The sequence below is a fragment of the Biomphalaria glabrata genome, chromosome 1 (assembly GCF_947242115.1).
Source record: "Biomphalaria glabrata chromosome 1, xgBioGlab47.1, whole genome shotgun sequence".
NCBI lineage: Eukaryota > Metazoa > Mollusca > Gastropoda > Planorbidae > Biomphalaria > Biomphalaria glabrata.
The window spans coordinates 73,216,304-73,727,821 of NC_074711.1; the positions used below are offsets into that span (position 1 = coordinate 73,216,304).

At 36.2% G+C, this 511,518-nt stretch overlaps 12 protein-coding genes and 1 long non-coding RNA gene across 26 annotated transcripts in view; 10 read left to right on the top strand and 3 right to left on the bottom strand.

The window, feature by feature from the left end:
* Nucleotides 1-4,223: 4,223 nt before the first annotated feature.
* Nucleotides 4,224-17,847, top strand: LOC106072531 (uncharacterized). Its single transcript, XM_056013375.1, has 5 exons — nt 4,224-5,800; nt 6,644-7,009; nt 7,216-7,455; nt 9,175-9,402; nt 16,388-17,847. The coding sequence occupies exons 1-5, from the start codon at nt 4,330-4,332 to the stop codon at nt 17,716-17,718; spliced, it is 3,636 nt and encodes a 1,211-aa protein (XP_055869350.1). The 5' UTR covers nt 4,224-4,329; the 3' UTR covers nt 17,719-17,847.
* A 4,215-nt stretch (nt 17,848-22,062) lies between these two features.
* On the top strand, nt 22,063-29,123 carry LOC129923247 (uncharacterized). Its single transcript, XM_056013424.1, has 3 exons — nt 22,063-22,825; nt 27,658-28,026; nt 28,855-29,123. The coding sequence occupies exons 1-3, from the start codon at nt 22,522-22,524 to the stop codon at nt 29,106-29,108; spliced, it is 927 nt and encodes a 308-aa protein (XP_055869399.1). The 5' UTR covers nt 22,063-22,521; the 3' UTR covers nt 29,109-29,123.
* Nucleotides 29,124-29,310: 187 nt separating this feature from the next.
* Nucleotides 29,311-36,149, top strand: LOC129923245 (uncharacterized). The gene is made up of 2 exons (XM_056013381.1): nt 29,311-29,442; nt 31,590-36,149. Exons 1-2 carry the CDS (start codon nt 29,319-29,321, stop codon nt 32,918-32,920), a joined length of 1,455 nt encoding a protein of 484 aa, XP_055869356.1. The 5' UTR covers nt 29,311-29,318; the 3' UTR covers nt 32,921-36,149.
* Nucleotides 36,150-36,232: 83 nt separating this feature from the next.
* Nucleotides 36,233-292,779, bottom strand: LOC106074717 (focadhesin-like). 4 transcript variants are annotated; one of them, XM_056013337.1, is made up of 38 exons: nt 292,693-292,779; nt 292,526-292,540; nt 288,920-288,981; nt 252,870-252,938; nt 246,604-246,758; nt 234,426-234,527; nt 110,254-110,355; nt 92,872-93,052; nt 89,380-89,607; nt 84,936-85,050; nt 66,571-66,776; nt 63,467-63,730; nt 62,768-62,872; nt 59,491-59,702; nt 58,152-58,413; nt 57,568-57,702; nt 57,274-57,454; nt 56,384-56,572; nt 54,799-54,920; nt 53,885-53,977; nt 53,598-53,686; nt 51,908-51,949; nt 51,516-51,741; nt 50,543-50,803; nt 49,603-49,818; nt 48,502-48,621; nt 47,840-47,962; nt 47,419-47,496; nt 44,578-44,749; nt 44,181-44,261; nt 43,952-44,074; nt 42,799-42,911; nt 42,123-42,380; nt 41,423-41,622; nt 38,879-39,056; nt 37,800-38,072; nt 37,555-37,624; nt 36,233-36,980 (listed from the first exon to the last, which is right to left on the bottom strand). In XM_056013337.1, the coding sequence occupies exons 3-38, from the start codon at nt 288,971-288,973 to the stop codon at nt 36,901-36,903; spliced, it is 5,478 nt and encodes a 1,825-aa protein (XP_055869312.1). In that variant the 5' UTR covers nt 288,974-288,981; nt 292,526-292,540; nt 292,693-292,779; the 3' UTR covers nt 36,233-36,900. The 4 variants fall into 4 exon arrangements, with proteins under 4 accessions (XP_055869312.1, XP_055869329.1, XP_055869319.1 ...); XM_056013354.1 differs by having other exon boundaries at nt 292,511-292,540; nt 292,693-292,756; XM_056013344.1 differs by lacking the exon at nt 292,526-292,540 and having other exon boundaries at nt 292,693-292,744.
* Nucleotides 165,928-275,258, top strand: LOC106074694 (FMRFamide receptor-like). Of its 4 annotated transcripts, none has more exons than XR_008775161.1 (3): nt 165,928-166,161; nt 235,875-235,944; nt 265,233-265,468. XR_008775161.1 is itself a non-coding variant. In XM_013235518.2 (3 exons), exon 3 carries the CDS (start codon nt 272,448-272,450, stop codon nt 273,825-273,827), a length of 1,380 nt encoding a protein of 459 aa, XP_013090972.1. In that variant the 5' UTR covers nt 165,966-166,161; nt 235,875-235,944; nt 271,865-272,447; the 3' UTR covers nt 273,828-275,258. The 4 variants fall into 4 exon arrangements, 3 of the variants coding, with proteins under 3 accessions (XP_013090972.1, XP_013090980.1, XP_055869386.1); XM_013235518.2 differs by lacking the exon at nt 265,233-265,468 and adding an exon at nt 271,865-275,258 and having other exon boundaries at nt 165,966-166,161; XM_013235526.2 differs by lacking the exons at nt 165,928-166,161; nt 235,875-235,944; nt 265,233-265,468 and adding exons at nt 269,996-270,543; nt 271,865-275,258.
* A 14,683-nt stretch (nt 292,780-307,462) lies between the features above and the next one.
* On the top strand, nt 307,463-335,551 carry LOC106074749 (G2/mitotic-specific cyclin-B-like). Its single transcript, XM_013235587.2, has 8 exons — nt 307,463-307,650; nt 324,674-324,937; nt 325,077-325,334; nt 325,446-325,604; nt 326,893-327,129; nt 327,844-327,984; nt 334,082-334,186; nt 334,770-335,551. Exons 1-8 carry the CDS (start codon nt 307,618-307,620, stop codon nt 334,869-334,871), a joined length of 1,299 nt encoding a protein of 432 aa, XP_013091041.1. The 5' UTR covers nt 307,463-307,617; the 3' UTR covers nt 334,872-335,551.
* Nucleotides 309,480-312,052, top strand: LOC129923258 (uncharacterized). Its single transcript, XR_008775172.1, has 3 exons — nt 309,480-309,939; nt 310,739-311,718; nt 311,904-312,052. It is a non-coding gene; the product is annotated as an uncharacterized LOC129923258 (long non-coding RNA).
* A 2,869-nt stretch (nt 335,552-338,420) lies between the features above and the next one.
* LOC106059699 (programmed cell death protein 7-like) lies at nt 338,421-351,990 on the bottom strand. 3 transcript variants are annotated; one of them, XM_056013477.1, is made up of 10 exons: nt 351,898-351,990; nt 349,080-349,727; nt 348,772-348,924; nt 348,116-348,196; nt 347,032-347,163; nt 346,606-346,744; nt 340,707-340,819; nt 339,079-339,202; nt 338,786-338,873; nt 338,421-338,651 (listed from the first exon to the last, which is right to left on the bottom strand). In XM_056013477.1, the coding sequence occupies exons 2-10, from the start codon at nt 349,674-349,676 to the stop codon at nt 338,534-338,536; spliced, it is 1,545 nt and encodes a 514-aa protein (XP_055869452.1). In that variant the 5' UTR covers nt 349,677-349,727; nt 351,898-351,990; the 3' UTR covers nt 338,421-338,533. The 3 variants fall into 3 exon arrangements, with proteins under 3 accessions (XP_055869452.1, XP_055869458.1, XP_055869468.1); XM_056013483.1 differs by lacking the exon at nt 351,898-351,990 and adding an exon at nt 351,877-351,897; XM_056013493.1 differs by lacking the exon at nt 351,898-351,990 and adding an exon at nt 351,864-351,882.
* LOC106074757 (katanin p60 ATPase-containing subunit A-like 2) lies at nt 351,951-370,212 on the top strand. 2 transcript variants are annotated; one of them, XM_056013454.1, is made up of 16 exons: nt 351,951-352,081; nt 353,829-353,899; nt 354,450-354,619; nt 356,758-356,806; nt 356,947-357,115; nt 358,639-358,752; nt 358,893-358,976; nt 361,368-361,445; nt 361,560-361,658; nt 363,565-363,628; nt 363,720-363,838; nt 365,096-365,190; nt 365,664-365,775; nt 365,951-366,115; nt 366,352-366,454; nt 366,784-370,212. In XM_056013454.1, exons 1-16 carry the CDS (start codon nt 352,031-352,033, stop codon nt 366,915-366,917), a joined length of 1,677 nt encoding a protein of 558 aa, XP_055869429.1. In that variant the 5' UTR covers nt 351,951-352,030; the 3' UTR covers nt 366,918-370,212. The 2 variants fall into 2 exon arrangements, with proteins under 2 accessions (XP_055869429.1, XP_055869439.1); XM_056013464.1 differs by having other exon boundaries at nt 356,977-357,115.
* A 9,288-nt stretch (nt 370,213-379,500) lies between these two features.
* Nucleotides 379,501-386,781, top strand: LOC106074833 (uncharacterized). Its single transcript, XM_056034501.1, has 4 exons — nt 379,501-379,635; nt 383,194-383,266; nt 383,544-383,651; nt 385,559-386,781. The coding sequence occupies exons 2-4, from the start codon at nt 383,251-383,253 to the stop codon at nt 386,260-386,262; spliced, it is 828 nt and encodes a 275-aa protein (XP_055890476.1). The 5' UTR covers nt 379,501-379,635; nt 383,194-383,250; the 3' UTR covers nt 386,263-386,781.
* A 5,712-nt stretch (nt 386,782-392,493) lies between these two features.
* On the bottom strand, nt 392,494-403,061 carry LOC106074787 (oligoribonuclease, mitochondrial-like). Of its 3 annotated transcripts, none has more exons than XM_013235631.2 (7): nt 402,965-403,061; nt 397,687-397,907; nt 395,285-395,368; nt 395,111-395,188; nt 394,008-394,228; nt 393,728-393,781; nt 392,494-392,912 (listed from the first exon to the last, which is right to left on the bottom strand). In XM_013235631.2, coding segments are annotated over exons 1-7 (729 nt in total). In that variant the 5' UTR covers nt 402,966-403,061; the 3' UTR covers nt 392,494-392,842. The 3 variants fall into 3 exon arrangements, with proteins under 3 accessions (XP_013091085.2, XP_055869484.1, XP_055869472.1); XM_056013509.1 differs by having other exon boundaries at nt 397,687-397,804; nt 402,965-403,059; XM_056013497.1 differs by lacking the exon at nt 402,965-403,061 and adding an exon at nt 399,058-399,085.
* A 25,170-nt stretch (nt 403,062-428,231) lies between these two features.
* The window catches only part of LOC106074803 (lachesin-like), a 100,193-nt gene continuing 16,906 nt past the window's right edge, over nt 428,232-511,518 (top strand). Inside the window, exons 1-3 of one of the 3 annotated variants that reach the window (XM_056013527.1) lie at nt 428,232-428,384; nt 470,701-471,021; nt 498,336-498,442. In XM_056013527.1, the coding sequence (XP_055869502.1) occupies nt 470,919-471,021; nt 498,336-498,442 (210 nt within the window). In that variant the 5' untranslated portion in view covers nt 428,232-428,384; nt 470,701-470,918. Of the gene's footprint in view, nt 428,385-453,033; nt 453,574-469,641; nt 469,663-470,700; nt 471,022-498,335; nt 498,443-511,518 lie in introns of those variants that run through there. The other 2 variants (XM_056013520.1, XM_056013531.1) reach the window with 2 other exon arrangements.
* On the top strand, nt 458,581-459,000 carry LOC129926230 (30S ribosomal protein S6-like). Its single transcript, XM_056028821.1, has one exon. It carries the CDS (start codon nt 458,581-458,583, stop codon nt 458,998-459,000), a length of 420 nt encoding a protein of 139 aa, XP_055884796.1.

Here is a 511,518-nt window from a genome sequence, read left to right on the forward strand (position 1 = left end):
AGGGTTCTGTCAGGGTTTCATCTGGGCCCCCTAACTGAGCCCAGACTTGACCCTTAAGGGCCCTAACTGGGCTTTCATTAATTGTCCCCAAAGGGCCAAGTATCTCTTACCCTGTTGGGGCCCACAAGTCCTTCCCCTTACTGGCCCCACAAGGGTTTAACACTGGGATTTTCTGGGCCCCCTGACTGAGCCCAGACTCAGCCCTAAGGGCACCCGTTTGGGCCAACGTTCATCCCCCACTTGGGGCCCATATGGTTAGCATGGGCTTGCCCAGTTGGGGCCCTTACTGGGCCCAAAATCTTTGCTATCAGGGTAGAGAGCTCAGACGTAAATGAGCTAGTATTTCAGAGAAATAGAACACATTGAAAAATACTGTAAAAATATTTTTTTATTATTAAATGTAGGCCTAATAAAAACCCCAAAGAAATGATAATCGATTTTCTTCGCTGAAGAGACCAATGAAACAGAGCAAACTTTTAAATACCTTGGTACTATCTTAGGCAACAAATTAAATTTTACTGCAAATACTGATTATATCAGCAAAAAAGGACAGCAAAGATTACATTTAGGCCTACTTAGAAAAATGTCCTCGTTTAATGTTAGCGAAAAGGCCTTGGCTATGTTTTATCACGCTCACATCTGCAATATCTTAAGTTTTAATATCTCTGCCTGGTATTGCAATCTGAACATTAGAAATAAAAATAAACTTCATAGAATCCTAAACGCTGCTGGTAAAATCATTGGCAAAAAAAAAAAAAAAAAAATCCCATTTTGGGCAGCTGTTTTAGACAAACATGCATAAAAAAAGCTAAAAAGATTCTAGAAATAAAAAATGTCACCCTTTGGGTCAGAATTTTGTGATTTTACCAACACAAAAGAGATACAAGACACCGATAGCCAAGACAAACAGACACAAAAACTCTTTTGTTCCCCTGGCAATCAAATCATTAATTAGAAACTATGTGATATATACTTTTCGCATGTAAATTGTGAGTCTGGTCTGAAAATATATTTTGGTTTTCTATAATTATGTTTTGTTTGGTGTAATGCACAAATTGTATGACAAATTTCCTTATGGATAATAAAGATTATTATTATTATTATGTTAGAAATGAACGAGTAGTCATTCTCTGGCGCTGCCAGTGATGTGGCAGGTCTGCAGCAGTACCGCCCTCTGACAGGCAACGAGAATGTTCCTAGGAATGTTAAGGGTCTTGAAAGTGTCTGTGAGGTCAGTTGTTATTCTCCCCTCGGTTGATATAACAATGGGGTATATTGTTATTTTTGGACAATTTCCATATACGCTTAATCTCGAAGCCTAGGTTCCCATATTTTCTTTGTTTTTCTATCTCAGTTTTTCTTAAGTTATGAGACAGTGGTACGGCGATGTCGGTTTTTTTCTTTTTTTATCAACGAACAGAAGATCCAGGCGATTGAAATATATCGTTTTGTCGGTCATAATAGGCCTATCCCAGTACAGCAGATGTTCAGTAGACTCGAGAATTATTATTATTATTATTACATGTCCAGTATGGGGACGAAAGTAGTCCTTTTTGGTGAGCTAAAAGTTGGTTAACGTACGTAATAGAGATGCCCCGGGGAAACGCTTTAAAGACCAGCTTAGACGCCAACTTGCCTTAGCTGACATAGAAGAGAGCACCTGGTTGCATACGGCTTCAGAACGAGACAGCTGGAGGTCACTTACAAAGGCCAAGAAATAGACATTTGAGATGAAAAGAAAATCCGCTTCCGAGGACAGACGCAGACGGCGAAAAGAAAATCTAAATCGACCATCGGCGGACAATTGTTGTGCTTGCCTTGCTGGATGTGGCAAAATATGCATTATAGGTCACAGCTGAGGCTGCGTATCCACGGGAAATAAATAATGCACTCCTCATATTAAATCTTCGGACTGGAAAACAAGCCTTATTATTATTGTTAAGAGTAAACTAAACTTTATTAAGTAAAAAAGTAAAGTTCCCCTTTCAGAACTAGCGATCTCTATGGTAGATGATATAAAGGTTAACGAGCATGTCATGCAGCCAGCACAACGACCAACCGCCTTGACTTTTCCCCAACTAATGTTAGGTACCCTGTAGTCTTGGGTGGACTCAGAGGCGCCCTAAAGATCCCGATAATTAAAAATCACAGTCTTCACAGGATTAAAACTCGGGGCCCCTCGGTTCGATTAGTTTATACAAGACTATTGAATGCCACACGTACTCTTTAAAATCGAAGGGGAAATAATTTTAGCTATCAATGAAATTAATATGCAAATATTGCACCAGTTTAAATTAAAAGATCTTATCTTATCTTATCTGTCCAGTTCTCAGCTGACTCAAATTTCTTGATCTTTTTCTTATCATAAGATGTTTTTTACATTCATCTGATGTTTTTCTTTCCTTCTCTTAATGTTACTTCTAATTTTGTTTGTTATCAGTGTTCGAGTCTTCCAACTAAAAAGATATCATTACATTGTATCAAATAAAATAAATAAAATATTAATAAAGCAAAAAACAAACAAAAAAAGACCCTATTAAAATCCAAAATGACTATTGTAAAGCATGTTTACATCTTATATATATATATATATATATATATATATATATATATAGTATACCGTAAATGATTAAGATTGTACGTAGGCCTACACCCCTCTCTCGAGGGCTAATGATTATATGTTTGAAAAATGTTTTAGGTTTGACCGTTTCGAATGTCCCTCTATTTCAAAACTTAGCCCAAATTTTAACCTTCCGCAGGGAGTCGAGGGATATTATGGCAGCGGGTAGGCCCGGTAGAGTATGAATCCGGGACCATATGAGACGACAGCCCAGCGTGCGTAGCACACGACCAGGCAGGCAGCAATAACCTACCTATATTTAATCAAAACAATACCTCTGAGTTTGTGTTCCTACTATTACGGATCATTTGTAACTGAAGGTCCATCTTCCTATTATAACGTCTTAAAAATAAAAAACGTTCCTTCCTAACAGAAGATAATTACGTATAATATAATAATAATAATAATCTTTATTGTCCGTAAGGAAATTTGTCTTATAATTTGTGCATTACACCAAACATAATATTAATTGTAACTAACACAAAATGTACATTCACACCATACTCGCTCATAATTTAGGCTACGTGTGAAAAGTTTATATCAGATTGTTTCTTTTTAATGATTTGATTGCCAGGGGAACAAAAGAGTGTTTGTGTCTGCTGTCTTTGTTATCGGTGTCTTGTATCTCTTTAGTGATGGTAAAATCACAAAATCCTGACCCAAAGGGTGATTTTTATGTTGAACAATGAAGTGTACAAGGCCGAATTAGGAGATTGATGAAATAAGTTCGAGGTGTGCAGGCCTAAGTTCGAATGAGATCTCATATCGCATAGCTATTCCATAGAGTCCTGCGTAGACCTATAGAACTCGTTATTCACCGATATGTTGTTAAAGCGTAGTAGCCCAAGCCCAGCAGAGCACTTGCAACAAGCCACTAATCGATCATCTGACCCAACCAACGTACCAAGCGAGGCGAGAGTCTAAAAATAGCCCCCTATCAGCAATGTAGCTAGGCTAGGCCAAGCCAGTATAGTGTTATAGGCCAACTTATCTCGTCAGCTAGCTACACATTGAATTGGGTTCAAGTGTAGTTATTTATAAGCAGACTTGAGAAGTCACTTCGTGTGCTCATACTTTCAAGTAGACTGGATAGGTGTTTGAACCGATCATATAGTGCCTCGTTGAGCACTATTTAGCTTCCTCTAAGACTAAAAGGAATCATTGAACGTAAGATTAAACTTAGATCTAGTTAATTAATGTTATTTTCTTCAAACTTTGTTGTCTTTGCTACTCTATGACACTGGCATGCGTCGATTATTCGTTTAATATTTGTTGTATAAGTTTAAATAATACGCATTGTTTATAGTCTATATGTTATGCTATTTATAGGCATATAGGTCTATCAATAAAACTATTTATTCTATATCTAGCAACATTAGGGCATTATGTTCCTAATTTTTTTTTTATCTGTGCGTTTTAGTGAAGCGAAGGCCCACTTCGACTTGCTAGGAAGAAGCTATATAGGCTAGAGTTGACTCATAGTCCCACACTTCAAAATCCGACACACTCAGTAATCCGACGCGGCGTAGAAGTATGCGTCGGCTGCACTGGTGTGTTCACAAAGTTGTGACAAGCACGTCTCTTCCATTTTTCTTGTACTTCTTGTTGTGTTCACTTGTGATACGTTCCTAAGTTTCTTTTTGGGATTATTTTATGCCACTTTACATACGATAGTTTTAAGCGTTCGAAGTTTTGGTACGTTTTGTGTGATGGATAGCAAAATTGTCAAACGTAAGCATAAAACATTATCTCTCCCTGAAAAATGGGAAATTATACAGAGGTATGACCGTGGTGAAACTCCTACCCATATTTCTTCGATTTATGGCATCGCACGACCTACCGTTTATGATATTATGAAGAGTAGAGAGAAAATAGAACATTTTGTGAAGTCTACCGATGACATCACCAGAAGAAAAACCCTTAAATCGAGCGAGTATCCTCAAGTTGAGGAAGCTCTTTATGCTTGGTTTAAACAGGAATCGAACAGACACGCCCCGATTTCGGGAAATATTTTAAAAGAGAAAGCACATTTTTTTTATCGTGAAATCACGACTAAAGAGGATTTCCGTGCTAGTGGAGGCTGGTTTGAGAATTTCAAAAAGCGGCATGGGATACGTTTCTTGGGCGGAGAGAAATTATCTGCTGATGATTCAGAGATGTCAAAGTTTATCAAAAACTTTAACGCCAAAATCACTGAACTGGGCCTTACGCCTGAACAAGTGTACAATGCTGACGAAACCGACTTAAATTGGCGGCAACTTCCAACATCAACATTTGCATCAATAAATGAGCAAAATATTTCTGTGAGAAAACTTCCAAAAGAAAGATTAACTTTAATGGTGTGTGCAAATAGCGCTGGGAGTCATATGTTAAAACTGCTAGCTGTGGCTAAAAATAAGCATTCCATGGCATTTAAAAACATCAAGATGGAATCTCTTCCAGTGGTTTATAAGAATCAACGCCAAGCATTGCTAACCCGTGAAATTTTCCGTGACTGGTTTTTCAACCATTTTGTTCCTGAGGTTGAGCTACATTTAAAGGTTAATAAACTGCCATTAAAGGCCCTTTTACTGTTAGATAATGCTCCTGCGCACTCAGACTTGGAGGAATTGAGAGTTAAGACAGCCGAAGGTTACATAGAGGTGATGTATTTGCCCAAAAATTCAACAGGCTTGATTCAGCCGATGGATCAAAATGTTATCAAAACTTTAAAAGCACATTATAAAAAACGCCTAATTATGGATGCCGTCTGCCAACCTGAGTCAAAAACCAACTCGTTTTTGAAAACTTGTCACATTAAGGGTGCGATTCTAAATGCAGCATATGCATGGAAACAGGTGAAGCCTCGAACTTTAATAACGTCTTGGAAAAATATTTGGCCAGAAAACCCGTTCCTCCAAAAGCATAGCGGTGAAAATGATGCAACTCAAGATTACAACGATGTTGTGGACGATACACTCACACTGTGCGAGGAGAGTAACATTCCACAAGAGGCGTCAGAAGATCTACGAAGATGGGTCATAGACGACAATCTGGGCTCTGAATTAACAGATGAAGAAATAATACAGGAGGTCACGTCTGGCGAAAAGGTTGAAAAAATTGAGGAGGCGGCTGAGGCAAAATACACAATCAGCAGTAATGAAGATTTAGTGGCTGCAGATACGGACCTTTTAACTACAAGTACGTTAGTTCGTAAAATTAATTTATACTGTTGTAGCCTACGTATAGTTTTAGAATCTAAATTGTAATCTAGTAGCAGTAAGTGAACGCTGAAATAATGTTTTGTAATTTTTTAAATAAAAAAAACTTTTAAAAAACCCTTGAAAGTCTAAGAAAATATTATGAATATTATATCGTAAATAGAAATTTATTGACAAATAGGCCTACGGTTAAATTCTTTGAAGTGCAGCTAACCGGGGTTAGGGTTGTGACATAAACAGAGGGAGGTTTGATAGATACCTGACTCGATGGAATTAACTTTCTAACTCCTTCTGGCTTACACAACATTTACAGTAGGCCTAAGCACAATATATATTGTTTAATAAATCCGGTGCCTAAGATGGTACACTTTGTATGTATAGGACTTACCGGACTTACCTCAGCATTTTTCAAACTTATGTACTTGGCCTACAATGCTGGTCAAAATGTTTCCAACTCAACAATGAAACGTAGAGTTTTTATTTACATTTAGTTTATTTCTCTAAATAATCCCCTTTTAGATCTGTTCTCTTTTCCCAGACCGGTCGAAGCAGTAGGTCTATTTAATAGCCCGTTTAGCCGCTTTAGCGTCATGATACCATCATTTGCGGATGAAAATCTCTTTTCTATGCACTCAGCTTTATAAGTTTGGGAAGGTGTTGGCCTACTTAATTAAAATAATGCATTTAAAAACAAATACACATTTTATTTATTTATTTAAATGCACACAAACATGTGTGTGTGTGTGTGTGTGTGGTGGGGATTTGAGAAACGTTGATATCAAAACAAAATATAATAGTTTTTTGGTGTTTTTTTTTACTGTAGAAAACATATCTCCAGATATCGATATGGCGGCTTGTGACCCAAGAATGTTTCAATTTCATGGCAATCTTCCCCCAAACATGATGCCGAACATAAATCAGATGAGATACTCAACACAAACTTCCAATCCAGGATTGGGTCAACCGGTCCAGGGTAATACGCCTCGACAAAATGGGCAACCTCCTAGTGATCAGAAGGTGTCTGCTGGTCCTGGTTGGGAAAACATTTACAGAACTGCACAGAACATCTGCTTTCCCGAAACAAAAGTTGCGTGTGGAAACATAGTGGGTGATTACCTTGAAGACTTAGCACGTGGCATTGGTTGTCCAGTAGAATATGTTCTGGTTCCGTTACTGCCTTGCATTGGGGGTAAGTGATATGTATATAATAGATAATATATATGTTTGGTGATGTTACTAGACTGACACTTCAAGTCATTGAAACAGAAATAAAAATTTAATTCATTCAGAGGTTACTACGTTTGTAATATGATGCAAGAGTTAGATATATATTATAGGGGTGCACTTATTATTCGGTGTTCTTCATTTGTAACTATTTATATTATTTATCCAAAGGTTTATTGGGCACCAACACAACCATAAAAGTACACAAAGCCTGGACTGAGCCCCCAGTTGTCTGGAGTATGGTTGGGGCTGGAGGTGGGACAAGAAGATCAGCAGTTATTCGTCAACTTCTTGGTCCCATCCTCGAGCTTCAAGCACAGAAAGAAACACAAGAACGACAACTTGGAAACCAACATTCGAATGAGCGTTGTGAGAAAACTTCAACAGAACAGAGGAGAGCTCTTTATTCTGGCAAGTCCTTTTTACAAAGCTTAAATCAATTCACTCTGTCTGTCTGGTAAAAAGGTTGTGTTGGAACATATGTTTTCTGCCATTTCCCATTCTCGGATCAAGTTGAAACTTTGCTCAATTATTAATTGTATCCGACAAGACACTAATCAACAAAAATAAATAATTAACAAATTAGTTAATTATTAATTATTGGTGATAAATTATTTAGTTTGATATCAAAATAAGGGGAATAACTGCTACTTAATGAGAGATGTGGATGTATATATGGATTTGATCCCCTTATTACATTTTGAGACTGTTTTTTTCTCCCACTTCCCATTCTCTGATCAAGTAGAAATTTAGCATAATCATTCATAGTCAATGACAATGCACGAATCAATCCAAAAATTAACCAATCTGTTAATCAATTAGTACTAATTAATTAATTGTTTCATATGTCATAAAGGGAGCTAAACCATTCCATTTTCAGACAAATGGCGGTAATTAGTGGTTCTTTCCTTTAGATAAGTTTTGTTTTTACAAAGTAATGGTTTTTTTTTTTTCTTCATGCTACAGTATGGAAATACAAAGAGTTATTGGGGAGGCCATATTTTAAAACATATTAACATTAGGGCCTAATTAGCTACACATTTTAGCGGCTCCCCGTAAAAAAAGGAGATATTTCATTGTGTTATCTGTCTGTCACAATAAGGTTACAAAAAAGTACTTTTAAAGATTCAGTATGAGGCAACGGCTACTTTTAGTCTTATGAAAACGAAACTTTTTATATTTTAAAATCCAATAGTCCTACTTAAACAGTTTTTGTTTAAAGCATTCATCATTTTAAAAACATTTAAAGGTATTATATAGAAATACCGCCTATTAGTTCAATGTGATCTGAAAGAATATCCAGTTTATCTTATGCAAAACACACACACATAAGAAGGAAACCATAGATATAAAGGAAACACAAAAGGAGAGAAATTGTGATATTTATCAAATTAATTGAGCAAAAATGAAAGCCAAATGTGTGTTTGTGGGGGCATCAAATTTTCATTGGTTTTCAAAAACAATGTACCCGGTACATGTTTTTGTTGTTGTTGTTTCTTTTAAATGAAGTACTGTAAAAGTAATGTTGTTTGATGTTGTTTATTTCGTTCACCTGCTCGCCACACGGCAACTCAATGAAGAAGCTCAACACATTACTCATTCAAATATCAAGAACGAAACATTCTAATTAACCAGGCTATGAACAACTATATAAAACTTCAACAAACCATGCAGCAGGGCCGGATTTAGACATAGGAAAACTAGGCAGCCGTCTATGGTTTCCGCTTGGTTGGGACTTAGCACAGGACTCAGAACAATATTTGTTTCGAGAAGAACTAGCTAAACTTGAGTCCAGTGCAATTGTTGGAGGGCACTAGGTTTTAAATAAATAAAATAAATTGCATAATTTTATTTTTTCGCTGTTTTTTTTTTTTATTTCATTTGGGGCCACCAAATTCACTTCGCCCAGGGGCCTACACTTATCTAAGGCCAGCCCTGCAGTCAGTCTGTCATGTCCCTTACAAATCGTTATGGTCAAGCAGTACACACAACTGTATGTCTGTCTTCGATACTGTAACAAGTATGTCCTACATGTATGCATAATTTGTGCATTAAACTGATGTCATATGACTCATAGTTTGTGTGTAAAACACTTCCTTTATTGCCATGTTTTTCTCTATTGTTTTCTAGGATCGCGTGTTACACAGGCAGCGCTGACTGAGGTCTTGAATCGCAATGATGGACATGCCTTTAGTTTGACAGAGAATCTGGAACACTTTCAAGACATGCTGATGCAGCAGCCGACAGGATCCTCTCGTCTGGTGTCTGACATGGAAGACCTCTACGAGGGTCTGCCACAAGTTGCAATCGAAGATGGCAGGGTGTCTAAACTGCTAGGATCTAACTTTTGTTACGGAGGTATACTTAAACACGATACATTATAGTATATTGTAGTTTGTCATAAATGAAAACCAGGTGTCAAGGCACTCAAATGATAGTTTACCAATTTAATTGATTTTAGTTTACGATAATAATCTTTAAAGTACCGGTACCCTTTACTTTCCCCAACTAATGCCAGCTACCCAATAAAGTCGTGAGCATCCTTAAAAAAACAAAACGAGATTCCAACTCGAGACCCACTGGGATCGGAAGCTAAGCACTTGACTAATCAGCAACCACGCCCCACGCGATACAGAATTTGGTCATAAATTCTTAAATGTGAGTTTATGAATTTGGTCAAAACGGTTATATTCTTTTTTTATTAATTATTTTTTAAAAAAGGGAGTTAAATATATCAACGTCTAGATTTTGGATGTGTAAGAGCACAGAATGACAAATACTCGTGTCACTTCACATTCAGAACTCTAGACCTACTGGTACATTGAAAAGCATTACTGGAAGGGGAGGGTCAAAGATAAAAGAATGTTAAAATTTGATGCTATGTAGTATTTGAACACTCTTTATCGGCCGCCTACTTTCGAAACTGTACCCCTCTAGGACGTGTTCTCAAACGACGCTATTTACTCGGAACAGTTCCTCTAGTCCTGGTGTTGTGACATAATGTACTTCAATGTGTAGACTATATATTAAATCAAGCGTTTTGCCTTTGCTGTTACATTTCATAGAGGCTAAAATGACTTAGGATAGTGAAGTAACTCTTAAATAAGGCAATCTGGATTATGCCTTAATGCCAGGGGTTATTCACTACTTTGCAGTACATCAAAAAAAATTATTACAATCGTGAGTGGCATTGAGTGCTAAGCCGGGTTTAAATATTGTAAATTAAGTTTTATTCATGACATTTCAGATTATAGTACTCAATATGGGATATCCACTCTAAATGTGACAGGTGGGGAAATGTGACGTGTGTTTGGCACGTTTTATGTCTAGGGGATGATTATTTTTGAAAGCAATCACACCCCCACTTATCAGCATATGAATCGGGAGCAGACACGCAACGAGACAAAGCAATGAAAGATAGATACAAAAGTTAAAATAAAGGATATTTATTTACATAAATATACATATAATAATAAAAAGGGGGAGGGTTTGCATCTATCTCTAGTGTATTCTATATTTAATCATCACTCTTGCACATAATAAGAGAGTATGTCACTTTGTCCTCTGACTTAGCTGGTTTTTCCTGTTGATGTCGCAGCTGGCTGTGTCCTGGCTTGAGGTCCTGCAGCTGGAGGTGGCGCTCTAGCGGATAGAGGGACGCCGGCGATATAGCTCTTGTGGAGTCTCAGTCCCAAGTTCTAGTATCTGTAGTGGGCACAGTATGGCGGGTGGCCGGATACCGTGGGCACAAGGTTACTGCGGGCAGAGCTGATCTGCCGTGGGCAGTGTGAGTAACAGGATATGTCCAGTGAGTTGCAGAGGGTTGGCGTAGCTATGACGTCTCGCACAGATCTGACTCTATAGGGACGTCGCGCCTAATAGCTTGACAGGTGGGCTGTCGAATAGGCGGGCAATGCCAATAGCGCCAAGTAGTAGAGTTGAGTAGATCTCCGTAGGCGGTAGATGATGCTCAATAGGAAAGTGCAGTGCTGAATAGCACTAAGCACATGGATAGGCCAGTAGGCAAATAGGCGATAGGTGATTCTTGATAGCAATTAGGCAAGTGCAGCGCTGATTAGCACTAAGCACAGATGCAGGTAAATAGATCGTTGATCCAATGAATAAATAGGCAATAGGTGATTCTTGATAGCAACTAGGCAGGTAAGTGATCCGATAAATAGGCAGACACCTGAGGGAGGCACCAGGTATTCCTCTAGGAGAAAGAATAAGTGATATAGTCCAGACTCGATAGCTCAGCTCGAATGAGAAAGAGAGGGTGATTTGAGTTGGTTTACTATATATATATGCCTGAAAAGTGTGGGCGGACACCGGAAATGTCCTAGGCTAAGAATTATCTTACACGTGGGTGAAGTCCGACAAGAGCCGCACCTTGGAGTATCACGCGGTGTGTTGACCAGGGTAATCTCTTGGATCAAAGAGAGACGTGAGGAAAAGGGGGGGGGGAGGATTAGCTTGCATTCAACCAAGGTGGCGTCAACCGCGGCTGTCAGACATCCTGTCGATAAGATCAAGGTCTGAGCGTATCTTTGCCCCGGTCAAGGGAAGATAAATGAAAGGACTGGCCTAATTTTCTCCAAGGTGGTGGACTAAGTCTAGCCTGGTAGAGAGGAAAAGGTGTGGCGGGTGAATAATTTAGGGGTAGGATGGAGAAATAATTAAAATAAAATAAATAAATAATGAAAAATAATAATTAATGCTGTGATAAATTAGAGTGACTCTGACAGCGAGTTTTTGACTTGTCACATACGCCGCCGCCAAGATGGATCTATCGCAGAAAGATCCATAAAGTGCGAGCAGACTGATGTCACTCTAACTTTAAGATCAGTTGTTATCACAGCATTAGAAAAAAAATCTGAGAAATAAAGGGGGTATCCATGCCAGGAGGAGAGTCTGTCCAAGTCTGTCCGTGGTCTTACTTCCCGTCCCTGAGTACAGAATCCCCTGGGTGAAACCTTTGGGGTTGCTTGGGAGAGTAGATTGGGCGATTGGATGAGTAGCTTCTTCTTCCTGGGGCGGATTGGTGAGCGTGATTGGGGCTTAGGCGGGGTGCCCAAGGCACGTTTGCTCGTTGGGGCTTATCTCCGAAGCCGCCGTGAGGCGCTTCTCCACGAGAGTAAGTAGTCAGCTTACCTCGGTATCGTCTGACACGATCAATGTCAGGGAAGAGTGGCCTGATAAAGAATGTGGAGTTCTGCCTGAGAACGTCCCCACGGGTGCGATAATCTGGCTTACATCGTGGCTTCCTGACACGGTCAAGGCCAGGGGAAGGTTGATATCGAACGGTGGCTGAGGAGCCATGGTGAGAAGAGTTTTCACGAGCGCGAGGGTTCGGCTTACCTCGTGACTTCCTGACACTATCAATGCCAAGGAGAGGTTGATTCGGAATGGTGGCTGAGGAGCCATGAAGAGGAGTGAGTCCACGAGAGCAAGGGTTCATCTTACCTCGGGGCATTCTGACACTGTCATTGTCAGAGGACTGTTGCATGATTTTGGCTGAGTAGCCTGGGTCAGGTAGACCCTTACGAGCGCGGGTAAACGACTTAACTCGTGACTTCCTAGCAGAGTCAATGCCAAGGCAGTGTGGTTTGAGCTTCGCTGATGAGTCGGGACTAGGCGTGTTAGTGTGGCGACCAGGGCTTCCAACCAGCTGGTTGCGGCCACCTCTCTGCTTTGTCGATCTACCGACGGGCAGAGAGAAGTAGGGTTTGTTGACTACTCCAAGAGGGACATATTTGGAGCCTAGAATGAAATCATACACTGGCGTGTCCATGACGGCGGCGTCAATGGTGCCATGTACGTATCTGCACTCCACGTGCACCCTCGCGACAGGTAGAACCTGCGGAGGAGTGCCACGGTCAATAGACTGGATTGTCACTGTTCCACCAGTGAGATCCGATGGGTCAATCAGCGTCTTATTGATAACCGCGCCGAACGAACAGCCTGAGTCGTATAGGCCCAAAACTTCGACACCGTTGGCCAGAATGTTCTCTACTCCCGGAGGAGAAAAGATGGGGTGAGGTAGCACTGGTGGGAGTTCTGGTTGGCCGAGATCAATGGCAGTGGGTTGAGGAACCACGGCCATCGTGGAGACGAAGTATGTGTCCTCCTCCGGTTGGTCAGAAGGATCGATCGCGGAGGGTTGAGAGACTGGCGTCACCGTAGATAGGGTCCGTGGAGCCTGCTGCTGCCGTTGTGGAGTGGGTCTACTGTCACGCGTGCTACGACGTAAGTCACGCTGAGAGTAGTTGGACTGGTTATAGCGAGACTGATGGTTGGGGCGGTTATTGTAGTTATGAGGGGCTGATTGCCGGCCTGGTGCCTGGTTGTGCTGGGGAGTTTTAGGAGCAAGGTTGGATTGAGCAGGAGAAGTTGGTTGGTCTGTTTGCTGGTCTGTCGCGGTTGCTTTACCTTTTAAGTCCTTTCGGGCGTTCAAGTACCGGTCAGCGGCGGAAGCTATGTCAGCGGGTGCAGTTGCTTGTTGCTCCTTGACATAAACTCTGACCTCTGGGGACATGCATTCTAACAGCTGCTCAGAGAGTACGAGGCATGCTAGGCCATCAAAAGTCTCTGGCAATTGGCTGAGAGCGTGCCACCTGATAAGGTACTTGTCCAGCCTTTCGCAGAGGTTACCGTAGGTCTCTCTGCGTTCGAGGCGGGAACTTCTGAACTTTTTGTGGTAGGCCTCGGCGGTCAACTCGAACTGGACGAGTAGCGCCTGCTTGAGGGCTGGGTAGTCCTCTCGCCGGCCGGAGGGAAGTTTGGAGTAAACCTCGTAGGCTTTGCCTCGGAGGCATTGGGATAACCGGAAGCACCATTTCTCCTCTGGCCGACCGTAAAAGCGTGCTACTTCCTCAAAACGGACAAGATAAACTTCGATGTTCTCTGTCTTGTCGTCAAAGTGCTCCATTGGCATGTGGGGTAGACCGTTCAAGGAACTTTGAAAGGATGCTGGGCTAGCTGGGCGAGACTCAGAAGAAGCCTGGCGGGCGGCCTCGTTCTCTTTGTCCGCGGCTATCTTTTCTCTCGCCGTTATTTCTTTCTCCTTCTCCCTCAGAGTTATTTCCTTTTCTCGCTCTGTGACTTCCTTAGCAATAGCTATTTCAGCTTCCTTTCTTTCTCTTTCTTTAGCTATTTCAGCTTCCTTTCTTTCTCTTTCTTTAGCTATTTCAGCTTCCTTTCTTTCTCTTTCTTTAGCTGTTTCTGTTTCCCTCTTTCAAACGCCTCAAATCGTGCTCTCACAAATTCTTTCCGTTCTGCCTCATCATCAAATATGGAGGCTGCGGCATCTTTCCATTCAGCCATTCTCTGCTTCATGTCAGAGTCCGCTTTGGAGCGTGTGCCACTGGCCATAATGATGAGGGGTGGGCGATGAGGGGTGCTGGGATGGTGGAAGGGCAGATAGAATGGATAATGGGATTGAGCTAGACTTAAAGAAAGTGGGTTAGCGAAAGTGAGTCGCCGGTTATAGGAAAGAGTGCGAAAGGAATGTGGTGTCTGCCTATGTTAATCACAAATTCCTGCAATGAAATATTACAAATAAAATGCAATAAATATAAAATATAAAATATGACAGAAGTGACACTCTTGAAAATGCGAAGTGATGATACTTATAAATATTCTTAGAAAAATTATTGATAGGAAATTTAGTTATTGCTGCCTGTTCGTGCCTGCTGTACTAATGGGTTAAATCCACGGACGGGCTCGCCAAAATGTGACAGGTGGGGAAATGTGACGTGTGTTTGGCACGTTTTATGTCTAGGGGATGATTATTTTTGAAAGCAATCACACCCCCACTTATCAGCATATGAATCGGGAGCAGACACGCAACGAGACAAAGCAATGAAAGATAGATACAAAAGTTAAAATAAAGGATATTTATTTACATAAATATACATATAATAATAAAAAGGGGGAGGGTTTGCATCTATCTCTAGTGTATTCTATATTTAATCATCACTCTTGCACATAATAAGAGAGTATGTCACTTTGTCCTCTGACTTAGCTGGTTTTTCCTGTTGATGTCGCAGCTGGCTGTGTCCTGGCTTGAGGTCCTGCAGCTGGAGGTGGCGCTCTAGCGGATAGAGGGACGCCGGCGATATAGCTCTTGTGGAGTCTCAGTCCCAAGTTCTAGTATCTGTAGTGGGCACAGTATGGCGGGTGGCCGGATACCGTGGGCACAAGGTTACTGCGGGCAGAGCTGATCTGCCGTGGGCAGTGTGAGTAACAGGATATGTCCAGTGAGTTGCAGAGGGTTGGCGTAGCTATGACGTCTCGCACAGATCTGACTCTATAGGGACGTCGCGCCTAATAGCTTGACAGGTGGGCTGTCGAATAGGCGGGCAATGCCGATAGCGCCAAGTAGTAGAGTTGAGTAGATCTCCGTAGGCGGTAGATGATGCTCAATAGGAAAGTGCAGTGCTGAATAGCACTAAGCACATGGATAGGCCAGTAGGCAAATAGGCGATAGGTGATTCTTGATAGCAATTAGGCAAGTGCAGCGCTGATTAGCACTAAGCACAGATGCAGGTAAATAGATCGTTGATCCAATGAATAAATAGGCAATAGGTGATTCTTGATAGCAACTAGGCAGGTAAGTGATCCGATAAATAGGCAGACACCTGAGGGAGGCACCAGGTATTCCTCTAGGAGAAAGAATAAGTGATATAGTCCAGACTCGATAGCTCAGCTCGAATGAGAAAGAGAGGGTGATTTGAGTTGGTTTACTATATATATATGCCTGAAAAGTGTGGGCGGACACCGGAAATGTCCTAGGCTAAGAATTATCTTACACGTGGGTGAAGTCCGACAAGAGCCGCACCTTGGAGTATCACGCGGTGTGTTGACCAGGGTAATCTCTTGGATCAAAGAGAGACGTGAGGAAAAGGGGGGGGGGAGGATTAGCTTGCATTCAACCAAGGTGGCGTCAACCGCGGCTGTCAGACATCCTGTCGATAAGATCAAGGTCTGAGCGTATCTTTGCCCCGGTCAAGGGAAGATAAATGAAAGGACTGGCCTAATTTTCTCCAAGGTGGTGGACTAAGTCTAGCCTGGTAGAGAGGAAAAGGTGTGGCGGGTGAATAATTTAGGGGTAGGATGGAGAAATAATTAAAATAAAATAAATAAATAATGAAAAATAATAATTAATGCTGTGATAAATTAGAGTGACTCTGACAGCGAGTTTTTGACTTGTCACAACTCTGCAGCTCTGAAGTAATTAGAGTTAATTTACAAATTAATGTAAATACTAAAACAATCTTAAAATATAACCAGAAAGTATGCACATAATTTCAAATTTAGTATACTATTCTAACTTACTCCTAAGGTTTTGCAAGACCTGAGTACTTGGTGACAACTATGCTGAAATCTCCATCATGGCTCTCAGCTCGTCTTCTTTTATCTTGTCCCCAATCAGATGACATGAAAGGTGTCTTTGGAGAGCCCACAGATTTAGAAACCTCAGATCTGGAATCCATATACTCTGCTCTCTTTGACTACCATCAAGTGAAGAGGCAATACACTTTTCATTCCGAAGCTTTGAGAAACCTGAGTCAATTTTTTGAAGAAGAGTGGTCAACTGTGCTGAATCAACTGGACCAGAATGAGCACGAAGGCATCATTGGAAAATCCATGGGCCAAATAGTTCGCCTGTGTGGTATACTTAAAGCTTTTGAGAATGCTATACTCTGTGCAAGGGCTAAAGAAGAGGAAAAGGAGGATTTTGAATGGGACTGGACCATTGGAGCAGACATTGTAAAATGTGGAATAGCACTAGGTAAGTATTTCATAGAGGAAAAACTGGCCATGACTTTTATGGTCAGTACAGGTTTCTTCAATCATTCATCAGACATGGACAGCAGTATGAATGGCACTAACGAAAGTGCAACAACACTTCCACAAACTGCCATTCAGGAGAATCATTTCAAACCTAGCTTATTTCCAAACATTCATCCATCTACATCAGCCATATCTGATTCAGGACCATTAAACACAGATTCTGGAAGTCCAAGGCAAGGGTTACAGACCAGGTCCTCTTCTTTTAGTCTGGCTAAGCAGCCAGGAGATGTTGACTTTAGTAACCTACCACATGCACTGACAACTGCAGAAGAAGATGTCAGTGAAATGATGCAAGCAGTAGACTTTGTCCACCTTAACAAGACCCAATTTGTTGCTGTTCACGGAAGGAGAATCAAAAGACTTCTTGAGTGTTATGATGATGGCCATGGTGTGTCTGCTACCACAGCAGCTCAGAAATCTATAACTCCTCCTGTACGTATTGAAGGTACGAACAATCGCCACCCAGCATGGGCCAGTGCCTTATTCTTCCAAAAAGTTGCTGATTTAGAGCTAGGCATTGCTGAACAAGGCAGACATCCAACAAATAGAAAAATCTGCTGGAGGTTCAAAAGGAAACCCATCAGTCAGCTACAGGAGAAAGATTTCCAGCTATTGCAATATCTTCGTGTTGAAATGGACAAATATTCTCAGTTTGGATCAGCTTCCTTCAACCCGAGTGTTATGGTCAATTCTGGTCTTCTAACTCTTCCAAAAAATAGCAGTCCGAATTCCCAAACTCCAGGTATTTCTAGTCCAAGAATGGACGATGACTCAAATAGTCAAAACAGCACAATCAATATTAAAAATGAGATTTACTGATAAGTTTCTACAATCCTAATCTCAAAGTTTGTGGCAGCAAGAAGTCTAGTCCTAAGTCTCTTATTACAATGTATTATTATAAATTAAAATAACTAATTTGCTTTAAGAAAAATCTTGAATGTTTTCAAAGCACTTTTCTGTTTTCATTTGTGGTAATAAGAAAGTAAACAGACATTCATTTTTTTAAGAGTTGTAGTAGTTATACAAATTAAAAGGGAAAGAAATTTTGTCTGAAGTTCTATAAAACGCCTGCATTTTCTTTTTTTTTTCCACACACTACACTATATAATACCCTATACGTGGAGACGAAAGGCCCAGGCGAGATATGAATGAAAGGGTGTGTAGAAGCAGGCCAGAGCCCTCCATGGGCTGTAGTGCCACTGGGATGGATGGATGGATGCCTATGTTGGATGTTGGTGTGTGTGAGAAAAAAACAACATAAAAAGTGTCTTCAAATGAAAACAAATGTTAATTTTTTTAAAATTAAAAACATTAATAAGTCCAAACTAAAAAAAACAAACAAATATTTTCAACCTTTAGGAATATGGTACACATCAGTTTTAAAAATCTAACTCATGCAGACACAAAACTTGTTACAATAATGAAAAATCAGAATTAAATTAAATGTTTATTAAATGTATTGACACATGAGAACTCCTTGTATTTTGGAACAGCATCAGCTGTCAGGAGGTGTTGGACAGTGTTGAAAACATGTTAATTTGAGAACTGGAGGGATTTAATAATAACTGGATGATGTAAAGCATTTTAGGTCACATAAATCATCAAGTTCAATAAAAATAAATATCTACAGCTTCATTAAATGCACCGTGTGTAGGCATATTTCTTTTGAATTGATTTTTATTGTAATTCAAACATTCTGCAGGACAAGGTGGCAAGTAGGATTTAAATATTATACCACATGATCTTGATACCACATGATCATATATACATGATCGTGATACCATATAGGTGCTGATGGCATACCTTATATATATTATCTATTTCATACAGTTTTTGGATCTGCATCATAATTACATCATACACATATCTATGTGTCCACCTAGTTGTGCATGTTAATTGGGGACTTAAATTCTACTAAGTGTTCTCAGTCATTGGTTGATTCTTATGTAGGCAACCTATTTCATTCCATATCACCCTTTTTACTATCTTTATCTAAGAAGAAATAGCACTTAGATCTATAGGCCTATCTAAAAATTTGCTTCTAGTTTAATATGTAGACCTAATCAGTATAATCACATTATAAAAATATTTTTTTCAAGTTTTTTTTTCATTTTCAGTTCTAAAATCTATATTATTCTAGATTTAGATGCCCTTAGTTAGACAAAGAGATGAAAATTGAGCTGGTTCAGTCTTACATAGATCTAGAATAGTCTAGATTCTAGATTATTCTAGACTCCACATTTAATACTATAAATGTCTATGCATAATATATAGAACAATAAAAACAACACAAAATACAGAAATTTTACAAAGAGAATTAGATGAATTACAGAAATGGGAATCAAATTGGAGCAGGTCTTTCCACCCAGAAAAATGTCAGTTATTAAGATTCAGTTATTATTTAACCTTGGTTAGGCCAATAATAGAATATGCATCCTCTGTTTGGGACCCATCAACTCAAGAAAACATTAATTAACTGGAACAGACACAAAATAGAGCAGTGAGATTCATAACAAACGAATATTCACATTTGACTAGAGAACACCTTTAGTAAAATCACTAAATTTAGAAAGCCTTCAGGAAAGAAAACTCAAAAGTAAAGTAGCAATTATACATAAAACACTGAACCATAATCTTCAAATACAAAATTTAATAAAATACTCAGAAAGGCACAAAGATAAAGGCACATTCCTTGTCCCATATGCTAGGACAAATTTGTACAAATGCTCCTTCTTCCCTAGCGCTATTAGAGCATGAAATGGGTTGCCTGAGCTAGCCAAGAAAACCAGTGACTTGGCAGAATTTAAGTCATTGGTTAATATGCATGACTGAATGCAAGACGCGTAGGACGTAATCATCTTCTTTTGTGAAGTAACGTCTGTTATATAAGATAAGATACATAAAGTATACCGGTACTAATTCTGTATGGTTCTACTGTATGGTTCTGAAACATGGAGAACAACTAAGCTACAACGAAAAAAAAGTATAGACCTTCATCAACAGATGTCTGAGAAATATCTTTAAAATATTCGGGTACCGGTATGACAAAATAGACAACACCAAACTGTGGGAGATGGGTGGACAGAGAAATATAGAGGTGCAGATCTTAGAGAGAGAAAGTGGAGATGGATTGGTCACACCCTTATAAAAAATACCAACAAAAGAGCTAGACAGGCCTTAGGGTGGAACCCCCATGGTACAAGATGTAGAGGAAGACAGAACATGGTGTACTAGACAGACAGACAGAAAGAGTGAGTTGATATAAATAAGAAGTTAAGTTAAAGTTGATTTAAGCTATGTAAAAAATAATACATGATTTATTATATAAATAAATATTATTATTAATTATATATATATGTATATAATATGTATTATATAGACATGATAAATACATTACTAAATAATAAGACAAACAAGCAATATTGTTATTTTTTTTTATATCTATTACACTAATTACAGTCAGATTATATACTTATATATGATATACACTTGTTAAAAACATTAGTATCAATAAAGCTAACTTTCTTTTTGTATACATTTTACTGTCAGAATATATGTGAGATCAATAATATTGATTAATGATATTGATAATTAATTAGGTCACCAATTTTTAAATCTGCTGAAGTGGGAAATGCCAAATTTCACCTGAAAAGTGAATGTAGTACTTAATTTCAAATTCAGTTTTGATTGTATTCTGTGATGTTTTGCAAATACTCTCAGATTCTTCTCTCCACCAGCAGGTGCTGTTGTCTTGAATAGTCTGGTGTTTTACTATTTTTACAACCAGAAGTGAAGGATCTGCGAAATACATGGGCAGCTTGTCCTTTTGTATTGCTCAACTCTTTTACCAAATAGACGCTGAAAACTCTGAGCATGCTTTTCAGCCATTAGCAATTATTTGATCGTGGGGGATTTTTTACTTCAATGAAGCGCCACTTGCTTTTACGTTCTCCACATGTGAAACGGATACAATTTTCATCAGATTACTTTCTATTTGTTCCAGAGACTTTGGTTGCTTACTGGTTGATAAAGTGAATAGATCTTTTGGATCTTGAATGTCTATTACATGTTGATGATATCTTATCTGAACTAATAAAGCATTTCTGTAGTTTTCTTTGGAATAATCTTTTTTTTTCTTTTCAATATACTCTAAATTCCATAGACCTAGCAATGCAACCAAGTCTCTGGTAAATTGGATGGTATGCTTCAAGCTTTGATTGTTTCATCTTCTTGTTTCTGCTGTATTTCTTTCAGCTTCTCTTTTTGCGAAAAAACAAGGTGTTTTTAATGTCATTTTATAGCCGCCCTTATATAAAGTCAGTTTCAGCCTGATTTCTGCTAGCACAGACTCTAGCTTTTTAGGAGGAAGAGACAGAAACCACGTCATTGGCATATTATTAATCCATAGAATTATGGTTTCCATCGAATCGATGCAATGCCAATGTCGGCAATGTTAGTGGATGATTTAGCCCTAAGCAGATTGCCAAGAAGGGCAAAGTTTCTTTCAGTTTCAGAGGCTAAAACTCAAATGGCAAAGGACACAGTTCCGACGTCAGTCGTCAGTTGCAGAGCGGGAAGAGTGGAGAGATTTTTAAAAAAATCGGATTAGCATGGTATGCCATGATAAATTGATAATGATATCATGGTTACTAGATCTAAAACTAGTCTAGATCTTTGTCCACATTTTGCTTACAATATATAGTGATCTAGATCTAGAGTAATATTATTTCTAGTAGACTCTAAGTATCTAATAAATTCTATATCGAATACCAGTACATTCTTAGATGTTTTCATCAAACAACATGAAAACGAACATTGTCTAAAAATTAAATTCGCTTTAAAGTTTAAAACCACCATTTTTTTTTAAGATTACGGTATTGGAAATAAATAATTAATTCGACTTTTTGAGGGGTTTGTAGCTAGCGCGATATATTGATCTAAATAATATTATAGGCCTAGATCTATATACAAATAATATACATTCTAGATCTAGAACTAAACTCTAGATAGCTCACGGCTTATATAGATTTCTCAGCCACTAAAGACAAATAATTCATTAAGTTAAATGCAATGTTCAAGTAAAATAAATAAATAATGATAACGAGAAAATCGAAAACGAAACAAAACGAAATAGTAATTCGCCGGGGAACGGAAACTAAAACTAAAATACCAATTAAAACGAAAGAAGAAAAAAAACAACAACTTCATTTGTCATTTAATCTCGTTTTCCTATATATAATATAGTCAGAAAAAATAGATCTAGAGCTAAGTCTATTCTAGATCTAGTTATCATTATTATGTTGTGTTTTCTTTGGGATCTAGCTAGATCAACATCTAGATAGATCTATATGCATATTTCTTTGGAAACTGGTTATCTAGATATAAATTAACTAAGTCGACTAAGACTAGATTCTAGTAACTAGTTACTAGATCTAATCTAGATTTAAATTTATAATTAAATATATAGATCTAGATCTAGGCCAATATATAGGCTACTATATAGAATCTAGATCTTGCAAAAAGCAATTTATCACACACACACACAATTTAAAGCTTAATAAGCCTTTTTTTTCGGCCTAGATATTTACATCTAGATATATCTTGTTTATCGTTTAATTAAAAATGAAGAGGGTTTCTGGAGGTGGACGCAAGCAGGAAAGCTTTGTGTGGGAATATTTTCGGTACGATGCCGATAGCGACAAGAGTGTTTGTTTGTGCATTGTTTCCAATGCAAATAACTCGCAAGTAGAATGTGGAAAGGCTTTGAAAGGTAAAAATTCCACAAACCTAAAAACTCATTTAGAGAGTTTTCATGTTGAGGCGTACAACAATGTTATCGAAAAGGAAAAGACAAAAGTCAAATTTTCAGCAATGAACAATCCCAACCGTGCCAATTCTGCTAAATCGGCAGCACCGGCGAAAATTGGTAGGCTTACATTTCTTCATTCAAGTATTATAAAATATTACTTTTAGTTGTAGATTTTACTTTGATCTAGTAGGCCCTATTATATAGGCCTAGATAATAGTAGATATTAATATATTTTAGATTTCGATTTCATATACAGGCCTCGTTTAGTCACTAGAGCTACATTGTCCATAAACATCTGTAGCCTAAATAGGGCCTATAATTTATTCATAACCTCATTTAATTGTTTTTTTCATGTTTAATTTCATCCAGCCGTTCTGACCACGTGGGAGCATAGTTGGGAGGTTTGGGCTAAGATGTAAATTAATCTTCAATATTCTGAAAAAAAACGTGCAAAACAATATATAGGCCTACAAACATTAATTTATAATAGGCCTTAAGCGCTGCAACTTCATTGGTTAAAATAAAACACATCGTACTCCTCTCTTAACGAGTAGGCCCTACCAGAGTTTGCGACAAGCTTGTGGAGTGACCCATTATTGTCGTTTTATAACGAAATTTCGAATCTATGTATGTCAGTCGCACGAACCGACCAATATTTTCTACGCGTGCGACGTACGGTGACAGCACAGTCACAGATGTTGTGTACAAAAGTTCGTCAGCCGCAACTGGCAACACATTGCCAGAAATTGTAATTGTCAAAAGAGTTGTGTCTAAGACTCTTGGAACTCCAGGCCCACGGAATCTCCCATCTTTTTTGCCTGTCTGAACGACTGTTAATCTGTCTGGGAGGGATCCAAGCAGATATTATTTATTACATCCACATTAGGCTCGGGTTTATAGAGGCGAGGCTGAGCACACCGGAAAAAATCCACCTTATTCCTCTCTTCTAGGCATACCAACGGGTGTTCTGTTTTACTCGAGAAGCAGATCTTTTATCGACATCACTCTTAGTCTTTTGTCCTCAGTTTTTGGCCATGAAACTTTTTTTTTTGCTCTGATATTTCGCTAAGCTTAATGTTACGGTCGAAACCCGGTCGCGAAATGGCCAAGACGCGTGGCCAATATCCAGTGTAGGGGAAATTCAAAGTTTTTATTTTACTTTGACAGGCCACTTCGCAAAATGTCGCGAAGTCCGTGGCCAATACGCTATGTGATGATGCGCGACTGTCCGGTAAGTAGCGCAGCTGTAGATACCTGTATAAAATCGACAGGCTTAGCTTTGACCATAATTTTCATTTTGTTTGCTATTTTTTTTTTTAAAGAGAGTGTCTTTGACTTCTTTTTACAAAGATTACTCACTCTGTCTGTGATAAAAAGTTTGTACACGTTATTTCTCCCACACCTAGCCTCGGATCAAGCTGAAATTGTGCACACTTATTTCTTTTACCTGACAAACATTAATCATTTTAAAAAATTAACTAATTCGTTAATTAACTTTCGGTAATTATCTATTTTGTTTTATACCGGTATCGAACAAGAGAAAGATAATGTACTTCACTGATGTGGTGGTATAAGCTAAATTAACCCCTTTTTATACTTTGCTTGAAACTTTTAAGTTAGCAATAGACAACTATAAAACCTTCAATTTTTATAAGCTATTCTCTGGCAAAGTAGTTTGTGTGTTGGCTTGGGGAGGCTTAAATTGAGCTCTTGAGTGCGAATTCAGTTCGTTCATTTTTTTTAAAATAAATACATTTAAAAGTTATCACGGCAATATACAGCCTTCTTTATTTCTCTCACCCCCCCCCCCCTTTTTTTTTTTTTCAACTGGTCCAGACAAGTGAAAGGATCATAGCCTATTGAGAAAGCTAAAAACATGAAATAGAGCTACATAAAAACAAAACAATTGGTAAAAATATTTCTAATCGCACAGATTTATTAATGTTAGTATAGTTCCATGGTTAGTCCAGATCTATTACAAATTTAATTACATGACTGATCACAACTAATTGATACAACTAGGGCCTACGCTTAATATAAGCTTAGTTTAAAAAAAAAAACATTTTTTTTATAATTTGATTATTATTATTTTGCCAAAAAAAAATACAAAATCTGCTCGCGATCCTTTAATTTCGACTTTGGTCGTTCATCCCTTGGAAGGAGTCAGCGAGAGCTTCTGCGGGCTACAAGACTATCACTTCCACTATTTGAATGTTTTTTTTTATATTTTTTTTCTTCTGTGAATTAGCATGCATATTAGTTTAGTAGTGTATTGGGTATCTGGTCAATTGTTCGCGCGTCAATTGTTCGCGTGTCAATAGTTCGCGCGTCAATTGTTCACTTGGTCATTTCATCCCCGGTCACTTCATCCCCCGTTCATTTCATCCCCCGGTCACTTCATCCCCAATTAAATATTTTATATATAAATATGATTATGTAGAATGATCAAAGGCCAAGGTGTGGTACAAGTAGTGGAAATCTTTTGAGAGATAGAAGTGCGATTAGAATAAATATGACCGTGCCGCTGATAACTTATCATCAAAGGCCAAGGTGTGGTGCAAGTAGAGGAAATCTTTTGAGAGATAGAAGTGCGATTAGAATAAATATGACCGTGCCGCTGATAACTTATCATCAAAGGCCAAGGTGTGGTGCAAGTAGAGGAAATCTTTTGAGAGATAGAAGTGCGATTAGAATAAATATGACCGTGCCGCTGATAACTTATCATTAAAGGCCTAGGTGTGGTGGAAGTACGACCATCTTTCACTTTATTTTATTTTTAAATCGCTCTTGAAAATGGAGGCGTCATTTTTAGCCTTGAAATAAAGTTTTATTTTGTTAATCACTTCAACTATTCTCGGGATATCATGTCGCCTGAATAAGTTTTGCTTGAATTCCTTTTCAACATTAAAGTTACAAATTGTGTTATAGGACTTTATTTCTATCGATATTTCATTTCTACATGTAATTATGCAAGTATGTATTTTGTTTATTGATATTCACTTTAGATTTCGAAACTGCTGGGCCTATATTTATGTGAACATTTAATGATTTTTAAAATTACAATTTGTTAGATAAAATGATCAGGTGATGAAAATATCAGGGGATGAAATGACCGGGGGATGAAGTATGTGTATGTTTAAAATATTTTTAACAAGTAAATTAAAAAAAAAATTTTTTTTAAATTTATTTCAGATGAGAATTTTTAAAACGACAAAGAGGGGTTCAAAAATATATTGCACAGTTTTCTAATTGACCCATGGAGGTCACATTTGGAAGAAGTGAAAAAGGGAAACAGACAGTTTTATATAGAGCAGTGATGCCCAACATAAATCGACCTGCGGGCCATTTTAATTTCCGACACTGGTGTCGCGGGCCACATAAGGGAAAGGTACAGAAAACGAATTGAAATTGATCTGAAACTATTTGATTAGAAACCCGTGGATCTAGCATTGATGGGATAGTATTGTCTTTTTTTTTTTTCATGCTTCGGATCATTTCTCTACTAAAAATATGAGCGACAGTGTAGCTAGCTTTAGGCCTACCAACGACTCATATTCTTGACTCTTTTTGGTAAATAACATTAATCTTCCAATCTCTAGACGTAGTTTTAAACAATCTTTTGATTCCAATGACGTCAAATTTGTTTTATAATGGCGTTTCTTTACTTTATTTACAACTCAAATATATTGGCTTATTATCATGTTCTGCCAAAAAGTAAAGGTCCTTTCTGTTTTTATAAATTCTACATTAAGAGTCCAATCTCATAAACGCACAAATGTTAGTCATGGTACCAATCAATCGGAGAAACATTGAGGGCCCTAACGTAGGGAAAGAGACATTTTTCAACCTTTTCTTTAGGGGGGGAGGGTTAGCGGATTTTTCTACAATTTGTGCCGACATTTCGGCGGGCCGGATGGAACCACGTCGCGGCCCGTACTTTGGGCATCACTGATATAGAGGATTTGAATATTGGAAGGATAGAGACAATAAATGTGGGACAACAGCGTGGAAATGTTGTAAAACGAAAACACATGCTTGCAGAGCACGCATAGTAAGGTCAGGAAGTCAAGTTGTCAGCACTAGACAACCAGAACATTCACATGAAGGAAACCATTCACAGTCTTGAGCTAAAAAAGCAGTAGGGGAAATGAAACATCTAATGGCAGAACTGACAGCGACGCCCAGTACGAGCCAAGCGGCTATAGTTCCTCGATTACCAAATCACGTGCTCATGGCTTTACCAAAATCTTCCTTGATTAAGCGAACACTTTCGAGGAAAAAACAGAAACTGAGCACTGCCACCAGCAGTTCAGTTCCATTACCACCTTTGCCAAACAATCATAATTTTGTAATCCCAGAGGAATTTCAATCTATGGTTATGCATGATTCAGGTCGAGGTAATGATAGGTTGTTGATATTTGGGTGTGCGGAACTATTAGATGGCTTAGCTCGAGCTGAAGAGCTCGGTGATGGAACGTTTAAAGTTGTTCCAGGGCTTTTTTTTTATCAACTATATACCATTCATTTCTGTTATGCTCAGAGTGTTAACCCTGCAGCTGTGTATTGTTTATTGATAAACAAGACAGCTGATACATATACAAAGATGTTGAGACAGCTGGCTCTTCTCATTCCAACAGCTGCACCTAGAACCATTTTAGTTGTTTACTTTACTGTTATGATTGATATTCATTCTGATTTTAATTAAATATTGGCCTATATATAGTATATTACATTGTGATTTTATGTTTATGTTAAGGTTTGTTTATTATTCTGAATTATTGATCTTTCATTGGTTTAAAGTATGAGGCAATTGGCACTCGAACAATTGGCACGCAAACAATTGACGCGCGAACAGTTGACAAGCCAATAGTACTTTTGTTAAAAGAATGTTTTTAAAGCTGAGTTTCCTTTTTTCTACTACAGATTGACAATTAATTTTTTTTCAACAGAAAGAAAAGCTCCTGATATTGAGATAGATAAGGCTGTTCGTGAATCTAAAAAGTTTCCTCTTCAAAGCTGTTGGCCTACTCACTCCAACATGATGTCCAATGAAGGTCAGTTACAGCACTCAACACAGACTTCCAACCTAGGAATGGCTCAGCCTGTCCAATGTAAAATAAACAAACAAAATGGAAGTGACCAGAAGGTGTCTACTGGACCTGGATGGGAAAATATTTACAGAACTGCACAGAACATCTGTTTTCCTGAAACAAAAGTTGCGTGTGGAAACATAGTGGGTGATTACCTTGAAGACTTAGCTCGTGGCATTGGTTGTCCAGTAGAATATGTTCTGGTTCCGTTACTGCCTTGTATTGGAGGTAAGGGATTCACTACCAAACATTAGCCTATAAGCTGTGGGACTTTGAGATATTTTATTAATATTTTAATATGTTTCAAAGCCCTTGCACTAAAAAATAAAGTAATTCATTTCTGCCAGGTTTTGTAAGGTTGTAAGTACCAGAAGTGGTAATGGATAAAGCAGTCTACTACCTTTAAAATGCTTCCAATGGCATGTGTATCAAAAAGCTTCTGACAACTAGTCCAACTCCTGGCCTTCATGGCTGTCCAGCAAAACAGTAATCACTGACAGGACAAGGGGAAAGGGCAAGTAATTGGCACCTAAACCAGTAAGCTTATGACAGGAGGGGGCTCATAAGCCTTGGTTGGCTATTCACTTAGAAAAAAGAAAACTCTGAATCCAAACTTCTGCTGTCTTGCAGCTTTACCCCAAACAAAGGCTTTGGAAGTCAAGCCTAAGGAAAAAGTCAGGAGTTGGTGAGACAGAATGCATATGTTCTTTGGACATTTCAGCTGCGATAGATGATTGACAGTTGAGCTATGACTGAAGAAGGCCACAGATAGTGAGAGACATTTCTGTCATAAGAATTTCTGATAATTATGTACAAATAAGTTAATATTTAAAAGAAAGAAACAAAGCAAGATCTTGGTTAAAGCAATTCTATTTACATATCCTTTCTTCAAAAAGTTAACTTTTAAGGTTTAATTGGCATTATCAACTCATCTTAACTACACACCTTGTTCTAAGGGTCTGAGGAATGGGTAAAGTAATGAAGGTTCAACTGTAATATTTTTTTTAAGAACTAAGTATTAAAAAAAAAAAGTATTTCTAATAAATTTCTATCAAGGTCTATTGGGCACCAAGACATCCATACGAGTACACAAAGCCTGGACTGAGCCCCCAGTTGTCTGGAGTATGGTTGGGGCTGGAGGTGGGACAAGAAGATCAGCAGTTATTCGTCAACTTCTTGGTCCCATCCTCGAGCTTCAAGCACAGAAAGAAACACAAGAACGACAACTTGGAAACCAACATTCGAATGAGCGTTGTGAGAAAACATCCACAGCTTCTGGTGAAAACAGAACTCTTTTTTCGGGGAAGTAAAACCTTTTCTTCTGCTTTTCTAGTACAATAGAAAGAGTTTTCAGACCATTTTTTCATTGCTAATAACATGAAGCTGTGATAATATATTTTTTTCTTTTTTAATATCTAGGAACACGTTTAACACTTCCAGTACTGACAGATGTTTTGAATCAAAATAAGGGGCATGCCTTTAGTCTGACAGAAAATGTAGAATATTTTCATGAAATACTGATGCAACCCTCAGGATCCTCTCATCTGGCATCAGTCATGGAGGATCTGTATGAGGGTCTGCCACAAGTTGCAGTTGAAGATGGCAGAGTGTCCAGGTTATTAGGATCCAACTTTTGTTATGGAGGTATAACTAAACTCATTATCTTATCTTCTTATCTTATATAATAGAGACGTTACTTCAAAAAAGATGATTACATCCTACACGTCATGCATTTAAATTAATGTATAGAATTATTTCAAAAAGAAATCCTAATGGCTTCACTTACCAGTCCTATTATATTAGATGTTTTATTTTCTTGCTTCCTCACAGTACAATAACTCTTCCTGTCAGAGTTATGTCTCTTTTGTACTGGTCCAACAATATCTTCCCATATTCCTTTTGTTTTGAACTGTCTTCTGGTTACTTCCATTCAGCTTTTTAAATTAACATTGTACAGATAAGTTTAGCCTATCAATTAACACTATTCTTTAAATAGCCAAAGTATGACAACCAGTTACTATTTTAAAAAAAAACACTTTTTCAATTAGTATAATTTTAAATGAGACCCAGGGTGTGTTTTTGATAATCCTATCAGTATTATGTACACATCCTTAGTGTACTATCATAATATGCAGTCACTACCAAAACATCAAGTTAATTATTGAAGAGAATGACAATAGTTTTAAATAAATGTATCTGTAACTTTAATTCTGATATAAACATTACAGTTTCATTTTTTTGTTTGTGATCAACAATGACATGCTTATTAAACTAATCAGTTTGTTGTCCAAATAATTATTTGAAATTGCTGATAGTTCAGCTGGAATTGATTCTTGGCTGCCAATCTTAATTTAAGATTTTTGTTATGGTATGGTTGGATTAGAGTAGTTTTGCATTGTTTTAGAAAATCTGGGGGGGGGAATACCATCGCATCCGGGTGCTTTGCGGGCGGCAATGTTGTCTATGGCTTTGTTGAGCTCTGAAAGGGTGGGTGTTTCATCTAGCTCGTTCATTGTGGGTAATTGTATGATGGCCTTAAGGGCTGAGTCAGAGACTGAGCTTGTGGCGTAGAGCTCAGAGTAATGTTCAACCCATCTGTGCATTTGTTGGCGATCAGGTATTCCCAGCATCTCTACAGCCCTCAGACATGTGCTGGCTTGGACATGTTCGCCGGAGGGAGGACAAGCGCATCCCGAAAGTCATCCTCTATGGTCGACTCGCGACTGGCACAAGAAAAACTGGTCGCCCCCACCTCCTTTACATAGATGTAATAAAATGTGACTTCAAATCAGTGAACATCAATACTGACAATTGGGAAGACATAGCTCTAGACCGCAACAGATGGAGAGAGACAGTGACCAAAAAAGCTATGGACAGTGAAAGTACATGGGTCTCATCTCAGGAAGAAAAACGTACAATCCGAAAAACGGCCAGCTCCTCTACCACCGAAGCAAAAGCCACCTTAACCTGCGCTATCTGTGGACAGGAGTGTCTCTCCAAAATAGGGCTCCACAGCCACATGAGGAAGTGTGCTCTGAGATGAACCATAGTCGTTCTACGACTGAAGGACGCCAATGAATGATATGGTATGGTAGTGATTTAAAAAGAAAATAATTTGTCATTGATCCAGAATGTAATTAGCTCTCCTGCCATTGTTTAGAAAAGTAAAACTAATGAAATATGTGAACTATACTTTTCTTAGACCTGGAGGAAAACTTTAACACATTCTCTTAGTTTCAAAATTGTTCCCAATAATTTACTGTAAAAAATCACAAACAATGCCCTTTATAGAAGTCTTTAAGTATGTTTGCTGTAGATTAGATGGACATAGGTAGTTACTATTTTGTTAAGTTTTGTTAGATAGGTTTTTTGTTTGATGCTTAAATTAAATTAACCTTTACACATTTGTTCTGACAGCACTTCAGTTCCATGATAATCAATTAACTCTTTCTTTCCATAATTATTTTACATCTTCCAATGGAATTATTCATTTTACTCATTTGTATTTCATTATCCTGTTTTTGATTAAACTTTAAAAACTTTTTGTCTGTAATCAGAAAATGTTTTATTTGGTATAGAATTAAATATAATTGCAGGCTCTTTTTACACAATGCAAATTAATGTTTATAAAACTAAAAATTAATTTAATGTAATTGGGTCAAATCGAAATTGGTATCATCAATTAGGAGAGAAAAAGTTAAGACTTGATAATATTAAAAATACTAAAACAATCAAAATCTTTAAAGTTAATCATTAACATTAAAATAATTGGAAAATGTTTCTCTCTTAAGGTTTTGCAAAGCCGGAGTACATGGTAACAACAATGTTAACATCTCCACCTTGGTTGTCAGCTCGTCTTCTTTTATCCTGTCCCCAATCAGATGACATGAAAGGTGTCTTTGGAGAGCCCACAGATTTAGAAACGTCAGATCTGGAATCCATATACTCTGCTCTCTTTGACTACCATCAAGTGAAGAGGCAATACACTTTTCATTCTGAAGCTTTGAGAAACCTGAGTCAATTTTTTGAAGAAGAGTGGTCAACTGTGCTGAATCAACTGGACCAGAATGAGCACGAAGGCATCATTGGAAAATCCATGGGCCAAATAGTTCGCCTGTGTGGATTACTTAAAGCTTTTGAGAATGCTATACTCTGTGCAAGGGCTAAAGAAGAGGAAAAGGAGGATTTTGAATGGGACTGGACCATTGGAGCAGACATTGTAAAATGTGGAATCGTACTAGGTAAGTATTTCATAGAGGAGAAACTGGCCATGACTTTTATGGTCAGTACAGGTTTCTTCAATCATTCATCAGACATGGACGGCACTGTGAATGGCACTAATGAAAGTGCAACAACACTTCCACAAACTGCCATTCAGGAGAATCATTTCAAACCTAGCTTATTTCCAAACATTCATCCATCTACATCAGCCATATCTGATTCAGGACCATTAAACACAGATTCTGGAAGTCCAAGGCAAGGGTTACAGACCAGGTCCTCTTCTTTTAGTCTGGCTAAGCAGCCAGGAGATGTTGACTTTAGTAACCTACCACATGCACTGACAACTGCAGAAGAAGATGTCAGTGAAATGATGCAAGCAGTAGATTTTGTTCACCTTAACAAGACCCAATTTGTTGCTGTTCACGGAAGGAGAATCAAAAGACTTCTTGAGTGTTATGATGATGGCCATGGTGTGTCTGCTACCACTGCAGCTCAGAAATCTATAACTCCTCCTGTACGTATTGAAGGGACAAACAATCACCACCCAGCATGGGCCAGTGCCTTATTCTTCCAAAAAGTTGCTGATTTAGAGCTAGGCATTGCAGAACAGGGCAGACATCCAACAAATAGAAAAATCTGCTGGAGGTTCAAAAGGAAACCCATCAGTCAGCTACAGGAGAAAGATTTCCAGCTATTGCAATATCTTCGTGTTGAAATGGACAAATATTCTCAGTTTGGATCAGCTTCCTTCAACCCGAGTGTTATGGTCAATTCTGGTCTTCTAACTGTTCCACAAAATAGCAGTCCGAATTCCCAAACTCCAGGTATTTCTAGTCCACGAATGGATGATGACTCAAATAGTCAAAACAGCACAATCAATATTAAAAGTGAGATTTACTGATTGGTTTCTATTATTAGTGATATACAGATTATGTCGGATTTAGAATTCTTTTACAGATCATCAGTCTTGGTAAGTTTCTTTGACTTAAATCAAGGGTGGTGGTGCGACCATCATGATAACAGGAGCAATAACCTTTATTACTGCTACTAGTTCTTATTATTACTTAATCTAAAAGACTCTGCAGCCTAACAAATCTTGCTTCACAATTTTTGTGCTTTTTTAACATTCTTTTCAGAGACGAAAATCATTGCAGTCTCCTAATAGACTATCGTAAATTGATATATTTTTCTCAAAAGCTTTTGTCATTTAGTTCCATCCAATGCTACCTGGTGTTGGTCTATATATTTTGCTGAGGACTTTGTATTTTTGTTACTATCCAAGCTTCACTAGTTTTCATTGCAATAGTTTTTTTTTGTTTTATAAATAATTGTCTAGAACTTTTGATGCTGTTGCTTCTCAGCATTCTTGAATTATGTCTTGCTGCCTGCAGATATTCTTGCCTTCACATCTAGTAACAATTCATTATTTCAGTCTATTAAGGTCCTTGAATATTTAAATTAATTTAGTGTTTCAAATGTATAACATGATTTTAATTCTTTCTTGTTTTTTTTTTAAACTTGTTGCTTTCTGTCTAGTAGGTAGTTAGGCCTATATCATTATAAATTTATTAAAATAAATTTTACTCTTTCTATAAGTATTATAATTTGTTATAAGTTATGTTACTAAAAGTAAAAATAAAATAAAAGTACATTGTATTATAATTTTTCATGTGTCAGACATTTGTGCAAACAACTTGAAATATGATGTATTAAATAAAGTCCTTTTTTGTTGTTTTTATAATAACATTTTTATTGTGATTTTGGAATAGTATCAAATGTATTTTCTTTTTGTAATTGAAAAAACATAACATAGTTTTATTACTGTGTATTTTATATTAAACAAATAACATGCAATAGATGTGTGGATTACTAAATATTATATGCATGGATAGTTTCAGAGACTATAGTAGGAGTAAATAAATACTTGGATGCTTGGGGGCCCTATTAGGGGAAAAACTGACAAAAGTTTTGTGTGGTCTACCTGCCCAAATGTGATATTTTAATCAGAAAAACTAGAACATTTAAAGAAAATCTGATTTTACCATAATACATAGCTTTCTCAATGGTTACTTTTTGTCTTCTGAAACCATTTTGTTTGAAAGGACATATAGTACATTGGCATAACAAGATACCAGTGGGCCCGGGTTTGAGAATATCTTGTTGGCCCCCCACCATTAAGACGAATGTAGTTTTGTGACAAAACAATTGAGTAATCTGAATGTATTGGCATATTTACCAAAAGACATTTCAATACAAGTAGTGTAGTCTTTTTTTTTAATAAGTAGGCCTAATTACCCTTTACGTTTGATTCACTTAGGACTCCAATAATTAACAGTGTCTTTAAAGTTGTTTGTACAATTTCTTAACAGAATCAAACAACTTAAAGGGGTTTGAAATGAATACAAAAAATGTTGTATGAGTTCTATTTCCCATTATACACAGTTAAATTCGGAAAACACTTGTAGATGTAAAACTATTAAACATTGATACAGGCTAACATCTTATTCTATGTCCATTATTTAACAGTAAAGAGATCTAACATTTATTTACTAACATTTTTCTGGCCCTCTGAGTAGAAAAGTCAGTAACTAGTGAATCTATTTCGAAGCTTTTGTCTGTTTCATCAAATAGCCTTTTAATTGTCTGCAATCGTGTAGTAGAGGAAATCAAAAACTATATCAACAGCTCAAGATCCAGCTACTTCAGCAGCCTCAATATTTACACTCTAAACATTCATTCTCCAATGATATACTTCATTCTAATCTTCTTCAGATGACTTTCTGCTGGATCTAGAACTTTCCAACATGTTTAACATACTGTTGATTGCGCTTACAATTTTGTACTGGACAATAAGCAGAACAATGTTATTGAATGTTTCTTATTTTCATCAATAGTGCTGCAGCTGGTTATTGACAGTTCATTATTTATTAAAGAAAGCATGAAAGTCAGTTAGTCCTCTGACTTTTTAAAAAATATTTATTTCTAAATATCAATGAAAGCTTTTTTTTTTTTTTGTAAATTGTATTTTAAACAAAGCAAAAAGAAACAAATTGATCTTTGGAAAAAAAAAAGAATAATTAGCAGCTGTGTTGAAATTTTTATTAGTGACCATCAGGACTATCCCTATAGACCTAATTGTTATTGTCTCCCTCCCCTTTCCTTTTTTTCTGAACAACACATACCACATTTTCTTAACCAAACTCTCCCCCTCCATTCCTGCAATACTATTAATGGTTTTGTGAATATACAGGACAAAAAAAGAATGGAACAATCTGGCAACAATTGTCACCTTAAATAATGATCAGGGCTAGACACCTTTACAATAAACCTGACGGAAAGCCGCTGGTACACTGACTCTGCATTAAAATGCGGATTTATGTTTTAAAATGAATATAAAGTTTCAGTATAAGGTTTAATACATTTTGAGGGAGCTATTTAGATAATATTTTTGAAATCGGTTCTTACTAAAGTTTTATTATTGTTTTCACATTGGTGTCATCCCTTCAAGTGGGTCCCAACAGGTCATGAATCATGGCCCAAAGCGCAATGAGCCCGGTTGTGCCATTTTTGCTATGCCACAGGCCCCTATTGGTCGTGGGCCTGAGTTCATTGAACCCCTTCATGCCATGGATGCTACGCCACTGGATATTGCAGTAAAATTAGTATAGAGTACCATAGATATTGGTAATTATGTTAATTGGATATTTTTTAAGTAACATTTATAACTGGGGACTTATATGTTAAAATATTTTTTTAAGAAAAATATATATCAATTATATATAAAATGTATATATTTTGTGGTGTATAAGCCTCTCATAATTATTTTGAGTCCTTATGAATGCTCTGTGACATGACAAGTGTGTGAGCTTGTTAGTTGTTTTGGTGACCAAATGATATGATGTTGATTGAAACAATGTACATTATGGAACTTACATGTAAAACTTCTTACACTGTTGACAAGATGTAAAAAAGAAATGAGTTTGTATATATTGTTTAATAGTTTTTACAAAAAATTTTTTCATTTTCTAAAATAAAAACTAAATGTTATTGTTCCTTTTTTATTCACTATGTCATTCTGTAATTTCAGGATAAAATAAACCTCTGAAATAAATGTCATTTACTTCTTACAATGTCTCTTTTTTAAAATTGGTTTAGTTAGGTAGGGCGTTCAGGTATCTTCAGTTTATAGCATGCTAGGAACTGGTGCCTACTGATGTCCAGATTTTTCAATGAATTCAGGTTGAAAGTCATTTTTTTTTTCAGAAGGAATGGCACTAAATCAAAACCCCACCTCATTAAATTTTAAGTCATTAAAAAACAAGTATATTGGACCATCATGTCTGTTGTAGTATATGTTTACCATTGATTTTTTCAAGGCGATTTTTATTATTAGATAGATTTTAATATTATTTGAAAAAAAAAGTTATTTAAATATTAAATCCAAGCTCTGTATACAAATTTATTCTTAACTCCCTATATTTAGCATTTTGAAATTCTCTTGAAGATTGCAGACACAAAATATGATAGTGGATTACAATTAAAAGTATATATTAAACAACATGAAAATATAAAACACACTTTTTAAATTAATGCCTTGTTTCAATAATATATTTATTTTGAGTTATTTTCCTCATTATTTATTCTATTCACATACATCAGTAGACTTTTTACAAAAAATTACATATATATATAATATTGAAATTGAATTTTAGACACTAAAAGATAACAACTTTGAAGATTTTCTCATTGTATGATATTTAAAATATTAAATCAAAAAATAAGTTCAGTAAAGTAACAATTGATACAAAGTAACTATTGATACCATAAAACTTGCACAAAAACATTTTTTAAACACACTAATGTTTATATGGAGTGTAATGATCAGCAAATGAGTTTTATGACCTTCGTCCAGACTGAGACTGACCTGAAGGCCTGACTATTGCGTAGTGACATCAGAGTAGCTGCAAAAGTGGATGCTCAATTTAAAACATGCATTTAATAATTCAAAACAATTTTATCAAAGCTTAATTATATTTTATAATATTTAAAAACTTGCACTAAGAAATATGAAACATTTTACAAAACAATCTTATGCTAATAAATTATAAATGACAAATATTTCAATCAATCAGAATATTTATATTTATAATCCTGCTTTGTCTGCATCAGATGTAAAAAAAATATGTAGGTCACAACTGGGCTTGCATAGCCATGTGAAACACTGCACTTACCTTAATCTTTGGAATTGAAGACATTGCTATTGATGCTAAAAACATTAGAATTAAAATTAAAGTCTAATCTTTCCACAAAGAAATGGACATAACAGAATGTATGTTCCAGAAGCTCAAAATTTGAACCAGTGAAATCTGCCCTTGTAAAGTGTCATCAGAGAATGCTGACCATGTCCTTCAAAACTGCATTCTTTACCAAGAGGCCAAGAACTGGCCCCAAAACACCCTTGAAGAAAGATACTGAATGGAGAGTAATAAGTAAATGAACAAAAAAAATATTTAAAAAATCAATTTATCTGCTTACCATGTAAACAAATTCTAGTCTCAAGGTCTGTCTCATCAGTTTCACAGAGTATCAGAACCCAATCAATGACCTGAAATGTGTAGAATCAATATTTAGTGTGGGCTGGGCTTATTACAATCTACCTAATTCTTTAATAAACTCAGGACAATAATAATTAGAAATTTACCAGCATATAAGGCTATAAACTAATTGAGAAGTTCAGCATTTTGAAAGAATTAAAATGTTTTAAAATGATGAATTCAAACCTTTGTCAAGAAACCCTCCCACTGTTTAGTACCCATGGCCCCAATGATGCTAGGGAGGAATTGGATCATGGTAGAATACAATATTCCCAGATTTGGCAGGGGAGGCTCATTTTGGAAACAAACATCAAGGATTTGGCTTTCCTGTTGAGTGATTTTATCCACTGGAGGAGCAAACAGTTTTTGACTGAAACCCCAAAAGTCAAGGTCAGTGCATGCTGGGTAGGTCAGGGTTAACATGCCAGCTGTCACTATATTGGCAATGTACCTGATGACCTGAAGAAATAAACAAGTTGAACATTTCAATAAAGTTAATAGTTTTCATCAGCAATAATTTTATGTGAAGATTCAAATCAGATTTGGTATCAACATTTACAGACTTCAACTACTACATGCATCTGATTCTGTTAGACCAAAAATAGAACAAACTTGAGGACCTTTAAATGTCTTGATTATATGGAAAATTGTATTATGTGAATAGAAAATGTCCAAATATTATTAAGAAAGTAGAAGTATTCACTTTGAGAGGATTGTAAGAAATTTGTATACAGGACTTCAACTTTCTATTCAATAGCAAATAAAAGCTTTATCTAACTTTTCAATTGTTAAAATGTGAAATGAAATGGTGAATGATTCTAGTATAAAGTAACAGGCCAGTTAATGGACATAAATAAAAATGGTACAATTAACATGACAAGGGAGATAACCTTGTGTGTTTGTGTTACAAATCTTTGTAAAATGCACCAATTCTGCAAGAAAGTAAAGTCAGTAACATGAGATATAAAGTTTAACTTAGCTTTACATTAATGGAAAAAAACCCACTAAAATTTAGTTAATATAAAAATTGAAACCTTTGGGAAAAAAACACAAGCCAACTTGTTATCTATTCTGTGAGATATTTTGCATAAAACAAAACATATCCTAATATAGTTAATCTTTTAACCAGAAACACAGAAAGACATTTCAAAGTGCTCAGCTTGATTCATTTGTGAAACATAAGGTGCTCACTAAAGCCTAGTCTACTTGATTCATTTGTGAAACATAAGGTTTACTGAAATGATGTCATAAGGGATGCCACTCACCTTATCTTTGGTTGGAGCTGTGGCAGCTAATGGCATGGCACCAATTACAACAGTACGAGTGTGACCCAACAACTCCAAGAACCACTGCTGCCGAGCTGAAAGACTAGAGTTCTCTCCCTTGTATTTGGAATAAGCACCAAAACAATTGAACAATAACACCATTCCTACCTCCTGGTTCCTGGAGAAAAAAAAGATTTGATATCATACTGTCAACAACAATAAACTGAAAAAACAACACTTTAACTCAACTGATCATAGCACTTATTCAGAATTTCAAGAAATGCCAACTGCTCTGAGATTTTAACCAGTTCTGAGATTTCAAATTGTTTTAAGATCTCAGCCTAAGCAAATTATTAGGAATCGCAAAGCCCAGTGTTTCTTATTTTTACACTTTTATGTCATTACTCAAAGTGAAATTCTTTTCAATGTATCAATGAATAAGAAAATTACAAGCCAAATCAAAACAATTCAATTATAAGCATATTCATTTTTACAATAATTATTTAACATTGAAAGATAAACTCTAAAACCTCAAAATTCAAAACAACCATGGGAAAGTATGGGGCTTAAAGGCAGGGAATCTAAACAATTATTGCCACTAACAGGATATAGATTTAAACTTAGCTTCATCTTTGATGATTAACTTTGGAAGAATCAAATGACTAGCTCCATATCTATAAAGATGAGCTGTGCAGTGACAGTTTGTTTTTAAGAAGGGTATATTAAGGCTAGTGAAACAAAAATTTTTTAGTATCTCAATTGCACATTTGAAGGACTTAATTATCTTTCTCTAGTGCTACCCAGCAGGTACTTTTGAGGCTGGTTCTAATTTTCATCTTACCTGGCCAGAGGCAAACAATTATCTATATTATAAAGTAGAATGTGTAGTGTATGTATGTATGTATGTTACTTATAGACATCAAAACCGCTTGACCAATCTTGATAAAACTAGGCAGGAATGTTCCTTGGGTACCAACTTAGACCGTAGTGTATGTATTGTAGCCCTAAAACAAACTTAAGACCCTCAAAAAAAATAAAGTTGTCCGACTCTATTACAGCTATAGTATTTTATGGATCTAGGCCATGTCTACAATGTTGACATGAGAAAAGATAGAAAGGATTTAGACCTAGATCTAATTTTAAGAAATACACTTTGCGCAGATAGTTTTTTACTTTGACACATGAAAAGACAAAAGAAGATCCATTGATTTCATTATATAATAAAATTAACCTTCAATTTTGTATTTCAAAAGCATTTTTTACATTAATTAGTTCCTTATATCTGTGATTACAGATTTCCTGACGAACATTCTTTCATTAGACAATTCAGTAATGAATCGCGTACTAAATATTGATTCGTTTAATTGTTTACTTTATAATCCCATCCCTAGATCTAAAACTCTAATTCAACTCTAAGATGATAAAACTTCTCTTCGCACAGATAGTTTTATACTTTAACACATATACATATTAATTAAAGTCCATTCATTTCATATTTTGATCAAATAAACATTCAAATTTGGTTTTCTAAAGCTACATTCGTTTACGAAAGCTGCGAAGCCGAGTTAAAGGCCTAGATCTATATTCATTCATGAATCGCGTACTAAAAATTATTTCGTTTTATTGTTACTTTATAATCCCATCCCTAGATCTAAAACTCTAATTCAACACTAAGATGATAAAACTTCTCTTCGCACAGATAGTCTTATACTTTAACACATAAACATATTAATTAAAGTCCATTCATTTCATATTTTGATCAAATAAACATTCAAATTTGGTTTTCTAAAGCTACATTCGTTTACGAAAGCTGCGAAGCCGAGTTGAGATAGGCCTAGATCTATATTCATTCATGACTCGCGTACTAAAAATTATTTCGTTTAATTGTTCACTTTATAATCCCATTTATTTAACAAAGCTATCGCTCTTTTCGTTTTTAATAGATAAGAATGTATCGACTTCGGGTAAACCATTTTCGCAAAACTAATTTTATTTTCGTAGCGAAAGAGAAATAACGTGAAAGGATCATTAGCTACGTTTAACATACATCTAAATCCAATCCACTAGATTATTCAAAAGCAAATGTTTTAATTTTTTAAAAAAATGGATTTAAGCCTATTAGCTATTTTTACATTGACACATTCGCTTTACTTATTACATTATTATTTCGTTTAATTGTTTACAAAACACTCTCAGTGACTATATCGAAAGTAATGCGCAAATAAAGACCCGCGGGTCGCGGGTAACATATGTCTAGTAGTTCATATAAAGGATAAAACATATAAATATTTTTTATTCCGTTAGATAGAACGGTCATTTTTCTCAATTAGCATGTATGCTAAAAAATATGCCATAATAGGGTCTACACTGTTTTGTGTTAAGCATTTCTTTAATATCTTATAATGTTATAGAAATCCACAAATCACAAAAGTAAACAAAGTTTTTTAACAAAACTAAAAAAATCATCTCATTTCTGAGTCTATGAAAATTGTTGAAACATATTCTTAGTGTATGAAGAATTAAAGAGTTAAAAAAAAAATTTACCAGTAGTCTGCATTAAAGAAAGCATCTATCATGAAATTCAGCAGACCCAAAGGTTGTTTACCCGTAGCTACAAGATGGCAGCGTACAAAGCAACCTTTAACCTGTGAGGAAGCATCAGAAAAGTCAGTGGCAATTACATTATCCATGATCTCAGCAGGTAATTGAGACAAACATTCGGCCATACTCTGTAGCAGTTGAATCTATGAAAAAAAACAACAGAATTTGTTAGTAAAAAGCATACATTTAAAAAGCTTTTGAAAAAGAAAACATAAAATAAACTTCTAAAATGAATACATACAATATTGTCATTTTTTAAAAAGTGACAATAGTATGTACTTAGTAAAAGTTCATCTTTCAGACAATCTATAGAGCAGATGATGTAAATGCCATCTGTTTTTGTAGCCCATAGTTACAGAGGGTGTCTTGTGGCCAGTACAACAACCAACTGCCTTTACTATTCCAAAACTAATGTCAGGTACCTATTAGATATCCACCAGGATTCAATCCTGGGACACCCCGTTTGGAAGCCAAGCCCTTTACCACTCAGTAACTGCACCTCAATAGTACTTATAACATTAATTTGAAAATAACTTTCTATGTATAACTTGGATTAAGCTTTAAAAAAAAATCTTCTCAAATTAAAAAAAAAAAACTAAAAAAAAAAGTGCACAGAAAGAAATACAATAATATTAAAACATACATTGAAGTCTGTAGTCAACTGGTGATAGATTTGCGCTGTAGCACTATGCAACAATGAGGTCACAGCTTCTGGGGGATCTGTGACTGCCAGGGCATCCCTTAGACCCTTCAGTATAGCCAACTGTATGCAAATGTTTTGTGTTTCACTTTCAGAAAATTCTGTCAGACAGCTGCGCTCTAGGTAAACTTGAAGAACATTTGGAGACATTGACCTTATCAACTGACACATATGGAGATGGAGCACAGTTTTACAAGATAACTGAAAAAGTACACACATATTGGTTGTAGTAACATCTATAATTTAATATTCAATATGACTTTCATTATTGTACTAGCTACCAATAAATAAAACAATGGATAACAGAAAAATGTCAGATTGAGCTCCTTAACAATTTACTATCACAAGAGCATTACATTGCAATTTTATGAATAATTATTTGGTAGTAGTTGAAGGTAATAGTTTACATGCAAAAACAAGACAAATGCATAGGGTTGAATTATGTACAACCTACAAATGAAAAAATACATAGATATTAATGGATACTGTCCAAGTTTATGACTGTACATTTGGGTAGAGACATTGAGCCTTAGGCAGCTTACAGAACTGAGAAAGTTCTAGCAGGCCAAAACGTTCTATGGTATACTAAATATATTTGATGTAATCCTATTAACCTGACCTGTAAGGAAGCATACAAAGGTGGTGTCAGCCATGAGGAAATAAAAACAACAGCAGAAGGTGATTGTATCTGAGAAATAGCGACTTGCAAAATGTTAGCTCTCACTTCATCTCCTTGAAAAAAAAATTTAAATAAATTAGCAGCAGATACATTTTACATTTCACAACATAATTCACAGTGATTCTAATCATAAGATTATAGGCCTAAAAACTCAAAAAAATCATTTGATGGTATTTATCTCTATTCAATTGGTTTCATTATAAATTCAATTTATTAAAGTATTACCATTTGGCAACTTTTGAAGTTAGAAAATAAGTTGAGGAAAAATGCATAAATGTACATTAAAACATCTATTTTTCACAACTAAAAGTAGCTCCAATAACTATTGCACTTTAGAATAACATAGAGATATTAATAGAAACATTTAAGCCAGTGATGCCCAAACTACGGCCCGCGGGCCGGACATGGTTCCATCCGGCCCGCAGAAACGTCGGCACTATGTGTAGAAATCTACCTTACAAACAATAAAAGGTTGAACATGATTCGTTACCTACATTTGTGCCCTCACTTTTTCTCTGATGGATTGGTATCATGATCTTTAACATTTGTGTGTTTATGAAATGGGACACTGAATGTAGAATCTACCAGGACAAGTTAGAAAAATCTTTACTTTTTTGTTGTTGAACATGATAATAAGCCAACATATTTATTTTATAAAGAAAGTGTGAATGTTTGATAAAACGACAACATAAAAACGGCATTATAAAATAAATATGGTGGCATTCTTGGTTTGAGTCGCGAATAAAAGATTGTTAAACTATGCTTAGATATTGGAGGTTCCATGGAAATATTTATCCAAACGAGACCACAAAATGAGTCGGTGTTGCTCACATTTAAGTAGAGAAAAATGAATTTATCATCCGACGCGTAAAAAGATATATAATTGTCAAATAACCTATTAATTAAGTATCAAATCCAAAGGTTTCTACCAAAATAGTTTCAGAACAATTTAATTTCATTTTATAACTTTTCGTTTATGTGGCCCGCGAGCTGAGTGTTGGAAACTAGAATGGCCTGCGGGTCAAATTAGGTTGGGCATCACTGATTTAAGCCATATGACAAAAGATGGAACAAACACACAACATGTCCTTACCATAACTGTTATTTCTCATGTATGGTGAGAGCATTATTGCCCAGTTCACAGGTGGTAGAGTTGTCTTGACATTAATAACTTGCAAGGCAACATTGACTAGACTGATTAAGTGATTATCTGGAACTAAAGAAACATGGTTGTATATTTCATTAAAGCAATTAATTAAAGACTTCAAATGATAAACAATGAGCTAGTTTGAATGGAACAACCAAACTAAAAATAGACTAACTTGATCTTCCAGAGTCCAGAAGGAAATCATAAAAAGCTCTGAGGAGGCTCCATTCAGGCAAGTAACTCAAACTTCCTGGCACTACAAAAAGAAATAATACTCATGAAATTTACCAATGGAATAATTGAACTTGTTTACATCACGTGGTGTTACAGATTATATAAAGATTATATAAAGCGTATGATGACTCTTAAAGGATTGTCCACTTTCTTGCCTATTATTTTAAAAAAATTAAACAAAAATAACTTGTAATCATTATGAAAACAATTTGTGCTATATTTATATAAAAAAAAAGGTTTCGTTTCTATTGCACAAGGTATTATTTGGAATGTTTATATGTAATCTACATCAGTAATATGGAAAGACAGCTTCTAAAGCAATATAAGAAAAACTTCACCAGATGTACACTTGTCTCCCCCTGATGAGGTAGAAGATAGATACAAGTGACCTAGAAACCTTGAGCTGATGTTCTGAAGCCCAAGGTCATCATAGTCTCCCACAATAGCCATCAACCTGGAAACCACTCCTGTTATCAGGTCATCTGTGAGCAGAGCAGAGTTGCTAATGACCTTAAAAAATTTAAAAGAATATGTGACAGATTTAAGGATGAAAAATAAATACAGCAAATATAAATCATTAACCTCTAAGGTTTTAGCTATCAATCCCTTAGTAGTCATTATTAAAGGGAAAATAATACAGCAGAAAATCAAAGCAACTAAATAAGTCTTGGGGTGTCCAATCTACATCAAAATCTACTAGATATTTTTATTCTCACTATGCCATTCTAATTTATTATGGTGTATCTGTAGATGTTCATTATTTTTGAGGGAAGGTTTATATAAAAACAAAATGAAAAAAAAAAAAGATCCTATTTGTTGTGATCATTTTAAAAAACATTTTCCAAATCTTGAACAAATGTAGAGTTACAAGCAAAGAACTAGGAGTAGAGATAAAAAGAAGTTCACAGCTACATCTTTAATAGTGCAAGAATTAGTAAGTAGTATTAACTGTAAGTTATTCATTCCTAATTGTCTTGCAGTAGTTGCCCAAAGAGCGAATGTCACCATTATTTTTGTCTACATGAATTTAAAACTAATTTCAAGTTTAAAGCTGATTTCAAAGTTGTATGCAATAATTACAAGCAAGAAGATACCCACATACAAAAAACACATAACTAACTTTATTTCAGAACTACAATGCATACTGTAAACTTTGTATTAACATTGTTCAGTAAAATAAAATAAAACTCATACTTATTGAAAACCAACAGAAGTTTTATACATAGAAGAAAAATAATAATGCTTACTTTCCCTACATTTTAATCTTGATAATCCAACCGTTATGGCATTGGGTATTGGATTACCAAAAATGTCAGATTACCAAGGATAGCTGTATTTCAAAGAATTTAACCATACATGTCATGGAAATTCTATTAATAAGATATTTTTTTAGACTTTCAAGGGTATTAACTAAACATTAGATGAAAAAGAAAAAAATGTATTGATCTAAAATAATACAAACCATTTTATTTCAGCTTTCACTATCTGTACTAAATTACAATTTAAGTCTATACACATTTTAAAAATAGACATACTACAGCATGGGCGTAGCCAGGATTTTTTTTCAGGGGGGGGGGGTATTTTTTCTCACCCCCCCCCCCCCCCCCTTTGTGAAAAAAATATTTGTATGTGTGTGTGTGTACATAATCTTTATTACATTCTGACCCTTCATTCTTTTGGAACACGTTTATTGTGCCCGTGTAGTTAGTGGAAAAATTGTTGACTCACAGCCATTGCTAGCAAGGGGGTCTGGGGGAGCTCCGCCGCCAAGCACTATTTCTAGTATTGAAAGCCAACAAAATGCATATTCTGAGGTATCTACACTGCATTTTCCTGCTATTAATAAGTCTGATTTCAAAAACTTAATGTGCTATTCTTACTGACTTAGACCCTCCCGCATCGTTCGGGGCATTTGCCGTCAAGCTGTTTCCACAAAAATCTGTCACTGGTAATGTCTGAAGCCTCTTCCCACCTGCTCTGAGGACCTTCATGAATGTGTGTACTAGTATGTCATCGCAACTCTTATTATGCGTAATTCATTTTGTCGGAGAACATGTCCCCCAAACCTCTTGCAACGCTCTGTCACAATCTTACTAAGGGGTCGACTCCCAGTTCGGCATGGGATTTCCTTGATTTAGACCCGATCTCTATAATTGGCTCCTAAAATCTGTCTTAGCCATCTTTGTTGAGCCACATTTAGTGTTTTTCAATTTCAGCAGATGACTATTCACTGCACTTTATTAATGGAGCCCCGCCACTGGAAGAAATGTGTAACTTCTCTTGAATACGCTCTTGCAATTAGGTGACTGTAGTTTGCTTTAGATTTTATATCGAAAAGGGAAGTTTTATTGTCAAAATCATCTGTTGGGAGTTTTAAACTAAAAAATCTCAGGACTTAGTTGTTGTTTTTTTTAAATTCAAAACCCCATTTAGCAACGTTCATAGAATTTGGTAACTGTAGTTTGCTTTAGAATAATATTGAAGATAGAGGTTTTCCCACCTCAAAATGCTGTGTAGGGGGGATTTTAAACTCAAAACCATCTAAGGAGAGGAGTTTAAACTCAAAACCCCTAATTGGCAATTTTAGTGTGTAATTTGCTTTTTTTATATTGAAGAGGTATTTTTTAGCATCAAACCCTTCTGAAGGGGGATTTAAACCCAAAACCCCTTTTGGCAATGCTCATAGCATTTTGAGTGCGTAATTTGCTTTTTTTTTAACATTGAAGATGTATTTTTTATCTTCCAACCTGCTGGCGGGGGGTTTAAACTCAAAACCCCTTTTCTACGCTCATAGATTGTAGAGTGTGTAATTTGTTTTTTTAATTGAAGATGTATTTTTTAGCTTCAAACTCCACTGGAGGGGAGTTTAAACTTAAAACTGAGTCAAAACCCATTAAGCTACGCTCATAACATTTTGAGTGCATAATTTGCTTTTTTTTTATATTGCAGAGGGGGTTTATCGTAAATTGAATTGAATTGAACCCCAAACCCTCCCCCCCTCCTGGCTACGCCCATGTACTACAGTATACATTAATTACATGAATTTACATTGGCGCCTTGTCAGATTAATGAGTGTGTCAGATTATGAAGTGTTAGACTATCAAAAGTCTATTAACTGTACTTGTGAATCCAATATTACTAATTAACAAAGCTACTATTGCTTAAAAAAAAAGACTTACAGGAAATAATAGTTGCTCAGATCCAATAAGAGAAACCAATCCATTTAACTTGGACACTTTCTCCAGTGGCAATCTATTCTGTCAACAAAACAAAAAAAAAGAGCTTATTTTGATGATGCATACATTTGAATAATTATTGTATTAAATTGGTAATTACAAGAGATGAACAATATTTATGAAATATATTTTGAAGAGGTTACAGTAAAAATACATAAATTTGGGGTCTTCTAAACAAAACATATTTCAAATGAAACAATCATATAATTTATCAGGCAATGTTTTATAAAAAAAATTATTTAATTTGTTTCCAGACTAAATTTTTTTTTCTAATTAAAATGTAAAGCACGGTACCATCTAGAAGACTTATTTATGCTACATTTATACATTTTGGACTAATTTTTTTTAGGCTAAAATATCTCACATCATCACTGACATCCTTCAGCCAAGCTGTGAGCAGTTCCTGACGAAGTGATGTGGCCACTTCAACACCCAATCTATGCAAGGAGAAGAGGATCAAACCCAAGGAAAGACAGACTCCCGAATACTGGAAAGATGGAAATAAAATGTATTTCAAGGTCATGATAAACAGTTGGTAGTAACTAAAACCGATGGGGATAAAAAAAAATGATTATAGTAAAAATGAAAAGGTTTGAAAAGGGAGGGGGTGGGTGTATATTAACATAAATAAGATATAAATAAGATGAAAACAAAGATTTAGTTTAATGCTCCCAAAGATGAAAAAAAAAAAAATCACTTGATAAAAAGGTAAAAGAGCTGATTTAAATGTGATGTAGACATTGCTGGCTAATGTAAATGGATTTTTTTTTCTAAAGCATTTCTTATTTTAGTGAAAACTTGCACGGGAATAAATCTTTTTTCTTTTTTCTTATAAACATACAATTACAAGTAAATCTTTTTCTTTTTTTTCTTATAAACCTACAAGTACAAGTATTTATAGGAATATACATTTACTAGCCATGATGTCAGCCACATGAAATTATTAAAAACAACTTATTGATTTTAATCCAAAAAACAGACAAGAAAAAAAAAAGTTCAAATGATGAATTGGATCAAGAAATAGACCTGTGGATATTGTTGATGGACTTGGTTTAGTTTCTCAATGGATGGTAAAACACATGAAATATCTAGAGTGTTGGTTGAATACACAGATGTGGTGATGCAGGCCACACTGAAGGTCAAAACCTAAAGAAAAAAAAATGAAACCAATGAAATCCACATTGTTTATATTGTTACAACTAATAATTCTATTGTTACATGTTTCTCATGTCACACTCATGTGTATCCTATGTGTAAAGATACCAGAAAAAAAATTAAAAAGTAATCTTTTGTTAAAAAACTACTTGTAATGATTTCATTTACATTATAACCAGGGATCTATACAGGATGAAACTGGGTGGAGGATACACGCTAACAATGAGATATATGAATGCATGAAGACTGACCTATAGTGACAGAAATAAAGAACAGGCTACGTTGGGCAGGTCACCTCGAAAGAATGTCAGAGAACAGAGGAGCGAAAATTGTATACCAGCAAAAACCAAAAGGCAGGTGACCCAAGGCAGACCACGAATAGGATGGATTGATCATGTGGAGGCTGAGCTACAACAGCTTGGGGTTTGGGTGTGGAGACAAATGGGTCAGGAGAGATCTGAGTGGAGAGATGTGTTGAGGCAGGCCAGGCTGTAGCACCACTGGGATGGATGGATGGATAATTTCAGAGATGTGCAGGATAAATATATGAATACCAAATATACTATTATTAAGTCATCAAAATTTAATACATTATCCTTCTTATCTTATAAGACACAGATGTTACTTCAAAAAAGATTATCCTGATGTACACACTTAAATTTTATTTTAAATTTTTAAAAATATTTTTATTATTAAATTTTATTTACAGAATCAGGTGAACTGTACCAATATCCATCTAGACTAATCACTTATATACAGGGCATTCCCTTTTACACACTACCAGATACATACTCTATTTGATAATGATCTCAAAACTTAAGGTAGTGTTTCTTTCTGTTTCTTCATAACTAAATTGTGTTTACTTTGAATGCAAAATATTCTGAAGATGTAACTCTTCTAGTACTGAGTAACTGAAATGATTTAATTATGATTTAAAGGCAATGTAACAAAGTTCAAAGTTCAGACGTGTACCTGGTAGTAGTCTTTATCACAAGGTGTGTCCAACCAAACTGGGGTCAGTTTTTCTAAGACAGCAGTGGCATGGACTCTAGACTCTGTCTTTCCATCACTACACATGGCACAGATAGCCAGAGTCAGGCCAAGCACACAGCCTATTCTGTTTTCAACCTCTGAATTATAAGTGATATCTTCAAGGGAGGTAAGAGCTTTCCAGACTGCCAGCATGCCCTGACAAACAGGAGCATAATAGCATAGAATAGTAAAATCAAAATATACAAACAGATGTCATCAATTTTTCATTAAGTTACTAAAGAATGAATATTGACTTAAATTTTCTGTATAATGATGGTCACTAAAAAAATAGACAACTTAAAAATGTGGGTGCTGGTTATAGAATTTTTTTACTAAAAAGATTTCAAGGAATGTTTTTTAAACAAAGAACTTTCTTATTTGATTACGTACTGTAAGACATCAGGAAACAGAAGCAGGCAGGGTTTAAAGTTGGGACCATGAACAGAACATTCCTTAGTGCATTCCCAAGGACATGAGGCCAAGAGTTGATTTGGAAAAAAGGAGGGGGAGGGGAAACGGTGCGTGGATAACAATGTTTCAATCACAGATTTTGTCTCATACAAACTCTAAGACATGGGCTCTAATTGTTTTATAACTGATGGCAGCCAAAAATAATTTTTTTTTTCATAGTTCACCACCATGGAATCATGGCTGATCAATCTAGGGCATTGGTTAGATATACTAGTCTCTTTCTTAGAAAGGGTTGTAATTCTAAATGCTGCCTAATTGTCTTTTCAACCAAAATAATCTGGTCAGAAAAGTGAAGTTATTAGAATAAGCTAATTTTTCTGCCAGTTTGTCATACACACCTATAATTATACTATGTATATATTAATTCTGCCATTTAATTATGACCTGTGACCCATCGCTTGATACTCACTTTACTCCCTGTCATGTCCGAGAAATGTTCCTGGAACAAAATCTCTAAAACCATCCCCAGAGCCAGTCCATTGCAGAAGATTGAGACAGGAGAGGTCAGAGCTGACTGACCAGTTGGCAAGCAGGAAGTAAACGTTTTGAGAATGTGGACAATTTGATCTGAGTCTGAGGCAACAAGGAGAGGCACCAACTGACTAGTGGCCAGTCTAGCCACAGCACAACACAAATTACTTGGTTGACCAGCATCATGAGGAGATGATTTCTAGAAGGACAGAAGAGTAAACATTTGCTAATGAACTAATTAAACATTTACTAAAATTGTGTACAATTTCTAAAGGATAATATTTTGTAGGCCTACAATTTCAAACTTATGATAAATTGATAAATGAAGTTTTCACATTTGTTTTCAGGATAATCATACTATACAAAATTATGAGAAACAAAATTAAATTAAATTCTATGGATAAAAAAAAAAATGTGTCTGTTGTTAGTTTGTAGTTCTTAGTTTCTGATTTATATTTATATGCTGCCTGAGTTGATTACTTTGGGGGGGGGGGGGGGCAGATTTTGAGTTTGGATTTCCATTCCATACAAACTGTTATTGTAACCTTGTTTATCAATAAGCAGAATTTTATGTAGAAAGACTTAACAGGCTTTGATCTCCATTTTTTTTCTTACATTATTAAAGAGAGACTCAATTTACATTTTGTTTCACCATCCTAGGTGTTAGCTTTTCTATGGATCTCAAATGTCCTACTGCCTTTCAAAAGTAATCTTGCTGTATATTTTGAAAGCTGTTTAAAGCACCAATACTGCTTTGGAAAATACTTAGCAGATGATCTAACAAAGCCAAAACATTTACTGCATTTCCCATCACTCAATGCTTAGGCAATGCTAGAAATAAGTTTTAAAGTCAATGTATTGATTAATAGCTTATCTTTTTGCTAAGTAAATTTGATATGGATAATTAGAACCTGGTGACATATGCTGTGGATATTTCCTTTTGGAACATGTTCAGGATCAACAAATGACAATATGGTATCAAAGGACATGGCCATCCAATGGGAGTGCCCAATATATTCTGTTCTGTCTTGTGAAGCTTTGAAGAGGTCAGCACTAAGGTCAGTTACATATTTATGAAGGCATAGGGCTAGGCTAGCCAGGGACAGGACACAGTTGGCTTGTGCAGTAGGAGACCCTCTGAAGAAAAAATTGATAAAAACAAAAAAACAACTTTGCAAAGACTATTCAAATTTAAAATATTCTAAAACATAGAGAAATGCTTTAAAAATATGAAATGAAGGATAAAGAAAGATTCTTTAAGCTAGTCATATAGCTCAAAGATAAAATAATAAAGATTATGTACCTTGAAGTTGTTTTTATAGCATCTAGGATAGCATCCCTTGTACTGAAATATTTTGATGAAAAATATGTATATAAATATATAAGATAGTTTGATCAATTCTTAATATATCAAATTAGCAAGTAATTTTGAAGGCCATTTTTTAATCCATCAGTCTGAGAACCGTTTTTTCTGGAAATTCCTTAAAATACCTATGTCAGTGAACCCAATAAGTAGGAATTTTTTACTTTATGTAGAACAATCACATCAGAGTCTATGTATACATATTACTAACTATTTATCTTCCCCATTCTCATTTTTATGTAGGAGCGTTCAGATGACAAGACCAATACATGAGATAAACTGCGCAGTGGTTTCCAAATCATGGAGCTCTCCAAATAGTTTTCTTTCTATTGGGGTGTTTTGGGGCCAGTGTCTTGTTCGGGCCTCTTGGTAAAGAATGCAGTTTTGAAGGACATGGTCAGCAATCTCTGGTGATACTCCGAATGGCCAGATTTCACTGGTTCCAATTTTGATCTTCGGGTAAATATGTTGTTGCATTCTGTTTTGTCCGGTCCTGAGTCAAAAGATTAAACGTTGATCTTGTCAGGATAGCTTATAAATTATTAACTAAATGTGGTGAAACTTTTATATTAATCATTCAAAATGTCTGCCTCCATCACCACATGTGTTTACATCCAATTTATGTGTGTCGATGTTAATAATCTCAGAAAATCTGCTGCTATAAAATTGAGTCAGGCGCGCATATAGTTGGCCAAGGCTTGTAATCAATATTTTAGTTTATCGAGACTCAAAAAAGTCAACATTTTATTAAAAGTAATGTTTTTACTTCCATTTAATAGAGAAAGTGACAGACCAATTGATAAGAAGAAAACTTTATTAGATCTTCTAGAGTTAGAAAGATAGTAAGAAAAGGAGGTGTGGTGCTCAAAACCTCAGGTATAGGGAAATTTAAGTTAAACCTAGGAACTGAGGGCTAGTAGAATTAATGTCCAAAACCTCAGGTATAGGGAAATTTAAGTTAAACCTAGGAACTGAGGGCTAGTAGAATTAATGTCCAAAACCTCAGGTATAGGGAAATTTAAGTTAAACCTAGGAACTGAGGGCTAGTAGAATTAATGTCCAAAACCTCAGGTATAGGGAAATTTAAGTTAAACCTAGGAACTGAGGGCTAGTAGAATTAATGTCCAAAACCTCAGGTATAGGGAAATTTAAGTTAAACCTAGGAACTGAGAGCTAGTAGAATTAATGTCCAAAACCTCAGGTATAGGGAAAGTTAAACCTAGGAACTGAGGGCTAGTAGAATTAATGTCCAAAACCTCAGGTATAGGGGAAAGTGAAACCTAGGAAATGAGAGCTAGTAGAATTAATGTCCAAAACCTCAGGTATAGGGGAAAGTTAAACCTAGGAACTGAGGGCTAGTAGAATTAATGTCCAAAACCTCAGGTGTAGGGGAAAGTGAAACCTAGGAAATGAGAGCTAGTAGAATTAATGTCCAAAACCTCAGGTATAGGGGAAAGTGAAACCTAGGAAATGAGAGCTAGTAGAATTAATGTAACTTTTCAGAAAATAAAAAAGTAAATAGAATTTTTTAAAAATTCTACAAAATCTTCACTTTCATCCTCAAGGTAGTACTGATTAGAAGTACTAAAGCTGTAGTATATTATTAAAGAGTGCATTGATTGAAACTTACGATAACCAGACCACAATATTCTTTTCTGCCAAGTCAGAGGAAGAAATATGTCCATGTTTTTCCTGAAGCTCAAGATCAGCTTTACGGCTCTGAAATGTTTTCCATGATAAAAAAAAAAAAGATAAAAGAAAACTTAATCAATTTCAAATAGTCTATTTCTATTAGAGAATATTTTAGATACTAGTGTTAAAAGGGGCAAAGTTAAATAAAAATTTTGAGACTAAAAAGTCTATAGGTAAATATATTTTTAAAACATTGACTTGCAAAACTCAATTTTATTTTTTAACCTCAAGCAATGACAAGAACAGTCTCTCCATAAAAGAGTTCCAGGCCTGTGGTAAGAGTGAGAATCTATGCCAGTCTGAGGTTTGGATTGGTACCTGATAACAGTAGTAAAAAGAAAGTTTCAACAATTAAAACAAAATATTATCCAGCAGAGAATGTTTTTGTGAAGCTTTACATCTAGCATAATTCATCTTATCGACTCATATTTTAAATTTCTTTTATACAGACACAAGAAATCAATTGAAGTGTTATTATTTAAGTGGAATTAAAATATTTTAAAACCTTTAATAACAATTGATGTTTAAATGTATGCAAAGATAATTTACCATGCTCAAAACAAAGTCTACATCAGGGGTCGGCAACCTTTTAAGTCGGAAGAGCCAAAAATTAGAATTTACAAAATTTTAAAGTTTTTAAAGAGCCACAACATTTACATTTTTTTCTTATCAACAATAAATAGTAATCACACAATATTTAATGAAAAAAAAAACAACTTATTTCTATATCATCAGTGTTTTCACAACAAATTATATAATATACATGTGGCATTATTAGATAATTATTTTTTTATTTCGGTAGTACCTAAAGAAGTTAAATAAACATTTACTTACAATACTAACTTGTGCTTCACTAACAAACAATTGAGCAAACAAATTCATGGGGGAGGGGTGTGGTGAAAAGCGAGTACAAGTGGCTCAGAGATAGAATCGGCGCCTAATTTTCGTTAAACGATTCAGAAATATTTTTAAAAATGTTTGATAAAATAAATAATATTTGCGTATAAAACTTAAGAGCCGCAGCTTCACCCCCAAAGAGCCGCATGTGGCTCGCGAGCCGCATGTTGCCGACCCCTGGTCTACATATCAACTATTTTCTTTTTCACTCACCTCTTGTAATAATGTGACAATTCACTCACCTCTTGTAATAATGTGACAAAAGTCTCTAAGAATGTTTTCCCATGTCTGATGATGTAATGTTTCCTAGCTCTACCATCCCGACTCACTTCTAGCGGAGGATCATAACAGAAAAGCAAACCAGCTGTACAGAAATACACACAATATTAATACTATATAAGGTTGAAGTAAAAAAGTTTATAAATGATTCTCATTAAGAGGCAACAGAACTAAAAAAGTATGCAGTATATATAAAACATTAAAAAAATCTTCTATATTTTAAGAGAAAAAGAGATATCAGTATGTCATGTTTGTTTGTTTTACATGTTTCAGATGTTCCTTCAGAGTTGAAGATAATTACTTCTTAGTCCAAACCTCCCGCAGGACGACGGGGGATGGGAGCGGGCAGGGTTTGAACCCTGGACCATCGATAAATCTGAATGTCAGTCCAGCGCGCAAACCGCACGACCAGGCAGCCATATGGCAAGAAGGTATGGTTTCAATTTTAACACTTATGCCAAAAGTAAGCCTATTTTCTATTTCCATACATGAACAAATGTGGCCCACAGTTATTTTTTAATTTTTATTTACATATCCAGGACTATTACAAACTACATATTTTTAATTAATGTAAGTTCCACAAGTTCAAGATAATTTCAGGGAAATTTCAAATCCCCAGTTAAAATCCAGAACTCTATTGTGACCAAAGCCCAGGATGTTTGACTCAGAATCAAATGATCTACCACTTAGCCATCATATGTCATAGGAGTAAGCAGTACAACAGACTATACTCTAGATGAACCTAAATCTTATACATTTCTCTTAAAATTTGCTAATCATTTTATTAACAAAATATTGAAAACATACATGGCTAGGTAGAAAATTAAAATATATTGTTCTATATACATATGCAAAATTATGATTAATATATATTTAGAATTAAATTATGTTTACCAAATAGGTGAACTTAACAAATACAAAAAATGACATTAGACACTTCGATTCATAAATGGTTTGTTTTTTTTCTTCTCCAAACAAGATAAGCCTGAGTAAAATAACAGGATACCTTCCTATTCTGCACACACTACCACACAGGCTGTTTGCTAAAACTGAATGATGTTGTTGTAAAGTCTGTCTGAGATGAGTTCAGGAAATGTTCAACAGTTTACATTTTATATGTTAGCTTGACTTAATGGAAATGTAGAATTACCTTTCCAGTTCCTAAACTGAAATACTGCAGTTTATTCTCATATGATAAAAAAATTATATTTTCCAGTTTATTTCTATACAAAGCTTATGTCAATGTGTGTTCTAGTCAATGGATCTTACAACAAAGACAATATATGATTGCTCTCCCATCATATCATTTGTCTTTATGTCTTTGAAATTTATTGTTAGGAGATATTCATACTTGTTTCATTAATTGTGTTAAAGTTATGGATTCTTAGGAGCTAAGTGAAATGCTACTATGTATTATTACTTGGAGATTTTTCTTTCATAGAAGTAGTTCTGATACTGATATTGTTTGAACACAGGCTGAAAGTTTGAATGATAACGAGAGGCAAGATGAGCACAGTTATGATAAGCACAAATTGTAAAAGTCATCACCTGCTAAACCTTGACGTAAACCTGGTTGTTTACAGTTGTTGTATTGTTTAAGAAGAAAACTGGGAATTTTTTCTAGAATTTTGCCTCCTTGGCTTGCCATACTTTTTTTACCAGCTGATGAAAAGTAAACAGATCTAGGAAGATCGGTAATTTCTGTAGCCATTAAAGACTGGAGTAGTTTTTTATAAGCTGAAATTGAAACATATGAAAAGGTATTAAATTATAATTATATAATAATGTTAGCATAAATGAGCATTCCAAAAATATATATTGCCAATCCAAAATAAAACTTATATCATCAGATTTAAAAATATCATTTCTTTTAGAAAAATCCCATCTTCAATGCTTAAAAGCTAATTTTTGTATTTGGTTTCTTTCCAAAATGTAAAAATTGATTTAAATTTACTTTTGAAAAGTTTTCCTTCAAAAAACATCATTTGAAAAATATTTCAACATGATTTTAGCAAGATCAAAGTGTTTAAAGTGTTATCAAAAGTTATATTATTTTTAATTTTGTTTTTTCTAAATGGTTGTGACATGAAATGGTTGTGACATGAAATGGTTGTGACATGGAATGGTCATCTTCAGTTCTCCATTTTATGTGTCCTACTTTCTAGTTTGTGAACATTTGCATCAATAAATATCATTTGAAAACAATTCATTTTAATTCTATTTGAATACCAAGTAGGAAACCTTTCAAGATTAATGGCAAAGGTGTTTTAATTTTCGAATTCAAAATTAAATAATTCCTTATTCTATAAAATTCAAACCATTTAAAAGATTAACATGAATTCTTAAATGGATAATCTTTTTTTAGAATAATTCAAATGTATAATTCCAAGAAAGTAAAACCTTAACCATCAAGTTTCTAAATATACAAGTTGTACAACCTGAAATGACCACAGAGTCAGTTAGTGACTGCAAGATGGAAACAAAACAAGAGCCGGGTATCTGGGGAAACATGATGTCAACATCTAGAGCATCACCATCATTCTTGGTGTCGGATTTCCCTTTCCCTTCCTGCATTTGTTTTACTGCCAAGTCAAGTTGCTCATAAAGATCTTTCGTTACCTGAGGAGGATGAAGCAATAGTCACAACAAATACAAGACTAGATTTTGGTTATAGAATAAATACAACTTAAAAAATCAAACAAGATAATTACAACTATGGTTTATCAACATACAGATTTTGGTAAGTAGCTGACACAGAAATATTTCACACTGTATTTAGATAAAGCTTCATAAGCTGCTGCGCAGACCAAACAGTTAGAAGATTGAGAATATGCCCACAACCTCATCACTGCTAGTTTGGTGAAAGTCTGGAAAAAAAAAAATTCTCTTTATATAAATTGAAATGACACAGAAAGAATTTATCCTAAATCTTTAAAATTATAGATCAATATTTTTCAGTGGATTAATTGTTTTATAGTTATTTCAATGTCATCCAAAAGCAACAGGTGTGATAGAGATTGATAAATGAAACAGATGTTAGCCAATCTATGCAATTAAATTTTATAAGCTGATATCCTGCTATGCATCACTCCCTGCCATTCTAGTTAGGGCCAAAGATTGTAAAATGTTCTTAAAGATAGCATAAAAATTAGAATAGGCAAATGTTTACCTCATAAAGGCAAATGTTTACCTTATAAAGGCAAATGTTTACCTTATAAAGGCAAATGTTTACCTCATAAAGGCAAATGTTTACCTTATAAAGGCAAATGTTTACCTCATTAAGGCAAATGTTTACCTTATAAAAGCAAATGTTTACCTCATACTCTTGTGTCTCTACTGCCAACTGAGGAACCAGAGACAACAGACCACAAAGTTCCTTGACAACCAATGGTCTTGTTTCATTCAGGAATGTCTCCCCAAGATATGACCACAAAGACATTAGGTCCATGACCTCTGACTCACACAGCTTAGAGAGCCCCCTCAAAGCTAATACAGATACAGGAATGTCCTGCTCAGTGGACGAGGTTTTCAGAATGTCAGTAAGTGCCGTAAGAAGTTCAGCGCCATGTTGTTCAGGTCTAAAAAATAAAATAAAATATGAAACAATTCTAATAGTAATGTGTGTCTTTCTTAAAATGCATTGACATATTTAAATTTTGGTATTCAAAACATTATACTCTCATGTTTTAGAAATAAAAGTTTAATGGTTTTTATTTTTTACAAATTGAAAGACAAAGTTAGGTTTTCCCTTAATAACTTAGAAATCAGACTAAATAAGTTTCTTTCTTTCTGTGGCCCGTAAAGTATTAAGCAAATTGCACAGGAGGCTAAATGTTGTTACAAGGCAGACAAAAAGTAAAATCTGATCTACCGATGCTCAAACTCAGGTCCTTAGGTTAAGAGACCAAGTACTCCTCCATTTTTATATAACCAAATTAATCAATTGATTTGATTACAAACATAAAAAGTCTTTTTAGATATTATTTCAGCCCTCTTGAAATGTCAGTCCTAACCTAACATGTATGATGTAGTTGTAAGCCTACACTGTGCCAAGAAAAATATTTGATAGAAATGCTTCAACAATTAACTTTTTCTTGAACTGTTTCTTTAGAAAAAACACTGTTACACTCACTATAAAGTACCCTAGACTCTTACACCACTACTGAAATTTCTTGCAATTAATCTAAGACTTGTAGTAAGTGGTACAGGCCATGACAGCCAGTACAAAAGGGGAGTCAATAGAGAAAGTTTGTAGTAAGTACAACTTGACAATAAAGTCACCACTCATTGATTTTGCTTTTTTTTTTCGTGTCTACTAATACAACTAGGATTTTTAAAATCAATAATGTATGGCAGTCTAGAACTATCCCTAGCCTAGAAATATCATCTGGATAATTAATATAAAGGAGAGGCAAGAAGAACAGCAGTTAGTTAATAGATAGTCAATGGTTAGTCCATAGATAGTCAATAGTTAGTCAATATATAGTGAATAATTAGTCAAAAGATGGTCAATAGTTAGTCAATAGTCCTCATTCTATATATATATATATATAGTATAACATATAAAATCTTCAATATTAATAAACACTTAACCTCTGGTTAAAATACATAGTGAGCCTCAAGTTTATTAGCTCACAAACCAATCCAGAACTTACTTGTGAGTACAAATCTCCAGTATGACTGATGCCACAGCTAGCCTGACCTGATAGGAGGAAGACCCCTGGGAGTCACTGATTAGCTGTAGCAACTGAGGGAAACACCTCTCTTGCTGTTTCCATAGTAGCATCATAAGCCTAATGGAGATAGGCTTAAGATCAGCTGACTTGCTCAGAGCCAAAATTGTCTTCAGTATTGGTGGAATACAGAGCTGTCATAAAAGAGATAAAAAAAAAAACATTATTTCATTCATTTTATTTTTATTACTGGTCTCTGTACTCCTATATGATTGTGAGTTGGACACTGAACCCTGAGGCTAAAAGAAGAACCTAAGCCTTTGAGAGTAAATGCTACAAAAAACTTCTGGGCATCAAATATTATACATTAGGACTAACTCTCAAAATTCCACAGTCAAGAAGCAGTAGAGGGAGCATGAAGAGTGGACTGTCCAAAGAAAAACATGAAAGGAAAAGGACCAGCCTCTTTCTTGATATACTGCTAATGAAAGGACCAGCCTCTTTCTTGATATTCTGCTAAGGAAAGGACCAGCCTCTTTCTTGATATTCTGCTAAGGAAAGGACTAGCCTCTTTCTTGATATTCTGCTAAGGAAAGGACCAGCCTCTTTCTTGATATTCTGCTAAGGAAAGGACTAGCCTCTTTCTTGATATTCTGCTAAGGAAAGGACCAGCCTCTTTCTTGATATTCTGCTAAGGAAAGGACTAGCCTCTTTCTTGATATTCTGCTAAGGAAAGGACCAGCCTCTCTCTTGATATTCTGCTAAGGAAAGGACTAGCCTCTTTCTTGATATTCTGCTAATGAAAGGATCAGCCTCTTTCTTGATATTCTGCTAAGCAAAGGACCAGCCTCTTTCTTGATATTCTGCTAAGGAAAGGACCAGCCTCTTTCTTGATATTCTGCTAAGGAAAGGACTAGCCTCTTTCTTGATATTCTGCTAATGAAAGGACCAGCCTCTCTCTTGATATTCTGCTAAGAAAAGCTGCTGCCAGAAAGAGTGGAGGGATTTGGTTATTTGAACCAACACAGCACTCCTTGAATGAAAGTCAAGGGACTTGATAAGATGTGATATTTAAAGAAGCAATTATTCAAATAACAGTCTCACAAAGAAAATAAAATGTTAACAGAAGTCACCATTCAACTAGCTTACTAAAAGAACTATGAAATTTAGGCATACTATGATACTAAAATCTGATCTGTATCTAGTTTAATCCATTACGATCCAATCAAATCTAGATCAGATCTGATCCAATCCTGTTCAATCTAATTCATCTGATCTGATTAGAAGCAATTGGATAAGAACAAATTCAATCTGATCTGATTCAGATCTGTTCAGATCCAATCTGTTTCCAATTTGATCAGATCCCATCCAAATTGATTTCATTGGAGCACAAAGTAGGAATTGATTAATATTACTTTGTATATATCAGTGGCACACAATACTTGCACATAAGTCTAGATTCTTTAAATAATTTAAGAGAGATGATTTTAGGTTAAAGAACATTAGATTGTTTTTTTAGCGGCCCCGGAAGGGGAAAAGACGCTATTAGATTTGTGTGGAATGTCTGTCCATTCGTCCATCCCGTTAGATCTCGTAAACTAGAAAAGATAGGGAAAATCTGACATCATAATATTTTAGATCTTTCAAAGTTCTGATGCAATGGCTACATTTTTCTTTTCTGAAAGCGAAAAATCAAATTCTTAAAATCACTTATGCAAGCAGTTTTTTCATAAAAATACACCAGTTTTACAACTATTCACTATTAATAGTAACAAACACAGGAGGCTCTTTATGGAAATCACAAGGAAACAATTTTTCAACACATTTTGTCAAAATTTGAATTGCTAAGTTAAATAAATTCTGTCATAATAACAACTACATTTACACACAAAAAAAATGTTTAAATTATTTGAAAAAGAAAAAATCTATTTAGTATGCATATAAGTTGGACATAAATTAAAACAACAATTAATAAGTAGTTTTTGATATTATTGCATGAACTGCAGGGCTGCTCTATATTTGTAAAACACTAAACTAAATGAAATTTTTTTTTTACAGAAATGTTTATCACTTGACGATTTAAAAAAGAGATTGATGTGACCTAGTATTAGGATAGATCATAAGACCAGTGACCTCTGCTGTACTGGCAAGTTAGTCCAGCTGTACTTTGTGGTCCCAAATTATATTATCTAGGCTATTAACTATAGCCTCTAGATATACAAAATTACTGAGACAGACAAGTAATAATACTGAGATGTCAGTTGAAACAAAAAAAAAAGAGTTTATTTAGAAACAAAAGAAAAGATCATGGAAAGTATAAATGGATATAAAGGCTAAAAAAAGAAAATGAAATAATGAAACAAATCAAAATAGTAGGACAGGTTCAGTTCAAAATAATCAAAGAACCAGCATCGCAGAGGCACAATAGTGTCTCATCTCAAAAACCAAAACGATGGTTTACAATAATATAATACATGTCATGGCAATTAAATGACATCATCCATGAGACACACTACAGTCTCGTATCAAAACAAAAGATGTCTTTTACAAAAAAATATATATAGGGGGGGATAAGAGACTAAGTAGACTATACTATTAACATAAACCAACTTATTACTAACAAATAAATAAAGTCTACATAGCTCATTATCGAAACACTCTTCCCATAACAGTGGTACACTCCTCTTGAGTAATACAGTTAGAGCACAATAACACAAGTATTAGTTCAACATTATGGAGACTTCGTTCAAATTACACTGGTCAGCTCAAGGACTCAAGAGAGAGTGGCAATTGTTAACAGTTAACAGGGACTTAAATCAAGTACTAAGGGGGACTAACTCTTATTGAAAAAAAAAGTAGCTACCCTTACTGTCCTTCTTGTCACAATTGACCTTTTACAAAACAGTTAGATCAGTTAGGTATTCATTATAAGACATCAGTTAGGCAAGGTTCACATCTAACTTCACATTCACTTTCACCTATCCTTTGGTCTGCTGGAGTGCTGGGGCACCACACAAGATCTGTCAACCTTTTTTCTTCATTCTTCTCTGTCATTTGTCTTTGATAGAATTTTATTCTGATGTTCATTCTGAAGTTATTGAAACCTGCCTTTGTACCTGCCTGAGTGGACCACTTCGGGGGCCAATTTTGAGTTTGTGTTTCCACACAAACTGTCTTTGTAACCTTGTTTATTCTATTATTATATTTAAATAGATGTATAGCAAAACTTATGCGAATACAAACCTGATGTGTCTATTACCTTATGTGTAGCCAGACATGGCAGTGTTTCTAGAATGTGCAGCTTTCGTCCTGGGCTGTTAGTTCGGTTCAAGACATAGAGTAGCAATGGGAGGTAATCAGTAGACTGCGGGTAATGAGAGTAAAATAGATTTGGTTATTTCCCTTGAGGTATGAGCCCATTTGTTGCTATTATAACAGCCTTAAAGAGACAAACGTAATTTGTTTACACTTAGAACTTAAAGCATCCCAGTAGCCTTTATGCATAGAAACAAATTAGTAGCTGTAGATGGAGAGGTCATTGTATTTACCTACATACATTTATGTTTTGTTTTTAAATCAATTCTTGTACTGTATCAATGCGCAGCTACGTATCATTAAATACTTTGCCTAACAAAATGTAAAATATAAGATTCAATGGAACTCTAGATCCAGGGGCGTAGCTAGGAATTTTCCATCATTTGAGGGCCCTGGGGGGGATTGACCTCTTTGGGGGCCCCTGCATTTATAATAATATTTAATATTTAACATAAAACACACACATTTGGAGGACCCCTCTCAAGTGGGGGCCTAGGGGATTTTAAAAATTCTACCCCCTCCTCCCCCCACCCTAGCTACGCCACTGTCTAGATCTATATACCATTCCTTTTGTGACTTTGTGGGTGGAGAGAAAAAAAAGTTCTTAAATTTCATTTCGCAATTGTGTCCAATAAATACTCACTTGTTTAGGATCAACAATGGCGATTCTTTTCACCACCTCAAGGGCGGCACTGCTGACCTCATCAGAGCTGGAGGTGATCAAGACAGCGGCGATGACGTGGTTCAAAACTGGACAACAAGCTTCCAGGGTTGTGGCTAAGTTAACTAGCCAGGTGGTCAAGGTGTGGCCTTCTTGTAAGCTTTGACCACCTAGTTGTCCACACAGCTCAGAGAAAAAATGGAAGGTAGAACCGAACTGTGTCCACTTATGAGGCTGCTCAGGTTCCTGTTTAATAGAAATAACACATTTTGAATGCTCTATTGTTAGGCTGATCTTCAATCATAGACTCATGCCTCCACGTAACGTGGTGGCCTCTGGGTAATGCCTTAAAAGTTAACAACTTAGCAGGAAAATAGTTCGCAATGGACTACCAAACAAAACCTAAGTCATAAAACATGGCGGACATGAAGAAGTTCGCCAGAGATCGGCCAATCGTTCAATAGGAGTAGTTTAATCGGCGGTTCGTCCACAGAGTTTATAATACACAGGAAGATAGAAAAATACGACCACAAGTAGGCTTGGCCTTAAGGCATCGCTCAAGAAACATGGGGTTGAACTTGACAAGTAGGCTTGGCCTTAAGGCATCGCTCAAGAAACATGGGGTTGAACTTGACAAGTAGGCTTGGCCTTAAGGCATCGCTCAAGAAACATGGGTTTGAACTTCACAAGTAGGCTTGGCCTTAAGGCATCGCTCAAGAAACATGGGTTTGAACTTCACAAGTAGGCTTGGCCTTAAGGCATCGCTCAAGAAACATGGGTTTGAACTTCACAAGTAGGCTTGGCCTTGAGGCATCGCTCAAGAAACATGGGGTTGAACTTGACAAGTAGGCTTGGCCTTAAGGCATCGCTCAAGAAACATGGGTTTGAACTTCACAAGTAGGCTTGGCCTTGAGGCATCGCTCAAGAAACATGGGGTTGAACTTGACAAGTAGGCTTGGTCTTAAGGCATCGCTCAAGAAACATGGGGTTGAACTTGACAAGTAGGCTTGGTCTTGAGGCATCGCTCAAGAAACATGGGGTTGAACTTGACAAGTAGGCTTGGCCTTAAGGCATCGCTCAAGAAACATGGGGTTGAACTTGACAAGTAGGCTTGGCCTTGAGGCATCGCTCAAGAAACATGGGGTTGAACTTGACAAGTAGGCTTGGCCTTAAGGCATCGCTCAAGAAACATGGGTTTGAACTTCACAAGTAGGCTTGGCCTTGAGGCATCGCTCAAGAAACATGGGGTTGAACTTGACAAGTAGGCTTGGTCTTAAGGCATCGCTCAAGAAACATGGGGTTGAACTTGACAAGTAGGCTTGGTCTTGAGGCATCGCTCAAGAAACATGGGGTTGAACTTGACAAGTAGGCTTGGCCTTAAGGCATCGCTCAAGAAACATGGGGTTGAACTTGACAAGTAGGCTTGGCCTTGAGGCATCGCTCAAGAAACATGGGGTTGAACTTGACAAGTAGGCTTGGCCTTAAGGTATCGCTCAAGAAACATGGGGTTGAACTTGACAAGTAGGCTTGGTCTTGAGGCATCGCTCAAGAAACATGGGGTTGAACTTCACAAGTAGGCTTGGCCTTAAGGCATCGCTCAAGAAACATGGGGTTGAACTTGACAAGTAGGCTTGGCCTTAAGGCATCGCTCAAGAAACATGGGGTTGAACTTGACAAGTAGGCTTGGCCTTAATTCATCGCTCAAGAAACATGGGGTTGAGCTTGACAAGTGAACTGGTGATATTTTGTTGTTTCTTCTCTTCAAAGAAGAGTTAGATATTAGTGGTCTCCAGTAAAGACAATCTACAAAGAACCCTAACCCTGGGGGATTTTCATTGTCTCCCCCCCCCCTTTAGAGCTACGCCTCTGTTAATACTTTTACGTTTCAGCGCGTGGGCGTTAATGAAGGTTTCAATTAGTTTCAGGATACATTCATGAATGCGACCTAGAAAACAAATCAATACATCCAACCAAAATCGATTCTGTTTCTAGCTTTCATTAATTATCATTTAATTCTATTTGTATGGTCTGATGTATTCCCCCCCCCCCCCCCCCCACCAATACGTTTTGTTCATAATTCGATGAATCACGGTTTGCTTTTAGATCTAAGATCAAGTAGTCCAGCTATTCATAGTTTGTACAAGTATTTGTTGTATCTCTAGAGGCCTATCGGAAGGATTAGTCTAGCTCGTATTGGTGACATGTAATAGAAAACTTTTGGATAAAAGAGATGAATGCAAAGCTTGACAGGGAAGACAAATCGAACCAAACACACTAGATCTAAGTAGAACAGAAATTAAATTAAATATTCTCTTCATTTTTTTTCCCAAAGAATGAAGAGAAAGGAAAGGATGAGAAAGGTGTAGCCGCTTGTAGCGAGGTTTGAATCCACGTCTCCATAAGTACAGAATAATCTTCAATAATATTTGAACGAAATTGTTTTTAATTGTACACATAATTTAAACCAATCAGTAACTACTGCTTCATGGGAAAGTGCTATTGGTTTCTTTGTCGCGTGTGTGCTCGGGTTGTCTCACACCCTCTTTTTACAAAGCTTATGTTGAACTCACTCCGTCTGTCTGTCTTTCTGTCTGAATTCTTGTACACGTTTATTTCCTCCCTCTTCAGTAGAAAGATTAAAATCATGGTCGATGACAACACAGGAATCAATTAAAAAATAACCAATTAGTTATTTAATTGCTAGAAATTAGTTAATTTTTACTTTAAATAGAAAGGGAAATAAATCTTGTATCCTTGAGAGATACCGCAGTAAATGTGCAGCACTTAGTAGTGTCCAACTAGTTACCTGATTGACTGGTTGATTATACTAGTGTCCAACTAGTTACCTGATTGATTGGTTGATTAGACTAGTGTCCAACTAGTTACCTGATTGACTGGTTGATTAGACTAGTGTCCAACTAGTTACCTGATTGACTGGTTGATTAGACTAGTGTCCAACTAGTTACCTGATTGACTGGTTGATTAGACTAGTGTCCAACTAGTTACCTGATTGACTGGTTGATGAGACTAGTGTCCAACTAGTTACCTGATTGACTGGTTGATGAGACTAGTGTCCAACTAGTTACCTGATTGACTGGTTGATGAGCTTCCAGTAATGTTTCAACTCTGCTTAAAAGTTGGGTCGCTTTGGCTCTGACCGTTCCTTGGCTCACTCCTTGACTCTGGCTCAGAGTGAGACTCGGTGAAGCAACAATCTGAATTAAGGGCTTTACAACACTTGCAAGACAGATGAACTGACAGGACTGTTGACACAACGTGATCAAATGATCAGCTGAAAAGAAAGAAAAAAATGTTAAAGACTTAGTGAGCTGACAGCTCCAAGAACTCAAATTCTATCTATCTGGTTTATAGCGAGTTCAATGCAGGATGACCGGTATCAAAGGTACGTGCTAATGTGTTGGAATGACTGGTTGGGCTAAAGTGGGCTAAAGTCGGCTAAAGAGAGTGTGTTTTTTGGAATGTTTGTAATTATACATGTGGTCTCAACAAATTTTAATATGTGATAACAATTGGCCAATGATTGTATATTTGGTTAGTAGGTTTGAAATAAAAATTAAAATAAAATTCCCTCTCTTGCTTTTTGTTCTATTAAAAAAATGCGAGTCTTCTCCCTCTTTTCTACTTCAAAGTATTAAGCATGTCTCTTATTATTAACAAGAGAGTTCAATTCAGTTTTATTTATGAAACAGAATCGGGATTAATTGCGTCGTGTTCGTCCTTCAATAACCAGGAGTTACTCCCGACACTAATCGTGTCCATTAATTGCAGGGTGGCGGGGCCGGGGAGTAAGTTTCTTTGATTCATTGCTTCATTTTTCTCCTACTGGCCATGACAGCCGCTAATGACCAGATCATTTATTTGGTCAGTGTCGTACCATGTTAGGTCAACAAATACATCTCTCTTTTTTTACTGGCTAATTACGTTGTGCTGAATAAAGTAGAATAATTGAATCCTTCTAGAAAACTGAGACTTTTTTAATGTACAACCAGCAATGAGAGATTTGTTGACAATATGAGTTTTGTATTAGGCGTATTGAATTAAAATACTAGAACCAATGTTATATGTATGGTAAAGTAAACTCACTTAACGCCAAGTGTGAGGGCGGATTGAGTAGATTTTTTAAAATCTAATCAAAACTAAGCATTCTCATACACAGATTCTTTGAGCTTTCAATATTTGTTGATAGTTTTTTTTTGTTTACATTGAGTCATATAGAACTCGCACAAACATATACGATGAAGCCATCAATTACCATAGCATTGCAGATAGTCGAAAACAATTTTTTGGAAGGAATTCAGTCACCATCAGATATTGTTGTTCTTACAGACTCCTAATCTACTCTGCAAGCATATAACAGTAGCACCTCTGTTGTGGTATAAAGACGGAATATGTGGAGACCCCGTCGTGCTCGACCTTCGGCCTCGCTTCTAACCTGAAGTTTTGAGATACGCGCCATCGGTAATAAGGATGTAACAAATAACATCTGCTTTGATCACTCCTAGGCAGAACAGTTGTTCTGACAGGCCAATATAATTCCAAAAATCTTTGACTGGACTCTTAGGACAGTTGTCATTCCAAAGGAGCGAAATACCTGGCACTTGGCGGCGATGTCTACGTTGACAAATAGGACGTCATGACAAAACCAGATCACACGGCAGGTTTCACTTTTGGCATTGATGGTCTATAGCAGGGGTGGGCAAATTACGGCACGCGGGCCACATGCGGCCCGCCGAGGTGTTTTATGCGGCCCGCCGACACCTACAGAAATCAGGTGTGCCCACAGTATATAGATATACAAATGCAAATATTTAAAAAAAAATATCTATATAAATTATTGAAAATGTCTCATTATAAAAAGTTTTAAGTAAACGAAGATAATGCTTATTGGCTATACATCAATACACTCAATCCAAGACACAATGTCTGAGTGTTTGGTAGGCTTGGAATAAAGTGTAACAACTGATGGAGCTCGATCTTTGACTGAGAACCATAAACTTGAAACAGGAAAGTTTGCACAAAGCTGCATATAATTTTACCATTAAATTAATGTAGAACGAATAAGTAATGAAATTTGCTAGATCTAGGAGAGTTAACCACGGGTAGTTCTGATCTAAGAATAATTAATCCAATGTATCCGCTAGCTTAGCATGGGCAAGGCAAAGGAGAAGAATATAAAATCTCAATGATGAAACAGTTATGTTACTTGAAGGACATTGACTGTGACCTTGTTACCAATATTTATAATGAAGAGTGGAAGACAAAATTTCATGTTTTCTATAATCACTATTGCAATTGATTGTTTACATATGAAATGTAAATGCATGTTAAATCTTTTCAAACAAGACTCTCCGATTTCTACAGGCAAGCAAAAAAAAAAAGTTTTTGTCATTTTCCTTTGCTGAAAGGTGAAACTATCTTTAGTGAAATGATTAAAAGTACAACACTCATTAAGAGAAGCAGATTCAGCTCCAGAGGACATAACTCGAAGCAAAGAGAAGTTCCAGTCAGCACTACCACGGAAGTTTTATGGGTGCCAGAAGCTGTATTTCCACACTTAAAAAAAACTTTGCTGCTGTTCACACTATTTGTGTACACATACATCAGTTCTTCTTCTTCGTTTTCATTTTACATGTTGAAGGGTTCAGATCAGTAATTCTATATCTGAGATGAACCGCGCAGTGGTTTCCAGATCAGGCAGTTCATATCTTTGGAGAGTCTTGTTCGGGTCCCTTCATTTAGTATGCACCATTGAAGGACATGGTCAGCATTCTCTGGTGATGCTCCACAAGGGAAGGCTTCGCTATTCCCGACATTTAACTTCCGGAACATAAATTGCCTCATTCAGTGAGCAAGTATTTTTTGTGGAAACTAAACAAGTGTAATCACTAGTCAATATTTTGACTGACTGTGATTTGACAGCAGTCATATACAGGGGTAACAACTAGTAATATAGTTTCACAGTTTAGAAACATTATACACGAGTCTAAGAAGTAAAATACTGCACATTAAGTACAACTGTATATTTGTGAGGATATTGTGATATAAAAAGGTAACAGCAATTAAAAAAAATCGTAATACGGTGTATATATGAATTAAAGGACATTTACACAGCAAGCTTATCTTTCTAAGATATATATATCTTCAAAATCGACACTGGCAACTGGGAAGAGGTGGCACTGGACAGATCCACATGGAGAGAGAGCATAAAAGAAGGGTCACAGATTGCAGATGTCATACACAACAGAAGCAGAAAGAAGGGTGAAAATGCAACGGCGCCTGGTGATTATATATGCCCAACCTGCGATCGCAGCTGTGTATCAAGGATTGGCCTCTTTAGTCACACAAGAAGTTGCAAAGGGAAAAGATCGTCTCTCGAGACGTAAAATGCCATATATATATATTGTAACAACACTTGTGCCAGATGTGACAACCTTTTGATGGTATGATGTGTTGTTATGCCGGGGATTTTACTTGAATTCAATAGTTAACAAAATTGACGATCTAGACTCACAAATTAACGATTCTTTGATAAAACAAAACTCTGGAACTTTATTTAAACACAACGTAAGTACAGTTATGTACAAATTACAAATCAATGAATATGGAACATATTACAAAGGCTTTAGATCAGAGCTCTTAGAAAAGTGACTAGCTACAAGAACATTATTTTATCGACTCCCTTTACTTTCTTACTACCGCCAATTCTCTGGCGCTAACTCTTTTCAAAAATGTCTTTGTTTAATTTCAAATCAACCAATAGATTTCAAACATACTAATTACGTCCCTTGGGTAAATCCTGACTTGAATGTCAAGTGTCTAAATTTGAGGATTAAATCCCGAGACTCATGTCGAGGGCTTATATTTCTTTCAAATAAGAAATGTACACACAATTCTATAATGTGATCTGTGACATATTACCCCCCTCTCCATTTAGCATTTGTATGGTAATAGAAATGCTCATATGTATTAAAAATATTTAAATATACACAAAATACCATACATGAAATTATAGAAAAATGGTTGAGGTAACATATGACAAGATAAAGTCAACTTGGAGATAACAACAATAATAGAAAAATGTAAATGCAGTGAATAAAATTATTGATGATTTTGAATACCTGTCTCACTATTCAAGTGGTTATGAAAATGAGACAATGCTTGTCATGAACAATATCAAAATTTGTACAAGGCATAATACTTGGATAAATTAAATCTTGAATTGCATAAGTTATGAAGCTTCATGATGAAATTAAAATATGACAATATAACTCATTTGGTTAGTACTAATGCGAAAATGTGTACATGGAGAAATATATTGCATATGAAAAATTGACATAGAAAAAATTGATGTATACATGACAATCTTCTGAGAAAATAATACTCAATGTGAAATAAATCTCAACATGTGTGAAGCAATGAAAAATTCCAATTGTCTGTCATGTATCTGTACTATTATAATAGGATATATGCAATAATAATATACCTGAAATAAAATGCTCATGATTTAAAAATTAAAATGTCTGATGCATGTCATATGCAAAGATGCTGAAATATAATAAACAAAGTATCTTGAATGAGTGACTTTCCTCAGTGGGTTGCTTGGTGCTGAAATAAATACAACATCTGATATAGAACTCCTGTGGAAAAAATGAGTAGACAAATTAATTGATTAAGTACAACTGAATACTGTTCTTCCTTGACGAGTATGAATGATAATGGATCAAGTGGCACTAAATATGCTATAGTACATATGTAGAGTAGAAATGTAAAGTTCGGAACCCTTCTGAATTGCCGACATGGATGTGCATGTGCGTTTTCTAAACTTGAAGAAAAGGTCTTTCAGTTTATGAAGCTGTTGTCTCCATGTCATAATGATCTCACAGATAATGTCTGATTGAACCGCGTTTGAGTTTGGTGAAAATAAGAACTGTCCGAAACCAAAACTCAATTTTCTGGTTGATGAACTTTGACGCTGTAGAACAATGGTAGCAGAATGCTTTGCATTAGAATGTTCAATAGAGCAATGACTGAACATGTCTGAGTTCAATCGGTCAATACAGCAATGTTGAAGAAGTTCATTTGTTCCTTTCTGAAGAAAAGTTGCCCCTTGAGTGGACGGAGGATGAAACTTGGTGTTGTCAATGTTATTGCTTTCTGAGTTTCTTTCAAATTGCAGTGGAAATGTTTCAGAAACACTGGTAAAGAAATCTGCATGGTCTGGAAACACTTTAAAGTCCTTCACTTTCTGTAGTGCTATGTCATCCAGAGTGATGACCTTGGGAATGTCAATGTTATTTGATGTTGGTAATGAAACATCTATCTCAGGAATGGGTGTTGATGATGTTTCTTCTTCCTCAGGAATAGTTGCTAAGCTTGTAAAATGTTCAACTTCTGCTTTGATGTCTTCATTATCTGTTTCATGGTAATGTTCAAACATATGAACATGAGATACTTTGGTTGACTTGTTGATGTTGATTTCATAAAGCAGGTTGGAAATCTTTCTGGTGATGGTAAATGGACCTTGCCATTTGTAGAATAGCTTGTTACTCCAATCTGGTAACAGTAAATTGATTTGATCTCCTTGAGCAAAATATCTTGATTTCATGTGTTCATGTAATATTCTTTGACTTCCAAAGTTCATGGTTGTAATGGCTTCTTGAGTTGACTCACATTCTTTCAAATGAGGAATACTTGTATGAGTGTTAGAGTCAAGTTGCATAGTTTTTCTTTTGTCTGGTATAGCCAAAGTTGATTGAGTATAAGTTTCTTTAATTTCTGCTTCTGGTTCTTGAGACTTGTCTTGATTGTAGCAAAAATGTTCAATGCATATCATAGTATTTGATGCAGATGCTGTCTTATTCAAGTCTTGATGCATGAAGTCATCATCAGTGGTTAGGGATGGGCTTGTATTGTCAGGTAGGGATGGACATGTAGTAGCAGGTAGGGATGGACATGTAGAACTAGTAGCAGGTAGGGGTGGACATGTAGTAGGCAGTGATGTCCCTGTAGATTTGCTTGAGTCATGATTCATAGATTCATTGTTGTCAATTCTGACTTTGTAGTCTGGTTCATTCTTTGTTTTAGTTATGTTGCTTTTCTTTTGAGTTTGTTTCTCATCATAATCCCATTGACAATGTAAACATTTATTAATGTATTTCTTGACATCTTTGGTCAAGCTAGGCCAATAATATTCTTTGGCAATTCTCTTCTTGGTACTTGTTACACTCATATGTATGGTGTCATAAAATTCATGCTTTGCTTTAATAATTTGTTTTCTGTACTTCTGTGGTACATATATTTGTTCAATTACATTGTACTTGCGGAAAATAATCTTCTTGAGAAATCCATCTTCGAGATATGCTGTACGCTTTCTTAATTGAGCTTTCTGGTATATTCTTGTTAATGTTGCATCATTCTTTTGTTCAGCTTTGAATTCGGTATTTTTCAATTCTAATAATTCTCGTTTTAGTTCTTCTTGCCGTCTTCTGTCGTTTTCTCTGTCGAACTCAGCTAATTTATTATCAAACCATCTTTCTCGTTCATGTGAAGGAATGTTGAGTTTTTCTGCTAAAGCTATGGCTTCACCTATTATGTCTGTTGTTAAAGTCATGTTACAATGTTCTTTTGCTTGATATTCTCTTTGTCTTTCTGCTTCTTTTTGACGTATCTTTGTTTGATATTCTTTTTCTTCCTGTCGATGAACCCATTCTTCTGGTTTAGGTACTTGTTTTTCTTTAGCTATGTCGAATAATTCTAACCATCTTTGTGTTCTTGTCTTTGGAGACATGTTGAAAAATATAGCAACTTGGAATGTAGAAATATAGTAACGTTTTGAATATAACAAATCAATGTTAGTTATGCCGTAACTGGCTATGAAGTATAACTTTGTTTTACAGTAGAAGTACTACTGGAGTCGTTGTAGGAAGTGTAGATGTATGGATCTATTGAGCCGAGTACTTTTTTCTGGTTTAACAGTTGGTTAAATCTGGTCTTCTTTTTACTTTGTGCTGCACAAATGATTATTTACTGGTCTTCTTTATAATGCCAGTTATTTGATTTACTGGTCTTTTTTTATAATGCCAGTTATTTGATTTACTGGTCTTTTATATTGCCAGTTATTTGCTTTACTGGTCTTTTATATTGCCAGTTATTATGTATATTGGTCTTATTCCTTTTGCCAATTACATATAATAATAGATTTCGTGAGTTAGACGTAACTCTAACAAAATCTTTATAAAAGAATTATCGATAACCAACTGACCTGTTAAACACAGAAATTCTGTCCTCCGTTAAATTAGAATGAAGTTCCTTTGAAGAGTTTTAGAAATTGGTCCTAGATCTTGAATAAACTTCGTTAAAAGTTGTCCGTGAACTTTTATTAGTCGGAGAGTGCCATATGTAACAACACTTGTGCCAGATGTGACAACCTTTTGATGGTATGATGTGTTGTTATGCCGGGGATTTTACTTGAATTCAATAGTTAACAAAATTGACGATCTAGACTCACAAATTAACGATTCTTTGATAAAACAAAACTCTGGAACTTTATTTAAACACAACGTAAGTACAGTTATGTACAAATTACAAATCAATGAATATGGAACATATTACAAAGGCTTTAGATCAGAGCTCTTAGAAAAGTGACTAGCTACAAGAACATTATTTTATCGACTCCCTTTACTTTCTTACTACCGCCAATTCTCTGGCGCTAACTCTTTTCAAAAATGTCTTTGTTTAATTTCAAATCAACCAATAGATTTCAAACATACTAATTACGTCCCTTGGGTAAATCCTGACTTGAATGTCAAGTGTCTAAATTTGAGGATTAAATCCCGAGACTCATGTCGAGGGCTTATATTTCTTTCAAATAAGAAATGTACACACAATTCTATAATGTGATCTGTGACATATATATATATATATAAATATATATATATATATATATATATATGCGGCCCGCAATTACCAAACTTTTTTTTAATGCGGCCCTCGATACAAAAATGTTGCCCACCCCTTGTCTATAGCATCTAAAGATTCAAGATTTTCTGATAGGGAGAGAACAAACTGTAATTATAGATGGCTTCAAATGAACACCATAAACAGTAAACTGTTATGACATGATTAGGATTTAGTTATTTGTTTCGGGAATAGGGGGAAAGTTTTACTTAGCGACGATGACATAAAGTTTGTTTAAAAGTAAGAACGCTCTAAGTTACGCTATAAAAAAGACGCTTTTCATTAGGGCAGTGACAGTGGCGTAGCTAGCCATGTGCGGGTGGTGCGTGCCGCACGGGGCATCAAGTGATGAGGGGCATCAAACTGAGGACAAAATTTCTCAGTAAAAACTGCACACATTGTACATTCATGAACAAACATCAACTACTGTATTTGATTTAAAAATTTATTTATTTGGCCACTCTGTTAATTGATTGGTAAGTCTGGCTGGCTCTCATAGTGCTATCTCACATGGAGAAATTGTCTTCTCTGTTTAAAATGGTTGACGGCAGGGATCAAAAGATACTAAAGGTAAAAATCTGATAATGAAAAGAATCTTGGATATCATTTATTTTCTCCCAAAGCAGAATCTGGCCTTCATTTGGCATCATAAACGAGTTGAAGAAGAATTGTAAAGACAAAATCTCTTAAGTAGGTGGATCTTTAGTTGCTATGCAGTCTTAATTTTCTCAGCTATTTTGGATTCTTGGCCCCTGAATTAACTGAAATAAACGGTGGGTAAGTCTACCTTTATAAAACTATTCGTCAATTTGAGACTGCACATTTAAATAAAAAACATTAAAAACATCGATAACTGAAGACGTTATTAGCCTACCTTTAGCGAAAGCATGTACTCTGATCTATGGGTTAGTGCAGAACATGAACGATGAATTGGCCACAATAAAAAGAAGCCAATCGAAAAAGGTGAAGATTCTGTATAAACACATAAGAACGAGCTACGGATTGAGATTAATTCTTCCTTGGACGTGATAGTTCAAAAAACAATCACCCGATATGATCGTATCATGATGTGGTAGGTGAATATGAATTTTGTCGCTATCCCAACTATTGAATCCTCAGATTGAAATCAATCTCGATAGTGCTCATAGCAACATTGACAAAAACGCATTTTGTCTGGAGCGAAAGAGCTGTCAAGAGTTTGGCGCTATTTCTTTTTAGGAGCCTCCCTTTGAACTTCTCCAACAAGGACCTGTTTGAAATCTTGAGTAAAAAAGAAATAAATAAAAAGATAATCAGCTAGAATACCACTAGATGTTTCAGTTCTAAATATTGTCTAAATATTCGTGTTGACTATTGGATGCCAGATTCTGCTTTGAGAGAAAAAGAATCATGTCCAAGATTCTCTTCAGGTAGCATTATCAGATTTTTACATATTTCTGATTATTGCGGTAAGTGTGGCTATATGCGAGCGAAGTTTTTCAGAACTTAATTAAGTTGATCACAAGTTAACACCAATCAGTGATGCTTTTCACTAACTAGACAATTGGTGGAAAACGGATTTCGATAAAAGTAATGATAGTTTAGCGACCAAGAAAACTCGTAATATTTATTTATAGTGTATTTTGTTTAACGTATAAGAAGGTAATTTTGTTGTTTTATATCCATGAGGGAGGGGGCATCATGAGGAGATGCCGCACTAGGCATCAAACACCCTAGTTACGCCACTGGGCAGTGAAAATAATAAGTTATATCCAAACGGCTAGTAACAGAGGACATTAGACGGGTCTCTTCTTGAGGATTAAAAATGTTTCCTATTTTAACACTAGTGTCGACTACCTATCTTGATTTTTTTGGCATTTCGCAGGTGTTCGAAGGTTACCTCCTGTTTATTTCATTGTTTATATCTGACACGGCGGAAGAGCCACAACAAAACTCAGGTGTACCTCAAGGAACAGTCTTAGGTCCACTACTATTTTTAATTTACATACATGATCTACCAGATTGCATTGCATAAGATATCACTTATCTGGACCAGTTGGGAAAATGGTAAAAAAAGGAGGGGAGAAAGAAAGGAATATCTGGGTGGATTCTACCGTACTTACTTTTTAAAAGCATTTACAGAAAAAAAAAAGAGAACGACCTGAATTCAAACTCGTGGCTAACGCCTCCCTGGGAGACGAGCTAACCACTCTGCTAGTACTTATGACTAAAGAAGATTGTATAGTGATATATTGTTGTTTCAATTTAGAGCGGCGACCTCTAGAGGGTACTACTTATACCACCACTTCAGTACATTTTTCCCTTGTTAGAGATACCCCCCCCCCCAAAAAAAAAAAAAAAAAAATTACCAATACCAATAGTTAATTAACTAGTTGGTTATTTTGTGTTATTGATTATTGTGTTAGCGTGTAAAAGAAATAATTGTGGAAAATGTTCAGCTTGATCCGAGATTGGGTGTCGTAGAAATAATGTGTACAAACTTTTGACCAGACACAGTGTGAGTTGATATGAGTCGATAGAAGCTTTGTAAAACTTCACCATAAAGAGAGAGTAAGTGAACAGTAGGAAATCGAAATCTTTTTTTCAAAATCTGATTTACATTCAAACAAATTAAGTTAAAACGTGAGAAAATGTTCAACAAGCGAAAGGTGTGTGCACTATAAACTCGGCATGAATATCCAATGTTATCTGACTAGAACCAAGACATCCAAGTGGAGGCCAGGCTATCAGGGAATATGTGCCTGTTATCACGTCCACAAGGTAAACATCTACACAAAATTATTTACTTCCTAAGAAGTTTAGTACAAAACATGTGGCATGTCTATGACCCAGTCAGGCTGCCGCCAGGGAAACTTCTCCCTAGTACAAGGAGCTCGTTCTAATGGGTCCTCTAATCAAAAGGCGACAGAGTCAGCCATTCATCCTATGGACTACACTGCCTGTATATGCTGGAGGATATTGACTTAGTATACTTGATAAACTAAATCTAAGTTTTATAATGGCTAATAAGCTAATAGGTCTTGTGAGGCCTGTTAGCTAAAATGTCACGTGAGATCTGTTAGCTAAAATGTCGTGTGAGGTCTGTTAGCTAACATGTCATGTGAGGTCTGTTAGCTAAAATGTCATGTGAGGTCGGCTGTCATGTGAGGTCTGTTAGCTAACATGTCATGTGAGGTCTGTTAGCTAACATGTCATGTGGGGTCTGTTAGCTAACATGTCATGTGAGGTCTGTTAGCTAACATGTCATGTGAGGTCTGTTAGCTAACATGTCATGTGGGGTCTGTTAGCTAACATGTCATGTGGGGTCTGTTAGCTAACACTGTTGTGATAGTTGACGCATGTTTGTTTGTCTTGATATAACGTTTTAGAAACGTTAAGAACAACGTAACCAATACACAGCGCTAGTAGCATATCCAGAAACTGAGAGAGATTGCGAGAGTAAGAGAGAGAGAGAGAGAGAGATATTATATATATATATATATATATATATATATATATATATATATATATATATATATATATATATATTACAACAGAGAGAACAGAGAGGGAAAGAAAGCGATAATGAGAAAGAGAGAGAAAGAAAGAATGGGAGAGAGGTTCTACGCACACACTTTCAATGCGCCTTTATTCATCTCAACTTTCAACACGTTAATATATTTTTTTTTATTGCATAGAAATAGATTCTGTGAATTAGCCATAAGCCAGCAGTAATGAAATAGATTCTGTGAATTAGCCATTAGCCAGCAGTAAAGATATTTTAATTAGCCATATGCCAGCTATATAGAAATAGATTTTGTGAATTAGCCATAAACCAGCATTATAGATATTTCAATTAGCCATATGCCAGCTATATAGATATAGATTTTGTGAATTAGCCATATGCCAGCTGTAAAGATATATAAAACTAATTTCTATATTGATTAAACGTATCAAACACATACAAAACGTAAGGTTTAAACCAACGTCTGATGAGAAGAAGCAAACTTGAACTCCACGCCCCCTACTTGTTTTTTTTTGTTTGTTTCACATCACCCAGTGCGCAAAGAAGCTGCTTGCATATTCCTGTTTTACATAAATGTAGACAAAAACAAGCTTTGTTTCGTGATTTCAACCAAAGACTTAAAAAATATTGACACAATTCTAAGTTGCTCATTTTAATACGTCAGCTTCATAGATAGTGAAAAAGGCAATGGCCGATATGGATTACATGCATAAAAGAATGTATGATTTTAAGTTTTAAAACACAATTCCCACATTCCTAAACCGTAGGCCAACATCAAAATAGAATGAGCTATCAATTCATAGCAATCATTCTATTTTGTTTACACTTCCGGGGGAAAATTATGCAATAGCATGGCCGACATTTCAACATGTTCCAGATGTTCGTTGAAATCTTCAAGGAAAATGATCAGAGTGTTGCATGGCAAAACTAAGACGCTATAAGGAATCGGGGATTTTCTTTTCTTTCTTTTTTTAGGAGGGGGGGGGGTGTTAGGCGACTAGATAGAGTAAAATTATTTGTTTTAAATATGAAATAAACTAAAATAAATAAACATCATTTTCTTTTACATCTTTTCAAAAAGTCCAGAAATGTGAGATGGATTACACATAAGCCTTGTTCGGTAGCCAGTCTGTGATTCTAACAAAACACAAGTTTTGTTTCTTTATTGAACAGCTGAAAGAAAGCACATTTTTGTTGTCTAGAATGTACCTTGCAGCTAAGGGAATTCTAGACAAGACAATAATTTCCTGTTCCGCCTCACATCAATACGAGCTTTAAAAAAAAATAACATCGAATTGTCCAGATTGAATAGGAAGCCCATAGCAATGGCAGCACTGATTAACATTCACAGACGCGTATTAATACATCTAGCCTGACTTGGGAAAAAAAGGTCCAATAACAACATACGGTACAAATATAGAGGATTATCGCAGCCATATTGACACTTTCAGCGAATGTGTCCTTGGGCTAGAGAAAGTTAATTTCTTCTTAATTGGTTTGACTTTTTTTTTTCAGCAACAGTGGTACTGTAAAGCAATGTATTTCTTGACCTGCGGAGACCGCGAAACTGTAAAGAAAGTAAACTAAAAGAAACCATAAGATTTTTGAAGTTTAAACTAATATGCACCGTGTTATAATATAGATAATTACAAGTGGCGCTAATAGAACTAGATCTAGATATCAGGCATATGCTTGGAAATGAAACACAAAAAGGTTTTCTTGAAAGGATTGTAGGCTATATACTTTTTGAACAGTAATAAGAAAAAAAAAATCAATTTAGATAGACTTTCAAAATATTGTTTCGGGCGGGAGAGTAAGGTGCCTGATATCAGCACGGCCTTGACATTGTCTATGTGTGGGTGGTGAGTGAGAGAAACCACTTGACTAATAAACTGCGACGGTTTGAGTTCGAGATGAGTTTATCCTTTTTTTTTTTGGGGGGGGGGGGAAGGAAAAGGCAGTAATTTTTAAGACCATCATCATCATCATCCTCAAACTTAGAGGTTCACATCCTCTCTTGCATAAGCCCATGACAATAACCCTGCTGTTATGCGTAGCGCATGTATGTCACCATACATACTTGTGGTTTTCCAGACCAGTCGAGACGGAGGTCAGCAAGTCTGGGGCCAGGGCCGGCCTTAGATAATTTGAGGCCTTGGGTGAAGTGAATTAGAAGCCCCAAATGAAATAGAAAACAAAGAGCAAACAAATAAAATTACTCGATTAAAAACCTAGTGCACTCCAACAATAACGCTGAACACGTGTTTCGCCATTTCTTCTCTTCAAACCTTTTTTTTAGTACTGTGCGAGGCTCCCAACAATCGGAGGCCCTGGGCGGCTGCTTGTTATTCTATGTGTACGGCCGGCCCTGCTGGGGGAGTTGAAAAGAATATGAGACACGGTATCCTCTTCCCAGCAGCCGGGGTACTGTGAGTCGAAGTCTGGCCTGAGCCATGAGAAATATGAGCCAACAGGACAGTGGTCAGTGCTATACTGGCTTTCCCAGGCCTGGACAGCCTCAACCACGATGGGGCGTGGTCAGGTCGCCTTATGAGCTCCCCATATTCAGCGGGTACTCTCCCCCCCCCCCAGCAGCTTCCCCATTTCTATTTTGTTATTGTTGCCAAAAGCATGATGGGAACTCACAGCCTGCTCGGTAGATGATTTAGCCCTCCCTGGTGGGCCAAGCAGTTTGCAGCAGTGTTACCTCTGACATCTATGTGACACGGTACCCACTGCATTATTACCAGGGTGGCTATCGTTTGGTTTCTATCGTGTGAAGCAAAGATGACAGCGGTGTATCGATCTACAGCAGCGTTGTTCAAAATTTTCCCTTAACGGAACGCTTCTCACATTCGGAACACTTTGATTATATATATATATAAGTCCTGGAAAATAATAATAAAGTAAATAGTAACGTTCCCCAATTCAGACTTTGCGATATATATATATATATATATACAAGGCTTAATGACTTTAATGGTATTGTGTCCTTCAAGAGCATAACTTCTTGATATCAGGCTATTGGTAAGTTGAATTCTACTATCTAGAGTGGCGTCAAGCCAGTTTCTATAATTTGACTTTGTTGAAACATAGAAAATCCTGCATCGAACCAACAGGTTACAGGAAACTCAAATCAAATAAGGGGCAGCTTGTTTAGAAATATTGTGACACACTTAAGAAAAACTTGAGCAAAATCATTAAATGGTTAACCTTTTAATATATCTTTGTGTAAAATTAGCCAGAATCTATATCAGTTGAAAGTTCATAGTCGTGTTATAAAATTTATTTAGTTACCAAGATTTTTTGTTCATCATTTAATTTGGAATTAATTCACGTGTAGGCCTACTAGTTGATTTACCAATAGTTCGTGGAACATCTCGTCATACCTCGCGGAACACTAGGGTCCTGCGGAACACAGTTTGGGAAACACTGATCTGCAGAATGAGCATCAAAACCTTGAAACTAAAGTAAAAGTAATTTGGTCCAATGTTACTGACAGGGTCTAATGTTACTTTTTTGTGTGTGAACTACAAGTTTGGTGAGTAGTTTAAAGCAATGAGACACAATAAAAGATTGTTGAAAGTTCAAGGTGAATTAGTCAAATCATTGAAGCGGATTTTAAATCCAAACATAAGAAAATAAATAACCAAATGATAAGAATTAGAGATACACCTAATGATAAGAATTAAAGACACGCCAAATGTGCTAAACTTTAAAAAGTTGTAAAACACCAAATGGGCTACAAAAAATGTGAAATGAAATGTGCTAAAAAAAAGGCTGTGAAACTCCAAATGTGCTAGAAAAGTAAAAGCAAAGAAACAGAAGGAGCTTATTAGGGCATACTTAAAATAAACTTGGGACCTATCACTTTGTTTTCAAAGGAACACATTTTGAGAATCATTGCTAGTGGAAGAAGAAAAAAATAAAGGGGGGGGGGGGGGTTTACGAAAAAAAAAGATGATTTATAATGAGAAGAAATTGAGTTAGGAAAAAAACGCTTTAAGATTTTTGGAAGTGGTGATGAATCTCAAACATTCCATTCTATGATACGTGTACAATAAACGCAAATTCTATTTGTGCAAGTTTGAAACAAGACAATCTGAAACACGCAACCCTCTTGACTTCGTCTGAATACAGCGTTCACGTTATGATATAGAGTTATTATAGAGAATGCAATAGAAAAGGAAATCAAATGATGTGCAGATTGTGGTCCTTTGCAATGTAACACAAATATAAGCGCGCTTTACACTGAACAGAAGGCATGTGAAATGTTGAACTTGTTACACATAGCACTGTTTGGTAAGGCAGGTGAACTGTTGAACATAACACCAGTGGCATACCTAGGGAATTTGATGCCCTCCAAAAAAAGTTTTAGAACAGCGAAAAGTTTCTAATTTCGAAATGAAGTGTTTTCATAATATAAGCATTGCTATTTCGCAAAGACTCGATTTAAAAAAATACAATTGAATCTCAGGTGCTTTCTTGACGGCAAACTATTGATAATTGTATCGAAATCAGTTTTTTTCCCGCAAGGTCTTGTTCAATAGACGAAATTGCCAAATTAGTGAGTTGTAAATTCGTCATCAAAGTAAGTTTGGACTTTGCTTGCATGTAGCCACACTTTACTCAATAGTGGAAAAAAAAATTTGCAAATCAAGATGGCCATATTCGGGGAATGACATTCTTGTTTTTGGAATTTCAGAGACTTCTGGAGAAACTGTGACAATTATTTGAAGCCCCCAGACAAAATTCCTTTTTGTCTATGTCGCTGGGAGAATCATCGAGATTGATTTCCATCTGAGGGTTCAATAAAGGCGACTAAAATTTATATTTATCCTGACGTTATTCTTATGGGTTTATTATTTCATGGAAGGTATTTGCACCAGTAGCTCTTTCTTATGTGTTGATAGAAAATCTATCAATTTGATGCCCTCCCACCACTTGACGCACCATGCGGCCCGCACCACACGCACATTGCTAGCTATTCCACTGCATAGCACTGTTTGGTAAACTTAGGTTGAAAAATGTTTTTTACAAAGATCACGTTACAAAGATCAAGCTCATCTGTAAGACAGTCTTGTCTTGCCAAAGGGAGAGAAAACTAAATTTCCGTTTACTCTTGATAGATACTTTAAGTCAACTGTAACTGGAGTTACGTCCACTTGAACGAGGAGTGACATGCAGAAGTGAGATGTTGTCGATGTAAGCAAGCTTTGACACGTTCCACGTAAACTCTTTGGAACAGAAGTGGGGGGCTGTCCGAATAACCCGCCTCCTCCATATTACATGTTAGACTCTTATAGTAGACCAGTGCACCGTGCTCTGAATAATGAGACAAGCAAAGTAGAAAAAAAAAACCACCTTAAAAATAAAGTTTATCTAATGGGAATAACTCCATATGTACAGTAATACCTCTCAATACTGAAAGATTTATTTTCCGTTTTCACTATCAAACAAAATTAATTAATTACCCCAATTAAATAAGCAATAAAGTCTAATTTTTTTATTCATTATTGTTTTGTTAGGATAAATGAATAATTGTATCATTTTTTGTAAAGTTTCAACTTGGTCACAGAATGGGAAGTGAGAGAGATAACGTGGTCAAAATGTGTGCCAGACAGACAGTGAGTTGATAGAAGATTTGTCAAAACGTTATGCAAACTTCTCCGTTCACCGACACATACTTTGTTAATACCTATAAAACCTTTATTGAATATTTTATAGACATTGCAACATTGCCTTTGGACAGATACGATCGATGGCTGAAAAAAAACAACAACTATTTAAAAGTTAAGCTAAAACATACGGTGGCTGTTCATTTACATGAAACTATTGGATTTAGTTGAACTTTTTAAAAATACCTTCCACCCCTTCACTATGAAATCCCGGAGTCCCAATGTACCTTTCACTATGAGATCCCAGAGTCCCACCGTACCTTCCACTATGAGATCCCAGAGTCCCAATTTAACTTCCACTATGAGATCCCAGAGTACCAATGTACCTTCCACTATGAGATCCTAGAGTCCCAATGTACCTTCCACTATGACATCCCAGAGTCCCAATGTACCTTCCACTATGACATCCCAGAGTCCCAATGTACCTTCCACTATGAGATCCCAGAGTCCCAATGTACCTTTCACTATGAGATCCCAGAGTACCAATGTACCTTCCACTATGAGATCCCAGAGTACCTATGTACCTTCCACTATGAGATCCCAGAGTCCCAATGTACCTTCCACTATGAGATCCCAGAGTCCCAATGTACCTTCCACTATGAGATCCCAGAGTACCAATGTACCTTCCACTATGAGATCGCCATGTACGATCTACAGATAACGCCACATGCATCCATCCAAAAGTCAATTAGTAACATAGGGATAATGAACCCATCACTAATAACTTTGAAAGATGTAGGTATAGAGTATAGAACTATGTAAATCTAGAACTTTACGAGATGATTACTCATAAAAGTTACTCAAGTAATAAATACAAAACCTTCTACACACTTGTCTTTTAAATCATTGCAATGATATGCTCCAGAATAAGGTTTATTCGTTAATAACTTAAAGGATTTTACAGGAGATTCCATATTTTTAAAACAATATTGTTTTATTTTCTCCCTTTTTTTCCATAGCAAAATTAAAACTAAACATGAACTATTTCCTAAACCTACATTGGAAATTAAGACATGAGAGCTGCGACAATTGTTTTATACTTTATTTTTGTTTTTAGTGCAGAAATGTTTGTTTATGTGGCAGCTTCTAATTGTGAAGAGAAATGTCTTTCGTGAGCTGAATTTGTATTTCATGAATTTCACTCAGTAAAAATAATAAAATAAATAAATAAATAAAAATCCATAGAAGGGGTCAACAGATGTCTGAATATTAGCTATTCAAAAACAGCAATATCAATACAACTTTCTGTAGAAGATTTAGAGTTGACCCTAAGCCTTACAGATGTACTTACCAAAGTCAATAAGTTGAGCCTGCTGGAAGAAGGTCGCACGAGCCAGGATCTCACTCAGCTGTAAAAGAGCCGTGTTGGCCTTGACGGTTTGAAATAAGCAGACGGTGGGAGCAGTCTGGAGGGGAGATAATAATGTAGATGAGTGACAGTTCGAGTGATTATTTGAGAGACTAAAAAGGACCGACACGGGCCCAAAGATTAATTGAAAAAGGGCTAGCTAGGGAAGTCAAGACAAGACTAATATAAAAAAGTACTGTAGTATGTAGGAAATCAATAAACGAACTTATTCTAAGATTCTCGATTATTATTAGCAAAGACGCAGACGTCTGACACACGACAAAAAAAAAACTTTTATAAAAGAGCGTAGTTGTATCAATTAGTTTGGACCATACATTTGTAATAGTCAAGATCTAGACAAACAACAATAAATCTGTGCGATTACAAATATTTTTCCTAATTGTTTTTGATTAGCGCTATTTCATGTTTTAAGCTTTATCAAATACTCAACGATCATATCTGGTCTGGACCAGTTGGGCAAGGGGTGGGGGGGAGAAAGAATGGCGTATGTTGCTGACCCATTGGAAGCGATCTGTGTTCTAGCCCACCACGGTAGGTCAAACAAGTTTCTACTTTTTTCTTCATCTAAAATTTTGTTCATATTCAATGATGAATAGTCTGCACAACAAACATCTGTGCAAGCTAGAGTTACAAACATATGTGCAAGCTAGAGTTACTAACATATGTGCAAGTTAGAGTTACAAACATATGTGTAAGCTAGAGTTACAAACATATGTGCAAGCTAGAGTTACAAACATCTGTGCAAGCTAGAGTTACAAACATATGTGCAAGTTAGAGTTACAAACATATGTGCAAGTTAGAGTTACAAACATATGTGTATGTTAGAGTTACAAACATATGTGCAAGTTAGAGTTACAAACATATGTGCAAGTTAGAGTTACAAACATATGTGCAAGTTAGAGTTGCAAACATATGTGCAAGCTAGAGTTACAAACATATGTGCAAGCTAGAGTTACAAACATATGTGCAAGTTAGAGTTACAAACATATGTGCAAGTTAGAGTTACAAACATATGTGCAAGTTAGAGTTACAAACATATGTGTAAGTTAGAGTTACAAACATATGTGTAAGTTAGAGTTACAAACATATGTGCAAGCTAGAGTTACAAACATATGTGCAAGTTAGAGTTACAAACATATGTGCAAGTTAGAGTTACAAACATATGTGCAAGCTAGAGTTACAAACATATGTGTAAGTTAGAGTTGCAAACATATGTGCAAGTTAGAGGTACAAACATATGTGTAAGCTAGAGTTACAAACATATGTGCAAGTTAGAGTTACAAACATATGTGCAAGTTAGAATTACAAGCATATGTGTAAGTTAGAGTTACAAACATATGTGTAAGTTAGAGTTACAAACATATGTGCAAGCTAGAGTTACAAACATATGTGCAAGTTAGAGTTACAAACATATGTGTAAGTTAGAGTTACAAACATATGTGTAAGTTAGAGTTACAAACATATGTGTAAGTTAGAGTTACAAACATATGTGCAAGTTAGAGTTACAAACATATGTGTAAGTTAGAGTTACAAACATATGTGTAAGTTAGAGTTACAAACATATGTGCAAGCTAGAGTTACAAACATATGTGCAAGTTAGAGTTACAAACATATGTGCAAGTTAGAGTTACAAACATATGTGCAAGTTAGAGTTACAAACATATGTGTAAGTTAGAGTTACAAACATATGTGTAAGTTAGAGTTACAAACATATGTGCAAGCTAGAGTTACAAACATATGTGCAAGCTAGAGTTACAAACATATGTGCAAGTTAGAGTTACAAACATATGTGCAAGTTAGAGTTACAAACATATTTGTAAGTTAGAGTTACAAACATATGTGCAAGTTAGAGTTACAAACATATGTGCAAGTTAGAGGTACAAACATATGTGTAAGCTAGAGTTACAAACATATGTGCAAGTTAGAATTACAAACATATGTGCAAGTTAGAGTTACAAACATACGTGTAAGCTAGAGATACAAACATCTGTGTAAGCTAGAGTTACAAACATATGTGTAAGTTAGAGTTACAAACATATGTGTAAGTTAGAGTTACAAACATATGTGCAAGCTAGAGTTACAAGCATATGTGCAAGTTAGAGTTACAAACATATGTGCAAGTTAGAGTTACAAACATATGTGTAAGTTAGAGTTACAAACATATGTGCAAGTTAGAGTTACAAACATATGTGCAAGCTAGAGTTACAAACATATGTGCAAGTTAGAGTTACAAACATATGTGCAAGCTAGAGTTACAAACTTATGTGTAAGTTAGAGTTACAAACATATGTGCAAGTTAGAGTTACAAACATATGTGCAAGTTAGAGGTACAAACATATGTGTAAGCTAGAGTTACAAACATGTGCAAGTTAGAGTTACAAACATATGTGCAAGTTAGAATTACAAACATATGTGCAAGCTAGAGTTACAAACATATGTGTAAGTTAGAGTTACAAACATATGTGTAAGTTAGAGTTACAAACATATGTGCAAGTTAGAGTTACAAACATATGTGTAAGCTAGAGTTACAAACATCTGTGCAAGCTAGAGTTACAAACATATGTGCAAGCTAGAGTTACAAACATATGTGCAAGCTAGTTACAAACATATGTGCAAGCTAGTTACAAACATATGTGCAAGCTAGTTACAAACATATGTGCAAGCTTGTTACAAACATATGTGCAAGCTAGTTACAAACATATGTGCAAGCTAGAGTTTAAAAAATGCTTTACTTTGTGACTTCTTTAAATCTATTTCATCCGTGTCGCCATTTTGTATGTTCGAGTCCCAGACCATACCTACGGGTTTGTGGTTCGAGTATTATTTAGTTGTAGATTTGAGCACGACTTTTTGTCCAAAACTAATCTTGACGTAACCCTTCCCCTTCCCTTTTCTGTTCCACGATGATAGCTGAGCCCTGATCTAATTGTGGACTTGGTAAAACAAAATAAAAAGCTAAATAAATCATGTTTACAATTTTATTAATACAATAAAATAGAAGACAAATAAGATAAACTGTTGACAGAACAACTATTTTTTTTTTTAAAGATGGATATTTGTGAATATAACTTCATAGCCTAACACGATTAGCTCCTCGTGTGACTGAATGCTAGGACGTTGGAATTAATAAGGAGCTCGTGAGCTTACCTAGCACATTATGAGTTTTTAAAATGAATGTGGGTCAACGTGACCCTTACCGCAACACTAAAAGCTTTATGACAGGCACCTCTCCACGAATGTCCTATCACCTCAGATTTCATACAATAGATTGCTAACCTGCTGGGACCGCTTGTTAATTAGTGCAATACTAATTCCACAAGTCAACTTTTTTTTTTTAGAAAAAAACTTATTCAGCTCTGTCTGGTACAATTTTTGTACACTTTATTTCTCCCACACCCGATCTCGGATCAGGTTGAAATGTTGAAATGTTGCACAATTATTTCTTGTACCTAACAAAACAAGAATCAACAAATAAACAACAACAATTAATTAATTAATTATTGGCAATTAATTATTTTCTTTGGTATCCAACAAGGTAAAGATTGTGCTTGGCATGTGGCAGAATAAGTCGAATTGGTCCACGTTACACTTTGTGTATAGAATAAGGTTGTCGCTTTAAAGTTTTAAAACAAACAACAGATAGCTACGAAAACTTCTAGTTTCATAAGCAATTCACTGGCACAGTGGTTAGTGTATTGGCTTGTGGAGGCCTGAGCCCTAAAGTTCGAATTCAAATCCTACAACTTTTTTTTTAATAAAATACATTTAAAAAGCTATCACGCTAACCTTCATCCAGATACCCCTTTCTTTTCCCCTTCCCAGCCTTCCTAAATGGACAGACAAGTGATAGGATCATAGTGTATTGAGAAATCTAAAAGCATGAAATTGCGCTAGACAAAAACAATTGACAAAAATATTTCTAATTGTTAGTCTAGACTCTAGATCTAGTACATACTTAATTACATGAATGATCCAAACTAATTGATACAATTTCAATTCATCAACCTTTTTTTTTTCTAAGTATTTTTTTTACTTTTCTAAGTTTTCTTGTTTTCTTAATGTATTGTGTAGGCGCTGTGTTCTAGTTGAAGGGCGGGTATGGCGAGATGGGGTGAGGCTGGGTGGGGCATGTGACCGTTAACCTCTGGGTATAAGGTGAAGGCTGAATAAAGGCCAGCACTAATAAAAAGATTCGTTTTTTTTCGAAATATGGATGGTTGAATGGTTTTGTTCGCTTGGAACTCTGTTGCTGCTAGGCTGAGTTGTCAAATCAAGGGTCTGTGGTTCGTGCCCTGGTCAATGCTGCCCCTTATTTTCGTTCTATTTAATTCACAATGTTCTCTCATTACAAATCAAGACTACTCACCGTTTGAAACTGCGCCAGCATGCACATTTTTTGTGACAGTTCGAATAGCGGCGCCCCAGCAGTGATCCCCTTGAGAATGAGATCGAGGCCAAATAACAACATTTCATTGGTGGTCGCCCAGAGAGTGGAGTGACCTTGTTTCTTCTGCTCCTTTATCCTAGAAACGAGCTCTTCAATGAGGTCTGTGGACATCTGTGACACAACCAGTAGCTGATCTCTGCCTGTAGACTTAAAGAAGAGACTTATGATATGGTTGTATTCTTTAAGCAACAACTCTGCATATTGTAGTGGAAATATTTATTCCAAAATTTCTTTCTAGCGGCATTAATATTTTTACACAACTTTGATTTAACTAATTAGTTGTCGTGTCAAATTTATTGCGATTAATTTCTACTTTACAGATAAAAGAGTGCTTTTAAAATACAGCAATTATTTATACACACACACACACATAGTATGCTAAATAAAATAGTAAATTAAACATTCAAGCATTCATATTTTATTTGTCATTGAAAAAAAAAAATAGAAAAAAATTAGCCAGTGTAAAGATCAACCCCGTGGCACGTTGTAATATCCACTTAGCTATTCAACCATACTGCTATGTGCGAGATCATAGCTTGAAATGCATCATCATCTTTCCTTTGCGTTCCTCATGGAACATAGGGCCTCAGTAAAAACACGCCACACTCCAGGGTCTCTTGCTAGTTTTTTAATGGCTTCCCAGCTCTTTCATGTCCTTCATCTAGTACACTGCGTTACCATCTCCACTTCCTCTCTCTAAAATCTGCATCTCTATATTTCTCCTGCCTTCATCAAGTACACTGCGTCACCATCTCCACTTCCTCTCTCTAAGATCTGCATCTCTATATTTCTCCTGCCTTCATCAAGTACACTGCGTCACCATCTCCACTTCCTCTCTAAGATCTGCATCTCTATATTTCTCCTGCCTTCATCAAGTACACTGCGTCACCATCTCCACTTCCTCTCTAAGATCTGCATCTCTATATTTCTCCTGCCTTCATCAAGTACACTGCGTCACCATCTCCACTTCCTCTCTCTAAGATCTGCATCTCTATATTTCTCCTGCCTTCATCAAGTACACTGCGTCACCATCTCCACTTCCTCTCTAAGATCTGCATCTCTATATTTCTCCTGCCTTCATCAAGTACACTGCGTCACCATCTCCACTTCCTCTCTAAGATCTGCATCTCTATATTTCTCCTGCCTTCATCTAGTACACTGCGTCACCATCTCCACTTCCTCTCTAAGATCTGCATCTCTATATTTCTCCTGCCTTCATCTAGTACACTGCGTCACCATCTCCACTTCCTCTCTAAGATCTGCATCTCTATATTTCTCCTGCCTTCATCTAGTACACTGCGTCACCATCTCCACTTCCTCTCTAAGATCTGCATCTCTATATTTCTCCTGCCTTCATCTAGTACACTGCGTCACCATCTCCACTTCCTCTCTAAGATCTGCATCTCTATATTTCTCCTGCCTTCATCAAGTACACTGCGTCACCATCTCCACTTCCTCTCTCTAAGATCTGCATCTCTATATTTCTCCTGCCTTCATCAAGTACACTGCGTCACCATCTCCACTTCCTCTCTCTAAAATCTGCATCTCTATATTTCTCCTGCCTTCATCTAGTACACTGCGTCACCATCTCCACTTCCTCTCTAAGATCTGCATCTCTATATTTCTCCTGCCTTCATCTAGTACACTGCGTCACCATCTCCACTTCCTCTCTCTAAGATCTGCATCTCTATATTTCTCCTGCCTTCATCTAGTACACTGCGTCACCATCTCCACTTCCTCTCTAAGATCTGCATCTCTATATTTCTCTGTCCACCCATCTCCCACAGTTTGGTGTTGTCTATTTTGTCATACCAGTGTATTTTCAGGAAATGCAAAGCACACTGGAGGGCTTCCAGTTTAAATATCGGTGGAAACAGGAATTCTGAACTTTAGGACGCCCCTGACTCCACCCAACTCTCACGTGTACCTGACACATGATGGGGAAGGCGGTTGGTCTTTATGCTGACACATGACTCGTTCATCGTCGGCCCTACCAACAAATGACCATTAAAGTATTTGCTCTTAGTTCAAAAGGTCTGAAAGGGGTATCTTTACCTTTTTTTTTTGTTTACCATGCACTTTAAGATGCAATGGTTATTGTAGTTTAAAGTGATGTATACATTCAAAAATATTTATGGCTTCTGAAGTTTATGTTGCTCTGTAAAACAGAAAAGTATTTCCAATAAACATAAATACACAATTTACTACTGCATTACCAACCCCCCCCCCTTCCATCTTTCCGCAATAAAAAAGATAATCAATATGAATACCAAACTTCTAGACCCTCAATATTGACAATACAAGCTAAACGATGAAATGTATAAGCTAAATTTAGACCAAATGTTGTCTTCTTTTATTGACACATGATTTCTTAGTTCCGCTGATGTAGCTTTGGATGCAGCTATGCTATAATTCTAAAACACACATTTGTGATGCTAAGTTACCAAAGTTTGGTGTCGGAAGCTACTTCCTACTAGACAACTAAGACAACATTAAGACAACTTCTGCTTGATTTCTCTCTCTACAACAACACTTCCACTCAAGAAGCAATCGCTGCAACAAAAGACTACCTCAATCAACATAAGTCTACCTCAATCAACATTAGTCTTCCTCAATCTCTTTAAAAAAAAGGCTACCTTAACTGCCAAGCAACATAGAGGATACTTCAACATCTACAACAGAGAGGCTACCTCAACATCTGCAACAGAGAGGCTACCTCAACACCTGCTCCATACAGACTATTCCTCTTGAGCTAGACAAGTTATTTTTAATAAAAAGTTTGGCATGTAAACTTTTGCTTTCTTGTTCTGCTTCACATAAGAAACATACAATCTGTTTTAAATAGGATTTTGCCTTTCTGGTGGACATTGTAATGCCACTAATCACAAAATAATAGGACTGTATCCCAGGAATGTATCGCAAGACTGCATCCAACTGTGTGGAAGCTTCCGAGAGAATGTCTACTTAACATTATGCACCTCCTTATTTTCCAATTTGATATCCTCCTACTAACGAAGCCAGAATAAAGCGGATGACATTTGATTCACGTGTGAATGAACAGAACTACTCACCAACACTTCATCCTATCAATACAGATCACTCAGTGAAACGTGCTGATGCCCCAGCCTGCTAACTATGCTAAGAGAATTACAGTCTCTTTAATTCTAGCAGCACTAATAAGAGAACTGCACACTCTTGACAAAATAATAATTAAAATGTATATAATATATAAAGTAGTGTTCTAGTTTGATCTGAAATACAAAAAATAACTTTCAAATACTAATGGCGTACCATTTAAAGAAAAGGGCATACATTTAGGACAGCCTTATAAAATAACAGACTTACTCGGAAAACTCGGACCACACATAAGTGCATTCTCCTAGCTGGATAAATCATCAACATAATACTTACTGGTACATGGGGCAGTAAGGAGACAATGAACTCGAGGACATGTTGGTCACACCTAGCGGCGGCCAGCAACACTCGCCACAGCCCAGTCCGGGTGTTGTTGTACTGAGTGGATTGTAGAGGCTCCAGGAAAACGTAGAAGAGAAACGGTCTAAGTATTTCTAGAGCAGCAGCTGAATTCAACCTGACAGAGTAGAAATAAACCAGGAACTTAGTTTCAACGTATCCAACACTGAATACAATCTGTCAGAGTAGAAATAAACCAGGAACTTAGTTTCAACATCAAACATCGATGACATCTTTTCTTCATAACACAACAACCACGTTTTATAATATTTTATATGACACAATTATCTCGGCGTCTGATCAAAGCAATCTTCCAAATTGCTGAATAACATAACGTCTGACCAGCCCAAAGAGTATGATTTTATTTGGTGTCTGTCTAGTGCATTTGATAACATCAAACAATTTGCCCAATTCTTGGCTAGTTAATATATATATATATATTATTTGTTTTTCTTTCTATTTTACTTATCTATTTTATATTTTTAGTTCTCCACAACTCAAAGTTCTATTACTTTCTTTTTCGCTTTTTTGTTGTTGTTATTAGCAAGTCAAGGACACAACCTAGTTGACCTTGCCATGGTATTTATTAGCCAGGTTTAGCTCCCCGACCGTACAAAACCCTCAGAGCGAGAGACAACCTTCAAAGCTGGACTGTTATCGTCAAACCTACACTGTATTGATGTATCTCCGCACCTTCACTTTGTCATTGAATATACATATGTTTTATTTCCTATAGAATTCTTGTATCACTTCAGCAATGCAAGAGTGGGAAAAAAAGGGAGATAATAAGACCCTCGGGAATAGCAGCACTGATGAATATTAAAGACTGGCAGAGCTAACAGGAGCGGGGAGGAGAAATTAAAAAGGTTACCGCCTATGACGTCTACGACCGGAACACGTGGCCCGACTTCTTGATGAAGCCTAATGAGAGAGCGCATCAGACTTGGCACGAAGGACCAAAAGGGGAAAACGAGGTGTGCCAAGTGCGACTCTGTTTTGTGTGCAGTTCGTATCAAAACATTCATTTCTAGTACAGAGGGCGCCGGAAAGAAAAAAACAACACTAGACGTCATCTAGTCAGCATTTTGCTTCTGGGATGTAGGCTATACAGAAATGTACGCTTCACAAACAGATATCTGGGATGTATGCTATACAGAAATGTACGCTTCACAAACAGATATCTGGGATGTATGCTATACAGAAATGTACGCTTCACAAACAGATATCTGGGATGTATGCTATACAGAAATGTACGCTTCACAAACAGATATCTGGGATGTATGCTATACAGAAATGTACGCTTCACAAACAGATATCTGGGATGTATGCTATACAGAAATGTACGCTTCACAAACAGATATCTGGGATGTATGCTATACAGAAATGTACGCTTCACAAACAGATATCTGGGATGTACGCTATACAGAAATGTACGCTTCAAAAACAGATATCTGGGATGTACGCTATACAGAAATGTACGCTTCACAAACAGATATCTGGGATGTATGCTATACAGAAATGTACGCTTGACAAACAGATATCTGGGATGTAGGCTATACAGAAATGTACGCTTGACAAACAGATATCTGGGCTGTAGGCTATACAGAAATGTACTCTTCACAAACAGATATCTGGGCTGTAGACAAACATGTAGACTACTAAATCAGATATTTGTTAGCGCCTTTCTGTTCATTTTTTCCACAATACCATAGTGACTATTGACTAAACTTTACTGTACAAGAAACATGTCCTGAAAAAATATAGACACTAAATCAAATTTAAAGCGATCCAATTATTTAAAATGTAGGTAAAATCAGTTTATTCAAAGTGTTTCAGGTGTGTGTGGGTGGGGGGGGGGGGTCCAGGCAGTGTCACGTGGATAGTAAGAGCTTTTAAAATAAAAAATGATTCTCTTAACCCCCCCCCCCCCCCAAAAAAAAAGAGTTTCAATCACATTTTAAACTTTGTAATTCATCGTTCGGATGGAGAGGGCTTCATCCTCGAAAGTGGCGTGGGGGAGAAGACTAGTTTAGATCCGGCCAGAAGATTTGAGTAAACCTTGACCCTTCATACTTTGTAATAACATAAAACCGTTTTTCCTCCCACACAATGAAAGTCACTAAATGTACTAAATAATCTAATATCAATACGTTGAGGTGTCGGTGACACGGCTCAGAGTTCACTCCGCTACATGAATAACGAATTAAGCCAATGACATCTCCAGCCAATCAGAAGCTCTAAAAAACGTGGGACAACAGATGGGCGATGGGAAGGAATCAAACTAAGCCGACGGAATAAATTACTGCAGAGCTTCATAGTCTATACTTCTACTTATAGATGTCTAATTATTTCACTATATTCTTAACATCTGGGGCATGTCTGCGTATCATTTACGAATGGTTTTCAATTCAGAAAAAGGATTCTCAAGAGTAGTAGATTCCCTGCTGCCTATATTGAGTAGCACTAATCAATGGTTTTACTTCAAAGATTCATGCACTAAATGTGGTGCGGCGAGTAGTCATAAATAAGAATTGTATACGTTCCTTTTGTTTAAAAGTTTCCTACAAAGGGAGAGACTACACTTTTCAACCAATTTAACTAAATCTCTGAATGAAGCTTAGTAAATCGTTGCAATAGTCATATACGGTCGCCTTCTTTTCTACTTTACTGAATCATATTTAAAAGTAGTAAACTCTACTTCCATATGTCGGAGATAAAACTGAGATCTCATCCTCTGATCCATACCATTTGTACTCTCCAGTGATGGGTTTTCGTAAATTACAGTGTGTATAATTTAGAAGGAATTTTTGTTTTCTAAAATTTCAATCAATATTCTACGTCGAACGCAAAGTAGAACTATATAATGTTCGAATAATCATGAAAGCGATGCCAAAGAATTTTGTTTCTTAAAAAAAAACAACACCTCTTCTCCAACGAATATTTGAAACAAGTGGAGGAGTCTGGTTTCCAGGAAGCACTCATTCTGGACAACCGGATTTTCCCTAAACATTTTGTTTTAAAAGAAGAAAACGAGTGTCGTAAGATACTTGAACTCAAGGAATAAATCTGGGAAGTTTACATTAGCAACAGACAGCAAACAGACAAAACGTGAACGAACATACAAATAGCCATCCATCTTGAGCGACACTTTCTCAAAACCCCCCCCCCCCCCCCCCCCCGACATTTGTTCAGGGAGAACATTGATAATAAGGGAACCATGTTGTAAAGGCTTTCACTGGAAGGGTGTCCACACGTTTGAATGTTTCGTCCTACATCTTTCTCTCTCTCTTTCTCTCTCTCTCACTTTCAATTCCAACTGACAGTTAAGGACTCCCAGCTAACAACGACCATTATTTTGTCCGATCACTTCGGAGCACGAGACAGCACCATCCTTCAGTGCGTCGCTTTCAGCATTCTTTTCATTTAGAGAGACACTGGGAAATATTGAGATGTTCCAGGATCGATGGAGGGAAAAAGGACAGGGGAGGAAGGCGGAGGGGGGCTTTTGCACACTAGGGGGAGGGGGGATATAAATCCCAGTTGTAAGTACCACTCACTATCAAACACGTAGTTCAACTCCAACTGTAAAAACAAAAGTACTCTAATTATACACTTTATATGGTATAGAAACTATAAATACCTAGCTATGTGATTTGTGAAAACGCGTTAGATTACATTTTAAGTTACGTTATATCCATTGCATGATGGGAACAAATTATTTAGAGATTCGGCTATGAATGAAACAACAACAAATCTCCACTGCACTCTTTCTTCTCCTCCCACCCCCTCCCCCTGCCTTCTATAACTGTTATTTTGATAACACAAAGTTTGTTAAAAAAAAAAGAAAATCAGTTTCTTGAAGAGCCTTTTTTATTTATAGTTCTTCACATTCTGTTTTTGAACCAGTTACTGATACGTGACGTTTAATCTAGGACCCGAGGGCCACAGAATTAAGATGCCGAGACTCAAGGTCATTGGATTCCACGCAATGCTGTGGCCCGGAAAGGAAATGTAAATGTTCCCCTCCCACCTAGGTGGGATGTTTACCAATTGTAGGATATCGCACCAATCAATTACGGCGGTAGAGGCTCTAAATTTACATTTCATTATATGGCAAGAACTGATCTTAACTTAAGAATGACACTCAATCTTTCAGAATAAGACTTAAGGATTTTAATTTTTAGCCAGACATATTCACTTTACTAATTACATAAAAACCACATTCAATCAATTAAATTTCCTATTAACTTTCTTGACAGCTTCAATATATAAATATATATAAAAAGATGTTATCTTGTATGTAATCCGAATTTAGCATGCACTTTAGAATAATTGCCTAGATATATGCAATATTGATACCTGGTTTGACTGGAAATATATTTCACCTAAACTTAATGTCAAGGCATGTCATGTTGCTATACAAGTAACCTCCTACAAATATATTCTAAAGTAATAGCTAAAATTATTCGTATTATTATCTATTTAAATAATTAATCCAAGAGCTTAAGTGTTTATTTCAAACATTTCTGTCTCTAGACATGGTACAAAATAGAAGGGAACTCTGCGAATCTCTTTTCTTTGGAGTTTCGTAAGTTGTGGATACATTTCATGGAATTAAGAGCTGAACTAAAAACGGACACAAAACCATCATTCATTTTTTTTTTGTCTTTAAACTCGACAAATACAAAAAGTAAAGTAGATGATTAACTATGACATTTTCGATGGTCAACCTCAATACTTCTAATTGACAGACTAACACATCGATTATTACCGTATATTCGTATTACCGTATACGTCATTACCAAGGACATCTGTTGAAACCGAACATTGGAACGTGGGATGCATTAATGATCTACTAATTGAACTATTTATTTATTGGGCGTTGCTTTACGTCCAATTATAAAAATACAACCTCTCCGCACTCTGACACGCTTGGAAGTAACCCAGATATATCTTGCACACAACAATATACGGCCTAATCACGAACGGATTCGATTTGTTTGATATATCCGATATTCGATACGGCCATTCATATTAACAACAGGACCAACTAACGTGAACATATTATTAACAAAGTCTAAGCAGAAAGCAATTAACAGAAGTGGCTTAGAAAGAGCCTACATCTAGATTAGACTTCAGCATTTTGAAAGCAAGGGCCGAGACAAATCACGTTCTCAAGGTCAGGTACAACTTTTCTCGGCATCAACGTGGTGGAATTGTTCGTTAGGGTAGACGAACAGGTCAAGAAGGAAGTAAAACAAGATCCCCGTTGGGGTGCCAAGGAACCGAGTTCATTGCACTGGCAGGAATGGAAGAGAGCGCCAACAGTCCAGTCACGATCCATACGCCGTTCCTCAAGGGGCAGTTTTATGACGGTCACCCGCAGAGGTCGGTGTGGTATAGAGTACAATAATGGCGGGGTTTCCCTGGAATGCTCGCTCTTCGGCTTCGTCTCTAGTCCCTAGTGACATAAGCCCCTGGAAACAGGTGTAACCAATTTGCATCTGCTTGGATCCCTCTCAGACCGAACAATTGTTCAGAAAGGCCAGTGGAGGGAACCTTTCATGGCCTAGAGTTTCAACTAACAATTGCATACATTGGTCTAGGGATTGGACAAGAATATTTTGTTAGAAAAGTTTGGAAAACACCGGAAACAGAATGTATGTAACACATAATGTGTGTCTCTATACGAATGAGTGTATTACTCAGTCTAAAACAGACGCTACTGATCCTGGTCGTGTGGTATGCGCTCAGGGCTGTTGTTCAATGATAACAATGGTCCTTGTTTCGAGCCTTGCCCGTCATCCTGCGGGTGGTTTGGGCTAGGTTGTATTTGTTTGGGCTAGGTTGTATTTGTTTGGGCTAGGTTGTATTTGTTTGGGCTAGGTTGTATTTGTTTAGGCTAGGTGGTATTTGTTTGGGCTAGGTTGTATTTGTTTGGGCTAGGTTGTATTTGTTTGGGCTAGGTTGTATTTGTTTTCAAATCTTAAGTAACATCCGAAACGTATAAAACGAACCAAAAGTTCTGGGGTTTTTTTTTCAATCAAGATCTACATAACTGTCAAATTTCTAGGAAAATCGTTAGAGTTGTTATCGAGATACCGGTCCAGTCATGAAGAGTTTGCAAGCTATTAGAAGGGTTAAAACTGATTGGTTAATTAGTTTTCATATTACTCATTTACGAAGCTAAAAAAAAACGTATTCATTGATGTGACTGATTGTCTTTTTTTTTTCATAATTATTTACAATAGTTGATTATGTGGCTCTTCTATGATGCATTTTTTTTTCTGCTGCAATGAAAAACGTGTGGACTTCTAGTTCTCATGATGCATTAGTGTCATGCACATTCAATTAAGCGAACATCTTGTACACATCAGTCTGGCATAGGTCAGTAGAAGGCGTTGTTTGCAAGTGTTTTGTTTTTTCTTTTAATTGCCATTGTATAACGCATCATTAAAAACTCAGTTCGCTCTGGTCTATCTCCTGTGGGGTGGGGAATAGGTCCTCTAGGAGTAGGTTTCCGTGCTGCCTTTGGGCGCTCAGCAAACATAACTTTGCTCGAGACGGGATTCGAACTCCAGCCCCCTTGATAAGCAGATAAACGAGGTTTGCCTCTCACCCAGTCAACAAAAGAATGATTGCATCAAGAAATCTACGACTAAGAGACTAAGACTAAGAGAATGAGATCAAGAGACTTAGATTCAGAAACTGAGACTAAGAGACTGAATCTAAGAGACTGAGACTAAGAGACTGAGACTTAGAGACTTAGACTCAGAGAATGTATTGCTCTTCTATCCATCAATACTCATTCCAAGGGCATGGTGAAAACAAAACAAGTTTCCATGTCACTAGAAACTCTCTTCATTACAACAACTTGTTGCCTTCTCATTTTGTCTGTTTGTGTGTCTGTCTTAAGGAAGACGTGTTTGTCCAGGTGTGGTATCGCATGCCCCGAGGTTAGACTAACTTGTTTAGCGTTTGGAAAGTGTTCACCGACTGTCTCGGAAACTCCAGCAATGTACGAGGGGAGCGTCTAACCTGATCCAGACGATAGAGACTGCAGAGAAAACTGATACAAAAGTAGGCAGCTATGAAAATGTCGAAATGCAGCATGGACTTATTTTTTTAAAGTGAAGATGAAACAAATAGAATACTTAATACAAACAGAAGGTCGAAATTCATCGTTCGACTAAACACAACAACAGAAGGTCGAAATTTATCGTTCAATAAAGCACACAATCAGAAGGTCGAAATTCATCGTGCGTCTAAACACAAAAAAACAGCTTGATATGTATTCTGACATTTCATCGTGTCGCAATTCAGCCATACACGTCACCACATGAGCGGGTCAAGTCTTTCAACAAACTGTCACAAAAACAAGATCAAGTCATACATGTACGAGAACACACAAACACATGCACATTAAAGAACTTAAGAGAGAAATCTATAAAATTGCTCAGCCCAATATCTCTAAATTATTTTAAGTGGACCTTTGCAACTGAGATACTCTAGCATCGCCTGAGGCCATAATCAATAATAGTGCAAAAAGCAGCATGTAGAAAAAAACAATAATAGAGGCATAGCAAGATTCCAACTATTGTGCAATAGATATTTAGCTCTATTGAGACGCTTAGGCCTTCTTCTTGGCCAGACTTCTTGATAGTTTCCCGAAAGCAACACTGCCAAGGTCAAGTCAAAAGTTTGGAATGAACTTTTTTTTTTAAGTTTGGCACTCACTGAGATGGTTCTTTTTTTTTTCCAGTCGCTGAGTATTTATAAAGATTTCAGGTTTAATCCTTCTCGTGTCTGGGGCATACTGTTCCATGTTGACGAAAAGACCTAAAGTTAAACATGTTGTTGTGAAGATTTTTACAAAACTTTGATCAACTCACTCTGTCGGTCTGGTGACAAGTGTGTACACATTATTTCTACCACACCCATTCCTGGATCAAGTTGAAACTTTTGCACAATTAGTTATTCGCGAAGACAGTAAATGAATGGAAAAAAAAATTAGCCAATTAATTACTGGTAATTAATTTTGTTTTTTTTTATACCAACAAGGGAAATCAATCCTTCAGTATTCACATATATGGCTAAATATGTAGGATTCTGTCCCCTTAGATAATTGTACACGTTATTTATCCCACATCCATTCTCGAAACTAGTTAAAACCTTGAACAATTATTTATTGTACATAACAAAACATGAGTCAATAAAAAAAATTAATTTGTCAATCAATTATTAACAGTAATTATTAATTTATTTGATATCCGAAAGGGAAATAACTTCTACATTATTGAGAGATATAGTTGTAAGTGTGGAGTTCCTTCCCTTAGATAAACCTTATAAAAAAAAGTATTTGTATATTTTGCTTTTTTTTTAGTATTATGTAGCTAAATGTCAGTGTTATATAAAATTGATGCAGTCTTGAGCCTTTAGTTTGCCAAGTTCAAACACCTCTAAATAGTATGATACGAGATGTACATACCAAGACTTATTGAAAAGCGTCCGTCCGCATTTCACTTTCCTTGGGGCTAAGAATTTTGTTTTTGTTTTAGACCTTTCGTAATTCTACTTTTCAAAGTTGTTTGCAATAGCAAGCTCATTGAGAAAGAAAGTCCGACTAACTCTGAAGGTTATTTGATCAGAAAGCCTGTAACATAAATCGACGCCCGCGAGGGACTCGACCTAAAAAAAAAAAGGTTGATGGTAAAAAAAACAAAAAAAAACAACTGCTTCTAGTAGAAGATAGTATAAAAAAATGGGGATACGAAACGGAAATTGATCCTGTGAGTTTATTGACCTTGTGGGTCCTTGATACAAATGTCTCCAAACACAAGACAGCTAATTGGTCGGTACATGCTTGGACTGCCGCTGGATCTGGATTCGCAAGTCTGACAAGGATCAACGCGCAGTTGATCTACGATGGTCATTGATTGGGATGGACAATTCACAGGAAGTTCACGGCTTTTCCCGCGGGCATAATGGACACGACAGTTAAGCCAACGGACATTGTTCAGACGTCTAATATTCAAAATATCTCTTTATTCCCACTTCCCCCCCCCATCTCTTTTTCTCTTCTCTCATGCTCTTCTCTCTCTCTCTCTCTCTCTCTCTCTAAAATTTCGTTATTTTTTGTACAAGACACAATACCTTTAAAAAAAAAAAAAAGAAAAATTATTTATTCCGCCCCCCCTCCCCCATCCGAGAAAGAACAGTGGTTAAGCGACTAGAGATCTACAAGACTTGATAATAGAACAATGACAGGCTTTTAGATCTAGATGTAGAAGACAATGCACAAAATGTTCCTGAACATTCATTTAGAAAAGTCTTGAACGAATGAGGAATTACAGTTCTTGATAAATAGTTTCTCTTTCTCTAGTTAAATTTAAATTAATTAATTTTGTTTACTTTGAACAATTACAACTATCAAACTAGACTAGTGAGTCTAACTAGCTAGCAATTCTTTTCCAAACTAATATAGACCAGCTGTCTAATTTCTAAGAAAATAGTAAGAGCTGATTGCGAAATCCGTGTCCAGGTTCCAACCATAAGGTTTTCCCACCCAGAAGTTTCCACAAAGTTACGAGTTGAATAGAGGCATTGTAAATCATATATTATATAAGACAATGTCTCCTTTAGACATCTTTAGACATGAGATGTACTTTGTCATATAGAAATAGGATGTTTTACTTTTAAAAAAAATAATAGATATGGTTGAAATTCTAAATTAAATTTTAAGATCATAGGTCTAGATGTGAGAAATTATTTGTTCCATGTGTAATAACATAAATATCTCTTTAGATATTGACATTACAAAAACACATGAAGACCGAGAAAACAGCTCATGTACTTTAAGAAATCAAAACGAGTGGGGCCTGCGGAAGAGCTGGGAAGAGAGAGAGAGGAAGAGAGAGGGAGAGAGAGAGGGAGAGAGAGAGGAAGGGAGAGAGAGAGGGAGAGAGAGAGGAAGAGAGAGACCTTATCCTTAATGTTCATTGGTTATAAAAGTTACAGATCTTTCCCCCCGGGGCCGAAATTGACCAACACTGGCAGTAATAAGGGCTACTGGTACAGGAAGAGTTACTTCTGTCCAGACCGTGAGATGGCGGAAATACTAAAAAAAAAGATTGACTGAATTAAGTCATGAATTTATTTGGCTGCCTCGGCGTATGTCAGTGCATGGCAGTGACATTGTAAACAATATAAGGCTTTCACTTTGGAGATGGGGAGGCCATTTCTTTTCCTAAACCTTAAAACACACACAGAATAATTTAAAAAAAAAAACGGGGTCTATATTAGAATTTAAAGCAGCATTTCTCAATCTTCGGCGGAAAAAAAAACAAAAAAAAACTTAATGTCTCGCCTCTTCGAAAATTAGTAGGTATGAGGGAGCCTATAAGCTGAGACCGTGTAAGCTCCATCAGCGGGGTACGGGATGGAGCCCTGTCGCTAAGCGTTGTCTTGCATTCTTAGATGCACAAACGCATCCTCCAGACGTCTAAAGCTAACTTACCAATCCTATTAAGAAGGGGGTAGGTTCAGTTTATAGTGGAAACACCCCATTAGCTAGACGAATTACTTTCTACGTCCATTACAACTGTAAGTTCAATTTAACTAGTAGATTGCCCAGAACGTTCTCTTAACCCTCACCGAGACCAATCGTTAGAGAAGGCCTCAACACTGACCTACAACGTCACAACCTGTGGGCAGTATAGACCAATAGATCCTTGCCACGTCACAGCTACTGGTCTAAACTGCCAACTGGTTGTGACGTTGCAGGTCAGCGATGAGGCCTTCTATAACGATTGGTGTCGCCCTCACCCACACCCGCAACTTAGAATATGAAAGTACGATCATGACTTCACACCAGATTTCTTTTGTAAATATTTATGAGAAAAGAAACAAAAGATAATCGTAACAGGGGTAAACAAATCCCAGACGTTGAGTTTGATGCTAAAAAAAAATTTTTAATGAACTGCAAGCAGATCAATGTTCCCCCTCTCCCCCCCCCCTTTCCTTAGTTCTCCCTCGACCAAAGATTACAGAGTTGTACTCAACTTTAAATGTCGCGTTTGATGCCCTTGATAGACAAGAAAATCTGTCTTGACATAGATCTGAACTCTAGGATCAAGCTCTGGCTCCAGGTCATTTTCGCCTGAAAGCAGTAGACTACTAGATAATGATGATAATGATAGGGGTTAGCGGAATTGGACTTTGGTCAAGGACTGGACGTCTTTTAAGACATTGGCTAATCTCAAGTTTGTTTTTATTTTCATAGCAAGAGTTCCATATTATTACAGGAATAAAAAGTTAGTGTTACAAAAGTTATAGAGCAAATTAGTGTGTGTGTGTGTGTGTGTGTAAAATGTGTTCAGATAACGTTTAGAATGGTCACAATAATTTAAAGAGATGTAGATTGTTACTACAGATTTGCATACAACTTTGAATGTAGATTAGTATTGGAACTATGTATCCTATGTGATGGGAACAGAATGTTGCCTAAAGAGATACAAGGGACTAATAGTCTTAAAATATTAAAACGAATGTACGATACAAAGTCTATTAAACAAAAATTTGATATCGTAAATTAGAATTAAACTAAAAAATGTTTAGTAATGAGCCATTAGTAATTTAATTGTGACCTTAGTTTATTCTTATTTTTACTAATGCGCGAATCCATAAATGGAGTTATCAATGGAGAAGCCTGTGACTTATTATAAGGACTTACCTCCCTTGATGTATTTTTATTGAAAAAAAAACAACAACTGCATGAATAATTAATTTTAAAAACAAAACTGTTCATTTTCAGAAAATGCATACTGCCGTGGCACCAGATCTTTGGAAGATTTAAAATGTCATGATCTCGGATTTTCATTCTCTTTTCTTGACAGCATGGCCGGCCCTAACAATAGCGGGGCCAAGTGTGGGTAAGGATAAGCATGCCACAATTTTATTAGAAAATAGATTAGTCTTTGCAATAAATTTTTATTAAATGAAAGCTGCCAATGACTTTTATTTTTAATCGTGCGTACTATTGGCATCTCATAATGACAATTTTGTCTATTTTCATGAGTTTTCAGGAGATTTTAATGATTTCAGGAGATTTCCAGGACTTTTTCATCTATTTCGCAATTTATGGAGATTCCAAGGAGGCCCTGGAAAATCAAGATGCCGCGGAAACCTTGTTATTATAAATAAGTTATGATTTAATTTAATAATTTACACCAAGAATTAGCAAGGCCCTGCTTGACAGAAGGACGGACGGACGGATAATAATAGAGCGGCTTTTCGCTTTCGGAGTCCGCTGAAAACGAGAATTTAGATCTAAATATCCTAAATTTTCACTTTCAAAGCAACTCAATAAATGTATATCTGAATCTTGCTAGCTGTATCTAGTCTCTCTCTCTCTCACTCTCTCTCTCTCACACACACACACTTTGTATACAAATATAAACCTAGTTCATAAAAAGTACAATCAAAGAAATAACAACTTAAAAAACCTGTTGTTGTGAATGGGGATCTTAAAGCTTTCTTAAAAGTGTTAGGATTATATCTTCACAGAAGTAAATTTAATAAAATAATAATTGAATTCAACGTCTTGGCTGAGACATAAAGTGCGAAGCGGGCTTTATTATTGATATCATTTTTTTTACCCACTTTAATACCAACAACAGGATGTATGCAGCCGTGTAAGGTGACGATATATTCGGGGAGCGAAAACATATTCTTTAATTTTTTGAAACAATACTGGATTCACCAACTTAAACGTTACTACAATACAATGTATTTGATTCACAAGTATACGAAAAGAAGCATGAAAACTTGAAAACGTTCCTCCCTAAAGCAGTACGCATGCGACTTCCTATTTGGAAGATGCAGGTTGATTATAAAAAAAAAAGGTGATGTAAACTGATACGCAAATGTTGCCGAGTATTTCAGAGAAGGAAGCGGCTGACTCGACACGTTCACGCTTTCAGATGGATCGCACAGAAATAGCTTATAGCTTGGAAAACGTTTCAGAAAGCCTGCAAATGATTTAAATTTGTGTGTGTGTAGGCCTACTTTGTGTGTAAATTCTCTGTGTGTGTGTGTGTGTGTACAAATGCATGGAGTATTGCCGCTATGCTCTCAACAAAATACAGTCCCCTTATGACGTTTTTTCTCCAACTTTCCAATCAAGTTGAAATTTTGCATAATCATACACAGTCGATAAAGCTACACGATTCAATCCGGATTTTAATCGATTATTTAATCATTTATTACTAATTAATTAATTTTGTTTTATACAGATCAAAGGGAAATAAACACCTTAATTTTCAGATAAATGGTAGTAATTAACGGTTCCTTACCTTAGATAAACTTTGTTTTTCAAAAGTATTCTATTTTTCTATAGCTTGTTATACTTTGAAAAATTATAACGGTCAAACTAGAGTTTTCCTAGTGTGGCCAACGAATTAGTCATCCTTTTCTTAAAGATTTACGTCAACTGTCAAATTTCTAGGAAATTCTTAAGAGCCGTTTTCGAGAAACCTGTCACTTAGAAGGTTCCAGGTTTCGCCCCACTCCGAATGTGTGACTTGAATAAGTGTAATGTAAAATATTTTAGGCTGCACTTCTAAGACTTTAAAATGTATACAGGCAAATAAATCCTCTATTTAGAAAAAAGATATGGATAACTGACACTGTGTTTATATTATAATATTGTAATCGTAGGTTTGCTCAGGAACGAAGAAAAAAATAAATTTAAAATGACAGTTATCACCGGGGATCGAACTCGTAGCCTGTCCATTAGGAATACAAGCACTTTACCGCGACCCTTACAATTATAACAATGCTCACTACAACGTTGCAACACTTTAGGACTAGCACTCACCATGACCAGAAGTTGAATTGACCCAGAAACCTCGACACTAATCATATCCCTCAGACAAAACGGACACCCCAGACTTGGACAGCGTCAATAAAAGGTGCGAGCCAATGGTATAAATCAAGTCCACTTTGGTCTAGTGAATGACAGGTTCGGCCCAGTACAATTCAACTAGAGCTTAATGTCCTCAGAAACAATATGGAGACGTCTTGCTTTAAATACCAAAATTCTAGATATTTTTCTACCGAGAATTACCCAGTCTAATTTCTAATTTATTGTATGTAGACCAAGTAAAACTTACATATATTTGAGTGCAAGTTTAGGAAAAGAAAGTTAATTTGTAAAAGTCGACTAAATGGCCGACATATCATCCTTGCAATGCCATCATTATGACATTTCCTATTGGTTAACTACTTGAAGACATATAGAGTCTAGATCTGAATTGTTCCAGGAAGTGTCATTAATAATCACATTTATAAAACTAAAATCGAAACAACAAAAAGATGATAAAGATTTCACTCCAAATAACATCCTACATGACCCCAACACAGTTTCACAATCATTAACAAAATAACAAACAAATGGCATCATAATAAAACATGGGCCAAATGAGTACAACGTCCAAATCAACAAGATCTAATAGCATTATGGAAACTTTTACCATCTCTTTTTCATTCTATTATTCATTGAATTCAATTTGAGAATGAAATAAAACTGTTCAATTGTATTGGCTAAATGTGGGATCATATTTGTCTTCAAATCAAATTAAACTTTCCCAGAAATTACGCAACATAAAAATGTTTCGAATATAGGCAGACTTGTAACAATGAGATAACAGTCTTCGTTCTCAGACTTTCGCATTCCGGAGACTGACCATTGTATCACACCTTGAATGTCCTTAAAAAATTAACACTATTCTTAGGCTTTGCATTAGAAGTGCTAATTTCATAGTCTTACCAACTTAAAAGTGCTGATTTCATTGTCCTAGCTACTTAGAAGTGCTGATTTCAATGTCCTATCTACTTAGAAGTGCTGATTTCATTGTCCTATCTACTTAGAAGTGCTAATTTCAATGTCCTAGCTACCTAGAAATGCTGATTTCAATGTCCTAGCTATTGAGAAATGATGATTTCATTGTCCTATCTATTTAAAAGTGCTCATTTCAATGTCCTAGCTACCAACAAGTCTGATTTCAATGTCCTAGCTCCTTAGAAGTGATAATTTCATTGTCCTAGCTACTGAGAAATGCGGATTTCAATGTCCTAGCTTTTTAGAAGTGCTGATTTCAATGTCCTATCTACTTAGAAGTGCCGATTTCATTGTCCTATCTACTTAGAAGAGCCGATTTCATTGTCCTATCTACTTAGAAGTGCTGATTTCATTGTCCTATCTACTTAGAAGTGCTGAATTCAATGTCCTAGCTACCTAGAAGTACTGACTTCAATGTCCTAGCAACCGAGAAAATATGATTTCATTGTCCTAGCAACTTAGAAGTGCCTATTCCATTGTCCTATCTACTTAGAAGTGCTGATTTCATTGTCATAGGTACTTAAAAGTGTAAATTTCAATGTCCTAGATCCTTAGAAGTGATAATTTCATTGCCCTAACTACTGAGAAATGCTGATTTCAATGTCCTAGCTATTTAGAAGTCTAATTTCAATGTCCTGGCTACTTATAAGTGACGATTTCATTGTCCTATCTACTTATAAGTGCTGATTTCATTGTCCTATCTACTAAGAAGTGATGATTTCATTATCCTAGCTACTTAGAAGTGCTAAATGCAATGTCCTAGCTCCTTAGATGTGATAATTTTATTGTCCAGTCATGATATAGGTAAAGTTTGCATATAATGTACAGCGATCGAATGTTGTAGTAATATGGTTATCTGTCTATTGTGATTGGATGTTAAGTTTTCGATTTATAAAAAACAATATAGTTCTGCATATAGTGGTCGACTTTCGATATGTTGTTATTTTGGTTTCAGAGTTAGATTAAATCTGACTTATAATAATAATAACAAGTAGGTTATGTAAATCTTTACTTTCGATAACATTTAAAACAAAATAAAAAATTAAATAGTTCATTTTTGTTTTAAAAAATAATTTCCTTTTTCAAAATTATTTGCAATTATTCGTCATATTACAGGATTCGACTACTTTTATTTGAGACAGAAGTATCGATCTAAGTAATCAGCCGTGCCCAAGATGATGTTTGAACAAGTTATCTTCCCATCACTCTCTAAAGTCTATTAATAATATTGAAGAACGTTTGTCTCCTTGAGTTGTCTTCCTTTAACAAATATTTCTTCAAAAGAAACTTTAAGCATATCGATACAGCTTTACTATAGTCTTGGTTATTGGGGGGGGGGGGGGGAGAGAGTAAAGAAAGTAGGGTTCAAGTAACATCTCCCCCCCCCCCCCAAATAAAAACTGCACTGGCTATTTCTTGGTAGGATTTAGGACCGGGGCGAGATAAAGAGGAGGAGTGGAGGACCGTGGCACCCCTTTAGGTGGTTCAACCATTTCATGTTTGTCTTACGCAAACGCTCCAAGGAACTCCAAGAGTTCAGATCATCTAAGTTTTAAGTTAGTATTTTTATTCTTGTTTTGTGTTGGTTAATTATTCACCCTGTTTAGTCATGCGTTTAACGTGCTGGGTTTAGAAGCTTCATGAAGAACTCGGCAAGTTAATTATCCAAAGAAATAAAACTCGCAAGAGAAGTGGCTTCGTTTTTTTTTTATTTGGCGGCACAGAAATTTCGGGCATGAATGAACTTAATGAATATGTCCCAGTTCTGGAGATCTGACCTTTGAACTATTCAAGCTGCTTCTATAAGTAAAATAAAAAACAAACAACAACCTTAGAATACAGCCAAATCCTTCAGACTCTCTGCACAAGACATTGTTCGTCATTAGATGAACCAAGTGAGTCATTCACTAGTCTACACAAGACACGAGAGAACTAAATGTCAAAGTATCTTCGCCTTAAGAACGACGGAGTTTTGCATCAAAATGTTTATAGATTTAAAAAATAAATCAGTTTTTGTATGCTTTTCAACTACTATCTATAGTGACAAAAAACTCAGTCCTATGTCATCACTTGGAACACTACTGTCACACCTAAGTAACCTTTCTCTAAACAATACCAAAAAAAAAACTATGGGAGACCAGCATCGAGTTTGTTTTTATAGAATCGCTTACGATTCCGTAGTATTATTTTTGCGAAACTCAGTACTAAGTGTGACCTACTAAACTCAGACGAGATCTTTCATCAAGGTTTTTCAGACTCTGAGAAGAGAACATTCCTAAGCCCTCTGGATGTTTGGTGCCCACAAATGTCACACAGAATGTGAAAGAAAAAAAACAACTGTCCCGAATGCCTTCAAGCTAGAAATGTCAGGCCAGATCGTGATTGTTTGCCCCACTCTTACTGCCCGTCTATAGACTTGCCTCTTCTCCTTATGACTGAGCAGCGACGCTGTGTTCTCCACAAGGAATGGCCAAGAGTCTGGTCGATTGATCAGTACACTAATCAAAGGATGAGTGGGGCCTCTGGAAAGAGAAAAAAAAAGAAATCAAACGTTTAGTGCATGAGCTAGCAACGCTTTTAACAAGCTAAGGAACTAATTAAACAAGCAAGGGACGTAATTAAACAAGCAAGGGACGTCATTAAACAAGCAAGAGACGTCATTAAACAAACAAGAGGCGTCATTAAACAAGCAAAAGACGTCATTAAACAACAAAAGGACATTTTAAAACGAGCTAGGGACGTAATTAAATAAGATAGAGACGTCATGTAACAAGCAAGAGACGTCGTTTAACAAACAAAAGACGTCATTAAACAACAAAAGAACATTTTAAAACGAGCTAGGGACGTATTAAACAAGATAGAGACGTCATTTAACAAGCAAGAGACGCCATTAAACAAGCAAAAGACGTCATTAAACAACAAAAGGACATTTTAAAACGAGCTAGGGACGTAATTAAATAAGATAGAGACGTCATGTAACAAGCAAGAGACGTCATTTAACAAACAAAAGACGTCATTAAACAACAAAAGAACATTTTAAAACGAGCTAGGGACGTATTAAACAAGATAGAGACGTCATTTAACAAGCAAGAGACGTCGTTTAACAAACAAGAGACGTCATTTAACAAGCAAGAGACGCCATTAAACAAGCAAGAGACGTCATAAAACAACAAAAGAACATTTTAAAACGAGCTAGGGATGTAATTAAACAAGATAGAGACGTCATTTAACAAGCTAAAGACGTGATTAAACAAGCAAAAGTAGCTTGTTTTATTGTAGATGTCACTGGTATTTCTATAACATAGAGTAATGGCGCAGCAAGAAGATGTTTACATTAGTTAAAATAAAACTAAGACATTAAATTTTACATACGTTCCAAAAAGATTATGATCCCAGCAACAGGGGAGGGGAAAGATTTATGTTGTAGAGACTATATTGGGAAATGCATGAACTGATTCGGGACCTCAATGATTGTTGTAGATTTACTGAAATAAGATTGTATTGTTTAGTTATGAAGTGTGTTGTGTTCATCATTTTTTTTGTAGCGATTCCAAGTTCTAGAATAAATGTTAATTTCTGTTTGAGTTCATACTCTAACTAGTATATCAGGCAATACAATGGTGTTTGAAAAAAAATCAAATATTGTTTAACATCTATGACCTATGACATTAATGGAGCAGATACAACGATGTCTTTATCACACAATTCCATCGTTACAATTCACAATGCCATTGCTAGGCCACTAGAAGAAGGAAGTGGGCAGAAGAAGAGAAGCTCAGTGCTCTCATTAACAGGTGGAGTCAAGTGGACCAAGGATAAATGTTTATTTACCAATTGTGCGAGTCATCTTTCTTCAGATCAACAGTTGAACAAATTGAAAGCTTGTCAGTTGAAACAGTCCTAAAGCTAGAGTCTATAAGCTCCTTATACAAAACATGCTATTTTCTTTTTGATCATTAGCATGGCCTTTAAATAGATCCAATGATAGTACACACACACACGCACGCGAAAAGACCCACACAAAGACATACGCACGCACACACATACATCCAAACACACTCATACTAGTATAATTTAAATTCACTTATTTTCACTCAAACTTTGAACAAGAATAGTCTGACCTAGATAAAAGATTCTCTGAATATCTGTATTTAAGTTCTGTTTCTATATCTGAAAAAAAAATACAAACTGAATGCAGGAAAGGATTTAATTTAACATCACTCCCCTGTTCTAAAGAAAACAAGGCCCTCAAGGAGTTATCTCAACCGTCTCTAGTGAAATGGCAAAGATTTGAAAGTAGACCTAAGTCTAGACAGCTGACTCTGCAACTATCTCTTGGTATACATTTCAATATCAACTACACATTGGATAAACAAGATCTAAAAAAAGCTAATCAGTCAAAAACAAAAAAGACATTATAAAGTCTAATTTTTCCCTACCAACTCCTCATTATCGGAGTACACATGACTGCTTTCACTATTTTTGTGTGGTGGTCTCAGCATATTTTATTTACGTTGGAAATAGACTACGAGTTTCATCTTGTGTGGAATGAGAACTTGAGTGAAAGTTGAGAGTCTTTAAATGTAGGTATAGAGATGATTGGACGGAATAATTCAATTTTTTAAATTATCTTATCTTATATATAACAGACGTTACTTAAAAAAAAAAGAAAAAAAAAAAGAAAAGAAGATAATTGCATCCTACGCATTTCATGTGTCAATCTAGTCATGCATGTTAATCAATGACTTAACCTCTGCTAAGTCGTTTGTTTTCCAGACTGATTCAGGCAACCCATTCTATTCTCTACTAGCACTATGGAAGAATGAGCACTTGTACGAATTTGTTCTAGCGTATGGAATAAGAAATTTGCCTCTATCTTTGTGTCTTTCAGAATATTTCATTAGGTTTTGTTTTTCTATTTGTAAATTACGATTTAGTTTTTTTATGTGTTATAGCTACTTTACTTTATATTCTTCTGTCCTGAAGGGTCTCTAAGTTTAGTAATTTTACAAATGGTGTTACTGATTTAGTTTGTTCTCAATCCCAAGGGAAAAAAACACGTTAATAAATTACTGTTTTAGAAGTAGCAGATCTAGTCACTTTCATTGGTTATTTCATTCACGACTCAGCTTCCGGCATTGATTTCTACATTAATACATTACTGTTTTAGAAGTAGCAGATCTAGTCACTTTCATTGGTTATTTCATTCACGACTCAGCTTCCGGCATTGATTTCTACATTCATACATTACTCACCGGCAACGCCCGTTGGTTATTCTGACCGGAATTTCCCTCCATTGTTTTTGCACTTTCAATAAAACGACTCGCATTAGAACTGACTCTCCCCTATTAGACTTTTAACCCTTGAATTCTAGTATTTGTTGAATTGAAACGGCCCCCTCCTCTCTCACACACAAACACACTTTCGGCCCGTGAATTATAGTTTCACTTTTTTTCTCTCTCTCTCTCTCCCCTGTCCCAGTTTCTAGTCCTACATCCATTCTCTGGCTAGTCTTCGACTTTTCCATTCAATATCGAAATGTTGTATTATCTCGTGCATCTCATACCTTGCACATTGCAGTCTTGTTAAATAAATCTGTTTTAAAAAAAAAATTGATTTCATAATAGTTTACCTGAAAATGTGAATTTCATAACATAGACTTATTTGTACATGACAGGGCATAATAACATGCAAAGAGCATGATTCGCTGTGTTTGATCCAACATGATTCAACGCAATGTGTAAAAAACAACTGAGACTGCTGTGGCATATAGAAGCGGCCAACATACCCTCAAGAACTTTCTCCCACATCGCTCTGTTCAATCTTTTTCAATTCCCTCCCACCCCTCTCCCCATCGGCTTATTCGAGGAGATATCGCAGAGCTTAAACACAATTACATCTTTTTTTTCTTTTAACGAATTTCATCATAGAGCTGCACTTTTTTTTGTCTCTTTCTATTTGTTTCTTTAATTCTAAGGAAACGCTAAAACTCGATCTCCGTGAAATGAGATGCTGAAATTAGATGGATTAAGATGTAAGGCTTAAAACAAACTGAATTGCGATGAGGTAGACATAAAAATGTAGAGAAAATAAAGAGATATAATTATTTTATGTGTAATTTTGTTGGGAGAGTTGAACAGTTCCTTTTGTTTATTTTCTTTCTACTTTTCAGAGATTTTAAACATTCAAAGCAATGAAGAGATAACACAATTCAATATTCATTTGATCAATGGAAGTAAGAAGAGACTGGACGCTCTTCTTATAACGAAGACTAATGCTACAATAGTTTTGGATGGCCAATATTTCTTGTTGATTGCCATCTTTAAGAAGTTGAATTTGATGACCCAATATCCAATTGTAAGCGGGAATTCTAGTATAGCTGAAGAACCAACATAACTCCTTGATTGTCGTGTGCGCGTGAAGTTTTCTTTTCTTGATTACTAGTTGTGTTTTTAGTTATAGGAAGTAGTTTGTATTGGGCGCGTGTTGTTGTCAAGAATATTGTGTGTGCTTACGTCACGCTTAGTTCCCGTATGGTTCTTATAGCGTGGAGATCTTTCTAGCTGTAGAATCTGGTAACGCTACACGCGGCGTTCCAGTACCACCTCATCGTGGTCGCCGCGTGAACACTCCGCTCTCCTGGAGTGGCCAAGGGTACTGGTTGCTTGCCGCTGATGAATGAGCAGCCGGCAAGTGTAATAGGAACTCAAAGGGGTTATATCCAGCCCCCCCTCCCCCTGTGGGGCCCCGGGGCAACGGTGAGTAAGAGACCTAACGGGATCTCCGAAAAGCGGATAGCGCTGGACACCAACTCGAGGGTTGGTCGGGTTCTCCTGGGACTCGGCTGATTCGCGGGTCTCTCTTTGGGCTAAGACTGGATTGACTGGACTGACTGGCGCGGCCTTCGCGGGCTGCGTCGGGCGGACCGGTCGGCGTCCACGAGCTAGGCTCTAACTAGCCCGTCCCCTGTGAGGTAGTAGAGGAACACGGTTACCAATAAGCAGTTTCGATACTGGGGATATCGAACAATCCTTACACAACCACTCCTCCTGTAAGCGAGCTCTTGACATACGGAGGTGGTGACCAGTGGTGCGGACTTCCCGCACCCTAAGATCCCGGACCTTCTTGCAGGCCCTGTGTACACTACTTTCTAATCGGCAATAACTAAGGCCGCCAACGGCCTTCGACTTCTATGTAAACATGAATAATACACATCAAACAAGAAAACCCGGGTACGAGCAGACCCAAACAGGCTCCGTCGCGCGGGTAGCGGGCCCGACAACGAAAAATCCTCTACTACTCGCCCCGTGGTTCCGATCCGGCGAAACCTGTCGAACCACGAAAAATCAGCGAAGGTTCCCCTTTCCAGGACGAAGCCCTCTTCCCAGGCTACACTGCATTCGTTCTTCCCTTGGAAGAACGGTAGCCAAGGTGTGGCTAGCCAACCACACCAACCTGGTGATCATGTCCCGCACCAGGCCCAACCAACCATTACCACCAAAAAGGCCCAATCAACTATGACCAACGAAGCGAGGACCATCGGTCCTCCAAAACACCAACCATTACAACGGTTTGTCGCTACCAGTCCAAAACCCTTAGGGAGCGTCAAACTTAGCCAGATAAAAGTACTTCAGCTCAATATCTGTGGCCTAATACCCAAGATATTAGAGCTCACAAAACTTCTCCATGAGAGGGCAATAGACATCGTGCTATTGCAGGAGACTCTGGTAGGCAAGAAACGAAGTAGCCACATCAGTGGCTATATGGCTTACAAATGTAAATGCGATGAGTGCCGTGGAGTTATCACATATGTAAGAAACGGCATGACAGTTTCTCAAAATCCTGGCCCTCAAAGCGGGCGAACCGACGCCATCTCGAATGATATATTCAAAGCTGGTAGAAAACTTACTGTCATTAGCTGTTATAATCCGCCAAAACACGAACTTGCCATTAACCTCGGCAATAAGAATATTCTCACTAAAACTCTATTAGCTGGGGACCTTAATGCCAAGTCTCCTGCATGGGGCTATGACGCAACCGACTCCTCGGGCCAAAAAGTCCAAGAAATTCTCAACACTACGAACCTGTTCTGCATGCAGAATAAACACAGCCCGCCAACCCTCCTAACTCTGATCTCCGCCGATCTAGAGAGGAAAACCACAATTAAAGTGCTTGAGGATGTTGGAAGCGATCATAGACCCATAGAAATTACTATTGCCCTCTCAGAGGCCAGGGGTGTAGCCACTAAACGTCCCAAGAAATGGAGCTACACTAAGGTTGACTGGCCAGCGTATGGGGCGGCTGTCGACTCCGCCCTGTCGAGTATCGCGATGGAGTAAGGAACAGTCGACACAAAATACGGCGAAATCACTGAAGCGATTTTGGGTGCGGCTAGGAAGCATATCCCGCGGACCTATCCCGCCACACAGCATAGACCCGCCTGGTCCCGAGAATTAGATCGAATAGTCAGGGCCAGGCACGGGCGAGGCGCAGAGCACAAAAAAGGTTCAACGCATTATGCCGGAAGGCCAGCGAGGTGGCCCAACGTGTACGGGCGGACCACTGGAGGGATGCCTGTGCCGGGCTGGATCTTCGGGATACTTCCAAAGCCTGGCGTCTTCTTCGCAATCTTGAGGCCAAAGATTCGGCGCGTACAGCCACCCCATTATTGTCACCCAGTGGGAATCGAGTGGCAAAAGATCAAAAAATGGCCGACTTGCTTAATAAATATTTCGCTTCGATAAGCAAGTCCGAAAAGAAGTCAGCCACGTCTATAGAGAGGGAGTCGGATGGGTCGGAAGACCTGGACACGTGCAAAACGCGCCCTTCTGCCGTGCTGAGCTGGACAGAGCGATAGCTAAGTGCAAAAACAGAAAGGCTCCGGGGCCAGACAAGGTTACTCCTGAGATGGTAAAACACCTCGGGGGTATTGCAAAAGACAAGCTCCTTGAGTTTGCGAATCGGACCTGGGTAGAGTCCAGACTACCCAGGGCCTGGCGCTGTGCTACCATTGTTCCAATACTAAAAAAGGGCAACGCGACTAACGTGGAGTCCTACAGACCCATATCCCTGACCTCCACTATCGGCAAGATAGTAGAACGGATGGTCAGCGAGCGACTCGTGTGGAGCTTTGAGAGTGCCGGTATCCTAGCGCCAGAGCAGGCTGGCTTTAGGGCAGGCTTGAGCCCGATCGACCAGGTCACAGTTTTCATGCAGGAGGTGGCCGATGGGTTCCAGAGGTCCGAGAGCACATATGCAGTTTTTATTGACCTAAAACAGGCTTATGACGGGGTGTGGAAGCAAGGCCTCTATCTTAAAGCATTAGGCGCCGCAAATAACATCCGCCTACTTATTGGAGCTGTCATCGTTATGCAGTGGGTGCCCTGCCGTGGCTGATGCTCTAGCACGAGAAGGAGCGCTGGTCGTGCCCACTTTCGAGTCACCAAGTACGTTCCAATAGGCTACAACAATACGAGAGTGGGTACATGAAAAGTGGTTGAAATCCTGGGATGACTCCAACACTGCCAGGGGAGCCTGGCAGCACATGCGTCGCCCAAATCGAGAGGACCCGTGGTGGAGGCTAAAAAGGTCGGAACAAACAACAATAGCTCAGTGGCGTACGGGACACTGCCCCATAGGTGCGTACTTCGCCCGGTTCCGGCCAAATTTTGATGCCCGTTGCCGACACTGTGGGGAATCAGAAGAGACGGTGACGCACGTATTGCAAGAGTGTCCGCAGCTCCGCGAACTGCGGGAAGACGTATCCAGTGGTTCACTATGTTTGTATGGAAGCTATGAGGCACTACGCCAAACAGCAGAGTTCCTTACCAAGGCACTACGGGAGACCTAGGTCTCCCTGCCTTGTCACCAATTGGAGTTCATCTCAGGTTACGCTACAGTCTCGCTGCTTCCCCGTTTTAACGGTACGTAAGTATATAAATCTAGTAATCAAGTGGATATTTCGGTGCGGATGTCGTTCATGAAAGTTAGCGGCATCGCTAGATCTAAGACTAAGTTATTTCTTTTGTTTCAGGGTGTTAGGCTTGGGGCTATGATGTAGTAGTTTTGAGCTCGCCCCTGACGCCGTGACTGATTCTTGAGTCGCGTTGTAGTATTTGAGGCTACCGAGCCGTACGGTCGACATTGAGTGTGATTGAGTAAGATTAACGCAAGCTTAAACGATTTCTGTTTTCATCAGAATGACATCCTTTGGTTATAATTGAAATTGAATGAAGTGTAATCCTTTGTTTACATTTATTTGTATGAAATATTAAGTCTACATTGAAATATCAAACAGATCCACGTTGAATAGGACACAAACTGTCGTCATGCCAATGGCTAACGAGGTCGTCAGACTTGCCTTCTGTGACAAAACATTTCGAGACCCCCGCCCTAGAGCTGAGTATCTTAAAAACAAAACAAAAAATTCGCTTAAAAAAACAACAACAACGAAGGGAACTAACCAAGATTCATTGTTTTGCTATGCACGTAAAGGGCAAGAACTCAAAAGCGCTTTCCGCTGCCATTCTCTAACTGTTTTTGGGTTACTGTCTATTCCCGGCTTTGTGTTGAGTTTCCTGACCAGGGATTAGAATGACTATGGTAATAGCCATTTCGTTAGTCCTGTCAGGTAAACTTATTTCTGTCTCTGTTGTCAGACAGAACAGCGCTGCTAGTGATAAAGAGTTGACTTTTTTTTCTATTCTTAAAATTATTATTGAATTCGAAGTGGTGACAGTTTAAACGGCCAAATGACGTCATGCACGTCTAGATAAGCTTCCGGTCGTAGTTGCCGGCGATTTCCGATAAGATGTTCATCTGTTTCCTGGAATTGCTCCCGGTGGATTTCCGATATTTGTTTCGCTAATCACTGCATTATTTTATAGATAATACTCAGTTGGAGTTTGATAATGTCTTCTTGGTCTAAATATCCAATGAGAATATAGATCTAGACCCAGACATACATTTCATGGGAAAGGTGATCTTTATATGCAAAGTTTAAAAAAAAGCACTGTTGATATAAGTTTTTAATGTCTTCTGCCCCAAGTTTTTTTGTTCTGAATTTCAAAGTTCGGTGCTCGCAAAGACTTTTGTACAGGGAACAGGAAAAAGAAGGAAAGGCAGACAAAAGTATCCGTTTCAGAACCACATTATGGGCCTGTCTATGAAAGAAAATCTAATCCTGGGAAAAGACAGAAAGAAATGGAGAAAGACGATCGACAGATCACGTGTGTGCTACCCAAACGGTCAAACAGACTTCAAGGACAGGTGAAGGTCACGTGAAAATTTCTCCACCTCCCAAGTTGCTGCAATTATGAAGTTAGAGAAAAGTTCATTCCGGAGTGAAACTAATAAAACTAATGAAATACTACCAGTAAAAAAGAGGCGCGGTGGCCTAGTAATGAAGCGCTCAGCTTCCGAACCGGAGGGTCCCGGGTTCTAATCCGAGAAAACTGGAATTTTTAATTTCGGGATCTTTAAGGCGCCTCAAGAGTCCACCCACCTCTAATGGGTACCTGACTTTAGTTGTGGAAAAGAAAAAGCAGTTGGTAGTTATGCTGACCACATGACACCCTAGTTAACCGTTGGCCACAAAAAACAGATGAACTTTACATCATCTACCCTTTAGACTGCATACTTTTTTTTTACCAGTAAAAAGTTATGTATCTGTTTTCCTTTATACAGTCAAACATTATCTAGCAAACAAATAATCAACACGATACTAAGAATTTTAAATTGTGAAATAACAAATCAATTGAAATCTTTGACGGATAGTGTTAACTAAGCTAAGAAACAAATCTTACTTTGCTTAAGAAGAATGACTGTTTCTAGTTTGACGAGTCCAACTCAAGACAAGTTTTAAGAACAATATATATATATAACTATTTATCCTAAAGAGATTAGCTTCACATCAATCGATAATGAAATAGAATGAATGGTTTCTAGAAAGACAGAGGCCTAGACCTAGATCTAATTAGTTTACAGATGAATACAGAAGTTGTCATGCCAATGAAAATGGTTGCAAGGTCCATCTACTGAATACCAGCAAGTGTTAGGTCTATTAGTCAATTGCAAAGTCATTGTTTTACTTTATTGAGCTACCACCCAAATAATGTGTACCAGAGAGTTAACACCAACTATTAAAAAATACTTTAAAAGCTTCTCAACATTTATAGCCATATCTCTCAATACTTTAAGATTTTAATTAATTTATTACCACTATTAATTAACTAATGTATTGATTTTGTAAAAATTGATTTATGTTTTATTATGAACAGTGAATAATTGTGCAGAGTGTCGACTTGATCCGAGTATGAGAAGTGGGAGAAATAGCGTGTACACAGTTTGTACACAGAGTCAGATGATATAAGCTTGTACACAGACAGAGTCAGATGATATAAGCTTGTACACAGACAGAGTCAGATGATATAAGCTTGTACACAGACAGAGATGATATAAGTTAAAAAAACCCACCAAAAACCACAGCTTGTACACAGACAGACAGAGTCAGATGATATAAGTTTGTACACAGACAGAGTCAGATGATATAAGTTTGTACACAGACAGAGTCAGATGATATAAGTTTGTACACAGACAGAGTCAGATGATATAAGTTTGTACACAGACAGAGTCAGATGATATAAGTTTGTACACAGACAGAGTCAGATGATATAAGTTTGTACACAGACAGAGTCAGATGATATAAGCTTGTACACAGACAGAGATGATATAAGTTTTAAAAAAACCCACCAAAAACCACAACTTTCGACTAGCTGCTCGAGATTTTAAGCTTTGACACATACTTCCATTGTGTTGGACCACACTAAAACAAACTGCTCTAGTCAACAAATCACTAAACTATTATATTTGTAACCTAATTTAGAACCAATTGTGATTGGTTTTAGTCTAGCTGCATCATGTAACAAACTCAGGTCTACATAAAGTTATCCTGTCTATTAACAGTTCTCTGTCTTCTGTTCCTTCAAGTAGGTAAGAGGTACAGGCGACCTTATTCTTCACCAGGTCTGAAACATACGAGAGTTAGTTTGATTTTTTTTTTGGATGTTGTTTTCAGGTCACCAGGTTTAGTAATGAGAAGAAGCACTTGAGTGTCTCTCGCAAACGTCTCGCTAAAGGTCGCGCGATTCGATCTGGTTAAAGAGACACACTCTCCAAAATACATTTAGCAGCCCCTACCATTGTCTGACGTGAAGATTTGACTTGTAACGCCTCGATGGAGGAAACCAAGGTGAGGTGTTAGCGATAGTCAGAAAGCAAGCAGAGTTTGGTCATAGGGCAGAGTTTGGTCATAGGGCAGAGTTTGATCATAGGGCAGAGTTTGGTCATAGGGCAGAGTAGGTCGCGTGAGTGAAAAAACAAACAACACGATTTTAGCGTGAAGGACTTAAAAAAAATTACACACCGGTACATCAGCACAGTGACACATGAACACAGTTGCAGTTGAGCACAGTGACACATGAACACAGTTGCAGTTGAGCACAGTGACACATGAACACAGTGACACGAGCACAGTATTTGTGACACATGAACAAAGTGACAATGAAATGACACGAATACAGTGACAGTCACACGTGAACATAGTGTGAGTAACGCAGTGAATACAGTGACAAATGAGCGCAGTGACAATGGCAAATGAACACAGTGACAGTGAAACGAGTATCGTGACAGTCACACATCAACATGATGTGAGTAACGCAGTGAATACATTGATAAATGAGTGCAGTGACTAATGAACAAAAGTGACAGTGACTCGTGTACCGTGAGAGTCACACATTAACATAGTGTGAGTAACGCAGTGAATGCGGTGATAAATGAGCGCAGTGACAGTGACACATGAACACAAAGACACAGTGACTCTTTAGCACAGTGCGGTACGTGACGTTTTGGCGACGGGACGTTTTGGCGCGAGCCGTTTTGGCGACGGGACGCTTTGGCGCGAGATATTATTTGACGATAATTTAATAAGCACGTAGCTTTTATAACAATGTTTATTTCACTCTACCATAATATTGTATGTATAGTATAAATTCTAACACCGTTCAGCGAATTGTTTTTTTTTTATTATAAAGGTTTTGCTTATTTCATGTATATAAGCCTATAATAAGTCAGATTCCTGAATGGTAATGACATGCTATATGTGAGTTCTGCTAATCGCAGACATTAGTGTAATATACGTACTAGCTAAGTGTCACACTGTAATATAACAAAAACCATGTTAACATCTAAAGCTCTATTACGCTGAATGACGACAATAACTCCACACATAGTAAAGATCAAGACACGGAATGTGGTCAGTACAAACTCTAACGTGAAAAGATATATTTTGAGAAATTGGGTAGGGGTGATCTCACATTGACGCAGGTAGAGTTAAACAAATGAAGACAAGACCAGCACCGACCAACTGGTCGTTGGCGTCATGCGTCTGGCGATCATCTCCTTGGGAATGGTCATTACATGTGACACCTATCCCGCCCCCTCTCTTCTGCTCACATTTCACTCCTTGTATATACTCTTTCCTCCACCCCTCCCCTCTTTCACGCGTAAGACGACAATCTGTTTCTAGCACTCCACTTGACGTCCCCGATGTGATCAGTTTTGAGAAACATGGTACATGTCTATCATCATTTCATTTTGTTTTTGATTTTTGTTTTTAATTTTAAAGTAATATCTTTAAAAAACTTTTTTGAAAATAAAAGTGTGCCTCTTAATAAACACATACACAAGCCAAAATGTTTATTAAAGAAAATGATGTGAAAAACAAACACACATTTACATTTAGTACGTGAAAAATATGTCTTAACACAAACACTCATACAAAACATAGATATGAATAATTCTTTTAAAAGAAATAATACAATAAACTTACATAATGTATTTCGCGCCAAAACGGCTCGCGCCAAAACGACCTTCGCGCCAAAACGGCGGCGCCAAAACGTCCTGCTTTGAGCACAGTGACAGTGTTATAGTATACACAGTGCCATGTTAACATTAGGACTGTACAGCTAAGATTCCCACTGGCCATTCCAGTCTTGTGACATGAAATTATGCGACTTGTGACAGATCGTTTGGCGAGACAAAAGTTTCAGGATCCATCATTGGTGATTAGAATGTTACCAGGTCGCTCAATCAGACCAAATAGCTCAAACGTTTGGAAGTAGCTGTGATTTGATATTGTACTGAAAATGAAGCAGCCTTATACAAAACAAAAATATAAAACAAACTCGTTCTATAGCTAGTACGGAAATGTAAATTGGATAGGCACTTCTAACAGTAATATGCAAATAAAGAGGATTATTGTGACGAAATAAGTAGGACACAGCAGGGTCTGTCTGTATAGAAATGAGAAACGCTGCACGCTTCTTTAATCTTCGGACTTCAAGACATTCGCCTTATTATTATTATTATTGTGTTTAATTATTGAACACAGCTCTCACATTTTGAAGGTCAATTTGAAATACAGAGTAAGCCAGAGAGCGGGAATGAATGAGGGAGAGAAAGAGAGAGCAAAATGATAAATTATAATAGTCCACAAAAATAATATATTGAGTTTTTTTTTTTATTTTACAAGTGATTGACATCTACCAGAATGATTCTAAAACACGCACATCTCCTACACAAATGGCACAAACACAGGCAAACTAGAACAGATAATTGAAAGCAGTTTTAGACGCAGAGTTCTATTTCCAGCGTCTCAAACTGACATTTTTTTTTACTTGCTTTGTGTAAAATGAAACCGAACTTTCACTATTGGAGCTAAATATAAACCCAAACAAGATTCGCTTAAGGCAACAAAGTTCTCAATGTATTCATCAAATGAAGTCTGGTTTGAAAGTTGTACAAAAAAATATTAGCCAACCTTTAACCATCACCTTTAACGAGATGGATTTTTTTTAAAATTTAGATAACCTCTTTGGTGAATGAAAATCTTGCAAGCCTTATTGATATTATAAAAGTGTAGACGAAGGATTAATTCTATTCAAAACATTTGTAACTTTTCAAAGAAGCCTCAGATAATGTTTTTATAATAAAATTTGTTTTATAATTCTACTTCTGTCAGATGAACGGAATGATACGTATGGTTTATAGTTACATTTAGGAATAAATTAATTCAATGTTATATTCATTTCGTATTCAACTAGATCTATTAAATATGAAGCACTTTTATAATTGTTAAGATATGATTAAGCCCATCAAAATGATTAGTGATCATAAAGATTAATCACAAAACTCTAAGTGTTGGCTGTAGCCGACTGTTTATTCCTACGCCATCTAGGTATTTCTAAATGGTATAAACTAATGGATGCTATTTCTTGCACTAATGTTTGATATCTATGACTTATAATGTAGACAAGTGAATGTACTGAAGCGACCTCCGCGAGATGTGTAACATTAAACTATACCAGTTGCAGTGACTATCAATGAGTTCAAAGATCAATCCACTTTGGTTTCAAACTAATCTTAAATAGGCGATGGATTCACAATGGCTCTGGTTAACACAGAATCCTGAAATTCGAAATCCCAACAAAAGCAAGGAGACGAACTCAAGACAGTCCTTTGGTCAGGTTTTTGGTGATGAAGAAATAACATACCGGTAGTGGTTAGGTAAACTAACACAGAACGTACACTCTCTGGCCAATGTAGATGTCATAGGAAACACTCCCCCACACACACACACTGTATACCTTAAAATGTACAGCCTACTTGGCCACTAGTTCTAAATGTCTGAGAGAGGTCAACAAGGAAAACTGTCACGCATATGCGACTCAAGTCGTTCTATTGATTCAGCTTCTGTTTCTATATATAGTACAAGTAGACATGTAGAAATGTAGCAGTGAGTTGGCACTATGGGTTAATATACTAGTTAGAGATCTTTTACGATTGGTAGAAATGAGAAATGTTTAAAGACGTTCCTATTTTAGACTTGTGTTCAGCGCTACCTTGAAGATTGGATTCTTTGTTGCTGCCAACTTTAGTCTTTCTGTGCGGGAAAAGATTTTTTAAAAAGTCTTCAAGAATTCCGACTTCGTTTGAACAGCCTTTTCATAAAGAGCTTTCAGTTCTGCGAATGATTTCAGGTACTGTTCAAATAACTGTGCAGCGTTCACATCAATACGCGATTCCCTAGGACAGTAATACATCCATGACATTACATTAATTATGAGTGAAAGATTGAAAGTATGACATTTTCACACTTAAGGTCAATGCCAGCTGGTCGGTGAACGCAGCCTCAGATAGGAGGACATGTTCTTCTTTTGGCAAACGTCTGGAAACCATACTCTGCTCCGCTAGTAACGTTTGCTGTACTACAACGCTCCCATACAGGTTGTTGGTAGCAACAAGACTAAGTACCGCAGGGTTTCCCTATACACAATACTACTAACTATTACTCTTAAAACACTAATCAATAGCGAACCATGAAATCAATAAAGGTCAACTACCGAGCCGATGGGTTTAGTCAGTCAGAACGTTTGATCGGGCACTAAATACCATTAGGACAAATGTGAATGTACGCATGAATGTAAATCACTGGCTTTGTTTCTCCCCCCTTTCTCAATTTGTTTTCTCAAACCAAAGAGTGCACACACATACTCGAGTTGAAGATGATGATACTAACTCTATGGTACTAGCTCTACGATGCTAACTCTATGATACTAGATAGCTCTATGATACCAGCTAGATCTATGATACTACCTCTATGGTACTAGCTGTATGATACTAGTTGTATGATACTAGCTGTATAATACCACCTCTATGATACTAGATTAAGGTACTAGCTCTATGATATTTGCTTTATGGTACTAGCACTATGATACTAGCTCTAAGTCCACCATTCTTATCTTATTATATATTACAGACGTTACTTCAAAAGAGAAGATGATTACGTCCTACGCGTCATGCATTCAGTCATGCATATTAACCAATGACCTAAATTCTGACAAGTCATTGGTTTTCCTGGCTAGCTCAGGCAACCCATTCCATGCTCTAATAGCACTAGGGAATAAGGAGCACTTGTACAAATTTGTCCTAGTATATGGAAGGAGAATTGTGCCATTATTTTTGTGTCTTTGTAAGTATTTTATTAAATTTTGCTTTTGTAGTTGAAGATAATGGTTCAGTGTTTTATGTATAATTGCTACTTTACTTTTGAGTCTTCTGTCCTGAAGGCTTTCTAAATTTAGTGATTTCACTTAAGGTGCTACTCTTGTCAAATGTGAATATTCGTTTGTTATGAACCTCATTGCTTTATTTTGTGTCTGTTCCAGTTTCTTAATCTTTTCTTGAGTGTGTGTGATGTGTGTGTGTAAGAGAGACACAGAGAGAGGGAGAGGGAGAGAGACGTATGCAGATAATTAAGTAAAAAGGGCCAAAGGGGGAAAGAAAAGTAGACGGGAAGACACGAAAGAGACAGAGTAGACCGAGACATAGAGACCGAGACACAGAGACCTAGACATAGAGACCTAGACATAGAGACCGAGACATAGAGACCGAGACATAGAGACCGAGACATAGAGACCGAGACACAGAGACCGAGACATAGAGACCTAGACATAGAGACCTAGACATAGAGACAGAGACATAGAGACAGAGACATAGAGACAGAGACATAGAGACAGAGACATAGAGACAGAGACATAGAGAACGAGACATAGAGACCGAGACATAGAGACCGAGACATAGAGACCGAGACATGGAGACCGAGACATAGAGACAGAGACATAGAGACAGAGACATAGAGACAGAGACATAGAGAAAGAGACATAGAGACAGAGACATAGAGACAGAGACATAGAGACATAGAGACAGAGACATAGAGACAGAGACATAGAGACAGAGACATAGAGACAGAGACATAGAGACAGAGACATAGAGACAGAGACATAGAGACAGAGACATAGAGACAGAGACATAGAGACAGAGACATAGAGACAGAGACATAGAGACAGAGACATAGAGACAGAGACATATAGACAGAGACATATAGACAGAGACATAGAGACAGAGACATAGAGACAGAGACATAGAGACAGAGACATAGAGACATAGAGACAGAGACATAGAGACAGAGACATAGAGACAGAGACATAGATACAGAGACATAGAGACAGAGACATACAGACCTAGACATGGAGACAGAGACATAGAGACAGAGACATAGAGACAGAGACATAGAGACAGAGACATAGAGACAGAGACATAGAGACAGAGACATAGAGACAGAGACATAGAGACAGAGACATAGAGACAGAGACATAGAGACAGAGACATAGAGACATGAAAAAAAAAAGCATGAAGAGTATATATAAAAAAAGAAACTACCAGTTTTCAGGCAAAAGAAACCAGAAATATCAAGCATTGACTAGGCTCCAGAAATTGTGTATCTTGTGTTTAGCATAGAGACCTAGACATAGAGACCGAGACATAGAGACAGAGATATAGAGACAGAGATATAGAGACAGAGATATGGAGACAGAGACATAGAGACCGAGACATAGAGACAGAGATATAGAGACAGAGACATAGAGACAGAGACATAGAGACAGAGACATAGAGACAGAGACATAGAGACCGAGACATAGAGACCGAGACATAGAGACAGAGATATAGAGACAGAGACATAGAGACAGAGACATATAGAAATGAAAAAAAAAAAGCATGAAGAGTATATATAAAAAAATAAACTACCAGTTTTCAGGCAAAAGAAACCAGAAATATCAAGCATTGACTAGGCTCCAGAAATTGTGTATCTTGTGTTTAGCATAGAGACCTAGACATAGAGACCGAGACATAGAGACAGAGATATAGAGACAGAGATATAGAGACCGAGACATAGAGACAGAGACATAGAGACCGAGACATAGAGACAGAGACATAGAGACAGAGACATAGAGACAGAGACATAGAGACAGAGACATAGAGACAGAGACATAGAGACCGAGACATAGAGACAGAGACATAGAGACCGAGACATAGAGACCGAGACATAGAGACCGAGACATAGAGACAGAGACATAGAGACAGAGACATAGAGACATAGAGACATAGAGAGAGACAGAGACAGAGACATAGAGACAGAGACATAGAGACATAGACATAGAGACAGAGACAGAGACATAGAGACAGAGACATAGAGACAGAGACATACAGACCTAGACATGGAGACCGAGACATAGAGACCGAGACATAGAGACCGAGACATAGAGACAGAGACATAGAGACAGAGACATAGAGACAGAGACATAGAGACAGAGACATAGAGACAGAGACATAGAGACATGAAAAAAAAAGCATGAAGAGTATATATAAAAAAAGAAACTACCAGTTTTCAGGCAAAAGAAACCAGAAATATCAAGCATTGACTAGGCTCCAGAAATTGTGTATCTTGTGTTTAGCATAGAGACCTAGACATAGAGACCGAGACATAGAGACAGAGACATAGAGACAGAGATATAGAGACAGAGATATAGAGACAGAGACATAGAGACCGAGACATAGAGACAGAGATATAGAGACAGAGACATAGAGACAGAGACATAGAGAAATGAAAAAAAAAGCATGAAGAGTATATATAAAAAAAGAAACTACCAGTTTTCAGGCAAAAGAAACCAGAAATATCAAGCATTGACTAGGCTCCAGAAATTGTGTAACTTGTGTTTAGCATAGAGACCGAGACATAGAGACAGAGACATAGAGACAGAGACATAGAGACCGAGACATAGAGACAGAGACATAGAGACAGAGACATAGAGACAGAGACATAGAGACAGAGACATAGAGACAGAGACATAGAGACCGAGACATAGAGACCGAGACATAGAGACAGAGACATAGAGACAGAGACATAGAGACAGAGACATAGAGACAGAGACATAGAGACAGAGACATAGAGACAGAGACATAGAGACAGAGACATAGAGACAGAGACATAGAGACAGAGACATAGAGACAGAGACATAGAGACAGAGACATAGAGACAGAGACATAGAGACAGAGACATAGAGACAGAGACATAGAGACAGAGACATAGAGACAGAGACATAGAGACAGAGACATAGAGACAGAGACATAGAGACAGAGACAGAGACATAGAGACATAGAGACCGAGACATAGAGACCGAGACATAGAGACAGAGACATAGAGACAGAGACATAGAGACAGAGACATAGAGACAGAGACATAGAGACAGAGACATAGAGACAGAGACATAGAGACATGAAAAAAAAGCATGAAGAGTATATATAAAAAAAGAAACTACCAGTTTTCAGGCAAAAGAAACCAGAAGTATCAAGCATTGACTAGGCTCCAGAAATTGTGTATCTTGTGTTTAGCATAGAGACCTAGACATAGAGACCGAGACATAGAGACAGAGACATTGAGACAGAGACATAGAGACAGAGATATAGAGACAGAGATATAGAGACAGAGACATAGAGACCGAGACATAGAGACAGAGATATAGAGACAGAGACATAGAGACAGAGACATAGAGACCGAGACATAGAGACAGAGATATAGAGACAGAGACATAGAGACCGAGACATAGAGACAGAGACATAGAGACAGAGACATAGAGACAGAGACATAGAGACATGAAAAAAAAGCATGAAGAGTATATATAAAAAAAGAAACTACCAGTTTTCAGGCAAAAGAAACCAGAAATATCAAGCATTGACTAGGCTCCAGAAATTGTGTATCTTGTGTTTAGCATAGAGACCTAGACATAGAGACCGAGACATAGAGACAGAGACATAGAGACAGAGACATAGAGACAGAGATATAGAGACAGAGACATAGAGACAGAGATATAGAGACAGAGACATAGAGACCGAGACATAGAGACAGAGACATAGAGACAGAGACATAGAGACAGAGACATAGAGACCGAGACATAGAGACCGAGACATAGAGACCAAGACATAGAGACCGAGACATAGAGACCGAGACATAGAGACAGAGATATAGAGACAGAGACATAGAGACAGAGACATAGAGACATGAAAAAAAAGCATGAAGAGTATTTATAAAAAAAGAAACTACCAGTTTTCAGGCAAAAGAAACCAGAAATATCAAGCATTGACTAGGCTCCAGAAATTGTGTATCTTGTGTTTAGCAGGGCAGGAAATGGGCAGAGATTCACCTCGGACATATACAAGTTGCCTCAAACATCCACAAATAAGCCGACCAAAACAAACGGATAATGAACAAGAAATATCCAGTTCAACATTTAATATGCAATTCATAACAATAACTTAATCTTTAATTATTTACACTTCATTACTCGAGAAACTTGGAGCTTCCGAAGCCAGTTTTTAGATCATTCTGAGGTTGTTATTTTGTAATTAGACGGGAAGAAAAAGTCCTAAAAGTGCAAAGTTTGCAAAGAGAAACACGCTTAACTGCAAACCTCTTAATTACATTATTGGCTTAATGGCATAACAGGCATGTCCATTTTTCATATTTTGTATATTCGCATTGGTTAATCTCATAAACAGAGCTAGCAAGGTATTTACATATTTCAAGCGATTCTCTAGTAATAAAAAACATGCCATTTTCAATGTTATCATTAGAATGACAAGTTCCTATAAAATAGAAGATGATTAAGTCCTACCCGTGTCCATGTGTTCAAGTAGTCTGGCATTTCGACACTGAAACTCTATTAAATCTTTGCTTTTCATTGCGTCCTGTGACACTAGGAAAGAAATTATTATATAAACCTGTTCAAGAACAGATGAATATAAGAACTGTGTCCTCAGCGTTGTGTCTTTTTATTTTATGTACAAATCTTTGAAGTGTGCACAATTTCAGCTTGATCCGAGAATTAGTGTGGTAAAATAATCCAGACTTGGATTTTGTAATAGATAGATTTTCTAATAAGGCCCTTAAAAAGTTCATTTATATTCTTAAGTTTGATATAGGTCTATTGATTTTCAATATGTCCAAATTAATGCCTGATAGATAAGAATCACTTGTTATCAAATTTAGTGGCACACATTGGCAGATTAATATTAAAGAGACTCAAAGGTTATTTTAAATTTGCAAAAGTTGATTAAATGCTTGTGTTTTTTAGTTTGACAGAAAATGTCCATATTTATTTGCTGTCAGTATGTTGTTGTTTTTTATAACTATAAGAATTAATCTTCTAGCGACTTAAAAATCACTAAAAAAATGTCTTGAGTCAGAGATGTCAGAGATGTCTGAGATGTCAGAGATGTCTGCCTATTTCTGTGCCTGTATGTTTGACTTTTCTGTTTTTAATTAAATCTCTACCTCTGCCGTTTAGACTGTGATTCTATAAAAGTATTGAGCTCATAGCAACAACTACCAAATGTGTTTCTTTGTATCAGTTTTAAAAAAAACGATTGGTAAAAAAAAAATAAATGATGATGTTATTAATTGTTGGTGAACTGTAAAGTTAAAATTGACTAGCCCTGGGAAGGGGCGAAGGGGGCTAAAAGTGTAACTTGAACAAGGCAACAACAAAAAAAGAGACCACAAAAGAAGAACAAAAAGGAAGTTAAAGCATGCCATGAACTGCAGAGCGGGGGAGGGAGAACCCCGCTACATGGACAAAATGCCTCATAAAGATACGAGCCGCCAGTCTGTTGTAGGTTATCAAGACGGAGCAGGATGGGAACTGCCACGCCCACTGTAACCAGGTAACATTTAATTGTGAACGTAAAGCTAGATCAATGTAGTAATGAAGATCACTTTCTGTATCAGATCCTACGTGTGTGTGTGTGTGCGTGTCAGCGCTTCCCTGAGAGAGCAAGTCTGCTCAGGAACATTACCAAAGTTCAATGAATGGTCCAGTGGTGGGGGTAGGTGATGAAAGACTGGCAGCGACTTTTAACACTTCCACTCAAAACCACAAGCAACAAACGGCGGGGGGGGGGGGGGGGGGGGCTAAACTTTCAATCTCACTATACGTCAATGTCTGGGAGGAGGAATGGAGAAGTAAAGAGCAAGGAAGAGAGAGAGAGGAACTCTTTGGTAAGTGATCAATGTCGCTACGACCATTCAGTAGTTTTAATTTGAATCGCTGGCACCTCCTCAGGGAAATAAAAACTTTAACCTTCATGCTTTAAAAAAATGCTATGAAAGGAAAGAAGGAACACACTCTGATTAGAAGGTTTCGTCCAACAACGGAAACACATTGCCTTTACCTCCTAGACCAGAAGATGTTCTAGCGGTGGTAAGAAGAAAATAAACAGGAGGAATAAATAGATGGCTAGCTATTTTGGGATTATCCTAATCTGTAGTGAATGATGGAAACCTCAAAGAAGAAAATGTCGAATGTTGGGACCATCTTTGTATCACTGACTTGTTGGCATCAATCCAAGCAGAAGATTCCAGCAAGGAAGAAAATGACCGATCTTCTGGCCAGAGCACGAATTAGATCTGTGTGTGATACAGACCTGCTCGACCTTTTCTTGCACAGCTTTTAGCAGTCTTCCACGTGACAACATTGTCATCTGTCAAAATAAAACATTTGGCTAAAGATACAAAAGGAATAATTCCAACTTATTATATGCTATAGACAACTGCTGGGTATCAGATACAAGAAAATGAAGACAAATGAGTTTGTACTGTTACAAGTCAACATTCTGGCTGGTAAAAAAAAGTCATATTGTAAAGCATGACTCACTGTCTAAAGTCATCCATCAATGTACAGTGAAGGGAGCACGAAGATAGGGTCGCCCTAAGAAAAGCTGATCTGACAACGTACACAAAATGAACCGGCTTCTCTTTTGATATTCTGCTGAGAAAAAGTGGAGGGATTACGTGAACTGTCACAGCACCTCATTGACGAAAGTCAAGGGACAGATTTAATGACAGATGAGTTAAGCTGAAATAGTAGAAAAACAACAGCTAGTCTATAGATACTAACTCCCATCATTATTACGTTTGGGTTGGTCTAGTCAATGTCTAGATTCTCTTAAAATAAATCTAGTCAGAAAAACCTAAACAACAACACCAACGAACAAGTATGATCATCTTGATCAGCCAGTAGACCCGCTAAGACAGCAACATGCTTCCAAAGGTTTGATTTAGACTTAGATACATTTTTTAAGGATCCATATTGAAAGATGTTGCATCAAGTCTCAACCAAAACAGCAACCCAGAAACATGAACAAATGTGTTTGTTGTTTCAGTCTGCGAGAAAGGATTAAAGAAAATTCAAGAATCTTATCATTGCTGATGCAGCGTTGCTATAGAAATAAACACCTACACGAGACACACATACAGAATTAGTTCACATTCAGACACACACAGGCACGAAACATATAGAATTAGTTGACATTTGCATTCCCAATCAAAACTGGTTCAATAGAAATCCATGCTTTCTCTGTCTCTCATGAAGGTACTGACCGACCTGAATGAGCACGTCATAAAACAACAAACTACATAATTATCCTTCAACAGATTCCAAAGTATATAGATGCATGAATGTCACTCTATCTCTGTCAATCTCTCTATTTCGACTGCAAGTTATTTGGACTTATGAAATGTTGCTACAAAAATAAACACGTTTCAAAAGAAGACAACAACATTTCTGTTCTTTGGTTTATGCAAGATTAGAATACAGTTTATCAAAGCTTTTGACAACTTTCTGGCCAGTTTTAGAAACTGTTATTTTAGTGGACTTCTCTGTCAATCGACCCTTCTTTTATTCTAAGTAGGGTAAATATCAAAATGTGAAGATATTCAAACTAGACATATTCTGTTGACCTTTCTGAAGAAATATTACATGTCGGAAACCTACGTTTATTTGTAGATGCATTCCTGTGACATAATACAACACGAGCTGGCAGAATATTCTTCTTAAGCTGATCAACATTGTTTTCACAGCTGGTTTACATTGTTTTCACAGCTGGGTTACATTGTTTTCAAATCTGGGCTACATTGTTTTCAAAGCTGTGTTACATTGCTTTTCAAATCTGGGTTACATTGTTTTCAAATCTGGGTTACATTGTTTTCAAATCTGGGTTACATTGTTGTCAAAGCTTGGTTACATTGTTTTCAAATCTGGGTTACATTGTTTTCAAATCTTGGTTACATTGTTTTCAAATCTGGGTTACATTGTTTTCAAATCTGGGTTACATTGTTTTCAAATCTGGGTTACATTGTTGTCAAAGCTTGGTTACATTGTTTTCAAATCTGAGTTACATTGTTTTCAAATCTGGGTTACATTGTTTTCATATCTGGGCTACATTGTTGTCAAAGCTGGGTTTCATTGTTGTCAAAGCTGGGTTTCATTGTTGTCAAATCTGGGTTTCATTGTTGTCAAAGCTGGGTAACATTGTTGTCAAAGCTGGGTTTCATTGTTGTCAAAGCTGGGTTTCATTGTTGTCAAAGCTGGGTTTCATTGTTGTCAAAGCTGGGTTTCATTGTTGTCAAAGCTGGGTTTCATTGTTGTCAAAGCTGGGTTTCATTGTTGTCAAAGATGTATTTCATTGTTGTCAAAGCTGGGTTTCATTGTTGTCAAAGCTGGGTAACATTGGTTATAAAGCTGGGTTAGGGTGGGGAGGAATAAAAGTATGCTAAACTTCTAACAAGGAAGAAGGAGACTTGATTTGGACACTAAAGCTCCGCATGGGTTGTTGTGCTGACAGCGTGACGTCCTCACTCTCTAAATCTTAACATCTCTACAAAGACTGCTAGGTCGAGAGGTCAATTTTTTTTTCCTTTATGACTGAAAAGATGAGTTTTAGCATTTGAGCGATACTTATCATGTCACGTGACTGAATGGAAACCTTTTTGATTGGCAGAACAATTTCCATGTAATTGATTTTCTCTCTCTCTCTCTCTTAGCTTCTTATTAAAGTAGAAAAAGATCTTTTCTTTTAGTCTAGTTCGTCATCTTAGAAACGTCTGGTCATTAGGTCAATTCCAGTTGAGTCTACCAAGTTTCTATCAGTAACAGCAGATCAGAGAACAGTGCAATGTGCCTGACATAAAAAAACTTCTGTTCTATAGAAACATTTTTTTTCATCCGGATTTGTCATTCAAACTTGTGCTATCGCATCCGCGTTGGGGTATTATCTGCAGTCAATACAATCAGGAGTAGTGAATGGTACAATGCATGCTGAAGTCTATTTCCCCGGTCAGTTATACGTGATTGGTGAATCTATATATAGAGAACTTTTTGGTCACCAGTCATTTGTTTTCTTTTTGAAAAGAGCTATTAAAGTATTAATTTATTAAAGTATTAATTGCTTGTACACTTCTCTGACAAACATTTAGAATACCGATGTGAATACTAAATGTCTTTGTTCAGGTATAAATAACGTACCTCTGTATACAATGTGTTGAATGTCCCACGTTAAGTCGGCTAAGAAAAAAAAGTTGACAAAAGCTTTCCCGAAATACTTAACTACCTGTATTAAACATCAAACCAGGAAATCAACTGAGCAATAGGATTGGAACACACACACACACACACACAAACAAAACAAGGTTACAAAGACAGTTTGTGTGGAAACACAAACTGAAAATCAGCTCCCGAAGTGGTCCACCCAGGCAGGTAAAAAGGCAGGTTTAAATATTATCAGAATGAAATTCTATCAAGCACAAATGACAGATAATAATGGAGAAAAGAACGTTAACAGATCTTGTTTGGTACCCCAGCGGTCCAGCAGACCAAAGTATTGGTGAAAGTGAATGTGATCTAATTGATTGTAAAGGGCCAATCTCTTATTCCTCAAGAATAAAACATTTCCGAAATATTTTTTTTTCTTTGGTCGTGACTCTTGACTGTAGAGTTGAGCCACTGCAGTTCACTGTATTATATGAAAACTACTTATTAATTGTTGTTTTAAATTATGTATGACTTATATGCATACTAAATACTTTTTTCTCTTTAAAAAATAGTAAACATTTTTTTTTTGTAAATATAGTACCTAGTATAACAGAACTTATATAACTTAACAATACAAATATATATATAAAAATTTTGACAAAATATCTACAACCGTTGGCATGAAAGTGTCATATGGTAGAGAATAATCCTCCCCTAATAAAGAGCCTCAAGTGTTTGTTACCATTAATAGTGAATAGTTGTAAAAGTGGTGTATTTTTATGAAAAAACTGCTTGCATAAGTGATTTAAAAAATTAGATTTTTCGCTTTCAGAAAAGAAAAAAGTAGCCGTTGCATCAGAACTTTCAATGCTCTAAAATATTAGGATGTCAGATTTTCACTAACTTTTCTAGTTTACGAGATCTAAACGGGACGGACGGACGGACAGGCCACACAAAACTAATAGCGTCTTTTCCCTTTTCGGGGGCCGCTAAAAAAGCCCAGAAACTTTGATGAAATGTAAAGACTAGTCGCCATTAGACCGTTATAAATCTGGAGGATCAATTTCTGATCATAGAGATATCTAGCGGATATAATATGGACAGATTGTCGCACCCGAGGTAGAAAATATTTCAATAGAGCGAGAGATTTAATGACTAACTGAAGTTGGTAGTTGTTGGGCTGTCGAAGTACATGACCACAACATTGAATTACAAAGTCATTAGAACTTGAATAAAAGCAGCGCTAGGGAACACATTTGCATGAGAGGTAATGGCAAATGAAATATAGAAACAAAAAAGGAGACTCCTGAGCAGGGAGTCGAACACTTTGTGAGGTGACAGAGCGTCGCATGAGGTTTGCGGGACATGTTCTAAGTCAAAATGAACTACGCACACCAAGAGTTGCGATAACATGGAAGCCAATACGAGGAAAGCGCAAACAGGGACGTGCTCGTATTACTTGGGGACACACCTTCATGGAGGACCTCAGAGCAGTGGCACCAGGTGGGAGGAGGCTTCAGACATTGCCAATGACAGATCTTTATGGAGACAGCTTGCCGCCCAATGCGCCGAACGGCGCGGGAGGACCTAAGTCTAAGTAAGTAAGAGGAGGGCACAAATCATGGATCCTCCATTCGAGAGCTCCACTTAGAAGCAACATAGTACCAAGCAAACAAACCACCCGACCATCCAGATTCCCAAACAAATTAATATACAAATATCTTTTAAAAACCTCGCTTATAATGAGTGAAATTGCATTAATTATTTTGAACCCAGCATGTAACTAATTTTTAATAGATCTAGACAAACAAGAATACATTTTGCGATTGGAAATATTTCTATTCAATGTTTTTCGCGCAACGTTCATGCTTATAGCTGTGCTGTTACGCTACGGCGCAATCGCTCGCTTTTATAAACCAGATCATCAGATGGAGGCTATTAAGAAGGTTTCTGTGCTGCCTTTTCAAAAGCGATTAAAAAATGTAAGAAAAAAAAAGGTACTCGAGTTTGAATTGCAACTCGAGCCTCTAATTCGAAGGCGACGTGAATGAGCTGTTCAACTACTTATAAAAACAGAAGGTTTGAGGATTCATTCTATTGTAAGCTTAAAATTTTAAGCGACGAACTATGACAAAAGTCCATATAAAACAATTTTAAAAACTAATTAACTACGACTAACTAATTATCTAACTGGTTAATTTTTGGATTGATTCATTCATCGACAATGAACAATTGTTTCAACTTGAGTCGAGATTAGGAAGTGGGAGAAAGAACGTAAAAAGATTTTGACCAGCAGACAGACAGACAGACAGACGGAGTTGATATAAGCTAGGTAAAAAAACAAACTTGATCGTTTGTCCCGCCACGCCTCGCAATACCCGCTTTCATCAATATTCTGAAGAGAGTCGACACAGAGAGCTGTTAAGTAAATGTTAGACAAATGATATCTCTATTTTAACTGAATATATATATATATATATATCTCGATTCACTATCGTCTCTCTTTAAAATGTGGTCCCTAGTCATACCTTTTTGTATGTAGTATATCTTCATTGTTTCAGCACTTAGCTTCACATCAGTATTTACATGAATAAAACACTGGGGGCTAATTAGCAACAGGTGAGATAAGTACAGAGAAGCTCATTAGCACTCTTTGCTTCAGGACTGCCCATTGTCTTTGACAGCAGACATTTACTGTCTGGGATTTGTTTTTTTACACACTGCATGACCTTGTCTTGGGTCACTCTGACACATACATCGTGTTTTATTCTGTTTGGCCAGTGTTCTGGCGGTATATTTCTATCAAGCAGTATATCATTGAGTCTATCAAACAGTATATCATTGAGTCTATCAAACAGTATATCATTGAGTCTATCAAGCAGTATATCATTGAGTCTATCAAGCAGTATATCATTGAGTCTATCAAACAGTATATCATTGAGTCTATCAAACAGTATATCATTGAGTCTATCAAACAGTATATCATTGAGTCTATCAAACAGTATATCATTGAGTCTATCAAACAGTATATCATTGAGTCTATCAAACAGTATATCATTGAGTCTATCAAGCAGTATATCATTGAGTCTATCAAGCAGTATATCATTGAGTCTATCAAACAGTATATCATTGAGTCTATCAAGCAGTATATCATTGAGTCTATCAAGCAGTATATCATTGAGTCTATCAAGCAGTATATCATTGAGTCTATCAAGCAGTATATCATTGAGTCTATCAAACAGTATATCATTGAGTCTATCAAGCAGTATATCATTGAGTCTATCAAGCAGTATATCATTGAGTCTATCAAACAGTATATCATTGAGTCTATCAAGCAGTATATCATTGAGTCTATCAAGCAGTATATCATTGAGTCTATCAAGCAGTATATCATTGAGTCTATCAAGCAGTATATCATTGAGTCTATCAAGCAGTATATCATTGAGTCTATCAAGCAGCTTGATTTGTAGACTTCCGTCATCTATTAATGAGACAAAACGTGGAATAAATTAAATGATAAAATAGAAGTAAAGAAGACCAAGAAAAACAGAAGTTCTTTGTGATAGCAATGAATCAGTTGCCAGAGTTTTAACACACTGAAAGATGCGAGGCCCTTGAGGTAAATGAAGCTAATAGACTATAGAGATAAGATCAGCACAAACACTTGACTACCACTAACTGTCCTCAATCAGCTTCATTACGTTGTACAACTAGGGACAAGAAAAGAAAATGAATTATCTAGCCAGCAGTTTTCTGCGGCGCTCATACCCACAATACGCCGACCCACACCACGCTACTACTTCATCTTTAGGCCATTGATTTCCAATAGCTCGCCAGAGGTACCGCCAGGCGTACGAACGATTCAGAGAGCTGGCTAATTGCAGCGGGCAACATACTATCCTCGTCTGTCTCCCTCACAGGAATATCAAGAATGAGTGAATTTCTGTGCCGGAAACTTGATCTTGTTAGCGAAGATCTCCGAACAACTCCTGACCGTCGTCCAGTACCTCGCTGATATGTCATGCTCCTCCTGGGTTACCTTTCGTGACTAAGCCCTTGACTAATTCGAAATTGACCGTACCAACACTTTCCATAAAACACCAGCGTTCTGTAGCACATACCAGAAAGAGAGACAAATACATAAACAACCGTTTTTTAGCGGCCCCCGTAAGGGGAAAAAGCCGCTATTAGGTTTGTGCAAAATGTCCGTCTGTCCGTCTGTCACACTCAGATCTCGAAAACTAGAAGAGATATGAAAAATATTATTTCATCATTAAATCCGGCTTGAAAAGTTTAGGTGCAACGGCTACTTTTGGTTTTCTAAAAGCAAACCGTTTAATTTATAAAATTAATTATGCAAGCGATTTTTTCATAAAAATACACCAATTCTAAAACAATTACGTAAATGTAAGGGAGGCAATGTTACAATATGCTAACAAAGATGGACAATTTTTGTGTATTTTCAGTATCACTAAGTCAAATATATTTTTAAAATGTACAGGAAATGTTTACAACAAATACAAATAATAGATAAAGACGTTTTTTCTGGTCAACTAGCTGCTAAAATTAAAAGAAAACATTTCTGTTTGTTTATAAAGGCTAATAATGCACTTTGTATGTAAATATCACGCACATTTTTTTAAATGGACTTTTTATGCAGCGATTTTCGTGCAGTAGCGTAACGTCGCAACATGATCAGGTGCTAAACCAATTCCTTAAACTTTTTTTAAAAATCAGATTTTATTTATTTTTTGTTTAGTGCCCCCATCCAAATAAAAGAAGCTTATTTTTGTGCGTTTTGTCTGTTGGTCGGTCTGTCCGTCACGATTAGATTTAAAAAACTAGAACTCTAAAAGCTATTGAAAATCTGATTTACCCTTTAATGTTCCTCCCATAACATCTCAATAGTTTTAAGTATCTAAAATTGATTGTTCCGGATTTTTTGTGCAAAACTAATCAACGCCAACAAATGTTTGTTTGCTCTTCTAACTTATATTACATTCAATTTCCATGCTTAAACGTTGCAAAAACACATTATCAATAATATGTTGTTCCGTTTATATGTAAATAGCATATTAATGCTAAATCATAATCTCTATACTGACTTATATTTCATTAAGTGTAAAAATGTTCCGGATATTGTTTTATAAAACATGAATTATGCCTAATGATTGTTTGAAATCGCATAAGGCTTTTAAAAAAAGTAATTTACTAGAATTGATTACTGAAAATTACTTTTTAGACATTTAATTTTCTTGTAAAACATAACATAGAATTTTTGTAATCGATAAAGAAAGTTCCGGATTTTGTTTCTTACAAATCGTCGTCAGAAATTTCCGAATTTATTTAAAAATCTACTAACGCGAAATAATTGTTTGAACTTCCTCTTCTAATTAATAAACAAATAATCTTCTCATTTACGAAATAATGTTTTTACGGATTTTTATGAAAAATATTTTAACTCACTACTCTCTTACAGTACATTTAACTTTCTACCTAAAACATTAAAAAATCTAATTATCGTTAATATTATGTTCCGATTTTTAAGGAAAACAGAATCCAAACACCAAAGTAAGGTATGAAAATCTCTCCACGTGGCTGTAGTACATCTAATTTTTATACGAGACCATCCAAAAAATTTAATTAACGGTATTACATTTATCTGAAATTCTCTTTTTCTTTTACTATTTATACAAACATCCGGAACAATCTATTATATAAACTTTTCAATTGTGTTCATACCTAAAAATTATTGCGATGTTTTGAAACGTAAAATAAAGGTTAATCAATTTTTAATAACTTTTAGTTGTTTTTTTTTATATCAAGATAACGGACAGACCGACTGACAGACAAAACGCAAAAACAATGTGGCTTTGATCCTTTTTAAATAATATCTATTAGAACTCAGTGCACCAATGTCTATGAACCCTCGTTAAATATCTCGTGTAAATAAAGACATTTTTTTTTATGGTACCGGTACTAGCCTATTGTGAGGAAATGGAATTTTTTTTCTTTGACGTCATATGAATGGACTCTTTAAATGTAATGTTAAAAGAACGCACTCGGTGCACCAATGTCTATTAACCCTCGAAAAAATTGCTTGTATTAATGAAAACATATTTTAGTCTAACTAAGCCGTGTGACGTAGTGTTTTTTTTTCCTTTGACGTCACATGGAATGAATTCTTTAAATGAAATGCTAAAAGAACGCACTCGGTGCACCAATGTCTATGAACACTCGAGAAATGGCTCGTGTTGATAAAGGTGATTTTTAGTCTAGCTAGGCCTTGTGACGTAGTGTTTTTTTTTCCTTTGACGTCATATGGAATGAATTCTTTAAATGAAATGCTAAAAGAACGCACTCGGTGCACCAATGTCTATGAACACTCGATAAAAGGCTCGTAATGATGAAGGCGATTTTTATTCTAGCTAGGCCGTGTGACGTAGTGTTTTTTTTCCTTTGACGTCATATGGAATGAATTCTTTAAATGAAATGCTTAAAGAACGCACTCGGTGCACCAAAGTCTATGAACACTCGATAAAAGGCTCTTATAGATGAAGGCGATTTTTAGTCTAGCTAGGCCGTGTGACGTAGTGTTTTTTTTTCCCTCTGACGTTATATGGAATTAATTCTTCAAATGAAAAAAGAACTCGGTATAGTAATGTTTATTAAGCCTCGTTATGTGACTCGAGTTTAAAAAAGGAATGATATCTTGATTTAGATCTAATCTAGATTTTTTTAAAACTAGATCTAGATTTTTATTACAGTATATCTAGATCTGGATTTATATTCTAATTAAAATTATTTTAGAGTCTAGATCTAGAATTTCTAGATCTAGTTTAGACTAAAATAGACTAGATTAAGATGTAGAATTTCAATTTCTAAACTTAAAGTGTAAAAAAAAAGTGTAGATTTTCATTTCCAAACGTTTTGATCAATATTGTAATGTTTTAATATACTAAAACTAATCTACTATTTTTTTATTAAATTTAAATTTAAATTTACGGCAAATGAATCTTTGAAACATTATTACTTTTGACCATCTGATGGCTGCCTGGTCGTGCCGTTTGCGCGCTGGACTGTCGTTCAGATTTATGGACGGCCCAGGGTTCAAACCCTGCCCGCTCCCATCCCCCGTCGTCCTGCGGGAGGTTTGGACTAGGAAGTAATTATCTTCAACTCTGAAGGAACATCCGAAACGTGTAAAACATTTTACATCAAAATTAAATCACCTCTTGAATATTATTTGCGAATATGCAGATCCGACAGGGATCCGACTTCGACGGGGGCCGCCTCTGAGTTTGTGTAACACAAACTCTCTTTGTAATCTTGTTTTTTTTAGATCTGAATTACATAGACAGTAGTGGTAGAAAGACCAGCAAGAGCTACAACTACGATGTATGGTAAGTTTCTAAAAGAGGATTCATATAAATACATGCAATTTGATTTTTTTTTGTATCAGACAAAAAATAATTGATCACAATTTCTAGATATCCAAAAATATATGCAAGTGTTGATTCAATCATTAATGTTAGCATGATATAGAGGGACTTCTTAAGGTTAGGGTTAGGGTTCCATCACAAATGGAAGTTCTCAATCAGACACAGCAGAAATAAATACCTATCACTGTTAATATTAATAGCAGGAGATGTAGAGTCAAATCCAGGGCCTAGATCTAAAGATAGATGCAACATCTGCAAAAAAGTATGCACCATGAAACAGAAAGCCATTCAATGTGACACCTGCGATGAATGGTACCATGCATCATGTCTCCATATGAATACACCTGTGTATTATGCCTTAGGCAACAAAGATGCATCATGGCACTGTGTACCGTGTGGGTTACCTCAGTTTACATCAGGACTGTTTGATTCCTTTGATGCAGACACTTCTAACCCATACAACATCCTAAACACCATCCCAAACCAAACTCACCAACCACTAGCCAGATCCACTCCTGTTAAACCTAAATCTACTAAAATTAATACAACAGCCTCACTAAACAAACCTACTAAAGAAGTAACACCAAAATACCTTAAAACCTTAGTAATAAATTTTCAAAGCATTAGGAACAAAACAGCAGACTTAGAAATTTTATTAGAATGTGAGAAACCAGACATAATTGCAGGCACAGAAACTTGGCTACATCCTGAAATTTATAATGCAGAAATTTTCAATAGTAATTATGAAATTTTTAGAAAAGATAGGGCTGATAATCATGGAGGAGTTCTTTTAGCAATAAAAAACACTCTTATAGCAGAAGAAATTACCTTACCTAACTCAAAAAATATAGAATCAACATTTTGTAAAATTAATACCACCTCAACATCCCTAATAATAGGCAGCATTTACAGACCACCAAATTCTAGTTTAGAATACATGCAGGAACTATGTAATCAGATTACTACACTTAAAGAGACAAATAAAAATGCAGTTTTTTGGATTATGGGTGATTTCAACCTACCTGATATAAATTGGAAAACACTAACCATAGATAAACACCAAAACCTTAAGGACATAAATGAGCTTTTCATAGAAACTTTACACAACCTAAGTTTAGATCAAATCATTAAAAAGCCAACTAGATTAAACAACACATTAGATCTCTTCTTAACCAACAGACCTGGATTAGTAGTTGATTATGATATTATCCCTGGTCTATCAGACCATGAGATCATAAAAATACACAGTCAGATAAAAGCAGTAGCCAATACAAAACCCAAAAGAAAAATCCTACTCTGGAATAAATGTAACCTAACACAACTACACCAAGCTGCATTAAACTTTCAACAAACATTCTTATTAGAAAAAGACATTAACCAACCAGTCGATGACCTCTGGAATTTCATTAAAAACCATCTTAAAAGCATTATAGAAAATCATATACCAACTAAATACACATCGAACAAAATAAATAAATGCTGGTTTAATAATAAACTAAAGAAGCTTTGTAAACAGAAGGAAAACCTATATAGAAAATTTAAAGAAACTAATGCAGAAAGAGTTTACAAAAAGTATATAAAGATTAAACACTTAACCCAAAAAGTAAGCAGACAGCTGCAGAGTGAATACATAAACAATGTAATATCTAAAGATAACAACAAAAACCTATGGGCATACATTAAGTCTAAGAAAATGGAAACAACAGGCGTAGCGCCATTAAAAGATGAACATAACATAATACATAATGATAATGAAACTAAAGCAAACATCCTAAACAAATACTTTGCATCAGCATTCTCAGCCCCAGGAGACAAAGACATATTACTGAATTTGAACCAAGTAGACAACATAGAAGATATAGTAGTACAAGAAGATAGAATTCAAAAACTATTAGCCAACACCAAACCAAATAAAGCTTCTGGACCTGATGGTATTCCAGCTAGATTACTCAAAGAACTAAGTAATGAGCTAGCCCCAGTGTTCAAAATACTCTTTCAGGCTTCACTTAACCAGGGCAGAGTACCAAAGGACTGGAAAGAAGCTAATGTCACCCCCCTATTTAAAAAAGGAGAAAAATCTGACCCAGGAAACTACAGACCAGTATCACTTACCAGCATCACATGTAAAATCCTAGAACACATAATATGTAGCAACATCATAAACCACTTAGACAAATATAATGTCCTCACACCATACCAACATGGCTTTAGGAAATATAGATCATGTGAAACACAACTAATAGGACTAATTGATGATTTTTCTAAAGGTTTAGATAATAGTGAACAAATAGATGCTATCTTACTAGATTTTTCTAAGGCTTTTGACAAAGTTCACCACCATAGTTTGCTTAAAAAATTAAAATATTTCGGCATTAATGGTCCACTGCATCAGTGGATTAAGGACTTTCTGATAGGGAGAGAACAAACTGTAATAATAAATGGCTCTAAATCAACACCGATAACAGTAAACTCAGGTGTACCTCAAGGAACAGTCTTGGGTCCACTACTATTTTTAATTTACATAAATGATTTACCAAATTGCATTACTTCAGGAACAAAAGTCAGATTATTTGCAGACGATTGCATAATATATAGAACAATAAAAACAACACAAGACACAGATATTTTACAAAGAGAATTAGATGAATTACAGAAATGGGAATCAAATTGGAGCATGTCTTTCCACCCAGAAAAATGTCAGTTGTTAAGAGTAACAAAAAAACTAAAACAAATTAATTCCACTTATCTTATTCATGGCAAACCAGTAACACAGACTAAAAATACCTAGGTGTTATAATAAATGAAAAACTGTCATGGAATCCACATATTGATGAAACTACACAAAAATCAAACAAAGCATTAGGATTTATTAAAAGAAATTTCTATAAATCAAATAAGAACATAAAACTAAAATGTTATTTAACCTTGGTTAGGCCAATAATAGAATATGCATCCTCTGTTTGGGACCCCTCAACACAAGAAAACATTAAGAAACTAGAACAGACACAAAATAGAGCAGTGCGATTCATAACAAACGAATATTCACATTTGACTAGAGTAACACCTTTAGTAAAATCACTAAATTTAGAAAGCCTTCAGGACAAAAGGCTCAAAAGTAAAGTAGCAATCATACATAAAACACTGAACCATAATCTTCAAATACAAAAACAAAATTTAATAAAATACTCTGAAAGACACAAAGATAAAGGCACATTCCTCGTCCCATATGCTAGGACAAATTTGTACAAATACTCCTTCTTCCCTAGTGCTATTAGAGCATGGAATGGGTTGCCTGAGCTAGCCAGGAAAACCAGTGACTTGGCAGAATTTAAGTCATTGGTTAATATGCATGACTAAATGCATGACGCGTAGGACGTAATCATCTTCTTTTTTGAAGTAACGTCTGTATTATATAAGATAAGATAAGAAGGTCCGGCACTTACGCTGGGCAGGGCACGTATCCCGTATGGGAGACGAACGTATGCCAAAGGCAGTCTTTTATTGGTGAGCTAAAAGGTGGTCGACGTAACAGAGGCGCCCCACGGAAACGCTTCAAAGACCAGCTTAGGCGTTAACTTTCCTTAGCTGTCATAGAAGAGAGCACCTGGTTGCACGCGGTCTCGAAACGAGACAACTGGAGGTCACTCACGAAGGCCGCGTGATACACATTTAAGACCAAAAGAAAATCCGCTGCCGAGGACAAACGCAGACGGCGAAACGGAAATCTAAATCGACCACCTGCGGACAATGGTTATGCTTGCCCTGGATGTGGCAAAATATGTAGGCCACAGCTGGGGCTGCGCAGCCACGGGAAATACTGCATTCCTTACAAATCTTCGGACTCGAATACAAGACTTATTATTATACATGCACACATTATATGTGCAAACATTATATCTATATCTATATCTATCTATCTACACATTATATATTATATGTACACACATTATATATCACACATTATATACACCATTATATATACACACATATATGTGTTTACGTGCTGCCTTTATGAACGCAGCAATCACAAACTCTAAGCCATTTAATGGTTAGACAAGTTGTCTATACTACTCAGATTTAATGGTTAGCCAAGTTGTCTATACTACTCAGATTTAATGGTTAGACAAGTTGTCTATACTACTCAGATTTAATGGTTAGACAAGTTGTCTATACTACTCAGATTTAATGGTTAGACAAGTTGTCTATACTACTCAGATTTAATGGTTAGACAAGTTGTCTATACTACTCAGACACACTAAATCTCTGTTTCGCCACAATCCATCTTTCAAGTCCATTATCGTGAATGTATTTGTACAGATCTTTGAAGATCGACGAAGAGAGTAGAAAAAGAAGTGTGTCAGGAATACAATTGTGTCGGGAATACAAGTGTGTCAGGATTACAATTGTGTCGAGAATACAATTGTGTCGGGAATACAAGTGTGTCAGGATTACAATTGTGTCGAGAATACAAGTTTTTCGGGAATACAAGTGTGTCAGGATTACAATTGTGTCGAGAATACAAGTTTTTCGGGAATACAAGTGTGTCAGGATTACAAGTAAATCGGGAATACAAGTGTGTCAGGATTACAAGTGTGTCAGGATAACAAGTGTGTCAGGATTACAAGTGTGTCAGGAATACAAGTGTGTCGGGAATAAAGGGAGTACCAGCTAACTCATTACTTAATTGTTCAGTTTTTAACGCAGTCCTAATTGTTTGAGCCCAAGGTTTCAGGGTGAGCAACACCCATAACTCTCTATTACACAAGTAGCAGACTTGGAAATGTCAGCAAGCAGAAAAAATAACAGCAGTTGAATAAATCGAGTGCATGTCCAGCAGACTTGTACCTGGTAGCTCAAGACACGTGGGAAATCATTAAGTTCGGTGAACTCACAGATGTATAGCAGCCCGGCTGAAGTGTTACAGGATAATATTGTATTATGTCACTGCATCATGTTGTATCAAGTAATTGAATGATAGTGTATCAGGTTACGGAGTAAAGTTGTAGAATATTTCTGGATAAGTTTGAATCATGCTACTGTGTGGTTCATATTGCTGCGTTAACTGTATCATGCTACTGTATTAGGTTATATCACATGATTACTGGATTAAATGTATCATGTTACAAGACTAGGTTGTATCATGCTACTGTATTAGGTTATATCACATGATTACTGGATTAAATGTATCATGTTACAAGACTAATTGTATCATGCTACTGTATTAGGTTATATCACATGATTACTGGATTAAATGTATCATGTTACAAGACAAGGTTGTATCATGCTTGTGGATGCTACTGAATGATGTATCGTTTTACTGGATTACTTTGTATCATGTTACTGGAGTCTTACTGGACCAAGTTATGTATTTTTTATTTCTAGATAAATTTATATCATGTGATATGATTAGGAATAGCAACAATATTACTAGATGATGTTTCTGTATCATGTTGTAGCTGCAGCCACATTTTGGGATGATATTATTTCTTGTTATATCAGTCGTCGTGCTGTAACATCTTGACAGAAGTCGCAATACGCCATGATAATAAAATACAAACCTTGCGGTGGGCTTTTTTAGTTTGCGATTATTAAATCAAGTTCACAGCAACAACAAAAAAATATGGAAATAATCAGCAACGATTTCTAGACTAAAATTTTAACTTTTTAAAGTAAAAAATATTCAAAGAATGAAAGTGAAGGAAACGAAAAACAAGGTTACAAAAAAAGTTTGTGTGGAATCACAAACTCAAAATCGGCCTCCGAAATGGTCCACTCAGGCAGGTTAAAAAGTAAAAAAGGCAGGTTTCAGTATTGAATATCGGAAACTATAAACTACAAACTATCAACAACCACACCCAATACATAAGGAAGAGACGTGTAAGATTCGAACGTATTGCCAACGTATTACTAGTCCGAATGGCGACGTACCAAAAGGATTGGGAGATTCATTACTATTATTACATTGTTAATATTCATATGTACCCAATGAACTGATAGTTATAGAAATATGGTTCAATGTGGTGTTCATGAATGATTATATCGTATATACCTATCAATTGCCACTGCAGGTACGAAATTATATTTCCATAGTATATATAGTAATATTTCCTTATTAATTGCTGTTTTAAATAACATTCGACTTATATGTATACTAAATGCATTTCTTTCTATTTGAAAAAAAAAAAGGAAATATTTTATTTAAAATTTAAGTAGCTAGTATGACAGTAAGAATTAATTTAGTAATACAACTTTTTGTTTTAGAATATTATTCGTTTTAAATATAACAACACCGAATTAAACATAATGTTAAATATATACTGAAAAACTGCTTCCCTTATTAAAATACTTTCCCATTTACTATCAATAATAAATAATTGTAAAGAAATGGATTATTTAAAATAAACAACACTTCTTGCATAGTTAATGTTAAAAAATTAAACTTTGCGCTCTCAGAAAATAAAATAAAGCAGACACTGCATCAGAACGTAACATGAAATCAGATTTTCAATATCTTTTCGAGTTTTTAAGATCTAAACGGGTCGGACGGATGGATGGACAGACAAACCACACAAAACAAAAAGCGGCCATTTCGAAGGCCGCTAAAAAAAAACAACCTACCTTTCTGTATAATGAAGAAGGCTAGTCGTCTATTCTGTTGAGCGTAGTCAAGATGCACTGTTCAGATTGTAGGGAAGCAGTAGGAGAGACTTATTGTGATTAATATAGTGACCTTCGGCACGGGCCATTGTGATTGAGGTCAATATCCAGACCACTCCGTCCTACGACACTCGTCTGCTGAGAGTTGATATGTATAAACTGGCCAAGGCCATTACCGTAAATAGAAGAGATCAAAGAGTTATAAAGGGAACGCGCCGCCAGCCAGGATGGCCCTATAAATACAGCTACTTGATTTATTCTGGGAATATCAATTACGATCTGGCTGTCATAGAGGCAACTATTTCATTCTAGAATACTCTTAAAGCGGGATCGGGGGGACAAATAAATAGTACACGGAGAGAGAGAGAGACAAATAATCGATGAGACCTAAACAAAGTTAAAACAACTAATCTGTCAGGGTAATATTGAGCAAACACTGGTGTCCATTTAATCAATCTAGTCCCAGCGTCTTCCTTCTACCTCTTCTCGGTATACATGTAGAAAGAAAGAAAGAAATAGTTTGTTTAAAACGAAGTTTATCTTTGTATTCATAGGTATTGAGATCATCGTATTCAGGTAATAAGATTGGGCTCATCTTAGTGTTGACAGGTAGTGAGATAGTACTGCGAAGGAGAAAGGAGCTTCATTGATGCATTTTACATAAGTACCGGTAGTAATAGTTCAATCATCACATATTGTGTAAGTAATTTATTTACACGCATGCTCGACTAAATCTTAGACATCATTTCATGCTATTAATAGACCTCATAGTCTCACTACAATAAAATATCTCACAGACTCATTGATCAAGAGATCTTTTAAAATGTTGTACAAATCCGCATGAAATTTCGTAAGCAGGACCTTTTATATCCTAGAAGCTCACTAAGAACCTGATTTGACATATTCGCAAACCCGGCGACTGCTATTCACGAAAAAAACGCAAGCTTTCTAACAAATTTTTACATTTTATTTGAGAAATTTGCCCAAAAGGAGGCAGTGTACATATAAAGCATTTTTCTAAATCTCAAATTCTGTATTTTTAAAACCTTTTTTTACTTTTTTCCTCAGTCTACTTATTTTTAATTTGCCTTTCGTCATATCCGCTTCCTTTATGACGCGGTCTAAATAAAAAACAAAACCAATCCTAATAGCATTACTAAGATAGATCTACAGTCTTATTCTTTTTTTTTTTTTCGAGAGAGAGAGAGAGAGAGAGAGAGAGAGAGAGAGAGCAAGGAATGATACTTTGTAACACTGTCGAAAAAACAAATAAGCAACTAAATACAATTAGCATTGAAAAGATCAATCTAGTTCTATTGTCATTCGCTACATTTAAAAATGCGCAGGTAAAAACAAAAGGTGGTTTCTGAGAGCGAAAAAAGAGAGAGAGAGAAGAAAAGAGAGACAGCAGGCCGTGAAATTTCATTGTAACACGTACACTAAAAAAGTATGTTAGGTTGATATTTAAAATATGACACCTTTGGAAAAAAAAAGCGGTGTTACGGCCATTATAAACACTAAAAAGCCAAGGAACCAATCAACGGGCGTAGTAGGCCTATGTGTGAATTACATTTCATGCAAATTCTGAAAATGTTTCTAAAACGCAGGGGGGAAAATGTGTTTAAAAAAAAATTACTTGGTAAAACCTAATGAAAAGACCAAACAATTCAATAGACGGACAGTACATAACGTGAAGCTGCTTTTCCCTTCAAAGAATCGCTAATAAGAAATAAGATCAAAACTATCAACATGGTGTTACATAAGGGAGACGAATAGGTTACCTCCCTGCGTATTGACATAGATGAAGACCCACCACGAGACAGGGTGTAAATCGGAGCCAGCACATAATCATCTATGAATGTGCGAGCTCGTAAAGGAAGGGCAATGGAGCTGCAAATATGGATATGTGGTATTATGATCAGTGTATAGGAAAGATTGATAACATGACGACAGTGATTATATATTGTGAGTCATACGGGATACGTTTAGACTTATGAATGCATGCTCACAGTAGAACATGGTAGTTTTGGAGTAAAAAACTGTGAAACTGCAGATAAAAAAAAAAGTGTCAATTTTTAGCGGCCCCCGTAAGGGAAAAGCCGCTATTATTTTTGTGTAAAATGTCCGTGTGTCCCACTCAGATCTCGAAAACTAGAAAAGAAATGAAAAATATTTTTTCACCATGCGATGCAGCTTGAAAAGTTTAGGAGGGTCTTACGTTATGGGATTTGAACAAAAAAAAATGTGTTTGTCATCTGGAGCTGTAGATTTAAGTATAAGGCCACTAGAAATATATTTGACGTAGTGTATCGTTGATAAAATGGTCATTGCTGTAACCTAGTAAACATGAACTGAGATTTAAAACTGTTTATCTTTCAACAGCAACATAGAACCTGGAACATATTGGCTCTGCACCATGCCAACTACTTTCCATCATTTCACAACACGGAAGGCAACGTTCCAATATCATATACCTGAGAATCAGCGCGATTGGCGGCATGTCGTTTTCTTACTAAACACGCCCACATGAAGCCCCAGGGCTTCAAAGATTAAAACGACAGTATTGACTCATTATTCTAAGGGAGTGAAACAGAAGGTTTTAAACAAAAATGCTTCATCGTTCCAACCAACCAAAGTGGCAGTACAATACAAGCTCAAATAATTTTAATTTGCTAAAATCCTTAAGAGAAACAACAGTTAGGACACTATTGATTGCTGACACACATACACACACACACGCGCACACGACGAAGCAAAGTTGTTAAAGTTTTGATTATAGAAATGGTGCCTGCGTCCAACGTTCTTCAAGTGTGAAACATTACATGATTGAAATAGTAATCCTACCTGTATAGAGGGAAAAGGAAAATAGTCGACGCACATTTGTATTTCTTTATGTATACAAGTAAATGAGTAAAACATGGGAGATTATGGCTCTCATCTACGTACTAGGTGAAGGGAGTAACATTTTTACTGTTCTTTTTCACATTTTAAATAATTGACCCAAAATAAAAGTAATTACATATTAATTGTTAGTTTATAAGTTATATGAGTTCAGCAAGTAATAATTTATAAAAAGAAAGTTTTCATAACGCCATGGTTAGTGCCGTTAGAGCAAGGAACGGGTTGTCTGAATCAGGCAGGAAAACTGAGAACAGTAGAAGACTCTAAATGCATAACTAGATTGACAATAAAATAGATGTGATGATTTTCAATGAAGGAGCTTCCGTATTCTATAAGGTAGGATTACTGACAAGACTCTATACATAGGACTCTGTTTTCACGCCCGATTCCATTTGCAATGAATATAATTAGAGTCTACTTACAGAAATACTATCAATCTACGAACACTGAGATCAATTAACTAAAAAAAAAAAAGAAAAAAAAGATTGTCTAAGTACACTATTTTTTTGAAAGTCAAGTCTAATAAACAATGTTACGTTCATAGTTCTGAAAATGTTTCTACTTGTGAAGCCAAACCCTTTCCTTTCAGATGCCGAGACAAGCTTTAAGATCAATGTCCCATTCCAATGGTGCTCTTCTATTCTTGAGAACATTGGCAACCTGAGTTACAATTTTATTTTCATCAAGTTAAAAAAAACAACCCAGAACCAGGTTTTAAAACTCAAGTAAGTCGAGTTCTAAATTACATTTCACGAACGTCAAAAACAAGAGACTGAGGGAAATACAAAGGAAGAATTGCCCCGGGATACCAGACTGGGGTTACGTGATACAAAAGCTCCTTTGACAAAGCACGATCCCTTGAAAGTGTTGGTCATTTGACCTTAAAAACATTCTTGCATCTCTGGGTTCAAGTCTTGAATGGTTTCCAATGTATTGGTTGGTGTGTGCTCATTGAAGTGTTCAATGTTGGAAGCGGGAAGTAACCCAACATTTCTTGACATCTTATTCTCCCCCTTTACTTCGTAACACGAGATGCTTTGAAAGCAGAAAATGTTTGAACTGGAAAACAAATATCACTCAGAATTTGTACTAGTGTCAACGAGTTATACTATAATTAAATCTGAAGTTGTCTATTTCAATTACATCGATGTGATGAATGTGTTGCAAAAATAAAATAGGCATACTATTAAAAATGATTTGTTCTTGCTGTCTTGGCAACCTTTTCTTATACTCTCCATAATGTTTTTGAATACAATATGTACATACAATGCGAATCCGCATCCAGATATGTCATTGGAGTCTATCATTTCATCGAAATGTCATTGGAATCTATCTTTTCATCGACATGTCATTGGAGTATATCATTTCATCGAAATGTCATTGGAGTCTATCATTTCATCGAAATGTCATTGGAATCTATCTTTTCATCGACATGTCATTGGAGTATACCATTTCATCGAAATGTCATTGGAGTCTATCATTTCATCGACATGTCATTGGAGTATACCATTTCATCGACATGTCATTGGAGTCTATCATCTCATCGACATGTCATTGGAATCTATCATCTCATCGACATGTCATTGGAATCTATCATTTCATCGACATGTCATTGGAGTCTATCATTTCATCGACATGTCATTGGAGTCTATCATCTCATCGACATGTCATTGGAATCTATCATCTCATCGACATGTCATTGGAGTCTATCATCTCATCGACATGTCATTGGAGTATACCATTTTATAGATAAGTCATTGGAATCTATCATTTCATCGACATGTCATTGGAGTATATCATTTCATCGACATGTCATTGGAGTCTATATCATTTCATCGACATGTCATTGGAGTCTATCATCTCATCGACATGTCATTGGAGTCTATCATCTCATCGACATGTCATTGGAGTATACCATTTTATAGATAAGTCATTGGAATCTATCATTTCATCGACATGTCATTGGAGTCTATCATTTCATCGATAAGTCATTGGAGTCTATCATTTCATCGATAAGTCATTGGAGTCTATCATTTCATCGATAAGTCATTGGAGTATACCATTTCATCGACATGTCATTGGAGTCTATCATTTCATCGATATGTCATTGGAGTCTATCATTTCATCGACATGTCATTGGAGTCTATCATCTCTACGACATGTCATTGGAGTCTATCATCTCATCGATAAGTCATTGGAGTCTATTATCTCATCGACATGTCATTGGAGTCTATCATTTCATCGACATGTCATTGGAGTCTATCATCTCTACGACATGTCATTGGAGTCTATCATCTCTACGACATGTCATTGGAGTCTATCATCTCATCGACATGTCATTGGAGTCTATCATCTCATCGACATGTCATTGGAGTCTATCATCTCATCGACATGTCATTGGAGTCTATCATCTCATCGACATGTCATTGGAGTCTATCATCTCATCGACATGTCCCATGTTTCTGACCAAGTGAACAGAATCAGTGCTGACAAGCTTTGCAAAACATTTCCAGATGTTTCTTTCACTCACTGTCTGAGGCTCAATTTTGATCAAAAGTGTCGACTTAGCGTTCACCCCCACCCCCAATGGGAAATGAATCTATTAGTAGTAATGTCACTCCCACGCAATACCCACAAGACTAAAGGTAAACTGGTTCACAGGAGATTTCCGAAACAAAACAAAAAAACAACACATCCACAGTTCCCGCCCCCGACATCTACAAAAACTTGAACGATATTTTGTCCGATTTCTATTTCTTCGTTGACAAGCAGGAAGTTATGAGCCAAACTACAAACCAGAAACAAGATCTCTTGAAAAAAAAATGGTTTTTCAATCTTAATAGGCTTTGGATTTTAGATATGAGCCAGGATTTTTTTTTCTTACCTAACAAATGGATAGCTAAGCCAATTGTGTGAGACACTATATCTATTGAATTATTTTGTCCTTCGAAAACTTTCTTTGACATCAGACAAAGACAGCAGACAGAGGTGGGAGGTAGTCTTATGAAGTAGGTCACTATATAGGACCAGATTGTCTTGAATTAAAGTCTGAAGTTATTTGATGGACGTAGCAGACAAAAGAGACGCCGTGTCCGGTACAAAAACTAGATCTGAAAGTATTGTGTGTTCTTCCAATTTAATCTGGATGAACCAGATGATCCTCAAGAATCAGAAGTTAAAAAAATATCATTGGGTGAAGGTGAAGTGAAGGTTGTGAAGGTCAAACATTTCTAAGATCGATCGGTTCATTAATGACCAATAGCCACTTGGCAATACAAGCCAATCACCACACTTCCATCATTTGATGTTTTAAACAAGAAAAACATTTTTTTTTAAATATATAAAAAAAAAACAAATAACGCTTATACGAAGTGTAACTGTATCAATTAGTTTGGTTCAGTCATATTACATTTTTGTTTAGCGCTATTTTATGGCTAGTGGTGAAAATGGGGGAGGGGAGGGTGGAGTAAGAAATGGATAGCTGGGGGAATCGTTTTCGCAGTTTAAAAGCTTTTATATAAAAAAAGACCTGAAATCAAGCCTCCTCAAGCCAACATACTAACAACTCTGCTAGCAAGAAGCCTACGAAAATAGAAGATTGTATAGTTATCTATTGTTTGTTACAAACTTACTTTAAAGCGGCGACCTACAAAGGATACTAATTCAGCTTATACCACCACTTCAGTCAATAACAATTTCTTTCCCTTGTTCGAGATACAACACAAAATAATTAATTACCAATAGTAAATGAATAAATTGGTTCATTTTAAAAAATACCTGATAGCTCCCATATTAATCTAGTAACCAGTCTCCTCTACCCTAGAGAGCTGTGGACAATTATGCAAGATGTGCCACAACTGTGCTCTGACTCCCTGCAATGAAGGAAAGGAAATTTGGCAAAGTAAGGCTTCAGTGTGGCAATGTTGGGTGGCCACGAGAAATTGAGCAAAGTAAGGCTTCAGCGGGGTAATGTTGGGTGGCCACGAGAAATTGAGCAAAGTAAGGCTTCAGCGGGGCAATGTTGGGTGGCCACGAGAAATTGAGCAAAGTAAGGCTTCAGCGGGGCAATGTTGGGTGGCCACGAGAAATTGAGCAAAGTTAGGCTTCAGCGAGGCAATGTTGGGTGGCCACGAGAAATTGAGCAAAGTTAGGCTTCAGCGGGGCAATGTTGGGTGGCCACGAGAAATTGAGCAAAGTTAGGCTTCAGCGGGACAATGTTGGGTGGCCACGAGAAATTGAGCAAAGTAAGGCTTCAGCGGGACAATGTTGGGTGGCCACGAGAAATTGAGCAAAGTTAGACTTCAGCGTGGCAATGTTGGGTGGCCACGAGAAATTGAGCAAAGTTAGGCTTCAGCGGGACAATGTTGGGTGGCCACGAGAAATTGAGCAAAGTTAGGCTTCAGTGGGGCAATGTTGGGTGGCCACGAGAAATTGAGCAAAGTTAGGCTTCAGTGGGGCAATGTTGGGTGGCCACGAGAAATTGAGCAAAGTTAGGCTTCAGTGGGGCAATGTTGGGTGGCCACGAGAAATTGAGCAAAGTAAGGCTTCAGCGGGGCAATGTTGGGTGGCCACGAGAAATTGAGCAAAGTAAGGCTTCAGTGGGGCAATGTTGGGTGGCCACGAGAAATTGAGCAAAGTAAGGCTTCAGTGGGGCAATGTTGGGTGGCCACGAGAAATTGAGCAAAGTAAGGCTTCAGTGGGGCAATGTTGGGTGGCCACGAGAAATTGAGCAAAGTAAGGCTTCAGTGGGGCAATGTTGGGTGGCCACGAGAAATTCCCATCACCACAAAACCAAATTGTTACAAAAAAAAACTTCCCACCCCCTTTTTGTTTTCCTTAGAAAGTTTCTATCCACTGTAAGTTTATGACTGATTCTAAAGTCTAACACAAATATGTACTAAGGATGTCGCGCAAAAAGCTTATTGTGTGTACCAATGACGGTAAATGTAAAAGAATAAAAGGGTCAGCAAACTGGAACTATACATTTCTATGAGCTCCATGTTTTGCCTACTCAATGTAATTAGCATGTGTCAAGACTTCTAGCATCTAGAGTATTCTAGACAGTGCATGCATGCCTATGTATTTCCTCACTTTAAAGCACGCAAAGTCATAGTCAGTGAGGGGGGTTGAAATATATATTTTTTGTGTTTCGTTTTGATTTGTTTAGGTCAGTGTTTCCCAAAACTATGTTCCGCGGAACCCTGATCTGTAGATCACATGACACACGCGCGCGCATAATCACGCACACCCAGGCAAACAAGAACCACACACACTTACAGAGTGCTGTAAACCAAACTAACTTAAGTCCATCAAATTAAACTATAACAAAACAATGAAGCCAACACATGTACAGACACCAAATTAGCTTAACATAGACTCCTTCTAACATTCGTATTCAATTAGTTTCACAATATCTGATTTCGTTTCATATGGTATCCATTTTTTAAATAGTTGAGAAAAAAACTTTTTTTTAAGAAATGTTTTCTATGGCTATCCGACTAATCTTAAAATTAAAAAAAAAAACAAAAACAAAACTTTCCATTTAACATCAACTAGTTGGAATAGAGAACTCCCCCCCCCTTCCTAAAAAAAATGCTATTGTGCTCTAGAACACTCCAGCCAATAAAAGTAGTTCCTGTTCCTCCGTTCTGTCAGCATCGTATCTGGTTTAATGAGAGAAACTCAAAAAGAGACCAGAGCGTGTTTACAAAGAACAATTGTTGCCAGGAAATCCAAATAAATGTTGCACGCTACGTGATGTCACGTGATGGGACGGAGGCTGGGCAACTTTTTATCTGCCAATTTAGTTTTTTCACTTTCAAAGCAGTTGAATTTTACCGATTTTTTTACAATCGTTGAAACAAAAAAATGTGTGTTTTCAAATCCAAAGATGAAGAAAGCTTGCCATATTTCAAGTAACTAGATCGACTCACTTTTGATCTCAATATTGAACAACAGATTTCAACAAAGCGTAAAACGAAATAGATTGGAAAGAGAGACAGAGGCGGATCCTTGTACGAGGTAAAGAAATGACATAATTTGAACACAGACCTTTTTTTTCCTCTCATTTATTTCCTCTCACCTATTTCTTCGTATGTTAAAATTTCTTACTAAAACAGGAATTTAAGAGTAAAATAGAACATTTTCTGGGTACATGATCGCTCCCATTCTTCTCTAGACTTTGACTATTTCATATTTTGTGACTTAATTCTAATAGTTTTTAAATTGCTTCCTACAGAAACATTGAACAAAGGAAATTATTTTGATGCTAGAATGTTTGTAAAATGTTTGACATGTTTCGGATGTTCCTTCAGAGTTGATGATCACCTACTTCCAAGTCCAAACCACGGGGGATGGTAGCGAGCAGGGTATGAACTCGGGACAGTCTAGACAACCGAACGACAGTCCAGCGTGCACGACCAGGCAGCCACTTAATATCATGAAAAGACATTTTTATTTTTCTTGAGTGGGGGAGGACCCCCCTGGATTTTAGTAATGGTGTGATTAATTTATCTTTATGTCTTTCGTAGCGGTTTAAATGTTTGAAATATTTAGACTTAAAAAGGGTTTAACTGCGTGTAAATATATTCAAGTTCAAGACAACTAATAATGCTAAAAATATTTGTCCCTATTGTACTAATTTGAAATGGAAGTTCCTGGGTTAAATAAAACAGGATAGATGTCAATGCACGAGATGCTAGTGAAATGAATGACGTCTGCTGCTATGGCTAACTGACATCTAGTGATGAAGTGCGCATGTCTATGAAAATTTTTAACTCTGCCAGAAGACTGGCAAGTTTCTAATTCGTTCTATCCTCTCTCAGGGACGTCTTACAAATGGAGAATGAGCTGGGATTGTTACACATAAAAAGGTCAACACACACACACAAGAAAAAGAAAACAAAGATGTCATCTGAGAGCACCTAAGAAAAACGAACAAGATTTGAACATACATGAAAAAAAAAGTTTCCAATGAATTGCAAGCAGAAGTGAAAAAGCGAGCAGCCGATGATTAACATTCACTGTGTGGTGATGCTTCCTCCTGCTTCTAATTGTATTTCACTGAGCTCTTTCCATTTCGTTGGAGCTAATGGGCTAAAGGAGTGTCCAATCTTGGGAACGGGAACAATGATGGAGCCAACCTATCTGTACTTGAGCGCTTCAGTCTAAGCACAATTTCCGGTATTTAAAACAAAACAAAAATGCATATTCTGAGGTATCAACAGTGCATTATCCTGCTATTAAAATAATTTTGTTAAAAACCAAATTCGCTATTCACTGCACTTTATTAATGGAGCCCAGCGACTGGTATTAGGGGGTCGCGGAGCTAAAAAGGTTGAGAACCGCTGGTGTTAGGTATTTCAATATTAATTGTACTTCATGCAGACATAACAGTTTTGTTACTTAGAAATATGGATGTAAACAGTGTAGACTGGTCATCGAGAGAATAGGTTTCGACCGTATGCAAACAAAAAAAATGTGGTCATAAATTTATTAGTATTGCCAGTAAAAGAAGAATCGCAAAAATATGATATATGTTATCAGCAGCAGACGCCTTGGCTGGCTTGGCCACGTTCATAGAATGCCAGTAGGTCGACTTCGACAGGATATCCTGTATGGCGATCTAATAGAAGGCAGGAGAGCCGCTGGTCGCCCACTTTTACGTTATACGGATGTATGCAAACGCGACATGAAGCTCTTCAAAATCGACACTGGCAACTGGGAAGAGGTGGCACTGGACAGATCCACATGGAGAAAGAGCATAAAGGAAGGGTCACAGATTGCAGATGTCATACACAACAGAAGCGGAAAGAAGGGTGAAAATGCAACGGTGCCTGGTGATTATATATGCCCAACCTGCGATCGAAGCTGTGTATCAAGGATTGGTCTCTTTAGTCACACAAGAAGTTGCAAAGGGAAAAGATCGTCTCTCGAGACGTAAAATGCCACAAAATGCCTCAGAATATATATATATATATATATATATATATATATATAAATATACAGAGAGAGAGAGAGAGAGAGAGAGAGAGAGAGAGAGAAAGAGATTTAACATTTAAAAAAAGAATTTTGTCAAGAAAATGAAAGTAGAGTGTGAAAACGGGTCATAGATTTACTAGTATTGTCAGTAAAAAGAAATCGCTAATATAATATATATATATATATATGTGTGTGTGTTTTGCTTTTTTTTGTACCGTCACCATAAATCCCTGTATATATAGAGATAAAGCAGAATGTAAGGAGTATGTCTGTATGTACGTCCTGTATACAAATCAAAACCGTTTGACCAATCTGAAACACTGCTTATTAAATGATGTACATTAAATTTGACTTATATACATACTAAATATTTTTTTCCCTTTTAAGCCAAAAGTAAAAATTGTATTAAATTAAATTCTATTTAAAATAAAAGTAGCTAATGAAACAGAAGTCTCTTAATTTAGTAATACAAATATTAAAAAAAAACTGCTTGGATATTTACTTTTGAAAATAAAATAGGACGCTTTCAGAAAAGAAAAAAGTAGCCACAGAAAACTAAAAGCGGCTATTTCTCTTTCGGTACCGCTAAAAATGCGCAATGATCTGAGTAGTGACAATGTTACCAATGGATTGTTTATACTTTGCTGATCTGTATTTCATTTCCTAATACTTTATTCAAATATCTTCTTTATAACATTTTTCATTATTGCAAAGTTTGCACTAAAACATAAAGCCACGTGTAACAGTGTCAATGGCTAGAGTTAAACTTTTATAGCAATATTTTTAACTTAAAAGCAATGTTTATGCTTATCAGCGCCAAGTAAGAATAAAATGAACTAACACTAATGCCACTGCGATGATGGTCAAAAACATGTCAAACGCAACATTCCGGGTCATTGACCCAATTGTGACCTCCCGTCAATGACACCTGGGGTGTCTATTCAATGTATGAACACCTGACACCACAAAGACACCAAGGACTAATCAATCCAGATTATAAAACTAAGCTGCAATAAACAGATCCCGAAAACCTTTTTTCGCTTCCATGGGCATCAAGATGTTCCGGCCTCCTCAACAAACCCTGCCATTGATTTCAAGTTTAGCACTTAACAGCTGATCGTGTGATCGAGATTGATACTTCATATTTTTGCACCCCTCCCATTGTCTTCTTCTTGCATACACACTAAAGATAGTTTTTCAAAGATCATTAAGCATTGTTTGGTTTCATTTGAGAATGATTTTTTTATAGCGCTCCGTGTCATTTGTTTTCAAAGATTTAACCCTCAAACGCTCGCTAACCAAACACTGGGCTAAAAATATCTTCATTTAAGGCAAAAGGTTAATTGTTATAAAGACGTTATAAAGTACACAGGCAACAAAGCGTAACGATAAAAGTAAGGATAGAAATTGGAAACTAGTCAAAGATCCAACTAACCAATAACATCAATATTTGGATTTTATTTAATTCAGTGCTGATAGGAAGTATAGCACCAAACTGTATAATTAGCTGTAGGAGGTATATATTTCTCAAAGTATAGCACCAAACTGTAGAATTAGTTGTAGGAGGTATATATTTCTCAAAGTATAGCACCAAACTGTATAATTAGCTGTAGGAGATATATATTTCTCAAAGTATAGCACCAAACTGTAGAATTAGCTGTAGGAGGTATATATTTCTCAAAGTATAGCACCAAACTGTATAATTAGCTGTAGGAGATATATATTTCTCAAAGTATAGCACCAAACTGTATAATTAGCTGTAGGAGGTATATATTTCTCAAAGTATAGCACCAAACTGTATAATTAGCTGTAGGAGATATATATTTCTCAAAGTATAGCACCAAACTGTATAATTAGTTGTAGGAGGTATATATTTCTCAAAGTATAGCACCAAACTGTATAATTAGCTGTAGGAGGTATATATTTCTCAAAGTATAGCACCAAACTGTAGAATTAGTTGTAGGAGGTATATATTTCTCAAAGTATAGCACCAAACTGTAGAATTAGCTGTAGGAGGTATATATTTCTCAAAGTATAGCACCAAACTGTAGAATTAGCTGTAGGAGTTGTATAGTTCTCTCTATCGCTCATTCTCTGTCAATGAAAATGTAGAAGCTGAACAGAACTCTCTTTAAGCACATATCTCTACATTTAATTACATTACATATACAACTAAATATTCTGGATTAGGTTCCGAACAAAATTCATTAAAACATCAATGGAAATGAAACAAGAGATTGTCGCACTTCGTATAGTTAGTACAGAATCATTTTTTGCAGTCTGTACGACAACATATTCTTAGTCAATAATGTATTTGATTTGATAGTTAGTAAGACAATAGACTACATCGTGAGTCTGCTTTATAATCAAATCTCGGTAATGATTTTAGTAAAGTAACCTGTTATGTTAGGACTACCAAATAACGAGACTTAACAATCTATGACTCACCGTTTAGTCAGTTTACTCAGTAACTTCATTTCAATGTTCACCAAATAGTTCAGACTTAGACAAAAACAAACATGTCAACTGACGCTGGAAGAACATACTCGACAAATACAATAATTAGCAGCTTAATATTGTCATTATTGACATTTGTTATCTTGCGATGGTCACTCTCAGTAAAAGGAGTATATTCTACGAATGTTAAGGAAAAACCTGGAATCAAAAATCTGGCGAGAGATTCTTTTATTTTTTTTTTATATTTTAGGTACAGACGTCATGCATTCCCAAAACATTGACTAGATAAAAATGACCAAGTACATAAGACTTGACAAAGAGTCGGAATCACTTAGAATAAAAATAAGAAAGTGGACAAATAGTTTTTTGTTTCTTTTTGTGGGTCAGGCCCTGACACTATCCAAAGTCAACTTTCTGAGCATCAATCCACTTGGTTTAATGTCACTTCAAATAGCAATGGAAAATGAATAATTTGTTTTTCAAGCATATTTGAATCTTCTAATGGCTGCGGAGGACGAATATCTCAACATGCTGAAACAGTAGAACCAGGAGCTCATTAGGAGCACGCATGGTGGAAGTGCAAAGAAGTACTTAGTGTGAAAGCAGGTCAATGACCTGAAACCTGCAATAATCAGTGAACCGTAAAATCAACATCCCAGAAGTAGGAAGATGTTAGTGACTAATTTCTCGGCAATCAATTCGGTGCAGAGGCTTTTAACTTCGCCGCACGAGACTTTCCCTTGCACGTGTTCGAATTGATTCTGTGTCAGTCTAAATCACAGTGAATCTGAGGAGTACAATCTTAGTCTGATAGAGTTGTAATGAAATGTGTAACGCCCATTTATATAACCCTATCCAGATGGATATGTGGGGGCCCTCCATGTGATGTGTTATTTTGTCGGAACTTGCTTTGCCTCATAAGTTGCTCTTATTAGGTTAGAATTTTTGAAAAAAAAAACAAAAAAAACAAAGAAAACATTTATTTTTTTATAAACTAGAATGAAAAGTCAATGCTACAGACAAACAGCACACAAAGTACAATCAAATTCATTTTTGTTCACGTTACTCCAAGAAGACAAAAAGAGGAAAACTTCTTCCATTCATAAAACTTCCCCTTAAAAAGATGAAGTGTTTGTAACTTAATAAACTCATGCAACAAGGATTTTGTCCTCTTCATTCGATGTTCAACAGTCAAAAGTCACCGACCAATCAGGCTGGAAACTTATGCCTCACGTAAACAAAAAAAAGGTCTGTATGTAAAAAGTAAAAAGATCTCAAGAAGTAAAGAAAAAAACAACAACAACACAAAATAAACAAGGTAAACAGGTAAAAATCTAGCTCTAAGTGTAAAAGCCTTGGCCTGTGTTTGAAAACTGTGTACGTCTGAAAAGTAGGTTGCAGTTTGTAAACTCATGGATGCCTAGACAACATGAAAAACAAACACTTAAATCCAAGAGTTAAAAAAAAAACTCTTTAAAAAAACTTACAAATGATGTGATTGATCAAAATGTACGATTCAAAAGCTACTTATTTGTAAAATTAAAAGGCGGACTTAGCAACAAAACCCAGGTTTCCATGTAAAAACCTTCTCGATTTTTGAAATCCTAGCCAGCGTCTCAAACAAGAGTCGTAAAAACACTATTTAATGTAGGCAAATTTCTGTCTCAAACAAGAGTTATGAAAACAATGTCTATACAAAAACAAAATTTAATAAAAATACTCCGAAAGACACAAAGACAAAGACACATTCCTAGTTCCATATGCTATGACAAATATGTATAAATGCTCTTTCTTCCTTAGCGCTATTAGAGCACGGAATGGGTTGCCTGAGCTAACCAGGAAAACCAGTGACTTGGCAGAATTTAGGTCATTGGTTAATATGCATGACTAAATGCATGAAGTAACGTCAGTATTATATAAGATAAGAAGATGTCTATTAAATGTAGGCAAATTCTCTGTCTCAAACATGAGTTAAAAAACAATGTCAATCTTTGCTTGAATTAATAAATCATGACAACAACAAAAAAAAAAACGCCTGAGAAAACTGTTCCCTCTGTAGCGCCCAGCTTTAGGAAACTTCAAAAAAAAAAATGGGTCCTCCGCATATTTCTAGTCCACTACATCGATGTTTCTAATTGTTGAGAGCAAGATGTCATCTCAATGAACATCAATATCTCTAAACAATACACATGAGACGGAGAGGGGAGGTCAACAGATCATTGGTGGTGCCCCAACTGTTCAACAGACTAAGGGATAGGTGATGGTGGAGGTGAATAACTGATACTTTATTTACAGTCAAGTATTGCAGGCACCTTTCACAACCCTTGCGTTCTAACTTATAGATTAGAATAGATGTAAGCGAGAAAGATAAAGCCCTACATATACGTGGCTCCATAGCCTTACATATAGGTGGCTCTAAAACCTTACATATAGGTGGCTCTAAAACCTTACATATAAGTGGCTCTAAAACCTTACATATAGGTGGCTCTAAAACCTTACATATAGGTGGCTCTAAAACCTTACATATAAGTGGCTCTAAAACCTTACATATAGGTGGCTTAAAACCTTACATATAGGCGGCTCTAAAACCTTACATATAAGTGGCTCTAAAACCTTACATATAAGTGGCTCTAAAACCTTACATATACGTGGCTCCATAGCCTTACATATAGGTGGCTCTAAAACCTTACATATAGGTGGCTCTAAAACCTTACATATAGGCGGCTCTAAAACCTTACATATAAGTGGCTCTAAAACCTTACATATAAGTGGCTCTAGAACCTTACATATAAGTGGCTCTAAGACCTTACATATACGTGGCTCCATAGCCGTGCATATAGGTGGCTCTAAAACCTTACATATAGGTGGCTCTAGCGTGATGAATGAAAACTTACGTAAGCGAAAGATATACTTTGTTTTTAAGCCCATAAAATCATTATATTAGACAATTCTTCCTGCCAGAGTCATTGATATTGTTTACAAATACACTTGGAATTCTATCATTTGAACTAATTCATTGTATGCACGATCAACATTATGACGGCTTATTTCCCATGTCAGTATTTGATGGGAAAAATTTCAATTCACAAACATTTTTTTTCAATGCTAAAATAAATGTTTGTTGTTTTTTTTTGCTTTGTTTTTTTCATTTCGTGAAACGTAGTTTTGCATTTCTTGTTTTTTTGTGTCTGTCTCTTGTGTAAAAGTGTTTTATGTGTCTGAGCATTTAGAGTCAACGAGTAATGAAATTTCTGCCTCTCTCTCTTTCTCTCTTGCTTACAATTGTGTCTCGCTCAGCTTCATGCGGGAGTCGGCCAGGGCTCCGCAACGATTCATAGCCCCCCCCCCCGCCCTCACCTCCTCAGACGGGTGGACTAGAGGTGAAGTAAGTTCTCCCCGCAGCGGCCCCGCGTGAGTGTGGTCAGGTTTCGTCTTTCTGTTACACCGTGTCATTCAGTGGTGTTCTTTCCCTTGGAGAGTTATGGTTCCTTGGATTGTGACGTAGTTGTCCCAGAGTACAGGCTTTCAACAACGTTCTCACCGCCCCGTGATGAGGTCAAACAGACTTAAGGTAAGACTTAAAGACCAAGTCATAAGAACAAGAAATGTATCTTTTTTATTATTTTTGTGTCCACCATTAAAACAGTATATAAAAGTTTGTAGGTCATAAAAATACAGGAACTGAGATGAACATTGAAATCTAAATGGGAACAAAAACTGGTAACGTCCTGGCATCGTCAATGTCTTAGTTATACCATGCATGAACTTGTATAAATTTCCTTTACATATATATATATATACCCCGGTACATACAAGCATATATATAATAACCTTCATCATCTTTTTTGTTCAGTGTAATCTGATAGGTTTGTATAGAGTTTTACAATTTAACATTTGTTTAGAGTATTTTTGTTGTAACTCAGTTAAGCTTTGAGGTCCTTTATGTTTGAACTTTCTTAAATACAATCATGAGTCAAGACTTCGAGAAAAATATCCATCAAACTTGAAAAAGTAAATACCAAAAGACAAAACGTAGTTTAATTACTTAGATTGACGTGACCTGGAGTCTCTGTGCTATTTAGTGCTAAATGGACGCTACACCTTGGTATAGAATAATCCTATCTTACAATAACACAGCAATGAGGCAAAGCACAACCTAGTCGGAGGCTTAGCTTCTTAGCAGGGTTGGATTATTGTCAAATTAGATGATGCGACAACCAAACGAGGTTCTTTATTCGAAGCTGATAAATATCTGCTGGTGTAGCGCGATGTCTAGCTCACGAAGACTCGTTAGTTCAAAACCGTCACCTGAAATCTGTTAACGCTCACTAATGTTTATGTCCAAACTCTATTTAAGTTTAAACTTGTATTGATGCGCCAGAACAAAAACATTGATTATAAAATAGTGCAAACGAGGCTACAATATTGTTTTGTTATCCAATAAAGGTGGGGTAATGATTTTTCATGAAATATATTCATGTGCATCTGGAGAGTTAATAGACAGAGCAAAAAAATCCATTAATGACTAAGTTTGATGTAACTCAAGTAAACTACACAGTTTGACGAATAAGAGCAATGACTGAGTCAACTATTGAATAGCTTGTGTGCCTGTTTCAATGTGAAGTACACTAGATCTACACATTGGACTTCCATGTTCCAGATTGTAATCACTGACGTTGGACTAAGTTAGTCTAACAAAATAACGGCCTCGGTCTAAGTCGGTCTATGCTAAAAAAGAAAATGGCATTGGTTTAATTTGGTCTACGTCACTCTATGTTAACAAGAAAGCATATGTGGACATGGTATGCGTGCGCAGGTGATGAGCTTGGTCAAGGGGATGTCAATTATTTTTTTTATAAACCTCGCCTCAGTTCCAAAAAGCTTAGGATGGCACGGCATGGTGATTGGCTGTCATAGATGTTCATTGGTTGGTTCTGATGTTTTAGTCGGAGCTGTCAGGCGGGCCACACCGAGAGATATCAGAACGGGGAGGCTAAAGAAGAGAAAGAAATAGAACGAAAGCGAGAGAGAGAGAGAGAGCGAGAGAGAGAGAGAGAATTGTTAAAAACACAAAAAGAAATAAAAATCTTCATAAAATGTTCATAAATATGTAATAAATATGTATGTGCGAAAATAAATAGCCAATGGACATAAAAAAAAAATTGAGAAATAAATTGGCAGAGAGGGAAATGTAGACTTCATTTCCGTGGGTTAGATCTGTTTAGCCAAGTGACTGTCTAGTGGTAAGTAGAAACAGCACTGTGAGATTGTAATTGATAAGAATTTCAATCCAGTTTTAAAGAAGGTTACTATCATACTAATGGTAGTTCATGTCCACACATTTTCCGGTTTCCTCTCAGTGACGTCACTTTCATTCAATGCATGCATTCGCACCACTCTGCACATAGACCGCAACAATATCCTTTCAAAACTCTGAACTGGATTCAAATTGAGAGAGCTTTTTTTTTTTCTTTTGTTCATTGTCGAGATGAAGACAATATTTGGTTAGTGAAAGTTTTACGATATTAATAAGAACTGCCATGCAAAACAAAAGGTGCGATGTATTGTTTCATTTTCCCGAGATAGAGGTACATCGTCCGGCCAACGTCAGTCACAACTGTTAATTCTTTTCTTTTGTCGACACCACACATCGCTGGCCTTTCTGTTTTCTCAGATCATCGCTACTCACTACAAGTAATGACATTACAGAAATACAAAATATTTAGCGCTTACATTGGCCAGCATTCATCTCATTTGATTAATTCTTGTATCGCAATGCTTTGCCAGATAAACTGCTTGAGACAAACAAAGAGTTCTATTGGAATCAATTATATCTCTTTATTAGATTTCTATGATCTACTCAACAAGTTTCTATTGTTATTTGACCAAGATCACTGATTAACACCATGCTGTTAACTTTCATGCACGCAATTGTAACTCTCACACAAAGAACAAAATGTGACAGTGATAGTTATGGATCTTTGATATCGATGTGCTTCTGTTGTCGTGCTTGACATTGATTCTATCATATCGTCTTCAGAAACAAAGCGCTTGTTGCGCTCTGCATAGAGTCTTTAGTAGTAGTAGTATCTTCCATAATGTCAATTTGGACTATATATATAAAATAAATATAAACTTAATATATATATATATTATACATACTACAAAAAAACAACATAACCGCACGTTTGTTTCAGTCTTGGTGACAGTCAATATTTAAATTAGTTTTGCGGCGAAATAGTCAACAATAAATTCCTCTACAAAACACACATACCAGAAATCCCTCTATTAAGTGCCAAGAAAAGGAAATCGAAGAAAAACAAGATTTGTAGCTGGTCGTTAGCTACTAATTAACTTCAAATAAAACAAAATATATCATCGTAATTAAACGAATCAAATCTTTCATAGGAAATACGGTAATGTTTGTTTAAAGCCTTTACTTTATCAGGTCTCTATACAATCGTGTGGAAAAGGTAGCATCGTCTGCATTATTCTCCGGATAAAATTGATTAAGTTCGTTTTGTAGTAGAATCATTGAGACTGATTGACAGTTTAGGAATTGTTTAGCCAACCAATTCACACCAGTTACAGTCAAACAGACACACTGGCACACAATCAAACAACATTATCAAGGGCTGGGGAATCAGAAAGACAATAAGAAGCAGCTCCTCCATAGTGGTCAAAGATAAGTCCAATCTCATTTCCTATGAACACGAAGATAAGTCCAATCTCATTTCCTATTAACACGAAGATAAGTCCAATCTCATTTCCTATGAACACGAAGATAAGTCCAATCTCATTTCCTATGAACACGAAGATAAGTCCAATCTCATTTCCAATCTCAAATAGATTAAGCCTATCTTCAACTAAGAAGAAACATCTGAAACGTGTAAAGCATTTTGCGGACAAAAGTATAACCATAGGCATTCAAATCAAAGTGATGCTCTCACTGGTCAGGGCTACATTCTTATATACTAAGGAAATCCTGGACGCTAACTACAGAATTATATGGGAGGATTCTGGCCATGGAATAGAGATGTTATAAAAGGATCTTTTCTTAGGTATCATATACAAACACCACATCACATAAGAAGAAATGTGAAACAGTATCACAATCATTATGAACAATAGCATCATGATGACCTGCTGACCACCATAAAAAATTAAAGGCAAACTAAAACTTTATGGTTATTTCACGAGGTCTTAATTTCAGTGCTCGCAAAATAAGGCTTGGGAGATGTCCAGCTCTTATAGTCTGTTATGACTAGTGTACCTGTATAGATCTCATGGTCTGTTATGACTAATTTACCTGTATATATCAAATATTATGGTATGAAAATTCATGCAAAATATATAAATATATATCCCAAGAGCTGGGGACATCTCCACAATAATGGGGTCACCTACAGACTACAGTGGGATTCCGCAGCACGATCTAGCGAACAAGTCCCATCCGCCACGCCGATTCTTAACGGAGGTCATACGGGTGGTGAAGGCCCTCTCACGGCTAGTGGCGGTACATTATATGTATACGTAGGGAAGCCCTAAACGTGTCTCAAGGAGTTGTGTCTCACGCTAGCGGAGATGATGAAATGATCATCTAGTTGATGAGGAACCTCTGGACAGAGGGATTGTTTAAAAGCCATCTCTCTTTTCTAGCCCTTAATGGACACTCACTGAGGTATGGGCTCATTATAAGCTATTGTTATTACTTCTTCCATGTTCCTAAAGTATGCTCAGCGTCAGGGCGCTTTCGTTCCTACTCCAATCTCTTTTATTCACAAGTGGAAGGTTTCTGTGTAGAAATGTCTGTGCTGCGTTTAGGCGCTCAACCAACATTCACAATTTAACTCTAAATTTGAATTTCCTAATCTACGTCATGATCTAGCCTCCTCCCCCCTTCCCCCCAAGGCAGTCAAGCGTTTTATACAACTTGGTCACATAAGTTGATCGAGAGATATAAAATATTGAGAGATATTCTCTTAGGTAGAACTATGTCACTTAAGGCACTCTATCAGTCAATCTCCAACCAATCCTAGTTGACTTTTGTCAACGTCTTTTCTCCGTGTCTACTGTAGAGATCTTCATTAGTGTACCTCCAAGTAGACAGTTCATGCTCAAACAGATCAATAAAATATATTTAAAAATACCATTTAAAAAAAAAAAATCATACTGGGTAAGAACTGCACATTTACAGTAATATATCTGAATATCTATATGACTTATTTCCCCTTTTCTATATCATTAAATTTATTTAGTTGTTTAATTTTTTTATTGACTCATGTTTTTGTTAAGGACAATGAATAATTGTGAAAAGTTACAACTTGATCCGAGAATATGAAGTGGGAGAAATAACGTGGACCAGAGAGACGGACATAGTGAGTTGATAGAAGCTTTGTCAAAAAAACATTAATCAACAGAGAAGTATGTGATGTCAGAGGCAGGTATGGTGAGAGTGAATGTGTTCTTTCTTTGTAGATATATCCGAATGTAAGAGTTGTACCCCTTTGTTTTATATCCCACGATATGAATGTACACACATGATGGTTTTCAATATGACTTTTCCTTGTACGATAGAGTGACATTGGTAGTCAGTTGTTTTATTCCTGGACTGATGTTTATGTACATATATTTCTTGAGAGTGGCTGTCATTTTGTGCTCTATCGGATATTAAAGGATTATCTATATTTCCATAGGAGTTGGAGTGTGTTTAGTAGCAATTGTTCTTAATAGTAATTGTTCTTAATAGTAATAATTGCAAGTACCCCCCCTAACGATCCAAGCCAAAACAAAAAAAAGCAAGGTATTAATGAATTGTATTTGAGTACTTGAGCCAAACAAGAAATAGAACCCTGACATGTGACATTGTTGACAATGATCACAGCTTAATGCGCATTGAAAGATCAAGAGATAGAGAGGGAGAGAGAGAGAGAGAGAGAGAGAGAAAGAAAGAAAGAAAAAAAAGAAAGAGAGAGAGAGAGAATGTGAAGAGATGCTGAAACTTGAGAGAGAAATAAAAAGAAAGAATGAAAAGACACACTTTCAACAGGGGAATGATTTATTTTTTACCTATTTTTTTCTTCTTGAAACAAATAGAAGACCAGAAACAAATTAATTTTATTGTCAAAACCTGCAAAGCTGAAAAGAAAAAGAGTGAACTATGTCTCCAAGCATCCTACATTTTGGATGAGCAAACACTATTCTAAGAATGAGCTCACTTCCGCATTTTTTTAATTTCCTTTGATCACGCCATTCTAATTTAGTTAGCATGCTATTCCCAATCTTCTGGTCAAACTCTCGCATTGAACACATCAAGCAAACAACATTATCTGGCAATAAGAGCTCTCCTGCTTTTCATAATCAAATGCTACAGTGGTGGCCGGCAAGGCGTGCTGTCAAAAGGCAGCCTGAGTGGCTATTCATGTCAGGATTAAATACCAGCATTTTTTTTTCATTAAATCATTTGAATAAAAAGAAAGTCATAGAATAACCTTAATTCATGTTGTTGTTTTTTTGTAGTCACTGATAATCTGATAAATCGCGCATTGATCCATTCAAGATAAGTAGAGGTACTTCCTAAGTAAGCTTATTCATCTAACGACCTTCACATTCTAGCACTGGAGACCATTAACGCCTTCAAGCCCAGTGCCATTTTTGCATATACTGATGGGTGCCATCGATAAACTCTGAAATAACAGGCTATGGAGCCTACATCGAGTTTCTTGGCTCTGACTCAGTCAAAATCTTTGGAACATTTGGAAGTGTTCGCAGTTTTGATGCGGAGGCCATGACAGTCTGTGAAGCCTTAAAAGTCATTGACTCTCAACTCGACGAGGTACATTTGAGGGCAACACAGATTGTTGTGGTCACTGAATCAAAACCTGTACTACAAGCTTTGCAAAGCCCAGGACCATGGCCCCCCAAAATTGACACTGTCATCATGGCTTCACACAACATAAAGCAACGTTATGGTACCCCTGTAAAAATGCAGTGGGTACAGAGTCACATAGGTGTGACTGGCAATACCATTGAGGACTCCTTGGCTCACCAGGGAAGGCAAACACCACCCACCGAACAGGCTGTGAGGTTTCACCATGTTCTGGTTAGAATTCAAAAAGTAGTAATGGAAAAGTGGTTTGATTGCTGGGACAAGTCCCAAAAGGCCCGTGGAGCCTGGGAGCCATGAGGCGCTTTGACCGCACTTCCCCATGGTGGAGGCTGTCCAGGCCTGAGCAAACTATTATAGCACAGTGCAGGCCAGGCCACTGTCGTATTGGCTTATATTTCTCACGGCTATGGCCTAATTCCGATTCACGGTGCCCCCGCTGCGGGGAAGAAGAGGAAACCGTGTCTCGTATTCTTTTGACTTCCTCAGACTTGCTGATCTCCGTCTCGACAGGTCTGGGAAACCAATTATTCTCGACCTGTATGCATGAATGCACTACGCTAAACAGCAGGGTTTCTGTCCAGGGCTTTTGCAAGAGAGGATTTGAACCTCTCAAGTCCTCACTCAAATGGAGTTTGATGATGAAGATTATGATTTAAAAATCTGGGCTTATGACATGCACTTCATAAGACATCATTTCTAATTGTATTTTTATTTTAACAAGAGCTCTACTTATGTGCTTCTCAAGCCACTGTTTTAGTCTCAAAACAACTTTTTTTTTTCTTTTCATTTAAAAATTCGGATAAGCGACCCTTGATAGGTATGCTGGTAAAGGCATTTTTCACATTTTGAGAGTAGCGTGTGCAGATACATATTGATCATAGCCGCAATAAGTTTCGTGTGATCTGTCAGTCCGTCTGTCTGTCCCTCAGTCCCGTTTGGATAGCAAAAGGTAGAAAAGATGATGAAAATTCAATATCAATTGCAATAGTGTTTCTGGAAATAAACGTTAAGTCCGCAACCTTTTTTTTTCCTCCACAAGAAATAATTTTCTCCTTCTTAAAAAAAAAAGACAATGTCATATATGTCAGTCTGACATCCCACACTGCGGACTTGACAACTCAATAATGACACCACAGGTGTCAGGTTGTCTCGACTTTTCTTCAAATTGTCCCGCGCGTGACGTCTGAAACTGGAGACTAGTAATTTAATGATGTCAGACATGCAAACCAACACAAGAAGAAGCTACGCAGCTTTTGCCAAGCAGGAAGCGAATCTTTCTATGGGAAATGACCATTAGAATCTCATGCAACGATCTCGGTTATAGGAGTGTGTGGATATGTGGACCAACTTGTCCTTAGTAGAAGTGCACCAAAAAACATGACGTTGTGATAAATATTGCTGCAGCCCCGTACATTTTCTTTTGCAATGGCGATACGGGATACATACAAAAAAAAAGGGGTCAAATTTGAAGTTTTTAGAGCCGCCAACGTTGTCAGAGGAAATTTCAGTGTCTATATTTGAAAAGATTTCTAGCATTCTCTCGTTTTGTATTCGTTGGTCTTCGTGTATTCCCGTCAGACTTAAAGCCATTGTCGTTTTACCTTTTTAGCTCTCTAAGAAATATATTAAAAAAATATAAATGAATGGAAATATCCATGTACATTGTTATGTCAAAAAATCTGGACAGTTCCCAGCCTCCACTCTGTGCCAAGTTTCTTGCGTATGGCAGCAGAGACAACAGCTCCATTCTGTCAGAGAGAATTAAGACATCACCAAAATAAAAAAAAAGTAAATTAATCATTTCAATTACTTCTCCTTTAATCGCCATTGAATCAACCTTTAAATATACATTTTATATACAGATTAAACCTCCAAAACTAGAGGGTATAGAGAACATCGCTAACTAGGGGATTGTGGGATAAGAACAACGAAAGCCTATTGGTCTGAGGTCCTCAGTGATGGGATGCAATCATGATCCTAGAGACAGTAGCATTCAATGACCTTAACCGTGACACATAACATTCGGGTCAGGAAACAATGTAATCACAACGTGACAGTGTCCAGTAGAAAAAGTTGTTCAGGTTTTAGACGTCTGCTTCGTGATTCTTGTCATACTCAGCAAAACGTGATTCCTTTAGGTTATTAATAGCACTCTCCCCACACGTCCTCATACAAGCCCTCCTTGACAGCTCACATTGTTATTTGGTTATTATTATTTTTATTATTATCTCTCTTTTTTTTTATTTTTTACAATCTCCCCCCCCCCAACCCCAGTCTTTTCCTTTCCAAAACCAGATCAAAGTTTTATTGTCTGCAAGTCTCGTTCAATTATGTCCTGAGTCTGTTCACAAATATCATGGAAGTTACAATATACGTGTATAACAATATCGATGTATGTTACACTAATGTCCAAGTCAATATACGTGTATAACAATATCGATGTATGTTACACCAATGTCCAAGTCAATATACAAGAATAACCATTTCGATGTATGTTACACCAATGTCCAAGTCAAATCACTCAACGCCAGTCATTCGTCTCAACCCCATTCAGTCATCAAAGCGCTGGTCAAATGATTGCTCTACCAGCAGACCAGTCACATGATCACATGTCTGTACCAGTCACATGATCGCCAGGCAGAGGATGAGTAGTTTGATAGCTCAACCTTTGCACCCCTCTCCACCTACATTTTATCTACGTGCTGGGGCTCCAAGGGTTAACGGGCTGAGTCCTGGAACAAATTTACTCGAGAAATCTTGGGAATTAAGCCGGAAGTTACAGATCCTATCATGAATAGTTATTAGTCTTGGAGCCAGAAACAGGGATTCCATAGCCTTGGGTCCCAAGTGAGAGATATCCATTGGCCAGCCTATGTTAAGCACTTCGAGTTCAATAACCAGAGATCGGTGAAGGACTGTTACTTTGAAGGCAGTTACTTTAAGCCGAGGACAAGAAGATACGTGTACTTGACGAGCAGAGCTCTTCTAATCACTGCCTGTCTTGACGGCACATTATACATGTGGGGAGAGTCTTATCATATATTATTCATTCAACTTGATTTCCGGTTTGAGTTTTAATTTAAAAAAAAAACACGAAAATTTAGTTAAATAAATGCTACTCATTGATACTATTTAAACGAAAGAGAACTGATTTCTAAATAATGCCAGATGTATGATAATACTATGAGGTGAAGCATTCGGTGAAATGACATTGTTTACATTCAGACCTTATTCACAATTGTCTCTAATTAGAAAACTGAATTAGTAATCACATTCTCATTGCAGTCGCCTTGCCTACTATGCTTGGATACACTAAAAAGGCTATTGACTGAACCTGAAGGTATAAACAAGAGGCAGAACTAAGAGTATTGGTTCTTTCTTTTCGCCTTACTTGACCAGGTGTTCATAAATTGCTTTTATTACTACACCGTGTCCTTGAAGCTCTGTGGTTGAGCTTTTCACTAGGCTACAGCAATATCAGCAGGCTACATTAATATCAGTAGGCTACAGCAATATCAGTAGGCTACAGCAATATCAGCAGGCTACATTAATATCAGTAGGCTACAGCAATATCAGTAGGCTACAGCAATATCAGTAGGATACAGCAATATCAGTAGGCTACAGCAATATCAGTAGGCTACATTAATATCAGTAGGCTACAGCAATATCAGCAGGCTACATTAATATCAGTAGGCTACAGCAATATCAGTAGGCTACATTAATATCAGTAGGCTACAGCAATATCAGCAGGCTACATTAATATCAGTAGGCTACAGCAATATCAGTAGGCTACATTAATATCAGTAGGCTACAGCAATATCAGCAGGCTACATTAATATCAGTAGGCTACAGCAATATCAGTAGGCTACATTAATATCAGTAGGCTACAGCAATATCAGCAGGCTACATTAATATCAGTAGGCTACAGCAATATCAGCAGGCTACATTAATATCAGTAGGCTACAGCAATATCAGTAGGCTACATTAATATCAGTAGGCTACAGCAATATCAGCAGGCTACATTAATATCAGTAGGCTACAGCAATATCAGTAGGCTACAGCAAATATCAGTAGGCTACAGCAATATCAGCAGGCTACATTAATATCAGTAGGCTACAGCAATATCAGTAGGCTACAGCAATATCAGTAGGCTACAGCAATATCAGCAGGCTACATTAATATCAGTAGGCTACAGCAATATCAGTAGGATACAGCAATATCAGTAGGCTACAGCAATATCAGTAGGCTACAGCAATATCAGTAGGCTACAGCAATATCAGCAGGCTACATTAATATCAGTAGGCTACAGCAATATCAGTAGGCTACAGCAATATCAGTAGGCTACATTAATATCAGTAGGCTACAGCAATATCAGTAGGCTACAGCAATATCAGTAGGCTACAGCAATATCAGTAGGATACAGCAATATCAGTAGGCTACAGCAATATCAGTAGGATACAGCAATATCAGTAGGCTACAGCAATAACAGTAGGCTACAGCAATATCAGTAGGCTACAGCAATATCAGTATGCTACAGCAATATCAGTAGGTTACAGCTATATCAGTAGGCTACATTACTATCAGTAGGCTACAGCAATATCAGTAGGCTACATTGATAACAGTAGGCTACAGCAATATCAGTAGGCTTCAGCAATATCAGTAGGCTACAGCAATATCAGTAGGCTACAGCAATATCAGTAGGTTACAGTTATATCAGTAGGCTACATTACTATCAGTAGGCTACATTACTATCAGTAGGCTACATTAATATCAGTAGGCTACAGCAATATCAGCAGGCTACAGCAATATCAGTAGGCTACAGTAATATCAGTAGGCTACATTAATATCAGCAGGCTACATTAATATCAGTAGGCTACAGCAATATCAGTAGGCTACATTAATATCAGTAGGCTACAGCAATATCAGTAGGCTACAGCAATATCAGTAGGCCACAGCAATATTAGTAGGCCAAAGCAATATCAGTAGGCTACAGCAATATCAGTAGGCTACAGCAATATCAGTAGGCCAAAGCAATATCAGTAGGCCACAGTAATATCAGTAGGCTACAGCAATATTAGTAGGCCACAGCAATATCAGTAGGCCAAAGCAATATCAGTAGGCTACAGCAATATCAGTAGGCTACAGCAATATCAGTAGGCCACAGCAATATCAGTAGGCCACATTAATATCAGTAGGCTACATTAATATCAGTAGGCTACATTAATATCAGTAGGCTACAGCAATATCAGTAGGCTACAGCAATATCAGTAGGCTACAGCAATATCAGTAGGCTACAGCAATATCAGTAGGCTACAGCAATATCAGTAGGCTACAGCAATATCAGTAGGCTACAGCAATATCAGTAGGCTACAGCAATATCAGTAGGCTACAGCAATATCAGTAGGCTACATTAATATCAGTAGGCTACAGCAATATCAGTAGGCTACATTAATATCAGTAGGCTACAGCAATATCAGCAGGCTACAGCAATATCAGTAGGCTACAGCAATATCAGTAGGCTACAGCAATATCAGTAGGCTACAGCAATATCAGTAGGCTACATTAATATCAGTAGGCTACAGCAATATCAGTAGGCTACAGCAATATCAGTAGGCTACAGCAATATCAGTAGGCTACATTAATATCAGTAGGCTACAGCAATATCAGTAGGCTACAGCAATATCAGTAGGCTACAGCAATATCAGTAGGCTACAGCAATATCAGTAGGCTACATTAATATCAGTAGGCTACAGCAATATCAGTAGGCTACAGCAATATCAGTAGGCTACAGCAATATCAGTAGGCTACAGCAATATCAGTAGGCTACAGCAATATCAGTAGGCTACAGCAATATCAGTAGGCTACAGCAATATCAGTAGGCTATATACTGATACCGATGGCGGGGAAGGGATGGGGTATTCATTCATGAAGGTAACTTTACTAGTCATTGTCCAATGAGCTAACCCAAATTTTCATTGCAATGACCACCATGCTGCCCATAGTGACGACGTGTCTGATCTGTCTACGGTGTCGACGAGTGAAGAATAAGAGATTCTCCTTCACTATTTACTGGACCTGTTTTATCGCCCTGTACCCAGGCCCTAGAGTCAAATAACGATGTAATACGTCTAATGATGTTACTTGGAGTCGAACAAGAAAGGGGGCACAAATCCTTAAGTAAAACCAATTCCATCAAATAAAATAAACTATGAATCCTTCGGGAGGCGGGCCTCTATAAATCTTCTGCCAAATTAAATTTTCTAAAGATATCAAACAGGGTGGATCGCGACAGGCGAATTTAAAAATAGAAGAAGAAAGATGTATTGAAATCCAAGATTGGACTTGAGCGCATGGTGCCATCACTTCATAAAATCTATTTGAACAAGAGTATGTGTCTAGGTAAATAGGACTGGCTGGTCTATAGATAACGTATGCCATTTTCTTAATTATATCATTATTTTTTATGATTATAAATACTTTATTTTTTTACCGAATTTCCCGTTTCAGTCACTCTTATTCTTTTATTTTCTTTGTCTCTTTTGCTTCTTACTATCGTTCTCTCTTTCTCTCTCTCTCACACACACACACCCTTTGTACATTTGTTTGGTCTCATAGATTACTGCTTAGTGAATAAATCTCTCAGTGAAAGTAAACATGCAGCGTATGGGCCGAAAGAAAATGAATCTGTGGGTTGCTTTACGAAACAATGGAATATGTGGGTTGCTTTAGGAAACAATGGAATCTGTGGGTTACTTTAGGAAACAATGGAATCTGTGGGTTGCTTTAGGAAACAATGGAATCTGTGGGTTGCTTTAGGAAACAATGGAATATGTGGGTTGCTTTAGGAAACAATGGAATCTGTGGGTTACTTTAGGAAACAATGGAATCTGTGGGTTGCTTTAGGAAACAATGGACTCAAAACAAAGGAATCTGTGGGTTGCTTTAGGAAACAATGGACTCAAAACAATGGAATCTGTGGGTTGCTTTAGGAAACAATGGAATCTGTGGGTTGCTTTAGGAAACAATGGAATCTGTGGGTTGCTTTAGGAAACAATGGAATTTGTGGGTTGCTTTAGGAAACAATGGAATCTGTGGGTTGCTTTACGAAACAATGGAATCTGTGGGTTGCTTTACGAAACAATGGAATCTGTGGGTTGCTTTAGGAAACAATGGAATCTGTGGGTTGCTTTAGGAAACAATGGAATCTGTGGGTTGCTTTAGAAAACAATGGAATCTGTGGGTTGCTTTAGGAAACAATGGAATCTGCTTTAGGAAACAATGGACTCAAAACAATGGAATCTGTGGGTTGCTTTAGGAAACAATGTAATCTGTGGGTTGCTTTAGGAAACAATGGAATCTGTGGGTTGCTTTAGGAAACAATGGAATCTGTGGGTTGCTTTAGGAAACAATGGAATCTGTGGGTTGCTTTAGGAAACAATGGAATCTGTGGGTTGCTTTAGAAAACAATGGAATCTGTGGGTTGCTTTAGGAAACAATGGAATCTGTGGGTTGCTTTAGGAAACAATGGAATCTGTGGGTTGCTTTAGGAAACAATGGAATCTGTGGGTTGCTTTAGGAAACAATGGAATCTGTGGGTTGCTTTAGGAAACAATGGACTCAAAACAATGGAATCTGTGGGTTGCTTTAGGAAACAATGGACTCAAAACAATGGAATCTGTGGGTTGCTTCCAACCGAATTATGGGCAAGAGCGTGTTTTGACAAGTGACACAGTCACGGGCTATATATAGACAAGCTTTCCGAGTATCTGTCATATACTAAAGTTGAAGGTTAGGAAAGCTCAATCTTTACAGTTACTTCAAACACCGTCTGCTAGCATGCGAGTCAAATGGAAATATGAATGACCTGGTTAAGAATGGAAAAAAATAAAAATAAAAAAAAATAGGGGGGGGGGTAATTATTGACCGGAAAAGGCTTCGATTTCGACGACTGACTGTCTGCACCACTGTAAACTATATGAGGGTAATCTAGTGGTGGAAAAATGAAGGTCTGTTATAAAGTCACATATCAATTGACGCAGGGAATAATGGATAATTGATACAAGGAATATTGATACATGGATAATTGATACAAGGAATATTGATACATGAATTTGTAAATACAAAAAGAAGGCGGCGACTTTGGGTACAAATATATATTTGAAATGCGTAAATACGTAAATCAAAATAGATAATTAAAGTATGTGTGTTTGTGTTTGTGCGTGTGTGTGTGTATAACTGTTCAATAGGAAGTTATATGCCATTATCTAACCAATAAACAATCAGATGTATAATGTATAAAACTGATAAAGATATTGGTTAAGTATGAAGTATTAAAAGTAACTGACTAAACATAAGAAAATAAGTCAGACTTTGGAGAAAACAAATGGCAACAGGAAAATGTCACTAAAAAAAAGTAATCATCATCCTCATCTGTCTCTTGACTTACGTCGTAAGGGTGCTGTGACAGTTCACGTGACTGAATCCCTCCACTCTGTCTCGTTTGGCAGCTGTTTTGAGCAGCATATCAAGAGAGAAAGGCCGCTCCATTCTTGTATGTTCTCCAGCCACTTCCTGCTCCCTCCACTCTGTCTCGTTTGGCAGCTGTTTTGAGCAGCATATCAAGAGAGAAAGGCCGCTCCATTCTTGTATGTTCCCCAGCCACTTCCTGCTCCCTCCACTCTGTCTCGTTTGGAAGCTGTTTTGAGCAGCATATCAAGAGAGAAAGGCCGCTCCATTCTTGTATGTTCTCCAGCCACTTCCTGCTCCCTCCACTCTGTCTCGTTTGGAAGCTGTTTTGAGCAGCATATCAAGAGAGAAAGGCCGCTCCATTCTTGTATGTTCCCCAGCCACTTCCTGCTCCCTCCACTCTGTCTCGTTTGGAAGCTGTTTTGAGCAGCATATCAAGAGAGAAAGGCCGCTCCATTCTTGTATGTTCTCCAGCCACTTCCTGCTCCCTCCACTCTGTCTCGTTTGGCAGCTGTTTTGAGCAGCATATCAAGAGAGAAAGGCCGCTCCATTCTTGTATGTTCCCCAGCCACTTCCTGCTCCCTCCACTCTGTCTCGTTTGGAAGCTGTTTTGAGCAGCATATCAAGAGAGAAAGGCCGCTCCATTCTTGTATGTTCTCCAGCCACTTCCTGCTCCCTCCACTCTGTCTCGTTTGGAAGCTGTTTTGAGCAGCATATCAAGAGAGAAAGGCCGCTCCATTCTTGTATGTTCCCCAGCCACTTCCTGCTCCCTCCACTCTGTCTCGTTTGGAAGCTGTTTTGAGCAGCATATCAAGAGAGAAAGGCCGCTCCATTCTTGTATGTTCTCCAGCCACTTCCTGCTCCCTCCACTCTGTCTCGTTTGGCAGCTGTTTTGAGCAGCATATCAAGAGAGAAAGGCCGCTCCATTCTTGTATGTTCTCCAGCCACTTCCTGCTCCCTCTACCTTGAAGAATAGGTTATTAGCAACAGACAAAATGGTGATTATGTCAGGACATGACAGCTCATGTTGACTATTTACCTAGGTAGCGAAGTTGTTTACATTCAATTTGAAATCTGAACAAAAAATACGATCCGTCTGAATGAGTTTAAGCTTTCTGAAGAAGATTGTATTCTAGATAAAACTACATGTAGAACTTAAGAAGTTTGACCTCGCGACCAGCGCTAGCGACAGTGCAGTATTTTAATAAGTGGAGGAATCTTTTAGGAGGTCTCAGCCCTTTTCAGGCTTCATTTGAAATGCAAATATTTTAATAAATCTAGAGTTTTAAAAGAGAGTACTTGTAGATGTATTCTTATTGTCCGTATTTATTTCTATTTCATATATAAATATATGTGCTGGGGGGGGGGGTTAAAAAATTTGAAATGTGGAGATCGTTTAAAAAGGTGAGGATTAGGGCTGCCGCACAAACTTGCACTATCGTAGATCCGGCACTTTGAACTACAATATAGACTTCAATGAAGACAAAGGTATCTCGCCCCTAACACCTCTTGGTATCGAAGTATCACGTCAACAAAGCTTGACAGTGGTTTGGACTCTTCTAAACTAAATAAGCTTTTTTTTTTATATACTTTGTAATATTTTTCAATATATTTCTTTACAAGTTCAATAATGAAATAGTTATAGTAGATAAGCAGTTCTGGACACAATGGGTCGGTCAGTGCGAGCAGTCCTCAAATAGAATACATTGTACATTGTTCTATTGATTCACCGTAAGCTTGGCCTAATCAGCTTTTAAACGCGCAGAAAAGAAAAATCAATTTTGGTCACTTTGAGAGAAACTTGTTGGGTTCATTAGTGAATGTTAAATCGACTAATTCCTTTTAACTCCACTTCCCTTATGGGCTATTGTCTAACGGTTTTCTTATTAAAAATACAGATCCACTCGTTTTGGAATGTCTCTACGATGGATTTCAAGTTCATGGTCTAGCAGTTCTTATTTGACATTGTGATAATAAAACAATAGAACTAAAAAAGCCTTTTGTTTTTAAATGATGTATTATGATGTGACAATACGACCGGCTGGACCTTTTATGTCATAGAAATGTTAGAAAAAGATGGCCTGACCCATTCGGTCATAAATGTGTGACTATACGACTATAAGACCCGATGGCCTTTCAGAGTCATAGAGATGTGAATATACGACCTCCTGGCACCTCAAGGTCATGAAGATGTGTCAGTGCGATAGGCATACTCATCCTAAAATGTCATTTGGTTTATGCAATTTAGAATTAAATGTATTTCTTTGTTTAACAAAACGTGTGGTATTAATAAATTGCAAAAACAAAAAACAGAAAAAAAAAAAAAAAAAAAAAAAATAGTTGGATGACTTAGAATTACTCTTCAGATGCCTATACAAATATATCGACGACTCACTTTCACCTATCCCTTAGGCTGTTGAACCGTTGGGGCACCATACAAGAACTGCCAACCGTCTATCTCCATTCCTCTCTGTTCTTTGCCTAGGATAGAATTTTATTCACTGACATGCCTGACCATTCTTAGATGTTGTCTCCCCGTCGCTTTCTCTGTCTTCCTCTTCTTCTTCATCCTGGTACTGTTCCCTGAAGGAAGGTCTTTGAGACCTTGTGATGTGGCCATATAGTTTGAGTTTACGTTTTTGACAGTGGTTAGCAAGTCATCATAGGGTCCAATTGCTGTATTAATCTTGTCGACGACTAATAGCTTGATCGTAATACATGTTACACGTGGAGTAAATACAAGGTCCAGATTGATTTACTTAAAAGAGCATTAGCAAAGCGCGAGACAAATTGGAATAACACAACTATAGTGTTCTATACCGCTCCATACAACGTTCAAACTAATACGATCCTTTCATACACCGTGCCATTGGATCTAGCAATCTGGGAGCTCAGGTCATGAGCATATTTTAGCCAGTTACTAAACTATAACTACAGACGCCGCATCTTATGAATGAAAGAACGTGACAGAATCGAATGGTCGATTAAGTCTCATGATGACCTTCAGGCCATTATAAAAAATGTAACAAATAGTAATAGGCAATGAAACAAAATCATCAGTTCTGAAAAAGACTTAGGGCCAGTACACGGAAAACCCAAAGAGATAAATACTTTAAGAATGTATGGAAGAACAACGCCTTGAAATGACAGACGTCAATGAAATGACAGACGTCAATGAAATTCAAACTTTCAAAATGGCAAATAGTGAGCGAAAGGAAAGAACTAGTTAGCGGATCTCAGGAGATTTCCCAAAGGTCTAAGAGAGTACGAGAACGATTTACTATAGTCTAGACCACATACTAACTACAATGTTTTGTATTTACATTCAGATAATACCGCCAGAAACAAATATGGATATTTCTTTCTATGTGTATGCGAAACGTTGAATACAAATAGCATAGTTTCCTAGTTATTACCCCCCAAAGATTTTGTCTGCTTTTCAATAATATATTACAAGAGTCAGCCAAGTTTCCCGGCTGATAGTAATACCGTTTGAGCACATAGAATATCAGCGTTTGTATATATGGCGAACATGGGATGGTGTTGTTTTTTTGTCAACATGTGATGGTGGTGTTGCAACGTCAACATGTCATGGTGGTGTTATAATGTCCACATGTGATGGTGGTGTTGTAATGTCCACATGTCATGGTGGTGTTGTAATGTCCACATGTGATGGTGGTGTTGTAATGTCCACATGTGATGGTGGTGTTGTAATGTCCACATGTGATGGTGGTGTTGTAATGTCCACATGTCATGGTGGTGTTGCAACGTCAACATGTCATGGTGGTATTGTAACGTCCACATGTGATGGTGGTGTTGTAATGTCCACATGTGATGGTGGTGTTGTAATGTCCACATGTGATGGTGGTGTTGTAATGTCCACATGTGATGGTGGTGTTGTAATGTCCACATGTGATGGTGGTGTTATAATGTCCACATGTCATGGTGGTGTTGTAATGTCAACATGTGATGGTGGTGTTGTAATGTCCACATGTCATGGTGGTGTTGTAATGTCAACATGTGATGGTGGTGTTGTAATGTCCACATGTCATGGTGGTGTTGTAATGCCAACATGTGATGGTGGTGTTGTAATGTCCACATGTGATGGTGGTGTTGTAATGCCAACATGTGATGGTGGTGTTGTAATGTCCACATGTGATGGTGGTGTTGTAATGCCAACATGTGATGGTGGTGTTAAAATGTCAACATATGATGGTGGTGTTGTAATGACAACAGTAATGCTGGTGTTCTCTTGTAAACAACTAACTTCCTCATCGTTCTCCTCTGTCACATATACTATCAGATCAGAACTCAACGCATTCCAGATGTAAAGAATGTTCAGACAGACAGATGGAAGCAAGCTCTGTCTACAGTTCCAATAATCTTAGATTCAACTCTTAGGGACAATAAAGAAGAAGAAAAATAAAAAACAATGCAAAGTGTAGCGAAAATCGTTCAGGACAGAATATTATTAAATACTTTAAAATTTACAAAGTACCTCATCCCTTTCACATCCCTTACTCTGTTGGACCGTTGGGGCGCCACACAAGATCTTTGAACTGTCTATCTCCATTCCCCTTTTTCTTTTGTCTTGGATAGAATCTCTTTCAATTCCATTCCGTCCATTCTTTTATGTTGTCTTCCTATCGCTTTCTCTGTCTGCCCATTTTCTTTTTCCTGGTACATTTCCCTGAAGGAAGGTCTTTGATAGACTAGAGGACCTGTGATATGGCCATATAGTTTGTTTTTTTTTTTAGCAGGTCATCGTGGGGTCCAATTGTTGTATTAATCAAGTTTCTAATCTCTGGTCTTTGTATATGGTATCACGGATCTTTCTGTAGCATCACAATACCATGGCTAGGATCCTCATAGAAATGTGCAGTTAGATTAATGCATAGGACATGAAAATCTGTACCGGTATCATAAACTAGGACAATTGTATCAACGAATTTTCTACGTGAGAACTTTCTCCCATTTTACCAAACTTTCTTGTTTTAGTTGAAGATGAAACAAGCAAATTTAAAAAAAATACTTTAAAAAAAAAGAAGCTTATATAAGGGAAAGAAATGCACAATCACTGCCATGTCGCCCAATACTGCAAGACATTTCTCCCTTTTCTATATAAAAATTAATCGATTGCCACTAATTAATTATCTAATTTGTTCATTTTTTTTCATTGGCTCCTGTATTGTCTGCGACTATGAATAATAGTGTCAAGTTTCAACTTGATCCGAGAATGAGAAGATGGAGAAATAACGTGTCCAAGATATGTACCAGAAATACAGAATGAGTTGATAGAAGCTTTCTAAAAAGAACCCAGCACTTTACTTCCCCCCCCCTATCTATCGCAATAAAACTTGACTCTAGACGCTAAGTATTACTGCGCTTCCAAGGACGCAATCCGCGGGGCCGTAATGCAAAGAAAGCTCACTCCGGATCCAATGAAGCGTGCAATCATTTCGTTTCAAACAGCAGATGAGAAGGCAGTGTATGACGTCACAGCCTGGCCGAGAACGTGAGGAGAGAAAGAGACGCGAGAGAAAGATGGCGATGAAACAATGTCTACACTACTGTACATCGAGCGTACAAGGCAACCAAGCAGAATTTTCAATGAAGCTCTAGCATTCCCAGGATGTTCATGTGAGAGAAACAGACGAGAAGGGGGGGGGGGCAAAAAATCATTAAGAGAATGACACTGCAGACGTAAAGTTCAAGACGACAAAAACCATTATCTGAAAGGATATTCAATAAGATAGGCCAATCAAATAATAGATGACAGAATTCATTTTTATCTACTGCTGTAAGCTTCGAGTTTCAATGAAAGTATTTCTGCAAGGCACGGTTTCTCTCTTGGGATGAATATACAACATTACAATACAGATGAAAGCAAAAGTTGTCAGGCAGATATATCTACCGGACAGATGATAGACTCTAGGGCGTTGATAGAGGTAATTATAAAAGACACAAATAACTCTACAACTGGTTCTCTTGAACATAGTTTAGTGTTCTTTTCAAAACTAAGTGGAGGTAACTCCCAAGAAAAAATGTAGTGTCGTGTCAGTGTTAATAAGACGGCCGTTTATTGAGAAGTCTCCCGAAGAGAAACTTGTTACAAAGTTTTGGTGCGGAAAAATATCGGCCATTGACGTTATTTTAAAACAATTTGTTTATTTTCTAATTGAGTGTATCAAACATTCATCAGAATCTTATCTTATAAAAAAAACGTTACAAGATGATTGCTTTGTTAATGTAGTCATGTATGTAGATCATGATGCTCTATATGAAACTTCGTTGGTTTTCCTGGCTGTTTCAGGCAACCCAGTCCATGCTCTAATAGTACTTATTATGTTGACTTGGTAGTGTAACACTATGCAGATACAGATTTCAAAATAAGTATAAACATCTAGTTCTTGTATACATCCGGCGTACAACATGAAGGTAGTGTTGACGTTTAGAAAAGTTACATGAGAATGTGTGTGTGTGTGTACATGTTAGCACTGAGGAATGAAGCTTTATAACTGTCATCGTTTGGAGACCAAAGAATTTCACTACGACCAATAGTTACAAAAACATTGACCTGCGACGTCGCGGCCTGTGGGTAGTGGAGACCAATAGCTCATTGCCAAGTCGTACAGATATATGTGACAACGAGCTATTGGTCTAAACTGCCCACAGGTTGTTACGTTGCAGTTCAGTGTTCAGGCCTTCTAAGATGGCTTGTGTAGTGGCTGTATGTCCGTCTGTCATGTTTATAGCTCAATAACTAAAGCGTCTTTGCAAATTTTATCTCAACCTCGCCTGTATGATGCACAACATAAATACGGGGCTACATTAGATCTTCTGAAAACGAACTTTGTCTTTTTTTTATTCTATTTGCAAACTGTTTTACACTATATTTCTAACAAAATGTTATAAAGTCTTGTATAATAATATTACTGTAACCTGGAATACATCATTACAAATTGAAAGAGCAACAATCAATTTTTTTTTCGTTTGAGAGACAAATAGTGTAATCTACTTTTTGAGAGACAAATAGTGTAATCTACTATGTTTTTTTTTTAAATTTATCAAATGAACGTACTAGAGAGAAAATGTAATTACAGCTTTCTGTTAAAGTTCATTCACTCGGATGTTATCTCAAGGGCCGCCAGAGTGATAGGAGCTGATTCCAGCTTTCATTAGTGAAATAGTCAGCGGGAGATTTATAAGCGACTGCCAGGTCCCGAGAGAAATGTCTGGATGAGGGACTGCTATAAATACAAACTTTGAAGTGCTCAATGAGATAATGGATGCAGGCAATAGAAACAACAGCTTCCTGTACCAGGGGCGCAAACGTGAGAGAAAAAAAAGAAGAGGGGCGGGAAACTGAATTATTCCAATCGTGCAGGGACTAAAGCACGCTTGAGAGACGGAGCATTCAAATAAATAAGTCAATGAAAAACTAAATGGCACGAGTAGAAGGAAATAAGAGAATAAGGAGATTATATTATTCGATTATTTAAGGATTATATCAGAAATCTTATTTGTGGCGGAAAAACTATAAATTGATAACTTTTTTTATGTATAATATAACATAATATAATAAATGTAGTGCCGATACTAAAGACTAAAGGTACATAAAAATTTTGTGCATTTTTGAGAACTTTAAAATCAAATGTTTAAATCTCTTCCGTTTATAGCGCCAAATATTTTCAGTGGGGAGAGAAGTAGAAAAGTTAATAAGAAGAAGAAAAATGTTTTTATTTTTTTTATATAGTTTGGTGAACCGCCGCTAGTGCAGTCAAAAGAATAGATCATATCTTTTTGTAAATAGTTGGCAGCAGTGTAGTTGGTTTTTGTTTTTATTTGTTTTTAAGAGTTCTTGACATTGTTAAACTCTTGGTGAAACTCAACAGTACATAGATTTAGTCCTCGTTTGTTTTGTTGTGCTCTGTAGTGACGTTGCGACGTACTGAACTATAAAGATAACAATCTTCATACTGGTATCTGTTATTTGTGTTCATTGCTATTCTAACCTCAAACCATTCTGATCACGTCACTTTTTCAATTATTCAAGATAATATTTCAATTGCTTTTTTTCTTACAAACATCTACATTGAAGTTGAAAACTGTTTATATTTTGTTAAATAAAAGTTACTTATTGTTGCTGTTTTTAAAAAGAACTTTGTTCCACTTTTATTCATGTTCCACTTTAAGATAAAATAATAGAACTCCAATGGTCTTGTTGTACAAACTGTCTGGAGAAAAAGGAGCCAGAGGTCTGTGTGTAGTCACTCAATGAACTTCTCTGTGTTTTTGTCTCTCTTTTCTTCTCTAAAATTGTGTTGTTTTTGTTTTTCATTGAGGACAGCTTGTAATCACAACAAGTCTCCACTAGGATATATCAACCAGTCTTAAGTCTGTAACCCAACAAGCGAATATCAACAGAAGGCAAACAGATAGTGTGTCGAATTGATTGATGACGGCAATTGTGTCTCTTCGAGATTGGCATTAATTGTGTATGGCCAACATGTTGATAGCATTCAAGTCACTTCGTTTCAGATTGGAGAAAGCAGATGTTTTTGATGGACAAGAAGCTCGCTAGCTCGAGTTATGTTTGTAGTCAGATAGTTACTTGGATGGCTGCCTGGTCGTGCGGTTTGCGCGCTGGACTGTCGTTCGGATTTATCGACGGTCGAGGGTTCAAACCCTGCCCGCTCCCATCCCCCGTCGTCCTGCGGGAGGTTTTGACTAGGAAGTAAACTATCTTCAACTCTGAAGGAACATCCGAAACATGTAAAACATTTTACTTCCCGACACCATTCTCTGCAGACTTTCTCTTGTTTTGCTCTACAAATGAACAATGTTGTCCTTTATCATTTGGTTGAGATCAAAGAAAGAAGGCATAGTGTATGTAGATGTTACATGGTGCATGTCAAGATAAAGAGAAGGCGTCATGGGAAAAAAAGGGGGGGGGTGGATAGCAGAACAAAAACATAACAAAGTGGAGTCCTTGGGCGAGGGTTGTCGTGACCTGTCAGATTTACATGATGCACTTCATACATCATCGAGTTCTGATTATCTCTCTTGAAAAAACAGAGTGAAGTTTCCGACATCCGAATGAACAAATCACAAAGGAAACAAAGGAACAGACGCGTCTTGTTAATTGGGAATTAGTCTGCTGACGCAAGTGAGATGTACATTTTATTTTTAGCTTATTTCCTAAATGAAACTTAAAAAATAAATAACAACAAAGATCGGAAAGCGACCCCCACCCCCGGGTCTGATTTGAAAGCGATAGTGTCGGAGACTGAAAAGAGGCATAGCCTAAGTAAGAGAAGACATTGTCTGAGTAAGAGAAGACATTGTCTGAGTAAGAGAAGACATTGTCTGAGTAAGAGAAGACATTGTCTGAGTAAGAGAAGACATTGTCTGAGTAAGAGAAGACATTGTCTGAGTAAGAGAAGACATTGTCTGAGTAAGAGAAGACATTGAGTAAGAGAAGACATTGTCTGAGTCAAAAGAAGAAGTCAGAATAAAAAGTGATTTTAAAAATAATTGAAAATAGACAGTGACTTATTTTAGTCATCTCCAAACTACCTACCAATGAATCACTTCAGATCTTCACCTAGATATGAGACTTAACCAACATGCTATAAAATGTTATAAACTTAGACCGATACGCGAATATGCATCCCCTATTTAAGATCTGTCAGCTGAAGAAACTAAAGAAACTCTATAACAGACTGTTATAGACTGTGTGTGTGTGTTTCTATGGTGACGGTTGTAAGAGGTTAGCGATTGGTAGTGAATGATGCAAGATAAACTGCATTATCGTAAGAGGTCTTAGATACGACCGACGACTCCATATTGCCAGACTGATTAGACGTATTATTGTAGTGAGTTGGATTTTGTTTAGAATACCTTTTGAGCGGCCCCCGTAAGGGGAAATGACGCTATTAGTTTTGTGTGGTTTGTCTCTCCGTTCGACCGTCCGGTTTGCAAAACAATAACAATAACAATGATGTCTGTATTCAAAAAGGAAATACAAACAACATTCTATTGGTTTTATTTTTACAATCTTTGATTCGTTCTCTAGGACATGGCTATTAAACTAAGCTACAGAAGTGAGGGGGGGGGGGGGGGCGGACAGATACAAACATGACCATGATGGGCTTAGATCAATAGAATCTGTCCTGAAATAAAATCCTAGTAAAGGCGTTAAGTTCTTCTGTTACTGATACTTTTGCGCTGCTTGACTGACTTTTATTTGGCAATAAACTGTGTCGTTGTCAGTTCGGTGTAAAAGAACAACTGCCCTGATCACTGAAACATAGTCACGTGGTAGGGTTGTGCTGGAACTGAACATTTGAATGATTTTTAGTTTTAGTTTGGGAACATGAAGAGTTGGCTAGGTCAACGTCAGGTTTGTTTTCTATTTTAAAAGATTGTCTCTATGTCCCGCCTAGATAATGCATACATATAATGAAACAGAGAGGCATAAAACAACATATTATGAATTGAAATGCCTTTTGTTCTATTCTTATTCCCGAAGGTTTTGTTCTCATCACCACCTCACTTTGCTTACCTTCACGTTCACCACCTCTGCCTTAGTCTGCTGAACCGTTGGGGTACCATGTAAGATCCACTCCTCCCTGTCTTTTGTCTTGGATAGAATTTCATTTAATGACAGGCCTGTCCATTCTTTTCTGTTTTCTTCCCATCGCTTTCTCTGTCTTCCTCTTTTTTTTCCTGGTACTGTTCCCTGAAGGAAGGTCTTTGCGAGCCCTTAGGACCTTGTAATGTGGCAGTAGAGTTAAAGTTTGCGTTTTTTGACAGTGGTTAGCAGGTCATGTGGGGTCCAATTGCAAAGTTAATCCTGTTTCTACTTTTCATTGCATACAGTGGACTAAAACTTCAGATCAAAAATGAGAATGAGTAAAAAAAAAACGAGGTTATAATAGATCAATGTAGGAGCATGTGCAGTTAAACCTATAACCATAACATGCGACACCTATAAACAGAATGGTGACAATTAAGCGAAGTTTTGGGCTAAACGACCAACAACAAAATGTGAAAGTCAAGGTCTAATTAGAAAATGAAGAGTCCAATTTCTAACAAGAGAAAGTGGGAGTTTACCTCTAATCAGAAAGTAGACAAACTGATCAATAGATCAACAAGAAACTTTAGGGTTTAATGATCAGTTTCTCAGTGTCAAAAATAGGTGGAGATCACTGGCGGATCCAGGGGGGGGGCGGTAGGGGCGATCGCCCCCCCCCCACTCGGCCGACTCCCCCCCCCCCCCCAGGGGGGGGGGGCGGACGAACTTTAGTATAGGATTCACACAATTTGTATACGAATTTATTACTTATGTTAAAAATATATACTAATTATTTATATTTCAACATATTTTTAGATTATTTCGCCCCCCCCCCTCTAGTATGTTGACCGATGAGCTTCGCCCCGAACTACATTGTGAAGAATGAGCTGTACTTGTCAAGAGAATGCGTATCTGCAGTCAAAAAAGCAAGAAAACGCTTATGGGGTCGGGGCTTCGCCCCGAACTCCATTGATGAATAATGAGCTGTACTTGTCAGGAGAATGCGTTTCTGCAGTGAAAAAAGCAAGAAAACGCTTATGGCGTCGGGGCTTCGCCCCGAACTTCACCAGAGAACCTTATAGCGCTGCCCCAGTTGTTTTGTTTTTCGCCGAAGGTTGAGAAATGCTGCTTTTTTTATTCTCATATTTATATATATATATATATATATATATATATATATATATATATATATATACATATATATGTGTGTGTGTATGTGTGCGTGTGTGTGTGTGTGTGTGCGCGCGCGCGCACTGTATGCACGTTTATGCGTAGGGTTAGGGTTTACTGGGCGTTAGGGTTAGGGTTTGGAAAAAAATCGCCCCCCCCACTCCAAAGTTCTGGATCCGCTAGTGGTGGAGATTAGCTTCTAATCGCTGAGCGCGTGTGTAATGAAGTCTATTGAATCATGCAGACAGACTGGCAGACACAGATACATTCAAATTTGGGGGGAGGGGGTGAAACTCCAAAGACATGACTGGTGTCCGAAGTCCAGACAATAAAAAACCAGGACCCGTGTGCCCAGCGGTATCGCTGAATGATATCGATACCACTTCACCGGCCCATCATCCAATCGGTCCCACGTTTTTTTTTTATGTTTTCTATGCGCTCCGTAGATCGACCAGACAAGTGTGAGTGGATCGATACGATTGGAAAAGAGGGAACAGTTACAAGTGTCATCGGTCCAGTGCAATTAGCCAGAGGTGTTTCCAGCCTTCAAGAGAAATGGAAATGACGGGGGTCGATTGGATTGACACTAGACAAAAAACGTTCACTTAAAGACCTTGTAATTCCTCGTTTCTGTTTGTCTGATGCACTGCAAGAGTTTGGTTTCGTGAACAATTCTAGCAACGGCTGACAACTGTAAGAAAGTCCGTTCACCGCAGGGCATTCCGCATCCAATGGTGCTGTGAAGGTATTAGCCGCCCCTGACTAACTGTTCGCACCGAATTCGTTTGAAGTAATTGAATTTTTAGATCAATTTTAAAACTTAAACTGAAATAATATAAATATTATAAGATTATCTATTAATTAAATTTGCATATCTAGGTTGAAGACCAAAAGTGATTTTAAAAACTACTGTTTCATTATTAGTTCGATTACTACTCAAAGTTCTCGGTGAAAAACGTCTAGCATCTATGCTTGTAGAAGTTTTAAACAAAGTTACATTTCTTTCTTTTTTTTTTTTTTTTTTGGGGGGGGGGGGGGGGGGGGTCAGGGAGAAGGGGGGAGTATGGGAAAGAAATGATATTATAAAAAGCCTCTTTCAGAGAAAATGAAGGACATTTTCACTAGTACAGCAAACAAAAAAATGTTGAGGTTTTCAACTAAAAGCTTTTACAATAATTCTAGAACAAGGAGGAACGTCGTTAGCTTGTTCAGTCCACAACATACACACAGACATACGCACATAAAGACTTACACACTCAGACTTGTCCAGAAACAGATGGAGGAAAATATTGTTCTTTCTCTGAACTTCATCCCCCCCCCCCACCCCAAACCCAAAAAAAAAAAAAAAAAAAAAAACTTTTTATTTTTTATTACAATCAATAGCTCAAGAAAATGGCCAGGGAAAATAAAGTGGAAACGAATAAAAGTGTGGTTGGTCCGAGTCCTAATTATATACAGAATTATATATATATAGGCCTACAAGTCTTAGTCTTTCCAAGATAAACAATATGTCCAAGTTGCACCATATATCCATTTTAGGGCCATATTTTCCGAAAGAGCTAACTCTTCGTGACCCTGAGCAGTACTTGAAAGATATACATCCGGGTAATCTGCAAGAGACATCTTTTGTCTCCGACTAGGAGATTACGCAATAAAACAATGAGACCACGGGCGATGGATAGGTTCTCGTAAGACATTCATTTCCAGAGTTTCGTATTCAATAAGAAAAAAACAAACAATAACTCACCTTCCCCTCCCACACACAAACACATTGTTTGTATTGCAAGCAATAGTTTGAGTAAGGTTTACTGTCTGTGTTGCCTTCTGAACATAGGGGAGAACCATAGAAAAGAACTCATTTATAAACGACTTAAGTTCACATGGAGGTACCCATTGGAGATTCAATCGGTAACCTTATACACTGAGAAATAGTATGTATGGTCATTTTTATAACGTTTTCAGATTTCTGTCTTATGCTGTAAAAGTCAAACACCGAGATCAGTCTGATATTTCCTTTGTTGGGAACTCCTGCCTTAGGCTTACTGGTTTACGCGCCACTTACACGCTTTTACTCCTTCTCTTTGAGAGCAGTTCGCTGAACCCAATATTTGAGTCGCATGTAAGGGCCAGGAATTGGCTGGTTATCCATCTTGCAGTTATACCCAAACACGGAATTAGCTTCGAGCGTCAACTCGGAGGAACAATTCAGAAGCCGGTGACCGTTAGGAAGCTTGCAACACACAACGCCACACCCTGGCAGAGCCTGCGACGCCGCTGATTTCAAACTGTATCAGCACTTGCCGTTCCTTTGGACACATCAGCTACGTGAAGAGGGGGAAATTGTTGTGTGAGCGACACGTTCCCACCATAGCTAGTGCCAAGACGTTCACCTTATCTCTAGGGAATTATCCGAAGGAGGACATATATACTTAGTTTACGGGTTATATTTCAATAGTGATTTTAAAAAAAAATAAGGTTTACAGTATCCACAGTTGCTAAATACTCACGCAACGTTCGACCCAAAAGGAGAAATTTTAAAAAGCGGACGTCATTCAGGGAGCTTTAACATTACGTCAAATTAAAAAAAAAAATCCTGTCTATAATGCAAGTACTTGAGACTTTGAATCCTGTGGTTCTCATTTCATTGGGGGTCCTATTTTAGCCTGGAGATCGCCATCCAATGAGTAAGACATTGATACCATTGCGATTGGGGTTGAAGCCGGTTGATCTCAAATGTTTGATTGATTGCCGCTATCACGTGACCTATGTCGTGTCGCGTTAATTGGTTCCTAGGCATGATCGATAGTATTTCAATATTCTCGTATCCAAAAATTGGTTCAAATCTCTCTTTTATATATAAATATATATAAAGAAATACCTCAGACTCTAAAAATAAAAAAGGGGAGGGGAGGGTAATTTAATCGCGATACTAACAAGATGAACGTATCCGATCTTTTAGTTTAATGGTGTGTCAACATCTAATTGTATATTTGTTATTTTACAAAGCTTATATCAACTCACTCTCTCTGTCTGTCTGGTAAACAGTTTGTACACGTTATTTCTCCCACACCCTATCTCGGATCAAGATGAAATTTTGCGAAACTATTTTTTTTACGTGGGGTTAGGGAACAATACATGAATTTATTTTTAAAAAAAGAACTAATTAGTTAAATTTAATTAAATATTGGTAATTAATTATTTTGTTTGGTATCTAGAACAATGGAAAGAAATGTTACTTAAATGATAAGGTGGTACAAGTATTAATTGTAGATAGAAAAGTTTTAAAACAACTATAAATAGCTATGAAACCTATTTTCATAAGCAGCTCCCTAGCACAGAGGTTAGCGTGTTGGCTTGAGGAGGCCTTAGCCCTCGAGTTCAAATTCAGTTTGCTCATTTTTTTTATATAATTACTTTTTAAAAGCGATCACCCAGATACCCACTTCTTGCTCTACCCCTTCATACAACGTTTCCAACTGGTCGAGACAAGTGATAGGATCATAACATATTGAGAAGGCTAAAAACATGAAATTTCGCTAAACAAAAACAATTGTAAAAATATATCGAAACGCACAGATTTCTTATTGTTAGTCTATATCTATTACAATAATTACTAATAAAAACGTTTTTTCATTTCTATTTTGTTTGTTACTGAACGATGTACGATGTACCTAGATTTCTCTCAAAGCATACATTAAGTCTTCTATCGCTTAAGTAAATAAATAAATAAATCGCTAGACAGACAGACAGACAGACAGACAGACAGATAGACAGACAGACAGACAGACAGACAGACAGACAGATAGATAGATAGATAGATAGATAGATAGATAGATAGATAGATAGATAGATAGATAGCTTCTCCAACGTGATGTGATGATGCCAACATTTGTAATCCAGATGGTTGATGGCTTTACGCTGCAGTTTTGAGTCTCCTTGTGTGGCTGGTAAAACCTATGTGAGCCCGGAATGTGAGCCCGTAATGTGAGCCCGGAATGTGAGCCCGGAATTTTCGGAGACACACTGGGCAAGCTATTTCAGCTGCAGCTTGTGTCGATTGTCTTTTTTTTTTTAATTTTCCAACGCCTTTACTAAAAATAAAACACATTTAAGCCAGTTTCGGAATCTCGACCCCAGAGTAAAATAGCTTTACAGGCAAGCTTTTTTTAAAAATATCTGCTTCGCATTAAGTCATGTTTAATGGATCAAAGAAAACCTAAATTTGACCCAAAAAAAAAAATAGGCTAATGGGCAACTTCAGCCCAACTCCACTGACAATTGACCGAAGCTATCATAGTGTCATTAGTCTGACCAGAAGGAGACAGGCTTTTAAAAAATGCATGCACTTCTCCCCAGGACTCAGCAGTCTCCCTGATAATAGGGTCAACAGCTGTCTATTTCAGTAGGCGCTTCTCAATAATAAGAAGAGAGAATAACTCTGATTTCAAAATAATTACCTCCTCATGTCGAGGAGTAAAACTGTCTAAAAATGTACAACAATGGAAATGGTGTTCAGGGTTAACCGGGTTCAATTTCCGCATTCATTATTCAGATTAACCATTACCCACAATGCTTAATAGAACATCGCGTAATACGTCTTCTTATCCCATTCTTAAAAGACCCAACTACTAAAAATTTAGATCAGAGACAGTGGCATCAATAATGGGGAGGGGGTTGTGAGAGGTGCATACCGCACCGGGTCTCGCTTGTGGTCGGGGGGGGGGGAGGAATGTGACAAGATTTACAAAACCTTAGTAAAGAATCCCTTCATATAGACACTATTCGGCAATACTAAATACAAAGTAAAACACAGTCTACACAAAACCATGATAAAGAATCCTTTCATATTGACTATATCCGGTAATACTAAAAATCAGTAAAAGAATGAAACAAAATTTGTCCTAGTGAACAGTTAAAGGCGCAAAATTTTTTCTTCAAATGTATTTCTTATTCTCAACATAGTTTCCTTATAGATATATTCTCCCGTCTCTAACTGCTAATTAGTATCTATCATCTTGTTTCCAGACACTAGTTGTTCACACATTAGGGGGAACAACTCCATCCTTGTTGTGCACTATTTAGTTTAGGTCTATAATCTATATAGGCCTACTATTTGGAACGGTTTAAGAGAGGGGAGAGATCGCTGGGAGAAGTGCATGGATCTTAAAGAAGAATAGGGAAAGAAATGAAAATTAATTAGAAGGAAAAAAAAAAGTGCACGTTTCATTCTAAGTAGGTTGGAAATTTCCCAGACCATCCCAGTAGTGGAGATTATCTTACATGGAGGCAAATCCATAAATGTGCCATCGTCTTTATTTTGTACTTCAAAAAAATGCACAGACTTTTACAAACAAATTGTAGATTGATTTATTATGCAATAATGGCATAAGTTACCGATGTATGATTATATTATCTTGTTTTTAAAGTGATTTATAAATTTCTTACATTTTAATTGGTGACTTTTACTTTGTTGACAAGGTTAACAGAGCCTCGGATAAGATGGTGCGAAAATGTTTAATTGGGCCTATTGATTTATTAAAACTTGTTCAAGTTTGCAAACAAATGTTTTAGTGTACTGCTGTTAGCCAGTGATGTAAGTGGTGTCAAGTTTTTTTTTTCCTTTCTTGCTGTAGGTCTAGTGACGTAAGCGGTGTCAAGTTTTTTCCCCTTTGACGTCATATGAAAAATTTTCATTCATAAAACATTCCAGCCAAAATTAATTTTTCGATAATGAAACAATTTTAAACCAATGTAACGGTCGACCTCGAGTTTTCGCGATGTCATCAATGTGTTGAGATTTATATTTATATACACATTTACCTTGAAATTTTAAAGAAATCGTTAGTGCCGTTTCCAAATTAAATGTATATATATAAATATATATACATACAAGAATTGTTCGGTTTAGAGTATAAGATGTTCTAAATAAGAATTGTTGTTAAAAAAAAAACTATATAGATCTACATGAAAGAAACTAAATTAACCTCACAGAGACCTACAGGTAGAAAACTCGCCAACCTTTCGGGGACAAACCAAAAGCTTTCTGTGTGACATTCTCGCAATATATCGTTTTCTGAATTATAAGAGACAACCTAGAAATGTACCATGAGAAATCTTCAGTTATGACATTGGACCTAACATTCACATCAGTAGGTTGTCTTTTCAGTTATGACATTGGACTTAACATTCACATCAGTAGGTTGCCTCTTCAGTTACGACATTGGACCTAACATTCACATCAGTAGGTTGCCTCCTATTTTTCCTTTTGTGTGTGAGCGGATGAAGTCGGTTTATGAATGTCAGTGCGCCATGAAGCAAACTTAATGTATTGCATCATTTGCCCGCCGATACCACCACCCTCTTACTTAAGCCCCCACCCCTTTACCAACGAACTGGGGGCAGTGTTTCAGCACCTCATCCGTTTTCATTAAACAACACATATCTCAGCATCTAGGATCAAACCAAACAGACGGCGACTTCTGCGCTAAGACTTGAAAGAAATGCAAATCAATGATGATAGGAAGTCACTATCTTACAAGGATGACTGGAGTCCCCCACACACCAACTTTTTTGTTTCTGTTATCAAGTACCTCCTCCCCTCCTCAACTTCTGTCAAGTCTTTTTTGTTTCTGCACCTTGCATTCAGAACATGATAAAAGGGTAATAACTTTTGTCGAGATGGCTCGATGAAAGAAAAAGTCAAATTCAACGTGCTGACGACTCAAGTCCTGGAACAAATTCATTCAAAGCTTTATAGACAAACAACAACTGGCTATCTAACATGTGGGAGTGTGAACTCACAAATAGGTAGTTCTGTTGAGCTATGGTTCAAATGTTTAAAATATCTAATTCCTTTAGTAAACTATGACACTCCTGACAGACTAAAAATAAAATTAAAGGAAGATATAAGGATTGGGGTAGGAGATTTCTCTTCACAATTCTTAGTAAGTGCAATTGTAGATTACTATTCGGTTTCAAAAACTTTGTATATATTTTTCTCCTTTTTTCCCCACCATGCTTGTTCTAAAAGTGGTACGACGAAATGTACTAAAATATCAGCCGTTAAAAAGATTATGGGTTAAGGAAAAAAAAAACTCCAGAGAGTGCCATTGACTTAGCCAACTACCCAATTGACCTTTGCTCCGTAGTGCTGAAATACAGGTCACTCGAGGCCAGCAGATTATTGAAAGGACTATTGCTAGCCTGAGAAGTCTGTCAGCATAGTGACTAAATCAACGAACAGAACTTATGATCTATAGACTTAGAGTTGTCAAGTGTTCTGTGTCTAGAACTAGTAAGTGTTTTCGTGTAGTAGACAATCTTCCTGTCTTGGAGTAAACACATTCTTATAGTTGGTAAGTATAAACGAAAACTATTTGAATAAGGGTTTGTCTATCTAGTCTATCTATCTATCTTAGATAGACGGACAGACAAACAGACACACATACATCAGACAGACAGAAAGATAGATAGATAGATAGATAGATAGATAGATAGATAGATAGATAGATAAATAGATAGATAGATAGATAGACAGACAGACAGACAGACAGACAGACAGTCAGATAGATAGATAGATAGATAGATAGATAGATAGATAGATAGATAGATAGATAGATAGATAGATAGACAGACAGACAGACAGATAGATAGATAGATAGATAGATAGATAGATAGATAGATAGATAGACAGAGAGATAGATAGATAGATAGATAGATAGATAGATAGATAGATAGATAGACAGACAGACAGACAGACAGACAGACAGATAGATAGATAGATAGATAGATAGATAGATAGATAGATAGATAGATAGATAGATAGATAGATAGATAGATAGACAGACAGACAGACAGACAGACAGACAGACAGATAGATAGATAGATAGATAGATAGATAGATAGATAGATAGATAGATAGATAGATAGTCGAACATCTATGTAAGTAACTATTTGTCCATACATCTATCAAAAATAAACGCATTGAATCCGTTAAGACTCTACATACCGACACTCAACAAGACGAGAGTAGATTAAGTCATAGACTGCGTTTTTATATACGGATGAACTAGAGATTTAAAAAAAATTAGATGAATAATAATCTTAGCATGCAACTAAATTTGACTAGATAGAAAAAAAAAGCCCAGCACAAAGAAATATGATTTTAAAAAATAAGAAAATACAAATGGACGGAATTTTAAAAAAATAAATAAATAAAATCCAGACGTTTACAAAAAATCGGATTGCAGTGACAAATGAAACGAATCAATCTTTAAACAAAAATGTCCTCCGTTTGTTTATCTCTTCGAGTTCAAACTCTCACAGAATATCTTACAGGGAAAGTACAAGAAAAAAAGAGCGGTTTAGCGATGAAGTGGAAATATTAGTAATATTTGATCTGATGGGCGAGACTGAGCTTCGACAACGGTACCTAGCTTGGGAGATTACCTGTCGTGGGAAGAGGGGAGATTACTTTAACTGTCGTGTGTTAGTGAGTAGAGAGGAGAGAGAGAGACCATTATACTTACCATACATAAGTACTTATTATACCTATCATACATAAGTACTTATTATACCTACCATACATAAGTACTTATTATACCTATCATACATAAGTACTTATTATACATATCATACATAAGTACTTATTATACCTACCATACATAAGTACTTATTATACCTACCATACATAAGTACTTATTATACCTACCATACATAAGTACTTATTATACCTATCATACATAATAATAAATCAATCATTAACAGAGTTTAAAACAATAAGGTTTATAAAAGGAAAAAAATAAAACCAACCAATGTAGGTATGTTATTTAACAGTTTCGTAAAATGTTCAGCAACACAAGCTATTTACAAGACACTTAGGTATCCAGCTCCGGCTCCGGCCGAATATCAAATTTTACTATCCGGTCATATCCGGCCCCGGCCGGATATCAAAAAGTACTATTCGGTGCACCCCTACTTATTATACCTATCATACATAAGTACTTATTATACCTATCATATATAAGTACTTATTATACATATCATATATAAGTACGATCAAAATTGAAAAATACAAAAATACATGTTTCGTGCTTCAGGATACATTGCTGTGTTGTTCTTCAAGAACCTACGACGAAAGGAAACAAATGACATAGTGAAATAATGATGAATGTGTGTATGTACTTTGTTTGTAGATTAGTAATGACTCTTTGCCTCTATATTTAGTTTAAAGCTGCGCTGCGTGATGATTTCGACTAATTCCGAGCAACAAGTTTAGTTTCTTTAATAAAGTCAAACATTGTATTTAGTCCTGGGCTTTGATTTTGTTTTATCAATGTCAGTGTAAGCTGGTAGAATGAAAGGTTAGTGTTTAGGTCAATGTGATAGTGTAAGCTGGTAGAATGAAAGGTTAGTGTTTAGGTCAATGTGATAGTGTAAGATAATAGAATGAAAGGTTAGTGTTTAGGTCAATGTGATAGTGTAAGCTGATAGAATGAAAGGCGAGTGTTTAGGTCAATGTAATAGTGTAAGCTGGTAGAATGAAAGGTTAGTGCTTAGGTCAATGTGATAGTGTAAGCTGGTAGAATGAAAGGTTAGTGCTTAGGTCAATGTGATAGTGTAAGCTGGTAGAATGAAAGGCGAGTGTTTAGGTCAATGAGATAGTGTAAGCTGATAGAATGAAAGGTTAGTGCTTAGGTCAATGTGATAGTGTAAGCTGGTAGAATGAAAGGCGAGTGTTTAGGTCAATGAGATAGTGTAAGCTGATAGAATGAAAGGCGAGTGTTTAGGTCAATGTAATAGTGTAAGCTGATAGAATGAAAGGTTAGTGTTTAGGTCAATGTGATAGTGTAAGCTGGTAGAATGAAAGTCGAGTGTTTAGGTCAATGTGATAGTGTAAGCTGATAGAATGAAAGGCGAGTGTTTAGGTCAATGTGATAGTGTAAGCTGATAGAATGAAAGGTTAGTGTTTAGGTCAATGTGATAGTGTAAGCTGATAGAATGAAAGGCGAGTGTTTAAGTCAATGTGATAGTGTAAGCTGATAGAATGAAAGGCGAGTGTTTAGGTCAATGTGATAGTGTAAGCTGATAGAATGAAAGGTTAGTGTTTAGGTCAATGTGATAGTGTAAGCTGATAGAATGAAAGGCGAGTGTTTAAGTCAATGTGATAGTGTAAGCTGATAGAATGAAAGGCGAGTGTTTAGGTCAATGTGATAGTGTAAGCTGATAGAATGAAAGGCGAGTGTTTAAGTCAATGTGATAGTGTAAGCTGATAGAATGAAAGTCTAGTGTTATGGTCAATGTGATAGTGTAAGCTGATAGAATGAAAGGCGAGTGTTTAGGTCAATGTGATAGTGTAATCTGGTAGAATGAAAGTCGAGTGTTTAGGTCAATGTGATAGTGTAATCTGGTAGAATGAAAGGCGAGTGTTTAAGTCAATGTGATAGTGTAAGCTGATAGAATGAAAGGTTAGTGTTTAGGTCAATGTGCTAGAGACAGAGTGCTTCCCATCGCAAAGACCTAGCTCCATGCCCCAACTTAATGATCTGTCTCAAGCCCAATTTGATCTTCCTCCCAGCAGTGTCCATGAATTAGGCAATAAGACTGACACTTCAACTGTTAGCTTAGATCTAACGGCTCCATCCCAACCCCACACCCAACGACACATACAACATATAACGTAATTGGAGTTTGTTCGTCGGTTATGGCCCTTGTTATTTTACAAGAAGAAAATGCTAAGATTTGTGTTTGTATTTGTCTACTCATCCTTCATTGGTTAATCTAATAAGAGTACTTTGTGTGGTCTTTTTAAAACACCGAAGACTATCGCAAGCAGAAGATTCTTTTATTTTTTCCTCAAGATTAACACAATCTACAGAGTTTACTTACTTATAAACAAAACTATTACTTATTATATATACAATAATATTACAATATTACGGTATAGTTTGATCATCACTATTTTTTTTCTAAACTCTCTAGACTCGCTGATAAAGCTACTTATATTGGCAGAACAAAAGAAGACATCCATTGAAATATATATACTAATAGTGACTTTCAAAACTATTACTTATAATATATACAATAATATTACAATATTACGGTGTAGTTTGATCATCACTTTTTTTTCTAAACTCTTTAGACTCGCTGATAAAGCTACTTATATTGGCAGAACAAAAGAAGACATCAGTTGAAATACATAAACTAATAGTGACTTTCAAAGGTTCTTACAATCTTTGATAATTTATACTTCAAACAAAACAGTAAAGATAACATCTATAAAAGAAACTCAAAAAAAAACAAAAAAACTACAAAATGATCAAAGTGCCAATAAAATTCCTTATTGAATCCTGATGTACACAATTTCAATGGATCGTATAAAGAAATTCTATTTGAAACATCGGTGCTATGACTTACATTCAATCTGTTCAAAGACAAATCTTAAATCACATTATTGTATAAATCGTAATGGTATTTTCAATGATTGTATTTAAACGCAAGGTTTTCCAAGCTTCCAAGATTTCCTACACTTAATGGCCAACATTTGTGAAAATGTTGTTGCTCTATTTTTGTCACCAGTCCACGAGTTCAGTAAGGTGCTCGTTGTCTCTTCTTTACTTGACTGTACACAGTGCCCAATCGTGTATTGTGTAGACAAATCTATTTAGTCATATTTGATCAATATCTTGCTGTAATTAGATGGAACTGTATCCATTGTCTCGTATGATTGCAAGATATGATCAGGGCGTACCAATCAGGGTGAACAGAAGCATGTCGTAATGATTTGTGTTTTCATTAAAACACGTCAATTGTTATTTATGTCTAAATTTAAATGTGTACCCTAATTGTTTATATGTAGGATTAGAATCTACTAGGTTAGTTGTGATTTTTTTAATCGACTTTATTAAAGCTTTGAAACACTCGCTGGGTTAGAAAAAAAAAAAGCCAAAACGAAATTTCATTATTTCAGTTTGAGAATCCCTTGAGACTTCAAAAAAAAAAAAAGTGGGTTTGTGATTTCAACTGGTTACTGGCTTGTCACTCCCAGCGTGACCTTTTCATGCCTCATTGATCGGGCACACAAGTAGCATGTTTGGGTGCTTTAACCAGATGCAAATTAGCCTCAAAAGTACGTGGGTCTATTCCACATCCAGACCCGGCCATGCAAGCATTGATTTCTGAGTTGACTTTGACTTTATCCACCGTCTATGGAGCAGCAAGTTCTGTCTGTAAGTCTTCGTAAGACATGTTTCTGGACTGATAATGAAACTTTTTTTTTAAGACTCGGTAATAGATTGATCAGTAAATCACAACACTCGCAATATTCAAACATCCAAAGATTGTAATTTTCCATTCGTTTATTCTGACCATACTTATTTTTTAAGATATAACATTTAAAAAGTGTCTAGGAATTATGAAGACATTTCTATGATTTCATATGATCTAGCTTTTCAAATGTGAAAAAAAAACTTCATTATTAATTGACTGCATGAAGTGTTAAAGTTTATAGAGTACGGATACAACTTTTTTTTTTCATTCATATTATCATTGACTAGGAAAATATTTAATTTGGGTTGGCTTATCGTTTATGACACGTGATCCAAAGAATGTCGTAAATTGTTACACTTGTAACTTCTCGTGATGCTGCTCTCGACTAACAACATCAGCACCTATTCTACTCCCACTAGTAAGTTACTCGCCTTGTACATCTTAAAAATCAAAAATCGAAGTTCAGTAAGGCCCATTACTATATACGTTCAGTGAGCTAATTCTAAAGCAGGAACTGTGCGGCTTACAGTGTCTCAGACATAATGGAATTGACAACGAGTAAAGGCCACTGAGATTCTGTCCTACGTTCATAAAACCTTGTCTAAAACAACAAATGACGTAGCAAGTGTAGCAGCTGTTTGTAGTCATTCTGGGTAGCTACTAATGCGCCCTACCTATTACTCTTGAAAACTGATCTATAGAAATGCTGACTCCGAAATGGAAGAATGACTCAAGCTGGGCGCTGATCATAATTCACTACCAAGGAGGAGTTATTAGTGTCTGGATCAGGACCGCTATAAATCATGGTGAGAAGAATGCAACTTGCTAGACAATGACCTTTTATATCTTAGACCGGAAGCTGACAGTGACAAACTGGTAGAAACTTCTCCATAACATCTGCCGACATTCTGGTCTGTTCAGAGCGAAATTTACAGACCTAAGATTGATGAAGGAGACGCAAACTCACGCACGCGCCAAAGCCAATAGATCTTGGATGTAGGTAAAGAACTTGCTTATAATTAGAGTTAAAGAATAAAGCAGGACATGTATTTGACGCGATGTTGATTAAGGTGAAGAACAACATAGATACACAACTGAGAACGACATGGGCTACAAAATGTAAATAGCAAATCGAAAAAGGCTCTTTCGTGGTACGATGACCACAATCTCATGTTCTATGAATACTTAGATGGCAGTGGAGTGAACATTGCAAATAAATCTCTGGTGAACTTTATATAGTTATAGTAAAACAATGTCTAAGTTAATAGACTAGACCTTGCAGTAAAAACAACGATCAAATTAACAGACTAGACCTAGCATTAAACATGGTTACAAAGACAGTTTGTGTGGAAACACAAACTCAAAATCAGCCCCCGAAGTGGTCCACCTAGAGTCTTCTCCAGAATTCGAACACGGGACTTCTGGCTCCAAGTGCTTTACCATTCAGCCACAGCATCTCCATATATTCATTTAGCGTACACTTATATTTTTTTAAATAATAATAATTAACCTTATCCATACATTCAAAATTAATAACATGTTACATGTAATAAAGAAAAACTAAAAAAGATTTATTCATCTTACAAAATTTGATAAATTGGCGACACGAAAAATAAATCTTGACCTATTTTAGTTAGGTAGTGAGCTAGCCAGAAATGACTTGAAATAGGCTACTTGGAGTAGGTCTACTTGGACCAGACATTCCTCTCGCAAAATAAAAATTAATATCTCCATTGTCGTTTGTCATACAAACAAGGCATAGATATAGCTAGATCTAGACCTAGTTTTAGATCTAAATCTAGATTCAAGATCTAAGTCTAGGTCTAGAACTAGATCTAAGTCTAGTCTAGAATTAAATCTAGATCTAGATCTAAGTGTAGATCTAATTCTAGATCTAGAACTAGATATAGAATCTTGATATAAAATCTACTATTACTAGACTAGAACTCGTATGAATTTACACGCTTAATCTTAAAATTACTAGACCTAGGCCAATGTTAGGATCGTGAATAGTAGGCCAATTGTTACCGGGTACTGCCATTACTAATGGTGTACTATGCTGTTCGTATCCGATTCATTTCTTAATGTGATACTATTGTTTTACATAACAAAAAAATATGCACCCCTAAGCTGTCAGAAGATAAGTTATTGCCTTAATTAAAATTTTGTTCAAAGAATTAATACATTTATTACAAATATATCTAGACCTGGGCTCTATTTAGTCTTATTTAGAATGTCAAGTGTAGGTCCCTATAATCTGGATATGTCAAAACTGCGCGCTATAAAAGTAATTCGTTATTTTTAAAACTTGTAACTAAAACGAAGTTCTTATCAAAATTCTTTTTTAAAACAACATATGAATCAGTATTCTATTGAATGAGCTAGTTAATAAATGGAAAATATATTTTATAATGAACCATTGACACTTTTACCATTGTGACCTTAGATACAAATTCTTGTATCAAAGCGCGAATCTATGAATGAAGCTTGAGTTATTAATGAAGAAGTCCATGACCTTTTAAAAAAATAAAGTTACCTCCCCTGAAGTTTTTCATAGAAAAGCGGTGTAATTTTAAAAAAAAATCTGCTTGCATATAAAATTTTAAAAATTATATGGTTCAATTTCGGAAAAGAAAAAAGTAGCCGTTGCATCAGAACTTTGAATGATCTAAAATATCATGATGTTCGATTTTCATTTTCTCTTCTAGTTTCTGAGATCTAAACGGGACGGACGGACAGACGTACAGACAGGCCACACAAAACTAAAAGCGTCTTTTCCCCTTTCTGGTGCCGCTAAAATAGGACCAAGTGAACAGACTAGACTTAGCCGTAAAACAAGGACGAATAGTTAAATGAGGTCTAAGTCAACTGCCAAGACGACTAGAGAGCCCACATGTACCTGTCCTCACATCCACCAAGTACTAAAGTGAATACTTCCAGAACTATCTGACCCACTTGCAAACACTTCCCAAGGTGCCTATCGTAAGAGTACGTTCAAGGAACTAATTCCACGGGAAATTATTATGAAGTATTCTGTCTAGTTACGTTATTGTCTTCTTGTTATGTTCAAACGTGTGGGTTGATCTCTGGAGTTTTTCAATAAGGTAATCATGTTGGCAATAACACCAAGGCAAGAACTCCCTTTATATTTCTACATCACAAACGTGAGTGCTTCAGTATTCAAATCGACTTTTGGAGTTAACAGGTGTTAATGACAAGACCTAAAACATACAATAACACACACACACAAACAGAGCACAGACTAAGCAGGTGTTTGAGACGGGCATCAATTAAAACAGAACTGAAAAATACAGTGGTTCTTAAGGTCAGGTCTTTAAAAAGAATCTAGTTCTAGTTCATTTAAAAGTAAAACGAAACAAAATAAATCAACTCAGTAACTGGAAATTCCCGTTGGAGCTCATGTTCCAGGCTGAGAGTTTTGACACGGAAGCAGTCCCGGGTTTAGTTTCATTATCCTACTTGGACTTTATCTAAGTCTTTAGGTGTGTTTAAAAAAGAGTTAAATCACTGCACTTGGGTTGAGCATTTACCACAGGTGGTTTATTGGTGGAAGGATACAAACAATATGCTCTCTCGTACATTAAATGTTAATGAGTGTCAGTCAAAAGAGACTTTAAGGTCACCTTGGAATTATCCGTATTGAAATAAAAGCCAAAGTAAAATCATATTTACACGCAGTAAGATCTAGAGCCCAAGAGAGATATGATTGAACAAAGGATAGGTATTATATTAGTTTAATATGAAATGATAGTGTGTCCGAATTTCAAATAGGATTATCTTCCACACAAACTGTTCAAATCTAACAAACTGTTATATTGTTTAGCTTTCCTGGAAGAAAAATGGTTTTAGGAATGAAGAAAGGCCAAATGTCACAGAACAACTTCCGGTGTAATTAGCAACATGCGATGCGATAGGTACTTCTGAATACTGATGATCACAACTGAAAAGTGTTTCTTCACATCATCAGTGATATCAACGAGTTTATGAGTCTCATTTATTAATAATGGAAATATAAGTTCAAGGGTTAACTGGTCACTCAATTTTAAAACTCATCACCCATCATATATTTTATTTTTCTACTTCATCTTCTTCTTTTTTCGACGGTCTCTTCCTCGTTACGTCATTACTACAAAACCAACACACTACAGCTTGAATCCCATAGCAACCAGGTCATAAAGATGGAATAAACAAAAAGAATTGTTCGATTAAACATACAGATAAATCTATTGTTAATATTCTTTTTGAGACATAGACATAAAAGTGCTGGCCTTTTAGATAGAAGAAAGTACCTTGATACAAGACAAGATTGCCAGTATCGATTATGTTTCAAAAGCTAAGCAGTTATTCCTTGACTCTTGAAGCTTATTACAGTTATCGATGCTGAAGTAAGATTCAAATCAATCCTCACATTAGTATTACAAGCACACACCAATCTTCTTTGTGGTGATTACAAAAAAAAAAGGTCAAATAGTCGGTCTAGTAAAATAAAACTAAAGGTTGGAGAGGTCGGCGTGACATTTAATATTGTATTTGCTGATCTGGAACATTACAATCTCCTTCCTCAACCCCTTTGTTTTCCTCTTCCATTCTCTGACCCTTTCCGCTTCTTTCGACCAACAGTCACTAATCTAACAATACATCCGGAGATGTCTGACATGGTTTTATGTACTTTAAGCGGTTGATGAATAGAGTTTCAGCAGATCTATCTTGCATAACTAGACTTATGTCTTTTTCAGTTAAACAAACATGTTGATGGTCTTCATAAGAACTTGACATTTTCGGTACAGCCATATATTCAATTGTGTAAGGCACACTATCCAAATGTTGACTTGATAATCAAGACTTTGTCTCATTCATCTCTAGATTGTTTTCAGATCAAGTTTCGGTAATGGAAGAGCCCTAGCAAAGTCAACATCAAATTGAACTATGACACCATAGGCAAACACTCTCCCATACAACTTTGTGCTGCACAACTTAAAAAAACAACAAACAAAAACAAGAAAAACATAAAAAATATTTGAAAAAAAAACTTATAAAAAGTGTAATTGTATCAATTAGTTTGGATCATGTAATTATATGTACTTTTAAACTAGGTATAATAAATCTGTGCGATTAGAAATATTTTTACCAATTGTTTTTGTTTAGCTTTTACCTTTTTCAGTGCACTATGATCCTATCAATAGACTACCAGTTGTTAAAGGGGAAGGGAAGAAGGGGGTATCTTGGTGAATGTTTAAATGATCGCTTTATAAGTTCATAAAAAAATGTTCGTCCTCATGCGGACTAATTCACTTTATACCACCACATCTATCAAGTACAATTTCTTTCCCTTGTTCACGATGCCAAGAAAATTAATTAACTACCAATAGTTTATTGACTAGTTTTTTTTTTTTATTGTTTCTTGTATTGTCAGGTAAAAGAAATAATTGTGCAAAATTTCAGCCTCATCCGAGATTGTGTGTGGGAGAAATAATTTAATCATACTTTTTACCATACAGACAGAGTGAGTTGATATAAGCCTTGTAATAAAAGGTCAGCGTTTACTAGAATTCTGCAATGAGGCTTAAATTTCAAAGCCGACACTCCGATTGAGACTGGGTAGCCGACATCCAAAATCAAATAGATTACGTTTCATAAAGATACTTTTGGCTAGTTTGTCCTGAACCAGTCAGGGAATGTTTCAAAATATTCATGTAGTCTTACTCTAACGAGCAAAGCTTTAATATTTGTCACACTGATGCGAAAAGTGTTATTATGTTGGTATGTGTATAATATCCACGTGAATTAAAACTAACTGGCGTCTCAATATTAATCATAAAAAGGTCGAAGCCATGCTGTGCAGTATCCACTACTAAACGACAGCTAGTGTCAGTCTAATATTGCGCTGTCAAATTATAACCTCATGAGGCAACCAATACGTGAGGCTCACGGTAAATGTGTAGTGAGGCCCACAGTAAATGTGCAGTGAGGCCCACGGTAAATGTGTAATGATGCCACGGTTAATGTGTAGTGAGGCCCACGGTAAATGTGTAGTGAGGCCACGGTTATTGTGTAGTGAGGCCCACAGTAAATGTGTAGTAAGGCCCACGGTAAATGTGTAGTGAGGCCCACAATAAATGTGTAGTGAGGCCCACACTAAATGTGTAGTGAGGCCCACAGTAAATGTGTAGTGAGGCCCACAGTAAATGTGTAGTAAGGCCCACGGTAAATGTGTAGTGAGGCCACGGTAAATGTGTAGTGAGGCCATGGTAAATGTGTAGTGGTAGTGAGGCCCACAGTAAATTTGTAGTGAGGCCCACCATAAATGTGTAGTGAGGCCCAAGGTAAATGTGTAGTGAGGCCCACAGTAAATGTGTAGTGAGGCCCACAGTAAATGTGTAGTGAGGCCCACAGTAAATGTGTAGTGAAGCCCACGATGAATGTGTAGTGAGGCCATGGTAAATGTGTAGTGAGGCCCACAGTAAATGTGTAGTGAGGCCCACAGTAAATGTGTAGTGAGGCCCATGATAAATGTGTAGTGAGGCCCACAGTAAATATGTAGTGAGGCCCACAGTAAATGTGTAGTGAGGCCCACGATAAATGTGTAGTGCTTCATTGCTTTTTTTATAGTAATGGTTTCAAAAACTGATAAACGATTGCTCTCTCCCCTTGAGAGATGATTCTCAACCGCTTGTTTTTCAGTTCTGTTTCTACAGGATACATTACACTCTAATGATCTTGGACACATACTTTATACACCAAACACTGCACTATTTATTCTTAAAATTATGTCTTTGTTCGTTTTAGGATAAGCTAAGGGAAGAAGCTTGTAATCTTTGAATGAAATTATAAATTAAAGCGAAAATTGAAAAGCTCAGAACGAATTGAAAGGGAACAGTTTTTTTTTTATCCGGTCTATACAGTTTTCACGATAGGCGTCTGCATCAGGAGCAATTCAAAAAAATGTTTTAGAATTTTATTAACAGTTATTGCAATACGCCTTCGCCAAGGTAGGTTGACATTTTCCCGTGAGTCGTCCTATTGACTTTTACGTGAAAAAGGTATACCTCAAAAAGACGTCCTGCTTGGTAGTACCAAGTTAGCCTCAACAAGACGTCCTGCTTGGCACCAAGTATGCCCCAACAAGACGTCCTTCTTTGCACCAAGTATGATCCAACAAGACGTCCTTCCTTGCACCAAGTATGATCCAACAAGACGTCCTTCCTTGCACCAAGTATGATCCAACAAGACGTCCTTCCTTGCACCAAGTATGATCCAACAAGACGTCCTTCCTTGCACCAAGTATGATCCAACAAGACGTCCTGCTTTGCACCAAGTATGCCCCAACAAGACGTCCTGCTTTGCACCAAGTATGCCCCAACAAGACGTCCTTCTTTGCACCAAGTATGCCCCAACAAGACGTCCTTCCTTGCGCCAAGTATGATCCAACAAGACGTCCTGCTTTGCACCAAGTATGCCCCAACAAGACGTCCTTCTTTGCACCAAGTATGCCCCAACAAGACGTCCTTCTTTGCACCAAGTATGATCCAACAAGACGTCCTTCCTTGCACCAAGTATGATCCAACAAGACGTCCTGCTTTGCACCAAGTATGCCCCAACAAGACGTCCTTCTTTGCACCAAGTATGATCCAACAAGACGTCCTTCCTTGCACCAAGTATGATCCAACAAGACGTCCTGTTTTGCACCAAGTATGTCCCAACAATACGTCCTTCTTAGCACAAAGTTAATCTTATAAAGATTAAGCCCAGGCGTTCGTATGCTATTTACATTTACCTCGAAAGTGGCTCGTTGTATCCACCAATGTAGTCTCCTTCTTTAGATGACTTAATTAGAGTTAGGCTTTTGATGGTCTAGAATGAAAGGTGCACGTACACGACAGGACAATGCATTTCTGTACCTCAGGACAACTGGGGGAGGGGCGCGAAACAATTTTATTTTTCGCTAGCTTGATGTCACAGGTAAAAGGTTGACAAACATTGCAAAGGAGAGAGAGAGAGAAGGAGAGAATGGAGTAGAGAGAGATTGAGATGAAAGAATTGAATTATATGCAATCATGATACAACGAAATAGTCGCTCTCCATTGTAAATAATCAAGGTCCATATGTGACTCTATATGTGAATATATCATTTGATAAAATAAGATTTTTGTGGTATTATTTAAACCCGTTTGTATTTAGATTGTAACTTTATAATACAATGAATCAAGAGTTGCCTACCCTTATTCCTATCAATTTCAAAAAACATGTCCTTGTAAAGACAAACAATATCCCTTTTAAAAACCACTATGTGGAGATAAGACACACTGGCGGATCCAGGGGGGGGGCGGTAGTAGCGATCGCCCCCCCCCCTCGGCCGACCTCCCCCCCCCCTTTTTTTTTTGGCGGGGGGGGGGGACGGACGACTTTTAGTAAAGAAGTCACACAAGTCATACGAATTTATTAGTTATGTTAATAATATATACTAATTATTTATATTTCAACCTATTTTTAGATTATTTCGTCCCCCCCCCTCTAGTATGTTGGCCGATTTGGTGGGATGGGGAGGTGGCGATGGCATCAATCCCGCCCCCACCCCAACTATAAACTTTCGAGTGGGGGGGCGGTCCAATTTATTTGTAGAAATCACAGCTTGTCAACGGAATCAATTAAATATCTATATAACTAAAACTTGTTATTGATATTTTAACCGATCTTTATATTATGTTGTTCCTCTGTTAGCCGATTGGGTGTGGGGGGGGGGGGGCGAATACAGCTGCAGCCCTCAATGGGGGAGCTTACTGCGCTCCTCCAGACCCCCTAGCTATCAAGAGAAAGGCCTCAGACCCCCAGACCCCCTAGCTATCTAGGGAAAGGCCTCAACATGGCTGTTTTTCTTTTAAAATTTTTTTTTCGACTGCGATCCTCAAAGCCTTAATCGAAATAATATGTGAGGTATCTTATTTTTTCAAGGAACAAATCGGTTGTATTTGCAAGGCAGTAAGGGCCTATAAATTCATATTAGAATATTTTCATGTAAAACATTATTCAAAAGATCCTTTTTTTGAATAGGATAAATAAAGAGTTGGGATGTCAGGAGATGTCAGACCCCCTAGCTGTCAAGAGAAAGGCCTCAACGTTGCTGTTTTTGTCTGCTTTGAGGTTGAGAAACACTGCTTTTTAAACATTCTAATATATGCATAACTTTGAGAATTATGTATATACTGTAAGCGCGTTTATGCTTAGGGTTAGGGTTTACTGGGGGTTAGGGTTTGGAAAAAAATCGCCCCCCCCCCACTCCGAAGTTCTGGATCCGCCAGTGAGATCAGAATACTTGCTAGTGTTCAAGTGAACGTCTGCTCTGACAGCTAATGTAACGTGCATACTTCATCAATCAGCAGCTTTATTTCAAATGTACACATGTGGTAGAAGGTGAACCGTTGGCCAGTGTAATGTGCCATTCGCATCAACATCTTCATCAACACTAGAGCGGAAATAGTAAACACTTCAGGAAATGGGGGAGATAACATGGAAAGGTAGAAACTACAGTTTCAATGTACAGATTGTTTCTTTCAGGGGAAGCAACTAATACTAGCCATGTACACCTCTCAGAAGGGCTAATTATTAACCGGTGTCGTGATAGGAGTTCAGTTTGTTTCATTAAAATTAAATTTCTGGACTTTGTGATGCAAGTAGTTGAACTAGTGCGTTCCTTAGTATCTAAGTTGTGAGTTTTATTTACACGTGAGAACTTCACCTATCCTTTAGTGACTTTAGTTTGTTGAACCGTTGGTGCACCACGCACGATCTGCCGACAGCGTTTTACCATTCCTCTCTGTTTTTTTTTTTTGTTTTGCCTTGAATAGAATCTCTTTCAATGACAGTCCCGTCCATTCTTTGATGTCCATTGACGAGTTTTGCATGACAAAAATATATGCCCTTTACATGACGTCCTGCTTGTTACGAAGTCGATATTGGTAAGATTACACTTGTTACACACTTAAAAAAAAAAAGAAACACTATTTTCAAAGCGCAACAATTTTTTTTTCTCACGGTTAGCTTTGCTTCAATTATATTAGCTATGGACATTTGAACAGTCTAGTTGAATGACATCTGTTAATCTAGTCATTATGCACCTGGGATATTTTAGTCCACTTCTATCAGCTCGACCTTTTCATTTTCCGACTTGACCAACTGGACTATCAAGGGCATCACACTTTTTTTCTAGGCCAAAATATAGATGATATCTTTCTAAAGGTTAAAGTACTCAGATGAAATCGCCTCTGAATAGTCCAATTTTATCCTTATTCTGAGCTTCCAATATATACTTAAGATAAATATATAATTTATAGATATAAAGATAAGAATAATCGACGAATGGTCCAGAGAACTCCGAATGAAGTTGTGACTACATACGCTAATGTTGTTCTGTCAGTTGACACAACACTTTTCTGGAAGTTTAGGACGTGACATCTTCGCCTTTATGGATGGCCATTCCACAATTGACTGTGCATTGCTAGACCTTGTGTAATCAACGAGACGTGTAGACAATATGACCAAACACAATAGCACTCGGGTAGATAGGCGGAAGCATCGATCTTGAAAAACTATAGGGAAAAAAAAAGAAAGTTGAATCGTGAAAAAGTAGATTTCCGTTTGTTTGTATTCCGAAACGAGCCTCCGCTACATGGACTAGGGAAGTGGTCTTTTAAAACGATTACAGAAGACTTGGGTCAGGTCATTGACTGCTGGGAAGTCAACCAAATTACATGTGCCGTTGACAGAAGCGATTAGCAATGACGGTCCAGAAGGGCGATGTTCAAAATATCTACAATTACACCAGTAAACCTCAACTAGGACAAAGGCGACCTCGCACAAAGGAAAGCACTAACACACTAGCGGGCAGGCCTACACACAGCTACGAACAAGTGACTACTTTCTAAGCAGACGTCTCTGCTGCATTGATGCCATTCTTCTCATCCTCCGTTCTGGAAGTGACGTGCTTGGAATCAAAAGTGATGGATATATAGGTCCGCACCCGGTCTGTAAGGAACTATTTGACTCCAGCAGACGACATTCACAATAAATTAACTGACAGAAATGTTTCATAGCACGTCTACCATCTCGTCGGTTACACAAAGACCAGGAAACAAAAAGATGGTTGTGCCATCTCAGAAGATCATAAACGATGAAATGTCCTGCCGCGAGACAAAAGTGGAGAGGAATTGGAAAACGAGTCAGAAAATGGAGGAGAAATGCCTAAACAAGTCCCAGACAAGAAGTCCTAGTGAAAGGGGGGATGCTGGGAGGTTGGAGATTTAAAAAAAAACAACACAGAAGTACATTGTACCTTTTTTTTTTAATTTCATATTCCAATTTTCTTCGAGTCGTCGATACCTAGCATGGGGCTTACTTTTTAATATCCGGAAGGCAGTTAAGTTAGCCTGTAGGGTCAGACTTGATCAGTTGTTTGGCAAGCAGTTTGAGAGTAGCGAGACTTTTAGGATGAAAAATTAATGATTTATAATTTTAAAGTAACGAAAGAAAGGTCAAGACACAGAGGCAAAACTGTTTCACTTCATTGGAAGAATTGAAAAAAAAGTATAACGCACGATTTTTTATAAAATACATTAATTTTAGGCACACCGAACATTCAGGAGAGAAACAATTTTGTTCCATGTAAAATATTAGAGTGACTGTGATCAACAAAAGATCAATATTTATTTCTTGTTGTTTTGTTCCGAAGCCTAACAAAAGTTTTGTTTTTAAAAACTCCATTATAAGATATTCTTTGAGAATAGGATGGTTAAAAATTAAGAATATATAACAGAGAAATATTGATCTATACATTAAGACATTTTTCTTTTATTTATTTATTTTACAGTCGTTTTAATTTGTAAAAAGTAAATTTTAGATAAGAAACTATCTCTAGCAATCAGAACTTGCTAAGCAAGTCTTGTTTGAAGCCTTCAGTTTATTATCCAATGAATAATAGTGCAGACATGTAATAAAAGATTGATTGTATTGTCTGTATTCATGGGTCTACTTCTATTTTGTTTTGTTGAGTATTTCATGACACTGGTATATCCAGACAGTTGTTATAATAGTACACTATAAACGTAACATAAAAGAATGGTATGGCATGCCCGTCAAATGGCTTGGGGCAGCTCGGGGGAAACAGAGACTAAAAATGTCACAAGATAAACTTCTTTACTTAGGAAGGAAAGTATTCAGATAACCATATACATTAACAAGCAAAATATTTTTAAAAATTCTTTGTAAAAAAGCTCATGTACGGGGAAAAAAGGTGTATTTATAGACACATTTAGCAATACTGTAATATTATTATTATTATTATTTATTTCCCTTAATCAATATCAAACTAAATTAATAAATAATCATTAATTAATGAAATGGTTAATTTTTTTTTTATTAATTCATATTTTGTTTGGAACAATGAATAATTGTTCAAAGTTTCAACTCGATCCGAGAATGGAATATACAAACTTTATAACAGACAGACAGACTGTGAGTTCATAGAGGCTTTGTAAAGAAAAATACACACACAGGGTGGACAGCCCGGAAATATAGAAAATACCCCCCCCCCCAAAGACACTTTATTTCAGTCACCTCACTATCAGGGCGCTAGCCACTACTGAGACAAACATACATTATTGTGTATCAATAAATGCTCTAGAATCTCTCTATATCATCCTAAGATCTAATCAATGACGAAAGAGTGAACTAATATAAGCGCAAAGTTTTTTGATGAAATATATCTAGGCCTACACATCTTGCTGGTACTAGTGAAATTGAGAGAAACAGAGAAAGGGAAAGCACTCGTCCCACCAAGTATTGGACCACTTGATTCTCGCTGCAAACCGCACGGTCCCCCACTATTTCTCTTTCTGCTCTCTTGAATGTGTTGACCATTTACCCCACGTAGTTTTTAAATTTAAATAATTACCGAAAAGGAAATTGCGGGCGAAGATGGGGGAAAACATGACATGTAAAACGAACGGAAGATTCGAGGTCAATATAACACGCACCAATGATGTAACAGATCAACATCGAGGTCGTCCTTTCACAGACTCTCTTGGTTTCTACATGGCATGGACACGAGTGAGGCGGCAATGATCAAAATAACTTTCACCATGTAGCCCAATAGTTTTAAAAAAGGGAAACAGTTTCTAAGAGAATGGAGCCACCAGCAGAGACTCGCCACGGAAACAAGCAACGCGAGTTACAGGAGAAGAGAATTTAAACTCATCAAGATGGTCGACGGCAACCGATTACATCTAAATTCTAAACCTAACACTTTGGTATTGCAACCCAAAGCTACTCTATCTCCACAAATGTGTATAAGAGATAGCTTTTTTTTTCTAAGTATCCGGTGTTCAGACAATAGAAGTGTTCATAAGTGATTCTTTCTCAAAGTATATCCTAACTGTGTACACTTTTTTACTCTGCAGAATTTTTTTTTATTTTCAACTCTGTCGTTTGAAATTGTTTTTTTTTTTTTAATTTAGTTTTCAAGGTAGAAATTTACTTTAGCGTCCTTGACATTTTTTAGTTCATTGTGTAAGTCACCAACCATTTATTTTCTTTGAGTCTTGGGCGTTGAGCAGTTAATTAGAAAGCAATATGAAACAACAAATATGTGTATTATTTTAAAATTGTGTAATTTGTTATAATTACAAAGGTAACTGACTTTTGAAGGATACATGTTTTGATAAAGTTCCATACAGAATTAGCAACATTCAAACTATTTAAGACTTTACTTGTGCTTTGAACTGTTTTTCTACTGGATGTATATAGAACATTGATCTGACTACATACAAAATCACTTTTGTTGAGTTATGTTGATGTTGACTGTTGACTGAACCGTTCATTTTCGGACTAGTCGACTTTAAAACAGTAGAATGACAAGGGAGGTTGGTCTAACCAGTTTATTTATGGCATCAAATAGTTGATCAGACAATTACACTTGTATGAAAGCTGAATAAATAAAGACTACCTAACCTCTATCGTTTATGTTTCAATTGCATCAAAAACTTCTTTGTTTCTGTGCGACGAGAATCAATCAATCAATAAGTAGCTTGCAGTTTCAATACTATATAGTAAGATATTTGAACTTGGTACTGGGTCCAGACAGTGTCGAGTACAAAAAAACAACAAAACAGAAATTTTTGTGTACATACGAGTGTGTGTCTGTGTATTCAATAGTGTCAGAAGAAATCTGTTTCTCGTGATCGTCTTACTACTATGTTACTACTATGTTACTACTATGTTACTGCTATGTTACTACTATATGTTACTGCAAGTTCGTTCAATACGATCTGGCTATCTTTGAAGTCAGCTCTGTTAACCTTGCGAACCCCGAACCCTCTGTACAAAAAATGATGTGGTGTTGGAACAAATCAAACCCCGAATCTATGCGAGTCAATGCCAGGGTGGGAAGAGTTAAAGAAGTGGAAAGCGATAAATTTTATCCTTTATTTGACTGCTTCACCCTCTTTCTCTCTCCCCTCTCCTTGTTCGACCTTCTATCTGACCCAGTTTCAAAAGATAGACTGACAAATTAAAACCCAAGTGAATGGTGAAACTGCATTAAGGAATGAGGAAGTGCTGAAGCGGCATGGGGTTCTCCGGAGAAATTCAATTACCTCCCTTGACAAGTCTATATTTACGCCGTGATCTGGACTTGCCAATAATAAACACGGGCGCAGTAGACGGCCTCGTGCAAACACTTCTGGACATCAAAGACCATATTCCTGGTCGTGAACAGACACGTAGTTTTAGATCTGTCCTCCTTGCTGTCCAGCGAACTCAAAGAGACATGGACCAGGCTTTGTCCAATATTGGAAGTCGATGGTTTTCTTTTCTTTTAGTTTTTTGTAAAAAGAAACAAAGACTAAAGGCACGAGAAAAACACATACAGAAATACGCATTGAATAAATGATGAACTTTTGGTATGAAAGAAAACTTGATGTTGAAAAATAATCAAGTTTCGTCTAAAATGATTTAAATAACTTAATGGGATGTCTCATGTAAGATGAACAAGACAATTTGATGTAAGATGGAGAAGACGCTCTGGTGTGTTAGACACCTTATTTATATAGGTTAGTTATTTTAGTTATTTAGCGACGCACCATAGTAGACGCATATTGAACGGGACTAGTGACGTTTGGGATATGTTGGGTTAGAGACCGGAAAATCAGTTAGCGTTAGAACACTCCAGGGTAACGACGTGTTTAGTGACAGAGACTTCTACTGTGGCCTTTTATCATAATAAATATATATTAACTTGTTCATCATCGTTGACTACATCTCTTCACCTGTTACAATCGATGTGCCAGTTCTTGTTTGTGTTGTTGGTCAACTACACGTAATACACCCGAACAATTACACCCAAACGATTGCAGAGTAATTGGTTGACTTCAAGACAGCCTGAACTAGCAACATCACAGTGGCGACCCCGAACCTCGAAGCCGGACCCCTGTTGAAGCCGAACATCGAACCGGACCTCGAAGCAGAACGTTTACTCAGGTGAGGGTCGTGCACTCGAAGATATAAGATTTCATCGGAGTACGGCTGAACACAGCAGTATCACAGAGTGACTTTGTTCTAGATCTACAAGCAGTCGTCGCCTGTTTGATCGCACGTTCAACGAGCCGTTAACTCAGGGTGACCTTCGTCAGGACCGTAATCATCGCAACGCCTGATCTTCATATGCTGAATCGACCTACAACCAGAGAAACCGTTCATTCATAACGGGTGAGAGATCGTTAGTGAACCTGTTGGACATATTTTTTCTTCGTCATAGGAGCCACATTGAGTATCAAGTTTTACCTCGCCAGTTCGAGAAGGACAGTTTGCCCGCTGTCAGAAGTATTGTGAGTACTACAAGTTTGGTAGCTAACTAAATCGAAATCGCTCTGTCGTCTTACCCTTGGAGAGATTCTTGTGGAGCAGTTTGCTCATTGAACCGGTTGCTTGCCACGTTTATAACGGTCACTGTGTTTAACCTTTGGAAGGTTAGTGAAGTAATCTTTATCAGTACTGAACATTGATCTATCTAGTATTCGTCGGTCTAGACCATACCTAGACTTGTTAGCAGTGAAGTTGTGGAAACAGCTACATCCACTTAATTTCGTTGAAAACCGTTAGTCGTATAACGGAACGTCGTCGGAGGTGACCTTGGTCTCACCTAGTCTACATTGGACAGTTTGGTCTAGTGAAGCAGAGTACAACAGCAAACTTCGTCGTACTACCAGAGTAGCAGCAGAAGCAGTGAACTATTTTAGAGAACCGTTATTCGTCAGCCCAGATCAAGTCATCGTCGAGAAAGTCGTTATTCGTCAGCCCAGATCAAGTCATCGTCAAGAAAGCCGTTATTCGTCAGCCCAGATCAAGTCATCGTCAAGAAATTCGTTATTCGTCAGTCGTCCAGATCAAGTTGCCGTCAAGAGACTGTTATTTGTCAGTAGTCGTCTACACAAGTCAAGTCATCGCCAGAAGAACCGTTAACCTATTCGTCAGTAACTGTGTACACAAAGTCGTCGGAACTACACATACGGTCATCAACAGTCGTCGAAGAAACTGGAACATTTTGCTGTGGCATATCAGGACATCTGTGGCATTACGTGGGATACTGGTAGCACCGGAGAACAGAGTCAGAACTGGAAGAGAGGCAGTGGAATTTGTTGTGATCTAACATATTCGGGAGTCCGAACAAAGGGATCTTTCTTATCAAAAGCTAAGTGCCATTTTTCTTATTAGTATATGTTTAGATTGCCCTTAGAAATAGATTTTGTCTAAATTTGGTACGTTAGCCTGAGTAAAATCAGGTGGTGCGCCTTAAAACCCGTCGGGGTAGAAGACGTAATTTAGATGAAAAGCTATATTATACGTTTAGGATTGTAATTTGTTTTGTTTGTATAAACGTCATATCCGTTGTTGCCTGGTTACTTCGTGACGTTATCATTGTGTGCCATATTGTCACATCCCAACCCATAGTGATAGTCTCATTTAATTATTTCATTTGTTTATATTATTTTAAATTATTTATTTTTATTAATTTAATTAGATCTGTATTTTTTTTTTCACTTAATGATAGAAAGTGCGGGTAGGATTCTTTCATTGTGAATCAGACTAAAATAATTTTAGTTTGAGCGGTTAAAATCAAATATGATTTTGCCATGAGAATAATGCCGAAACTGGCTATGTAGTCAAACACTATCGTCTGGCTAAATTTAGATCTGCAAATTGTTGTACATCTCTTTGGTACAATTTAATCATCTAGACTCTAATTTGAAATATTATTAATTGAAAGATGAATGAAGGTAGTACATTCTAGATATATATATCTTGTTGAAGATATATTTGACACTGTATACACATATTTGTTTCGTATGGTGAAATAGAACCATAATATACTCTAGATCTGGACTCTAGACAGTCTTTGAATTTACTCTAGACATTTCAGTCATACCAGATTTTAAAATCGATCATAGTTGGTCATACTAGATCTAATAGTCATAGTGCTCTTGATAACTAGATCTAAATAGTATTATTATACATACTATAATATACTAGATTTAAATTTGTGTGTAATACTGGACCTAATATACAGATTTGAATATAACCATAATAACTCAGACTAGATTTACACATTTACTAAATCTATAGATAGAGACATAACACTTAAAACTGGTATAAAAGTGTGTAAAAACTTTTAAAGTATAGCCATAACCAATATAGGCTAAGTAAAAATATATATAAAATATAAAACACAATGGCTACATCATCATATGTGGACCTTAAGGAGGTTAAGGAAACCGCTATGCAGGATGGAAAGGCCATGGAGTTAAAAGGAAAGGATTTAGCCGCTTATGTACAGCAAGTTGTGAGGGAAGAAATGGAACGTCAAGATAAAATAAGAAGGGAAAAAGAAGAGATAGAAAGACAAGAAGAACATCAAAGACAAGAGATAGAGAGGCAAGAAAGGATCAGAAAGGAAGAATATGAAAAGCAAAAAGAAGACCAAGAAAGGCAGAGAGAGCATGAAGCTAAAATGGAGAAGATGAGATTGGACGCAGCACAAGCCAGAGCCCAAACTGAACAAAGAAATAACACAAATAACTCAAATAATTATACCACTCAAAGAGACAACCCTAATTCACAGACATGGCTAAAGAGAAAGATACAAAGTTTTGATGAACAGAAGGATGACATTGGTGATTTCCTGAAAAGATATGAGGCAAAAATGTCTACATTTAATATGCCTGAAGAAGAATGGTCTGAAATACTGATAGACTTTGTTCATGGTCAAGCTCTAACAATATGCCAAAATCATGACCATCATATTGATGATAGCTATCAGGTTTTAAAAAGAGAGTTATTAAATGCATATGGTCATAATGCTACAACTTTTAGAAAGAAATACTTTGACAATATACCATCATTAGGAATAGAACCCCAAACTACCATTAATATGGAAAAGGATTTTTTCAATAAGTGGGTAAAATTAGAAAAAGTGAATAACTCTTATGAAGGATTAAAAAATTTTATTCTAGTGGACAACTTTGTAAATAAATGTGATCCTCAGTTACAATCTTTTATTAGAGAAAGAAACCCAAAAACTATAGATGAAATAACAGAGATAATGAGAGTATACAAAAATGCCTATCCAAATAAACCATTTTCTGATAGGGATAAGAGCAAAGTAGATTTAATAGGATACACCAAAGAAAATGTTGATAGAAGTAGAAATAGAAACAGATCAAATAGTGGAAATAGAAAATATAGTGAAATAACCTGTTTTAAATGTCAAGGAAAAGGTCATATAGCAGCTAACTGTAGAAGAGGGAATAGTAGGTCTGGAAGTAGAAATAGATACAATGAACAAAATAACAGTAGATATAGGAGTAGAGATAGAAATGACAGGGAAAATTACAGAAATAGGAGTTACAGTAGGGAATACAAAAATAAAGGTACAGATAGGGTATATTTCATGGAAGGAAATAGGAACAATTTTGCAGTGTACCCAGGGTTTGTAGATAGAATTCCAGTGGAATTAATCAGAGATTCAGGTTGTAACACTTTGGCAGTAAAAACTAAATTTGTCAAACCTCATTGGTATAAAGGGTTTACTAAGAAAGTAGAATTAGCAGATGGCACTGTAAGGGAATTTAAAGCTATAAGGGTATACATTGAAACTCCATTTTTCACTGGTTATTGTGATGGCATTGCAATACCAGAAATGAGATATGATATGTTAGTAGGAAACATAAAAGGAGTTAAAGAATGTTCAAGAAAAGAATTAGAAGACTGGCAAAACAAATACAAAAACATAAGACAAAATCATGAAAACATAGAAACACAAAATATAACAAGTATGATAATAACAAGATCAATGGATAAACAAAGTAAGAAACAGGAAAATACAATAAATGTAATAAGTAATGATAAAGAAAAAGAAACCAGTAATGTAATACAAATAGAAAATACAGATGTTAAGGAAAGAGAGATAGAAAATGAAACACAAAATAGTCTTGAAACACAAATATCTCAAAGTGAAAAAGAAACAACACCCACATTTGCATTAGAACAAATGAATGACAATATTATTGGGAAAATTTATTCAAGAATATTAGATAAAAACAATAATAATCCAATGGAGAAATTTTGTATAGAGAATAAAATATTATTTAGACAAACAAGTAAGGATAACAAGAAAATAAAACAACTTGTCTTACCACAGAAATATTGGAAAGATGTTTTAATCATGACACATGATAATAATTTAGCAGCACATAGGGGAGTAAAGAAATGTTATAGGAATTTGTCAAAACAAGTATTTTGGCCCAAAATGAAAGCAACAATCAACAAATACATAAACTCATGTGACATATGTCAAAAGAGATCTAACAAAAGCCTAGTGAATAAAGCACCTATTCAAGAAATGGATGAACCTACAGCACCATTTCAGAAAGTATCTATTGATTTAATAGGTCCTTTAATTCAAACTGAAAATAATAACAAATACATTCTAACAGTAATAGACATGTTTAGTAGATACCCAGAGGCAATCCCATTATCAAATACAAGTGCAGAAAATATCATTAATGCCATAACTCAAAAAGTAATTACAAGACATGGTATACCTAAAATTATATTGAGTGATCAGGGATCTCAGTTTAAGTCAGAACAATTTAAGAAATGGACTAAACAATACAATATACAACACATATACTCTTCGGTTTACCACCCGGAGAGTAACGGTTTATGTGAACGATATGGTGGATCATTAAAAAGATCACTAACAAAAATAATTCAGAATAATCAGAACAAGTGGGATCATTACATTAACTATGTACTATTTGCTCATAGAAACAACATCCATGAAGCAACACAATTTTCACCATATGAAATAATACATGGAAGAAAACCCAGAGATGAATTAGATGTTTTTAAAGAAAATCTAATAGGCAATGAGAATAAATTAAATAATGACAGTGAAACAACAATCACAACAGAATTGAAAGAAATATGGACTCAAGCATATAACAACAATAAGAAGTACAAACAAAGTGCTCATGAGAATATAAATAAGAAAAGACAATTGAAAACACTAGAAGTAGGAAACAATGTATTAATATTGATAAATGACCTGAAAAATAAAATTGGTAAACAATGGAAAGGTCCATTTAAGGTGATAAAACAAATTAGTGATGTGAATTATCAAATTGAAATAAATGGGAAAATTACAACATATCACATAAATAATTTGAAACTGTATCATGATAGAGAAGATGAGTTGATACAAAACATTCAGGAGGAAATAGAAAATAAATTTTCAGAAAGAGAAGAATGCTTGATGATAATAACAAATGAAAATCATAATGAAAATGATATTAAGGAAATACCTGTAATAGAAACAAAAGAGAATCAAACTTGGCAAAAGATTAATCTTAATAATTTAACTAAGGAAATGTCAAAAGATATAACTAAAATAATACAGGAATACAAAGAAATTTTTTCCAGTATACCAGGAAAAACTAATATTATTAAACATGACATTAAAGTAACAGATCCAAAACCTATCAAGCTTAAGCCATATAGAATACCGCTACATTTACAAGACAAAGTAAAGAAAGAAATAGACAATTTACTAGAATCAGGTATAATTGAACCATCAACATCTCCTTATGCTTCACCAATTGTGATAGCCAAAAAGAAGAATGGAGATATAAGGTTATGTATTGATTATAGGAAACTTAACAACATCACAGAATTTGACCCATATCCAATGCCAAATATAGAGGATATTTTACATAAATTAAATGGAGCAAAATTTTTTACTAAATTAGATTTAACTAAAGGTTATTGGCAAATACCTTTAACAGAAAATGCAAAACCTTACACAGCATTTGTAACACCATATGGTATTTTTCAATGGAATTATATGAGTTTTGGATTAGTAAATGCACCTGCCACATTTAATAGAATGATGAACATGATAATTGGAAACAAAGAAAATGTTATTTGCTATTTAGATGACATATGTATTTTTAATAATAGTTGGGAGGAACATTTGATAGATGTAAAAGAAGTATTCAAAATAATAAAAGAAAGTGGACTTACAATTCAAGCAGAAAAAGTAGAAATAGGATTGGAGGAAATAATTTTCTTAGGACATAAAGTAAATAACAACATGATTAGCCCTATTGAAGATAACATAAAGAAAGTACTTAATATTGAAATACCTACAACAAAAAGACAAATTAAAAGTATATTGGGAATAGTAAATTATTACAGAAAGTTTATAAAGAACTTAGCAGAAATAGTGAATCCACTAAATGACTTACTTAAAAAAGGAAAACCTCAAAAAGTAGTTTGTAATGAGGAATGTGTGAAAGCTATTGACAGAATTAAAGATGTTTTTAGTCATGAACTAATATTAAGACTACCTGATAAAGACAAAATATTTTATGTCACAACTGATGCATCTGGTAATGCTATTGGTGGTTGTTTAATGCAGAACTATGATAACTTACATCCTATATTATATGTAAGCAGAAAATTGTCAGAGGCAGAGAAAAAATATAGTGTCATTGAAAGAGAAGCCTTAGCTGTAATATGGGTAATTACTAAGCTAGAGAGCTATTTAATAGGAAGGAAATTCATTTTATTAACTGATCATAAACCTATTCAGTATATACAGCAAACGAGCATGAAAAACAGTCGTGTTTATAGATGGTTCTTAGCACTACAGGAGTACAAATTTGAAGTGAAAGCTATTAGTGGATCTGTGAATATTGTAGCTGATCTATTGTCTAGAATGACATTGAAATGAAATACTTTTGTAAATAAACTATGATTATATTGAGTATGTAATATATATTAATATATTGACACCATTTATATGTTATGAAAAAGGGAGATAAGTAAATTTGATGTTAAGCATTTAAAAGTAAGTATGGATATATTTTTTTTTGTGTGAATCATTTCATATATCATTGACGAAAGTTAGTTCTATGGAAAAGGGTGAGTATAAAAGAAAAATGGACAAAAGCGTATAAAAGGGTGGTAAGAAAAAATGTATTGAATGTGTAAATAAAGTCTGTAATTGTTTTTTGAAATATTGTATTTTATCAGATTACTGCCAGTAAAGAACATTGGAGATGTGTAGGACATGCCCATAAGATGCCACATTTTCCTCCATGATGAACTGTGTACCAATGAAGATGATTCTGGAATGTTATGAACTGTTATGAACATTGACATGAATATGAGGAACTGTCAAGATGAAGATGTCAAGATGAAGAGATCAAGATTTTATGTTTGTGGTCTTCCCCTTAAATTGAAAATGCCCTTGTAAGACTTGACAGTAGTGGAAAAATATTGACATATTTTTTTTTCAAGGGGGGGAGGAATCTGTTAGACACCTTATTTATATAGGTTAGTTATTTTAGTTATTTAGCGACGCACCATAGTAGACGCATATTGAACGGGACTAGTGACGTTTGGGATATGTTGGGTTAGAGACCGGAAAATCAGTTAGCGTTAGAACACTCCAGGGTAACGACGTGTTTAGTGACAGAGACTTCTACTGTGGCCTTTTATCATAATAAATATATATTAACTTGTTCATCATCGTTGACTACATCTCTTCACCTGTTACAATCGATGTGCCAGTTCTTGTTTGTGTTGTTGGTCAACTACACGTAATACACCCGAACAATTACACCCAAACGATTGCAGAGTAATTGGTTGACTTCAAGACAGCCTGAACTAGCAACATCACAGGTGTAAGAAGGCGGCCTGATGTTAGATGTGCAAGACAGCTTAATGTAAGACGATCTGTTGTAAGATGTTGAAGACGATCTGTTGTAAGATGTTGAAGACGATCTGTTGTAAGATGTTGAAGACGATCTGATGAGATTCAAAAAGTTTAAGACAATATTCTGGCTTTCAATTCATTCATTCTTTTTTTGCCCTTGACCTTTCTCTTGACTGAATATATGGTGGTTGTTCATCTTTCAAGTATGACTTTTACAGCTTGGGGATACGCTTACAGTGCTTTATCAGATCCCTTGCTGGCTGGAAGGGACGCCTGCTGCTATCTCCAGAAATGATTTGTTTCAAGTGTACAAAAGACTTAACAAGCAAAATATACAAATACTTTAAAAAAAAAACTTTTCTAAGAGGACGGATTAATTTCCCTTTTTGGTATCAACAGAATAATTAATTACCAGGAATTAATTGACTAATTGGTTAATTATTTGTATTGATCCATGTTTTATTAGGTATAATAAATAATTGTGTAAAGTTTCAACTTGATCCGAGAATGGGTGTGAGAGAAATAGCATGTTCAAAATGTGTACCAGACGGACAAACAGACAAACAGAGCTGATATAAGCTGTGTAAAAAATTTTATAGCAAAAAAATTTCGGATTTCAAAGAAAACTCCACCGACTAGTTTTAGTGAACATTCATTACGTCAATGTGGATTCCAAACATTGTGTCACTTTCTGCAACAAAAAAAAAGGAAAATTGTGTCTAAGGTGGCGCCAACGAATTTGTTTTGTTGGGGGTGGGAGGGGAACGAGCCAATGATAAAAGTTTGAGAAACACTGCCTAGATGAAGGACAGGGTAAGTCTAAATAACGTACCAATCAGTTAATATGTGTCGATGGGACATGTTTTCATAAGGTCATTACGGTCTCGCTCAAAAAATGAACATGAACAAGTCCACTTCAGCTCTTAAGTTCTTACCGACAGGCTAATTGGCAATACAACAGTTCTAGCAATAGGTCTTATATGGGGTGTCTACATGTTACAATGTTTGGATACACACAAAATATTCAGTCAAGTCAATGTCGTTGACTTTGGCGCTCACGTTTGTGTGTGCGTGTGCGTGTTGGAACCATGGTACAATATGCTGAAACAGAAATTCTCATGCCCAACACGCGCACACTTAAACCACTCATTCTGGAAATGAGTACCATAAATAAAATAAAACAAGGACAACTACTCCGGGCAAGTTACAAGTTGGTGGGTGGGATTACGAAGGCTGAAAGGGAGATTATTCTTTAGGGAAACTATTTTAAAAAAAATGTGGTCTGTATTTTTTTTATCTAGTAAGCATCTGAAAGATAACTCTCACCGTTGACAAAAAAGTTCCCAAACAGATAAACATAAGGCCGTATTCCTTGACGACAACGTTAAGAACTGGAACATATTGTGTATTTGTGTCAGGTGCATTGTGACTTCACCTTACCATTGAAAAGATGTCTACGCTGTTTGAAATCGGAACATGCGGACACGAGAAGGCGGATGTCGTTGTGTTACATACACAATCAATTCGTGCGCCATGGGTCACAGAAGATCGAGGTGTCGTTCAAGTGTCTAAAAAGATCACGTGATCTTCAAGATATTTTATTAGTCAACTATACATGAGTAGGCTGGGGCGCTCTTGCGACAACTTTATGGTCATGGGCACTAAGGAGTTGGAGCCAATACTCCGAACTTCTCCTAGTCCTTCAGGTTAACAACCTTGTTTTCTTCGTGCCATGAATTCATTTGAACCAGACACAAGAGACAACATTTGAACCGGACACGAGAGACAACATTTGAACCAGACACGAGAGACAACATTTGAACCAGACACGAGAGACAACATTTGAACCGGACACGAGAGACAACATTTGAACCGGACACAAGAGACAACATTTGAACCAGACACGAGAGACAACATTTGAACCAGACACAAGAGACAACATTTGAACCAGACACAAGAGACAACATTTGAACCGGACACAAGAGACAACATTTGAACCGGACACAAGAGACAACATTTGAACCGGACACAAGAGACAACATTTGAACCAGACACAAGAGACAACATTTGAACCGGACACAAGAGACAACATTTGAACCAGACACGAGAGACAACATTTGAACCAGACACGAGAGACAACATTTGAACCGGACACAAGAGACAACATTTGAACCGGACACAAGAGACAACATTTGAACCAGACACGAGAGACAACATTTGAACCAGACACGAGAGACAACATTTGAACCGGACACAAGAGACAACATTTGAACCGGACACAAGAGACAACATTTGAACCAGACACAAGAGACAACATTTGAACCAGACACGAGAGACCACATTTGAACCGGACACAAGAGACAACATTTGAACCGGACACAAGAGACAACATTTGAACCGGACATGAGAGACAACATTTGAACCGGACACAAGAGACAACATTTGAACCGGACACAAGAGACAACATTTGAACCGGACACAAGAGACAACATTTGAACCGGACACGAGAGACAACATTTGAACCGGACACAAGAGACAACATTTGAACCAGACACAAGAGACAACATTTGAACCAGACACAAGAGACAACATTTGAACCAGACACAAGAGACAACATTTGAACCGGACACGAGAGACAACATTTGAACCAGACACAAGAGACAACATTTGAACCAGACACAAGAGACAACATTTGAACCGGACACGAGAGACAACATTTGAACCGGACACGAGAGACAACATTTGAACCGGACACAAGAGACAACATTTCAACCGGACACAAGAGACAACATTTGAACCAGACACAAGAGACAACATTTGAACCGGACACGAGAGACAACATTTGAACCAGACACGAGAGACAACATTTGAACCGGACACAAGAGACAACATTTGAACCGGACACAAGAGACAACATTTGAACCGGACAAAAGAGACATTTGAACCGGACACAAGAGACAACATTTGAACCAGACACGAGAGACCACATACACCTTTTTTAAAACGCTACGGACAAAAAAAAAGGTCATGCCGAAGAGAGAATTGCCAATAACATCTAAACATATCTCCAGCAAGTGGCAGACCCACTCTCTTGGTAACATCAACAGCTCATGATTTATCTGAGGTGTAAAACTTGACAAAACATTACCCAATAGTGTGTGGGGTGTGTGGCTTCAAATCTACTTTATATTTTAAAACAAAATGCTGAACCAATAAATGTCTCGAAATCAACCATTTCCATTTTATACCCCGCTGAGTTGGCCAACACCAGGGGTTCTCAACCTGTGGGTCGCGACCCCCTTAGGAGTCGAATGACGATTTGCCAGGAGTCGCCTTAGACCATCGAAAATTGTCTACTCTTCTATTGCTGTATGTGTGTGTGGGGGGGGGGGGGTCGCGGCAGAGTGGTGGATTGTAAAAAGGGGTCGCCGAGCATAAAAGGTTGAGAACCGCTGGCCTACACCATAATGATACAGTGTTACAAGTGTTTTCTGTTTAGCTATTTCTTCAAAGTATGGTGTCAAATGAATTAAAGATACTGGCGAATAGACAGCGGAAGATCTATATTCTATTCAGAGAGAGAACAGCATAAAGATCTAGGACGATTATATTTAGCGATCTAATGGCGCCAGTAAATTGAGTGGATGTCTCCTTTTTTTATACCAATTTCCACCATATATTCTAAAAAGGAAATGAATAATAAAAAAAAACAACACTTAATCTCTGCCGAGTTCTCACGGTCTATATCTCTGTCTTCAGTACTTAGAGATGTAATAAACGCAAGATGCCTGAGACTGAGAGATTCTGGCATGATTAAAGAAATCGAAAGCTGTCACATAGTTACACATGCGTTGATTTTCTAGAGAGAAAAACATAATGATATTTAACTCTTAAATTTCTAAAATTATTGCTAACAAATATAATAATAATAAGGCTTGTCTTCGAGTACGAAGATTAATGAGGAATACAGTATTTCCCGTGGCTGCGCAGCCCCAGCTGTGACCTGCATATTTTGCCAAACAAATGTACATTCATAACAAACATTCCTCCATCATACAAGAAAAAAATCACATTCAAAATTGTCACGTTTATACTGTTGACATTCATACCTGGGGACATAAACAAAGGGATATAACTCTTTCATACCAAAATATCAACAAAGAAATAACACATTCACTCTCACCTTACCGTTTGATCGTCTTAAGAGCTGAGCCGAAGGCGTGAAACAGTAAAAAACAAAAAAAACCTGTGTGAACACACAGTTCTGTCTGGAAGAGACCCAAGTCAATGCCTATGCAAAGCATTGCTATTTCCGATGCATCTGGCCCCCAACGCATGGGCTAGACACGGCCGAAGGCCGAGTGCACCGGGAACCTCCGCCATTTTCCTGTGTTGTACCAAGCTAACCAAGCTCTCACCTTACCTGCCCCTGACATTGTATTCATAACAGCATTCCCCAAAACTTTAAAATCTCCCAAAGTAAACCTCAAACAGTAATAGTAGTTAAAGTACATGACTCTAAAGAGAACTCTAAATCCATAATAATAGTAAGCTTTGTTGCTTAATGTAGCTTCAAAAGCTAAATCTCCAAATGTCAATGAGCCTAAATTCTAAATTTTTCCAAGGAGAGAATCAGATTTTACACTTAAGTAGCTTAAGTAACGCTGTGGCTAAGATCAATGTCATTAGCATATCTCTCTAAATAATTCTTGGATATCCAGATCTGTTCTATTGAAAGTAATTTCATTAGCTGCCAACTAATTGTTATATAAATTACATCATTTTCTTTTAGCACTGACCTAGATATTTATTGCATGGCAGACTTCTGGTGTGATTAACTCTAAGATATACTTACAAGTAGCCCACAAATGAAAAGCTTCCGGTCTAAGATTCGAACTGTATAAAATTCTTTCCTCTCTAAATGATTTTGTTACTTAACGAACATATTCCGATGAACACGTTTTTTTCAACATTAGGGATTTTGTGGTTTTCGTGTTAAAAGTTCGACATTGTGTAGATTTAAGAAATGCATTTTTAAAATGACATTAATTACAAGAACACATTTTTTCCATTTTTAAAAATGTTTGTAAGTTATAACTTTATTGTTCACTTCTCTAACCTTAAACTTTGCTAGTGAGCGAACAAACAAAAACAAAACAAAAAAACTAACCAAAGATAATTACCCTTTATTTTTGTTATAGAAAAGCGCAGCCAAGATTATAAATAGACTTTAAAAATAAAGTTTCAATGTAATCTGCATGCAGTATTTTGGGACAATGTTGTGATCCTTCTAAATCAATTCTGGAAGCTAATGAAGATATTCTGTAAGACATTGCAACAGCCTGCAACAAGGCCATCATCCAATAAGATTTCACGTGTTCGGCTTGTTTAGCTTTTAATTTGATGTTTTCCAAGCCCATTAGCGCAGCATAACGGAGGCGGAAGTTCGGTCAGCTACTTTTATCGTTACGCTCGTAATGTAGGACGCTGGAGGAAGAAAAATGAACAAGAAAATGGCGGAGATCGACGCTTTACTTATGTGTTTGTATAACAGACTGATTTAGAAACTTGGGCCATTAAAATAGAAAACACACTTTCTATTGAATGATAATGCGAGCGGCCATAAAAGCGGGAAAAAAACTGAGAAATGATGGAAGAATCATAGATCCATGTCTTAACCAAATTCATCTCAGTATTTCCATTCATTTCTTCGATTACTCCAACAGATTTCATGCCCGATGTTAAAAACAAAATAGGAACCGTTGTTTTAAGTTCAGCTTTGTTATGAAATAGTTAGCTAACAGTAACAGTATATGAAGACTTTATTTGGGAACGAGGAATAAAATCAATACATTGTATTTTTGTTCTAAAGTTCCATCATGACAACTTCTAATCCACTACGACTTTTAACTTTTTCGACATTATAGAATCCCACACATGGTAGGCTAAATCCGTTCTTTAAAAAAAAAACCAGAGTATGACAGGTTATAAGCTGTCTGTCGGCCTGTGGTTCAAAGAAGACGACAGCAGACTCCATTCTCACACGATAACTTGTCTCTATGATAAGTAGCAGTTTGTGTGTGTGTCTGAGTGTGGTCAAAGCAGGATAATCTCCCTTACCTTAACGTGTAAGGACATCTGTACACTGTTTCCGAGGCTAGCACAGCTTTAGACTCCAACAACAAAAGACCAAAAACTGTTTCAACTGCTCCAATCAAGTTTCTGGAAGAAGAAAAAGAAAAAAAAAATATGTTGTTTTTTTACTTGGAGCCAGGCATATTGTCAAATCTGCATTTCAGGGGCAGTTAATCTGAGCAATCTCAGAGCTAAAATACCCTTTTATCTAGATCTGAAGGGGGCATACCCTGTTGAGATAGATTGATCTAGATGTGTAGGAAACCTTTCTATGGCATTTTTCAGCTTTATGATGTTTTACTAAGCAGGGTGGCTTTTTCTTTTCACCCTTTCGTTTATGTTAGTATGTTATGTTATAGATTTATATACATTGTGTTATTTAATTGAGAACCTGAAATCTTCATTAAGTGCTGATGCATTGGTGAATAAAGCAATACTAGAGTTTAAATCATGCAGTTAAGGTATACCTTTTTATTAAATGGGAGTCTAAAATAAATTGAAAACATATTGACCTAATCCTAAAACGCTGACAATCTTAATTACGAGCAAACACTTTTTTCACCCTAACCCGGAGACCCTACTCCTAGTCAACTATATCCTAAAACTCGGTGGAGTAGCTAGGGGGAAGGGGTCCTAATTCGAAAGTCCCCCAGGGCCCCCACTTGAGCTAGGCTCCCAAATAAATATCCTAATTTTTTTTACATTAAATTTGAAGTATTAAGACAATGCCATGTAATCTTGCTATTCAAATGGAGTCAAAAATACTAGACAGCATTGATCGAGAATAATCTAGTTGATGTTATAGATGCATTGGCTGCACCGTATGCACGATAAGAAATGAGATTTGTCACTTGTCACACCAATAAACAACGGTATTATTCATTAAAAGAGTCTTAATGATTATTTTTTGTTAAAATTACTGATTTAGACTTATATATTTATTATTAAGTACATTATCTCATGTCATAATGTCAAAAATTAAAATGCAGGGGCCCCTAAAAAGGTCAAACCCCGCCCGGGCCCCCAAATCTCTAGCTACGCTACTGCTAAAACTATTAGCCCTACACCCTCTAACAGTCCTCTTCAACCTAAATGTGGATGCCAAAAACAGCACTCAAAATTTAATTTTCTAAAATTTACCAATGAGCCTAAAATACTAGGAAACACTTCTCTTAAGTAGCACTCAATTATTTAAAGCATTTGGAGACCTGGCCCCAAAGATTAACCCATCTGACCTCTCATTAAATAGCCAGGAGTTATTTTCTGAATGAGTTGCAAGAATCAGTTGACCAGAACCCACTTGTACTTAGCCCCCAGCCATGCGATGCACTTCTGCTTAGTGGCACACACAAATATGTTTCGTTGGTTTCACTGCATCTGCGCAGTGGATGATTTATTGCCTTTGTTTAATGTAGGTATTACCTTTTTTTTCAGTGTCGGTATTGGACTTAAAGGAATATGATTCTATAATGTTGATATTCGCCTTGCTGCATCCAGACCACATGTAAGTATTTGGTTGAATTAATTTACCTAAACGTCCATCGTTGTTTTCTTATATCTACCTCTATATCTATCCAAGCTCAATCTATGATCTCAATGCTAGACTTTTTACGTTTGGTGTCCACGTGATATTGATTCATCAAACACTCTCCACTGACTATTTCACTGACTTCCTTCACTGACTATTTCACTGACTTATTCCATACTCCAATGGCTCCCTCCACTAACTTCACTGACTTATTCCATATTCCAATGGCTCCCTCCACTAACTTCACTGACTTATTCCATATTCCAATGACTCCCTCCACTAACTTCACTGACTTATTCCATATTCCAATGGCTTCCTCCACTAACTTCACTGACTTATTCCATACTCCAATGGCTTCCTCCACTAACTTCACTGACTTATTCCATATTCCAATGGCTCCCTCCACTAACTTCACTGACTTATTCCATATTCCAATGACTCCCTCCACTAACTTCACTGACTTATTCCATATTCCAATGACTCCCTCCACTAACTTCACTGACTTATTCCATATTCCAATGACTCCCTCCACTAACTTCACTGACTTATTCCATATTCCAATGACTCCCTCCACTAACTTCACTGACTTATTCCATATTCCAATGGCTTCCTCCACTAACTTCACTGACTTATTCCATATTCCAATGACTTCCTCCACTAACTTCACTAACTTATTCCATATTCCAATGACTTCCTCCACTAACTTCACTGACTTATTCCATATTCCAATGACTTCCTCCACTAACTTCACTAACTTATTCCATATTCCAATGGCTTCCTCCACTAACTTCACTGACTTATTCCATATTCCAATGGCTCCCTCCACTAACTTCACTAACTTATTCCATATTCCAATGACTTCCTCCACTAACTTCACTGACTTATTCCATATTCCAATGACTTCCTCCACTAACTTCACTGACTTATACCATATTCCAATGACTTCCTCCACTAACTTCACTGACTTATACCATATTCCAATGACTTCCTCCACTAACTTCACTGACTTATACCATATTCCAATGACTCCCTCCGCTAACTTCACTGACTTATTCCATATTCCAATGGCTTCCTCCACTAATTTCACTGACTTATTCCATATTCCAATGGCTTCCTCCACTAACTTCACTGACTTATTCCATATTCCAATGGCTTCCTCCACTAACTTCACTGACTTATTCCATATTCCAATGACTTCCTCCGCTAACTTCACTGACTTATTCCATATTCCAATGACTTCCTCCACTAACTTCACTGACTTATTCCATATTCCAATGACTTCCTCCACTAACTTCACTGACTGCTTCCACTGTTTTACTCCTTTGATTTACTTCACTGAATTTCTCCGTTCGAGTACTCATGTTTTGCTGTTTCATGCTTGTAGTGTTCAAAATTCAAAACATGAATCGGTACTTATCTTCTGTTGTAATGACACCTCCTGGAAGTTTGTTCAAATTACACATTTTTATACGATTTTAGAATACTCGTCGTTTGATTTCCAAACATAATCGAATCTATTAAACACAAAATAAAATTACATTTCATAATCAATTTGCTAGAAGATGTTCAACTCTTTTATAACAATTGCCATTAAAGCATAAATGAGTGGCCTGAATCAGCCAAGAAAGCCAAGGACTACATTAAAATATAGAAAATTAACCTATTACGACTAGTTTATCAAACGGATAAGTGTATGGCGTAATAATAGTCTCTGTTTTGAAGGAGTGTCTGAAATGTATAAGTGGGTTTGAATACACCATTAAATATATGTGTGCTCCAGTGGGTTTGATGTCACCCTTCAATATCTCTGCTACAGTGGGTTTTTATTTCTTCGGATTTTTACTGCTGCATCAATCTGCACAAGTTGCGAGCGCGTCATTAGCTTTCCTTCACTTACAACATCATTCCCAAACTTTCAGAAACGGAAATAATGCATTATAGAAGAAATTCAAATGTTTGTAATGTTGCACGAGGCGACAAATACGTGTGTAAGGTGAGCGCATCTCCTCGGCACAACAATTGAAGACAAAAAGATCTAAACCATGTTATGTATTCGTGTAGATGAGGCTTGATTCCTAGTGAATGTCTCTGTAAGTACTAGAATGGAGTGGGGAAAAAACTTTGGATATAATCCGAAAGCTGAGCCAAGAGCCGTTACACAAATACACCAGAAATGGATTCTAAAGCCCTTGGTAGCATATAGTGGATTTCTCATCACGGAAAGAAAGGCCCAATACGTCAAGAATAGTAACCCATTCACAGAATCATTGACCGCATTGAATCATCGGGGACACTTTATTTCCGGTCCGATTAATAGCTCTTCTCCCTCCCTTTCTCATCGGATCGTTGTCATGGTGATTGATTGTCCAGTGTTTCATTGAAATATGCTTTAAAAAATCATTTTAAAAAATGAAGCTAGTTCATCACCATTTCCTTGCACACAAAAGAAAAAGCTAAAAAGTTTTAATCTTCACATTTATTCAACATTTTACGTTTGAAAAAAAACAACAAAACTTGTTAGTAGGCTTGAGATCACCGACGCTGACCTATGTATTTCATATGTTTCAGTTACAATTTACAAGATAACTGACACTGACCTATGTATTCCATATGTTTCAGTTACAATTTACAAGATAACTGACACTGACCTATGTATTTCATATGTTTCAGTTACAATTTACAAGATAACTGACACTGACCTATGTATTCCATATGTTTCAGTTACAATTTACAAGATAACTGACACTGACCTATGTATTTCATATGTTTCAGTTACAATTTACAAGATAACTGACACTGACCTATGTATTTCATATGTTTCAGTTACAATTTACAAGATAACTGACACTGACCTATGTATTCCAAATGTTTCAGTTACAATTTACAGATAACTGACACTGACCTATGTATTCCATATGTTTCAGTTACAATTTACAAGATAACTGACACTGACCTATGTATTCCAAATGTTTCAGTTACAATTTACAGATAACTGACACTGACCTATGTATTCCATATGTTTCAGTTACAATTTACAATAAAACTGACACTGACCTATGTATTCCATATGTTTCAGTTACAATTTACAGATAACTGACACTGACCTATGTATTCCATATGTTTCAGTTACAATTTACAGATAACTGACACTGACCTATGTATTTCATATGTTCCAGTTACAATTTACAGATAATCGATACTGACCTATGTATTTCATATGTTCCAGTTACAATTTACAAGATAACTGACACTGACCTATGTATTTCATAGGTTCCAGTTATAATTTACAGTGGTGTAGCAACCATGTCGGGAAAGGGTTCATTGCGCACGGGTCCATAAAATAATAGCACCCACGTGGGCGTCATGAAAGGAGTCGTGCATTACTTTTGCAAGAAGACGTGCAAGGATTGAGAGATGTGACAATGTTACTTGTAAAGAGATTACAAACATTGGAATGTCTCTTCGTAAATGTTCTACTGTTTTAAAACAGGATGACTAGAGCTTTTTGTCACAACCTTCTTTGTGAGGAGCCATCAGGTACCGTGCTACCCATGTCCACAGGTACGTAGCTACACCGCTGTCTGTGATATGGCTGAACGAGAAACGGCAGAGAAGGTTAGGACACATAAACTGAATGACTCTGTTTAATGACATTTATATAGGAACTAAATAAATACAAGAAACCAGATTGAGCAGAATGTCTGGGTGTGAACTTGTTCACGCTCTCTACTTTAACTCTGTCCAGTTCCCGGAGCATGCTATGTAGTTTCTGGTGTAATCATGAGTAAAAGTGTGGGGGGGGGGTATAGTTTAGCTGTGTAGGCTGAATGAATTGAGATAAAACCACAAGGTGGTCTGTTGTAGTTTAAGTTAGTAAATATTGGTGTGAACGTTGAAGAAGGGAGAGCAAGCGAGAGATGTGTGACTGAAAGACGCGGTATTCTATGTGACATCTGTCTTGTTGAAACTATTAGTACTAAATGTGGGTTTGTACATACAACTAAAGTGAGGCTAAAAGCTGTGTATATTTTTAAATTAAAACTTATATTCAGTTTTGTTTAAAAAGAAGTATGTTCAAGTTTCCAGCATTTAATATTTCATTAGCTTACACCGGTTTAGATGACTACAAACCAACCACCTGTATCAAAAAAGCTAAATATCTGTTTAACAGGCAGAAAACAAGTTCTAATCCCGTACTAATAGTCAGGGGTTTAGGATTCGTTACAAATTTTAAAAAACTAAATACAATTTCTATTTCTACACCCAAAGTGTTGCTGGTAAAAGTAACCAACGATCAACGATGTAAAAAAATGTTAGATTGTTAGAACATTAAGGAGCTAGACCTTGACACCATTATGCATTATGTGTAGGGCCTACGTATGATTTAAATTTAATTAGGTACACCAATTAGCTACCTATTTTTCGTTTTCCAATATTGCTGAAAAGCTCCAATTAATGTTTATATAAAGTGTTGATTAGTTATGTTTTTTTAAATGGTATGTAATAAATTGTGTGCCCTTTATTAGCGCTGTAAAAGGATCTTTCCTAACTTTGTCGCATGGAGCGGAAAGTTAGGTTTTATTAAAGTAAAAAAGTAAATAAAGTAAAGTTCTCCTTTCAGGCGTTGTAATCTCTAGAGCAGATGATCTTAAGGTCACCTGTTTCTTTTTCATTTGTATTATTTAGTTGGTATAAATGTGGTTTCAATAGGTTGTCATTGACACTGTATAGTTCGTCTATTCCATTCTCATTCTACTCGTATTTTATTACTTTTCTTCTTGACATGCCAGTGTATCGCCACCACGAACCCCCATATCGTTCTATTTCCTTTTCCTATAATCTGTACTTAAGTACGTAGACGACTGAATGTAACTTCTGCTCGCTTGCTCAATATAGAGCATTCTTATTGGAAATAAATGCTCAACGCGCATGTATGTTTTCCTATTTAATTAACCAAGAATCTTTAGTTCTCTCAAAGGGCCAGTACTCATCGTTGGGCTGAGCGTAATATGTTATAGTGCATTCCCTTTAAAGTTCAAACTTGTTTCAAACTTGAGACATTTGTATTGTAAGATCATTGGAGAGTGACGCGTAAGACAATAATTTAGAAGTCTATCAATTCACGTCCTGACATTCAGAGAATAAACATGAAGATTGCGTGTCATTTTTTTTTTTTGTGTGTAAGTTTAGAAGTTGTAGAATGGAAATGTAACATCTTGATGTAGATCTTGAAGAAATGGGTGAAATGTGGGTTAGCATCTCATTTATCTCTCAAAGGGAGGGAAAGATTTGGGGGGAAATCGCTGCTTTAACCCGAAATGATATTTATTGATCTATATCAGCATGTTTGAGGGAGCTGGCAGAGACAGATGCAGTGATAAGGCAAGGACAGAAGACAGAGAGTTCAAATAGATACGTCTGAAAGGTAGAGTCTAATAGAGAGAGAGCATGAGTGTACTGTGACTTGAGAAGTAGCTATTAGTTGTAAGGATTGGACAGGAGATACATCTGCGTGTTGCACGTGAATAGATGGATGGAGGAATGAATAGATGAAAGGATGAATTGATAGCAAGTAGGAAGATAATTATTGGCATAAGTTGGGTGACCAGAATATCTTCACACATACATAAGAACAGAATAGATAGTTGCATACATGCCGAGACAAAGGTATGCAAATACTGACGGAATGCAGTCACGTCATGGATGATAGTGGATTTAAGGCTCAACTATGCCCAGAATATCCATAGATATCCCGCTCCTTTCTTTGTCGAGAACATTGCGAGCTTAGCTTTATGTGGTTTCATATACCTATCTTCATTTTCTCTGGACAGTCCTCTCGATGGTACCAGGTTTGAACCCTGACCGCCACCACCCCTGCCGTCCTGTATGTGGTAGGATGTAAGAATCTTTAATTGTGATGGAACATCCGAAACGCGTAAAACAAAACAAATGATCTCACGTTCGAATCGGTCTACACACTAGATCTAGTGACAAGTGGGTAGCTTGCCAACGTTTATGAAAGAAATAACTTTTCAGCAGTAACGTCTAGCAATTAAAAACATGTTCGTCATCTGCCCGTCCTCAAACCCAGCAAACAAAAGTATCATGACACAGTTTTACAGGTGAACGAGGCAGTCAATGTTCATCTTGGTGCTCCCTGTTAACAAACCCTGTAAACAGTAGTGTCCTTTCAGTACATCATAGATAACAATTGTGTCCTTTGAGAACATCATAGTTGACAATTGTGTCCTTTTAGTACATCATAGTTGACAATTGTGTCCTTTGAGTACATCAAGGATGACAATTGTGTCATTTGAATATATCATAGATAACAATTGTGTCCTTTGAGAACATCATAGTTGACAATTGTGTCCTTTTAGTACATCATAGTTGACAATTGTGTCCTTTGAGAACATCATAGTTGACAATTGTGTCCTTTTAGTACATCATAGATAACAATTGTGTCCTTTGAGAACATCATAGTTGACAATTGTGTCCTTTTAGTACATCATAGATGACAATTGTGTCCTTTTAGTACATCATAGTTGACAATTGTGTCCTTTTAGTACATCATAGATGACAATTGTGTCATTTGAATATATCATAGATAACAATTGTGTCCTTTGAGTACATCATAGATGGCAATGGTGTCCTTTGAATATATCATAGATGACAATTGTGTCCTTTTAGTACATCATAGTTGACAATTGTGTCATTTGAATATATCATAGATAACAATTGTGTCCTTTTAGTACATCATAGATGGCAATTGTGTCCTTTAAGTACATCATAGATGACAATTGTGTCATTTGAATATATCATAGATAACAATTGTGTCCTTTGAGTACATCATAGATGGCAATGGTGTCCTTTGAATATATCATAGATGACAATTGTGTCCTTTTAGTACATCATAGATGACTATTGTGTCCTTTGAGTAAATAATAGATGACAATTAAGTCCTTTCAGTACATCAAGGATGACAATTGTGTCATTTGAATATATCATAGATAACAATTGTGTCCTTTGAGTACATCATAGATGACAATTGTGTCCTTTGAGTACATCATAGATGACTATTGTGTCCTTTGAATAAATAATAGATGACAATTGTGTCCTTTGAGTACATCAAGGATGACAATTGTGTCATTTGAATATATCATAGATAACAATTGTGTCCTTTGAGTAAATCATAGATGGCAATTGTGTCCTTTGAGTACATCATAGATGACTATTGTGTCCTTTGAGTACATCATAGATGACTATTGTGTCCTTTGAGTACATCATAGATGACTATTGTGTCCTTTGAGTAAATAATAGATGACAATTGTGTCCTTTGAGTACATCATAGATGGCAATTGTGTCCTTTGAGTACATCATAGATGACAATTGTGTCCTTTGAGTAAATCATAGATGGATATTGTGTTCTTTAAGTACATCATAGATGGCAATAGTGTCCTTTGAGAACATCATAGATGACAGTTCATCAAATGTTATAAAAGTGAACCGTATTAATGACTAAAAAGTGATTCTTCAAATTGTTTCCCTTGTATCTACAAAAAAGGCAATTATATTTGATTTGGCTTAACAAATACTCCAAGGTTAATAGTGCTGTCGTTATGACAGTTTCAAAAGTAAATCATTTTGAAGAATTCTTCTGTGTGCATCAGCTACAAGCAAAGTGCCAACTTAACTACATTAAAACACACATATATATTGGGTTGGGTGGGGGGGGGGGGGGGCGAGATGTTTTGCTATTAATGAAAGCAAACAAGATTCTTATTTCTCTCTCTCTCTCTCTCTCTGTCACACACACACACACAGGCGCATGCACTTTCGCCCAGACTAAGAGGTCCAATCTCAGTTCACTTGGTTTTATTTAACAAAGTCAGCCTTACTTCCCACGCCCTCGTATGTAGACTTCGTCCTCCACCTACTTAGGTCCATCCTTTCACTCTGGACACTCGTTGCTATTTTGTCTGTACTCACCTATAAAACCCTTCCCCCTTTTCACTCTGGACACTCGTTGCTATTTTGTCTGTACTCACCTATAAAACCCTTCCCCCTTTTCACTCTGGACACTCGTTGCTATTTTGTCTGTACTCACCTATAAAACCCTTCCCCCTTTCACTCTGGACACTCGTTGCTATTTTGTCTGTACTCACCTATAAAACCCTTCCCCCTTTTCACTCTGGACACTCGTTGCTATTTTGTCTGTACTCACCTATAAAACCCTTCCCCCTTTTCACTCTGGACACTCGTTGCTATTTTGTCTGTACTCACCTATAAAACCCTTCCCCCTTTTCACTCTGGACACTCGTTGCTATTTTGTCTGTACTCACCTATAAAACCCTTCCCCCTTTCACTCTGGACACTCGTTGCTATTTTGTCTGTACTCACCTATAAAACCCTTCCCCCTTTCACTCTGGACACTCGTTGCTATTTTGTCTGTACTCACCTATAAAACCCTTCCCCTCGTCCCATTTTATTTTTTCTTGTCTGATTTTTTCCCCCTTTAGAAATGACCAGATCAATACCCAGGCTTATTTTGTTGTTGTTGATGTTGCTGCTGAGATAGAGCGTAGAAAGGGAGTGGGGGGCGGGGGTGAGAATTACACTGAAAAGAATGGATGAAAGTAATCAGGCTTGCTCGCTAGGTTTATGTTGAATGAGTATCAAACCAACGTCCATGGCAAACGAGGGAGTGTAGATGTGGTGAAAGAAACAAGACATGAATTTGTTTTCTCTCTTCAGTATTGAAACAGGTTTAGGGGCGTGTACAGTGGGCTACGTGTATCATACCCCATGAGACCCAAACCTGGTGTGGAAAGAATAGTGTGTGAGTGGAGTCGGAAAATAAATTCGCTTTATATGTAGGTGTGGGTAATATACAGGATTAATTCAACATAAACCTCTGCTCCAGGGATTGGGGAAGGAGAAAGTGGAAAGTGTTACTTGACAGATTTCCAGATCGAAATGGATTTTAAATGTATAACTCGAAGTCACCTGACCGGAAGCAGAAGTTAGCTGCAGTATGTTCAGAAACAGAAATAGATCAAAGCCAAAGACATATTAAGGAACTTAATAATAGTGTCATGTCTACGATAACAAATTTCACGATAAAGAGTAATAATTAGGAGATATTTTCGTCCACGATTTGTTTGTGCTTGTGATAGATTGTAATGGCATTGTAGAACACAATATATCGTGACGACAAACATTTGCTAGCACGATATTTGGCAGCCTAATATATTGCTATGTGTAGGGTAGCGCTGCAATAGAGCAGCGTTAAGCTTGAATATATAAAGAACCAATAGAGGGATTTAAATATCGAAGCATAGAGGTTTCACACATCTAAAAATGTCCTATTGTTCATGCTTATCAAAAAGTACATCTCCATGAACAATGTAACATTGTATACAAGCGACATTATCTGATAGTGTTATTTCTACCCCCAACGCTATTTACAACAACTGTACTACCACATTGCAGAAACAAAAAGCATCGTCACAAGCGCCTCGTATTCATAAGAATGTTTCTCCCTAATACGTGAACACTGTTATTAAGTTGGATGACTGATAACGAATAGGATGGCATGTGGCAAACACAACGCTCGAGTTTCTCTCAAACAAAAACAAAAGCCACTGACTGAAAATGGGTGGAGAATAATGATCAAATGAAAAAATACCGAGATTTATTGGGATTTGAACTCTTCTTTCCAACAGAGGTCGAGGTGAACGATCGGATTAATACTAATGGCTTAATTGTTCTATGTACACAGTAAGTTAGAACATACTTAATTTCCATATTTTTCTTCCAAGGCAGGTGTGAGAATTAGTTTTAAGTCAAACAGTCAGTCAGGGCTTTGGCGCTTATATATATATATATAATTTTATCTATAAATTGTTTCCTGCACATTATACATGCATATTTTATGAACGATTTATCTTATCTGTACATCCTTTTCGAATATCAATCAATGTATAATTAGAGCTAAGTCCCCGAACGTGCCATACTTAATTCTTTTTCTCCTAATCGACGATACCATCGTTGATTTTGACCTCATTAAATTAAATTAATGTTTACTTTATTAAAACTTGACTTTAAATTATATTTTTAAAAAGCATGCATTTCCCTTTAATTCTATACCAAATACAACATTTTCTGATAACAAACAACAAAGCTATTGAAGCTATTGAAGCTTAGTGGAATAGTAAATGAGCAAAATGAAGAATTCCTTCGAAAACGTGGAAAAATAATTACGGAGAGAAAGAGTTAAGAGGTATTTAGAAAATCATTCTGAATACCAATGAGAAAAAAAATCTGAAATCGTTTCTCTCTTCATGGAATAACATTAAGAGTCATTTGCTGAGTATAAACTGTTCTCTGTATATAATTCAAATATTATCTGTTGCAGTCTCTAGTTATTAACATATCAAACTTAGTTCCTACTTCCTTGCAAACTTCTCGTTCTGAGAATCTCGTGTGTGTGGGATTAGTCGCTGACATTCGTTATCCATTTATGCCCCGTCCACGTTTTCTTCCTCCCCCCCCCCTCTCCCCAACTAATTCTAGCAAGGAGCGGCTCAGCAAGTGCTATTAGCTCAAGCTGTAATCATGTCAGTATCAACTTACTTGCAAGAAGGGACACTGTTAAGTGTCGAGTTGAGCGCCAATGTCAAATCTAGGACGTCAGTCTCCACGAGGTGTAGGATAACCTGACCAGACAGCTGGGACTCGAGACTATCCGCTGACCCCAGACAGTCCAACAGTTGCTTGAGCTCTGGAATCTGGGGAAGAGAAGAGAGCATTCCAATTCAGACGCGATCTTAATTATATGACACATCCTATCTGACAAAACCTATCTGACACAACCTATTATTACCGAGGTGACATGTGCCTTCAGGGGTTACTTCGGTCTTTGGGATGTTCCTGAGGCAAAATAAATATAAAGATTTATCAGAATAACTTTTGCTTGTTTATTGTTTCTAAGCCCTTTTAAAGACTGGCCAAAGACGCAACGAACTTATCCATCAATTTGTACGATATTAAATAAATAGGTGTCCTAAGGATCTATATAAATAAGAACAACATTTGTATTACCTTAATTCACGTTGATTCGAGACGAATGTATATGTTTTAGAAACAACTTTATTTGTGGTAACAAAGTGTAAGGATAGGATTGACGTCTAGGTATGCTTTGAAGTTAGAGCTGATGACCCAAATTATGTTTCAAATAATTATTTAGGGGAAAAGATTGCAGACATCCTCTTTACTAAATAAAACACTTTCATTCTCCAAGTAGGCATCACAAAAAGATTGAACACACAATATTGTCAATAATAGATTCACAGATGAATTAAACATGAAGCTTGTAATTTATTAACTGAAGGACCCAGACACAAGCTTGTCTCCCCCTGTATAGGCTTCCAAGCAAAGTCTAGAAATAGAATCTTCTACAACCTTTCGGTACATGAAACCAATTATCTCCCCTTACACGTTTAATCTTTTATGTGTAAAATAGTGAATTCTTTAGAAATCAGTGTAGATAAACTTTCTGTTTGCACATTTCTTAAAACCTTGACGCTTACAGAACGTGACATAAAAGTCAAAATGTGAAGACTACCGGTCAGTTGATCCCCTTATGTTTTTCTAGCGTTGGAGGAGGTCAAGAAACGTGAGACACCTATCTTGTGTCAAAAACCCTTGCCATTAATAACATCGGGTTTTTTTTTTCCAATGGTGGCAAAGGAAGCAAAATGCAAAGACAAATTAAAGGTTCAGACGAATGACAACTATCCGTTTCGTCATGTTGATTTTTTTTCCTCAAACAAATCTGAGTTTAAGTTGTTTTTTTTTTGTTTTTTTTTTAATTCGTGAAGTTTTGAAGAGGCACGCTATCCTTCCAAAAGAAAGTTTGAGTGATGTCACATTGAACATATTGAGCTGATCGAGAAAGCTGCTGCTGTGACAGTTTGTTGATCAAATTTTGCTTGGCGGAGAGATACTAATTGTCACGTGGGGTGCACGTCAAGGTTGCCTGAAAAATGTAAACAGAAAGAAGTTTCCATAATTACTTCGTTAATTCGGTTGGGACTATTCTTGAACTCTCAGCTTCAAAAACTATATAAGAGGAGACGGGCTTTTCAGGGTCCTAAAGTTCAATATAAGCGAATTGACTCAAAATTAGGTAGACAGTTCTGGCTTTCAAATGGTGTGAACAAACTGGTTCGACACTGGGCGTAAAATAAAAGGCTAATGGATGCAGCGAAGAGACTTCAGGATAACGTGCTAGAAAGATTTGCAAACGTTTGACCTTGACTGGGGAAACGATGAATCAAAGAACTTTGGAGAATCCAGGTTACCCAAAACGCAAAGTTCAGCGACTCATTAACAAACCATTACTCCTAATTAGAATGGTTCAAATGTCTCTCCTGCACTAAACATAACGTTCTGTAGGCAACATTTCATATGTGTGTAACTCTTTCATCTGTTTCTCTAAATCAGGTCTTCAGTTCCCTTGGAAGAGCTGGATCACATTGGCGTGTCTACAAACACATCACAGAGAGCTATACATGACATGTATATATTGCTTTTAACGATCAGAATCAAGGCAAAAGACTTCAATGGCGTGTCGTGACAAATCGCTGTCAATCTAAATGCCACACATTTCTTTGTATCGGTTCTCTTTCCCCTTTCCTTGGCGGAGTGAGTGCTTGATGAAGTAGAAGATGTTATAACGAGCGCCGGCCATGCTCAACAATATTCTCACGTGAGATCTAGTCAAGAGTACTACTTGACAAAAGGTTGCTAACACAAGGAAGACACACATTCAGCCACCACCTCCTTAAAATTGATCACTACCGCAACCTAAAACCACAAACCATGTTGCGCAACAAAAAAAGCATGACTATCTTGAAACCTATATATTTAGTTGATACGATGATGACTATTTTAACCATCCGGCTGGGGAGGGGGGGTGGGGGGCTAAGAGTTTGCTAACTATACATTATATAAACGATTATAATAAAATGCATACGTTAGTAATGAACAGTTTGTTTAATTGAAAAATATATGGCTGTCTTGGCATGTCGAATGAGCAGCGGACTATTTTTTAGAAGGTCCTAGATTCGAATATTCAGGAAGTTTATAACCTGAAGATCGCATGAAACTAGCAAATCAAATCAAGTAGAAATCACAGCTCTGGCACAACAGAATAGACAAAGATTGTATATAAATTTGAAAAAAAAAAGAAGGTATCTATATTTATTTTTTTGTCAATAGAAAATCAAAGCTGGGGGTGCGTTGCCACGAGAAATACTGCATTCCTCATTTATCTTCGGACTCGAAGACAAGCCTTATTATTATTATTATTTTGGACTGGTATAATATCATTTCACTTGACTGAACTGGAGATAGTGAGGAACTACAGAAAAAATTGTTGTTCATTATCACAATTTTTGTTGTATCGAGACTTTAACAACGTTTAACTTTTTTCAAGGCAGACACTTAAACAGAAATCTCTTAATCACAATCACGACCAGGCCAATAAACAAAAAGTTCAGCATTCGACAAAATGTCAAGTGGAGAAAGAATTCATTAAACTCTTAGATTTCGTTCGTGCCTAGTTGCAGCTGAGACCACAAGAGCTCACCCTATTGTTTGCCACAGCACTTACCGCTGAGTAAATGCATTTGACTTTGGACAATATTTGAACCTGGATGACCCAGTGTATTTTGAAAAAGATCTTTGATGAATGTTTGGAACTCAGTGGGATGCAAGCACGTACTTCAATCGTGTCATGTACACAGACAGTAAAGTCAACTATAGAGTTTCATTAATGAAATAGTTTGCTGATATCTGCAGGAAGTTTATGTATCTGTGTCTATTGTAGTAGCGGATAATGTGAAGTACTCAGCGCTCTCTTCTAATTTCAACTAGCTTGCTGAAAACATCGCTTTATTTAGTATTACAAAAAAATTTAAGAGCTTCTGACTTGTTTTCTTTCTTCGCATGAGTGTTGATATTCTACGTTCTTATAACAAAGAGAAATGTCAATCGACTTTGATACATATATTAAACAGGTGCCGGCAAAGCTGACTGCTGGAATCAATTGTTGGTCGTATAAATAGTGCATTAACTTTCCGATTCTTTATTTGACAAATTTCTAAAAGCTGATAGATACAGTCATGAATTAAGACAGGATAACTACTGTCTACGCGTATCTATGTGTCAATCTATTCGTACATGTTAATTAGAGACTTAAACTCTGCCAAGTCTTTGGTTTTCTGGCTGATTCAGGCAACCCGTCCCATGCCCTTGTACGAATTTGTCCTAGAAAATGGAATATGAATTTTTTTCTTTAATCTTTGTGCCCTTACAACTAATATTGAAACTTTTAGTGTACAGATATTTTTAGTATATGGGCCTATGTACCTAAAGTACAAAGATCTATTTTTTTTAAATCATTAATTTAAAGGTATTGAAGTATTTTCCTTATAAATGTATGCTCACTCAAAAATGACCAAGGTGAATAACATGTTGTAGAAAAGTTTTGGCCCTCTCAGAGATTTTTTACAATTTTTGTTGCTCTCCAAGTCAAAAGGAATGCAGACCACTGCCTTAGAGAAATTGCCTTCAACGTTTACTCTAGCAATGGTCAATTCAATTCTGAACTTGGTCTGCTTTATAAACGTCACAATTAGAAATCTTCGTCGAGAAAAATTAAAATCAATCTTTAACAAGAATTTAATATACGACGGGTTTCAGCCAGCAGCCAAGATAAATATCCACTAACCATGACAGAATCAGGCAAGAACGCTTTTTTTTTGTAATTATTAAACCAAGCATGACGACATAGGTAGGTCACAATCTCTGTGGCGACAGGTTGTAGTAGATCTCTGTGATGATATAGCTAGTCTAAATCTATGATGACAAAGGTATATTTAAATCTATGATGACACACATAAATCTAGATCTCTTACGATGACATTCATCGCCATTGAAAACAATTAATGCGTAAATTGCATTGTCTGCCAGGCAAGACCGGTAGTGATTATTTATTTAGGTCAGTACCGCCCCCCCCCCCCCAACCTATTGCTCGTAGACCAATAAAAAGAAGTCAATACTACAATAAGCATTCCAAAATACCCAATATTAAGAGACTTAGAAATTAATAAATTCTCATTATCGCCTGCTTAGATCAAAAGATTTTAAAACACGAAAAAAAAAAGAAAACTGAGTTATCCTTTCCCTGTTTAGCTATAAAGAGCATCGCCCGCGGCCGTTGAAGCAGAGATGGGTCTATAATAACTGGTCCTCGGGTCATGTTCGGCATCCACAACCTGTTTTCTTCAATAACAGCGCCGTCTGTGTGTGGGGGGGGGGGGGGGAAGTGGTACAACCTATTGGAAATGGGCAGAAGTGGAATGGAAAGAGGAGAGGGGGACCAGGCTTATCGAGCTATTTGTCTTCTTGTCGCATATTCCTCACTCCCCCCCCCCTTTTTCATCCAAGTCCGGACGTTCCCAAACAAAATAAACAAAAAAAATATAAACATTATGGCCTGAAAACGCCCTTTTTCCAATGTTGATACTACGTGACTAAGTGCGGAGCTAGTATCTAAATCACATAACAAACACTTGGGTGTAGTGGTACGACTAACATCTACTGTGTCTGAATAATGCAAATGAAGACTATTCTTCTTTCCCATCCTACTACAAGTAGTTGAGATCAAACAGATACCCTGGAGTAACCCAGAGATAACAAACTGGTCAAGGATTTGTTTTTTATGTATGTAACATAGTCCAACGTTGTCAATTTCAGTGGCTTGGAATGGAGTTCATCAAATGGATTCAATGCTTACATGATGTGACATGAAGTGTTTCTTATTTGTAAGATTTTTTGTAGAAGCAAGCATAAACAATTTATATGGTGGCTGAATGGTAAAACCATTAACTTTGAATTACGGGATTCTTAAAACGCCCCTGAATCCATCCATCTCTTTTACCTGACATTAGTTGGAGAAAATAAAGTCGGTTGGTCATTGTGCTGGCCACATGACAAACTTTTTAACCGTCTGATATAGAAACAGATGAACTTAACATAATCTGCCGAAAAGATGTCGCAAGTTTTTTTTTAACTTACTTCTCTCACTTTGCATCAATCTCTTTTCTTACTGTAATCTATCTTTTTTATTACTTTACATCTCTTTTCTTACTTTACATCTCTTTTCTACGTCACATTTATCTCTTTTCTACTTCACATCTATCTCTTTTCTTACTATACATCTATCTCTTTTTACTTTACATCTATCTCATTTCTTACTTTACATCTATCTCTTTTCTTACTTTACATCTCTCTTTTTTAGTTTACATATATCTCTTTTCTTACTTTACATCTCTCTTTTCTTACTTTACATCTATCTCTTTTCTTACTTTACATCTATCTCTTTTCTACTTCACAGCTATCTCTTTTCTACTTCACATCTATCTCTTTTCTTACTTTACATCTCTCATTTCTTACTTTACATCTATCTCTTTTCTTACTTTACATCTATCTCTTTTCTTACTTTACACCTATGTCTTTTCTTACTTTACATCTCTCTTTTTTAGTTTACATCTATCTCTTTTCTTACTTTACATCTCTCTTTTCTTACTTTACACCTATCTCTTTTCTTACTTTACATCTCTTTTCTTACTTTACATCTATCTCTTTTCTTACTTTACACCTATCTCTTTTCTTACTTTACATCTCTCTTTTCTTACTTTACACCTATCTCTTTTCTTACTTTACATCTCTCTTTTCTTACTTTACATCTATCTCTTTTTTTACTTTACATCTCTATTTTCTTACTTTACATCTATCTCTTTTCTTACAAACACAAACACAAATGTGCTCACTTCTTGGTTGCCTTCCTGCACGCGTGTTGTACATTTCTTGAGCAAGTCTTGGGACAGCTTGCATAGACACTGTCAAGAAAACAAATAGAAAAACCATGTCAATGCACTAAACTATAAATTATAAGCACATTATCTAGAGTTAGGTACGATGTGAAGAAAAGTCTTAGTGCATCGCACCATGCGTTATGAAGTTCTCCTTTTGCCCATATTTGCTTGTTCATCTTATAATAAAAACAGCGAATTCGTTTTTTTTTAAAGATTTGGTCACATTTATATTGTGGTGGTGGTGTTTTTTTTAATAGTAAAAACATTGTTTGTTGTTGTTTTTTAATAGTAAAAACATATTTTGTTGTTGTTTTTTAATAGTAAAAACATTGTTTGTTGTTGTTTTTTAAGGCAGAGATGAATATGGATGGATTCCAAATTCTATTTATTTATTTATTTATTATTTTTAAAAAATGTTGCCCAATGCCATTAAGTCAGGGAGGCTTTATTGTACAGTATACAATTTTAATAAATTGACATACTGCAAAAAAAAAAGTTTCCTTCTCTGTTTGCCACTCTTCTCTGTTGAAAACTAATAATGACACTTTCAATTCGAGGTTCAAGGTCTTTTATAAGTCGCACATGTAAAGGTTGAAAAGATCTAGATCACCAAAGATTGTTTCTACAATAATCACACTCAAGGTAATATACAAATACACATACACTGTAGAATATAAACACACTAAGACAAAGACATCCAAAGTGTTTTATTGGCTAATTGAAACCGAGATGATATTTGATGAACAGTTTATTACATCACATTTCTTACACGCTTCTTACACTTTCAATTACATAGACCTTTATGTCTCTTTTAAAATGGGGATTTTTTTAAATGGTCGGCTCGGAAAAAAAAAAAAGCCTCTTGAAAAATCCTAACCTGACTTGATCGAACTCGGCCAATCAATGTGATACCATGACCTAAAATGAGCTTACGCAATTGTCTTTAATTCAAATTAGAAGAAACATTGAAAAAAAAAACCCACTAACACAGACGCTCACAAAACACAGAGGAGACTGGTATAATGTCAACAAGGCTAGATACTGGCTCTGACCACACACTGTTAATGTATTTCAATGTCTATTTAACAATGGAAGCCAAAAATAGGGCTTTGCTTGTTGTAGTGTAGATAAATTCATTATGATATTCAAACTATAAAAAAACAACCCGGTATTCAAACAATGAAAATTGACAATTATTTTGGCCTATCAAGGACATTACATAGCTGAATTGAACAGCTCGTTTCTGTGCCTATTAAAGGATAACAAAACCTGGCCAACAGGCGATGAAGGTAATGAGCCGCTATGGCTATGCCATTAAACTGCTGCCAATGTGGCTAAGTCGAGGCCAGATAAAAAAAATAAAAATCCGGTCTATTGATGGTGAAAGAAAGTTGACGTCATGGGAAGACAAAAAAAAACAAAAAAAAAGAAAGATCGCGACTAGGTCTAATACTACGGAGTGAAAACTAGCTAACAAATTAAAAAAGAAAAAAAATGTATTCATCCTTTATTTTTTTAATCTATTTCAAGCCAAAGTAATGGGTCACCCTGTAGTCTAGGCCTACTGGATGCAAACATTCTCTTTCAATAGAGTCGTCCAATTCGAGAAACAGATCAGTTTGAGCTGAAAGAATGTGTGTAAAAGTAAATGTATAGTCATTGCATTCTTGTGTTTGCAAGGTCATTAGCTCCATACAGCTAGTCCAGCTTAAGATTTTCTAAATGCATGTGTTCAACATAACTTATTTCTGCAAGAAACAGACTTTCTAAATGCATGTATTTAATATAACTTTATGTCTGCAAGAACCAGGCTTTCTAAATGCATGTATTTAATATAACTTTATGTCTGCAAGAACCAGGCTTTCTAAATGCACGTATTTAATATAACTTTATGTCTACAAGAACCAGGCTTTCTAAATGCACGTATTTAATATAACTTTATGTCTGCAAGAACCAGGCTTTCTAAATGCATGTATTCAATATAACTTTATGTCTGCAAGAACCAGGCTTTCTAAATGCATGTATTTAATATAACTTTATGTCTGCAAGAACCAGGCTTTCTAAATGCATGTATTCAATATAACTTTATGTCTGCAAGAACCAGGCTTTCTAAATGCATGTATTTAATATAACTTTATGTCTGCAAGAACCAGGCTTTCTAAACGCACTTATTCCTATTCAAGTCTCATAGACTGTCTGTAAGCCCAGATCTAAGTTAACATAGTGACTTCAAGTGAAGGGGAGAGTGTGAGACAGCCACGGAGAAAGTGAATGAGACTAACCAGGTCCTAGAGTCAACTAATCGGATCAAGTTCTCAGTTAACAGCTCGGCCGGCAGACGACCAGTGCTTTTAATTCGGCTGGGATAATGAAATGTAATCCCGGTTACTCAAACTTGGTTGTCCTTTTGTTTTGGTTCCTACCCCCCCCCCCCCTCCACCCCGGGGCCACGTAAGGGAATGAAAGACTAGAGCTTGACTTGGAAGGGGACGGTACTCGTATTTTTTAAATGTTAATAATTCAATGTTTCGGTCATCTCTATATGACAGGATGACCCCTCGGTTAATCTAGTCCACTTTAATTTTTCATTGGGCGAAATGTAAAGAAATTAAAACACTTTCAATATGAGTGTGATATTAAAAAAGTTCTTCAAGAGATTAATTTCCTATTAAGGCAGCCTCGACCCACGGACTTAGCCTGGTGTTACGTCAGTAGCTTTACAACTCTAGACTCTTCTTCTTATTTGTCCAGTGTAAAGAACGTTTAGCCATTGTGTTTGTAGACTTCACAACTTTGTTTTGTTGGTTTGTTGGTTATAAATGTTTGGGTAGATTTTATGTCAACTTTGATCCCGTGTTTCTAACAATGTTATTACAAAACAAATCTACACTTTTCTGTAAAAACAACAACAACACTATTTTCTCGTACTTCTTGCTTACATTGCAAACTCATTGTATACTTGTGTTGAACAGTACGTTATATTTGTCCTTCTTTATTCATTACAACAGAAATAATGTAAATGTACATTGTGAAATCTGCCGGTGTGACAATGATTTAAAAAAAATTAATTTAATACTTGTAACTTTATTATAGCAAAAACTTTTCTGCATTATGTAAGCCTGCAATATGTCATCAAAAAAAGGAAACACATTGTGTTTACAAAGCTTATAGCAATGTTTCTGTCTGTCTGGTAAAACGTTTGAACATGTATTTTCTCCCATTTCCCATTCTTGAATAAAGTTAAAACTTTGCACAATTATTTATTGAACCTGACAAGACATGAATCAATAAAAGAAAAAACTACAAAATTGGTTAATTAAATGTTGGTGATTAATTTTTTGTTTTATTTCGAAATAAGGCAGCTACTAACTGCTACTTAGTGAGAGATTATTACGTTTTGACACGTTTTTTCTCTTCCTATTCTGGGATAAAGTTGAAACTTTGCATCATTACTCATAGGACGATAACAATACACGAATCAATCAAAAAATTAACCAATTAGTTAATCATTTAGTACTAATTAATTAATTTTGTTTCATATAGCAGAAAGGAAACTAATAAACCATGAAATTTTCAGATAAATGATAGTAATTAGTGTTATTTCCCCTTATATATGTTCTGGATTTTAAAAAGTATTTTTTCTTTTGCTTGTTTTTAATTGAAATTTATATTTAGAATCATAGCCTTGGTTAGGCCAATAAAAGAATATGCATCCTCCGTTTGGGACCCCTCAACTCAAGAAAACAGATTAAGAAACTGGAACAGACACAAAATAGAGCATTGAGATTCATAACAAACGAATATTCACATTTGACTAGAGTAACAACCTTTGGTAAAATCACTAAATTTAGAAAGCCTTCAGGACAAAAGACTCAAAAGTAAAGTAGTAATTATACATAAAACATTGAACCATAATCTTCAAATACAAAAACAAAATTTAATAAAATACTCTGAAAGACACAAAAATAGAGGAATATTCCCCGTTCCATATGCTAGGACAAATTTATTCAAATACTCCTTCTTCCCTAGTGCTATTAGAGCATGGAATGGGTTGCCTGAACTAGCCAGGAAAACCAGTGACTTGGCAGAATTTAAGTCATTGGTTAATATGCATGACTGAATGCATGACACGTAGGACGTAATCATTTTCTTTTTTGAAGTAGCGTCTGTATTATATAAGATAAGAAGATAAGGTAGCTCAGAATTGGCTTCAAAAAGATTTTTTTTTCGACTTATTTAAACTGCAAAACTAAATGTCCCCCCCCCCCCCAAAAAAAAAAATAATAATTTCTAAACAAAAATGAGACAAATCATTATCAGAGATTGGTTTTGTAGCACGGTGAAGTGTTCATCTCTATTTTATTGTTCATAATGTCCATCGCATTGAATACCGTTGTGTTCAACAGATGTCTCGCGTACGTGTGATTATATGTTGAGACTGACTGACTCATTCAGCAGATCCAAGTCGTCAACACAATGTAGCGGGGGAGGGGGGGGTGAGTGCATGTGGTGATGTTGATGGTGCATGCAGTGGTGATGTGTTGATATAGGTGGTCGAGTGTATGGAGTATGTAGTGACGTGCTGTTAGAGTTGGAAGCGTCGATTATGTATGCAGTGGTGATTTGTTGATAGAGTTGTTGTTGATGTATGCAGTGTTGATTTGTTGATAGAGTTGTTGTTGATGTATGCAGTGGTGATTTGTTGATAGAGTTGTTGTTGATGTATGCAGTGTTGATTTGTTGATAGAGTTAGTGTTGATGGTGTATGCAGTGGTAATGTGTTGATTGAGTTGGCGGTGTTGATGGTGTATACAGTGGTGATTCGATATAAACTGGTGGTGTTGATGGTGTATACAGTGGTGATTTGATATAAACTGGCGGTGTTGATGGTGTATACAGTGGTGATTCGATATAAACTGGTGGTGTTGATGGTGTATACAGTGGTGATTCGATATAAACTGGTGGTGTTGATGGTGTATACAGTGGTGATTCGATATAAACTGGTGGTGTTGATGGTGTATACAGTGGTGATTTGATATAAACTGGTGGTGTTGATGGTGTATACAGTGGTGATTTGATATAAATTGGTGGTGTTGATGGTGTATACAGTGGTGATTTGATAGAGTTGGTAGCGTTGATGGTGTATACAGTGGTGATTTGATATAAACTGGTGGTGTTGATGGTGTATACAGTGGTGATTTGATAGAGTTGGTAGCGTTGATGGTGTATGACTATCCACTGACTCCATAAAGTGATAAAAGTAGTTGAATAAAACTAAAACCTTTAGCTAGCCGGTGTCTTTTTGCTACTAAACAGAACTACTTAAGTAATGGCAGATCTAGTCGACCCAATGTTAAAATGATTTTTTTTACAAAGTTTTTATCGACTCACTCTGTCTTTCTGACTTCCTGTATGGTAAAAAGTGTGCACACGTTATTTTTCTCACACCTATTCTCGGATCAAGCTGAAACCTAGCACAACTATTCTTTGACTTAGACAAGACATGAATCAATAAAGAAAATGCAACCAATAAGACAATTAATTACTGGTAATTCATTATTTTGTTTAATAGCAACAAGGGAAACTAGTACTTCAGTATTCACAGATATGTTTAAATTTGTTTTGTTTAGTTCCCTTAAATAATTGTTAACGCTATTTCTCCTTCACGTATTCTCCGATTGAGTTGATACTTTCAATAATTATTTATTGTACATAACAAAAAAATGAATCAATAAACACGGATACCAAATTAGTCAATGAACTATTGGTAATTAAATATTTTGTTTGATATCGAATAACGGATATAACTTGTACATTTATTGGTAGATATAGTTTTAAGGACAAAGTTCCTATCCTGTAGATACGTATATGTATTACATAAATATGTAAAATAAATATTAGTTTGCTTTTTTAAATTTGCTGTAACAATTTTAAAGTGTAAAAAAAATAAAAAAACGATGTTAAGATAAATTGTGAATTGTATAAGACTTGGTAATCGACATTTTAGGAGTTGGGTAGAGGTAGAGGTGTAGAAAGTTTCCATCTGATCCTTGACTGGATGCATGCTAAGCGGGAAATGATTTTCAGAGAATGGTGAAAAACTTTCCTCTGCCAGCGTGTCCGTCAGTCACAAAGAACTGAGTGATCTCGCCTTCAGGCACAGAGTGTACGCCAATAGCAGCTTGATATTTGCAGCACGTCAGTACCTCATGGCAGACATGTTAATGTATCATTCAAGTCAAGGATAATTGACACTTCATGCTTCGTCTTTCTATTGCTATTCAGTTTCTAGTGTAAACGTTTGGGACACGACCTGTACCAAAGGACAGAAATGGGCGTCCCAGCAACCTCTCCGTCCCCTTACAGCCCCTCCTTTTTTTTCTATCTTAAAAACAATTTTTGTCTCGCAGCCTTAGACAACAATTTTCCACTGTTGATTGTTTTAAAAAGAAAAGCATCCACATCTGCCAGGCTTTACTTAATTTAGCGTTTCTCAATCTGTCGTACATGTGGGGATAATCTGAGGCACACTGCAAGGCAATTGGCATAAGAAACTATGGTCATAGCTGACTCCAGTTCTAAAGAAGAGAGAACAACAAACTTAAGTACTTGTGATAAGGTTTAGCAAAGAGAAGGGCTACTTAAAGAGAGATAGCGGCGGAATCAAATTGAAACAAAAAGAAACAAAATGTATTCGAATGTTGTATAAGAAGGAGTCAATAAAGGCAGTAAACCTGTATGACATCATTACTGAAGGACAGCATTATTATAGTGTTGTTGAGACTTTTCATTTATATTTTAAAAAGTCATTGGAGCTTATGTATTAGTTTCAGATAATCTGAAATTAGATGTTAGTTTGAATATACGAAGCCATTATATATATAATTTCAAAATGCTTATGTATCTGTAAGTTCTATCGTGGTTCAATGAAACATTGTTTGCAATGCTTATATCAACACACTCTGTCTGTCTGTCTGTTTGTCTGGTACAAATTTTGAACACGTTATTTCTACCACACCCATTCTCGGATCAAGTTGAAACTTTACACAATTAGTTATTGACAAGTTATTGTACCTAACAAAACATGAATCAGTTTTTAAAAAAATAACCAATTAGTCAATAAATCACTGGTAATTAATTATTTTGTATGATATCGAAAAAGATAAATAAATTCTACATTATTGAGAGATATAGTTGATACGCTTGTGTTTATATTTTTATATTTCGCTTGTTTTCTATGCTCTAGCTCCCTCCCTTCCACCCACACTCTCATTCTGTACGGAACATGAAGGGCTATGTCATCAAACTATTTGTTAGGCTGGAACTAAGCGAAGTTATTTGTCAAGTTCTATTCAAAACGTCGCTTATGCCGAACCCCCGTTAGAGTTCCTGCTAAACAATCCATGGTCGTTGTTATTCCAGCATCTCTATAAACCAGCATCTTCATTGTCACTGTAATTTAGACTATCTGCCGTTCTGATTTGACCAAACTGGACAGCATTCCTCGTGTTATAGAGTAGTATTGTATACGAGCAACAAACAAAATGCAGGCGGCCCAAGGAAGTGTCAGCATTCCCGATGTGAGATTCTTTGTATGCACATTCACTTTCAGGCTATGTGTTATCTCATTCTGGTCATTCCTCTAGAATCTCGATGCATTTAGGTCTTGCTAACTTTCTTGTTAGTTTTTTTTTTTATTATTTTTTTAAAATTGTTTCGTTGCACTAATTGTTCCGAGAAGACTGCTAGCTATAAATATCTTGTTAAAATAATTGAAAGATTACAGTTTTCCACGAGCTCATTCTATTAGTTACTATAAAACATTACAGTTTGCAATCCTCTTTACAGCCTATTAAAACTAACGTTTTAGCACTGGAATATATGTAATGAAAGTATATAAAAGACTTAGCTATCCAACTTGTGTGTTTAAATATCAAAAGTTCACCAGTGGCCAACGCTAGCTAGAGTGTCCTGAGACAAGCTTTATAACCAAGCCTTATTACTTTCACTGGACTTACACAGAAGTGTAGTGTATAATAAATCAATCCCTGCTCCCCGGCTCTCGACATTTTAAATCCCTACGCCGACATTGATCTTTAGTCGTTAAGTACTTCATCAAATTAGAGATGCCGGATGTTACGTCTTTTAGGCCACGAGGAAACACAACAACAAAACACAACAGAAAAACCAGACAGACCTATGGAACCGGAAGTTGAATGATATCGGTCGACTAGATTCTGGACCGCAACATCTCTCCTTTAGTCTACCCATGCCACTTTTTTTTTTTAAGTGCGACAAGCGTGGAGAAGAGATGTCGACATGTGAGTCTGTTAAATAGATGGGGAACTCTGCCTCAAGTTTAGGGTTCTGGTTATTTCTGGCTTGTTAAATAGATGGGGAACTGTGCCTCAAGTTTAGGGTCATAGTGATTTCTGGCTATTGTTAGTTAATGGTTCTATAAGAAGGTGATTTAGACCTCAAACAAAGCGAGAAGGCTTGTCGATTACACTGCTAAAGTTTAGATTCCACAGTTAGAAAATACGGGGATAAGTTTATTTTCATGTTGTTTTACCTGCTGTGGCATGACAAACTAGGATCTACAAGAAAACGGTGTTGCTACGTCAATACTTTGGAACCTGCAACGTACAAAAGTTGTGCTATCGATGTCAACCCATTCATTGTGTGGTACAATAAACGGTAGGCAATAAAGCCTGCCCCAACCATAGGATAATGATGGCGATTATAGCAATTTATTTCTCCATGTTCTTCCGACTCTGATTATATTTTTTGCTACCGAAAGTTAAAAAAGGAAAAAAAAAGTTAATAATGGTAATAGGATAAACAGATAACTTGCACAGAATGTCAGCGTGCATTGATTGCTTGAAGCATGTAGATTCCCATCCCTTTGCTATGCCCAGTCAGTCGAGCGAAGCCAGTGTTTTAGTTACATCTTTATAGGAGACCATATACTCTGGGTGATTCAACTGGCTGCTGGGTTGTTTTTGTTGACGCTGCCTGGGTCCGTAACTTAACAAAGAAGTTCAGTGTGCGCTCTTCATGATGGGGTAGGTGGCGGGAAGAAACTGAAGTTTGGCGTGCTTGACGTGGATGGTACAAGCAAAAGACTCCAGAGGATATGTAAAAAACTTTGCAAACAAATAATCAACAGAACTATGTTGTGACAGTGTCATTGTCCTTCTATCGTAGTTCAAGGTCACTCAAAATGTGCTTTATGCAATGCAAAAGAAAAATGAATGAGGTCAATTATAACCGATCTTGAAAAAAAAAAAGTGAGCATTGCGTTGTAAATTAGTAAAAATGTTTGACTTGAGCGACTGATTTTTTCCCCTAAAACAATGAATGAATGTAAGATTAAAAACAATGGAACATTTGTTACCTCCGTCCTCACCCACCTTTTCCTCCGAGACAGAAACCTGGTTAAGCGAATACCTTTAATACTAGTACAGTTGTGTTGGCCATCTCAATGACATCTAGTACTGTGTTTCACCAATAATGTCAGTCTGAACCTATCACATTAGAAATCTGAATTATTTACAAAATTCCCCATCCCTTAAAAAAACAACGTTATCTTCTATTATTGGTTGTTGTTGAGTGTGTGTGTGTGTGTGTGTAGACCTAAGCGTGTGAGAGCGTGGTGTGTGCTGCTCAAGGTTTGCTTATGATTTTAAGATTTTGGCTTTATGGCTTTCAAGGTAGGCACTTGTAATTAGAGAAAAGATCATTAGCACCGACAGTCTAATAATCTAGCACTTCAATCATGTAAGCTCAGGTAAATAATGAGTTTACACGTGAAGCACAGAGAGTGTTTGGGTGTGCGCGCTATTAATGTCAACACGACCGATGACGCATACTCTCTCTCTCTCACACACACACACAAAGGCATCCACTCGGACTGTGTTTAATGAATTTGTTTTGTTTTCCTATCAGATAGACAATGCATGCACCACCACACACTGACATAACAACAAAGATACACTACAGCGATGTAGCGACCATAGACAGAAAGATAATTCAGATGTCAAGATATCAACGGGTTGTCCTGGCGATAAGCTGACATCTCCTCTACCACATGGCATGCCACATTTGCAAATATAAATAGTTACACAGACGCGCACACGCACACATTTCTAAGCCAAGTTAGTATTACACGTTCAGATCATAAATAAGTATAGTATAATCACACCCATTGTGTCAAAATGACTTCTAAGTAGATTTGACCTTTTAAAGACCTCTAACAACAACTAAATGCATACAAAGTATGACCCTCTAAAAAAAAGGCTTAGGTTAACCCTTATATAGTGCACATAAAGCTGCCAATAAGTTATCAGCAGATAGAGTCATTGCTCCAGAGGGAAACGGAGGCTTGAAAGAGAATGTATGACTGACAAACGCACAGGTTATGTAAGCATCAGGCGCAGCCTATCAAAGCTTGAACTGTTCCGACTCATACAGAGATGCACTTAACGCCTTTGTGTATCAAGGTCTTTGATAACCTCAACATGGCGACGTATAAGACATTCTTTCAAGAAACACGAACTGGCGAGGGGGGGGAGTGGGAGGAGGTCGTAATCTTGGCTTCTCAACCAAAGGGTATTGAAAGCGAATCCCCGGTGTAGTTTAGTTTATTTAACTGGATTTTCTCAGCCCGATATAAGGGGGGAAAAAAGTCTTCTAATTGCCTTATTGAGTTCACGTCCGTAATACTTCACATCTTTACTATATTTGACTGGATCGCATCAGGTGACCCAAATTTCCAAGACTAAAAAGCTTTTTTTTTAAGACTACTACCGCCGCATGCATTAAAATAACCTTAGGACTCACATTTCGTACTTCTCGTGATAACCAAGTAGATTTTGTGTGTGTGTTTTTAGGCAGGGGCAGCAAGAAGAGGACATTGCGTACATTGCGTAGACTGTGATTAAATAGGATTACCAGTTGAATGACTTAATACCAGCGTCAGAGCGAATGTGCAATACAAAAAAAAATAGCAATTCTGATCATATACATATACCTGCCTTGTTAAGCAACTATTCACTGTCGAATACTCAAATAAGCGAAATGATAGACACGAAGATATAGGAAACGGGCATTCCCAAAAAGCTAATACAATAGTCGTGGCAGTCTAGAAAATAAGATTATTCGCACTGCTTCCGGAAGCGTAGGATTAGTAAGTATCGATTATGTACGGGTGGAGAAAGTTCAAATCCACATTAAATCCACTTCTTTATAAAGACACTTGTATTGCATTGAAACCCAGTGCTTTGGAGAAGTCATTGTCCTTGTGTAGTTTAGACAGAGTGTTAGAATCAAAAGTTCCAATTATCGTTTTGTCGATTGAGTTCCGCTGTTGTTGTTTTCGAATCTGCATCGCAGTCAATCGAGGAACGTCTAAGTGGATCATCTGTGACGTTCCAGTTTCAATTCGACCTTCACCTCTGAACACTGGCTGCCTTGGTGCAAACATTCCACAAATTTGCTAACATTGAAGGTCGAGGTGATGCTGTTGTCTTAGTTTGCAAAACGAATGGATAAGTAAGTCTTGCTAAGTGATGATTTAGTTGCGCTTGATTTTTTTATATTTAATTGCGCTAGAATGAAAAAAAAAATCACTTGTCTCTGTCATTCTGAAAGTCAGGTTTAGTTTGGTTAAGTTTTATTATCGAATATCTCCAAATCGTATGTGATCAAGTTCCATAATTAGAAATTAGAGAGTAAGTGTTTTTTTTTTTAGTGTGTTCTTTATCTCAAGTTCATGAGCTTGTGGATCTAAAAAAAAGTGTTTGAAATAAAAATAAGCCTTGTGAAAGCGTGTGTATTACCTCTTCTAATATGGTCTTTCAGCAAAGGGAAACAATTATTTAAGAAAAAACAAAATTTTTCTTGATGAGAGCACGTGACGTGTCATTACACCATGTGACACTGGCAGAATATTGACACTATAATGACCAGTGCCAAACACTTTATGATAACACTTCCATTTTTTTTTACATTTTTCCACATAAAACAATACTTTCCCTATAACTTGTACAAGTTTGGTAGACAATGGTTGATCTTTTCATCTTACAGACAACAGACAGAATCAAAGTGTCCAAGGCTTTGAAACGTCTACACAACTTCTGTCCTTCCGATATTGGTTGTCTAGACCTACTTGAATACATTGGGACGACGCCTCAACGCTTAGAGCTTAAGTCATCGAAAGTGCTTCTAAGCTCATTTCTGACACCCGTATCAAATTTAGGAGATTATGTTTCTTGTTGGTTTCTTTCATTGTTTGATTTTTTTTCGTCTCTTTCTTAGTTGGCTCTGATCTCTCTACCCTGTTCACTTCTTTCAAGTCCTGAACTCAATCAGTACTCGGCAGTAGGCGGCTGAATCCGAAAACTTTGCAGGCAGGAAGAGGTAGGTATGACGTCAACGATACATGAATAGCTCACTTCAGCAGTCACATGACCAGCTCACTTCTGCAGTCACATGAGCAGCTCAATTCCTCTGTCACATGAACCGCTCATTTCTGCTGTCACATGACCAGCTCACTTCTGCCTTCAGGTGAAGCACTCACTTTTGCTGTACTTAGCGGGTAAAATATTTATCTGAAACCTAGTTCAGTGACTACGATATGTATCTGAAACCTAGTTCAGTGACTACAATATTTATCTGAAACCTAGTTCAGTGACTACAATATTTATCTGAAACCTAGTTCAGTGACTACGATATTTATCTGAAACCTAGTTCAGTGACTACGATATTTATCTGAAACCTAGTTCAGTGACTACAATATTTATCTGAAACCTAGTTCAGTGACTACGATATTTATCTGAAACCTAGTTCAGTGACTACAATATTTATCTGAAACCTAGTTCAGTGACTACAATATTTATCTGAAACCTAGTTCAGTGACTACAATATTTATCTGAAACCTAGTTCAGTGACTACAATATTTATCTGAAACCTAGTTCAGTGACTACGATATTTATCTGAAACCTAGTTCAGTGACTACAATATTTATCTGAAACCTAGTTCAGTGACTACAATATTTATCTGAAACCTAGTTCAGTGACTACAATATTTATCTGAAACCTAGTTCAGTGACTACAATATTTATCTGAAACCTAGTTCAGTGACTACGATATTTATCTGAAACCTAGTTCAGTGACTACGATATTTATCTGAAACCTAGTTCAGTGACTGCAATATTTATCTGAAACCTAGTTCAGTGACTGCAATATTTATCTGAAACCTAGTTCAGTGACTGCAATATTTATCTGAAACCTAGTTCAGTGACTGCAATATTTATCTGAAACCTAGTTCAGTGACTACAATATTTATCTGAAACCTAGTTCAGTGACTGCAATATTTATCTGAAACCTAGTTCAGTGACTGCAATATTTATCTGAAACCTAGTTCAGTGACTGCAATATTTATCTGAAACCTAGTTCAGTGACTGCAATATTTATCTGAAACCTAGTTCAGTGACTGCAATATTTATCTGAAACCTAGTTCAGTGACTGCAATATTTATCTGAAACCTAGTTCAGTGACTACAATATTTATCTGAAACCTAGTTCAGTGACTGCAATATTTATCTGAAACCTAGTTCAGTGACTGCAATATTTATCTGAAACCTAGTTCAGTGACTGCAATATTTATCTGAAACCTAGTTCAGTGACTGCAATATTTATCTGAAACCTAGTTCAGTGACTGCAATATTTATCTGAAACCTAGTTCAGTGACTGCAATATTTATCTGAAACCTAGTTCAGTGACTGCAATATTTATCTGAAACCTAGTTCAGTGACTGCAATATTTATCTGAAACCTAGTTCAGTGACTACAATATTTATCTGAAACCTAGTTCAGTGACTACAATATTTATCTGAAACCTAGTTCAGTGACTGCAATATTTATCTGAAACCTAGTTCAGTGACTGCAATATTTATCTGAAACCTAGTTCAGTGACTGCAATATTTATCTGAAACCTAGTTCAGTGACTGCAATATTTATCTGAAACCTAGTTCAGTGACTACAATATTTATCTGAAAAGGAATCAAATAAAAAGAGAAAAAAAAAATGCATCATATGAAACTTTACGGTGTTTGTAAGAGTACGTGTGAGTGTGTGTGTGTGTGTGGACTACAACTTTTGCTTTGCATCTACAACGAAATCGAAAACATTTCTTATTTACTTCTCAATTACGACAATGGCCGATAATGGAACGCTGTCTGTTAAGAGTGGACATTGAGCTTGTATCTAACTTGTTTTGTTTTGTATTTGAGTGACGTTGCAAGATGTTTTGTGAAGTGGTTTGCTAATTAATGTTCTACCGTTTCAACGTACCGGAATTTTTTTTAAACCAAGATTTCTATTTTAAGTTTTTGAGACGAATAGAAAACAATGCCAAAGTCAGGAATACAAATCAGTTGTTGTTTTTAAAAGCTTATATCAATTCACCCTGACTGTCTGTCTATCTGTCTGTCTGGTAAAAAGTTTCTAAGCGTTTTTTTACCACGCACAATTATTTATTGTCGAAGGGAAAACATGAATCAATTTTAAAATATAAACTAATTATTCCATTAAATAATGGTAATTAATTATTTTTTTGGTACCAGCAAGGCAAATTAACCCTTCAGTATTCACAGATATGGCTTAATAAGAAGGGTTTGGTCCCCTTAGATGATTGTAGTCGATATGTCTACGACACCTATTCTCGGAGTTATTGTACATAAAACAATTTATTTTGTTACAAATTAACTAATTTGTCAATTAATTAATGATAATTTTTAAAAATTTAATAAGGGAAATAGCGTTTACATTATTGAGAGATAATTTAGAGATATAATTGTAAATGCGAAGATATTTCCCTTAGATAAGCTTTATTTTTTTAATTTTTTTTATGATTTTTTTTTATTTTGCTTGTTTTGAAACTGTTTATCCCTTTAGGTCTTGCGGGAAATGGAACAATACAATCTGATGAGGTTTAGAAAATAAAAAGACGTTATAAACTGTCGGGCAATGCTTCTTCGGTAAGATGCAATGATGAGTTTCTTGACATAAATCTAATGGAATATCTAGAGGTTTGCAGACTTCAATAACTCGTAGTCTGATAGATCTGCTCATCACTGTGACATCCATCAACACTTTGATTGGATGACAAGCAGTTCTACAACTGTTAGCTTCCGAAATTTGAATTTTTTCCGCTTTGGTATAAAACTTGTATGAAGTCTAGATTAAAGGCACATTCATATTCTTAATATATATCAGTGATGCCCAAAATACGGCCAGCGGGCCACATCCGGCCCGCGACATGGTTTTATCCAGCCCGCCAAAATGAGGCACAAAGTGTAGCAAATCTACCCCTCCCACTCCTTTTTTTTTTTTTAAAAAAAAGGTTGAAAAATGTATCTTTACCTACGATTGGACCCTCAATGTTCCTCTGATGGATTGCTACCATGTCCTTTAACATATGAGCGTTTATAAAATGGGACTCTGAATGTAGAATCTACCAGAAAAGTGAAATATCATAAGCCAACATATTTGTTTTATATAGAAAGTGTGGCTGTCAAAAAAACAACAACATATAATTGGCTTTATGAAACAAATATTACGTTTTTCTTCGTTTAAGCCGTGAATAAGAGATTGTTAAACTACGCTTAGACAAAATGAGTCAGTACTAAAACTAGCTACAATGTCGCTCATATTTAAAGTAGAAAATGAAGCCATTTTCAGACGCCTGAAAAAAAAAAAGATAAACTTTAAACGTCCTATTAATTAATGTTATTACTAGATCCACGAGGTTTTTGACCAAATAGTTTCAGGTCAATTTCATTTAGTTTTTTACTGTATCGTTCATGTGTCCCGCGTCATGGGTGTCGGATATTAAAATGGCCCGCAAGTCGAACTAGGTTGGGCATCACTGGTATATATTATTATCCCTACATAGAAATGGTCCCATTTACAAAACATTTAGACTCTGTAAGTGCGTATATGTCAACCACGTGAGTAAACATGCAACCAGCTTTCATATCTGCACTTAGGATGACTCCCCCACAATCTAAAGTAGAAGTTAGCAATAAACTCAGGCCAGGAACTCCTTTCCTTAAATGAAACCTTACTTTGCAGAGCCTCAGACTAGGACAAGTTTCATTTTCTAACAGTACACTTCGGCCCAACAAGCTGACACACAAAACGAAGCCTACAAACTAGACCTGAGTTGATAGGAAATGTAAATATCAACAAAAAGTACAGAGATCTAGGTGAAGTAGTACATTCTCTAGTGGTTATCGTCAAACGAAGCGCAGTGATTTATCAAGTCACATGACGAGTTAGGTCGCGAAGGTATACATCTAGATTCACAGTTCTATACGCAGCGATTAGATAGAATCAACAATTTCAATAACTAACAATGTAGTTATTGAGAAGTTAACGCCACTGTGTGTTTATTATTGGATGCTATATTGTCATGTGTACACAAAATCGTTTTAGGTTCATTTTACACAGAAAGGCTTGTCGTTGTCTGTCGTAATTCTAAGGGTAGCAGACAACCATTAAAACTTAAATAATTTTATATGACCCCTTCGCCAATCAGATGACGGAAACTCTTTTACATATCCTACGGCCTCCGCTATGATATTCTAAGGAAATATTCAAGACAAGTTTCATAAAGATTGGTCAAATGATGTTGATATCTATAAGGAACATACATAACACTTTCACTGTACTTTATATAATAACATATACTAATAGAATGAAAGGCATGAGATTCATTTTACTATTTTTAAAACATAGTTTCGTTTGGTTGGTTCTAATTTTTATTTGTTTTTTTTTTTAACGTTAATTTCTTTGCCAGTTACAAATTATGCTACAAAATACGTTGTTACCATATCGCTACTAAAAAAAAGGATTCCATAGCTTTAAAAAAAAAACACTATAATTGAGTGCCTTCACCAGAAATCATCATGTCATGGTATAAGTCAGTTTAGACTAATAGTTTTATCAGCCCCTCTAGCGGACAAGCCGTCTACGTGCGCAGTTGATGGCTGTAGCGTAAAGCGAAGGCGGTGAAATATAGGGTAGGTTATCTTGCTGGACACCTTTACTATTTAGAACAGGTCTGCCCACTGTACATCACCGTGTAGCGGTGATAACCAACAAGATGATAATAAGTGATACATCCAGCACAACGTAACGGGGACGCTGTACCGACATTGGCGTAAGAAGTAGCTAAGTGTACCAAAGTGTACGCCGTGGTTTAATCAGCAGATAAGCCAATGATATCAACAGCAAGGACGTCCACTTTCACGACCAATGAAATGTTGACGACACGCTCGATGAAAGAAACCTGACCTCTTAGGTAGTCAGTTTCTAGCTCATCTCGACAGATTCTTAAGGTAGACAGTTTCTAGCACATCTCGACAGACTCTTTAGCAAACTCTGGTTCCTGTTTTCATTAGTAGAACCCATTAGGTGTGGATAGGATCTTTTGGAATACGTTTCTGTTAGTGGGAGGAACTTCAAGACTTCAGGATTTTCTAGTTTACAGAAAAGACTTCAAATGATTCAACAACTGTGTTTATAGTATAGTAATGAATTTCTCTAGACTTCTTCCTTACTCCGGGTATGATATAGTTCATAGTTTCTGATATTCATGATGAAAATGAGGAAATTCGTCTGTCCACTAGGATTGCAGAACCATGGGAGGATCCGTGTATCTAATCTTGTTAAGATGTAGTTTAGGGTTATTTTATTACATTTTCAAAGAAAATAAAATCCTAGTAAAAACTTTTACAAATGGATATCTTTTAAAGAAATATTTTTTTAGCCAAGTAAATTCTGCTTTAGCAAGTCACGTGTTTTTCTTATTTTATTTGGCTAACATGGAAGTGTAATAAAAGATATTGTTAACAAAATTACATCTCTAATGTATTAATGCACAGAAAGCTTAATGACTTTAAAACAAAAAAATATACCGGTACATATGATAAAGGCACAAACATTCTGAACACCGAAAATTAAAAAATAATATATATATATATATAGGGCCTATATATAGAAAGTTTAATTCAAACTGGGCTGACCTATTTTCGTTTTATTCATGTCCTTTTCGTATTAAATACATAACTATATGCCGGTAGTTTGCATAAAAAAAACTATTAAAAGAATCAACTTAAAATCTATTAAAAATCAACATAAAATCTCTACATATGTCTACCTTTGTTCAGTTTTAACATTTTCTGACATTTTTTTTTTTTTGGACGGCAGGGGATGGCAGAGGACATGGTTCGAACCCATCACTTTGTCGGTCTGAAGCGAATACCAAAAGAGCATATAATGTCTGGGTTTTTTTTTTGGGGGGGAAGAAAAACTTTTTGGATTCCACTGTTTAATACAGACTTAGTGTTGTATTAAATGATTCTATGATATTTCTATGTTGCGATACAATGGTCGGTGCACTCTGGTCAAGCCGGATCAATGGTTGTACCCAGGTAATGAACAGAAGTAGCATACAGACACTGTCACCAGTGCCACTGAGGCTGACAAGAGTCTGTTAATGTCATCCTGATGATAAGACAATCAAGATAAGATAAGACAATCAACGTTCACGTCTTATAAGGATCTTGACAAGTACAACAAAAGAGGTATGACAATGCTTGGATGCAAATTGAAGCCGAAGTATATGAGATGACTGTTCTTGTCCGATTTCTAATCCACGGCAACTACCGATATATAAGAACGCTTCAAGTGTCTCCAAACAAATTCAAAGATTTTTTTCTTGATCGATTGCACAAGAAAAATTTCGAAGCAAAAATTACGTTAAAAAAAATAAATACATAATTATCAATGACATTTTTTAATTAGTTGCTCCTTTTGCTCATTTTGATGTGGTTGTCCCATGTTTTACTTTGAATAATTTAACGTCTTTCTTTACTTTGTTTCAGTCAATGCCATGACAAGAAATACAACAAGTTTCACCCCACGACTGCACGTTATGACCTCACAGTCAAGCCATGATCTCACACTCCAGATAGCTTTTGCATCACAGCGCGTGTACTTTTGTTCCTTGTAACCTAGACGCTAACGCCATTTTACTTTGGAAGTACTTACGACGTCATTTACGTACAAGATAATCAGACGCAGCCAATAGAATTTCGCCAACAATTTGAAATCTCCAAACACGACCGAAGTGACGCCAGCGAGAAGTTCGCTTGCACAACGTCACTTCAGACATATTGACGCGCAAAAGTCAAAAGGAGAGAGAGCGAAAAAAATCTCCTTCTCAACAAGCTAGATGAAAAACTTTCCTGATGATACTTAACAAGGCATGCTACATTGAAACGACGTAATTGCACGGGCGAAAATAAACAAGCCTGCAAAACTCTATTCGGTATGGATTACCTGCATCTATCGTAGGCTAAGGCTGTACGTTTTTCTGTTGGTTTGTTGTTTTTTCTGTTCAGTTCATCGTAAAATGGATTAAGTAAACACAAAATCGATATTGACTAGTGCGTGTGTCATGTGAAAATGTCTATGACATCGGAAATTTTATTACTTATCAATGTGACAAATTTTCTGAATATCAATGCGGATAACACACTCTACGTCTACTCAGGGGGAGGCAATCTGACCTCAGACGACAGCACTTTCGCACCAAATTTCACTTCCCACTGTGACCGTTCTATCAATGGATTGGAAAATTTACACTTTTACTTCAACGGCGTCACCATGGCCGTGGTGGTGATCTTAGGAGCCGTTGGCAACACACTGGCCATCATTGTCCTGACGCGACGGACGATGCACACGTCCACTAACGTATTCCTCACGGCGCTGGCCATCTCGGACAATTTGGTGCTGGCCAACAGCCTGTGCCTCCTCAGTCTGTCCGAACTGTCGACGCCTTTTCAAAAATACATCTTCGCCTACGTTGTGGTGTATGTGTACCCCGCGGGGTTGGTGGCGCAGACGGCCACGGTCTGGCTGACAGTGTCTTTTACGGTGGAGCGCTACATAGCCGTTTGCCACCCGCTAAGGGCGGCCAGCATGTGTACTATACCCCGGGCCAGGCTCGTGGTCGTTGCCATACTGGCTATTTCTATCGTGTACAATATACCGAGATGGTTTGAATACACGGTCCTAGAGCTACCAGACACGATCAACACCACCTGCCTGGTCCCAGCCAAGACGCAACTGGCCGAAGATTCCATCTACCATCGGATCTATTTCGGCTGGTCGTACTTCATCGTCATGTGCTCCATCCCCATCTGCTCGCTGACCATCCTCAACGCATTCCTTATTGTAGCGGTCCGGCGGTCCAAGAGACAGCGGCGAGACATGAACGTCAAACAGTCCCGCGAGAACAACGTCACCATCATGCTGGTCTCCGTCGTCATGGTGTTCATAGTTTGTCAGGTGCCGGCCCTCATCTACAACATCGCCTACAGCATCAGCATGAACAGGGTCACGGAGTCGGTCAGCTGGAGCATTCTCAGCAACATAAGGAACAACCTGGTTACGCTCAACAGCGCCATCAACTTCATCCTCTACTGCGCCTTGGGGCAGAAATTTCGACGCACCTTCGTGCGCTCCCTTTGTCCGTGCCTGATGAGGCGGCTGCCGGGTCGTTTTCAGTCTTTCAGTTTCCATCACAATATAGACACACAAAACAAATCCAGCAACAACGGCAACTGCTACCCTAAAGTGGGATACAAGCAGTGCAGGGCGGACGCCCCTAGCGAGCAAGACGTGGCTTTGGACATGAAAGTCCTCAGGTCAAAGTACTCCCCTCGAGAGTCCACCGACTCGAACGGGTCAGTGGAAGGGACTGAACTCTACCTGACAAATAACTCTCAACGCAGCCAACATAAGTTATTGACTCCTGGCAGCAAAAGTAGCAAAGCGAGCTGAAGTGTTAACAAACATAGCATGGACAAGACCCCTCATTCAGTGGGGGAAAAAATTTACATTAAGTCTTAGCTGAAATAAGAAGTCACTATAGACCGTCGACTTCTCCACTTGGTTAAAAAAAAAAAAAAGGTTTTCTTTTGACAATGTTGTTTAAGATAGACGAGGGTGTGCACAATACCAGACAGAATATTATACACACATAGACTCTCTATATCAAATCAATTGTTTTGTGTCATGTTTTCATCGGCTAGTTTTCATGATTTAATACTTGTGATTACAATGTAGAGAGAAACGTTATTGTTCTATACATGTATGAAATAGGAATCACTGTACCATTGTTAGCCGTGACTTTGTTGCTAGACAACCGTGTTCTTCTTTAAATGTTATTGCAGCCATGATGACAAAATGCCAAGCATTTACATGTCATTTTGCACTTTTTACCAGACAGACGGACAGACAGATGAACGTACTTCCATGTCATCTCTCGTTCACGTGTTTATATAACATCAAAACAAAATAAACAATTGAAATGCATCTAGGGTTTAGTCCATTTCCTGTTTTGTGGAAATTATTTCTTGTTCAACTAAATTCCCTTGAGGGAGAATTAGTGCTGGGCCAATAACTTAGATCTAGAAAAGAACTACAAAAAAAATATGAATAATGGTGTGAATATTAAGTGTCTCTTTTTACACAACCAATTAACCAATATCTGAATGTGACGCATATACATTTTTTTTTCAATGAAACGGAATTTTTAAAACACTTTTTTTTTTGTTTAGTCTGACTAATGACCGGAACAAAGCTCACGTGACAAGTTTATAATGAAAGGGGAAACTACAAGAGGAAAATGTAGAACAAAAAGCTATAAATAAAGTTCACACTCTCTCTTAAAAGAATAATTTCACTTTACAGAATCTATCTTTATTTTTATTCAGTACTGAGATTAAGAGATTACATTGCTAACAACACATTAGGCACTAACATAAGTTTATGGTTTACACAACGGTTCACGTTAAAATTGTTCATAAACTGTCCATACTTGACGATCACTGGGTTGTCCATTGTCCTGTGCTGTAGACGAACGAAGTTATTGGGATTCTTTTGGAAGAATCTATCAATATTATATGCCAGACGTATGGACAATATGAAAGACACTGTGTTCATTTATATATTATGTAGTTAATTTCGCAGTTTAAAAAATGGTTCTAGTGTATATGGATACAATAATTTAAAAGAAAAATGTGTTCGCTTTCGTATATACTATGAGAAGCCATTGAATCCACTTTAAACAAGATGAAGCTTATAATTTTTTAGAAAGTCACAGGCGGAAGCTTTATCAACAAATATCATTGTTATTATATTTAAAAAGAAGAAAAAGCATATGAATATATATAAATACATATATACCTATACATAATAAATCTGTGTGATTTAAAATATATTTTTACCTATTGTTTTTTTTTTTAGCTTTTAGCTTCCTCAATGCGCTATGAACCTGTCTGGACCAGTTTTGAAAAAGGGGGGGGGGGAAGAAGGGGGTATCTTGTGAATGTTTATATGATCGCTTTTTTTAAATGCATAAAACAATGTTCACTCAGGGCTCGAATCCTCAATGGGACTAATTCAGCTTATACCACTACATCTGTCAAGTACGATTTCTTTCCCTTGTTCAAGATACCAAACAAAATAATTAATACCAATAGTCAATTAACGGATGAGTTAATTTTTTTTTAATCGATTCTTGTGTTGTCAGGTAAAAGAAATATTTGTGCAACATTTCGGGTTAATCCTAGATTGGGTGTATAATGTGTACAAACTTTTTACCCGACAGACAGGCAGAGAGTGAGTGGATATAAGCTTTGTACAAAGTGATAAGAGAACATCGGAAGAGATGCTCATGTATGTATTCAATTTCAACAGAGATATTAAATGGACTAGTACTTTGCCCAATAATTACGTGGGACAGTTAAAACGAAAGCATGCCCGATGATTTCTATTGACCTCCCACTACATGCTTTGAGACACAAGATGTCCACAGTGATGGGATGAGCTCGCTTTATACAATACAACAGAATGGACTTTGTAAAACAAATTGCATTGGAACCTACCTAAACCCTTCATTTCTGTATCATTTAGTACAGCTGTTCATTCTCTTCAATCCTGACAGGTTCACGACGTTCAGTGAAATCAAAAAGCTCTCATGCCCTGGTCTTCATTAGCTACCAGGCCATGGTCAATCCTAATAGTCACCACAAGTGGTCGACCCTTACCAATCGGACATGTCAAACGAACAATCTTGCCAAATGACCCGAACATTCGGGAGCGTAATAACCAAGACCTCATTCCCCTGCTGCGTTTTTCTAAGTGTGCTTTAAAAAAAAAAACATGAATCTAATAGTATAGACTACTTCATGTCATAGTCAGACTAAATAACACATCAACAGCTGCCTCGTAGCGATATTAGGCTCAAGTTGGACATGGCGTTTTCTCTGTTGGACATGATTCCTCTGTCAGATATGCCTTTTTTTTTTTTTTGTTAGACATGACTTATCTTCTGTTGGGCATGGCTTACCTTATACAAGACATGTATTTTTTTTTTGCCGGAAGTGACTTTTTTTCTGTTGGAAAAAACGTATCTTATTTGGACCTTCTATTTAGACATGACTTTTTTTCTGATGCAAATAACGTATCTTCTGTTCGACATGATTTATCTTTTGTATGACAGCAGTTAAGAATGATTACAATTCTCAAGCCAATCATTCCACGGCACCACTCAAATCAATGTGTACCCAAACCCAATCAATGTGTATACATTTCCTATCCATGTTGACAGTGAACTCTAGTAGTGCACAACACTTTCAACAATGTATGGGATACAAAAAAAAAGTGAGTGATTTCACTGTCTTCAATGAGAAACGATGAGAGAAAAGAACTTTTGCTTGGGTGTCAAGAGTTTCATGATAAACTGAAGGGAAGACTTTCTGGGTGTAAATTTTCATGAGAAAACGGTGTGGAGATATGAATTGTGGGTAAACTAGCAGAACAAACTCGTGTGATTGGCACGAGAAGCGATCTTTCTGGAAAAAAAAGTCAAACTTTTCTGTCATTATTTCTTATCATATCTTATAAATTCCAGACCTTACATCAAAGAATAAGGTAATTACGTCCTACGCATTTCATACGTCAATTTAGTCATGCATGTTAATCTGTGATTTAAACTCTGCTAAGTCGTTGGTTTTCCTGGCTGACTCAGACAACTCATTCCATGGCACTATGTTTGCTATCGCTGATGTGTTTATTTGTCTGTGTGTATGTGTTTTTCTGTTTCAGTCTGAGTTATCATCTTCCTTTAAGCATCCGGTGCCTTTTAACAAAATATTAGTTTAAGCTCTTTTTTTTTCATTGCCCTTCCCTCAAAAAAAATTAAAAGGGAGGGGGGGGAGATTTTTATTTTTCAAGTTTATTTTATCATGTGAGCTAAAAAAAAATTAGTCCGCGCCGATGTCCTACAATTTACAGTAAAAATTTTGAAGAAACTTAAAATTATATTTTTACTTTTATTTCGCATGAAACTGATAACAAGCAATCATCTATACAAAAAAATGTTTTTCTGTAATCAATCCTGTGGAATTTTTTTTGTCTAAAATTCAATGTTTAGTACTTACACATAAAAGATTTATCTGACTTACATAGCCTTGCATGATAAGGTAATAAAGTAATAAAACTGCTTGTTGAAGTCTTTAAAAAAAAATGAGTTTGTCAAGAAGCCTAGTTTAAAAAAAAACACAGCGCAGAGTTTCATGTAAAACTTTAAAGTAGAAGATTTACATTTCCCGAAGACGCGTTCTTTTGCCAAACAAATCCAAACAAACATTTTTTATGACATTTAAAAAAGGCTTTCATTCGCTGTACTTCAGATTTTTTATAAAGAGCGCTGACTAATTTTAGAAGCTTGCCTCTATTTCAAGTGGAAGAATCGGCAAATGGAGCTATAATTAAGTTAGTGACGGTCTTGCCTGTAATACTAGAAAAATTTTTCTTTTTTTTTTTAATTCTTACTTTTTTTCCCTTAAATAACCAAAATCGTATTTAAATAATTTAATTTTTTGGGAGATTCCTTCTCATGGTACTTAACTACCAACATTTGTTTGAAATATTCTTCTAGGATATATTACTGGACTAGGATATATTACTGGACTAGGATATATTACTGGACTAGGATATATTACTGGACTAGGATATATTATTGTGAAAGATCCATTATTGGGCTAAGATGTATTATTGGTCTAGTTAAAGAAAACACATACACAACTTAAAACAAATATTCTAAAGTATTAAATCGCATATAACGGAGTCTAATGACTGATGCCTTCATTGGTAAATAAGAGAAATAAACGAACACACACAGAAACATGTATCATCGTGTCATTTAAACGACATAAAAATGTGTGAGTGTAATAAATGTGCTAATATGTGTCACAGTTAGGCCTAAAAGTATTAGACTATATAAACTATATACAATTGTAGAACCGTGTTTTATAAACAGTTTCTTTGTATAAAGATAGTATAAACTATAAACCGTTACAATGTCGATGTAAAAAAAAAAGATTCTGATTCAGAAGACCAAAATGTAGCTTTCTATTTGTACAATCTTTCTTTAACCCAAAAAAAAAAAATAAAATCAAGTAAGATGGAAAACAAAATATGGGGAAATGTGAAGGCGATACAATGAAATCTATAAGACGTACGAACATAAAAGGGGAAAGATTAGAAGATTTTGTTTTGAAATAAATAAAGAAATTTTTTTTAGAAACTTAAGGCAGCTATATTCCAAGATCACATGATGCTCAATAAAAAGCAATACGTTTGTAATACAAAGGGGAGAGCTGAAAGTGAATGCTAGAAGTGCCAAATAAATTTCATAAGCTTTTTGAAATGCAAAGCCCATCAATAGTCCCCAATTATGTTCACTCCACTTACAACAAGCAAAATAGCTTTAGAATACTTTGTACAAAATGGGGATGAACTCCTCATTTAAAGTCATATATCTCAATGCCGGTAATGTAAGATATATTTCCCCATTGTAATATAAAAATAATTAATTACCGATATTTAATAAACTAATTGGTTAATTTCTTTTCATTAATTAAGGTTTTCTTAGGGATAATTAATAATCGTGAAAAATGTCCACTAGATCAGAGAATGGTACATGGAAGAAATGACTTGTTTAAAATGTATACCAGACAGACGGAATGAGATAGAAACTTGATTAGAACAAAAATCACTCAAGAAACTAGTGGCCTAAAAGTTCAGTATTTTTACCCAGCACGGAAGTAGTACTGACTTTCCGATAACTGGTAATTTTTGCCTCAAAAGTTACTTCCCCTAACTAAATCATCCATAGTCTACTAGTTTTAAATATTTTTTTTTAATTATCAACAGTCTAGTAATTTGATCGAGCCAGAAAGTTACAGATAAAATTTCTGTTGACACACTGCGTGCACGTCCCATTAGCTGTGTGGACACAGTCCACAGTGAAAGTATTTAGAGGTAACAACCTCTCTAAGTACGAATAGGTCAAACTAGTTGGCTCTAGTCCATCTGTCCCTCCAAAGTCCTGAGTGACCGATGCACTAAGTTTTAGTTCAACATCCGATGTCTTGGATCTCTTGATTTAGAATGGAAATATGATTGGATCCCATTGGTTTGTAATGCAATGATTGGATCACATTGGTTTGTAATGCAATGATTGGATCACATTGGTTTGTAATGCAATGATTGGATCACATTGGTTTGTAATGCAATGATTGGATCACATTGGTTTGTAATGCAATGATTGGATCACATTGGTTTGTAATGCAATGATTGGATCACATTGGTTTGTAATGCAATGATTGGATCACATTGGTTTGTAATGCAATGATTGGATCACATTGGTTTGTAATGCAATGATTGGATCACATTGGTTTGTAATGCAATGATTGGATCACATTGGTTTGTAATGTAAATATTTTTCACCCCTAACAACCATACCCGATACCGTCACCAGTGAAATAGAACGAAAGTAATTATATGTATATAGCTAGTCATGAAAATAGAATTATTCAGACTATATTGTGTAAGAAACGGCTTATATAGAATAGGGCACAGATTCGTGCATACATTTGTACAAAAAAAAATGTTTGTCTTTATATTTTTTTTTAGATTAAAGGCAAATAACAAAAGTTTATCCAGTATCTTCGTCTGTGTTAGAAAGACTCAACTACTGTTCTTTCTTGTTTCAAATCGAAATGTACATGTCAATACCGGTAACTCTTCCATGGCTTCTTTTCCAGGGCAGGCTTTAGAACTGAATTCTGGACACAACAAAATATAAAAGCCTGGCAGTTTTATCAAGATTTTTTTTAAACTTTCAGTTCATGGACTATGTGAAGTGCAGAAAAACTCAGGTGCATTTATACTTGAGACATTAGTAGAAGAATTCATCTCTGAGACGCACTTAATTAACTATACAACTTTTTAGACTTCAACAAGTATGATTAATCCAGATTTCTACTACAAGACAAATAGTCACAGTACATTATAGTAAGGCCTATTGAGAAATGGTTTTATGTATCCATTCTCTGATTTTCTTTAATGTGTGTGTTGTGTTTAGTGAATTATTATCGATAATAATGTATTCGAATCTAATTAGTTTTCAAGTATGAAATGAGTAACTTGTCACGTGGTGTAGGGGTCAAGGTTGTTTTCATTTGATCCGAGATTGGGTGTTCGAGAGGTGAAATGTAAAATTTTTGTTACCAGACAGAGTGAGTTGATATACGTTTTGTAACAACAGTGATCTTTCCTATTTCTAAATAACTGTTGTTGTTTTTTCACCATTGCTTATATTAGTAACGACTGTGCTATGCAAGTTTCGGGCCAACAGTGCCATGTTTGACATTAACTTGAAGACTGCGAATCCTAAAATTTAGGTTGCGACCCCCGTGACTGTGAAGGTCTTCTATGACAAACTGGATCATCGGGGTCTCTTTATTCTCGCTTTATGTTATTTGGAAACATTACTCTAGCCTTGAGACCAAATAAAGGTTATAGATCAGTACACACACACACACACACACACACACAACACTCTGTACTCTAAGATATAATATTATACTTTTGTATTTCTTGCTTTATATATATATATATATATCACTGGTAGTCCTACCAATAGTTGTTGGAAATGTTTGTATTTCTTACGATCAAACAAAGACGTGCGCGCACAATGGAATTGAGGAAGAAACTAATTTCTAAAATGTAGAGGTTAAAAAAAATTACACTACAATTTGCTGAAATTTTATTTCCGGAATTTTGTTTTCCTCCATTTCCAAACGGAAGAAAAAAAAAAGAACTGAATTCCAAAGACTTCATTCAGCTTACAGAGTGCAAGGCCATGATTATCTACCCGTTTTGAAATATATTTTTTTATTTCTAAGTTAAAACAGTCTACGTTTTATTTAATCTAACGGCAAGGTTGATTCAACAAAAATCTGCACCAGGAAAAAAAATACAAACTAAATGTACATGCACTGTATGTATTACATTAATGTTCATGTATAAATATTGACTTCATTCCAAAGCAACACGAGTCTGGCGCCAAAAGATAGCGCCATCTTCTCACTACAAACAAAAAAGTTGGAGGTCTACATAAATACAATCTTTGTTATTTTTTTTTTAATTAGCACCAAAAAAACTTTTCATTCAAAAGAAACGTTAGATTAAAACTTGTATTCTTTCTGGGGCAATCATTTGCGTGCGTTAATGGCAATAATTAAATGAATGCTATTCTCGTCTGCTGCTGTTTCTAATTATGTCCAGGGAAAGATAAATATTAGGGAACTTTCATGTTGCTGCTCCCTCCAATTTGCCGGCAGATATTTTATCCAACAAAAAAATGAAAAAGGAAAGGGAGGAGGAGGTGAGTAAATTGCTTCTAAGAGATGTTGAAATGGTGAGAGCAGACGACATTGTCCGGAAGTGCAGATAATAGAGGGTTCAACAGTTAGGATTTGTTGTATAGTTTTAATAAGTTCTACTATTGATACTTCTAACTAGAAAATAAACATTGGTTTCTATTCTATAAACTACTACAGGATTTAGATGTACAACTAAACAATAAGGCGAAATAGACATTAGCAGCTGAAACAAATTATTATTAAAGTTACTTTTTTAAATATTTTTTCCCATGAAAAACCTTTTCGTTCCACGGCTGTATCGATTGTGACCTAAACGGTTCAATTTGTTCAAAGAAAACATAAATAAAACATGGTTACAAAACTAAAAGAGTTCCAGGGTTAAATAATGTAGACTGCAACACGTTGTAAACAGATACAGGTGTTGTGGTGGTGGTTGTTTTGAATAGTTTGACTAGACAGACCTCTCTAGCCCTTCCTCCACCTCTATCCGTCCCGTTCCTCTCTCTCTCTCTCTGTCACACACTTGGATTGCATGAATCCAAGGTACCGGAAGTATAAAACGTAGCACGGCGCATGTTCCAAAAAGTCAAGTACATGTTTTGGTCCTAGCGATCTATAGGACAGATGATGTAAAGGTCATCTGCTTCTATGGCCAACCGTTAACGATGGTGTCATATGGTCAGCACAACATCCATCCTCTTTGCTTATATCAGGCTCCCCATAGAATCGGGTGGGCACCCTAAGAATTACAAAATAAAAAATGCCAGTCTTCACAGAGATTCAAACCCGAGGTTCCTAGGTTCGGACCAAGCATTTTATCATTCAGCCACTATACTCTATACTGCGCATGTTTGGTAAAAAAAGAAAAAAGGATAACACTGGCTACTTAGTGAAAGAAAAATGAAAGGGTGTGATTGGTTTTATAAGTAGCAGACATTCCTTCAGAAATGCAAGTCGTAGCCAAATCACCTCCTAACTAAACTAAAGAGTGGAAGTGAATGGCAGCAGGCAGGGTTCAAACTGAACACCATCCAGATAACAGTTCGTAGTAGCGCATACCGCAGGACCAGGCGGTTTAGTTAGAGCATGATCTAACGCAGTGTTTCACAAACTTTTCCCTGCACACATTTAGAGTAAATGTATTTAGCGGACACTTTGCTTATTTTTTTTTTCAGAGAGATGAATTCACGCGGTGGCCTACAAGTCAATGATTCCAGTAGTTCTTGGAACACCTAGTCAGGCCTCGCGAAACACTAAAGCTCCGCAGTACACAGTTTGGAATACATTAATGTAATGCAGAAAATAGTGGCATATGCCTGAAGTTTTAGCATAATCTGAACTTGTTTTTCCAGAAGAAGTAAATAGATTATGTTTTCAGCGAGTGTTGACTTACAAAATTTAAAAAAAAAAAAGACCTTTCCCCCGGGCTACATGGCTTCAACGCAGAGCTATGATCAAGAGAAGGCCGTAAGCAAACTGCGACATCAAGTGATGGAGTTCAATAGGTCAATGAGAAAGAAGTATGGACACTGGTGAGGGAGAGGAACATTAAAGAAAGAAAAAAAAAACATCTCTCTTAATATGTCTCTCCTCTTCCATTGCTCACAATTCTTTATTCTCTCTGTCTCTCCCTCTGTCTCTTTCTCACACGCATATACCTGCTACCTACATATATATGTATACTGAGTTGAGAGAGAGAGTAAGGCAGCAAAAAGGCAGAAGAGAGAGTTTAAAGGGAGAAGAAGATGAGGGCTAAAGAAGAGGGGGAGGAGAGGTAGAAAAGAGAGGGGCAAAGCGGGATGTTAAATAAAAGAAGCCTCGAACTAACAAACTGTTTCAGCGATGTGTTCCATATATAACGAATATAAAAGAAACAGTCCCCCAGTGACTGTAATAACACAATCTCCGAGTTGTTTTTATCCACGAAAACATCAGAACAATGTCACTGACATATGAACAAATAAATTGTAAAAAAAAAAGGGGGGGTGGGGGCAACACAGCGTGCTGTATGGATTACTGTGCTGCAGTGGGAAGTGGTCAAGTGATCAACAACAGCAGGTTATAAGGGCGTGAGGGTTGTGTATCGAGTCTTTCCATGATCTATTAAATTTGAAACGTATTTCCTAGAACGTTTCATAGTATGGCCAAACTTTGGTCAATTGTTGAGTTATTTACTCACAGCAAAGGGGTTTCAACTATTTTTCTAGCTTGTACATGAACATGTTTATCTAACTATAGCCCAAATCGCTATGACATTGATGCAGTCAATTGCTTCAATCCACTATGACATCAATTGAGTCAACTGCTTCAATCCACTATGACATCAATTGAGTCAACTGCTTCAATCCACTATGACATCAATTGAGTCAACTGCTTCAATCCACTATGACATCAATTGAGTCAACTGCTTCAATCCACTATGACATCAATTAAGTCAACTGCTTCAATCCACTATGACATCGATGAAGTCAACTGCTTCAATCCATTATGACATCGATAGAATCAGCTGCTTCAATCCACCATGACATCAATGGAGTCAACTGCTTCAATCCATTATGACATCGCTAGAGTCAATTGCTTCAATCCATTATGACATCGATAGAATCAGCTGCTTCAATCCACCATGACATCAATTAAGTCAACTGCTTCAATCCACTATGACATCGATGAAGTCAACTGCTTCAATCCATTATGACATCGATAGAATCAGCTGCTTCAATCCACTATGACATCAATTAAGTCAACTGCTTCAATCCACTATGACATCGATGAAGTCAACTGCTTCAATCCATTATGACATCGATAGAATCAGCTGCTTCAATCCACCATGACATCAATGGAGTCAACTGCTTCAATCCATTATGACATCGCTAGAGTCAATTGCTTCAATCCATTATGACATCAATTAAGTCAACTGCTTCAATCCACTATTACAGCAATGGAGTCAACTGCTTCAATCCACTATTACAGCAATGGAGTCAACTGCTTCAATCCACCATGACATCAATGGAGTCAACTGCTTCAATCCACTATGACATCGCTAGAGTCAATTGCTTCAATCCATTATGACATCAATTAAGTCAACTGCTTCAATCCACTATTACAGCAATGGAGTCAACTGCTTCAATCCACTATTACAGCAATGGAGTCAACTGCTTCAATCCACCATGACATCAATGGAGTCAACTGCTTCAATCCATTATGACATCGCTAGAGTCAATTGCTTCAATCCATTATGACATCAATTAAGTCAACTGCTTCAATCCACTATTACAGCAATGGAGTCAACTGCTTCAATCCACTATTACAGCAATGGAGTCAACTGCTTCAATCCACCATGACATCGCTAGAGTCAACTGCTTCAATCCATTATGACATCGCTAGAGTCAATTGCTTCAATCCACTATGACTTCGATTGAGTCAGCTATTTGGGCCGACCATCATTTGTTTGGCACACGTCTATCGTGACACGAAGGAAACTGTTGCTTAGTTAATAGAGACTAGAGAACAGCAATCAACAAACATAATAATTTGTATAAAAATTAAAAAGGGTCAAGTTTGAAGGAAACTTGTGTGCTAAAGAAAAACTTACATTTTTATGATAGCGAAAAAAAACATTAACATCAGAAATAGATAAGAAAGAGTCTCTACATTTAAGATCAAAATGAATTCCTAGTGTTTAAGGCGACAGTCAATATTGATGCTTGGATATTACTGGTCGAGAAACTAGGATCTTTGTAGAGAAACTTTAAAAAAAACTGGCCACGTGAAATGAATTGCAAAAATGTACAAGGTTTTTTTTTAATGTTTATGTTGATTTGCATCATCATCCTTTATACAGATATATTCCTTTTTTTTTTTCGTACAAATGCATAATCTTACAAACCAGCATCGAATGCATCATAATTAGGTCAAAATTCTAAACTGATTGGACAACAAATACTATTTATTGGTAATAATGCTAAAATGAACTTTCTATTGCTTGATTAGCAAACATCAAACTCGACCGCTCCGACCCCTCTTTTTTCTGAATTATTTTGGGGGCGAGAAGATGGCGTTTGTATTACCGGTATTGATATACAATATTGTTTGGAACCGAAACAAAACTGTTATAACAGACGTTCCAATTGACTGATTGATGTTCGTTCTTTGCTAGGTACACAAAGATTACATCCTCCGATATAACGCCAGCATTATAATGGCCACAACTACCCACTATATTGGCCCTTGAATTCTAGTAGCCCTTCCTAAAAAAACTACATTTGCATTTCTCCTACTCCTCCTGTAGGCACGATTTTTTCCATTCCCATGGAGCAGTCTGAGAGGAACACAACTTCCACAATTTAAACTTTGCAAACAATTTTTCGGCGCATCATTTGTAGCCATAAAAAAAAGAAATTGTTACCAAGGCTCCGACATTTACGTCAGTTATAGCTCTTTTGAATGTATTGCTATTGCTTTTATTCATCCAATAGAAGAGTACGATATGAAACTCTTTTACCAAATTGCATTAGTTCATGAACAAAAGTCAGATTATTTGCAGACGATTGCATAATACATAGAACAATAAAAACAACACAAGATACAGAAATTTTACAAAAGAGAATTAGATGAATTACTGAAATGGGAATCAAATTTGAGTATGTCTTTCCACCCAGAAAAATGTCAGCTATTAAGAGTAACAAAAAACTAAAACAAACAACTTCCACTTATCTTATTCATGGTAAACCAGTAGCACAGTCTAAAAGCATAAAATACATAGGTCTAAGGTGCTATAATAAATGAATACGAGTTGGCAGAATTTAAGTCATTGGTTAACATGCATGACTAGAAACACGCGTAGGACGTAATCATCTTCTTTTTTTTAAGTAACGTCTGTATTTTATAAGATAAGAAGATAAGAACAAACACTTATCAAAATACAGTGGCAATACTTTCAGTTCTTGATCTACGACTAAATGTCCAGCCTATATCTATAGACGCCCATTATAGACCCTTCTTTAAATAGTAAGTCGTATCTAACAGTTATTCCTAGCTCTATATGTAGGAACACCTTTACAGTCTCCAGTGGAACAGAAATTCCCTTTTTAGTATTTTAGTCCACTCAAACGTAAATGCGTTCAAACAACAATGTTTTCAACAAAATACATTTCTACTTCAATAGGATATTATTGTTTATCCTTTAATTAAATAATAAAATAAGAGGATGGAATAGGGAAAGAACTTCGTAATTGCAAAGAAATGTTAAGGAAAATACTGTATTTAGTGTAATCAGATTGGCTTTTTCAATATTTAAACTGGTTCAAAGAATCCTTTGCATCGTAAAAAGGGTAGAATATTAAAAATAAATAAATAAAAATGTGAAAAAAAAAAAAACATGCATGGGTTAGTTAGTAGTTAGTTACAAACATGTCTTACAAATACTTTTTCTTTTTTTTAATTCATGTTCAATGAAAAAGAAGATTGTGTAAAAGTGGAGATAATAAATGTAAAGGAACAAAATTGGTTTATAGAGAGTTACCAAACTTTGTATATATTTTTCAGTTGATATCGACATGTATAATTGTCTTCTTGCATTATTTTTTTAAACAAGTAAAAACATTTACAGCAATAACTAATTAAGAAATGCTCTGGACATAACTAATTATCCTAGCTTTCACACCACTTGTATTCTGGAGAGAACTAAAAACGTGGTAGTTATTTATTTTGAGCAACAAACACTGCAGCATGATGTTCCTAGACTCCAGACACAACAGTGATTTGTTAATCTTATTATACACTTTCTCATGACAGTTTGCACTAAGACTGCTGTTTATTTTTTCTATAAGTAAGATGATATTATTGGGATTGATTTTTATTCAATATGTTAAACATGTTTTGGATGTTCCTTCCGATTTTGAATATACTAACATCCTAGCCCAAACCTTCCACAGGAGGATGGGGGATCACGGCGGGCAGGGTTTGAGCCTGACACTATTGAGGTCATCAAATGACAGTCCAGAGCGTCAATCACATGACCAGGCAGTGATGTTAAATGTTAAGTTAGCTTATCTAACAATTGGACTATTTCAAAAAGAATTAGAATTCATGGCAATGGTTAAGAATAAAAGTTTAATTTAAAAATTGTTAGGTCTTTACTAGTAATAAAAAGAAATATTCCCTTCAATACTTTTTTTAATACCCCAAATTTCTATAGTTCAGAAATGAAAAGTGCAGCATAATTTAATTCCTGCATTGACCAGCACAATCCAAACAGTTGTTGATGAACTGCTTCTCAAGGATTAGAATGCTTAGTATGATTAAAACCAAGAAATTAAATTTTACATTTGTGGATCCTCGCGCTTCGCTAAGTTAAGATAGTTGATAGGCTATATCTTGTTCCATTTGACAAAAACATATTTTAAAAATCCTCTTATGGAAAAGGCACTCCCATAACCATACTTTTGGCTTGTACATTTTTATACCCTTTACCTTCATTCCCCCCCCCCTCTATGAGTATTTTTCAGCTCCTCAATACTATATCTAGAGGTAAATGTAACTCTCTTAACATTTCTTTCACACTTCAATAATTTAGTACACAAACATACATTCATACTGCTATTACATGTTTTGAAGAAAAAAAAGAAATACCTATTTATCTGTATAAAGTTTCTATAATAGGGAGTTTGCAAGCAAATCATTAATTTAAAAAAAAAAAAAAAAAATTATATTTTACTGTTAAACATTTGTAGTATGTCTTGATTAAAAAGTATTAGGATGAGTTAACAATGACTGATCTGTGAAAAGTGGCAGCTAGTCTTTTCAAATATGAAACATAATTAGTTTTTCCAAGAGTAAATTATAACGTGTTAAAAATATTTTTAGCCTCGTGTGATAATAAAAGATGACTGAGTTAGCTAGGGCTTAAACAATACATATATAATCCATAGTTAACCAAACTATTAGGTAAAAAGAATATTTAAGAAAGAGTTATTTAAATAGAAGACATACTGAAGTACACTTAACAACTTTTGATGATCAGGAAGAGACATTTTTCGTAGCATATATAGGCTTAAACCATTAAAGAAAGCTTTTATAAGGGACAGTAAATGTCTAAAATTTGTAGCTTTCAATGTCACTAAATGTAAACCTTACCTGAACTGTGATGGTGCTATTTTGAAACTCAAATTTTTTTTTCAAATCATTCATACTGGAAGCTTAAGTTGTATGAGGAAACAAAAACAATAAAACATATATTATAAAACTTAAAAAAGATATATAATATCTACTTTTTATTAACAAAAAGATTTGAGTTTATGAAAATGTGAAGAAAAAAAATGGCTTGAAATAAAGAAATATGATTACTCTATTTACTTCAACAATAAGCTTTAATATAATGTTTAAAAAAAAACGGTGTTTATTTTGTAACTAAATATGGGATACTATCAGAAAACCAGTCAACTATTGATGAATGAATACTGAATAAATGATGCAAACTGTGTTCTGTGGAACACTGGTTCCCTGAGGCCTGAGTTGGTGTTCTACAAACTACTTTTATAATTAACTAGTAGGCCAAAATGTAACTACATCTACAGGTAAAAGCAGAAAAAAAAAAGGTTCTTGGTAACAAAATAAATTCTATAACATCACTTTGAGCTGATCTAGATTCAGACTCTACAATAAAAGATCATTCATTAAATGATTTCTGGTTGAGTTTTCTGAAGAGTACCACAAAATTTAAAAACAACCTGTCAGGGTTTTTTTTTCTTCAGTTTCATACAACCTATTAGTGATTTTCTTATGTTGCAAGAAACAGAGTATAGAAACAACTTAACAACACACCACACTAGATATTAGAATTCAGTTTACCAATAAATAAATATAGAAAGATCTATTATAATCGATATATCTGGGAAAAAATGCTTTGTTTGGGAAACACTGATCTATATCTATATTACATTGGACTTGATTGGACTGAGAAAAGACAAAGTAGTCACTGACAGTGGCGTCACTAGGGGGGGGTGCAGGCCGCACTGGGTGACACCCACCAGGGGGCGGCACACAAGCGGAAAAAATACACTTATCCAAAATGCAACTTTTAAAAATAAAATTACTACCTGAATGTCTCTCACAGTTTAGTATCAACATGTCCCAAACTTTCTTAATTTAATTTTACTTGTAATCTTCCTAGTATAAGAAATATTTACATAAGGCATTCAAGACGCCAGGAGCTCAGAAATGTAGAAAAATGCTTGCCGCTCAAGGCTTCACCCTGGACAACTCTAAATAAGCTTAAGGCACTCCATCAAACGTCTTATTGGACCAAATGAGTGGCCCCCTCTCGCACCATTTGATGCATATGGCTGCAAGCTCTCTCCACAGAAATCATTCCAAGGCAACTTTCACAGCCACTTACCAGCTGGTGCCCACGAAATTCAGGACTTCTAAAAAAGTGTGACACCATGATAGACGTCGACGGTCATGTTTTTGCATTCCTCTTTTGAGCATTCATGATAAGACTGACTTTGGTAAACGTGTTTCGTCTTGTCTAATGATGTCTCACAAATGTCAATCGACGTTCAGTCGCCACTTCCATGAGCGGGAAAAGATTTCTCTATAAGTAACATTATCTCGATATGTTATTGTAGGATCCTTCTCAGCTGTCACTGCTCAGCCTCTTTTCAACCTTTCAAGTCTCGAAGTATAGTTAGTCGTTAGGACAATGATTGTATTAAGTAGATGAGGGTTATGCTAATTGATTTGTTTGTTGAGATAGGCCGTACTTTTTGAAAGACGGCTCCTGCTTTCCAATCCGACATGCAAAAACATGATACCCATCTCCATCACTTGAAATAACACTGCCTAAATAGGTTAACTTTACCATTTGTTAAAGATCTGTATGATCAGAATTGATGGGGGTACTGGGTAACCTACATAACTTTGAAATCGTCTTTATATGTCATCTCGTGTGTATACATTTAATTGTATTTCAAAGTAATGCAATGTCTTCTGCAAAATCAAACTCAGTTTGGTTTATGCCATGGGAACCCAAATGCAGTATGTTTAATATGTTTTTATGACATTGTCGATGGCTACAAGAAAGCGAAATGGGGACAAGATACACCCTAATGTCATATCCGTCTCGATGTTGAAGAATTCCACAGCTTGATTTGCTTTAGACATGTCGCTGAATCTGGACAAATTGTTGCTAGATGACTTATTCTCTTGCTATTTTCCAGAGTGATTCAGATGGATGCTATTAAACTTTTTTTTAAATCTACAAAACTGATCAACATTCTTTGTTGGTATTCCAGGGTTTGCTCAACAATGTTTTGCAGGACGTGAACCTGTTTAGTGCTTGAATTGTGCTGTTTGTAAAATGTTTTGTTTTACATTTTCGGATGTTCCTTTAGAGTTGAGGATAATTTACTTCCTAGACCGAACCTCCCGCAGGACAACAGGAGATGGGAGCAGGCAGGGTTTGAACCCGGGACCATTGGTAAATCCTAACAACAGTCTAGCACGCAAACTGCATGACCAGGCAACCATCCTTTTCGGAAGCAGCTGAGAGACACTAGTATAATTAAAAACGTTTTGCGTAAGGAGCTCTTATATAATCTCTATAAAAATATGTTGAAATCAATATTTCTTAATTCAATAATTTTACATGTATGTAATATATATTTAGTAACTATTGATAAAATATTTTTAAAAAAAGAACTTTATGAAATAGGATCGAAAACCATTTCCAGGTGTAACCAATTAATTAATTAGCTCACCGTTTTATTGTTAAAAAAAAAGAAAAAAGGAACGAAATAAATAATAGTTGTTGTTTTTTTCTAGATTTTTTTTTTCCGGGGGGAGGGTGACACCCAAAGCTTAGCGCACAGGGTGACACCTACCCTAGAGGCGCCACTCGTCAGTGAGTAGTAGGCTAGATCTATGTAATTGTACAAATAAATCAGGCAAAATTGCCATACCAATTATTTTATTAACTTAGGACTTACATAAGTTATGAATAAGAGACAGTTCGTTATCTATATAAATACTAGATCTCTATATATATATTATAATATATACTATAACTATACTATACCTATACAAATGACTAAGTATATTATATACATTATATTCTAAGACTATAGATCAGGGGCGGACTGGGTATCAAAATCGGCCCGGGCATTACTATATAAACCGGCCCACAAATGGCATGTCATATACTTTCAGGGGGGGGGGGGTACCGGCCCACCGGGCATTTGCTCGTTTCCCCATATAGCCAGTCCACCCCTGCTATAGATCTAGAATCTAGATCTATATATTGACTAGTCTATATATATAAGATTTAGATTCTAGAATATTCTAGATGTAGGTAGAAGTAGGGGCCTGAGCCTTAGAATCTAAATCAATATCAACTTTTACTTAGTAACTTAGGCAATAGTAGCCTAGGCAGGCTAGTTTAGTAGTTACACTACACTGACTACAGCTAGTTAGTAACTTAGGACTTAGACTAAGACTCTTAGTTTAGTACTCAGCAGACTATTAGTACTATTAGTAACTATTAGTATTACTAGTACTAGACTATTAGACATTACTATTAAACTATTCTAAATTCTAGATGATAGATCTATTAGTATTACTATTTAACTATTAGCTAAACTCTAGTCACCCTAGGCCTAGACCGTAGAGTCTCAGTCTACTTAAACTACTTTCAAGTTACTTTGTCTACACGTAGTCAGACGTACTCACGTAGTCTACACTGACCTTTGACGTGGCAACCTGTGGAGACCAAAAGTTAAGGATTTTAATTAAAACAAAAACCTTTTTTTCATAAACTCAAATAGATCTAAACTATATCTAGATCTATATAGCCATTAGTCTCATTAGATGATTAGACTTAGCCTATAGGAAATCATCGTCACTCTACTAACCCTACTTTCGTTTTCGCTTTGTAGTCCGCGAAAACTAGTTCTATGTTATTCTAGGTTTTAACAAAAGAAATAGCACACATATTTTGTTCCTAAAAAAAAAACATAGCTTTTTTTAGAATAATAGCACTCTTTTATTTAAAAAAAAATATAGCTCTAATATCTAGATCAGTGATGCCCAACCTAATTCGACTTGCGGGCCATTTTCATTTCCGACATTCATATCACGGGCCACATGAACGAAAAGGTACAAAAAAAAAGAATCGACATTGACCTGAAATTATTTTATTACAAATCCGTGGATCTAATACACTAATTAATGAGATATTTGAAGTTGTCAGAAAATGGCTTCATTCCTCTACTTCAAATAGATCTATGAACAGCATTGTAGCCAGCTTTACAACCGACTCATTTTCTAGTCGCTATTATCTTCTTATCTTATATAATACAGACGTTACTTCAAAAAAGAAGATGATTACGTCCTACGCGTCATGCATTTAGTCATGCATATTAACCAATGACTTAAATTCTGCCAAGTCACTGGTTTACCTGGCTAGCTCAGGCAACCCATTCCATGCTCTAATAGCACTAGGGAAGAAGGAGTATTTGTACAAATTTGTCCTAGCATATGGGACGAGGAATGTGCCTTTATCTTTGTGTCTTTCAGAGTATTTTATTAAATTTTGTTTTTGTATTTGAAGATTATGGTTCAGTGTTTTATGTATTATTGCTACTTTACTTTTGAGCCTTCTGTCCTGAAGGCTTTCTAAATTTAGTGATTTTACTAAAGGTGTTACTCTAGTCAAATGTGAATATTCATTTGTTATGAATCGCACTGCTCTATTTTGTGTCTGTTCTAGTTTCTTAATGTTTTCTTGAGTTGAGGGGTCCCAAACAGAGGATGCATATTCTATTATTGGCCTAACCAAGGTTAAATAACATTTTAGTTTTATGTTCTTATTTGATTTATAGAAATTTCTTTTAATAAATCCTAATGCTTTGTTTGATTTTTTTGTAGTTTCATCAATATGTGGATTCCATGACAGTTTTTCATTTATTATAACACCTAGGTATTTTGCGTTTTTAGTCTGTGTTACTGGTTTGCCATGAATAAGATAAGTGGAATTAATTTGTTTTAGTTTTTTTGTTACTCTTAACAACTGACATTTTTCTGGGTGGAAAGACATGCTCCAATTTGATTCCCATTTCTGTAATTCATCTAATTCTCTTTGTAAAATATCTGTGTCTTGTGTTGTTTTTATTGTTCTATATATTATGCAATCGTCTGCAAATAATCTGACTTTTGTTCCTGAAGTAATGCAATTTGGTAAATCATTTATGTAAATTAAAAATAGTAGTGGACCCAAGACTGTTCCTTGAGGTACACCTGAGTTTACTGTTATCGGTGTTGATTTAGAGCCATTTATTATTACAGTTTGTTCTCTGGTATGGTGTGAGGACATTATGTTTGTCTAAGTGGTTTATGATGTTGCTACATATTATGTGTTCTAGGATTTTACATGTGATGCTGGTAAGTGATACTGGTCTGTAGTTTCCTGGGTCAGATTTTTCTCCTTTTTTAAATAGGGGGGTGACATTAGCTTCTTTCCAGTCCTTTGGTACCCTGGTTAAGTGAAGCCTGAAAGAGTATTTTGAACACTGGGGCTAGCTCATTACTTAGTTCTTTGAGTAATCTAGCTGGAATACCATCAGGTCCAGAAGCTTTATTTGGTTTGGTGTTGGCTAATAGTTTTTGAATTCCATTTTCTTGTACTACTATATCTTCTATGTTGTCTACTTGGTTCAAATTCAGTAATATGTCTTTGTCTCCTGGGGCTGAGAATGCTGATGCAAAGTATTTGTTTAGAATGTTTGCTTTAGTTTCATTATCATTATGTATTATGTTATGTTCATCTTTTAATGGCGCTACGCCTGTTGTTTCCATTTTCTTAGACTTAATGTATGACCATAGGTTTTTGTTGTTGTCTTTAGATATTACATTGTTTATGTATTCACTCTGCAGCTGTCTGCTTACTTTTTGGGTTAAGTGTTTAATTTTTATATACTTTTTGTAAACTCTTTCTGCATTAGTTTCTTTAAATTTTCTATATAGGTTTTCCTTCTGTTTACAAAGCTTCTTTAGTCTATTATTAAACCAGCATTTATTTATTTTGTTTGATGTGTATTTAGTTGGTATTTGATTTTCTATAATGCTTTTAAGATGGTTTTTAATGAAATTCCAGAGGTCTTCGACTGGTTGGTTAATGTCTTTTTCTAATAAGAATGTTTGTTGAAAGTTTAATGCAGCTTGGTGTAGTTGTGTTAGGTTACATTTATTCCAGAGTAAGATTTTTCTTTTGGGTTTTGTATTGGCTACTGCTTTTATCTGACTGTGTATTTTTATGATCTCATGGTCTGATAGACCAGGGATAATATCATAATCAACTACTAATCCAGGTCTGTTGGTTAAGAAGAGATCTAATGTGTTGTTTAATCTAGTTGGCTTTTTAATGATTTGATCTAAACTTAGGTTGTGTAAAGTTTCTATGAAAAGCTCATTTATGTCCTTAAGGTTTTGGTGTTTATCTATGGTTAGTGTTTTCCAATTTATATCAGGTAGGTTGAAATCACCCATAATCCAAAAAACTGCATTTTTATTTGTCTCTTTAAGTGTCGTAATCTGATTACATAGTTCCTGCATGTATTCTAAACTAGAATTTGGTGGTCTGTAAATGCTGCCTATTATTAGGGATGTTGAGGTGGTATTAATTTTACAAAATGTTGATTCTATATTTTTTGAGTTAGGTAAGGTAATTTCTTCTGCTATAAGAGTGTTTTTTATTGCTAAAAGAACTCCTCCATGATTATCAGCCCTATCTTTTCTAAAAATTTCATAATTACTATTGAAAATTTCTGCATTATAAATTTCAGGATATAGCCAAGTTTCTGTGCCTGCAATTATGTCTGGTTTCTCACATTCTAATAAAATTTCTAAGTCTGCTGTTTTGTTCCTAATGCTTTGAAAATTTATTACTAAGGTTTTAAGGTATTTTGGTGTTACTTCTTTAGTAGGTTTGTTTAGTGAGGCTGTTGTATTAATTTTAGTAGATTTAGGTTTAACAGGAGTGGATCTGGCTAGTGGTTGGTGAGTTTGGTTTGGGATGGTGTTTAGGATGTTGTATGGGTTAGAAGTGTCTGCATCAAAGGAATCAAACAGTCCTGATGTAAACTGAGGTAATCCACACGGTACACAGTGCCATGATGCATCTTTGTTGCCTAAGGCATAATACACAGGTGTATTCATATGGAGACATGATGCATGGTACCATTCATCGCAGGTGTCACATTGAATGGCTTTCTGTTTCATGGTGCATACTTTTTTGCAGATGTTGCATCTATCTTTAGATCTAGGCCCTGGATTTGACTCTACATCTCCTGCTATTAATATTAACAGTGATAGGTATTTATTTCTGCTGTGTCTGATTGAGAACTTCCATTTGTGATGGGTAATCTTCTTTAGTGTTATGGATGTGTATGTTAGGTTATTTTTTAAGTTGCTTTGATCTAAAGTGTGATGATTGATTATGACTGTTGTTTCTTTTTTAAGTTTAGTGTTGACTAAGGTAGATCTGGTTCTGTGTTCAGCTAGTATGTATTTAGTAATTATTAGGATAAATAGCCAGAGCAATTTCATGATGACTGTTGTTGATTTTAGTTTTTAAAGGGGTCTAGTCTAAATCTAGTTTAAGGTTTACAATGCCTAATTTATGTCTAAATCTAAATTGAAAGCTAATTTACAATGACAATTAAATCAAATGAAATGGTTTTTTAAATTCAAAATAAACCCTATTTGGTTAATATTCCCATCAACCCCCACCATCTAGGCTTTAAAAAATTTAACAATCTTTTATTCGCGACTCAAACCAAGAAAGTCGTCAGATTCTTTTTTATAAAGCCGTTTGTATGTTGTTGTTTTTTAACATCCACACATTCTTTACAAATAAAATATGTTGGCTTAATATTAGAGATGGGAAACGAACCGAACCCGAACCGAACGAACCGAACTCGAACCTCACTTATGACCGAACCGAACCGAACCCGAACTTTGAAACTGCTTGGTACGAACCGAACCGAACGAACCCTCCTTATCTTAACCGAACTAATTTTGCAATTTGTACATCCTTTTTTTTAATTTTTGGTTTAAAAAAAATAAAAATTACTTAAATATTTTATTTAAATTCTATTGATTCCATTATACTTTGAAAACTTGGGAGGGGGGGGGGGGTATTTTGAAAACTTTAAAAAGAAAAAAAAAGCGGCGCGCTGGGGTTCCCATAGGTTTTTCCGTATGTGCCGGCTCCCCCCTGGCCTTGAATTTTCGCGGGCTGTTTGCAATATTGGTTTTGAGTTGAATAGGCGCCCTCTAATTAGATCTAGATCTAGACTCTAGTTCCTAGTAAGTACAAAGTCAACATTAAAATATTGTCACTTTTATTTGAGATGGCTGTTAGTTGAGAAAAGAATAGTTTTGGCCAATTAGAGAGTGTAGATATAAATCTACAATAAGTTCATTTGTGTTCTAGTTTAAAATAAATTTTAATTATCTTCTATTAAGTGATTTATTTTTACAAATTTGTGAAGTATTCCATATTGGAATATTATCAGTGGCGTAGCAAGGGTGAGGGAGGGGGGGAAATGGAAAATCTCCCCGGGCCCCCACTTGAGGGGGGCCTCAAATGAGTGTTTTTTACAATATTCAATATTACGCAAAATGCAGGGGCCCCCAAAGAGGTCCAGCCCCTCCCGGGCTCCCAAATGATGAAAAATTCCTAGCAACGCCACTGAATATTTTTACTATTATTTTGTTTTGCATCATTGATCATCAGTATTTTTAATGCAGCGTTTCTCAAACTTTGGGTCCTCCCCCGTGGGTGGGGATGGCGAGTACTTTGAATTGGGGGATGGGGAGACGCAACTTCCTGACAAAAAGGGGTGTCATAGAGTGTGTGTGTGGTGTCTGGTGGCGATAAGAAGAGGTTAAGCGACTGATTTGTGTTTATGCATTGAGTATGATGAAATTAGCGTAATGCAAATGTGAAACGGCAGACAATCTTGAGACCTAGATTTCGTTTAAATATCAGTATATTTCATTAATATTACATCTCTATCAAAAGTTAAATATGTGAATATTGTAATAACAGTTAGGCTATATTGAGTTGTTCACATAAGAACTTTATTTTAAAGTTTATTAAGTTTATATGTTATTATAAGGCTTGTCTTCGAGTCCGAAGATTAGTGAGGAATGCAGTTTTTCCCATGGCTGCGCAGTCCCAGATGTGACCTATATATTTTGCCACATCCAGAGCAAGCATAACCACTGTCCGCAGGTGGTCCATTTAGTTTTTCTTTTCGCGTCTGCGTTTGTCCTCGGCAGCGGATTTTCTTTTGGTCTCAAATGTGTATCCCGCGGCCTTCGGGAGTGAACTGCAACTGACTCGTTCTAAGGCCGCATGCAACCAGGTGCTCTCTTCTATGTCAGCTAAGCAAAGTTGACGCCTAAGCTGGTCTTTGAAGCGTTTCCGTGAGGCGCCTTTGTTATGGCGGCCACCTTTTAGCTCACAAAAAAAAAATGACTGTCTTTGGCATACGTTCGTCTCCCATACGGGATACGTGCCCTACCCAGCGTAACTGACGGACCATAAGAAGTCCCTCTATACTATCCTTACCGGTAAAAATATAAAACGCCTATATTGGTTCAATTGTACTAGCTGTTCGTAAGCGACAAACCAACGACCAACTAACAAGGAGAGGGGGCATAGAAAAAAAAAGTTTTATTTTCAGTGTAACTTATCTGAATATTAGTATAGTTATATGTTTAAAAATTAAAATATATTAAGTAGGAGATGTCATTTTATCTTCTAATAAGACCTTGTCAACTGTAGATTGCTTTTTGCGAGGCGCGTATGCACAATATGGGTCAAAACGTTTTGAAGAAAACATTTTAAAACATCTCCGCTATTGAGATTCTTCTGCATTTTTTGTCTCAGAATAGTCGAATTTCTACCGTATATTGCAATTTATTATAGTGACGACTTATGTGTGAAAAAAAAATCCTCGATAGAGACGTCTTTACACGAAGAATATTTGTTTTTTTATTATGATGAATTGTGCGTTCTGAAAGAAAGCACATCGATATTAGCCTTTAAAAAAATATCTCTTCTTACTAAGAGAAAAAGGTTAGAATACGCTTAGCGCCGAGTCTTGCCCAGAATTAAACCACTTGCCGACTTGAGCAAAAACCTGCCGCATCTTCAATTCTATCTCCATTAAGAAATTTTTACATTGCTTAAAATGTATGTAGGCAACATTATTTTGGAAAAAATATTGCCCATAGGCCTATTATATGTTGCAAAGTATTTGTTTTATGTAAAAATTAAACTTAAAGTGTTTTATCTGATAAATTGTATTAAACCTTATAACTTAATTTTGCTATTACATAATTTTATAACATCGAACCGAGCCGAACCCGAACTTTAGACGTGACCGAACCGAACCCGAACTATACTCGTCATCGAACCGAACCGAACTCGAACTTAAATTTGACCGAACCGAACCGAACCCGAACTTTAAAAGTTGGGTTCGATTCCCATCTCTACTTAATATCCACACACAAAAAAAGTAAAATGAGTACGTTACACTCTTCCTGTTAGATTCTTAGATTCTACATTCAGAGTCCATTTCATAAACGCACAAAATTTAAAGGTCATTGACCAATCCATCAGAGAAGATGTGAGGGCCTTAGCGTAGTTTTTCTTTGGAGGGGGGTGTTTCTACGCTTTGTGCCGACTTCTCGACGGGCCGGATTGAACCACGTCGCGGGCCGGATATGGCCCGCGGGCCGTATTTTGGGCATCACTGATCTAGGCATTGCCCATCCATTTTCTGATAAAAATAGATGCATTGTTTAGTTATGCAACACATTTAAATTTTACATTCAAATCGACTGTGATATGGTCAGTCACAATTACGAACAGGACTTTTTAAGAAGTCAAAATTGCGGAACATGGTAAAAATGTCGGCACATATTTTATTAGATAGGGAGGACAAAGCCTTTCAATGAGGCCTATACTAGTACAAACTAATTTTAAAATTCCGATAATCTAAATCACTATGTAAATTTTAAGCTAAATGCGCAGGTTTATGATCTATATAGTGTTACACAATTGTGACTTGACTATCTTTAAAAAGGTAAAAACTGGGTAAACACCTCCCAATTTTTGTTTAAATTCAATTCCTGGTAGATGGCTATGAAATGACGTTTTTCCACATCTATTTATAAACAGAAAATTAGGTTCTCGTGCAAGCGATGGGTCATTATCATTTTTTTAAAAGCCCTGACCTATGCCGTCCTCGTGGTACGTGAAAAATAATGGACGAATCCACACCTTTCAACCTGGAGTCTAAATTAATCTTCTGATGTGAAAGGAAAACCCGCATATTGGAAATATAGAAAAATGGACTATGCGCAGTAGTACCGTTATAGTAATTTAGCAGAAAATTTCAAAATAAAGTAGATTTAAACTAATTTCGACGAGCTGTTCCGCAAACATGCCTGTTCCGCAATAGTGACTCTACTACATGTGATCTTAGGCTGTATAGGATTATGATATACGCAAGATTGTAACAAAACATGCTGTAAAGCAGGGGTGGGCAAATTATGATCCACGGGCCACATGCGTCCCGCCGAAGCATTTTATGGGGCCTGCGAACTCCTACAAGCATTAGGTGTGCTCACAGATTATATGTATATAATTTTTAAAATATTAGTAAAATTAATGCTAGATATTGCTAACTGTTTTAATTCCTCTATTGGGAGTGTAAAAAAAAAAAGAAATACAGTATAAATGTAAATTAGAAGACATAATACATTGTTATCTTTCGTATTTTTTAAAGATGTAGGTACATATATATATATATATCACTATTCAGGTTCCCTGCAAACTGCATCACACGACACTACCAACTCAAAGAACATGACAACTCAGGGATCCAAAATAACGAAACCATTTAATATCCAAATAAATCACAGCCAATACGGTACCAAAATGTAACTCTGACTGTACAAAGGCTTCACTGTTGATAATAGTAGGCCTACCGCCGTATCAAACTACATCTCTCTGTAATTAGAACTCTAATTCTGACTGGGTTCGTTGTACCGAACTTGATTGTAGATCTTGACTTAGTCTCGTACTCCGCGATGTGTCTTGACTCCGAACCGAACCGTCGTAATGCGCAGAACTAACCACACTGAAGCAACACCCCGACGTCCACATTTTTTAATGCAGCCCTCAATTGAATACAAGTTGCCCAACACTGCTGTAATCCAATAGAGGGCAGATGGACTGTATGCATATAAGCGCGATCGGTGTGAAGCCCTTTAAGATCGACACCAACAGTTGGGAGAAAAAGACCAGGATATGTCTATATAGAGGGCAAGCATTGAGGGAGTTTCTTTGTTTGTTTTACATGTTTTGTATATGTTGTTTCAGAATTGGCCGCATTAGGGTTCGAACCCGGGTTAATCGAGACGACGACCCAAATCGATTAACACTACTTAACCAGGCAACCAGATGCCTGCACTCCCAAAGTAAGACATAAAAAGGAGAACAAATCCTTAAAAGGAAGGGAAAAAGTGTACGTTTTTAAAAACTTGACTTGCAATTTATTAGATGAGCCACTAGGTCTAAATCCTAGGCAGTAAACTATTATATCATTTTTAATTATCCCTTACTGCATGACCAAGAGACCTCATCAACTCATGCAGTTGCGTAGCAATATTTCCGTGGTCTCGGGTTCAAGAATATCTTGGTGTGCCCCCCCCCCTTTCTTCCAATAAGAGATATAAATAAATTGAGAAGTCTGGTACAGGGCATACCGATATACACATCAGGTATCGGTATCATGGGCGTAGCCAGGGGGGGGTTCTTGGGGTTCAAACCCCCCCCCCCCCCCGAAATGAAATCCCCCCCCTGCGGGGGGGGGGGGACGGAATAAAGTCACTGATTTTTGCTTTCATTTTATTTATTTTAGGTGAGATTTTAATACTAAATCATCACTTACCACAGCACAGCCGAGGCAGTTTTGAGTTAAAAACCCTCTACCAGGGGGTTTTGAGTTTAAATCCCCCTACCAGGGGGTTTTGAGATTTTAAAAACCCCTATCAGGGGGTTTTGAGATACAAATCCCTCTACCAGGGGGCTTTGAGTCTAAAAGCCCCTACAGGGGGTTTTGAATTTTAAACCCACTACCAGAGGTTATTGCAGTTAAATCCCCCTCTTCTATAAAACAAAACAAAAAAAAATGCAAACAACAATCCCCAAATTCCAACAGCACAGTTGAGGAAGATTTTGATTTTAAAACCCCATCCAAAATTTACGATAACCCCATCTTCAATATAAAAAAAGCAAATTACACACTCAAAATTCTATGAGCGTAGCCAAAGGGGTTTTGAGTTTAACCCCCCTCCCCCTTCCAGTTGGGGTTTGAAGCTAAAAAGTACCTCTTCAATATAAAAAAAAGCAAATTACACACTATAAAATCTATGAGCGTAGCCAAAGGGGTTTTGAGTTTAAATCCCCCTCCTCCAGATGGCTTTTTCTTTACAGTTTAAAACCCCTCCAGATGGTTTTGAGTTTAAAATTCCCCTACAGAGCGTTTAGAGTTGAAAACCTCTCTCTTCAATATTATTTTAAAGCAAACTACAGTCACCAAATTCTATGATCATAGCTAAATGGGGTTTTGAATTAAAAAGAAAACAAAAAAAAACTCCAGAGATTTCTTAGTTTAAAACCCCTCAACAGATGATTTGACGAAAAAACTTTCCTTGTCGATATAAAATCTAAAGCGAAATACAGGCATGTAATTCCAAGAGCGTAGTCAAGAAAGGTTACAAATTTCTACCAGTGGATTGGGCGCCATTAATTAAGTGTGAATAGTCTTCTGCCGAAATTGAAAATCATTAAATGTCTCAACAAAGATGGCTAAGACAGATTTTAGGAGTCAGTCATAGAGATCGGGTCTAAATCAAAGAAATCATATGCCGAACTGGGAGTCGAATCCTTAGTAAGGTTGTGACAGAGCGTCGCATGAGGTTTTGCGGGACATGTTTTCCGACAAAATGAATTACGCAAAATAAGAGTTGCGGAAACAGCTTGCCGGAAAATGCGTCGAACGGCGCGAGAGGGTCTAAGTCAGTAAGAATAGCACATTAGTTTTTTTAAATAAAACTTTTTAATAGCAAGATAATGCACTGTAGATACCTCAGAATATGCATTTTGTTGGCTTTCAATACCAGAAATAGTGCTCGGCGGCGGGGCTTCGCCCCGCGCTGGGGGAGCGCTGCGAACTCCCCCAGACCCCCTTGCTAGCAAGGGCAGGGAGTCTACAATAAACAATAAACGTCTTCCGAAAGGGTCAGAATGTAATAAAGATTAATTATGTACACACACACACACACATATATATATAATTTTTTTCGCGTCCCCCCCCCCAAAACCCTCCCCGAAAAAAAATCCTGGCTACGCCCATGATCGGTATATTTACCAAAAGACTTCCAATGGAAATATTGTACCTTTTTAGATTCTATTGTTTAAGTCGGCTTTTAAAAAACAGCAATTAATATTTTACTAGAGCTCATGTGGGCCCATACTGGACACGAAAGATTGGCCCATGCTCAATGAACCCCTTAGCCCCATGGCTGGTACGCCTCAGGATGTAGGCCCCAACAGGTCGTGGGCCCAGTTTCATTGAACCCCTTTGCGCCATGGATGCTACGCCACTGCACAAACTGTCATACAGATTCGCATGACATTTCGTACACAGGTTTCTTTTACCTCCTAAGCGCTCACTATAATAAGACACGTTTTTTTTTTTTTTTTTTTTTTTGGGGGGGGGGGGGGGGGTCAGATTTGCAGCTTATAACCACCGCAACTCACGAAAAACCGCAAGCTTTCTATCAAACCTTTGTATTTAATTTTAGGTATTTCCCCAAAAGCCGTATTCTATATATCAAGAACAAATAATAATAATAAGTTATATTAATAAGGCTTGCTTTCGAGTCCGAAGATTAATGAGGATTGCAGTATTTCCCGTGACTACGCATCCCCAGTTACGACCTACAAATTTTGCCACATTGCAGGCGGCTTCAGAACGAGACAGCTGGAGGTCACTTACAAAGGCCGCGAAATACACATTTGAGATTAAAAAAAAAATCTGCCGCCGAGGACAGACGCAGACGGCGAAAGAAAATCTAAACCGACCATCGGCGGACAAAGTACAAATAGATGTAACACAAAAAAGGACTTTCTGTATTTTCTTTCTTTTCCTCTAAGAGTCTAAGTGAACTTAAAAAAAATACATGCCTTACGTCACTTCCCTTTAGACTCTGGCTAAATTAAAAAAAAAAAACCAACAACTAATCCCAATAGCGTCAAGAAGATAGCTCTAGTCTAGATCTAGAGTACGCCTAAATATATATATATATATATATATATATATATATATATATATATATATATCATGGGCGTAGCCAGGATTTTTTTTCGGGGAGGGTTTTGGGGGGGAGAATCCCCCCCCCCCTCCGACCCCCCCCCCCCCCCCGCGGAAAATTTATATATATATATATATATATATATATATATATATATATATATATATATATATATATATATATATATATATATATATATATATATATATATATATATATATATATATATATATATGTGTGTGTGTGTGTGTGTGTACATAATTAATCTTTATTATATCTGACCCTTTCGGAAGACGTTTATTGTTCATTGTAGACTCCCCGACCTTGCTAGCAAGAGGGTCTGGGGGAGTTCGAGAGCTCCCCCAGCGCGGGGCGAAGCCCCGCCGCCGGGCACTATTTCTGGTATTGAAAGCCAACAAAATGCATATTCTGAGGTATCTACAGTGCATTATCTTGCTATTAAATAGTTTTATTTTAAAAACCTAATGTGCTATTCTTACTGACTTAGACCCTCTCGCGCCGTTCGGCGCATTTTTCGGCAAGCTGTTTCCGCAACTCTTATTTTGCGTAATTCATTTTGTGTGAGAACATGTCCCGCAAAACCTCATGCGACGCTCTGTCACAACCTTACTAAGGATTCGACTCCCAGTTCGGCATATGATTTCTTTGATTTAGACCCGATCTCTATGACTGACTCCTAAAATCTGTCTTAGCCATCTTTGTTGAGATACATTTAATGATTTTCTATTTCGGCAGAAGACTATTCACACTTTATTAATGAGCCCAAGCCACTGGTAGAAATTTGTAACCTTTCTTGACTACGCTCTTGGAATTACATGCCTGTATTTCGCTTTAGATTTTATATCGAAAAGGAAAGTTTTTTTCGTCAAATCATGTGTTGAGGGGTTTTAAACTAAGAAATCTCTTGAGTTTTTTTTTGTTTTGTTTTTAATTCAAAACCCCATTTAGCTACGATCATAGAATTTGGTGACTATAGTTTGCTTTAAAATAATATTGAAGAGAGAGGTTTTCAACTCTAAACGCTCTGTAGGGGAATTTTAAACTCAAAACCATCTGGAGGGGTTTTAAACTTTAAAGAAAAAGCCATCTGGAGGAGGGGGATTTACACTCAAAACCCCTTTGGCTACGCTCATAGATTTTATAGTGTGTAATTTGCTTTTTTTTTTATATTGAAGAGGTACTTTTTAGCTTCAAACCCCAACTGGAGGGGAAGGGGGTTGAAACTCAAAACCCCTTTGGCTATATACGCTCATAGAATTTTGAGTGTGTAATTTGCTTTTTTTATTTTGAAGATGGGGTTTATCGTAAATTTTGGAGGGGGTTTTAAAATCAAAATCTTCCTCAACTGTGCTGTTGGAATTTAGGGATTGTTGTTTCCTTTTTTTTTGTATTGTTTTATAGAAGAGGGGGATTTAACTGCAAAAACCTCTGGTAGGGGGTTTAAAATTCAAAACCCCATGTAGGGGGTTTTAAACTCAAAGCCCCCTGGTAGAGGGATCTCAAAACCCCCTGATAGGGTTTTTTTAAATCTCAGATCCCCCTGGTAGGGGGATTTAAACTCAAAACCCCCTGGTAGAGGGTTTTTAACTGAAAACTGCTTCGGCTGTGCTGTGGTAAGTGATGATTTAGTATTAAAATCTCACCTAAATTAAACAAAATGAAAGCAAAAATCAGTCACTTAATTCGGTTCCCCCCCCCCCTGCGGGGGGGAGATTTCATTTCGGGGGGGGGGGGTTTGAACCCCAAGAACCCCCCCCCTGGCTACGCCCATGATATATATATATATATTTATTTTTTTTTGAGAGAGAGAGAGAGAAAGGAATGATGTTTGCTAGCATTGTCATCTCGCTACGTTTAAAATAGATTCATCAAATAAACGCTTACAATGAATAAAACCATATTGATATTTATTTTTTATTTAGAGGAACCCTGCATTAGTCAATATCTTACATTTTGAAAAATATTTTTTGTTTAGAATGTATCCCTCATGCCTTCATGATCATGACGTTTTTACCATTGGCCACAGTCGAAAGTGCACGTGTAAAAGTGCGTTGCTTTTAGAGATTTAAACAATTGTAGCAGCAATTAAAACACTGAACAATAATCTTCAAATACAAAGACAAAATCTAATAAAATAATCAGAAAGACACAAAGATAAAGGTACATTCCTCGTTCCATATGCTAGGACAAATGTGTCCAAATGCTCATGTTTAACGTTCTTTTTATTTGATTGAAACTATTCAATTTGAGGGAAATAAATCTAGTAGTAGTTAATAAATAGTTCATACATTTTGTTCAATAAATAAACTTCTTTTTTTTTTCATCCAAATAAAGTTTAATACAATATAATATAGCCATTTGTAAATTACTTTCGCAGAGAGTCTCAATAAAAGTAATAAGTCGATGTTTACTTATGCATGTCGTCGATATATAGAGTCGAAGTAACGTCTTTTAAAGATGTATAACAGGTAAGTTACAAGTATAGGATTCATTTCTACGAACATACCTGCGTATAAAAGTATTCCTATTGTATTAGCAATAAATAACCCTTTATTTTTTTGGATAACAAATTCTTTTAGTTGTATTTTTTTTTTTGAGAGACTCAAATGGAGCTGCCGCACTATAGCAAAGTAAAGTAGCCTACCCCTTTTAGACCTTGATATCTATAGGCCTATAAGCACTATAGGGCCTATAACAGCTGCCACGCCGATGTATTATTGTCATATTATACTCTAGTTATCTAATTTATAGATGGTTTAATACCGTACTAAAAAATTACAAAATGTAGTGAAATGTATTTTTTTTTAATTAAAAAAAGCAAGACAACAAAAAAAAAAAAAACGAGTCCACTATACAGAAAAAAAGTAAATTAACACAGGTCTGAGATGAAACCCAAGCGTTTCAAGTTCCGTTTAGTTAGGAGCGCGCAAAATGTTTTGTTAATACAATGACTAATATCTACAGTCTTTATTACTTTTAAAATTTGATTTTTAAACATAAAATTCTTATTTAATAATAGTCTATGTCATAATAAAAATAAAATCTACATCAACATGGTATTACAAACAAATTAATGTACGTGTGCATTTATATAGATAAGTGAAAGCTGAACTAGCCAATGGCAAAATAAATAAATTGTAGTTTCAACCAATAAGGAAATTCGTTACTACTTTTCGAACAATCCCGCACACAGGCTGACAGCCAGTCAAGTTATTTCCCATTGTATTTGATGACATTCTAAGGCTAGTTCTTGTCCAAACGCGTCTTTGCTTGTTTAGTGAAATGTTTTATGTCTAGATCTAGAATCTCTAGATCCTATATCTTATTCTTTCCGCCAGGCTAAAGTAGATTCTATTAAGATGACGACGAGACATCTCACTTTACCGGGAATGGTAATTTTAATTATTAAATTAAAATAATAATTTAATAGAATAGTCATAGATCTAGAGTCCAGATCTAGTCTAGAATGATAGATCAATTCAAATCATCAATCTCTTGAATCTGAATCAATCAATCAATCATCATCAACTAGATTCTAGATCTATCGTCAAGTCAATCTTACTAATCTTAGACTTAGTAGATTTAGATTACTTCGAATCTCTAGATTTAATTTACTGATATGATATTATTATTATTGATATACTTAGCTACTACTCTAGAGTCTAGAGTTTATTAATATTAGACTAGTCATAGATAGTCATAGATCTAGTCAAATCTAGTGAGGAATCTAGTCAATCTAGTATGATTTAGAATTTTAGATCAGTCATTTTTTAGTAGATACTTAGATATATAAATCTACATCTCTACTGGTCACTAGACTGACTAGAGAGTAGAGACTAGTGTAGATTACTAAAACTAAGACTTACTAAACTTACTGTAGGTAGGCCGTTCAGTCCGCCTGAAAAATCGTCCGTATTTTTTTTGTCCCACTTCGCCGCGAAACGAGGTTAGGGTATCCCATTTTCTTTTTAAAAGCCTCTTGTAAATATAAGTCGTATATAGTCATGTGATACACCGTTGTACGCAGAAATGGATGACGTTTCCATTACTGTTTGAAATATTAAGATAGCTTTAGTGTGTACGAAACTGTTGCAGGTTGAAGTTTTCTCTTTGTAATATCTTCGTATTCTGTTGACCCTTAAGAAAATTTCAAACATCGTTTTAAAGCTCATCACTTGCCGATTCTATGTGTGTAATTAGTTTTTTTGTAAGTATTGACAATTCCAGCGGCTTTTGATTGAAAGTAATTTTTTATTTTGGTCCAATCAAATCACTCGCGCAGCCCTCTTTTTTTTTCCCTACGCGTCATTCGCGATGTCAAAAGTAGGTCACGTGACTGAGCCCAGCCAATCACCTTGTGCTTACCGGCTGTATAAATGGGTCAAATGAATGAATGCCATGTCAGATGAACGTATTTTCTCACTTAAAATATTATTTCATAATGTTAATTAAAAGTTAAATAACATTAAAAAATCACAGGAATATCAATTTTAATGTATCTTAAAATATATATTTAAAAGCTAAATAATAATTAGATCTATATAGATTAAAAAAATAATTCAAAGTGACAATGTAAGACAAGATAACCAAAAGTGGGACAAACAAATAAGTAAAATACAAAGGCAAAGAAGAGGTCAAAATAATTAACTAAAAAATTTATAACTTTTGAACTAATTATCCGATTTTCAAAATTCTTTTTGTGTCATTTATATCTCAAAATTATCCATCTAGCTATAGTGGTTTCATTGCATATAAGTAAATAACTATTTTATCACTGAACTCCCTACTGTAGGTTAGATTTAGATTCCAGTACTGTAGTACAGTCACAGTACTAACAATAACTAAGGCTTAGCAATTGATGTTTTTCCAATGTAATTTTCCTGCGCATCCAAAACGATCAGATTTTCACAGGGTTTCTATGTGATGTCACACTAACCTATTAATTTAATCTATTGACTTATTGTATTATAAATATAACGGGAGACCATACACTACAGCAAAGTTTACATTCTCGTAAAAGAAATATATCTTCGTCTTTGCATTTAGATCTGCTAGATCTTGTAAGCTAAGAAAAAAATGCATATGTTGAAATTAGACTTACATGCATGAGTTAATACGGCAGTCAAGTGTGTATTTTCTCGCCAGACCACTCAACACACAACAAACACTATCGGTTGTCTTGTCATGACCGACTACACCTAGTCTCGACTAGCCTTACACTGACCAGTCAGACACACAAGGCGGAAAACAGATTGAGTTCTCAACATTCTACTTTTAGGACCATTTTTTTGACCAATTTCAAATTGGCTATTATTGACATATTATATATCAAATTTATTGCCCAAGAATAGAGGAATTCAAAAAAAATAAAATCAGAAGCAGCAGACAATTATTTAACTTGAAAAAATGAGGTCAAACACACTTACCCCTAATATAGATACTTCGATTTTCCGGTCGCGCAAGATTTTTTTTGGTTACCGGAACCGGTAGTATTCGTGCGGCAGTATTTAAGCCGAAAGCAGTGGTGATTTCGTTCCAGTCTGGTTTTGTCTTCAAAATCAGACACAAAAGGATAATCGGAGCCCTTTGTTTGTTCAAGGATCGGATATCAGTTAATTCTTTGGATTTATATCAGTGCTTTTCTATCGTCTTCATGGAGTTCCAGCGTGTTGAGCATAGGGGTAAGTTAACCATCCATAGTTTTTTTATTATTTTGAAAAGCATAGTTATTTAAGTCAATCCATGTACCTTAATATCTAATCTAACTATTTTTGTTCATATTATCGCAATAAGTGTTACACTTTTTTAGTAAAAAGTGACCCAGTGCATCAAGTATCTTGGCTAGAAAACGAAACTAGCCGCCATTACTAACCGGAAATGATAGATTCAATGGTTATCAATGGCTGCATAGCTTTTTTGTTAGATCGATTTTTTTTAAATCCATCATCTAGAACAGATTTATTTAATCATCCGTGATTTTGAATGTTATTTTTTAAACTTTTAGAATGATTTTAACCTAGTTCAATTGATATTTTTCGTTTTTAGTTAAATTTAAGTGATAATTCTTGCAATAGCTGGTAATATAATTGCGATAATTATAAAACAATTTTTATACACAATTTTAAGTGATAGTTACCATAATAATCACTACTAATTATGTTATAAACAAGTTATAAACAAAATAAAACACAAATCAATTGAAATATCATTTTATTTCAATGAAAATAAATTTTCAGATATTAATCTATAGATCTACTTAAATCTACTATATTCTCTATATGATTTAGGATAATTGTAGAAATTTATTTTAAAGTAAAGGCTTGGCTGGACTTGGACTTATGAAGTTGAGCCTTCTATTTTACATTAAATGTCTTATTAAACTGCATTTTATTAAAATTGTACATATGTGTAATTTTGTTTGAAACATTTTTTTTTTCACAATTAAATAAAACTAACTTTTTTTTGTTACATTTTCCCCAGATAATGTGGGCGTGGCAGGCCTTGATGTCGATGTTGTTGACAATAAGTTTCGAAGGCTGGCTGCCTGGTCGTGCGGTTTGCACGCTGGACTGTCGTTCGGACTTATCGATGGTCCCGGGTTCAAACCCTGCCCGCTCCCATCCCCCGTCGTCCTGCGGGAGGTTTGGACTAGGAAGTAATTATCTTCAACTCTGAAGGAACATCCGAAATAAGTAAAACATTTTACAAGGCATATGACTGATGTGAAGAACTTTTGCAGGAAGATTACCTGCAGCTGGCACCTAGTTGCACCCTACTTGGATAAAAAAATTTCTATCGATGCTGCTGGCAAAAAGACACCTATCCAAGTCCTAAGACAGCACTGAACGACCTAGTATGGTGAAGAAGTTGCGACCTGAAGGTGATGTTGAGGCTACTGAAAGGCCAGGTAACACAGAACAACACTGTGCTTGTTGTTGCAGAAAAGCGGTTAGTCTTTTAAGGTAATAACTTTTACATTTTCTTTTGTAAATTCATTTTTATAGTTTCAAAACAATTCCTTTTTAGGTGTCTCAACCCTTTTGACATTTATTATATTTATTAACAGGGCTTTTTGGCAAGATGTTGACTGGACCGTGGATGACACTAATCTACAAAATGAAAGAGATGAAACATTTTAAAGATACCATTTATGCAGCTATTATATTTATTCTCTTGTTTTCTAGATCTCTCATGTGAAGGTCTGCATTGACAAACTAAAGCCACTAAAGGCCATTGTGGATTCTCCAGAGAATCTCCTTTCAATACTAACTGATTGCTTTGGCCAGACTCTGGATACTGAAGATCTCGTTCTGAAAACCCTGAGAAATGTGACTTGATGAAGTATTTATCGAGATCACTAAAGAACTTGCTGAAGGTTTTTGTAAGGTGCTACAGAGACAGTACTTCAATTGATAATTTCCAACAACAAACAAATCCATTATGTGCTTACCCATCAAATAGTTAGATATATTTTATTTTAATGGAACATGTTGCATATCTGGGATGTTATTTATTTTATGTGAAAAATATAATTTCACAATACAGATGATAATTGTGCTATGAACCATTTATATTAAGTCTTGATAATTTTACCTTTTCAGCAAGCCTACATTGGTATGCATTAAAAGTATTTATTCTATTTCAGCAAAACAGATAGGGTACACCCAAACAATGTTCATCTTCAAACAATCATGCATGATCCTCGCAAGCTTTGGATACTGACGTACATTTGCAAACGCACTCAGACTGATGACATCAAGAAATCTATATTTGTTATTTACATTATATGTAAATTTAAATACTCTTTTTTTTTTTTAATTTGTTTTAATTTTGTAAATCTTGTATAATTATCTCAAAAGTCTAGATTAAAATGTTACAGCTCTCAAAGTATGAAATAGAAATTTTTGTTTTTATTTTTGTGTTGTTTTTCCAACATGCTATTCATCCAAAGTTTATTATAAGTATCAGCAAAAAGTTGTTCATTTCAGTTAAAAGCCTAAAAAGTAATTTATGGCTAAAAAAGTTGCAACATTTTAAGTGTCAACATAATGAAAACTTCTGTCTCAAATTATAATAAAATAAACAAATAACACATAATCATGCATGCATTCCTGTAGAAAACTTCATTTAAATTTCTCAATTAATTAAAAATTTATAACCAACATAAATTTTGGTTGTTATAACCATAAGTGTCAACATAATATTTTGTCGAAAAAAACTCAAACTTGTCATTCCACATTTATCAAAAATCAAATTTTCAAAAAAATTCTTATCTCAGTGTTAAAATAGAATAAACAAATAACACATAATCATGCATTTCTGTTCAAAATTTCATTTAAATATCTCAATTGGTTAAAGAGTTATGACCAACATAAATTTTGGTCGTTTTTTAAATTGTCGTTCCACGTTAACAAAAAAATTTTTTTTTTCTTAAACATCTTACTCAGCGTTATAACAGAATAAATAAATAACACATATTCATGCATTTCTGTTCAAAATTTCATTTGCATATCTCTATTGGTTAAAAAGTTATAACCATTTAAGTGTCAACATTTTTTTTTTTTGTCGTTTTCGAAATGTCGACCCACATTTAAGAAATTAAAAAAAAAAGTTTCAACTTCTATCTCAGAATTATAAAGAAGAAATAGATAACACATAAACATGCATTTCTGTTGAAAATTTCATTCAATTATCTCTATTGGTTTAAAAGTTATGACCATTTATGTGTGAATATCTATTCTGTTTCTGTCGTTTTTCAACACCTACCCCTACATCAAGGGCGTAACACAAAAAAGTGTTAATAGATATCCCAGATTTAAAATTGTCATAATTATCAGAACATAATTGCGCATTTCTATGGAAAATTTTATTACATTATCTTTAAGCGTTAAAAAGTTATAGCAATTTAAATGTATACGCTCCTCCTTTCGGTCACAATTTTTTGGGTATTTTAATAGGCTAATTTTCCGACACTAAAATGGTCATAACTTATGTTCTAATTAACCTAGAAGCATAAATGAGGTATCAATGAACTCCATTCAAAAAGATCTATCTAACTATACTAGTTTCATTTAGATTCATTAAAGTTGAAATTTTTATCAAAGTACCTACCTAATAATGAAAAATCCATCACTCACAGAAGATATGTCCAATTATCCATGAATTTCACAAATTCACAATATTATTAATAGAAAAATGTATCACAAAGTAAAGTATATTTATAGAACATTTGAAAAAAATATATAAACATGTGTTTTAAGACATTTATGCCTATTAATTGAGCCCCCCCCCCAGACCCCACCCCCTCGGTAAAAAAAAAAGTTGCAAATTATACTTTATCATCATCCTGAATAACAAAACCATTATCAGTTTTGACATAATATGTATCTATTTTAATGCCCAAGAACAGAGGAATCCAAAAAAAGTAAATTCATTAACATCAGGCAAGTATTTAACATAAAAAAATGAGATCAAACACACTTACCCCTAATATTGAAAAATCCAAAATTCACAGAAGATATGTCCAATATTCCATGAATTTCACAAATTCACAATATTATTAACATAAAACTGTGTCACAATGTAAAGTATATTTATACAACATTTGAAAAAACAAACAAACAACTTTGAAATGTATTTATAACTAATAAATAAGTCTCCTCTTCGGCCCACCCTACCATAAAAAGTCACTTTTTTTTCTTATATTTATCTTCATTTTTTTTAACATAAATACAGTATAATATATAGATGTATTTTAGACTAGAAAAGTTCTAATATTAAATGAATTATTATCAAGATATAAATAGATCTTGTTCTTGATCATTTCTAGATCTAGGCATTTGAGGTCTAGACTCTAGACCTAATAATAGGCTTAAGCTAGAAGTGCATGATGTTTTCTGTTTACTATCTCAAATAATCTCAATTTTTGTATCTGTTGTAAATGTTGCTGAGAAAAGAAATAAAAACATTTATATTTGGTTTATATGTGTTTGTTGTTATTTTTAACGATGTCTTAAGTTTAAGCCATAAATGATAAGATGATAAGTGGATCTATTCTTCTATAGTCTATAGATCTATCTATAGTAATCTATAGAGATTTAGAATTTACTATTTAGTCTTAGATCTAGACTAGTCTAGATCTATAAATCACAAACATAACAAGTATTATTAGATCAAGTGTCTAGATAAAGAAAAATGTAGTATCTGCGTTATTTTGATATCTCTAGTCTAGATCTACTAGTAGTAGTACCTCTAGATCTAGATTACTGTCTAGATCTAACAATGGAAGTGATACAGCACTCGATTTTTTACCGGTCAGCATTTTTTTTAGATCTAATCTAGCAATACCGTAATTAATTTTAATCTAAAATTTAGATTCTATATCTACAATCCAATCTTTATCCCGATCTTGGTTTTCTTGGCGTTAGTAAAAAGAATTTACAAAGGAAAAAAACACTCGTAGTCGCCGTAGAAGTTTTTCTAGATCTAGCCTCTATTAGACAGTATATAATCCCTAGATCTAGACTAGGGCTAGGTCTAATCTCTATTATTATAGATTATAGATCTACTAGATGATCTAGGTATTCTATAATCTAAATCTAGATTATAAAATATAAGTTAAAATTAAGATATCGATCTCCATGCGGCATCACGCTGTGTAGTGTTTAGCCTGTTTAGCACGCGTGCGTTATTGCCGATGTCCGGTTATTCGAAAATCGGTTGTTCGAAAGCGACAACGTAGTATTAAAGTACAATAATTACCTTAATAGTTGATAATATTATAAAAAATATTGTCTTATGGATAGTTCAGACTGAGATCGCTTTTAGCGATGTTTCTTTCTCGAGGATTCAGAGCGAATGATTGAAAAAACAAGTTTTTAAAAAAACGTAAGCCCTCCGATTTCGACGACACCACTTCCGATTGGTTTATAAAAAACGTAATAAAACATTATTTTTTATAGTTTTTTCTCTTTTTTAAGTACGAAAATATTGCAATATGATTTCTAAAATAAAAATATGTGTTTCCTAATTAAAATTGGTAATATTTAAGTGTAAATAAATAAATATCGGCAACCGTACATTCGCGACAGCCAATTTTCGTATTTGCATCGAGGCTATTTTTTTTTAAATCTAAGACAAACAAACCATTCAATTCACTTTTTTTTTCCTTGAACATTTACAACAACCATTTTTTAATGATAAGTAGGCAATTTTTTTCATATAACTATAAAAATAATATGTTTCTTACCTTTTCAAAGGGAATCACATAAAACCATAAGTAAAACCTTTCTGTCGTGAATAGCCTACTTGGTGAATTTCACAAGGGCACAAAATCTTAATAAAAACGAATTTCCACAAAATGTTGCTTATGAAGCTTACACAAACATAGATCTACGTATCAGATCTAAAAAATACGTTACAGGTGGCTTAAATTCAGAGATAATGAATATTGACATTCAAAAATGCATTTTCAATGGGAAATCTGTTTTCCGCCACAATCTATTTACTTCTTGGGACAGGGAGAGTATTTTTTCTCGAGTCGGTTATCCTATCTAATGCTTTTAGATCTATCTATACTTATACATGTATAAATATAACTGTACCATAGCTCTGGACCAGGCCGTCACTAAGCCTAACAGGTAGTAACAGCTACTGTAAGAATGAAGAAATACGATTAGATCTAGAGAAACTTGTATTACAACAATTACGTTTACAAATCAAAAGTTTCTAAGTAGAGATGCCTACAAGTACACATCTTGCGTATTTTGTATGCAGATGAATACTAAAATACGATAGTATGGTTTATACTCTTTATATTCTGAAAATAAGCATACACACAAAACTATATATATTATATATATATATATTCTTGAAGAGAAATCATCTGAAATGAATGAACTAATGATACAATTTATTTACAAAATCCAACTGAAATATATTAACATAATCATAAAAATAAGCAGACTAAGTTATTTGGGTAACAAGCCACACATAGAGAGCCTTTTACTACTTTTGTCTCTTTCTTCCTTGTGGTACCATGGAAATTAACCCCTACATTTTGGCCAGAGTGACAGACACCTATTTATGACACAGTGATCTTCTTGTCAGCGCTTTTTAGTCAGAAAGTTGATATCATATTTAAGTCTCCCTGACAAACATCTGCTAAAATTAACCTTGGGTAGGCCAATAATAGAATATATATGCATCCTTTGTTTGGTACCCTTCAACTCAATAGTACATTAAGAAGCTGGAACAGACGCAAAATAGAGCAGTGTGATTCATTACAAAGGAATATATATTCCAATTTGACTAGAGTAACACCTTAGGTAAAATCAGTAAATTTAGAAATCCTTCAGGAGAGAAGACTCAAAAGTAAAGTAGCAATTATACATAAAACACAACCATAATCTTCAAATACAAAAACAAAATCTAATAAAATTCTCAGAAAGACACAAAGATAAAAACCTTCCTAGTTCCATGTGCTAGGACAAATTTGTACAAATGCTATTTCTTCCCTAGTGCTTTTACAACATGGATAGGGTTGCCTGAGCCATCCGGGAAAACCAGTGACGTAGCAGAATTTAGGTCATTGATAAATATGCATGACTAAATTATAGATACATGACGTGTAGAACGTAATCATTTTCTTTTTGAAGCAACATCTGTATTATATATATAAGATTATAAGATAAGATTGATAGTAAAAAAAAAAAAAAAAAAAAGCAGAAATTCTATGGTGCTAATCCCTTGGGGCATTTACAGGTCTTATTATCCATTTCCTCACCCCAAACTCGAATCCATGTTACCATGGATGGGCATCGTCAACACTACTAGATCATAGATCTAGTACTAGTGTAGACCTAGATCTAAAGCCCTCCTCAATACTGCCCTGATTTTATAAAGGCTATAAGAGTCACTAAAATCAGTTATAAATATAAATTTAAAGAAGAAAGGAAGCTGCCCTTACAGTTTACAAATGTGTAAAAATAGTTAGAATTAATCTGATTAGCTAATACATCACAAACACTGGCTAGCCAATCCTGTGGTTGGAACTATCAGTAGTATCAGATCGGCCGCATTGTCTCACAAAGGTTAAAGTCAGACCCGGGACCAAATTTTTAATGAGAGAAAATAGTTTATTTAAATGTGACCAAAAAAAAAGGGACTGCACCGACTGAGGCTCGAATCAGTGACCCCACATCAATTGTATTTGAGTATGTTATTGGTACTACACTTGGTGACAGTTTATATTAAATCCTCTTATTTCATTCTGTGAATCAACAAACTCCCTTTTTGAACTTTTTGCTGTGAACTTCCACAGTGTAAAAAATGTAATGTGATACTTGCAGCCTGATCGTTTTTTTTTTTTATTAATTTATTAAATATTTGACTTATCAGCTACACCAGTAGTTCCCAAACTTTTTTGTCTCATAGACCCTTTGCTATGTTTTCTGGTTTTCTGTAGACCCCCCTGCTTAATTTAAACCAGTACTGCATTTTTGCTAATTCACTAACTTTTTAAAAAATAATTTCTAACTGTAGTGGGTCGAAGAGTATATATAGAATAGCAGGATAAATATTGAAGTAAGGTACATAACATATATATTAGTGTATGAAATAATTACATTGATGTGCTTAAATGAAATCCATTTTCATAGACCCCCTTGGACATCTCATAGACCCCCAATATATTTTTTCACTTTTGTAGACCCCTTGGAACTCTTCATAGACCCCTTGGGGTTCTATATAGACCACTTTGGGAATCACTGAGCTACACCATGCTACTATTTGTGTCTACTTCATAGAGAAAACCTTGGTTAGGCCAATAATAGAATATGCATCCTCCGTTTGGGACCCCTCAACTCAAGAAAACATTAAGAAACTGGAACAGACACAAAATAGAGCAGTGAGATTCATAACAAACGAATATTCACATTTGACTAGAGTAACACCTTTAGTAAAATCACTAAATTTAGAAAGCCTTCAGGGCAGAAGGCTCAAAAGTAAAGTAGCAATCATACATAAAACACTGAACCATAATCTTCAAATACAAAAACAAAATTTAATAAAATACTCTGAAAGACACAAAGATAAAGGCACATTCCTCGTCCCATATGCTAGGACAAATTTGTACAAATACTCCTTCTTCCCTAGTGCTATTAGAGCATGGAATGGGTTGCCTGAGCTAGCCAGGAAAACCAGTGACTTGGCAGAATTTAAGTCATTGTTTAATATGCATGACGCGTAGGACGTAATTATCTTCTTTTTTGAAGTAACGTCTGTATTATATAAGATAAGAAAATGGCTAAACATAAGTACATCACAAATGAAATAACTGGTCATTGTCACACATGTGATGCTATTACTATTTTTACTATTTCAGGTTTTTGCCATGTGCAATAATCTTTCCTGTTAAATTAAATGTCGCCTGACCAACAATTCCTTCTCGTCCCGAGACATGACGTTAAACTGCGCTCCTCTTTCCTTAGCACTTTTGGAGCTCAAAAGTGCCCTACTTCTTTTCTATCATTGTGTCTGCCTCCTCTTTTCCTAAGTCTGCCTTCATTGATCATCACACTGTCTCCTTAACTTTAAATTCTCACTACGTCCTAGACCAGTCCGTTTGCCGTGGACTGCGACGGGTAAGGGGGGATAAAGAGATCCTGGTGTTTGAGTGGTGGCTATCTGAGGATAAACCACAACAACACAATACTTTGGCTCCAAGTTCCCCTAGACCTGAGACCCAGATGGCCCGCTCTGGGTCAACCGGCTGGTCATGCCGAGCTACCAGCATAGGTCGTCGACCTATGCTGGAGGGTCAATCAGGGAGCTGCTGTATCGGACACATGTCCGATGTAGCAGCTGACTGAGTATAGCACCTGTGTAGCCCTGGCGGGCTCATTCTGGACATCCGAATGGCCCGTCCCCTTGTTGGACTCGATGGCGGGTGGGGAGCACAGGTGCCGAATTAACCAAAATATATATGGACAAAAAAACACACACAAAACTACTTGCCCCAGACCTATGTCTGGGCAAGAAACGACGAATTGACGATAAAAAAGAGGAGGTCCCAAAAAGCTGTGCCACCTGGCCATCATTTCTGGTGGTTAGATGCACAGAGGAGGGAAAAAGCCTGACCAAGTTGAGCCCTTTTATTATCTATAAGGGACTCAAGTCAGTAGTGGGAGAGCCCAAGAGTGTGTCTAAGCTACACAAAACAATGGAACTCCTTGTAGAAGTAGACAGCAAGACACACTCTGATGGGCTTTTAAGATGCAGAAGACTCTGTGATCTCCAAGTGGAAGTCATGCCACACAAGAGTCTGAACACCAGCAGAGGTGTAATCAGCTCTAGGGACCTACTGGAATGTTCCGAGAAGGAAATAGTGGAGGGCATTGAAGGAGTCACCCATGCCCGGCGCATTACCAGGCGCAGGGAGGGTGAGGAGGTCAAAACCGCCACTATTATCCTCACATTCGGAACTAGGACACCGCCAGAGTATGTGAAGGCAGGATACCTACGAGTTCCAGTGAGGCCCTACATACCTAACCCCATGAGGTGCTTCAAGTGCCAGGGTTATGGACACGGCGCGGCAGTCTGTAAGAGGAACACTGTGTGCGCCAGATGTGCTGGAGAGGGTCATGAGGACAAGGGCTGCACAGCCCAGTTCAAATGCCCAAACTGTCAAGCTGGCCACTCAGCCTACTCCAAGGACTGCCCTGTGTGGAAACAGGAGGTTGCCGTGCAGGAGTACAAGGCAAGAAACGGATGTACCTTTAGCCAGGCGAAATTGGCTGTACTGGCCCTACCCAAGGGCCAATTCGGCTTGACAAAGACCTACGCCCAGGCTGTTGCTAAGAAAGGAAGATCCATAGCCACACAGACGGACACATTGACCCCACCACCCCCTCCTCCTCCCCCAACTCAGAAGAAAACACCGCCAAAGAACACACCTCTGAAGAAACAAGAAAGCCCTGTTGTCATGCTAAAGAACAGGTTCTCTGTGCTCGCTGATGAGAGCATGGAGACTGAGCAGCATGTCAAAACCAATACTCCGGGAGAACCCGGAGACATCATGTCTGACACAGGTTCTCCTCAGAGAACCCAGCCAGACACCCCAACCTCTACTGAGTTAGAGGTTGACCAACTCCCTAACGGGAGAAATCAAAGCGGAGAGGATGCCCGAGGTGAGAGAGGAGGAAATAACCTCCGCTCTAACCAGAGGGATCTCCCCTCTCCAGAGAGAAAGACTTCCCCCAAAAGGGGGTTGTCCTCCTCTCCATCCAAACCCAAGAATAAAAATACCAAGGCCACTGGAATAAAGGGAAACCCCTCCGGGGGCCTCCCAAGGCCAAATAGCTCCAAGTAGGTCATCTAGAATAAGCCATGGATTCCAGAATTGTACAGTGGAATTGTAGAGGCCTCAAGGCCAATTACGAGGAAATGCAGCTACTGATGGACTCTGAGACTCCTGTAGCTGTCTGCTTACAGGAAACATTTCTAAAAGATTGCATCAGCTTCCGAAGCTACCGTGCTTACACCAAGAATGTTGAGGATGCAGAGAGAGCATCAGGTGGAGTCTGTATCCTTGTGAAGGATAGCATCCCCCATGAGAGGGTAGAACTACAGACCACACTACAGGCCGTAGCAGCTAGGATAACCCTTCACAAGGTTATCACTTGCTGCAGCCTGTATCTACCACCAGGCGCTCCATTAAACCGAACAGACATGGAGGACCTATTGAAACAACTCCCCCGGCCTTATTTAATCCTTGGGGATTTCAATGCCCATAACACCATGTGGGGATCCAACAATACCGACACAAGAGGTCGTATGCTGGAGGATATCTTCCTCCAACATGATTTATGCATACTTAATGATGCATCACCGACCTACTTGCACCCAGGAACTGGATCATTCACATGCATTGACCTCACCGTATGCGTCCCCGGACTTCTGGACGATTTTAAATGGTCAGTTAGCAATGATCTACGGGGAAGTGATCACTTCCCAATCATCATTACTAACAATCTCCCTTCATTGGGACCTCAGCGGTGGAAACTGAATAAGGCCGATTGGGAACAATTCCAAAAAAGATGCTCTGAGGATATCACAGAAAATATCCTCCATGAACAGAACCCAGCTGATACCTTTGCTAGCAAGCTACTAAGTATAGCCAGGAAAGTTGTACCCCTAACCTCTGCAAATCCAAAACGGCCTAGCAAACCATGGTTTGATACAGCTTGCAAAAGTGCTATTGGTGATAGGAAAAAACGACTGGCTGCATTTATAAAGAACCCTTCCCAGGAAAACCTAAAGCTATTCAGGATAGCTAGAGCAAAGGCTAGACAAACCATACGGTCAGCCAAAAGGAATTCCTGGAGAAGTTTTGTCGGCAGTCTGGATGCCGAAACTTCTGCTAGAGCGGTTTGGAAGGCAGTAAGGCGAATCAAAGGGAAAGAATCAAATGCAATAGGGCATTTGAAAAACCAAGGACGAACTGTCACGTCCCCCAGAGAAATAGCTGACTGCCTTGCATCCTCAATAGCAGAAAAATCATCCACTGCACACTACATGCCAGAGTTCCAAAAAGTCAAAACCAGGGAGGAAAGACACCCCATTGATTTCAGGTCAGAGAACAATGAAGACTACAACAAACCGTTCTCGCTTGAGGAACTGAGGGAATCGCTGGACAAGTCACATGACACAGCGCCTGGAGAAGACGAAATCCATTACCAGTTCCTCAAGCACCTTCCCGAACCCTCATTGGCAGTCCTACTAGGGGTCTATAACTGTGTGTGGCAAACAGGCGCTTTCCCAAACAGCTGGAGGAAAGCCACAGTTATACCGATACCTAAACCGGGAAGAGACGGCTCTGACCCAGCTAACTATCGACCAATAGCACTAACAAGCTGCATCTGCAAAACCATGGAAAGAATGATTAACAGTAGGCTGGTCTGGTACCTGGAAAGGAATAAAGTGATCTCAAACTACCAGTGCGGATTCCGGCAGGGGCGGACAACAACTGACCACCTGGTAAGGCTGGAAGCTTATATTAGAAATGCATTACTCAGAAGAGAACATCTAGTAGCTGTATTCTTCGATATAGAAAAGGCCTATGACACAACCTGGAAACATGGCATTCTACGTGACCTGGCGCTTATGGGGCTTAAGGGACACCTCCCCCGTTTTGTGGAGGAATTCCTGAAAGATCGAAAATTTCAGGTCCGAGTGGGCAACTCCGCTTCTGACACTCATGACCAGGAAATGGGTGTACCCCAGGGCAGCATTCTGTCAGTCACCCTGTTCAACATTAAAATAAATAGCATCATAAATGCGCTGTCCCCTGGCATAGAGTGCTCTTTGTATGTTGATGACTTTGTCATTCTTACTTATGGGAAAAACATGAACACCTTAGAAAGGAAATTACAGTTATGTTTAAACAAAATTCAGGGTTGGGCAAACTATAATGGTTTCAAATTCTCTGACTCCAAAACAGTTAGTATGCATTTTTGTAATCTAAGGGGGCTCCACCCAGACCCTGAACTATTTATACACAAAAAGAAGATCCCTGTCGTGAAAACTACAAAATTTTTAGGCCTCACCTTAGATTCCAAATTTAATTTTCTCCCCCACATTAAGGAACTTAAGAAGAAATGCCAAAAGTCATTAAACATACTGAGAGTACTCAGCCATACGGACTGGGGAGCTGACAGAGATACCTTGCTGCTGCTCTATCGGAGTCTAATTCGATCCAAGCTAGACTACGGATCCATAATATATGGAGCAGCAAGGAAGTCGTACCTAAAAATACTGGAACCAATACAAAATGCTGCCCTGCGTCTCTGTCTCGGCGCGTTTCGTACATCACCTATCCCAAGTCTCCATGTGGAGGCTGGAGAACTCCCCATGGATATAAGAATGAAAAAGCTTGCAATGCAGTATATAGTCAAGCTAAAATCCAACCCCACGAACCCTGCTTTTGACTCCATATTTAACCCCACAGAGGTAGAATTGTACAATCGAAGGCCTAACGTCATACAGCCGTTGGGCCTTCGAATGAGAGAACCCATCCAAAATTTAACCCCACCCATTGACCAAATCTCTAAAATAGAAACCCCTCAGAATCCTCCTTGGCTAATGAATAAACCTAAATTAAATTTATCCCTCCTTAATTTCAAAAAAGAAAATACAGACCCAAGCATACTACAAGTCCACTTTAGGGAACTGCAGGAGAGCTACGGAGATTGTGGCACCATCTACACAGACGGATCCAAAATGGAGGGAAAGGTCGCGTGTGCCTGCTCCTTTCGGAACAAAACAATCTCCCGTAGACTCCCCGATGGCTGCTCCATCTTTACGGCCGAATTGCACGCAATATTGCTTGCACTTATGGCCGTAAAAGCATCAGAAAGGAGTAAATTTATAATCTGCTCCGACTCCAAATCTGCATTGCAAGCTTTGGGGCGGATGAAGACTGACATCCCATTGGTACATAAGAGCCTGAAGCTGTTGGACCTAATAACAGCCGACCGTAGGGATGTCACCTTCATCTGGGTCCCCTCCCATGTTGGCATTGAGGGAAACGAAGCCGCAGACAGAGAAGCAAAGAGAGCCCTAAATCATGCGGTGTCAGGAACCCAAATTCCCTACTCGGACCTGAGACAAAGTATTGCCTCTGCCACCTATCGAGAGTGGCAGAACCGATGGGAGGCTGAGACTCACAGTAAACTCAGGCAGATTGTGGCGGATGTCAGGTGGCGGCCCACATCTAAGGGTCTGACAAGGCGTGGTAGCACAACCATGTCCAGACTTAGGATTGGCCACACCTACATCACACACTCTTTTGTACTGAAGAGAGAGGAGCCCCCACTTTGCGAGTACTGTGACTCTCGCCTCACCGTGGAACATATCCTCGTTGATTGCCCCAGATACCAGGATGTCAGGGCGAAACATTTTAGAGCCACTAATCTAAAAACACTATTTAATAATGTCGACCCTGGGAAGGTACTGGGCTTTATTCGGGAAGTGGGGCTATCTACGAAGATCTGATTTCTGAATTTGTGAACATGCACTATTTACATTAGATTTTTACCAAATATTTAAATTTTTACTACCTTTACTATTTTAACTGTGAATAGACCTTAATTTTAATTATATTACTGTATAGAATCTGGCCCTTGTTGTTTAGAGAGAGAGAGTAGTCCTTAAGGGACTGCAGGCACGACATGGCCTAAATTGTGCCGATGTGCCTCAAATCAACAAATCACAAATCAACAAACCAACAATTCCTTCTTATAAAATTAAATTGTTGATAAATTCATTGAAAAACCTTCTGTTGTTTAATACAGTGTTAACTTAATTTGAAATAGTTCTTAAATATATTTTTTTTTCTCAATATTTAATTTGTTGTAGAATCCTAAAGTCATGGAGGCAGACTTAAAAATGAAGTTTAAAGATGCAGGAAGCTTGAGATTGACTCTAGGGGAAATTGGCAATAGGGTCTCAGCAATACAAATAGATGCCACAAAAGGAGGCGCTTTTAAAAAAGACATCTTGCAGCCAGATGGAATAGTCACAAGAGCTAAAGCAAAGATAGCTGCCAACAAGCCCATTAATTTTCAGAAGGTTGATGTTGACTTTCAGCCCATTGAAACTAATGTCTTTGCAACTAAAAATGTAAGTTTAGAAATGTGATTATATAATTATAATGGTCATTTACTTTTGTTCCTTTTTTTTTTTTTTTTTTATTTACCTTTGTTCCATTCTTTGAAAACATTTGCCATAAAAAAAATAACATCAATGCTTTTTTGTTTAGGATACAGCTCCAGTTAAAGTGGAATATATGCCAGGACACAATCTTTTGCCTAGTGCTTTGAGAATGGTGCAAAGCGATATTGTTTTCTTTGACGGCTTTGGTAACCACCTCCCAATGGACATTAGTGATGATGGTGAAGGACCTTTTTCAAAAGCAGGAATAGAAGCCATAGAAGATATAGATGCAGTAGACATCCAGAATCCTCAACTAGTTAGCATTTATGTAAAGGATATTTACAATTACATGAGATACCTTGAGGTATTTTAATTTTCTGATTTGCTTTTTTAAAGAAATGTTTACAGCACAAATCTTAGTATAAAAGCTTTTTTTCATTTTTTAACTTATGCTGAGTTTTTTATTATCTTTTAGCAAAAGTACACCATCCGCCCAAAATTTCTGGAAGGGACAGACCTTACAGGAAAGATGAGAGCAATTTTGATTGATTGGTTGTGTCAGGTTCATACTCGATTTCGTTTACTTCAAGAAACATTATATCTAACAGTGGCCATTATTGATAGATATTTGCAGGTATAAACTGTTAACTATTTCTTTGAAGATGCAATAACTGATTGAAACATTTATTGAAATACATGTTCATGTTGCTTAATTAAGTTTTCTGATGGGTATATTTAAGTGAGATTAAATTGCAGAAAAAAAAACAAATATATACTTACTGGAATGAAACATTGAGACTAATTGATAAAGTGTCCTTTGAAACCTTTAGCTACTGGATTTAATGTTTGTAAAAGTTTACTGGTTTCAGTGGCCTGCAGTTGTGGTCCACACCATAGACTTTACTTTCCTTGAACAATATCTGATAGCTTGGTTGCAGGCTTCATAAAACTATGAACAAAAAATTATTGCTGCACATGGAACTTATGCTTTTCCAGTTTGTTTCATAAAATTTAATGACAAGAATTTATAGACTTTTTGTGTTAAATTTTTTTGTATCAAGATAGTATGTACAACTTTTGAATATATGTCAAATTAATTAATTCTTACAATGTTATTTATTATTTGGTTTATGTGAATATAATATATCAGTGGTGCCCAACCTAATTCGACCTGCAGCCCATTTTAACTTTACACTCGTGTCAGGGGCCACATCAACAAATAGGTACAAAAATGAAATGAAATTGACTTGAGAAACTACTTTATTAGAAACAAATAAGGATCTAGTACTGATTAGTATTGATTAATGTGATATTTAAAGTTATCCTTTTTTTTTTTTTTTTTCATGCATCAGAAAATGACATCATTTCTCTTACAATTAGAGCAACATTACCACCGACTCATTTTCTTTCTCTTTTTTGGTAAATATTCCCATCAATCCTCCAAGCTCTAGGTTTTTAAAATCTTTTAATTGCAGCTCAACAAAAAATGCCTCTATGTTTGTTTTATAACTATTCATAATGCTGTTTATATGTTGTTGTTTTTTTTAAATAGCCACACTTTCTTTTTAAAACAAATATGTTGGCTTATTATCATTTTTCCACAAAAAAGTAAAGATCGGTTCATTCTACATTCATAGTCCCATTTTATATTATAAACACACAAATGTTAAAGGTTATGGTACTCGGGTAGCAATCCATCAGAGAAAAAGTGACGGCTCTAACGTTGGTGTAGATACATTTTTCAAACTTTTGGAGGGTGGTAATTTTTTCTACACTTTGTTACGTTTTGGTGGACCAGATGGAACATTCTGACCCCCTGGCCATACCTTGGGCATTACTGATATACAGTATTGATGGATTATTATAATACTAAATTACAGTTGTTTCAGTTTATGCAATAAAAACTGACTGTACATTTCTAGCAAAAACCAATTTCAAGACAAAGGCTTCAACTGTTAGGAGTCAGTGCCATGTTGGTGGCTAGCAAGTATGAGGAACAGTATGCACCAGAAGTGGCAGACTTTGTCTACATTACAGACAATGCTTATACTAAACAAGATGTCCGAGAGATGGAACAGGACATACTTAAAACATTAGAGTTTGGGTTAGGGCGCCCCCATGGCTTACACTTCCTAAGGAGATTTTCAAAAGCTGGAAATGTAAGTATGAGTCATACCTGCTTGTAAAATAACAATTTATATGTACATCCTCTTGTTCTTAGAGACATTTACTTTACATGTACACTGAGTAGAATTGCTTTTTTTTTTTTTTAACTGCAAAAGTATTTCCTGGACATCACTGTTAAAAAACAAGTGTAAATGAAAGTGGTTAGAAGATGAGGTATTCTGGCACATTGCCACATTTAGAATTGAGCAAAGAAATTAACATTCCTTTAGATCTAGATTGAAATGAATTTCCTTTCCAAATTCATTCAGAATGTGACCAAAATGAAAAGTAATTGATATTTTGGCAAAAGCTTATAAAATAGCTTTTTAAAAAAAATGTTGATTCAGATGAACATATTGTTTAGTCTTTATGACAAATTTTTTAGCTTAATCTCTAAATTTACTAAGTAATTAGTACAAAGTACTTTAATTATAATAGATATTTTAGAATGTTGCTATTATTTTATGACAACTTAAAGTTTACAGCTAAAACTCAAAGGTTAACACTTAACAATAAACCCGACAAATATTGTCAGCAAGATTACCTTTGATCATCCTATTTGTCAAGTTAATGTCTAAAACCATAAACTGTATCATTCATATCTACACATAAATAATAGGTTTATACAAATTGAAAAAGGTTAATCTGAAAAATTATTGGCATCTATGAATCAGTTGTATTGAGATACCAGAATTATTTTTCTGAAGGTTGATCCAATGAAGCACACTTTGGCCAAATATTTGATGGAATTATCTATCATTGAGTATGATATGGCCCACCTACGACCCTCTCATCTGGCAGCTGCAGCTTTATATCTGTCCATAACAGTTTTGGACAATTCTCCATGGGTAAGTGTTACTGCACATTAGGGGTGCACCGGATAGTACTTTTTGATATCCGGCCGGAGCCGGATATAACCGGATAGTACAATTAGATATTCGGCCGGAGCCGGATACCTACATGACTCAAACAGCTCGTTTTACTGAAGTTTTTGCAAATCTTCTATATAACATAACTATATTCATATTATTTTGTTATTTACTTTCTTACTTTAAACTCTATTACTGATTGATAAATTATAATGAACAGCATTTTTTTTACAGATATGCTTATCATAAACTAATCTTTGTAACATGAGATGGTGTGTGCGTATGTATTGTAAAGTAGAATGTGGGATAACTCATGCAGAAAATATAAACATATATGTAACTAATGTAAATATTTCAAAGGTAAAGTTCACTCTTGGTTTTATAGCGTAAATCTTTCTTAAGTACAATCTAAGTTGTATAGTGGGTAGATGTTTGTGTTCATGTATTTGACACCATCAACTTGTCATTAGGCTCATGTTTTAAAGGCCACAAACCACTTCTGGTTTGTATCTAATACAGATAATGGCTTAGTAAATATCTTAAGTACAGCAAATTTGCAGCCGTATGCTGGCCATTAAATTTTGTACAATGCAAAACATAGCTGCTTCGGTCAAATGACTCATTCAACCAATGGGCAGTTAAACCAAAATATGATTCGGTGGTATTATCAGCTGTCCAAGTGTCCGTTGAGAAAGCGATGCTTTTAGCATCAGATAGCATTTCACGAAGCTTTGAGGAAATATTGTCGTAGATATCTGGAATAACACGTTCTGTAAAATATTTACGACTAGGCACAGTGTATCTTTTCTCCAGTACTTTTAAAAGTCCAATAAATCCAGGCTTCTCAACTACTTGGTAAGGTTCCATGTCAGTTGCAATCATCTTTGCTATGGCCAAGTGAATGCGTTTAGCATTATCACTATTAATATCCCACAATTTAGCTTTGTCTAAGACCTCTTTAATCCCTGGTTGCTGCTTGTGTGTGAGGCTTGACGAATCACGGGAGCTCGTAGACGTACTGGCACAGGCAGTGATATTACTTGATGCTGATTTCAATGCAGTCATTTCGTTGAATAAGTCTGGGTGTTTCGAGCGTAGATGACTAATCATAGTGGTGGTTGAGAATGCTTTAGGTTTGCCTGGTTTACCACGTGACAGTACTATTTTACAAGCATTGCAAACTGCTTTAGAGTAGTCCATTGTTTTGACATTAAAGTAACGCCATATAAGTGATGACTTTTTATCAGCCATTATTATTTCTATTTAATTTACTAAATGCCCTTGCAAGCCACTTTTATACCCGTGGCTTGTGTAACAAAATACTTGTAGGGGTGTGTCCTGTAGTAGTTCAGCGCTCTAATTTACATTTCTCTTCAAGTAAACAAACTTAGTGTCATCATCTAGTGACCTCTAGACTGTGTCAATATGTCTTAACAATTTGGTTTGTGGTCCAGACCCTTGATTGACAACCTATCTCATAATAAACAAACTCATACCAGATTAACCTTATAGAGATTTGGCTTGTAGTCCCGCCCCTAATAAAAATTCTACTCCAAGTAAACAAACTCAGTTCCCTCATAAGATGTGACCTCTAGAAAGTGTCAACACGTTAACATCTGGCTTAATGTGGTCAGCTGCCTATCCGTGAACTCAATGTTATGGACTAAACAAACAAAAGGAGGTGGGGGTGCTCATCTCTACCTCTGGAGATATACTCGCACATCTAGACAGATTATCAGCGTGACGTAGTTAAGGAATATTACGTGTTTACAAGACCACTCAAAGGTCAAGACAAGCTTTTAAAATGTGCCAGACATCGCTGCTACGTATGTAATACGAATTTATAATGTAAAGTCTAGCCCCCCCCCCCCCAATAACAAACCTAGTTCCCTCGTGTGACCTCTAGAGAGTGCTTACGTCCATCGTATCTGACTTGGGGTCACCTGTCAATCAATGAACTCAATGTGATGGGCTAAACAAATAAAAGGGGAAGGGAGTTGTTCATCTAGAAATATATCTGGTTACATTAGAGGTGTGGCTCTTGTAGTCCAGCCCCCTCCCCCTAATAAAGATTAACTACTAAGTAAACAAACTCAGTTCCCTCGAAAGGTGTGACCACTAGAGAGTGTCAATACGCTGACATTAAACCTACGTCCATCGTATTTAACTTGTGGTTACCCAACCATAAAAAACTCAATGTGATGGACTAAACAAATAAAAGGGGGTGGGAGTTGTTCATCTCTACCTCTGGAGATATACCCGCACAGCTAGACAGACGTCTGGTCAGCATGACGTAGTCAAGGAATGTAGCATTTTAACATGTTAACTAACTTACTCAAAGGTCAAGACAAATTGAAAAAAGTGCCAGCCATTGCTGCTCTGTATGTAAAGCGCATTTATGATGTAAAGTTTCATCTCTATTTATATTAAGTTATTAACACGCCTTGTCTTTATAATAAACGAAGTTTGGTGCATATTCATAATGGCTCTATTTTTAAGCATATTATTTTGTTTTAATATAAACATTAATACATTCTATAACAGACAGTAATGGAACTAGGTCTACTTTATGCATATTAAATTATGTACTTTTTACTATCCGGTTTACTATCCGGTAGTGATATCCGACCGGAGCCGAATAGCACCGGATAGTAAAAAATGCCGGATATTCGGCCGGAGCCGGAGGGACTATCCGGTGCACCCCTACTGCACATGGTGTATTTAGTTATAATAATGTTTAAATATATATATTTTTAAAAACAATTTTCATGGTTTGTAGCACTCCTAAAACCTAAAAAATTAAGTCTCCAAAAGTCAAAAAGTTTGCCAGAATTCTAAAATTTTCACCTCTCTCGTCAAATTTGTCAGGGTTCGTAGCCACCTTGAAAACCTGGAAAACACCTTGAATTTCATATTAAATTCAAGGCCTTGAAAAAGCCTTGAATTTCGTAAAAAACTGTGAAAAAAACTTGAATTTTAAAACTGGACCTTGAGTTCTTTCCCTTCCGATACCTGGTGTTTATTTTCCTTTTTTTTTTCCCGGTTACATTGAGCTGACCAGTGACGACGCATCTACACCGCCTTTCGCCCACTTGTGAAGCGCGACCTCGTGATTGAAAACGACCTTGGCTCAAGCAAGCATTTCACTTAGCACTATTTTCCTTTCACTGTTACGACTGAAGACGCGCTAGATCTAGTCTGTAGTGACTATTGTCTATAACTAGAGCAATTAGCAGCCTAATGTGAAGGCTACATCCCTCCGGGCCCTCCCTCGCCGAAAATCTTCTTGTTGTAACAGTAAGAGTGACTTCGCTTGGAAAGTCCGTATATCATCTTATCTTTGTGTCTTTCTGAGTATTTTATTAGATTTTGTATTTGGAGATTATGATTCAGTGTTTAAGTATAAATGCTACCGGTACTTTACTTTTGAGTCTTCTCACGATCCATCCTTCTCATCTAGCTAGAAATAGTATCTAGATTTAGATCTAAGTTAGATCTAGTGAAGATAATTCGCGCTTAACCTGAAAACTCCGTGAATTTTAGTTAATTTAAGAATCTAGATTCAGGTACATCTAATGTCTAGATTGCTCTAGAAATACGCTAGATTCTAGATTTACGCTAAATCACTAGAATCTTGTGAAGATAATTCTCTCACATCCGTTAAAAGTCCGCGAAGTTTAGTGACATTGAGTTAGAACCTACAATCTCTAGATCTACGATAGATTCAGTGAAGATAATTCGCACACAGCCGTGAAAAGTCCGCCAATTTAGTGACTTAGATCTAGACTGTAGAAGCAGTGACAGCCGTGAAAAGTCCGCGAAGTTAGTGACTTAGATCTAGACTGTAGAAGCAGTGACAGCCGTGAAAAGTCCGCGAAGTTAGTGACTTAGATCTAGACTCTAGATTTACGGTAGATTCAGTGAAAATAATTCACACACAGCCGTGAAAAGTCCGCAAATTTTAGGGACTAGATTTACGGTGATTCAGTGAAGATAATTTGAAAAAAATCCGCGAATTTAGTGACTTAGACTTAGATCTAGACTTAATTTACGCTAATCCAATAGAATAGAATGAAGATAATTCTCTCACAGCTGTGAAAAGTCCGCGAATTTAGTGACTTAGATATAGACTGTAGATTTACGGTAGATTCAGTGAAAATTATTCGCACACAGCTGTGAAAAGTCCGCGAATTTTAGGGACTAGATTTACGGTGATTCAGTGAAGATAATTTGAAAAAAATCCGCGAATTTAGTGACTTAGACTTAGATCTAGACTTAATTTACGCTAATCCAATAGAATAGAATGAAGATAATTCTCTCAAAGCTGTGAAAAGTCCGCGAATTTAGTGACTTAGATATAGACTGTAGATTTACGGTACATTCAGTGAAAATTATTCGCACACAGCTGTGAAAAGTCCGCGAATTTTAGGGACTAGATTTACGGTGATTCAGTGAAGATAATTCGAAAAAAGTCCCCGAATAGAATAGAGTGAAGATAATTCTCTCACAGCTGTGAAAAGTCCGCGAATTTAGTGACTTAGATATAGACTGTAGATTTACAGTAGATTCAGTGAAAATAATTCGCAAACAGCTGTGAAAAGTCCGCGAATTTTAGGGACTAGATTTACGGTGATTCAGTGAAGATAATTCGAAAAAAGTCCCCGAATAGAATAGAGTGAAGATAATTCTCTCACAGCTGTGAAAAGTCCGCGAATTTAGTGACTTAGATATAGACTGTAGATTTACAGTAGATTCAGTGAAAATAATTCGCAAACAGCTGTGAAAAGTCCGCGAATTTTAGGGACTAGATTTACGGTGATTCAGTGAAGATAATTCGAAAAAAGTCCCCGAATAGAATAGAAGAGTGAAGATAATTCTCTCACAGCTGTGAAAAGTCCGCGAATTTAGTGACTTAGATATAGACTGTAGATTTACAGTAGATTCAGTGAAAATAATTCGCAAACAGCTGTGAAAAGTCCGCGAATTTTAGGGACTAGATTTACGGTGATTCAGTGAAGTCCGCGAATATAGTGACTTAGACTTAGATCTAGACTTAATTTACGCTAATCCGTGAAAAGTCCGCGAATTTAGTGACTTAAATTAGAGTCTAGATCTACTGTAGATTTAACGAAAATATTTCGTAGCCCGTAGAGTTATTTTGGTTGTAATTTACTTAAAACTGATGGAAAGCAAGTCAACTGCTATAGTAAGAATGAAATATTATTTTTACAAATCTATGTCAATTTAAGAAAATTTTCAACTTCAGATTGCGACAGTTTTAGCTGAATTACATCTTTTTTTAAAAAAGTTATTCTTCTGTAGTGCAAGCTTGTTTGTGTTTTCTAATCTATTAAAAAGTTGCATTTAAATGCTTAGGAAACACTAGAGATGAATTCATTTTTTTTTTGGAGGTATGATTTCAACTTATCAGCATACATTTTAATGAGGGTTTTTAAATTTAATATTTATATATATATATATATATTATTCTTTTTACATATTTATGTCATATGTATGTAAATATATATACATATATATTGCTTGCTATGGCGCGATGCATACCTTGAAAATCTAAAACTCTACCTTGAAAACCTGGAAAATACCTGGAAAATCATTCATGAAATTGGCTATGAACCCTGATTTGTACCCAATATTTTTTTTTTTAATGGGAAAAAAAATCAAATCTAGGCATTATGATCTAATGATCACCACCCATTTTGTGTGGTCAAGCCAGCATTTCACCTGTCATTATGTCACTTCAGGCAGTGAAGAAATGTTTCCTCTCATTGTTTCAACTGAAGACAGGCAAGATCTAGTCTATAGTCTATGCTTAAAGCATTAAAGCCTAACATGTACACACCTATAGGCCCTCCACTTGTAACAGGGTGACTTAAACTGTTGACCATTATTGTTTGTATTACTGATTTAGTCTAAAAATGCAGTCTTTTTTCTTTCGTTTTTGACATTATTTTTTTTTAGAGAACTGAGTGATAAATTGGGTTTGGAATACCAGATGTAGGGAACTTCATTTTTAGTGCATACTTTATTAACATGTGTATCAAAATGTGTTTTACAGACAGCTACCTTGAAGCATTACTCCAAATTTGAGGAAACTGAATTGAAGTCTCTATCTAAAAGATTGGCCCAGCTTGTAGTGAAAGCTGAAACAAGTAAACTGACAGTAAGTATTTTCTTCTTTTGAATCTACAAGAGTATTATTATGGAGTATATTAAATTTGAGGGTGGGGGGGTGCATTACTTTGTGACAGACACACATTGGGAGCTGCTGATCAAGGCAAATATTTTTATTTGAGCCATTGTCTCACTGAGTAAATATTTTAATTTTATTCCCCTTATTACACCTCATTAAGCTGAAAACTTAAGCATTATAACTGTAGGATTTGATTTTTAAACATTCTCTTTTTGTTAATTCCTGCTTATATAATCCAATGACTTTAAAGAGAAAAAAAATATAGTTCCGTATTTTCATTCTATTGATAAACTTGTGTATGTATATATATATATGTTGTATATTATGTTTACAAATTGTTTTTTAAAGTGGTGATTGAAACCTTGTAATATATCGGTACTTATATAACAACTCCATCAATCATCTATACTGGACTGCACCATTTTGTAAAAGTTCCTAGGATACTTCAAAGCAATTTACAGTCCTTGTGCATCATTTTTTTACCTTGTATGAATTATTTTAGTTTTTATGTAGCGTTTATGAAACTCTGTACTCCATTCCTTTTCTCTTGCAGGCCATCAAGACCAAATTTGCTAGTACAAAGTTCATGAAAATCTCCAGCATTCCCCAGCTCAAGTCTCAGACTATGTTGGACATGGCAGAAAGTATATCCTAGCACAGATACAGCTATGTAAATAGTCAGTGTAAATAAAACCCCAAAAAAAGTTTAACTGTGATGAAAAAAAATATTTTAATGACTTTCTTCTTTTATGTATATACTATACTGTTGAATGATTTTATCAGATAAGTAAATGAATAGTTGTATAATGAACTTAGAAATCAGTAGTACCATACAAAGTGGAGATCCAAGTCATCAGGGTCACATCACTTGTTATAGAGACTTTTACTTGAATAATAATAAATTTTATATGTATTTAGTTTTTATTTGTATTGGCTTGTCATATTTGTGATTTGGCCTTCATTGTGTGGCATTTTTTAAATGAATTTATATATGTTTTATATATAAGCATGTATTATAAATATATAAATGTTTTATATTATATTATACAAATGTAAAAAAAAAACAAAAACTTAAGATATTAACAATAATTTCTAAAGATCTGATTGTTGGCACTGTCATCCTCTATGGCTGTAGTTAGTAGAAACTAATAGGAAACTAATAAAATTTTGTAGTTTGAATGACATTATTTAACATAGGAAACTAACTAAAGTTTGTAATTAGTGTAATGTCACATAAGTTTTTTTAAAACGCATTTTGCTTTAACTAGGGTTATTGTTGATATTGTTTTATTTCAGGTAAAGACTTTGTTTCAATAAATTGTTTTTACTCTATTATATTTGTGTTGTGTTTTATTTACGTTTCTTTTTTATGGGAAAAAGTTGATCTAGTAAACTGGAATGGTCATATCATCTTCCATTAAATCATTTAAAGATTGTTAGATGAACTACACTACAGAACAGGAACTTTTAAAAAAAAACGTTTTATTTTATTTTACAAATTTAGCAAACCCCAAAAATAGTTTCTTTTTGGTTAATGATTAAGATTGTTTTGAAACTCTTATCATTTGTAAAGTTTATTAAATGGCATCTTGGAGAATGTCTTAGCTTTAGAAATAGTTGGTGTAATGGAGGGTAGGAAAGCAGCAGGTAATCCACATCAATGAATTGTGCATGTGCAACATGAAACTGATAATTGACATCAACAGTTTGGAGACAGGATAAAATACTCATGGAGAGCAAGCATTAAGGAGGGGTCCACACCAAAAAGTTGGAAAAGGATTTAAAATACCTAATGACTGGATGTGGCATCTTCAGTCAAGAGAAGTTGCAAATGAAATTTTTTTTTTCTCTAAGGACTATACCTATATAAATACCTAGTTTATTACATTTCTAGCCTGTAGTAATACAGAATGAAATATTGTTTCTACAATTTAAACAAATTATTGATTTGTATCTGTCATGTGGGCTACACAACTGCTAAATTTAATCAAAGATGTAGCAGTATGCTCAGATCACCTTATATTTTTAAAGTACCGGTATAACTATTTATTAGTGTCTTGAGTTTGAAAATGTCATGTAATCATCTAAGACACTAAATAACATAATCAGGCACGACATGGCCTAAATTGTGCCGATATGCCTTAAATCAAAAATCAATCTAAATAACATAATCACTTTATGCTATAAAGCTAAATAGACTCATGCTTGGAATGCTTATATTGCACTGCAGCCTATATGTCCAAGTGCTTTCCTTCTGGCCTTGACATTTTAGCTCTTTGGTCAAGTTTTGAGGAATGCTAAGCACAATAATTATGTAAATTAAACTTTCATATGCTAATGGTTGCTTTTTATCCCTGCAAGCCAAATTACTAGGTTACATCCTAAGATCTGTTTATATCCAGGTCCCACTGCCAGCACATAATTTACAGAGATGACAAGACATTCTCTTCATTTTGTTGGAACACAAAGCATCTTAGTAGAACTAGGAAGTGAAATTTCATAATTGGTAGATTGGTCAACCACACTAGTAGAAGTCACATAGCGTTGTGTGTCACCCAATGGAATATATTTTTTATACAGCATTAAAAAACTGGTGTATCATTTGAAAGCGTAACAATATGAACTAGATTACTTTTAAAAACCCCAAACAATGGAAATTTTTTTTTTTATACAGCCCTAACCCCTGCAACAGTAAATCTTTTTAAAAGTTTACAGTGATTTGCATAAAAATATTAAGGTTTGCACAAAATGAATTGCAGCTTGCTGTACAATGGGCTGAACTACACAGGAGGTTCTAAGTCTAAGCAAGTTAGGCCTTTAGGATGACCAATTACAGGCAGCAGAAGTTATCAAATGACTAATGTTTTAAGGTTCTGATAATTTTGCTTCATAGATTTTCCAAAAGATCTTGACATTCTCATAGACTGCCATAGGAGAATTATTATAAAGGTCTTTTTAGCTTGTTTAGCAAGATACAAATGTATTGGCTTCTATATGAGGTAATCTTTTGGCTTCTATATGAAGTAATCTTTTCTTTAATTTGTAGATAAAATGTTATGCATTGAATATTTTGTACTTCATGCTTATTTTAGATAAAGATAATTTTCATCTTCATATAAGATACTTAAATGCTAGTGTAGGGCAGTGTAGGCTAGTGAAATAGGTAGTCCAGATTATTGGTTAAAAAGTTTTCCTAGTTTGTGTAGATGCCAGGACTGGTGTATCATTTGTATAAGGCAGTTTTTTGCAATCTTTTTTTTTGATGCCCCCCCCCCTCCTTATCCAGCTAGTAGTATAAGGGAGGAAAGCCCCAGAACCAAACAATTTCTTGAATTTTGAGCGGCAGAAATGCCTTTTCCCTGTGTCTGTTGCATATATTTCATCAGTCAAAAGAATGCAGAGAGAAGGGAGGGTAATGCTTGATGTTTACGTGCTATAAGAAAAATATAAAAAATACTATTTAAAAAAAAAAAAGACATCCTCCTTTCTATATGTTATAGAGCAATTATTTTGTATTTAATTACTTATGAGTGTTACTTTAAAAAAAAAAAAAAAAAAAAAAGGAACATTTTTTATACTTTGAAATGTTATAGCAGTCAAATTAGGGTTTTCCCACTATGGCCAACAAGCTAGTAATTATTTTATACATCTGGCAAAAATGTTTCTGTGCTGCCTTTTCAAAAGGGTTTTCAAAAAAAGGTCTTGAGCCACCATGATGAAAGGCAGACGTGATGATGAGTTATTCAAGTACTTCCATAGACTATTGTTAGTTTAAATTAAGTGAATGACCTAATTATCTTTTTTTATTCATGTGTTCTCAATGATAATAAAAAATTGTGCAAAGATTCAACTTGATTTGAGAATAGGAATTTGGAGAAATAATGTGTACAATATTCTACCCAGACAGACAAAATGAGTTAATATTAGCTTTGTAAAAAGTCCTATTTGTAAGGTGAAAAGCAACTATTATTGAATATTTTTATAATTTTTTTTTAAATTTTATTTTAAATATTTGTAATATATATGTAATCAATATTCAAAATTAATCTATAGCTACATTACAAATACAACAGATTATTTTTCCTATGAAATCAAAGTAATTGTCAGTATAGGATGAATAGCAATTGTTTAAGTAAATTTATACAAAATTTCATTTTTTTTTTTTTTGGAACACAGTTAATTTCAGAGAACTAAGAAAAGTAAATACAATCATAAAACAAAAACATTTATTTTTTTTTACAATTTTTAAAACATAACTGTATTTCCAAAGCACAAAATGTTTCAAAGAATTATTTTTTTTCCTTCAGAATTAGTATTTTACTTCAAAGCCTGTGCCCAGGCTAGACTACTGGGAGCATCAGGAATAACCCAGGACATAGGCACAACACTTGATGCTGGGGTTTTGTCAGCCACTATGAATAAGTCCCATTCACGTCTGAAAGATAAAAAAAGGAAATTTAGTTTATAAAGATAATTATTTGTAAAGACTTTAGAGTGATAAGAACACAGGTACTGGTCAAGATGATGTTATGATGATGTTCAAACTAATGTATACATTCTATTATTAACCTTATTTGAATGAAAGCTTGGAGATTGTCTTCTGCTTGAGAATAAAATTTGATAAATGGATAAAGTGGATCTGTTGTAGAAACATCTTCTGTTCAAGAAAAAAAACAACTGTATAAATATAATAATAATAATTAAATATAAAATTATTTTTAAATAATAAATCTTTTTTTTCCATCACACTAAGTAAGTGAATGACAATAGATCTATCAACTAGAGATTTATTTAGTAACAAGCCTGCTATATCAATTAATGACTTTGATTTACAATGCTATGCATATAAATCTAAAACATACGTTTTGGTCCAAATAGTAAAGACTGAAGCTCGTCTTCCTCTTCTTTTTCTTTCAACTTTTTGTTTGTGGCTTGTAATAACCTTTCTCTTTCCTGCTTTTCATTTTGTTCAGATCTTATGACTTCCTGAGAATTTTAATATAGAAAAAAGAGGGGGAGGCATAAGTAATAGATAAAAATAACAGATCACATACTTCCACAATAGATCATTGTTTTAACCTACTTTAACAGATCACATACTTCCACAATAGATCATTGTTTAAACCTACTTTAACAGATCACATACTTCCACAATAAATCATTGTTTAAACCTACTTTAACAGATCACATACTTCCACAATAAATCATTGTTTAAACCTACTTTAACAGATCACATACTTCCACAATAGATCATTGTTTTAACCTACTTTAACAGATCACATACTTCCACAATAGATCATTGTTTTAACCTACTTTAACAGATCACATACTTCCACAATAGATCATTGTTTTAACCTACTTTAACAGATCACATACTTCCACAATAGATCATTGTTTTAACCTACTTTAACAGATCACATACTTCCACAATAGATCATTGTTTTAACCTACTTTAACAGATCACATACTTCCACAATAGTTCATTGTTTTAACCTACTTTAACAGATCACATACTTCCACAATAAATCATTGTTTAAACCTACTTTAACAGATCACATACTTCCACAATAGATCATTGTTTTAACCCCACTTTAACAGATCACATACTTCCACAATAGTTCATTGTTTTAACCTACTTTAACAGATTATTATTATTATTATTATAGCTTTTATATAGCGCTACTTTCATGCTTATAGCATGCTCAGAGCGCTATGGTCCAATCTCATTTGTGGACCGGTGGGGGGGGAGGGGGTATCTAGGAGTTGGTTTTCCGTGCTGCCTTTAGGCGCTCAGTAAACACAACTCTGCCCGAGTCGGGTGTCGAACCTCGAGCCCCCTTCTAGGTAGCCAAGACAAACCAAGTTCAAGCGCACTTAGCCTCTCGACCACGCTTCCCACAGATCACATACTTCCACAATAGATCATTGTTTTAACCTACTTTAACAGATCACATACTTCCACAATAGTTCATTGTTTTAACCTACTTTAACAGATCACATACTTCCACAATAGTTCATTGTTTAAACCTACTTTAACAGATCACATACTTCCACAATAGATCATTGTTTTAACCTACTTTAACAGATCACATACTTCCACAATAGTTCATTGTTTTAACCTACTTTAACAGATCACATACTTCCACAATAGTTCATTGTTTAAACCTACTTTAACAGATCACATACTTCCACAATAGTTCATTGTTTAAACCTACTTTAACAGATCACATACTTCCACAATAGTTCATTGTTTAAACCTACTTTAACAGATCACATACTTCCACAATAGTTCATTGTTTAAACCTACTTTAACAGATCACATACTTCCACAATAGTTCATTGTTTAAACCTACTTTAACAGATCACATACTTCCATAATAGTTTATGTTTAAACCTACTTTAATAGATCACATACTTCCACAACAGTTCATTGTTTAAACCTACTTTAACAGATCACATACTTCCACAATAGTTCATTGTTTAAACCTACTTTAAGTCTTGCTTCTTCTTCTTTGTAACATTCTAACTGGGCCTGGACAAGTCGGGTCATGTCTGAAATTTTATCTTCAAATGATTGGCGAGATTCACCTAGCTCTGTGTCTCCTGAAATCATTGAAAAAAAAAGCATGATAAAAACTAGTCTACGAAAAAGAAGTGGAAATGAAACTCAGACCCAGCTTCTTTAATAGTTAATCAGGGCTCTAAAGGAGCTTAATACGCACAGCGCACAATGGGGCATTGCAGTGGCATAGCTAGAGTATATGATGCCTGGTGCGGTACCTCATCTTGATACCCCCCCCCCCCCAAAAAAAAACTAACTAATTAATAACATTGCAAAACCTGTTCAAAATAATATGTATTCATAAATCAAATATTGTTAATTCAAAAAAAAATCACTTTTACATAAACATACTACAAATGAATTTTACGCGCTTTCTTGCTGGCAAAAGTATCAATAATTTTATCCAAATCCATTTTTTTCCACCAGCTCTTGATCAAAGGACAAAATGGCCAAATTAGTGAGTCGTAAATTTGTCATCGTTGATCGCAAGTAATTCTTGATCAGTTTAAGTTTGGAAAAACTTCTCTCGCATGTAGCGACGCTTACCGCAAAAGTAAAAAATAGGCGAATCATGATGACGATATTCGGGACTGAATCATCTAGCTGATATTTTTTTTATAAATTTCAAGAGCTCAACAGGTCCTTGTTTTGGAAGAGCGGAGGCTTCTGATGAAACTGTGACAAACCGTTGAAGCCTCTTTCGCTCCAGCAGAAATTTGTTTTTATCAATGTCGCTAGGAGTACTATCGAGATTGATTTCGACCTGAGGATTTAATAGCTGGGAAGGCGACAAAAATTCATATCTATCTGCTACATTATGAAGTTGCTCGAATCGGGTGATTATTTCTTGAACAATCCTGTCCAAGGTAGAATAAATTTCCTTTCGTAGCTCTTCTTTGTGTGTAAGTACAGAGTAGTCACTTTTCTCACCAGGCATCTTTTTCTTATAGCCCATACGTTTTTGAGGTTCTGTACTGATTCTCAGATCTGAATACACCCTTTCGGCAAAGGTAATGCTGGCTTCAGCGATGTCCTCTCGATTACTACTTAAAAATGTCTCTAATGATTTTAGTTTGAGTGAGCAGTCTCAAATAGACAATCCTTGTTTTTGAAGGTAGAATTGCGCATCATTAATTTCAGTTAATACAGGAGCCCAAAATCCAAGATAGGTGACAAAATTAAAAGACTGAACAGCAACCAATAATCCAACTCTTCAGATCTAGTCGATGAATTTTCATCTCTGCTAGTTAATGTCTCCAGAGTTTGAGCAGGCAATGAATAGTGACTTCTAGAATACGTTTTTGGACACCGTAGTTTTGACCTTTCATGCCAAAACTTGGCATCAGCTACACAAAGTCCTACCCATCAGATGCCATTTTCTGCTATACCGATGGGTCGGTAATGAGGGACCCCGATAGATCTGGGGCCCTTATAGACTACACAGACCGGACAGAACCAGAGATGCCGATTTCTCCGTCTGAGCTTAAAAGGGTTTTGAGGCGCCAGCCAGACTAGTCAGTCTTGAGCACTGTTCATCATTTTGTTAACGTTACAGTATTACAATTAACTAGTTAGTTAAAAAAAACTCGTAAAAATATTGACATTACAATAGAATTATTTCCAAAATTTAACTATTAAGAATCATAAAGAAATGAATAAACTAAAGTCAATTGTTTAGAGCTAGAGTTTAGAAATATATTTGTAAACTCAATATCTAGATTAAACCAATGGACTAAACAATGAAGTAAAAAAAAAGTTGGCCTATCTTCTTCTTCTTCTTTATATTACAAAGCATCGATCAGTGTAGTAACAACATGTACCGTGTGTCCGAAATAAATCTAGTAAATTAGATTCAAACTGTTCTAAAGCTTACATTGTATGGAAGAAACAGTCAAGGAGATGAAAAACAAAATAGCGACATGACTAGTTTATTAATCGTTTGTTCATGTTTAAAATACAGTACGGTAGTTTATGTTTGTTCGTGTCCATACAATTAGTCGTTTTTACTGAAACGCTCAGGGAAATAGGAAATTAATACACCCTGGGGGAATTTTGGTGCCCCTCTCCACTTGGTGCCCTGTGCGGCCCGCACCACCCGCACATTGGTAGCTACGCCACTGGGGCATTGCCTTGACTCTACTTTGCCAGATTCAGGCTAGATTTTCAAGATATGGTGTGGTACTCTAAGAAATGAAGATGGTGGTTGTTCTCTTTTCAATTGACCTAAAACGCTTCAGACGGAATCATTTTAAATGCATTAAAGAACCATGAGACTCTACTTAATACAACGTGTAATTTTTGGTACTAATTATAACTTGCGTAATTATTAATAATGTAATAATAATTTTATTTATATAGTGCTGTTATTATAAAACCAGCATAAGGCAAACTAATCACTTTTGAACATGTGAGTCTTGAAGGTACAAGGGCATTTTATTATTCCAGATGCACTGATAACAATATGTGGCCACCTTTTAATTGTTGAAATCATAGGGAGTTAATGGAGAGTACTCAGGAGAGCGGTGGAAGAATCACATATTTATTTTGGAAGAATTATCCATGAAGTGTTGTTCTGAATGGGGTTGCTCCATATTTCTTGAGAGTCACATGGTTGAGTTGTTTACATCTCGTGCTATGCTTAATTTCTGTCAGTTTATATTGGGAATCTGAAGAACAATATTTGGTGGTTTTAGTTACTTTATAAGTGGCAAATGATAATTTATTAACTGCAGGAAGATCAAGTACGCCTTTTTTACAGCTTAAACTTTAGAAAGATGGTGCTGAAGCGTAACATATATTTTAGTCAGTGGGTGAATTAATTTAGGCCTGTAGGTCTCTACCAGAACTACAGTTATAAAGATCTAAGAGCATTTGGATAAGTGGCTCTAGAAAAAAGAAAATTATTATCCAGACCCCACCAAAAAGTGAATAGACTGTGTGTCAGACTGATTTTAACAACTGGTTGAATGTAGGCCTTTAGTCAACTGTGTAGTGTGTAGTCCAGGGGTGCGCAAATTACAGCCCGCGGGCCACATGCGGCCCACTGAGGTGTTTTATGCAGCCCGCTGAGGTGTTTTATGCAGCCCGCCGAGGTATTTTATGCAGCCCGCTGACACCTACAGAAATCAGGTGTGACCACAGTATATAGATATAAAAATGCAAATATTAAAAAAAAAATATCTATATAAATTATTGAAACTGTCTCATTATAAAAGTTTTAAGTAAACGAAGATTATGCTTATTGGCTATACATCAATACATTCAATTTAAGACACAATGTCTGAGTGTTGAGTAGGCTTGGAACAAGATGGCAAGTGTAACAACTGATGGAGCTCGATCTTTGACTGAGAACCATAAACTTGAAACAGGAAAGTTTGCACAAAGCTGCATATAATTTGATCATTTAATCATAATATAGAATAGCTATGAATCTTAATAGAGCTATAGGTAGTTAACCACGGATAGTTCTGAATTATGAATAAATAATCCAATGTATCCGCTAGCTTAAAATGGGCAAAGCAAAGGAGAAGAACATAAAATCTCAAGCATGAAATTGTTATGTTACTTGAAGGACATTGACTGTGACTTTGTTACCAATATTTCTAATGAAGAGTGGAAGACAAAATTTCATGTTTGTTATAATTAATATTGCAATTGATTGTTTACATATGAAATGTAAATGCATGTTAAATCTTTTCAAACAAGGCTTTCCCATTTCTAAAGGAAAAAAAAAGTTATTGAAATGATTAAAAGTACAACACTTATTAAGAGAAGCCGATTCAGCTCCAGAGGACATAACTCAAAGCAAAGAGAAGTTCCAGTCAGCACTACCACGGGAGTTTTATGGGTGCCAGAAGCTGTATTTCCACACTTAAAAAAAACTTTGCTGCTGTTCACACTATTTGGGTACACATACATCAGTTCTTCTTCTTCGTTCTCATTTTACATGTTGAAGTGTTCAGATCAGTAATTCTATATCTGAGATGAACCGCGTAGTGGTTTCCAGATCAGGCAGTTCTCCGAATAGTCTTTGGAGAGTCTTGTCCTTTGATTTAGTATGCACCATTGAAGGACATGGTCAGCATTCTCTGGTGATGCTCCACAAGAGGAGGCTTCGCTTCGCTCCTCCCGACATTTAACTTCCGGAACATAAATTGTCTCATTCAGTGAGCAATCATTTTTTTGTGGAAACTAAACAAGTTTAATCACTGGTCAATGTTGACTGACTGTAATTTGACAGCAGTCACACACAGGGGTAACAACTACTACGATAGTTTCACAGTTAAGAAACATTATGCACGAGTGTAAAAAGTAAAAAACTGCACAGTAAGTACAACTGTATATTTGTGGGGATATTGTGATAGAAAAAGACTACAGCAATTTGTTTAAAAAATCGTAATACAGTGTATATATGAATTAAAAGACATTCTACACAGCAAGCTTTATCTTTCTAAGATATCTATATCTATCTATCTATCTATATACATCTATATTTATATATATATATATATATATATATATATATATATATATATATATATATATATATATATGCGGCCCGCTAATACCAAACTTTTTATAATGCAGCCCTCGAAACAAAAATGTTGCCCACCCCTGGTGTAGTCCATGATCAAAATATCCTCACATGTTTCTTCCTTTGTTGTATGTTGAGTGGTCAGGCAAGAAAATAATACACTGGTTAGTCTAGTATGTAGATCTAGCCTTACAATAGTTAAACAGGTCACTATGACAATTTTTTTTTCTTTGGTTGCTAGATCTAAATGAAGATATATGTAGAACTATTTCTTTTATGTTATACATTAAGTCAATACGATTTTTAAAAATGCAAGTAACCTATTTTTCTATTTTCTAAAGATTTCCATTCAAGCCCTTGAGAGTAAAAATGCTACAGAAAAATTCTGGGTATCAGCTACCAGGAAAATAATTCAAATGACTTAGTGTGAAATGCATTTGAATTTAAAAGCAATCCAATGAGTTCATGAGATATATTAAGTTAGCCAAGTGTGGTACTGTGACATACTGCTAGACTGGTTTAAAAATTGTAATAAATGTATACTTCAAAAGTGTTAGCGATTTAGTCTAAATGGCACCACTATCAATTCTCTAACAAATTTAGATCTATTTTGCTTAGCATCTTGCTAATGTTTTAAAGACCATCACATTTCCAAAGCTCTCTGTCTGTTCTGAAACTATATTCTCAAGTTTATCTTAGGCAATGCCAAGTGTTATGCACATTGCTCTCAAGGTGATGTCCCAAAGTCCTTTTAGATTTTCAAAAGGATTAAGTTGCAATAAAAAAAATGGTACAAACTTTCCTTACACTAAATAATGTTTAAAGTAAAATCATGCAAAGTTACAAATTAGTAAAGGCAAGAAACATAATTTAGACTAAGACTAAGACTGCTTTATTGATCCTTACGGAAATTTGTTGTGATTATAAGGACTCGTTTCTCATATAAAGACAACACAACAGAAAAATACACATAAATACAACAGACAACATAAAGAGTTCATTCAGCAACTACACACAGGTATCTTGGTGCATTTCATGTTCCCTGATCAATGAGTGGCGGTGATAGAGTCTGACCGAGTGAGGTACAAACGAGTTTTTGTACCGCTCCGTTCTTGTTTTGATTGACAGCAGTCGCCCACTTCACGACCACCTGGCGTAGTTCTGATGGAGCGGGTGGCCGTTGTCTTCCAAGATTTTTTCGATTTTTCTTAGGCACGTTTGTTCAAAAAGTTGTGTATGGGTGTATTCTACTCATTAAAATTTAAAAAAAAAATGATTCCTTTATTTTCATACCTCGTTTTTGAGCTGCATCACGCCTAATAAGTCGCAGTTTTTTAAGTGCTAACATTGTTTCAATCAAGCGAGTAGCATCTTGAATTTCTTTTGAGACTTTACTTAATGTGCGATCAGCTGCTTCTTTTCTGGCCTTCCTCTAAACAAGAAAGTTTAAATTTGATTTACAATCCAACATATAAATGAGTAAATAACATTTTAAAAAGAATATTTTATTATATCTGATTTCTGAAAAAATTATTTTAATTTTTTTTTGGGGGGGTTAGGGAGGGGGGGGGGGAGGGAATCTTTTATGTTTTAACTATAGACAATAGCGCAAATTGATTCATTCTAATAGTATCTCCTCATAGCAAATACTCTAAAAGACCAAAAAAATGTGTAATGTGCTGCTTAAAACAATGTTTTTAGTTTGTATAAGAAATGTACCATGTTTTCTTCTTTGATCTTTGCTTGAATCCTTTCCTGCCAGAGATCTATCTGCTTGTTCTTTTCCTCCCTTACTTTGGAGATATTCAATTGATGCTCTAAGTCATTTATTCTTTTTCTTGATTGTCTTTTCTGTAAACGAAAGAAACAATAATTCTGAAAAATGTGAGGTCTCTAATTGGACAAAAGCATCTAAAAACAAATAGTAAATAAATCCGTTTCTAAACTGGTAAAAAAAATGTTTAAAACATGTTTAACTGATAAATTAAATCTATTTTTGTATGTATTCATTTAATATCACATTGAATAAATTTAACACATAGAAAAAAAATCACATAAGAACAACTGATAATAAAAATAGATAAAATCTCATTAGGGGATAAATTTAAAAAATGATCTTATGATTGTTCTTCATGTGTTATTTTGAGGAGAATATGATTTTTGTTTTTCTGTCTACATTTGAGTGTTCAATGACTCTTTTGTATATGACACACTGACAACATATCATTACATAGAGTGTATTGGCTCACTAAATAGCATGAAAGGATACACTTAGATGCTAAAGCCAAAACAAAAAGGATATTTGTTGAGATCACCATTTCCAATGCCAAAGAAAGAAAATTAGAGAAATCACTTACTGAAAGAAAAAGTATTTTTTTGTTTTAGTCAATAGTAATTATATTTTTTTTTTTTTTAATTTCTAAATATGAAACAATGATTTTAAAAAAAATCTTAATTACTTTTACAGAAACAAAATTTCATGTCCTTAGTAACATTGTACATAAATTGTTAGTCACTAAAAAGAATTAAATTACTTAAAATTGAACTCATCCATACAACTCAACATTTCAAACAAGACTTAGTACATAAATATATATGGCAGCAACACAGGGGGATAAAACATTTTCTCTCCTACATCTTGACCTGTGTAAACTCAAATCAATAGACAGTAGAGATGGGAATCAATCTATAAGTTTGGGTCTGATAATGAGTATATTTCAGGTTTGGTTAAATTTAAAGTTCTAGTTCAGGATCAATTTGAATTTATGAAATGAATACTTTTTCCCTATAAATTATTACTTACCCTTTTTTTCTGGATTTGTTTTAAAGCTGTTTCATGCTGTTCAACTACTTCAACAGCAACTTTACAAGCAGAATAGTCTCTCTGAAAAATATAAATAAGTTTAAATACAATTTATTACATTTGTTTTTTTTTCATTTGGTTTACTACAGCAAAAATTGCATCCACAGAGAGGTAAAAACAAATTTGATAAACCTCTAATAACAAAGAATCATGTAAAAAAAAAAAAGGTATAGAGAACTCAAACTCTCATGATGAGATTCCCCTCTAAACTGAATGAACTTAAAATGTTCTTAAAAAAATAAAATAAATGTGTGCCTTCATCAGGATATAAACTTAACACCCTGGTTTAAAAACCATATACATGCTTTACCAATTGGCCATCATATATTATTACACAGAAAGATATTAGTTCTAATGTTATAAATCATTCTCATATGAATACAGAGAAACATTTATAAAATTATACTTCATGAGATTGCTTTGACTCGTATATATAGTAATAATATTGAATTAATACCCCACTACAAAAATTTTTACTTAAAATAGTTAAATGTATTTGATATTAAGCAAAATAGCCAAACACAATAAAACTTTATATGATATGGTGTTCATCTTAGGAATAATTTAAGTTATTTTAATATTTATTAGTGATTTACCTTTAATTTTTCAAAGTCACAAACACTCTTATCCCAGCTTGATCTATCAATAGATGAATAAGATTCACTCAAATATTGTACCTGAGTTGACATGCTCGTCAAAATTTGCATGAGTTCTCGCAGTTGATTCATCCAAGTCCATAATTTATTATTCTGTACAAAGCACAAAATATGAATTTAAAAAATATATTTAGATATAATTGAAGACTTAATTTATATAAATTACAATATTGTACATTTATTTTTAGGTTAATAATAGCCTATTAATTGTAATTTGTAAGATACACGTAATTAAAACTATTATTTACTTCACCGCTTCTTTGATTATCACAAGTTCCTTTCTTGACTTTTGATTTATCTTTTAACCAATTTTCTAACAACTGTTGACCTATTTGCTTTGGTCCTTGCTCATGTCTAAAGACAGTCCCATTGTCTTTCTCTGATTGTAAAGGAATAGTTGCATTTGTAGCAGGTAAATTCATTCCAACAGGCCGAGGTACATTGTTGTTCAAACTTGGTGGCGGAACATTAAGATTTATAAAATTTCCATGGTCTGGATTCCTAGTATATTCAACTGGAGTGTGTTGTCTTGGTGGAAAAGCTTGATTGTTGGGGAAAAATGGAGGTATTGAACATTGAAAATTCGGTGGTGGTGGCGGGTGCGCAAGGTTGAAGGGAGGTGGGATGTTGGGAGAAAAATTAGGCCTACATTGCTGCTGTGAAAGAACATTAGGTATGTTTGGCCTTTGGTTAAAAAAATGAGGAGGGAAATTATTTTGCAGTTGTGGAGGAGGAGGAGGAGGAAAATTAACATGCTGATCAGAGTTAAAATTACTGTTTGGATTTTCTGGTTTTTCAAAAGGCTGATAAGGAATTCTATGCATTTGTCTTCCGTTGTAGGACATGTTCAGTTTTTTAAGTCCAGTTTCAGCTTAAAGTTGTGACATGCCATCAGCCTTTAAACATTTGTTTTGAGAAAAAAAAAAGAATTAATACATTTAATTTTATAATTTAGTTAAGTCTCTCTCTATATATATTTAGTTAATATAGTATAGTATAAAATCTATAAATACATTATATACTACTCAAATACTTCTAGAAAAAAAAGTTTGTTGAAAGCGCTAGATTCTAAATCAGTTTTTCAATTTAAATTGTCTCAAATTCAAAATTACTGAGGGGAAAGGGCACATCTTACAAAGAAGGAAAAGCTTTTTCTACAAGAGTATACTACACTAATACAAGAGTCAAACAGTTTTGATGTCTAGTCTACATCTTGATTATTATATATCCTGAGATTCAATGTGGGTACATAGCATATAGATACAGGTTGTTAAAGGAGATGATTAGACCATTAGGGAATGAAAACAAAACATCTGTTGATGAGACTAAGGACCAATTCTATTGCACTGGGGATGGAAGAGAACTCAAAGGTAAAACTTCCCATCGAAGGACCCTTTTGAAGAATGTTACGCAAGTGGCAGCACCGCGCTGTCTATCGCTACGGTAATCAGGTCACAAGGTCACTACAGGCTAGACGGTGTTGGTAGTATCATGATAGATCTAGTCATGCATGCTCTAACGACATGAAAACTCTGGATCTATATTATGTAATAATAAAGTATTATAAAAGGCTATAAAAATAAATTTTGAGAATGAATAAGGCTTTATTTTTTTTAATTTGTTTTTTTTTGTTTATGAGGCTAAACAAATGTATGGTTTCCTATAGACTATACTGAGTATAGATCTATATGTACGGGTCATAGACAGCTGCCAAATAATTGAACTGAAAAACTAGGGGCCTTCGATGGGAAGTTTTACCCGCATCTCTACATCCGGTTTCGTTCTGATGGTAATGTGTTCAATAACGGCGTCTACTATCCCATACAAAAACAAAGGAGATGGTCATAACGGAGCTTCTCTATGCCGATGATTGCGCCCTGCTAGCTCACAATGAACATGACCTCCAGAACGCTGTAAACGAATTTGCCTTACGCTGCCGCCTCTTTCGGTCTATCTATAAACCTCGGGAAAACAGAAGTCATTATCCAGAAGTCACCCAATGAAACATACTCAGCCCCAAGGATCACAGTAAACGGACAGCCCCTTAAGCCTTAACGTGGTAGACCACTTCACATATCTAGGTAGTATAGTGTCAAATGACGCCTCACTTTCAAGGGAAGTTGATAATCGTCTGGTCAGGGCTACTAGCGCTTTTGGACGCCTTCAGGCGAGAGTTTGGAAGAACAAATCACTCCGCATGCCTACTAAAATCAATGTCTACCAGGCGGTGGTTCTCTCAACCCTTCTATATGGCTCTGAGACATGGACACTATATAAAAAACAACTAAGACTTCTTGAGCACTTTCACCAAAGATGCTTGCGCTCCATCATTGACATACATTGGTAGGACCACACTACAAACAGGGATGTCCTTGAGAACGCTGGTATGGACAGTATAGAGGGACTTCTTATGGTCCGACAGCAGGGCACGTATCCCGTATGGGAGACTAACGTATGCTAAAGGCAGTCTTTTTTGGTGAGCTAAAAGGTGGTCGACATAATAGAGGCGCCCCACGAAAACGCTTCAAAGACCAGCTTAGGCGACAACATTCCTTGGCTGACAAAGAAGAGAGCACCTGGCTGCATGCGGCGTCGGAACGAGACAGCTGGAGGTCACTCACGAAGGCCGCGGGATACACATTGGAGACCAAAAGAAAATCTGCTGTCGAGGACAAACGCAGACGACGAAAAGAAAATCTAAATCGACCACCTGCGGACAATGGTTATGCTTCATTTTGCTTGCCCTGGATGTGGCAAAATATGTAGGTCACAGCTGAGGCTGCGCAGCCACGGGAAATACTGTATAATAATAAAAATAATGTACTCCTCAGTGACCTCAGAGGCTCACTAATCTTCGGACTCGAAGACAATCCGGCTTATAAATTTATTATAAGTTATAGATCTAGATCTATTAGTGACTTAGTCATACTAGATCTATATTCATAGATCTACATTTGAATATAAAAAATGTTGATTTATTATAAGTAACTATTTAGATCTAGATCTATATAAATATGGTAAAACTGCCTAACTAGATCTAAATACAAGTTAAATTCTAGAGTCTACCTCCAACAAAGATAAACTATATAATTTTGGTAACAGTTTTGTTTTCTCGAGACATTCGTGAATCTCGCGAGAGCTTCCTCCATCTTAGCCAACTTCGCTACCAATGACGCCACCGAGATGATACAAAATCAAAATGGAACTGAGCTATCAGTCGATCAGGACAGCAAACCAAGCTCGTGAGGCAGTAAGAATAATCAGTCTTTATTTAAAATATATCTACTTGGCGTTATTATTTCTGAAATTGGTATACTGAATAAGATCCAGTAAATCTAGATCTAGATGATTATTTTATTATAAAAAAAAAAATTAGATCTACATTTCTACATCTAATCATCTATATTGAAATTCTATTCTACTATTTCTAGATCTATATAATAATATATCATTAATATATGACACTCACTCTCACTCATCCTCAGTGTCACAGTTACACTGACAGTGTGAGTGACTCATAGTCATAGACTGTAACTGTATGTTAACTAGATCTATGTTACTATGTAAAATACCTCTCTGATAGATTAGATCTCATGAGAATGATGGTGATCATGATGTTACTGTATGAACATTAGGTCTAGTCTAGTCATTACTCTTCTGACTTCATTACTCCTAGAATATAAATTTTATGATTTACACTACATCAGTAGTAGGTCTATATAGATCTGTCTATCTAATTATTATGATCATGAATGATGCATATCATGTTATCATGATCATGGAGTCACCATCCATCCATCCCAGTGGTGCTACAACCCATGGCAGCATGGAGGTCTCTGGCCTGCTTCAACACATCCTTCCATTCAGGTTTATCCTGGGAATTTGGTCTCCATGCCCTAATCCCAAGCTGTAGCAGATCTACTTCCACATCATCAATCCATCACATTCGGTGTCTGCCATTTAGTTTTTGCGTGTAAAATTTTTTCGCTCCTCTGCTATCGGTGGGTCTTTATACAATTGCTATATCTCATGGTTAGTGCATGTCCTCCACCCTGTTTCATCTTGTATAGCACCATAGATTTTCATATGAATTTTTCATCCCCAAATGAAATAATTAAGACAATTCAAACAAGAACAAAAAACTAAAATGATAAAAATGCCATTTAACCTTTACCTTACTTTGTTAGAGTTAGAACAATGTTACTGTATCTACTGCTCAGAAACTGTCAGAATAATAAATAACATCCAATAGGGGCCTACTAGGTCTTTGTTCTAGATCTAGATCTATTTGCCTAATATTTGGAAGTTCTTAACAGTAAGAAAAAAAAATTTATAAAGCGCTGTTAACAAACAAAATTAGGCTCCATGCGTTGTTATAACATTACAAACACAAGAGCTAACATGACAAACTAATCTAAAAATGTTTTAGAAGTTTTTTAGTCAAAAAATACAGATCTATCTATATAAAACTAGATGTAGATGTAGAGATAATACAACATATATATATGCAAAATAGAACATTGACTTTGAGGTTTGTAGCTGCAAGTATTTGACTAGATTTTAAAATCTAGATGCAATAGACAAACAACAGTGCCAGTAGTAAAATTACTAGATCATTAGAGCAGGGAACAGTTTATCTGAATCAATCAAGATGACTTCTAAGATGTAATGGGGAGTTCATATTGATCTGCCAATGGTACTTCACATCTCAGAATGTTTGTTTGCAATTTCATGCTTGAGTAAAAAACATACCAGTAGGGGGCAGTGGTCCTTTAATATCTTGGGTTTTTTTTTTACTTTTTTGTTTTTCTTACTTTTGATTCAGTTACATAAATCATTCCTACTCAGTCCTAATTGAATTTAACAAAATTTTATTAGTATATATGTATAGTAGTAATATGGGTGATTATGTTGGATGTATTTATAATATACTTCTTAATATTCCAGCATATTATTATTATCTTATTTAGTTATCAGTACTGATATTTTCTTTGTAGGATGAGCTACGAACTGATTCAAGAAAGAAAAATCTTCTTATTCTAGTCTTGAAGTATTTAAACGAAGAAGGGTAGGACAGTTTAAAATCAATAACCAATGTAAAATAGGTTTTTCTTTATACTATAAGTCTTTTTTTAACTCCATTGGTTTTCATTAATGTTGAACCTAGGATATATTCTTGACTAATTAGAAGACAATTTAAAATTGAAAAAGACTATTGACAAACCATTGGGTAAAGAGGCACTGAATAGAGCCACATTGAGGGAAAGCATAAAGGAAGCATCCTGGATTGCAGAAGGCTTACCCACCAGAAGTAGAAATAAGGGTAAAAGTGCACCTGGAGATTAAAAATGCCCAACCTTTGACTGCAGCTCTGTATGAAGGATTGCCTTCTCTAGTCACATTAGAAGTTGCAAAGGGAAAAGATAATCTCTCGAGATGTAAAATGCCACAGAATTAAAAGACTAAAATCACTCAAATTCACTAAAATCCTTGATTCTAATTGTATAATTAAGAGATTGGAAAGTTTGTAGATTTTATTATCTAAGAAGTAATATAATTCTAAGTATTGCAAAATATATGCTGTTATTTTATTAAAAAAAAATTTTTTATGACTATAGATATTTAGACTCTGCATCAAATTTGTCTAAAGAGACCAATCTGGACATCAGGCGCTATGAAGTGTGTGACAATATTGACCTAGAGACCATTCTTATGGAATATGAATCTTATTATTTTGTTAGATTTTCAAAGTACCCAAAAATTACAAAAAAAGTTTCTCCACAAAGCGGTAAGTTCCTTTTTTTAAAACTACATTCATTAATGCATTAAATGTAGACATAGCAACTATAGGACCAACCAACAAGCTCTCGATCTAAAATGATAATTGAACTCACAGTAAATGACTTTATACCTCTTCGACCACAAAGGAGGAGCTTTATATGTATATTTACAAATATATATATATTTATACTTACTTAGATTTACATAAATCCTCTCGCGTCATAAAGCAGTAAAAAAAAGATAGGGATTTAAAATATTAACTCTTAAGTCCCAAGAACAAAACTGTTTTTGAAATAAAATGGAGAATGAAGAAGAAGAAGAAGAAATAATTGAAAATATAATGGCCCACAAAATGATATGCAAAGGTAAAAAAAAAACTATATGTGTGATGTTGTTTCTTGAAATAATTTCACAATTATAATTATCGTAGGTAGAAAAAAAAAATCAAAATTAAGGTCATGTTAATGTGTCTGAGTAAATTTAGAAAAAAAAAACTAGTAATAATTGTGGGACCTCATTATATAATTGCATTTGAAATTTACTTTAACACATTTTGATTTTTCAATTTTTATATAGAAATGATGATGCTGTACAAAGTCATTTAATATTAATATATAATTTAAGACCTTTTTCCCACATTCTTTTGCTTTTAACTAGAAGTTAGTTTTACCCTATCACATTTTTATTCTTTATTTATCTATATGAATGCACTTTATACTGTTAACAATACAATATAGTAATGCATTTTTGTCTACAAGAAAATGGTATACATACTTTTTAAATTGCAAATAATATAGAAATCTATACATTAAATGGTTTCCAGATTACCGTAGATATAGGCGACATGGCACATAAACTCTCATCATCTATAATGTATTCCTAAATAAAATCTCCATTAGCCACTTTGCCTGCTGATGCCTTTTAGATATTATCGTTAAGGATTAGCCCTCGTACAGCTTCTGTAACTGAGTTTGTGTCAAATATATTTGCATAGTCAAGATATGGATTGTGATTCTTTTAGCTAAGGCCCAGGAATGTGCTCTATAGAGGAAACTCTGGACAGATCCATTATTTCATGCCAGATGAACTTATTATATATATTTTTTATTTATATAATAAGTTCAGTATGTATAATATGATAAAAAAGCTTTAAGAATATGTAAAAATATTTATATTAAAAATGAAGTGAGTTTTTTTTCTCAATAATATATTAACAAATTAGCACAACTATTTTATTAACATATTCACTTTTTATTTCACCTTTTCAACCCAGGAATGGCAGGTAGATTATATTTTTAGATGTGCTTGAAAATAAAATAAAAGTAAACCCTCAGATGAACAATACACAGTTTTGGAGTTATTTTTTTTTTTAATTTGTTTTTTTCTGTAATTAAACAATACTTTACTAACAATATATGCATTCATCTGCTTATAATACATTTCTTTCTTTTTTTTCCCAATTGAATTAAGGTAAATTTTGAATAGAAATATAGTAAATTTCTTTACTTCTGTTGATAAAAAATAGTTAATGTAAAATGTTGGATCCTATAATAGTGAACATTAATTACATTTTTTTTGTTTGCTGTAGGCCCTATTTCTTCAGTTACTATTTCTAAAACTTTTGAATTGAGACAGTGGAGCTGAGATAAGGAGCTTTTGTTTTACATGATACACAAGTATTGTTAAAATCATACAGATAGTTTATATGACCTTGTTCCCCCTTATAGCCATTATGTTCCATGGACTTAGCATATCATTTAAAAAAAAATGTTTTGGTTTGAATTTTTATAAAAATGCTTTTTAAGAATTTATCTTTTAACCACCTGCACATATAATTCACTGTTCTTTATTAAAGTAACAAGTTTTAAAATTCCTCTCATATTATGAAGCAAGTTCATATCTATGTAATTTTCAACAAAGAAGTTGTACCATTACTTATTCAATTAAAACATTATGAAAAAAAGTGTGTACTAACATCCATGTTATTTTATTTATTTTTTTATATATATTTTAAAAAATATTTTAAATTTTCTTTTTTGGTTAGATCTTTGAGATTGGTATTAAAAGTTATTTATGATGAAAAAAAAAAAGAAATTTTAAAAGTGAATACATTTTTTCATTTTTTTTTCTTCTTATTATTATTAGCTGGAGCAGTTGACAAAAGAATACCACCAAAACTAAACAGAACTAACAGGTGAAAACTTAAATTGACTTCACAATATATTTTGCATTTCAATAGACTAACCTGTATAGATATATGTTTTAGGAAATTTGTATTTTTTTCTTTCTAGCAAAACCATGTAGTCAATTTTCTTTTTTTTTTTTAACTGACAGTGTAAAAACAAATACTACATCCCTTCCCAGAATCCCTCAGACATCCCGACCACCAACTCCCCCACAGCAGCCTCAGCCCACAGCTCCAAGACCATCATCAGGTTCTGGCAAAAACAGACGAAACTTAAACTCTTCAACTCGAAAAATTGCAGTCAATGGAAATTCCAATGTGAGATTTTGTGAAAATTCTCTTCCATAATATTTTAATATCACATAAATCATTGCACAATTATCTGAAGTTTCAGTTGTATAACAACCATTTTGAAGTTTCAGTTGTATTACAACTATCAAAAGTTTCAGTAATATTACAACCATCTGAAGTTTTAATTGCATTACAACCATTGAAAGTTTCAGTTGTATTACAACCTTCTGAAGTTTAGTCATACCTCAGTTACTTTCAGTAATTGTGTCACTAGAAGGTCCAGTGGCCGAGTGGTAAAGCGCTTGGCTTCTGAACTGGGAATCCAGGTTCGAATCTTGGTGAAGACTGGGATTTTTAATTTTGGAATGTTTGGGCACCTCTGAGTTTACCCTGCACTAATGGTATCTGACATTAGTAAAGTAAATTGTGATGTCCACTTGACACCCTTAATCCTAGGCCACAGAAACTGATGAACTTTATATCATCTGTTATATAGATCACAAGGTCTGATAGGGAACTTTTATTTTTTACTTTAATTATGTCACTACCACCTAAAATCTAATTTAGTGAAATTACCCCTTGTTTATTTATCTATTTTTTTTTTTATGAGAGTTTTAGCTGTTTTAGTTTTGTAAGTTTTTGCAAATAAATATAAAACTGAATAATTAACTTTAAATATACTTAGGATTACTTAAAGTACAAAGCCTCATTCTAATTAGCTATTAGAATGGGAGTTGATTTTATCTGTTACTAAGTATTTGTAAAATACAAAGGTTCTTTGTTTTACAACCTAATGCATTAAAAAAAACAACTATTCACTTTTATTAAATTCTTCAGCAATTTTTCCACATTTTATTAATTAGGAATGCTTACCCACAGATCTAGACTTATTGTATTATAACAAAGGACCTTCCCTAGGTCAACACTTGGGCAGTGTAACTCTCTTTGGTCTTTGTTATGGTCTAAGGAATATTGAAAGATTGTAAAAAAAAAAATTAAAAAAATTTAAATAATAAGTCAGAGATATTTTTGACCTAGGTTTAGCCCATCTTCTGGCAGGTAATTTTGGATATTCTAATTGTAAATTAAGGTTCCCCCAGGTGGAGTTGGAATTATATATATATATTAAGGTTCTGCAAAATATCTAAGGATTATTATTCTTATCTTATCAAGAATCATCAAACTATCTTGATTAAATAGGCTTAACAAGGAAAGTTAAGTTCTACATTCATGCCTTGCAATTTATAGGGCAGATGATGTAAAGGACATTTGTTTTATTTGCCCATGGTTAACAAGGGTGGGTTTTATGTGGCCAGCACAATAACCAACTACCTTTACTTTACCCAACTAATGCCATGTACCCATTAGAGCTGGGTGGACTTCACCAGGATTTATACCCGAGACCCCTCAGTTCTGAACCCAAGTGCTTCACCATTCAGCCACCACATCTTACATTTTGCCTTATTTATTAGATTTCAACAGTTTATATTATATGAATAAAAGATTCCTATCTTAACATAAATGACTTTTCATGACCTCATTTTTGAAAGGTTAAAGATGCTGGTGCTGCAAATGGAAGTGGGGAGGGGCTGGCACTGCAAGGTATCACTGTCCAGGGTCATAATGGTGCTGCTGAGCATGCAGTGACACAACAGAAACCTAAGGTGAGATTGTTGGGCTTCTTTTTATGACATTTTTGTACAACAATTGTTCTTTTCAAATTGTAAACAAAACATTTTAAAATTATAACATTATATGAATGAAACCAGTAATAATGTTCTTAATTGAAAAACATTTTTTACAGTTTGGACAGATCATAGATGTTCGTAGCATGATAAATGATTACACGAAACTAAATATAGAAGATGGTGCTGATTCTTTTACAAATGTAGGTCATTGTTTGTGAATTTGCTGTTGTATTTTTTTTTTTTTTTCAAAAGGCCATTTATCTTTTACAGTCAGTGGATAGTTTTAAAATGTGCCAGTTATTTTCCTATTTTCTGTATGTTTTGTCATGAACATTTAAGTTCAAGAGGAGAAAAAAGGAACAAATAAAATTTGAAAAAAAAAGAAAAGCCATAATTAAATGGCTGATCTTTTTAACCGTTCCCCACTTTAATCTAAACATGTGTAAGGAAAATATAATTTTTTTACAGTACCAATCTTTTACAAAGCTTACAGCACAAGTTTTTATGTGAAAAGAGTGAAATTTTTATTTTGTAGAATTTCCTTATCCCTAGACCTACAAACAATTACATCATTTTTAACCTCCCATTGTTTTATCTTGAATATTACACATTTCAACATTAATATCGGCTTTCCTTCTACAAGATATTTCTTCTTTCTCATCAAATATTTATAATTCTTTACACTCTTTTTTAAAAGTTCTTTTAAATTACACTTGTATAGTTATCAGCCATAAGTATTTTGTATTCTTTATAAATAGCACTAGCAGACTTCTATAATTTAAATTCCCTGTTTTTAACCACATTGAAAAAAATAGGTTTGTTGACTGTTCAGAAATAAAACTGAATGCTAAACCCCTTGATTTCCAAAGCCCTTGTGTTCCAAACCACTTTTGTTGTAAATCCTTGTGAAGGTCTGGACTAAGAAATGTCATTGACTCCACATTCTTTACTAGGTGCCTGACATTTTGTGGGAAAGCCAAGTTATGTAGCCATTGTACTGCACTAAAAGTTTGCTTCTTAAACTTCATCTTCTTTTTAGACCCTTGGGTCATAAAAAAAATCTATTCTTACACTGACTTCAGAAGTATGGCCTACCTTTTAGGCTATAATGAAAGCTGTTTTGGGTGACGTTACAATTAATATGGTTAAAATGTCAGATTTTACATATCATAAAAAAAAGTTAAGTTCCTCTTTCAGACCTACCAATCTATGGGGAAGATGATGTTTTGGTAATGTTTCTTTGGCCCACGGTTAACAAGGGGGCTGTGTGACCAGCACAACAATCTTTACTTTTCACCAACTAATGTCAGCTACCCATTACAGCTGGGTGGATTCAGAGGTGCCCTGAAGATCCTAAAATTAAAAAATCACAGTCTTCACCAAGCTTCCAGTTAAGATGCCAACTGCTTTACCACTCAGCCACTGCACCTCCTTACATATCATAATATTTAAGAAATATAATAATATAATATACTGTATGTATATTAACTCATTGATGGTAACAAGCTGGACGCCGTAAACGAATTCTGCTATCTGGGATCCACAATTATGGATGACCTGTCTCTAGAAGAGGAGATAAAAAAAACGCATAGGGAAGGCTGCCTCGACCTTCAGTAGACTCAGGCCAAGAGTTTGGGAAAACCATAAGCTAACTACGGTGACCAAAATGGAAGTCTACAAGGCATGCGTTATGAGTACACTGCTGTATGGCAGTGAATCATGGACCACCTACACAAAGCAAGAGAGAAAACTGAACTCATTCCATTTGAGATGTCTCCGTAGGATCTTGAATGTCACATGGAAAGAAAAAGTGTGCAATACTGAGATCCTTGCGCGATCAGGTATTCCCAACATCTTTACAGCCCTCAGACAACGCCGTTTGCGCTGGCTTGGACATGTTTGCCGGATGGAGGACGAGCGCATCCCGAAAGTCATCCTCTATGGTCAACTTGTGACTGGCACACGAAAAACTGGTCGCCCCCACCTCCGTTACATAGATGTAATAAAAAGTGACCTCAAATCAGTGAACATCAATACTGACAATTGGGAAGACATAGCTCTAGACCGCAACAGATGGAGAGAGACAGTGACCAAAAAAGCTATGGACAGTGAAAGTACATGGGTCTCAGCTCAGGAAGAAAAACGTACAATCCGAAAAACGTACAATCCGAAAAACGGCCAGCTCCTCTACCACCGAAGCAAAAGCCACCTTAACCTGCTCTATCTGTGGACAGGAGTGTCTCTCCAAAATAGGGCTCCACAGCCACATGAGGAAGTGTACTCTGAGATGAACCATAGTCGTTCTACGACTGAAGGAGGCCAATGATGATGATGATGATTGCGTGCATATTATCAACAATTTTAATAGTATGACAGAGTATTAAAGCTTAAACCAGTTTAGAAAAGTGTTGGTGACATAATGTAATCTTCTGCATTTAGTCATTCTAACTTCATCATTTACTTAGTTATTTTCTTACAGTAAATATGTTACTAATAAATAAGTTGCTTTATTTCTTATGTAAATATGTTACTAATAAATAAGTTGCTTTATTTCCAAACAAATAACTAATTGCTGTCCATTTTTGTTTTAGGACAAGATATTAAAGCCACTGGGTGGATACATGGGTTACAACAGTGAATGGAGAGAACTGGCTCAAGTCATCTCAAGGGTACAGTCTTTTAGAACATTGTGTGTGCATTTTAAAGTAAAGGCTTTTTGTGTAGTATCAGATTCAGATAGGCTTATTTAATTTTTAATATCAAATGTCTATATCTCTTTGCAGGATATATATTCACAGAACCCCAATGTAAAATGGGATGATATTATTGGTCTGGATGAAGCTAAGAGACTGGTCAAAGAAGCTGTTGTTTACCCTATAAAGGTATATACTCATGCACTGAGTTTAAAAAATCAGCCCTAATAAAACTAAGGCTAACATATTAAACAAATTCTCAGCTGAAGGAGACAAAACACAAAAACTGAAGACATCATAATAGAAGACCAATCCACAGACTACTAACTAACTTAAAACCAATTAAAGCATCACAAGCATCTCATATTTCACCTGAATCACTCTAAGAATTAAGAAATAAGATATTGTCATAATGTAAAATAATGTTTCAGGCCTCACTAAATATCTTTCTTTTTAAAAGAACATCTGTAATTTTATTAGAAGGATAAGATATTTTAAAAAGGCTTTTACCAGACAATTAGATCCAGCTAGAAAACTAGTGGATGGTTGGAGATGCAGAAGTATCTAGATGCAGTCTTTTATGCATCATGCCTTATACTATCTGATAAAGCTGGCCTCTCCACCATCCCATAAAACATTCAACATTTTCATCCCCTTCCCCCTTGGTGTCGCCCAACAACCCCTGAGTCCCTGACATGCGCTTGAAACTAGTAGACCCTAATGCCACTAAGCTAAGTCGTTCATCTAACGACCTTCAAATTCTAGCATTGAAGACATTAATGCCTTCAAACCCGGTGACATTTTTGCATATACTGATGGGTGGGCATCGATAGATTCTGGAAGAGCAGGCTATGGAGCCTACATCAACTTTCTTGGCTCTTACTCAGTCAGAATCTATGGACCATGTGGTAGTGTTTGCAGTTTTGATGAGGAGGCCATGGCAGTCTGTAAAGCCTTAAAAGTCATTGACTCTCTACTCAGCGAGGGACATTTGAGGGCAACACAGATTGTTGTGGTCACTGACTCAAAACCTTACAGGCTTTGCAAAGCCCTGAACCATGGCCCCCCATTATTGACACTGTCATCATGGCTTCACGCAACATTAAGCAACACTATGGCACCCCTGTAATAATGCAGTGGGTACCGAGTCACATATGTGTGACTGGCAACACTATTGTAGACTCCTTGGCCCACCAGGGAGGGCAAATTCCACCCACCGAACAGGCTGCAAGTTTTCATCATGCTCTGGCTATAATTAAAAAAAACAGAAATGGAAAAGTGGTTTGAAATCTGGGACAAGTCCCAAAAAGCCTGTGGAGCCTGGGAGCACATGAGGTGCCCTGACTGCACTTCCTCGTGGTGGAGGCTGTCCAGGCCTGAGCAAGCTATTATAGCACAGTGCAGGACAGGCCACTGTCCTGTTGGCTCATATTTCTCATGGCTATGGCCAAGTTTCTATTCTCTGTGCCCCCGCTGCAGGGAAGAAGAGGAAACCATGCCTCATATTCTGTTTGACTTCCCCAGACTTGCTGATCTCCATCTTGACAGGTCTGGGAAACCAAAAATTCTCAACCTGCATGGTGACATTTATGCACTACGCAAGACAGCAGGGTTTCGTCCAGGGCTTTTGCAAGAGAGGATTTTAGTTTGTTGGTGATGATAATGATGATGACAATTAGATCTAGATCCTTACTCAAATGTTAAACTAAAATATTTGATTTGTACTAGTATGTTATTATGAATGTAATAAAAGCCTATTCTTCTAATAATTATGATCATTTATAGAAACAGTTTATATTCTTTTAACTCTTTTGTCTCAGAAAATTTGCTTTAGGCAACTGAATAACATCTTGTCAGGCAACTTCCTGTTATCACAGTGTATATCTTTATGTGTTTGTGTGTGCAATGATTACACTTAAAATTTAAGAGGTCAGGAATGGTGCACTCTCAAACGAATAAAATAATTATGAGCCATCTGACAAGTACCTAATTTTGTAAATAAAAAATGTTTTAAAAGTAAGCACTGCTATCTAGTGACATTCTGCTGAATCTACTAAATCTTTTTTTTTTTAAATAACTTGATTGTTTGTTTCAGTATCCACAATTGTTTCAAGGAATACTATCACCATGGAAAGGTTTACTTTTATATGGGCCACCTGGTAGGTCATGTAGGAATGCTTAGGCTTTATAAAGAGAAAACTTGTATGAGCTTTAGAACTTCATTGAAGTTACTGTGAATATACTCAACAGGTACTGGGAAAACATTACTAGCTAAAGCTGTAGCTACTGAATGCAACACGACATTTTTCAACATTTCTGCCTCCAGCATAGTTAGCAAGTGGAGAGGTGATTCTGAGAAACTTGTCAGGGTATAAAAACATTGGATTAGCTAACAGGCATTAAGCTTTTTTACTTGGAGTCTTCCATAGTTTCTTTCTTTCTCCTTTTGTTAGATAAATGTGTATGTTGTGAGTACATAACAGTAAACTCAGGTGTACCTCAAGGAACAGTCTTGGGTCCACTACTATTTTTAATTTACATAAATGATTTACCAAATTGCATTAGTTCAGGAACAAAAGTCAGATTATTTGCAGACGATTGCATAATATATAGAACAATAAAAACAACACAAGACACAGATATTTTACAAAAAGAATTAGATGAATTACAAAAATGGGAATCAAATTGGAGCATGTCTTTCCACCCAGAAAAATGTCAGTTGTTAAGAGTAACAAAAAAACTAAAACAAATTAATTCCACTTATCTTATTCATGGCAAACCAGTAACACAGACTAAAAACGCAAAATACCTAGGTGTTATAATAAATGAAAAACTGTCATGGAATCCACATATTGATGAAACTACAAAAAAATCAAACAAAGCATTAGGATTTATTAAAAGAAATTTCTATAAATCAAATAAGAACATAAAACTAAAATGTTATTTAACCTTGGTTAGGCCAATAATAGAATATGCATCCTCCGTTTGGGACCCCTCAACTCAAGAAAACATTAAGAAACTGGAACAGACACAAAATAGAGCAGTGAGATTCATAACAAACGAATATTCACATTTGACTAGAGTAACACCTTTAGTAAAATCACTAAATTTAGAAAGCCTTCAGGACAGAAGGCTCAAAAGTAAAGTAGCAATCATACATAAAACACTGAACCATAATCTTCAAATACAAAAACAAAATTTAATAAAATACTCTGAAAGACACAAAGATAAAGACACATTCCTCGTCCCATATGCTAGGACAAATTTGTACAAATACTCCTTCTTCCCTAGTGCTATTAGAGCATGGAATGGGTTGCCTGAGCTAGCCAGGAAAACCAGTGACTTGGCAGAATTTAAGTCATTGGTTAATATGCATGACTAAATGCATGACACGTAGGACATAATCATCTTCTTTTTTGAAGTAACGTCTGTATTATATAAGATAAGATTAACACTTAGTTATAAAGAAGTAAGGATAAAAACTAAGCCAAAAAGATGTGGGGGTTCAGTAAAAAAAAATAAAAAGCAGTTTCCTGTTTGTATGTTCTAAAATATTTTTGTTTACTGACTCTTTATTTCTTTCTTAATGTCTTGTTTGTTTGTTTTTTTCTTACATATGGGATTAGGTCCTGTTTGAGTTAGCAAGGTTTCATGCACCCTCAACAATATTTTTAGATGAATTAGAATCTCTTATGAGTCAAAGAGGATCTCAAGGAGGAAGGTAATTTGACAATTCAGTTTCAGAATGTAATTTATTCTGTTGAACTAGAATATGATAGTCTTGATCATAGATTTTATTGGAAGATTTAAACTTATGTCAGAAATAGAATTCCAGAAAGTTCTAATTGATTCACTTTGTCTTGGTGTTAAGTAATCTTTTCAATTTTCTTTTCAAAACATTAAAATCTCAAGGTTAATAATAAATAAAAATAAATTAAGAATACTAAAAAAAAAACAAAAAAAAACTTTTTAGTAACTGGTAAGTGGGTTTTGAGTTTTTCAAATCTTTGTTATTGCTGATAGCAAAAATATATTTCAAACAAAGAAGCACAGTAAATATAAGTAAAAATGAAAACAGTTATGACATGTTGGAACTATTTTATATGTTTGCTTTTAAGTTCAATGTACATGTCAGATCTTGTTTAAAATATGTAGCACATTAGGTAGAAAACATTTCAAACTTTTACATTTTAGTGAGCATGAGGGGAGCAGACGAATGAAAACAGAACTTTTGGTTCAAATGGATGGCTTGTCAAAAACAGATGACCTTGTATTTCTATTGGCTGCATCCAATTTACCTTGGCAAGTCTGGTCCATAGAAATGAATTTAAGAAATAAATCTTAAATCACAATCATATTTTTTTAAATGTATTTTTATCTTCTTTACTTGCATTTGAAAACAGTCTTTAATATTGTTTGTTAATGAAATTTTTCCAAAGCTGAATCTCTATATAACTTTATTTCTTTATCAATATAGGGAGCTGGATCATGCAATGTTAAGAAGGCTTGAAAAAAGAATTTTAGTTGACTTACCAACTCTGGAAGCACGTAGAGCCATGTTGAAGCATCATCTGCCTCCTGTAGTTGCTGCCAAAAGTGGTGGCCTTGAACTTCTCTCAGAACTTGACTATGATTTGTTGGCTGTGGTAAGAGAATCAAATATACTGGCTTTTAACATCTATTCGTTGGCATTTCCCATTAAAGCAATGCTATCTATCTATCCTTAAAGTAACATAACTAATGTAAAAAAAAAATTGTCTACTAACAATTATCTTATCATATCCCAATGCATTCCATACTTTATTACCTTTTATAATAATCATTCAGTAAATTTTATTTAAAAGCTGTCATTAAAAAATCTAACAAAAATTTTACTTTTCAGAAAACTGATGGCTACTCTGGTTCAGATATAAGACTTGTCTGTAAAGAGGCTGCCATGCGTCCTGTGAGAAAAATTTTCTTTGCTCTTGAAAATCACACTGAAGGTTATTAAGTCTTTATACATTTTGTTTTTTTACCATCAGTAAATGAAAAAGCATAAAATTATGTATATTAAAATATTAGAGCAAGTAAAAAACAATCTGTTCTCTTGAATTTAAAAAAGTTTTACTTTTGGATTTCCAAATTTTGTCTTTTCTAATTTAAAAAAAAAGAAACAAAATATACCACTCAACTTTCTATATTTGGACTACATTAACTTTTTGAATACTATGTGGTAACATTTTGTAAATAAATGTAGCTTTTTAAAGTATAGACTCCATTTGAAAGTAAAAATAAAACTGGCAAACAAAACCTTTTCTTTTTTTGTTTTCAGGTGAAGATTTACATATACAGTTAGATAAAATTAAAACCATTGATGTGTTAGCAGCATTGGAGAGAACCAAACCATCTGCTAAGACAATGAAACAGAAGTATATTGACTGGCAAAAAGAATATGAATCAGTTTAAAGTATGTCATGTATGTAGGTTCAATGTTAATTAATATGATAATTATTGAAAACTAACATAACTTTGAACAAGTGTGTCATGACCCAACATTTTATTTATTGACTGTAAAAGTGAGAAAAAAAAACTTGATGAAAGTTTGTGATAAATTCTTAACAATTATTTGGACACATGAAACTCATTACGTTATGTTAAGAGAGTCACTGACTTATCTAGAATATGAATCTATCATTAAATATGACGATTGAAAAGTGAACTTTTTTTTAAATTACAATTTTATAATTTATACGCAATTATCATTTTTTTCTTGTTGAGAGCTTTCATACATTCTTCGTCAATGTATTGGTCTGACAGACATACTTAAGTTTCTGTTTTTATATACTGCTTGACAAGTAGTAAGGTTTACAGAAATATTTTGTCTTCATTCTGCTGAGATTCAAGAATTCTCGACACAAGGACCAATACAGGGAAGAAATGTTGAGAACATAAACTTGTTGAAAAACTAAATAAAGGTTGTTTGGTTGTACTGGTAAACATGTTTTATGCAAAGCTTTAATGTTGATGTTTCAAAAGGTTTGTTTCAACTTTGAAGCATATTAAAGCTTGAAATCTGTCCAATATTTTATGATCTCATTGGCAAGCAAGCCTCAAAATTGTGTAGCTATTATGTCTTTGATATGACTTCATTTTTTTAATAATTTGAATAATGACAATAAAATTTTAGGTTTTAAGAAGAATTTAATAGATTAGCAATAAGCTCACTCTATTGCATTTAGAGATAAGTTCTTTATGTGACCATTATAATTTAAGGGTCATGCACTTGATAAACACATTGACATATTGAAAATTGTAATTAATTAATTTCATTGGCACCATTGTAAGTTGCTTGAGATGCAGTTTTTGTATAATCATTAAAATTTCAATTATGAAACCTCAACTTCATGCTTATTCATTAGTATTGGTTATCCAAAATACTAGTATATCAAAACAAGTAATAATGATTCATTTTGAAAATATCCATAAGAATATGATAAACACAGAAAATAAAACCATTATATTATTCGCATACAACAATAATTTATTTCAAATTGTAACATAAAAAGTTATACTACAATATCCATAGGTAAGCAACAGTACTCTAATGTTACAAAGAAAGATTGTACATTTGAGTTGCTGAGTGCAATGCAAGGCCTAATGAACTGAATTACTAGCAAGATCACTGCTCCATTACATAATAGAAACATATTTGCTTTGTTATTATATAAGGTCATCTCTGCCTTGATAAGTTGGTGAATGAACCATTTATGTACTCATACACATGGTCAGGCACAGTGTGCTATGAAATGAATGTCACAGTACATATCCTCTACAGACATCTTATATTCCATCCCAGTGGCGCTGCAGCCCATGGAGGGCTCTGGCCTGCTTCAACAAACCCTCCATTCAGATCTCTCCTGGGCCTTTCGTCTCCACGTCCTAACCCCAAGCTGATGTAGATCTGACCTTGTATTCACTGACTGATAAGAAAAAACAACACTATTGTCCTAGTTGTTAACTAAGAAAAAACAACACTATTGTCCTAGTTGTTAACTAAGAAAAAACAACACTATTGTCCTAGTTGTTAACTAAGAAAAAACAACACTATTGTCCTAGTTGTTAACTTGTGTTCAATTATGCAATATCTTTCCAAACTGCTAATTTATTGAGTCTGTTTAAGAAAAAAACATTTTGTCCATGGCTTATAAAAGTTGCTTGTACTCCAGGGTTTGACTGTATTTTATTTTTAATGTTGCTGTTTATTAAAAAAAAACATCATGCTTCACTTATTTATTTTTTTACATTTTTTTTTTTGCCTTATTTGCAAATATTTGACATCCAAATCTATCAGTATTACTAAATATATTTTGTTAATATTATAAATGATAAATGGATTTGTTTTATTGAGATTTAGGGGGAGAAACTTCATCTTATGAGAAATTTCAACTGAATGTCAGTCATACTTATTTTGTCTGTCAAATCTCTTATATCCAGCATAATGAAACATATATTTTACTGAACAAATCAATGTATCTACTTACAAGTAAAGCAAACTAGTAAAAACAAAAACTGAAACAAAACCAAAACCATATGTAACCCTAGAGAGAAAACTGAACATAAACTTGTATTGGTTAGATGCAACATTCCATTATGTGATAGTTGACTCTTGGCAACCACATTCATTCTATGTGTAGCATTTAATATGTCTTTGGTCCAAATAAATGATAGATAATCATCATTGTGAAACCCAGTGGCTTAATGTTAATAGTTTTGTTAGTTTTCTACCTTCACAAAATACAATGTTCTGGTATTCATGTATTAATTTAAAGTTTTTTTTAAAGGAAGTTTTTGTTACTTCTGTGTATTTTCAAATTACAGCTTAGATTTGAACTATTTAATAGGATTAGTGGTGTTGTCTTTCTGCTTATAACTAATATGGTTGTAATGAGTTTAAAATTGTAATTGTTTGATGAAGAGATCCTTGAATGTTTTCAGATCTTAATTGTTAGTCCTCATTGAAAGTAAATAGTACACTAAAGGAATAGCTTAGTAACCTTTGACAACAAAATTTTACCAGACAAACCTTGAACCTCTTAGAAGAAATTAATAGTCTGTATTTTTTTTTTAAATAATGAGAACTGTTCTAGATATAGTTAGACAACAATGGGTTTCTGCTGTAGTACTTGGAAAATAGACAACAAACACTTTTCTATATTACTAATAATATTATCTGCATCTCAGTGAAAACATTGAATTTGTTTTCTTTACTGAAAACTTTAAGAATCTCATGTGCCCCTTTTTTTAATGGCTACATTTAATTTGTTTTCTTACTTCTCTGCTAACATATGTTGTTGTTTTGTCTGCTTTATTTTCTTCCTTAGATGAAGCATAATTGTAAACATTTTATGTTTTTAAAGAATTCCTTTAATGTGTGGGTGTAAATGAATAGTTTTTCTATGAGAAAAATTGTTTGATTTCTAAGTCAAAGAATAATTGAGAATTCATTTTTTTTTTACAACATGATTTGTAAGATGAAAAATTAAATTTTTATCATAAAATAAAACAACATATTGAGATGTAAATGTACAATAACATGAAAGGCCTACATTCTATACAACTCTGTGATATATAACTTTAACATTGAATTTATAAATATTTGTACAAAAACTGGCATTGAAATGCTATTTTTAATGATTGTCAAAAGTCATCTTTTTTAAAATTGAGATTTTCTTGATAAATAAAACTCTGTCTAAAAACAAAAGATTACTTGTTAAGTATTGTGCATAAGTAATGTGATGGTTTCAAATGTAATTAATAATTTCGTGCAATAATAGACCAAGACATTAATCTGTGGGATTAGAAATACTTTTACCAATGGTTTTTGTTTAGCTCCCGCCGATGCGCTATGATCCTATCACTTGTCTGGACCAGTTGGGGAGGGGAGAAGGGGGTCTCTTGGTGAATGTTTTAAATACGTAAAATATGTTCACTCAGGGTCCTCAAGGGAACTAACTCAACTTATTCCTATGTTCAAGATGCCAAACAAAATAATTAGTTACCAGAAACCAGTTAACTAATGGACCTCATTCACCAATCGTAAACAAAGAACATTTAGTCACGTGATAATATTGATAAAACAATGAAAAGAACGTATCACGTGACAGCCTTTATGTAATTAGTATAGAAGAGATAGAGAATCGCGTGGCTAAATGTTGTTTGTTTACGATTAGTGAATGAGGTCCATTGGATAATATTTTTAATTGATTCTTGTTTTGACAGGTCAAAGAAATAATTGTGTAAAATTTCAGCTTAATCCAAGATTGTGTGTAGGTGAAATAATGTGCCCAAACTTTCTGCTCAGCCACTGCGCTTCCAATTTTATATACAGATCTAGGCATATTGTGGCTTATGTCAATAATATTGTGAACAATAAATAGATACATCACAGACTCGACAAATAAAAAAGAAAAAAATACAAATAAATAAATATATATAACTAGTGTAATATAATAGAAATAATAATAATAATAGAAAAAAAAAAATAATATAATAGAAAATGTATTTATTTTGAAAACATAATGTTATAACACCGCCATCCAAGATACTGCGCACTATTAGTGACTAGACTAGGAAGGATGTTGACATTATAGAAGACAACTATTTCCGCCCAAGTCTAGAACCGATATGAAGATGCTGTGCTCAAGGCAGATGTTCTACATGTATGTGATGTCCTCGTGTAAATAAACACCTATATCTCGTTGAGTTGCCTCCCTTAAGTTATTACATTGGTGTCTGGAAAAGGGATTATATGCGACTCAACGATAGGAGGTAGGATTCGATCTCAATGGCATCTTTGAAACAACTAGACCAACCTTCAATTAAAGAGATTAAGCGAGAACTTCGCTGCCGACATTTGAAGCTTGGCGGTAGCAAGGAGTTGTTTACAGCTCGTCTCCGGCAAGCCCTGATCGATTAAGAAGAAGATCCGGAGACCTACCTATTTGAAATTGAGCCGGAAATTGTTGAGCTCATTGGCAAGATACTGGAGAGTATTGATGCAATGTGTGAACAAATAAACAGGATGGGAAACAATGTAGATAACATTGTGTCGCAAGCGAAAGAAGGAATAGACTCGTTGATGGAGGAGCAATTGACTGTAGACTCGTTGGTGAAGAAGTTGCATGGTCAGGACAATGTTGAAATAAGCTGAATGCCTTATAAAAATGTCAAATAAGAATGAATAGACATATACTTAAAGCAATTGTTACTTTATATTAAAATTAAATGCTTACAAACATGACATTGAAAACAAATTAAATTTCAGGGGAGGTAGGGCCGAGTTAAACAATAATGAGAGGAGGGAGGAGGAGAAGAGAAAGGTGGATAGCAGAATACGGAAAGATCTTATGTTCCACCTTTCTTGGAAGAAAAAAAAACAACCTATCCCAGTTCACCAAAATGGAATCAATAGAGAGGCACCCACCCAAATCCAAAATCAACAAGTCTGGCATTCAAAACCAGCTAAATAGAACTCATTTAATTTGGGAATCACTGAACATTCAAAAGAAATACCAGTTAGAAAATTTAACAACAAAGCTGCACAATGCTTCTCTCTCTCCCTCCCGGGACCAGAGTTCCATCCTTTATATAAGAGACAGCATCGAAAACGTTACAAACACAAAAAAAAAAAAAAAACGTCCACAGCCAAACAGAGCCTAAGTAACTAGCGATCTCTTTTCTAAAAAAAAAAACAAAACATAAACATTACCCCTAGAACGAATGGGTCAGAGTTTATACAGTCGGAGCCTCTCAAAACTCCAACACAAACGGAAGAGCTGGCCTACTAATGGTATGGCCCAATAGAAAAAGACTTGAAAAGTCAATTGGAACTTGCGATCTCTCAGACAGCCACAGAGCAGAAAGGCAATCACTGGAACTAGCAGCTACCACACTAATAAACTACCCATGTACACCAAACAGCCAAATTGTCTTACATGGCAAAACAGTCATTTAAAGCCTTATACTTTTTATATAAAGCAACCCAGGATAGCTCCTATTCACCTTAACATCAACAGCAAAGAAACTGTTCTTCAATGGATTTCAGGACACATTGAATTAGAATGCAAAGAAAAATCAGACATACTAGCCAAAGAAGTACAAACAAATGAAAATCCCTCCTTATTCAGAAGAAATGATGAAAATGATAGAATAAAAGAGAATTGGACCAGCTTACATCCCAATTACAAAAGAAATGACATCTATTATAAACCATCCCAACGCATAATTTTTCGCCTCGATTAGATCCGGACACAACAGAATGAGACAACATCTGATGCGGAAGCTAAAAGACGGGATTAGCGAAACTTGCCCTTGTGGAGCAACATCAGAGAATGGCAAAATGATGACCTTGTCATTCAAAGCTGCATACTTATCAAGAAGTCCGAACAAGACTCTGGCCCCAAAACCCTCCTATGGAAGAAAAACTATACTGATTTGGAAACCACTGCGCTGTTAATGTCAGTCTCTGATATAGGGTTACTAATCTGAACCTTTCGATATGGAAAATAGAGAACAAAGTAGAAGAAAGAAGATATAGATCTATAAAAGAATCTATATCAACATCACATGACTAGAGCTTGTTATGACACGACTAGGCGAGGTGGGGGGGGGGGAGGGGCATGTGACCATTGACCACTGGGGGTGGTAATTTGCATACGAGCGAAATTACTTCTGGACTAGAAGAATCTATTCAGATGGTCTAGAATTTAAGTTCTCTTAGTGCAGCGGTTCTCAACCTTGTAAGCTCCGCGACCCCTTTTTACAATTCCTCACTTTGTCGCGACCCCCCCCCACCCGCACACACACACATCAATAGAAGAATAGACAATAACAATCCATATTTTCGATGGTCTTAGGCGACCCCTGGCAAATCGTCAATCGACCCCCAAAGGGATCGCGATCCATAGGTTGAGAACCCCTGGCTTAGTGCGTTATCGCTAGGTGATGCCGTTTCCAGGGTGACTGGTTCGAGCTTTGGTCGGCGCAGTCCCTTATTTTCGTCGCATTTAATTCATTACTTTCTCTCATTTAAAAACTTGGTCCCTGATGCTGCAATTCATTTATGTCTAATATATGTATGTATCACATTTGTTTCAGCACCTTGCTTCAACTCTATAATTACTCCCTTAGGGTCATTCTCTTTTTACAACAGATTAAGACAACGTGTTGTCCATTTTTTGAACGCGTGAGGATAAATGACGTTGGTCTCATATCCTCTCAATTTCCCAATAACAATTTGCTAGTACATATTCCTCCCCTTCCCTTTGAATGAACCCCTCCCCCGGAATACCATTCAACCATTCATCAAGGCTTATGGTCTAAACATTGCAGACCTCCTTGTACAACAGCGTAGCTAGAGATTTGGGGGCCTGGAGGGTTTGAACTCCTTAGGGGCCCCTGCATTTTGACATTGGACTTCATGACATGAGATAGTGGCATAATAATTAATGTAAAAACAACATTTCGGACACTCATTTGGGGGACCCCCAAGTGGTGGCTCGGAGAGATTTTCAAATTTGGACCCCCACCCTAGCTACGCTACTGTCCCCGTACAAAGTCAACCAATCGCTAGTGGTTATCTCGTTTTGACATTATTATTCTTGTTATTGTTGCAATTCTTAACAAAGCTTGTTTCAACTTATTAGGTGCAAATGTTGTACACGTGATTTCTCCCACCTCTCATTCTCGGATCAAGCTGAAATTTCCTACAACTATACATTGTCGATGACTTAACACATACATCAATAGAAAAATATCAAATGAGTTATTTAATTCAATTATTTTGTTGTATATAGAAAACGGGGATTAATCTCAAGTAATGTTAGAAATGGCAGATCTAAAAAAAATATTTTGCTTGTTGTTTGCGTCACACTGCTGCCCTTGACCCATTCTAATCGGAAGTAGGCCTACAATCTGTTTTAAAATTAAGGCGATCAGCATGCTTTTCTTTTTTCTTGACCCTCTCCCCTCCCACACCAACTCTCCTTTGTAAGAAGACCAAGTGGCCATACACAAATTTGGCACTTTGGTCAGACATGTTGTTTGCCTATGTCTACCTGTACAGGTTTCACGACAATGTGTTACAGACAAAATGGTTTGTCGGGGGAACTAATTGTCTGTGAACGATTGGTCGTGTTCATACCAGTAGTCTATCTATTCATAACACTAATCTTAAGTGGACCTTCTTCCCCAACCCCCAATATAAACAAATACGACAACCATGTGTAGCCTGTAGACCCACTACGCTGTGTGGCTAGTTCATTATAATGTAGGTATAGAATATAGTAGGCCCTACTATAGATTTATATTTGGAGAGCGAGATGGGTCTACTAGATCTAGATCTCCGGCCGATGAACCTTTGAAATAAGTCAGGTTAGATCATAAAATAATAATAATAACAAGGTTATAAAGACAGTTTGTGTGGAAACAAACTCAAAACCGCCCTCCCCCCAGGTGGTACGCTCAGGCAGGTAAAAAGGCAGGTTTCAATATTTTCAGAAAGAATACCAGAAACAATAAACTAAAACCCATGAAAAACTACAACCCATGAAAAACTACAACCCATCCATCAATACGAAAAGAGACGTGCGCGTGCCGAAAGTGTTGCCGATCATGGGCGTATCCAGGGGGGGGGGGGTTCTTGGGGTTCAACCCCCCCCCCCCGAAATGAAATCCCCCCTTTGGGGGGGGGGGGGGGAAGTCGGAATTTAGTGACTGATTTTTTGTTTCGGTTTTGTTTATTTTAAGTGAGATTTTAATACTAAACCATCACTTGCCCCAGCACAACCAAAGGGGTTTTGAGTTTAAACCCGCCTACCAGGGGTTTTGAGTTTTAAACCCCCTACCTGGGGTTTTTGCAAACGAAAATCCCCTAATTCCAAGAGCACAGTTAAGGAAGATTTTGATTTTAAAACCCCGTCTAAAATTTACGATAAACCCCCTCTTTAATATAAAAAAAAAGCTAATTACGCACTCAAAATGTTATGAGCGTAGCTAAATGGGTTTTGAAGGTAAAAAATACCTCTAATAATAATTTTAAAAAAGCAAATTATACACTAAAAATGTTATGAGTGTAGTCTATGGGGTTTTGAGTTTAAACTCCCCTCCAGTGGAGTTTGAAGCTAAAAAGTACCTCTTCAATATAAATAAAAGAAAATTACTCACTCTAAAATCTATGAGCGTAGTCAAAGGGGTTTTGAGTTTAAACCCCCATTCAGAGGGGTTAGGTGCTAAAAATACATCTTCAATATAATAAAAAAAAGCAAATTACACACTAAAATTATTTGAGCGTAGCCAAGCCAATCGGGGGTTTTGAGTTTCTTCTACAGATGGCTTTTTTTTTAAAGTTTAAAACCCCTCCAGATGGTTTTGAGTCTAAGATCCCCCTACAGAGCATTTTGAGGTGGAAAACCCCCAACAGAAGATTTTGACGATAAAACTTCTCTTTTCGATATAAAATCTAAAGCAAACTACAGTCACTTAATTCCAAGAGCGTATTCAAGAGAGGTTACACATTTTTACCAGTGGCAGGGCTCCATTAATAAACTGCAGTGAATAGTCATCTAACGAAATCGAAAAACACTAAATGTAGCTCAACAAAGATGGCTAAGACAGATTTTAGGAGTCAGTTATAGAGATCGGATCTAAATCAAGGAAATCCTATGCCGAACTGGGAGTCGACCCCTTAGTAAGATTGTGAGAGAGCGACGCATGAGGTTTGCGGGACATGTTCTCCGACAAAATGAATTACGCATAAGAAGAGTTGCGATGATATCCTAGTACAACTTGACGCCACTTATTCATGGAGGTCCTCATGGCAGGTGGGAAAAGGGTTCAGACATTACCAGTGACAGATTTTTATGGAAACTGCTTGACGTCAAATGCTCCGAACGGCGTGGGAGGATCTAAGTCAGTAAGAATAGCACATTAGGTTTTTGAAATAAAACTTTTTAATAGCAGGAAAATGGACTGTAGATACCTCAGAATATGCATTTTGTTGGCTTTCAATACCAGAAATAGTGCTTGGCGGCGGGGCTTCGCCCCGCGCTGGGGAGCACCTGGCGCTCCCACAGACCCCCTTGCTAGTAATGGCGGGGAGTCCACAATTTTATGGAAACAGCTTGACGGCAAATGCGCCGAACGACGAGGGAGGGTCTAAGTCAGTAAGAATAGCACATTAGGTTTTTGAAATAGAACTTTTTAATAGCAGGAAAATGCACTGTAGATACCTCAGAATATGCATTTTGTTGGTTTTCAATATCAGAAATAGTGCTTGGCGGCGGGGCTTCGCCCCGCGCTGGGGGAGCTCCTAGCGCTCCCCCAGACCCCTTTGCTAGTAATGTAGGGGAATCTACAATTTTTTCACTAACTCATGGAATAACCTATTCTAGGGCACAATAAACGTCTTCCGAAATAATGAAGGGTCAGAATGAAATAAAGATTATGTACACACACACACACACATAAATACATATAATTTTTTTTCGCGAGGGGGGGGGGGAATTCACCCCCCCCCCCCCCCGAAAAAAAATCCTGGCTACGCCCGTGTTGCCGATACTGTTGTATTGATAGTTTTACTAACGACTTGATACCACAGGATACGAACATTTATCACATTGTTAATAATCGTATGTATTCAATGAACTGATATTTATAAAGATATAGTTAAATGTGAACCTGGCCTAACTGGTGTTATAGAATGATTAATTTAATCGTTTTATAAAGGGCCAATCTCTCATTCAAAGCCTCAATTGACCACATCGACATTCTTCCTGCATATTGCACTTCACGTGCATAACTATGAAACACTACTTATAAATTGTTGTTTTAAATTATATTCGACTTGTATGCATACTAATTAGATTTTTTTTAAAGTAAACATGATGTTTACAATTTAAGCCACATATATGATAGAAACTATTCATTTAGTAATAGCAATTTTTTTTTCAGCTGTTCTTTCTGAAAATATTGAAACCTGGCTCTTTGCCTACCTGGGTGGACCACTTCGAGGGTCTATTTTGAGTTTGTGTTTCCACACAAACTGTATTGTAACCTTGTTTTTTTAATATTTTTTTTATAAAAAATCTAAAACTATTGACATAAATGTGTTACAATACGCAAAGTTATTATCTCCTTCATTGATTAGACCCTACTTTTTCAAAAATTAATAGTAAATAATTATAAAAATTGTGTATTTATTTGCAAAAAAAAAAAATTAAAAAAAATGCTTGCATAGTTGATTTTAAAAATAGATGTTTCACTCTTAGAAAGCCGTTGCATCAGAAAATCAGAACTTTGAAAGATCTAAAATAACAACGTCGATGCGAAGGTTGGGCTTTGTTTTTGTTTCATAAGGTCAGGAATTCTCTTAGCAGACTTTGTAATATCACAACGAATGCCATCTTCTTCATCAAGTCTACTTCTGTATAATAAGGCTACTCTTCGAGTCCGAAAATTAGTGAGGAATGCAGTATTTCCCGTGGCTGCGCCGTCCCAGCTGTGACCTACATATTTTGCCACATCCATGGCAAGCATGCATGGCTTCTGTATATAGACTTGAAAACTAACAGACTGGAAAACTTTGTTTCGCGAATTTTTTTTACTGAAAATGAAAGAAAATGGCGCAACACAGACAAAAGGGGATATGATTAAAATAGGTCAAGAATTTTGTAACTGACATTGAAGAGACATCATTTGTCGCTGCGTCACTGTTAGTGAGTTTTCTTAGTAACATCTTCCACTTCGAGTGTGAATGGACTCCTAGCAAGTGTAAACGGTAAGTCCGGCAGATTTTTGAAAAGTATGACATTTCGTCCGCAAGCATGGGTAAATTGTTATTATAAAGAAATTATAATTGTATCCTCATAGAAAGTAGATAATATTGGAAACATGCAAATTTTTTTTTGCGTCCAATTTTGTTTGCCAAAGCTGAAATGTCATTTGGAAGGATCGGATATTTTCAGACAAGTCATCTTACATTTCATGATTGCAGTGACGTTTTTTTTTTTAAATTGCTTCTTCTAATTCTTGTGGCAGTGTTTTCGATACTAATATTCGTCGATGAACATACAAAGACTTTCGATGACTTTTGGTGACTCATTTTGTACCAAATGTTAAAATCCAGACCTATATCATCGCAATAAAATCACAAATATTTTACACGAGAATTTGTACTATTCTGAAAATGAAGCAAATTTATCCAAGTCCCAAATATAGCATGAATGTTACACACAACGTAACATTCAGGTCCAGATTTGGAAAAGAGAAAAGCATGTTTAAAATCGTCTAAAATACGAAGTATCATTTTCGGTAACGCTCGGATGCTTCTGTCAATATAAAGTTACAGATATTTCAGTTTCATAAATTCGGCGTAGGCCTATAAAACTTCATTACAAATGACGTAGGCATATTGTTTTTTTTTCAATTTCTGCTTTAACTATCAAAGTTAAAATATCGTAAAAATCGGCAACATATTTTCTCTTCTTAACGTTCTGTGTTTAAAACAGTAGCAATAGACTATTAGATTAAAACTTACAAACATTGGCACTGAAGCTTATCATAAAAATATCCGCGCCAATTATTTTTTCTTTCAATACGGCCTACTCGTTAACCAGTGACAGACTGATACACTCTCTGCCCTGCACGGTCTGAAGCGGGACTTTTTTTTTTTAAACTACCCCTTTAATTTTACATTAGCTCATTCACCAAATTGAACGGTCACGTGATAATATTGAAAAAACAATGGGAAAAAACTGTCACGTGATAACCATTGTTGATTAAAATTAGATCGTAATTTGTATAGAAGAGATAGAGAAGCACGTGACTTAATGTTGTTTATTTACGATTGGTGAATGAACAAGTCCTCTATAGGAGATTCCTCAGGAGTGTAAAATATCGCATTGTTCTCCTTCTACACACACACACAACGTAACATTCAGGTCCACTTCCGGTGATCATTAAGAAAAACGAAACAAAAACTTGGTCAGACTTTTTGAGCATGCGCATTAGTATTATAGTACTTCAGCATCAACCATCAGTATAAAGTAGGATTGTATAATTGTTTGGACTTCACGTGTTTGCTGACTTGGCTCAAGATATAGAGACTAGATCTTAGACACATAAAACGGTAAGCCAAATTTGTTTTTTAACGATTCCGCTCGCACATTATTTTGGCAATAAACAAAAACCTATGTGGATGGACACGGTTGGTAACGCAGGGAAAAATCGGGTTTGATTGTTGTAATTTTTCAAAGTGTAATTAAAAAAAATAATAATTTAACATTGTCTTGAAGTATATAGATCCATGTACAATTTATATTCTATATCTTGAACACACTTGCCTCTCACTTGCGTCAGCAGGTATTCCCTGAGTTGATTCATCATATAGGTAAATAATAACTTAGACGTCCAGGAACATTTTGCACACCATCTTGTTGTTCTATTATCAATTATGATGTAATCATAAGACTGCTGTTTAAGTTACAACTTCATTTTATTGACATGACAAGAAAGTGAAAAAACTAACAGGAGACTTGAATACACACTAACAACAGACTTGAGAAAAACATGCGAGCACGTGAACAGACTGAACAGTAGGACAAGGGAGACAACAAGTAAACAAACACACACACACACACACAACATACATACACATAAATACACATATAAATGTAACAATTGTAAATCTGGATTTATAGGCCTACATTAAATTTTTAATACTACTAGTAAATTTATAAATTCACTTAACCAGTTGTTTTCTTTTTTTTTTTTTTTTGGGCCGGGTTGGGGGGGGGGGGGGGGAGAATATGGATGGCGTAAAATTTGTTCCTTTTTTAAAAACTTATCACTAGATTGTTATTAAGAGTAAAAACATCGCTTTAAAAAAATCATACATTTCTTAATGAATGAATTGTCTTTAAAAAATAAATCAGATAGAGACAAAGATAAGGCACATTTATAATTTCATGTGAGGACAAATGTTCCTTCTTCTTCCCTAGTGCCATTAGAGCATGGAATAGGTTGCTTGAATCAGCCAGTGAGCAAACCAATGACTTGGCAGAGTTAAAGTTTCTAACAAGTTTGATTTATTTAACATATGATAGCAATATTACGCGCAGGATTTAATAAAATTATTTTATCTTTTGAAGGGACGTCTGTAATGTTTTTAATAAGATAACTCATTCACAAGTTGTTTTTTTTTTTTTTTTTTTTTTGTTTAGATCTAGATATAGGCCTATATATATATTAATTTGCGTATCATTAAATAGTCACCGATCTTGTTTATTAGAAACAATAATGTTATAAGAAAAGCAACGCGTGAATGAAAAAATATAATGAATGTAGCTATATAAATCCAATAAAGAGTTGGGCAACTTTTTTGTATCAAAACATTTGACAATATATACTTTTATAAACTAGATGTAGAGCTAGGTGTACATTATTGTTTGATCATGATCTCTGATACTTTATAGTGTGTATATATAATTGCTTACTAAATACTAGTAAATATAGTTTATTAGACCAATACAATATGTATAGGCCTACAATTCTCTAGATTTATAAATGAATTGAAAGTAGGTAATATTTTTAAAATGTGTATATTATCATGATAGTAATGTCAAATAAACAAGAAAGTAAAATATTAAATATTGAATTCTCAGTGATCTAAAATTAAAGATAGAGTTAAAATAGAGTTTATTTATTCAATATTAATATTATTAGTCAAAAGTCAACATTTATTTTTATCTAGCGCTACAAGTACATGATCTCATAACGCGTTGCCTTGGTAAATATAGGTGACGACAACGCGATTTAAAAAAAAAAAGTTATAACTAACTTGAAAGCGTTAATCTTATTGGTTCAATAATATTTTCAGTTTAATTGTATGTAGTTCTAGAAGCAAAGAAGTGATATAGGCGAGAGGCATATAGGCCTATATATATATCACTAGATAATATAACATACACTAATCCACTTCTACTTGATCATTTCTAGATCCAGAATGGTTAGAGGTAGGGAAAAGACGATATTATTAGATTTACTGACTCCCATTTCTATTTGACAAAAAATTCGAATGTGCCTTGTATTCATTATTTATATATAGTAACTAGCCATAGGCCTATATTTCCCTCGGGTCTTCATTTTTGTACCATTGATATAGTCACTGATATAGTGTATTAGAAACAATTAAACAAAATAGTAATAAGTAAAGCGAATGCTTGATGTTTAAAAGTAGTATGAATGGAGCTATTAAAATAGCTAATCCATCTAAAACACATTTTTTATACATTGAAATCAACTAGTTTTGAGGTCTTAATCATTTATGAATTATTTTTTTCTGAATAAGAATAGATGTCAGTTTTTTCTTCAAACACTTCGCTGTTGACATTGTTTGTGTTTATAAATGACGTCACACCAAGGCCGTTGGTCCTCTCCCTTCCCTAACAACAATTTGCTTGTACTTGTACCTCCTCTTCCCCTTGAATGAGCCCCTCCCCGAAATACCATTCAACAAGGCTTTTGGTCAAAAAAAGTTGTAGGCCTCCATTTACAAGGTCAGCCAATCGCTAGTGGCTATCTCCTTGTGACATTATTATTCTTGTTACTGTTGCATTTCCAACAACGATGTGGTTTTAGGCGATCATCAATCTTTTCTAGCCCCTGCCCCTCCACTGGAATGTTCCTGTACCGGGAATACAATTGAGCCATTCATCAAGGTCCTTGGTCAAACAAGTTATAGTCCTCTATTTACCCACCACCTGGGAGCCCCTTCAGTCGTACCACTGTGCCTCAAATGTCTCAAAGATTAAATAAGCTGCCGACTTTACCAAGATGACATTGACTTCAGTTGAACAATGACAGACTTCTCGAAGCGTGTTTATTCTCTAGCCATCTTTATCGCCAGTTAAAAAATCTCAGTAATGAACAAGCTGTCAAGAAAAACAAACCAAAAAAAAAACACTCGAGAGTAATGGCGAGAGGCCTAAATTAAGATTTACTTACCACTCTCGCAATATGAAATGAAACAAAATGTTTATAAAAATCGTAACATTCTTCTTATTGACTAACTAATTCTCACGCTTGCCGTGGACAAAAAAATACGAAGATATAGAAAAAAAAAATTGCACGCTATTAGAGACTTGTACCACTGACACTCGGAACTAAAGTCTGATACTCTAACGACTGAAATAATTGTGCAAAATTTCAGCTTGATCTGAGATTGGATGTGGGAGAAATAACGTGTACAAACTTTTGGCCAGGCAGACAAACAGAGTGAGTTGATAGAAGCTTGGTGAAAACACACGTGATCATATGATTTATAGAAAAAAAATGGCGAGACCTCCATAGTGTTTCTGGCATTTTTGAGAAGGCCTTTGGTGACATTATTTCCTTTTACGCTATTTAAATCCGAGTTTTCACATTTTTGACCTAGTTGTGCCATGTTGTTCAGTATTTGCAGATAGCCAGATATTAATTTAGACAATCAAAACAAAACATAGCTTAAATATTATTTGTCATCGGTTTGATCCGGTGGGGTCTGACTCTTGATTTTGTAATCTTTTTTTAATTGTAAGTATTTTCTTTGTATTTTTGGAAATGTCTGCATATAACATCTGTTAAACTTTCTTTATTCTTTGCAAATAAAACGCCTTTAATGTTCTTTTTTTTCCCAATTGTGTTACAGGCACTGACTGAGACTATTTAACATTAGTTTTGTAGTCATCTTTATAACTCTAAAGAAATGTCCTTTCTGCTCGGTAAGCTTTCGTGTTTATAAATAGATTGTGTTTTATATTGTACACGTGCAACATTGTAATATTTGTTGAAACTTGTTTGCACTCTAGTTAGTTGTTGTTGTTTTTTTTTTTAATTAAACATTTACACTTATTGTAGGCCTATTTGAATTTAGGCTCTTGTCGGTTCCGCTAATCATTAACATTAGTGACAAATCTAACATATCTACCTTCTCATATTAAGTAATGTAAGCTCTGCAAGACATTAAAAATGTATTTTTTGTTTTTTCTCTTTTGCAAGATGTTTTAAAGAAGTGGCTCAACTTGTTTGCAAGTGCTGTTGTAATCCTTATCCAAAGATGCCTCGGTTGTTACGATTCTGAACTGGAAGCGTTTAAGAAAAGTCTAAGTATGTGGAATTTATAAATAGCTCAATCTTTTATGTTCTAAATCTTTATCATTTTTCACAATACCTCTATTCAAGTCAGAACTTCATGGAACCTGAAACCAGCCAGAAACCAGCCTAGACGCTGATCTCAAAAGCGGCTATAACGATTTTCGTAAAAATTTGGTTGATGTATATTGCTGAGAAAATAATTACTAGCTCGTTGGCCACAAGGGGAAAACTCTAGTTTGATCGTTATAATCTTTCAAAGTAAAAAAATAAATAAATGTAAATTTGGCTTGCCTAGACTTAGATCTAAACTATCTAGATCCAACTATCGCGTTCTTCAAAGGACTATCGCGTTCGGGAGTTTCCGAATGTAGGGCATTATTGATTCAAGAGTATAATAAATTAATGTTTCGGTAAATTTTACTCATTGTCTTCTGTGTCTAGATTTAGAGGTATATATTTGGAATTATTCAATTAAAAAAAAACATGGCGTAGTCAGCCGTAGTGTACCGATATTGTGCGATAACTGAGTAAATTTATAGTTCCTTCAATTTTATTGAAGTTTATTAAGCTTTGCTGATATTTTTACGTAAATCTTACATAGATTACATCTGGATCAAGACTAGATCAGAAGTTTAGGACTAGTGTTAGATCTAGATGATTTCTAGATGTCCATATAATGAACCATCGGACTGGCTATATAGGCAAATGCCCGGTGGGCTTATACTCAATTGGGCCGGTAGGGCCGCAGAAAGGGCTACATGAATGCCATTAAATTGTTATAAGATTTAAAACATTCTCCCTAAAAAATAATACTTTGAGCGTCGTGATTTTGTTATTCGCTGGCCAAATCAGCAACATCGTACTTTCAAGCTGCATAGGGTGACATGGGTTCAATCCCCGGTTTGAACCCTATATGATTTTACTTTTTTTTTTTTAAATTATTTTATTATATTTCGAGTTTAATAATGGAGGTATTGTCTTTTTTTTTTAAATGTATTTTTAATTTTGTTTTGATTCACATTGCTCAGTACTGTGTTTCTACACTAATTGTAAGTTGTTCTCCCTTTGATCTTAATGAAACTGTCCAGCTAAAATCTTTATTTCTAGTGTTGGAGATTGTAATATAATTCAATGTCAAAATCTTAACATCTTACAGCGTATATTGCGTATCATATAAATTATGATTATACTTTCGTTTAATTATTTTTTTTCATTATTTATAAAATAAGTAATAATATTAAATTTGGTCTGATCAAGGCCGTATTGTACAGGAACTTGTGTAAATAAATGTATTAATTATGTTAAAAAAATTATTAAAGATTAAAAGGAAAAATACTAGTTTCTTTTTTGTAAAAGGTAGAAAAGAGTATCCCAGATTTAAAAAATAAATGTATTCTAGAGTTTGCAAATTGAAATTATACTAAATGGAGATTATGGTTGAGCGATTGAACAATAATAAAGCTTGTCTTCGAGTCCGGAGATTGAGGAATGCAATATTTCCATGTATGACCAGCTGAGCTGTTATAAGAACAATAGGTGATATTCTTGGACAATCTTGGAAGTCGTTTACCAGACTCGCCTCATTGTCGTCGCGCTAACACGTGACTAGATTTCACAAGTACTGAAATAAAATGTTTATGCTACTTAGTTTAAAAAAAGGATAAAGAATATGGGCTGGTTTAAATAGGTCTTTAGTGTGTCTATCATGGGCTGGTTTAAATAGGTCCTTCGTGTGTCTGTTATCAAAAAAGGTAATAAAAAAAAGGTGTCCGTTTGCCGAATAGTAAATGACCGAGGAGAAGACTACAAGTATAACTCTTATTGAAGACGCTTGTTAAACCCAGAATAAATTGTTTATATCTTTTAAAGTTTGTTTTATTTAGAAGATAATAAATTAACTATCAGTATTTGTATTCCAGACGTTGAAGTAGATTTTGAAGGCTCAGAAGAAACGTGTACGACGAATCCAGGTCATAAAAACTTCATTCCTATTACAGAACTGAAGGCATCACATTTTCCTGTCAAGTACCGAAATCAAGACTTACTAAAAACAGTCAAAAGTTTAGGTGATTTAACAGTCAAAATCAGTGTTTCGGTTTTAGGAAGAGTCAAAACCGGAACTGGTAAAATTTTTTGTGTCACGAAAAATACATCCAATTGTAAGAACTCAAGAAACCCCAGACAAACTTGGTGGGAGATAGAGGTCCTGACATCGACACATGTAGTGAAAACTGATGACGAGGCTAGAAACTCCAAGTGTAGGCTTTTTTACGACACTGAAAACAGCTCTTTGGTCAGCGTTGAAGGTTTGACAGTCATACAGTCACTAAATAGTGACAACTGTAGTCTCATTTGTGTTACTTGTGATGAAGAATTAGCCAACCGGCTTAATCAATTGGTCAATAACTTCATTGTTCTCTATGAAAGAACGTTTGATAGATTTTGGAATCCCAAAAAAAAACATAAACCAGTCATCATAGTATCTCATCCTCATGGTGCCTCCAAGAAAGTGTCTATTGGTAAGTCTGGTAAAACAATAAAAGTCTCTAATAATTATAGTGCTTTAACGTACACAATAGACACATGTCCAGGAAGTACCGGGGCATATGTATACACCTTGTAGGATGTTATATCCCCTAGAATCCTAAATTGTTGAATAGGAATCTTGATAGTTTACAAAGGTGGCTTTATTTCGATTGCAAAATCCATCCAAGCATTAATCATAATAATTTATTAGTGATGAAATGGTTGTATTATTGGTGTTATAAAATTTAGTTAAAACTCCTATGTTTTATTTTCCCTCTATGCTTTTTGTTAATGCTTATCTACTTTTGTAATTCCTTCATGTAGCATATGCTACTTTACTAATTTGTAATCAGCTGTTGAAACACTGCGCTTGCCATTAATAACATCGACATCTGAACTTCATTTGTTTAATGAAAATTTTTAAGAATCGTTCTGTTATGCTCATTTTGTGAGTGTGCTTGTGCATTTTATTAATTTTGCCACAATATTGTTGTTTGCAATATTTGTGTACAATTGTATGTAAATATATAAATGATTGCTAGAGTCTATGTATTTTCTTTAATGTAATATTGCTTTCACTATCCTACATAGTAAGAATGTTTGTAAAGAAACAGAAATGTTTGTAAAGAAACAGAAATGTTTTGTTTACTCAATCTCTTTTGTCTTTAATAGAATTTGTTTTCATAAGAAAATATGATTTTCACGTTTTCTGTATTTGCGTTTATTGTATTAATTATAGTACTAAGTAGGCCCCTAGTAACGCGGAGTTGGACAATTGTAATTTACATTTTGTTAGGACCAGTAAATAATTGTATCTGTCAAAAACTGATAAAGTAAAGTTTCCCTTCAGACCATGTGGTCGATAGGGCAGATGATGTAAAGGTCACCTGTATCTGTGGCCTATGGTTAACGAGGGTGTCATGTGGCCAGCACAATGACCAACCGCCTTTACTAATCCCCAACTAATGTCGGGTACCCATTAGAGTTTGGTGGACTCAGAGGCGCCCAAAGATCACGAAATTAAAAATGCCAGTCTTCACTAGGATTCAAACCCGGGACTCCAGGTTCGGAAGTCAAGCGCTTTACCCCTCAGCCACCGCGCCTCCCAATAACTGATAACAGTTCTCAAATTTTTCCCAAATTTTGAAAGTTTTTAAAATCTCCCAGTCTGTGTTCTATAGGGTATATTTCTGCAAGTGTAAATGGATGGCTGCCTGGTTGTGCAAGTGTAAATGGATGGCTGCCTGGTTGTGCAAGTGTAAATGGATGGCTGCCTGGTTGTGCAAGTGTAAATGGATGGCTGCCTGGTTGTGCAAGTGTAAATGGATGGCTGCCTGGTTGTGCAAGTGTAAATGGATGGCTGCCTGGTTGTGCAAGTGTAAATGGATGGCTGCCTGGTTGTGCAAGTGTAAATGGATGGCTGCCTGGTTGTGCAAGTGTAAATGGATGGCTGCCTGGTTGTGCAAGTGTAAATGGATGGCTGCCTGGTTGTGCAAGTGTAAATGGATGGCTGCCTGGTTGTGCAAGTGTAAATGGATGGCTGCCTGGTTGTGCAAGTGTAAATGGATGGCTGCCTGGTTGTGCAAGTGTAAATGGATGGCTGCCTGGTTGTGCAAGTGTAAATGGATGGCTGCCTGGTTGTGCGCCGGACTGTCGTTCGAACTTCTTGATAGTCCGAGACCTTTCGTTATAGAAAGCCTGAACACCGACTTGCAACGTCACAACCTGTGGGCAGTTTAATAATCATCTTTATTATCCATAAGGAAATTTGTCTTACACTTTGTGCATTACACCAAACAAAACATTATAAGTATAGAAAACCCAAAGATACATTCACACCAGACTCACTCATAATTTACATGTGAAATGTTTATATCAGATAGTTGAATTTTATTTAATGATTTGATAGCCATGGGGGAAAAAAAGAGTTTTTGTGTCTTTTTGTCTTTGCTATTGGTGTCCTGTATCTCTTTTAGGATGGTAAAATCAACAGCAAATTAAGACAATTTGTTGTCCATTTTGAACGCTCACTGTTGATATATGACGTCACATCCCAGGCCGTTGTTGTCATCCTCTCCATTTCCCAAACAACAATCAGCTTGTACTTGTCCCTCTTCTTCTCCTTCAATGAGCCCCTCCCCTCGGACTACCATTCATAAGGTTTTTCGTTCAAACAAGTTGTCAGCCAATCGCTAGTTATTATCATTCTCGTTACTGATGCATTTCTTAACAAAGCTTAGGTCTATATCAACTCTTGTATCAACTCTTATATCAACTCTTCTATCAACTCACTCTGTCTGTCAGGTGCAAATGTAAACGTGATTTCTCCCACCTCCCATTCTCAAGCTGAAATGTCCTACAATTATATATTGTCGATGACTTAACACACACATCAATAGAAAAATATCAAATGAGTTATTTCATTCAATTATTTTGTTGTATATAGAAAACGGAGATAAATCTTTCAGTATTGATAGAAATAGAGGCTTTAAAAAAATATTTTGCTACACACTGCTGTCCTTGGCCCATTCTAATCGGAGGTAGGCCTACAATCTGTTTTAAAATGAAGGTGATCAGCACGCTTTTCTTTTTTCTTGACCCTCTCCCCTCCCACACCAACTCTCCTTTGTAAGAAGACCAGGTGGTTCATTACAGTCATGGCCATACACAAATTCGTCACTTTGGTCAGACAAGTTGTTTGCATATGCCTACCTGTACCGGTTCCACGACAATGTGTTCACAGTGTTATGGCACGTATAGGAATTCGTTTTTTGTTTCATAGTGAGGGAAAGTTTTGACTTAGAGACAATGACGCGACTAGTAAAAACAAGGATTTGAGGAAGAAGAGCGAAATGTAAACAGACTACTTTTGACGGCTTTAGAGAAAGGCAGGTTTTATGGACGTAGAGGTTTAGCTTGACGACATTCGACAGTTCCCTTCGTTACTATTAAACCACTTGTTGGACATTCACTACTAGGGTCGACTGACTTGTAGTGTTGGCCTTTTGCCTGTGTTCTTTGATTTCTTTATTTGAGTGTTACCTCTGTTTGACTTATCTACATACCACACAGCGCGGAAGCGCCTAACAACAGACAAATCGGTCATGTTCACATCTGTTTGTAAAATAAAATGTTTTACATGTCTCGGATGTTCCTTCAGAGTTGAAGGTCTAAATGACGAGGGATCGGAGCGAGGAGGGTTTGATTCCTGGAACATCGAGAAGTCAGAACGACAGTCCAGCATGAAAACCGCACGACCAGGCAGCCATCCTGAAGTCTATATATTCATAACACTAATCTATCTATAATATGTAGCCTGTACTTCGTTGCGTGGTTAGTTTATTATAGTATAGGTTGTGATGTTGCTTGTTCAGACTGTCTTGAGGTCAACTATGGATGACTGTTGAATTTCAACCAATTACTCTGCAAGCGTTTGGGTGTAATTGTTCGGGTGTATTCCGTGTAGTTGAATAACAAGTCAGATAAACAAACAAACATCTGTTGTAACTAGTGAAGAGATGTAGTCAACACTGATGAACAACTTCACATAGATTTATTCTAATAAAAAGGCCACAGTAGAAGTCTCTGTCACTAAACACGTTGTTACCCTGGAGTATTCTATCGCTAACTGATTTTCCGGTCTCTAACCCAACATATCCCAAACGTCACTAGTCCCGTTCAATATGCGTCTTCTATGGTGCGTCGCTAAATAACTAAACTATATAAATAAGGTGTCTAACAAGGTATAGAATACAATATAGTATTATAGATTTATATTTGGAGAGCTAGATGGGGCTACTAGATCTACATCTCTGGTCGATCTGGTTAGATCATAAAATAATAATAAGGCCTACTAATTATTATTCTTAATTATAAACAAGGTTACAAAGACAGTTTGTGTGGAAACTCAAAATCAAAAGGCAGGTTTCAATATTTTCAGAAAAAAAGAGACTTGCTCGTGTCGAGAGTGTTAGCGATACAGTTGTATTGTTCGACTAACGACTTGATACCTCTGGATACCGAGATTTATTAATGCTATGGTTATTGCTTGTTAATATTCAATGACTGATGGTTATGAAGATTTAGCTAAATCCTAGGTGTCACTTACAAAGACCGCATCACGAATGAAGAGATTAGAAACATGATTAATTCAGCAATTGGACTCCACGATGACCTGCTAACCACTGTCTAAAAACGTTAGCCCAAACTATGACCACGTCACAAGTGATTTTTATTTTAGTGAGTACTAGGCCCCCTATATATTTAGTTTATTCAGTACTGCCTGCGGTCACAAGACAATTTACATTAGTTTACTGACAATTTAATTTTGAATGGTTTTAAATGCTGATGAAGAATCAGTAACTATAACAGCAACTGCTACTAAAAGAAAAATTAAGGACTAAATAGATGGTTTCTGCACATCGGTATCAAATAAGATACACTGCTTTATTGCTGCATTAGTGTGCCCAAAGAGTACAACGTCAAACGACATTACCAAAAAAAAAAAAAGGCTTATGACGCCTACACCAGGAAAATGAGAGATGACAAGCTACTGGAACTGAAAATAAGTTTAAAAAGGCAACAAACAGTATTAAGTATTTGTTAAACTGAACAACGAGAGTGAGTCTGCAGTGAAAGCGAGCTACATTTTGTAACACGTAGCCTAATTGCAAGACAGTAAATCCTTTAATGAATGTGATTTTATTAGGGAGTGTGTCGTTAAAGCTGCCCAGTTGATATTGCAGTACAATTTATCTTTGGTAAAGCTAGCTAGACTAGTAACCAACCATAATTGGGGGCTAGAAATGGTGTTGGTCATTGGCTAATATGCATGATTAAATGCATGACGCGTAGGACGTAATCTTCTTTTTTGAAGTAACGTCTCTATTATATAAGATAAGATAAAAGCTGCTTTAAAAAAAAAAAAAGAGCCTGATGCTAATTTTAAATTTGTTCATTTTCAAAGCAACATTCACCAAGAAACATTATGCGCAAAGCCATAACAGTTCCAACATATGCTAAGACCAGTTTCAGTCGCTATCAATTTTACACGTGATCGAGGCTTAAAGCAACGCCAGAAAGTCCACCATGAAGGGGGCCAACCTCAGTGTCCGGTTAGCTGGAGTGAGGCAAATCCCCATGGTTAGCGATGCCCTCATATGCTTATGGCAAGTGGACCCTGGACTGAGGCGCAGTGCGTGATGTACACGGTGTGATCCCCTCTCGCGGTTTATGGCAAGTGGACCCTGGACTGAGGCGCAGTGCGTGATGTACACGGTGTGATCCCCTCTCGCGGTTTATGGCAAGTGGACTCTGGACTGAGGCGCAGTGCGTGATGTACACGGTGTGATCCCCTCTCGAGGTTTAGGATTGGATAGGTGGGAACCCTCACAGGACTAGGGGTGAAGATATCCTGGTTGTTTCCTGGATACAAGCTTTTCCAGCGATCAATCAGAATAATGGCACATATTCCCTACTGGACTTTATCAATCAGAATAATGGCACCTATTCCCTACTGGACTTTATCAATTAGAATAATGGCACCTATTCCCTACTGGACTTTATCAATTAGAATAATGGCATCTATTCCCTACTGGACTTTATCAATCAGAATAATGGCACCTATTCCCTACTGGACTTTATCAATTAGAATAATGGCACCTATTCCCTACTGGACTTTATCAATTAGAATAATGGCACCTATTCCCTACTGGACTTTATCAATCAGAATAATGGCATCTATTCCCTACTGGACTTTATCAATCAGAATAATGGCATCTATTCCCTACTGGACTTTATCAATTAGAATAATGGCATCTATTCCCTACTGGACTTTATCAATCAGAATAATGGCACCTATTCCCTACTGGACTTTATCAATTAGAATAATGGCACCTATTCCCTACTGGACTTTATCAATTAGAATAATGGCATCTATTCCCTACTGGACTTTATCAATTAGAATAATGGCATCTATTCCCTACTGGACTTTATCAATCAGAATAATGGCATCTATTCCCTACTGGACTTTATCAATTAGAATAATGGCATCTATTCCCTACTGGACTTTATCAATTAGAATAATGGCATCTATTCCCTACTGGACTTTATCAATTAGAATAATGGCATCTATTCCCTACTGGACTTTATCAATTAGAATAATGGCATCTATTCCCTACTGGACTTTATCAAACATATACAATTAATGATTAGGATTGTCCATCATTATAAAGATTACGAGTGCAGTAGTTCACTTGGCTAGACTGACTTAAATGTGACCTAAATATTATGCAAATTCTATCTGCCAGAAGGAAAATAAAAGTCTATCAAGTTTGTATATTATCTTTGAATAGATTTAATAATTACAAAAAACATTTACAAATTAAAATAAAACATGTTTAGTAATGTTTTAAATAGATGTGAAATGTTTTCAATAACAATAAACAAAATATAACAATATACAGATAACAATAAAAAAGATATAACATTTTATGGTTACGAAGGTCTAAAACAAATGGTTTTGTATACAAGTGTGTACAATTAGATTTGATGAAATAAAGGACTAACATCATGGAAACATTTTTTTTTTCACTTTTTTTTTTCTATTCACCTAAAATAAAACAGATTAGGCAATGTTTCTTATGATCAATCAATACTAAATAGTGATGTATTATTATTCAACTTTTAAAAATTGTTGATCTGTAATATTTTAATTCTTCAACACTTTCAAGAATGTCATCCATCGCCCTGAAAAATTTTTTTAAAAATTTTAGAGGTAAAAACAATCAACAAGCAAAAATGTCTTGTTTTTTTTTGAAATCACAAGCTACACACCAATCCTTTATAATTTGTCTTACATAGCAGTTGTTTTTATTTGTAACTGAAAGTTATACAGTGATTCTCTAACCCTTACTAATGACATGACACAATCAGAAAGACATCAACAATGCTGAAGTCAGAAGAAATATACGTCAAATATTAAAATCCCAGCTAACTTTTAAATAAAATAAAATTTGTAAATTTAAATAAAATGCCAGGGTCACTAATAAACTGCTCAGTAGCCAATGATTTGACAAACAATTAGAGCTTATTAGATCAATGTTTTTAATGCGACTGCAACTTTCTTTAGATGAAAGAACCTGATAAGGCTCACTGTAAATCAATCAACTGTTTTAAATTACATGAAACTGCCTCAAAATATATAAAATACTATTGTTGTAGATTACATGAAACAGCCTTAAAGTATATGAAATACTACTGTTTTAAGTACTCGTGAAAGAATATTATTCTGATGTGTCATCTTGATGTGATGTTCATTTAACACATTCATTTAATTATTGGCAGTAATGTAATCTCTTTTCAACTCCTACGCCCCACCTCTTTAGTTATGCTCACTTTTTATCAACATTTAAAGTTGTAGTAAATTAATTAATTTTAAGAGGTCATTTATATTTTTTGTACAATAAATTAAGTTCTGCTATACTTCTTACAAGCTTAAGCTTTGAATAAAATCTTAGAATATAACAATTACTTAAAAAATATAAATTAAATATTAGTCTAACCTGTGGGATGATTTTTTGGTAGGAGCAGATTCATAATTCTGTGGATACCAGCGTCTGCAACAAAAAATTGCATTCTTAGAATGATTTGTAAGATAACCTTGTGTTTGTAAAATACTGGACACTATTCAACTGGGTTTTGTTTGATAACCTAGCCTACTGTGCCATTCAGATATTCTTTTAATTGTTGTTGTTTTATACAATTAAATTTAAAGCACAATAATTTAAGACATTCATGTGAAAATTATATTAAGAAAAATTAAAACTACTTCTGTTCACTTACCTACATATTTCTTTCACAGTGCTGACATCTATAATTCTATAGTGTAAGTGTTGAGTTAAAGAAGGCATATATTTCTCTAGAAATAGTTTGTCCATGTATACTGAGTTCCCAGCCAAAGGACATGTTCTTTCTTCTGTGTGTTTTCTTAAGAAATCAAGAATGCGACGCTCAGCTTCAGCAGTACTGATTTGACTTTTTCTTACTGCCTCTGTTAATCCTGACTAAAAAAAAATATTTAGTCGTTTTGGTGTTAAAATGATACAGAAATAGAATGTATTCATCCATTGCTAGTGCATACCAAATAGGCAAAACTGAATGAAAAGATTTCTTATGTACATTTGTTTAATAAGTAAGTAACATCATAGACATGGAGTTGAAATGTAATAGAAAGATTCTAGGCATCACCTAAAGGCTGCATCACTAATGAGGAAATTTGAAACAGAATTACAATGGCCAATTGGCCCCATGATGACCTGCTCACCACAGTAAAAAAACGCAAATTTAAACAGTATGGCCATATTACGGATCCTCAGGGCTTCCAGCAGGAAACTACCAGAAAAAAGAAAGATAGGCAGAGACAACGATTCGAAGAAAAGATCAAAGTATGGATAGGCATATCAATGAAAGAGACAAACAACAAATAAAACTTATTTGATTAATGCATATCATTGAAAGACACTAGTCAAGGCAAAAGACAGATGAATGGAGAAAAACATCCCCCAAACTAAGGGATATATGTAGATGAAAGTGAACATGAAAAGGTGCCAAACACATTGTGTACATAGAAAAACAAAATATTTGCCAGATTTTTAAAACTAAACTAGCATCTTCGATTATCTTTTTCTGGCATCAGAAATTGAACATAAAGTAATCAAGAAAATTTATATGAAATTTGGTAACATTAAAATATATATGGTAGGGTATTACTAAACAAAAAATAATAGAAAAAAAAAAGAATCATTTCGCATTATCTGTATAACATTGCTCGTAATTTTTTTTTTTTTGTTCATACAAACTAGATGTAACCTAGTAACAGGTTTGAAAGATAAGCAATGTTGATATAATATTGTGCAACCTAGAGATAAAAACATGTAAAGACATACTTGTCCATGCTGATTGGTGCACCATTCTCCCATATTGTTTAAAATTTCATCACTCTGGTTTATCACAAGGTCCTCACCCTATAATACAAAATGGTAAGATACAACTTTTTAATTTAAGCTTATATATATATATATCAAACAAAGGAATCAGTAAATTAATTTACATTCACCAACCTGAGCAATAAGTTGAAGGTCACCATCTGTTACCAAACAAGCAATTTCTATAATTCTGTCTTTGTCAACATCCAAACCAGTCATCTGTAATTATATGAATTAATTATTTTTTTTTACAAAAAAACCCAACAAAATACAAGTTTGAAAATATTATGTAGATATTATACATATTTTGAAAAATAAAAATATTGTTTTTTACTGGCTACATTCAAAAGAAAAAAATAATTTGAAACATACAAAAAGATATTTTGTTCAAAATAGTCTATAAGAGAAGTGGTATGTAGATTTATTAGTCAGTATTCAATAACAGTGTACTGTACTAAAAAGGAATAATACAAAATATTAAATAACAGAAAAATATAAAAAATATGTAAAAAAAAAACAAAGCTTACAATGAAAGTAATTGCATCCCTGCTTTCAATTGGTCATTTAATTGTATGTGCGATTAGAAATATTTTTACCAATTGTTTTTGTTTAGCTTTTAGCTTTATCAATGTAATATGATCAGGGCCGCCGCTACCTATTGTGCGATGTGTGCACCGCACGCAGGCGGCCGAAGGCAAGGGGCGGCCAAATCCTTACTTCAAAGTTATCTTTTTTTGTGTGTAAATATTAGTTTATTTTAAAAGAAATATTTTAATTTAATTTTGATAATTTAATTGAATACATTGCATAGTTCTAATTATTATTGCCCTTGAAAACATAAAAAAAGCAGCAACGACATTTTAAATTCTTCTATTTAAATTAAAAGTGTTAAATAATGTATTACATTATATGTTTATTATTTTATTTAAACAAGAACTTCTAGTAAAAATGTATTGATTTTATTTTTCATGTGAAATATTTACTTTTGATTATTTAAATGATTAGTAATAAGTGTTCAACTGTTAACACTTGCACCTTTACATCCTGCATCTACATACAAAAAATAAGAAACTCCAAAATAAGAAACTTTTTGTTCTAGAAAAAAATAAGGGGCGGCATTTTGTATTTCGCACACATGCGGCCACAACCCTGGCGGCAGCCCTGGCTATGATCCTATCCATTGTCTGGATCAGTTATGAAAGGGGGAGGAAAGAAAGGGGTATCTTGGTGAATATTTAGATGATCGTTTTTTTAAAGGCATAAAAAAAATGTTCACTCAAGGCTCAAGTGTCATCAAGGGAACTAATTCAGCTTATACCACCACATCTGTCAAGTACAATTTCTTTTCCTTGTTCCATATACCATACGAAATAATTAATTACCAATAGTTAATTAACTAATTGGTTAATTTTTTAAAATTGATTATTGCGTTGTCAGGTAAAAGAAATAATTGTGAAAATTTCAGCTTAATCTGAGATTGGGTGTGGGAAAAATAATGTGTACAAACTTTTTGCAATAGATACAGTGTGAGTTGATATAAGCTTTGTAAAAATCATCAATAATATTACCAATGAAAACAAGACTTAAGTTACCAGAGAATTCGCATTCAATGGATCATTTTGGATTTAAGGGACAGTGTCAGGGCGCAAATTTGTTAAGCTGAAAGTTTCAGATTCAAATCCAGCAATAGTTGGGCTAAGAGGGTGTTAAAAATCCAGTAGCCTTTATATGCTCTACATTTGTTGCCAATAATAGAAGTGCTAAGACATTTTGCTTACCCCCTGACTCTCTAGAAGGCCTTTTAGCTACAGAAACATTTCCATGTGTCCTGTTAACCAGCTGTGTTACAAGAATGTTTTCTACTTTAGGATTCAGTTTGAAAAAGAAGCTAGTCTTATCAACCCAATTGTTACTGTTACTTGGAATGAGCTGCAGGAGAAACAGTCTTGAAGGAACATTGAGGCCAATGATTACAAATAATGTATATGTTTAATGCTTTCCTTAAATGATTAGGTTTATTAATATTTACTTATTAGCAATAGGAACTCTGTTTTATCTATCTATATATTGATTACAGCTGTCATGTACCACTAACGGGTGTGGGTGTATGTGTGTGTGTGTTAAAGCCTTGAGTTTCCTAACCGAGAGGTCTCTGGTTCAAATCTTGGTGAAGAATGGACTTTTAAACTTCAGGATTTCTAGGACATCCATGAGTTCACTCAAGTCCACTCAACATTAGTTGGGGAAAGTAAAGACAGTTGGTTGTTGTGCCCCATGACAACCTCGTTAACCATCAGCCATAGAAACAGATGAGCTTTACATCATCTGCCCTATAGATCTCAAGGTCTGAAAGGGGTACTTTACCATTATCCTGGCTGAGTTTACATTTTGGTTTCATGGATTTAGTTAAGTCTCCACAAAACTAAGCAACTGAGAGTACACCTTTTTTTAAACAAATTGTTTTAGAAATAAATAGTATGTATTAACTGTTTAATAGTTTCAATGAAAAGTCGGTTACCATATTTCAACATTATTACCTCTAAATCAATCCATATGATGGGAGTGTTTTTTGATAGCGATTCAATTCCTTTGTCTTGACATGGCATGTTAGCATTTGAGCTCATTCCCTTCACACTGGCGATTCTGTACAAGCAGCTGTTGGTTTTAGATGGTTTATTGAAAATAGTTTTAAAGTTATAAGCTGCTGCTAGACAGACTTTTGATCTGAGGCTCAAACAAATCCTTGCCACATGAGCCACTTGAAATTGTAAAGTAATATCAAGAATTACACAAAGAAACATACGTTTTATGACCCAAAAATTAATAAAATGAATGAAAGGACATGCTTAAAGTCAGATAGTTACATAATTACTATAAGCCTAAAAACTGCAATGTTCATTTTAACAGGAATATCAGTGTTCAAACAAACATAACTCAGCCTTATAAATGTGTAAATATATTTAATAATGTATCAAACTGGCATAAGAACTCTTTTGTTCCATTGGCAATTAAATTATTGAACAAAACTGTTGTACATATCATATGTAAAGTTTAAGAGGAACTGTGCAATGAATTTATATTTTGTGTTATCCTATAAATTGTTTGCTCTTATTGTTATGTGTAATACACAATTGTAAAACAAATTTCTTCATGGATAATAAAGCTTATTATTATTCAGTTTCCTTGGTTGTGATAAATAGGAGAATTAAGTTAAAATTTCAAATGAAGTGGTTGTATTAGAATTGTTTGATGCTCTTGTGCTAATCCCCTTCAATAAGCTTCTGATGTTCTGGAAGTATCTTCAACACCAAATGAATCTAGATTGAAAATCAAGCTCGGACTATATTCTTTAAGCTGCATTAAGAAGTCCTTACAAAATTAAAGTAACATTAATAATAGTTCTTTGTAGATCAGTGTTTATCAAACTTTTAATAGAGCCCCCCCCCCCGCCAAAAAAACAAAAATACTTTTGTATCCCCTCTTAATCAGCTGTGGCAGGGGAGGTGGAGGGTGCTGTAAGGAAAAGAAACTTATAGACATAATAATTATAACAGTTTTCTGAATTTTTAATTATTTTTTTTGCATAATATATATATTTATTATAGATTTGGAAACCAAATTTAAGTAATGAATTTTCATTAAAGCTGGTCCAATTAGTCTTTTTTTTTTTGGTGGGGGTGGGGGTGGGGGGGTGGGGGGGGAAGCATAATTTGGTAGATAAGTTTTATGTGTTTTATATACTAGAAAAATTTCTTTCTAGACATAGTATGGAGAGTCAGCAGACTAAGACTGCTTTATTGATCCTTATGGAAATTTGTGATTATAAGGACTCTTCTCATATACAACACAACAAAAACATACACATAAATAGAACAGACACAACATAAAGAGTTCATTCAGGGACTTACTACACACAGGCATCTTAATCCTTTTTATGTTTCCTGATCAACAAGTGGCCAGAAGCTTATCAGGGTGGTCCAGGGCTGAGCCCCTAAGCGCAAAGCATTTTCCAAAGTTCTGAGCTAAAGAAATTAATTCTACAGGCCTGTACAATGTATTTTTCTCAGATACATATTGCATTCTTCTCAGAAGAGAGCAAGACAAAAAAATAAAATAAATTAAAACTTTGGTCTAATAAAGGAGGCAGCACTTGCCATTGACCATTCAAAGTACCTATCTTATCTTATCTTATCTTATATAATACAGACGTTACTTCAAAAAAGAAGATGATTACGTCCTACGCGTCATGCATTTAGTCATGCATATTAACCAATGACTTAACCTATGGGGAACATACGACTGTAATAATAATGGGTGTGATTGCCATCTTAATGTTAAAGAAAACTTCTTGTCACTGACTTTTTTTTTTATTAGATACACATATTATGTTGTCAACATAACAATTTACAACAGTCAGGAGAACTTTGACCTTCACAAGTAGGGAAGACATTTTTTAAAATATATTCTTCAAAAAGATTTGAGTTGATATGGATCAAGACACATACTTTTCTGAAAACAGTCTAGTAGAACTATTTATTTTAAAAAGTCCTAGATTACTTAGAAGAAGCAAGATCTTAGAATGTCTCTTACTTAAACCATTTTAATATTTCAATTTTTGAAACACATTGGCAATTATATTCTAGATCTATATATATAATGTTTTTTCTCTTTGGAATTACTTAAGAATATAGTATAGATTCTAGATGATCTAGAGCAGCGGTTCTCAACCTTTTTAGCTCGGTGATCCCTTTTTACAATCCCCCACTCTGCCATGACCCCCCCACACACACACACACACATACAGCAATAGAAGAATAGACAATAACAATCCATATTTTAGGCGACCCCTGGCAAAATCGTCAATCGACCCCCATGGGGGTCACGACCCACAGGTTGAGAACTCCTGACCTAGAGTATAGTGTCTACATCAATAGGCATGTTTAGATAGAATCTCTATTACTATAATTAGACTCTACAATGAAAAATGGAAAGAGACCTAGATCTAGATTACTAGTAACTAGATATAGATATCAATTTTTTTTCCTGAAGTCAGTGAAGAATAAATTCGCCCGTTTTTTAGTCCCCCCAGTCATATTCAAATGATATTCATATATCAGAAAAGATTCAGTATTATTAATATTATATTATATACAATATAGTAGATTCTTATACCTGAACACCGACTTACGGGAACTAGGTCAAATTTTTATTTTATTTTTTTATTTGGTGAAGGTTTAACTTACAAAAAAACTGAAAGCAGATTCTTATTCTGCAACTAAAGGACTATAAAAATAGCTGTATTCCTTTGAATTACCACTCATAGTCAAGATTTTATTTTAAAATAAAGTGGGTCACTTCATGCTCCTATATATATCGTTTATAGTTTATTATTTATATACCTATGTAATCTATGTGTAGAAACAGACAGAAATAAATCTATATAAATTATATATCTATAAATTAATTATTACAATTTAATAAACATGATATTTTCAACTAGGGCGACTAGGCCACATTGCCTACATGTATTTTGTCTGTCTTTCTTTTAATTCCCATCCAAGGACCCTCTTCTTGTTTTCATAATTTGGATGTTCGTTTTGTGACACATTAACAACCCCTCCCTCCCATAGATGCTTATAATTCTTTTCATGACTCTATCCCACTTCCCTCCACTGCCTGTTTGATAGTTTGTGACACTAAACGCTTAAGTGTTTACCTCTCCTAACTGCCAGCTCATCTGGAGTGATCACATGCAGTGGGCATGGTCTCTGGCTTCAAATTAGCAGCCCGCACTTTTTCTTTCATTCATAAATTATATATTATAGATATCTCGATCTAGGTCATGCTTATTCATTGAAAAAATCATAGATTTATTCATCCCAATAATATTTCTTATTACGATTTTGCTGTGACCAATGAAGGAGAATGAGCTGAATTCATTATTATTCGTTGTACACCCCCTTATTAAATTTTATTTAACAGCTAACGGTATAAATTTGATTGGAATGTCTTTCAAAAGATGTTTGGAAGCTTATTTAGATATGCCCATCAGCCTACGATCAAACAGGCTCATAATATAGCCTTCGTCCCTTATATGGGTATGAATTGCCTGGGGCAAAAACAACAGCTTTACATACATGGTTACTGAGAATCTAAAAAACTGCCATCTGCTTTGGAAAAACGGAACAAAATTACCGGAACTTATCTAAAATTGGACATGCGCAGTCCCGAAACGTTGATTTTTGCTCCAAACATAAAAACAAATGAATTACAAACAAAAAAAGCGACCCGTTCATTGAAGGAGAATTCGACGGAGTGTCCAAAATATAAGAACCTACTATAGTAGCTTCTTATATTAGGCACAGCTCATCAAAATCTCCTTTAAGAAACACGTCGCTTTTTTTGTTTATAATTAATTTGTTTTTATGTTTGGAGCTAAAAACGATGTTTCGGGACAGTGCATGTCCAATTTTAGATAAGTTCCTGTATTTTTGTTCCGCTTTTCCAAAGCAGATGGCAGTTTTTTAGATTCTCGGTAACCAAGTATGTAAAGCTATTGTTTAAACCTCCCCCGGCAATTCATACCCATATAAGGGATGAAGGCTATATTATGAGCCTGTTTGATCGTAGGCTGGTGGATCTATCAAAATAAGCTTCCAAACATCTTTAGAAAGACATTCCAATCACATTCATACTGTTAGCTGTTAAATAAAATTTAAAAAGGAGGTGTTTCAATGAATAATAATGAATTAAACACATTCTCCTATAGTGCACAAGGCAAAATCGTAATAAGAAATATTATTGGGATTAATAAATCTATGATTTTTTTCAATAAATTAATGTGACCTAGATCGAGATATCTAGAATATATAATTTATGAATGAAAGAAAAAGTGTGGGCTGCTAATTTGAAGCCAGAGACCATGCCCACTGCAGGTGATCACGCCAGGCGAGCGCTGGTGGTGAGGAGAGGTATACACTAAGCGTGTAGTGTCACAACCTATCATACAGGCAGTGGAGGGAAGGGGGAGAGAGTCATGAAAAGAATTATAAGCATCTATGGGAGGGAGGGGATGTAACAAAACGAACATCCAAATTATGAAAAGAAGAGGGTCCTTGGATGTGAATTAAAAGAAAGAGACAGAGAATACATGTAGCCTAGTTGAAAATATCATGTCTGTTAAATTATAATAATTAACTTATAGATCTATGATTTATAGAGACTTATTTGTCTGTTTCTACACATAGATTATATAGGTAGGCATATATAGAGAGACAATATACTATAAATACATATTGCAGAAGTGAATCTACTTCTTTTAATACAATCTAAATAATTTTTAATTAACACAGATATAATTTATTAGCAATAACATAGTGGTGTTTCTTAACGGTGCTCGATGTGTGCTGAAGGAGAAAGCACAAAAACTGCGTTTATTATAGGAGCATGAAGTGACCTGATTTATTTTAAAATTAAACCTTGACTATGAGTGGTAATTCAAAAAAACACAGCTATTTTTATAGTCCTTTAGTTGCAGAATAAGAATCTGCTTTCAGTTTTTTTGTAAGTTAAACCGTCACCAAATAAAAAAATAAAATAAAAATTTGACCTAGTTCCCGAATACGGTGTGCCTAATATAAGAATCTACTATATATATAAATATAATAATATATGCCATCGGGGGACGCGTCTCCCATAGCTTGAGAAACGCCGATCTAGAATTAGATCTATTATAGGTTTATACTTATAGATGTAGACTCTGACTTCTAGAATCTAGATCTATGTTCTACCCAGAAGTGGCAGAAGGCTACTTACTAATAGATCTAGATTTGTAGATTAATTTGATCTACTCTAGATCTGCACTAGATTCTAGGTCGAATTGAACTAGAGTAGCCCAGCATTGTTATTTTTCTATTTAGAAAACCTAGGATTGGTTCTTGGAAACAACCCAGATTTTAACGCACGCTGTTCCTATAAGTAAATGTATCATAAAATGCCATAGAAAATAGAATTAGTTCTACCAGTGTTTTCTTTTTATTACACTTTTAACATTGAACGTTCTGTTTTAGTAGATGGTAAATAAGCATAGCAATTCAAATTTAAAAAGCCCATGGAGTTTCTTGTTCTATTTTATGTAGAGAGAAACAAGGGAGGCGAATAGGGTTCCTTATTCATGAATAAAAAAAAGGTTTGTTAAGCACCTTTATTTCACACTTTTAGGAGGGCCACAGTAAATAAAAAAATTTTGCTTTAAGCCTAGGCGAGATATAGGCTACTATTTAAATCGACACACTTTTTTTTTGTAACTATTAAAAAACTCTCCTGAAATGACAACACAAGCCTTTGAATGATTTGAAATCAAAGGATGATTTCAGATTTATAATAGAACTTTTAGACAGGGAGAGAGTAGGCCTATATGGTACAGACGAAATATCCCCTTAGTAGTAGATAGCATTTTGTAGCACTTCATTACAGATTCCGAGATTGATAGTTAATCAGAAATTTACCTTTAAATTTGCAGATGGTCTAGAGCCAATTTTAATAGATCGATGATAAATTTCACCCCTTCCCCTTTTTCCAAAAAAAAAAAATAAATAAATAAATGGCGTCTATTAGGGTACCATCTAGATTCTAGATGAAAACAACTCAATTCTCAGTTCTGCCAGACAAGGCAATGAATGCATTTGCAAAGTACAGAGTAATTTTTTAAAAGTTTAAAGAAAATAAATTAGGTTAAATTAGATGTTTTTCACATCAAGAAATGCACATTTTATCAAGTAGGGGCCTATAGGCCTACGTTAATTTAGTTAATATTACTGACAACTGAAGAAATGGCCGGCCTTACTATAAGATTAAAATTATTTATTAGATTTTGTTTTTGAATTTGGAGATTATGGCTCAGTGTTTTATGTATAGTTGTCCTACATCTTTAAAAGCCTGTGACAAGAGCCATGACTGATAGTGATATGCTAGATGTGAATTGCGGGGCCCCTACCAGGCGCAGAGCATAATTTGGAGCAATCGGTAAAATCGGCCTAAGGCCCACTCGAGGATTTTACGTCTTCTTTAAAGTAATAAACTACTATCTTTCAATGGGCCTGGGCCAAATGAGCCTCATGGTTGCTACTCCACTGACCCAAAAGTTTTATCACATAGGCCTAAATTTGAAAATAACTCTTTCAGCTTTAGAATGGACCCACAGTAAGCCTATAAATTAGAGCTTGTTTATCATCTGTCCCCGACATCAAACTCCTTGGTGAATTTACAATTCTAATTCTAACTCTAGACCTGTCATTATATGTCGACTATCTCTCCATCAACAGACAGACAGGAAGCCAAAGATGAGATCAACACTAAGAGTGAGGAGGCTGGCCAGCCTCATTAGAACGTCTGCTAAATAAATTTACCCTTACACGCCTCGACACCCTTATACATTATGCATCTCGGCCAATCAGAGTGAACCCAATAGCATGTTTAATTCATGCTCTGCAAACATTATTATGCTGACCAGACTGCATCAGACATCAATATTCTTTAATCTAGGGGCACGCTGTGCTCGTAAGATCAACGCCACGAGAGTTGTTTCTTTTTTTAAACCTTTGCTGGATTTTTTTTTTAAAGTAGAAAATTATAGAATATAGAATAGTTCCATCGGATTCTGGAGTCTTAATGAGCTACTGTTACTGATTTAGATCATCGAGGTATATTTCATGGTGTTCATGTTCAATAGCTAAGCGAAACTTCTGTTTCGGTTGTTAACAATAAACTTTAATCAGATGATGAAATTCATTAAGACCAAGAAGAACTCAGAAGCAAGAAAATAAAAATGTCTGTCGGGCTGTGTGGTTTGCCATCACAATGGTCCCGGGTTCGAGCCCTGTCCCATCCCCTGCCGTCCTGCAGGAGTTTTGGGGCTTTAGGACTTCATCCTGAGGAAACGTCCGACATTGAATTGTAGCCTACATCACTCTCAAATTTGATAGTTAGAAATAAGAAAAGGATTTTCATTACGAAAAAGTTTTTATCAAACGTTGAAAATGTTGTTCTAAATCATTGGTTGATACTTGATACCGATGACAGCATCTAGTAAAATCTAGGTGATCAAAATGTTAATAGAAACATGTCTGCTTGTGACCGAACTTTTCACTTAGAGCCTATTGTTATTGTTAGTCATTGACTCATTGACTCATTGCGCACTTGACACACACAAGGGCCGTAGCTTGGCTTTTAAAAAGTAATTTCTTTGCTCTTCGAGCCTGTCTATCCTTCTCTGCCAAATATATAGTGCTATTCGGAACTCATCGTCTCCCTGTTAAATCATACAGAGTGCTGTCGTGTATAGTGTCTGTATTCATATCTCTTCGGAAAGTGTCACTAAATTCGAAGCGTGGTCGACCAAATCATGTTTCTTCCAATTCTGCCAAAAAGTTAACTTACGGTATCGAGAAAGAGAGAGAGATTAGTAGGTAGGTATGTTTGTATATAGGTATGCAGGTAGACAGACAGACAGACAAAAAAGATAGATAGATAGATAGATAGATAGATAGATAGATAGATAGATAGATAGATAGATAATTTGGTCTTATTCCACCACCAGCAGATATCCTTAGCAAGTAGCATGTCTAATGCAAAATTCGCTATCTGACATTTCATGACATGTTGAGAGACGTCTTGATACAAGAACAAGTCAAACACAATTGTAAGACGCCACTTGAGTGAGCGCACATTTTCCCATGAAGCGCTTCCATTGTTCAAAGTTCATTTAGCTCTTGTCCTCTACCCTACCCCCTCCACTTTTTGTTTTATTTCTCTTTGAAGTAGTGTCCTTCAGATTTGCTTTTTGTTTATATAATTATGAGACATGAAATAAAATATGTTTACGTCACCAATCAGAACAAATGAATGACAAAAATAATAATTAGTTCATGACATTTGAAGCTTGACAGGCGATACTGTTTGTCGGAGTACGAGCTGAACAAACAAACAAAATACAACTTTTGAACAAATCATCGTACGCTAAAGTAGCGTAAAAAAGAAAAAAAAATACTGAAAGATCCGGACTGTAAAGGGAGGAACGGGTGATATAGACAATTATGCAGATCTCGATAGGCCTATAGTTTGCGTAGGTAGTATCATTATAAAATTTAATAAAAATATATTATCATTTTCATTGCTTCAGTTTTCTGTAAATGTCATCAAAACACATCTCTCTATCTTACTTTCTCTGTTTATGTCTGTCCATCTCTCTCTCTCTCTCTCTCTCTCTCTCTATCTCTTTCTCTCTCTCTCTCTCTCTCTTGATTGAAGACGGCAGCTAAAACAATTATTATAAAATGATAAAACATAATACAAAATATATTATCATTTTCATTTCTCCTCTTTTCTGTCTTTGTGAATGTCATCAAAAACTTCTCTCTCTCTCTCTCTCTCTCTCTCCCTCCTTTGCTGCCCCTGTCACAATTGACAACAGCGCAGGAAACAAAAATCACAAAATATCATGAACTAATTTTATTTGTAATGTTGGTGTAGCTGTCATTGTCGCTGTGCCTCCGAGGGTCAGACGTAACGATTGGTTCTAATAGTCATAACACCCGATATTATCTGAGAGGCTCATATAAAGACCAACGATTTGATCAGTAACTAAAACTAAAATACTGAAGTCTACATGCTCATACATTAAAGTTATAATGTATTTTGTTTGGTGTAATGCACAAATTGTAAGACAAATTTCCATACGGACAATAAAGATTATTATTAAACAAAAAAAAACGAGAAAATGTTTCTAAACAAATAAAAAGGGATTATCAGTTTTTGATGTTAGGTCTGTCTCATTGTCAACTACTGGGCATCAGAATGAAACTCTTGTGAAGTGTTTTTAAAAACATTATTTTATTTTATCTGCTTTCGCTGTCTACGCCTGTTTTCCGAAACTTTTTTTCTAAAGATCTCATATTGGCCACGCCTTTTTTTTTTTTTTTTTTACAAATTAAATAGTTACATTTTAAAGTACAATGATTGCAAACATGGCAATGCAAATAGTTACATTTAGGTTGTCATAATATTTTAACGTTTTAAATTGCTTTGTATATAGCTTTTTTTGTACGCCAGTGTGACAAAAAGGCATGAAAGCGGAATTGACCACTCAGAATAAGATATATGGATTTCCCCCCTCCCCCACAGAACTTAGTACAACTTATTAAAAACAGTTTGGGTAAAAACAAAACAACATGATATTGAACTGATGCCTGCAATTGACAAGATGAGAGTCATCGTACGTAACACTAAATATGTTAACCCTTTAATGGCCTTTAAGTCCAACATCTTTAAAAACATGTAACAATAGCCATGACTGATAGTGATACGGTAAATGTCAATAGAGAGCCCCTACCAAGCTCTGGGTCCGATTTGGAGCAATCGGTCAAAATCGTACTAAAGCCAGCACTGTTCTCCGCTATTATACAGTTGGAGTATTTTACCGCTATTATACAGTTGGAGTTTTTTACCGCTATTATACAGCTGAAGTTTTTTAACGCTATTATACAGTTGGAGTTTTTTAACGCTATTATACAGCTGGAGTTTTTTACCGCTATTATACAGTTGGAGTATTTTACCGCTATTATACAGCTGAAGTTTTTTACCGCTATTATACAGTTGGAGTTTTTTAACGCTATTATACAGCTGGAGTTTTTTACCGCTATTATACAGTTGGAGTATTTTACCGCTATTATACAGTTGGAGTTTTTTACCGCTATTATACAGTTGGAGTTTTTTACCGCTATTATACAGTTGGAGTATTTTACCGCTATTATACAGTTGGAGTATTTTACCGCTATTATACAGTTGGAGTATTTTACCGCTATTATACAGTTGGAGTATTTTACCGCTATTATACAGTTGGAGTATTTTACCGCTATTATACAGCTTTAGTTTTTTACCGCTATTATACAGTTTTAGTTTTTTACCACTATTATACAGTTTTAGTTTTTTACCGCTATTATACAGTTGAAGTTTTTTACCGCTATTATACAGCTTTAGTTTTTTACCGCTATTATACAGTTTTAGTTTTTTACCGCTATTATACAGTTTTAGTTTTTTACCGCTATTATACAGTTTTAGTTTTTTACCGCTATTATACAGTTTTAGTTTTTTACCGCTATTATACAGTTTTAGTTTTTTACCGCTATTATACAGCTTTAGTTTTTTACCGCTATTATACAGCTTTAGTTTTTTACCGCTATTATACAGCTTTAGTTTTTTACCGCTATTATACAGTTTTAGTTTTTTACCGCTATTATACAGCTTTAGTTTTTTACCGCTATTATACAGCTTTAGTTTTTTACCGCTATTATACAGCTTTAGTTTTTTACCGCTATTATACAGTTTTAGTTTTTTACCGCTATTATACAGTTTTAGTTTTTTACCGCTATTATACAGCTTTAGTTTTTTACCGCTATTATACAGCTTTAGTTTTTTACCGCTATTATACAGTTTTAGTTTTTTACCGCTATTATACAGCTTTAGTTTTTTACCGCTATTATACAGCTTTAGTTTTATACCGCTATTATACAGCTTTAGTTTTTTACCGCTATTATACAGTTTTAGTTTTTTACCGCTATTATACAGCTTTAGTTTTTTACCGCTATTATACAGCTTTAGTTTTTTACCGCTATTATACAGCTTTAGTTTTTTACCGCTATTATACAGTTTTAGTTTTTTACCGCTATTATACAGCTTTAGTTTTTTACCGCTATTATACAGTTTTAGTTTTTTACCGCTATTATACAGCTTTAGTTTTTTACCGCTATTATACAGTTTTAGTTTTTTACCGCTATTATACAGCTTTAGTTTTTTACCGCTATTATACAGTTTTAGTTTTTTACCGCTATTATACAGCTTTAGTTTTTTACCGCTATTATACAGTTGAAGTTTTTTACCGCTATTATACAGCTTTAGTTTTTTACCGCTATTATACAGTTGAAGTTTTTTACCGCTATTATACAGTTGAAGTATTTTACCGCTATTATACAGTTGAAGTATTTTACCGCTATTATACAGTTGAAGTTTTTTACCGCTATTATACAGCTGGAGTTTTTTACCGCTATTATACAGTTTTAGTTTTTTACCGCTATTATACAGTTGAAGTTTTTTAACGCTATTATACAGTTGAAGTTTTTTACCGCTATTATACAGTTGAAGTTTTTTACCGCTATTATACAGTTGAAGTTTTTTACCGCTATTATACAGTTGAAGTTTTTTACCGCTATTATACAGTTGAAGTTTTTTACCGCTATTATACAGTTGAAGTTTTTTACCGCTATTATACAGTTGAAGTTTTTTACCGCTATTATACAGTTGAAGTTTTTTACCGCTATTATACAGTTGAAGTTTTTTAACGCTATTATACAGTTGGAGTTTTTTAACGCTATTATACAGTTGGAGTTTTTTAGCGCTATTATACAGCTGGAGTTTTTTAACGCTATTATACAGTTGGAGTTTTTTAACGCTATTATACAGCTGGAGTTTTTTAACGCTATTATACAGCTGGAGTTTTTTAACGCTATTATACAGCTGGAGTTTTTTAACGCTATTATACAGTTGGAGTTTTTTAACGCTATTATACAGCTGGAGTTTTTTAACGCTATTATACAGTTGGAGTATTTTAACGCTATTATACAGTTGGAGTTTTTTAACGCTATTATACAGTTGGAGTTTTTTTTTAACCGCTATTAGGCCTATACAGTTGAAATTTTTTACCGCTATTATACAGCTGGAGTTTTTTACCGCTATTATACAGTTGAAGTTTTTTAACGCTATTATACAGTTGAAGTTTTTTACCGCTATTATACAGTTGGAGTTTTTTACCGCTATTATACAGTTGAAGTTTTTTTACCGCTATTATACAGCTGGAGTTTTTTACCGCTATTATACAGTTGAAGTTTTTTACCGCTATTATACAGCTGGAGTTTTTTACCGCTATTATACAGTTGAAGTTTTTTAACGCTATTATACAGTTTGAATACTTCACTGCTATTATACAGTTTGAATATTTCCACGCTAAATTGTTTGCTTAAGATTTGTGTTTTTGAAGAATTTATTATGAATCACAAACTGTATTGACATATTATTGATATTGGAGGACACGAGAGATAAAAACATTGGAGGAAATAAACCCCCGAAAATGGGCGTTGGAGGGTTAATACAAGTTCAATCTTCTACAGACGAAGTCATGGCGAGCGGGAATAGAACAACATCTGTTGTAGTCCAGACGTTTATTATTGACTGGTAATGAAAGAGAAAGGGAGAGAACACGACTGCGAAATTTAAGGCTAAATGAGATTCACAGCAACTAGTTCTTAGTGAATCATGTCCACAACTATGACAACGCTTTGAACCACATCCACAACTATGACTACGCTTTGAACCACATCCACAACTATGTATGTCTACTTTGGAATTAATTACACAGCTACTATTAGCACTTCAAAAACCATGACTACTTTCGAACCAGATCCTCAAACATGAATATTTAAATACATCAAAATCTATGACTACTTTCTGAACCACATACACAGCTACGACTAATTTTTTGTAATCATATCGACAACCACGAATTAAGACGTGATCTGAAATAGATTTTAATAAAAACACCCTTTCTCTCAAGTATAGATGTATCTTTACCCAAATAAAAAATGCAATAGGTTAATAGGGACAGTCTTTCTCTATATATTGTGGACAATGAAAGATCTAGATGACTCGCAACCAAATGCTTTTAAGTCTACATATAGTAGGTCTTTGTAGACCTCATCACAAACGAAGCGATTAGAAACAGTATCACAACGGTAATAGGGCCTTGCGATGACCTGCTGACCACTGTTAAGAAAAGCAAAATTATACTTTAGGACCATATCACAAGGTCCTCGGGGCTAGCGAAGACCATCCTTCAGGGAACAGTACCAGGAAAAAGAAGAAGCGGCAGACGGAGAAAGCGATGGAAAATTCATATCAGAATTGATTGGCATGTCATTGAAAGAGATTGTATCCAAGACAAAAGACAGAGAATACTGGTCAGGGGCAGTCTACATATCATGTGTGCTGCCCCAATGGTTTAACAGACTAAGAAATGGAAGAGATTTATAGTATGGTGTTCAAATCGAGAATCACACTAACAACCATGCTATACAGGATTTTTTGGAAACTAATTTAAGATTCTGAATCCCAGAGAAATGAAGCCTTAACACGAATAGCCCCAAGCTACGTATAGCCTCGTTTTCTTCTAAGTTTCAAAACATGAATAGGTCACCAATACGAACATGATTTTTAAACGACTTAGGTCTAGTATGCACAAAAATTGTGCCACATGAGTTACTAGTCTAGTATGGACAAAACTTGTGTCAGATGAGTGATGAGTTACTTTGAATTAGTTAATGGTACAGACGACGCATAGAGTGTAGAAAGTGTAGATAGGCGTTCAAAAGTGTATTTTGTCGTTATAATAGTCTAAAGTTTGAACTCGCTTGGCTGTAAATGTCCTTACTGTTGTAATAATCTTTTTAATTTATTTTTTTTAAAGCTGCCAGCTAATCTTCTGAATAAAAAAAACAACAACAATAACACGAGATCAGTCTGTCAGTCAGTCTGTCAGTCAGTCTGTCAGTCAGTCTGTCAGTCAGTCTGTCAGTCAGTCTGTCAGTCAGTCTGTCAGTCAATCAGTATGGAATTTCTAAATAACTGATTTCTTATTACATAACATCCTTTTTATTTATTTATTTTTCATTTCATAGCTCAAAGCTCATCTTGTGTACTACGGTGTAACCTAGAACCGGGGTCGGCAACCTGCGGCTCGCGAGCCACATGCGGCTCTTTGGATGTGAAGCTGCGGTTCTTTAGTTCCATACGCAAATATTATTTATTTTATCGAAACATTTTTCAGAATAGTTCTAAATCTTTTAACGAAGAATAGGCACCGATGCTATCTCTCAGCCTTATACCACCTCCCTCACCCCATTACACGCATCGTAAGTGTCGTCAGTTGTCGGAAGCTCTCAAATGACGCCGTCGTCTGGTGTTTCTATGTAGGTTTTAATTCGCTTTCGACGCAAGACGAAACGTCTTTTTCACTGCGTGCCTTGGCTGTGACATATAGTTTGTTGTTTCAAGTAAATAAGTTAGAAGCCAATGATCTTCTCTAAGTTAGAAGCAATCTACAAGTAATACTAATCTGGCAAGATTTGCGGTACCAATAGAAATTACACAAAAAGGCAAACCATTTTCAGATGTTGAGTATGTCAAAGACTGCTTCCTAAGTGCCTCTGGAGAACTGTTTCGTGATTTCAAAAACAAAAAAAACAAAAAAAAAACAACAGAAACCTTGAAAAAAAAAGTCAAAGATATGCTACTATCCGCTAAAACAGTACAAGATAGAATAGCTAAAATTATCTTCCAATGTAACATATTTCCAGGTGGAAGATATTCAACTTTCTTCTGCCTTATCACTTGCTAGTCTTGCGACATAAATCAATTGCACTCTACCATCTTCAGTTTAAAGAACCCTTTAACGAGATGGAGACACAGTATTCCGACCTCCTTCTTTACATTAAAGTGCGATGGCTTGAATCGTTTTGCTTTGTGCTTGAATGAAATAAATACATTCCTAAATGAAAACAAGCATTAATAACCCTGAATATGAGAACGACAAATGGTACTTTATGGTGGATATAACAGCGAAAGGAAATGAGCTGAATCTAAAACTGCAAAGAAAGTAAAATCCATCCTGTTTTGGTAGAAGAATTAGTTTATTTTGAAGAAAAATTAATTCTTTTGGCAGAAGATATGCACTTACTTCATTTTAAATGTCTAAAACAGAATCGCGATAAAACTCAATGCAACTATTGACACACATTACTTCAGCACACTTATAAACAAATCAAAGATAAAGTTGAAAAAGTTGGAGGTCCAGAAATGTATGCACTTTGCGCAACAAATGGGACAACTTTAAAAGAAATGTCTCGAGTTGAGACACTTAGCCTATATTCGACACATGGAATAGTCTTCCTGAATGCTACAGTGAGGTGAAGTTGGCATTTGAAGTACTGACTATCTTCGGATCGACATATTCGTGCGAGCAAGTGTTATAGTCATATATAAATGAAAGTACAGTAAGAAGCCAACTAACAAATGAAAATTTAGAGTCGTGTTTGAAACTAAAAACAAGTTATGAGCCAAATGTATCCAAACTTTCTAAAACCATGCAAAGCCAACCTCCCATTGAATTGTCTCAATTGTTTGTTATTGAAGTACAAGTTAGTGTTGTAAGTAAATGTTTAACTGCTTTTGTTGTTGCCGAAAGAAAAAAATATTATTTAATAAAACCATATATATATATTATCTAATTTGGTGTGAAAAACACGTATATATGAAATAATATATTCGTTTTTTTTAAATTAAAAAATTAATTGTGTGAGTACTATTTATTGTTGGCAAGAAAAACATTGCGGCTCTTTAAAAACTTAAAAATTTGGTAAATTGTAATTTTTGGCTCTTTCGACTCAAAAGGTTGCCGACCCCGGACCTAGAACAGAGTTGTAGGGCCTACTTGTAAGATACAAGACTACAATCTTTTCTGCAGTTATTGTACACAATAGCGAACATAGATCACCAATGTCATAGAAACAAGGGAAAACCAACTTTGCAACAAAATACATCAGCTAACAAAGAATGGAACTGTGTTCAGTTTCCCTCTTTCTCTTTGCCCGCGATGTTCCGACAGGAATAATGCAATAAAGATTTCTGGGAACTAGTCGAAGTGGTTTCCGCCCCTTAGACATTTGCTGAGGTGGTTTAGTTTCACAGGGCCCAAACATTCGTTCTACAGCACACACACGCAGATGGAATGGCACACCCAAACACGCATACGAATAAGAAGGGGGATAACTCAACTACGTTAGATTCAGCCTTCTCTTTCACACCCCCCTCTAGTAATTACACGACACGAGCGGTCCAGTGACCAGCCAAGTGTCCATAACCACATCGAGGCCTTGTTTTAAAGAAATTCTCCCAAATAGCAGTGTTTGACGATTTGCTGGCAGCGCAACTACAAGAATCAGCCTTAATGTAGAGTTGATTAGTCTCTTTTGCCAGACGTTCAATGAATAGGAATGTGTGTGTGTGCGCGTGTTTGTGTGTGTGTGTGTATGATGTTTTAATGAATCTGTATGATGGTCTTGCTTGAAGGCTTAAAAAATGAACAATATTGCGAGTGAGATCAACGAACTTCAGGCTGCTCAAGGTAGACACCATGCAAGAAAAACAATAATTAGAAACTATTTTTCCTTTAACCAGTTAGAGAAAGGGAGATAAAAACACTGTTCCAATTTTTTTTTTCGCTTTTTTTTTTTCAGAGATCCAGCGAGAGATTCGTAATTAAAGAATGTTTCTATGGCGTGCCCACTAATAAGGAAATTCAATAGATAAATAAAATGAAGAAAAAAAAATTTTGAAATGCAATATTTTTACATGGTATTTGAAAAACGTGAAAAGAAATGAGTAAGATGGCACCGGTCAGAAGTAATAGAACAATTGTCTAGATGGAAAAGTGAACTATGTAAAATATTGAGGATTATATTTAAATCTAATGTTCCCATCTTTTTTTTTTTTATAGTTCGTTGAGTGAGCTGAGTGAATAGCGCATGTTTTGAGTGATTGCTAGTAGGCCTATAATACAAGTACCTCGAAGAGAATTGAACAATATGACATAGAAGGGCAAGATATATAAATTTAATAGTGGCGTTCCAAAATATTCTATTATGTGCATTTCATGTAACATAGAAAAGCCTGCTAAATGCTTATCCATATATTTGGTCATTGTACTACGTTCGTGCAGTCAGTGGCCTGAGTTTGTGATTAGAATTAGGCGGGGGGGGCTAGTTATATTTCATGTTAGAGTAGGAGTTATAAGTTGCACAATATACATTATCTAAGTTTGTGCGTGTTTGTGTGGGTTTTTTTTAAATACACATGATATTGGTTTTAGAAGGAGAGCATTGAACTTTTAATAAAGTTTGTTTTTTGTGTGTGTTTAAACATGTGTTTACATTAAGAGAATAGTGAGAACTTCTTTTAAAAGATTAGGACAAAATATACATCTATATAAAATTGAAATGTGAACAGGTGATCGGAGAGCGGATAGATTGTTCTTTGCACATTTTCTATTAAAAGTGACTTCGTTGTTTGTATTCAGTTCTTAATGTAGGCACTGTAGGGCGTAAGTGTCTTCAATTTTGAAGATAAGAAGATAAGGTACAAGCTTTTAAACGAGAGCTACAATGATAGGCTTAATTACAAACATAGAATTACATCCTTTGAGCTGTTAACGCCTCTGAACTGGGTTCAAATAGATCTTAGATATTTTTAACGTGGACCCTTGAAGATCAGACAGGCTACCTACAGCTAGTACAGAGTAACTAATTTTAATTCATTCAAATTTTTGAGACCTTTTTTGTTTTCAGTCAACATAGCCAAAGATTGTTTAGACATAATGTTCTACAGTCTACAATACAGATGAAGTTTCGTTTCGCCAAAGGGAAAAAAAAATTCACTTGATGAACGACCAACGACCACCAATTGAGTCACGATAGTTTTGTACTTTTACTTTGGTTTTACTTTCAATTTTCTGTCTGCCCTTAGGCCGCTTGCAAACTACACGGTTGGACCGTACGGGAAACAAAGAACACGGACGTTGCAGCTTTCATATTAGACGAGATTTCGACGTATCTAGTTTATTCCACATTTCTATTTTTTATTTCATTTCAAATTAGGGCCTACAGCTTTGTTATTTGTTTGGTCACCTAGACCTAGACCACTGAGTCCAAGGTGTCAAACGGCGACCATAATGGCGAAACATCTGTTACAAATCGCCGTACGGTGATGTTACCGTATGGGTGTAATATAAAAACTCCGATACTCTTCTTGGTAATTTCAGCCTAGGTTGTTGTTTTTTTCGTACCATTAAAACCATGTAGATCTAGTGTGCAAGCGACCTTAGTAGAAATGTTTCTTGTTGAACATCAATCAGGTAAAAAAGAATAGCCTGGACAGGACGTAAATGGACTGGTATTTTTTTTAACCATGGCGAGAAAGCGTGTGATACTTCTTTAGGGTTTTGGTTTATGGGCCAACTGTTACTTTTATTTGTGCTCTTATTTTCTGCTTATTTTATTTCCGATTGTTACATGATATTTGTCTTTCTAAGAATGACTAAAAGAATAATTTTTATTGATCCAATCAGTTTGACTACAATTGACAACCTCAGCGTAACTACTGTACAATAACAATATAGATGCCAATACGAACAACATTCACACACGAAACACATACACACTCACAACCAGCGCTTTATAAATTAGACTTCTATGTACTTTGAGTCCCTACGCTTTTCTAATCTTATCTTATAGATACAAATTTAAATAAAAAAAGAAGTCCTTTTGCATTTGAATGAAGACGAAGAGAAGTAATACAAGTTTTAAAACAGTAAAAATAGCTGTTTAAAAACAACAACACAAGTCTAGGTTTAAATAAAAGAAAAATGAAGTAAACTAATTGAAAGTCTCGATAGAACTGTTTGGTCTTTCTCTTCAGTGACTCAATTTTATTGGCTACTAAATTGGCATTAGGAACTACGTGTTGGAGCATCTCCAACGTCATTGGTTAGCACAGTTGACAAAGAAAAGACTTGCTCGGGAAAACTGGAGCGACTCAAGGAATCGTCTGCTTTTTTTTTTTGTTAGTTGTCTTTCTTTTTGGTCTCTGCTGTTATGTTAAGGAGTTTAGACATTGTCGTACTTTTTGTTCTTCAATGGCATTACATTGAAACAGAGCAAAATGACACCAGACTAGAAACAGAAAGACTAACATCTCTTTGAGGTTATGTTTATCGTTTAGCTACGCCTGTGTGGCTTTATTTCTTTAAATAACATCTTTTAACAAAACAATCTCTATAAATGAACTTTGGAGACTAAAGAGTTTCAAAATAAATCACCACAACGACTTGGAGGAGTGCGAAAACAAAAACCTGCTCGCAAGATGAAAAAAAACAAAACGAATCTACTTTTATAAATGAATAACTTCCCTTTATAAATGATCTATTGTCTTACGCGTTCAGTCCTTCAAGATAATACTTAGTTCCAATAAGTAAGTCAATTTCTTTTAATAGGCACAACATTTAATGCCAATGTTGGGGTTTTAAAGATGAGAAGATCCTGGTGTTGCTTTTAATGAGTTGATCAAGTAGTTGTCATAGTGATTAACTAGTTACTCTTAGCTGTTAGAGAGAGAGGGAGAGAGAGAGAGAGAGAGAGAGAGAGAGAGAGAGAGAGAGAGAGAGAGAGAGAGAGAGAGAGAGAGAGAGGTTGGGGAGAGGGAAGGAGGGAGAGTCTTCTAAGCCCTAATAATAAACCTTGAAATTTCAAATCAGGATTCAAGAATAAACCTCTCCACTGGGCATCACTAGTGCTCAGTCTAACGTTTAGTCAAACCTTAATGCTGGTTACAACATAACTCTATCTCTGTCTCTGCCGATTCGTTATATATTGCCTAATGGCTTAATCGACTCGCTTCACCGATTTCTTTAGCATATTTTGAAATCGTATTTTTTTAAATCAATGTCCAGAATATTATAGAGCTTAATGTAGCCGGGCAATTACCGAATGTATGAACTGAAGGTAGATTAATGCATAATACATGGATTTTAAAGTTGTTTGTATAGTGCGGTTTCCTGTATTTTTTTTATTTAAAAGATTTCACATCTTTTTTTTTCAAGCAAGTCATCTGGATTCTACCACGTTTAAAAATATTTTTTCACTATGTCATTGAAGTACACACTTGGTCTTCAATAATCTTTTCATGCTTTACCTTCCTTGACACCAACGGTGTATTGATCTGCTTTAGGAATATTGCACGTTAGTATTGACATTTATTTCACGTAGGGGCTAGAGGTCCAGTCCATCTGCCATATACCCGACTCAATAGTATGTGATAGGCCTATAGGTTCACTGTTAAATGTCCTTACTATGTAGTACGCTTACGGGTTCATCCGTCTTATGTCATTGGTATCTGATAGGTTCATAGGTTCATATGTTATGTCTTTGGTAAATCTAGATTTATTTAAATCTAGATCTAGATCCAATATGAGACTCGACTGCTTCTCGTTTGGAGAGTTAAAAAAAAATGTTTTACTCCAAATGCAGTTTCTATTAAGATTTTATTTACCAGATTTTCTTCTTTTTTATTTATCTCCCAGTGGTGCTCTATTTGTATTGTGTAGTGATGACTGGCCACAACTCTATGCAGTTATTACGGTACATTTGTATACTTGGTACTGATTTGTTGAACATTTATTGAACACTATCTGTTTTCTTTTTTATTCAAAGAATAGAACTGTTTATTCATTGGATGTAATATTACTTAATCTAATCTAATCTAGTCTAGTATCTAAGAAACGTAGTTATCAATTATCTAACATGATCAATGGAGTTTTGGACTTTGTAATTTTCTCTATACATTTGAAGGTAGCTTGTAATTTAAAAGTACTGGTCAAAGAAAAAAATGACATGTCTGGTGGTTTTATTTACTTTTAACTTAAGTCAAGGATCTACTTTAAAATAAAGGAATGCTGATCCAGTTTCTACAGTTAAATATTTGCTGGATATTCGTGGTCCACTTCTGCGAAATGAACAAAGACAGCATTTTAAGTTATTTGGCCATATTATTCCAAACACTTTAAAAAATTATCTGAAAGCCGACCAGCCAGCACCACCACAACACCATCACAACACCTTAATTGCCAATTTGTAATGTCAAAATACATTTAAAAAATAAGTGAACTATGTTTTTTTAATCCTTAAAAAAAAAACAGCAACTTTTTTTTTCGAATCTCCCCTCCCGTCATTGTCTCGTGCTCTGACATTCTCACGCTCTCGCCTTCAATCTTTTGGTATTTCTATTTCTCCCACTCCAGGAGACTTTGTGGATGTAGCTCTGGCTGGTTTTCATTGATCTGATTTGGCAACGTATCTCAGGGTTATCGGGGGACTAGCCTGTGGTCAAACTCATGTCAAATTATTGATACTAATGGACGCATAGAAACGAAGGCCCACGAGCGATTCTTTCTCACAAGTGTAGCACGGGCAGGATTTAAACCCAAGTGTTTCCCAAACTTTTTTTTGGCTCTAACGACCTAGACACCATTTTGAACGATATTTTTTTTGTTAAAGAAATATAATGCATATGTACCATATCAGGCATTGCTATTTATGGGGGAAGAGGATGTTTCTATGCCGGACGGTAATGTGGATGTCATGTGGTCAGCACAACGACCTTTACGTCCCCAAAGTATGTCATATGTCCATTAGAGTTGGGTTATTTCAAAATGTGGGGGTCCTATTGCAGACTAGTGACGTGGCTACGAGCTATTGGTGACGACTGACCACTCGTTGCCACGTCACAGGTCTGCAGTCAGGCCAACTATAAAGATTGGTCTCGATTAAACTGTGATGTCTTGGAAGTGAAATGGAAACGTATTATGATCATCAAAGCAGGATTGTTCAGTAGATATATGCCAGTTGTAGTATACAGACTATTAGTTAATATAGGCAAGTAGTAAAATATGATCACGACTTAATGTTTGTTACGACAATCTATTAACTAAATGTTTACGTTAAACAAATTAGATGTAGGTATGATTTATCAAAATTAAATCAATATAAATAATAGCACTTTTAAAGAAGACTAAATTCTACAACAATGTGTGTGCTTCAGTTATTTTATAGCTATTTATAGTGCAATTAGTTATAGCTTTTCATATAAAATATTACCATTAGAACATGTGAAATGTGGCCTATGGTTTGCTCAGAGCATAATACGCCGAATCTTCATCGCTGCTTTGATCTCTGTCATCACACGTAAGAACATGACTCTCAACTATCTGGAGGAAAAATTCTGCCATTTTGTTTTTTTTAATTTACAAAATGTAATTACTGGCTTGGCTAGAAGTAACTTTTAACACCTTTTTGTGTGCGTGAGTTTAGTCTTTTTTTGGCTATCTCTAACCAACTTGGCAAATCTGCACTTGTCGGCTTCGAGCTGGCCAGGGAGTCATTATGGCAGACGTTGAAGGGGAAGTAATACAAGGGAAATGAGAAGTAGAAAATGGCTGTCGAAATTAGTTATCTAGGCGAATGTGTGTCGATCTGTGCTCGAGTGTGTGCGCCTGAGTGAATGCTAGGGCACTGTGAGTCAGACGACATAGAACTATGATGGATACATGTAAATAAGTCGGAAGTAAACGTACCCCGATGTGGCAGCTCTTTTCAGAAGCAGCCCGCTATTATTCCAACATTTTTTTTTTTGTGTAGGAAGTCTTTGTTAGCAGGAACATATCCCAGGACGATGAAACGGGAGACCTACACACAGCGTCCATTAGGTAATAAACAATAGCTGGGTTACAAGAACACAGCGCTGAACTCCCTTTCATCATACTGTTACCGAAAATCACAGAAATAGTTTCTATCTTGGGACTTCTACGTAGACACCTTCCTCCCTAAACATAGAGTTGAACCCCTTGCAATTCGCAATTTTTTTTTTTTTGGCTAATGGAACACTATCGGTACTTCTAATTTTTTCTCTCGTTTATTGCACTCTCGGTTTCGTGGGTTAAACAAAAATATAATGAAATGTAACAGATTTATAGCAGAATGTTCTCAGTTTGTTCTTCTTGTTTTTTTGTCTTTCTTTTTTTTAACATGCGTAGTACGCATTCTGTTTCTGCCTGGTCATGTGAGGCGCTTCTGTCTGTCGTTCGAACCCTGCCCGCCGCAGCCCCTTGCGGTCATGTATGAGTTTTCCTTTTTGTAGGGACGTCTGACACTGTGAAGTCTGTTGAGTGAAACAAATGGTTAGGTCCTCTATCTTACATGGTTAGGTCCTATATCTTACATGGATAGGTCCTATATCTTACATGGATAGGTCCTATATCTTATATGGTTAGGTCCTATATCTGACATGGTTAGGTCCTCTATCTTACATTGATAGGGCCTATATCTGACATGGTTAGGTCCTCTATTTTACATTGATAGGTCCTATATCTGACATGGTTATGTCCTCTATCTTACATTGATAGGTCCTATATCTTACATGGTTAGTTCCTATATCTTACATGGTTACTTCCTATATCTTACATGGACACTAGTCAACAACACTTACAGATCCATTAAGATCTAGTATGGCTTGGCGTTTTGGGAGAAATAGGCCTACTTGTATTTAAGAAGGCGCGGTGGCTGAGCGGTAAAGCGCTTGGCTTCTGAACCGGAGTCCGGGGTTTGAGTCCCGGTGAAGACTGGGATTTATTATTTCGGGATTTTCGGGTGCCTATGAGTCCACCCAGCTCTTGTGGGTACCTGACATTAGTTGGGAAAAGTAAAGGCGGTTGATCGTTGTGCTGGCCACATAACACCCTAGTTAACCTTAGGCCACAGAAACAGTTGACCTTTACATCATCTGCCCTATGGACCACAAGGTCTGAAAGGGAAGTTTACTTTTTACTATATCTTGCATGGACACTAGTCAACAATACTTACAGATACATTAAGATCTAGTGGGCTTGGCTTTTTGAAGAAAATATATGTATTTAAAAGCATCATCATTTTTCTGACGACATGGGAAGAGAAGTGAACACACAAAGATGTGGATCAATAAATCTTTATTTCCTAGCCCCACTCTAGTGTCCTGTTTTAATTGTATGGTATCTGAAGGAATCTCTGATGTCCAGTTATGGTTTCTGGACATTACCCCGAGTACCAAAAATTGACGCGATTACACGTCCCGGTGGACTTGTCAAAGTCAGAGACAAGGTTTATGAGCAAGAGATGAACCAAAAAGGAGTTGTCTTCTCATGCTATCAAAACTGCTGGGACTGAAAACGGAGTTGTCTTCCCATGTTATCTTAACGGCTAGAACTAAAGTAGCCGCGGCTCTCGAAGCTTTGCCGATGTCACTAACCTAAAAAGTGCTAAACGAAAGTTGAAATACTGGGTAGTTTTTTTTTTAGGTACAAAATAGTTTACATATCTACTATAGTGAACACTTAGATATCTTAATAAGATGGATATCTAGCCTGCCTGGTAGGACTGACTGCATGGTAGTGTGGATTGCGTTCTGAAATGCCGTTTCGAAAGTCCCCGGTTCGAACGCTACTTGTCGACATCCCTCGACGTTCTGCAGGATGTTTGGACTAGGATGTAATCATCTTCAAATCTGAAAGAACAAACAAAACGTGTGAAACAAAGAAATCTAAGAACTAAATCTAAGAACTAAATCTAAGAACTAAATATGAGAAATAAATTTAAGAACTAAACTTTAGAAGCTAAACTTAAGAACTAAATCTATGAAATAAATTTAAGAACTAAACTTAAGAACTAAATCTGAGAACTGAATCTAAGAACTAAATCTAAATCTAAGAACTAAATCTAAATTTAAGAAACAAATTCGAGAACTAATATAAGAAATAAATTTAAGAACTAAATCTAAGAACTAAATCTAAAAACTAAAAACTAAACTAAATCTAAGAAATAAATTTAAGACTCATTTATGTTGTACTAAAACAATGTTCCCAATATCAACAAAATTGTACAAGATTACTTTTAATGTATTGAACATTTTAGTTGGACTTCATCTTTGGAGATATAGTTAATTGAAATTATCGGACTTAGCCAGAAGGTAAATGCTGCTCCTTTCAAGTCAATGGAGTCACTGCATTACGTCCCGTGTTATTACTAGAACTATTATTTTTTCTAAAGTGGAGAATTTCTGTTAGCAATATGAGAATGGTGAGAAACTGAGAATCACTGATGTAGCGTTGCTCACGTACTGAGAAGTGTGTTGGAGTGTTATAACTTTCTCAGAGCTCGTCTATGTTCCACAATACATTCATTCTATTCAAATGTGTGATTTAGGAGATTGAAGCCTCTGACACCACAATGGAACTCTTTGGTCAGCTCAGGGAATGGACCCTTGTATGTCAACTTCAACGTCTGATCACAACGACTAGATGACAATAACTCTGAAAATTTAATTTTATATTTGAAAACATTTTCTGTAGTATAGTCCCTGGTAGACATAGTAGCAAAGCAAAAACGTAGAGGAAAAACATTTCAATAGTCTAGAGAAGACACAGCACGTGATCCAACGTTACGGAGCGCGAGAATAAAATGCAAGGGTTGGAGTTAAGCCCTAATGGACTGCAAGAAAGATTGAATGGTGGAGATATAAGAAAGAAAAAGTGAGAGCTAAAGAAAGTGTGAAAGAGAGATAGGGGAAAGAGGAAAAGAGAGAGCGAAAGAGAGAGAGAGAGAGAGAGATAGAGCAATAGCGAGCGAGAGACAAGAAAAGCTAGAGCGATTGCTTGGTTATAGAATGAGATGTTATTTATGACTAGACCAGATCTCTCTGGTGAACTATAAGATCACATCTATCGTCTTATTAAATATTTGTTCATCTCGTTTTCTCCAGACGTGTACAATCTATTGTCCGCCAGTTTCCTGCATGATGTCTTCACTAACTTGTTCTCAGAGAACCGAACCTATCCGGTGACAAGACAGCTTTCAATCATTGTGAGCTCTAATATTCTGACATCAAGAATTTCCGAAAAAGTTTAATCCACTGAATGATTGCTGTTTCTGTTTGATTCTAGAATGTGGGGGTTCATTCAATGAAGAACAAACTCAGATTCTCGGAAGAAGAATTCTGTTTAATTATAGATTGTGGGGGTTTATTTAATGAAGAACAAACTCAGATTCTCGGAAGAAGAATTCTGTTTGATTCTAGATTGTGGAGGCTCATTCAATGAAGAACAAACTCAGATTCTCGGAAGAAGAATTCTGTTTAATTATAGATTGTGGGGGTTTATTTAATGAAGAACAAACTCAGATTCTCGGAAGAAGAATTCTGTTTGATTCTAGAACAGGGGTTCTCAACCTGTGGGTCGCGACCCCCTTGGGGGTCGATTGACGATTTACCAGGGGTCGCCTAAGACCATCGAAAATATGGATTGTTATTGTCTATTCTTCTATTACTGTGTGTGTGTGTGGGGGGGGCGCTGTTCTAGAATGTGGGGGTTCATTCAATGATGTTCAATGATGTGTTGACGCCATCTTTCATATCACTGTATTAGCTGCAATAAAACGAACATTTCTTCAATCTTTCCTCATGTGATTTAGCCTATCTTCATTTTTATTTTAATTGTTGTATCTCTCTTCTCTTTTGTCTGTCTCTCTGTCTCTCTCTTTTTCTCTGTCTCTCTCTCTTTCTCTGTCTCTCTCTCTCCATATATATATATTATATATATATTCCACTTTGACAGTTGAACTGTTGTTGATATTTATATAACAGTTCTACCTCTCATGTTTCCATGTTTGAAATTAAGTACATTTGATAACGAACTCCATTACGGGCAATAACTTGCTGATGCACAAAGGCAGATAACTGTGTTCAGGCGTGCGGTGAATACGAGGGGGGGGGGCGGAAGGGAGAGAAAGAGAACATTAAAAATCACAAGACAAATACAAAGAAAAAAAGAGGAAAGGTAGAGAGAGAGAGAGAGAGAGAGAGAGCAGAGAGAGAGAGAGAGAGAGAGAGAGAGAGGAAGATACAGAGAGAGAGATTGGATTGGTGGTGTCAAGGTCCACAGTAATTACAAGATCAGACAGAAAGAAAATGTTCAAGTATCTCAATAACAACACACATGTCCTGAAGATCATTTATTGTATTATGTGTATACATATCCATACTCATTTGTGTTCACAATCAAAGACATGTAACAATGTCCCACCACAGTGTAGCCTGTCAGGTGCAACATAAATACCATGACGTTCTTGTTGTTTTTTACACCAATGGATTCCAGATTTTTGTTTAGGTAGAGAATAAACTGTTATATCAAAAAGTTCCACACCCGAACAGTAAACCCAGGAGTATCTCAAGGAACAGTCTTAAGCCCACTACCGTTTCCAATTTCCAATGACCTACCTAATTGCATTAGCTCAGGAACAAAGGTCAGACTTTTTGAAGATTGTTGCTTAATATACAGAACAATAAAAACAACACTAGATACTGAAATTTTACAAAGAGAATTAAAAGAATTACAGATATGGGAATCAAATCATGTCTTACCACCTAGAAAATGTCAATTATAAAAAAAATAATACATAAATAAAAAACTACTGATCATATTATGGTCAATTATTTACACAGACTGACAACTTTCAAAATGTAATAAATATCCAGTAAAATACATAGAAAGATAAAGGCGAATTTCTTCATACATATGGCTATTAGAGAATTAAATGGGTTGCCTAAATCAGCCAGGAATACCAAAGACAGCATTATTTGAATCTCAAATTAACATGCATGACTAGATGGATACGTGTAGGACCTAATTATCTTCTCTTTAAAAGTAACGTCTGTATATGGCTCCTTTTGTCTCGAAAGGCAATGGATGCGCCCAAATGAGTCACTGGTTTTGGCTTAATCTTGAGACGGGGCAGAATCTGGTGTGGCTAATCAAGCCAATTCTAGAACGGCAGACTTTGCCACAATTCGTACACGTGTGTGCCTCTGATTTAGGGCTAGCAGACAGGGCAGCTTTCTTTTTTCCCTCTTGATTAAAGCCGCTTCAATTCTTTTGTTCTCAGCAAGGGTTGTCCCAGCACGCACAGTCTGTCTCCATGCACTCCGGTCTTTGGCTATGTTTTCCCACATACTTTCGCTGATGCCTGAGGCTCTCATGTCTCGCTTGCAGATATCTCTATATGTTAGTCTTGGGCGGCCCTTGGGTCTGACTCCTTCCACAAGCTCAGCATATAAGATATCTTTCGGGATTCTACCATCTGGCATGCGGGTGACATGTCCGAGCCAGCGTAATCTTCTTTGTGTCAGGAGAGCATACAAGCTGTTCATATTGGCCAATCTCAAAACTTCCTGATTGGAGACATGGTCCCTCCAAGAGATGCCCATTATGCGTCTCAGGCACCGCAACTGGAAACTATTCAATCTGTGCTCTTGGTACATGTATGTTGACCAGCTTTCACTGCCATAAAGGAGAGTGCTCACAACACAGGCGTTGTAGACTAGGATTTTGGTCGCTGTGGTCAATTTACCATTTTCCCAGACGCGCTTGGAGAGTTTTGCCAATGCTGTGGTAGCTTTTCCTATCCTTTTTGTCAGCTCGATGTCTAAGTCTAGGTTACTGACAATTGTTGAACCCAAGTAGGTAAATTCCTGCACACTGAAAGGGTGTAGTTCCCAATTTGTATTATAGGTATTTCTGCGACGTCTTGTGCCAGGATTTCGGTCTTGGAGAGACTTATAGTAAGGCTAAACTCTTGACAAGCAGCTGCTAAGGCGTTCACTAGCTTCTGTAGACCTCCTTGTGAGTGAGATACGAGTGCCGCGTCATCGGCAAACAGCAGCTCCCTTATCAAGATACGACGCCTTTTCGTTTTGGCTTTAAGACGTGCCAGGTTAAAGAGCCTTCCATCGGATCTGCTATGTATGTATATTCCGTCTTCCAGGGATTTAAAAGCACTGGATAGTACGACTGAGAAGAAGATGCCAAATAGTGTAGGGGCCAGTACACATCCTTCAGAACAGCGTCTGTAATCTATAAGATAAGACATAAACAAGATATAATCAAAATTTGTTATAGTAACAGTTTCTTCTTTTTTTTTTTCTCTCTTTGATTTTGTCATTATAAAATCAATTCTTCTAATTGTGCTGGAGGACTTTGTCAAAGTTGTGTGATTCGCTAGGGTTTACTCTAAAGAGATTTTAGAAACCCTACGATTTAATGTCCTGCTAATGGTATTTCACTGGCGATCTAGTCTGTTGAAAAGAAAGCATCGTACCGAATGACATTCCTGCAGATGTTTGAGAGGAGACAAAAGTACACAACCTGAAGTCCACCCCTTTATTCTCTCAGGCTAGAGCAGTCGTCTAGTCAAGTCCAGATCTATCAGGTTCTACAAACCCGTGTTGTTAACAATCTCTTGATTGAAATGCTGTAACCCAATCTGTGACAAGCACATTATTTAAAGTAAAGGAGCCCCGAAACATTCTGTGCCTTCATACATATTTTCATTCCATTTCCATTTGAAATGTAAATCTATTTTCTACTGATGGGAGAAAGAGATCGAAGGGAGACAAAAAAAAAATCAAATAAGCGGGGTCTGAAACATTATTAAACAAGGGGAGGCCACCTGAGGTCTTTTCTCGATACTATTTATCATCTGAAATTGAATAACGTATTCCGATCCTTCTCTCTCTCTCTCTCTCTCTCTCTCTCTCTCTCTCTCTGTGTTTAGAACACCCTCTACACAATCAGCCTAAAAAAACTCTCATTTCTCAGTTTTTATTCTCTGAAATTTATTCCTTCAAAACGGAAAGCAAATAGATCACGTGATTGTGAGGTCACAAACACAAACAAGCTTGAATAAAAAATAAAATCAAGTTTTAGTTAGTCTCTCTCTCTCTCTCACGCACTCACTTTCTCTTTATATACATGTATAAATGTCTCCTTGCCCTTTTTCTCTCTCTCTCTCTTTCTCTCTCTCTCTCTCTCTCTTTCTTTCTCTCTCTCTCTCTCTCTCTCTTTCCCCCCTCGTTTTCTCAATTTCCCCTCTCTGATTCTCTCTCCATATTTTCTAAATTCTCTCTCTCTTTCACTCTCTCTCTCTCAATTCTCTTTCTCTCTCTCTCGCTGTCTTTCTCGCTGTCTTTCTCGCAAACAAATAAAAACATATCTCAACTCTTTTATTGTGTGGTGTAGGAGGTTGGGGAGGAGGGTAAGAGGCGGGTGGTGGGAGAAATAATATTGAACTGTGGGGGGGGGGGGGGTCAAAGGAATGGGAAGCAAACAAGAGGCCATCCTCATGAAACGTTGGTTTGACCAGAAGAACTTGGAGGAGAGGTGGGGTGCTCATATGTAGAGGAGGAGAGGGAAGTAGATCTTTGTCATCCTGGGGAGGTGATTGAAGAACTGTGGAGAGGGTTCTCGAGTTCCCAGGTCTGGGCTGCTGCCTGTTGATGCCAGAAAGATTTTTTTTTGAAGGAGGAAATGTTTTTCAGGATGGACTACTGGATTATAATGCTCTTTCTTCATTGTTTGTGTTGTATCCACGAGCGCTATCGAGAACTGGTGAGTGCACACACACTTGAGCACTTGTGTGCGCGTGTATAGAATGAATGTTGGGATTGTAGGGAAAGCAAATAGTTTCATATATTTTTCTTAGCAGACGTCAAAGACAGCAGCCTCTTACCCTAAAGAAATTGTCATTGGCACCTATTCCGGACTCTATCATGACTGTCTCATCTTTTTTTCTTGGAGTAATATGAGCTCAAATAGAGAAACAAGAATTCCTGCAGGAACATTTAGAAAATATAAGATTCATATAAGATTCATACAAGATTAATAATAATAATAATAATAAAAAAATAATAATAATAATAAAACTTGTCTTCGAGTCCGAAGATTAATGAGGACTGCAGTATTTCTATAAGATTAATATTACATTATCAAACCCTATCACGTGACACTGTTTTTTTTTTCTAAAAAAATGTGACTATGAATACTCATGTGAGTAAATGCATTAATTTGAGTTTGTGTGTGTGTGTGTGTGTGTGCGAGTCTGTGTGTGAACCATTAGGATATTGCGCCCATTTAATTCAAGTCTTAACCTTCAGAGCTATCTTGTTATTTTAAACTGTTAAAGCAACACACGACTTGCTCATAAACTTATTCCCTGAGGGGGCCGTCCCGAGCTCCACTGACTCCCTCCCGGGGGCGTTTGTCTCCACACATTTCGAGTGGACGACAAATCGATTAATTTGTTTTTCTTGATTATCGATTCCCATTTAATTTACTCGTTTAGACTGAGACGCATTTGTCACAACATACAAGTCACCGGAAGATGGGCGCAAAATACAAATCACTGGAATATTGGGCGCATAAATATGAGTCGCAATGGAATATTATAAGTTATTATAATACACTATATACGTTTCAAAAAAACATTTGGGTTTAAATATAAATCACAAAAGAATATATGGTAAAGAAACACAGAAATAGTTTGCACAAAGTCCTATGAAATACATGTTTAAGCAATGTCTAAAATAGAATGTCTAGAAGTCTAGACTGTACTAACATTACCGAGAGTTATTTATTATTTTGTTCAACTTTCATTCTAAAAGTCATTTTAGAAATCTTATTGCTTGGTATCCGGCTGTAAAGTGCTCAGCTCTATCAAAATCTCTGTTTCTTTTCAAAGCTGATTTTCGATACTTGAAATACTCAATAAAATCTCTTAAACTCTAAATCCTGAGGTCTCGCAAAGACCTTCCTTCACAGAACAGTACCAGGAAAAAGAAGAAGCGCAGACAAATAAATTAATGGGAAAACAAAAAGATTTCTAAGATGACTTTAGAATGAAAGGTGAAAAAAAAATTTGGCCTAATTTTCAGAGGTGATCTTTGGAATTTTGCCTTGAAGAAAGACGTTTAAAAGCACTGATTATCACTTTCCCAGAATAAATTAATTTAGTTGACAAACTTAAGGATGACCTTGGGCTGAAACGGTGGTTCTCTTAGAGCAAGAGTGGCCGCCCCATATGTTCCTTCCAAATGCCATTTCTGTTTAAAAGGTCAAGGTGTCATTAAGCTGCTGTAAATTGTACAAGTTAATTTGATGTTCTACTTACAGCTGTCCAACACATTCAAGCTGTGGGGTGCAAGTAAACAACGCTACTTTGAAAGACGCTTGGTTTGGTTGATAACAATCTTCCAGGACTTACTTTTATTGACCAGTGGTCGATATTAATCTCACAAAGCTTATTTCCCATTTCCTATCGACACCGAATGACAGCATTATTCCTTTAGCGAAACTCTCTTTCTTCTTTTGAGCGATAATAGACCAGCGACCTACTTTCGAAGACAAATGACCTACTTTACAAATGGCTGATTTCTGAAGTTGATAATGATTAATGAAAGAGTTGACCGAGAGGTCGCTCTGGTAGATGCTTTGGTTGGTCATTTGACGTTCTGTTACGGACGAGTCTGTTGCTGATATTTTGTTTGACTTTTTTGTTTCTCTTAACATTTCTTCCAAGAGTATTACGTGGAGAGTGATGGCTGCACTGACGAAGGATGAAGATGAAGGAGCAGTCTACTTTTAGTGAGCCGTTTGTCTTTCTTTAGGTCTACACTAAGTCTATTCTAATAAAATCGTCTAGAGTAAATATAGATTTAGCATGGGTCGGTAATAAAGGGCTAAAAATCAATAAACTACGCTAAATGATTTAAAGTGATTGGTAATGAATTTGATTATTACAATACCTCCTATTAGCTTACAAACTCTTCATGGGGTTCGAGTTGGTGGACACTCACTGAATGGATACTTCGAAAATGGTTCTATTAAATTTTTCTAGAAATTTGACAGTTTATGTATATCTTTGGGAACAAAAATAACTACACAATTGGCCAAAAAGTGAAATCTTTGGTTTGACAGAATATATAATATACAATTTAATTTGGCTTACGTTTTTATTTTGATCACAGTTTCAGCGGAAGTATTGCCCCCGCCTCAAACGTTTTCTTAATATATGTACAGAGCTGAATAAGCAGAAACACGTACATGAACTGTTTGCGCACTGACTTATGTAGAAATCATTCGCTGGACAGTTAAATAGAAGAACTTGATTATGCATAGCTTATTGGAAAGACTACATGCTATAATGAAGCATACACCATCAGCTGTATTAAGGAGGGATAGAAGGAAATAAACAAAGACAACTTTGTATGTTAGGCCTAGCGGTCTACATGTTTTGTTGTTTTCATGAGCCACTGTGTTATTCAGTAGACACACCCGTGAAATGTTTTCTAGAGTATTGCCCAAGTAGACTTTAGTTCAAGGCATTGGAAAGTTATTCATTTGTTTGTATTGGAGATTTTCATACATGGCGGGAAAACTATAAATAGCTAGATTTGTTGGTGTTTCCGGTGTACAGAATCAAGTAAGTGTTGCTAATGTGTGTTGTGTCAAATGTTAGATGCTAGTTTGTGTACATACACTTGTTTAGCACTGCCCGATCCAATTGGCTACGCTCTTCCGTTTATAGAACTAAATACTGTCAGTCTAGAAGAAGCGTTAGGATTTCACGCTATGGCTTAAAACTTAGTTCAAAACAAAAGTTAAAGTAACTAGTGTAGAAATGAAGGAGATTTGAGGCGAAGATTGACACGCACTGAGATACTGTTACATTTAGAGATCAATTCTTTTTTTTTTATTTGGTTACCAACTGTGACGTTCTATTAGCTCATCGTGAAAATCTTCAACAGCTGTGAGAATAGAATCTAGTAGATTCCTTTGTTCTCGTAGGATACAGCTTGAATTGAAACGAGGAAAGCTCAGAACAAAGCCAAGAATAGAGTCTATTAGATTCCTTGTTCTCGTAGGATACAGCTTGAATTGAAACGAGGAAAGCTCAGAACAAAGCCAAGAATAGAGTCTAGTAGATTCCTTGTTCTCGTAGGATACAGCTTGAATTGAAACGAGGAAAGCTCAGAACAAAGCCAAGAATAGAGTCTAGTAGATTCCTTGTTCTCGTAGGATACAGCTTGAATTGAAACGAGGAAAGCTCAGAACAAAGCCAAGAATAGAGTCTATTAGATTCCTTGTTCTCGTAGGATACAGCTTGAATTGAAACGAGGAAAGCTCAGAACAAAGCCAAGAATAGAGTCTATTAGATTCCTTGTTCTCGTAGGATACAGCTTGAATTGAAAAGTCGAAAGCTCCGAACAAAGCCAAGAATAGAGTCTATTAGATTCCTTGTTCTCGTAGGATACAGCTTGAATTGAAACGAGGAAAGCTCCGAACAAAGCCAAGAATAGAGTCTATTAGATTCCTTGTTCTCGTAGGATACAGCTTGAATTGAAACGAGGAAAGCTCAGAACAAAGCCAAGAATAGAATCTAGTAGATTCCTTGTTCTCGTAGGATACAGCTTGAATTGAAACGAGGAAAGCTCAGAACAAAGCCAAGAATAGAGTCTATTAGATTCCTTGTTCTCGTAGGATACAGCTTGAATTGAAACGAGGAAAGCTCAGAACAAAGCCAAGAATAGAATCTAGTAGATTCCTTGTTCTCGTAGGATACAGCTTGAATTGAAACGAGGAAAGCTCAGAACAAAGCCAAGAATAGAGTCTATTAGATTCCTTGTTCTCGTAGGATACAGCTTGAATTGAAACGAGGAAAGCTCAGAACAAAGCCAAGAATAGAGTCTATTAGATTCCTTGTTCTCGTAGGATACAGCTTGAATTGAAACGACGAAAGCTCAGAACAAAGCCAAGAATAGAATCTAGTAGATTCCTTGTTCTCGTAGGATACAGCTTGAATTGAAACGAGGAAAGCTCAGAACAAAGCCAAGAATAGAGTCTATTAGATTCCTTGTTCTCGTAGGATACAGCTTGAATTGAAACGAGGAAAGCTCAGAACAAAGCCAAGAATAGAATCTAGTAGATTCCTTGTTCTCGTAGGATACAGCTTGAATTGAAACGACGAAAGCTCCGAACAAAGCCAAGAATAGAGTCTATTAGATTCCTTGTTCTCGTAGGATACAGCTTGAATTGAAACGACGAAAGCTCAGAACAAAGCCAAGAATAGAGTCTATTAGATTCCTTGTTCTCGTAGGATACAGCTTGAATTGAAACGAGGAAAGCTCAGAACAAAGCCAAGAATAGAATCTAGTAGATTCCTTGTTCTCGTAGGATACAGCTTGAATTGAAACGAGGAAAGCTCCGAACAAAGCCAAGAATAGAGTCTATTAGATTCCTTGTTCTCGTAGGATACAGCTTGAATTGAAACGAGGAAAGCTCAGAACAAAGCCAAGAATAGAAATTGTTTAATACTTTCATCAGAGAACGTTCGGAGATGACGTAACACCAAAAAAATCTCGCCCCCCCCCCCATCCACCTTATAACAAATCTTGACAAACCCCCCCCCCCCCCTCTCCGCGTAGAGTAACGTAACAAGAAAATTCGAATTTTACAAAAAAAAACTTATTTTGTCATTTTCCCAAATAACATTTACCATGAACTATATTTGATAAACCAAACTAGAAAAACTATTGTATACCTTTCTATAAAGATGTGGAATATAAACTTTCGGTCTATTTCTATTCATAAAAGTTAATTTTAGAGAACATGATTGCAATGACGCCATAATAATTATCTTTTTTTTCATTGACGTCACAAGTTCTGTACCAGGTTACGTGCCTTGCGCTTGCTGTGACCCGTCATGTCTGTGACGGTTGTAAATTAGTGTACTAAAATAGGCATGACTGTGTTATTAAAATATTGATGTCTATGTAGAAAAATGTGTCGCCAATGTAATGTTATTTATTTCAGTATAAGGCTAATTCTAAGGCTTAAGATTTAATTAAACAAGATTGTTATATCGAGTTGATGCCTTATGTGGCGACTGGTCTCTCTAATATATTAAAGTTGACAAAGGATCCGAACCATTGTCAATTGAGTCAACACCTCGAAAGGCTTACTTGTTACCCATAGGCCCTTCATCTATTTCTGTGATACCCAAAACACTGCCCATCCAACAAGGAGGTCTGTCCGGCCTGTCCACTGTACAATAAATCGGCATGTAAATTAAAAAAAAAAAGCAAAAAAAAAAAAAGGAATAACACAAATTATTTGGGTCACCTGTGATTGGACTTGGATTGGTGTCATTCTGTGATATTCTAATATTTAAAATTTTATTGTATAGCAATACCTATAGTTTTAGTTTCAGTTTTCAGATAATTGAGATGGTCATGTGTTCTTGACACGTGATTGACACAAGGCCACTTTCAAGCTTTTTAGTTTTCTTTCTGGTAACGCTATTGGTATTTTTGTGTGCTATTACAATGGGAAAGTGGAACAAGCTTTACAGTTGGCTCTGAGTGTAGTCCATGCCAAGAAAAGTGGACTACATCATGACCTTTGTGTATGTGTGTGTGCGTGCGTGTGTGTGTGTGTGTGTGCGTGCACGTCCAACATGATATAAGATTTCGATTTGCAAAATATTTTAAAAAAAGATTACATAACATAATAGACTGCATTATGAAACGATGCAACTGTAAGACTTCATGTTTTGGCCGCAAAAAAAACAACAAATTCTTAGACAAGAAATTGTAGGCGTAATGCAAATATTTACTAAGGAAAAAAGGATCAGGTGGAAATGGCAAGCTACAATGACGCTAAAAGCGTACAAAAAAAAAGGTGCTAGAAGTGTAGAAAGTTATTTGCCAAGAAAGGAGTGGAGCAAGTAAAGTGGCTGCCTGGTCGTGAGGTTTGCGCGCTGGACTGTCGTTCGGATTTATCGATGGTCGAGGGTTCAAATCCTGCCCGCTCCCATCCCCCGCCCTCCTGCGGGAGGTTTGGACTAGGAAGTAAACTATCTTCAACTCTGAAGGAACATCCGAAACATGTAAAACATTTTACAAACATTTTACAAGTGGAACACCGAGTGTAAAGAAAGAACATGTTTTACTTTTGCACATGTATGTGGCACTGGCGGATCCAGGGGGGGGGCGGTAGGGGCGATCGCCCCCCCCACTCGGCCGACCCCCCCCCCCCGAAGGGGGGGGGGCGGACGAACTTTAGTATAGGATTCACACAATTTGTATACGAATTTATTACTTATGTTAAAAATATATACTAATTATTTCTATTTCAACCTATTTTTACATTATTTCGCCCCCCCCTCTAGTATGTTGGCCGATTTGGTGGGGTCGGGAGGGGGCGATGGTATCAATCCCGCCCCCCCCCCTTAACTTTCGAGTGGGGGGGGGCGGTCCAATTTATTGGTAGAAATCACAGCCTGCTAACAAAATCAATTAAATATCTATATCCTTGTAACTTGTTATTGATATTTTAACCGATCTTTATATTATGTCGTTCCCTGTTTGCCGATTGGTGGGGGGAGGGGACGAATACCTCTTCTTCCCTTCCCACCTAAACCCTTTGAGTGGGGGGGGCGGTCCCTTTTTATTGAGAAATCATAGTTTGTGAACAAAATTAGTTGAATTAATATATAAATTTTATATTATGTCGCTCCCTTTCTGGTATTTTGGCCGATTCGGTGTGATGAGGGGGGGGGGGGCGATTGCATGTACTGCCCTCACCACTCTAGCCCTCTGAGTGCTGGGGGGGGGCGGTCCTTTTTTTGTGGAGAATCATAGTTTGTGAATAAAATTAGTTGAATATCTATATAATATAAACTACGTATTGATATGTGACCCATTGTAAATATGTCGTACCACACTCTAATCTCAAATTGTATCATTAGAAAATTTAAATGAAAAAGGGTTGTACCAGGTGGGAGGGGCGATACATGCAATCGCATTTCCCCCATCGGACAAATCAATACTTTTTCTTTTTGTATTATAGTTAAGAAATTACAAAATTTAAAAAATCTGTCACTAATATAATTTATATATACTATAAATTAAATTTTTATATCGAGTCACCCCATACCTATTCTTTAATGCCAAATGCAATCTTTAGCAGAAATTAGTAAAGGAGCGAGGATTAATCGTTTTCACTCTACCGCCATTCCCATTTCCAGACAGAGTTTTTGTAATTTCACACGAAGTTACCATAAGTATTTTAAGAAAGACTTTGCATTGGAAAAGTTAGAATTCAAACGAAATTTTTCAGTATAAGAGTCATGATTGAGATGAGTTCTAAACTCAAATAACATTTTCATAGTCGCCTTTTCCCAACCTTTACTCAATCTGATATTTTTCTAGCTAAATAAATTTGGGACTATAACTCACAATTTATGCTAGAGTTTTCTTGAATACTATTTATCGAATTAGTTTTTTTTTCGGTGGCGATCCTCAGAGCAAAAATCTATATACGTGGGGTATCCTATCTTTTCAAGGAACAAATCGGTTTTATTTGCAATGTATTATGGGCCTATAAATTCATATTAGAATATTTTTCAAGTACAACATTATTCGAAAGGTCGTTTTTTAATAGTATGAATAATGAGCTTCAGGTCAGGAGAATGCGTTTCTACAGTGAAGAATGCAAGAAAACGCTTTTGGCGTCGGGGCTTCGCCCCGAACTCCATTTATGAGTAATTAGTTGTAGATGTCAGGAGAATACGTTTCTGCAGAGAAGAATGCAAGAAAACGCTTTTGGCGTCGGGGCTTCGCACCGAACTTCATTTATGGGTAATGAATTGTAGATGTCAGGAGAATGCGTTTCTGCAATGAAGAATGCAAGAAAACGCTTTTGGCGTCGGGGCTTCGCCCCGAACTCCATTGATGAATAATGAGCTGTACTTGTCAGGAGAATGCGTTTCTGCAGTGAAAAAAGCAAGAAAACGCTTTTGGCGTCGGGGCTTCGCCCCGAACTCTATTGATAAATAATGAGCTGTACTTGTCAGGAGAATGCGTTTCTGCAGTGAAAAAAGCAAGAAAACGCTTATGGCGTCGGGGCTTCGCCCCTAACTACATTGTGAAGAATGAGCTGTACTTGTCAGGAGAATGCGTATCTGCAGTCAAAAAAGCAAGAAAACGCTTATGGCGTCGGGGCTTCGCCCCGAACTCTATTGATGAATAATGAGCTGTACTTGTCAGGAGAATGCGTATCTGCAGTCAAAAAAGCAAGAAAACGCTTATGGCGTCGGGGCTTCGCCCCGAACTCTATTGATGAATAATGAGCTGTACTTGTCAGGAGAATGCGTATCTGCAGTCAAAAAAGCAAGAAAACGCTTATGGCGTCGGGGCTTCGCCCCGAACTCCATTGATGAATAATAAGCTGTACTTGTCAGGAGAATGCGTTTCTGCAGTGAAAAAAGCAAGAAAACGCTTATGGCGTCGGGGCTTCGCCCCGAACTTCACCAGAGAACCTTATAGCGCTGCCCCAGTTGTTTTGGTTTTCGCCGAAGGTTGAGAAATGCTGCTTTTTTTTATTCTCATATATATATATATATATATATATATATATATATATATATATATATATATATATATATATATATATATATATATATATATATATATATATATATATATATATATATATATATACATATATATGTGTGTGCGTGCGCGCGCGCGCGCTGTATGCACGTTTATGCGTAGGGTTAGGGTTTACTGGGCGTTAGGGTTAGGGTTTGGAAAAAAATCGCCCCCCCGACTCCAAAGTTCTGGATCCGCTAGTGGTATGTGGACATAACCTTTTACTGTAAGAAATTCTGAATTCTAATAGTCTGAAAGCACACTTTAATATGTCTTTACTAAAGCAAGAATTATTGAAATTAAATGATAGTCTCAATAAAAGATTTGTGGTTTTTCATTCGAAATAATCTCTTATCTTCTTATCTTATACAATACAGACGTTACTTTAAAAAACGATGATTACGTCCTATGCGTCATGCATTCAGTCATGCATATTAACCAATGACCTAAATTCTGCCAAGTCACTGGTTTTCCTGGCTAGCTCAAGCAACCCATTCCATGCTCTAATAGCACCAGGGAAGAAGAAGAAGAATTTGTACAAATTTGTCCTAGCATATGGACGAGGAGTGTGCCTTTATCTTTGAGTCTTTCTGAGTATTTTATTAGGTTTTGTTTTTGTAATTGAAGATTATGGTTCAGTCTTTTATGTGTAATTGCTACTTTTCTTCTGAGTCTTCTGTCCTGAAGGCTTTCTAAATTTAGTGATTTTACTAAAGGTGTTACACTAGTCAAATGTGAATATTCGTTTGTTATGAATCTCACTGCTCTATTTTGTGTCTGTTCCGGTTTCTTAATGTTTTCTTGAGTTGAGGGGTCATATTCTATTATTGGCCTAACCAAGGTTAAATAACAATTTAGTTTTATGCTCCTATTTGATTTATAGAAATTTCTTTTAATACACCCTAATGCTTTGTTTGATTTTTTGATAGTTTCATCAATACGGGGATTTCTGAATATGATAAGTGGAATTAATTTGTTTTAGTTTTTTTTGTTACTCTTAATAACCGACATTTTTCTTTGTGGAAAGACATGCTCCATTTTGTATTCCCATTTCTGTAATTCATCTAATATCTTCAGAGATCTGTGTAAGTGAAAGAGGTTCAATTACAAAACTAGACATCCTTTCTTGACCTTAACCCTTACCCTTTATACTTTGTAGAGAGAAAAGTTTGAAACTAATAATATATACATATAAACCTTCTATTTTCATAAGCACTTACCTGGTGCTGTGGTTAGTGTGTTGTATTAAAACATCCAACCAATAACTATTGAAGTAATGTTGGATGCAACGCCTTTTTAATACAAATGTGTGCTCTAGTTCATTTCCATGTTTACGGGTAGTGATGCGGCCTGCAACAAGAGTGGGAAATATATTTGGCCCCCCTGCTAAGTAAGGTTGGGCATCATTGATCTATCTGTTTTATCTATCCCTTAGGAAAGGGTCAAGCTAATAACAGGCCTGTGTGATGTTTTGACCCACCAAAAACATGTATTGAATATTTTAAAAATGTCACTACATCATTTCAGGACAAGATCCAGCCTCCTTTTCAATGGAAAGTTAATTTGTTATTTTTTAATTTGTGGAATCTTTTTAAATTAGAAATACCGGTACCTAGAAAGTATTTCATTAAACACTGATATGAGATCAATTTGGTCCAATTGTAATTAACAACTGTCACATGAAATTCTCTCATCATCATAGAGAGATAAAATAAATACACCAGTTACACCAGAAGTATCATAGATAGACTAGAAGTATCGTAGACCTGTGACATCACATAGGAAAGTTAAACTTTCTTTTTTTTTCTCACGTTTACATTCCAAGTTATTCTAAGTTCAACCTTGCGCAATTAACTTTCGGTACAAATTGTTCGTTAATTTAATAAACCTAAACGTTTACATTAATGAAGCTTATGTATTGCCCATCAGGATACAGTTGTGTGCTAGTGTATTGCCCATCAGGATACAGTTGTGTGCTAGTGTATTGCCCATCAGGATACAGTTGTCTGCTAGTGTATTGCCCATCAGAATAAAGTTATGTGCTAGTGTATTGCCCATCAGGATACAGTTTTGTGCCACTGTATTGCCCATCAGGATACAGTTGTGTGCTAGTGTATTGTCCATCAGGTTACAGTTGTGTGCTAGTGTATTGCCCATCAGGATACAGTTGTGTGCCACTGTATTGCCCATCAGGATACAGTTATGTGCTAGTGTATTGCCCATCAGGATACAGTTGTGTGCTAGTGTATTGCCACTCAGGATACAGTTATGTGCTAATGTATTGCCCATCAGGATACAGTTATGTGCTAGTGTATTGCCCATCAGGTTACAGTTATGTGCTAGTGTATTGCCCATCAGGATACAGTTGTCTGCTAGTGTATGGCCCATCAGGATACAGTTGTCTGCTAGTGTATGGCCCATCAGAATACAGTAGCGTGCTATTTTAGAACATAATAGATTGATAAAAAAATCATTGCGCGATACCGTACAAACAAAAAGGATAGAGGAATAAATATTTGTTAACAGAACGCAACAAAATATTCCATTCCCACACACACGCAAACAAACACACACTTCCCAAACACTGACCTATACAGACAAACACACACAAGCACACACATAAGCACACACACTACAAACAAAATACGTGCAACTTTGAATAATCCAAATGTAATTTTGTATTGAGTCTTTTAGAGCTTCGGCATAGCACCAACAGTAGACCAAGGAAAAAGGTTTTGAAAAATCAAACAAACAAACAAATATTCTATATTCTATTTTCTATTGGTTTAAATTCCTTAACTAATACATTTCAATTAAAAAATGCTGAACTAAAGTGAAGGGGAATGAATGAGATTGGCCTGAGATTCAGGATGGCCAGAGCTGTTTAGAGGAACTACGCAAAATTTTCTCTGAAAGTTTTATGTGAACTTGTGATGCGCGAGCAAATAGATCACGTGATGCAGAATTGATTGCAAACACACACACAGAAACAGCAACACATTCACATAGACACAGGGCAAGGTGGAATTTTTTTTTATTCTGGGAAATTTGCTATTTTTTTCCTGTGGTGTAATTACCATTAGTCAGGTAAAGAGAGTGAACCCTGTTTTTTTTTTATATTTTTCGGATAGAGAAAGGGGCAAACTGACCCAGAGCCTAATTACAGTTTGATCCCGCAACAGCAAATATTTTTATATATATATATTTTATGAAAATCATAAGTATGTACAATTGACTTCAAATCTCGCAATTAAGTTCATCATTATGATTAGAAACCAGAACCGAATCGAACCTCACTTACGACCGAACCTACCCGAACCCGAACAGAGATGAGATTGGATAAGACAGATACATTTCATATCACAATCGATACCCTACAAGCTATTGTATTGAATTCAGTTCAGTAAATCTAAAACTGTTGTAGCGGTAAAAGTAAAGACAACTGAAATTCTTATTCTTCCTGAGACGATAAACTGTGACTAGTTGGTATTTGTTACTGGTTTTGGAATTAACTCTCTCTTATACAGAATATTACAACTCGTTAAAATGGTCTGTTATTCTTTTGCAATCGTTGTCCTATCAAAACAGACAAACTTAAGCAACTTAACATTGTTAATGAACAATTGTTGTGACGTCGTTAAATTTTCGCATTCATGTAACCAAGCTTCTGTACCAGTGTCACGTGACAATATGCCGATAGCCCCTGATATATGGCTAATGCTTTTCTTGTCTTCGGTGAGTCCGTAAGGTCAATAGTTCAGCAGCTTTTCTGTCCAGTTTGGGTGAAAAATATATTATTCCTCCTTAGTACCAACTTTCAACTATTACAGAACCTTGTTAAAATAGTTGTCTTTTGTGAGTGCGAATTTGTTTGTTGAAATGCGTAACATGGTAAAAAAAAATTTTCTTCAACACATCAGGTGGTCTCGAAGCGCTCAGATAGTGCACACGAAAACAGTTTTGGTGAATTCAGTCATTCGGTTCAACACCCTATTTCCAAAAAGAGTGAAGCTGAGCCTGAATCAAATGATTTACTAGCAGACTTATAAAGACAGCAGTAACCTATTTGTCTAATGATTATATATATAGAATACTGATAGACTTGTATTTACACGGGGCGGATGGAGATTTCTTATAAACAAAAGCTGAGCGGATACACCATTAACACCAAAAGGAAATTTACAGCTGAGGACAGATAGTGACACTAAACCGACCACCGGCAGACAAAGGTTTTGTATGTGATGGATGTGGCTACATATGTAGGTCACAGATGGGACTGCGTATCCACGTGAAATACTTCATTTCTTCTTAATCTTCAGACTCAGACAAGCCTTATAATTATTGTAATATTTTCATCCTCAATATTTCAGTCGTCAAGCAGGAGTATATCCAATGTTTACTTTCAATCATTTCTGTATAACAAGCAGGTCTCCAGAGTTCACAGCACAGTTATGAAACTCTTTTTACGTTGGATGTCTTTTAAACGAGACTTGCAACTCATTTCTGAATGGAACTCTACTCTCTAATGATCGAAAGGTTTCACAGTGCAAACAAGTGAACAAAAAAAAATTGATTAAATATTCTATCTCATCCATTTTCTTTGGCGATAATGTTTGGATTTCATTTAATCTGTTAATTTGAAGCAGGATTTAAAGAAGTTTAAGAAGGGCATTTTTTGTGTCTAGTATGATTTAATCTAATCTTTTTTTTTTACATTGAAACTTTCTAGATTAGTTACCTTCACATGAAACGAAAATAAATATAATTTACTTATCATTATTACTTGAAATAATTCAGAATTGAATTTGTATGACAAAGAAAGAGAAAAAAATTATAAAAAAATAAAATTGGATTTTTTTTGGTTTCGTTGCTTGTGTGGTCTATTTCTGATTTTCAATTATTATTTTGTTTTGTTTTGTTTTGTTGCTGTGTATGTTGACAAGACGTATCCAGGGAACAAAGAAAGAGGAAGTTCCAGACCTAAACAAAAGATACACGATCACACCTGCACCGCACGTTAGAAATAGAGTTCTAGATCTGCCTCTTGATCAAGCGATATTATCATTTAGTTGGTTTGCTCTTGTGGCGTTCTCTCTATGTCATGTTGGGTTTACTATAGGATTGTATTGTTAGTACCATTTTTCTATTTCAATATATATATATCATTGACCTCCTTCAGTCGTGAAACGACTATGGTTCATCTCGAATACTCTTTCATATGGCTGTGGAGCCCTATTTTGGAGAGACACTCTCGTCAAACATATATTGCATTTTAAGGTAGCTTTCGCTTTGGTGGTAGAGGAGCTGGCCATTTTCCGTGTGGCACGCTTATCTTCATCTAGTTCGTTCATTGTGGGTAATTGGTTGATAGCATTAAGGGCTGAGGCAGAGACTGAGCTTGTTGTGGCATAGAGTTCGGAGCGTTAAGGGCTGAGACTGTGATAGTTTCCCCAGTGGTTGATTTGAGAGGTGCTGAGTTGTTTTGGACTGGTCCGAGAGCTTTTTTGATTTCTTCATACATCACTTTTATGTTGCCTGCTTGAGCAGCGAGCTGAATATTCTCACTGAGCTCTATCCAGTATTCATTGGCACATTGCTGTCCTCTGCACAGTGGCTCTAGCTTCTTTCAGAGTTGACAGACTGTATTGACTATACATATATATTAAAATAACACAAACATAAACGCATGCCGTCCGCATGCCGAGGATTGATGTAATACTTGGAGATTTTTAGATGATCTAAACAATGTCAAGGAAGTTAAGTTCAGCTTCCCCTCTTTACCAACTAAAGACAAATTCATTTGAACAACATCTCAGTGGGGCACAGCAGCTCATAGTTGTATCAAACCTCCTTTATTACTGCTAGTTAGTTGCCCAATTTGTTTTTGTTTTTAAATAAATTGTATGTTATAGAGTGTAAGTTTAATATCGCCTTTTATAGAAATGAATGTGTGATTCTGAAAAGTATACACAATAATTGTGTGACATAGATCTGTTGACAAAACACATAACTTAGCAACACTTCCTTTAGTCTCTACACCGGATACACCAAAAAAGCTTGCAGTTTTCCCGCCATGTATGAACATCTCCAATAAAGCACTGAAAAAACTCTAATTAATCTTTTATCAATTTAATACTTTTATCTGAACACATATGTTAACTATTTATTCGTAATTCCACAACACGGAGAAAAAACTTTTACTTTGTATTCTCACAAATTCAATCATGAATCCACAAGACAAAAAAAAAGGCTCTGATAAGCGTTCATCACCAGCTTGTCTGTTAAGTTATAAACAGTTTCGCCAGCAACAGTCGAAGGTTGCAGTTTTTGTTTCTTCAACCTTAGGGAGGCACTGGCCGAACGGATATTATAAATAACTTGTGCAGTCAATACTTTGTTCACATGTTTAGTTTTTTTTCTCTCTTTTTTTTAAATATTTAATAACACAACTTGCACAAGTATTTACTGTGCACTTATCGCATAGGGGTGGGGGCACTAGTTCTTTTTTTTTTTTTTATTAATCTAAAATCTGCGTATCTACAAAGTAATAAGAAAGTTAAAGCTACGACTGTGAGCCATAGGCTGTAACTTGCAACCCCACCCCCTCGTAAAATATCCTGAGGGCGCCCCTGGTCACAGCTAACGGCTGTATGGATCCGAGATAGTTAAATTCTTTCACCATTAGTTTTACCATAATTAAATTAAGAAACAAAACAAAATGGCGGGTTTCTCTAAGAAACAGATTTAGTTGTTTGAAAGTCACGAAAGAAACAGATAACTGCTAGACTACAACACATTCTATTTGGTCTAGACCAGCGGTTCTCAACCTTTTAATCTCGGCGACCCCTTTTTACAATCCCCCACTCTTCCGCGACCCCCGCACACACACACACATACAGCAAAAGAAGAATAGACAATAAAAATCCTTATTTTCGATGGTCTTAGGCGACCCCTGGCAAATCGTCAATCGACCCCCAAGGGGGTCGCGACCCACAGGCTGAGAACCCCTGGTCTAGACTTTCACTATAGTCAATAGAACCTTAGTAGTGGTCAATACAAAGTTGCCCGTCTCAGCCATTTGTCGGCCAATGATCTATTTCTCAAGACAGTCTACTAAAGGTAGTCAATTTGTTTTTAAAAAATGACGTTTGTGAAGCGAATGTTTTTTGTACCCAGAGACACACTTGATATCCATAAGGGAAGGTCAGGCATCAAAAAGATTATCTTAACAGATGGAGAATGTTGCTTTATAAATAAAGTTTTCAATTCAAATGAAAAATTTCATGACAATCTCATTGTATTTAGAGTACAGTAGATGCACAGACGTTGTTGCTGCTTACCTTAAACAGCACATAGACATTACATAGACAGTATAAGCCAGTACATTGACATGGTGACCGGTCATTTTATCCCCGGTCACTTCATCCTTGGTCACTTTATCCCCGGTCACTTCATCCTTGGTTACTTTATCCCCGGTCACTTCATCCTTGGTTACTTTATCCCCGGTCACTTCATCCTTGGTCACTTTATCCCCGGTCATTTCAACACCAATTAAATATTTTTGTTATTCATTGTTTAGTTGTGCTGTTAAGGCTTTGACTTTAAGCCCTCAATTCATCTAATATAGAAATATATGTAGAATGCGTTTTGATATTTTTCGACATGTTACTAATGAGTTTATAGTGTTTCCTCTTCCACATTGTATTCTGGATGAGAAATCTTATAATATATTGTAAATCTGGGTGTGTACTTAGCTCTAGCGCTTCTATTGGATGTTGGGGATGTAATATTATAATATTATCCTGAGCATGACGTAATGATCAAGGTTTGGTGGAAAGTAGTGAAAATCATTTGAGAGATAGAAGTGCGATTAGAATATTTATGATCATGCCGCTGATAACTCATGACGACCATCTTTCACTTTATTTTATTTTTAAATCGCTCTTTCTTGAAAATGGGCGCGTCATTTTTAGCCTTGAAATAAGGAATAAGGTTGTTGTTTTTTTCTAATAAAGGCTGACTTCACCTATCCCCAGTATATCATATCGCCTATTTAAGTTTTGCTTTTATTTCCTTTAAACATTAATGTTGTAAATTGTGTTATAGGCAAAGAAAACTTTGTTAAGTAATTTGAATCGATGGATCGTCTTCTGTACTTACAATCAAAAGCCTATCTTATGTAGATGAACACAAAAACACCTTTTTTTTACATGACCTCTATATTTATACTCGTTAATTTTAAATGTTATAGTTTATAACGTCATTTAATTTTTTTATTATCTAATGTGTTACATTTTTTGTCATGTAAATAAAAAGGAATATATTAAATATTGGTCATTTCATGATTTTTGCAATTACTATTTGTAAGATAAAATGATCAGATGATGAAAAGAAAGGAGATGAAATGACCAGGGGATGAAATGACCAGGAGATGAAATGACCAGGAGATGAAATGACCAGGGATGAAGTGACCGGGGATGAAGTGACCGGGGATGAAATGGCCGGGAACTCATTAACATTACATAGACAGTACATTAACAGTACATAGACATTACATAGACATTACATAGAAAGTACATTGACATTACATAGACAGTACATAGAAAGTACATTGACAGTACATAGACAGTACATTGACAGTTCATATACAGGTACATAGTCATTACATAGACAGTACATTGAAAGTACATAGACAGTACATTGACAGTTCATATACAGGTACATAGTCATTACATAGACAGTACATTGAAAGTACATAGTAAATTGACAGTACATGTACAAGTACATAGGCATGTACATAGATTGTTGATAGACTGCACATAAACAGTACATAGATAGTACATTAACAGTACTTGTACAGTACATATACAGGTACACATTAAGTACTTAGACTGTTTATAGGTAGTAAATAGACAAAGAAAACAAAATTAATGTTCAAATTAAATGTTCAATTATTTCTATTCAAGAGCGCGTGTTGAGTGTCGAATGTAATGTTCATGAATTTGATCAAGTTGCTGCTTACAAAAACTAAAGCTATAGAGCAGCGTTTCTCAAAATATGGGAACGACTTTTCTTGCATTCTGAGCTGCACAAATGCATTCTCAAGACTTCTATAGTACACTAGTCACAATAGGTAAAAAAATTAATAAAAACGCAAGTCCAATAAAGTAGGTGGTGGGTTGGGGTGGAGGAGCTCACGGTTCAATACGGAAGTGGGGGAGGGAGAATTAAAACACATGCAATATAAGACGGTCTTTTTTTTATCAGCAGAAAATGTCAACATTTCATCGTTCTAACGAGAGACAGATGTAGAGGCGGATACATATTGAAATGTCTTTTTTTTAGGTCCATATTTTTTGGGTGTCCTTTTTAGAAGATAAAACGACGCTTTTTTAAAATTATTATTTTAAAAACATTTTTTTTTTACATTAATTGTGAATTGTGCACTTTACAAGTCGTTCTTGACAATATTCATACAATTTTAAAATAAAAATGTTACATATGTTTCCATAAACCACACATGTATGAACCTAACTGGAGATCTCTTAAACTATCAAACAAATTCGCACGAAATTTCGTTCACAGGTTCCTTTTACCTCATAGTTGCTAACTAAGACACAGTCTTTTGACAGATTCGCAACCTAAACGCCGCAATCGCGAAAAACTGCAAGCTTTCTATTAAACATAATTATTTTATTTTCGGTATTTCCTCAAAAGCCGCAAATCTATCTATAAAGTCTAAATAAAAATAACACCAAAAAATCAAGATTTTCTGCATTTTTTAAAGCATATTTGCATAATGGCTTCGAACGAGAAAATCTAGAGTCTATTTCTTTTGTTTTCTAAAGCCTAGTGGCTTCGAAAAGAGAAAATCTAGAGTCTATTTCTTTTTTCTTTTCGCCCGGGTACGTGTAAGTCTTCTACACTGTGTAGTGGTGCACAATCTTTTCTCTACAATTTAAAATGGGTCAAGTAAAAGATTACAGTTAATAAAATCAAACAATTATTTCCTTATATTTGAAGAGGACACAATGCCAAAATAAATGTAATATAGGGAACGGGAAGGGGAAATTCAATTGGAGTCCCCCCCCCCCACCAGGCCTGAAAAATAATGGTCTAAAGCAGCGGTCTCAAAGGTTTCAACCTTTTAAGCTCGGCGACCCCTCTTTACAATCCCACACTCTGCTGCAACCCCCCCCCCCCCGCTCAGACACACAGCAATAGAAGAATAGACAAAACTATTCATTTTTTCGATGGTCTCTGGCGACCCCTGGCAAATCGTCAATCGACCCCCAAGGGGGTCGCGATCCACAGGTTGAGAACCCCTGGTCTAAAGCAATGTTTCCCAAACTGTATTCTGCGGAACCCTAGTGTTCCACAAGGCCTGAATAGACGTTCCACAAACTGCTGGAATAATTAACTAGTAGACCAACCGTGAATTGACCTCTCTTAAAATATAAGTAAAGTGTTCCAGTAAATACTCCAAATGTGCAAAGTGTTCCATTAAGGAAAAAGTTTGGGAAACACTTTTGGTCTAAACGAGTGTTTGCGAGAGCTAATAACGTACATTGCTTGTCTGATGATAAAAAGATGAAAACAAAAAGGTGACACTAACCAAACGTGCTTTAGGAGCTGTCATTGTAAGAAAACAAAAGGGTCTGAAAAGTGCGAAAGCGGTTGTGTGTGTGAGCAATCAAAAAGCAGCATCGAGTATTGTTATGTAGTGTGTGTGTGCGTTTTTTCAATGTTATGATGAAGAGGGGGAGAATTTCTTCTTCTTCTTCTTCGTTCCCATTGTTATGTTGGAGTGTTCAGATGAGTAGACCAATACAGGAGATGAACTGCGCAGTGGTTTCCAAATCAGGGAGCACTCCATATAGTTTCCTTTCTATTGGGGTGATTTGGGGCCAATGTCTTATACGGGCCTCTTGGTATAGAGAGCAGTTTTGGAGGACGTGGTATGCATTCTCTGGTGATACTCCACATGGGCAGATTTCACTGGTTCCAATTTTGAACTTCCGGTACATGTGTTGTCGCATTCTGTTGTGTCCGGTCCTGAGTCGAAAGATTAGACGTTGGTCTTGTCGGGATAGCTTATAGTAAGCGTCATCTTTCTTGTGATTTGGATGAGAGCGCGTCTATTTCTCATTTATTTTATTTACGATTAATTTCTTCAATTCTTCTGGATAGAGTGCAGAGTTTATTAGTGTGTTAGTTCTCCCACTCTTGGCGAGTGTGTCAGCCTTCTCATTTCCTTCTAGTTCTATATGAGCTGGTATCCATTGAATTACAGTTTTTTTGCTGTTGTTGTTGAGCTTTGTAAGTGCTGTTTTGAGATTTTTAATATATGAGGAATCAGAGTTTTGCAGGCTTTGGAGGGTTGTTTTTGCATCGGTTAGAAAGACAATCTGACTGTGTGGGGAACTTGGATGATTTGCTAGCATGGTAGCAGTTAGTGCTAGTGCTTCCCTTTCTGCTCTGTGACTGTCAGAGAGCTCTCCAGCTGTAATGGATTTTTCTAGTTTTCCTCCATCTGGCCATTCGATAAGTATTCCAGCTCCTCCATTTGTGGTGGCTTTATGGGTTGAGCCATCCGTGTAAACTCTGATCCACTAATTGCTAGAATAATTGGTATGTCGAAAACAGTTCACTATTTTCTTGAGCTCTGTTGGTCTGTAATCAGATTTTCTTTTTATGCTTTCAATATGGTCCCTTATAGTAGGAAGAGGGCTTTCGTCCCAGGGTGGAGATTCATCGTAGTGTATCGAGGATTCCAGAGTAATTTTTTCAAGTTGGTGTTTCTTTTTTAGGTTTAGAGATTCCTGTATGAAATTGGTCCTTTTGAGACGTTTTTTTGTGCCAGTTTTGTGGATTTTGTTTTGAGTGGGTGCCTCTCCATGGTTTCCAATTTAGTGAATTGGGAAAGGATTTGTATTTCTCTTCTTTCATCCAGAGAGACCAGGGCAGCGGTTTCCTCCATAGTTCTTATGGGTGTTGTTTTGATTGCTCCTGTCATTATCCTTAGACCAATATTTTGAACCTTGTCTATTTTTCTTAGGTTGGTTAGGGCTGCTGAGCCCCATGCTGTGGCACCATATTGTAGTACAGGTCTTACGTAACTGGTATAGGTCTTTTTCAGGATGTTGTGATTTGCTCCCCAATCTGTGCAAGCTATTTTTTTCAAGAGGGATAGTCTCTGGATGCCTTTACTCTGTGTTTTATCTATTTGGCTTTTCCAGGTTAGTCTCGGGTCATAGGTGACTCCAAGGTATGTAGGGCTGTCATTTTTTTCTAAAGCTTCCTTATCTAATGTTAATTTTATTGTTTGTTGTTTTGTTGACAGTGAGAATATGGTATATGTGGTCTTTTTTGTGTTGATGGACATGCCCCAGTCTTTGGGCCAATTATTGAGTATATCGAGAGCATCTTGTAATCGAAATTTCGATGTTCCTACATATTCTTCTGTGCTAATTAAGGCAAGGTCATCTGCATACATGCTGCTTTTAACTTTTCTTGGTAGGTTTTGATTTAGATCGTTTATGAATATTAGGAAAAGTGTTGGGGATAGGACGCCATTTTTTTATACCCACTGTGTGGCTTCTTTGTCCTAGCATGCAAACTAAGGCTTTTCTATTACTTAGATATTCCTTTATCCAGTTGCACATTCTGTGGGATATGTGATGCTGGGTTAGTTTGAGCAAGAGACCTTGTTCCCAGACTTTGTCAAATGCTTTTTCTAAGTCAACCCACACAATTGTTGTTGGTTTCTTTTCTTGAAAGCCATCTTCTATTTCTTGTGTGATGAAGGCGATTTGATCTTCTGTTGATCTGCCTTTTCTAAAGCCAGCCTGGGCTTCAGTGAGTAGGTTATTTGACTCAAGGATCCATGTCAGCCTTCTATTTATCACTCTTTCCATCAGTTTGCAAGTACAGCTAGTGAGGCTGATGGGGCGGTAGCTATCCAGTTTATTTCTTGGCTTGCCGTGCTTTAGTATAGGGATCATTATGGCTTTTTTCCAGATGTTTGGAATTCTGCCAGATTTCCAGCTAGCATTGAATATTTGTAGCAGTTTTCTTTTGGCTTGAGGACCCAAGTGAAGAAGCATGTCATTAGATATTTTATCTTGGCCCGGGGCTTGTTTTGGTTTGAGGAATTTTAGGGATTCATCAAGTTCCTTCATTTTAAGATTAGTGGTCATTCCCAAGGAGTTAGCTGGATTGTTTTCTTTAATTCTATCTTGGATTTCTGAGTTTACATCTTTATTTCTACTTTCATTGATTTGTATTTGTCCTACGCTTTGGAAAAACTTAATGAATTCATTTGCTGCTTCTTGGCCTTTCAGGGGTTTGTTGTCCTTTTCTATTACTATAGGAGTTGTTCTGTTTTCTTCCTGGTTGAGACATTTGGCTATACGCCAGATTTTGTAGCCGTCTCTATCTACGTTTAGCTGTTCTGTTTTTTCATGCCAACTTTTCCTCATGGCGGAAAGGTAATTTTTCCTGAAAACTGCGTTAGCTGCTTTTAGATTTATGTTATTTTCTATACAAGGGTTATTTTCTACTGTGTTTCTGGCTTAAATAGTGGCATTGTGGAGTTGTTGAAGGTGATCAGACCAGTTGGGGATATAATCTTTTCTTGCTCCTCTAGGAATTGATTCCTTAGCTGCTAGGAGGATTGCTTTGGAGAAAGCTGAGTATGACTTATTAACCTGATTTGATTTACAGTTTATTGAAGTTGTGTATAGGTCTGTGAGCTTTGAGAATAGGTGCCAGTTGGCTTTTTTGTAGTTCCATCTGGGGATGGTGGAGTTTTCTGATATTTTGAAGGAGGTATCCATACTGATCAATATGGGTCTGTGGTCACTGGTGGCTAGCTGGTCTGCAACTTCTCTGGTACACTTTTTGGATAAGTTGTCAGTTGCAAAGGCTAGATCTGGAGTGGTTGATGTTTGCCAGGCTCTTGAGAAAAAGGTTGGTTTGACCTCAGGTTTATTAAGCAAGATAAGTCTGTTCTCTGCTTGCCATTCTTCAATGTCTTCTCCCCTGGCATTTAGGTCTGGGTATCCCCAGCTCTGAGAGTGACTATTCATATATCTCCTAAGATAAGACAGTCTTCTTGGTCAGGTATTTGCATGTGGCCAATCTCTATTTCCTTGTCTGGTGGGAAGTTGCAGTTAAATAGATTAATATTTCCATCTGGGAGAATTAGCTTAGTTCCCATTATTTCTGATTCTGAGGGGGAGAATTAATTGTTAGCTTTGTAAAATGATGCAATAATGATGTCGTAATTTACGCTAAGAACGGGAGATGACTTCAGGATGCCAGAGTGTAAAGACGAGAGTTACATTTGTTTAAATATCAGTTTTGTTTTACTACTATTCAATCTAGATCTCAAGTTGAATTTGTCAATAGTGTTAATAAAAGGTACATTTAGTTTTGTTTTAAAAAAAGAAGTTTCATCTAGTTATTTTAACTCTTTCTCTCCGTAATTACTTTCCACGTTCCGATAAAATTATTAATTTAGCTCATTTGTGTTATAATTAAAATTCAATAACTTGTTTGTATGTAATCAGAAAATGTCATATTAAGTATATAATTCTAGAAGAATGCATACTCTCTCCATGTAACACAAATTAAAGTTTATAAAACCAAAAAAATAATTTAATGTAATGGGAAGAAAACAGCGATGGTATCGTCAGTTAGGAGAGAAAGAGTTAAGTTCTTCAATTAAAGATATAATACGCCTACATCGGTTTAGTTGTACTAGCAAATGGGTACCTTAAGTCAACGACCGATCAATAATAAGAATTAACTATTTCGAGAGTGAATTGAGAAACCAAAGGAAATTAATTTTTTTTATTAGGACTACTTTTTTTTTTTGGGGGGGGGGGGGGGAGGGGACGTAAGAATGATATAAGTATTTACGGGCCAAAAGCGAGTGTGTGTTTCTGGAAGGGGAAGTTAAACGGGTCGTTCCAAATCAAGTCAAAAGTCTATGTCAGAGAAATCAAGATACGCAAGGTGAAAAAATGGTCAGAGAGGTAGAGACAGAGTGGAAGATAGAAGGAAAGAGAAAGACCGCGGACTGTATCTTTTCATCGTAACATATACAAGAATTCACGGGCTCAAATGTAAGTTAGAGGGTTGTTAAAATGTGGCTTGTTAACTGGAGATCATAAAGAAAAAGAGAGCATGTTCCGGACATAGTATACAAACATAAAGCCTGGGAACAAAGCAACGGGCGTAGCCGGTGTATAATGCTAGTAATGATAATAAGACCATTAAAAGAGACGGTTTCAGAGACCACTCTGTCAAATAAATCAAATGGAAGACTTTAAATAAAAAATGTTTGTCCAGATTATGTTAAACTATTGAAGTGTTTTATTTAGGCTAAAATGGGGAGATAACTAAAGACAAGGGAGTGAAGCGCCACCAAATGTTCTCAAAGGAAAACATATTCATTAGTGTTATGCTTCACGCTGGAGGCCACTGCTTAAGATCTTCTCATCCATGTACTCCCTTTATATTCACGTCTGCTCCTGTTATGCTCCTTGCATTCGGCGCGCGTCTTCTTCCAGGGCATTAATAGCAGCGCGGTCCGTTAGCAACAGCGGAGAAACTGTCCCCACTCACCCCTTTCTCACTCGATTCCTGGTTCCTCCTCCTCCCCCACCCCACCCCGACCGCCCCCTTACTTTCCCGTTAGGTACAGGTTTAGCTCAGAAATAATTTAATCAAGCTTATTAGCCTGGCTCATAGCCTCAGGGAAGAGGTACTCGTCTCTCGACTCAAACTAACTCGGAAAAATTAACTTGGATTCATGGCAGAAGAGAGAAAATAAACCTATAAAAAAAAAAAAACGAGCAGTCTAGAAAAAAAAAAACTTAGGAAAAACACAAACTTACTGGTAGATGAAATAAGACGTATTAGGGGGAATCACCCAAAACGATTCTAGGCAGACGGCGGTTAGTGGGGAGACACGTGCTTACGGCTTAGGCACAGAAGTGTTCTGGGGCTTTTTTTTTTTTATGTCTAAGGGAGATCAGCGAATTGGCGGGCTGTTGTGAAATCGTCAAGCGTGAGGAAGGACAACTCATCTACGTACTTGTAACTTTTCATTCGCCTTACTCAATCAGTAGAGGAGTTTCTTTTTCTTCGTAACCAGGAAATACAAAGTTCAATGTTGTGATTAAGTTGTGATTTAAATAATGTGTCTTTGAGAATAATCATTCATTTTTCTTAAAGTGTCATTCATAGCTTGGATTAATCTGTTGATTTGGGCTGCAATTGAATAACACTTTCAATAAAAGGTATGCCTCTGCATAAAGTAGAATTATATACACAAGCTTTATTGATTTCACAGACTGTGCAAGTAACGGTCCATCCATTATCTAATTATCATTCTCCCGCCCTTTCTTGTATTCTTCGCAAAATTCAACAAGTATTATGTATTATCTGACTAACCATCTACGTATGAATTCGATTGACCCCTTCCCCACTTAAATTTGTTAAATTTGTTTGCACGTGACTAGGAGTTCACATTTAATAAAAAGTGAAGTTGATTTTATGCACAAACCTAAATGATAGGCCTACATCATCACGGCATTTTTGAACTCTGGAGGCGTCATATATGGTGACAGGCATTTTGTTTTAAAACATAAAACAAGAAAGATTTTTAAAAAATATTAATTACACAAAGATTATAATAAGTGTTTGGAGAAAGAAGGGGGTATCTGGATAGATAAAGGTTACAGTGATAGCTTTTTAAATGTATTTTATAAAAAAAAAGTTTAAAGGTGTAGGACTTACATTTGAACGCGAGGGCTGAAGCCTTCTCAAGCCAACACACTAACCACTCTGCCGGTGAAGTGATTATGAAAATAAGTTTTATAGTTATCTATTGTAAGGCTCAAACTTTTAAAAGGTAAAGTAGAAAGGGGACTAATTAAACTTACACCGCTACATCAGTCAAGTACAATTTCTTTCTCTTGTTCAGTACCAAATAAAAAAAAAAAATTACCAATAATTAATTAACTAATTTTTTTAAAAATCGATTCTCGTTTTGTCTGGTACAAGAAATAATTGTGCAAATTTTCAGCTTGACCCAAGAATGGGTATGGGAGAAATAACGTTTTCAAAATTTGTATCAGACTAACACTGAAATACTCTGTATCTACTTATCTGCTTCGTAAAATAAGAAGCTTATACTTATAATATACAATATCTACTGGCTCGAAAACATTTCAGTTCATGCTACACTATAAATGGATCACAGCTGTGGTCGATTTTCATAAATGGTGTGTTTGGTGTATCCGGTATACAAAATACGGAACAATGAATGAGCTGAACTTTTTATTTTGTAATAAGTTAATAACCTTTGTGCACTGCAGAGTTTCACTTTTAAATCTCTAGTTGGACAACAGTCAGCTGCTACTTTTCATTTACTTACGTTTTTCTTTAAGCTCCATTATGTCTCCATTCCCCAAATTTCTCTCTCTCTCTCTCTCTCTCTCTCTCTCTCTATCTCTCTCTCTCTCTCTCTCTCTATCTCTCTCACTATATTTTATTGCTTCAGTAATATAGTAATAATATTTTGTTTGGTAAATGTGCAAATCGCAAGACAAATTTCCTTAAGGATGATAAAGATTTTGATTGCTATTGCTAGAACTATTTAAAACAAAAAGTAAAGACATTTAATTGTATAAGTTTGAATCAAATAAGTTCATAAACATGCTTTACATTACTTCAAGTCGAAGTGGTCAAAGGAATATGGGTCAAAAATGGGTCAACTCACATCTAAAGATTAAAATAATCTCATTCAGTCCACCACCTTGTCAGCTATATGTACTGGTATTTGTATTTAACGGACTTTTAAATCTGAGTACGTCCATATTTGCATTGAAAGAACCGTCAATTGTTACAATACATTGGACAACAGTCACATTTCTAAACTTGATGGTCACACTTTCTTTGTGCATGTTGCGTATTATACAAACACATATAAAACGCTAGGTGTCAAAAACAATACCATGTACTTACAATCAAAAGAAATGCAGGCAATGATCTTGTCTGACTGAAACAAAAAATTCAGCACACAAGAAACACACACACAAAATCTGCAAATTGTTTGAAGGCCTCTGGTGGTGACCCCTGGTGGTGACCTTTCCACAAAATTGAATTGATATTTCCATCTTGTTCTTCAGTCTGTTCAGAATGACGCCATTGTTACCTTATCGATTGAGCCAATGGAAAACATTTCCACCTTGGGCCTGGTCCGTAACGTTTGGTTTGTTAGACTTTATTTGTGTACTCGCGTATTATTTAATGGAGAGAGAAATAAAATGTGTCTGAGAAAAGTTATTAATTAAAACCATCAAAGAAAAAATGACTTATGACTTAGATTCAACAGATCTAATGGTAGACTGACGGAACATTAGATGAAGATCTAATGAACAGTGTGTGTGTGTGTGTGAGAGAGAGAGAGAGAGCATCAGGACACTTGATAAAGATCTGATAGACAGTGACAAAGAGCATCAGGACACTAGATACAGATGTAAAGGAGAGTGTCGGAACTGTGTGTTTGCGCTTCCATGAATGTATGAGTTGGCGTGTGTGAATGTATGTGTCTCTAGGACACTTGACAACATTTACAAAAGATACAGTGTTTGTTTGATTGTCAGTGTGCAAATGTTGTGTGTGTATATATATATATATATATATATATATATATATATATATATATATATATATATATATATATATATATATATATATATATATATATGACTTCTTCTCTCTCGGAAGACACGGATGCGCCCAGATGAGTCACTGGTTTTGGTTTTGTCTTGAGACGGGGCAGAAACTGGAGTGACCGATCACGCCAATTCTGTAGCGACAAAGTTTGCCACTGTTTTTTGCATCTGTTTAAGGGCTAGCTGACATTGCAGCTTTCTTGTTCTTTCTCTTCACTAATGCAGCTTCGTTTGTTTTGCTCTCAGCGAAGTTCGTACCAGCACGCACATTCTGTCTCCGTGCTGTCCTGTCTTGGGCTTTCTCCTCCCACATACTTTGGTTGATGCCTGTGGTTCTCATGTCTTGCTTGCAGACATCTCTGTAGGTTAGTTCTGGGCGGCCCTTGGGTCTAACTCCCTCTGCGGGCAAAGCGTTTAGGATGTCTTTATGGATTCTTCCATCTGACATGTGGGTGACATGACCGAGCCAGCGTAGTCTTCTCTGTATCAGAAGAGCTTAGATGCTGTGCATATAGGTAAGTTTCAAAACGTCCTGGTGGGAGACATGATCCCTCCACGAGATGCACATTATTGACAAATATTATTTCATACACTAATATGACTAAGATTATTGTTTTACCAATTACATTGTCTAATTATATGAAATGTTTGTTTTATATTTAAGAATGTGTTTTTTCCATATTGAAATGAAGGGTTCTCGAAATATCGCAGCGAAAGCAAATTGTTTTGTTCAACAAACATTTCATTTCAAGTTCAAGCGTCAGTTAATTAGGTAAAGAACAAGTCAGGCCATAAACACTCATTCTCAATGTGACTTTCGAACATGGAACATGTTGCTTAAATTAGCCCAGAACAAACATATTACAAACATATTACAGTTATAGTTTCTATTTTTTAAAAAAATGACAAAATTTATACAAATGTAAAGATTTGTGAAACCATTGCGTGTTTGGAACCTTAAGCAACACTTTAAACAAAAATAAACCCTTACTTTTAGGACAGTCTTGGCCCTAACCCTAATGGATAGCTTTAACTTTATGTAAATATGTCTTTGTGATGGCCACATATCAGGAGTATACTACGTAAACAAGAATCTTTATAGCTTTATTGAACAGAGAGATTTAGAAAGTCCTTTATTCCAGCTCATTATTGGTCACCAGTCTACAAGAGCCCAAGTCAACAAGCTCTTGGAGCTTGGGGTGTATGTTACCAAGACGTAGACAGGAGTCCATAGGAGCCTAAGTCATCATGTTAGCTCTGGGGGCCTGTGTGTGTGTGTGTCTGCTGTTGTTGTTATGTTATGTGTACGTTCTTGGCATCTCTATTGTTAGTACTATGTAGGACCTAACCCTAACTCTAAATCAAAATATACTAATATCGTTTATATATAGGATGGCCCAAAAAGTAGGTTTATAGTTAAGTGTAGTGACCAGCTCTCTCCACAGAGATTGGAAGAATGAGCATCTGAGAGATTACATTGTTTATGTTTACAGTTATAACGAATTTCCTGCTGTTCTGTTGTCGAATTTTGAAATAAATAGTCTACCTATGTGATATCACACATATGTATATATTGGCTTCTGTGCCACACTGAAGATGATGAAAAGCTTTAACAATTTGAAGTTCTAGTTTAGATGAATTGGTTTTGTTTTTTTAATAAATCCATCCACCTCAATGTATTTCAGTGTATATTGTATTGGTACGGTACGGGTGTGACAAAGCGAAACCAGTCGTTACAATAGGTCTCAACACTTACTTTCTACGTCGAAACTTGTGGGCAATTTAGACCAAAAACTCGTTGCCACGTCAGAGGTCGTAACGTCAGAGTTGTGACGTGGCAACGAGCTATTGATATTGTATTAATGAAACATGTCTGAATATCAAACACTGGTCGTAGGACTTTGGAATGAGCATTAACCTTGTATAAAGTACTGTAACAATATTGTAGATATCAATAACTATCACTGTAAAAATAAATACGTATATTACTTTGCTTACGTCACACTACATGCCAGATTTTATGCCTCCCCCGTGGGATCGATACTGCGAAACACAAAAATGATATTATCAGTATCGATTCAATCTCCGCCGTCTGTCTTGCGAAGCGTTTGTCTGTTTGGGTGACAACATTTGATTCCACGTGCCACCGTCACGAGCCATACCTTGAGATAGACCAGCATGCACTGGGAGACGACCGATTGGTGAAGTGTGGAGGAAGGTGAGGCAACTGGGGACACAATCACGGTAAAACAATCTGGGCACACAATCACGATGAAACAATCTGGGGACACAATCACGGTGAAATAATCTGGGGGCACAATCACGGTGAAACAATCTAGGGACCCAATCACGGTGAAACAATCTGGGGGCACAATCACGGTGAAACAATCTGGGGGCACAATCACGGTAAAAAAATCTAGGCACACAATCACGGTGAAACAATCTGGGCACACAATCACGGTGAAACAATCTGGGGGCACAATCACGGTGAAAAAATCTGGGGCACAATCACGGTGAAAAAATCTGGGGCACAATCACGGTGAAACAATCTGGGGCACAATCACGATGAAACAATCTGGGCACACAATCACGGTGAAACAATCTGGGGGAACAATCACGGTGAAACAATCTGGGCACATAATCACGGTGAAACAATCTGGGCACACAATCACGGTGAAACAATCAGGGGGCACAATCACGGGGAAACAATCTGAGTGCACAATCACGTTGAAACACTCTGGGGGCACAATCACGGTGAAACAATCTAGGGACCCAATCACGGTGAAACAATCTGGGGGCACAATCACGGTGAAACAATCTAGGCACACAATCACGGTGAAACAATCTAGGGACACAATCACGGTGAAACAATCTTGGGGCACAATCACAGTGAAACAATCTGGGCAAACAATCACGGTGAAACAATCTGGGGACACAATCACGGAGAAACAATCTAGGGACACAATTACGGTGAAAAAAATCTAGGCACACAATCATGGTGAAACAATCTGGGGGCACAATCACAGTGAAACAATCTGGGCAAACAATCACGGTGAAACAATCTGGGGATACAATCACGGAGAAACAATCTAGGGACACAATCACGGTGAAACAATCTGGGCACACAATCACGGTGAAACAATCTGGGCACACAATCACGGTGAAACAATCTAGGCACACAATCACGGTGAAACAATCTAGGCACACAATCACGGTGAAACAATCTAGGGACACAATCACGGAGAAACAATCTAGGGACACAATCACGGTGAAACAATCTTGGGGCACAATCACAGTGAAATAATCTGGGCAAACAATCACGGTGAAACAATCTAGGGACACAATAAAGGTGAAACGATCTGGGGGCACAATCACGGTGAAACAATCTGAAGACCCAATCACTTTGAAACAATCTGGGGGCACAATTACGGTGAAACAATCTGAAGACCCAATCACTTTGAAACAATCTGGGGGCACAATTACGATGAAACAATCTGGAGGCACAATCACTTTGAAACAATCTGGGGGCACAATTACGATGAAACAATCTGGAGGCACAATCACGGTGAAACAATCTGGGGGCACAATCACGGTGAAACAATCTGGGGGCACAATTACGATGAAACAATCTGAAGACCCAATCACTTTGAAACAATCTGGGGGCACAATTACGATGAAACAATCTGAAGACCCAATCACTTTGAAACAATCTGGGGGCACAATTACGGTGAAACAATCTGAAGACCCAATCACTTTGAAACAATCTGGGGGTACAATTACGGTGAAACAATCTGAAGACCCAATCACGGTGAAACAATCTGGGGGCACAATTACGGTGAAACAATCTGAAGACCCAATCACGGTGAAACAATCTGGGGGCACAATCACAGTGAAACCATCTAGGGACACAGTCACGGTGAAACAATCTGGGGGCACAATCACAGTGAAACAATCTGGGGGCACAATTACGGTGAAACAATCTGGGGGGCACAATCACGGTGAAACAATCTGGGGACACAATCACAGTGAAACAATCTGGGGGCACAATTACGGTGAAACAATCTGGGCACACAATCACGGTGAAACAATCTAGGCACACAATCACGGTGAAACAATCTGGGGGCACAATTACGGTGAAACAATCTGAAGACCCAATCACTTTGAAACAATCTGGGGGCACAATTAGGTGTAACAATCTGGGGGCACAATTAGGTGTAACAATCTGGGGGCACAATTAGGTGTAACAATCTGGGGGCACAATCACGGTGAAACAATCTGGGGGCACAATCACGGTGAAACAATCTAGGGACACAATAAAGGTGAAACGATCTGGGGGCACAATCACGGTGAAACAATCTGAAGACCCAATCACTTTGAAACAATCTGGGGGCACAATTACGGTGAAACAATCTGAAGACCCAATCACTTTGAAACAATCTGGGGGCACAATTACGGTGAAACAATCTGAAGACCCAATCACTTTGAAACAATCTGGGGGCACAATTACGGTGAAACAATCTAGGCACACAATCACGGTGAAACAATCTGAAGACCCAATCACGGTGAAACAATCTGGGGGCACAATTACGGTGAAACAATCTGAAGACCCAATCACTTTGAAACAATCTGGGGGCACAATTACGGTGTAACAATCTAGGGACACAATCACGGTGAAACAATCTGGGGGCACAATTATGGTGAAATAATCTGAAGACCCAATCACTTTGAATCAATCTGGGGGCACAATTACGGTGTAACAATCTGGGGGCACAATTACGGTGTAACAATCTGGGGGCACAATTACTGTGTAACAATCTGGGGGCACAATTACGGTGTAACAATCTAGGGACACAATCACGGTGAAACAATCTGAAGACCCAATCACTTTGAAACAATCTGGGGGCACAATTACGGTGTAACAATGGCATACAAGGGTTACAATCGTAGTGAAAAATATTACTTCGCTCTTACTAATTAACGAATGATAGATAACTTTAAAAAAAAAACTACACCCCCACCCCAAAGAATAAAATCTTGGTTACACCCATGTATGAATCTACTCAGAATATATAAAATTATAATTTGGTGATGTAGATCTAGACTTGGATAATTTCAAACACAGTATTCTAGTCCACAATACTGGATCTAGTTAAAGATATACTATGCCTACTGATATTGTGTATTAATTTTTGTATAAAGTAGGCTGTAAACATATGCATAAATTGCCACAAATCAATTCGACCAGTCCAGCTTATGATTTCTACAGCAGACGGTGCGCAAAATGTTCCTGGACGTCTATTTATGATTCAAGTCTTAATTGAAGTCATGTGGAAACGTCCACGTGACTTGTGTTTAAAATCAAAGAACGGAAGCCAAATTTGATTTTGAGATAATTTTATTTTTCGCTGTGTGGCCAATTAGCAAGTAATTTTTTTCTCAAAGATATACATTAATTTTAAAATTTCTAAGAAAATTGTTAGAGCCGTAGTCGAGATCCGTTTCCTTGTTTTAAGTCCAACCCATGAAAAGTTTGTAAGCTAATAAAACGAATTGTTAATATGAATTTGATGCAGTCAATAACTGAGGACAACCCACTGTGCTTTGTAGTACAGTTGCAAGTTATTTCCCCTACTGCTTGAGGCGATACTTCTGATAACCTGGCATTATAAACTCCAATTCCTTCATGGTAGAGTTTGCGTCCATGTATACAGGTTCATGGCGTTACAAAAGTATTGATTTCTGTGTTGCGTAATTGTTCACTTCTTACAGTTAGTTTCTTCATAGACCTGCACAACTTACTAACAACTCAAAACTTTGACTTGCATCTATTTGAAATAAGGGTGGTATTGTCTCCACAGTGTTACACAGTTACACAATGTAATTCCTGTGGAGTTCCTAGGCAAATAATGAGTATATATATAAATATATATCTAATATTATCCCCTAATTGAAAAGCCTTAGATGTAATGTTTATAACTAAGAAACTGTATAAGAAATTTTATATACATATTTTACACTTTCTATTTTTATTATTTCATATCGAAAACAAAATAGAAAATTTACGGCATAAGCTTTCAAAAATAAAACAGTAATTTATTTAGGTATAGGTAACAATCGAATTGATCGTTGTAACAATCGTCTAGGTCCTCCAATCTTTCCTTGGCCCCTAAGCTATAGTTTGTGTTGCCTTTAAGAACCTCTTAACACACTCTCTAGGACTCACCCTCACATCTCCAATCCTCATCCCGACAAATTATCTCCACATCTCATCCTTCAAATTATTCCCACACCTTATGCCACAAGCCATCCCACACACAATCCTTATTCCCCATACTCACACGTCATACTCACATACCAACACTACACCTCATCACCACAAGAAATCCCACACACCATCCTCACACCCAAGCCATCCCACAATTCTCATTCCTCATCCCCACAGTCATCCCCACACGACATCCCTACACGTCATCACCAAATGCCATACCCTCACACCATCCCCCACGCCACCCCAAACGTCATCCCCACACACCATCCCCACACGTCATCCCCACACATTATCCCCCACGTCATCCCCACACTTCATCCGCACACGACATCCCCATATGTCATCCCTATTCGCCATCCCCACACGGCATCCCCACACGTAATACCACACGTAATCCTCACACGTAATCCTCACACGCCATCCCCACGCGTAATCCCCACACGCCATCCCCACACGCCATCCCCACACGCCATCCCCACACCTAATCCCCACACTCCATCCCCACACGCCATCCCCACACGTAATCCCTGCACGTCATCCTCACACGTAATCCCCACACGCCATCCCCACGTCATCCTCACACGCCATCCCCCACATCATCCCAACACGGCATCCCCACACGCCATCCCCACACGCCATCCCCCACATCATCCCCACACGTAATCCACACACGCCATCCCCACACGTAATCCCCACACGCCATCCCCACACGCCATCCCCACACGTAATCCCCACACGTAATCCCCGCACGCCATCCCCACGTCATCCCCACACGCCATCCCCACGTCATCCTCACACGCCATCCCCCACATCATCCCAACACGGCATCCCCACACGCCATCCCCACGTCATCTTCACACGCCATCCCCCACATCATCCCAACACGGCATCCCCACACGCCATCCCCCAAATCATCCCCACATATATATATATATATATTAAGTGGAAAACTTCTTGATAATGATTAATTGTAGAGTTTGCGGATGCATATGAATTGGATCAAAGTAAGTTACGTGTTGAACACTTTAGTACTACAATATCAAATAACAGCTTTAAAAACTTTGCATACAAAGTTACATTTATTCCATCAACTCCTCCTCACAGATACCAACATCTACATACAAACATACAATTACAGATCTGTTTGTTTCAAATGTCCAAGTAAACAATAAGGATTGATTAATAAAGTGATTTTTTGGTTTTTTTTTTAAAGCAAGCAACGGGATTCCCTTAGTTTCTTGGATCCGTGAGATAGAAGGCATTAATGATCTGAACTAGAGATTTCTGTTGCATGCAACGGGCTTTATTCTATCAGAGGGAGGGGGGGAATGAGAGAATTCAGCTTATAGACAATGATGAGATAATTCTTGGATCAATAAAAGCCCGAATCATAAATATAGGCTTTGCATCTTGTTCTGCATCCATTAAAGAGGAATGATTGATTTAAAAAAAAAATCTTTAAATCTAAGCATCGAATCCAACCAATCCTTGGAGACAGCTTGTTTTGTCTTTCGGAGGCTCTCTCACCATTTGCTGGACAATGGCTAGAAGATGGAAGTCCGGTCGCTGATAACTTTTGGGGGGAAATAAGGATGCCCGTTGTATCTGTACAGCGAACATCCTCGACAGGTGACAATTAATCCAATTTGATAACATTCGATATTTACTGAAGTTGAAGAAACGAATTAATCTATTGGAGATTTTCACGATACAACCAACAATGTCTAGGACGCCCCTAAGGTAACAATTACTTTGTAAAAATGAGCTGAAAATTCGAAGTATAATAATTTAATGCAAAAGCCTATATTTTTTAATGTATAATTACACCGGGTTATTGCCCATTTGTTTTAAAAATAATTTCCGCTGTCATAAAGTGAAAGTCTAATGCTTCAGTCCTAGTGAAATTATTTTGTGCTACAAACGGAACCGATTATAAAATGTGATTCTAAAGGGCTAAAAAGTGCACTAAAATTCTGATATACCTTTTGAGAAACATAGCAACATTCAGTGGCGTATCATCCATGGCGCGAAGGGGTTCAATGAACCCGGGCCCATGATCAATAGGGACCCATGAGAGCACTAAAAAGTAGAAAACAAAATGTATTGATTGTAATAATTTAAATGTTTTAAATTCTTATGTATTTTTAGTAAACCATTTATTCATCATGTTATTAAATTATATATCTGTTTATTATCAGAGTTTGTCTATTGCAAATTAGTTACCTCCAAGACTTGTTATACGGTAAGCGTTTAGTGTCATGATGCATTTAGACCGCTCCTTGTCAAAAGTTGTCACTTAATGGACCTCATTCACCAATCGTAAACAAACAACATTTAGTCACGTGATCTTATTGATAAAACAATGAAAAAAAACTGTCACGTGACAACCATCATGAATTAAACATGAGATCGTAAATTATATAGAAGAGATAGAGCACCACGTGGCTAAATGTTGTTTGTTTACGATTGGTGAATGAGGTCCATTGAGCGTCATTACACCATCATAATTTTCAGCAGGTAATAGCCCTAACCCATATAGAAATGACACTTTTAAAATGCACTGATGCATTCGAGACCACCAGATATGCTTTTGTCATAATCTTGGGGAAGGGGAGGAGGCCCACTATCATATTCTTGAACCGGGGCCCATGAGTACCTTGCTACGCCACTGGCAACATTTTCTTTATTTCGAACACCGGATACACCAAAACACTAGGTAGTTACAGTCTTTTGCTATGGCTGAAATTCGCCAAAAAAATTTGTTTTTTCATAGCAATTCTCAATCGAAAGAAATCTATCTAAAAATAAAACAACATTAAGTAAAAAAATAATATTTTTTTTACTTTTTTTTAAAATATGTAATTTGGCGTGTAAATAATGGTTAAGATATTCAAGGAGAGATGTTTCCGCTAGACAAGGGCTCCTCAGTATTACAGGCTTAATAGGACATCCAAAATACAAATAAAAATGCTATAAGACAGGGAAAAAATGGAATTTGCATATATGCATTTTAATTTTTCTTTATCTGCTTAAACAAAAAACACACACAATCAATAGACATACATTCTTTTAATCTTCTTGTGCAATTATCTAAGTAATTTTTGTTATGCTATAGCGCCCTATACAACCGTTGTGGATGAGCCAACAACCACATATTGTAATGTTTTTAAAATTATTTTTTTACAAAGCTTATATAAACTTACCCTGTCTGTCTGTCTGGTAAAACGTGTTTACACTTTATTTCTTCCACACCCATTCTCTTGTTCCTTATACAACTAGAATCAATATTTTTAAAAAGTAACCAATTAATTAATTAATTATTTTGTTTGGTATCGAACAAAGGAAAGAAGTTGTACTTGACTGATGTTTTGGTATAAATTGAATTAGTCTCCTTTATACCTTTTGTAGAGAATTAGGTCGTCGTTAAAAAGTTTGAAGATAACTATAATACGTTCTATTTTCATAAGCACTTCGTTGGTATAGTGGTTTTTATGTTAATATGGGTAGGATTGAGTTCGAGTTCGAAATTAAGTCGTACGCTTTTTCTTTTAATATTCATTTTTTATTTATTATCTTTCGTAGTAAGTAAAACCAAGGTCTAGGTCATTATCCCACTAACCCTAGTTAATGCCCTTGTATGAGGTTATAGTTTGCTAAGAAGGCAACTTAACCCGGATACTTTCAGGCCTCCATTGTATACAAACCAATCCCTCAGACCTTTCTCGCGATGCTGTAATCAGTTAAGTGTGTTTTTGTCGTAGGCGGTGCTGAGTAGCGAGCCCAGACTCGTTGCTTAATTCAATTGTTTGTTCTCTCAGGAAATTGGCCAAGAGGAGAGGGAGTGACCGGTCGGCATTAAGATTTATCGTTAGAATAGCGTTAAGATATCTTGCTCATACATCATCTATTAGTGTCATAAGATTGTTCCAGAAAATGTCACTTTCGATGGACAGTTCTGGATTGCTTGATTCTTAGTCAACATTTTTAGTGAGACTTTCTTACTTAACGAGTACAATGTTTAGTTGCTTAAGCTTTTAGAACAAATTATATGCAGTACATTTTAAAAAAAATAAACGGCGAAAATAGTTTGCGTGATCTCATTTTTCAGATTTAATAAATTATTGATAACCAAGAGATTTTGGTGGCTGAATGGTTAAGCACTTGGCTCCCGAAACTGGGGTCCTGGGTTCGAATCTCGGTGAAAACGTACTTCCATTTTGAATTTCGGGATTTTTAAGGCGCCCCTGAGTCCACTTAACTCTATTGAGTACCTGACTTTAGTTGGGGAAAGTAAAGGCTATTGGCCGTTGTGCTGGCCACATGACACCTTTGTTAACCGTTGGCCAAAGAAACAGGTGGCATTAACATCCTCTGCCCTATAGATCGCAAGGTCTGAAAGGGGAAATTTAAGAGATCTTAAAAGATTAAGATTGAAATCTAGTACTAGACACAAGCTCGATACCGACAAGAGCTGTCTGGGGATTTTTTGGTGATTTTTTTGTTTACTTTGTTACTATTTGTCATTGTTACAGTTATTAAAAAAAAAGTGGCGCTGAAATTAGATTGCCCAAATCGCCTGTCACCATTTGGTAGCCATTGGTTCTTCAAATTTTTCTTTTGCAGCTAAGCAGACTTCAGTAATCCGAGTCTATTGCCTCCATGTTCGCCCCCCCCCCCCCCGTCCCAGAATGTGTTTATGTGTTAAACTTACTTACTTACTTAATCCTGTGCACTCTCAGGGGAACATAGTTCCGCAACCACACCTCTCCACCGAACTCGGTTCTGAGCAGCTTTCTTCATTTGCTCCCATGTCATTCCAGTACCCTCAGCTTCACTGATGACTGACCTCTTCCAGGTTTGCTTGGGTCTGCCCACTTTCCTCTTTTCTTGTGGGTTCCAGTCAAGTGCCTGCCTTGCAACGTTGGTAGCTGGTTTTCGCAGGGTGTGTCCTATCCAGCTCCATTTTCGTTTTTTTGATGTCTTGGGCTATGGGCTTTTGCCTAGTTCTCTCCCACAAATTGACAGTAGTTATCTTTTCTGGCCACCTAATTCCTAATATCCGGCGTAGGCATCTGTTAACAAAGGTCTGGAGCTTTTCCATATTTGTTTTAGTGACTCTCCAAGTTTATGTGTTACAATGTTGGTCGAAATTGGGCGACGTAACAATGTCTTTGTTTGTATCTCTTTTGCTTAACTTGTTAAGTGGTTCGCTTGAGAATAGTTCTAGACACTAAATTTTAAGATAGCACTAACCTTGTTTGGGGAAGGGGTGATTGAGTGGAAAGGATTTTGACGGGATTGTATGTCCAGCCTAAAGTTTAAAAGTTCACTACCGCCGTCTCCAAATGTCATTGGAAGATGCCATCGATGTACGTTCTTCAACGTTTGACATTGAATTGTTCCACCAGCAGAATCTGAGGCCCATGGGAGATAACTTACAACATCTCAATGTAAAAAAGAAAAAAGTTTATATCATGTAATTTTGTATCTATTTTAGCAAAAGAAGAGATGTGTAATGTTTGACATTTCTTATGCTCGACACAATTTTTTAAACCAAACAGAAACTTGGAAAAAAATTTAATCTTGTGATATAATGTGTGTCATGATATAATCTGTGTCTTGTGTCGTGAGTGTCGTGATGATATGAGTGTCGTGATGTAAAGAGTGTCTCATTGTAATGTGTTTCATGATGTACTATGTGTCGTATGAAATGTGTATCATACTAAAAAGTGTAACTTGATGTAGTGTGTCTTGATGTAATGTGTCGTGATGTAATATGTGTCGTTATGTAATATCTGTTGGGAAAATGTGTTTCGTAATATAACTTGTGTGGTGATGTAACATAATAATAAGGCTTGTCTTCGAGTCCGAAGATTAATGAGGAATGCAGTATTTCCGGTGGTTACGCAGCCCCAGCTGTGATCTACATATTTTGCCACATCCAGGGCAAGCATAACCATTGTCAGCCGGTGGCCGATTTAGATTTTCTTTTCGCCGTCTGCGTCTGTACTCGGCAGCGGATTTTCTTTTGGTCTCAAATGTGTATGCCTCGGTCTTTGTAAGTGACCCCCAGCTGTCTCTCTGAAGCCGCATGCAACCAGGTGCTCTATTCTATTTCAGTTAGGGCAATTTGGCGCCTAAGCTGGTCTTTAAAGCGTTTCCGTGGGGCACCAGTGTTACGACGACCACCATTTAGCTCACAAAAAAAAAAGACTGCTTTTGGCATACGTTCGTCCCCCATACAGGATACGTGCCCTGCCCAGCCTAACTGTCGGACCATAAGAATTCCCTCCATATTGTCCATACCGGCGTTCGCAAGGACATCGCTGTTTGTAGTGCGTCTTGCCACCCACCGTATGTCCATGATGGAGTGCAAGCATCTTTGGTGAAAGCGTTCAAGTAGTCTTAGTTGCTTTCTGTATAATACCCAAGTCTCAGATCCATGTATAATGTAATATAATGTTTGTTATATCTGTCGTACTCACGTCTCACAATGCATAGACATTTTTAGGACATGGAATCAGACAATGGTCCATCATTTTTAAAACCTTCACCTGCACCATATCTTAATTTAAAAAAATACATGGATGTTGACATTTTTAGAAACCAGTCGACCACAAGTCGAGCATCATCGACATACCAGATAGATTCCAGGGAGTCAACGATTTTCATCAATAGGGAGACTACTCATTAAATATGAGTGAGAGAGAGAGAGAGAAAAGAGAGAGAGTTAAGAACTACTACTCAAGCAAGCATGACTAATGGTAAGTCGCATTCAGTGATTCATGTCCCTGGACCTGCCAGTGAAATCAATACAGCTACTTTGGCCAGTCTCGTTTCTAGCACATTTAGCTTCTTTTATGATTAACAATGTCCTTTTCAAGTTGGCAAGTACCCCCACCTTTTTATAATATTTAGTTAAGGAGTCGGATGAAGAAAATGAACCTGATCGCTTGACCAGTAATTAAATGATGACCTAATTATGTAGTTGTGGTATTTTTGTCAATACACTTTGACTTTTGTTCTTCTAAAAGGGTTGTGTTGACCCGTCTTTCCTAGGACTTCTTTTTTTTTTAAACTTGGAGTCTCATTGAGTGAAAATTTAAGGATTTATTTCTTCAATATTTTCCCATAGTTTCTTTTTGTCTTCTTCCTTCTATTTCTACAACACATGAACAGTTTTATTTTACAAGATTTAATAAGCAGTTCATGTTTTTAATTATCTGTGATCAGCAGACGTCAATTTATTTGTTCTGTTCCAAATCGTTCGCGCTAGTCGTTTTCAAGTCAGCGACAAGCTCTTCGGCCTTATGTCATTCTCAAATCTCTAGGTGAAAGGGAGAGCAGTCTGGGTTCATGGAGTAACATCTAAAAATGTAGTAAGTAATAACGTGCGACTTTTTACTAGACCTCACTAAATCTGTAGGAGTTATCTTTTTAAAACTAGAATGATCTAGAAAAGAACCTGTGTTCATTCAAGCTAACATTTGTGTTACTTGAAGAGTCACTTTTAATCACAGTGTGTCGAAACAAGCAGAAGGGGCGGTGTAGGGGGAGACTATGTGTGGACAACAGGAGGTTGGAACTCATTTCTTTTGTCTCCAGGTTCAGGATTTAAGCAGAGCATAGAAGTGTGTGAAAACAACAAACTAAACATACACACACCAAAACAAGACTGATAACAAGTTTGACCATTGAAATCTTCGTTCAATAAGGCTAGATCACTTTTTAAACGATAAGTCACACTCTCCCCTATCCTTATCACTGGCCTATGTGAGAAATAATAAACGAATATATACAGTGTTATTGTTGTTTTTTTTTGTGTAAAAAAAAATAGGTGCCTGTACTCTGTGATTAGGTGCCGGTACTCAGCAGGTGATTGCCTAACTTTTAACTACTAAAAATTAGTAATATAAGTTAAAATACAAGAAAAGTGATATGTTTTTTCAAAAAGGTGCCGTACCAGTGCGTACCGTCACAAAAAAAAAGCCCTGGATATATAAATTGAATATAAAAAAAATAAATTTACTTTGAATCAAGAGTTTACCGCCAGTATGGAAAAAAGGGGAGGGGGGGAGTATCTCTTCTACACACTCCCCCCACCCCACCCCCGCGTGCTTTCAGTACTTCTGTTCTATTATGGATGTAAAAATTGCCTCATTGTTTTGTTTTGTTTTGTTGTTGTTTTTTTTACTTTCCTGTTCTAATTATATTTGTAGACAATCGCCCCCCCCCCTAAAAAAAAACCGAACTACCATTTATTTATTTCAGTGTTGGATTTTCTAATGTCTCCCCACCCCTCCGCAGTACACGCATACCTATATAGTCTGTAACAACAGCTTCATTATTGTACACTAAATGAAAGGCTTGTTGCTACTATCGTCTGTTTAACACCATATTGTGTTATTACTCCACAGACCCGCGATTGACTATGTCCACTCGCCTGACCTCTGGACGTAATCTCTTCAGTAAACCCCGGAGTTAACTTGTTCTACAGTCTGTTTGGTGAAGATAGGCGAGACTCAGACACAAGAGCTCAGGTCGTTTATACGGACGAGTAGTGTTGATATACTAGTGTGTGGACGTAGGCTACTCGGTACTTCTAACACTATCAAGCTCACACTGCTACACAGATATGGACTATCTGAAAATGCCCGGCCTTCTAAGGATTATATTCGTTTTTTGTAACAAAAATTGTATCACCGTATTATTGTGCTGTCTTTTACTTCAACACCAAGGTAAGACAAACCATTTCATTGATTGTTTTTTTTCTTTGACAATGTATACTTAGCTGAGCCAACACCATCCCAGATTTATGGTATAGGTATTTTTAAAACATAGTTCAAGAAAAAAGTCTTGAATTTTGTCTCAGACGTAAATTTACCCCCCCCCCCCAATAAAAAAAAAGTTTTTAGTTTGTTTTAATGTTGCATTATTTTCTATTTTAAAAATCTCTTTAATTTGTTAATAATGTCACTTAAAGGATCTCAACAAATAACCATGAGACTGTGATACTAAATTTCGTTTGTTGAAGAAATATGCAAACAATTTGACGTACAACACAGAAATAGATGACGTCTTGTAGAGAAGTTTGTCAAAGAATCCATTGTCCAGAAGGGGACGGAGGGGCGCCTTGCTAACTAAACCACTACCATCACTACCATGCACTGAGATATATGGTAGCTTAGAATTGGGCCAGACAGTGTTCCAAATAAGCCAATTTAAAAAAAAAATAGACTGGGGGAAATTAATTTTGTGTATGTGTCCCACGTTTAGTTGGTGCTCGTTTCTCAACCAAGTCCATGAATGAACACAAACAAATGGATCCCGGAATCAAGTTTGTAGACGTAGTGCTAAGTGAGAGATGCAGAAAGAATAAATCCTAGTATCTTAACATGGGATACTTTGTATCTTAACATGGGATACTTTTTTTTCCCTCGTGACAACAAACATTAAAGTTCACATAAACACCACACACCTATCTACACACACCCACACCGCACACATCCACATAAAGCTACACACATAGACACCACTTGAAAGCTCACAATGCCCCAACATGTATACTTCTTAGCCCACTTCACTACATCAGACCAGCATGTATACAGTTGCATAGTTAAGTGACATCGACCTATTTTAAACCAAGAAATACTTACTCATTAACGGCTAGTCCTGTTTTCCCATTTATTGCACACAAAGTATGTAATAACAAATTTACTTCTTGCTACTCTCCCCCCCCCCACCACCACAATCAGTTTAGTGCATTCCCAGACAAAAATAAGTTAAAAAGTATTTCTATATTATAAGACCAAGCTAATTCCTTCATATTGCGATTCTTGTCAATTAATCAAACAAAACAAATTAATTTAGTTCATTAAAAAGAGTAATGAATATTTATTCCAGATGCTGTTGATTATCTAGAAATGTAAAACAAATAAGAAAAGTTTGACAACAATGCCCGCCAGAAAATCTGCTAACCATTGTACATGTAAACTGATTAAGTTTGTCATTAGTTCTTCATCTCTATCATCACTGTCCCCTTGACTTTCGTCGTAGGGGGTGTTGTGACAGTTCACGTAACCAAATCCCGCCACCTTTCCCAGTCAGCAGCTGTTCTTAGCAAGATACCAGATAGAGGCCGGTCCGTCATTAGTTAGATCTGGGTTTATTCTAATGACGATTTAATTAGAAGCATTATCAAAACCTATGTTTATTCTAGAAATGTTGATGAGCTCAAGCCCACCACGTGTTTAAGAAGTGATGACTGAACACCCAAAGTCATCATTAACACAACACCAGGCGGATCTCATTGGGAAACGTCTAAACAAAAATCGTAGATCAATAATCAGCAGTTGCATGGGCGTAGCCAGGGGGGGGGGCGGAATTAACTGACATATTTTTTGCTTTGATTTTGTTTATTTTAGGTGAGATTTTAGTACTAAACCATCACTTGGCCCCGCACAGCCAAGGGGTTTTTAGTTCAAAACCCCTATACCAGTGGGTTGTAACCTCTCTTGGCTACGCTCTTGGAATTAGGTGACTATAGTGTGCTTTAGATTTTATATCGAAAAGAGAAGTTTTAGCGTCCAAATCATTTGTTGGGGGGTTTTAAACTAAAAAATTTCTGGAGTTTTTATTAACAAATTCAAAATCAAAATTTGGTGAGTGTAGTTTGATTGAGACTAATATTGAAGAGGATTTTTCAACCTCAAAACTCTCTGTGTAGGAAATTTAAACTCAAAACCATCTTCAAGGATTTTAAACTTTAGAAAAAGCCATCTGGAGGAGAGGGTTTTAAACTCAAAACCCCCCATGGCTTGGCTACGCTCAAAGAATGATAGTGTGTAATTTACTTTTTTTTATATTGAAGAGGTATTTTTAGCATCAAACCCCGCTGAGGAGGAGGGTTAAACTCAAAACCCTCTTTGGCTACGCTCATTGCATTTTGATTGTGTAATTTGCTTTTTTTTATAGAAGAGGTATTTTTTAGCTTCAAACCCCATTTGAGGGGGGTTTTAGTTTTAACTCAGAACCCCCTTTGGCTACACTCATAGAATTTTGAGTGTGCAATTTGCTCTCTTCCGAAAGAATGAAGCGTGAGAATGTAATGAAGATTTATTATACACACACACACACATACATATATATATTTGGCCGGGGGGGGGAAATAAAAATCCTGGCTACGCCCATGAGCAGTAGTGCCAGCTCGTCTTGTCAATATCTGGGGGTTGTCATACACTCTAAAGGGACTAAGGATTTGATTTCTGGGCGGCGCTAATCTTGTCTAATAAATTACTTCATACTAATGGAGTTGGGGGGAGGGGGGTGAGATTATTAAGTAAGGTCACTAACGAACCGAAATGCGATCTTCACTAAGCCTATGTAATACCTTTGTTTATCACATGCTACACAATAGAACGAGACACTTTTGTTGTGTAGTCATGAGACCATGGCTCAAGACAAGTGTTCTTCATTGAAGTAGTTAATTTTGATATTCTGTGGACATCTTAAAGGGAAACTCCGATGGTTTTGACAATTTTTGATATAATATGTGTTTTGATTTATAGATAATGAATATATTATTCTTTTTTTTTTATTTGCAAGAATAACTTAGTAATTGATGTTTTTGTGACATAATTTTTCTGCGCATCCAAAACAGTCAGATTTTCACTGAATTTCTGTGTGACGTCACGAGTGTGCACTCAAATCCTATAGATAGGGAAGCGCCAAGTTATACGAGGACGAGGAAAAAAAATATCTTTGATAAAAAAAATTTTCGTTAGTACATCATTAAAATACTTTAAAAGAAATTTCTAATGGTGTATAAATTATGACTGTATGTTTGACAGTAAGAAAGTTATGATTTTTTTGTGCCGTTTTGACCTAACATTGGTTGACATGGAAAAAAGTGATGAGAGCTTGACGCTGGCTCAGCCGGCGAGACACACCCCCAAGGTCAAAAGTTAAAAAGTTGGAATTGAGTTTCGTAGACGATAGATCTACTTATTACATAAGAAATTTAATAGTAGATCTAGTATTCGTAGTACATTTCTAGCTCACAAATCTGATTCATTTATATTTATGAACTTCAGTTTTTTTTAAATGTCTCAGTAGTATCATTAATTGAATTCTTTGGCCTGGAAATCCAATGTATTGTTGGTACTGCACCTGGTATTAACTTCAATTTTTTTCAAATCCCATTTCCACAGCAATGAAAATGAAGTTGCTGAAACAGCTTCTCTCAAAATGGTTTGAGCATAAACAGGAATTAGCTAATGCCTTTGTAAAATATTTGCTCTTCAGGCGAATAAATTTTTCCCATTTTCCCTTTAAAACTTCATTCAAGTTCATCTCTTGGAAACAAATGAAAAGAGACACTAATTTCTGTATCAGCATACTTGCTGATTTTATCTTTGTGATTGGAACTACTGCAACAAGCTGAAAAACAATATTTAATTTTCTTCAAGTAGAAATAGAGGTTTAGATCTAGAATATTATTTATAAACAATGACCGATTATAAATCAACGTGGAGACTAGATCTAGCTGTGAAGCGTAACAAAAAATGCGATCCGATAGGTCTAGATCTAGACTAGAGAGTTTATCGGTTATATAGGTGTTACGTTTTCATATTGGATGAGACTCTTTAGACATGTAAACGACAAAATCACAGTTTATAAATACTTTAATCTTTATTAACACTGAAAACACTTTCTTGTTCATAGTCCTCCATTTCGGTTCTTCTCTCCTTTCAACACGCAATCGCACCATTTCACATTCACACTAAGATGCGCACGTAACACCCCCCCTGTTTAACAAGTTCGATGCACATCGAACGTCCAAAATACAAATCACTGAATATATTATCAGACTATTCCAAGTTAAAACAAATCGGTAACATATAAAACCATAATGTAATAACTACACAAAATCAAACACAATGTCATGTTAATACCAATACAATTCCAACATGGAATAACAATTATATTCATCACAATAATAACTGTTATTATGAGCAATTGAAACCACTTCTGTTAACATATATCTATAAGTAATCATATTTCTATTAATACAACTCCCCACTCATAATCGTATGCCTGTACAAAACACCATCATTCCAGTCGCAATCAAATAGTTAACAAACAAAGTCTATCTTGTTCCATGCATATTGTAACAACAATATTCAATTCATTACACATATATTTATTCATTGTAGAATAGAACAATAATTAATGTCCATCATTCCCACCTTTTCTAATCCTATCTATATAATTCTAACATTATTGACATGCCATCCTTTCCGCTTCAGTCCTTTGCAATGATGTCCCATTGTGATCCTACTACCTAATGATCTAGCTGTACTGTTTTCTAGGCTGCTAATATCCCTCTCTTTTCTCGTATACGCCTCTTCACTATTGTACCTTGAATCCTTAATTCTAATTAATTGTTGACACTGTCTTCTAATATGCCCCCTTCTCCCACAATTAAAGCATAAGATGTATGAACTTGTACGTCTATATGTGGGTTTAAATCGCTTTCCCTGTACCACTGATTGCCTTACTTTACTTTGATTTGGACCCATTCCTATTGCATTGCTTTCTACCTTATCTGTTAATTCTTTCTTCTCGTGCTCTCTGCTACTCATGTCATCTGATGTATGAGATCTTATGTCTTCTTCCACATCCCCATTTCTACCTCGCGTAGACTTTATCCCATAATATTTCTTCCAATTCTCAATCTCCCTTACTGAACATATTTTCACCCCATGGATATTCCCAATAATTAAATCTATCTCACCCTGATCTACAACACAAGCTTCCACTGTCCCCTTAACATACGGTGTGTCTATACTAACTTTAGCAATCGGTAATTGTACAATATTCCCATTAAACATAACACACTTCCTAGATTCGCCTGTATATTCATGGTCTTCCACTAAATTCTTATTCACTCCAATAATAGTGCTCCCAGTATCCCTGATGGTCTTGGCTGCCTTGTTCCCTACGAATGTATGAAAAATCTCCAATGTTCCAGTATCAGATGACAATGATAAGCCTTGCTCTATTCTACCTTTCTCCCAGTCCTTTCTTTCCTGTCTGTTTCCTTGATATCTTCCGTTGCGGCTATCATTTTGTCTTTCATATGTACCACTTCTATACTGTCTCTCCTGTGTCTCCCTTGTTCTGTGAGAGTTATTCTGTGTCTCACATGTTCTGTTAAAGGCAACTATTTCTTCTATATCACTGCCTCTAGATAATTTCTTCTCGGGATGTGCCACTTTATAAGCCCTTATCAGTCTTACTATGTCTTCTATGGATTTCGATTTCCTCTCCAACAGAAATATTTTTAATTCCTCCTGACACTCGTACATCACTTTGTCCAGCATGAGAAATGTCTTAAGACTGTCAAAGGTTTTTTCTACCTCAGCGGTTTCTATCCAGTTATCGAAATGGCTGCTCATTTTGTCCAAGAAGGTCTGCGGATCATCCTCTGGTTCTATCTCACAATTAACAAACTGTTGGCGATAGAAAGCTTCTGTTTTCCCGAAAGTTCGAAGTAGTTGTTCTTTCACAATACTGTAGTTACTCTGGTTCATACATATTTTTGAAGGCACCTCCGCTGTAAATGATCTTGACAATAAGAATGTCCATTTGTCTTCAGGGTACTCCAGTTCTCTCATTTCTATTTCGAACTTCTTCAAAAAAATGTCTATGTCCATTTTGTCTTCGTTGAATATCAAACCTTTATATTTTGCCAGTTTATTCCCTGTAGATTCACTCTTTCTTTTATCATTCTCTTTTCCTTGGTCTGTTTTTAACTTTTTCTCTGCTGTCTCTTTTTCAAATGCTAATCTTTCTCTTTCAATGGCGACCAATTCATTTTTCTTTTCCCTTTCAATTGCTACTATCTCCTTATCCTTTTCTCTTTCTCTTTTGTCCTCCTTATCTAATCTCTCCTTTTCTTTGTCTCTTTCCATCGCTAATCTCTCCTTTTCTTTGTCTCTTTCCATCGCTAATCTCTCCTTTTCTTTTTCCCTTTCTCTTTTGTCCTCCTTATCTAATCTCTCCTTTTCTTTGTCTCTTTCCATCGCTAATCTCTCCTTTTCTTTGTCTCTTTCCATCGCTAATCTCTCCTTTTCTTTGTCTCTTTCCATCGCTAATCTCTCCCTCTCCATCAACCTTTCTTGTACGTATTTTCTTAGTTCTGCCCCTTCCAGCTCCAACAACCTTCCCTCTTCCTTCAACGCTGTTATCTCAGCCTTGTCCGCCATAGTCGATTACTAATAATATCGAATCGAATGTTCTCCTGTCTCTAGATCTAGACTTTACTATCTCTACTGTCTGCTGACAGGAGATCCCCTGTGTATAGAGGGATACGTGGGTTTTACCTTTGCGTTGGGCGCCACTTGTTACGTTTTCATATTGGATGAGACTCTTTAGACATGTAAACGACAAAATCACAGTTTATAAATACTTTAATCTTTATTAACACTGAAAACACTTTCTTGTTCATAGTCCTCCATTTCGGTTCTTCTCTCCTTTCAACACGCAATCGCACCATTTCACATTCACACTAAGATGCGCACGTAACAATAGGTCTAGATCTAAATTTAGCCAGCACCCTTGTGACGTCACGTTTTTAAAAACTAAAAACATCTCGCAGAACCCCGTTTTTGGGGGGGCGTGGAGAATTTTCTGTCTAATTTATTAAATATAAAATTTTCCGAGCATTTAAATAAAAAATGATATAATGTTTACTATTACAACTTTTTACGCAGAATTTAAATATGTCAATAACTAAAATTTGAAAAACTATCGGAGTTTCCCTTTAACACCCTAAAGTACTGCTCATATTTTATGACGTTTAATAGTTCTAATTACGACATAAATAGTTTCAATGACGAAATTATTAGCTATTTTTTCGACATTTAATAGTTCAAATTACGGCATTTAAATTTTTTTACAAGGCTTTTAATAGTTCTAATTACGTCGTTGAAATAGTTCTAATTATGACGAATTACTGCTGCCTGGTCAGGATGGCTGTCTGGTCAGGATGTCAGCCTGGTCGTGTTGTGTGCACTCTAGGCTGTGGTCTCGAAGATACCGAGTTCGAACTCTGCACGACGACATCTCACGCAGTCCTGAAGTTGGTTTTAGGCTGGGGTGTAATACTCTTCACGTCTGAAGAAACACACGAACATCAAACAAACTTCTAGAAATATTGCAGAACTTCAGCAACTGTTTTTCAATGACGCTAAGAAACATACTCTTGTCAACAAACAAACAAACAGATGAAACGGGGAGTGTTTCACATCGTTAGAATGCCCTCGTTACAGCAATTATCAACATTAATGACAGAGTTCTGCAATTAGACCTCATTTCTCCTGGGAGATTATACACATTGAAGCTTGAGAAAGGAAAGTGTTTTTTTGTCTTTATGCGTAACAATTATTTTGCAATTGCAATTAGAAAAATTAAAACAAAATTTCAAACAAAACTCTTTTTTAAACCGAGATTCTACTTTTTTTGTTTGTCAATTTGTTTGTATTCACGTTAAAACTAGATGAAAGGAAAGTTTGCGTTTGCCGCCATTTTCCAAACTTTTTTTTTTCTAAAAAAAAATAATAATTTCATCCAGCACTATTCTTATATAAAGGAATATGATTATATGGCATTGGCGAGTAGCTAATGAAATTTTTAAAAATTTCTTTCGTCAAAGAAATATCTTATTCTACAGAAGGCCCAATCTGGTAGCTTAGAAATCTAGATAAGGACACTTTTGTTTTCCATTTCAGTTTTTTTTCTAAATATTCCACTCTCTCAACTCACTGTCTCATTTCCAGACGTCTCAGAGTTGACAGAAGCCCCGTGTCCTACGTCTGAGTACTGGAGATCAACATTGGCCTCTTCCTAATGTTGACCGTGACTCTAAAACTGTGTTCATAATATCCGGGTTATCAATTTGGTCAGAACTCTTTAAAAGCCTATTTCCCCACATTATAACTTTGATTCTAGATCTGGCCGCATTCATCAAGGCACATAACTCCGTGGCAGACAAATAAATTAAATGAGACATTGAATCATTCGGGTCAATCCAACCTGCCTAGCAGGTCATTATAAAATGGAGGGACCAAGGTGAAGGTCACATCTTTCTTTTGTTTCCATTGTCGTTTGTTTGTTTTTGCCTCGTGTCAGTTTGAGAACTCAGTTTCTGAGAAGCCGAAGCATATTGTTTAAGTAACTTACAAAGTCGTAGCGCCTATGGAGCCATGTAATTGGTGTTCTTAAAAAAAAAAGCAAAAACCATTAAGTGACCATGTGACTTGTTCTTAGAAAAAACTTCAGTGTCACTCCAGAATGATTTCGTTTTGATTTTAGTTTCAATGACACTGCAGTGTGTTCGGGAATCGTTAATAGAGATTGGGTTTTTACAACTTGGGGATGAATAAACTTAGAGACATGCCTAATTTAGACAAGAAAACAAAAACAACAAAATGTAAAAAAAAAAAATTGAAAAAAAAAATGTTTTATACGATCCCCTTTTACGGCACACCACGGGTTTGTCTGCTTTAAGTGCATCAAAATATGTTGGCCACAGCTGTATCTTTAATGATGAATGCAGTAATTCCTGAGGATACGTAGACCCAGCTGTAACCTACATATTTTGTCTTTAAATAGCTACGTAAAATACTGCACTCGTTCTTAAACCACAGACTGGAAGACAATGTCTTATAATAAAATGAATGACTTTGTAGATGTTTATCTGAGCATGAGTTCTATACATAAATATAGGTGCGGTTTAAATATTTTTTTAGTTCTCTTCTCGACCTCATTTCGACCCTATTCCCCCCCCCCCCTTTCCCTTTTGACTTCCAACAAAACTACTGCGCCACTATATCATTGCTTTAGACATTCAGATTCTTGTTTGTTATTGATTCGAGGATCTTTTCCATAGCATCGCCGTCTTCTTGATACCGGCAGTAACACTTACCGTAACGTCTAGGTGGCTGTCACATCCCCAAACATAGCATCCTTCGTGACTAGCCACTAGACCGAGATTAATATTTGTATCTCGATCAACGCACACATACTCCCTCTCAAACACACATACTCCCTCTCAAACACACATACTCCCTCTCAAACACATATATTCTCACACTTACAGACTTGGTGTATGTGTTTCTAGGAAGACCTAATAACATTCATTAAAAACACGCACACACTAAATGCTGTTTTAGATATGACAAATAAATTGTGTTTGTAAATGTTGAAGGCAGCTTCCCCGCCTACTTCCTTCTCCCCCTTCTTTGAACAAAAAAAATCTGATCGTTGAATGAGATAAGCAGACGTCAAACTCAATACAGCGCGGGAAATTATAGTTTGGTGTCCTGACGTCTTCTTGGGCAGACGAGGCACTCATTTTCTCCGCGCATGTTTCTTTATTATGGTGTATTAATGACACCCTCCCTGACATTTATTACGTCTGCTAGACATTGATCAAATGAGAAAAGACTTCAGTAATAAGAAAAGATATGAGGTCGAGACAAAAGTTTTGTCTAGGAAAAAAAAAAGACTACAAGTGGCGGCAGACGAGTTACTACATTATTGCAGGTATGCTAAGATCACCCAATGCTCAAGATATTTTACCAAGCTGAATATAGTCTGTGGCATTTTACGTCTCGAGGGACGATCTTTTCCCTTTGCAACTTCTTGTGTGACTAAAGAGGCCAATCCTTGATACACAGCTGCGATCGCAAGTTGGGCATATGTGATCACCAGGCGTCGTTGCATTTTCACCCTTCTTTCTGCTTCTCTTTTGTATGGCATCTGCAATCCGAGACCCTTCCTTTATGCTCTCTCTTCTTGTAGATCTATCCAGTGCTACTTTTTCCCAGCTGCTAGTGTCGATTTTGAAGAGCTTTATGTCGCGTTTGCATACATCCGTATAACATCTGTTGTAGTAGGTATCCATAAAAGCATTATGTTTACGAATCAAATAAATCATACAATTTAAGCATGGTAAATAGTGATCATGTAACAGAGCAGGATTTACGTATTAACTACTCTATCTATAGCTATAGCTTTTTCTTCTAAAATAACTTTTATCCTCTAGGATTTTGACCATCCCGATTACATACAATTATCAGATCTGACATTGACATATAATAGTATTTGGTCTTATAAAATACTTTTAAAACCCATATGTTCCGTCTGCTGTTGTTTTCTGATACAGTTTGTTCTGTACGTCGTAAGTTTGGTTTCAGATTTTTCTATTTCCCCAGAGCAACACGATAGCAATCAAATGTAATGTCAGTGATTACAGATGTTTTACGTGTCAATTTCCATGCTTAGTCACAACGGAAGTGCTGTATTAGATGAAGTCATGAATATAACCTTAATGAGTGATAGGAAATAAACCTAGACCCTAACCCTAACATTCATCTACAATCATGTAATAAACCAAGACTACGTTTATACTGGTGTATGTACTTATCTAGAAATAAGTAAAAACCAAGAACCATGATCTATTTACAGTGTTGAATATACTTATCTAGAACTATGTAAAAACCATAAATACTATATATATCAGGGGTTCTCAACCTGTGGGTCGCGACCCCCTTGGGGGTCGATCGACGATTTGCCAGGGGTCGCCTAAGACCATCGAAAATATGGATTGTTTTGTCTATTCTTCTATTGCTGTATGTGTGTGTAAAGGGGGGGAGGGTCGCGGAGGATTGGGTGATTGCAAAAAAGGGGTCGCCGAGCATAAAAGTTTGAGAACCGCTGATCTACATGGTGTTGTATGTACTTATCTAAAACTTAGTAGAAAAACCCAGAATCGTCATCACGGTACAGTGTTGTATGTACTATGTTTTAAAAAAAGACTCATATTGACCCCCCCCTCACAGTTGTCCAGCACAGCGGTCACTAGCTTTGACCAGTGCTCCAATAAGATTAACTGCCCATCACAAGGGAAATAACGTGATGAAATATAGCACTGCCCGTAACGAAATAACCTCGCCCAGACACGTCTGCAAGACTTCACATAAAACACACACACACACACACTGACCGTAGGACAAGATTCGATTTGAACCGTTCTGTTGGCTGGGTTTAAACCCAAAACTTTATGCAATCTCTTTAGTATGTCAGGCTTAAGATTCGCTCAGGCTTATGTCTGTTGAATGTAGACTATTATTCTTCCTACTTTTGGTTTGTTCACATGGAGAACTGGACACAGAACTAATTACAATCTTTCAAAATTACAAATTTGGTCGGATTTAGCGCAAGTGCTTTAATGTGTAACCAATGCTTTCATCTTTGGCTCTCAATCGATTTTAACAATTTTCAAAGTGGCTTTTGACCTCGAACAAGAAAAAAAAACAACCTCCCAACATTCATCAACAGCGTGCCGTGTTCTGGTTCTTTCTGGTTCTGTAGTTCTCAATAGTAGTGACACGCCGGCTAGGTCAAGGTGACACTGCCCAAACTCACTGGCCTAGATAACAGGCAATTTAGAATCGTTTCTCTCTCTGAACTGAATACAGTTAAAGAGAACAGCTAACTCAACTCCAGCCAGCTAACTCAACTCCAGCCAGCTAACTCAACTCCAGCCAGCTAACTCAACTCCAGCCAGTAAATGACTGTATTCGATCTAAGAGTCGTTGCTACCATGTAACCACTGGCTTGAATCTAAGTACAGACAACATTGGCATACATACAAAGTCGAGTACATCGCCCATTAACAGACCAAAGGTTTATCTATAACAGTCCTACACATCATTTGGTACCAGTCACATTAATACAGTCAGTTTAAAATTATGACTGCAAAGTCTTACACATCATTTGGAACCAGGCACAGTAATGCGTCAGTTCAACATTCTGACTGCTTCAGTTCAACATTCTGACTGCTTCAGTTCCACATTCTGACTGCGTCAGTTCAACATTCTGGCTGCAAAGTTCAACATTCTGACTGCATCAGTTCCACATTCTGGCTGCTTCAGTTCCACATTCTGACTGCTTCAGTTCCACATTCTGACTGCTTCAGTTCCACATTCTGACTGCTTCAGTTCCACATTCTGACTGCTTCAGTTCCACATTCTGACTGCTTCAGTTCCACATTCTGACTGCATCAGTTCCACATTCTGACTGCTTCAGTTCCACATTCTGACTGCTTCAGTTCCACATTCTGACTGCGTCAGTTCAACCTTCTGGCTGCAAAGTTGACCCAGACAGAACGATGTTCATATTAATATTGATAGTGAAGAAAAGAATTTATAATCAACAATTATTTGAATATATTTTTAAAACTATGTTATTTTATCAGTGGAATAGACTGCACATTCTACACTAGTATTTTATACACAACAATGTTGTACTCAGCTCTCACTAATGTCTTAGTATAAGGTACAAAACCAGTTGTCCATTATTTATTATGGGTAATAAAACAGGTCACAAAGAATTACTACTAACAGGACTATCTGCCCATGTTGGAAAAAAAAATATTGTGTCTGTGCTGTCGGTCTGTCTGCCACGTTTAGATCTCAAAAACTATTAGCACTATTGAAAATAATCGTTCTCAGAATAGGCGCAGTTTTCATCTTACCAAAACGTGACACTTTTATGCCATAGTGAAATTCCGATTTCCCTTTTATCATTTCATATCGGCAGAGTAGGTGTCCAGTTGGTTATAAAATAAGTCGATAAAAAGTCTGATTGTTCTTCTACAAAGTATGTATTTTAGTTGGCGTGTGAGTCCGACTGACCAGCAGGTGATGTGTATGTGTATGAGTTATGCTGACCAGCATGGATGTGTTAGTGTGAGAGTACGACTGACCAGTGGGGGATGCTTAGGATTTTGAAATGACGTTACGTTCTACTGCTCAAATGTCGATTAGTTTAAAGGCTTGAGAACGCCGAGTGCGATGCTTTTCTTCCAGATCTGAGGCCCATGTTTTTTCACTGTCCACAGCTTTCTTGGTCACCGTCTCTCTCCAACTTGTGCAGCCTAGGGCTATGTCTTCCATATCTCGCTTATTCCAGTGTACCGGTACATATTTCGTGATTTGATAGTGATGTTCTCGGAAAGTTCAACTATTCAAATGGAAAGAATGAACCATTAGATTCGCCTCATCTTCAGCACTGTCTATGCACGCATGCACCAAAATAGAATTAATTCTTCATCAACTACAGAAACGTGAATCGATTCACATACTCAACAACTAGAAGATGGTTTTGTGTCGAGAAATGGACGGAACTGGTTTACAGACTATGAATACAAAGTTTCTCTGCAAACTTTACAGCAAGGAATAAAAAAGGAATCCATTAAATCTCGAATGACTGATCTGAGGCTTGTAAACGTCATGGTTCAAGGTTGAACCAAATTTGCAGTTGTGAGTCTTCGGTAGACACTTATGTATGTCCTTGAGATTAGTTTATGTATCTGAAATTTCGTATGCTTTTATTTTCGTGGGAAATTTTGCCAATTAAAATAATAATAATGTAATTATTTTGAAGTCCGAAGATTAAGGATGAATGCAGTATTTTACGTGACTAATAGGATTCAGTTACGACCTGCATATTTTGCCTTTACCTAAAGCAGACAAAGCCATTGTCCGCCTATGGTCTATTTAAGTTTTTTTTTGTTTGTTTGTTTTTTTGTCGTCTTCTGCGAGAGCTTTGGTTCTGTAACGTGTGCCCTCCGACCATCGTCTGAAATACAGTTCAACAAGACAATGCCAATATAGAATAAAGACAATGCCAATATAGAATAAAGACAATGCCAATATAGAATAAAGACAATGCCAATATAGAATAAAGACAATGCCAATATAGAATAAAGACAATGCCAATATAGAATAAAGACAATGCCAATATAGAATAAAGACAATGCCAATATAGAATAAAGACAATGCCAATATAGAATAAAGACAATGCCAATATAGAATAAAGACAATGCCAATATAGAATAAAGACAATGCCAATATAGAATAAAGACAATGCCAATATAGAATAAAGACAATGCCAATATAGAATAAAGACAATGCCAATATAGAATAAAGACAATGCCAATATAGAATAAAGACAATGCCAATATAGAATAAAGACAATGCCAATATAGAATAAAGACAATGCCAATATAGAATAAAGACAATGCCAATATAGAATAAAGACAATGCCAATATAGAATAAAGACAATGCCAATATAGAATAAAGACAATGCCAATATAGAATAAAGACAATGCCAATATAGAAGAATGAATCATTTATTTGCTCACAATTGATTGGCAGAATAAACAGGCGCAATGACATCTTTCACTCTAATGACACAATAGAGATACATTGAATAAATCTATCCACAGCTCAGACCTAAATACAATGTGAATGTACAACTCCTCCCCCTACCCCCTCCGATATTCTCTTTTGCCTCATTCTATCCCTCTCGAGATACTACAGTTTAGAAAGAACGACAACTCTAAAGATTCTTTTTAGTGCTTCTGGGGTATTTGAAAAAAAAAGTGGAATTTGTAGTGCAGGGGTTCTCAAATATGGCCTATTCTAACTTGTAAAACTTGACACATACAAGTTTTTTTTTCAACGGAATTTACTATTTTTATTGTTATCCGAAGATAGATGTAGCAGACAGCTGAATAATAATTGATTTCAAACATTTTAATTGTCTCAGCAGAAATTTTTTTTAACAGTCGCAGTAAATGTGCTTAATGCATAACGTCTGGTCGTGTTGTAAAGCTTTAGGCTGTGGTACGTAAGGTCAAATGTCATTATTAATCGTCAATAATTAATATTAAGTGAAGTTTAAGGTTCAACACTTACAAAGTACACGTTAGACTACTTTTAGAATACACGAAGGTGTTAAATCTGTAATATGTGAACCAAAATATGTACGTTTTGAAAAAGGTTGAACAGCGCATCCATAAATTTTAACTTTAATACGTAAATTTTGTATAGAAATGCATAACGTATTGGACAACATGAACCTTGGATGAACTTCTAATGGTAGAAGGGCAGAAAAGCTTGGGCCTCCCGTAGTGCTCTGGTAAGAAATTCTGTTGTGGGCCTCCCGTAGTGCTCTGGTAAGAAGCTCTGTTGTGGGCCTCCCGTAGTGCTCTGGTAAGAAATTCTGTTGTGGGCCTCCCGTAGTGCTCTGGTAAGAAACTCTGTTGTGGGCCTCCCGTAGTGCTCTGGTAAGAAACTCTGTTGTGGGCCTCTCGTAGTGCTCTGGTAAGAAATTCTGTTGTGGGCCTCCCGTAGTGCTCTGGTAAGAAACTCTGTTGTGGGCCTCCCGTAGTGCTCTGGTAAGAAATTCTGTTGTGGGCCTCCCGTAGTGCTCTGGTAAGAAGCTCTGTTGTGGGCCTCCCGTAGTGCTCTGGTAAGAAATTCTGTTGTTGAACGTAGTGCCTCATAGCCTCCATGGGGTTCAAGTGACCCTTCAGGCCCTTCAGCTATCTCCCCGCAGCTCTTGGACACTCTCGTAAGAAATGCATTTCTGTTTTTTCTGCCCAGGGCCGGTCTTAGGCCACTGCAACCTATGCGCAGTGGGCCCTACACTTTCATAGACCCCGCGCGAATTCTATGAGGAATTTATTAAAATAAACAATTTTAACTTTAATTAAAGGGTTTCTGGAATTCTCCTGAAATTGTAAAATATACGAAAAAGTAATTAAAATCTCCTGAAATTATTATTATTAAATCTTCTGAAAACTGATGCAAATCTGCTTAAAAAACAGACAAAATTGTCATTTCTGGGGTCATTCAATATGGAAAACGCCAATCCTACTAGCAATTTAAAAAAAAAAAGCATTGTCAGTGTAATAATAAGGCGAATTTTAACCAAAACAAGAAGTTCAAATACTTAATTTACTTTAATAGTCACTGGCATACAAATATAAATCTAAATCTATCTCGACCTCTTCGAAAAAAAACAACAACGATATTTTGCTAGTCGATAGTAAATCTAAAAGGCAGATCTGAATGTTTATCGGCGTTTTGTTGGAAAACTACTATCTACTGTAGATGGCTCGTAAAGTTAAGTTGACAGTAATTTAGTTCTTAGTAAAGTATGAATAAAATGCAAAGACGAATTTATTTTCTAATACAAAATCTTAATTTTCACTTATTATCCTTATCACAACCCAGAATAGGTCCCGCGCAATCCGTTTCGCATAGGGCCCCGCAATCTGTAGGACCTGTCCTGCTTCTGCCTGTCCCATTAGTTTAAGCAGGAATTGAAAAAACTCCAGTATGTCAATTGTAGCGAAGTTATTCAAGTCGAATTATCAGTGATGCCAAAATACGGCTCGCTGGCCAGATCCGGCCCGCGACATAGTGTTATCCGCCCCGCCCAAACATCGGACCAAATTGTAGAAAATCACACAAAAAAGGTTGAAAAATGTTTATCTGTCCTTATTTTAAGGTTCTCTCTCTTTGTTTCATGGATTTCATTCCTTGCTAGTTTCTTATTCATATTTTTTTTTTGTTCTTGTAAGAATTTTTTTTTTTTTTAATTTTAAGCCCACATGAATCTTTTCTTTAATTCTTTGAAATATCCGCTGTTGTCTTGAACTAGCCTTGTACGTGACACCTTGTGAGTGCAACCCAAGGCATCATTACGTATCATGTTTTGTTATAAACTCAAGTGGTGCTGTACCAAGTATCGTGTATATAGTAGCGAAACAGTAGATCTGAAGAAACCAAAAGTAGACTCTGAATCTAAAACTTCGAAGAAAAGTGGAAAAAGTCTGATTGGATGTCACACCGGACTTGCAGCAAGAGTTGTCAATTATTTTTATTTTCTTTTTGTTGATATGGCCCGCGTCATGAGTGTCAGAAATTAAAATGGCCCGCGGGCCGATCTAGGTTGGGCTTCACTGGAATATATGAAGCCGAAATGACTGTAATATTTTTGAAACTTTGTCGTCATGGATACCCAATATTTTAGAAGAATGATTATGCCTATAAATGCTGGCAATTTAAAGATGATTTGTACTTTTGCAATCCCCTACGACAGAGCTGCGGGAATGTGTTATAGAAAATAGATTCATTTTTGGACAAGTGTAAAATATCTTTGAAAAATATTAGTGTCTGCAGAGATGCTCCTCCAAGTATGGTAGTATGTTGGTCTGGATTTCATCCTTTGGTAAAGAATGAGTCGCCTAAAGTTATCGGAACTCAGTTTGTGATTCATCTCGAATATTAATATCGAAGACAATGCTACTAAAATAATCAAAAGAAATGAAAAACGTCGCTTGCAATGATCGATTGCACTTAAACTTGCGTCTGAAAAAAATCCAATCCTTCCAAATAAAACATCAAATAAACAAACGAAATTGGAGGAAAATAATATTTCCATGTTTCCAATCGTATTTGCTCTTTGTGAGGAAAATGACATTGAACCTGACAAACAAATAAAATTATAATTTTGTGAAAGAACATTTGCTAATGCTTTGAGGACAAAATTTCATTAAACTTTCCTAATTTATATCCCATATGCACCTGCCAGAACTCCAATGAAAGTCAAAGTCGAAGATGAGAAGGAGACAGAAATAGTTTATTGAACTCATTAATAAAGATGCAGAGAAACATGTCTCTATAATTACACACATCTGGATCAAGTGTTTACAGTCATGTCACAATTTGTCTGTGTTGCACCTTCTTCAATTCGCAATAATACATTATTTGTATAACAACCTGTTCATTATCATGTCTAAATACAGAACATCGTCACATGTGTATGCAATGTGGATAAAATGAATAAGAAATAGCTAGATAAATAAATGCATGTTATAAAGATAGTAGTTCATTTATGTGTCATTGGATGAGAAAGAGAAATATATATTTCAAGAATATAATTCCATATTGTTTCGTGATTAAACATAAAGCTTTGGCAATGAAAATCAGATTTACTGTTATCAATGGTCTGTTAAAGCATAGCTAAGAATCGTTGCACAGTATTGAAAAATAGATGTTAAAAAAATGTTATAAAAATCTACAACACACAGTACAATAAACCCTTCTGTTATGTAGTTATACATATACATTTGAAGAACTTCAAAGATACAACAAGAAATATTGTCTTATAAAATTGTTGTTATTCTCGCTTGTGCAAATGAATCATCACACATTGATCATCGTGTGACAAGAAAGATTTTTTTTTTAAAGTCCTGAATCAGAATGACATGTTATCGAATCACTCTTGTGAACATTTCTTGACGACACTAGATGAAAATTGGCGCTAATTGACATTTTATTCGAAACTGCCACTTGACGTGTGACAAGATAAAGATGAAAAAAAATTGCCCTGCAACAAAATCGTGTAACTGGTGTAAATCTCATGTCAGCTGATCCCCAAATCAATTTACTTGTCACAAAAATGTGCTTGTTGCCAGAGAAATGATGTCAAGAGAAGAAGCTTTTTTTTTTTTTTTTTTTGAGATGAAAAAGAGTGACATAGGCTTACATCTAAAGAAAAATGGTTGACGAAAAAAAAAGGCATAAAATTTCTTTCATTTGTTGAAATTTTTTTGTCGCTGCCCTGTATTTTGTGCTCTCGGTCACCTTTAAGTTGTAGAAATCTAAATCACTGATGACTATTTCATTTCGCTTTTGTTAAGACTGAAATAGGTGCTGAAGCTACTTTTGTGTAGACTCACTGTTAAAAAAACAAAAAGTTTTGCAGATTGCACGAGTTACCTTCCTTCCGATAGCAAGTACAAAATAGAGCATTCTAGAATATGGCAATCTTTTCGCGTAACTTTCAGAAACGTATCATCTATCGATCTATCACACTAGCGGATCTGGAACTTTGGAAGGGGGGGGGGGGGCGATTTTTCCCCAAACCCTAACCCTAGGTATAAAAGGTAAATATATTGTCAGTTATAGTCTCAAAATTTTTTATACAATAGAAAAATGTCAGTACGAGTAAAGGTTGGAAAAAGGTGACTAGTGACTAGGAAAATAATATTTGGGTTCAGTACTTATCTCAATTTTTACTCTTATAATGAAAAATTCTAAATTTTCCAAAACAAAGTCTTTCGTAAAATAATTAAGATAAATTCGTGTGCAACTACATCAACTCTGTCGCCATATTTGACTCTTCTGTTTTAAAACGTCATGTTTTCGTCTGGAAAGGGGAGAGGGCGGTAGAGTGAAAACAGTTAATCATCGCTCCTTTTTAAAATTTCTGCTAATGATTGCATGTGGCATTAAAGAATAGCGGGTGGGGCGACTCGATATAATAATTTAATTTATAGCAAATATAAACTATACATATTTTTTTTTTAATTTTGTAATTTCTTAAAATGCATGTATCGCCCCTCCCATCTGGTACAACCCTTTTTCAGTTTATATTTACTAATGATAAAATTTGAGTCTGTGTGCGACATAATATACAAATGGGTTAAAACATTAATATGTACCTTATATTATATAGATATTCAACTAATTTTGTTCACAAACTATGATTTCTCCATAAAAATAGGACCTCCCCTTAGAGTGGGGAGAGCAATAGAAGCAATAGCCCCCCCCCCCCACCTCACCGAATCGGCTAAGATACCAGAAGTGTAGCGATATAATATAAAAATTATATTGTAATTCAACTAATTTTGTTCACAAACTATGATGTCTAAATAAAAGTAGGACCACCCCCGCTCAACGGGTTTAGGTTGGAAGGGCAGTAGATGTATTCACCCCCCCCCCCAATCGACTAACTGGGAAACGACATAATATAAGGATCGCTTAAAATATCAATAAAAAGTTTTAATATATAGATGTTTTATTGATTCTGTTAACAAGCTGTGATTTCTACAAATAAATTGGACCACCCCCACACTCAAAAGTTTATGGTGGGGGGGGGGGGAGCTATCTATCTCTCTACAGGGGCGTAACTAGGGATTTGGGGGCCCGGGGGGATTGACCTCTTTGGGGGCCCCTTGCATTTTAACATTCGACATATGACATGGAATAATGTACGCAAAAATATATAAGCCCCAAATCAAATTGGTTCAGTATATCAGTAAATTTAACAAAAAGTAATCAAGACTCTTTTAATGAATAATACCTTTGTTTATTAGTTAAATAATGCACAAGTGACAAATCTAAATTGATATCGCTTCACGTCGTGCATTCTGTGCAGCAAAGACATCTATAACATCAACTACATCGATACTTTCTAGTATTTGTGACTTCACTGACATTAAAGCCATGATAAGCCTTTCTTGTGTCATTGTGCTCCTGAGATAGCTTTTGATGAACTTGAGCTTTGAGAATGATCTCTCACATGACGTAATGGAAGTGGCCTGAGTTAGCAGTAATCGGAGAAGGTTGCAAAGTTTGAGCACACGTAATTACCATATGAAGCCTGTTTCTTCAATATGTCTATTGGTGATTGTATTACTGGTTTGTTGATGAAAAGTGCTCGTGCATCAATGACATCATTGAAAAAAGCGATTTGGCATTTATTTCATCATACAAAAAAGGGAAAAGTAGCACAGTTTGTCATAAGCGGGTCTTCATCTAACAGGTGTCTAGGTTCAAGAAGAAACCCAAAGGTATCCATTTTCTTTCCAGCCTTTGGAATCTGCCCTTCATCTCCATATGAAATCTGTCCAGCACTTCTGTCGCAACACGTTTGAATTGCAGTTCTATTGACAGTCCTACATTAGAACTCAACTTCCCATTAAGTCTTTTCTTTCTTCTGGTTGTTTTGATTACAGGGAATCCATAGTATTCACTACCTTCTTTTGCTTTTTCGATGGATTGGGTTTTTGTCAATTTCTCATCATTCTGCAGAAAGCATGAATGGGTACTAATTTCTTTAGCAGCTTCCCGTATATGCAGTCCAGACTTTTGTAGTTTCTTCTGAACTATATTAATTGGGCGCAAGAGCTTTGACCAGAATTCAAGATAGGCAAAAATTCTTAATTTTCCACTGCATGAAGAAGATTCTGTGCTAATATTATATGGTATTACGTCATTGTTGGTTGTTTATGTTTTGTGCGCAAGCAAAAGGATTCAGAGCATACAAAAGTGGGAAAGATCCATATCTCGTTATTCTCGAGTATAGAAATACTCCGAAAAGTGGACTGCCATATTCACCATCACAACTGCTGACGAGTAGAAAACTCAGGGAATCATTCCAACTGAATCGGTAGCTGAAAATGCAGAGACATTACTCAACGAACGACAGATGAAAAGCAAAGTGAATTACAATGCAAAAGCAAGACTACCTAAAGATTATTCTGTCGGAGAGTTCGTCTAGGTCAAACATGGCAGAAAGCAGTTGTCATAAAAAACATTCAGCACCCAGATCTTACATCATAAAGACAAACGGACAAACGGAAAAACATACAGAAGAAATCAACGCTTTTTGAATAAGAGTTTCGATGAAGACATCTCTGGGTACTATGATACCGATGAAGACAATGAACTGCAAACTGTTGGAACAAACGAAACAGACAGTTATAGACCAACGTCTAGAGAACTTGTTGTGCCAGTCAAGACAACCAGGAGTGGACGAATTGTTAAAGTTCCTAGTAGACAGGGCCGGCCTTAGGCCACTGCAGCCTAAGCGGTCGCAGTGGGCCCCGCGCTTTCATAGGACCCGCGCTAATTCTAAGTGTACATTATTAAATTAAACCACTATAACGTATATAAAAAACAGGGTTTTCGCGACCTCCTGATTTTCCAGGGCCTCCAGGAAATCTCATGAAAAGTCAAAATATACGATAAAGTCCTGAACTTTTTTTGAATTTATTCAAATCTCCTGAAGAATAGAAGAAATTGACATTTTGGGCTGCCTATAAAAAAAAAGTGGCATTGCGAGCTTTCATTTGATAAAAATGTATTGCAAAGACGAAAGTAGGCCTATTTTCTAATTCAAAAAAAAAAAAAAAAATATTGACATTATGCTCATCCCTACCCAGACTAGGCCCCGCGCGATCCGTTTCGCATAGGGCCCCGCAAATTTAAGAACTTTAAAAGGAAGGGTGTGATAATAACTTCAAAAGGAAGGATGTGCTAATATTATATGATATTACGTCATTGTTTGTTGTTTATGTTTTGTGCGAAAGCAAAAGGATTAGATGGAAATAAAAATAGAGTTTCCATTGGATTGAGGAAAGATGAATAGAGGGATAATAACTCGAGTGTGAAGTTTAATTCTGAAATTATAGACGCCACACCCGAATAATGGACTATTCTAGAATTATTAAGAATAACTTTTGGATCTGTTATACTCGATTCTCTAAATTTTGCTTCAAGGTTAATTAGTGTAGCCATAAAATACTCGCCATTTAGATCTATTATTAGTAAAGGTAACAAGATACCTGGAATTCGCTGTATGTTATGCAGTTTTATTCGTGGCAACAAAGTTTAAAATGTAAAACTAACTTTAAAAAAAATTTGATCTCTGTGGGAAAAAATATTTTTAAAATGTCAACAAAGTCAACGTACTGATAGACCTAGATCTAGGTTTGGTCTTTGTGAAAAATTTAATCCATAAATGTTGAAAAAAAAAGACACCCTTTGACACTATTTGTCAATCAGTATATTAATTTATGTATTTACAAATAAATTTCGGACACCCATTTGGGGGCCCCCCCTATGTGGGGGCCCGGGGGGATTTTAAAATTCTCCCCCCCCCCTCCCCCCCCCCCCTTAGTTACGCCACTGTCTCTCTATCTATCTATCTATCTATCTATCTATCTATCTATCTATCTACTATCTATCTATCTATCTATCCATCTATCTATCTATCTATATATCTATCTATCTATCTACTATCTATCTATCTATCTATCTATCTATCTATCTATCTATCTATCCATTTATCTAACAGTCTTGTTTCTGGTTAACAGGGTAAGTCGTTCTATTTAGTTCACAGAATTGCCGCTATGTTTATACACTTAGTGGTAAGTGGTTACATTTATATAATATTGACGTAGACTAGTATTTCTTATCATTAAAATTGTGTATTCTGGGAAAAAAAAAGAGTAATCACTAGAGGGAAGTAAGATATTTAAATATTGGAAATAGCTCCTGGCATCCAGAAACCCCTGCACGCTTCTGATTGTTCTACAATTAGTTCAATTGGGGTAAAAATCTATCTTCAATGTATGTAACTGCTTTCTATAAATAGACTAACATTGTGGATTGTTATATTGTTATTATTCGTGTATTGAATGATGTGCTAGTAGAACACTTGGGCAGATATGCTTTCAACATTAACATATTGGCGAAAGTGATAGCCGTTATCTACTTTCGTCACAGTCGATATAGGCCTAATTAAAGTTGGGCAGCTAGGCCTAATTAAAGTTGGAAGCCAGGGCAGCTAGGCCTAATTAAAGTTGGAAGCCAGGGCAGCTAGGCCTAATTAAAGTTGGAAATCAGGGCAGCTAGGCCTAATTAAAGTTGGAAGCCAGGGCAGCTAGGCCTAATTAAAGTTGGAAGCCAGGGCAGCTAGGCCTAATTAAAGTTGGAAGCCAGGGCAGCTAGGCCTAATTAAAGTTGGAAGCCAGGGCAGCTTTAACATAAATGGAAACATTATTAAATCAAGAGTATAAAAACATTTTTTTCTAATCTTGCGGCCTTTTTGTATGTTTTACTTACGGTTTGTTTTCAAAGCTTTTTCCAGTTATATTTTGTACAAATAATATTTCATATAAGTGGAAGCTGAGTTGCTTTAAGAAAGATGCAGTGACATAATACCTTTATCTGGCAGATACTAGTGGTAGGTCTGGTATACTTAGAAAGATACAATGACAGCATGCCTATATCTGGCAGCGCTCGTAGCAGCGTGGCACAAGTTTGACGAATGACAGTCATTATCTTGTACAACTGATGTCATTATCTTGTACAACTGATGTCATTATCTTGTACAACTGATGTCATTATCTTGTACAACTGATGTCATTATCTTGTACAACTGATGTCATTATCTTGTACAACTGATGTCATTATCGTGTACAACTGATGTCATTATCTTGTACAACTGATGTCATTATCTTGTACAACTGATGTCATTATCTTGTACAACTGATGTCATTATCTTGTACAACTGATGTCATTATCTTGTACAACTGATGTCATTATCTTGTACAACTGATGTCATTATCTTGTACAACTGATGTCATTATCTTGTACAACTGATGTCATTATTTGAGCCGGATGCTCGAGTTGCACTTAAACATGTTATTAAACAAACATACGTCACTGGTAGGGGGTCAAAACAAGATGATGTGCGTGCGTTTGGTAGCAGTGTGAGTGGGAGGAGGAGGATTGGGAGGGGGGGGGGGTAGGTAGATGTCGAGAAAGTCTTTGAACTCTTCACAAATATTCTGCACAGCAGTCACACAAACATACAACTTGAACATTGCTAGGAACAGCATCTGTATTTGTGAACAACTTAACAGGCAACCTTCTACGCTTATTTCTTCTTCTTCTTCTTTATATATTAGTAATATATATATATTAACAAACCGGTCCGCTCTTTGAATGACTGTGTTTAGTAGTTATTTGTGTTTAGAATGTAAGTTTCTATACTAAGGCATTTAAGCTTTTAAAAACTTTCTACATTTTGGAATGTGTTCAATTCCTGTTCATTAATTGCAAACTGTGTTACTTGAATACTCCTAATACCTCCACCTCCCTGTCAGCCTCACCTACTGACCTCCCTGTCAGCCTCACCTACTGACCTCCCTGTCAGCCTCACCTACTGACCTCCCTGTCAGCCTCACCTACTGAACTTTATGTTACCTCACCTACTGACTTTCCTATTACCTCACCTACTGACCTCTATGTTACCTCACCTACTGACCTCCCTGTCAGCCTCACCTACTGACCTACTTGTCAGCCTCACCTACTGACCTCCCTGTTACTTCACCTACTGACTTTCCTGTTACCTCACTTACTGACTTTCCTGTTAGCTTCACCTACTGACCTACTTGTCAGCCTCACCTACTGACCTCCCTGTTACTTCACCTACTGACTTTCCTGTTACCTCACTTACTGACTTTCCTGTTAGCTTCACCTACTGACCTACTTGTCAGCCTCACCTACTGACTTTCCTGTTACCTCACCTACTGACCTCCCTGTTACCTCACCTACTGACCTACTTGTCAGCCTCACCTACTGACTTTCCTGTTACCTCACTTACTGACTTTCCTGTTACCTCACCTACTGACCTACTTGTCAGCCTCACCTACTGCCCTCATCCTCCTGTCCCAACTGAATGTGATCCTTTATTAGTCCAGGGATGAGCAACCTTTTTCTACAGAGGGCCCATTAAAAAAATTTGGGGACTGGCGGGTCGCATAATTATTATTTTTACTCCCAATTGAGGAATTACAACAACAGTTAGCAATTTCTTGAATTAATTTTACGAATAATTTTTTAAATTTTGTTATTGTCTTTTTACATCATAACATTTCACCACAAATGCACAATTGTACTTCATGTGAAGCATTGAACTGTTTACATCCGTGCATAATGTTCTGTAACTGTAGAACTAGCTTACTAGTTGTTTTGTTCTTGCGACTGTTGTCAAACTACAGTCAGTGAGCATCGACCTGTTCTAACACTTCATAATTTTCAAACAAACTAAATAAAGCGTGTTCACAGATGAATTAGGTTCCGAATAATGTGAAAGCTTCGCAGCAAAGTTTTCTGAAGTATGGGAATACAGCTTCAGGCAGTCATGAAACTAACTGGAATTACTCTTCCAAGTCATAATTTGCTTGGAGGTATGTCATCTGCATTAAATGGTGAACTGATGGTATTGAAAACTAGTTCCAGGTTCTTGACGTCTTAAAATTTGCTTTCAAACTCCACAATCAAGGAATCCAAATAAGTCTTGTAATTTCATCAATTTCACTAGAAATAGTTTCACCTTTCAGCTAAGGAAAATGTTAAGACCTGATTTCACTCGCTGCCTCAAGAAGTGGAATAACTTTGTTTGAAAAGATTAAGATGCAGATACATTTCATTTGCAAACAAAACATTGCAATGCCAATAATGATAAACATGAAGTCTGTTTTCAACTCTTCATTAGAAATATTAGTAACAAGGTCACAGTCAATGTCCTTCAATGAACCTAACTATTTCTTCCTTGAGATTCCATATTCTTCTAGGCCAGCGGATACTACTATATAACCGAACATCGGAATGTTTTGTTCCAAATCTTAAAGTACTTCTCAGAACTGCCAGTCATGGCCGGTAGATAATTGGAGGCCCTAGGCAAAATGAATTTGGTGGCCTCAAATAAGATTTAAAAAAAAAGCGACAACAGTAAAATTATTAAATGTATTAAAAACCTATTGTACTTCAACAATAACATTGAGGACAAGTTTCGCTATTTCTTCTCTAAAATAATAATAGTACATGCAAGGCCCTCACCAATTGGTGACCCTATGCAGTTTGTCTATGCCTAAGGCTGGCCCTGTGCCAATAAAAAGATCATTGAGAAATCAATTCCAACAATATATTTGATATTCAATGCTTTATTTTATTAAAAAGCCTGTTTTTCTTAGTCAAAACACGAGCTCCATTAGTTGTTACACTTGCCATCTTCAACATGCCGACTCAACACTTTCAATACAGTTTTTGATAGAATTGAATAAATACTGGCTTGTGTTTGTCTTTGACTGAATGTTTCGAAATATTGCCATTAAGAATAATCTTCGTTTACTTTAATCATTTTATAATGACGTTTTAAGACAATGTTTCTTTAGCCTCTTCATGATAAGTGATAAGAATCATAAGTTTCAATAATTTCTTGATCTATAGATATTTACAATTATTTGTTTAAATATATTTGCATTTTTATATGTGTAATGTGTGGGAACACCTGATTTCTTTAGTCGTCGGCGGGCCGCATAAAACACTTCGGCGGGCCGCATGTGGCACGCGGGTCGTAATTTGCCCACCCCTGCTTTAGTCACATAATTTTTTGTCCCTATTTGTATGCTAAGTTTTCCTGCTATAATTTCTTGCTGATGGCTTTTGTTTGACTCTCAACTATGTAACGTGTTCAATATTTCAGATGGTGTGTCTTCCCAAAGTGACGAAAACGACGTCAGCGTCAAGTATCAGAAGGATGGTAACAACGCAATTCTTACCTGTACGGCCAAGAACATTGGCTCAAGAAAGGTAACAGTTCTTAGTTTCGATTGAATTATCCAACTAGAATAGTCACATTGTGACGGTCAGACCGTGGCGACTAACCTCGGAAAATTATTAGCGACTAGTTTAGACAGATAATCTCAGCGTGCTTGCGTTTCATGTTTAACGTATCTTAAAATAAAAATAAAGAAACGCGTAAAGTCTTGAAAATTAACATGAAATAGGCTGAAACTTCACTTAAATTAACTTGAATTATATTGTCAGCAAAGAGACACTCAGCAACATTGCCTAGAATAACAACATTTTGTCTGTCATTATAATGACAGTTAAACTAAGATATGCATTAGCTGGACAGAATCTCCATTTGTCAATACTTGAAGATACTGTTTAGCCAGATAGAAATTATCTGGGCAAAATGTCCAATGGTCAGACATTATCTGGACTGAACCTCCATTGGTCAATTCTTGTGGATACTGTTTAGCCAGATAGACATTATCTGGGCAAAATGTCCATTGGTCAGACATTATCTGGGCAGAATCTCCATTGGTCAATTCTTGTGGATACTGTTTAACCAGATAGACATTATCTGGGCAGAATCTCCTTGGTCAATCCTTGTTGATACTGTTTAGCCGGATAGACATTAAATGGACAGAGTCAGCACACATCTATATCATTTCTTTGTGATTTATGTAGCTTGTTACTTGATACACTCCTCAACACAACAGGGATGGGGACAGTCTCAAACAACATCTAATGTTGATGATACAACTCAGATAAATCATTTAATCCATCTCTTAAGAAGAATAGATTATGTATTTTGTGTAGGGAATAAGCTTATAAGCCGATAGAGCTAATGAGCTGCTCTATCATGGCCAAGACAAGTTACAGATATGTGATGTATTGATTATGTTATTGTGTTGAATTGGGAAAGGACACTAACTATTCTTGGAATAGCTTAATAAAATAATAAAAAAATAGAATAGAAAAACAAGAAAATTAAAAAAAAAAAACTTTTAAAGAAAACAATGTTACAAAGACAGCTTGCGTGGAAACACAAACTTAAAATCGGCCCCCGAAGTGGTCCACCTAGGCAGGTAAAAAGGCAGGTTTCAATATTTTCAGAAATAATATCATAATGAAGTTCTATCAAAGGCAAATGACAGAGAAGAATGGAGAAAGAAGGTTGACAGATCAACTGTGGTGCCCCAAAGGTCCAGCAGGCCATGGGATAGGTGAAAGTGAATGTGAATTTGGATGTGAACCTGGCCTAACTGATGTCTTAAAATGAATCTAATTGATCTAATTGTTTTGTAAATGGTCAATCTCTTATTCAAAGCCTCAAGAAAAAAAACATTTTCATAAAAAAATCCTTTACTTTTGTGTTCCACAGCTATCACGCGATAATATTAAAAAAAAACACAATTATTAATTGTTGTTTTAAATTATGTCCAACTTATTTGCATAGTAAATTGATTTTTTCTCTTAAAAAAAAGTTAACATTTTTTTTTTTTTGTAAATGCAGTATTTAGTATGACAGAATTTGCATAAATGTGTTTAAAAAATGGTAAATAGTTACTTTTCTAACTCAAAAGCCTCCAGTGTTTGCATTTATTATTGAAGGATCTCAGTTTCGAATTTATAATGTATATCTCCGGCATCACGACGTCATCATTGGCGCGTTCAGTAAATTGTTGAAATGGAGAGAACTTTACAAAATTTGCATCGTAAAGATCAGCCTCAAAAGCATCGTTGTCATCTGACACTTAAACATATCACCACAGTCGACTGTCTTCAAACCAACACTTCCTGCGAAGATCTTTACCAATCTGCATACAAGTGTCTATTGGAGGTCGGTCCATTTTTTGTTTTCACAAAAGGCGTGCCGTACTTATCAGTTTTATTGCTAAGTATTCAATGCTGGACATTTCTAGAACATTCAGGTGGAATGGATTTACTATCTAGAATCGTTTTGGCGAACGAGTTGTGATTCCGTCCACATTTAATGTCTGCATAGAGGACGACGTGTAAAGGAATTCATTTCAGTTTTTAAACTCCTCCTCTCCCCCACATCAATATTGACATCACCCCCCTCTTTCCCACCTGTTTTGACATTTCTAAGCTGCCACTGCCAGAAATACAAAGTTGTGCCCCCCCCCCTCCCCACCTACATCTGAAAGATTTTAATGTGACCTTTTTGGTTCACAGAGATGGAAGAGTAGAGGTCGAGTGAAACACTAAAACATGTGACAGCCCCCTCCCTTCCATAGTATTCTTAAAGTATTATCAGTGGCGTAGCAAGATACCTGTGGGCCTGGGTTCAGGAATACGACATAACACCCTCCTCTGGTAAATTGAGTTTGACTGAGCCCAAGTTGAGCCTCACTGTATCTAATATGAGAATACATTTTCAAGAGGAAACAAAAGTCAAAAAGACAGACAACCCACGAAGTACGAATGTTCCTCATGGAATAAATTAGAACGAGGTTCTCAAACTTGGGGTCATTTGAAAAGCCAGTGTCACTGGTCAACCGGTATCTTCAGATATTCTGAATGAGTAGTGTTTGTCACAAGTGTATGAACCTGTAGGCATTGTCCTAATGGGGTTAGAACAAAAAGGACAGAGCCAACATCACAGGAGACACAAGTTTTAAAGCGTCTATTGATGACCTGCTCAGTAGAAAGTCCAAGGTAATGTCGAGCTACAATACATTGTGTACATTCTAAGAATTATCATCAATCATTTGTATTTATCATTGATTAGCATAGAATTGTATAAATTAAATGACAACCACATGGAATATCAAATCTTCAGTTTTCTGTTCAGTCATAAAATTAATGTATGTATCTCATCTAGTTAATAGGTACCGTAATATTTAAAAAAACAACACGATTAAACAAAAACAAGAGTACTTTCACATTTTTACACATTTATTATTATTATTATTTTAAAAATTTCTAATAATTCGAATCCAAATGAAACGCTGTAGTGACAATTTAAGAGCTATCTCCCTTTAACAAGCTCAGTCTACGTTCTGAAATGTCCATGCATTTATTTCTCTATTACCAGGTAATGTTAAGGTCAATGAAATTTACAAGTAAAATTACGTAGGAATAGGAAGCATTTAAATTCTTTAAGTCAACAGATTAATTTTCTTTCAAGAGCCCGTTTGGGCGTTGCAATGAACCTCCTTCGCGCCATGGTTGCTACGCCACTGATTATTAATTTATTATTAATATTTATCATTATTAAACGTTTCCTAGTTTTTCGATGTATAGATCATCTATAATCGATAATTATCAAAAATTAGAATATTTAATATTCAATTTAAATCATGAGCCTATATATTTATAGAAAGCATTTATTTCTCCACAAAAGTATTTCTGTTGCCAGGAATCTCAAATGCTGCTCCCCCGGCTACACCGGCGGTTTCTTTTTCAATGTATAATTGTGAATGAAAGATGGTCAGAGGTCTTGTGTGCTATTTGGAAACAATGCAACAAAATGTCATCGATTATCTTGGCACTACAAAACGTTTGTGTGTTACAAGTGCTTCCTGTTCGGAAACAATATGATGAGAATGTAATTAGCAAAAGATGAGATTGTTTTCTTTTTGTTTGTCTAATTACACACTCTCGCGCGCGCGCGCGCACGCACACACACACACACACACACACACACACACACACACACACACACACACACACACACACACACACACACACACACACACACACACACACACACACACACACACACACACACACACACACACACACACACACACACACACACACACACACACACACACACACACACACTACAGAACAAGGAGAGTAGTTGTTTTCTCTCTCGAGTTTAAACCAAAAAAAAATTGTGTGGCAAAAAAAATAATAATTTAAATGATTGTTTAAAAGTCTTTTTTTTTTCTTTATCATATATTGCGAATTGTATATCTCGGAAAGAAAAACTTGAGGGAAATAGAAACACACACACACACACACGCACACACATAACTGCATAGAAAGATTTCAGTTAAAGACACGAACATAAAATATAACAAAGCAATAAATATACTATAAAAACAAACACGCCAATCTTATTCTATTACTTTGTCATGGAGTAACAAAAAATATCTCAAGTTAATCTCAACTTATTGTATGCTGCTTCTAACAAAATCTAAAGATCAAATTGAAGATCAAGAAATGAAAACATTCGACATTTTCTTTTCCATCACAATGGTGAACAAAAACCTATATAGACTAGAAAGTGTAACAATGAACAAAACAAAAACACACAAAAAAAAAAGAATTGCTCATTGAAACCAGGGCGATGATATTTAGTCATTCAATTTCACAGTTTTTTTTTTTTGTTTGTTTCTGTAAGAAAAACTGTCTATGCAATTCATGTGTTTACATTTAAAGGTCAGTGCTGGGCTGTACAATGGACCTCATTCACCAATCGTAAACAAACAACATTAGGTCACGTTATAATATTGATAAAACAACGAAAAAAAAATTTAAAGTGATAGCCATTGTGTATTAAAAATTAGATCGTAATTCGTATAGAAGAGATAGAAAATCACGTGGCTAAATGTTGTGTTTACGATTGGTGAATGAGTCTAGTTTAGTACACTGATTGGTCTATAGAGTCTAGTTCAGTGCACTTGTTGGTTTATAGTCTAGTTCAGTAAACTGATTAGTCTATAGAGTCCAGTTCAGTACACTGCTTGGTCTAGACTCTAGACTTTATAGAATCTAGTTCAGTACTCTGCTTGGTCTACAGAGTCTAGTTTAGTACACTGCTTGGTCTACAGAGTCTAGTTTAGTACACTGCTTGAGAGTCTAGTTCAGTACTCTGCTTGGTCTATAGAGTCTAGTTTAGTACACTGATTGGTCTATAGAGTCTAGTTTAGTACACTGATTAGTCTATAGAGTCTAGTTCAGTACACTGCTTGAGAGTCTAGTTTAGTACACTGCTTGGTCTATACTATAGACCAAGCAGTGTACTAAACTAGACTCTATACACCAAGCACAGTACTGAACTAGACTCTATACAACCAAGCACAGTACTGAACTAGACTCCATAGATCAAGCAGTGTACTGAACTAGACTCTAAAGACTCTATAGACCAAGCAGTGTACTAAACTAGACTCTCAAGCAGTGTACTGAACTAGACTCTATAGAGTCTAGTCTAGTACACTTCTTGGTCTATAGAGTCTAGTTCACTACACTTTTCTTGGTCTAAAGAGTGTAGTTCAGTACACTGGTTGTTCTATAGATTCTAGTTCAGAACACTGTTTTTCTCTAGTCTAGTTTAGTTCCGGGGTCGGCAACCTGCGGCTCGCGAGCCACATGCGGCTCTTTGGATGAGAAGCTGCGGCTCTTTAGTTCCATGCGCAAATATTATTTATTTTATCAATAGATTTTAAAAAAATAGTTCTGAATCGTTTAAAGACTATTTGGCACCGATTAGATCTCTCAGCCACTTGTACTCGCTTTTCACCAAACCCATCCCCCATTACACACGTCGTCCCTTCTGTCAGTCCGTTGGATGTTTCTATGAAGGTTTTAATTCGCTTTTGAGGCAAGACGAATTGACATCTTCACCACTCGCTTTAGCTGTGTATAGTTTGTTGTTTCAAGTAAATGAGTTAGAAGCGAATTATCTTCTTAAAGTTAGAAGCAATCTACAATTAGTGCTAATCCTGTTGTACCACTACAAGTTGAAAAATGAGGCAAACCATTTACAGATGACGAGTATGTCAAAGACTGCTTCCTGCCTGCATCGGAAGAACTGTTTCGTAATTTCAAAAACAAACCAGAAAAAAAAATCAAAGATTTGCTACTATCGGCTAAAATAGTACAAGATAGAATAGCTAAAATGTCTTCAAATGTAACATATTTGCAGGTGGAAGATATTCAACTTTCTTCTGTCTTATAACTTGCTATAGATTAGTCTTGAGACATAAAAGACAAGCACGAGTTGCCCTTTTTGTCAGGTATATGTTTTCCCAAGGCCCAAAAGAAGAAATTGTCTCGTGTTAAACTAGACGAGATGTAGCCAACGCCATGCAAAATACCTTGAAAACATTAAAATGGATTAACTAAAATCGTTTCAATAACAACTGATGGAGCCAGAAATATGACAGGAACAAATAAAAGGGCAACAACGATTTTTCGGAGCAAAATAAACCATGAAATTCTCACGTTTTCCTGTATAATTTGGAAGTGCTTTGTGCCTAAAACGATTCCAACCGAAACAGCTGAGGCATAAATTTGGTAATCAGGATTTTAAATATCATCTTGTCAAAAACAGTCTACCATGGTCAGTTTAAAGAATTCTCAAACGAAATGGAAACTCAGTATTCCGACCTCCTTCTTCCCAACAAAGTGCGATGGCTTTCCAAAGGTTGAAACGTTTGGCTTTGTGCTTAAATGAAATAAATACATTCCTAAATGAAAAAATGCATTAATCATCATCCTGAATTAGAGAATGACAAATGGTTGCAACCATTTTACTTTATGGTGGATAAAACAATAAATGACTGAATTTAAAGCTGCAAGGAAAAGGAAACCCATCATATGGTTTGGTAGAAGAATTTGTTTGTTTTGAATAAAAATTAATTCTTTTTGCAGAAGATATTCAGAGCCGTGAGTTACTTCATTTTGAATGTCTAGCTTTTGACATTAATTACTTCAGCACATTTAGAAAAAAATTCAAAGATGTTTTTCTTGACAGAGATGAGCAGTTCGAAACCAAAAAAAAAAAAAAAAAACAACATTAGAACATTTCTAGTAATTCCTTCTTTCAAAACAAATAGTAACGAAATCCACATTGATCCATTTGGAATTGATAAGCCTACTGGATCTCTAGAAATGCAATTGATCGATTTAAAAAGAAAAATTTTAGTGTATTAGATAATTTACAGAGTTAAAAAAGCAAGTTACAAGTGTTGGAAGTCCAGAAATGTATGTATGTAACGCAACAAAAGTGGACAGCTTTAAAAGGAATAATAATAATAATAATAATCTTTATTATCCGTATGGAATGTCGCTAGTTGATTCGGCGCATGGAATAATCTCCCAGATTTCTACAGTGAAGTGAAGTTGGCATTTAGGGTGCTGACATTGGACTGACCTAATTAGTGCGAGAAAGCGTTCTCTTGCATAAATATAAATGAAAATTGAAAGTCGTGTTTGAAACTAAAAACAAGTTATGAGCCGAATGTATCCAAACTTTTTAAAACCATGCAAAGCCAAAGCTCCCATTGAATTAGTGTTGTAATTAAATGTTTAACTGCTTTAGCTGTTACTGAAATAAAAAAAAAATTATCTAAGGATGCAATATATATAGTCTATCTCTCTGTCTCTCTTTCTCTCTCTCTCTCTCTATTTATATATAGATGTATAATATGTTGTGAAAAAACACTACTTATCTATGAATAAATAGATTCGTGTTTTTCCGTTAAAAAAGTGTGTCAGTACTATTTATAATTGGCAAGAAAAAACTTTGTGGCTCTTTAAAAACTTAGAAATTTTGTAAATTGTCATTTTTGGCTCTTCCGCCTCAAAAGGTTGCCGACCCCTGGTTTAGTTCACTGATTTGTTCTATACTTTAGTTCAGACATTGATTAGTGCAGATACTTTAGTTCTTCAAGTATTGGCAAAATTAATAGAAATCATGAATGTTACTTTTTGTTTGTTGGTGAAGTTTTAATTCCAGACTTTTTGTGCAAGCAGCGTCTCAAAATGTTTGCATATTCATGTCGAAGACTTGATTTCTGAATAGTTTAGTTTCTTTCTATCTCTGAAAGGAAACAGTATGCTATTGAAGGAGGGATTGAATTGTTAAAGGGAGGGTGTGTTCGCTAGTAGAGCTGTGTGTGGGTATATGTGTGTATGCTTGGGCATCTGCTATAGAAGTAAGAGTGGTAATGTCTGTGTTCGTGTGCGTTTGAAAAAAAAAAGGGGTGGTGGCGGGAGCAATTTGTGGACAGTCCATTAGCTCACTTCCGTCAGGCATGAAACAGTTTCAACAACCTCACTGACCGGCTTATTGAGCCGAAATCTGGGTATTTCTGCAACGGTTTATACAGCAGAAATCTAAATTTTCCCTCCAATGTTTTATAGAGCAGAAAGCTGGGTTTTTCTTCAATGTTTTATAGAGCAGAAAGCTGGGTTTTTCAGCAACATTTTTTTGTGTGTGATCTTCCTCCATTAAGCCTTTAATCTTCGGTCTATCCAATGTCGTGTCAGCACTCAGCAGAGGATGCCGGTATCCCAATCAGAGGCGGCGAAACAGATTAGGTGCTGAAGCGTTTCCTCCGTGTGACTAGTCTTAGCACTTTAAAAAACAACAACACTATAGTTGATTAAATCTATACCCCAAAGAACTCATAAAACATTTCTTTATTCATTTGAAACACCTTTAACACTCTAGTTTCAATCTACCTTCTCACTGAATACAAGTCTCTCTGCAGTTGTGGATTATTATTTATATTGTTGTTTTATATTGTTTAACATATTTCAATACACTTTAACACTCTTTCTATAAGACACAAGGCTCTAAACCTATTTAGACACACCTTGTAAATTACACCAAGGCCTAAACTCTAAATCTACATGATTGTATTCCATATGTGACCCAAAATCTTGGTAAACATGTAGATTAACATGCTGGGGCTGGGTATTGCAGAGTCTTTACTGGGTTGGCTTTCACCTGATGCTGTAAAGTACATATGCATTAGTAGTCAAAATCACAATGTGCATGCTACCCTTAACATCATCCCTTGGTCAGTTTTGTCCAATGCAGATGTGACTGGTAATAAATAACCTGGTCTCGGAAGTTATTTCCAAGTACAAATTTGTAACAAAGAAAACATCAATGTCAACAGGCTATTACAGAAACAGATTGAACAGAATGCACAAGTTAATAGATAAGAAGCCCGCACAGTGTTCAAGACGTCGGCTTTCTGAAGAAGCTTCGCAAATGTTGGAGTGATACTAATCAATACAAGACATGAACTGGGGATGTCATTCATCTCAGGTCAATCAGGACAACGACAATTAAATTACTTACATGTCAGAAAATAAATTCCAATGCTTGTCAACAAGACCTTGAAACAAATACGTTTTAAATCTATCTAAAACAAGACCTTGAAACAAATAAGTTTTAAATCTATCTAAAGACTTCAAAGACAGTTCGTGTTACGTGTTATCACACAAACCCAGAAACAGACCCCCTAACAGATCCGCCCATGGACAAGGAATTTCCAAGCCGTGTACTCTTTTTCATTGTTTAAGGTGATTAAGGTTCAAAGAACCATTCTATATTGTTTTTCACTTGAAAACCAACTGAATAACATATCAGAAGAGCAATTTCAAAGAATTATTTGGCGTGTTTTTTTTTACTTCAAAGAAAAAAAAACAACTGAAAAACCTATTATTGATAATGAGATTTCTGGCTTATATTTATTTTATTTTTTGCCCCCTCCCCCCCCCCCCCAAACAAAATGAACTTTTCAATAGCTTTTCTAGTTTCGAGCTCGTGTCTCCCCCCCCCCCCCTATTTTGATAAGTTAATAACCTACCTCTCTGAAGTGTTTTTATTTTAAGAATTATTTAGTTTTATGAAGGAAAGAAAATCGCTTGCATATTTAATTTTAAAAAATTAAATAGTTTGCTTTCAGAAAACAAAAGTGCTCCAGAGCTTTGCAAGTTGTAAAATATCATGATGTTATATTTTCAATGTTTTCTAGTTTCTGTGATCTAAACGGACGGGCAGACCACAAAAAAAACTAGTTACGGCTTTTTTTTCTTTCGGAGAATGGTTTAAATAGCGGATGACATCTTAATTTCTCTTAGAAAATTGCGAATAAAAAAGTGCACTCTTCCAATATTTCTCAAGATGGATTTCTTTTTATAGCATCGCAAGTATAAACGTACAGGTACATTTAGCTTTTATATGAAGTATATATCTAGCCCAGCGGATCTCAAAACTACGGCCCTCACCCGTTGGGGTCAGCGAGACGGCCAAAGGGAGTCCGTAGAAAAATGAAAATTATATAACTTAAAATGACTTCTTCGCTAAAAGCCAGTTAATCCGATAGGATAATTTGAATGATAATAAACTATAGAGTCTACATATGTCTCTGACATACTATTCTATGATAACCTAAACTTTAAACCAAAGATTGAAAGATATTCTTCACTTGGATACTCCCGACTGGGTATTGAATACATTTGCGCGTAAACAAACTCAGATCCCAATCACAGATGAATATTTCAAATTTGTATCTCGCATTATTGTATTTTTTGCATTATGGGTGATTGTACAGAAGTTGTTGACTGTTTGTACAGAAGTTGTTGACTGATTGTACAGAATTTGTTGACTGATTGTTATTATTATTATTATTATAGCTTTTATATAGCGCTACTTTCATGCTTATAGCATGCTCAGAGCGCTTTTGGTTCAATCTCATTTGTGGACCGGTGGGGGGGAGGGGGTATCTGCCTTTAGGCGCTCAGTAAACACAACTCTGCCCGAGTCGGGTGTCGAACCTCGAGCCCCCTTCTAGGTAGCCAAGCCAAGTTCAAGCGCACTTGGCCTCTCGACCACGCTTCCCACACATTGTACAGAAGTTGTTGACTGATTTTACAGAAGTTGTTGACTGATTGTACAGAAGTTGTTGACACTCATAAAATCTCATCAAAGTCATCCAAGTCATTTCCTTTGTTGTTATTTTATTATAACACAAAAGTTAAAATCTAAATAAACACATGCTCAACACAATTTTATTTTTACATTGCTACTTAAATAATTTTCATTTATGTAGATTTTTCACTTCGGGGTCCGTAGGCAAGTTTTTGACTAGATAAAGAGGTCCCCGAGTTAAAAAAAAATGTTTGAGAACCGCTTGTCTAGCCTACATAATTATAAACTACTAATGCTTTGTTATGACCAATGCATTTTAAGTAGGAGTATTTTAGTTATAAATGTATAAGTCCCATAGACTGCCTTTTAAACAATTTAATTCAGACTCAGAGACAGACAATTCTTCCTTCTTTTTTTTTCTTTCTTTACAGTGTATGTGTTGACTCGAGTTTGTCTATGTAGGCTCTACATGCAATGCGCTACAGCAGTAGTTTAGGACTGAAAAGTTTTCCTTTATTTAGATAAATAAATGTGTCTCCAATCGAATCTATTCTCAATAGAGTGCTTCTAATCGTAGCCTTTCTATCTTTCTATTTTATAAAGTGGTCAAGTATCTTTAGGTTCATTTCCCACTCTTTTGGTCTGTCTTGGGTTCAACTGACATCTTCGTCCACTGATTATGTTGAAATAATGGAATAAGTCTTTTTTTGTTCCTATTGTTTGTTATAAAGTATAACTCAGTTTACTTACTTTAGACCTATCAATCGTTTACTTGGAAATCTTTCATTTATCTAATGGAGATGTATTGTTTTCTCGGCCTATTGTCTCGCTGAATCTCGCGTCTCGAGATGTCGAGTTATGGTCCTTGTTTCTCCTGTCATTGGTAGACTTCATTAGCATCAATCTCGCAGTTATTGACGTATAGGTCCCTTTTATAAGATTAGTGTCCCGGATTGACCTATTGGAGCCCTGGTTTGATTGAGAGAGACTCTGTTCGTCTTACGAATGAGGGTGGAAAAAAAAGGGGAGGAAGGAAAGGGGTGCGGCTGACCTCTGGGGATGCCTGGAAGGTATTTCTTGACTCGAACCAGCTTTTGTAATTATTACTACCAGTATGCAAATTAATTTTCTTTTCAGCTCTGGAAGCATCAACTTACCGACTAGTCATACGCATTTAGTTCAAGAATGAGTAATAGTATAGCGTTGTTATAATCTACTGTATATAGATAATAGAATAGATTCCTAAACAACCAAACAGGCGGAGATAGCTTCCATCATCTTTCAAACGAAAATCGGTGTATCGTGTTGTTGGGTTGTTGTTGTTTTTAAATGCACATATAACCCGCGGGTTATACAAGTTTCCCGGCGAGGTTCACACAATTTATTATACTCATAACATAACAGAACAGAAACAATGCACACTATACGCTACGAAGTTAAACTACAAGAACACTTGTGCTGCTGATTGCCACGGGAATGAATAGACTTCACAATTAGGCCGAATACCAGCCGATGTTGTCATCCGGCCAATCGTACGGCCCAACTCAGCAAGTCAGGCTTTGCACATGCGGGGCAAACAGAGGGTGTGGGTTGTACAATTTTGTTTTTACTTTATTTGTGCGGGGTTTACACATGTGCGAGGTAAATACGCGGAAATACAGTACACAGCTACACGCATATTTAGACACAGATATCGATTTTTTTGTGTCACTAAGCATGCACAAGACCGTTAATCTTAATCAATTTATTTTGACTTCAAATCTATAATCATGAATTTTATAAACAACAAGATTAACTCTAAAATTACATTTAACATAAATTTAACACGGGGAGACAACGTATTGGTTTACACTACGTGTGACCAAATATGTAGGTCGCCACAGGGCCTGCGTATTCGCGTGAAATGTTTCACTACTCCTTTAATCTTCGGTCTCAGAATCATTGCTTTATCGATAGTGCATCAGAGTTTGAGACAATGTTTAAATTATTAACATAGAATAATGATCAGAGCAGCAAAAAGTCAAAAATGATACTTTTCTAAATGAATACAGTAGAATGTCCATTTATCCGGATTTAATGGGAACAGGGTTTTGTCCAAACAATCGAATTCGGAATATTATAAACGGTCCATTGTACACAAAATATAAAGAAAATCCATATGAGTGTATTGTGCTGTACGTAAATATAAAACTAAAGTAAACTATACAAGGGAACAAAGCGTTATACAGAGTAGCCTCCCGCTATAGAGAGAACTAATCGCTGATCTTTCGTTGCACCAACAAGATTGTCGTGCACGAGCACTTAAATACTGTACTGTAACACAACAACAGCAACAACAACAACAAGACAGTCCGGTTAAATGACGTCTGGATAAAAAACGTTGAACTGTATAAACCTTTCAACTTCTTATTTTTCTACCACACTTTACTTACTATCTCCCTCTTCCCTC

What these genes read in the sequence shown, in the direction of transcription:
- LOC106072531 (XM_056013375.1), top strand. Translation starts at nt 4,330, where the DNA reads ATGGATAGCAAAATTGTCAAACGTAAGCATAAAACATTATCTCTCCCT. An exon ending in TACGGACCTTTTAACTACAA is followed by an intron (nt 5,801 to 6,643) that starts GTACGTTAGTTC and finishes TTTTTACTGTAG; the next exon opens with AAAACATATCTCCAGATATC. An exon ending in GTTACTGCCTTGCATTGGGG is followed by an intron (nt 7,010 to 7,215) that starts GTAAGTGATATG and finishes ATTTATCCAAAG; the next exon opens with GTTTATTGGGCACCAACACA.
- LOC129923247 (XM_056013424.1), top strand. Translation starts at nt 22,522, where the DNA reads ATGAAGAGGGTTTCTGGAGGTGGACGCAAGCAGGAAAGCTTTGTGTGG. An exon ending in GGCAGCACCGGCGAAAATTG is followed by an intron (nt 22,826 to 27,657) that starts GTAGGCTTACAT and finishes TTTTTTCAACAG; the next exon opens with AAAGAAAAGCTCCTGATATT. An exon ending in GTTACTGCCTTGTATTGGAG is followed by an intron (nt 28,027 to 28,854) that starts GTAAGGGATTCA and finishes ATTTCTATCAAG; the next exon opens with GTCTATTGGGCACCAAGACA.
- LOC129923245 (XM_056013381.1), top strand. Translation starts at nt 29,319, where the DNA reads ATGCAACCCTCAGGATCCTCTCATCTGGCATCAGTCATGGAGGATCTG. An exon ending in ATCCAACTTTTGTTATGGAG is followed by an intron (nt 29,443 to 31,589) that starts GTATAACTAAAC and finishes TTCTCTCTTAAG; the next exon opens with GTTTTGCAAAGCCGGAGTAC.
- LOC106074694 (XM_013235518.2), top strand. Translation starts at nt 272,448, where the DNA reads ATGTCTATGACATCGGAAATTTTATTACTTATCAATGTGACAAATTTT.
- LOC106074717 (XM_056013337.1), bottom strand. Translation starts at nt 288,973, where the DNA reads ATGAATGATTTGAAAAAAAAATTTGAGTTTCAAAATAGCACCATCACA. An exon ending in GGCTCAACTTATTGACTTTG is followed by an intron (nt 66,777 to 84,935) that starts GTAAGTACATCT and finishes CTTTCTTTTCAG; the next exon opens with CTGATCATTTGATCACGTTG. An exon ending in CCATTGTTGATCCTAAACAA is followed by an intron (nt 62,873 to 63,466) that starts GTGAGTATTTAT and finishes CATTACCCGCAG; the next exon opens with TCTACTGATTACCTCCCATT.
- LOC106074749 (XM_013235587.2), top strand. Translation starts at nt 307,618, where the DNA reads ATGACGACGAGACATCTCACTTTACCGGGAATG. An exon ending in ATGTCTTTGCAACTAAAAAT is followed by an intron (nt 324,938 to 325,076) that starts GTAAGTTTAGAA and finishes TTTTTTGTTTAG; the next exon opens with GATACAGCTCCAGTTAAAGT. An exon ending in ATTACATGAGATACCTTGAG is followed by an intron (nt 325,335 to 325,445) that starts GTATTTTAATTT and finishes ATTATCTTTTAG; the next exon opens with CAAAAGTACACCATCCGCCC.
- LOC106059699 (XM_056013477.1), bottom strand. Translation starts at nt 349,676, where the DNA reads ATGTCCTACAACGGAAGACAAATGCATAGAATTCCTTATCAGCCTTTT. An exon ending in TTTACTATTTGGACCAAAAC is followed by an intron (nt 338,874 to 339,078) that starts GTATGTTTTAGA and finishes TTTCTTGAACAG; the next exon opens with AAGATGTTTCTACAACAGAT. An exon ending in CAAGCTTTCATTCAAATAAG is followed by an intron (nt 338,652 to 338,785) that starts GTTAATAATAGA and finishes TTTATCTTTCAG; the next exon opens with ACGTGAATGGGACTTATTCA.
- LOC106074757 (XM_056013454.1), top strand. Translation starts at nt 352,031, where the DNA reads ATGGAACTGAGCTATCAGTCGATCAGGACAGCAAACCAAGCTCGTGAG. An exon ending in AAGTATTTAAACGAAGAAGG is followed by an intron (nt 353,900 to 354,449) that starts GTAGGACAGTTT and finishes TTATGACTATAG; the next exon opens with ATATTTAGACTCTGCATCAA. An exon ending in ACTTTTATATGGGCCACCTG is followed by an intron (nt 363,629 to 363,719) that starts GTAGGTCATGTA and finishes TATACTCAACAG; the next exon opens with GTACTGGGAAAACATTACTA.
- LOC106074833 (XM_056034501.1), top strand. An exon ending in AGCGTTTAAGAAAAGTCTAA is followed by an intron (nt 383,652 to 385,558) that starts GTATGTGGAATT and finishes TTTGTATTCCAG; the next exon opens with ACGTTGAAGTAGATTTTGAA.
- LOC106074787 (XM_056013497.1), bottom strand. An exon ending in ACCTTCAACTTATTGCTCAG is followed by an intron (nt 395,189 to 395,284) that starts GTTGGTGAATGT and finishes TTTGTATTATAG; the next exon opens with GGTGAGGACCTTGTGATAAA. An exon ending in GCACCAATCAGCATGGACAA is followed by an intron (nt 394,229 to 395,110) that starts GTATGTCTTTAC and finishes ATTTTTTTTTAG; the next exon opens with TCAGGATTAACAGAGGCAGT.
- LOC129926230 (XM_056028821.1), top strand. Translation starts at nt 458,581, where the DNA reads ATGAAACAATCTGGGCACACAATCACGGTGAAACAATCTGGGGGAACA.